Source organism: Triturus cristatus, chromosome 2_1 (genome assembly GCF_964204655.1).
Source record: "Triturus cristatus chromosome 2_1, aTriCri1.1, whole genome shotgun sequence".
NCBI classification, from domain to species: Eukaryota; Metazoa; Chordata; class Amphibia; order Caudata; family Salamandridae; genus Triturus; species Triturus cristatus.
The window spans coordinates 503,751,213-504,254,547 of NC_140581.1; the positions used below are offsets into that span (position 1 = coordinate 503,751,213).

The following is a 503,335-nucleotide window of genomic DNA, read 5'->3' on the forward strand; positions in this document are numbered from 1 at the left end:
TATGGGTATTGTCAATCTTGAGCAAGAGCGGAAGGCCTTCTATGTATTTAGAAGACCATGGCCTGTGACCCTTCGAACAACACTGGGGCCTACCACTAGCAAAACAACATTATCTCTCAGAAAGGGGAATATGTTTCATCAGTTAATCAATTAACTGATCAATCAAAGTATAATGTTAAAATATCCCTAGCATGATCCTCTAAGTGAATCAGCATGTACATTTCTGTCCAGTTTTGCCTTTTTGTTTTAGTCTCAACACACATGAAACTTGTGTACGTGCACTGAGAGCCACTGTGGCTAGGTACCATATAGTGCTTTCACCAATATAAAGGCTCTGCGGTCCGCAGGGTCGCACAGAGTGTACCTTCTATAGAGAGTGGGCCTACTGTACCCTCAACAGATTGTAGGGTACGGACAGTGGGTGGCAGTGTGAACTGTTTCTTGATGCCTACGGAGGCAAGTAGCCTTCCAGCCTCGCCCTGTAAGTGGTCTTTTAAGCTCATTACATGTGTCCTATATTACATCTCAGTGTGAATGGGTGTAGTGCATATGTGTCTGCATGTGTACATACCTTCAGTATATGGCAGACTTTTGGACGTTCCAACTGTGACAGACAGTGAAGGCTGGCAGACCCCGGTGGGTCTCCCACGGCATAGGAGGTGGCTGCGTGGCCATAGCTCCAGTTAGTATTTCTGGGAGGACTGATAGCTAGATAAAGAAGATGGACTACCTAACGCCCCTTGCTCGCTGTTGCTGGGCATGAGCATGGTGTGGACCTGCAGTGCCCCCGCCCCTCCTCATAGGAGTACATATTCGCAAGTAGATAAAAAATATAAATGTTGGCCGTGCAAATTTCTTCTCGCTCTCCTTTCTTCTGCCTCTCGCTGCTCTTTTCACTCTCCTTCTTTGTGGCTCACACTGCTCTTTTCACTCTCCTTCCCTGTGCCTTGTGCTCTCTTCTCACTCATCTTCCTTGTGCCTCATGCTGCTGTTCTCCTCACTCTCCTTCCTTGTGCCTCACGCTACTCTTCTCCTCAGTCTCCGTCCTTGTGTCTCAGGCTACTCTTCTCTTCTGTCTACGTCCTTGTGCTTCATGCTGCTCTTCTCCTCAGTCTCTGTCCTTGTCCCTCATGCTACTCTTCTCCTCAGTCTTAATCCTTCTGCCTCACACTGCTCTTCTCCTCAGTCTCCGTCCTTGTGCTTCATGTTGCTCTTCTCATCGCTCCCCTTCTTTGTGCCACACGCCGCTCTTCTCACTCTCCTTCCTTGTGCCTCGCGCCGCTCTTCTCACTCTCCTTCCTTGTGCCTCACGCCTCTCTACTCCTCACTCTCCTTCCTTGTGCCTCGTTCTGATCTTCTCCTCACTCTCCTGCCTTGTGCCTCACGCTGCTCTTCTCCTCACTCTCCTTCCTTGTGCCTCATGATGCGCTTCTCCTCACTCTCCTTCCTTGTGCCTCACGCTGCTCTTCTCACTCTCCTTCCTTGTGCCTCACACTGCTCTATCCTCGCTCTCCTTTCTTCTGCCTCACGCTGCTCTTCTCATACTCTTCCCTTGTGCCTCACGCTGCTCTTCTCCTCACTCTCCTTCCTTGTGCCTCGCACTGCTCTTCTCTTCACTCTCCTTCCTTGTGCCTCATGCTGCTCTTCTCCACGCTCTCCTTCCTTGTGCCTCACGCTGCTCTTCTCCTCCCTCTCTTTCCTTGTACCTCATGCTGCTCTTCTCCTCACCCCCTTCCTTGTGCCTCACGCTTTTCTCTTCACCCTCCTTCCTTGTGCCTTATGCTGCTCTTCTCCTCGCTCTCCTTCCTTGTGCCTCATGCTGCTCTTTTAGCTTTTTCCTTGTGCCTCATGCTGCTCTTCTCCCTCTCTCCTTGAGCCTCACGCTGCTCTTCTCTTCACTCCCCTTCCTGGTGCCTCACGCTGCTCTTCTCCTCACTCCCCATCCTTGTGCCTCACGCTGCTCTTCTCTTCATACTCCTTTCTTGTGCCTCACGTGGCTCTTCTCCTTATTCTCCTTCCTTATGCGTCATGCTGCTCCACAACTAACAATTCCAATACAACCCCCATAATTCCACTGCACGCCACATACAGAAACTCCATAATACATACATAAAACACATTGCCATTTACAACGCCAAAAACTTTAACTCAACAAATGCGAGATCTATTGCATTTACAATGCTTGCCTTTTTTATCCACTATGTCAGTGAGTTCTCCCCTTTTCCCCACTTTTTCCACTGAGTTGACCACATTCCCTGCCCCATTGCCTTTGTGTGCACTACCGGACTCCCTCTCCATTCTCTCTGCTGCTTTCTGCCTTTACATTTTTCCTGTCTCTCCTGCCCTCTCCCTGCCTAACTCTCCTTCTTCCTGCCATCTACTTTACAGCCCTACTCCTTCCTGTGCACTAATATTCTCCCGCTCTCTGTTTCTTCACAACTCCTCCCTCCCTCCTACTTCCTTCTCCTTTCTCCTCTCTCCCCACTGTCACTGCTTACACTGAAAAGACACATTCTATGCTATTGTTTCAGTACTCATCCTTCACTTTGCCACCTCTCTGTTATCCCTGTAACCTGCCCCATCCTGCTCAGTGCTCTTCCCACTCCATTCCACACTCTTCTTTGTGATCCGCCTGCACCTTGCTTCCCTGTTCTATGTGTTCACCCTGCACTATGCACCACGGTGCTCTGTGCTCCCAGTGTACCATGCTACACTCTGTTCTCTGCTTCTCATGCATACTCTGTGTTTGCCCTGCAAGATGTCTCACCGTGCTCTGTGCTCCTTCTGCCCCTCGAACCGTTTGGGTCGGTGCTCCCTGCACCATGCCTCCCCCTGCTATCCCCCCTCACATTATTGTATCTTCTCTATTTGCTCCACCTCTACTCCCCTTTCACCATGCCAACCTCGGATCTGTGACCCCCTTGCACTTTGCCTCATCTTGAGTTTTGCTTCTCCTCCATCGTGTCATCCTATGCTCTCCCTCCACATTTACCCCTGCTTTGCACTTCCCCTGTACTTCCTGGACTCAATGTCTCATCGTACTCTGTGCTCATCTTGCTCTTTACTTCCACCTTGGTTACCTTTGCCCTGCAATCTTTTTGGACAGTGTCTCAAACCCGCTGTGTTCCCCTTGCACCATGTCTCTCTCTGCCCACTGCACCACACTAGTCTTGCCCCATTGCTTTGTGCTCCCCTTGCTCCGTCATCCTGCCTACTATTCCCCAGTATGTGCAGCATAGCTAGCTGTTAAGATTTCAGATTGCTATGTGTCACGTTTTCATAATTTCAGTGTAATTATGAGTGACATTTGAACGACTGTGAGTGAAACTTTCTCGCAAACAAAACCAAGCAATGAAGACGAGGGAAACATACATTTCACCCACCTCCTCCTTTGGAATTTATGAGGGACTATTTTAAAACACTGAAAAGTTTGTTGTCATTACACATGCAATTTGGTATGCCATTAATGCTTAATACAGGCACAGCAATTTATTTTAGTTGCACTGCTGCGAGCATTTTTTTTTTGCTGGATTTAAAGATTCAAACATACTTAAGTTTCAAAAGCTTGCTTTTATTTAATCTGCAACTATTTTGAGTGGTTTTATTCTTTCAAAAACTTGCTCATTCACTAATGCCGTTCACCAAGCAGGAACCCTAGTAAAATCCAGGTCATATCGTCCCTTCTTACCAAGTACTATTGATGCTGTAAATTAACTTGTCAAAATTAATGAATCAGACATGAGCGGCAAACGCAATGACTGATCTCTTCCATTCAGCATGGCGCTGGGGGCAGTGACATCTTTTGACATCCAGTCTCTCTCTGCAGAGATGGCGGTGCAACCTCCTCTGCCCTCCCAATGGTCATGCATAAGGAACGGCAGCAAACAGGCAGTGGCGCATAAATAAATATAATTGCCGCTGCGCCTCACTAGTGAGTTCCTGTCGGCAAATGGACACATTCACATCAAATCTGAAAAAGCACACATTACTTCGACTATACAGAGCACCCATCCAGACTATTCCTGCCATTTTCCAACTCCTGCATGCCCCATAATTTTTTGTTTGAATATCTTTATTAGTACATTTTTTAATTTCCTGATACAATATAGTGGAGAAGTGTAGCTCACTGGTTAGAGGAGGCATACCCTGAAGCAGAGGTCAGACCCGGGACCAGGGTTCAATTCCCGACGCGGCAGGGTCCGGAGCCCAATTGTCCACGGACTCGATAATTCTCGCTTCGGTGCCCACTCTAAGCACGAGTTCACACTATGCAGCTCTGGGCAACAAGCTTGCTTAATCTCCACAACGGCCCCCCGCGGCGGGATGCCTGGCTTTCACCTTGGGGATGCCCAGTACGGGTTATCTCACAGGGAAAAACCAGGACGGGTTCCCAATGCAAGCGCCAAGATGCCCAAGGGTGAGTTGAGCGCTATATAAGAACAGATAATAATAATAATAATATATCCATTGTCTAGCATCAATAAGCATCACTCTCCTTATAACATCTTTTGGCCTATGGCACTGTATAGAGCAATCAGCATGTGTCCTTCACATGAACTTGGTGTCATTGTTAACCATAGTGTATGGATGCTCATCCAGCCGTTAATCATATTGGGCACTGACAGCCCACACATTCTGTCATCTCCAATTGAGCGCCAGGAAGAAAGTGTTTGGTATGTCTATTTCCGACAGTAATCCATAGTGCGACAGAGTCAAGAACATCAAATCAATATAAATGAAAAGTAAGCAACCCTTATATGATTAGGCTATTCATTGTGGATCTCAACTGTTAAAGTGTACCGTAAAACATGCCTATGATAGATCCATATATACCTATAAATGTCGCCTCTGCTCACAAGATAGTTCTTTTCTCTTTTTTTATAACAATCAATAAAAAAAATTTTAATAACCAATAATACAACTAAACAAACAAGAGATGTCAATATGCTGAGGGAATATGTGTTCAGCGCCTGGTATGTCTTTCTTCTTTGTGTAGCCATGCCTAGATTAGTGTGTCATTAGTGAGCATGGGCTGCTACTACTATTGCCGATGCGGGCGTGTGGCCGTCAGGGCTACATCTACTTCCGTTTAACATACTTAAGGAATGCAAGGGTTGGTCTGTTCCAACCACTGTGGGTGGGATAGCATACAGGTGCAGCACCACCTCTACTTTATGGTGATACATCAAGTATTAGGCCCCGCCTGTTGTGCGGGCGGTGGCTGCTGTGGGGCACCCGAGCACACTAGCTTTCTGAGCATATCATCCCAGGTCTGTGCAATGGGATGCTTCCTCAACCCCACTGTTTCTTCCCTGTGTAGGGTGGTGCTCTCTGCCTGCGCCCACACTTCTAGGGACTTCTTCCAGTGTGATATCTCTGGCGGATCCTTGTGTTTCCATCGTTTGGTTATGAGCCGTTTCGCTGTTATGAGTCCTAAGTCTCGAAATCGGAAGCCCGCTCTATGTTATAGAACCCCAGGATACAGACCTCCCAATTGTCATGTACTTCCATGTTAGTGCATGTAGTGAGCGTTGCCAATATCGCACACCAGTAAGTGTGAAGCTTGGGGCAAGACCACAGCATATGCAACAGGTTAGCACCCAGGAGACAGCACCGCGGGCATTCAGAGGTGTTGATATTAAAATATTTGTTAATTTTATCTGGTGAAAGATACGCCCTATGCAATATATATGTTTGTATTAGTTTGAATCTTGAGTTACGTGGTACAGGTGTGGCGCTGGCTAAAACTCGTTCCCAGTCTTTATCCGTCCAAGGGCGGCCTCAGTCTTCAGTCCAATAGGCACGAAGCCTTTGTAGCGGCTTCAATGTATGACTGAGAAGGGCAATGCGACCCCTCCCCCATCACATGCAGATATTGCAATAATTGATGCGCCGGCGGTTCATTTGTGATATCCCCCCATGCTAGAGTAAGCGTCCGTGTAATAGTTGCATATGTGAGAAATTGGCCACTTGGTAAACCAGTATCCGCTGTTAGTGCCTCAAATGTCAACAAGGTGCCTTCTACGTACAGATCTCCAAGTGTCTCCACTCCCGCCTCAATCCAAGGCATTTATGTCATGTCAGTTATATAATCTCTGCCCCTAGGCGTCCCTATAAGTGGTAGTGTCGGTGCATATGGGAGTGTGTCTTTCGTGAGGTGGAGGCGCCTCCTGTAGCATCTATGCACCAATTCGATATATATTCGCGTTGGTCGGGGAACTTTTGCCAGTGGGTGAAACAGTCCGCAGATCTGATTCTGCGTCCAGATTGTTGTTTCCGTCGCCGTGTCCGTTAGATTTTTTCCGCAGAGCCACTTCGCGACCCATTGTAGTTGCGCGGCTATGTAGTAGAGCTCCAGATTTGGTACTGCCAGCCCTCCACTTTCCGAGGGTGCCTACAGTTTCTGTAGCGCAATTCGGGGGCGCCCTGTATTCAAGATCAAGCCTCGGATTAACCCCTCCAAGTCTCTAAACAGTCTAACCGGGACATATACCGGAAGATTCGCAAAATGATACAGGAGTCTAGGCAGTACTATCATTTTTGTTAAGGTGACGCGGCTCATCACATTGAACGGCAGCGTCCTCCAGAATTACATCTGTGCTCTTATAGAGGAAATGGCTCGAACCAGATTACCTTCCAGCACATCTCCTGGGGATCTGTATATATATATACCCAGGTATCTGAACGTAGTTGGATACCTGTTTAGCGCAATCCCGTTAATTACTATATCTGCCTCGGCCACATTCTCACAGAAAGAGTAGGCGCCTGATTTGGCCCAGTTTACCCTGAGGCCCGACACTGCTTCAAACCTGCGGAACAGTGTTGAAATTGCCGGCGATACAGCGTGTAAGTCTCTAATATATAATAAGACATCGTCAGCATATAGTGATACTGCGTGTAATCCGTCGCTTAAAGGAATGCCACAATCCGCGCCACCCTCTCGGAGGAGAGCTGCTAAAGGCTCCATAGCCAGGGAAAAGAGCAGCGGGAACAACGGGCATCCCTGCCTGGTGCCTCGTCTCACCCTTATTTCATCTGATAGGAGCTTCCCAGTGCAGACTCTTACTGTTGGGCGTTGGTACAGCAATTGCACTAATTGTAGATATTCATCTCCTAGCTCATACTTGCGCAGGACTGACGCTAGATAAGGCCATTCCAGCGAGTCAAAGGCCTTCTCCAGGTCTAATATCAGGCAGCCAGACCTAGGCCAGGTCTCCGCTGCATATTTCTGAATTCTAAACAACCTGTGAATATTAAAGTAAGTGCTTCTGTTGGGAACAAATCCATTCTGATCTGCGTGTACCAGAGACGGCACAAACGGGGCTATACGCTTGGCAAGGGTGGAGGCAAGGATTTTGTAGTCTGTGTTTAACAGAGCTAGTGGGCGATAAGAGCCCAAATTCTCAAGGTTTCTGCCAGGTTTCAATAGTGAGACCAACGTGGCTTCATTTTGTGTGGGTGTGAGAGTTGCACGTTCCAGTGCCGCCTCATATACCCGCAGCAGTTCTGGTATTAGCACATCTGAGTATGCCTTGTAAAATTCAGACGGCAGTCCATCAGGGCCCGGTGTTTTGCCATTAGAAAGTGCACAAATGCTATCTCTTATTTCCTCCAATAGCAGAGGGGCACCCAAATCCTCCCGGTGATGGTCTGTTAGCTGCGGCAGCGTAGTAGTAGATAAGAAGTCTTGTATGTCGGTGTCCGTGGCTACCGAGCAGGACCTGTACACTGCAGTGTAGTGTTCCACAAAGGCGCGATGTATGTCTTTCTGGGTATGTAGCTCAAACCCCTGTGTCGTTTGTATTGTCTGAATGCCTCATCATGAAAAACTGTTGCAAATAATGGTGACTGCCACAGTGGGGTGTAACGGTTGAACTAGGCAATCTTCATCACTCTGCTAATCTTGTGACATATCTTCCCCACTACCCCAATTACCTTAAATGTCACCTTTTTAATAATAACTGGGTGCTATTTGCCTAAATAAACACCCGGCTGCTGTTTCACCCACCACCAACTCATATATACTTGGAGGGTCACTTGACGAACAATGTGGGCTAGCCTGGCCTTTGGGTGTGAATGAAATTCTCATATGCTGCAGCAACACCGCCCAGTATTATATCCTAATGCGGGGCACGACCCACCCTCCCTCGTCCTTTGGGAGAACCATGTATTTCAGTGCTCATCTGGCCCATGATTATTGCCACATGAAGTTCGTACACATTGATTCCAGCTTTTTGAGCCCCTGCCCCTCAAGCTCCAAAAAATAGTCCTAAACAGATACAAACTTTTTGAAAGGACCATCATTTTTAAAAATATTACACCTGCCAACCAAATTCAAATGTTATCTGTCAATCCTTAAATCCTGACTGATCTTCCCGAGCAATAGCTCTATGTTTAATCTGTAGATGGCATCCACTTGTGCCATAATCTTCACTCCCAAATATGTGGCACTATCTAATTCAACATAGCTTGTACAAACCAGATGAGTTTCCTCCCTATTAATGTGGTATCCTGAGAGTACTCCAAGCTCCTCCGCCAGTTTCTCCACCTCTAGAAGAGCTGTCTGAGGTTCAGGTGTTATTAACACAATATCATCAACAAAAGCTAGTATTTTAGTTTCATATCCATTCACCCTGACTGGTTGCCCCTTCTGATTGCTCATTATCTTTCTTATTAATGGATCGATATATAAAATGAACAATATCGGAGAGCAAGGACAGCCCTGCTTTTTGCCCCGCAAGATCTGTATCCTTTTTGATTCTTCATCCATAATTTGTAGTTGAGCATAGGGATAGGAATATAAGGCCTGCAAAGCTTTCACCATACCAGGCCTAAATCCCTTCTGCTCGAGAACCCTCCAGAGGTATGCCCAGGCCACGCGATCAAACGCCTTCTCCACATTAAGAAGAATCATGGCCAAGGGTATACCTGTGGTTGCAGCTATATCAAATAAAACTATAGCACACTTTGTGATCTGCAGTACCCCCATCTTGGAATGAACCCGTGCTGCTTGGGTGAGACTAACCACCCAATAATCTAACCCCAGACAGGCGGCTAAGATCTTTGAATAAATCTTGGAATCTACATTAATCACGGAAATTGGTCTGTAGGAACCAAGTTTCTCTGGGGGTTTTCCTTTCTTCCTAAAAACAACATTAGTCCCTTGCATATCTTAAATAACATGGCAGATGATAATTTAGACCAACACGGAGACAAGTGGGTGGTGAAATTGGGGAGCAGGATTTTGATCTTCAGATATCGTTAGAGGTCGCAATTGTTAATGTTATTGACATTTCTAGAGCGCAACTGTTACCCGAGGGTGTCCTGGCGCTAAAATGAAGTCCTACAGAGGCCTAACAAGGGAGGAGTAATGAATAATGATTAAACGGTAAAAATCCATGGTTTCAAGGCCTTCCTGAAGTCAAATAGATTTGCCATGCATCTAAGAGGCAACGGGAGGTCATTCCATGCCTTAGCTGCACCGACCACAAAGCTTCTGCCACCCCAGTTCGCTTTCTTTACAAAAGGCACCGACACCAGTTTTGCTTCTGAGGAGTGCAATGGTCTTCTAGGTACAAACCAATGGAAATGCAGTTTTAGGTAGCGGGGCCCACTTTCTTGAATGGCTTTATGAACCAAGCACAGAGCTCTAAAGTGAATGCGTTTTTTGATGGGCAGCCAGTGAAGCCTTTTAATCTCAGCCGAGATTGAAGCATATTTTGGTATGCCAGTAAGTAATCTGGCAGCTGCATTCTGCAGAAGTTGAAGTTTTTTCATAAGACCTTCCTGGATACAGAAATAGAGACTTTTGCAATAGTCCAGTCTGGACATGGCTAAAGCAGTAATGACTGACTGTTGACTGTCTTTGGGCAGGAATGGCATAATTTTCTTGCAGGATCTCAGAATATACGATGTAGAGGAGACCACCGCATTCACTTGATCCCTAAAACTGAGTTTGTTGTCTATGTAGACTCCCAGATGTTTTACCTTCCTAATAGGAGTAGGGAGGGGACCCAATGTATTCAGCCACCATGCCGGGGTCCAAAAATTAGGATCATCACCGAACAATATCACCTCCGTTTTGCTGGAGTTGAGTTTAAGGCAATTTTGGGCCATTAAATCCTGCAATCATGGAATCTGGACGCCGTTCCCTGCACCCCTCCTGGCAGCAGTGACACTACACTTTGGGTGTTGTCTGCATATGAGGTTAGATTAAAACCAAATAATTCAATCAGGGGAGCCAACAGTGACACATAAACGTTAAAACGTGTTGGGCTCATGGATGACCCCTGAGGGACTCCACAGGGCAAAGAGAAAGGTTTAGCAGAGAATTCGCCGAGGGACACAGTCTGTAATCTATTAGATAGAAAGGATTTGAGTAATTTCCAGGCGGTGCCCTGGACTCCAATCTCTTGCAGGCAGTCCATCAATAGAACATGATGGACTGTATCAAAGGCCGCTGAGAGGTCCAGCATAATCATAGCAGCTTTTCCTCCCTGGTCGAGTGTAGTCCTGATTTCTTCAGTGGATGTAAGAAGAGCAGACTCCGTACTGTGACCCCCTCCCCGGAAACCATACTGGGTGGGATCCAGCACCTGAGCTTCTTCCAAGAACAGACTGAGTTGTGCATTCATGATTTTTTCTGTAATTTTCGCAGGAAGTGGGAGTCTGGAGATTGGTCTAAAATTATTAGAGTCTTTAGGATCTAGACTCAGTTTTTTGAGCAGGGGCAGTATGGATTCACTTTTCCAAGTTTTGGGGAAATACCCTTCCGCAAACATAGCATTTATGATGGAAGTCAATGTTAGTGTGACTGGCTCGGGTGCTAGTTTTAGTATTGAGAGTGGGCATGGATCAAATGGTGACCCTGATTCTGCTGTCATAAGAAGTTTAAAAATATCTATGTCAGTAACTGGGGCAAATTTATCAAACTGTGGTAAAGAGCTTTTCACTGGTTTAAGATCTACTGTGTGGGCAAAAGACATCTTGATTGTTGAGCCAATGAATGTAGAAACAATAGCCCAACTTTGTTGAATAAATATTTTGCTATTTTATCCGTTATTATTTTATCAGTTCCTGGCTAGCCGGACTAGGAGGAGGGGCTGGGTGTGCTAGGATGATTGCCGTTTTGAATAGCTCTTTAATTGAGTTTTTTGCAGAGTTAATTTTATTAGCAAAAAACTGTAGTTTTGTTTTTTGCAGCAGCTGCTTATACTGAACTAAGCTTAGTTTGCATTCGTTTTTATCTTTATCATTATACTCCCTCCTCCAGATTCTTTCAAGATGCTTGCAGGCCAATCTAAGCTCTTGGGTGTACCAAGGAGAGGAAGGTCATACCCTATTAGGGCGGAGGAGTTTCTTGGGAGCTAACTTGTTACCTGCTGCTTCCAGCCAGTTAATATAAGAACATGTGGCCTCATCTAGGTCAGTAGGTAGAACAAACGATGTAGAGGTTAACGGTTCCTGTAGTTCATCAGTTTCTACCTTATTCCATGCTCTGCTAACCAATTGTTTGTTTGCTGGTTTCCTAATGAGTCGGTCTGGCAAAGGCAGCTCAAATAACATTGCCTTGTGATGTGACCAGACCGCTGGGAGAAGGGCCGTAAATACCAGCTGGGCGTTATTAGAGAATATGCCATGCAATGATTGTCCTGCCTTGTGTGTTGCGCCAATGACAAGTTGCTTTAGATCAGAATTACTCATTAGGTCTAGCAGGCTTAACGCATCTGGATCAGTATGGACTTCCAAATGGTAGTTAAAGTCTCCTAATATCGTGTATGAGCTAGCACTTAGCTCATTTTCCAACATACTACCAGCTTGTGTTATGAACCGGCTTCTAAGGCCAGGTGGCCTATAAATGAGGGTACCTCTAAAAGTGTGATGGTGTGAAAGATAAAAGCAAAAATCCAAACCTTCGCATTCAGCGTTAGATGAGCAATTAAACGGTACGTTTATTGACTTTAGGTATATCACCGCTAATCCACCACCTTTCTTAAGAGGGCTAAGGCAAAGGTAGTCCGGCGGTGTAGCTTTGACCAAGTCCGGGCCGGAAGCATCGTCCGTCCACAACTCAGTAATAAATGCGATGGCTGATTTCCTCTTCCTCAATTAGAGAGGCACAATCAATACTATGTTTTAACCAAGGATCTTGCATTAAGAAGGACACACTTCCAGTCTTTTAAATTAAATTGTTGTTGACTGCAAGTCTGAAAACCCAACACTATAAAACAATGTTTAGGCTATATTACACTCCTGCCAAGTTAATCAGTTAGGGTCAAAGGGCAGATGATAACTGTGCTCGTGCGGGACTGGCCCTGCTGATTTAGAGCATATGTTTTATGACTGTGTTAAGCTGATTCCATTAAGAGAGGATATCGAGGAAAATTGGTATCAGGTGTTCAAAAACAAGGTTTAATTAAATTGATCTTTGATGCTATGTGGGATAGATTCCTCTGTTATGGCTGATGTGTGGCAGCTGCATTCCATGTTTAAATCTGCACGGTGGTACATCTATTAATAGCAACTCCTTGGAAGGATCCTGAGCCACCTACTGTACATCAATGGTTTTCCCAGGTAATTGATATGTATATGTTAGAAATGGGGGTCTCTAGTTGGCAAACGGTTGCACCTTTGTCCAAGTAGGGACCCTTCCTTCTAGTCAGGATAAGATAGATGCACTCCTAAAATAACCCCTGCTCACCTCCTTGGTAGCTTGGCACGAGCAGTCAGGCTTATCTCAGAGGCAGTGTGTAAAGCAGTTGCACATAACCAAGAGTAATACAGTGAAAACACTACAAAAGGACACCACACCAGTTTAGAAAAATATCCAATATTTTTATATATCCAAAACAAGATCAAATCGACAAGAATCCAACATATAGTACTTAAAAATAGAGCACTTTGCAAGAATAACTTTGAAAATGCAGTTCTTCCACGTCAGTAGCTCTGTCAACAGTTCCGTCTGGCTCTGTCAGCAGTTCCGTCTGACCCCGTCAGTAGGGGGTGTCGGCAGACTCGTATACCGTACTTTTTGTGTTGCAGTTGACATGGTGCGAGCCGGTCTTGGCAACCGTCGTGGTTGTGATGTGAAGTGAAGCAGTGCAGCGTGCAGTGCCCTCAAAGCACGGTGCAGACAGCGGCTCGGTGACTGTCATAGAGAGGCGGCAGTGAGACAAGGGCTGCGATGCAGAGTGAGGTGGTGCTCGTTGCGGTTCTGGCAGGTCACGGTGAAAGCAACAGGGGCCGGTTAGAGGGAGCTGGCATCAGTCGGCCCAGACTGCGGTGTGGGACGAAGCAGTGCGTTGTGAAACCTACCAGCGGTGCCCCCAGCCTCGATGCGGTCACGGGTGTCGAAGTCAGCAGGCAGTGACGGCGTCGGTGAGACCAGGGCGGCAAAGTGAAGCGAGGGGATGCGGAGTGCAGTGCCCACATGTCACGGTGCAAGCAGAAGCTCGGTGGCGGCAGCAGTCATCGGTGAGACCAGGTTTGCAGTGTGAGATGTGGCGGTGCCCTCTGCGGTGCCTTCAGGACACGAAGCCAGCGACAGTCGGTTGCTTTTCACTTCTCTGTGGCAACTGAAACAGCGGTACCAGAAGCAGTACCCAGAGGTAGGTGAAGTCTTTGTAGTCCCTGAAACTTCAGAACAGGAGGCAAGCTCTACTTAAAGCCCTTGGAGATACTCAGCACAAGTAAAGACAGCTCAGTCCAGTCCTTTCACTGCCCAAGGCAGAAGCAGCAATTGCAAGCCAACCCAACAAAGCAACAGCACAGCAAAGGGGCAGTACTCCTCCTGGCAGTTCCAGCGAGTTCTAAAGTTTCTGGGCCCCAATATTTATACTCAAACATCCTTTGTTCTCCCAAGCAGAGAGTGTCTGTGCTTAGTCCAAACCAGTTTGTTCCTCTCTGGCCCAGCTTCCCAGCAGGAGGAGGAGATAGCATTGTCTAAATCAGACTAGGCCCATTCAGGTGCAAGGAAATCTCCCCCCACTACTCTAAATGCAGCCCGGGTCTATTCAGCCCATCCCTGACTCATCCAGGAAAGGCAGGCCACACCTCGACCCCCCCAGTGGCTATCTGAAGAGAAAGCACATCCCCAGCCCCTGTCACTCCAAAGCCAGACAGTCAATCCACAAACCCAGCAGAGGCAAACAATGGCTAAACAAAAAAATACCTAAAAGTGGTATTTTCAAACACAGAACATAAAAATTATCTTTACTAAAAGATGTATTTTTACATTCTGAGTCCAGGCATACTAAACTCCATTTCCCTATCTTGTCCCAATGGGACGTTATGCTTATAAGATGGTATAAGTAAAACTCCCATTCTTTCCTATGGGACAGATAGCCTTGCAGTGGTGAAAAACAAAATACACTGTAATTCACCACCAGGACATGTCACACACGCACCAGTATCTGGGGACTTACATGAAAGAAAAGGGTAGATTAGGGTGCACTTGCCAGGTCGACAAGGCAGTCTACAAACTGCGGACAGAGTCTGCAGAGGCAGGTCTGAGTTACATTTACCGGGCTACTTCTGTGGGTAGCACAATCAGTGCTGCAGGACCACTAGTAGCATTTGATTTACAGGCCCTGGCACTCTCAGTGCATTCTACTAGGGACTTACCAGTCAATCAAATATGCTAATCATGGAAACACCAATCCATGACACAATTTACAACAGGAGCACTTGCACTTTAACACTGAACAGCAATTAGAAAGTACGCAGAGACACTAAACCAACAGAAACAGTCAAAACCAGGAGGTCAGAAAGCAAAAAGACAGGAGAAACACGCCAATAGATGCCAGGTCTAACAGTATAATAAGGAGAAAGCTCTGCACAACTGCAAGACGAAAAATCGCTTGTCTTTGAAGACTTAATCTCATCTTGTGAGTGGGCTGTTAAAAGATATTAATGGAGTGATGCTCACAATTAGTAATTTTTTTCAAGGATGAGATGTATAGGGGGTTAAGTTTGGAAGGCATCAATTAATTATTGTTGATTTAATCTACTGTGGGGCATGACGGTAAGAAGCTGAAGGAATTATGGAACTATGAATAATTTTGATTGTGCTCAATTTAATTTAAAAAAAACAACTTTCATATCTTCGGTTACACTAGGATTTTTGTCGCTTTGGTCTCTAATAATGTATTACATTTTACTCTATTTGTCTAAATTGGTGTGGGATTTTTCTTTTGTTTTCAGTTTATTACTGTTTGAAGTGTATTGCCTCGAATTTAAGCCTGACTGCTTTCTGCCAAGCTACCAGACGGTTAACCCCTTTGCTACTAGGCCTTTTCCCCTGTGTATTTGGGGTAGTTAGCGCTTAGGCCCCTGTAACTTTTTGACCACATAAGGTATCCACACCAAATGTACTTCCTTTTCTTCCTCCATCATGGGGATTCTAAAGGTACCCAGGGTTTGTGGAAAAGGGGACCCAGAAATTAGCCAAAATCCAGCTAAATTAGTAGTTAGTTTTTTTTGAAAAATGGGAAAAAAACTGCGGCAAATGAAAGCGTCTGGTTTTTCCCTGCAATGGAATCAACAAAGGGTTTGTGGGGATGAAATCACCATTTTCCCAGCTTTCAGGGACTGACAGACTTTTGTCAGAAAACCAAAACGTTTTACACAGTTTTGGCATTTTACTGGGACATAGCCTATTTTTGTGCTTTCAACCTTCTTCCAGTTAATGGTAGAAATGAGTATGAAAGCAATAATGGATCCTGGAGAGCTATACATTTTAGAAATGTAGACACAATTCTGAATTCAGCAAGGGGTCATTTGTGCAAGGTTTCTTTATAGAAACTAACAGTTGAAAATAGGAAAAATTGAAACTGAGTTGTAAAAACAGCCATTTGTGCCAACGTCTTCATCTGTAACTTCTTCTAATTATAACAGATGTTGAACGCAATAAACCGTTACATCTGCTGGACCTTTCTGGATGTGGGGATATATAGGAATTGTAGGATCAGCAAGAACCTGACGAATCCAGAGCCAATAACTGAGCAGCGTCTTGCAATGGTTTTTTATTATATACCTAGTATATAGCAATTCATTTGGGAAAATATATACAGTGAAAAATCGGGATGAAAGACACCTATGTATTTCTGAAATTGGAACAAAATTTAGAGTTTAGAAACAGTAGCTATTATCACATTTCCGAAATTGTGAGTAGCCATACTAGCATGAGAATAATAGGACATTTTTCAAAGTGACTTCTTGGAAAATACGGGGTGGGTGGAATTTTGAGGATCCACGCAGATTCCAGAACTTTCCATCATAGAAATGTGAGGAAAATGTGTTTTTTTCCCCTACAAAGTTTGAGGTTTGCAAGGGAATCTGGGTAAGAGAACATGGTGAGAGCCACACAAGTCACCGCATCCTAGATTCCCCTGGGTGTCTAGTTTAAAAAAATGTATAGGTTTGCTACATTTGCTAGGTTTCCCTAGGTGCCGGCAGTGCTATGGTTCAAAATCTACAGCTAGGCACTTTGCAAAAAAAGGGTCAGTTTTCACTGTAAAAATGTGGTGTGTCCACGTTGCGGTTTGGGCTGTTTCCTGTCACGGACACTACGCCTACCCACACAAGTGAGGTATCATTTTATCGGAAGAATTTGGGGAACACGGGGTGGATGGAAGTTTGTGGATCGGCACAGATTCCAGAACTGTCCATCACAGAAATGTGAGAATAATGAGTTTTTTTTTTTTTTTACACAGTTTGAGGTTTGCAAGGGGATTCTGGGGAACAGAACTGAGTAAGAGCCACACAAGGCACCATATCCTGGATTCCTCTGTGTGTCTTGTTCTAAGAAATGTATAGGTTTACTAGGTTTCCTTGGGTGCCAGCTGCGCTAGGACTCAAAATCCACAGGTAGGCACATTCCGAAAAAAAGTCAGTGCCTAGTGGGCTTTCTGCCGCCCTGGGGAGGGGGAAAATTGGGGGCTATTGCCCCGATATTCCCCCAAGATGTGACAGAAAGACTGGCTATTTTTTTGGGGTGGGTGGGGACATTGGGATGCCCATTCTGAGCAGCCCCCGACCCTACGTATAAAAAAGTCAACATATTCGCTGGCGCCTTGTGGGCTGATGAGATCAGGGGATACTGCCTCCATCTGCCTCCGAAGGGAGGCGGGGGGGGGGCAGAAAGACTATGGCATCTTTTTTAGGGGGGTGGGGGCATTGGCATACCCATTCTGGGCAGACCCCACCCCTTAATTTTGCTTTTTTTACCCCTGGTGCCTAGTGGGCAGATAAGGGGCTATTGCTCCCATCTGCCTCCCGTGGGGGGCGGGGGTGGGGGGGGGGGAGAAAGACTGTGGTAATATTTTGGGGGTGGGGCCACTGGCATGCCTATTCTGGACAGCCCCCACCCCTACGCATTAAAAAAACCAAATCCCTGGTGGCTAGATTGCTTTCGATCAGGGGTGACTGCCGCCATCTGCCTCCATTTCTAGGCAGCTCCCACCCCTACGTATATTAAAAATAAAAAAATCACAGGCGACTGCCCACATCTGCCCCGGGGAGGGGGGGGGGGGGGGGGGGGGGAGGGACAGAAAGTCTGTGGAATTTTTTTTGGGGGTGGGGGCATGCCCATTCAGCCCCCGTCCCGAACTTTGGGAAAATAAAAATCCCAGGTGCCTAGTAGGATTTCTTGCCCGGGGGGGGGGGGGGCAGATAAGGGGCTATTGTCCCATCTGCATCCCAGGGGGTCAGAGAGACTAGCATTTTTTTTGGGTGGGGGCATTGTAATGTCCATTCTTGGCAGCCCCTACGTATATATTTAATAAAATCCCTGGGGCCTAGTGGGCTTTCTACCCCACCCCGGAGGGAGGATCAGGGGCTAATGCCCCCATCCGCCTCCTGTGGGGGGGGGGCAGAAAGTCTTATGCCTTTTTTGGGGGGATAGGGTGGGGGCTTTGGCATGCCCATTCTGGACAGCCCTCACCCCTGGCCTATAAAGAAATATCCCTGGCATATAGGGTGCTTTCTGCCCCCCCCCTGCAGATTGGGGGCTACTGCCCCTCAGGGGGAGCAGAAAGGCTGTCTGGCAAAATGTAAGGGCGGTGGAGCAAAGGCCCTTGCCGAAGGGGCTGCTCCCCCCTCCCTGGTGGCTAGTGGGTAGATTCCTGCTTGGGGATCGCCCTCCTGGGGCGATCCCCAAGCAGGGATCCACCAGAGTAGGATACCTTTGGAAAGGGGAGATTCTTTCCTTTCCAACTATAGCTCTCCCAAGTGTTTCGGTGCTCGGACGGGTGAGATAGCCCCAGGAGCACTGAAACATTGAAACTGAAACTAAGTTTTAGTTTCGTTTTCAATGTAATGACGACAGTGCGCCATTAGCACGATCGTCATTACATTGAAAATCATCAAAGGGCCTCGGGAGGTTGTGGAAGCTCTTACGCACCTCCGAGGCCCCCCAAAAAAATGGAAATCCCGCTGCTGTTTGCAGCAGAGGGATTTAGTAGTGCCCCTGTCCTCATGACGGAGTGGTTTCGTCATGAGCTCAGGAGCATTGGTGCTCATGATGGAACGATTCCATCATGAACACCGAAGGGGTTAAGCACAGGTTAATTTGGGGCTTGCTTGTGTTTTAACCTGACAGAGATTGGGGTTGCTGCTGGAGTAGGGTTTTACCCTTACTCAGCCAGTAACCCTATTTCCAACAATTATTCTACCTCATCCCACTGCTGAAGAACATACCTCTTTTCAAGTGCACAGAAACTGGCTATGACCCCCCGAGTTCCTGCTGAAGTCTCTTTTTACCTACGGCCTTTAGTCATCTACAATACTTTGCCTTATCAAGCTACATAGATTTTGATTGTGCCCTCCTCTGAATACTTGGACCCTCTATCTATCCATCTATAACCACGGTTAGAGAATATGATTCTATATGGAATTTGATATATTGTGGGTCTTGAGTGGAAGCTTCATACTTCTTTTCTGTTCTTGTGAATACAGCGTTTGCTGTGGCAGGCTTAGGGAATTCTTCCTTCCTTGCTGTTAGATCGTAAGCAACTTTGAAAAGTAAGTATGCTTCCTATGTTGAAGTGTTACAGTTGCCCAGAAACAAGTTTGCATCATCTTGTTCCGTATCCATTTGGATCTCAAAAAGTGCCAGCTAATCTTTTCATGAGGTTGGGCTACATGTAATATCATCTTAAAAGCTGTGCTTTCAAAAACCTGCTTCACCTATCCAGCATGTTCAACAGTCACTGGATCTTCACAGTTACTATCAAATTTGTTGTGAAAATCTTGAGCTTGGTTTGGGACTCACCATGTACAGATGCAAATCCAACAGTGGAAAAAATTATTTACGGTGAAAGTCACACACGGGGTCAGTGTGGGCACATTGGAGATGCCATAGGGAGTCATAAGACTGCATCCATATCAACACCTAAGGAGGGGGAACTGGGAGGGGGAGGTGAGACTACTTTAAACACTTCTGGAGCCAACCCTGAGATGTCAATATAATGCACAGCATTTGAATATAGAACAGGTTTAGCACTGCAAAATGAGTTCATATTGAACACAGAAACTGAATATTGCTCTCAGCTAATTACTGCCATCCCGCTGCCCCGGCAATCCATTTGGTTAACTTTGCAACGTGCTCCAGGAGACAGCACAGTTTTCAGAGCCAGACAACTCCTTACTCCAGAGTTCCATAAGTAACACCGTGTCAACAGCAAAGTCAGTGATAAAGTGATTGACCTCTCTTGCAAGTTTTAGATACTGATGGGAGTTAAGCATGGGCATCTGCAAAGGGGTTAAGGGGGGCTCTTACCCCTCGCCCCCCTCGTATTTATTCAGATAAGTATATATCCCACACAAATGAGCTGCAGTTTTTTTCATTTGTACGGAAACAAGCACCACTCACCGCAGTCTCACTCATTGGCTGACTACTGGATTTAGAAAGTGCAGCATAACATTACAGCCACCGTAGTGTTACGCTGTACATCTAGTATGGTGCCAAAAACAGTCTGTGTCACGGGTGGTGGGTAGATACTGGCGGCAGGCAGCTACCAATGACAGTGCGAGTACATTGTCGATCCCCTCCTGTCGTGCAGAAGTTGCCTCAAGTGTCCAGAGTCAGACCAATCTGCGTCCAACCTCCTTCACCTTCACAAGTTCATCCACCCAGCTCCCACCACGGCACAGCCCCCAGCATAGTGCGCAGACTCGCGCCTCCAAGACAGACAGGACAGAGAGGAAGAGGCAGTGTGTGTCGCGCGCTGCAGCAGCTCTCTGCACAGGCCCCGTTCACTGTGGCTCATAGTGCTTTTTGGCCCGACCTGTTGCGTCTGAACAAACTTCCCTCATAGTTTCCATCCTGGCACTGGCAATTTGAAAATTAGTCTGCTCTCGAACAAACCACCAGCGATGAGTTTCGCTGAAGTGGGTAGGTGCCACATGGCTATGGCCCCTAAAGCTGTGTGATAGTGAGATAGAGTGAGGAAAAAACAAAGAAAGGAGAAATATGTAGAGAAAGAAATAAACAAGACAGGGCAAGGGTGAGAGAGAGAGCAAGCGAAAGAAAGGAAAAGTAAAATAGATACAGCAAAAGAGAGACAAAGGAGCATGGATGGAAAGAATAAGATGGAGAGAGAAGGAGCACAATAGAAAAAATAAGAGACAATATAAAGTAAAACCGCGAGAAAGAACAAAGGAAGGAGAAACAGTGAGACTTAGTGGCTAAAGAAAGAGTGAGGTACACAGAGCAGAAGAGAGCAAATATGAGAAAGAAAAACCGGGAAGTGATAAGAGTATGATGTGGCCAGCATTTGCCTCGTCATAGTGCTTCGTTTTTAGGTCTCGCGAGCCAAAGGCTCGAAGAGACATTTTGTATGTGGGATTTTCAAAGTGCTACCCACAGTTTTGGCTGGCCTAAACCTTGAGTGCACGATCACATGCACGTGCACAGCTGCTCCCACTCCCCCCCTCCCTTCTCTATAGCTTTCTTTCACTTTAGCCGCTCTGACCCTTGCATTCCCCCCTCCCTTCTCACCCAGCCCTTTGATGCTCTGCTCGATTACTTTCACTTTCGCCGCTACAAACTTTTCAAGCCTTTTACCGCCTTTGATTTTCTTTTATTTTGCTGAGCCTTGATTCATACGCGCTTGTTCCGATTTCAAGGGAAGTCTTACCCATCTTCAACTAACAGCATGCAGCCAAGCGTGAAGGATTATCGCTTGTACTTTCATTTCATATCATCTACAGCGGTGTCCTCTAACGCATGTAAATAAATGTAAAGGCACGATCAGACAAACGGTAAGGATAATCGCTTTTGCTTCCATTCAACTTTGTCTTCAGCACCTGTGTTTGTCAGCGCGCAGCAGATTTTCATGTTTCCTCGCTCATGACTATACATCAACGCTTGCATCATGTTTCTCCATCTCTCCCTTCCTCCTATGTTGTCCTTAGTTAACTTTACATCACTCTCTGCTCCTTTGCCACACACTCATTTGTGCTCAGTGTATCGCCTTCACGCTTTGCTTCCACTGATAGCATAACATAACATAGTATAGCATCACAAAACATTGCATAGCATAACAAAACAAAGCCTAGCATAGCAAAACACAACAAAACATAGCATAGCATAACAAAAACTAGTATAGCATAAAAAACACAACAAAAATAGCATAGCATAACAAAAAATATCAAAACAAAACATAGTATAGCATAACAAAGCATAGCAGAACAAAACATAGCATAAGAAAAAATAGCACAGCATTACAAAACTCAACAACACATAGCATGACAAAACATAGCAAAGCATAACAAAACATAGCATAGCATAACAAAACATAGCATAGCAAAACATAGCATAACAAAAACAAAACATAGCATAACAAAAACAAAACATAGCATAACAAGACATAGCATGACAAAACAAAGCATAGCGTAACAAAACACAACAAAACAGCATAGCATAAAACAGCATAGCATAACACAACATAGCATAGCATAACAAAATATAGCATAACAAAACATAGCATAACATAACAAAACACAACAAAACGTAGCATAACTAAACACAGACACAGGGCAAAATGCAAAGTACTGTGGTGGGGGAGGGAGGGGAGCGCGCACAAGCCCAAAGACGTGCAAGCCCGCTCCATTCATCAGCTTTTGGGTGTTATAAAATCCACAGTAGTTTAATACACCATAACATAGCATAACATAACAAAACATAGCCTAGCCTAACATAAAATAACAGCATAACATAACATAGCCTAACATAACAAAACATACCATTACATAACATAATAAAACATAGCCTAGCGTTGCATACCATTGCATAGCATACCATAACTTAACAAAACATAAGATAACATAACATAGCCTCACATAACATAACATAACAAATCATAACATAGCATAACAAAACATAACATAGTATAGCATAACAAAACAATGCATAGCATAACAAAACATAACAAAACATAGCATAGCATCACAAAACATTGCATAGCATAACAAAACAAAGCCTAGCATAGCAAAACACAACAAAACATAGCATAACAAAAAATAGTATAGCATAAAAAACACAACAAAAAATAGCATAGCATAACAAAAAATATCAAAACAAAACATAGTATAGCATAACAAAGCATAGTATAGCATAACAAAGCATAGCATAACAAAACAAAGCATAGCATAACAAAACATAGCATAACAAAACATAGCATAGCATAAGAAAAAATAGCACAGCATTACAAAACTCAACAACACATAGCATAACAAAACATAGCTAAACAAAGCAAAGCATTGCACACCAAAACACAACAAAATGTAGCATAGCATAACAAAACATAGCATAGCATAACAAAGCATAGCATAGCAAAACAAAACATAGCATAACAAAAAACAAAACATAGCATAGCATCACAAAACATAGCATAACAAAACAAAGCATAGCATAACAAAACACAACAAAACAGCATAGCATAAAACATAGCATAGCATAACACAACATAGCATAGCATAACAAAACATAGCATAACATAACAAAACACAACAAAACGTAGCATAACTAAACACAGACACAGGGCAAAATGCAAAGTACTGTGGTGGGGGAGAGAGGGGAGCGCGCACAAGCCCAAAGACGTGCAAGCCCGCTCCATTCATCAGCTTTTGGATGTTATAAAATCCACAGTAGTTTAATACACCATAACATAGCATAACATAACAAAACATAGCCTAGCCTAACATAAAATAACAGCATAACATAACAGAACATAGCCTAACATAACAAAACATACCATTACATAACATAATAAAACATAGCCTAGCGTTGCATACCATTGCATAGCATACCATAACTTAACAAAACAGAACATAAAACATAGCCTCGCCTAACATAACATAACATAACAAATCATAACATAGCATAACAAAACATAACATAGTATAGCATAACATAGTATAGCATAACAAAACAAAGCATAGTATAGCATAACATAACATAGTATAGCATAACATAACATAGTATAGCATAACAAAACATAACAAAACATAGCATAGCATCACAAAACATAGCATAACAAAACAAAGCCTAGCATAGAAAAACACAACCATTGCATAGCATACCATAACTTAACAAAACATAACATAAAAAAAACATAGCCTCGCCTAACATAACATAACAAATCATAACATAGCATAACAAAACATAACATAGTATAGCATAACATAGCATAACATAACATAGTATAGCATAACAAAACATAACAAAACATAGCATCACAAAACATAGCATAGCATAACAAAACAAAGCCTAGCATAGCAAAACACAACAAAACATAGCATGACAAAACAGTATAGCATAAAAAAACACAACAAAAAATAGCATAACATAACAAAAGTATCAAAACAAAACATAGCATAGCATAACAAAGCATAGCATAACAAAACAAAGCATAGCATAAAAAAACATAGCATAGCATAACAAAACATAGCATAGCATAAGAAAAAATAGCATAGCATAACAAAACTCAACACATAGCATAACAAAACATAGCAAAACAAAGCAAAGCATTGCATAACAAAACACAACAAAACGTAGCGCAGCATAACAAAACATAGCATAACAAAACATAGCATAGCATAGCAAAACAAAACATAGCATAACAAAACACAACAAAACATAGCATAGCATCACAAAACATAGCATAACAAAACATAGCATAACAAAACAAAGCATAGCATAACAAAACACAACAAAACAGCATAGCATAAAACATAGCATAACAAAACACAACATAGCATAACAAAATATAGCATAACAAAATATAGCATAGCAAAACATAGCATAACATAACAAAACACAACAAAACGTAGCATAACTAAACACAAAATAGCATAACAAAACAGAACAAAACAGCATTGCATAACAAAAAATGGCATAACAAAACAAAACATAGCATAGCATAACAAAGCATAGCATAACAAAACAAAACATAACATAGCATAACAAAATACAACAAAACATAGCATAACTAAACAAAACATAGCATAGCATAAAACATAACAAAACAAAACATAGCATAACAACGCATAGCATAACAAAACAGCATAGCAAAACAAAACATAGCATAACAAAACACAACAAAACATAGCATCACAAAACATAGCATAGCATACCAAAACATAGCATAACAAAACAAAGCATAGCATAACAAAACACAACAAAACAGCATAGCATAACAAAACATAGCATAGCATAACAAAACACAACATAGCATACCATAACAAAATATAGCATAACACAACATAGCATAACAAAACAAAACGTAGCATAACTAAACACAAAATAGCATTGCATAACAAAACACAACAAAACAGCATAGCATAACAAAAAATGGCATAACAAAACAATACATAGCATAACAAAACATAACATAGCATAACAAAACATAGCCTAGCATAACAAAACAAAACACAACAAAACATAGCATAGCATAACTAAACAAAACACAGCATAGCATAGCATAAAAAACAGAATTGCATAGCATATCAAAACAAAGCATAGCATAACAAAACATAGCATAGCATAACAAAGCATAGCATAGCAAAACACAACAAAGCATAGCATAACACAACAAATCACAGCATAGCATAACAAAACATAGCATAGCAAAACAAAACATAGCATAACAAAACAAAGCATAGTATAGTATAACAAAACACAACAAAACATAGCATAGCATCGCAAAACATAGCATAGCATAACAAAGCATAGCATAGCAAAACACAACAAAGCATAGCATAACACAACACAACACATCACAGCACAGCATAGCATAACAAAACATAGCATAGCAAAACAAAACCTAGCATAACAAAACAAAGCATAGTATAACAAAACACAACAAAACATAGCATAGCATCGCAAAACACAGCATAGCATAACAAAACAAAGCATAGCATAGCAAAACACAACAAAACATAGCATAGCATAACAAAACATAGCATAGCATAGCAAAACATAGCATAGCATAACAAAAACACAACAAAACATAGCATAGCATAACAAAACAACAAAACATAGCATAGCTAAACAAAACATAGCTTAGCATAAAAAACATAGAATAGCATAGCATATCAAAACATAGCATAAAAAAGCATAGCATAACAAAACATAGCATAGCATAGCAAAACAAAACATAGCATAAGACAACACAACAAATCACAGCATAGCATAACAAAACATAGCATAGCAAAACAAAACATAGCATAGCATAACAAAACATAGCATAGCAAAACAAAAACACAACAAAACATAGCATAGCATAACAAAACAAAACATAGCATAGCTAAACAAAACATAGCTTAGCATAAAAAACATAGAATAGCATAGCATATCAAAACAGCATAAAAAAGCATAGCATAGCATAACAAAACATAGCATAGCATAGCATAGCAAAACAAAACATAGCATAAGAACACAACAAATCACAGCATAGCATAACAAAGCATAGCATAACAAAACATAGCATAGCAAAACAAAACATAGCATAGCATAACAAAACAAAGCATAGCATAACAAAAAACAACAAAACATAGCATAGCATCGCAAAACATAGCATAGCATAACAAAACATAGCATAGCAAAACATTGCATAGCATAACAAAACACAACAAAACATAGCATAACAAAACACAACAAAACATAGCATAGCATAACTAAACTAAACATAGCATAGCATAAAAAACATGGAATAGCATAGCATATCAAAACAAAACATAGCATAAAAAAGCATAGCATAACAAAACATAGCATAGCAAAACACAACACAACATAGCATAGCTTAACACAACACAACAAATCACAGCATAGCATAACAAAGCATAGCATAACAAAACACAACAAAACATAGCATAGCAAAACAAAACATAGTATAACAAAACAAAGCATAGCATAACAAAACACAACAAAACATAGCATAGCATCACAAAACAGCATAGCATAACAAACAGCATAGCATAACAAAAAATAACATAACAAAACAAAACATAGCATAACAAAGCATAGCATAACAAAACACAACAAAACGTAGCATAGCATAACTAAACAAAACATAGCATAGCATAACAAAACAAAACATAGCATAGCATAACAAAACAAAACATAGCGTAACAAAACATAGCATAACGAAACATAGCATAACAAAACACAACAAAACACAGCATAACAAAACATAGCATAGCATAACAAAACATAGCATAGCATAACAAAGCATAGCTAAACAAAACATAGCATAACAAAACACAACAAAACATAGCATAGCATAACAGAACATAAAACATAGCAAAGCATAGCATAACAAAGCATAGCTTAACAAAACACAACAAAACATAGCATAACAGAACATAACAAAACATAGCAAAGCATAGCATAGCAAAACAAAACATAGCATAACAAAGCATAGCATAACAAAACATAGCATATCATAACAAAACATAGCATAGCCTAACAAAACATAGCATAGCCTAACAAAACATAGCATAGCCTAACAAAACACAACAAAACATAGCATAACAAAACAAAACATAGCATAACAAAACATAGCATAGCATAACAAAACAAAGCATAGCATAACAAAACATAGCATAGCATACACAAAACATAGCATAGCATAACAAAACATAGCATAGCATAGCATAACATAACATAAGAAAACATAGCATTAAGTTTGATAAACTCATAGTAGCGGGCTAGCTAGCTTTAACGGGCAGTGAGTGTAAGCAACTCCGTAAACCCAGAAGCAGTCACTCGGTCACCTTTGCTCTTGTATTGCAGTGGCTTCGTTTATTAAACAGTGCCCATATTTATACTGTTAGCACTTTACTTGTGCAAATTTCAGGGCTCACAAAACTTTGATGAATCGAAATTCACAACAGAGGCTGTTAAGTTCGTGCTATATAGAACCCTAAGGATAAATAAAAAACATTGCCATTTACAATGTGAATAGCTCCAACAAACACAAGACCTTTTTCAAAGTACAAAACATTGCCATTTACAATACCAATAGCTCCAGCTCCAACAAATGCGAGACCTATTGCATTTCCAATGCTTGTTTTTTGTTTTTTTTTTTACTGTCAGCTTTTTTGGTAGGAGGTTGCCTCAGATTGGTCAGTTTAGAAATGATACCTGCGCTGTTAAGGAAAAAACAAGGAGAAACAGTGAACAACGAGGGAAAGCACTCCGATAAAATAGGGGAAAGGAAAAAGAAAGCAGTAAATAACTCAGGCGAAAGCACTCAGAAAAATGGGTGGAGAAGAAGGAGAGTGCAGAAAAAAACAAGGCAAAATAGAATCTTGAAAAAGGAAAAGTGTGTATATATATATATATATATGTGTGTGTGTGTGTGTGTATGTATGTATCCACACATACACTTTTCCTTTTTCAAGTTTCTATTACTGCATGCACTCAGGGCTGTATTCAATAAATAGTGCACTGTAGGTGACTTATTTGAAGTTAACCAATATAACTGCAATATTTCTTGCAGAAGACATTTAAAGTTTTTTTTTTTAATCCCTGCAGCTCATCTACAACTCACAGTTTCTTCAATACAGTCCGGTGACGAGCAGAGTATTTAACAATCCCTGTTTCTTTTTAAAAACTGACATCTACATTTTTTTTTCAAAATTAAAATTGGATGATTTAGAATCTGAAGCAAGAAGAGAATCTAGACATGGTGAACACGAGGCAGAAGAATAATGCGCAAACAGTTCTGCAGGTCCAGTTTCAGTTGCAACAGAACGCAGCTAGGATGTTGATGCTCCTGTAAAGGATATTGGATTGTATTTTAATTCATCAAAAATACTAACAGATGATTTTGAATACAGTCTACTAATAAATACCCCACCAGAAAAGTATGACTCCAAGAAAGATTTAGGTGCACCACGCTGTTTCCGTCAAGTGTGAATTCATCAATATTCACCATGGCTTAGCTACTCTCCACAACTGAAAGGTGCAATTTCCAAGTATTGCACAGTTTTTCCAAAGCCAGTGCATTGTGGGACACAATGAAACTTCACACTAAGCCTTTCGCTAAATGTAAAGACTTCTATGAAAGTGCATACAACCATGTTTCATTGTCTTAGCATAAAAATGCACAAGTGGATGCAACTCACTTTTTGCTGATCAGAAAGAAACCGGAAACTAGTACTGTTTGCCAAATAGACAGCGCTGTGAAAAGCCAAGTTGAGGAAAATCGGAAAGTTATTTCCAATTTTGTTGACTATCTTATGGCACATTGCTTTACGTGGGGCGAAAAAAGGACAGCCAGAAACGTGAAAAGTCTATCAATTTCGCACTGAAGCAGGAGATGTATTCCTAAAGAACCATCTGGAAAATACATCAGTTAATGCACGTTATACATAAGTTTGGGTTGAAAACAAATTGGTTATATTATGTGAAGAAACATTAGGAGAAGATCTAGAATCCTTAGTCAATATGTCAAATAGATTTTCAATAATTGCTGATAAAAGTGCTGCCATATACGGAAAAGAACAGATGTCACTTGGGGTATGTTTCTTAGACACAAGTAGCACCATAGCAGTCATCAGAGTAGAATTCCTTGGATTTGCAACCTCATAAAATGGATGCCATCAATTGCAAAAATGATTATGGATACATGTTCTAAATTTGGATTAAACTTAGAAAAATTCCATGGCCAAGGATATGATGACTGCTCTACAATGGCTGGTAAGGTGGCATTCAAACCATAATTTTAAACAAATATGCTAAAGCTGCTTTTGCTCACTGTGCTGCACATAAAGTTAATTTTGTTGTTAATGACCTGAAGGTTACGGAATTTCTATTGGCACAGTGAAAGCCATCACTTTTTCTGTGAGAGTCCAAAAAGAAGATTTCTCATTTCCAATGTGCCACTGCTGAGTGAAACACCATGGACAGCAAATTACAAGAGCATTAAAAATGTTAGCTCAAACTTTGAAGAGGCTTTTAAGCAATTAGGCTTATTGATTATTACTGTATCAGTGAGAATGTGTCAGGTTGCATAACAATTGTAATGTTACTCAAGCACAGTGAGCTTTCTCTTTTGCTTGTCCATAATATCAAATTACTGATCAAGATTGGAATCTGTGAGTTAGCCATGCTCTCCAAGCAGCTCAAGGTGTGTAATCAAGTGCAAGACCTTACGACTGTCTCGTGATCACAGACAAAAATCAGAAAAGCTATTTAAGGAAATATTTTCAAATGTTCAAACCATGGCAAAAAAAATTGAACATCGAACTTTCTGTTCCCAGACAATATGGCCGGCAAGTATTTTGCTCTAATTGTGGTTCCTCTTCTGTGGAAGAATACTTTCACCAGTCTTTCTATATGCCACACATGGACTCTATCATGGCATCATCAGAAAGCCGGTTTGGCAATGAAAACATGAAAAATGTGTCCGTTCTCACTTTACCCAAAACACATGGGAAAAATTACACTTGAGAAGTTTACGACATCGAAAACCTGTAACCCGAAGCAGTCACATGGTTTGATGTATGGTCAGCGAATTGAGCAGTTTGACAATGGATTTCTGTTTTTGATAAATCACACAAATTTATTTCCATCAGTTCAGCAAGCAATTCTCATTGCTCTCCCATTAACAGTGACCACGTGTACAGTGGAAAGGTATCAGCACAATGAGAAGGGTGAAAACCTAGTTGAGGTTGAAAATGACAGATGATCGCTTATCGGGTTTGTGCATAATGATTATACATTGAGCAAAAATTGATGAAAACAAACAGCTGATTGAAAAAGTAACGGAAACATTTGCACATGACTACAAACGTTTACAGTTCCTTTTTTGAGAACACTAACCAGTGAACAAAAATTGTGTAAAATTACTCATTGATAAATGTGATTGTTAAATTTGAGCAAGAACGCAGATGTTTGCAGTTCCTAACCTGCAACAATTATCCAGTATAAGTTTATATGTTTTATTTTCGAGTTTGGATGAGAACAGTTATGTTATTTAAGTTAATATATTTAATTGTATTTATTTTAATATATTTAAGTCACTACATTTTCAAAATAAATACATTTGTCATATACTTTAATTGTTTATGCATGTTAACACCAAATGCACAGTCTACATGTTTTTTAATAATTCAGTTATAGTGCCTTGATCATCTGTATATAAATAATGTGGCGCATTGAATAGTGGTAACATAAAAACAGATTAGAAAGTGCTAATCAGCTTGATCCTTCTAATACGTTTTTGCATCAGGTTTCTCAACCCTTTCCATGCTTGCACTTTGTGTGATAATGACTATGCCCCTGCCCTTTGACATTGTCAAAAAGGGTCAGAGGGTGGATGTTAATATTATGCCCGCCCCCCAAAAAAATTTCCTGCAGACCCCCATGAAGTTAAGGAGTGTGTAGGATATCCCTGACAGTCAGCAGAGTACTGATTTTGAGACAGTTGCAGTGACTGATTTGAAAGTAATTCCTTAACCCCTTGCATGCTCATGACGGAACCACTCCGTCATGAGCCACGGGCGCCGTGTGCTCATGACGGAGTGGTTCCGTGATGCTGCGGCCGTTGGCGCCGCTCCGCCCACGCGGCGCTGTTTCCCCGCCTGTGCGGGCGATCAGCGCAAGTGGGTGGAGTCATGACGGAACCACGCCGTCATGAGCATGGCGGCGCCGCGCTCACCCCAAACCCCCCCCAACGCTGCGGCGGAATTCGCGCCGCAGTGAAGGGGTTAAACTTTAGGGAGCCTCAGTAAATATCTTGTGAAACAGGTGTGTTAAATAGCAAAAGAGTGGTAGTCTTACATATACCTGCAGAACAGCGTGAAAGAATAAAATCTGTTCTAGTTCTAACCTGAAATGATTGACATGCCAAATTTTCAGTGTATCCTGTTGCACAGAAAGGGCTGGCTTCTCAAGACGTTTCTCTCTGAATTTGGATACCATGATCTCATATCTTTCTGCAAGCTATCTGTTGACTCCGTTTTCCCAGGGACTCTATTTTCCCAGGGAGTCAATTTCTTTTTTTACAACCTATGTGAATTATGTTTAAGACATTCACTAAATGTGTCTTCAATAAACAACTTTTCTTAGTCCCCTAACTTCTTTCCATCTGTTACCTTCTTTTCCCTTCTGTTGGCCTTTTCTCAGTTATTTTTCAGTTCTAAACTTCATTGCAATTTGTTACTGACTTGAACATCTTCCCTCGTGGTTGACCTGAGAAGTAATGAAACCATGCAGACAATAAAACAGTGTGGAAAGCTTCATTCCTCCCAGACCAACCTTTTGATGTCCCAACTGGGAGGTAAAGCAGTTATCTTTAGGCAGAAACTGAACCATAAGCAGAGCAACTGGAATTATGCGTGTGTGCGGATGCAGCGACTTTCGAAAAAAGATTTGCCGCAGTTGCCACTTAATCCATCATCTGCCGCATAATCTTATGATTTCAACAGAAAATAAAAGGTGTTTCTAGCTCAAATGGCGCAAAAGTTACTAAAAACAAGTAAAGTGTTGTCGTGCAGTGGAAGGCCTGCTTATTGCTATATTAGGGTGTTAAACTGGTACCAATGAGGTACAGAAAATGCCCAGACAGTGTTAAGAAGTGTAATAATTGAAAAATAGGTTATACTATCAGAAAATATGCTGCATAATGCTGCATAATTTGCTCTTTTTCCTGCTGCATAGTATACTCAACCCTGCAGCATAATTTGGCCCTCCCGTCGCATAATTCCAGTGGCCCAGACCATAAGCAAGTAATTACATAGACAAGAATATACACAAGACCCCCGGGCTAAAAGCAGAAGAAAAAAAAAAGTTTTATCTGGTTTATTGGCGTCCTAGGGTACGCTAGTAAATACAAAATGTCTATTACACTGATTGCCTTTTTAAAGCTGTTCCCAACTAAGTGCTGCATTTTATTGACTTCTCAGTCCCTCCGAACCTCAGTCACACCTACCTAGGCTACAAAGCATAGCATCAGGCGGCGCGAGTTTAAAGTGGCGGGGCAGAGAGGAGTGATCACGCCTCCCAGTACCGTCCCTACCTACCTACATGCTGCCACCTTGTGGTGTGCTTTGAAGCTGTGAAGCAAAAAATTGCACATGTAGGATGATTGTTAACAGCAACACATTAGAAGTGTAGGCAATAGGAAGGGGAAGGACCGGGAGGATGCTGCAAGGAGCAATATTGAGTGACAAAGAAAAAGTTACTTAACTTTTGTAACAAATATTTTAGTGGATAGTCCAATTACCTGCCTGTTTCTCACCTGTTGAATTTCACCAGGCACCAGACTGAATCCCAAAATGTGGGCGGGGGCACAAGCTCCATCTCAGTGCAGCAAACGGCATCTCACTGATATCACTGGAGCCATGTAGGGCCTACCCTGGCAAAACAAAGTCAGTTTCCTATTAATGTTTGTTGCTACCTTAAAGGCAGAAACGAGGAAATTACAGATCAAATATGGCAGTGCAGTGCAACCACTAGACTGGAACATATTTAATGGTGGCCTGTAACCATTCTGCACAATGGGAGGTGAGCAGGACTCATGAGGAATCTGCAGGCAGAGTATCCACCAGACAGGCTGTTACCAAAGGAAATCTTCTGTCCACCGAAGATGTAGAAGAACTTGTTCTGTTGGAATAAGCATAGGTTACCTCAGATGGTTCCTTCTTGGCAAGAGCATGGCACATCTTTATGCAAAGGATAATCCAACGTGAAAAGTCCTCTTATGGACTACTCTACCCCTTCTGTTGCCTACACAACCCACAAAGAGCTGGACTCATTAGACCTGATCTACTTCATGTATTCTGTTAGTCTATCCAGTATAACCTCTCTTCATTTTTGGTAGAATGAGGTGGAGGTAAAAGAGGTAGGAAGAATAAATGGACTGTCCCAGATGGAAAGGGATTACCATCTTTGGTCGGAAAGCCACTTTATTTCTCAGGACCAGCTTGTCTAGGAAGAAGCATGTAAAAGGCAGATGGGACACACAGTTCTGTAGCTTGCTTACCAGCCTTGCCAAAGTAATGGCCACAAAAAATCAGTTTTAAAAGTGAACACATTTAACTGGTAACTGTGAAGGGGCTCGAAGCACCCATCAAAACATGAAATGATCCACTTGGGACATCACAAAAGGAGTGGGTGGAAACATACATGTGAATCCTTTTAAGAACCTGACCACTATCGGAGAAAAGGGGTGGTTGGTGTGGTAGGCAGATAGATGCATTCAGGGTCATAATGCACACTTTGGCACTGCCCACTGCACAATCCTGCGTAGACAGCGACAGGACAAGCTCAAGAAAATTAGGCAAGCTCTCAAAGAATCTACATCCTGTTCCCTTCACCATGCCACAAATGTATTCCAACTTCCAGAGTAGACCGATTTAATGGTGGGGTGACGAGCTGATAGTATGAAGTCACCTATAATGGTAGTTGGAAGCAGGTCAAGTGTCTCAGCTCAATCTCCAAGCATAAAGGGGGAGATTGGGATGCACCCCCTGCCTCTAGACTGGGAGATGACGTCCAGCATGAGAAGCGGGCAGAGGGTGAACATAGGGAGTCTCAGTAGGTAGGTGAGTATGCAGGCCTAGCACACCCTCCTCTGCCAGTCTAGGATAATGAGATGCCTTGAATCCAGTCCTGGTGAATATTCCTCAGGACCTGAGGAGTGAAGGGGTATGGGAAGAAATGCAACAAGTGGAAAGCTCCACCTCAAGTGTAATGCGTCCCCCAAGGCTCACTGCAATGGAAGCTGGAGGGCAGAGTACAACACTGTGGGCAGTGAGCATTCTCTCAAGGGGTGAAAAGATACATCCGAGGGGTGCGCCACATGCAAACATGGAGTGGACTACTTTGGGTGGCGACACCTCTTGTGGTTGGTAAGAGGACACAGACTGAGGTGGTCAGCCCAGGTGTTCAGACCACCACCCAGATGCTTGGCAAATAGCCAGATTTTATGCTGGGGAGTCCAAGCCCATAGCCTCAATGCTTATCGACAGAGAAGATGAGACCTAAACTTTTCCATGCTTGTTAACATGCCACATCGCAATCGTATTGTCCATCAATATCTGGATGGGTAAAAGACCATTCCTTGTAACATGTGCACCTCTACTAACCACAAGCCCTAGAATCCTGCAGCATCCTGTGAAATCAAATGAAATCTGAGAAATTGGCCTTATGCTGGAACCACTATTGGCACAGGCACCACTGGAGTGCCATCATGGGCCAGTGTGCATAATATTAGAGGATACAGGAAGCCTACAGATCCAGAAGATAGAGAAACATCAGGACTGGAACCGGAGTCCATCCTGAAAAATAGACTTGCAGACCGACACCATCTGTAATGACCTGACCTTGAACAGCCAGTCGTTCAAGTACAGTAACATTGAGATTCCAGGCTCTCTCATATGAGTCACAACCACTACCATCACCTTGGTAAAGTCTTGAGATGTCAATATTAGCCAAAATGGTAGGGCTGCAAACTAATAATGTGTGGATCCCCCACAAAAAAAGGTACCTCTGGTGCAACTGTAAGAGCAGTAAATAGAAATGTGTGTCCTGGTTGTCTAGGGACACCATTCAATCTTATGCTTCAAACACCAGAAATTCCTGAGCTAAGTTCACTATCTTAAACTTTTACTTGCAAAGTAACAAGTTCACGATCCTGAGGTCTAGGGCCAGATGATAACTGCCATTGTTCTTGGGATCCAGGAAGTACAGAGATTAGCACTTTTGTACAATTTCCTGCTCTGGAACCAACTCCACCACTTTGGATTGGCAGGTGATCCTCGGACTAGAGAGACTGAAAGAAAGGGATCTGTGTAGCTTTCTTTTGGCAGGTAGGCCATTCACACACTCTTCAACTTTCAAGACCCCAGTGATGGGATGTTATGACCCTCAAGGCTTGTTGAAAGGAGAATACCCGTCCTTCAACTGCCCGCACATGTTCCTTCAAGAGGACACTAAAGCTACTTTTCAGGTGGTGCAGGGGAGGTGGAGAAGGGCTGCTGGACCCGACGACCCCTAACTGGGCCGTTAGACCTGCTGGGAGGGCTGGTTCTGCCGAAAAGCGACCTCTAGTAAAGCCCCAAAACGTCCAGAATTGACTCAAGTCATGGCCCAGGCTTGGAGGTGAAGAGAGTGGACAATATCTCTACCCACCTTAAATCTCTCAAACCCTGTGTCAGCCTTGTCCCCGAACAGGTGAGTCCCATCGAATAACATATGCATGAGGTTCGCCAGCACATCACCAGAGAGCCCGCTTGATCGAAGCCAAGCCAGCCTCCTCAGAGAAACGGATGACACTATGGCATTGGTTAAGGAATATACTATGTTTAGGGGCTGCTATGATGAATTGGCTGGAAGTTTCTTTGCCATTTCTCACCACCTCAGCAAAATTTACCCCACGGAGGTCCAAAAGACTTGAAATTACTGTGTTAGCCATGTTCATTGACCTCAAGGCCACTCTGCCACCTGAAAAAAGCTTTTTTGCTAACAGCCTACTGTTTATTCGATTCTGAATGGAGGGGCTAGGAAGAATGCACCAGGATTCTGCCTGGTGTAGGACAAAGGATAAACTACCAGGCTTTCTGGTGATGGGTGGGTCAAAAGGAAAGCTGGGTCCCCTGAGGCAGATCTATACATCCTCAGAATAATGGGTTTAGCAGCTGGTGCTGAAGTAGGCTTATAGCATGCAACGTTCAGGGGTTCCAGCAGGGCATTGTTAAATGACAGGTTTTGATGTTGCAGAAACAGGTAGCAAAATGCCAGTCAAAATGTTGGGTAAAGGTAGCTCCAAGACCCTCGTGGAAGGATATCACTTCCAGAGGAGCAGGGCTTATAGAAGACTCCCACTCAACCTCAGGAGATGTGCCTAGCCACTTGGCATTTTGAAGTACCAGGTAGTCTACAACATCTGAAGAAGATAGGGTATTAAGTTTGCAACCTCACTACAGTCATTGATATTATGCATGATTGGGTACAGCATATGGATAGGATCTGAGTCCTACCCAAATAGGTCCGCCATGGACTGCCAATAGTTTTGGAATGGTACTGACTCAGGTTGGAGCAATTCTCTATGCCAACCTCCTCTACTAATCGTTGGGTCTCGCTTCTTGACCTATGGAGGATTGCCTTGGTCCTTAAGTGTTCCTGGGGAATAAATAGTACAAACAGCAGCGCCAGTTATTGGGTCAGCAGCGCTGGGGCAGGTGTTGCACCAGCGAAAGAGCTGCCAGCAAAGCATCTGGTATCAGAAAGAGTTTGAGTAGCAGCAGAGTCGTCCGAGAGCAAAAAGTCTGGGGCTCAGTGGGCTGAAGGTTTAGCAGTGGGGACCACAGCCTGCCTGAACAACATCATCACGATACTGAGAATTTGAGCTGAACTGGCTTCTGGTGCTGGGAGATCTGAATATATATGCGTTGAAAATGGTAAAGGTGACGAAGGGCCCAGAACAGGGTACATGGCAGGTGTTCTAGTGGGTGGTGCTGCTGGGGAGCCCCCTCACGAGAGTGATTTGTATGAGCTGTGGCTACAAAGAGAACTCCGTAGCAGGCAGGGGTTAGAAAAGATGACCTACCTCAGTTCTTTGGCCTTTGTCAAGGGGGTAAGTGGTCATTATTGTGTTACCTCTCCTTATTGATATTTCTTCTTCTCTCTCAACTTTGAAGAAGGAAAAGAATACAACCTGAAGGGAGACCTCGGTTTCAAATGAGACTGGCTTTGAGTCCAGTGCTCCTCATGACCCATAAATAGCTTAACCGTGCCCTCTTTGGTGAGTTTGGGGAGCATGAGGGTAAATTTGTCGCACAAATACAGATTATGCTTCAACCCCAAGCGCCACAAACAGACTTCATAGCAGTCTGAGATGGACACCTGTATCTCTCCTTTGGAAAAGCGACAGGGTTTGAAGCCTGATTTCTGTGGCTGTGACATCTCTAAGCACTGCAGTGTAGGAATTCCGAGAAGTTTGAAAATACACTAAAAGTGTGGACAAAATCGCAGCGCAGCTATGGATCCTCATCAAAGGGTGTTGAAAAAAAGGGAACTCTCGGTGTGTCAGATGGGAGGGGTACTCGGTGCTGTATCGCTCCAGTGATGTCACTGCAAAAGTGTTTCTTGTTCAGAGATGGGGTTAGTGTAGGAGAGCTATAAAAATTTCCAGATCAAGTGTGGTGCCTGGGGATATTCAACAGGTGTGGAATCAGCAGGTAGTGAAGGTAAGTGTATATTATTATTTATAGCTCCACATGTATGTACCTCGAAGACAAATATGTTGAGGTACATAGATCTCGAGTTAAGTATAGTAAATTAGCAATATCCTCCACGCTACTGTGGTAGTCCATATTCTGCTACCAATATAATGGCAGGCCGATCAATAAAACTGTGGGTAATGACATCCAGTCACCATATTAAAGATTAGAACAGGCTTCTCGGGGTCCGGTCCCACACCATTTCAGAAGCAGGTGGACATCCGAGATAAACTCAGCATGCACACACTGTCCAAACACAGGAATCAGTACAAGACTGAGGTGTTCCTTTATCCCACACAACGTGCCCTTATTTGGCATTTTATTTGCAGAAAGTTGAGTATTCTTCCCGACTCTGGCGATTTGGTATTTTTTTCCTTCAATATGTATTAGGGGTTTGGAGTAAGTCTGCCTGCCCCATCCGATAACCTTTAAAAGCGAGAATATGTACATTAAAATGCAGCAAAAGAGTCGACATTTGACGCATTAGATACAAGAAGCCCTACCATATGGCAGTAGGCTTTACATTTGAATACAAATTTTATTACAAAACATTTATCAATGTGTAAGACAAAATAGCAGGTCGAATGCCCCTTAAGTACAACAGGTATTCTCAATGAATACATATAATTGCTCTCGCAAATAGTCCTACGGTATTTTAGACCACGTTATCAACATATAAAAAAAATATATATTCAAAAACTATTTGTATAGAAATAAGACTCAAAACATGATTGTTAATAAATTGTAAAGTGGACATATTTTGCTAGATACACTGGTGACAAAGTTTTGGAACTGGGAGCATTCCATCAAGTCTTTGTATGAACGTAAATGTTTGTCTTCGATCTTATTCTACATGGGATTCCTTTAAAATAAATTAGGGCTGATCATCAGCGAATTAGTACAAACGTTTAGTGGCAAATCTAGACTTTGAAAATGCCACACTTTCATTGGGCCTCGAGGGTTCTAAGAAACTTGCTGCATTGTTTCTAACCTAATTGCTCGTAGCTCTTTTTCATATGGGGTGGGCAGACGTAAAGCAGGCCTGGGCAGCACACTTCACAGATCCTACTGTTTCTAGGCGCTCATTACTAACCCTGGGCGTAGTTCGTGTAGTAGCGCTACGCGTAGCTACGCAAAGTGCACTTCGCACTACGCGAGATACGCGTAGGAATACGTGAACTGCGTAGTGTGCTGTTCGCGATGATTGCACAGTGCCGGATGCTTGTCCGCACTGTGCAATCATTGAAAACGGCATCTTGCACAGTGCGAGCTGTCGTTTTCTGCCGCTCGAGTAGATTTTTACTCAAGCTGCAGCTTTCTCAACGTGGACTGGTAGTTTCTCATCGTGAGCATACGCGACTACCCGCAATGAGAAACCTGACCTCCCCACGTTGAGAATCTCGCTGGGAGGTTAATTTTCCACGCTCGCGATTGGCAACTTGATGTTGCCGATCGTGAACAAGGAAAAAGTCTCGCCGGGATGTTATTTTGCTCGCTCGCGGTCGCCAACTTGACGTTGAGGACCGCGAGCGAGCAAAAAATGCCACCTACGCTACGCGTTTTTGCACTATGCTACGTGCAATTCGCGTAGCGCGAAGTAGCACAAACTACGCAAGCGTAGTGTAGTTGTCCGCCCAGGGTTACTCATTAAACAGCTGGCTGCATTCACAGCTTCACACAAGTTCACAACCCCACACGAGAAGCAATTCTACATAGAATGCGACGTCTGTCGAAATGTGAGCAGAGTGTTTTCAACAAAAAGGGAAAACAATGCATATACACAAATAACCTACATTACGTTACTTTAAAGGTGTGCATGCTATGAGAATTATGAAAGAAAACTTTTGAATGCCCCTAGGCTTACGGATTATTACAGAATGGAAGTCGGTATCTGGCAGTTGTGCTCACACCACAGGTTCAAGGGTGATGCAACAAGTTTTTTTTCCCCCAAAGACAGAAGGCTCCAATCACGGAAGTAGTTTCCCTAAAGATGCCCGCAAGGTTTCCGTTGCCTGGTGCGCAGTCCCTTCTCGAGACCCGCCTGGTTTGAGGCTTCACATGTTCCTGCTGCGCGACATGTCGGGCCTGCGGGGTCTCCTCACATACCCGCAGGGGCAGGGTTCTTGTGGATGCAGCCAGGGCAGCAATGCAGGGACTCGTGAACAAAAAGATCACATTCTATGCAGAAGACGTGCTGGCATGTGGGGCACACATAGACCTAGAGGGGGGAGAGAGAAAGGCTACATTAATTTATCGTCACGGAAACATTACTATACGATGCACCACTGCACTTACAGGCACCATGCATTGTTTGGCAAAATACAATACATCGATCCTTGTGGTGTTTCCAGGGCCGACGCGATGGGGCAGCCGGCGCCAGGTAGGCCGATGGGGATGACTAGGGCCTTGGGCCTGAATAATGCACGGGAGCCAGTTGTGGTGGTATGGTGGTCTCGCCGTCGTAGCCCTAGTGGCATACGTACGCGCGCGACCCCTTTTATTATGCATAGGTCACATGACCTTTACGCGGCATGCCTGTTGCGTCACAGGCGCAACATTACATTCCTCCCCAACAAACATCAAAAACAACAATAGCAAATAACTTTCGGGGTTGACTCTCAGATCGGCCATACGGCCCATCAGAGAAATGTTCGGCCATAATAAAATTAAACAATCTTACGTGAGGTAGTCTTTCAGACGGCAGGAGGGTTCAGGGTTACCCCGCAGATTATGTTGTGACATACCCCGGCTATGAGAGTCCCGGCCTCCAACGTCCATTGAGCTTTCGCTGGCCAGGATTCCTGGAGAGTGACCGCTGTTGTCCACCGCCGTGGCAGCAGCTTTTTGAAGTGTGACACATTTCGTGCTATTCTTTCTCTCCCTCTGGTGGCAATGATGCGGGTTCCCCTGACCGATACCACCGTCCAGGGTTCTTTCTCATACGTCAGACGGAATTTGCCACTGGTGACTCGATTTTTGAGCAACACTGCATCTCCTCTCTGAATATGGGGCACGGTGGCCCTTCGCCGGAGTCTGACGTGAGCATGTGCTCTTCGGCACCGGGCATCAATCAGGCTGTCCTTCGGGGTTTCCGACTGCCACTCATGGTGGTGGGGAATCGAAGATCACTCGCCCCATTAGAAGGTGGGCCGGGGCTATGCCAGTAGTGGTGTGTGGCGTTTGGCGGTAGCTCCTTAGAAATGTAAATATGGCTAGCTCTAGGGATTGGGCCTGGTTATGCGCAATCCGGATTACTTTATTAAGGGACTGCATGAATCTCTCCACTTCCCCATTCGCCTGGGGCCACCGGGGTGTGATTCTTCGATGGTGAATACCTAGCGACTGCAAATAGGAGGCAAATTCTTGACTTTGGAAGGGCGATCCATTGTCCATCCTCAGCTCGTGTGAGTCCGTGGGTGGCCATGATTTTCGAGTTTTGGTATGACCTCGGCAGCGCTGGGCACCTGTATTATTTCCACTTCGGGGTACTTAGAGTGATCATCAATCACCACAAGGGTGTGGCGACCGTCAGGAAGGCTACCGAAGTCTAGGCTGACTCGTGAGCACGGGGCTCTCGGTCTGGGTTCCACAATGATGGGGGCAGGTCGGGGTGCTTCCCCGGTCACCAGGCCGGCCTCACAGGCCCGGACAGTGGACTCTACGAGGTCGTCCATCAGCGGGAACCAAACCTTGGTTCAAAGTCGTGATTTTGTTTTGACCATGCCTTGATGCCCAATGTGTGCAAGATCAACGACTCGTTGAGTTTGTGACGTCGGGATTACCAGGCGGTGTCCTCTGAGCAAGCATCCCGTGTCATCTTCAGTGAGCTTGTCTCCGACATGATAGATACTGTCCATGATTCGTTGCGCACTGGCCGTCTGGACTCTCCATTCCTCCTTTGCCTTGTGCCAGTTGCCACTCTGCAGGGCTGCCTTGGCTAGTTGTAGACATTTGTCTTGTCTCGTTGCCTCACGGAGGTTCTCCATGGAAAGCAGTAGGGGGCAGGAGCGAGCGGTGACACACCGGACGTACTCTTCCGTGTCAGCCGCATCTTCCATCTCCTGAAAAGTGGCTGCCCGGGGATGTCGGCCGGGTTCCGAGAGCCAGGTTGGTACTCTACTTTGCAATTATAGTTCTGGAGCTGGAGCATCCACTTCTCGATCCATGGCGGTGGCTTGGTCGAGGTTCCCGAGAAGAGAGCTACCAGCGGCTTATGGTCTGTTGCTACCACAAAGGGTTTTCCGTAGACATACAGGTGGAAATGGCGGCACCCCCAATGAATTGCAATGGCTTCTTTTTCGATTTGGGAGTATCTTTGCTCTGTTTCGGTGAGAGAGCGGCTGGCAAACGCCACCGGGGCCCAATCCTCGTTCGGGTTCCGTCTCTGCAACAGCACGGCCCCTAATCCTACGGGGCCAGCATCCACTGCAACTAGTGTCAGTTTTCTGGGGTCGAAAAAGGCAAGCGTGGTGGCTTCCGAGAGAGCGTCCTTGATTTTCAGCGAAGTACTTGAACGAGGCATTCATTATGTTCTGGGTTGGTTTTGGCATGTATCATAATGTCGTCACTGACATTGATAACGCCGGGTATGTCCGCAATCAGTTCCTGTATGATGTTCTAGAAAACTTCAGCCGCGCTGGAAACCCCAAAACTCAACCGTGTGTACCTCCGGAGTCCCACATGTGTTGAGAAGGTAGTGATGTTGCGGGACGCCTTGTCTAGCACCAGCTGGTGGTATCCGGACCTCAGATCTAGCTTAGAGAACGAACAGGCTCCGGCCATCTCCCCAATTAGGTCGTCTATCGTGAGGGTGATATGGCGCTTCCGCTTGATCGCGACGTTGGGCAGCCGCATGTTGACACAGATCCTCACCGCGCCCGGCTGTTTGGGTTTCCGAGTGACAATGATCGGGGACACCCACGGGGTGGGACCGGATACTTTCTCGATTATCCCAGCGGCCTCCAATTTCTTGAGCTCCTCCTCGACCAGGGGGCGCAGATGGAATGCTATTCGCCGATGCCGTAAGGCCACAGGTTGGATGGTGGGGTCAATGTGCAGGTGTATCTCTTTTCCTTTGAATCTTCCAATCCCCTGGAATACCTCCGCAAATTCAGTGAGAAGGTGCTGAATAGATTCCTGGTGCACCCCGAAAGCAAATGTCACTACTCCCAAGTCCTCGGCCGCCCGGCACCCCAAAAGCATCCCTTGGCCGTCTTCGGTGACATAGACAGTGGTGATGGAATGGTCACCATGGGAGACAGACGTTCGGAAGCAGCCTCGTATTTTCAGAGGAGAATCTTGACCATATGCAAATACGGTTATGGCCGAGGGGTGAAGGACTGGCCTTGGATTCATGGTGCTGTGGAGAACGGACGCCATGATGTTGATGGTGGCACCTGTATCAACAACTGCCGTGACCTCCTGGGATCCCACTCGTATGCTGCAATGGGGTAGACGCTTCGCTTTTCGGGTTGTAGTGCCAATCATGTGGACTTTGTGCACTACCCTCTCTTCCTCCTCATCATCGTCCACGTCGCTGGGCTCTCTTTCTTCTTCCGTCAGGGCGTTCGCCACTTGGCAGGGCTTGCGGTACCTCTTGGACCTGCACACCTTCTCGAAGTGATTAAACCGTCCGCACCCTGAGCATCTCTTGCCTTTCGGGGGCACTCGGCCGCCGGATGTGGTGATCCTCCGCAGTATCCGCATGACTTGGATTGTCCCGAGGTGGAGGTTCCCGGTCCTTTCTTGCCCCATCTCGTTGAGGGTTTGGTCGTTACGGCGTTCACTGGCTCGGTTTTTACCGGTGATTGGAGGGCTGCCTCCATGTGCGCCGCTCGCGCTTTTGACAGTTCTTTGGTCCGTCCCAGGGTTAGTATGTCCGCGAGGGACTTTCCAGACTCTTCTAGTATGCGTTCGCGGAGCTTTGCCGATGCACAGCCTTGGATTATCTGCCCACGAATCTCTTCTATTTTGTCGCGGAACCCACACGTGGACGGCAGGTTTTTAAGTCAGGCATGATATGTGTCTAATGACTCCTCGGGGAGCTGGCGCGCTTGCCTAAAATATGAACCTCTCGTAGTCTTGATTGGCCATCGGTTCGAAATGTTCATTGAGAGTGTCTATCAGTGTGTGGTGGTTCTTGGGTGTGGCCTCTACCAGTGTTTTGGCAATGTTGTGAATGTCCTTGCCTCCCAAATGTAGCAGCATCGCTCTTTTCTGGTCCTTGTGGACCTTGGTGGCCTCAAAGAAGATGAGTAGGCGGTCCACCCAATCTTTCCATTTAGGCGCTAGCGATGAGGGCGCTCCCTCCACTATAAAAGGCTCTATGGGTGGTATTGTGGCCATATTCACTGCCTTGACTCGTGTCCGTGTCCCTCCTGGCTGCTGTGCTTCTTTGGGACGTGGATGGTGTTCACTGCGTGTGGGTCTTTCCCCTCACAGGGGTTCTCACCACTCGACACTATCCGACCGGGGCAGTAAATTTCTGATGTGTGTGGAGACCGTCCCTCCTCCTCACAGTGGGCCCCTCGTCAGTGTTGTATCACCCTGGCTCAGTGTATTGTGGGCCTCACTTCACGTCCCTCTATCGCAGCTAGGGGTGTGCCAGTACTCACACTGTGCTCTGGGGGCAGCTCCCACTGTTTATCAGTATCCTGGGCTGGGTAGAGACAGGAGGCAGGGGCCATCCAACGTTTATTCAGGAGCAGTGGCCGGAGTACACACGTGCAGGCAAGGCCTGCACCACGTGGCTGGCAGACTGACACTCTGTGCGTCACCCGCGCTGAGTCGGGGGAGGGGCAGCGCCACATCTCCTCACCTCGCAGGGCAGTGGCTGAGGAGCGCCACTTCTGTGTTGATGATCGGCGCTCCGCTGGGCACACTAGTGTCAGGATTACCGGCGCCACACACCGGGGCACGAGCGCCGCGAGCCGATGGAAACGCTCGCGGCCGCAACTCCGATGCGCAGCACGTCGGCGAGGGCACGCCCACCGTCGTCGCCAATTGTGGTGTTTCCAGGGCCGGCACGATGGGGCAGCCAGCGCCAGGTAGGCCGATGGGGATGACTATGGCCTCGGGCCTGAATAATGCACGGGAGCCAGTTGTGGTGGTATGGTGGTCTCGCCGTCGTAGCCCTAGTGGCGTACGTACGCGCGCGACCCCTTTTATTATGCATAGGTCACATGACCTTTACGCGGCACGCCTGTTGCGTCACAGGCACAACATTACAGATCCTTAAGATTAACTTTTATAATCGGCCGATTGCCTCAATCAGAAATGAGCACCCTCGCTCCTATTTTAAACAAATTATTATTTGGGGGGGGACTCCTGGCACAATAAACGTAGGCCGGTCACCTTTCTCTCTGCTCCCCCGTGCACACCAATGTCTGTTGGCATAATGAGGCCTTCAAGCTCTGGGGTGGGATAGACATTGTATGCACGACATATAGCCTCTTACACAAGATCCTAATATGAATCCCTGGAGCCCGAGTGAAAACAGGAAATATACACAATATGCTTGTTTATTAAGCTGTATTCATGAAAATGTCCATAAACAGAATAAAAAAAGAAAAAAAAGAAAATCGTCTCATTGAAGTGGCAACGGGGTCACCACTCTAAGCACAAGTGGGACGTGGGACTAGCCCCTCACCCCCAACATAACCAATGGTGTGAAAGAATTCGCAGTTCTCAGTATTTTGAGCCAGGACAGAAGCCAAAGCACAGTGGGTCACGATGAATAAGGTCACCCTCTCATCCTCTTCTCAGGGCGATGACGTTAAAAAATGCCATAAGCCAGGCCATATTAGAAGTGAAAGTCCAACAGAAGATCACATAGCTATCCCCTCCACACATACAAACAAAAACTTTCTTTATAACCATTATGGAATATGATGCAGGACCGGCAGCAATGGGTCTGTTCTTGTTGAGGTGTGTAGGGTAAACCTAAAATAGTCAATAGAATTAATCTCACCCTTTGGTTTCTCCAGAATTAATTTTCTCATAGCAGGTCTTTGGCAGAGAGATCATTCATCGACCTCAAAAGATTCTTAGTTGTCAAATGGAAGTAGTCAAGTGATGCTATTTTTTCTTAATTCTGGACATGAATGACACGTGCAAACTATTTGCTGGGCAATGACTTCAAATTCCTGGGGATTGTAAAGCAATTGTTGCTCATTCTCGGGGTACAAACCTAATACCAAACCGCATTGTGGTGGTCTCCTAAAAAGGAACTACCCAAGAAGACCAAGATTAAAGGCTGCAACAGCAAAGGATTCCAAGGATGTTCAGGTTAAAAAATGTTAGAAAACTTAAATGCACGAAAACCAATTATTCAATAATTGAAAAGGGAGAAAACACTGGGCATGGCCAGGGAGGTCAATATGGCGGTCGCCCTTTGATAAGGCTCCTGTCACCCGACAACCATCTACCTGCATCCTGCCTGACAGTACTTGATACGGCACAGCTGGCTAGCCTCTGGGCACAGGGGGCGATACCCAGAGGACGTTTGTGCAGTGACTGTGTCGCGTAGCAGAGTTCACCTGGGCAGCAGCCTGGGCTTAAGATGGCGACCGCCAAGGAGAGATAGGGGCCCTACGATTGGTGAGGTGGTACCAGGCTCAAGGCGCACACCCAATGGACGTCACCGGATCGAAGCAGAGACAGTGAGTGGACCCCGACCTGTCGGCGAGAATCCTGGACCCACAAGGGCGCCCGTACTGTACCAGACGGTGGCCCAGGACCGCAGAGGTGATTACGGAGCAGCGGGACCGCTTCTGTGGTAGACCGGGGAGGTGGCGAGTTGGGGCCTGGAACCCCCCATACAGGTAGGGTGGACACTGTGCTGCGCAGCCCGCTGGTAACATAATCCCTCTTACCCTGCCGGACTGGGGGAGGGGAGAACGGAGGAGGGGGCACTATCCTCTACACGTGGCTGCCCCGCACCCGGAGTGCAGGATCGAGGGCAAGTGGGCAAACCCTCTGGGACCCCCCTTCCCCGTATCAGTTGCTTGATGGCACCCCGTTGCCTCATTCGGGACCCAATGCAGCGGTCAGCCTACTTCAACTTTTGGGCCTGTGGCAGTGCGCCTGCTGCGGCCTACCTCTGATAATGCAGCAGAGATGCAGAGGAGACATGGCTGCGATGACGGGACACAGGCAGAGTCACACCAGTGGAGGGAATAGCGCCCTACCAGTCTGAACCTGGGGGCTGCGGCAGGGAGCCTGGGCCTGTGTGCCGCCTACAAATCTGGATGGTGCAGGGAGATGCCTGCTGCCACAGTGAGGCCCACACAAGATGCTCTTGGGAGCCAGAGGGAGTGTGGAACACTTACCCGATCTGGGACCATGGTGGTGAGTCCATTGAGGCCAGGTTTTACCGGGCCCCCCCACCGCCACGGATGGGGTTACAAGCAGTGCTAGTCAGACCACTGCTTGCGCAGCGCCTTATTGCCCCAAAGGGATGAACTTTGGTGCTGCGATCCGGGGCCCTCCATCGCCTAGTGCCGCTAGGCAGTGTGGTGCGCCACCAGACAGATCCACCTCAGTGAACAGGGTGGGGCCCATTCCATTAGACATCTGTGCTTCTGCCTCGCAGACACGCCTGCCCTGGCTCTGTCCCTCTGCCCCTAGAGGGTTCACTCGACTGGTGGGTTGGTGGGGGATGCCCCCCCCCCCGGGCTGTGCCAGAGGCCCCGGGGTGGGACCGGCTTTTTTCCCTCTGGATGGACCATTGGGAGGATGGGTCATGGGAAAATTACACCGCTGACCCCGGTCCAGACTAGGATGGACCAATATACGGTCCCACTGATGGATCCATTGGAGGATGCAGACGGCCCGGGCGCCTGCTCCGTCAAAACAGGAGACGATGGACCTGGAGGTAATTCTCAAGGCCATACAGGATTTCAGGGACGCGGTTAAATCTAAGGTTGATGGCCTTCGTGTGCATCTCTCACTGCTGAGCTTGAAACACTGGTGCTTGCCGCGGAGGATGGGAGCACCTCCTTTAGGAGCCAGATGTCTAAATTGTCTGCCTAGGTGTCAATGCTTATGAATAGAGCAGAAGACTTCGAAAACAGATCACGGCGCATCAATCGCCGACTCACTGGTCTCTTGGAGTCCCTGGGGCAGCAGGGCCTCACCGGGGTACTGGAGGACTGGTTTAAAACATGGGTTCCTGTTAACAAGCTGTCTGCCTTCTTTGCTATAGAGAGAGCACACTGCTCTCTGGCGCTGAAGCCCCCGCTTGGAGCTCCCCCTCGGCCTGTGATCCTGTGTCTTCTTAACTTTAAGGATCGGGAAGTGATATTGCAGAAGGCCCTCTCGGATGGATTTGCAGTTCTCCAACTCTAAAGTGCTTATTTTTCCCTGACTACACTAAGGCGGTGCAGCAGCCTCTACGCTCATTTGGTAAAGTGAAACAAAAGCTCTGTGCACTCAATTTGCGCTACATGCTTCTTTTCCCAGCCCGCCTCAAAGTTATTTTTCAATCCAGTATTCTCTTCCTTGACACTCCTGATCAGGCCTGGTAACGGGCAATAGAACGGTGGTGGCTGCTGCTGCAGCAGCCACCCTCTAAACTGATCCGCTCTGATGGCCCACTGGGGTGGTCTAAGGCACTGCGGGGGAGCCGCTCTCAGAAGTCCCGTGTTGAGACGGAGGTGGCTGCCGGCGGCCCTGGATTGGTTCCAGGGGAGACTGTCTCCCCTCCGCCCTCATAGACAGTGAATAACAACCTGTCCAATACTCCTATGATTTTCCACTCTGTTGAGGTGGACCCGGGCACTTCTTCTCAGCTTTCTACATCACCCTGACTATTCCGCCATCACATTACTTCAACCTCGTTTTCTCTGTTGCCGAGACAGGAGGTCCTCGCTATGTGGCAGTCTTTTAGAGTACAGAAACTTATACCCCACATGGACCACTCTAGCCTAGGCCCGGTCATTCCTGATCCTCTTCAGAACTCTAAGCAGAAGAGATAGTGGTGGGAAGGCATATAGGAGTCCCTTGTTCGATTCCAACTGGAATGAATCTCCTAGCAAGTGTTCTTGTGTAAACTCCAGCATGCAAATTGATAACACTGCACATTGTCGAAACACTGCACATTGTCGATGGTGGCAAACCGATCTAGCCAGGGTTCCCCCAGCTGGCGGAAGACTCCCTGTGCCACCTCAGGAAGCAAGCACCACTCATCACCTGCCAGATGACATCTGCTTAGTTTGTCCACTGTGGCATTCAGGGACCCAGCCAGATGATTGGTAGCCAAAACGATACATTGGTGTTCCAGCCACCTCCAGATACTCACTCACTCCTGGGACAGGACCCCACTCTGCCCTTTGTTGTAGTTCTACATGGCAGTGGTGTTTGCCATTAGAACCTAAACCATCCATCTCTTTATAGATAGCAGGGAGGTCTTCAGGGCCAAAACAAATGGCCTGTAGCGCCAGCACGTTAATGAGCGCCTGGCCCCCACTGGAAACCAGAGTACTCCAATCTCCACCTACCCCATGTGACCAAACCCTTCCCTTACCAAACCAGAAGTCATCTGGTCAACTCCGGGAAAGGAGAGGGGTGTGCAGCCGGACAAACTGTGGTCCATCTGACACTACTGAAGATCTCAAGTGGTCTCCTCCAAGACCTGGATGATCTCAGAAAGACTGCCATGAAGCTGGGCTAACTAGACCTTCAGGTTCCACAGCAGAGAATGCACGTGACACTTGACATAGTGGACGAGAAGGATGCATGAGTCTGAGGCCAAGAAGTCTGAGAGCCACCCTCACCATGATCCAGGATCGTGCCCAATACATTGAGATCATAGCTATATGTCTTGGAATCGCAGCTCTGGAGGAAAAGTAATGAACTCCATTGTGTCCAGATATGCCACTATGAACAAAAGCCTCTGGGAAGGAATCGGGTGGGACTTTGGCTCGTTTCCTGGGAAATCAAACATCATCAAGAGTTCTGCTGTCACCCGGAAGTAGTCAGTCATGGACTACCTCATGGCGACATCAGAATTCTTGATGTTGTTTGATTATTGTCTGCACTCCAAAGCACAACTGCATATGAGCCACTTTCTAGTTGGTGTCCTATGTGTCTAAGGAGAGGTAGCAAGCCCATTAGTGTTCCGCAAGTCAAGAATAAGGCATCATCAGTATAATGACTGGGCTGTACGCCATCCCCCAAACCATCATCAATATCATGTGGTGTACCATGCTCTGGTAAATTATTAGAGCTAAAATGATAATGGAGCCTTTTTGATAGCTATGACATGGTAGAGACACATTATTAGAGTTGGGGTGCATGGCAACTAGTTGCACCTTTGTAATCGTATAGCACGATGTCGGTCGAGATCAGGTCGAGGTTGGTTCGGTATCAGACATGGGTATCAGCAATAGATCATTCTCTGGTGCCAGTGATACTGGAGCAGGTCTCGAGATCTACAGTGGATGGGGTTGCAGAAACTAGCATGGATTGTGGGGATAGAGTGGAAGTCTGTACCAGAGTCGGTAAGGGCCCAAGGAGGGAGACAGTGCCGGGTAAAGAACCTGCTGGCTGTAACAATACTGGTGCCCGCTGTGATTTTATGGGGCCTAAAGGCATACCAGAGTAAGCCATAAGTGCACTGACTATTTGCAGACTGGCCTCTTTGAAAGCATGGCTATGCTGTGGGGCTGACGACAACCCGTGAAACTCTGGGCAATTTGGGATCAACGGAGGAATTGGTTACATGGCCAGTGACCTTGATGGCTTGTGATTTACATGTTCTCTTTGGAGTCAGAGTTGCGTGATGAGGTTGAGTCCTGCTTCAATTTCTTATCCTTATGTTTGGGCTTTAACTTGGACTTACATGAGGATTTCAAGCAGAAATGCAACAGCCACAGGAGCGGCCCCATGAAGAGTATAGACTGTTGACTTGGAGCAGGATCTATGCAAAGGACACATCATCTTATGTTTGGAGACATAACTACACCTCTTGGTCTCAGATTGACATCTGGTACACGAGGGAGCACATGTTAGATCACTTCAGAGTCATGCCTTGAACCCAGGCACCAAAGGCACAATTGTGCTGGTCTGTGACCGATATCTGCTTTCTGCAGTTGTAGCATGCCTTGAAACCTGTTGTTTTTATTTGGAACATTGAAACTTAGCACGCTGAAAAGGTTTGGAAGCCGTTGGAAAACCCAAAATTAGAAGGGTGGAGCTCGACCCGCACAGGAAGGTGCAGAAAGAAAGGAACTGACTTCAGCGCCTGGGGTGGGGCCTATATGCGGCTCTGCTCCTTCACTTCTGGGGTGGTATGGAGCCAATGCGGAGCCGCATTATGTCACAAGGGGCACTTCTATGGAAAAAATCTCCAGATTCAGTCTGGCGCCTGGAGTAATTGCTAAGGAAAGGAATCTGTGGTTAAAAGTATCCATCATAACATAAATGGATTAGGTGTTTTAGCTTCAATCCAACCAGGAAGCCTAGTGATAAAACAACATTAACAAATTAAAGAATTTCTTTACTGGCTTCTTGAATGGCAGGTGTTACTTCTTTATAATCATATACTTTTTTTTTTTTTTTACTTTTCTTGATTTCAATTGATTAATATACAAATTAGCCAAGTAGCATTTAGAAAACTCAAATGGCAAAGGTAACAAGTAAACTAAGATACTCATAGTAACAACTTTTCTGCATTCATTACCGATGACCAAAGAGTCATCCAATATCACCAAAATGTTATTGCAAAATCTCAATAATTGTAGTTAATGATAGTCAATTTCTCGGTTACATTTAAAAGTACATTTTATTTGATAATAATAATACACCGACATGGTAACCAGGTAACTGATTTGCGAAAAAAGAGGGGCGTACTGCACTCTTGTTTGGGGGAAGTAAATCACTTGCACAAAAAATATATATGTGGTGCTCCTAGGAAGGGATTGGTTACCATCACAATCCCACTCTGCTCTCCAAATTGAAGAGCAAACAAAGACAAACTGCAATTCTGAGCACTCCAAATTATTGATACAACAGTATATAGTTGATAGTCCACTTTAATCCACTTTCAGGCACAAGGAAATTGATCCAAATCTTCCCATCACTTTGTGTAGGTGTCCTTTACAAAAGTTTTCAGAAGGAAGGCAATCGAGATCAATTATTTAACAATGTTGGGTAGTTTCAAAGCCACTTAGAAAACAAATAGCCAGTCAGCCAACACGTGTTTCGTAGATTGGTCGTACACCTCGACTTCTTCAGGGCTGTACGGGTGGTATATAGCAATTCTTCCACCCGATAAATATAAGATCCATGAGGCAAGTTAATGCAAAGATCCAGTAATGCCTGATAATACAGTTATCATCGATCAGAGTAGATACGGTGCTCCTCGCGTCTTCCTCGCGTGTACACACTGTTGTATTAATAATTTGGAGTGCTCGGAATTGCGGTTTGATTTTATTTGATAACTTTAGGTACTGAAAGTAATCAGCAGTAAGTTATTTAATTTTGTTCTATTTTGTTATTCATACATATATCACTGAATAGTTGCCATGTCAAAATACATTTAAGGAAAATACTTACATTCTGATCCTTTAATTCTCCCTGACAGGCTTCGCAGAAACTATAAAACGAAAAAGGGGGAATGATTGTCAGCGAGTTCTGCAGTTTATAGGGCACTGTATATCACATTTAAAATACATTGTAAATACCTAAGCAGTATGTATGTTTTTTCTCTAAATAGTTTTCTCTATATATTCATGGTGAACCAAACTGCAATGTAGTTAGGCAGCGCATATATCATATGTCATCCAGATACCCATTCAGATGCGATTATGCACAAATTCCCCAAGAGCAATATGCTGTGTGTCATCTTCACCAGTGAGTGTGGGTGGAGTGGAAAGACATATGCTAGCCAAAGCCTACAATGGGCCTAAATAACATATTACAATCAGCACACTTGCATTTAGGGTGTATGTATGTTGATTTATTTACTATACATTAGTAAAAAAAAGACAGCTTACACCATCCTCAGACAGAGGTCTGGCCCTCAATTGCACATAATGTGTGTTTAGTCTTAATATGTTAATGTGGTTGCATTATAAGGGAATGTACCACTGTGATAGAGTTTATGCTTCGCTGCTTTTCCTTTGAAGTGTTTTCTGTTCCCTGGCCTTCTCCTACCTGATCACCCCCAGTCCCATCCAATTTCAGGGTCAAGTTACAGGCCCCTGCCCGTCCTTCACCTTAGCTAGGGACATCTTTCTTGTCACGCCCACACTTCCTGCAAGAATGACACATGAAAGAAAAATATACTGGGCTTCCCAATCTTTTCTGCTGCTTTTCGAATGATCTCCTGAGAGCCTTCCCTGATGACCGACTGTTAGAAATGGGGCTCTCTAGTTGGCAATGGTTTGCACCATGTCCAAGTAGGGACCCTTCCTTCTAGTCGGGATAAGGGAGTTACACTCCTAAAGTAAACCCTGCTCACCCCCTTGGTAGCTTAGAGGCAGTGTGTAAAGCATTTGCACATAACCAACCGTAATACAGTGTAAGCACTACAAAAGGATGCCCCACACCAGTTTAGAAAAATATCCAATATTTTTATATACTTAAAACAAGACCAAAACCGATAAAAAAATCAACAATACAGTACTTAGAAATCTTCAGTTATCAAAATAACCTTGAAAAACAGTTCCTTGAAGTTGATAGCTCCCTCTGGGGCTATCACAGCATCGTGAACAAACAAATCCAAACAGTTCTGGCTGACAGCGGCGTCGCAGGCCAGCTACAGTGTCGGGAAGACCCGCAAAATAGTACCTTTAGAAATGCAGGGCGTCGTCGACCTCTCGTTGAGCTTCCGAAAGCGCGGCATCCACAGGCGTCTGTTCCAGAGGTCGGTGCAGGATTGGTCGGGCCCTTGAAGTCACACGTGTTGCAGATCGAATTCCTCGCGGTTGAAGTCACAAGCGCTGGCGTCGGCAGGTGTCAGGTGCTGCGGTACCCTCAGGTCGCGGTGCGAGCAGCGGCTCGGTGGTGGCGTCAGATGGCGTCGTCTGTGAGACCAGGGTCGCAGTGCGAAGTGATGTGGTGCTCGTCGCGGTGCTGAAGCGCTGTTGTCGGCTGATGAACTGGAGTCGATGGTGCTGGCATCGGTAGGCCAAGTCTGCGGTGCGGGATAAGGACGGTGCATCTTGTAACCTTACAAGCGGTGCCCTCGAACCACGGTGCAAGCAGCGGCGTCGATTTGGGCGTGGAGCGACAGCGTCGGGGATACCAAGGCGTGGTCGTAAAGCAAGGCGGCGCTTAGTGCGGTGCCCACAGGTCGCAGTGCAAGAAGCGGCTCGGTGGCAGCGTCAGCAGGCGTCGTCCATGAGACCAGGGTCAGGGTGCAGCGTTGCGGCGGTGCCCTCTGCGTTGCCTTCAGGACACTGAGTCGGCAGCAGCGTCATGGACGGCGTTCGGTTGCTTTTTCTTTTGTTGCAGCACAAAACACAGTTCCCAGTGCTGAGGGCAGAAGAACTTGAAGTCTTTGCTGTTCCTGAGACTTCTTGAACAGGGGGCAAGCTCTACCTCAAGCCATTGTAGAAACTCACAGAAATAGATTGCAGAAAGTTCAGTCCGGTCCTTTCACTGCCCAAGACAGAAGCAGCCACTGCAGGCCAACACAGCAAAGCACTCAGCAAAGTGGCAGTTCCTCCTCACAGCTTCACCAGCTCTTCTTCTTGGCAGTCTTCTTAGTCCAAAAGAGTTCCAAAGTTCAGGGGTTTGGGCTCCAATATTTAATCCACAAAATCCTTTGTCCTCTCAGGCAGAGTGTCTGTGCCCAGCCAGAGCCAGTTCTGCCCTCTCTGGTGTAGCTTCCTGACAGGAGGTAGAGACTGCATTGTCAGCGCAGACCAGGCCCATTCAGGTGAAAGGAAATCTCCTCCCCCTACTCTTAATGCAGCCCTTTCCTGACCCACCTAGACTATCTGAAGCAACTGCTGCTCCCCAGCCCCTGTCATCCAAAACCCAGACAGTCAATCCACAAACCCAGCAGAGGCCTACTGGATGGCTGAGCAAGAAAATACCTACTTTCTAAAAGAATGTGAAAATCACCTTTACTAAAAGATGCATATTTAGATTCTGAGTTCAGGCAAACTAAACTTTATTTTACTATCTAGTTCCCAGGGCCAGTTATGTTTATGAGATGTTGTAAACAAACTCCCCATTCTGTCTTATGGGAACAGGTAGCCTTGCAATAGTGAAAAACGAAATTGGCAGTAATTCACTATCAGGGCATGCCACACGCACCAGAGCATATCCTACTTTTCACATACAATGCACCCTGCCCACAGGGGTACCCTGGGCCTACCTTAGGGGTGACTGACATGTAAGGAAATGGAAGGTTAGGGCCTGGCAAGTGGGTACACTTGCCAAGTCGACATGGCAGTACCAGACTGCACACAGGCTCTGCAATGGCAGGCCAGAGTTACACTTACAGGCTACAGTTCGTGTGGGTGGCACAATCCAGTGCTACAGCCCACTAACAGCATTTGATTTACAGGCCCTGGTACACTCAGTGCACTTTACTAGGGACTGACACATAAATCAACGAGCACTAGCATAGCCAATAGGTCTCGCCTTTGGGACCTTACAAGTATTTAATTATGCACCACAATATCCTTGGTGCAACAACATCAACTGTTGCATGGCTAAACACTTATAAGGCCTGAAAGGCGAGACCTATTGGCTATGCCAGTGCTTGTTTACCATTTCCTTTAATCGCTGCAAATAACAGAACTCACTCCTGAGGGAGCGCCAACTCTCTGACTCTGAACCAATGCACAAGGAAGTCGCACAATCAATTGTTTATTTCAACAATCACAACAAGAAGCCTTCAATCCAATTCTGAAAAAAACACGAAAGACCCAAAACGGAAGCAAATGCGGACATACGGAATCCGTGTGCTAAAAAACAACACCATGCATATAAAATAATACACAACAGCACTCAAGGATTAAAGAAGAAATTTAATCCACACAAACACTAACTCTGACAACTGGAATAATGAGAATGAAATGTGTGATACGGGTTATAGTAGTGTATAGTGAACTAAATGCAGAAACACAGTCTACACTTTAAGCGTAAAAACAATACCAAGAAAACACATCATTCGCATTACATATGCCACTTAAACTGAGATGCTATTAACGTACTCCACATTTTATCGACCGCAGAAACATGAAAGGTTGAGTAGGTCCTAAGGGGCTGCATATCGTAGGTAGATCGGTCGTCAGAGCTTTAACCCTCTGAGCTATCTACTAGTAAAACACAAAAGGCTGACACGCAATCCAGGCTGCAACTTCACATTACTGTTAACTCGTGTAAGTGATGTCTGAAGACGGGTGTTACACGAAAGAAAGAGAAACTATTTACAGAGTAAACAAACGGGCCTGGACGGGGCATTACAGGTGTAGAAGCAGTTAAATCCTTGCATGTCCAGCGCTCGCGCGCCGAGCAGATATAACCGAGGACCGTAGGCCGAGGCGGGCCAGGATAGACCCCTCATTGTTCCATCCGAGAGGGCGGGGGAGTGGGACAGGTGAGAAGAGGAAGCGCGGCTTTCCGGAGTCTGAGGGGGCAATAAGGTGGGCTCTGCCAACCACTCTGGGTGATGAACCTGCTCCAACGGCAGGAAGGAGAGCTGAGGATACGGCAGAGGTGGGCACTGCTACTGTGCCCTGTGGGCACGGTCTGCACCCACCCCCTCCAAGTCTGGCAGCTCCGGGCATTACTGTATCCGCGGAAGAGATGTGCGACCAGCTCCACCCCGGTACCTGCAGAGTGCGAGGAACATGCAAACATCGGGTTCTACTCTCCGCGAGACAGCTTACTGTACCTGCTGTAGAGATATGTGCGTGACGTGCAGGTCATGACCTCCACACCCAATGAGACAGCTTAGGTGGCTGCTGTACCTGCTGCAAAGATCTGTGCCTAACATGAAGGTCATGACCTCCACATCCCATGAGATAGCTTACAGGGTTACTGTACCTGATGCAGAGATGTGTGTCTCACATGCAGGGCATGAACTCCACACCCCGTGAGATAGCTTACGGGGTTGTTGCACTTTCTGCAGAGATCTGTGTTTAACACGTTGACCATGGAGCCCACTTCCAACGAGACAGCTTAGAGGGTTACTGTACCTGTTGCAGAGATCTGCATGCAGGCTGCCTGTCTCAGACTTCAATTCACACGAGACAGCTTACAGGGTTACTGTTCCTGCTGCATAGATCAGTGTGTATGTGTAACGTGACCGCACACGCTACTCCTCATGAGACAGCTTACACACAGGGTTACCGGAGCTGCTGGTAGATCTGTGCAGACCATGGGCTACACTCCCCACCAGAGATCTGACGGGCTTATTGTACCTGCTGCACAGAGACCTCTGTGCAAAATGCGGCCCGAGGCTTCGCGGACTCCTTGTGAGACTGCTTACGGGGTTACTGCATAGGCCATAGAGATGCTACAAACGACGGGCTGCAGGCGCCCTCCAAGCACAGCAGCTCAGGGTGAAAAAAATCTGTGTGCAACGCAACAGGGAGATCAAAGGCTTCATTCCCCGTGAGGCAGCTTAAGGGGTTACTGTAAAAGCTGCAGAGGAGCGCTTGCAACCTGCGGGCAGCAGGCTGAAGCACCAACAAGGCTGCACCGGCAGTGCACATACATCTGGATGCAACACGCAGATCGCAAGTTCGAATTCGACTAAAAAAAGCTCTTGGACACGTGCGTGCATCCTACAGGCCCCCGCACAGCGCGCAAACGCACCTGCCAAATGGATGTGTGTGTAACTGCAAGTCACACCTCACTAAGATAGCTCAGTGGGTTAACACTGCTGGTTCAGAGGCACCAGCCTACCCTGAAAGCTCACTGCCCTTGGCCTCTGCCTTGAAAGGATACAAAGGAATTTATATCCGTTTCCTATCCGATTATTTCAAGCCGGCACAGGACTTAGCCCGAGACCGTAACAGACACAAAAATACAGGTAACAAGAATGTCTCAGGTGGGCAGGAGAGATGGTGAATGTTACCAAGGGTGAGAGTGAATACTGCATCGGGTGAAAAAGTAATTGTGGGATGAAGCATGTTACTACAGGTAATTTGACAACCAGCAACTATTGTAAAGTCAGTAGGATTTGCAAGAGGGCATTGTATGCATTATCCATATGTCCAAGAACCAAAAGAGATAAAGCGAGCCCGGGAGTAGAAAAAAAAACAGGTGTGCAAAAGGAGAGAGGGAGAGGGAGAGGGAGAGAAGGGGAGAGGGGGAGGGAGAGAGGGGGAGGGAGAGAGGGGGAGAGAGAGAGGGGGGGAGAGAGAGAGGGGGAGAGAGAGAGGGGGAGAGAGAGAGACTGGGAGTGCTGTGTGCATGCGCAGTCAGCTGTTTTCCGAAGCACATACTCGTGCTTGTGGCGCGCCGCTGCACACTCCTGCCAGGTGTATGCTGCACAAGCAAGAGTATGTGCTTCGAAAAACAGCTGAACAACGGCTAAAGGTCCTCCTATGCAACGCATGCGTGCTGCATAGGCGAGACATAAAAAAAGGCCAATCATGGAAACACCAATCCATAACACATTTTACCACAGGAGCACTTGCACTTTACTACTGATCAGCAGTGTGAAAAGTGTGCAGAGACACTAAGCCAGCAAAAATAGTGAAAACCGGGGGGGTCAAAAAGCAAAAACTCAGGGGAAACATGCCAAGTCTAACACATGTCCCCTTCAGCTGAAAGTAGGGAGAACTACCCAACCTCCTGGGAGTTCTCTTCACTAAGGCGGAAGAACCTGGACAGACCATCTGCGTTGGCGTGTTCTGTGCCAGGGTGATGTTCTACTGTAAAGTCATTACCTGTAGGGAGATGTTGTACCTCAGCAGTTTTGGATTCTCACCCCTCATTTGCATCAACCATCTGAGGGGCCTGTGGTCTGTCTGAACCCGGAAGTGAGTCCAAAACAGGTAGGGCCTAAGCTTCTTCTGAGTCCAAAACAGGTAGGGCCTAAGCTTCTTCAGTGCCCAGACCACAGCAAAAGCTTCCCTTTCTATGGCACTCCACCTCAGTTCCCTGGGAGTAGTCTTCTGCTAAGGAAGACTGCAGGCAGGTCTAGGCCCTCTTCGTTCAGTTGTGAGAGCACTGCTCCCACACCATGCTCTGAAGGGTCGGTCTGCATGACGAATTCCTTGGATAAGTCGGGCGCCTTGAGCACGGGCGCCATGCACCTGGCGGCCTTCAGGGCATCAAAAGCTTTCTGGCAGGACTCAGTCTAGATCACCTTCTTGGCCTGCTTCCTGGAAGTCAGCTCTGTTAGGGGGGCACCAATGGTGCCATACCCCTTACCAAACCTCCTGTAGTACCCGGTGAGACCTAAAAAGGCTCTCACCTCTGTCTGGGTCTTGGTAGGCCCCCAAGCCAGAATGGTGTCAATCTTGGGTTATAGGGGCGCCACCTGGCCGCTTCCTACCTGGTGTCCCAAGTACACCACAGAATCCTGCCGATATGGCACTTGCTGCCTTAAATTGTGAGGCCTGCCCTCTGCAGAGCCCTCAACACTTCACCGAGGTGCTGCAAGTGTTCTTCCCACCTGGAACTGAACACTGTGATGTCATCCAGGTATGTGGCACTGAAATCCTCCAGTCAATTTCTCGGTTACATTTAAAAGTAAATTTTTGTCACTGGTATCCACATCATGGGTACACCACTGAGTAACACCTGGGATCAGAGAGAACAGTGGGACAAACTGTCCCGACAACTGGTGACAGTCACTCTGCTGCTCTGGGGTCAGGGTAGGGGAGAGGATCACACCTTCCAATGACCCAGCGTGCTCCTTGGTAGACAGGAGGTCAAAGTGAGGTAAACTCTCCTCTTCCACCCCATTATCTGTCACCAAGAGCATGCTCACTTCGGACCTCTCGAAGTGGGGCTTGAGGTGTTTCACGTGGAGGACCCTCAAAGGGTTCCTTGGAGTCCGCAAATCCACCAGGTTGGTGCCATCACCTTTGCACTCCACCACTTCAAACGGCCCAGTCCACTTGTCCTGCAAGGCACAAGGTTCCACTGGGGCCATGGCCCACACTTTTTGCTCAGGCTGAAATTCAACCAGAGTGGCATTGTGGTCAAACCACTTCTTCATTTCTTCCTGGCTTGCTTCTAGGTTCGCCTGAGCGAGCTTCCTGAAGTGGGCAGTTTGGTTTCTGAAGGCCAGCATGTAACTAAACACATCCTGGGGAGTTTTCCTGGGAGCTGCCTACCAGCCTTCCTTCACCAAACTCAGAGGTCCTCTCACAGGGTGACCATACAGAAGCTCAAAGGGACTGAACCCAAGAGACTTCTGTGGCACCTCCATGTACACCAAGAGAAGGCATGGCAAGAGGACGTCCCACTTACGCCTCATGGTTTCTGTTAGACCCTTAATCATGCCCTTCAAGGTCTGGTTGAATCGCTCCACCAGACCGTTACCTTGTGGGTGGTAAGGAGTGGTGAACTTCTAGGTTACACCACACTCCTTCCACAGGGATGTCATTTACAAGGATATGAAATTGGTCCCCCTTTCAGAAACCCCCTCTAAGGGGAACCCCACGCGGGAAAAGATCCCCATTAAAACTCTGCCCACCACTGGAGCCATCGTTATCCTGGGAGGGATTGCCTCCGGGTACTTTTTGGCATGGTCCACCAAGACCAGGATGTACCTGTTGCCCATGGCTATCTTGGGATCCAGTGGCCCCACAATGTCTGTCCATCCCTACCCTTTCAAAGGATGTTACATCAACTGGAAAAGGTTGGAGAGGAGCTTTGACACTCCTCCCACTCTTACCACTTGCCTGGCAAGTTTGGCAAGACCTGTAATGTCCAACTGACTGCCTTCGCATTTGGGGCCAGAAGTGGGTGACAAGCCTGTCAAAGGTCTTGTCCTGCCCCAAATGTTCTGCCAAAGGCACGTCATGAGCCAGACCAAGTAGGAAGGTCCTGTAGCGCTGTGGTACCACCAACACACAGGCTGACCCAGGCTCAGCGACCTTAGGCTCACTATACAGGAGACCATTCTCCCAGTAGATCCAATGTGATCCAGACTGAACCTGCTGCCTGGTCTGCAGCCTGCTGCAGCAGACCCTCCAGAGAAGGGCACTCTTTATGGTCCCTGCAGAATTCCTCCCTGGTGGGACCCCCTTCTTGCTGCCAATGGGCCACCTCAGAGATGTCCCCAAGTTCAGCTACCTGCTCCCCTGTAGGCACCAGGGCGTCCACCTCAAGGTCCGCCTCCTCCCGGTCCATGGGAACTTCCGGGGCTGGTTTCCGGCGCCCCTTGCCCTTTCTCTTGGCAGGGACTTGGGCCACTGTTTCAGGCTCCAAGTCCTTCTGATGGCCCTTTCTGGCCGCCATTGACCAAGAAGACACGCATATCCCCTCTGGCAACCCAAGCATCTCCAAGTGAGACCTGAGCTCAACATCCTTCCATAAGGACTGCTCCAGGTCGTTACCTAGCAGGGTAGGCCTCACAACAACCCTCAAGGGACCTGAGGATGCCCCCATTCAAAGGGAACCTGCACCACCATACACTGGCACTCCGAGTTGTCGACAGCAACTACTTGGTGGAATGCCCCGGGGAGTACTTGCTCTTCAGAGACCAGGTGACACCGGACTGAGGTTACACTGGCTCCAGTATCTCCGAGAGCCTCTACCCTTTTCCCATTGATGGTCACCCAGGTGCTATATTTCTTTTTGTTAGGGGGCACCTGGTTTCCTGGGACCATCTCACTGTCCCCTAGTGAGACGAGGGTAATTTCTGCTGGATCCCCACCCTCCTATGGGCACCCCTCTTCCCCAAGCACTACACTAGCCAACACATTGGTCTGCCCACCAGTGGGTGGCTGTGCCCTTTTGGGACACTTGGGGTCCCCTTCAAGTGACCCACCTGGTCACAAGAAAAACACTTGCGGGGGCTGGTCTCAGCAGGCTTTCCTGAAGAGACCCCTAGCTTCTTATCTCCTGGGGGATGGGAACCTTTACCCTGGGTGTTAGTTTGGGGCCGTTTAGAGAACTCCTGTGCTTTGCCCTTGTTCCCCACACTTTTCTGCTGAGGACCCTGCCCAACTGTGGCTAAGTCTCCCCCAAACGCTTCCTTGTGGACCCGGGTACTCACCCAGCGGTCCGCCTCCATAGCAGGCTACTTGGGGTCAGTTAGCTTAATATCAACCAAGTGCTGGCACAGGTCTGCAAAACATAGACTAGACAAGTGGTCCCATGCAATCAAATTGTAGAGCCCCTAATAATCTGTCACATTACTACCCTTCACCTAGCTATCCAGTGACCTGCAGAACGAATCTACACATTCCAACCAAGTGTTGGCATCAGACTTTTTACTGGACCCAAACGGAACCCTGTACTTTTCAGGAGTGAGTCCATACCTGGTGAGGAGAGCGTCCTTCATGTCAGCATAGGTGAGGTTCTGTTCCTTACCCAAAGCTATCACGGTATCCCTTGCTACCTCTGGAAAGAGAGGCCATAACCCTGTCCCCAATTCCTTTCAGGGATCCAATTCATGTGAATGGACGACTCGTACCCTTGAAACCACCTCTGAATGTCATCACCCTTCTTATACTCTTTGCCTACATTCTTGGGTGCACAATTCTATCTGACTGCACTGAAGAGTTGCTGCCACCATCTGAGCTGGGCCTACTCCTTAGTTCCAGCTCCTTAAGGCTTCTCTCATGATTTAAGATCATATTCCTTTCCTCCACGGCTATTCTTTTCTCTTCCCTTATTCCTTGCTTCCAGCCTCTCCTCCAGCTCCTCTGGGGATAGGCCACTGCTGCCTGGCCTGGGGGGTTTCCCCCCCTCCCAAAAGCAGATCTACCCTAGGAGTAGGCTCCTACGCCTCTCCACTGAAATTGCCCTCTGGCGGGTCTGGCTGCTACTCAGGCCCTCAGCGTCTTTTGTAGCTCCTCCTTCCTAGTGAGGCTTTTGACTTGGACTTTTAGGTTTTTGCAAATCACTTTCAATTCTTTCACAATGTAGAATTCCAGCCTATCCTCCTCAAAGTCAACTTCCAGGGATGCAACAGATGATGCTCTTGATTCAGGCATGATAAAGTAGCAAGTTAAAACTGGCAAGATCAAAAATAGGCCAAAAAGAAAAAGAACCAGTATGTGGCACGTAATGGTCTGCGATATGGTAGTAGTGCACACCAATCACTGAAAGTCAAGTGCAAATACAAGTCCTATCCTCACCGCTGACAACCAATGTTAGAAATGGGGGCCTCTAGTTGGAAATGGTTTGCACCTTGTCCAAGTAGGGACCCTTCCTACTAGTCAGGATAAGAAAGTTACACTCCTAAAATAACCCCTGCTCACACCCTTGGTAGCTTGGCACGAGCAGTCAGGCTTATTTTCAAGGCAGTGTGTGAAGCTTTTGCACATAACCAACAGTAATACAGTGTAAGCACTACAAAAGGACACCACACCAGCTTAGAAAAATATGCAATATTTTTATATACTTAAGACAAGACCAAAAACGATAAAAATCCACAATACAGTACTTAGAAATCTTCAGTTATCAAGATAACCTTGCAAAACAGTTCGTTTAAGTTGATAGCTCCTTCTGGGGTTATCACGGCGTCGTGAACAAACAAATCCAAACAGTTCTGGCTGTCCACAGCGTCGCGGGCCAGGTACGGTGTCACAAACAATACCTTTAGAAATGTAGGGCGTCGGCGACCTCTCGTTGAGCTTCTGAAAGCACGGCGTCCGCAGGCGTCAGTTCCGGAGGTCGGTGCAGGAGTCGTCGGGCTCTTGAAGTCACACGCGTTGCAGACCAAACTTCTTGCAGTTGAAGTCAGGAGCGCTGGCATCGGGTGCTGCGGTGCAAAGTGCAGCGGTACGGCGTGCAGCGTCCTCAGGTCGCGGTGTGAGCAGATGCTTAGTGGCGGCGTCAGATGGCGTCGGTGAGACCAGGGTCGCGATGCGAAGTGACACGGTGCTCATCGCGGTGCTGGCAGGTTATGGTGCAAGCAGTGCATCGTCGTTGCTGAAGCGCTGTCGTGGGCTGGCGAACCAGAGTCGATGGCACCGGGGTCGGTAGGCCAAGGCTGCAGTGCAAGATGAGGGAGAGGAGTTGACCGGCTATGGCGGTTGACCTCTTATCTGGGGAACTGGGTTTGAGTCTCGGCAATGACGCTGAACATCCTACGATTCTGGGCGAATCACAATCTCCCCGTGCCTAACAAAAAAAAAAAAAAAAATGAATGTGTGTCCTCATGTAACGTAACTGGTGCTATGTAAAGCGCTCTGATACCCGGTTTGGGTCAAGTTCGCGCTATATAAAAACTTTATAAAATATGAGGGCGCTCCATCGTGTAACCTTACGAGCGGTGCCCTCGAACCACGGTGCAAGTAGCGGTGGCGATTTCGGCATGGAGCGTCGTCATCGGGGATACCAAGGCATTGTCGTGAAGCGAGGCGGTGCAGAGCCCAAAGGGCGCAATGCGAGCAGCGGCTCGGTGGAGGCGTCAGCAGGCGTCATCAGTGAGACCAGGGTCGCGTTGCAGTGGTGCCCTCTGCAGTGCCTTCAGGACACAGAGTCGGCAGCAGCGTCCTAGACGGCGTCGGTTTGCTTTTTCTTCTGTTGCAGCACAAAACACACAGTTCCCAGTGCTAAGGGCAGAAGAACTTGAAGTCTTTGCTGTTCCTGAGAATTCTTGAACAAGGGGCAAGCTCTACTTCAAGCCCTTGGAGAAACTCACAGAAATAGATTGCAGAAAGTTCAGTCCAGTCCTTTCACTGCCCAAGACAGAAGCAGCCACTGCAGGCCAACACAGAAAAGCACTCAGCAAAGTGGTAGTTCCTCCTCACAGCTTCTCCAGCTCTTCTTGCCAGTCTTCTTGGTCCAAAAGAGTTCTAAAGTTCAGGGGTTTGGGCCCCAATATTTATACCACAAAATCCTTTGTCCTCCCAGGCAGAGTGTGTCTGTGCCCAGCCAGAACCAGTTCTGCCCTCTCTGGTGTAGCTTCCTGGCATGAGGTAGAGACGGCATTGTCAGAGGCAGATAAGGCCCATTCGGGTGAAAGGAAATCTCCTCCCCCTACTCTTAATGCAGCCAAGGTCTATTCAGCACTTTCCTGACCCATCTAGACTATCTCGAGCCACTGCTGCTCCCCATCCCTTGTCATCAAAAAGCCAGACAGTCAATCCACAAACCCAGCAGAGGCCTACTAGATGGATGAGCAAGAAAATACCTACTTTCCAGATGTAAAAATCACCTTTACTAAAAGATGTGTCTTTAGATTCTGAGTTCAGGCATACTAAACTTTATTTTTCTACCTAGTTCCAAGGGCCAGTTATGTTTATAAGATGGTATAAACAAACTACCCATTCTGTCCATAGGGGAACAGGTAGCCTTGCAATAGTGAAAAACTAAATTGGCAGTAATTCACTATCAGGGGATGTATGACGTTACAACGCACACTTTTACAACGCATGCACTTACAACGCATTTTTTACAACGCATAATCCATTACAACGCATGACATTACAACGCATGACACTACAACGCATTTTAAAAAAATACCTTTACAACGCATTACCATTACAACGCATACTACCTTTACAACGCATACCATTACAACGCATAATATTAAATTACATTTAAGGTATTAGATAGTATAGGGGTAAAAATTACTATTCTAACTCCAGGGGGTGCAACAGTAGGGTAAGTGTTGGATAGTGTAGGGGTAAAAATTACTATTCTAACTCCAGGGGGTGCAACAGTAGGGTAAGTGTTGGATAGTATAGGGGTAAAAATTACTATTCTAACTCCAGGGGGTGCAACAGTAGGGTAAGTGTTGGATAGTATAGGGGTAAAAATTACTATTCTAACTCCAGGGGGTGCAACAGTAGGGTAAGTGTTGGATAGTATAGGGGTAAAAATTACTATTCTAACTCCAGGGGGTGCATCAGTAGGGTAAGTGTTGGATAGTATAGGGGTAAAAATTACTATTCTAACTCCAGGGGGTGCAACAGTAGGGTAAGTGTTGGATAGTATAGGGGTAAAAATTACTATTCTAACTCCAGGGGGTGCATCAGTAGGGTAAGTGTTGGATAGTATAGGGGTAAAAATTACTATTCTAACTCCAGGGGGTGCATCAGTAGGGTAAGTGTTGGATAGTATAGGGGTAAAAATTACTATTCTTACTCCAGGGGGTGCATCAGTAGGGTAAGTGTTGGATAGTATAGGGGTAAAAATTACTATTCTAACTCCAGGGGGTGCATCAGTAGGGTAAGTGTTGGATAGTATAGGGGTAAAAATTACTATTCTAACTCCAGGGGGTGCATCAGTAGGGTAAGTGTTGGATAGTATAGGGGTAAAAATTACTATTCTAACTCCAGGGGGTGCATCAGTAGGGTAAGTGTTGGATAGTATAGGGGTAAAAATTACTATTCTAACTCCAGGGGGTGCATCAGTAGGGTAAGTGTTGGATAGTATAGTGTAATATTATGCGTTGTAATGGTATGCGTTGTAATGGTAGTATGCGTTGTAATGGAATGCGTTGTAAAGGTAGTTTTTAAAAATGCGTTGTAGTGTCATGCGTTGTAATGTCATGCGTTGTAATGGATTATGCGTTGTAAAAAATGCGTTGTAATGGTAGTGCGTTGTAAAAGTTGCGTTGTAAAGGTTGTTCCCCACTATCAGGACATGCCACATGCACCAGGGCATATCCTACCTTTCACATACACTGCAGCCTGCCCACAGGGGTACCTTGAGCCTACCTTAGGGGTGACTGACATGTAAGAAAAGGGAAGGTTAGGGCCTGGCAAGTGGGTTTACTTGCCAAGTCGACATGTCAGTACCAGACTGCACACAGGCTCTGCAATGCAGGCCAGAGTTACATTTACAGGCTGTTTGTGTGGGTGGCACAATCCATTGCTGCAGCCCACTAACAGCATTTGATTTACAGGCCCTGGCACACACAGTGCACTTTTTATAGGGACTGACACATAAATCAAATAGGCCAATCATGGAAACACCAATCCATAACACATTTTACCATGGGAGTACTTGCACTTTACCACTGTTTAGCATTGAGAAAAGTGTGCAGACACTGAGCCAGCAGAAACAGAGTCAAAACCGGGAGGTCATAAAGCAAAAACTCAGGGGAAACACGCCAAAAGATGCCAAGTCTAACACCATCAAATCACATTCAGTCAGCCTGACATCTTGCCCAGAGATATTGCTCCATATCCGCCTGTTAACAATTGCATCACCCACAGGTGCTCTGTACTTGCGCCGCAGGTTTGTGTGGTTCTCATTTGCACTTGTAAAGGTGTGTATCCATGACACTGTTAAGTCAGAACTACTTACCCTCATGGATGTTTCCTTTCTTTTACAACCCACAGCTAACTGCAGGAGTATCTATTACAACAACCATGTAATTTCCAGGATAAAAAAATTGACCCATTTTGCTCACCTCTTCCAGTTCACACCTACAAGTGATACGATTGGCCACATCTGCCATCCATTCAACACTGTCCTACTTAAGGTGAAGAATGGAGATTATAAAGGCAATATCCATGTTTTGGCCTTCTAAGACCAGGTACAGTCTACTTGCTCCTTCCGAGCCCACACCGTAATCCACTCTCTTAACCCGCAGTGGGTGAGCATAATTTCTGCACTCGGTTGCTTAATGTCATGAAGCTGGGACTGCCAATGTCTGTTACTTCCCCCTTAATTGCATCTCAGTCTCTAATCGGAAGCAGTTTTGTGGTTCAAAGCTATGTGTGACGTTATGTTGGATCTCCTTGTTGCACTTCCTAGGTGAACCCTATAGTGTTCATATTTAGCTTCATTTTAGAGGAAGCCTCATCTTCTACAGGTTTCAGCTCTTAATTGGACCTCACAAATCTCTAATCTAGGGAGGTTTTCTAGTTGGAAGCCCTTTGTGTTACCCATCCCTCCTGGATCGACCAATCTGCATTGTACTTCCCGAGTGGGCCCAACAGGGTCTATGTTTTAGGATGTTATATTACCCAGGGGTCGCACCTCCTCAGTGGGCATCACAGACCTTTAATCTTTAGTGGTTCTCTAGTTGGAAGCTGCATCTTCCTTGGGCGACACCCTTCTCTCTTAAGAGGACATTATAGACTCTGTCATCTCTGGTGAATTTTTAGAAAGATGTGCCTTTCATAGGTTGCACCAAGAGGGAGGTTGTTCCATTTGTGCATGTGAATCTGGTTTAAGAACTCTCCTGAGCCTCTACAGTATGTCTTTAAATTGAGGAAATGTAATTAAAACCTTTGTCTTCTAGCCGCTTGCCTCTATTATGAACATTTCAGACTCTTTATCTTTAGTGCACAGATGTCCATTTCAAGGGTGTATGCACTTTACAAATTGATGATGATGACCATCATAGAACCCTGGGCGGTCTTAGGAGGCCATAACTTTCACAAATGGAACCAATCTCTCCTGCATGTGCACTGTTCTCGCTGTGGTTTTAAGGGAGGCTGAATCTTCCAAGGGATTCACACATCACTTGCCACTAGTTAGTATATCTTTGTAAATGTTTGGTAGGTTTTTTAGGTAAGCACCTAGCATGTCTCATGTTGTGTGTATACACACCTAGGTGTAAACTCTGGTGGTTTTTCAGGTTGAAACTACATCTCAAATGTCTTGCAATGGATAGCAGAACCTCCTAATTATCTAAGAGTACAGATCTGTGCGTCCCAAAGATTTAACCTCCCACTTTGAGTAAACTCTCTGCATGGTGCAGGCAGAGTTTAAACTGTGTCCTCATTTGCACCTGCGGCCTCCAGGTGGAACAGCAAAGAGTTACAGTCTCCACAAGCTCTACCTGCCTCACAATGACTCTTCATGGATAAATGTATCTCAACTCCTCCAAATAGCTTTTGACACAGTGGATCATCCCACTTTCTTTTGTCCTAAGTGGATGAAAATCCCAACACATGTTTTAGTCTTTTTGGTACCAGCATCTCTGTACTTGTTCCACAAGGTTTTCCCCATTCAGGTTTTCTTCAGGGATCACCCATATTCACAACTAGATTTAATGTTTGCTTTGTATCATCATTCAATACCTTTACAAACTCCAGTCACATGATGATAACACCAAATTGTACAATAAATTCACAAAGGGCAACACCATAATTAAAAAAAAAAAAACACAACACATTTAGAGTAACTACTTGTACATAATATGTAAAATTTTCTTAGGAGGGTAAAAGTTCATAAAACAATAATTAATAATCGCTTTCTTAGCTCCTACATTACACCTTAACCTCTATGGAGTTATCTGTTGAGGGCAACATGTTCCACTGCCTCTTTAACATAAATCCTTGTTGTTTAAAAGAAGCATAGTGTAGGAAAGTAGGATCTGCTTTCATGGTTACCCCCACTTTTTGTTGGTGTCAGTATGTTTTTTGACTAGTCTGTCTGGGATTCTGCTAATCAGGACTCCAGTAACTGTGCTTCTTCACTAAATTTGACATGCTAAGTACTTCTCTACCTCCACAATTGGCTACTGGTGTATGACTAAGTCCCTAGTATATGGTACTGAGGTAATCATGGCATAGGTACACCAGAGGACTCCCATGGGCTGCAGAAATTATTATGCCACTCATGAGAGGCCACTTGAACTGTGACTACAGGCCTGCTATTGCAGCCTGTATAAGATGGTGCTAGCACCACTTACAACAGACATTTTTCCTTATATCTGAGGTCACTACACTTAAAACCTCTAATTCAGCCCTAAGGCAGGCCTTGCAATCCTGAAGGCACGTGCTGGGTTATTAGTGTGTGGGTGTCCCTGCATGAGCAGGACACCCCTTCAAACCCCAGAGTCGATTCTTCAGGGTTTGTAAGTGTGGTCAGCAATTTTGATACATATAGTGGCCATTCGTCACTACGCAATGGCTAACTATATAGTGGGTGGGCCGAACCTGGGAATGTTTGGTATCAAACATGTTGGAATCCTTCTACAACACAGTTACCAGTGTTGGATGTATGATTCCATGCATTGGGGGGCTCCTCCGGGAAGCCCCCAGTACTACTGGCAACAGGGGTCCTGCTGCTGACCCCAGACACAATTCATCCCTCCTGCTGCTGAATTGAGCTTGAGCAGGGGAAGGTAGAACAATAGGTTTCCTGTCACAGGGAGGTGTGACCACCTCCAAGAGAGGACTTGGTGTATTGGGTTGGGGTGGGGGTGCTTGCCAGTGCCACCAGACAGCTTTGAAGGGCACGTTTGGTGCCCTCCTTGCATACTCCGGTTTGAGTCAGTTCAGGGACCCATTGGTTCCCGCTGTGGCACGAAACTGGACAAAGTATCGTCCCCTCTGTCCAGCTCCTCCACTGGGAGGGACCCCTGAGTCGTCCTAACCCATTTCCTATGATATAAAAAGGCTTACCTGTGGGTGGTCCTCAGATTCATAATGGGATAAGACTCAAGCCTGAAACCACGTCACTCTTCAACCATCTAGACACCTGGCCTTTGATGGACTTCGCCCGGAACAGAGACTGCATCACGAAATACTCCTACTGCGCCTGGTATCGCTGTTCTGCACATCTTTGTTGTCTGTGCTTCATCCAGGATCTTCAATAGTCCTGTGGGCATCAAGGACACCCAAAGTAATAACCGTTGGAGTGAAGGAGTCACTCCCCTGCATCTGTAGGCACCGCAACGAAGCTGACAGGTCTGCTGCTCCTGGTGTCCCACAGACTTCGAACTGCTCAGCAACACAGGTGATGGTTCTGCAACTCCCTCAAGGCCTGATCTATCCTCTCTGCAATTTTGAGGCCAATATCCATCGTTGGAACTGCTGGGATCGAACCCCTGTGCACCACGTTGGCTTGCCATTGCCAAGACTTGTTGGCTCTGCACTATGAGGATCTTCGGGCTTGAAGATTTTGGTCCTTACCGCATCTTCCGCACTGTGGGCCTTCATCTTTGGTGAGCTGCTAGAGGTCCTCTTGCGACTCCTATGCCCCAAGTCTGTGGGTCCACTCAAGGCTCTTCTCCTGCTTTAGTGGGCTCCCCTGCTTGCTCAGGCCTGCTCGGATTCTCCTGCTTGTGTTGAGTGCCTTGTGGCTTGCTGGTCCCAACGTTGCTCCTGCTGTTTAGCTTTCCACACCTGTTGGAGCTGCCAAGGCTTGTTGGGGCTCCTGCCAGACACCAACCCCCTGGTTCTCGACTTCTGATGTAGGACAAGTCATGCACAGCTCCTGTTCTTCCTCAGTGTTGCCTGGTCCTCACAGCTGCAGCGACAATGTGACCGTCCTCACTCCTGCATCTTCTGACATCGGTGGGCTTGCTCTTTCTGTGCCTCCTGGTCACCTCCGAGTGACATAGACTATGTTCACTCTGCTTGCAGGTTCTTCTCATCAAGAACCCACCCTTGGATTCCGTCGGACTCTTGCACACTCTTCGCCAGTGGCATCTGTCCTAAAGTCCTCCATTCCAACGTCACTTCGCACATATACACCCGGCTTCACTGGTGTAGGTATCCTGGTTCCTGGCGGATCCACAGGTGGGGTGACTCTCAAACGTCTGTCTTTCACAGGGTTTCTTGAAGGTCGTTTGGGAAGGGTCCTTCTTCAAAACTGCAACCGCTACTTTCCAGTTGACTTCTATGGAGTATGCAGCTGTGTTTCCAATCTGCACATAGCCTCTGTGGGGTTCCTGAGTACTTACCAGGAACCCCACAGAGGCAGTTCCTTGTCTCCCCAGCTCTTCAGAGTCTCCTGGTCCAAGGCCTGATTTCAGTCGTAGTTCGCATTCCATTTTTTTGTATATGGTTCGGTCTCCCCCTGGAGACCACTGTGTATTGTGCTTACTTTCCTATTTGCAATTGAAGTATACTTGTTTATTGGTGTTGATATCTCCAGGTAAGAGATATATCAATGTGTTGGTGAGCGTTGTGTAATAAATAGAACTATTTTTATATATACACTATGTGGTTCGTTTTCATTTAACCTACACTACATGACTAGATCTGCTAAAAAAAAAGCTGCTTAACACTCCTTCTGGGTAAGACTAAAGGCTGCTCTCCACAGCTACCGCTTAAGAGTGCTTTCAAAGGTTGTCTAAGACAACTAAAATCACCGTAAGGGTTGTCTGGATTAGTGCAAGGTGCTTGCCTTAAATAAGTGTGCACCAAATACTAAGCCAGCCTCCTACACATAGTTTGTATAAAGCATTTATCAGCAACCCCTTATGAAGATCATCACTAACTTTCCTGCACATAACACCGGAGAGAATGTTGCAAATGAGTGAGTTGGTATAGTGGATAAGTTCAAGGTTTCCTTGAAATAAATGTAACTGAAATCCTTAAAATTCCTAAATTCGTCAGAACAAAAGGTTTTTGTTCAATACAACCTTTTGGGCAAAAGTTGGTAATCTGGGAATGCAGAATATGAAGGCAAGAAATTAACTAAACCATCTTTCAGAGATGGCATCACCTCTCCCCAACTTTGGAGACCCTACAACACCAACTGAATAAATCATTCAATACCAAAGAAAAGGCTTCCAAAATAGTGAGGCCGGGTCATTAAAATTGTGTTTAACTGTTAAACCCTGTCCCACCACAAAGCGTTAATCTACTAATGGATGATAAAGCTTGGTTTACAGCAGAAGTAACACTACTATGAAAATAATCCATTTCATGCAAGCATTTAGTTTCTGGAAACAGCAACTGCATTCAGCAGGCTATAGTCATATACCGTTCTCCTTGGTATTCTGCCAGAGCAATTTCTTGAAAGGGATCCAGCGGAAATAGATGGTGATATGATCGCGCCAAGTGGGGAGCAGAAACCAATGTGAGGCCTAAAATGGAGAAACATTTCATTATTTAGCAATCATCATTTAAAAAAACACTCCATTAAATGCAGTTTAGGGGACGTGGACAGAAAATAAAACAGACTAGCGTATGCATGCGGATCCTATTACACAAACATGAACGTCACTATATTGTGTGGATCCAGAGGCAATTAAGCAGTTCTGCATGCTTTATGAAACGCTCTGTGAGTTTCACGTTACACTACAGACTGACATGACAATAAAAACAGAAAAGGACAGGTGCAAGTTCAGAAAATGAATGCACAACGTCTTGGGTATCACCACCAGAAAAGGAGCCATGACAGAGGAATGTCCAGAAATGGGCAGAAGTGATAAACGTGTGAAATGCATAAAGATGAAAAACTGATGGGTGTCCCAAGGGCTTGGAAATCATTTGTGAAAGCAGCGGCGTCTAGGTCATCATATGCCATAAGACTTTAGCATCTGGAATACCAGATATCAAAAAACGCTATGCATTGATTACATTATTGACAAATGATTCATTGTGTAAGCTGAAGGAGAAAAAGACCAAAGTATATGATGTGAAACAGATAAGTGAGAAAATGAACATACATTTAATTCAATGACGATGAATGCAGTAGTTACCTATGTTGTTGATCAAATTTAATAGCATGTCTAAATCAAAAAGGTTCATATGGATTTGCAATCATAAATGTATTTTTTTACAATCTTTATTACAAGATACAAAACTTTTTTATACACAAAAACGCATCGCCATTGGCCTAACGAGCACATACAGCCAGCTGAAAGGACCAATATGTAGATACCAAAGACAACAGAATCCCACCCTTGATCCTCCCCGCTCCCCCTGGTCCAGGAGGTAGAGAAATTAATGGCAGCTATCGGAGGTGAGTGAAGGCTGTAGACTTTGTCCCCACAAGGCCTAAGTGACTTTGTGACACATCAATACTGTTTTACTGCGCGCGAGCCACGCTACAGTTGTGGTGCGCTGCCAAACGTGGTGACAAAATACGTACGGTGATGTATCACCAGAGACACTAGAGCGCTGCCTAACGACGACACACAGACTTCAACAGCAAAGATTTCATCTGCAATGTTATTTTAACATAAAATCAGATACCACAGTGCAATTCTTTTTAGAATTGATATTTTGGGTATTGTGTGAATGTGTAGAGCACAAAAATGCGCACCTAAGCAGTCTAGTAAAATGACGGATAGGATGCAGGATTCTGGCATGTGGGACATGGCAGAACCACTAATCTTTCAAACACTGCACCTTACTCAACAGCTTGTGTTGGGATGTGATGGTTTATTTAGTTTTGTGTGCTTTAACGTTTCTGTGCGTGTCTTTCTACCCACCTTGAATGAATGAGCTTATAGAGCGCTGGACTCAGCCCCGAAAGGGCATCTCCGTGCTGTGAACAGAGTAATGAAGGCTAGGAAAGGGAATCAATTGTTGAAGGGTTCCGCTTTCAAGAGTTTCCTGAACTTAAGGAAATTAGAGCACTTATGTAAGTGCACTTATGTAAGAGTTCCAATATCGTGGAGCAAGGTAGGAGAAAGTTCTGCCACCGGAGTAGAGTTTGTTAATCTGAGGGACCATAAGGGCATTCTTCCCCAGAGCGCAGTGCTTTGGGTGCACTTTCAGTCAGAGGTGGCTGTGCACCCCTCTGTACAGGAACGATGCGTCCTGTACTGCTCCATCATCAGAATACTGTGTGCCTTGAAGCCGGCCCAGAGCCTCGTGCTGCAGCAGCTACAGGTGGCCTTACTTTCACTCTCCGGAGACAGAAGTGATTCGTGCATCGAGTAACCAACTCCCGGTAGCACATGGGTGCACTACACAGGCTCCCAGACTCCCCATGGCCAATCCAGACACTGCTCCCAAGCTGGTGATACTATTACCCAGCATGAGAGAAGCACTAGGATTGGTCTGACGTGGCTAGTTTGGTACTCACACAGGGACTGGGAGTCTGTGCCTTTTATCCACCCGGCTGTGGCAACACAACTCGGGTTGGAGAGATCTAAGTGTGCATATTGGATGGCCATCCTAAGAAAGATGGCCAAACCGACATGCACACTAACAGTGCCCACCCCTCCCTTCTCATACTGCTTCAGCTGCTGTCCGGCATCAGAATGGCCCGCCCCACCCTAAGACTGGCTAAGGCGGCTCGGCTGGCAGCCTGCAGGACAAAAAATAAAATGATAATGAAATTGATTTATCATCATTTTATTTTTCGTGTTTGAATTTGCAGTGGGGAAACGCTCCTCCACCCTAAAGGAGGAGCCGCCGCTGAATGTACTGCTTCCTGCATCTAAAATGACCACTATGCTCAATCCTGAGGAAGATAGACCATGCCAGCACCACGCCTAAATGGTGTCTAAACAACGTGTCTAGCTGGATTCCACAGTCTGTTAGTTACCAAGCCTCACAGAATCTGCACAAGATGAATGAACTGAAGCAAACGGCAGGGGATGGGCAGATCTCCGAGTGAGGCTCTGCGTAGAAAAACAGTAAATCCCATGTTTTCCACTACGTTCGTTCACTGATCTGGCACTGCACTGATCAGCAGATCTGTCATGGCGTGCTCACCGAGGAGATCAGCTGTCAGACCCCATTAAGGAAGCCACAGGAACTACTGGGGCCAAACCGTGGTTGTTTAGGTAGCTTGCCACTGGTGTCAAGGGGACCATCCTACTATGTCTCTGCCAACTGGGCCAAGTACACCCTTTGTGCACTTGACTCTCAGGGTATTGAGGGGTATTGAGGGCAAGCAGTTAAAAGCTTCCGAGACATGTAGTGTGGAGGGAAAGAGTTCAGAACTCAGTCAGCCAACAGATAAATATCAGCCAGGCCACTGATTTCTTTTGCACTTAAAATCACACAGCATAATGTAACACTACATAGTGAAATTAGGGGAATGAGACAGAGGGTTGTAATCCTGTTTGCTATCCTTCATGAGGCACTATACACTGCAATACCCTCTCCCACTAACAGAATTACCCTTGGGACAAAGCACTGATTGAGCACAGGTGCTGTTCACTCACATCACCCTCATGGTTAACTTCCTAGTCACCTTCACCATCACAGAGGAAGCATACAATGTTCCCCCAACAGGCCCCAGAACATCCTCTCAATCACCCTCAAATACAAAGGAGGGAAGAGAGACCCAGTTCAATGACAGAGCCTGGGGCAACAATGGTAGCTGACAACAATTCTTCTCCCTCCCGAAGCTCCTCCTGCCTTCTTCTACCCTGACCCAGCACTCCACAACAAAACCAGCATTTCTGCTGACATTTTGCACCTGCTCACAGAAGGTTTCTTCCAAGAATCAGGAAAGTCATATGATAAGGGACCCAGTATTGCTGTCGAGCAATTCCTCATTTCAAGAATGTTTTTGATGAATAACTTGAATTTGCTGTCGCGATAATTGTCGAAATTGGATATTTCGGACCCTCAGATTCCAAGCATCATATCCCGGCAGACTCATGAGGGCCACAGTAGGGAATAATATTTTACCTGTAACTCCTGTTCTCTCATAGGGAAATTTCCATAATAGTCATAAGCACTGAACAGTCCCACCCACCCAGTGATTTGGTCTATAAATGGAAATCCATTACCGCAGAATCTGTAATTCCAAAAAATGAATCATTAAAAACATTCACATTTTACTCAATCTTTACATTCTAATCCACAATGCCAAGTAAATCAAGCACTCTTTATTTAGTGCAACTAAAGGGAGTTAGGACTACAATGGAGAGCATAACTGTTTATGGAGAAACGAGATGAAGTACTTACGGCAGAGTTTGCACTCTACAGGGAGCTCAGTGTACTTCGCCCTGCACTGTGGACAGAAGTAACCTCCTAGCGTAAGACAGGGCTCATTATTGCTGTCTAATTGCCTAATTAAAACAAAGAAGTATTCAGTCAAATATATTAGAAATGTGTTTAAAACAAAGGGTATACAATGTATGTCTGTACTCATTCATGGCCAGTGGTAGCACAAAATGCATACCATAAGAAGAAGGATAAACATACCTTAATGGTGCCTATTCTGTAGGCTCTTGACTGTTATCAGCGGGTGGGTGTCACCTAGTGGGAAGCTGCAACCTTATCGAATGATTTTATCCCAGAGACTTCCAAACGTGCATCGTGCACAAATCCCTGCATTGTTGAATAAGCGCCCCTCCCCCTCACCCCACCTCTTTCCTGCGCGCAAGTGCACGCTTGCCAATTACTTCCTGTAGAGGAGACAACGGGTTTGGTGTTTTGCCACCTGGATGAGAAGTTAGCAGCAGGATGCTGATAATGGGAAAGAGCCTACAAACTAAAACAGGGACACTATTAAGGTAACTTATCCTACTTAGTTGGCCTGGCTCTCTCGTCAATATAGGAGTAAATTCCACAGTAAGTAATAATAAGAAAGGGTGAAAGCAGCACCATGAAGCTGAAATGCTTCAGTAAACAGATTTTTTTCAATAAATTAGCAAACAACTTACCATGCATCTGTAATATGTGTTATCATTACCTCTTTCACTTGACCCACTGTACATTTACTAACAACTGTATCAAAGTACGAGTCCTGCCACACACAGTCCAAATGATCGTCCCTTTTAAATATACGCCATGGTAAGACACTTCCCAATGTCTTCCGTTCAGCCGTCACATATCTACTCTCTAATTTACTGGTCCGGGGGGTGGGGGGGGACTGAGTGTGCCAAAGGCATCCATCCGCTTTAGCTAGTTTCCATATTTAAAGGAAGCGAGGATAGAAGGCAGGAGGCGTTAGTTAAAAACAAAAGGTCCCAATACATCACAAAGAGGGGCTCCCTCATATTTTATCTGATAATATATCCCATGCATGAGCCCCACTGCAATCTCAGTTGCATATCGTTTTCGCATGCTGCATCTCACAGTGGTCTCTCATCCTTCTTGGTATCCAAAGACTGCATCATAAAGTCCCAGTTTGTGGCCTGGGCTAATATTCTGTTATCTGTGGCTCCCACAACCACAGCCTCGCCTTCTGCTCCGCTTCCCTTAACTTAATCAGTTGTCTTTGCGTCCTTCCAGCCTTGAAGGGGACTACGTTTTCCATTGCATGGCTATAGCCCGTAATACTAGTATTAATGGCGATGCCAGATTCATAAATCTAGCTTTCATATTATATTTCTTATTCTGGGACTCAATCCTAATAACACTGCCTCCGGGTTCCTAGGCATCGTTGGGTAGGCAAACAGATCATACCGAGCTTTGAGGCCAAACTTAGAATCACTACAACAGCAAGCCTTAAGAGCACAATATCAATAAAAATGTGGGTTGGCCCTGGCAGTCGTCTTGCTCGAGCCTGACAGGCACATGTTCGCAGAATGACTCCTAAACCATCTTAACTTTTGTGGCATGTGCTCGTGTACTAGAAGGGTGTAGCAAAGGTTGATAGACAGATAATAAGTCTAGCAACTTTGGCCTAAGCAGTTGCTCATAAAAGCCTTCCTCCTTTTGATGTAAAAGTGCAAGTTGAGTCCAAAGTTCAAGTTTTGAACTTTGTCACTTTTGGGTGCCTCCCTCAGTGAGAAGAAACACATAACCTACTTTCAGTAATACTCTTTCTGAAGGATACTTTATCTAACCGCAGATTCCTTACCTTTAGAATATCCTCAGGTGCCAGACTGAATCTGGAAGATTTTAAGAGCATTGCTGGCACATGCCGGTAGGTGGAGTCATGAAGCTCTGTGCTAAGTTCCACCCCAGAAGTGGCGACCAGAGCCACTTATCAGCACCATCTCTATGCGTAGAAATCAGTTTCTTTTGACAGTTCCCGCAAACTAGGATGCAGAGCCCATAACAAGTCAATATCAGAGAGCACATTCCTAGATTGTCACATTTTTATATTGGAAAGTTGACAAGTTCACAGAACAGGAAGGTGGGAGGGGTAAGTTAAGCCATTTCTACTGGGTAGATGGAATATTCACCAGAAACCGCTTTACTGAACATACAAAACTTGTTCTTCTGATGGATACTTCTAACCGCAGATTCCTCATGTTTAGAATAAATACCAAAACCATACCTCCCAAGGGGGTGGGTCTGTGGAATGGCTGAAATTAGCAAGTCCTGCAGGACTGAATGACCAAAATGCCTTTTTGATGGCACTGATGTCAAAGCAGCAGTTCTTGGTCAACCTGTATCGAGGCCCACGCCGCAGCCTGGTATGTCAAGTACTGGCACTCCGCATGCAAATGCAGTGGTAGCAGCCTTGGCTCTGGTGGAATAGGTCCTCAAACCTTCAGGAGGCTGCTTCATGGTCAGTGTGTAGCAGATTTTGATGCAGAGGACTATCCACCATGACAGAATCTTTTTCTGCACTACCCTGCATGTTCTTGTCCAAGAGAACCCAACAAAGAGCTGATCATCCGCCTGATGCTCTGCTGTGCTCTCGATAAAGAACCTCAACACTTGTAGGATCCAACTGAAGGAGGCTCTTCTGTTTCAAGCGATAAGCAATGCTCCTCTAAGAGATGTTCGACTGTGGATCAGAGACTTGTGGCGTTTCAAAAAGGAATGGCATGGCATAGCCTTGTTAGACGATCTGGAGTACCCACAAGTCAGATGTTCTATTTTGTTGTACCTGGTATTCCTGCCTCCAGGATGGTTGTGTGCTGTTAAGGGCAAACTAAACTGGAAGTTCACGGTCCTTGATGGCCTCGGCACTAGCTCCATGAACCCCAACTCTGAAAGGACTGGGGTGCTTGTTGGGCAGGAAATGGGACTCAGCGTGGGTCATTGGCTAATCCTCTGGAGTAGCATTGAGAGAAGCTAAACTGGTGAGGATACTGCCTGGATGGGGTAGTAAAGTCTAGGTAATATGCTGTGGCCTAACTTTGTTTAAAGGATTGCCAAACAGTAGAGACCCATCAAATGGCATTCCATTAGAGAGGCTTGCATGTCTCCAGAGAAGCCAGGGATCGCTTCAACGTGTGCCACGGAAGCATCACGCTAGTGCCATCTGCTCTGTCCAAGCAGTTAGTAGTGTCCAGTCCAGAGCAGATAAAGTACTTTGCAGAGTCCTAACCATCATGGAAGGTTGGAAGATAGGGGAAAATTGGCCCTAAAGTACTCTGACTGCCGGCAATATTTCACCAACAATATTCCATAAACATAGGTATATGTTCCCAGCAAGCAGCTGGCACTGACTGGCTAGTGAAGGAAAACATCCACGTCACAAAGGTCTCAAGGTGCTTCTACTCTGTCAGGAGAGACCCCGTGGTGAGAATGTGGAGAAATGGCCACAGGAACTAAACACAGGTGGTATTAACTGTCACCTCTGCTCTTTGCCCTGGTGGTCAAGCCCCTGGCGTGTTGGGTAAGAAAGGATGCACTAATGAGAAGCCTATATGGAGCAGCAGGAGGGGAAGACCACGGGCTGTCCATGTATGAAGAGGGCAAATTGTTATATCTGGCTGCACTAGACATATCCATGGCCAGAGTTCTCAAGATCTTCATGATATAAGGAGATTACTCCAGTTAGCATTTAATTGGGAGGAATCTACAGTGTTCCCTCTTAGCGAGTCGAAGCCAAGACCAGAGACAGCATGACCATTCACAAAATCCCCCGCACGGTTTCAAAAATACCTTGATGTATACATTACAAGAGGCACAAGCTAAAAAAGCAAACTAAAAGTGATCCTGGGCAGATTTAGAGTGGAAATTGAGCACTGTTGCCAACTCACCCTGTCCTTACTAAGTAGAGCTCTTCAAGATGATGTACCTGCCCAGATTCCTCCATGCCTTACAAAACACCACCATTCTAGTACTAGGCATCTACGTTTCACAAATAGATGATGCTGAACGCACCCTACTCTGGAATTCAGGGATTCCGCACACATCATTAAATAAGCTCACCAGGGGATTTATGAAGGGGGAACCACTCTCCCAGACATACGGAGCTATATATGGGCCTCTCTTTCTGGATGCACTAAATGAATGGACCTTTGCCCCACAAAAACAGCCAGCCTACTTGATCAATAAACATATCATGTAATCAGGGACATCCTACGTGTTTCGGGTGCCCTAAACCAAATGGATTTTGGGGGGGCCCTGTTTTGAACAGCTCGGAATTTACTGTTCAATTTCAGCTCTCACGTGCCAGCTTTTGCCAGGTCACTGACCATGTTCGTCCAAATTCTAATTGTGTTTACATCGAATATTCAGGGATAGTGACTAATATTACTGCAATCGATCTTTGTGACACCATCCCATTTCTCCTATGTGGGGTCCTATTTTGAAATTAAAAAAAAAACTTTTTTATGGATGTTGTATGAAACAAACAGAACATTTCTCTGCAAAATTTCAATAACAGACTCTCACACATAACCCAAATTAAAAATAAATTCAAGAAAAATGTTTAAGACTTATTCAAGGTCATCGAGGCAAGACTATCTGCAGAGCACAGCTGGCTCTCTCAGGGGGCCCCGTGAAAGACTGGGGCCGCGGGACAGAGCCCATTTTGTCCATGTCTTAAAATGTCTCTGATCATGTAATGATCTATGGGAGAAAGCCCTCATGCAAATGGCCAAGACCCATGCGTTTCATAGAAAAAGCATGGAAATGCAGACTTGGGATAAAGAGTTGACTGGGCAAAGTAACAGGGGAACCTCATTTTGGAGCTTTAATGAAAGGTGCCACAGTATTTATTGGAGCATGGAGGCTGAAAAGACAACATATCAAAATAGAGGATGTCCGAAAGAATTTACAAAGATATGGGAACAATGGCACGAGTTTCGCAAACTATTATGAATCAGAACATAAGACGGTGAGGCACAACTGGTAACATGATTTTTTCCAACCAAAAATATAATGAGATTGGTCAACTGATTACATCTAACACTCAAATAGGATTTAACTCTGTATGTCAGTTGTTTCACCTAAATTTTTCTGTTTCAGCTCAATAAAAATATATTTTTGAAAAGTATCTCCAGCCCCTGGGCAGTATCCGAAGCAATTGGGTCGTCAAAAAATTGACAAAAGCCCCACTTACGAAAGCAAAAACTCTGTTTCAGGTAGTCCAAAGTCGTTGAATCCTAATCAAATGAAGCAAATTAAAGAAGTTTCAGTCTCCTGGGTGCGGGAAATAAAATACCAGGTCACTACATCTTCTCTCCACTTTCAGTCAATGCAGGTGGAGATGAAGGCTTAACCCAGATCCCAAAAATAGGCTTAATCTGGGCGTCACTAAATGATAGGATGGGCTCTGTACTACTCACGGATCACTGGGTTCAATGGGCAGGATGGAAACTACCCCTCAACTGCCTTATGCAGCAATTTAATAAAATGAAAAATGTCCTCAGATGAGCCTGCATTTGAAGAAAAGACATTTGAGGGAAAGTGCCCATGCTGTTGGCATTCTAGCAGTACAGGCGGAAAAGTGGGTTAGCATTTAAAGAAGAAAACAGCTATTCAAACAACATTCCCACAGTGTCTGCAAATTCAGGAACAGAGAATTCATCTAACTCGAAAATGGTATAGAATCTCATACACTGTTCCACAAACAATCCCAGCGTCTCAAATTATTGTATGACTAGACGAGGCTCATTCTTTTTTATTTGTCCAGACTCAGTGTTAAGGCCGATGTCAGCACTGCAAATAAAAGCGACAATGGCACCACCACCATTCAATAACAAGTGGCAAACGCTTTCTGACTGCTAGAGCATGCCCTTGAAAGGTAGCATGGAAGACCTGAATTGTCCACAAATGTCTGGACTGGCGAAGTATGGTGAAGTATCTCTAAATTCCTGAGGACAGCTTGTGGCTCTTCAGAGGAAGAAAGCAGGGCTTTGGTTATATGACACACTTCAGCTCCCTGTCCTGGCCAGAGCCTGAAACAGGGCGGTGCTTGCAAAACATGAAGCACTTTGACCACAAGCTATTCCTTTTCTGCATTTTATGACGCTATAGACTTTGAAAGGTGATCAGTGTCTAAGTCAGCATTGCATGCAAAATGGCTTGGTGGGATGTGCTCCATCCAGCTAGTCCCATAGGGTGGAAGCAGAACCACAATGATATTTTGCCAGGGCGATATCAGCCCTGTAAGACTTTGCCTTACCAGTCTCTAAATACCATCTTGTGGATTCTCTAGGAAAACGCAATTGCCACTAAGTTGAGGCAAAAATATAACATGCACCTTTAGTGAGGGTTAAACAATGACATTTGGTGTTTTAATTCCTTGCCAGGCTTGAACGCTTTTTAGGCATGATGCTCAGATAAAATAACAGAGGGTGGGGAGAAAGAGTAGAAGAATACGAAAAATAACAATAAAAATTGCTGTTGTCCAGATCCACGACTCTGTGGCTCAATGAGGAAAATGTATCTTCATTGATTTTTAAAAAGGAACCCCTGTGTCACTTCCTGTGGAAATACCTACGCTGCAAACAAATGAAGTTGCTCAAACACCACTCTGAATACAAAGGAGAGGTTAGAACATATTCGTTATCAGCATGGCATCTGCGGATATTTCCGAAGACGAGGAATCTACAAGCTGTAGTATCCATTACAAATGTATACAAGTGAGTACACAATTTGCTCAAAAATTGTTAATAGCATGTAGAAAACTGTTACAAATATGGTGTTAAATCCGTTGTACTACACTAAACATTTAATATTTGAATGCAAAGGTTTTGTTTTATCTTAATGTATTTACATTCTAGCTGCTTCATGTTGTCATGTGTCTTGCAAATAAAAATATGCCCGGAATTCTGAAACTACCTGCACATACATTTGAGAAGGTACATAAATCACATACACTTAAAAGCTCGCAAATCTTCAGTGACTTACGCCATGCTGAAAGATGGCTTGGCATCCTGGTCCGAGAGCGATGCAATTGTTTGCTGAGGAAAACCTTGGTGAAAGAAAAATTTAAAAATATAATAATTCATCTAAAAAAATAAAATGCAATTACTCTAGAAGAAACAATTTGTGCTTTGCAGTACAAAATTGACAAGAGTCTCACATACAACTTTTTTTTTTTTGCAACCTATCAAGTGAAAGTCCTCTATTATTTTCTAACACGTGCTTATGCGAAACTGTAATGAACTTTCAAGTTTTCATGGAACCCAAAAGATGTCCCATTTTACTGGTTTTCAGTGCACGATGATTGGCCCTCACATCGTCACATAAGAAAGAAACACTGTAGGTTATGTCTATCACCCAGCACTATTCCAATCCACAGCAATAAACAACCCATCATTACAAACTAGGCAAGGAATAACTGAAGAGATTTGCCATCTATTTCTGCCCATTGAAGGGCTCTAATCTTGTCCACCACTACAGCTACCAAATAACTACATAGTATGACCGCTAATATAAATCTCACAGTGACAAATATATAGGGATGAATGTAATAAAGTCCATCCCAGTAGTTCTCCAAATCATCATTACTTCCAACGTATACCTGCTCAGGATCATAAACAAACGAAAATCTGAGATTGGACACTAAAATGCGGCAGCCAACGTGCTGGACTATGATCATAAGAAATACCACAAAGGGAAGCGCAGAGCTGATCAGAACTGCCAACGTACTAGAAACCATACACTGCATATATGTCTTTTTTCCACAGTCACTTACTTGTGAGAGGTGATGTTTAATATAGCCTTGGAGCCCGCCATAGCGGGCTATACCGGCTATTAAATTCCTCGGCGAGGGTCTTTAACAAGGGAGCGGAACTTTTATAGCCCCGCTGCAAAGGGCTATAAGGCTATTAGAACATTCTGCCAATAAGAGGGCAGAATGTTCTAACAAATAAAACAAAGGCTTCGGGGAGCGTGAGGGGATTCAAATCCCCTCAGGCTCCCTGAAGCCTTTAAACATTGGAATGTTGAAGCTCAGGGCTTATGCCAGCCATTATAAGCCCGGAACGACACCATTGTTTTCAATGGAGCTCCCCACATTCCAATGTTCTAATACAATTTGAACAACACATATGTGTTGTGCCCAATCCTAGCGATTATTAAAAAAAAGATATATTCTTTCTACAGTGTTCTCATATTATAGCAAGGCCAAAATTGTAATTGTGCTTTGCATTGGTGAGCTGGTGTCATTTTAACGTTGCATTCTTCTTTAACTTGTTCTTTTTAGATCTTCCTTAAATGTTCGCCGGTTGATCGCTTCCACAGCATCTTCAAACAGTCTAGCAGTGTTGATTCTCTTAATCTTACAAGCTTCTTAATACTGTGCTTTCGTTAAGCTCAGAATTCTTTTTCTCGAATTCTATAGATAAATAGATACTGCTGGTAGCTGTGGGAGGTATTACCTATCAGCAAAAATATTACAGCTATTTAAACATTACACATATACTCCTGCTTAAAAAATGTAGGCATTTAAGAAGGTGATGCCATTAAGGTGAATAGGGAAGGAACAGTGTTTTGGAGGGTGATAACGTTAAGGAGATGCAAGTCACTCCATAACGCCTGTGGAAATTTATTGTTCATCATGTGGGAATTGAAACCTACCTAATGCGGGTGTGTTAACAGGTATCTAACCCTTTATTGTGTACTAGCACAACTGATGTGAAGTCTTGTATTGAATATGCTACTTACCAGTATGCATCTGTTCTTGGCATGTAGGGCTGCTGACATTCATATCTGTGCATAGATCGCCGCCTAGTGTTGGGTCCGGATGTTTGCACGTTGTTGTCCTGGAAGAGTCTTCGAAGTATCCTGGGATAGGTGACTCCTCCCCTGGACTACAGTGCGCATGGGCATCCTCTCCATCCTCAGATTGTTTTTCGCCATTGTGGCAGTGATGGAGTAGATATAGAAAGTGATGACCATGCTTACAGTAATTGTGAGAGCTGCAGCTGCTACAGGCGCCGGGGAGGAGGGAGGGCGATATGAATGTCAGCAGCCCTACATGCCAAGAACAGATGCATACTGGTAAGTAGCATATTCAGTTCGAGGCATGTGGGCTGCTGAATTCATATCTGTGCATAGAATATATAGCAGTGCCCTCTTATTAGCGGCGGCTACCAGTGCCAGCTGCAGCGGTCTGAAAAAGAGTTTTGAGAACAGCCTGTCCTACAGCTGCCTGCTGTTTTGATTGCACATCTACACAATAGTGTTTGGTAAATGTATGTGTAGTGGACCAGGTGGCTGCTCTACATATGTCATGCAAAGGAATGTTTCCTAGGAAAGCCATTGATGCCCCTAACTTACGTGTTGAGTGGGCTCGTGGGGGAATCGTTAAAGTGCGTTTAGCCTTTTGATAGCAAATTTGAATACATTTAACGATCCATCTGGCTATTCCTGCTTTGGAGATGGCGTTACCTTTGTGGTGTGGGGCAAAGGCAACGAAAAGTTGTTGTGTTTTTCTAATGGGTTTGGTCCTGTCGATATAATACATGAGGGCCCTTTTCACGTCTAGTGTATGGAGTGCCCTTTCCGCGACAGTTTGTGGGTTTTGGAAGAAAACGGGCAGTTCAATGGTTTGATTCATGTGGAACTGCGATACCACTTTTGGCATGAATTTGGGGTTGGTACGTAGTACGACCCTGTTGGCGTGAACCTGTATAATTGGCTCTTGAACGGTTAGTGCCTGGAGTTCACTAACTCTTCTCAAAGAAGTGATCGCTACTAGGAAAGCTACTTTCCAGGTAAGGAATTGAATCTCGCATGAGTGTAGAGGTTCAAAGGGTGGACCCATCAGGCGTGTGAGGACCAAGTTGAGGTTCCACATAGGGGCTGGTGGGTGGCTAGGTGGAATGACTCGCTTGAGTCCTTCCAAAAATGCTTTGATGGCAGGCACTCTGAATAGAGAGAGGTGCTGCCTGGTTTGTAGATAGGCCGATATCGCTGTCAAATGGACACGTATAGAGGTGTACGCCAGATTGCATCGGTATAGGTGTAATAGGTAACAAATAATGTTTTGGATGGATGCGTCTAGCGGGTTAATGTCATTATTAGTGCAGTAAATGACGAACCTCTTCCATTTTGCTGCATAGCACGCTCTGGTAGTGGGTCTCCTGGCCTCCTTAATGATGTCCATACAGTCAGGTGGCAGGTTTAGGTAGCCAAACTCTAGGACTTCAGGAGCCAGATTGCCAGGTTCAGCTGTTGCGGATCTGGATGCTGAATCTCTCCATGGTTCTGCGTCAAATGCTCGGGTTTGACCCGCAGCCTTTGATGCGGCACCACGGAAAGTTCGAGAAAGGTGGTGTACCACGGCTGGCGTGCCCACGTTGGAGCAACCAGGACGAGCGTCAGTGAGTGTTGACGCAGTTTGCGTGCTACCAGCGGTATCAGTGGTGCTGGGGGAAAAGCGTACGCAAATCTGCCTGACCAGTTCATCCATATCGCATTGCCCTGCGACTGCGGATGTGGGAACCTGGCGGCAAAGCTTTGGCATTTTGCGTTGTCGCTTGTCGCGAATAGGTCTATCTCTGGATGACCCCACTGCTGGAAGTACGGTTGGAGTACTGATGGGTGTAACTCCCACTCGTGCATCTGGTGGCTGTGTCTGCTGAGCAGATCCGCCATCTGGTTGTCCTTGCCGGGGAGGTGTTGTGCCATGAGGAACATGTTCCTTTGAATGGCCCACTTCCACATGCTCTGAGCCAGATGAGACAACTGTGGAGAGTGTGTTCCTCCCTGTTTCTGTATGTAGTACATGGCAGTCATGTTGTCCGTCCGGATCAACACGACTTTGTTGCACAAGTGTACTTTGAATGCTTTCATAGCGAGGAAGATTGCCATCAGCTCTAGAAGGTTGATGTGCATCTTCTTTTGTTGTGTCGTCCATAGTCCCTGCACTGTGTAATGGAGTACATGAGCTCCCCATCCCTGGAGAGACGCGTCCGCTGTCAGTATTATCTGTGGAACAGGCTCTTGGAACGGTCGGCCCTTGCAAAGGTTTTGTGGATTCCACCAATGCAGAGAGTTGTATGCCCGACCGCTCACCAACACTAGGTCTTTCAACTGTCCTTGAGCCCGATTCCACTGACGTGCTAAGCACTCCTGAAGCGGGCGCATGTAGTCTCGCGTGTGGGACTATGAAGATGCAGGAGGCCATCATGCCTATCAACTGCATGAACACTCGCGCGGGAAGGGAGTGTTGTGGTTTGAACTTGGAAATCAGCATTTGCATGCTGTTGATTCTCACCAAATTTGGCTGAGCTGTGGCCGCCAGAGTGTCTATAGTCGCACCCAGGTACTGTTGTACGTGTGCGGGCTGTAGATGAGATTTTGGGTAATTTAGTGAGAACCCCAGACTGTGAAGGAGGTGAATGGTGCGGGACATGTGGCTGGCACATTGCTGGGCTGACTTCGCTTGAACGAGCCAGTCGTCCAGGTAAGGGTAGACGTGTATGCGCTGCCTCCGTAGATGTGCCGCCACAGTAGCTAGGCACTTTGTAAACACCCTTGGTGCCGTTGTCATGCCGAAGGGAAGGACTTTGAATTGGTAGTGCTGCCCTTGAACCGTGAACCTGAGGTATTTTTTGTGTGAGGGGTGAATGGGTATGTGGAAATACGCATCCTTGAGGTCCAGTGTGGCCAGAAAGTCTCCCTGCTTGAGCAGCGGGAGGACTTGCTGTAGAGTGAGCATGTGAAAATGCTCGGAAAGAATGTATCTGTTTAGGGGTCTCAGGTCTAGTATAGGTCTGAGTGACCCGTCCTTTTTCGGTATTAAAAAGTACAGGGAGTACACCCCCGTACCTTGCTCGTGGACGGGTACGACCTCTATTGCGCCTTTTAGAAGCATACTTTGTACCTCCTGCTGTAAGAGCGTTAAGTGCTCTGAGGACATAGGACGGTTTCTTGGAGGTATTGTGGGTGGAGTGGAGGTTAGTTCTAGACAGTAACCGTATTTGACAATATCTTTGACCCACCTGTCCGTGGTGATGGAGTTCCACGTGGACAGGAACTTTTGTAGCCTTCCCCCGACAAGTGTTATGTGGTCGGGAGGAAGGGAGAGGGCGTCACTGCTTGTTCTTGGGGGAGGACCTGGTGTTGCCGTAGCCGCGTCCTCTGCCCTTTGTACTGGAGCCACGATATCCACCCCGGGTGTTTTTATCGTAGGTGGTTTGTGTATTGCCCTTGTTGTATGTTTGCTGTGCCCCCTGTCCTCTACCTGCTCCTCTATTTCCGGGGCGACGAAAGGAGCCGCTCCGAAAGGACTGAGTCTGGAGAGCCCCCATGGACTTTGCAGTGTCCGTGTCCTTTTTTATTTTCTCTAGGGTGGTGTCAACCTCCGGGCCGAATAAATAGTTGGGGTTGACAGGTTGGTTGAGTATGTTGTTTTGCACCTCAGGTTTGAATCCGGAGCTTCGTAACCAGGCATGTCGTCGCAGCATGACGCTAGTGTTTATGGCCCTAGCAGCTGTGTCTGCGGCATCCAGCGCACACTTGATGGATGCATTTGTGAGGAGCTGTCCCTCCCTGATGAGGATCTCTGCACCTTCTCTGTATTGGTCAGGGAGATGTTGGATTAGTTGCTCTAATGTGTCGTAGTGCGCTCTATCGTAGCGAGCGAGGAGCGCTTGAGTATTGGCAATACGCCATATGTTGGCTGCCTGGGCAGCAACCCGTTTGCCAGAGGTCTCTAACACCTTGGACTCCTTGTCCGGGGGAGGAGCGTCACCTGTTGTTTGTGAGTGTGCCCTCTTACGAGCATTTGCAACGACAATGGAATCCAGAGGTAATTGGCCTCTGATGTAAGTAGGGTCCCCAGGCGCTGATCTGTATTTTTTGTCGATCCTGGGGTTTATCACTCTGGCCCTGGTGGGTTCCTTGAAGATGTCCTTAGCTGGTTTGAGGACCCCTTTTAACATGGGCAGAGTCTTTATATTCCTTTCTGTGGATGCGAAAGTATCCATAAGAAAGTCGTCCTCGACAGTGTCCGAGTGAAGTTGCACCCCATGATTGGCCGCAGCACGTTCAATTAGAGCGTTGAACGCTGCAGTGTCCTCTGTGGGAGATGTTTTTGCTCCATAGAGTTGCGGGTCTTGTGCATCCATAGGTGCACCTGGGTCCGCAGGGTCATCCCAAGCTTGATCAGGGTCCTGTTGGCCGTCAGGGTCCATGTCTCCGGGGTAGGGGACTTGGTCACCCATGTAGTCCTCCAACGCATCCGTGTCGGAGTGTGTGGGAGAGAAGGATTGTGGATCCTGGTAGGGTGAGCTGAAAGGTTCGTAAAGAACTGGTTCTGAAGCCACAGACAGCTTTCTTTTAAGTGGAATCCGGAAGGAGTCCAAAGCCGGCTCCGATGTTATTTTCCTTTTGTGGATAATCATCCTGCTGGTATCGGCGTCGATGAGATGCGATGGAGACGTCTCCGCAGAGCGTTCGGTAGGTGTGATCGTGGTGTGGGTGACCCGTGTCCTGATTTGGAACAGTTTCGGGGCCGTGGATGGCGGCAGGCCAAAAGTAATGTGGGCCGGTGCCGAAGAGGCTGCTGGAGCTTTAATTGGCTCGGAGCCCGACGTGTCCTGGGGGACCATCTTCTGTTTGGTGCTTTGCGCAGCACTGGGCCGCATCTGGAGCGCCCTCGAGTCTTTTGCACCGACCGGTTCTGTGGAGGCGGTCGTGGATTTTTTCGGCGCCGGTGGGTCATCGAGTCGAGGGGCGGGAATGGCCGTTGACTTCTTCGATGAGTGTGGCTTCGGTGTTGCCGTCGAAACGGTGTGAGACGCAGCAGGCTGTTTGACCCGTGGGGTCGAAGTCGATTGCGTCGGTGCCGGGAGCCGATCAGGTTTGGTGGTACCGAAGGTCTTCTTCCTTATGTCGACTCCGACGTCGGCCGCTTCGAGTTCGGCACCGAAGTCTCGTTTGGTGCGTTCGGTGCCGATGGGTTTTGCTGGCGTCGAAGGTGTGGAGGGCCTCGATCCGACCAGCGCCACTTTCGGTTTCGGTTTCAAGTGAACCAACACAGCTTTCGGTTTCGGTTTTGAAGAAGGGAAACCAGCCGGTTTGGGCATTAATGGCTGCCGCTGAATGTCCGAAGCCGGGCCCGAGGGCGGGGCCGAAGCATTGCGGGATAGGTCTTGGGTAAGGCCCGAAGGCGATCCCTCGACCGGAGCCATAGACTGTTGCACTGGGCCTTCTTCAGTCTGAACGGGTAGGCCTTGCTCGTCCCCGGAGCTACTCTCTTCGGCCCCTAAGGCCTCATTGTAGTCTCCTACCTCGGTGTCGTCTTCATCTCTGCGAAAGAGTGTTTCATTGACGTCTTCCGATCCGGAGTCATGTTCGGAAGCGGGACTGGAGGGTAGGTTTTCCACCTCTTCGACATCTTCGGTCTCGGCATTGAAGATGTCGGCCGGGGCCGGTGCCGCTTGCTGCGCCTCGAGTCTCGCCGCTCGTCGATTCCGTAGAGTCTTCTTGGATCTAAATCTGGCACAGGCCATGCAGGTAGATTCGTCGTGATCCGGTGAAAGGCATTTGTTGCACACCGGATGGACGTCGACGTGTGGATATTTCGCATTGCATACCGGACACCTTTTGAATGGTGTCCTCGATTCCATCGTTGATGTCGAATCGACGGTCGGGTAAGATGCGAAAGTTTGTTCTGGAAGTTAGTAAACTAACAAAGATATTATCGATACCGATCGAGAACAGTACCGACGCGAACTAAAGGCCTTTTGGCCTGAAAAAAGTTTTCCCTAACTTGAGTCAAGATAGCACATCCGAACCCAATGGCGGAAAAAAACAATCTGAGGATGGAGAGGATGCCCATGCGCACTGTAGTCCAGGGGAGGAGTCACCTATCCCAGGATACTTCGAAGACTCTTCCAGGACAACAACGTGCAAACATCCGGACCCAACACTAGGCGGCGATCTATGCACAGATATGAATTCAGCAGCCCACATGCCTCGAACAAAGATATTTCTTTGGTGGGGTGTAGCCTTGTAGGGCTTTGTGGCAGATGTGATTTGTGTGAGCTCTGTCTGACTGGGGCATGGAGTGAATTTGTTCTGTGTGTGCTTACCCCACAGAGGAACCCACCCAAGAGGAACACTGCCGTGGATCTCTGCAGGGTGTTTTACATTGGGGCGGCCTGGACAAAGGAGAAGCAGAGAAGCAAGGTCTTCTCGTTCCATCTTGATACTTCCTCCACTGACTGCCGCAAGCACAGAGGCTGAGACCTGGCAGTGAGACCACTACAGACAGGGAAGAGAAGCAATAGCAGTGGTTGAGGAGTAGCACACTGTGAAGGGGCAGTGAGCCCGGGACATTGCAAGAGCCTGGGTTCCCCACCCAGCTTCAGCTGCCTGAGTGGTGGTGTGGGAGTGGAGCTGAGAATACACTGGGTGATGCAACAAGGAGAGCAAATGAGGCACAGGGTGGCACCTAAGTGGATCTGCAGTGGTGAGGTGGGTGGTTTTCCAGCTCATGTACATTTCAGAGTTAAGCTCCAATCAAACGGAAACCAACCTACACTCTTAAGAGTTTTTAAAGTTGTTCGACCTCCATATTACTAAACTTTACCATCAACTCACAGTGGAACTCAAAGTGGAATTGTTAATAATCACAAATATCGAAGTCAAGAATATTGGTACCAGAGATTCAGGTCTAACATTGTAATCCGGTTGGAGCACAGTAATCCTCTTCTTTCTTCAATCCAACATTAGAAACTTCTCACCAATGTCATTGCAGCTTTAACCTAGGCATACAGTGAGACTTATAACCACCATCAGATGAGCAGGAAACAAAAACAGAGGCCACAACCTCACATCTCGCTCCCTTTTTTCCCCAAGATTGCTATCTTTAAAGTCTTCTTTTGCGTTACATCCCAATGCAACTCAAGATCATGACTGTGGATTGGTAATGTCTTTGGAACCCCTGGTCGGGAATTGAAACGTCCAGTTTACCTTTAAAGGAAAAACATAAAGGGGAATAAATATCTTTAGAAGTTCACCAAGGCTAAAATTGATGCCCCCCAGGGGTCATTACAGCAGCCTTGTGATCTACCTCTGAAGATATTAGTCAAACAATCCACTTGCTCTTCCAGGTGACTACTAGAGGTTACAGCGAAAGACTCGAATCAGAGGATTGTGATGAGTCACCTCAGTTTTGGTGCACAGAAATCTAAACCTTTACAACCCTACACTGAAGTGAAAGCAATTTTTTTACAGTGTCAATGACACAAAATAGTACAAACTAAGTCTTATCCAAAACTCCAAACTGAGTTTCATCATCTGTTCTATGGGGTAAAAGCTTAATGTGCCACTTCCCTATGGAGGCCATCAGTATCCGTTCCCCATTTTTCATACCAGAAAAGTCCTCCAGTTCTTCAGAGAGTTTGGCAACTCCTGAGCTGTGCCATTAGAAAAGCTGCCCTGCTGTGTCCCTTTTAAGGCCTCACACTCACCTTCAAAGGCTTCAGGCTGCAACATTTAGTAAGATGGTTACTGGCATCTTCACTCAGGGAAACTTGCCGCCGTCACCTTGAAACTTTCTCAAAACCTTGCTTCCGAAGAAACTCCCTAGCATTCCCATTGCAACTCAAGGTGTTCAGACGTCATCTTACGTGGAGGGGCTCTGACCAAATATTCAGACTGATTTGAGAGCTGATCCCTTATGCGTAGCTCAGAGACACTGCCAACTGTGAAAACCTAACACTGTTCTTCCCTCACACACTTTAACTTTTAACCACCTCACTATATATGTCTTGCCCATCCCTACAGCTTTGTGCTGATCAAAGCAACCCATCAATACTGTTTGAGCATCAGTCTGTTGCTGCTGGATCAGCTATCAAAACCCTTTTCTCTCTATTCATCTAACTTGGCTCTATACAAGAATTTAGCTTGTACCCCATCCTCAAAAGCAATATCCCACACGTGAGCATACATACTTAATGTTTAATTCATCAAACTGAACAACATTTTCAACAATGCACTTTCCACATTTACTCTGCTGCTGCCCGTCGCCGTTCCACTTTAGGCGGATACTACTAAAGCAACTTTTTTTAAACCTATGGCTTAAGGACTTGCAGCAACGCCACAACTTGGATTTTTAGTACCACAGTCACTTCGGAACTGGCAAGAATAGGCAAATACTTTAAGGCAGTGCAGGACCTCCTAAAACAAACAAAAAACAAAAAACTAAGCGCAGCGATGACTGCCGATTAACAAAATGCACCTTGCACCCTGGCTTATCTGCAACAGAAATTAAACAACTACATAGCCTTTTATGTAACAATTGCCGATTTCAAATTATGTATTTTATCCTCTGATACCACAAGCTTGTGAAGGTTACATGGCTCTACAAAAATCTATCCATCCCAATGCACTGCGCACTTTAGCTCATTTGCAATGGATTTTAAAAATCATATTGTCATTAAGACAACTATAGTTGATTTTAAATTACTGGCCTCATTTTTTACTTGTTCATGTTACATGGTACTATAATGGATTAACTACTATTTTCCTTTCCCATGTACAGCATGGTTTTCATTTTCTTTCAAAATGTTCTATTGTCAAGGTTTTAATTAATCATGCAAACAAATGTTCTACTACACTTCCCTCAACCAGATATTGTGCTATTTAGTCTCTCTACCATATCATTTGATTCTGGGTGATAATTTGTAAGACATCTCATTGGTAAACAACTGAAAGATAGAATGTATTAAGAAAAATAAAACCCCTCTCTTCATAAATCCTTTTATAAGAATTGAACTACTCACTCTGTGGTGACAGTGGTAATTCAATATCTGGAGAAAGTAATAATGGCCAGCTTCCACGATGACATACTTAAGAATGGCTACAAATCGACTTTGTTACTGTGATTCTGCTTTCCAACTAGTTAACAGGGCTAGGACCAGGAAACCCCAATTGGTATTAAAATGTTTTTCAAGAAACTGAAGCTTTTTGGCCTGATAACACGCTTGTCTAGTTTGCATAACTCTGCCACTGTTATGAGAGACAATCAGCTGTGTAATTATCATTTTCTGGAATCCCAGCCACCTGAAACGACTGCATCTGCCTATTTTTTAGACAATTACATATACAGCATCCAGACCTCAAGTAGTGGCAGTTTATTTTTCGGTGAATGTGATGTATGGATCATAAACAGCCACTTGACACGAAGCCACTTACAAGGTTTTTTGTGATAAAATACCTCCTATGAGGAAAACCTTTCAGCAGTTCTTTCCTTCAGACACAGTGCAGCATCTAGCACATAATGACTGTCATCCATTATAACAATGGGCTGTGCCCGAATTACAACTCAGAATGAGTGATGTAGGAACTCCAGTTTTCATTTCCTCGAATTCCTTCCGATATTCATCTCTCCACATAAAGATGAGCACTTGAGCAATTTTCTCATTCTTACTAATATTATCTGCAAAACTACCTTGTGATAACCCCTCTGTACGGATATTTCACACACTGCATGTTATGTTGCTGTTTTGCACACATGGGTTCATTGGAAATAATTACAGGCACTGAATATTATCAAAACCCCCTTTATTCTGTGTCGGTCCTTATACCGAAGAAGGTGAGCCTTGTGGGCAAAGTCATACGTGACAAGGGAGGCATCTGCTTAGACTTCAATGGCCATTCTAGCAAATGAGTCCAAGGAGTTCGACTGTCCTAAACCAAGTTCAAGCAGAAGGTTTTCTGGGTACAGACAGGAGATAATGGCTAGCACAGCACATGAATGGGCACTTTACAATTAAACAGCTTGTTAATGAGGAAACTGGCAGTTTGACTTTGTGTGGATTTTCCTGATTATTCAGAAGCTGAAACCAAGCTACTGCTTCAACAGGAGAGGAAAATTAGTTCAGGTGCATACTGAAATGAAATTGTATAGAATGTTCCTAGCGGAGGATGACGGTCTGTGTGATTTTGTGGGCAGTGATGGGGTCTACAAGGCAGCAGTAGTGGAGGATGTAGGTAGGGAAATTATTTTATTTTTTCACCTCATTTGGTGATGGGATAAAGTATAGGAAGAAGAGGCGTTAAGTCTTAAACATCGATGGGACTGGGAAACACTGAAAGAGTAGATAAGGACATTGTCTAAAGAGACACAATAATATCTTCTAAAAATGCAAATGTTTGTAGATGGGTATGTCCTGCAGTAAAGATCGTGACTATTGAAGAAGGTTACATTTTCTCTCTGAAGTTTGTCTGGGGTTTGTTTAATTGAAGAATGAGATCACGCGTGATGTTCAATGAGAGGTCCACAGTTTTGGCTCTGAATAATTAATTCTTAAAGTGAAAAAAGCTTGGTGTGAGAAAAACAGTTCTGAGGATGCAAGATGTTTGGATCACTGCAGCAGAATCTCAGGGTCTGGTCTCTGGAAGCTAAGATGCATGAACAGTATTGACATGCAACTGTTTAGTGGATTTGTCAAATTTGTAGATCTGACAATCAAGAAGCATACACAATGTATCAATGCTGTTTTTTCTGGAAAGATTCCTTCAGCCTTTTTTCCAGCTGACTTACTTAGAATTACATCTTGGTAGGTCAGTCATTTCAGTAGGCCTACATTGATTTCCTCTTTATTGCTGAGCTGGCTCCCATTTTATTTTAGTTTTGCAACTTCCCTGTGATTAACACATATTTTGGTGTGATACTGCCCTCACGTTGCACAACTGAGGTTTTTGTGTTATATAGCGTTAGCGCTTGACAGCAGAGTGAAAACAACTGCATTGGCCCACTCAATTGAATTGATCTAGCAACTAAACAGTTTTTTTGTGTTTTGTTTAAGGGTCACATTGGGGTGTTACGTTTTAGCATAGTTCTTTATAGATGTGTATTTGCTGTGGCTCGAACTACGCAAAAAGTATTGAATTCAATTCACTAAATGACAAGATATATTTAAAGACTTATGAAGCCGAGATTAAAAACTTTACGCTGGTTGCCCATGGAAAAGGACTATCGATTTCTGGAGCTATTACCTATCATAACCCACGATACAGATAAAGCTGTGCAAGCCGCAACATCCCATTGCCTGAAAGCCCTGGAGATCAGTTGTGTGCAAAACCTGTTCCAGAAGTGAAGTGATGAGGATTCTATTAAAATGAACCTTTCATTCTCAGCTTTTTTGTAACACAATCCAATTTATAGCTTTCATCTAATAAAATTATCAATCTTTTTATGAATTACACACTACAGTAAATACATTGCACTATTTTCAGGTCCATCAGCAGCAATGATAAAAATCCCCAGTGCTGGTATTTAGAGAATGATTTGGTTGGATGAGTGAGAAAAGGTCTGTTTTTCTTTCTTAAAAGCTGGATTTCCTTTTCAAACTAGATCATTAAATGTTCGCATGCCATCAGTGTTTGGGGCGGAACAGAAACTGTTGACTGGTCGATTGGCAAACAAGGCTCTCAGTGAACTCATTAGCATGTGGTATGCGATGTCTAACATTTTCAAAAACGCGAATTACAAAGGCAGTTAATACAACGTAGGAGTCATTCTCTGTGTTTAGGTCTCGCCTAGCATTGCTGCGCGCATGCGCAGCTTGGCGAGATTTATTGCAGATGTGTACTTTGTGACGCCCCGCCCCTAATTCCCATTGGCTCGCGTCACCGTTTATGTTAAACGGTGGGCTGCCATTGGAAATAAGGTTTCTAGGGTGCCTCCTTTTGGCTTTTTTAACCGGCACATCCGGACTGGATTGCCTGCATTACGGCTGTCGTGACGAGGTTTCTTATGAGAAGCTTCGTCACGCTGCCTTGCACACCCCAGTCCGGCTCTCTGATTGGGCCGGACAGAAAATGAGACATGGCGCCGCGTGTTTATTTTTGCATCTCGCTTTCACTTTAAAGTGAAAGCGGGATGCAAAAATAAACAGCGGATGCCTGGCGAGCGCTTGTTGTTTTGGTTTGTGCTTTACGTAAAAAGAACATGCATCCCGGGAAAACGCTTCTGACACAGACTGGGGCTTCACGCCGCCCTCGGACACCGTGTTTACTTTATTACAAAGCTGTTTGTGCGTAATAGCGATGGTTTTTTTTTCTTCATTAAACTGAAAGCGCGATAGATGCACTTGTGCACTAGGTCGCTCTGGACTGAGCTCCGAAGCTGCGCCGCGTTGCCTGCCCCGCTTGACCCCCCCCTTAAGTCTGCTCCTCTCCACTCACGGGAAATGGCTCCCCGGCAACGGCGGCCAAAGCTGTGCCATTCCTATCATTCCCTCCATCGGTATTTGCATGCAAAAGCCCGGCTCGGAGTGCTGCATTCCGGGACACTGACATGCGGGCAGCGCCGGACATGCCGTGCTTCACATGCGCCCTCCGCGCTGGGCTCTGCAGTCGGGACCGCTAAAGCCCTGGGTCCCTGCAGCCCCCAGCTTCAGGACCCGGGAGGCCCTGCTGCCGCCGCCACTCCTCCCATTTCTGCTGCACACTGAATGGGGCTGATTGATGTGTGCGCCCGGAGTGCCACTCGCTGCCCTCAGCTCCTCCCACGGTGATCATGCACCCCTCCGGGCCCCCGAGGAGGCGGTGTACGGAGGTAAGCATCAGGGAGAAGGGGCGGGGGTCTCGGAGGGTATGGCTGATGCATCGGGGAGAGGCACACACATGCCACTTTGGGGGGACGTCAGGGAGGTATGCAGTTTTCAGGCCATTGGAAACTGCAGCTCACTAACAGACAACATGGGAGGTGGGGTGCGTTAGGAAACAAGAGATTAACATACTATGCTTTGCAGCATTGAAAATGGGTCGTTTAACTCTCGGCAATGAAGGTGCACGTTATGTGAATTGGGTAGTTTGGAATAAGGTACACATTTATTGTTTTTAATGTACATGTCAAACTAACTCGTTTCTTGGAGTTTCTACTTTTGTGGGATAACCTAGATTGCGGCATGTGGAGGTATACGTCCACGATCACCATGTTTAGTATAATGAGCCGGGATTCCTGGTTGTGTGTTTGGCCTCTAGGACTCCAGCAATGCCCTTCTTGGTGCCAACCAATGCTCTCCCAGTGCCCCCGCCTGGCCTCCACGGTGCCCTCCCGTGCCCTTCCCAGTCTCCACAGGCGCAGCCCAGCTGGGCCTCCCTCCGTCACGCCTCCCTGGGACCCGGAGTGTGGGCACTGCACCGGAAGGAAGGAACTCTGTGAGCACTAGACCCAGAGTGTGGTTGCTAGACCCGGAGTGTGGGCACTAGACCCACTGAAAGTATAATGTGCTCACTACAGCCGCAGTGTAGCGGGATCCCACATGAAGTTTCTGGAGGAACGAGCTATTTAAACACTATTCCCAGAGTGTGGGCGCTATATCACAATGGCAACCCCTGCACCTATACCAGGGAGCGCCGCTTTGATGCCGTGGGAAGGAGCTATATGAGCGATACATTCTGCGTGTGGGTGCTATATTGTAGAGCTGGGGTTCCACACGCACAAACAGCGGCTTCATCCCCCCTGGTTCCCTACAGGGGCGCTGGTAGGTTCCACGTCGTGATTTGTGTGGCTGGGTCTGGCTTGAATGCGCAGTTTCTGTTTTCCAGTTGTTTTAAGCTTTGCTTTGTTTGGCCAGCGCCGCCGCAGGCTGGTTCGGTCAGTTGAATATGCTGGAGCCGGCAGTCCCTGGCGGGAAGGAAGGCTGCTGCAGCGCCCTGAAGCACCCCCTCTCTCAACCAGTCACCCTGCCCAATGGACCCTAGGGTCCCCTGGTATGCTACAGGGAGCTCTCCTCTTCTTCAGACACTGCTGCAGCTGTAGTTCGCACTGTATAAAACTCTTTTAAAAAACTACAGCACCCAGAATGCACCAGTGGTTCCCACAGTCTACCACTAAACGGAGATTACAATGTTCCCTCGTAGGTATGATCAGTCCTTCCAGAATCTTTTATGCTTTGCTTTCTGGTACTTGGAGTTTTGTTGGTATTAACGGAGGACTAAGTTTGATGTGCTGTAAATACAACGCGGCACTCCGAATGGTCCCAATGTGCGTGAGATCTCTGCTAATGAGTCGCTTTAATGAACACACACGTGGCGCAGTTGGGTAAGCGCGCCTGGAAGTCAGGTACAGAGATAAAAAGAATACAAGGTGGTGAGCCAGCTCATAGGGTTAATGCACTCGCACCGCACGAGAAGTAGGTGGCTCTGTGTCATAGGACACATTTTTTCAGTGCTGCAGTTTCATTTACACAGCAGACCATTGTGAAACCTGTTTTAGTTCATTTGGAACCACTGTGGTTCCGCGCCTTACATGCAGAAAGTTGGGTCTGGTCACTGGTGAATGCCAGGCTCTCCGTGAATCTGTTGAACGCTGGTGCCCTCAGCTGCCCACGTGCCAACTATCCTGTTCTTCAGCCATGAGAGTGGCACCGTGCCCCTCCTCCCTCTGAGAAGGGTCTCTCTCTGTCCCTTTCTGGGCTTTCTCCATCCCTCCTCTGTGAGTCTGTCTCTCTCTGGGGTGCTTTTCTTCCTGTTCTCGGTCTACCTCTTCTACCAGTCTGTCTCTCTCTGCGGTGTGGGTTTGGTTCGATCATCTGCTGGAGTTACAACTGCCTTCCCTCCTGGAACCTGTGTAGTACAATAACAACCCATTTTCATATAAGCCTTAACAACGAAGCTTTAGCCATCAACAACGCGTGCTTAACTCCTTAAGCCAAGGCCCCTAGTAAGGGTATGCAAATGTGTCTATCCGAGCTGTCTAAAACGGTTTTACAAAATAAAAACAAAAAAAATTACATTTACAATGACAATAGCTCAAATAATGTCAGTGCGAGACCTATTGCATTGTAAACACCCTCCCGAAGCTACGCACCTGCAGCCATCACTCATTTATTACCAATGTGTAGTACACCACACCCAGTTTTCATTTCTTCTAAATGTCTAGACCACCCAGCCTTTTTTTCATTTATTCCCTATGTATGGTGCACCACCACCACCCAGCTCTCATCTATTACCAGTATGTGGTACATCTTCGCCCAGCTCTCTTCTACTCTAGTGGTCTGCACTACCCAGCTCCCATATGGTTATGCAATACCCCGTTACAAGCTCTTGTCTATTACCGGTGTGTCACAACATGAGCTAGATTTCATCTATCCTTAACGTTTGATAAGCCACCACCAGTTTTTGCATGTGATGTGTTGCCACCAGGCTCTCGTCTACCTGTGTCATATCCCAGCATGCCTTGCTTCTATTCCTAATGTGTGGTATGCCACCAACCAGCTCTCATCTATTCCCAATGTGTAGCACCTTGTCACCCATTCCTCATCTACTCTTGTGGCACCCCACTCTGCAGATCTCATCTATGTGCATGGTACAATACAGCCCGGATGGGATACTCTCCCACTGTATGCGACACTATCTGTAAGATCTAATTTATTCATTGTGATACGCCTCCAGCCAACTCTCAACTGTGTACTACTTTGTGACCCAGATCTCATCTATGCATCTGTTAAACTACCACCCAGATGTCATCTTTTCACACTGTGTACTGCATCATTCCCTAACTCTTATTTTGATACAGACTGTAGCGCCTCGTGCCTCCTTATGTCCTCGTCCAGTCACCCCCTCTTCTTTGATACAGACTGCCTCCTCCCACCCCTTCTACACCTGCAGTGGTTCCTTCCACCTGCAGACCGAACACACACATATTCACTCTCTCCCTCTTCTCTGACTACTACTTGCATTCACTCCAACTCCTTCCTCTCAGGTCACGCCTCCTTCCTTTATTAGAGACAGTAACTCCTCACCATTCACATCCAGACTGGCCTCCTTTGGCACATTATGCCCCATTCCACACTCAGCTCTCACTCCTTTCACACCATGACTGCCCACTCCTATAACACTCAGCGGATCCCTCACACTCGCTGTCTCCTGTCCATCCTTCCGCCTACAGCCCGCTGCTTCCCGAGGCCTCCTCACAACCCTTACCCCTCACACCCAACACACAGACTATAACCCCTCAAGAAGCCCTTCAGAGGTTGTATACACTCTGACTTTCCATTCATTGTCACCAGCCTTGGCCTTTCTAGTAGGAAGTTGTTCATTCCCTCACTCTAAGGAGATATGGCAAAAATGACGTCTCCACGCCACTCCAAAGAAACCTCTATTGGAGACACTAAGGTTGTCGATAACTGTTCAGCAATCCGCGACCTGCTAAGGCCAGTCAAATATGATAAAGGAGATTCCAAACTGGTGGGTATCGCAAAGTTCACAGCTGAGCCCACTATACAGTGAACAATCAATGACAATCAATGACTGTGAATTAGTACTCCTGAGGCGGAAGCCAGGAGCGTCACACGTTTTTTAAAGATTTGAGTGTCACGTATATTTTCTCTGTTCTTTTAAAAATAACTCGGTTACCTGGCAACTTGGCCGCAGAAAAAGCAACTCTTACTCCCGGCACAGCGGATCTTAGCGCTGTCAAGGACACAAATGAGCTACCACTTGTGGACGCCATTGCCGGCGTGCACCGAGGCCACGCCCCCTTTGAGGCCACGCCCCACCCACGCCCAGCTTAAAAGCGCTGAGAACGAGCGCTTCTACAGAATTAGTACTCCTGAGGCGGAAGCCGGGAGCGTCACACGTTTTTTTAAAGATTTGAGTGTCACGTATATTTTCTCTGTTCTTTTAAAAATAACTCTGTTACCTGGCAACTTTGCCACAGAAAAAGCAACTCTTACTCCCGGCACAGCGGATCTTAGCGCTGTCAAGGACACAAACAAGCTACCACTTGTGGCCGGCGTGCACTGACGCCACGTCCCCTTTGAGGCCACGCCCCCCTAACCCCTCCTCCTCGTTAAAAATGTGTCTTTGGAGGAAGCGCAGCGGACGAGCGCAGCGGGCGCGCCGTTAGCGCGCCGAAGGCGCGCCTAAGGCAAGCCCATCTGCGCCCGTCCGCGCCAGGACGGGCCTAGAGCCAGCCACCCTGGTCTCTTCCACTCAACCTACTATATCATACTCCAGAGACTCTCTGATGCAACTACATCGGCCCCTCCAGCCTCCCTGTACGACCATTCCTCATGGTGAGAGTTCTTCTACTCCCTGCGCGCACTGCTCTTTCAAATTCACCCCGGTGACGAAAATTCAAACACCCCGGACCATCATCAAGATGGCCCTGCTAAATTACAGATCCCTGCCCAAACATAGTCATGAAATCTTCATGCTTCTAGAAGAAGAGCAATTTGAGATACTATTTCTCACGGAGACTTGGCTCACCCCAGACTCAGACTTTGACCTGGTGCTGGCGTTACCGCAGGGATATCTTATACAACACTTGGATCGAGTGAAGGGAAAGGGAGGAGGGATAGCCATTATCCATAAGGAACATCTTTCATGCAGATTCCGGGACAGCCCTTTACTGAACTGTGAAAATTTTCATTTTAGCATTCAACTGTCCCCCTGTAAATCACTCTCAGGAGCCCTTATTTACCGCCCCCCAGGAGCCTTGGGCCAATTTTGTAGCTCCCTTGTGGAATTCTCCACAGCCATGACAAGCACTTTGTCTAACTTACTTGTCCTAGGGGATTTTAATATCCACTTCGATAATAGGGAGGACAACACCGCATCAGAGCTGCTCTTAGACCTTGCCACTCATCATCTTCATCTACAGAACGATCAATCCACGCACAGTCATGGGCATTTACTTGACCCTATTTTCTGTCACATTAATACCCTGAAAACCAACGCCCCGATTCCTCTGCCCTGGTCAGACCACAGGCTCATTCCCTTCAGTTGGGAGATTCCGACCAACGTTCCTCCCACTCTATCTCCCGGTAGACCGGTACGTCCCTGGGCTAAACTAGACCCCAAAAAATGGGAATACATCCTGGACCTCTCCAAGCCCAGCTTTGCCATCGACCCCGTAATAGCGGATGCGGAGTTATCATCTTGGATAGAAAATTCCCTTAATACCATCCTCCCTTACAAACCATATCGGACAACCCGCAAAAAAACTTCCTCCCCATGGTTTACCCAGGAAACCCGCCTTCTGAAGAAGCAATGCAAAAGGGCTGAAAGAACTTGGCGGAAAGACTTCGACCCCAATAGAAAGAAGGAATACAGGCTGGCCATCCTCAATTATAAAAAAGCCTTGAAAAATGCTCCAACTTCGTTTTTTCAAGAGAAAATTAATGATGCATCTTGCTCGTCGAGGGAGACGTTTCGCATTGTAAAACTACTCCTGAAAACCCCGGAGTCCACTTGTCCGTCTGTCCTCGCAGACAACCACTGTGATAAGTTGGCCACGTACTTCGATCAAAAAATTCAAAACATCCTGCAGCAACTTCCGCCCATCCCCCTGGATCTACCACCTATCTCCCTAATACAAGCGCAGAACCTCAACTCTAGACTTGAGATGTTCATTCCCATAAATAAGGAAACCTTGGCCCCCATCCTCCAATCTCTTAAAAGTGGCTCACCTTCTGTCCCTGCACCAGTAGTTAAAATCCTAAAGCAAGTAACACCTACCATCCTCGGACCTATGGTACACCTGATTAATGCCTCATTGGCACTCGGAGTGGTTCCCCCCAGCTGGAAAAAGGCGAAGGTTAGAGCACTACTAAAAAAACCTAATCTAGACCCCCTCAACCTAGGCAACTTCAGGCCCATTTCGCTCCTCCCCTGCATCAGTAAAATGGCAGAAACTCATAAATGTCCAGCTTTCCCACTACCTGGAATCGAATGAATTACTTAAACCATCTCAGACGGGTTTTCGCCCCGGCCAGGGCACGGAAACAGCAATGGTGACGGTGGTCGAGGAGGCCAGGAAGATCATGGATTCAGGAGGATCAGTGGCAGTGATCCTCCTGGATCTGAGCGCGGCCTTCGACACTGTCAACCACCAAATCCTGGTCCAGCGACTCAGTGATCTTGGGATTACAGGTGTCGCCCTGACCTGGATAAAATCCTTTCTTCATGACCGCTCATTCCAGGTGATCGAGGGTGGCTATACATCCAGGGAGACCTCTGTACGTTGCGGAGTACCACAGGGCTCCTCATTGAGCCCCACGCTCTTCAACGTATATATGTCCCCTTTGGAAAAAATGGTCACCCCCCACGGGATTAAACTCCTAACGTACGTTGATGACACCCAGCTGGTAGTCTCTCTCTCTCAGAAGGAAAACCCTACCACCAACCTTTATTCCTGTCTGAAAGACATAGTCAGCTGGATGGACAGCTCGCACTTGAAGCTCAACAGCGACAAGACGGAGATACTGGTAATGGGGAATCAGGCTCACTTCCGGCCAGAATCTCTATGGCCCCCATGCATGGGCAAGCCTCCTACCCCTAAAACCGAGATCAAAAGCCTCGGACTATGGCTTGACCAAAATCTCACCATGCACACTCAAGCTAGGAAAACTGCTGGGGTCTGCTATGGGCTTCTGCGATCCGCCCAAAAAATTCTGCCATTACTCCCTTTTCCATCAAGGAAACTCCTTATCCAAGGCCTCATCCTGTCACGCCTGGACTATGGCAACGCACTGTTTCTGGGTGCCCCGCGGAAAGTCACTACCAAATTGCAGGTGGTGCAGAACGCGGCCGCACGGATCCTCACCAACACCAAGAGCCGGTGCTCGTCCAAGCCAGCTATCAGAGCACTCCACTGGCTACCCGTGGTAGAAAGAGTGCAATTTAAGGCGCTCTGTCTTACGCACAAAATCCTCAACGGCAAGGCCCCTCCCATCTTTAAAGACCTGGTGACTCCTTACACCACTTCTAGACCTCTCCGATCCTCTAATGCTCATTTAACTCTGACACTCAACATCAAGAGAGCACGATCAGGAGGTCGGCGTTTCTCCTACAACGCTTCCAAATTATGGAACTCCCTCCCTCCTGACATTCGTGCACAGCCTAATCTGTTGGCCTTCCGAAAATCTCTGAAAACCTGGCTGTTCCCGTGAAACCCCCTTACGACTCCACCTGTACTCATTCAGCGCTGGGACGCTCACGGGCAGCCATGCTCTTTAGAAATCCAGTAACATTTAACGGGCAATGCTTGCATCACTTCTTCACATGGCACATACCACAATCAGTAAAGATACCCAGCCTTACACACACCAAACATATACTCTGAATACTATTGGCACTCACCCTGACGGCACTCCCAAAGAAAACCGACTCCGGTCTCCTCAGGGGCCTCCTCAAAGACCCATCCAGCTGCGGGAGAGAACACAGGAAGACAGCAGAGCGGGCGGTGTGGGGCCGTTCCTCTGCAACCGCAATTGAGATCCCTGGTAGGAGACTTTTGTGTGTGGTTTAAACACATCAGATGAGTCAAGCAAGTGAAATTAAAGTAGCAGCTCAGGGCATGATAAATGGTAGGGGGCTGCGGCTGACAGAAGCCCCGGTTTATTAGGGACTGATCTGGCAGGTGACCCGCACCCTGTCCCCAGAGCCCGGGAGAGTTAATGATTGAAAGTCTTCTGATGGAGAGATGCAATCACTCTCTCCTAGCGCCTCCCCAGAGCTGGCTGCAACTACAGCCGCACAAGGGGCATTCCAGCTTCGGAATTCTTTCAGGAGAACATCACAGAGCTCTGGCTTTCATCTGTGCACCACTTACATGCAGCCCACCACCTACAGGCCAGACGCAGCAGGCGCACCACTCAGAAAGTGCGATGTTCCGTCCAGGGACTGGCCAAAAGAATGTGGGCACGTCCAGCGCCGTCTGCTTTTAGGAAGGTGCTTGCTTGTTCCAGCATTCCAGTACAGATTAGAAGTTGAGGTACTGTGCTCTGTGCAATATCAGAGAGTAGCTGATACGTGGACACGCGCTCCAGATAACAGGGTAGCAGAGAATTACAGAGGATGTCCAAAGAAATAACCTCTACACCTTTCTAGCAAATCGAGAGTGAGTCATTATAATGGAGACAAGCAACGCGGCCGGCCCTAATAAATTTAAATAATCTTTTCATCTAGCTTCGCCCCTATTCCAGGTTATTCACCTTCAATAGATGTCGGGTGACCCGAGCGCTGCGGCCATTGAAATCAGCGTGTCCTGCACTCAAAGCGGCGCCTCAAAAAACAAGCATTAAAAATGCAATAGGTCTCGCCTTTCATTAAGTTAAAGTCATTTGCTTTGCTATACAATGCCATTAGCAAAGCAAATGGCTTTAACTAAATCAAAGACGACACCTATTGCATTTTCAATGCTCGTTATTATGTGTGGTGAGGAAATTGCTATCATGTTTCTCCTAAGACGTTCCTTTCACTTCCTTATAGCATAGAAATGAAATAGAAATGTGAGAAATATATTAATTTTAAAAGTATGTGAATGTTATTCATAACATTCTGAACTACAAGATCAAGTTGTGTTAACAATAAATAAGGCAACAGACGAAAATATCAATTGGATATAGCATTCATTAAACCGTAACATTAACTTCAAGTTTAAATTTATGTTATTAGCCAAAGTGATAAACTATTTATTATATAAAGAAACAGAGTGAATTCACAACCAATCACATACCCATCCGGATAAGTGAGCACTCGGAGCTTGAGCTGGCAGGAGGTGGGATGACGTGCTGCATCAGCAGCTCCTTGTAGTGGCTTTCATCTAAAATGACGTGGTACGTTCCTGTGAAGTGAAAACATGTTCCAGTCTTACACGAGGACAACATTAGACACATCATGTTTAAATGATCTCATACAACACAATCTTGTCTTGAAAACGGTGACTGTATGTGAAGGCACCAATGACGTCATGAATAATGCCTACTGCGAAGTCATCTATGGCACCATGTGTAAGGTTATGAGAATAATGTGCCGTGCATGAGGAGTCATCTACACAAAGCTCACTGTGAAGGGTTTCGGAAGACAGGATAAATAGCGCTCAGGCAGGTAAACGGACAGGTATAATCAACAAGATCAGTGACGTCATGAGTAGTTTTGACTCCAACGGTATCAGCATTTAAGCTAGTAGAGAACCATAACATCATTTAAAAGAAATGTTCTTTGTATTAGATCATCTGCTATAGCAGATCTGTAGTTATGGTTGAGTTGGTTAGTTAACAATTATTTTGCGATATCTAGTAATTTTAGTGGGATTCTACAAACCTAAAACAAAAATGTTGTGCTAATTGACCACTGTGTATGGTGGTGTTATTGTGTGTTGAGGAGGGGGCTGCAAAACTTGCATACCTTATTTAAAGTGCCCCAAGTCTCTTCCCTCAGTGTACTTTTTCCCACTAGCAATACGTCCATTAACAACTATTTTACACGTTTTGGAAAAAAGCAGTTCTAAAAGCTTTGAAGACTTTTTGTAAAAATATTAACATTTACGAGTCTATGGTATTACGACTGACTCGAATAGGAAATCTAGTAAGGTCTTGCAGTTAAATACTAAATGCCCTTCTGGAGTCAGGAGTAAACAATGCTGTACCAGAGATTTTCGTGTGGAGTCAGTAGAAGGCTGCTGCCGGTAAAGGGAAATTCAGTAAAGTCCTGTGGTACTATATTAGATTATATTACTGCAAGCTGTGTAGTTATTAATTATATAATTTCTCAGCATTACCTTTTTATAGATTTGAGGAGGAGTGACAAGACAACATTATTGTGAGTGAGTCGAGAGGTAACAGATTTGTTGTGTGCTGTGTAAACATACAGTATTAATATGATGATGCATGGGGCAACATTAAGGTTGTGATTTGTTTTTTTTGCCAGTTTTTTTGCCAGTAATTGACGTTTGATTTATTGTCACCTCACCTTTTTCGAATTCATGTCACCCTTCCCCCTTTTTCCTTGTCATAATTTTGATTTTATCATTGTATTGTTTCCCAGCCCTGAAGAGTCACAGATCTTTATCTGATGACGAAACACGTGTCGGCTGGCGCTCTATGTATTGATGGACCCATCTTGAATTAAAACATCACCCACATAATATTGATGTTGAACTATGTTGATTATTCTGTGAATATCTTATTCAGTATAAACGTGCACAGGACTTGTCTACATCTACAAAAAGCTCAGCGGGTTTTTTTTAGGTTTAACAAAAAACATTAGTATAATTAGCGAGAATTAGGTTTGGGTTGTGACCTTCAGCTATGTATACAATGTCTCTGCCCCTTAAAATACAGGGCACATCCACCAGGAAGCAAAGTGGGCTTCGGCAAAGGTGAGGCCTATAGCAATATCTTGCACCAGGCCTACCCAGCTCTGAGCATAAAGTGTCGGCTTGTGATGTGGCATTGTCTAAGTTCAGTTTGTACACCGTTCAAAATCTCCATATGTAGTTTGATGGAATCTTAATGTTGCCCCATGCATCATCATATTAATACTGTATGTTTACACAGCTCACAACAAATCTGTTACCTCTCGACTCACTCACAATAATGTTGTCTTGTCACTCCTCCTCAAATCTATAAAAAGGTAATGCTGAGAAATTATATAATTAATAACTACACAGCTTACAGTAATACAATCTAATATAGTACCACAGGACTTTACTGAATTTCCCTTTACCGGCAGCAGCCTTCTACTGACTCCACACGAAAATCTCTGGTACAGCATTGTTTACTCCTGACTCCAGAATGGCATTTAGTATTTAACTGCAAGACATTACTAGATTTCCTATTCGAGTCAGTCGTAATACCATAGACTCGTAAATGTTAATATTTTTACAAAAAGTCTTCAAAGCTTTTAGAACTGCTTTTTTCCAAAACGTGTATAATAGTTAATGGACGTATTGCTAGTGGGAAAAAGTACACTGAGGGAAAAGACTAGGGGCACTTTAAATAAGGTATGCAAGTTTTGCAGCCCCCTCCTCAACACACAATAACACCACCATACACAGTGGTCAATTTGCACAACATTTTTGTTTTAGGGTTGTAAAATCCCACTAAAATTACTAGATATCACAAAATAATTGTTAACTAACCACCTCAACCATAACTACAGATCTGCTATAGCAGATGATCTAATACAAAGAACATTTCTTTTAAATGATGTTGTGGTTCTCTACTAGCTTAAATGCTGATACCGTTGGAGTCAAAACTACTCATGACGTCACTGATCTTGTTGATACTACCATCTACAGCGCACATAACGTCAATAATGAAAGACAACAAAGGCTTAGAGGCAAGAACCCCCTGAAGATAGTCGGCTGAGAGTATGGCCCAATGCATGCTACTGGGCAGAAGACGGCTGGGGCTTTACCCTATGCCTTGCCTGCAGTACAAGCAGCACATTATTTTATTTCTAAATTTTACTTCGATCAGATAATACTTTATTTTGGCAGCAAAATAAAGTATTAAAAGCACATTACAAACATGAGAAACATAATTAAAAACTCTCAAAAAATCTCATGCTCATCTCAATAAGACATGTCTAAAAACAGCAGATAAGAAAAATAATGTAATTACAGCAAAATAAGGGTATCCTGTCATGGGACTCAATGCCCCACAGTCATCATATAAACAGATCAAACTGGCAGGATCAAAACAACAACATTTGTCGCTTGGCAATAGCGCCCTTTAAAAAAGAACAAATAGAGATGAAATATGTAGGGGAGTTTAACCCTTGCACGTAAAGCAAGGCCTCAGCTCATCGTCTAATACTGCTAGCTCGGCTTAAAGGAGTTTAAAACCTTTTGGAGAATACCAAGTAGAACTTTCAGAAAACAGTAAAATGAAGCAAACTCTGCTGCTAAGTCTCGTTGCAAGGACAGATTCAAACATTTTAGGGGTCAAACTGGCCCAAAGGAAAACTCAACTGCCACCTCATGATTCCGGAATCTGGTTAACAGGACTCTGTCCCAGGTGGCATTCACCCAAGACAGATATGGCTCCATATGGGGGTGGTCTGCATAGGCCCATATTCCCTTACAGTGGTTTTGGCTAGTTCATCTACCTCTCTAAGCTGCATTTTACTGGTAAGAAATATTTTTTTTAGCCAGGTAATGTCAGCCTTGATAATAGCAGAGGGAAAAGAAAAGATTTGAGAATTCCTGCTTAACATATTGTAACCAGGGTAAGGCCAGGCCTCTGTCGCAGGCTAAGCAGTCGGAAGTCACATTCCTATTAAAACCTGCATGAGAATTCGCCCAAATAGTGCACCATAACACCAGTGGGCCAGTTAAACATGATCTTCAACATATTCAACTCTCAGCTCCTGGTGGACAAAGTAAGTGGCGCAGGCTGGGTACACCTAAAATGCGCCGCAGGACCCTTTTCTTTACGTCTGAAGCACAGTGGTGTTAGAATATCCCCAGATACCAGCCCTCTAGGTGAGAATGGGTAAACATTTGCTCCTAAAGACCTCCAAGAGGGGAGCCACAGGTTTTTTTATCAATGCGAGAGGCGAAGTTGTAAATATAGCCCGCAGCATTGGAAAACCTTTGTGAGGTTTTATATCTGCATGGGCCCTAGCTATCCCTGGCATCAAACACCACACCCAAGTAGGAAAAGTCCTGTGCAGGAGCAACAGGGTGGCCCTGCAGAAACACACTATTCTTCTTCATTGATTTTGGGCCACAAAACATGGTGAAGGTTTTAGAACGATTTGTGGCTAACCCCCAAGGATTCCATGAAGATAAACGCTTGTAAAAAGGTATTGAGGCTCTTCTGTATTCTCCCAAGTGAAACGGCGTCATCTGCACAGAGTAACGCCTGAACTTTTTTCTTACTCACATATGGTACATCTGCAGCACAGACAGATAGCCCATCCTCAAGGCCATTGATATACAATAGGAATAGCATAGGGGCCAATTCACACCATTGGCATACACCCTTTTTCAGCGGAAAGCTGCTAGGATGCTTAAAGATTGAAATGATGGGTCCGCAAGAACTGAACAAGCCCTAAATCCACCCCTATAACCTCCAGGAAGGCCTACAATTTAGATATTACCAGACTGTCAAAGGCGCTTGACAAGTCCATGAAGGCTAGGCAATGGTAGCCCTGCTTTGCGCTGGTATGTTTGCTACTAAGCAAATGCAAATGTAAGCATTGCTCCACAGTGACCAGCCTTTCCCGGAACCCATATTGACCCTCCAAAAGCATGTTCATCTCCCTGACCCCGAAAAAAACAGGCGCTCCAACACCACCCTCCCTGCAATGTTGATGGCAGGGTCCAACAGAGAGATCGAGCATTAACAACTAGGGGACTACATGTTGCCCTTTTAAAAGATAGGTATGATGGAAGCAGTGTGCCACGAATCGGGGAAGCCAGTGATAGTAAAAACACTGAAATAGTTGCATAATAATAGGGCACATAGTTCCGGGACTGATTTGTAGACGTCCATAGGGACCGCATTTGGCCCTGGGGGTGTACTAGCTGGAGACTTTATGATGGTATCCCAGATCTCTTCCAGTGTAAAACTTATGTTAATTGGCAATTCCACCGCTGCCTCTGGACTTAATTGAGACAAGTCAGAGCAATATAAGGCACTAAAAGGACCCAGCCAAGCCTCTGTGCTAATGGTGGTAATAACAGCATCAGCACTTGAACCCAGACAGCCAATGTCCTTAACCACCTTCCAAAAGGTTGTGGCTTCCTTTAAGCTACACGACTGCACCAGCCTCCCCCAATACCCAGTTCTGATCTCTTTTCTTCCTCCTACTCAGGGATTGTTTATACTCCACTCTAAGCACTTGGATCTTCTGGCTATCTCTAGAAATCTTCTTCAAAGCCCTATGCAAACCAGAGGAAGCCTTCCTACAGGAGAAATCAAGCCACCTAGCCCTTGGGATAACAAGTCTAATAGGCGTCATTAGAAGATTTCTAATGGCCAGCCCTAAACGGGCAAAATAATTATCCTCATCCCGCAAATCGGCCAGGGGGTTTAAATAATCCAGGAGTGGTTCAAGACGGTTGTCACACATTTTGTTCATCACAGCACCCAGATCAGCTGGCCTCCAGACCAAGTGAAGCCTCTGGGATTGGACAATTAGAGATGAAACATGGGCTGTCCCTGACCATACTTGCCCATTTATGGATACTGAAACCCAGCCACCAAGTATTATGGTCACTCAATATACGATGGTGCCACCCGCCTGAAACCTCGCCATTAGGGCCCGGGATAATAAAATGTTTAATTTATGATTAGCTAGGCAATCAGAATGCAAACACCTATATACTACTCATGACATCACTGATCTTGTTAATATCACCAGCTACAGCCCATATAATGTCAATAATGAAAGACAAAGAAGGCCTATAGGTATGAACCCCTTGTAGATAGTGTGCAGAAAGAATGTCCCAATGCATGCTCCTGGGCAGAAGACGGCCTTGGGCTTTACCCATTGCCCTGCATGCAGTACATGCAGCACGTTATTTTATTTCTTTATTTTACTTAGTGTTTTTGTAAAACGCTATTTACCACTATGTTGCAACCTGTTCATTCATACTGACTGTATCTTGTGTTTTATTATCAATACTGCTACTCTGCAGCCTATATATGTATTTGCAAACTGCCTAATGAATATTAATTAGGAAGGTCATTCTGCGCCCCTGTGTAATTTGTGAACCGACCCATTAGTACATAAGTAGATTTGCAAAATAAGATAGTGGTTGCAAAAACGTGGTATCCAATTTACATGAACGATCACTGTACAACTGGCCCCAAGTCTGTTTGGGATTCCTGCCATACTTGCAAATCCATGCTGGAGTCAGAATCTAGACAACAGTGTTGTGTAAAAGCATGTATTGAACTCCAGGTTGCTGCTTTGTTGATTTCTGCGACTGGGACATTTTTTGGTGATTCGCTGCTTTTTTCCTTAGAGTAATAAACTTTTTGTCTGCATTGAAGAGAGGTATCTGCACTCTCGTATCAACTGTATGCAGGACACAATCTATCTTAATAAAGATTATTTAGACAATACCTTCATGTATTTACAGGGCCTTTATATACAAAAAGCCTAAGGTCTTTTGTTCTGTAAATAATACTTTAGTGGCCTTTTCCATTTCACATGTGCATTAATCTCTTTGATGATAAGTTGAATTGGGAGGGGAAGCGGGGGGAGGCATGTAGCAAGACTGACTGGTTAATATGAAAACCCAATATCACTTTTGGAGAAAAAGTAGTGAGAGTGAGTCCTTAGTATTTCAATAGTATAAAAAATAATGAATGGCTTATTGCTACACAGGGTGAGACAACAGAGCTAATCCATATTTCAACTGGGAACAGTGCTTTATTTGTATATTATTGTGTGGTTCCCAAAGCTCTGGTCAGAAGCCCGCAGCCAGTGCATGGTCTCTGCGCCGAATACCAAGGCGGTGTAGTTTTGAATCCAACTCATGTCTCTTTAATCCAATACTGGATGCTCCCTGCCCCTTTATCTCACTTGTGCATGTTCCTGCTTTCTCTCTTTGTGACAGATTTCTGACGTTCTCTTCCTCCATTTTTTTTGTTATGTGTTTTTCCTTCTCTTGCTCATGGCAAATGACTGATGTCCAAAAATAAGTGGCAGTGCCCAACAATAAGTGTCAATGTGCTCCTCCGCCACCCTAGGCTCAGATTAAACACTACTGGGAGCCTGGGTTTACTGCAATAACGAAAGTAGAATAGTTTCCAAGGTAATGCCACTTAATATGACAAATGCTGCAGACTAGCCTTGTGTATTGCTTAAAATGGATTGCTATCAGTTCACCTAATAATACATTCAGGTAGCAGGAAGACGCCTATAGCAGTTTTACTGATAAACTAGATTGCACACAAGTATTAATGTGTCGTAAAGTGATTTCAGTGAATATTTATAATGTGTGCATCACCAAGTAGCATCTTGATTTGTTTTGATCCTATTATACCTTTATTTCCATCAGACCTTAGCATTACGAAAACCAATGTGCTTCGTTTTTGTGTTTCCTAACTGCTGAATGTGTACAGTTCCTTTATAGGTATTTACATTTTGTTGTGTGTTAAAAATGGCATCCTCAGGCTTTCCTTTCACACTCCCTGTACCAAAGCAAGATTATCACATGATTCACTTTAGTTTTCTTTCTCTGACTGCAAAGTGAAAGGAGATTGCAAAGCCGAATCTCCATGTTATAAAAATAAGCACAATTTGTAAGAAGACAGACTGAGATATGGCCTTTGTCTTCTTTGAAGCACAACAAATGTGACAAGATAAAAACAGAATTTAAAGGCAGCTTGATTTATTCCTTGGACCTTCGCGATCAAACATGGGCTCAAGTTTGGAAAACTCTGCCCATAAATAATCATGCAATCTGGAGGAAGATTCAAATAACCGTTTCCTCTTATGCAAAAAGTTTGACTGGATGGTCCCCTAGTGTGTAAGATGAGATGCATGTACTAATTGTGGTGTATGTGTGTATTTATTTTTGGATTGAGAGAAAGAGCGAGAGAGTGTATGTGTCTCAGGTAAGGGTAATACAAGCATTCCGATATATTTATTGTTCTATAAATATGAATTACTTTGGTAGTGGTACACTAAATGTTCCATACATTTCTGTATTCAGTTCCTTGAGGTTAAAATTCAGGTGAATGTTTTCTTACCAGCAACTGTTCTTGGGCAGTGAGCTTCCGGGAGGCTTATTACAACTCGAACAATAAGGTTACTTGTGAAACTCACCATCTTCACAACATCATAGTTAGAATAGCTCATTCACTGACATTGAGGGTTCTCATGATTTCCCCTTAATGTGCCTGACTGTTGGTACTGGGGGCCTGTAGATATATTGCAGTTATCTGGGTGCTCCCTGACATATAGTTTGAGTGTCCCTTGAAGTGCTTTCATCCTTGTTCCTCCTCATTTGTTGAAATAATATGAGGTATCTATGTGGTCTGTTTGAATCAGGATCTCTCTGTTGAACAACCAGAATCCCAACATGTTGAAAGTACATGGCTTATCTCTGTAGAGGCATGGCCCTTGCAAGTGGAGCTTCTCTAACAGATGTATGTATGATAACTCTTTGTATTGCTACTGTTTGCTGGAAGTTCATACTCCTTACTAAAAGTTGCCATTTAGGCCACCAAAGGGTAAAATGCTGTAACCCATGAGGTGGAGTTGACCTGCATTTTTCATAATTTACATGAAGTTCCAACTTTAAAGCACTTTCTTCAGTGTACTGGGTATCAGGTGCCAAATTGTACCAAACGGACATACAAAATATTACCCTTTTCCTGAGGTGATGTATTTTGAGAACGCCCTTGGGGAAAACATCAGACCTAATAGGAGAACCCTGAATTGAGAATGTTCTTTTGGTTTCACAAATCTGTGGTTACTGCTGACTGATACATAAAAATAAGCATCCTGAAGCTCTCCTCAACACATCCAATCTCCTTGCTGGATACGGGTAAGGTTTGGTGCTGCACCACCATTATATATTTTTTCACACATTTGTTGGCTGTTCTCCTGTCCAGAAAGAGCACCCATTTGTTACGTGTCATGTTTTTCAGCTTTTTCAGATGGCCAGTTATGAGCGTCTATGCTGAAGTGGATACTAATGAGGATGGAGTTGTGAAGGCGATGTTTGAGATGCTTTGCAAGCTGTCACTTTTGGTTGTTGCTATCTTCCTCTTGAGGGTCTACTCTGGTAAAAATGAAGCCTCTGCTGAAACATCTGTGTTTGCTTCTGCTGTTGCTATGCAGAGTAATAGTAGAGTTAATAAACCTGTTGGTCATTTCTCCTTTCGGAGTGTCTGAATTGAAATCTGAAGGCACCTTCTTTCTAAATCCACTGCCTGCACCTTAAATGTATTAATCTTGTCGTTTTTTTGTGAGACTAAACGAACAACAGAGAGAGGGGAAGGCTTAAAATTAATATCCAGTTTTAATGCTAGAAGGGGGTGCCATGAAGTTAAACGCATATGTAAGCATTAGCTATAATTACAGGCTGAAAAGTCTATTACATCGACAGATGCTTTGCTGATTTAGCCGGATGCAAATTTGCCTTCTTTGACTACCTTGAAGAAATCATATCTTCCATCGCTATGCAACTTGTACGCAAAGCAATTCAGGATTCCTAGCAGCGCTATCGATCTTGCTGCTTTGAGGGTTGTTCGTGATGTTCCGCATTTTCTCTAGACAGCTCCATCCATCTTGTGGTGTTACTAAGCTGGCTGGACTGAAGAAGAGAACATGTCAGGGAATCATTTCTTGACTGCTGTCGCCAACAAATCTGGTGGAGGGTCTCCATTCAGAAATAGGGTCTTGGTCTGGCGGACAGTATGCTTTACCCCTGGCATTGTGAAGGTAGATGGAATAGAGACCATCTAATCACTGGTTTGATGAGACCTCGCATTGAGGGTCTGACGGGAGTTTTAAGCCGCAAAGTCTTGAAAACGTCAGAAGAGGTGGTATGAAGCATCAAGGGAATAATGAGTTTAGCTGCTCCTGTTGCCAACACTTTGTGGAACACAAGTGTGTTGTCCACTGGAGAAACTCTAGTAGGAGCTGGGAATGAAGAAAATGACCTGCACAATGCTGCTGAAGAAGTGTCTGTCTCTGTTCTATCTGTCAAAGTGGTTCTGGCTTCTGAGTTTGGAGTCTATGATCCCGTTTCTCTGTTCCTAAACATTTCCCTGTGAGAGGTACAAAGCCTATGCTTTACTGATGAAGAGCTGTGAAGTGCTGCAGCAAAAAATACTGGGAATGGAACTATAAAGCAACTGCTTGTGGTACTTTCTCTAAAAAATGAATCATTTAGCCATGCTGCTCACCATAAAGATTGCTGTGCAGTGTGGCTTACATTAAATGCCAAAGCCAAAAGGTCCCTAAGGCAAACCCTATTGGGTTTGTTGTTGTTCAGAAAGTTCCATTTTGGAATTCCAACTGTAACCATTCATACCACTTTTGTAGGATACCCCTTCATAACTCTGACGTCCTTGATCAACATGCAAAACTTATCATTATCAAAGCGACTCTCCAGTACATTTTCTTTGCAGTTAGGTGCACATTGATCATGGAGAGACAAAATAATTAGGAATGTGAAAACAGCCTTTCCTATGGAGCGTGCTATCACTTTAATGAAAGATTCGATATATAAGCTAGCTAGATAGACAAGATAGATAGCTAGGATACTTAAGACAAACAGATAGGTGGTCTAACAATGCACAGGACATTTTGGGAGTTAAAACCAAAGTAAATCTTAGAAAACTTGAATAATTAGACATTAGCCACCTTTAACCAAGAAGCAACATGCCAGGAAATACACCACTGACCGAAATCTCCAACTATAGAAACGTGCTTCATCATCTGTGGCTAACTGTAGTCTGCAGCTAGGGCTATTTTTATGAAACATTAAACATTTCTTCAGAACTTTACTTTCCCTGTTAGTGAAATGTGCTGTCACAGGCAGGAGGCACTACACGTTTCATTTCTGTCTCCTCTGGCCTGGCAAGTAGTGTGGATTCTCCAGGTGAACGCTTAAGACCGAACCAGCTCAAGGACTGCCAAATAGCACTACTGCTGGGGAGACGTTTCTCCTAAAGTTTTGGAGTCAACTATGTATGCAGATGAATGCTGTGAAATATATTTATTCACAATGCTGATGAAGCAGAGGGGCATCATGATTAATGGGATGGTCCATCTTCTGGGAATCTGGCCACCCCCCATACTTAGTGCATCAACATATAATTATGCATATAGACATACTTTTAGGCTTGATCTGGTGTCCTTTCCTCAATTTGGCACATTCAACTTTACCAGAATGCATCTCCTCTTTGGCTATAAACTTCCACGGGTGCTACTTTGGCCTTTTGGGAAAACTAAAAGCACCATCTAAAATTCCCACTTGCAACTAAAAAGGTACTAAGTACCACTGCCAGAATAAACTCCTTTATGTTACCACATACTCATGTGTAAAGAAGAGGGCGTTTATACTTTTAGCAATACTACAAAGCATAAAAGGATTCCACAATTACAACACTATAACACAACCTGCTTTTCACTGTTAGTTGCAAAATTACATTTATAAGTACCCACCACCAGTCTCACGTGTGAGCACAGTGCAGACCCGAACTTCAGCAGATAGGCCGATGACAGACACTCTTATTTTAGAAGCCTTCAGACTCTTCGTGTATGAAACGGAAAAGAAAAAAAGAATCAAATCACTAGCCAGGAATGGAAGATTTAAAAGCAAACACAAAGCTCAAAATATTCTCCGCTGAAAAGGTTCAGTCAAGCAATGTAAAGCGCTACGTTTACATCAAGTGTGAATATATTCACACATGTACACAGCAAAATAGATGATTGAATAGAATCGACATACATAGTTTATTTAAAAATCTGACTAACAGCTACAGCGCATAGAATATATTTCAATATAAACAGCATAGCCGATGTCAATTCAACATGGACATCATATATCCAAGTTAATTTCACTACACTATATACCAAAGAAAATCCTTAATGTAGACTATTAACACCCAAAGAAATAAGACGTGTGCAAATCATATGTTTAGTGGTGTGTACTAGAAGGCAAGGATTAAAGTGCAAATCACCTCTCTGCTGAATCTGGTAGATAATGTAGAGGTAATTCACCCACAAAAGAGTGAGCGGTGCGACAGTGATGCAGCATATGTAGTGGCTTTGGTCAGACAGAGCTTTTAGTTTATGTGGCATTGCTATAGGTTACCATATATCAAAATATGTATGACAGTATCCACACAGGGCATCATCTTGAGGGGAATGTCAATGGTCACACCCTAAGATGCCACCTGGCGTAACAAGCTGAACATGAACATTACAAAACTAGAAAAAAAGTCATATGGCATCCTCTTTCTGGACACAGGTGTGTAAAAGGGTATACGGAGAAGTTATCACACTGAAGAACTGCCACAAGAATGGACAATGGCAGACAGCGGTGCAGCATGCCTTCATTTCTCGAAGTTGGAGCTTTAGAACGTCTACAGTACCACTTCTTAAAAGATGCAAAATGATTTTGATTCAGAAATGCAGCTGTTCAGGCAAGGATTGGTGTGATTTATCTATGCACTGCACAGGGAGGTTGCATCACTAGGTTGATAAGTCGTATCAAATGAATGGTGAGTAGAATAGTTAAAAACAAAACAGAACAGAACACATGTTGAGAAGAACTATTGGAAGACCATGTTTACTTCTGCTCACACAACCTATCCCAAGTAGAAGTCCCAAACAAAGAATATACGAGTGTCCGTTTGTGGTTGGCAGAGGTATTCACCATGTCCAAGCAGGAACACCACTCTAGTTAGGGTAAGTTAGATACACACTGAAATATAACCTGTGCTCACCCTCTGGAATTTTGGCACAGAGCGGTCAGGCTTATCTAAAGAGGTAATGTGTAAAGTATTTGTGCAAAAAACACACACACACACACACCGTAACACAATGAAAAACAAAAATATTCCACACAGGATTAAAAGAAGACACAATATTTGTATGAGTAAAACAAGACAAAAATGACAAAAATCCAATAAGTAGAACAGGAGTTACGATTTTTTTAAGATTAAAACAAATTATTGCGCTTAGAATCATAAAGCGCCAACCGGGGACATCTGGTTATGCTAGACCGGAGTGAATCCAAAGTTCAGGCTGAACACTATGGATGGCAGGCCAGCTACAGGATTGCTGCAGGTCCCCCTGAAAAAGTACCTTGGATGTAGGAAGCATCGACTTCGAAGACTATGCGGGGAGCAGCGGAAGCGATGCATCAACGATCCTGTGGATGGAAGTGATGCGTCATTCGATCAGTGCAGTCGATGAAGGCTTTGTCAACAAACCCCTTTATGATGCAGGCAATTAGTTGTCATCGAGCAGTCCATCGTCGTCGAGCCATGCAGTCTGTCAAAGGAGATGTGTCGGTTCTGATAGGCTGTTTCAGAGTGTAGCTGCTTTCAGTACAAAGCTCCTACCACCCCAGGCAGTACGCTTTGCTTGGGGGGGGGGGGAAGGGGGATAGTAGCCTTCCGTCTGAGGATCTGAGCTTTCTGCCTTGGGAGTACTAGGTCAACTTTTCATGAAAATAGCTTGGTCCAGAATTATGCAGGTCTTGAAAGGTTATGCATAATGTTTTAAATTCTAGACGTTTTGCTATGGGTAGCCAGTGCAGATTGACCAGTGTTTGGGTGGCTGATTTATGTTTGGGAATGCCAGCAAGAAGTCAGGCCACCGCGTTTTGTAGAGTCTGAAGTTTTTGTAGAGACTTTTTTCGGATACCGATAAAGAGAGCATTTCCATAGTCCAGCTTGGTCAGGATCAAGGAGGTAACAACTGTTTTTTTAAGTTCGTTCAGAATAAATGGACAGATTTTCTTTATTAGTTTTAGTGTACAAAATACAGAAGAAGAGAGTGCTTTTACTTGGTAGCCAAAGTGGAGCTTATCATCGAAGATGACTCCCAGGTTTCTTTCTTTCTGAACTGGAGTTGGTAAGGGTCCCATATTGTGGGGCCACCAGGTTGGCGACCAAAAAGATCTGTTGTTTCCGAAAAGTAGCACCTCTGTTTTGCCAGTATTTAACTTTAGGCAGTTAGTTCTCATCCAGTGATCGTTTTGAACCATACAGGAGCTAAATCTAAGGACCACTTCTTCCTGCTTTTTGGAGACTGACACCACAATTTGTCTTTCATCGGAGCAGGACACAACTGAGAAGCCTAAGGGCTTTATCAGTTTGACCAGGGTGGCAACATACAAGTGAAAGAGGATTGGGCTTAACGAAGAGACCTGCGGCACTCCACATGGTAAACTGAAAACTCCATTAGTCGGTTGATCAAGATAGTGTGGTTGACCGTGTCAAAAGCCACCAAGAGATCGAGTAAGATCATGATGGCTTGACCTCCTTTATACATGGTCCACCTGAGTTCTTCAGAGGCTGTAAGCAAGGCCGTTTCAGTATTGTGAGCCTTTCTGAAACCATATTGAAGCAGATTATTGCTGTCGATACAACTCATAAGATAATTATTAAATGTTTTTTCCAGTAATTAAGCCGGGAAAGGGAGTCTAGAGATGGGCCTATAACTACTGGGTTCCTGGGGGTCAAGATTGCTTTTTTTCAGTATGGGCACGATGGATGCCATCTTCCATTCAGTGGGAATATGTCCTGTACTGAGCCCTTTGTTGAGGATTTGTGTAAGTTGTACTTCAAAGACCCTCGGAGCTAAATGTATAATTTTGGGGGGGCAGGGGTCTAGTGGGGACCCTGATTAGCATGCTGTTATAAGTTTCAAAACCTGCTCTTTGTTTAGGGGAGTCCACCTTTCAAAGATTGTAGGGGAATTATTCCCAGTGGGTGTGGAGTCCTCATTATGATTTGATGTGAAGTAATCTAAGACCTCGGTGACTTTACTTTGAAAGAAACTGTCAAGGGTGACGCAGAAGGTTTTATTTGCTGTGCCATTTTTTTTTGTTTTCATTTTAGATAATTTAGTTACTGTACTAAAATGTTCTTTGGCTGAATTTTCAGGCAAAAGAATTTTTTCTGAGAAATATTTTGTTTTCTGCCTATGTATCAGGATTTTATAAACAGCAATGGCTTTTTTGTAGGTCACTCTATCAAGAGGATCGTATTTGGATCTCCACATTCGTTAAGTTTCCTACATGTTTGTTTCTAAAGCCTTAGGCACTTGGAGAACCAGGGTTCAGACGGAGTGCTGCTGTTGGAGCAGGGTTTTCTATTTAAACCCAAACATCAGTTTATATTTTTGTATGTCATAATTAAAATTACTAATGATTAATTATTAAGTACTAAGTTTTGTTGAGTTTTTTATTAACCAACCTTATTAATGAAAGAACTATACGTGGGAATGCAGTTGCATGGCTAAATTAATAAGTGAACTAAGTTGGTGAGCAAATTAATTAAATAAGTGTGGCTTATGTGATATTTGTTATGTGATTGCGCTTTAAAATAATATGCATTAATGCCTTTTTATGTTGCAAATGGCTAGATAAATACATACACATAAGGGTATTAGTGGGAATTAACACTGTATAATCAATACAATGTAGTAACGTTGTTTTGTGTTTCTTTTTAATTAAGTTGTCCATTGTGGCCTGTTAAGAAAATGGCCGACATCTACAGCCTGCATTTGAGTAGATGAAATATGAAGAGAGGCCTCGCTGATTGTGACCTTGGCCTCTGCCTGAACTAAAAAGCTATGAAAAAAAGAGGACAACTCTGGGATGACCGCCAGTTATCCTTGGTAGAGAACATTTGTCACAAATGAAAATTTTTGATAAACTTGTGGTGGCTTCACTGCGAGTGATACAATTCCGGAGAAAGACATCCGTGGATGTTACAAATTAGTTTTAGACTTCCTATTTCCTTGTTTTGAATTTCGAGATATCCAAGAGCGGAGATTCTTCTAATGTTGCAAGCCGACATCTTTTCCTGCCTAACGGATGTTTTAGAGCTTTGTTTGTAACTTTTAGTATGTACATTTTAGTATAAATATTACTAGACTAGAGAGGGTCTGTGGCTACTTCTTCCTGAACTTATGATCAGAGGACCGATGCTGACTGAGAGGACGGTGACTCTACATGACAGCTCGAGAGACTTCAAGAAGATTGCGTGTCGGAGACCCGAGGAGGGACAGTAGTAGGGAAATCTCAATCGGTGGAGAAGAAGATTGTGGAAAAAGAGAGAATTGTTGATGAACAAGAGGCAAATGAGACAGAATCGGATGAGAGTGAGAATGAGATACCAGAGGGTCGAGTTCTGAGAAAGAGAACTTGGACTGGAGAAAGGAACAATAAAGAAGTAAAACAGAAAAGAAATGTAAAAGGAGATCTTTGGCCTAACAAGATAAAGAGGCTGAGATATCGACTAACACGAGTTAACTCATCGAAAGCTGAACAGGTGAACGAGGTGTCAAGCCAAAATCAAGCGAAAGAAGAACCAAAAGAACCAAAGGAACCAGAGGAGATCAAGAGAATCAGAAAGCCCAACCAGAAGTATAGGTCACCAGAATGGACGTATGTGGCACTGTCTGATGAAGAAGGAGAGGCAGAGGGTCAAAGAAATCCAGAGGGGACCTTACTGAAAGTGGTTGAGGAGGAGGAAACTGTTGGAATCCTGAAAGTTATCTTGTCTGACATTGGAGAAGAGACAGATGTTCAGGATCTGATACAATTTGATGTTGATGAAGAAGGAGTGAAAAGTGATGAAAATCCAAATTGAGTGAACTGAAGGAGTAATTGGAGAAGAGTGAAAATTAACAGATTGTAACGATCTGGTGGATGTTTGCTGTCCTAGAGGTTCAGCAGTGGAGTAGTAGAGGCTAAGTCAAAAGACACAGTCAAAGTAATAAGATGGCGAACACAGAAAATAATCAAAGTAGATGTACCTTCCTGAAAAGATGGTGCAGAATGTGCTGCTGCTGTACAGGACTATTGATGCTACTATGGAGTGTACTTGCTTTATTAGTTACTTTTAGAGTTACAGTAGAGAATTTGGGAATACATACTGAAAATATGACTAACATATGGAAGAGTTCGCAGAAAGTAGTACCAACTAGAATTAGTAATATATACATACACAAGGATAGGTCAATTAATGATTTTTCTAGCAATGTTTTTTCAAAATTATTGTATGAATATGTAAAGACAATGGAGGTAAGGGATTGCTACGTCTGTATGCAATTACCTGCATCCGTTTCAGAGGGAGTTACTTATCATCATATCCCAGCTACGTATGGAATTTCATGTAGTGTGTTGATTAGTATTTTTTATTTATTAGGGAAAATAGATTATGATATGTCTAATAAGAATAACATTTTTGGGCAATTGCCTATGAATAAAAAACTGAATCCTGCTATAGAAGCTAACATTTTAGGTGAGATTTTTATTGAAACAGAAGAATTAACATTAGATTACATTTTTAGAAACAATTTAACTTGTAGTTTGAAGGAAGAAGAAGAAGCTTTCCTAGACATGGTAGAGAAAAGGAGAATGGGTATGTATGAAAAGGCAGGAGGATATAAAATGAGTGATACAATGTGGGACATTGAGATGGGAAAGGAGTTGAAGAATGGGGCCAGTCCAACTTTAGCTTTAGATGCACCACAGAAGGGTAAACTATGCATTACCAGAAGGAAATCCCAATATGATTATTATTTTGTAGGGACTAGTGAGTGCCATGATACATACTTTATTGCAACGGGATGGGGATTCAAAGGAGGAGAAGATCCAGTTTTCCCGGGAGTGTGTTATATTTGTGGGAATAAAGCTTATTACAGGTTGCCTGACCATTGGTATGGCACATGTTATGTTGGCCTGGTCTTTCCAAAGATTTTCCATATGGATAGAATAGAAGATGCAGAACAAATTAATTTACTAACACGTTTTAAAAGAGAAACTTGGACAGAAATTGTAGGAGATATTTTTGGAGCTTTGATACCAGCAGTGGGAATTTCATTAAATGCATATGGAATTCGGAAGCTGTCAACAGTGGTGGATCGCTTATCGACAAGCACCGCTGGAGGGTTTCTATTGGTAAATACAGAGATGGTTGCTTTACGCGCTATGTCTATGCAAAATCGACTTGCCCTTGATATTCTATTGGCAAAAGAGGGTGGAGTCTGTGGAATGCTGAAAGTTCAACATTGTTGCACTTACATTCCTGATGAAAGCAAAGATCTAAAAGTCTATATCAAAAATATTATTGATTTGCATGAAGAATTAGTACCACTGGAGGCTGAAAGTATCTGGACTAAAATGGCTAATAAGATGATTGCTGTTAAGAATTTTATAGCTAAGATAGGTAGTACCATTTTTGGTAAGATATTATTTCCATTGACATGTGTGATTGTTACTTTATTGATTCTTAGATTAGGGTGTTTATGTTGTAGATATAGGAGGAATAAAAAGAAAATAATAAAAGAAAATGTTGAAAAGAGACAAAAGAGGTCAAAAAGAGACCCACAAGAAATAGAATTGGAAGAATTTAGGGAGAGCATGTACTTAGAAACAAAAAGAAATGATGAAAGAGAAACTGGAGTTTAATGAAAGAACAAAAAGACATTTGAATTTTTCCTAAAAAAGGGGAACTACATTTTTGGGTTGGATTTTTGTGGTGATGATATTTCACCAAAGGGGGGATTGTTGGAGCAGGATTTTCTATTTAAACCCAAACATCAGTTTATATTTTTGTATGTCATAATTAAAATTACTAATGATTAATTATTAAGTACTAAGTTTTGTTGAGTTTTTTATTAACCAACCTTATTAATGAAAGAACTATACGTGGGAATGCAGTTGCATGGCTAAATTAATAAGTGAACTAAGTTGGTGAGCAAATTAATTAAATAAGTGTGGCTTATGTGATATTTGTTATGTGATTGCGCTTTAAAATAATATGCATTAATGCCTTTTTATGTTGCAAATGGCTAGATAAATACATACACATAAGGGTATTAGTGGGAATTAACACTGTATAATAAATACAATGTAGTAACGTTGTTTTGTGTTTCTTTTTAATTAAGTTGTCCATTGTGGCCTGTTAAGAAAATGGCTGACATCTACAGCCTGCATTTGAGTAGATGAAATATGAAGAGAGGCCTCGCTGATTGTGACCTTGGCCTCTGCCTGAACTAAAAAGCTATGAAAAAAAGATGACAACTCTGGGATGACCGCCAGTTATCCTTGGTAGAGAACATTTGTCACAAATGAACATTTTTGATAAACTTGTGGTGGCTTCACTGCGAGTGATACAATTCCGGAGAAAGACATCCGTGGATGTTCCGAATTAGTTTTGGACTTCCTATTTCCTTGTTTTGAATTTCGAGATATCCAAGAGCGGAGATTCTTCTAATGTTGCAAGATGACATCTTTTCCTGCTTAACGGATGTTTTAGAGCTTTGTTTGTAACTTTTAGTATGTAAATTTTAGTATAAATATTACTAGACTAGAGAGGGTCTGGGGCTACTTCTTCCTGAACTTATGATCAGAGGACCGATGCTGACTGAGAGGACAGTGACTCTACATGACAGCTCGAGAGACTTTAATTCTTTACCGAGAGACCTGTCCTGACTTAGAGAACGACATTTAGCCAGAATAGGTAAACATGAGAATAATGATCTTGCAATTGAATGGCTTTTCATATGAATTAATTTAGATAAACAATTCTTGTTTGAATTACAGTGTCGGGTGGTTATTTCTTTGTCATGTTATTGAGTTCTCAGATGTGTTTAATTGTTTTTATCAAGACTCAAGATAATTCAATTTGGTTGCATTGACCTCAAATTCGGTGCAGATTGATTAAAGAGTTCTCTCTTATATTCAGTGTGGATAGAGTAATAGAATGAATGTTGGTGTAATGGGCCCCACCAGCGTATGATGAGTGTATGTGCGCATGACTGTGAAATTACTTTGTCCGTGGAAGTAGGGAGAATTTATAAGCTTTGATCTGCAGCACTGCGACGAGGTTTCTGTATTTTTTCTGGAGCTAGAATATCCATGGCCTTTTTTACCCAAGTGGTATAATTATGTGCCGCGATATCAACATCGTCTTCGGCTGCACTTAATGAGGGAAGTGTATCTAGCAGGGTTTTTTCGAGCTCATGTGTGTTTATTTAGCTCCCTGATCTGGCATTTTGGGTCCCTAAGGATGATGCTCCGAGTACTTTTTGTGATTGGGTTGGGCTGATAGAAAAGAACACAACCTTATGGTCTGACCATAACAGGGGAACAACATCTGTAACTACTAGGTGTGTATTGTTTGTAAAATTCCCATCCAGCTGAATGAGTAGGGCCTTCAATTCTCCGGTCAAGATCTAGAGTCTCCATGAGTTCTAACAAATGGATGGTGTCACTGTTGTTGCTGTTTTCTAGATGGAAATTGAAGTCGCCCAGTGCTAGCTAGTCGGAACTAACCCTGGGCGTTACACTACGCTTCGCCCACGTAGTGTACATAGCGCTGCCTGCTTCGCAGTTTTCGAAGTAGGCAAGCGCTACGCACACGCCAGGGCGAAGCATAGCTGCCTGCCGCCCGCCACCCGCCTCCCGCCCGCCCTCCTTTTAAATCATATCTTGCATGTTAAATAATTAAAAGTAAAGAGACTTACCTGAAGCACGGCGTCTCCGGGGCTCCCTCTTCCTCGTTTTTAACTTCTTGTGACAAATGCGCATGCGCGGACGCCCGCGCATTTCTTGCGAGAAATGCGCAAGCGCGGGCGTCCGCGCATGTGCATTTGTCACAAGAAGTTGGAAACGAGGAAGAGGGAGCCCCGGAGACGCCGCGCTTCAGGTAAGTCTCTTTACTTTTAATTATTTAACATGCAGGGTATTATTAAAAAGGAGGGAGGGCGGGCGGCGAGTAGTGGGGCTACGCGGAGCGCGCGAGTCTGCGTAGATTTGGGCACACTACGCGCTGCTTCACGTAGCCCCACTACGCCCACCCTTAGTCGGAACTAGTGACACTGTGCTCTATTAGAGTGCTCATGCTAGAAAGAAAATCTTCTCTTTGCCCCGGGGGGTGATATAGTAGTAGTCTATTTAACATATATTTCTTCATTAGCTCAATTTGAAAAAATATATTTTTTCACAACTTGTGACATCTCTACCTGGAGTACATTTTATAGACATTGAGTCACTAATAATAATGGCTGGCCTCCCTCTTTTCTTCAGTTTCCTGTCAACATGCACCATTTTATAGCCTAAGGGTGTGGCTTCAATCAGATCTGGGCCGGACGCTTTGTTCGCCCAGGTTTCTGTAATAAATATTATGTCTGTCTTGTAGGTGTCAGCATGACGCGCAAGTTCGTGTCTGTGCTCGACTAGGGACCTTGCATTTATTAATGAGCATTTAAAAAGCTTGTTTTCATGTGTACTTTCTTTTGCCTTGGGTATCCTATTCTTACAGTACCTAATTGGTAGCTCTGTGAGGGATAACTTGCAGTTGGGGCAAGTAATTAAGTTTAGGTTGTGGTCTGGTTCTAATATAGAGCATTTTGGGTGGAAACCTATGGTTCCCAGTGTTTAAAGCTCTTGGCTCGTATAATGTATTAAGTGCTTTCTTCCTGGGGTAAATTGGGGAGGAGTTCCGGCCCTCAATGCAATCTGGGCGCAGACTGGCAGCGGCGCGCCCACTGTGCGCGTCCGCTGCACGCCCGGATTGGCATTCCTTTTGAATGTCCCTCCCAGAAGTGGTGTGAGAGCTGAAACGTCAACCCCCAAAAAATGGCGCTCAGTCAGGGCGTGAAGCGGTCAACACTCTCTTTGCTCAAACGGGAGCCCTCGCGGCAGACTAGAGAGTGAGAGGACTGCAGTTAGGTAGGTAAAATAGAATAAATCACATCCGGTAGTTTAAGAAAATAAAAGATGCTAAAAGCAGTATATTTAGTATACGAAGTGAATAGCAATCAAGCTGTGCAGCACCTTACTTGTCGCATCCGCATTGATGCGTGGGTTCTGCTGGATCAGCACAGGCAAAGGCACTGCCAAGGGACCAGCACTGGATTGGTAAAACTTGGCAAGGCAGGACTCACAGATGGCAGAGCCCAGATGCTATTGCAGGTTTTGTAGGAAGTCTTTGATGTCCCTGACACTTCAGAGCAGGGGGCAAGCCAGCAAGCCCTTGGGAGTCACTCTGGGTTCAAGTGAGATGGGTCCAGTCCTTTTCCTCAGCAGGGATGAGGGTAGCAAGTAGCAGGCAGTACATCAGAGCAGAAAAGCAGTTCTTCCAGAACAGCAGTCTCACAGAGTGGCAGTCCTTCTAGAAGGACAGCAGCCCTTCTTAGCAGAGTTCTTCACAGGTCCAGAAGTGTACTGTCTTGGTAGGGTCAGTGACCCAGTACTTTATTTATTTCAAAGGTTTTATATAGCGCTGGCTAGACCTGTGAGTATCGAAGCCCTTTACAGGGGCAAGAGCGGTACAGTAGATAAAAACAATTGTTCAGGGTAAAGCATAAACAGTCCAGTACAAAAAAATAACTTGATTTAGGTAAAGAGGGAGGGGCCCAAGCAATATACAAAGGAGGAGAGAACAAGGGAAGAACCAAAACAGTCCGTTACATCACCCCAAAACGGTATGGAAATCAAATGGTACGGATCAGGGTATTTACAATGGGATGAGTGGGGAGGAAGGAGCAATTTTACAAGGGTAACTAAAAGCACACCAGAAGGGCTCAGCCAAAGGTAGAGGGCCAGCACTCTGAAGGTTTAGCATGAAATGAACATCAAAGATCAAATAAATTATTGGGTGTAGAATAGTAGGGAAGCGATCAGGGAAGTGTTGGGAGGGAAAAGATGGGGAAATGGGGAGGTGGTTGAATGGGGGACAGGTAAACAGGAAAGATGGTGGCTGAATAAAGTGGGAGTGCAAGGAGAGGGAGGGGATAAATAAACAAGCATTGGCAGTGCCAATAGGTCTCGCCGTATATTGGAGTTTGGTATATAAAAAGTATTAAAGAGCAGTGAAAGTATTAAAGAGCAGTGGTAGCAAAACGGAAAACAAACCCCGACAACGTCAACAGAAAAGGAAAAAAATAAATGATCGTATATATAAATGCTTAATATTAGTCAAATAAAATGCTCCGTGGTTTAATATTATTTTTAAGTTTGACTGCTTGGTATAGTTGTATTAATCACACCAACAGACAGCTTTAATTGGCCCAGGTCCTGCCGGTGCTCACCATTGATAGCTCTAAAAAGCTGTTGACCAAACAACTGCATATGCACTGCGATTTACTTCCAGCCACACCTTACATGACTCTGGCATCTCTGCCCATGTCCGCTGGCAAAACAGAAAACAAACCCCGACAACGTGAACAGAAAAGCAGAAAAAAATTATCTACAGTATTTTTTAATAACACGCAATGCTTAATATTACCAAAATTAAATGCTCCATGGTTTCTTAATATCATTTTTAAGTTTGACTATTTGATATAGTTGAATTAATGAGCCCAAGAGAAACCGCTTTAATTGGCCCTGGTCCTGCCGGTGCTCACCATCGTTAGCTCTAAAAAGCTGGAGCCAAAACAAGTGCATATGCACTGCGATATACTTCCAGCCACACCTTACATGACTCCAGAATCTCTGTCCATGTCCGCTCGCAAAACGGAAAACAAACCCCACCAAAGTCAACAGAAAAAAGACTAAAATTGCTCTAACATATTTTTTAATAACACCAGCTTTAATTGGCTCGGGTCCTGCCGGTGCTTACCATAGTTTGCTCTAAAAAGTGCATATGCACTGCAATTTACTTCCAGCCACACCTTACATGACTCCAGCATCTCTGCCCATGTCCGCTGGCAAAACGTAAATCAAACCAGACAACGTGAACAGAAAAAGAAACTAAAAATGCTCTACCGTATATTTTAATAACACCAGCTTTAATTGGCCCGGGTCCTGCCGGTGCTCACCATCATTAGCTCTAAAAAGCTGGTGCCAAAACCAGTCCATATGCACTGCAATTTACTCCCAGACACACCTTACATGACTCCAGCATCTCTGCCCATGTCCGCTGAAAAAACAAAAACAAACCCCGACAACGTCAACAGAAAAGGAAACTAAAAATGCTCCAACTTATTTTTTAATAACACCTGCTTTAATTGGCTCGGGTCCTGCCGGTGCTCACCATTGTAAGCTCTAAAACGTGCATATGCACTGCGATTTACTTCCAGCCACACCTTACATGACTCCAGCATCTCTGCCCATGTCCGCTGGCAAAATGGAAAACAAACCCCAACAACTTCAACAGAAAAGGAAACTAAAAACACACTATCGTATTATTTCATTAATAACACGCAATGTTTAATATTAGTAAAATAAAATGCTCTGTGATTTTAATATCATTTTTAAGTTTGACTGTTGGAATAAAAGTCATACTGCAGTTACCATCAGGATAAATCATAACATATGCACGTTAAAACAAACAAAGGCACAGTGCTTTTTTAGGTCGGAATTTTAAGTGAAACAGCAGTTAAGATGAGGATAGTTGCTAACGGTTGCACGCTGAAACAGAAACAAAGCCACAGAGCTTCTTTAGGTCAGAATGGAAGTCAGACTGCAGTTACGATAAGGATAATTGCTAACAGATGCACGTCTCTGTAAGCAGGGGCCATCACATGCTACACAGTGTGATGGCCAAACTAAATACTCACTAGGTGAAATCGCCAGAAGGAGAGAAGGGAGGGACTTTTACAACCCAACACCAATACAAAGGCTACATTTTTGAATGGCACAGCCAACAGCCAATAGAAAGCAGTTAATTTTTTAATGCACATAGAATACAATACAACATGTTTTGCAGACAGCGCTAGAGCTGTCTAGGCTCAACCTAAAAAAGGATCATTGATGCAGGGAAAGAGAGTAGGGTAAGTGAAGAGATTATGGACCAAAGTATTTGTTGAGGAGACGGAATTTAAGGTCTTTTTTTAAAGCTGAGGTAGGAGGGGTTGCAGCGCAGGTCTTTAGAGAGAGTTCGGAGCGTTCCCAGAGAAGGAGCAAGATTGGGTAAAATTCTTAGAAAACAAGGGGGGATGAGGAGGAGAGAGTTGGTACTTCTCGTCGTTCGGGAGCACCCTGCTTTGCTGAGTTTATTAGTAAGGTAGGGCAGGGTTTGTTGGTGAAGCACTTTGTGTGTAATGCATGCAGTCTTGTAGAGGCATCTGCCTTCAGTATGTAGCCAGTTGAGAGCTTTGAGGGTAGGTGTGATGAGATCAAATCATTTGCAGTCCGTGATAAGTCTGGCCTCCAAATGGAGCACTGATCTAAGGGGAGCAAAGCGTACTTTAGAGGTTTCAGTGAGGATGGCGTTGCCATAGTCAAGTTTGGAGAGAACAAGAGATTGGACAACACATTTGAGGTCCTCAAAAGGAATGAAGGGTTTAATTTTCTTAATGTGATGGAGAGTGAAGAGAGCTCCTTTAGCAGAATTTTTTATATGGTCATTGAGGGTAAAGTGTCTAGGGTAAAGCCAAGTGATTTGGCCGAGTTGGATAGGGAGAGCGAGCAATTGAGGGCATTGAGGTCAGTAATCCAGCTTTGGTCGATGAGGAGTCGATTATTTTTAGGGGAGAAGAGAATGATTTCTGTTTTTTCGGGTTCAGTTTGAGATGGTTGGAGAATAACCAGTCTTAGATCTTCCTCAGGGTGTTGTTGAGATGAAGGATGTCTGAGTGGGATCTAATCTTGTAGTAGAGTTGTGTATCGTCGGCATAGAGGTGATAATTGATTCCAGCTTGTTTGAAAATAAGGGGAGAGAATGGAGCCCTGGGGGACTCCCAGGGAGACAGATGTAGGGTTGGAGAGGCAGTCTTTAATTTTGATTTGTTGTGTTCTGTGTTGAAGGAAGGAGGAGAACCATTTGAGGACCAGACCGTTAAGGCCGAAGCGGGCTTTAAGAGAGTTCAGTAGGGCAGAATGGTTAACAGTATCAAAGGTTGCAGAGAGGTCAAGGAGTATAAGAAGGGAGGGCTTGTCATTGTCAAGGGAACATTGATTGTCATCAATGATGTGTAGCATAGTGGTTTCAGTACTACAACCTTTTCTGAAGCCACATTGAAGGGAGTCCAGTAAATTGAAATTACCTATGTGTTTGTTCAATTGGAGCAGTGCACATTTCTCTAGGGCTTTAGAGAGAAGAGGGCGGTTAGAGATAGGGCGGAGGTTGTTGAGATCGTTGGGATCGGCAGTGGGGGTTTTCAGAATGGGGGTGATTTGACCGAATTGAAGGGAGTCAGGGACGCAACCAGTGGCGAGGGAGGAGTTGATGACATTAGTTCAAGAGGGGGCAATGATGTGATTAACTTTGTGAAAAGGTTAGAAGGGAGAAGATCTTTAATATGCGAGGAGTGCTTAAGTTCAGAAATGATTTGAACACTTCGAGCTCAGTCATCGGACGGAAATTGTTCCAGGAGGCATTGTTTGTCAGTGATAAGTTGGAAGGGTAGTCATCTGGGGAATTGGAGGTGGGAGGAAGAATGGGAAGGTTTTGTAGTTGGGGGTGTGTTCGCAAGGGGGGCTTGTCATTGGGAACATTGGGAGCAAGGGTGGGATTGGTCGGAATCAAAGGAAGATGGAAGGATTGGTCGATTTTAGTGATTTTGTCAGAGAGGAAGTTAGCAATTTCCTCGCATCTCTCAGTTGAAGCTAACAACTCAGGAGAGGCGGATGACGTTTGTTTTCTAACAATGTTGAACACTTCTCTGGGCCGATTTTTGGTTCGCTCCAGCTGAGCTCGGAAAAAGGTTGCTTTTTCAGTGAAAATGTGTTTCTTGTAGAGGGATCTAGCCGATCTGAGGAGGGCAAGGTGACAGGAAGAGGGTGTTGTCTCCGTGATCTCTCTGCAAGTCTAAGTTGTCGTCATTCAAGATTGAGTTCCGGATTAAACCAAGATTTGGACTGAAGTTTTCTTTGATGCTTACGTTTGAGAGGGGCAATTTGGTCCAGGACGTCACTAATGGTCTTATTAAAGTGCTGTTAACATTTTGGGAGGGGTGTTGGAGTTGTGCTTGAAGTTTGGATTGAGGTTTCTGGTCCACTTCAAGTGGTTGGCATTACTGGTAGGGGGTAGCAGGGCAATGGAAGCAATCAAACAGGATGAGGTGATGGTCAGACCACTCTGTGGGGATAATGTTGGAAAGGTAGGTCAAGTCAGGGCTGGAGATGATGGCCTCAAGTATGGCCCCTTTGATGTGGGTTGGTTTGTGTAGAGTTGCTTCAGGTCATGAATCTCCAGAAGGTTAGAGAGGCGCAAGACAGTAGGATCCTTGGGCTTATTCCAGTGGATGTTGAAGTCTCCTCGGAAAAGATTTTTTGAGACAGAGGGAGGAGTGAGAAATAAGGCCAGAAAGTTCATCCGCAAAGAAAAGAGGTTTTCCAGGGTGGTGTTAGATGTTGTGTAGTCTAATCGGAGGAGAGCCCTGAGCGGCGAGTTCAATGTCAAGGTATTCATTTTTGTGGATTAAAGGTAGTCCACCCCCTTTTCTGTCTGGTTTGTCTTTCCTAATGATGGTGTAGGCGGGGGAGGGGGGTAGGGAGTAAGTCCAGGATAGCTGTTGAGTGTTCATTAAGTCAGGTTTCTGTCAGGAAGGCGATGTCAATAGCCTCAGAGAGGATAGTTTCAGATATTTCAGTAGCATGTAGGACTGCCGATCGGCAGTTGATAAGCATGCATAAGAGGGGTGTGGGGTTGATAAAAGGGGGGAGTCAGTGGAGATGGCTGGTGGGAAGATTGGGGATCAGTGTTGGTAGAGGAAGGTAATCTAATGAGAGGAGGGGGAGTGACGCAGGGGGCGGGAGTAGGGACAGTGTTCTGTGTGAGGAAAAAGGGATTTAGAATAGGGACAGGTTGTTCAGTTTTGGTGTTAGCTGATGTGAGGGGAGGGGAAGAGAGAGAGAGAGAGAGTGTGGGAAGCAGGGAAGGACCGCATCGGAAAGAATGAGGGGGAAGCTATTGAGCAGGGTATGGAGGGGCTGTGAGGTGTAGTGTTCCGGGAAAGTGATGGAAGATTCCGTGTTGTGTTTTTTGTTTTTTTTAAGTGCTTCTTCCCAGCCCTGGCTCCAGACTATTAGTAGGGGGTAATTAGCCCTTTGTGTGGGAAGCAGGACACTGCCTATTCAGGAGTAAGTGTCAGCTCCCCCCTCTCTTCCTGCCCAGTGGAGAGCTATCAGAATGCAGATGAGTTCTCTGTCACACCTACCCTTCCTGTGTTTGTTGCTCTCTAGAGGGAATGCACAAATTGTAGCAGTCATCCACCCCATACCTTAGGGGTGACTTTTGTGTAATAAAAAAGGAGTTTAAGGCTTGGCAGAGGGTTTTAAATGGCAATTAGAACTGGCAGTAAACTGCAAGCAGTGGCAGGCCTGAGACAGGTCCACGAGTAGCGTTTAGATTACAGGCCCTGGGTATATGTTATGTTATTAAAATGTGTAAAGCGCGGCTGTTACCCGGAGGTGTCCTGGCGCTGAAAACTGCCCAAATGGTTCCTGCGAAGTGCGGTATCTATGCTGTAAAGAACCAGGTTTTCAAATCCCATCTAAAAGAAAGGAGCCCAGTTGAATTTCTAAGGTGAAACGGAAGGCTATTCCAGGCCTTAGAGGCGGAGGTAATGAAACTCCTACCAACCCATGAGGCTCTTTCGACTAAAGGAATGCCCACTTGTTTTGCTGTCAACGAGCACAAAGTTCTACCAGGGACGTACCATTGGAATCCTTGTTTCAAAAATTCAGGGCCATTACCATTTAATGCCATGAAAACTGTACAGATGGCTTTAAACTGGGCTCGCTGTTTAACAGGGAGCCGGTGAAGCTGTCTTAGTTCCCTCTTAACGGAGACAAACCTAGGTGTGCCCGTCAGTAGCCTGGCTGCTGCGTTCTGCACTACTTGTAGTTTGTTCATGATTCTCCTTTGTATGTTCAGATAGAGGCTATTACAATAGTCCAAGCGTGCCATAATAAGTGCTGTAACTGAAGTCCTCAGGCTATCTTCAGAAAGAAGAAACTTTATTTTACTCAGAGTTCTGAGGACAAAGAAACATGAGGAGACCACCCCGTTGATCTGGTCTTCAAACGTGAGTTTTGTATCAACAGTCACGCTCAAGTTCTTCACCTTTTTAACTGGTTCTGGAAGCGTTCCCAGTTCACTGTGCCACCATTACGGCATCCAGATATTAATATTATTCCCGAAGATAATAACTTCAGATTTCCCGGAGTTCAATCTTAGCAGTTGGAGGCCATCCAACCCGAGATAGCTTTCATGCAGACATGACATTTCCTGCCAAATTCCAATTCCTGGCCCCGCTGAAGGGACAGTACTATTTGCGTGTCATCCGCATAGGACGTCAGTTGGAACACAAATGATCTTCTCAGGGCTCCCTGCGGTGACACGTATATATTGAAACATGTGGGACTTAGGGAGGACCCCTGGGGTACCCCGCATGGCAAAGAGAAAGGCTTGGACCTACCTTTGTCCAGATCCACTGATTGTGATCTGTCTGTCATAAATGATTTAAGGAGGTTCCAGGCCATACCTTGAACTCCATTATCTGATAACCGGTTCATCAAAACTTTATGATGGACTGTAACAAAGGCCGCCGAGAGATCTAACATGATAATAATCGTGGTGCCTCCTTGGACCACGGCCTCTCTAACCTCCTCTGTGGACTTGATCAAGGCCAGTTCGGTGCTGTGTTCTGCTCTAAAACCGAACTGCGTTGGGTCTAAGATGTTGTTGGTTTGCAGGAACCGACTAAGTTGCACGTTCAAGGCTTTCTCGATCAATTTTGCGGGTAGTGGGAGGCGAGAGATGGGTCTATAGTTGTTCGGGCCTTTGGGGTCGAGGTTCTGTTTTTTTAGTAGGAGTAAGATGGATGCCATTTTCCACTCCTTCAGAAAATGTACCATTTAGAAGGGACTTTATTGGTTGTAACTTTATCTTGGAATGTGAACATAATATACCAATGGACAGCAGCATTGAATGGGCTACTGCCAGCATATGTAGGACAAAACAATTAATCAGAAGTTAATGGGTACTTTAAACTTTTAACCGAGGAAGCAAAGCATATTCGTTTTACTCCCTCTCATAGGATAACAAAGACATAGATTTCTTGTTTATTAGCACTGGGCAGAAGCGCCCTTTTTGGACACAGGCTCTGCTGATAATGCAGCTGTGTGTTTGAAGATGGGTTTTGGAAGAGTCTTGAAGACACACAGTCTTTTTCTCACCAAAAGACCCTCTTACCCAGCACGTGTGAAAAATGTTTCATGCACTGAAATACATCACTTTGCTTCCACTACAATGGTACTGAGGAGGAGACACAGAGCTGCAGACCTTCCTTCCACTTCTCACACAAAGACAGCCCAGCATTAGTACAACGCCGAGAAGCGAAGATGGGAAACCACTATCACCTTGATCTTAATACATGGAGTAACATACTTCAGCCCTGCCAGGTGCAACGCATCACGTGTTAGCCTAGTGCAGTCTAAGGCAGGCCCCGCATCACTGCCCTAAAAAGAATTATCACGCATTTGTTTATAGTGCCTCTTCATTTGCCAACGAGCTTTGTTGTCAACGCGACAAGTGCGCAGCCAGCACTCGTTTGTTTTCCCTTTTAATGTGACGCAGGCAGTGTGAGCTGGGCCCAGAGATCAGGGGACAGCCAGCTGTCTACTATTTAATCCAGACGCTCCTCTGAGTTACATTTCGTCCGGCCCACGCATCGTCTGTGATGCAGTACATGGGTTGTACTCTCTTTCTTTGCAGAATGTAATTAATGGGCAGCAGTCATACAACCCCAGCAACATAACGGCAGGGTTGTTTCTGCACCTGGGAAACCACGTGTACTGGATGCACAGCCAGCCCTCTCAGCAGCACATTGCACCTAGCCAAGTTTTTAATATGAATATAAGTGCTGCACCCAAGCTAGCGCCCAGAGCTCCACTGTGCACTTCCCCAGAGTCGGTTGAACGGTCAGAGAAGGGCACACAGTGGCAGTCTGGCCGGCACACCCATACCACAGCAGGAAATACTCAGCTCACGGGAGAAACCGCGACAGCGACATTTCACTCACGTGAGGAATGACCCGAGTCAAGTTGTTCTCTCTACAGCAAGATGTCTCATATGACGGGGGTAAAGCAAAGACAGCCAGGCTACCGAGATTGCCACGAGAGAGCGCAAGTTTAAGATCAGAGTCCGAGTCACAGCAGCGCACGCGCCTCCAGTGGTCCCGTGCAACCCCCACCCTGCTAGTCTCATGGCAAATTATGCACGTACATTTTTCATTCGTGCTCTGTGTCCCAAACGTTCGTGAACCCTCTCTGTGTCTGACACGCATGACAGGAAAGAAAAACTCATTTTGTTCTTTTGAATGTCAGATTCTTAGTCTCCCTCTCCTCTTCGTATTCTGTCCACTGTCTGACTTCGCCCGGCTCAAACGGACTGCGAGGTCCCGGCTTCCAAACCGCTAGTTTCGTCCAGGTGTGGACCAGTGACACCATTTCATACACACACACACTTGTTAAGATGCAGCCACCTGCACTCGGATAGGAATTCGCAGAAGGCTGTCTGGCCCTAGCGCTACACAAACAGCCCTTTGCAGTACAACGAGGACCGCATCTGCACAGGATTCACTAAAAGTGCAGGTGAGGGGAAAACAAAGCAAGAGATCAAAAGGGATGAAAAGGTGCGAGGGGAAATGAAACAGACAAAAATGATAGAGGTGCCAGAAAGGAAAGAGACAGGAGGGACAAAGATGGGAGATGAGATAACAGAGGTACAATACAAGAAGGGAAGACAAATCAGGAGGAGAAAATGTCACTCATAGTCGTTGAATGTCACTCACAAGTACACTGAAATTATTAAACTGTCACACATAAGCAATATGAAACCTTGGCAACTATGATACTTCCAGATAGCCAAAAAGGCTACAAGGCCATACCAACACAGAAAAGCGTTAGTATACCATAACAGAACTATGATTTGCTTAAGCAAATTCTTTTAGAATAAACCTAGAACAGACACAGTTTGATTGCCATTATGGACATATTTAGGGAAGACTTAAAAATGTGCTTATTTGGATTGGAAGAAAGGCTTCATAAAGGCAATAACAATGCCAAGAAGTAAAAATTCTCCAGTAAAGGTTTCATTTAAATATGAAAGTTTCTATCAATTAATTAGATTAGTCCTAGTGGCTCAGTTAATTTTACAATTAACTCTATCAGTCACAATGATGCACACTTGACATTTCCAAATGGTTGGAAACGGGAGGAAACATATTTGGGAATTAAATTCAGGCAATGTTTAAGGTTTCTACAAAGTACAGTAACAAGGAGTATATTAAAGGAAAACTGAAGCAAAACTGTAAAATCTTCTGTGACTGCAATGGTACTTTAAAAACTCCCATTTTGAGGTTTAAAAAGAGACACAAATCTTAAGCATAACAGCATAGAAAAGACAAACTGACTGAGTATAACAGAAAAGAGCTACTCAACTAACCAAGTTACTTTAAGGGTCAAATTGTTCTCTCTGGTTTTACACAACCCGGTGTTTGTCCAAACTTTGAATGCTCTCCCAATTGGATCCCACCAAAATAATTTAGTCTGGCTTCACAAGAAGCCAGTGAGCTCACGTCACAAATATGGGAATAAATCCATCTACATTGCCAGAAAGTGTGAATGACGCTTTCTTCTATTCCTTTGAGGGTGCTCCTTACCTTGCCAGCCGTGAGAGGAACGGCGCTTCATTCCAGAACTTGTGTGTTGGTGTCTGCGGTGCCGTGAGGGGAACGGCGGAGCGAGCAAACACTACAATTCCCATCATTCCCTCAACCGGGCGCCTGCCAATTTCGTCATCAGGCAGCGCCGGGGAGGGTTAAAGCTCCGGGAGGAGACCCGCGGCACGGGACGCGCGCGGGCGGTGCCCGGGCAAAGCCCGGGCCAAGGGCGGGCCCGTCCTTGCCCGTCACTGACCGGAGCGGACTGGACTGGGCAACCCCCCTAACGTCGCGCTCTCACCGCACGTGCCAAGGTACTGTTGTCCTCTTATTTTATTAGGTCCATTGCAAGGAATACTGTCACTTGAAGCTGTACATTTGTTCGGTTATTTGTGTGCTTCTGCTGTGCCCGGTCTCTCTTCAACCAACCCCCTGGCCCCTAATATGCCACCAAAAGACCACAAAGGTAAAGCGGCTAATGAATGCCTTACTGGAACGATGGACCAATTTGTTACTAAGGTCAACTGTGTTATTGACCAAGAAATCATGCTCCTGAAACGCCGTGTTTCGCAGGACCTTGCAGCAGCCAGGAGGTCCTCCATGGGCTACCTCGCCAATGTGCGCTCTCCTGTACAGCAAATTTTCAACCATGTCACCACTACTGCATCTGATGTGGATCTAACCGCCCAGGACCTGCCATCCAGCGGAACAGTTGCTGCTGTCTCTTTGGAGGATCAGTCTATGGCCCTTGACTCTTTGTTACTCTCTCCTCGCTTGTTGACGACTGCCACTAGTATAGTACCAGAGTCTGGCACTAGGCAGCTGCGCGAGCGAAATCCGGGGGCAATCCCCAAAAACAAACAAGGGTGCCCACCCTCTAATGGTGAGAAGGGCAAGACTAATAAAAGCAAGCAAAAATCGACTAACCACATTGGAAATTTGAAAAAAAAACCTTTTGTCCCTGAGCAGCCCCCACTGGCGGTATTGCCAGACAAGGCTACTCTTCAGTCATATTCATCACCAACTAGATCAATGCATCAGAATGTCACTGGGGGGCCAAGTGTAGCAGACAAGGGAGGGTCCCCAGATTTATCGAATATACAGGACATACTTGATGCAATCAGGTTTCTCCTCCATCCTGTGGAGGATAGAATACTTAAAATTGAACAACACCTATCCAGGATTGAACGCAGCCTTGGGGTCTTGATTAACACTTCAAATAACATCGATCGACCAGGGGCCCTGAATACACCGGTCAATATAAGAGTAGCAAAGGACCTGGTGGCCCCCCAAGTTCAACCAGTAGTCCCCCCTGAATGCCAACCAGCAATCGTAACTAATGAGCCCACTCCAGTTTTCGATTGCAGGAAACCTAAGCACTTTAGTACAACCCAGCTGAAAGAGGTCGCTAGGATACCCGCACCCAGGTCCCCAAGTGGGGCAAATATCCCCGACCTGCCACCTGAAACTGCCCCATATGTCGTAATACTAGCAGGGGTCCCCGAATTAGGCAAAAATGACGTTGAGTCACCCACAACCTTGAGGAACAGGGTGGTACATTGGCTCAACAAAAATAGACCACTGCCATCGCATAAAAGCAGTAAAATACTTATGGTAAGAAGGGTCCCATGGGTAGGTCACCTGGCTAAGAATCTAAGGGGGGACTGTATCCTAATTAATTTTAATGACCCTAAAACTGTTGAGCATATTTGCAATTGGAAATACCCTAGTCCAGGAGTATCTATCGTAGCCCTCCCCTTGACTTATTTTTATCCTCCTGGTCACTTCACGGAAGCGTGGACGTTTGTTCACCGAAACAGGAGGGGTTTGCCGCAGGGTAGTTGGCCTATACCCTCACCGACGCTAGATTTTATCCCTACGGAAAATCGCTATAGCAGCCTAGAGGCTGTTGATTGACTGCAGGGTAATGAAGGTATATCATTCACCTCCCCGAGCCCCCTAGGTTGCCGCTCACTAGACTCTATTACACCATCAGAACATTCGGGTCGGGACCCACCTACTCTATTAAACTTATCCCAGAGGTCCTCCATCAGTATTGTTCACCATCAAGACCACCCCCCAAGTGCTTCCACTCTCCGGGAAAACCCCTCCAGCCATTTTAAGCTTGTCTCCTGGAATGTGGCAGGTTTACGTAGCAAGCTCACTCTCCCAGACTGGAGTGAACTAATTGAGGAACATGATATATGTATGTTCCAGGAAACCTGGAGTGTTGAGCCACTGTACAAGCCGGGGTTTTCCTGTTTCTTTGTACCAGCAACCACAATTGGTCGTGGCCGCCCCTCTGGTGGACTTATGGTCTGGGTTAGGGCAGACCTCAACCTTAGGATTACACTTAATAGCTGCTCCACGCCAGACATAATGAGACTTACTATCAAAGGCACTAAGAGTGGCTATTCATGGGAACTTTTCAATGTTTATGCCCGTGGAACCCAAGGGGGCGCCATGTCCTGTACCATCACAGCCCTCTCAGGCATGCTTTCCACTTGCCCTCCTGATTCCCTCCTACTTGTTGCTGGCGATCTTAATTGTTCATTTGAACCGCTTGCTACAGATGATATCTTGGGAACACACGATGAGGACACCAGATGGGGTATTCCTTTACTATCTCTCAACCCCGTAAAAAGATGGTCCCCGGTCGTGATCCAATTAAATACCCTAGTTCTAGAATTCGGCCTAAGAGCTGCAAATGGGCGTACAACCTCTGACCCAGTGGGCGCTAACACTTTTAATAGGGTCGCCTGTCAAAGTAGAATTGATTATATATTGATTGACAGGAGAGGTTGGAAACATGTTGTCGACATGATCGTAACACCATCAATCAATAGCGACCATAACCCTTTGTCTCTTAGCATGCGGGAGTTGTGGCATAGACAAGATCAATCCCTCTCTCACGGAATGCAAATGATAACTAAGATACTCCAGCCCTCCAATTGTAATAGATTCCTTAAATGGTCTAAATTCATCCTGTGCAACACAAAACTTGCTGCTCTGGAGAAAATCCTTGCTGACCATAACGCCAGGCTCTCGATAGTATCCAAGGACACGTCTGGTTATACCAAAGTCTTCGAGGAATCTATGGATTCGATTGGTATCCTGTTCCTTGATCACAGGAAAAAATCCAACCCAAGAGCTAAGTCAGAAAACAAGTGGTTCAATAAAGACTGTAGATTTAAAAAAAAACAGCCTGATCCTTGCAATCAAATCTAACAATCCAGGTGAGGTCAGGCATGCGCGGTTGCTTTACAGACAGGCACTTGTTTCTGCCAGGAAGGACTGGGAAGAGCAGCGTTGGGAATCCTTAAAATCTGCGAGCCACTCAAAAAACGGCGAGCTTTTTTGGTCCATAGTGAGAAGATCCGCTAACCACGATCAGGACCAAATCCCCAACCACATTACGGACAGAGAATGGTTTGACCATTTTAGGAATCTTTATGTAGGGGTGGACCCTGTGGAGGACCTCGGCACCCGTTCGGGGCCTATAGCCACACCTTCTGATCACTTCTTATTCGCTAGGATTGAGAAGAAGGTGGTTGAGACCGCCATTAATAAAATTGTATCCGCAAAGGCCCCGGGACCAGATGGTATCCCGGGTGACCTATACAAAGCCAACATTGACGGATGGGCAACGTATTTTGCGATCTTTATTAATGCTCTGTTGGATGGCTCACCGGTGCCTGAGTCTTGGAGGGGAGCCGAAGTAATTCTCATCTTCAAGAAGGGCTCTAGGGGAGACCCAGCGAATTACCGCCCAATCAGTCTCATTGACTGTGGACAGAAATTGGTCGGTAGGGTTCTCCTGGAGAGGATCCACTCCTGGGTGGATGTAAATGGAATCATGACTAAGTTCCAGGCAGGCTTTAGGGCCTGCACCAGTACAATCGACCAAGCCTTTAGGCTAGTGCTTCTCTACTGGAAGGTGGTCACTATTGGTAAGGGCGCCCTATACTTGGCGTTCATTGATCTTAAGACCGCCTTCGATCTGGTTCCCCGTGATCGCCTGTGGTTGATCCTGGAGGAGCTGGGGATCCCTCCATACATCCTGAACCTTCTTATTCGGATGCACGAAAATAACTTTGCTCGCATCAGATGGGGGACTCAGGAACAAAAAACCGAGAAAATCCCGGTGAATAGAGGGGTTCGCCAAGGTTGTGTGTTGGCACCTACGCTCTTCACATTGTTTGTGAATGGCGTAGTCTCCTACCTGCTCGAAGTTGAAGCTGACGTCCCCACACTGGCGGGTGACAAAGTCCCCGCCCTTCTTTTTGCGGATGACACGCTTCTAATTTCAAAAACGCCAGCAGGACTACAGAAGCTTTTAGATCGCTTCTCTCTGTTCTGTGAGCTGAGAGGCCTTGTCATTAATACTTCCAAAACCAAACTCCTCTATTTCAACCCAACTAGATCCTTTGGTTCCACATTGACCTTAGATGGAGAACCACTTGAGCGTGTCAAGGAGTTCGATTATTTGGGGATTAGAGTCACTGACAGGCTCAAGTGGCAGCCCCATATTGACAAAATGGTGCTCAACCATAGACGGGTAACTGGAGCCCTGGGAAAGGAATTCCGTGCCTCTACTACCAAACCCATTGCTCCAGTTCTGGACATTTATGCTGCAAAGGCGGTAGGTAGTGCCCTTTATGGCGCGGAACTATGGGGCTTCTGCTGCGTAGATGCCCTAGTGACCAATGAAAATAAGTTCCTCAGAGACCTTGTATCGCTCCCAAGGGGTACCCCGACTAAACCACTATTGAGCGACCTTGGTAGGCGCTCTATTAGAGATCTAGTCACTCTCCGCCCTCTGTTATACTGGGCGCGGCTGTGGCGCACCCCTGAGCTTTCCAACTACGCCGATGGCCTAAGGAAGGTTATGAACTTGCGAGGAGCTCATAAAATCGAGTGGCTCACAAACAGCAAGAAGCTTTTGGTCGCAACAGGCCTTGCATCTGATCGGGATCTAGGGGCACCAATATCGAAGGAGGAAACTAAAAGAGCCTTTTGGGTATGGGTTGATGCCCTGGACTCAAGAGATCCCAATCTTGGTAAGTTGACAGAGGCATTCCGTCAGCACAAGCTCACGCCCTTCCTAGAACCTTACCTGGACTTCATCACGAAGCCCAAGGATAGATCACTTTTCATCCAGTTTAGGTTTGGGACCCTTCCCCTCCGTGACCGTACCAGCAAGTGGAATCCCCCGCATAAGACTCCCCCGGACTGTCCAACTTGCCCTGGTGCTGTTGAAAACATCTCCCACTTCTTTTTTGTCTGTCCAGCCTATGTGCCACCAAGATCGAAATGGCTTAGGCCCGTTTGTCTGCAGCTAGGGACAAGGGACTATCGTGCCGCCCTGAGAATACTTAAAACGACCTCAGATACTACCATAGTCTGCGGGGTGGCCAAATTCTTAGGTTGGGCATGGCTGATCAGGCAGAGGTTAATTAGCTCTAGTTAACTTCCCCTTTTAACTCCAAAGCTGCTAAGTTTAATACATTTTAAGTATTTATTGTATACAAGGCAATTAGATCCTTTTATGACATGTTTTTAGAATGTTTTTTTAATGAAATTGTGTTTTATGTACTTCTGTGCTTTTATGACATTACATGTCGAAATAAAGCTTTGATTGATTGAGAATGACAATGTTCTGAATGTATAAAGAGTAAAGAGTCGCAATGATTGATCCTCGCTCATACCTTTATCAGTTCATAGATGTTCGATGGATCGCACGTGGTCAGGCTGCCAAAAATAATTAGAACCTCTCTGCTTGAATGCCCTGGCATATGCCTGTGATGGAGAAAAAAACATTATTTATCATTCAGGGGCTTTATGTGTTAAAAAAACATTTAAGAGGTTAATAATTAGGAGAGAGTCTTTTTCAAGAACACTACACCACGACGAAGTAAAAGCCCACTTTCACACGTTGACTGCATCTCTGCTTTTGCCCATATTGAGTGCTTCACTGTATTTCTGATAGAATTTCGCTGCACAAATACAACATACATACATGTAGACATACATTCTACATGATCACGTTGAACTACACCATGGCTGAGCTTCTTTCAAGTTGATTTTTTGTGAGATAAGCCATCCCAGGGTTGTTAGTACATTTATGGACAGACACATCAGGAAGATATAAACCTTTACTCATTAAAGTTTTAAACTGTTTAAGCTTCATTATGTTTTTATACTAGCGTAAATACCACAACTGGATTCATATTTAAACCAGCAGCCACAACAAAGTGTGTCTTTCTGCACCCTATGTAAACAAACTGCTAGGTATGTGTATAAATATTTCTCGCTTGTAATCCTGGTTCTGCATTGTAAGAATCCTCACTGAAGTCATAAGCATAGAATATTACCGCCTATGCGCTTTTGACCAAGTGACACTTCTTTTGTATTTGAAAGCCAATCTTCACTGTGAAATAGTCTGGTGGTGCCTCCTCCAATATGTAGACAGCCCAGCGTTACAAGCGCTTGTCTAAGAGGGAAAAATCCCAGTTTAAAATACCTAAAAAGAGCACTGTATCTTTAAGAAGCCTAAAGGTTCTCTGTTCCGGCATGCATTGTACTGGAGGTTTACCTCACAGCTCCACTTCTCTTGGATGGCTACAATGTGAGACCTCATTATTGAAAGCTATTGACAACAGAGGAGGTGAGTGGGTTGTTTATGACTGTAGTAAGGATTCTTACAATGCAATAGTAAGGAAGAATGAAAAATGTCCTAGCTATTGTAACAGAAAGTTTCAATTCTATTAAGGACTCGGAGGCGAGGATTATGCTAAGACTTTCTATGCTTTATTGCACAGCAGCCATTTTAAAACTTAAACTTAGACCACATTTCCCAAACACCCTTGGAAAAAAGGTCAAGAACAAAACAAAGAAGGGACCAACATATCCCTCAGTCCATTATGGCCAATCACAGTCCAGGGACCCTCTCCTAGTCAGTTCTCGCTGCCCTGCTCATCCTTTTTCTTTGCGACGAAGAGCCGTCTTACAGTTCAAGTGTCCTGTTTCCCAGAATCTGACCCTGGAAAAAACCAAAGCAACACATGAGGAACGAAGCCCAGAGAGGACAAGCAAGTCAGCTACCAAAGGATACAATGCAAAACTGTAAATTAGCAGAACATGCCAAACTAACAAACCCTCAACAGGTCTAAGCATCAACGTCAGAATACTGCATCAAGGAAAAGCAAAACCATACTGCAGATACAATCAAAATCCAAGGAAAGCACATACTTACTCTCAACGGGGGGGAATCTCTCGGAGATCTGCGGTGGGATAATCCTCGCCTCCGAGTCCTTAATAGAATTGAAACTCTCCGTTACGATAGCTAGGAAATTTTTCATTCTATGTCAGTTCCGGAGGCTTCGGATTGTGCTGCTTCAAAGCTTACTTACCACCAAAGGGGCCATATCAATGACCGGCTTAAAAAAGAATTGTTTAAAAGAAGAGCCTGAGGACTAGTCCACCGCATTCATAATGTCCTCTAAACTAACTCCCAGAGAAAAAGCTTTGGAGGCCATAGCGCCTCTTGCAGAGTGAGTCCCAAATTGCCGTAGGCTAATGCCTGCCTCCTGCATAACTCAACGCAGCGAACGTGCGACAGTGGGTGATGAAACTGCCTTGTGGTGCTTTTTAAGCGCAATTAAGAGCTGATGCTCCCCAGGAGGACAGAGCTCCTCAGACATCTCCTCATACGCCTTCAGGCAACGCACCACACACAGCTTCGGAGAGTCTGGGAACACTGGGTACTCAATAGTCCGTGTATGCGTCTTAGTCCTGCGACTAACAGTGAAAGAAACCCCCGAAGGAGAGAAGATTCTGCCAGTGATATCCAGCGCTCGCACGTCCGAAACTCTGCGGCATGAAATCAAACAAAGCAGCATCGCCAATTTCGCCGACAGTTCCTTGCGGGAGAGAAATCTGTTGTGCGGCCATGAAAGAAACAGATTAGGCACTCTGTTGACATCCCAGAGCTCCGAGTACCTGGGTTCCGGTGGAAGCGATAAACGGAGACCTCTCAAGAGCCTGCAAACGAAGGGATGCTCTCCCACTGGGTTGCCATCAAGTGGGGAATGCCCCGCTGAGATCCCCAAACAGAAGGTATTGACCGACCGGTAAGCAAGACCTTGCTGAGCTATGTGTGCCAAAACATTCAAAACGTGGACCACATCGGCGCCCATGGGATCACAACCCCGTCGCACACACCAACGACACCATCTTGTCCAGGCCGACCGATAACGCTTGACGGTACTATCTGATCAGGCCCTGGACAAGAGATTCTCAGCGAACTGCGAAAGGCCCGGGAGCGACCATCGTCCCCTGTAATCCTCCATGCCATAAGGCGGAGAGAGCCTTCCAGAAACCATCTGATGAGGAACTCCGTTGGGATTGAGGAGAAGCTCTGGAAAGTGGGGGAGTGGAATTGGAGAATCCCAAGAAAGTTCCAGAAGAACCAGAAACCACACTGGAGACCTCGAAATGGGGATGATGAGGACCATGCGGGCTCTTTGTCGCCAGATCTGGGCAGACACCCGTGTGATCATGGCGAAAGGAGGGAACGCATACGGCCCCTCCTGTGTCCAATCCTGCAGGAACACATCCGTGGCCGCCGCCAGGGGATCCGGCTTCCAGCTGAAGAAACAAGGAAGCTGGTGATCCAACCTGGAAGCAAAAAGATCCACAGAAAAAGGACCCCAAAGGTCCTGCACCCGAGAAAAAACATCCGGATGCAATTTCCACAGACTGCAATCCCTGAAATGGCGCGACTGCTTGTCGGCCATCAGATTCTCCCAACCTGGGAGATACTCCACCGTCAACGAGATTCGATTGTCGAGGCAAAACTTCCAGAGATTCGCTGCCAGGTCCAAAAGGACCTTTGAACGAGTACCTCCTAGGTGGTTTATATACCTGACCGCCGAGACGTTGTCCTTCTTTAAAAGGACACAAGACTGGACTTTTTCCTTGGTCCAACAACGTACGACGAAAGAGCCTGCCAAAAGCTCCAGACAGTAGATATGAAGCCCTTGTTCCTGTAGGGACCACAAACCGCCTGTGGAGAAGTCTCCGCACCTGGCGCCCCAGCCCGACCCGCTTGCGTCTGACTATGACCAGGTCTGGGGCAGACCCAAAGTTCACTCTCCAGTTCCATGCTTCCATGTGGGAGAGCCACCATCAAATCTCTTCTACAGCTTCCCCCATAAGGGAGACTGGATGGAGTAAGGGAGCCCTTTCCGTAAGTGCTTGGCTTTGAGCCACTGCAAGGCCCGATAGTGAAGGGGCCCCGGAAAGATAGCCTGGATCGAAGCTGACAATCATACGATGCGCGCTACCTGCCGCAGGGGAACCGTGCCTTTGGCCAAAGTCCGCCGGAGTTTGTGGCAAATTTTTGCCACCTTCCGCGAGGGAAGACTGAGTCGCCGTCATGGAGTCTACCACGAAACCTAGAAAGGTGAGGCGCTGAGCTGGAACTAAGAGGGACTTTTTGGCGTTGATGACAAAACCTAAGCTCTCTAACAGAGTTATGGCCTGCTGTAGCTGGTCCCGAAGCGTTCCCGGATCTTGGGCCAGCAAGAGCATATCGTTCAAGTAAACAATGAGGCGCGTGCATCTCGCCCTGAGGTATACCACCACTGGTTTGAGAACCTCGGTGAAGCACAAGGGGGCGGAGGCGAGCCCGAAAGGAAGGGTGGTGAAGTGGTATGCCTGACCGCGCCAGAAGAACTGCAGAAACTTCCTGTGAGGAGGGAAAATAGGGATGGCTAAGTAAGCATCTTTTAAATCCAACCGGGTCATCCAATCTGCTGGCCGGAGCACATTCCGAAGGAGGTGAATATCCTCTATCTTGAAATGGCGGCAAACCAGCCATTCGTTGCAATCGCGCAGACTGAGAACCCTACGTTGCCCTCCGTCTGTCTTATCCACCACGAACATGTTGCTGAGGAAACCGCGAGGATCTAAGACTGTGCGGCACACATCACCTTTGTCTAAGAGAGAGGTGATTTCCACGTCTATCAGGACCCCTTCGGACCGGGAAAACCGAATGGGGTTGGGCGGAAAGGTCTGCCTGGGATTGCCTCAAATCTATCTGAAACCCCTGCACAGTCTGCAGGACCCAAACGTCGGACGTGAGCGACCCCCACACATTCAGAAAGCGGGCCAAGCGACCCCCCACTCACCACAGAAAGGGAAGAGACACTTACCGGTATTAGCGGCGTTGTCCCCGCCGCGGAAACCTCTGCCCCTGGAACGTCTACCGCGGGACGGGTAAAAGGTGGAGTACCTTGCCTGCGTGTGGTACTGGCCTTGTCTGGAGACTTTTCCCCTGGAAGAGTTGGAATTGTGGGCCTGGCTGGTCAAGCAGCCCCTGCCTCGACCAGCCCCACGGAAAACCTGTGAGGAAAAGACCTTTTTTATAGAAGATTGGGCCCTATCGAACGAGGTGAAAGTATTAACGAACTTCCCTAATTCTTTCATGAACGGTTCCTAGAACAAACCTCCCTGAGCCACAGCTCAAGCATCAGAATCTGCCAAAACTCCCAACTTTGGGTCCACCTTAATCAGAAATGACCTCCTGCGTTCTGTTGAGAGCACACAGTTTGCGTTGCCTAAGAATACTATCGCCCTTTGCGCCCACCCAGAAAGGGCTTGAGGCGAAATCAGGGCTCCCGAATTTTTGGCATCCTCAGCCATGTCTAATATCATAGTCATGGGTCCGAGGGAGTCCAGGAGTTTATACTGGCACGCCCTCCAGGAACGGTCCATCCCTTTCTTGGGGTCCTTTGATAAATTTAGCGAGAAAAGTTGCCATTCTCTAGTCAAGCTCAGGCACTTGTGCGACTTTCCCGTCAAGGGAGGGGCGAGGGCATTCAGACCGCAGGAGACTGCGAGCCTCCTTGCCCATCGGCGTGCGGATCCTACTGGCTACATAACCGGCCACCTTAACAGAAGGCGTCCATTCCGAGGACAGTGGATGCATCAAGAGATCTGGGTCTAACATGTCCGAACCCCCCACAGGTGCCTGAGTGCCCGAGGGGGGCAGTGATGTGGCGGAACGCCATGGTCTGGAAGGACCCGGCTCATCATCTGTATCCCCATGGTCATCATTGCCCGTGTCCGGAGCAGGACTGGACGGATCAGCGGTCCCTATAGGGGGGGGGGAAGGGATTACAGGAGGGGGTTGCGGAGCACTGCGAGCCATGAAGGCCTTACGCAGACGCTCAAAGGCATCTTGATCAACACCATCCACGGAGCACAGAACTGCTCGAGTTTCCTGCAAAGGCACTCCTCCATGGGGCCCATGACTTTTTCTATGGCGCGGTAGATTGAGGAGTCCACCGCATCGTAGAAATCGTCATCCCATGGTAAATTGGCAAGAGGATCCTCCCCCCAGTTATTGTCTCCCTGTTGGGACATGCTAAAATGCCCAAAGAACCACTGAAAAGAACCCCGGAAAAAAAACAGTGGCACCCCCTACAGTCTACTGACTGGGATCAATTTGTTGGGGACCAGCGCAGTTCACAGGGTAGAACCCTAGGTAAATGAAAGAGGATCAGAAGAGTCTCAGGGACACCAACACTTGTGCAAGGAGAACACACAAAATCAGCCCTGGGACGTGTATCCAGGCCCCAATTCAGCCTGAAATCGTGTGCCTGAATTGCAGAAAGCAAAATATACACCCACCGGGCGTCAAAGAAAAAACCACACACACCGACTCGAAATCCGAGCGTTCTGAGGCACAAGCCAAGCTCTACCGACCCTCAAAGAGGGCGTCAGTCTCCAGGGGACGTGAAGGCAGGTAGGCACCGGCAGGCGGAATGCAAGGAATGTCGCTAGAAATTCTGCGCGCGCCATTGCCAGCGAGAGGAGCCGTCGCGTTGAAAACTCACGACAGCGCCCCTAGCAGACGGGGGTGCAAACCGCGTATTCCAAGCCCTACCGGCAGCAGATCCGCGTAAGCCCGAAACCGGACCCGCGGGACGGCGAGGAGAGACAAAATGAGTCAGAGCTCAAACAACCTCTACACACGCAACACCAAGAGTCCTGAGGAGTGGGGACAGCGAGAGCGCGTTCAAGCGCCCACCTGACCAGGCCAAATGCTTCAAACCTGAGGTGAGACGCCGCAGCGCGATAAGACTGCGCTAACAATGTTGACAACATGGCAAAAAAGGCATAAACAATGCGCCAACAGAAGAGACAGGCGCAGGACGCGGAAAGCAGTCCAGCGGCTGCCTTTGCAATAGTTAACGGCCAAAACAATCAAGAGAAAAAAGGAAACACTCATCTCAGGCTGCTGAGCAGCAAAGAAAGAGGATGAGCAGGGCAGTGAGGACGGACTAGGAGAGGGTCCCTGGACTGTGAATGGCCATAATGGACTGAGGGATATGTTGGTCCCTTCTTTGTTTTGTTCTTGACCTTGTCCCAAGGGTATTTGGGAAATGTGGTCTAAGTTTAAGCTTTAAAATGGCTGCTGTGCAATAAAGAATAGAAAGTCTTAGCATAATCCGAAGCCTCCGGTCCTGACATAGAATCTTATTGTGTATTGATGTAAAGTCAGGAAATCATTTAAGCAAACATATTCTTCACAGTGGCTTGTTCTACTAATAAGTCAGCTCGTGAATCTTCAGCTAAACAGTCATATTAGGTAAATGCATGCCCACCAGGGCGCCATTCCCCCACCCCGCCTTATAGGCCATCTTGTCCCCCACTTGAGGGATCGTCTGCAACAAAAAAGAGATCCATTCTACCTCCTTTTCATTAATACAGAAAGAGGACTAAAATAGCCAGAGTGGCGGCCGTCTTGAGCAAAAAAGAACTACAGAAAGAACTGCATATTCAAAAGTAGGAGGTACAGAAAAGCGGATATATCAACCCTATTGCTCCTCCTCCCTCTCCTCACCACAATCACTACCTAATAGTTAACCAATTTGCCGGGCTCCCCATCTTGAGAACAACCATGAAAAGTCTGAATCTCTACAAGCTGCAACACTAGTGGAAGACTCATCTATAATTACTGATTGCTACTTAAAAATAAATATGCGTGCCTCCACAGCATCCCGCACCTCTACACTTCCCAGCATCCTGAACCCCATGAACCTAACTCCTTCCCCATTACGTACCCCCAGACCTCTCAGCTAATGCCACCAAAAACATCAAACACAGACTGATCAAACACCCTGAAACTTTAATAGCACATATCTACTGCAACTCCTCCAAAGGGCTCAAGAAAACCGATCTCATCTTCCACACATCTCGACTGGTGCATTGGCGCACAAACCTAACCAACCTCCTTAACATTACAAAATCCGTCAACATTCCATAAAGCCGAAAACCGACGGTCGCCAACTCCCTCACCTTCAAGGGCAGAGCCAACATAACCACCTACAGGAATGTAAGTATCATGATTCAAGATAATGACATCAACCTTCGTACCTTCGATTCCATCTTCCGAACACTATGGATGCCGTCCACCTCTTGAACAATCCTTTCCCCCCCCCGACCCAAACTCCATCCCAGATTATAAGTGCAGAATGGGAAACGTCTAATACCTGCCAGTTCTCCCTTCTCCAGTCCCTCAACCATAACACTACATCCCTTCACCCCCAAGCGTAGTCCATCCAGCTGAGATGATTATGGAGTTCAGACTATCAGTAACAAAAACAATGTTTATTCGCAACCAACTAGCAGCCCTGTCAAACCCGACCCAAACCTATATTCCCCCCTCCTCGTCTTACCACGCCTAACAGAAAACGGTCCTAGATGCCTGCCACCGACAATCCAGCACCCTATTTCTATTCAACTCGACGCAGGCTAAACTACAAAGACACTTCCTGAATCACAACCCCAACCCCCCTCTCCACTCCAGGGTAGAAACACACAGCGACGTAACCCTCGCGTTCACTGACCTATGCCCTCCATATCTAAAATGGCTTGCACAGGAAAATTTGCACCCCATTTACTCCTCTCTCCAATCACTTAACCCTATGCCAGAGACTGATCTGAAGGTAAGACTAACTTATATGGAAAAGTAACTCAATGAAGTAACGAAGGGCATTAACAATATCCTAATGATCCTCAAATCCTACCCTGAACTGGGCCAAGGCACACACCTCCCCTCCTCCATACAACCTCCAAAATGCCCAGGATCCAGCTTGACAGCTGGCTCACAACCCCTCTCGACAGCCTAGCGCACAGGCCGAAAAAATCGACCCCTGGGATGCCTATGAGAGAAGCAATGGCCATAGCCAAAACCTATGACTTGACCCTAACCCAAACCAACCACACCTCCAAGATACAGGTGATTACCGGAACCGGGGGAAACATCAACCATCCAAAAATTGCCAGACCCCCAACCAACCACATCATGGGCTTCTGGCGGGGTGGAGCCAGGGAGATCAACAGCAGTAATAACATCAAATGCATGCTCATAAACTGCAGATCAGCCACTAAAAATGCAACGGATCTAGCTGAAGCCATCCTAAACCATGACATTGACATTGCATTTATCACTGAAACATGGCTAAATGACACCTCCTATCCTATCCTTGACCTACTAGTCCCCCCTGGCTTCATCATCATGAAAGACAGGGAAAATCGCACCAGGGGTGGCATGGCTATTATCCAGAAGACCAGCATCCACATGGCACAAACAGACACCCATAGCTACCCCAAATTTGAACATATCAGTGTAACCTTAAAGACAAAGAACAACAAAACACCTCCTCTATCACCCACCAGACAACATGCCCTCCTTCAGAGAACACCTATTGGAACTAATTATACACTGCTCACTCTCAAACAACAGCAACCTATGCCTAGGCGACTTCAACTTACACTGGAATGATGAGAAAGAGACTCTCATACTATCTTGAAAAGAGCTCCTTTTCAGCAATAACCTTATCCAACACTGCAAAGGGCACACAAGGAAGCGGTAAGTATCTACAACATCCTTCCAGTCGACTGGTAGGACCACCACTTCATTTTGTTTCCCATCAACCAAACAGAAGTACCCCCTGCTTGCACTCAGAAAACCATGCAAGGGTCCTGCAACATAAGTCAGATTCCCCAAGAGGATCTAGAAGATGGAATGCGATCCCTACTCCCACTACCAACAGACAACCACTCAAGATACAACCTTACTCCCCACTATAACTCCACTTTCCACTATAACTCAACTCCTAGACCAACTAGCTCCCAGAAAACTTGAAAAAAAAATCTGAGATACTCCCTCGAGATCCTGGTCCAACAAAGACCTCAGTGTAAAAAGAAAACAACTGAGAGCAACAGAAAGACTCTGGAGAACAAAACCCTCCACCTCCCACAGCTCAGAGTTGAACACAGAAAATATAAAAATCACCTTGTGAAAGAAAAAGCCGCTTTCTTCAGAAGAGCACTAGATTAAGCAAAAAACAGCCCCAAATAACTGTTCAACATCATTAAACAAACTTCGAACCAGTAAAACGAACTCTCCATGTCTCCAAAGAACACTGACAATCTTGCCAAATTCTATAATGATAAAACCAGAAAGATCGAACTCTCCTCAGACCACCACTCTTTTCCATGCACCGGAAACCCGCCCATCAGACTGGAGGAACCTGACGCACCATTGCCGATCTCGCTAAGGGCAGCCATGCACCCTAAGCCCTTCGGATGCGATACAAACCTAGGATCCACCTCAACTTGCATGAGATGGAGGATATTTAACGCGCTCATGGAGTACGACATCTCAAAGATGATTGTGAATGCCAAGCTCTCCTTTTACCTTGCAGATCCTATTCTGGCCTCTCTGGCGAAAAGCCTCATTCACACCGAACCCTTCTATGGACCAAAATAATAAAAAGCTCCCTGAGTAATGGGTCGATGCCTGACGGCCTTAAACTAGGACAAGTCACTCCCTTGCTGAAGAAACCAGGTGCAGACCCAGATGACTAACAACTTAAGGCCCATTTACAACCTTCCCTTCATTGCCAAAAAACTTTAGAAATGCATTCTCTCCCAACTCACCCAACACATTGACTCCAACAATGTTTTTGACTCTATTCAATCAGGTTTTAAAAAAGGATGTAGCATGGAAAGAGCCTTACTGAACATAGCTGATGACATACACAAGTCACTGGACACGGATAGATGCTGACCACTCATCCTCCTGGACCTATCAGCGGCCTTCAACACAGCCGATCAAAAGCTGCTTCTAGAATGGCTCCAAAATTGGATCGGAACTGACAGCCTGGTACTAAAATGGTTCACCTCCTATCGCCATAACCGCTTCAAGCTAATAAAAATCAACAACTCAACCTCAGACACGTCCTCCATAACCAGGGGTGTCCCCAAAGGCTCAGTCCTCTCACCTACACTCCAATATATACATGGAACCCCTCACATCCATACTCAAACAAGCAACCATCCTGTACCACCTCTAAGCATCTATACAGAGAAATATTCACACTAGAAGACGTACGACGGCTTAACTCCGCTCTCCTAAAAGTCCAAAACTGGCTCTCACACAACCACTTGAAACTCATCCAAGATAAAATGGAAATCATACTCCTTTCCAACAATGGACTGACCATCCAGGTACAAGAGAGGATAAACTCCATTGATGCGTTGAACTGCTAAATGACACTTTCCAAATCTGTCAAATTTTTAGGGGATTCCCCTCGATCTGAGCATGAACCAACACAAAGAATATAGCTAAGAGCGCATTCCATAACCTAAAACACATGCACAAAATCAAGCCCTTTCTCCCGCAAACAATCAAAAAAACTGCCATGCAAGCAATGGTACTGTCTAGACAAAATAAGGGAATGCCACCCTCACTGGCTCCACAAAATCGAACCTAAGAGCCACACTTAATGCAGCAGCAAGGATTGTCACTGGAAACATATTAAATGGCCCCCGATCGAAGCTTGTTGCCGTTTCAAAATTTCCTGCCTCACCCACAAAGTCCTAGACACCGGGAAGCCAGCTTACCTTGCGTCCAAACTCTCAAAGGCAGGCCAGATAAGAAATCTAGGAAGCACCACACTGCTTCTCACCCCACCAAAAAAAAATAACACAAACAAAAAGCACTCATGCTCTTTGTCAGGAAATGCAGCCAAAATCTGGAACTCTCTCCCAGTGCATGTCAGGACAAACCCCTGCTTTATGAGTTTCAAAACAGTTAAAAGATCTTCTCCTCAACCGACACAGCTCCTCAGCCTCCAACACCTAATCCCTTCTCTGAACTCTTTCCCACATATCTTGTTTCCCTTACCCGAACTACTGTAAACTAACCCTCAACAAGTCTGTATATTGTAATCTATGCTCTCCAATCACAGCCTTATCCACTGTCTTTTATCTTTGTCTATAAAGCGGTCTGATATCCCTGGGTCTTGCCAGCGCTATATAAAACTCATTAAATAAAACCAATACTGATTTCCAAGTAGCTGCTTTACAAATCTCTGTTTAAGGTATTTTTCTTAACCATGCAGCAGAACCCGCTTTACTGTGTGAGGAATGAGTTAGCAGGTGGCAAAACAAAATGCAAGTAACTGCCCATCTAGAAATGGATTGTTTAGAAGAATCAATACTGGTCCTTAATGGACCATTGTTAAGGAATAATTGATTCACTGCACTAAGATGTTTTGTTCTGTCTTAATAAAACACGAGAAATCTTCTGACATCAACAAATGTTCAGATCTTCAGCTGAAGTTGGATTGTTGAAAAATACTGGTAATTAAAAAGTTTTATAGTGTACAACTATTTTTATGTTAATTGCAAAAATGGCAATAAAAACATATACAAAACAAATAACTTTAGGTAAAAAAAAGAGGGGTGTGTTCTCAAGACTACTCTAGTTGCTGTGAAAAAACAATGAAGGGTTTGACTGCTGAAAGAGCTAGAATTTCACTGACTCTTCTCACAGAAGTAAAGCCTGCTAAAATTGCTATCCTCCATGAAAGGTACTGCAAAGATACCTTATGTATAGGCTCAAGCGGGTAAGCCATTATTTTGACACAACCAGATTCAGTACCCATGAATGTGGAGATGGTCTTATTGGAGGACAAGTCTTCTTTAATCCTTACAAAAAGTCTTTAATTAAAGGAATGGTTAAAAAAAGGATTTGGGGTGGGTTCTTTTCTATATGTTGTAATGGCAGCAAGATTAACTTTTATTGAAATATGCTGGTGAGATTAAGCAAATAAGGAGCAACAACTTCTTCTTTGTAATGAATGGGGTTACGTCTATTGTCTAGGCACCATATAATAAATCTTCTCAATGTGACAGCATATGATGCTCAGGGTGACAATCGCTTGGCTTCTTTTAGAATGTTCACTCAGTCTAATGGTAAAATCAAGTGTTCGTAAGGAATGATGTCAAGAGCCATGTTATCAGGTACGCAGAGTGTATGCTGCTGTGGAAAATCTGCCCTTGCATTCTGGACAGTAGGTTCTGTTTGCGCTCCAACTTCTTGAGGGGCTTGACAGATAGGTGAAGAAACTCTGTATACCACAATTGTCTTAGCCATTTTTTGCCTTTTAAGATGATTGTCCCATTAGAGTATCTCAGCTTTATTAACAATTTTGGTATCAATTGGATTGGAGGAAAAGCGTAAATAAAATGTCCTAACCACTGTATCAAAAGGGAATTGCCCAGAAGCCTTGGTTCCAACGCCCCTGAGGTGTAATTTTGGACATTTTCACTTGCTTCTGTCCAATGAGGTCTATATCTGGGAAGCCAGAGTAGCGGAAGATCTCTAACGAGACAACTTCTTCCAATCCAATACCACAAGCCTTGAAAGGTTAGATCCTGAAAATTTTCCCCCAACCAGTTAAGAAACAATTCATGACAATTATTTGATTTGTAAGTCCTGATCCAAAGGCATTCCTCTTAGGAGATCCAGATTTTCCTATACCCTAGGTGATTTAACAGACTGGTTGTTGTGTTGGAATCCAATTATGTCTGATGTGCAGATTGTGCCTTGATCAACCAATTATCTAGGTACAGGGAGATGTGGATTCTTGCCCTTCAGAGATGAGTAGCTATTACTGCCATGCATTGGGGAATAGTCTTTGGATCTGCTTTCAGCTCAAACTGTAGAACTTTGTATTGGAAGGAATTTTCAGTGTTTCGCTGCTGCAGAACTGTGGAAGTAAGCATCCTGTAAATCAACACATCGTCTCCCTTCATGAGCTGTGAACAGATGTGAAGCAGAGCCAGTATTCTGAATCTTTCTGTTGTGAACCATTTGTCACTGGAATGGGTAACAGACAAGGAGTGGCTGCTCACGGTTTTGACTAGGATTGTGATTTTATATACGATATTGGTTGTTGTGGCTGTTGGCCTCTTTCCCTACCATTCCACCAGTGATATGGAGACTGTTGCTTGTGGTTACCCTGAGATTGAGTGTAAGTGGACCACTGAGGGAATTGAACCCTCTGTCTCAGTTAGTATCAATAATATCTCTTCATTTCTTCCAAACCAACAGCTTTTAATGTTTGTGATTATTTCAGCATGCGTTCCATTTTATGTTACGGAATTTTTTAAGCACAACTGTTACCCAGAGGTGTCCTGGCATTAGTTACTGATCCTTTCGGCAAAGCAGCAGATGCAAAGTTACTTATCAAAAAGCCAAGTCTTTAAACCCCTCCTAAAGGCTAGAAGATCAGTGGCATTTCTCAGGTGAAATGGGAGGTAATTCCAGGCTTTGGCTGCCCCGAAGACAAAGCTTCGGCCTCCCCATGTCGCTTTTTTTTTTATAACTGAGTCTGTAACCAGCTTGGCTCCAAGGGAGCGAAGATTTCTATTTGGTATGAACCAATTAAATTGTTTTCGTAGGTAGTCGGGTCCTATTCCTTGGAGTGCCTTAAATACGTTACACAAAGATTTAAAACGCACCCGTTTCCTCACCGGGAGCCAGTTTTTCCTATACAGATGTGCAACCCTAGGTGATTTAACAGACTGGTTGTTGTGTTGGAATCCAATTATGTCTGATGTGCAGATTGTGCCTTGATTAGTTTACACACAAAAACCCAGATATATTATAAAAATGGTTCTCGGGCCTGTTAAGGAAATGTTACCAGTTCACTGCAGCATCTATTGTGCCATCTGCTACAGTGACTGTGTAAAACATGGCTACAGGCCTACCAGTGTAGCTTGGTTATGGCAGTTTCAACACTGCAATTCGACCTGTCAAAATAAACACTTTTGAGAGATCAAAACGTCCCTTTTAAACATTAATAAGTCACCTCTCTGTATGCCATGTCGCCCACAAGGAAGGGTACATAGTATATAAATGTAGGACACGTAAAAATTTAATGTTAATCTACTCACACTGACTAGCACCCAAAAGCTATTTTTCACCAGGCAGATCTAGCTGTCCTATGTACAAAACCAGAGAACATGTTCAAAATCATAATACTCTAGCTCAAGAATGGGACTAGCTAGAAAAAAAATGAAATAGTCATGAAGCTTAATTTGCATTTGCTATCCCACCTATGCAAAGCAGGAAGAGACCTTTGAATAGGTGTGAAAAAGTGCAAAGTGCTTCCCAGGATCAAACAACAGGCTGCCCTGAATGGGCAGAGATGACCCCTCTATACCCGACAGAATATGTATGGTGAGCCTCCTTTTTAACAATAGTGTCAAATCCTGCTGAACAGGTCTGCTGAGTTTTACATATAACACTTGGGGTGCACTTGAAGGTTGCTGGGTAACAGGATACCAAAACAATTCTTATGCATCGACTGTCTGGTTGCTGGAAAACCCTGCTTTGTTCTACAAGACATCTGTCTCTGGGTTTATTGTGGGTACAGTGACTGCCTCAAACTGGATATTAGTTTCAGACTTGGGAGAACACCAGGATTACCATAGCACACTGCCCACACACACTCCCAAACATCAGAGGCAAGGTTTACTGTAGTCAAAGCCTTTTGCCATTTTGAAAATGCCCAAAGTGGGTAGGGTTTGTCCGGGAACTTCTACCCCATTGATTAGAACATGCCCAGGAGACAGTCCCACCCACTAGCTCATGCCAGGAATAAATGTAGCACCTCCAGGCACCCACTTCAAAATACTGATGGAATTGTGGGAGACCAGAAGGGGACTGAACCTGCTGTTTCAGATCTGGCAAGAGCCCTAACGGACTGGATCTTACTCTTGTATCCAGGGCCATAAGACCTGTTAAAGCTACAGGACACAACAAGCTACAAGAGGCCTTTTCCTGCAACTGCCCAGCTGACCATTGGCAAATGGATCTGGACTAGACACTGCTGTTTGACCTGTGCTTCACAACCTGAGAATTTCTAAGTGCCTTTCATGACGTCCTGAGGCATTAGATGTGCACTCCTGTGGTGGATTGGGACTAAAAGGACTAAAGTCAGAAGGTAAACTTTTCTTTTACTGGGACAGACCTGGTTGGAGTATCTGACCCGTTTTCCATTGTGATCAGCATCAAATTGCGCTTAGGTCCCTGTCTACTGCAACCATTGCCTAGCATTGGCACATTACGTTTCTTGGCGCTCTTATTATTTAACATTTTAGAGTATCCCATGTTACCATTATTGGATTGTTGCCATTTGGTTGATTACATTTTACTCTATTTTTCTAAATTCAGTTTGGGATTTTTATTGTTTTGCCTTATGACTTTACTACTGTTTTGGAACTCCATAAATACTATGCTCCAAGTTATGCCTGTCTGCTCTGTGCTATAGTTACTAGGGTTTTGAGCTCAGGTGAAATTAGTGACTTCAAGGGTTCACCGGACAAGGGTTATGATTATTCTTTAAGGTGGAGAGTCACTCACCCCAGTCAGTAATCCAATTCCTGACAGAGGTCATATAGAGTTTAAATTGAACTGTAAAGTTCACTTTGCAGAATGGCTGGTGGGCCCCTTTTGCACTAGTGGACCCAAAGAAATAGGTACATATTACTTTTAATTTGGTTCAAATGTACATGTACAAAGGGCACTTTTGGAGGTACAACTTTTTGCAACTCTTTTTTGCTTTATAACCTCATGCAATTCAGGAAGTGTGATGTCATTCATAGTCATCATTATCTTAATGAAATTTATACAGAGCTTAAGGGCTCTGGGTCATCCAATCACTGCCTGAAAACAGAAGGACGAATCTCCTACATAATCAAAACAGGTGCATCATGCGGGCCTGAGCAACGTCTTTAGTTGTAGGTGGTCCGATAGATTACTCCAATGCGTGCTTTACTGGGTAGGGAGGAATCCTTCTCTGTGATGGCAGCATTTATCAGTAGTTGTTTCCCCCCTACACTGTAGAAACTGGCCTGGATGGTGTATTGTGATGCAGTCTTCAAAGTATCCTGGTGCATTTTCATAAATGGTCTTAAACTTCAATATTATCTGCAAACAAAGCAATGATTTTCAAGAAGGGTTAATGTGCTCTTAAGGGTGCTGATAACTGCCCTCTAAGCCTCATTCAAGTTGACTTTGATATATTCTTTTTTTGAAGTACCGACAACTAGGCTGTTATAGAAAACGGAAATTAACTCCCAATATTGTTCTTGCTATCTTAGCTCATTTCACTTCTCCCAGATACATATGAACTCTGTGTAGGATCTTCAAATGTTTTATCCAGAGTATTGGCTTGATATTCATACATTAAAGAGCACCCCCCAGAGTTTCACATTTGATTAGTACTCATACAGTAGTGTATTCCTGCTGGGTTGTTACATATTTTCCCTAGGTTTTTAATTTATAGTAATGTGAACTCCATGCTAAGGCTTAGTCAGTTGTCTGACATCCACAGCCAAACGATCGCCGAGATCTCATTAGCGTGACTGGGTCAAAAGACAGAACTTGACGCCTTATATGGAGCCTTTCGCAAAGAGGCTGCGAGACGACCCCAGGGCTTTGGCCATTCCATTTGAGGCCGATCATCATTGGATTACTCTCTACGCAGTTGATATCATATTCTCTATCACCCGACCCCTGTCCTCGCTTCCAGCCATTATCTATGAGCTGAGCGAAATCGGAGCAGTTTCGGGCCTCAAAGTTAACTCGTTGAAATCACAAATACTAAACCGCTCTGTAAACCCAAGCACAGAGCAAATTCTATGTTCCCAGTACGACTTCCAGTGGGTGGAGGCTGATCTCCCCTACCTGGGATTAGCACTGGCTCAGAGTCTCACTAAAACTGCGCAGGCCAACTACTTCAGACTCTTGGCCACAAAGCGTTGCCACAATGGCAATGCTTATCTCTCTCGTGGTTGGGCAGAATAGCCACGGTAAAGATGAATGCCGTACCCCCGGGCCCTCTTAATTTTCTAGACACTTGCCCTCTCTCCCGCACTTGGAATGATACGCAATCTTCAAAGAGAGATCGATCGCTTTATTTTGGGAAAGACAAAGCCCAGATTACAAAAACAATTGCTGCAACGAACTAAGCAAGAGGGGGGCTTGGAGGTGCCTAATGTCTTGCAGTACTACCAAGCCGCGCAGCTGAGATACCTGATAGAGTGGAATATCCCAATGACTGAAAAGCACTGGGTATTCATGGACCAAACTGTAGCGGGTTCACATATTTGGAGGGAGGCCTGGCTCCCCTGTGCCCACAGATCCTGGGGTCTCTACTCATCCTCAGTCACCAGCCCTATACTGAAAACATGGGATAAAGTAGTGGAGACTGCCGAACTTTCATCCTTCCCTTCCCCCATGACCCCTTGTTTGCAAACTCTGAGTTTTCCCCTGTTTGTCTCCGGGCATTGCTAAGCGTTGGCTGCAAGCGAGTTGCCTTCCTCTTTGATCACGAGGGTCTCATTCCATTTGAATTACTCAAGACAATACACCTTGCTAGAACAAGACAGAGTGACCCACACTCAACTGACCCATTGGTTGCTCCACACAGAGACGCGCTCTAAAGCTAGCAGACTTTTGATCCCCTTTGAGAAATGGTTGTTCCTCAAAGAGGATGACAAGAAACTTGTATCTGACATCTATAGCTACTTGATGAAAACATCCCACAACCACAAGACTCCAGACCAGATCCAATGGGAGACGGAACTTGACAAAGAATGGGGTGATATATTCTATAGGACGCACCATGCGGCACATAACATGGGTCACACCGAAACAGCATACAAAATTAGCTCATACTGGTACTACACCCCTGTACGCATTCAGAAATGGAACACGCTAGGCGACGTCCAGTGCTGGCAAGGCTGCAGCAACCCCGGGACTCTAATACACCTCCTGTGGAATTGTCCCAAGCTGAAGAGATTCTGGGAGACGGTACGGGGCGACACTGATAGCAACTTCAAAACTGAACTTCCCCGGTTCCCTGCATACATCCTCTAGGGGCTACCCAATGCCCTTACATACCCACTCCGGTCCACAAGAGGCCGACAGATATCTCTGGACCTTAATGCAGCGCACAGGTTACTTTTGGCAAACTGGGGTTCAGACAAAATCCCAGATCACAGACAATGGCTCCATCAGCTCTGGTCCTTGTTGGGCATGGAGAGGTTGTCTATGGCGGCCAGATTTGACCCTACAGCATATGTGAAAATATGGTCCCTATTCATCGCTATCCTGTTCAAAGAGTTCAGGGAACTGATTTGTCCATCATACCTACGTATCCTGAGATTTTTGCCTCACGATCAGGGGGAGGTCGGGGCCTCATGAACTCAAGGACTCTGAATAGGGGCAGCCCAAATCAGACACTTTACAAACCTGTTATAGTCTAGTCGGAAGGAGAGGGGGTGGGCAAGGGTTTGTTTAATTTCTGTTTTTTGTTTTTCCGTTTTTCTGTGCTAAGGCCATTGCTATACACAGTTGATTATGATGACCTATGCATTTTTTAATAAGCTTGTACGTCCGCTATCTCATCTTCCCCATACACGGTCGGCCCATACTGGGTTGTAGGCGACATGCTGTGTATTACCACGCCCACTTGGCGGTTATTAACTGGACATGTTTGGATCTGCTCATTGGTAAACAACTACATTTTGTAGCCGGCCCGTAATGGGTTGTAGGCGGCTTGCTGTGTATGTGACTTGCTTTTTGGTTTGCCAATAAAAAAGATTTGATCCTAAAAGACAGAACTTGAGAGAAGGAGAAAATAAACCTATGTGTACAAGGAGAGTGGTCTAAAAAAGAATCTGCTTGTGCACTGAAAGCCAGTGCAAATTCGGCAGATGGGGAGAAATGTGCTCCCTTCTAGGTAAACCGAGAACAAGCGTAGCAGCAGAATGCTGTACAGTTTGAAGTTTCCTCAACAAATCTTGCGGGAGACCGCCGTATAGGGCATTGGCATAGCCCGGCCTGGACCTGAACAATGCCAAGACTACTGTGATCAATATTGGGACTGACAAAAAGTGTAGGAATTTCTTGAACATGCGTAGGATGCCAAAACATTTGCCAACCACAGAATTATTTTGATTATGGAAGGACCATTACTATCAAATTTCACACCCAGGTTATAGACTGTTTCCACATGCTTATTTGGTGGAGGTGCCGCCTCTGGCCAGTGCGCTTTAACTTGAGGTCCAAATTATGCCCCACACAGAGCACTTCTGTCTTCTCGGTATTACACTTTAATTAGAAGAAACTCATCCAATTGAAAACGGCCAAGACTATTAGCTCCCATTAACTGTGTTGTGGAGCTATCAGATTTGGATAGCTCTTGCTTTGACAGACTACTTTCTGGAGGAAGAGCAGAGAAGAGAGCACTTAAAAAGGAAGCAGACCCCCAACATAAACTACAAAGACTCGGACTCTAATTCACATTTGGTGTCTGGAAATGGGATATAAGAGGAGCAGCTTGAGATAACAAAATTGTCAATGATCAAGCAGCTAGTCTGACTGTGCAAGGAGGAGACACTCTGCAAAACCTCTGCGTGTGACCAGGACTGGGGACCCAAGGCCTGCCGGACTCCCAACTTGGTGGGGGATATCACCAAGGGACTCACCTGTCCCTGGTTCCTGGTGCATCAGTGCCTGCCTGCTTGCCAAGTGCAGTGTGCCCTGTGAGGAAGAGGAGAGCGCTGGAGAAAGCAAGGTCCAGTGGGGGATCCTGGAGACTAGAATCCTGCAATGGGGTGTAAGGAGATGGCTGCTGCACTAATCGGGTTGTTGCCTGTGTGCAGGGTAAAGTCGGTGACCCCATATGCCAGGTGGGGTCACCCTGAAGATTGCTACCATGCCGATGAGGCCGTAGCCCGTGTGCAGTGAGGATGGCGACCCTGTATGCCCGGTGGGGCCACCAGGACAAGACAAGGAGCCTGGTCTGGTTGAGACCATTGTCATGAGAAGGAGGCAGCCATGGTGACCGGGGCGGGCCCAAGCCCCGACTGAGGGCCAGCGCCAGGAGCACCAGGGGCATCGCATCCCTCGACACCTAATCTGTGTGGAGGATTATAAGAAGCTTATCAACATTGGAGGAGCATCTTTATGCCCCTCTACAGGACAGCGTGTGAAGAACTCGAGGACACCTGACCGCTGCCCTTGCCGAGGTGCATGCAAAGAATTTACCAGAGACCGACGCTGCAGCTTCAGCACTTGTGAAGGGGGCACGCTCTGAGATTCTGATCATTCCAACCCTGCTGTTGCGGGTAAGACTGATTATGAGCTAGACAGCCAAGGGGGAACTTGCCTGTCATATAGTGCCTCGGTGCGAGAACACTTCACTTTAATAAAGAGTGGAATTCCTGAAACCTGGACTACTAGTGGGGCTTAACTGAATGTTGCCCATAGTGAATGGGGACTAACCACCACCACTAGCGAGAGAGGAGTGGAAATCCGGAACTGGCCTATAAAAAAAAACTAGTACCCTGACGTCAGGGGATGTGTGTATTGTTTGTGAATGCTGTATTTTACTTAGTGTTTGTATATTAATACTCCTTTTTCCATAAAAGCAAGTGTTTGACTGGACTATCGTTTATCGCTGAACGTATTTCGAGTTGTGAGCCTGTGTTCATCCCATGTCCACCTACCCCACTCCTCCAAGAAGCCTTGGACTGCTCAGCCCGCACTAATACGGAGTCAAGTCCTCATGCGGTACTTCGCCCAGTTGCTCAAGATGCATAGTAGGTTGGACCCCAGGACCTAAGTAGTAAAAGGCCTCAACCCCTACAGTTGGACCCAGTAGCTCCTACTTACCCCGTGGCCCTCTGAACGGGGTTCGGACATACGGCGTCATCAATCTTAACCTAACCTGGGCATATTGATCAAACGGGAAAGATGCAAACCACAATGATTGCAAGCTCAAAAACTCCTATTATGTCATGCAATCATTTTAGAACAATATTAAGGTAGAGGGTGTTGAAAGTCACCTTCAAATTTTGGATCATCGGGAAGGACAGATCAGCATTGTATGCACACAAGGAGTGTTCTCTCTAGCCATCTATTTGGTGTGAAGACACACTGCCGTTCTTCTAACATAAGGTGCTGTCTAGGCTGGCTAGAAGTTGAATTTTAGCTGTTTTATTCTAGGACCTTGAGTAAAAATATCATATTTGGAATAGGCATTACGTTTTATAGTTCAAAGTGATTCAAGTGTCGCTAGCGGCTAGTTCCATAATGGTGTCATCTAAGATCTATTCAGTTCTTTTAAGGATGATACTAGTTCCAAAGGAACTGTTAACCGTTCCAGATGTTAAGTAGTCTCCTTGGCATGAGGTAGCACTAATTCCACCAAAGAAGTATACATTCCCACCACTGAAAAGAAAAAGGCATCCAAATGTGAATATATTTACAAGCTTTTCCTCATGCACACTTTAACCATCTGACTGTGTTGCCTTTATGCTGTGTCTCCCTTGTGATTACTTGTTAGAACAGTGTTTGTTTTGCTGTTTAAGTGATAGTAACTGCTCATACGCAAAATTCTGGACCATTTATTTCGGGGAGGAAAATCTAAATGACAACAACTTCTGGATACTCCTGATATCCGAATTGCACATTAGCCTGAAAATCCTCAGTGAGGAAGCATACTGGATTATAAATACCCGACTGAGTTCATATAAAAGGTATGGATATAATTTAAGTTGAGTCACAATTTTCACATTTAGGTATACAACTATAATTCGTATTTTTTAGTTTTTCAAACTGTTATATCTTGCATGTAATTGTGTTGATTTTTTTTTAACCCACTCACATTTGTGTTGTGCAGTCTGTTTTTTTACTGTGAAAAATAAGTGGGACCGACAGTTTAAAAATTTCTTTCCTTATTATCATGTACTGCCCAATATTACAATGATTTGAATACTGATTTCCCAATTATGATGAGACAGCTGTCCAGAAAGGCCCTTTATACATCACTGCCAGCCAGAAACATACTTTAAAAGAGTCAGTAGAACATTTGTGTAACATATGCAGCAAGAACCCCGTGTACCCCATATACTAACTTCAGAGTCTGCATGGCCAAAGACAAAGAGTTAAACAGTGATGGTTCCCCACTGCAAGTCACATCAACAGTTTTCTTGAGGGCGGTTATGTGCTTCTTTGGGTTTCCTGCAATTAAAAGAGCAATTATATCTAATGTCAATTAGAAGAATTAGGCAATTGTGGCTAGTCATTTAACAATCTTTATGTGATGTGTGTTCCCTTTGAGAGTAAGGAAATAAAGTCTGCAAGTGGTAATATATCCATCTACTAGCATGTAAAAAGCACAAAAAACAATACAGCAGAGAGCACTTAGATCGATGCACTCTCTACTTTAACCATTTCAGGTAACACATCCCGCTTCAAGGGAATACCAACCATATTTTGCAGTTTATCACAATGTGAAATAAAAGGTTATGGGCCTGATCACGAGTTCCTCGTAAGTTTACGACTCAGGGAGATATACTGTGTAGCACAAACAGAGACACACCCTCCCTCAAATGTTAGTCAAGTAGATTATAGTAAGCCTAGCCATTGTTATGGAAAAAGTAAACAATTGATTATATTGTAGCACCTTGCTAGTTACAGGATTGGGGGGGAGGGGGGGGGGGCAGTGGCTGTCCCTTGGTATTTACAAAGAAGTCAATAGAAAGTTCATTTCAAAGTATGCTCATCATTAAGCTTCACAACTATTACACTCAATGTTTTTTTTCTATTTAAAAAAAAATATGATATTGTACATAAAAGAAAAGATGAGAAATCATGTGTTACTACAAAAATTCATTACCATTTACCTGCAAGTTCTGTCAGTTTTTCTGCTCGTTTGCTCTTCGTTACAATGAGACCGATCTGGAAATCAACATATATGTAATTAGACATCTGTGGTGGAAGGGGTCGTTATACAAATCAGTGGGCAAGATATTTCTTCAGGAAGTGTTGTACATCTACGAGCTGCCTTTGATGCACGCCACTGAACTTTCTTCCTATTAGACTTAAAGGTGGGTTTCTTATGGTACTTTAATCTGCAACTCAAACCATTTCAACCCTTTCGCTGCTAGGCCTCTCCCACTCCTCCCATCCAGTGCTAAGCCTGTTTTTTGCTATTTGGGGTAGTTCGCACTTAGGCCTCAATACATTTTTTGTCCACATAAGCTATCCACACCAAATTTGTGTCCTTTTTTTTCCAACTCCCTGAGGATTTTTAAAGGTACCCAGGGTTTGTTAATTCCCCTGGAAGGAACCGAGAAAATGGCAAAAATATAGCTACATTTTGAGTTTTTGGGGAAAAATACATAAAAAAGTGCTCTGGATAAAAGTGTCTGGATTTTTCCATAAAAATTTCCATCAATGAATAGTTTGATGTGCTGAGGTCACCATCTTCCCAGCTTTCAGAACATGCAGAGCTGAATTAAAAAAAACTCATTTTTTACCACAGTTTTGTCATTTTTCAAAGAGGTAGTCAATTTTTCCTATTTTTTGTGCTTTCAACCTTCTTTCAGTTTGTGGTGCAAACCGATGTGAAACCCACTGGTGATCCAGGAAAGTTATATATTTCTGATAAGTAGACAAAATTCCGAATTCAGCAAGGGGTCATATGTGTAGATCCCTCAATGTTTTCTCAAAGAAACTAACTGTTGAAGAAAAAACAAATTGAAAACGAGAAGGAAAAAATTGCCATTTGTGATATTTTAATCTATGACACACTTTTTGACACAATGGCCGATTTACAAAAGCAATGTACTGTTACATCCACTAAACCCTTCTTGTTGGGGGGATATATAGGGTTTGAAGGTTTTCCAAGAACCCGAGGTACCAGAGTCAACAACTGAGCTCCACCGTACAACTGTTTTCCATATGTGTAGTGAGCATAGACCAGCTCAAATGGTGAAATATGTAGAGTGAAAAATAGGTATCAAGGTAACCTATATATTTCTGAAATGGGCACAAGATATGGAGTTTAAAAGCAGTGGTTACGTGTACATCTCTGAAATTGTGGGTACCCGTACGAGCATATGTTTAGAGGGTATTTTTCAATATGCCTTTTTCTTACACAGGCTTACATTTGAAAAGGCACAAATGCAGCGAAATCCTGTTAGTAATAATAAATATCATGCTATTCTATGCTCCCACATGTGTTCTGATAAAAATGGTACCTCACTTGTGCAGGTAGGCCTAGTGCAACATGAATAAATCACATTTTTCCTTCCAAAACTGAACCGTGTTTTGCATAGTGGGTAGCTGTGGATTTTGGGCCGTAGCTCGCACCCAACCAGCTGACCAACCTCTAGCGCAGCATAAGTGTCTGTGAAAAGCAAAGAAACAAAAAAGAAAAACGGAATGGGGAATATGGTTTTATGGTTCCTTGTTCTTCTCCATTCTTCTTCTAGTTGGGATGTGGGACGGCACTTGCAAATCCTTATCCTGTCTGGTCTTAGACCAGGTGGGATAGCAGTACTGCCAAAGGGGAGGGGGGAGTTTGAATTGACATATGATTTACCTGTTGCAGTATGGTTGGGGTTGTTGACCCTGCTTCCATGTCCGAGATCTATGTCTGCAATGCCAGGAGGGTCCTTTTGGCTGAACTGATTGTGCAGGAATGTACTGATAATGAGGGGTAAGGAGAGATTAATATGTAACCCATGGCCGCCTACATAACAAAGCTAATTACCTGGAATGTCTGTGGTATCGCTGCCTTAGAGAAACGCAGACGTGTGTTTGCTTATTTGAAGCTGTACGGGTGGAGGTAGCTTGTTTGCAAGAGATGCAAAAATTGGGGGGTGGGGGTGGGACTGGGACTCCCTACCATGCCTGAGGAAACAGTGGAGGGGGCGGCTTTATGCCACCTCATATTCAGGCTTTTTTACCTTTCAGTGTTTGCACCATGTGGTGGATCTTGAGGAGAAGTATGTTATTTTACATGGGAAGCTGAAAGGGAGAGAGATATGCATCATTAATGTGCATGTTCTTAATGTTGACTGACCTGATTTCTTCCCTGCTGTGCTACCCTATTTGGGTGCAGCGATAATTTGGTAGGAGACGTTAACTGTGTCCTTGATGAGTCCCTGGACTGCGAACCCCCTCGTGCCTATGCCAAACCCCGGTTGACTGGGGCATTTAGGGAGATTTTGGCTTGCATGCAGTTATGTGACATGGCCCCTCACACTATGCCAGAGTGGTGTGCCACTCGGGAGACCTTGCTTGATGATTGGCGCAGGTTAGAGAAACACACACATACAGCATACCGACAACTGCTGCACATGGAGGGAGATTTAACAGGAACTCTGTAGCCTGACTGGTTAAAAGGGAGTAATCAATAACACCTATATTACAGCTCCCCGATGGGAATGGAGAGTTAGTGTATATGCAATGTGCAATCAATGAAGTCCTGGCTGTACATCTAAGTAACATTTATGTGAAACAAATATCCCCCCCACTGGAGGATATTTAGGACTTTCTAACCTCTGTCGAGCTCCCCAGATTAGATCCGGAAGTGGCCGAAATGCTGAATGCTCCAATTACTAGGGAAGAGATCCTTGAGGCAATTAGGTGTCTCAAGCCGGCCAAGAGCCCTGGAAGCGACAGGCTGCCAATGGAGTTTTATCATAGGATTGCCCCTCTGTTGGCTGACCGCCTTCTGGAGGTCTACAATGAGGCACTTGGGGTTAACACTTTGCCAGCCTCCATGCATGAGGCCTTTGTGGCCATGATTCCAAAACCTGATAGGGACCCTTGCTCGCTTGGTCCTTCAGGCCGATCTCGATCGAGAATCTGGATGTGAAAATTCTTAGTGGGATTCTAGCAGCCCGCCTTTTCCTGCATATGCCCCTTCTTATACATACAGATTAAGTGGGGTTAATCCTGAAGAGTAGTACCACCCATAACTTGCGGCACCTAGCACGTGTTGCATGCTCTGTGCCTCAAGGACGACGATTATGCCCCAGCAGTCTTGGATATAGAACAAGCCTTCGATTCTGTGGATTGGTCTTATGTCTGGCAGGCACTTTGGCAGGTCGGAGTGGGTCCAGGTTTCACCAAATGGGTCCAGGTTTCATCAAATGGGTCCAGGTACTCTATGAAGTTCATTCGGCTAGAATAAGAGTTGGTATCCAATCCATTTGAGCTGTGTCAAGGCTTCCCTATATCACCACTCATATTTGCAATTGCCATGGAACCTCTTGTGGCTGCCCTGTGTGATAGGATGGGTTTATGGGGATTACTCTTGGAGAGACCAACCATGTGGTCCCCTTTATGCCAATGATACGTTGGTGTATCTCCAACAGCCGGCATATTCAGTGCCTATCCTCCTTAAAGTGTTACAGAGGTTTGGGGATGTCTCTGGTCTTGGAATTAATCAGGGAAAATCTAAATTGATCCCCTTTAGGGAAGACTGGCGGGAAGACCTGAAAGCGAGCTATCACAGGTGGGGATTCCATGGGTGACTAAAGGGGCCAAATACTTAGGCATCTGATTGGACAATATGGCCTCATCGTACTTGGATCTTAATGTTGGGAGGGTGGCAGAAGGAGTATGTGGCTCCGTACAGTTCTGGAAAGAATTACCCCTGTCCCTTTTGGGCCGGATAGCGATTGTGAACATGATCATTTTGCCACGCTGTCTGTATGCCCTACAGCATTGGCTATATGTAGTTCCCAGACACCACTTCCAGGCACTGTACTGCCTGTTGATGGACCTCCTGTGGGGTTCCAGACGCAAGAAGGTGCGACTCAAAACACTACAAAGAGGATGGTGTAGAGGGGGGGCTTTAGGATCCCTGCCTGGAACTATATTACATGGCTTCCCAACTACAGCACGCGGTCCATTAGCTGGATGGTGACGATACCTGGGAAAAGCAACTCCTGGCGGGCACATGCGGTGGTCACCCTCTGCTGGATCTCCTGATGATCGGTACCGGGTTACCCGCATCATTTCCCTATATTGTACACCATGTGGCTATCACCTGTGGTTAGGCAGGTGGTACGACATGCTCCTTATGCCCCGTAAATGCCTCTTTGGGCAGTACAACCTTTCTCATGTATTGCTGAGTCCATGTCTCTGCGGCGTTGGAAAGAAGGAGGATGCCAGCTGTTGGAAGATCTCTATGTTAATGGCCAATTTATAACCCGAGAGGAGGCAGTGACTTCCTTTAACCTGGGAGCTGGACAGTTTCTGCAATACGAAAAGATATCAAGTGTTGCAAGGGAGGTCTGGCTGTTCATCCCATAAGAACCCTCCAACACTTATATAATGAAAGTAATGTTGTACATGACCCAAGGGCGCAGTTTCTTTCAATTCGTGTATAGGTATCTGCTCTCTTACATTGTGTGTGCTTGTCGGTCAGTCACTACACTGCGGCCTAGACACTGCGGTCTTTCCTCCACTTGTCAAAACGAGCTTGGTGCGGCCACTGCCTCAGATCCGTTTCTCTTGATTTCATTCAGAGGCACTGGCTGCACTAGACCTCCAAATGTAATTCCTCCTGTGTCCAACTTGCTATTTGGTTTCGGCAAACTGTTTTCCTGAGGGGGTGTAGGAGACAAAGCGGGTGAGTCGCCCGCTTATTATAACCAAACAATTTTATTTTTATTTTTTTTGTTTAACATTTTTATTGGCATTTGAAACACAATTGAACGATCAATCAGTATTACAGTGGATCACTCAGTGGCAATTATCAACAATAAGTTAATTATCTTCCATAGTGGTACAGTTTGCGCACACAAGCATCTAGCAGCTCCTGGTAGTCAGAAACACAATATTAGCGGTAATACATAGCTCGTCCCATCCCCTCATCCCAAACAATCACTATCATCCGAGTCCTGCTCTATCAGAGGATGTTCACAAATGTCACCCCAAAATAGATTCCACTTTCCCCATATACGCGTCCACTTTTGGGGGCAGCCCCGGTGAATATACACCGATTTCTCTATAACCACCGTGCGGTCCATACCCGGCACCACCGCTGATGTGTCGGAGATAGTCCCGAGCCCCATAGTTGCGCTATGTTACGTTTAGCTAATGCAGTTCCGAGTGTTACCCAATCTTGGTCTGTACGATTCAAATCCGTGGGTTCCCAAAAGTAGGCATCGTTTTGGGTTAGTCAGAATCTTAATTCTGGTGACCTGTGACATCGTGTGTATGATGGCCTCCCAGAAGCGAGCTATTTTCGGGCAGACCCATATTGTTTGCCAGAAGGTGCCGTCGGCACAGCATTCTCCGAGACATGGAGGAGTATCTGCCTTGCCTAATCTGTGTAGCAGGGTTCTTGTGTAGTATATGCGGTGCAGAATTTTTAATTGCAATAACCTTAGTGTGGAGGGTATTGCGACTTCCCGTGGGGATGCCAAGGCCGCCCGCCAGTCGTCTTCGTCTAGGTCCCCCAGGTCCACCTCCCATCTCACATTCAATGTCCCTGTTGGGTCTTTTTGGTTGTTGGTTATTTTCTTATATGTGAAGGAAATGGCCTTTTTCTGGAGGTGATCCGAAAGGAATCTATCCTCCGGTGGGGAGGCCTCCGGTAAGTGTGTGGCTGGTGGAATCACTTCTAGAAGTGCATGTCGGATCGGCGCGTATCTAAAAGTTTCTGTCTGCGTTAATTTATAGGTGGCTTGTAGCTGAGCTAAAGGAACGACCTTGCCTTTCTTCCAAAGGTCCCCCACCCGGGAGATCCCTATTAAATCCCATTGCCGGAATCCCTTGGTGTTTCTTAATAGTCCTAGTTTACGGGTGTCTCAAAGAAGTGTCATCTGTGTGATGGTAGCGTCCCAACCCAATGCTCGCTGCGCCGCATGCCAGATTTGTAGTGTATGGGCGGTGGGGCCTGTGTAGTGTGATTTCTTAGGTCTATTATAGAGTGCCCCCATTATTCCTTCCGAATCAAGGAGATGCCGGTCCATACGATACGCCGGATCTTCCTGTGGCGCATGTAGCCACTGGTTTATGACGGTCAATTGCGACACCCAGTAGTATGTTTGTATATGTGTTAGGGCAATTCCTCCATCATACCAGCCCTTCACCAGTCTTTTCATGGCGATATGGGCGGATCCACCATCCCAGAGGAGTTTAGTCACTTCAGTGTTTATGAGCACGAAAAAGGATTGGGGGGGGGGATCTTAAAGGGGGTGTTCTGTAGGATATATAAAAATCTGGGTAATGCCATCATTTTGAAGAGGGCTGCCCTTCCCAGCAGGGTCAGTGGCAGCGAGCGCCAGTGTTTTACATCACGGAGGAATCGAGCTAGGGGCTTCACTCGATTTTCTTCGGTGAATTGCGAGACCTAAGGGTGACCTATATGCCAAGGTACTTCAAGCCTCGAACCTCTACCTGGACAAGGTGAACAGGGCAGGTCGTGGAAGGAGCATAATGTGCCAAAACCTCCAACATACATAGGAGCAAAGCCTTATGCGTGTTTCACCGGGCACTGTTGAAGCCTGGGGATTATACTTATTGGGTAGATCCAGGTTTTAACAGGTATATTAAACAAATGACAATTTGATCATGAGTATCATTGAATACCACAGTTGCTAGTTGTAGATAGTTTTATTATATTTTTTCGGTCCTGAAGAATCGTTAGTGCAGTTAACTAAAAGCGAGAAACATGTTGACCCACACTTGCTAACAAAGACACCACTGCGCGAGGAATTAAACTCAAGCGAGCGCCTTGTTTATTTTTTTTATGTAGGGTAGGAGACCCCCAGAATAAAGATTTTCCCAAAGGTACTCCCAACCCTATTTTAAATCACTTCACTACGTCTACACAATTCTGGCCCCACACCCGCACTTCACCGCACGGCTGATGGATAGAAGATCTCCGATAAAGTGCCCCAATTTAGGGTGCCCGTTGGTATTGCATCGCCGACCGAACGAGGAGCAGCCCAAATGATGAAGCATGACACCTGTAAGGGTGTGTGAGGGCATTAAAATCCAACATATGAATTACCAACGCTAACTCTTTAAGGACGTATGGTTGGATTCTGTCTTCCCTGACTCTGTATATCCTGAATTTTCTTACTCTAGAGGAACAGCATATTTCCGTTTTGTCCAATACTTCATTTGGTGCTACCCCTATATGCTGGACCTCCCACTCTTGCTTGAGTGGAGAAAGCCTCCCGCCCCCACGTCCTCCTGATTTGTATACAGGTCAATTGCGACGCCCAGTAGTATGTTTGTATATGTGGTAGCGCAATTCCTCCATCATACCAGCCCTTCACCAGTTTTTTCATGGCGATACGGGCTGATCCACCATCCCAGAGGAGTTTGGTCACTTCAGTGTTTATGAGGACAAAAAAGGATGGGGGGGAATCTTAAAGGGGGTGTTCTGTAGGATATATAAAAATCTGGGTAATGCCATCATTTTGAAGAGGGCTGCCCTTCCCAGCAGGGTCAGTGGCAGCGAGCGCCAGTGTTTTACATCACGGAGGAATTGGGCTAGGGGCTTCACTAGATTTTCTTCGGTGAATTGCGAGACCTGAGGGGTGACATATGTTATGTTATGTTATGTTAGTGCTATTTGTACTGCGCACGGCTGCTCCAGCGAAGGAGCGTCCCGGCGCACCGACAAGGTGGCGAACACAACACAACTGGGGAACAGAAATAATTATTAAGAAATTGGGGAGTGCAGAATTTAACAAAGCTCAGAAAATAAATGAGTTTTAGCGGCCTTGCGGAAGGAGAGCAGGTCACCAAAGGTCCGGAGTTTCAAAGGGAGAGCGTTCCAGAGTGCGGCTGCCCGCACCTTAAAAGAGCGACCCCCCACCCGACTGAGTTTGAACCGAGGGGCTACCGCTAATTCTTGGTCTAGCGAGCGCAGAGTGCGGCCCGGGATGTAAGGGCGCAAGAGTTGGTGCAGTAAGGGAGGTGATAGGCCCTTCAGAATTTTGAAGGAAAGGCACAAAACTTTAAAGTGGATCCGCTGCCTAACGGGTAACCAATGCAAGGCTCGCAAAGATTGACCGGCCGAGCAAAACCTAGGAAGACCTATGATCGCTCTGGCCGCAGCGTTCTGCACTCTTTGAAGTCGGGTTAACTCAGCCTGGTTTAATCCTATAAAAAGGGAGCTGGCATAGTCCAGCCGTGCCAAAACCGTTGCTTGCACCACCAATTGACGAGTTGCGGCATCGAAGTATTTAAGGGCAGGGCGCAGATTGCGCAGGATGCCGAAGCAGCAAGCCGCCGTCCTTTTGGTGTGGCCAACGAAGTTGAGGGAAGGGTCCAGCCAAACACCAAGGTTTTTGATCTCCGCAACCGGAGTGGGGGTCGGCCCCAACTCAGAGGGCCACCAAGTATCTCCCCATAGGTCCGTCCGCTTCCCAAAGATCATCACCTCCGTTTTTTTGGCGTTTAGTTGGAGACAGTTGGACGTCATCCAACCAGCCACCGCCCTGAGTCCTTCTCTGAATCTTGGGGCATCCACCCCCGAGTCCCCGCTGATCGTGACCGCTAGCTGGGTGTCATCTGCGTACGACACCATGGTCATACCACAGAGCTTCACAACCTCAGCCAGCGGCCTCACGTAGATGTTAAACAACGTGGGGCTCAGTGAGGAACCCTGTGGGACCCCAAGAGACAGACGATGACATTTGGACTGGTAGGGCGGGGACGCCACACAGAAGGAACGATCCCTGAGAAACGAACGGAACCACTGGTGTGCAGTGCCGATCACCCCTATCTCCTCAAGACGTTGCAGGAGAATGTCATGGGAGACCGTGTCAAAGGCGGCGCTTAGGTCTAACAAAACAAGCGCCGCCGTTTGACCTGCATCCAGAACTACCCGAAGGTGCTCGACCATAGATAACAGTGCTGTCTCCGTACTGTGGCCAGCCCGAAAACCATTCTGGGTGTCGTCCAGAATGTTGGCACGCAACAGATGACCAGAGAGGGCGGTGTTGACATGCGCCTCCGCGAGTTTGGCTGGCCACGGGAGAAGTGAAATCGGGCGGTAGTTCTCCGATTTTGTAGGGTCGAGAGATGGTTTTTTCAAAATGGGCATTACTACCGCATGCTTCCATTTCAAAGGCACTTGGCCTGATGATAGCGACGTGTTGATTAAGTCGCAAACCGGGCGAGCAAAAACCTGGTCTCTGAACATAGGAGGCTTGAGCGGGTCGTCCGGCGACCCCGACTTAACTCGGAGAGCCAAGGCCGTGTAAGACTCCAAAGAGAGAGAGGGGAGAGAGTCTAGCACCACCTGATCCAACCGGATGGGAGGCCCCATACTGGTTTGTGCAGTGGAGGAGGGGAAGGCCCTATATATGGTCTGGACCTTCTCCAGGAAGAAAGCCGCCAGCGCTTCACAATGAGTATTGGAGCTGATGGAGTTACCGGCCGGCTTCCTTGCCACAAGGTCTTTAAGGGCCTTAAAGATGGTTTTAACAGGATTCCCACTATTGCGAAACTCCAGAGCGTAGTATTCAGCCCGGGTTCTACAAACCGCGCGGTGATAAAACTTGACCGCAGCCATATACAGGGTTTTTTTGCTGCTGTCATACCTCTTCCTCCAGTCTCTCTCTGTACGTCTGCAGACACTTTTCAGAGCCCTCAGATTGCCATCATACCAGGGACTGGGGGCGCGGGAGCCACACTTACTGGAAACCATCGGGATAAGGGAGTCGAGGGCCCTGGTTACCCATCCGCAGAAATGGTCATAACCAGACTCCACGTTCTCCACTGCACCCAGCGGGTCGTCAGTGAGAAGGCGGTGGAGATCTTCCGCCTTTAATTTGCTCCAGCGCCGTCTGGGCATGGCTCGCAGTGGCACCTTAAGTGGGGCTTCATCAAGACTACAGTGAATGGTCACGAGTGAGTGGTCTGACCAGGTCAGGGGGAGGGGGGGGGGGCCACTGTAACCCCTTCTAAGTTAGAAAAAAAGGGGTCCAGAGTGTGGCCACCACTATGAGTGGGGTCCGAGACCAGCTGGAACAATTGAAGGGCCTCAAGGTCCGCCACCATCCCTCCCACAGAAGAAAGACACAAAGTGTCAAAATGGAGATTCAAATCACCAATGATAGAAAAATTGGCAGACCCTACTGCTAGTGAACTAACCGCCTCAGGGAGAGCCTCTCGAAATGCCACTGAGCTACCAGGTGGACGGTAAATCAGCAATCCTGACAAGGTAAAATGCGGAGTAACCGCAACCTTGAACAGGGCGCTTTCGCAGCCCGTGATGTTCTGCACACTCCAGGCGCAAGAATAGCACGATTTAACAGCAAGAGCGACGCCACCCCCTCTCGAAGAGCGGTTGAGCGTGTAGATGGAATACTCAACGGGGAACGCCAGATTCAATACCGTAGAATCGGTGTCTTGCAGCCATGTCTCTGTCAGACAAAAGATGTCAGGGGGGTCATTGTCCACAAGATCAGCAATATCCTGATAATGCTTGACCGCCGATCTGACGTTTAAATTCCAGATGGTGAGATGTCGCGAAGAGACCTTACTGCTTATGGCAGGCTGCACTATACAAGACCCCAAACAGGAAGGGGCTTCGAGTAGCCAGCCGCCACAAGCACAGCGATGGGGGCCACACAAAGGGTCACCGCGGACTTCGGCGCAGGGAGGCAGACAGGTATTAAATGCCAGGAGACTCTCCCTGGTATACATAAGCATGGTTAGAGATGCACCTGATGTAAATATCGCCGCGAAGCCAGCGCAACCGGGCGCGGACGGACGCAGACGGGCAGGACTCTGGCACGACTCCGGCCACGCGAGGACGCGCCCGCTGCGCGATCCCGCTGCGCTAGGGGAGGAGCCTTAAATAGGTGTTCCCAGGCGTCACATGTGCATTCAAGCGCTGTCAGCTGGAAAAGCCTCAATCCACTCACCCCACTCCAAGATGTCCGCCAAAAACGAACCAGGCACCCACCCCAAGACCAGACCCGCCAAAACGGCGGTGAAGGGGCACGATTTATGGTGCAGGTAAGGGGCAATTTAAAAAAGGGTCAAAATGACCAAAACAAACAAGAAGAATATATAACGTTTTTAAAACAGCAGTTTTACTGCAAAAACGCGCAAGCGCTCTCGCAGCAGCAGCCACCTTGTCAGGGGCTGAAAGCAGGAGGGACTCGCCCTAAATAGGTGTTCCCAGGCGTCACATGTGCATTCAAGCGCTGTCAGCTGGAAAAGCCTCAATCCACTCACCCCACTCCAAGATGTCCGCCAAAAACGAACCAGGCACCCACCCCAAGACCAGACCCGCCAAAACGGCGGTGAAGGGGCACGATTTATGGTGCAGGTAAGGGGCAATTTAAAAAAGGGTCAAAATGACCAAAACAAACAAGAAGAATATATAACGTTTTTAAAACAGCAGTTTTACTGCAAAAACGCGCAAGCGCTCTCGCAGCAGCAGCCACCTTGTCAGGGGCTGAAAGCAGGAGGGACTCGCCCTAAATAGGTGTTCCCAGGCGTCACATGTGCATTCAAGCGCTGTCAGCTGGAAAAGCCTCAATCCACTCACCCCACTCCAAGATGTCCGCCAAAAACGAACCAGGCACCCACCCCAAGACCAGACCCGCCAAAACGGCGGTGAAGGGGCACGATTTATGGTGCAGGTAAGGGGCAATTTAAAAAAGGGTCAAAATGACCAAAACAAACAAGAAGAATATATAACGTTTTTAAAACAGCAGTTTTACTGCAAAAACGCGCAAGCGCTCTCGCAGCAGCAGCCACCTTGTCAGGGGCTGAAAGCAGGAGGGACTCGCCCTAAATAGGTGTTCCCAGGCGTCACATGTGCATTCAAGCGCTGTCAGCTGGAAAAGCCTCAATCCACTCCCCCACTCCAAGATGTCCGCCAAAAACGAACCAGGCACCCACCCCAAGACCAGACCCGCCAAAACGGCGGTGAAGGGGCACGATTTATGGTGCAGGTAAGGGGCAATTTAAAAAAGGGTCAAAATGACCAAAACAAACAAGAAGAATATATAACGTTTTTAAAACAGCAGTTTTACTGCAAAAACGCGCAAGCGCTCTCGCAGCAGCAGCCACCTTGTCAGGGGCTGAAAGCAGGAGGGACTCGCCCTAAATAGGTGTTCCCAGGCGTCACATGTGCATTCAAGCGCTGTCAGCTGGAAAAGCCTCAATCCACTCACCCCACTCCAAGATGTCCGCCAAAAACGAACCAGGCACCCACCCCAAGACCAGACCCGCCAAAACGGCGGTGAAGGGGCACGATTTATGGTGCAGGTAAGGGGCAATTTAAAAAAGGGTCAAAATGACCAAAACAAACAAGAAGAATATATAACGTTTTTAAAACAGCAGTTTTACTGCAAAAACGCGCAAGCGCTCTCGCAGCAGCAGCCACCTTGTCAGGGGCTGAAAGCAGGAGGGACTCGCCCTAAATAGGTGTTCCCAGGCGTCACATGTGCATTCAAGCGCTGTCAGCTGGAAAAGCCTCAATCCCAAGGTACTTAAAGCCTCGGACCTCTACCTGGAGGTCACAGTTTCGCAGCAGCTAGGGCGTAGGACCGTGAAGTATATAGAGCACTGATTTAGACCAGTTTATAGTGTATCCAGATGCTTTGCCATAAGCCGCACAGATGTCTAAGAGACAATTGATGGATCGTGATGGGGATGAAAAAATAAAATAACACATCGTCTGCATACAACGATATGCGATCCTCCCACCCCATAGTCCATTTGAGCCCCCTGATAACCGGGTCCTGGCGTATCCAAGCCGCTAATGGTTCTAGTACCAGCGTGAATAAGAGTGGGGAGAGCGGGCACCCCTGTCTAGTTCCTTTGCCTAGGGGGAAGTCCCTGGAGGTTCGGCCGTTTGCTACAACATGTGCCATGGGTTTCGTATATAGTAGGCGTACCCAGTCGCAAAAATTGGGCCCAAATCCCATGTGTTGGAGAACTGCAAAGAGGAAGGGCCATTCGACCATGTCAAAAGCCATCCGCGCATCCAATGAAAGGATCACCACGTCTTCAGCAATGGTCGACTGTCGCGCCACAACACCCTGAAGCCTCCGGAGATTCAGGGTCCTGTTTCGACAGGGCATGAAGCCCGACTGGTCCGGGTGAATAAGCGTGGTCAGATATGGCTGAAGTCGTGTTGCAAGCGCCTTGGCCAATATTTTCACTTCAGCATTTATTAGGGAGATAGGTCGGTAGGACGTGCAATCACGCGGTGGTTTGCCCTCCTTGTGGAATGCAACTATAGTTGCCAGTTGTTGATCCCTGCGGAGCTCTCCCACGTTCAGGCTGTCTTTATACATATTAAGGAGGTGTGGTGTGAGTTGGGTTGCTAATTTTTAATATAATTCTACCGGGATGCCATTGGGTCCCAGGGTCTTCCCCGTATGCAGCGCCCCAATTGCCAAGCTAAGTTCTTCTACAGTGAGCTCGGCGTCAAGCGCCAACGGGTCATCATGTGATAGCGTGGGCATACGAATGTCCTTGAGGAAGGCCAAATTTTCATCAATAGAATATGTGGCAGTGGGCGTGTATGTTGTTGCGTAATGTGAAGTAAGTGCATCTACTATTTGCTGGGGGTCCGATGTCACATCTCCACTCTCTAAATGGAGTTGGGGTATTCATCTACTGGCGCGGTTCTTTTTGTCCAGCCAGGCAAGAAGTTTGCCTGCCTTGTCACCCACTTCGTAAATAGTGTGTTGTGTAGTTGTGGATTTGGCCTTCACTGTCTCCCACGCAAATGCTTTATATTCCTGTTGTGCTAATGTTAGTGCATGTGTGGTGTCATCAGTGATGTCCAGTGCATGGCTCGTCTCTCTCTCGGCCACCCCCTGTTCTAGGTCCTCCAACTGTTGCCTCTGCGATTTCTTGTGCCCAGTTATCAAAGAAATTGCATGACTGCGTAGCACTGTTTTATAGGCCTCCCATAATATCAATGGGGAGGACACCGCATGTTCATTTTCTGCGAAATAGTGTTTTGTTGTCATGCAGAGTCCCTTGGCTATCTTGCGATTTTTTGAGATAGCCCGGGTATATTGGGAGTATCCGTAGTTATGTTGTGCTATAGGATGCATATTGCATGTACAGAGGCGAATGGTCTGATATTCCTCGTGGCAGGTGTTGGATCTCTATAACCCACTCCATCCCAGCCGCTATCGTGAAAATGTAATAAATCCTGGAAAGACTGTTGAGCACCCCGGAGTGGTAGGTGTATTGTTTAGTTTGTGGGTGTTTGGCTCTCCACACATCAAGTAGACCAATGGCGTCTATGAAGTCCGCCAGTTTGAGATTTGTAATGCCAGGGTCCCTGGGTAGTTGCTTATCAATAGAGGCGTCTATTACAGCATTGAAGTTTCCCCCCATAATGATTTCTCCTTGTGACAGAGAGAGCAAAAACGCCCCTAATGCTGGGAAGGTCGTTTGATGTAACGCTGGTGGGACGTATACTGAAACCAGATTATAGGGCCGCCCTTCCCATTGGCATGTTAGCGCTGCAAAGCGTCCCTGATTGTCTGTTGCGGAATTAGTGAGTATCAACGGGAAGCGCTTGTGGACCAGAATACCCACCCCACAGGAGCCGGTGGTGAATTCCGAGTGGACCGCCATATGATATCCCCACCTGTCTAGGGCTTTGGTAGCTGACCCTGTGAGGTGTGTCTCCTATATCAGTGCTATCGTGGGACCCTTACGCTTTATGTATTGTAGGACCAGACCCCGTTTGATCTTATGTCCCAGTCTGTTCACATTCCACGACAGCACCGTGAAAAGAGGGGGCGGTCCCATGGGGTTTTGGGACAGGTTATCCGTAGTGTCTGTTACAGGGCTAGAGTGTGCCATGTGTGCCTATAGCTGCAAAGGAATGCGGAGTTGTGTGCAGTGACCATCTCGTTCTGTAACCTTGAGTGCCATCTAAACAACAGAACCTTATAAACCAAAACAAATTTTGAAAACGGGAACAATCCCTGTATTCCTCCCCCCTCCCTGCCCAACCAAACTTGTTTGGGTGCAATAAACACCACCTACCCTGCACTCCAGAAATTGGCAGTGTATAATTTACTAAATTAAGAAGACAATTGTGATGCCCAGTCCTAACACATTTCAGCCTTACATGGCCTCGTTCACAGGATGTTTCTACTATGTCGATTTTTATTACAGTCTTTCTAGGATGTCACTACAGCTTCCTCCCCTTGATTCATGGGTGTTATGTATGGTATTACATTTCTTTAAGTTAAAAAAAACCTGGAAAGGAGTGATGTTATATGTGAAATCATAAGCAGTGTATGGTGGGGTTGCATGTTATAGTGAGTTCACTGAACTATAACTTGAAATTCAGTGTTTGTGTGGTTTATAAACCCATTTCAACACCTAACTATAATATCACTCTAACCTTTGTTTTTTCAATGAATTTCATATCCAACCATAACATCTACATAACCATTTCATTATTTTGTTATTCTCGTATAATCTGGATTTCACTAGAGGTTCAACAATATTATTATTATGTGTAAATGTTTGTAGCAAACCATCCCATTCTTGTGCGACCAGATACATCCTAAAACCTCTTTTCACCTCCTTGTGTCATGTCTGACTTTCCACAGTGCCGCATCTAATAATCTTGCTGTTAGATCTGGCATTTCTTGGCGTAATTACCCCTGACGTTTTGCCTCTACCTCTATTTTTGATGCTGTGATGGATTTTGTTTTGCTGGCTTAGATGCTTTGGGCACTTTGCCACTGCTGATCAGTGTCAAAGTACAAGTGCTCCCTGTGTAAAAAGTAATGGTAATTGGTTGTCCATGATTGGTATGTTTGCCTTACTAGTAAAGTCCCTAGTAAGGTGCACTATGTGTGCCAGGGCTAGTAATGTAAATGCTGCTAGTGGGCCTGCAGCACTAATTGTGCCGCCCACACAAGTAGCCTTAAAGACAGAACTCATGCCTGGCACTGCAGTGCCTGCGCGCAGTTTGGTAAACTGCCATGTTGTCCTGACAAGTGCACCCACTTGCCAGGCCTTACGCTTTCTATGCACATCAGTCACCCCTATGGTAGGTCTAGGGTACCCCCCTGGGCAGGGTGCTGTGTATGTGAAAGGAAGGACAGGTACTAAGGTGTGTACCATGTCCTAACAGTGAAACACTCTCCATTTCGTTTTTCACTGTTGAAAGGCCATCTTGCCCATAGGACAGAATGGGGAAGGCTGTGTAATGTGTTTCTAACCCATCTTCCCAAAGGATTAAGATGGAGAGGTGAAGTTTAGTGTTTCTGAACTCACAATTTAATAACACATCTTTTTGTGAAGGTGGTTTTTGAATTGCGTGTTTAGAAACCACTCTTTTAGAAGTTGGCTGGATGTTTGTGTTTTAATATTTCTGTGCGTCTCTGCCAGGATGTGGATTGACTGTCTGGAGCTGAGTGTGAAAGGCTCTGGGGAATGTCTTGACCCAGGGGAGGAGGTGAGACAGCAACAGGCTGACCTGCATCTCGAGTGTAGTGGGGAGGAGTAGCCCTGGAGGTGAAGAGGCCTGGGTTGCTGCCATAAAACAATGGCTCCATCTCCTGCTGAGTGATTAAAGACCCAGACCCCCACTATCAAAGGCAGAAGGTGTCACTGGCAGGGAGACACCCAGAACTGGTTTGGACAGGGGTCAGTGCCCCCCAGAACACAAAGACTTCAAAGACATTTAGGGGCTACCAATGAGGTGAGTAGGGGCAATCGGAGAAGGTGTCCTTCCTTTCCCTGATGTGGAAGCGAGGGTCCCTACTTGGCCTAGGGTACCAACCTCAGCCAACTAGGGAATCCCGGTTCTAACACTTGCAATTACATTTGTTAAGGAGGGGAGCCACTTTGATTTTCATGTCACAGTTATGGCCCTTTCAGCTAACAGCAGTGCAAGGTTTAGAAAAAAAGGCAGCCCAATCAATCTCTTGTAGGGTACTGAAAGAGCCCCAGTATGCAACAATCGGCCAAGTAAAGATCTGTGTAGTACACCTGACCATTCAGCACATTAATGATTTCTCACCTGTAGTCCACCACCATCTAGCATTCCCACATGTGCAGAACCGCTTGAAGGACCCTCATCAGGGATATTCCGGGGAATAAAACAGGGTATATACTAGCAATCTTCGGGGAGGGTCATATATATCCTGTGAAATATGTTAAACTGTATATATTTAAACTGCTGCTGCCCGACGCCTTATGGGAGATTTGAAATACTTAACGTTTTACTATCAAGTTAAATATATCACCACGACTTCGGATCCTCCCTTCCTCCATTTTGTAGGTTTAAACAGTTGCATATAAATAATAACTAAAATCCTTACCTGGCTAATTGGATTTTGATCAAAGTATTCTTCAACAAAGTACTCAAGAAGCTGCAAATCAATACAAAGCATAATTAAATTCAAACTTGCAATAAGCTACCAAAATAAAAGCAGATTTTCTCATCATAACTACCAAAGCCACAAACTAAAGATCTCCTGCATTTAGATTCTAGTACCATGCCACTTTACTGACAACTTGTTGAATTTCGTTTAAGGGTTCACGGTCCACAAATACACAAGGGTTAATGGTAAATGATGACTGGCAGAATCTTCAGCGAAACAGAAACACACAATTACTTAAACCCACCTGACAAAGACATCAGAAGCAGTGGACTCAAAACAAGACCACAACAGGACAAATTTTTTATTCTATTCTGCAGGACACCGGCTGCTTTACAAGCAAATACCAGGCTAGCAGAAGGTTGCAAAGTTCCACCCCTTCTGCATAGAAAAAAAGGATCTCAAAATTGATTCCTCAAAAATCATAGACAGCTGTGTTCAAGGAGTGTCTGGGAAAGAGGACTGAATGAATTTGAGACAACTTTTTTAAAGTGATTCCCAAAACAATGGAGGTCATTCTTCTATGATCTAGCCAGAGTTAATTCAAGAGAGAGCACATATATCTAGATAGGAGTCTATCAATCTCGGTGCCCAATTCTTAAAATGTGTCATGTACTGAAGATGAAATAGGTAAGAAAAAATTGACATTGGCACAAACAGCAGAATCTGACTATGAACTATTAAATATAGTCAGCTAGTTAGGCCTGCAGGTGAAATTTAAAGTTGTGGAAAAACTTAGTGACTGAGTGAGATAAACAGCAGCTGCTGTGATCAGGTCACAGATTCCAATCTCTTCCAGACTCATTCCTCTTTCTATGCTTCTGATGCTGGCAAACTGAGAACCATTAAATTGGGTAATAGTAAGACCTGTGATGAAAATACAGAGACAAAGTATAAAGTAATTATAGTTTATTATAGCAGCTGTACAGAGCCCACACAGCTGCTAGGCTGAGAAGCAGGTGTCAACAGGACGCAGTTAAACTCTAATATGCCGCACCCAGATGACAGGTGTTAGAATTACACACGTTGCGTATTACTCTAAAATTGTCTCACTGGCAAATCTGCTATTAATGTTAACAATATTGCAAAAGAAAGGACTGAGACCAATGTTTCCCATATAGGCCAGGCCAGGCTCCCATATACATGGCTGAGGACTAAAGAAAAAGTGAATGGTGACTTGTATTCACAATTCAATTTAGAAAGGAACAATAGGCAGGAGTGCCCTCTCTACCTGGTGCTCTTTGCTCTTTTTCTATCCGCTGGCATATTGGGAAATTATTGAGACCCTGGTCAGATCACTGAAATCCCAGATGAGATGATTATTTATGTGTATGACATATTTCTGTATATTGCTGAAATGAAAACTTCCATACATAAGATCCCCTATATCTTCAGGATCCAATTGGTCAAACAAATACATATTGCCTCTCATAAATTGGATGCCGGGGTCTGGCATTATGTTCACCGGCCCACATTTCTACACAGATTTTTAAATATCTGGGGATCTTTATATCCAATGATAGGTCTGCTGTGCTTGGTCATAAGGTCATAAGCTTTTTACGCACATTTCTATGCTTCATTTAAGGTGTAACATGCTGGTGGTTACTCACTTTCTAAATGGACACACCACTTTATACAAAATTATATTTCTCCCTAACATTCCCAATGTCTTACATCATAAAGGGTACAGAGGACTTCTGCAGCTAGACTCCATCCTACGTTACCACTATGGATGGAGGCACACCTATGATATCTCTGACACACTATGCAGGGAGTTCTAAGATATGTAGGGTGCACTCCTAGTAATGAGGCAATATTAGTGGACGTCTCAGCTAATGTTCTCATCTATGCAGGAACCATGTCTAATGGTCAACTAGCATATCACAGCCCCCTCAGGGTTCCCAAAAACGATATACAGAGGATATGCACCTGGTCATCTTTCCGCATCCACCATTGCAATAATTCACACTTAGGAAAAGCGCTAGGAAGGCTCTGGGTCGGCATATGATCGGCACTCAGGAAATTCCTTTTTGGTACTTCTGGATGACCTGCAGAATCTGAATGGGTTCCATAAATGGGGGGGGGGGGGAGGAGGGGGGATCTAGCTGGTATCTTAAATGTGGGAGACATATGAGGGCAAAACAATATTTAAATGTTGGAAACTACCATCTTTTGTGCGGTGTACCCCCAGAATGTATCCTGTACTATTCTTGCTAGCTGTAGAACTCTGTGAACTTTACCCGGGCTACCCAGTGGTAAATCACCTGTATTCCCCCTTTTAACATGATGACATTGGCATCCACCTCATTGGTTTATTTAACTTACCTATAAGTCACTAGTACATGGTACAAATGGTACGCAGGGCCTGTAAGTTGGATGTGACTAGTGGGCTTCAGCACCGATTGTGCCACCCACTGCAGTTACAGTGAACTCCTAACTGATTCAATCTATAAGCCAAACAAAAGTATCTTGTTACTTTGGAGTACTTATTTATTCAGACAAATAACAATTTATTGCATAATTCACAGAAATATGAAAAAATATATATATTTCAGTTTTCAGGCACAAGGAAATTGGTGAAGAAAGTGAAGCTAGAACCCAGTGTGAGTAGAAGTAGCCTATAAGGTGAAATAGATATAAAAAGGTCTTTCAATTAAAAAACAATGAGGAGCAAGTTAGCGTGTAACGAGTCTTTTTTGCTCTCCCTTTGTTGAGGTCGACGACGTTTCAACCCTCTCAGGGTACGGGGTCTCATCAGGACATAATCTGGGGACTACAAATAAACAAGGAATGAGTGCAAGATGGCCGCCTTATACTTCTCTCCTTTGTATACTTCTCCCCATTGCACATTCAAGCACTTCCGAGTCCGGGGCCAACAGGTAGCCCTTTGAATACGGATATAATACACCTCCTTAAGATGGCCGCCAATGTAATCGGACCCATCGCCAGATACAGGCAGGCTCGAGGTGGTCTAAATAAATCAGCGTTCACATACCTGCGCTGACATTTGGACACTTAGAGTACCGGCGATCTCTTATCATTAGGCATATATAAGAAAGGTGTACCTAAGCTACCTTCCAATATGTCCGCCACCTTTTTGTCCACACAGTTATGTCAAACCACCCCACTCTAAGATGGCCGACAAAGGATTCAGCTTCACCCCTGCACATAGGCGGGTCTCCAAGTGTATTTAAATACTTCCGCCTTAGAGTCAGCGTTCACCGACCTTGCGCGGGCGATTTGGATGCTCAATTCATCCGACGACTGAATTCCCTTATCTTTGAAATAGTGAGTGGCTTATTTACACGTATTGCTTCGTATATATTAACTCACGAAGTGAAGGCTTGGACTTAACTCTTAGCCTCGTTTTTCTTTAGGGAATCTTTATCGGCACGTCAAGTACAGTTCAAGGCCACGCTGGACTCTTAAAACAGCCCTGTGAGTAATTATTTAATTTTTTTTTTTTTTTTTTTTTTTTTATATCAGAAGACAACCGCTTTATGCAACCTCATTTATTGATTAGGGTTCACCACACTTGTCTTTATACAGATTGGGCACACAGCGCTTATAAATTGGGAAGCCTTGGTTATACAGAGAACGCGGAGATATTCATTACTCCAAGTAAGTGATATACATAGTGTAAATAGTAGAAAGATCGCTCTAGTGTGACCAACAACAGGAAATATACCTGATTGGTGATAGTCCCTTGGAGGAAGTTGTTCTATTTTAGTTTGTGCCGTCTAAATGACACACCTCCCGGTTTTTGGGATAAAATCTATATATTGATAAGGATTTACTTGGGAAATTCCTTACACACTATTTTTTCATTTTCACTTTTAGATTCGTCAGATAAATTATCTATCATCCTTCAATTTCCATTTGGAAATAATTAGGTAAGCCAATGAATCAATGGAGTCCTATAATTCACTTATATACTAGTGCTAATCAGGCACTCATTCCTTGTTTATTTGTAGTCCCCAGATTATGTCCTGATGAGACCCCGTACCCTGAGAGGGTTGAAACGTCGTCGACCTCAACAAAGGGAGAGCAAAAAAGACTCGTTACACGCTAACTTGCTCCTCATTGTTTTTTAATTGAAAGACCTTTTTATATCTATTTCACCTTATAGGCTACTTCTACTCACACTGGGTTCTAGCTTCACTTTCTTCACCAATTTCCTTGTGCCTGAAAACTGAAATATATATATTTTTTCATATTTCTGTGAATTATGCAATAAATTGTTATTTGTCTGAATAAATAAGTACTCCAAAGTAACAAGATACTTTTGTTTGGCTTATAGATTGAATCAGTTAGGAGTTAACTTTTGCTCCAAAATGTATAACATTTGTTTGTGAATAAGTTCCTTGTGGACGTTGTTCTTACTTCATAGTAATACCCAGTTCACAGGGACATATGGGTTGCTCTTGTTTGTTATGAATGCAGTTACAGTGAAAGCATGACTACAGGCCTGCCATTTGTAGGCTGGCTGTGAAGTTTTAAATTGGGAATTAGACTTGTCAACATAACCCCTTTTGAAAGGTCAACCCCTTCTTTTTAAATATTAACAAGCCACCGCTATGCAGTCCTATTGAACATAAGGCAGAGTGCATGGTATTTAAGAGTAGGACATGTAAAAGGTTGCGTTTACACATGTCCCTAGAGTGTAAAAGCCCCAAAAGCTATTTTCACCATAGCAAGGCTGGTTGTTCCATGGGAAAGCATTATGACGCAATATAAAATATAAGATTATCATCTCTGGCTAGGAAGCACCTAAACGTATAATTCTTGGACTTTTTGAAATATTTATCAAAATCCCAAATCCACTTGGACTCGAAGTTTACACATCGTAGCACCAAGGTTGCCAAGGGTACTGCAAATGTTTATACCCAGGTATTTGAGGGAGTGAAACGCCCAGCGAAGGCATTCCGGCCAAAAAGCAAGCTTGTGGGGTGCAGTGTCCTGCAAGAGTGGGAAAAGTAATGGGTTGTAGGGTTGACTTTAACGCGAGACAGGGCGTCAAAATCATCTAGTATAAGCACTAGCGGTTCGAGATCTATGTGCAAAGACCATAGAAACAACAGCATATATAAAGAATCAACATGTAGGGTATCCCCCAGTGGTATTTCCAAGTCTCTTCATGTCTCTCTTCATTTGATCACCAATGGCTCTACTGTGAGAGCAAATAAAAGGGGGCCCCTGTCTGGTTCCGCGCACTATAGGGTATGCTTCAGAGATGTGGGGGCCAGTCCTGACCCTGGCTGAGGGGGGGAAAGTACAGCAATTCAATCCATTGCAGCATCCAGGGGCCAAGCCCGCAAAGTTTCAATGCAGCCAGTATTTAATCCTAACTCAGCATATCAAACGCCTGTTCTAGGTCAAAGGGGATACACGCTGCCTCAGCCACGCCTGCAAGACTCCCTCCATAACTTGGTATAAGCAACATATGTTGAGAGAGGTATTATGCGGGGAAGAAATCCGGTCAGATCGGGTTGAAAAGGGGATGTAAGGTGAGGGAAGAATTTTGCTTAGAATCTTATAATCTGTGTTCAGAATGGATAACAGACGATAGGAAGCAACACTTGTGGGGTTATGATCAATGTTCCCTCTAATTTTTTTCCTCTGTGTGCGGCAGTGTACGGTCTCTGTGCGCTGCAGCCAAGGTTATGTGCGCCAGGAACCATACCGCACGTGTGGGTGGAGCGTCTAAAGAAAGGGGCGCGGCCAACATTAAAGTGAAAGTGCCTACGGAGAGCTTTTTCACAAAGTGTAATAAAAATAAAGAAAGAAAGAAAGCTTTTGTAACGCAGCCGCTAAAGTGAAAGCGGTCGCGCTGTGAATTAATCTATGTAGGCAAAAACTTTATTTCGGCCGTTCAGGCCATAAAAGTGCAAAAAAAAAACAATTCCCAAGTTTATACAACATTACATCAATCAATCAATCAATCAATCAAAGACATTTATAAAGCGCACTACTCACCCGGAGGGTCTCAAGGCGCTTGGGGGGGGGGGGGGGGGGTGCCGCTACTGCTCGAACAGCCAGGTCTTGAGCTTCTTCCTGAAGGAGAGGTGGTCTTGGGTCAGGCGCAGGTCAGTCGGGAGGGAGTTCCAGGTCTTGGCGGCCAGGTAGGAGAAGGACCTTCCTCCTGTTGTCGCTCTTCGGATGCGGGGGACGGCGGCGAGGGCGTGGCTGGTTGATCGGAGATGGCGTTTGGGAGCGTAGAAGTTGAGGCGGTTGTTGAGGTAGCTCGGGCCTTGGTCGTGTAGGGCTTTGTGTGCGTGGGTGAGGAGACGGAAGGTGATTCTCTTGTTGACGGGGAGCCAGTGCAGGTCTCTCAGATGTCCGGAGATGTGGCTGCTTCGGGGGATGTCGAGGATGAGTCTGGCTGAGGCGTTCTGTATCCGCTCGAGTCTCTTCTGGAGCTTGGCGGTGGTTCCGGCGTAGAGGGCGTTGCCGTAGTCCAGTCGGCTGGTGACGAGGGCCTGGGTGGCCGTCTTCCTGGTCTCGGTGGGGATCCACCGGAAGATCTTCCGTAGCATGCGCAGGATGTTGAAACAGGACGAGGAGACGGCGTTGACTTGTCTGGTCATGGAGAGGGAGGAGTCCAGGATGAAGCCCAGGTTTCGTGCGTGGTCTGTCGGTTTGGGTGCGGTGCCCAGGGCGGGGGGGCCACCAGGAGTCGTCCCAGGCGGAGGGCGAGGAGCCCAGGATGAGGACTTCCGTCTTGTCTGAGTTCAGTTTCAGGCGGCTGGTCGTCATCCACTCGGCTACGTCTTTCATCCCTTCGTGGAGGTTGGCTCTGGCGGCGGTGGGGTCGTTGGTCAGGGAGAGGATCAGCTGGGTGTCGTCGGCGTAGGAGATGATGTTGAGGTTGTGTTGGCGTGCGATGGCCGCAAGGGGGCTCATGTAGACGTTGAAGAGGGTGGGGCTGAGTGAGGATCCTTGAGGGACGCCGCAGATGACTTCGGTGGCCTCTGACTTGTACGGTGGTAGGCGGACTCTCTGTGTCCTTCCGTCGAGGAAGGAGATGATCCATTCCAGTGCCTTCTCCTGGATTCCGACGTTGCTGAGGCGCTGCACTAGGGTGCGGTGGCAGACAGTGTCGAATGCTGCGGAGAGGTCTAGGAGGATGAGGGCCGCTGTTTCTCCATTGTCCAGCAGGGCTCGGATGTCATCGGTGGCAGCGATGAGGGTGGTCTCGGTGCTGTGGTTGGCTCGGAAGCCAGACTGCGAGGGGTCGAGGGATCCATTCGTCTCGAGGAAGGCGGCCAGCTGCTTGTTGACGGTCTTCTCGATGACTTTGGCTGGAAACGGGAGGAGCGAGATGGGGCGGTAATTCTTGAGTTCGGTGGGGTCCGCTGTTGGTTTCTTTAGTAGAGCGCTGAGTTCGGCGTGCTTCCAGCTCTCAGGAAAGGTGGCGGTGTCGAAGGAGGTGTTGATGACGTCCCGCAAGTGGGGTGCGATGACAGCGTCGGCCTTGTTGAATACGTGGTGAGGGCAGGGGTCGGTCGGAGATCCGGAGTGGATAGAGTTCATCGTGCGGATGGTGTCTTCTGTGTTGATTGGGGTCCAGGCGCTGAGGATGGTGGTGAGGGGCGTTGGTGCGGTCGTGAGGGGCGTTGTTTGTGGGATGAAGCTGTTGTGTATGTCAGCGATCTTGTTGTGGAAGTAGGAGGCGAGGGAGTTGCAGAGGTCTTGCGATGGGGTGATGTCGTTGTTTCCGGCGTTGGGGTTGGAGAGCTCTTTCACGATGTTGAAGAGTTCCTTGCAGTTGTGTGCGTTGTTGTCCAGCCGGTCCTTGAATGCTGTTTTCTTGGTGGCGTGGATTAGTTGATGGTGCTTCCGGGTGGCGAGCTTGAGGGTTGGCTCCCTTCTCCAGGCTTTCTCGAGGGCTCGGCAGTTCTTCTTGGAGCTCTTGAGTTCGTCGGTGAACCATGGGGCCTTCTTGCTGCCGGGTCTGCTGGGCGGGGTCCTCAGTGGGGCGAGTTCGTCCGCGCAGGTGCTGATCCACTTCGTGAGGTTGTCGGCGGCCTGGCTAGGGTTCGCTGAGCTGGCTGGAGGGTGCTGGCTCAGGGAAGCGGCGAGCTGGTCGGCTGTGATCTTGTTCCAGCTTCTTCGAGCATCCTGTTGCTGGTGGTGGTGGATCGTGGTTCTTCTGAAGGTGAAGTGGACGCAGCTGTGGTCCGTCCAGTGGAGTCCAGTGGCGTGGCTGAAGGCGATGTCTTTGCTGGATGAGAAGACGGCGTCAAGTGTGTGTCCGGCGAGGTGGGTGGGGGTGGACACCAGCTGCTTGAGTCCGAGGTTGGCGAGGTTGTCAAGCAGGGTGGTGGTGTTGCGGTCGTTGTTGTTCTCCAGGTGGAAGTTGATGTCCCCCAGGAGGATGTAGTCAGTGGAGGGGAGGGCGTGCGGGCTGATGTTCATAGTGTATTCACAATTAAAAACACATACTACCAGTTTTAAAAAAAAAGAGCCGGACAATCATTAAATACACTTTAAGAATAGACAAGGGGTGCCTCCAGTTGATCCTCCCCTATAGATGCTTTAAAAGTCCTCTCCTAATATGCCACATGGCATTTAAAAACCGAGATACCGAGAATACAATTGGAGGATCAGTATCATATTTTAAAACTCTAAAAGCCTCGGCACAACGAATAAATCCTAAGTTTTTACATAATTGGGTTACCCAGCGTTTGCGGAGTAGCACATATGCCGGGCAGAAAAACAGCACATGCAGATCAGTTTCAGCCGTTAGTTTACAACTAGGGCACACACTAGAATTCTCCGGAGCCCATGAACTAGTGTACTCTGCCAAAGGTAAATTCCCCCATCTAAATTGCTCGTACAGTTTCCTCGCCATAGGTGGCTGGATTGCATCCAGAAAGGGTTCCTTCATGTACACCTCCTTTACTTGCAAAAACTCCCTTGTCAACCTGCCCTCTTTAGCGTTCTCCTGTAAAGACAGCAGGTTGGATTGCCTAAAATGTTTTACAAGGTCCACCCTAGAAATCATGGGACATGGGATAGCTCAGGTGATGACCAAAGCTCTGGTCTCCCAAGCCTATTCGAAAGGCTTCTAATATGGGCCAACCAAGGTGTTTTACTAGATTGAGTCTGGGGAGGAGCTCCCTCAGCTCTTCTTTAAACGCATTCAGCTCGGGAGTTACCCATAACCTCCGCCAAAATGTCAAGGGCCTGAGGGCAATCTCTTGATCGATTGGCCTCATACCCAAGGCCATGCGGAGGGGAACCAGTGAGGTGCTGCGTGGTAGACCTAAGAGCTGTCTCATTAAGTTATTTTCTAGCTTTCCAAAATCCATAGTAGATCTATGCCCCCAAAGCTCCGCCCCATATAATGTGGCCCCTCTTGCTTGAGCCTTGTATATCTCCACCACAGGGGCTGCTGGCTTGAAAGCAGATGTTCTGAGCATTTTCATTATCCCCCCTACTGACTAGGTGAGCCTAAGCCGTGCTTTGGTCATCTGAGGGCCCCACCCGAATTGCTCAGACAATGTTATGCCCAGATAATCAAATGTCCTTACTTTGTCAGGGTGGATGCCATTGAGAGAGGGGTTTGGGCGTGTGCTCTTTGGAGGGTTGAAGACCATAAATTTGGTCTTAGATAAATTTATCTCAAAACCGCTCATATTACAGAACTGTGCAAACCCATCCAGGATGCGTTGAATGCCTTGGGGCGACTTGGACAACAGCAAAGTGTCGCCGGCAAACATCAACGCAGATATTTTCCCGGTGGCCAGTTTTGGTGCATCAGTATCTTTTATGTTTTTTAAAAAAGCAATAAGCCCATTGATGTAAAGACAAAATAATGTAGGGGCTAAAACGCAGCCCTGTCTAACCCCCTTTCTGACAGAGAAGCGCGAGGAAAGTTCCCCATATTTACTGTATCTAACTTGTGCATAGTTATCTGTGTGTAGCCTCACCAGCACATTGAGAAGGTATGATGGAATCCCAAGCTCACCAAGCACCTCCCACAGCTTCTTTCTAGGGACAAGATCGAAGGCGGACTTCAGGTCAACAAATATGAGATAGAGGCTGCCACCCTCCATCCTCACTTCTTTCCAGAAAAGTAGCTGTAATCTGAATAGCTGGTCCACGGTGGACATAATTGATCTGAATCCGGCCTGGTAGGGGCTCAGAATTCCCTGCTCCTCCATCCACCCCTGTATACGGATCAATAAGACCCTGCCCATCAGCTTTTGGGTGTTATCAATTAGACTGATGGGTCTATAATTGGTGGGTAGAAGAGGGCAACCCTTTTTGAAGTATAGGTACTATCTCCGCACCCTTCCAAGTATCTGGGGGATTCATACCCTTCAAAATTGCATTAAATAAGGCACACAGATATGGGACCCAAACAATGGGCTCTTCCAGGAAGAGATCCCCCTGGAGTTTGTCAAGACCCGGAGCTTTATTGGGGAGTAAGCTAGTTAAAGCATTTCGAACCTCCATCAGCGAAATGTCCCCACCTCCCTCCTGACAATACTCCAAGATGTTACTCAAGATTTCTGGGCTTGGGGGACCTTCCGCCTCGCAATCATACAGGGACCCAAAGTATGACTCCCATACTTCGGCCGCTATGTTAGGCTCTATGGCTGCACATCCCCCCTCCTCACCAGAGCTAACTAGCCTCCACAACATTTTAAAATCGTTAACCTTCAGGGCGGTCCCCATGGCCTCCCACCTTTCTGTTTCCCAATCTTTCTTTTCCTGGTGCAAGATTTTCCGATGCTTTATTCTGGCTAACTTAATATTTGGCCTATCTTTGGCTTTCAATACATTTTAAAGCTCTTGTTTTGCTTTGCGGCATTTGCTATTATACAAGGAGCATTTAGGTCGAACCATTTCCCTCTTAGATGTTTCCGGGTAGAATACTTCTGCGAGCTTTACTACTAGCTCCTAATGGATTATTTTAGCTTTGTCTCTTTCCTCTACAGATGTCTCCACCTGTCCCAATTCTCTCATTCTGTCTATTAGTCTATTATAGGTATTGCAAGCTGGTACACCTTTGCCAGTTTGGGGGGAGATTGCTGGACACGATTCCATCTAACTTTCGTTCGGTTATTAGTGATTACTAAATCACCGGTGTTAGTCGCCGGGTTGGAACGGATGGCAGATAAGCCCGAATTCCCCAGCTTCAATGTTACAATCAGGGCGTTGTGATCACTGTCCTGCCTCTGTTGTACATAGAAATCTTGAACTTTCTCCCAGGTCCTTGTTTCCACCATAATGTAATCAATTAACGAAGGGTGGCCATTGCGATTCAATGTAAATTTACCAGGGAGGTCAGACTTGGTCCTCCCATTGCATGCCCTCAATGAGTGGGACAGCGTAAATGAGTAGATTTGTAAGGCTAAAGGGGACCAGGCTTTAATTGAGGTGATCTGGGGTTCAGGAATTGACCAATACAGGTCTTCTTCTGATGGATCTTCCTGGAAATTGTCAGTTAAAGGTTCAAATTGACAATTAAAGTCACCTCCTATAATCAACAGAATTGCTGGATCCAAGCTAGGAATATAGTGGCCAAGCTGGTCTATGGTGGCAGATTCTAGTCTATTGATTACAGGTCTAGAATAGACATTAATTAAGGCAATTTTCATCTTATCGGGGAATGACCGCAAGACGCATTGAATGTTGTTTTTAAAAGTTATCAACTGCTCTGCCTTGCACCCAAGATGTGTGCCCACCCAGATCGGGAGTCCACCAGACGGGCGCCCTCTCCCGCCCTTTGTGGCCAAGATATTAAATGGGGCAAAACCTATCCTATGGTGTTCTTCGCAAGCCCAGGTTTCTTCGAATAGGCAAATGTCTTGATTGTCCACAAAAGACCCCAAGTCAGGACATGGTAGTTTATTTTTCAGCCCTGCTAAATTCCACGAAAGAATTCGTAGCTCACTGCTCCTCAATCCTGCCCCTGTTGGTGCCTCCCTGGAGGAAGAATGGGGGAGGGATATACAGCCTGATGGACCATATCCGGTCTTACAAGTACTACACTTAATCCACTCCTATCAATACAATCCACATGGGTATCAAGAGAGATATAAGTAGCTTCCTCACACGGATGGCTACCCACTGTTTGTGTACCATGCCAGTGGTCCAATACCGGACCGCTAACTCCATTCGCACCGCTCTCATATCTGTTACTTACTGCAATGTTATACAGAGGGCGCCTGGAAGGGTTGCTCCACCTTCCTTCCATAAGGGGACCGGGGCCCGCAGTGAGGAGTGACGGAAGTACACTGTCTCTCTGATCCGAGTTTAGTTGGGGATAAAAGTAATCCAGTAAGCGAAGTCTTATTCCTGTGGGTGTGTGATGGCCTGCATTGGGGGTGGATTTCAGTCTGCTTGCAGTATGAGGGTTGTTGAAGTTAATAACAACACACTCCCCCTACTTCAGTTTTTCGGGCATCACAAAACCAACCTACTCTGCGAACCATGATTATCTCCCCCGCCCGGGCATACTCAAAATACTTTAACCTAGCGAGCCAAAATAAGCATTTGTTCCTAAGGTCAAGCTGAGATTCCTTAGAATTGTGTGCAATTAAAGGGATGCCTGTCATTATGGCTACAAGGGGGCACAGGCTGGGGGAAGATTTATACTAGGGAGGGAGTCACCTTAATCTCACTAGGAGAAACCTGGGTCGGTTGCGCAATTTGTTTGCTAATAACCTCCCTACTCAAAGCCTTAGCCTTAACCCCTCCACTTACTTCCATTCTACTCTTCCTATGACTAAGCTCGTGGGTGACTATTGCAGTTTTAGTGCTCGCTTCCCTTTGTAGACCACTGGTTGTGGGTATCTCAATTATATGCGCCCACCCACCTTGTCTATGAGTTGAGCACTGGGTAGCGTCTTGACTTCCAGTGTCAGACCCTCCCCCTGCGTTCCTAGTCACAGGGTCAGTTCGTACTAAAGCTCCTAAGCCCTCCCAAAGTCTCTCCATTCTATCTAGACAGGCTACTAAAGGTGCTATTTCTTCTTGGATGGTGGCTCTTAATTTAGTTAAAAGATCCGCCATCAGATTGTCTACCCACGTTGTGTGTTCTGCAGCTGGATTATCTATTTAAGTTTTACCCTTTAACTGTTCTGATTCGTATGATTCCAGTATATCAACCTCGTTAGTCACACATTGTTTTTTGGCCCTACACCAGGTACTGCTTTACGTTTCCCTTTATTTGAAACATTAGTGAGCGTACTGGCCCTATGTGGTTGCTTCCTAGTTCAAGCAACCCGTGGCGAAGGCACCCTACTATGTGTCTGCCTAGCTTGGGCCCCAGTTGTCATGGTGGGGGACTAACCAGAGGGGGGAGTGACAATGAACTATACTGCAATATTTGAGTGGTGGTTGGTGACGGAGTCGCCTCAGATTCTTGTATGCAAATATCCAGAGTAAGTGATCGCCTCCTTTCCGTGCGCTCTATTTCTGTGGACACCACCCCGATAGCCCTCTGAAGCATTTTATCTATAGCAGTGGTTGGGGGCTCACCTGCTGTTTTATTTTTATTTACGACTGCCCTTTTTCCTATTTTCCCAATAGGTATCGTTACCGCTCTTTTGCAAGAAGTACCTCGTTTCCCCACTATCCAGATGTAACTAAACACCCTTAGGGGTTCATATAAGGCTCAAATTCAAAGTATAAACCACCTGTCAACACAGTTATACAGACGTGTCGCCCCGTTCGGCACCCAATTCATTTACAACAAAGCCTTCCCTCCAAGGTTGTGCTTAAACAGTGGCACAGTAATAGTCCATGTAAGCGAAGGAACATGCAAATGTTCTTAGCTTTTGGATCAGAGTCATCAAGTTATTGTGGGCATATGATTTAGAGAAAGTCTTACCCCTCCATTTAACAGCAGAGATGGGGAAATAACAGCCGCTTAGGGGGGTGGCCATTCCCTGCCTCCTCCTGGCACCGGCCGCGCGTATCCCGCGTCGCGCATTTGAGCGCGAGACTGGCTCCTCCCTAGCTGGCAATGGTTTGTGGGACCCGGAGTCCCTGGCAGCAGCAGCAAAGTCCGTAAAACCCGCATCGCGGGTGGCGTGGCGCGCTTTTGAGCGCGAGAATGGCTCCTCCTAGCTGGCAATGGTTTGTGGGACCTGGAGTCCCTGGCAGGAGCAGCAAAGTCCGTGAAACCCTAGTAATCACACACCGTGTTTAATAAATAAGATGAACATCTGGCCAAAAGACATATTTACAAATAACACTTTCTAAAAAAAACGTGTACTTGTGCAGAAATGCCAGGAGTAGCATTAGAAAATGGTGTTCACTGGACCAGGGCCCGCCAATCCTCTTTCTGTGGCGATGATCGCTGCTCTCCACAGTCGGCCTGAGATGGGAGCGAAGCTCCAGGAGGGAGGAAGAGGCCGGCCGAGGGAAGAGACCCGCAGCAGGAAGGACGGAAGAGGGGAGGCCAAATAATCTGATTAAAGCATATATTTTCCAGTAGCAGGCCCAGTGCACGTGTTTTGCTGCGCCCTTGGCTTGCGGTTTTCCCCTCGAGTCGAGAGATTGAATTTACTGGTGTCACCAAGTACTTGCTCCAGTAGCAGGGCGCCTAACTGCTCGCAGCCATTCGCCCCCTTTGCTCAGGGATGGCCTCCAGCCTCATGCAAACAGCTCTGCAGTCTTCTGACAAACGCCTCACAGTTGCGGACACAGGTGGCAGCTCCTTTCCTTCTTAGCATCTGATGTCGGCTGCCTGGTGATGCTCCACGCTGCCAGGTGTTATTTTCTGCATCAAAATCTGCACCAAAGTTAGCATTTTAAACTTCTCAAAGTAGAGGAACTGACTTAGCTTGTTGAAGTCCCAAATGGAGGCGAAAACCATTTTCACCAACATTAAAACAATGGCAGTGATATAGGATAGCCCCCTTTTCGGGGTAAGGCTTGGAATAAATACTAAAAAGAAGGAGGAGCCTCTCTGCCTCTTGCAGAAGCCTGGAGTGGTCTTGGAGTAAAAAAATAGAGTAAGCATCCACAAGTCATCACTGAGTATCTGGGTAAGTTTGTTACAGTGGATGGGTGTTTTGGAGAACTGTTTGAGAGTTCAGGATCTCTCTGGGAGGAGAGATCCTGAACCATCATGCGCTGCAATGAACAGAAATATTTTCACAATGGCCCACAATCAGCCCCCAGCCGTGCTCCATTATGAAAACAAATGCAGCAAGTACAGGAGGTTCTTGTGCTGAATGACAACTTCCCCATGATGAGCTACTCCTGGCACCCCCTGCCGTCCTTCGCATATCCGACCTTCCCTCTCTCCCTTTCCTCATCATTTGACTGATGACCACTACATTTATATCCATGCTCTAGCAGATGAGTGATGCCCCTTCTGCAGGTCAAACCACAATGTATTCCCTTTTTAATGGTAAGATACTTGGATGCGAGGATCCCCAGTCCCTCACTTACAAATATCATGTACCACAGAGCTCTCACACCGTTACATTGTTGTTCTCACGCCCCCTCTATCAATCTCCTACACCTTTTCCCCATACTTAACTCTTCCTGCTATCAATGAACCAGATACACAAATGGTTGCTCCGCACACAGCATATATCTGATAAATTAAGTTATGTACACCATGATACTCCATCGTGTGTGCACCACCATAATGTGTATTTTATTGCTCCTAGTCGTTCATATTGTCCTACATTGCTAATAAAACCATATTTAATGTCAAACATGTTCAACAAAGGCAAGCCAAGATTCAATATCTCTCTGAGCAGTTCATAGTAGAAAACTCTTTATGGGGTGGGAATGATAAGACTAGAGAATGTTATGTCATATCATGGAATGTAAATGATCTCCAAGTTTGAAGGAAGCAGACTTGTATATCGCAATATTTGGAACACTAAATTACACATTTTAATAGTGCAAGAAACTTATTTATTTGAAATGTTCAGAGGGCTAAAAACGAATAAATAAATGGAGTTGGTTACATCATTATGAGGGAGCAGATTGGCATTTCAAAAGGAGCCGCCATTATCATAAAACATAATTTGGTGATAAGCCTTATTAGTCAGGTAACAGACTCAACAGGAAGGTGGATAATGTGTAATCTGAAAAGAAACCATGTACATTCCTCATGAGCTGGTTTTAAAGGCCCAAATGTTGGTGTTATGGCACTTTAAACACTCTTGCACTAACTTCTTTGGAGTTCCCTACGCCCATATTGCCATATTGATTCGGGTGGGGGTCCTCAATTGACTCCTTAACAAGGTGTTTGATAGGTCATCAAAGCAGAGTTTGATAAATATTCTGAAAGTCAGCAACACATTGTAGAATATTTTGCAGGAGTTTGGTTTATGTGATATTTTATGTATGAAGATGTAAACCCAGAATTGCTACACATTCCAAAGTAAGAAATATGGTAATTACTCTAGATTAGATTACCATTTATTGGACAATATTGTATTGTATAAAGTGAAAGATATTAGAAATATACCAGTGCATTTCTCAGATCACTCATCAGTGACATTGTCCTTTGCGCTTCCTTAGCAGGCAGCGTAGGTGGACCCTAAATCACACTTTGTTACTAGACACAGAACTCATTCAAGTGTTAGGGAAAGCCATGAGTACTTTCAATTCCATGCACGGACATATTTGTTTTGGATGGTTTTGGATGACTGTAAGGCATTTATTCGAAGGGTGATGTGCAGCTAGTCAGCAACTATATTTTAAAATTGAGCAAAATGAAGAAAGCGACCAAGAGCAGGAAATTTGTCAGCTCAGGATAGAACTAGAAAAAAAAAATCCCAAAAGTGCTGCAACTATTCATAATCAAAAGTTAGGCAGGAGACCTTCATTCAGGGCCATGATAGAAAGAAAAAAAAGTCGAGCACTTTAGGAGGCCAACAAAATCAAGCTTTTTGAATATGGGGAAAGAAGTGGAGCCCTTTTAGCACAGACAATGATGGCAGATATAACAAGAAATCTGAATACGAGGTTGATGATATAAGCAACATATCAAATTAAACAGAGGACCTGGAAGCATGCTTACCTAAGATGTTCAGTTCCCTACATACTGAAACTAATCTACCTGACATATCTATAAAAACATGGATGAAGAGTAGACATCTTCGTTTCTCTCAGATGAGCAGTAATGAGCCCTATCAGAAGAGATCACCGAGGAGAAAATCTATGACCAAATGAAAAAAGCTTAAAATGGGAAAACAGCTAGAACACATGGCAGGCATCCCGATAAAACTCTATAAGAAATTCGATAACATTGCAAGCTCCCATGTGGAAGGAAATGTTGAATTAAATCTACTGAACCAACTCAGAAACTCCTCCCACCTCGAAAGAAGATGCAATAGTCCCGATACTAAAACCTAACAAATACCCAAAGAGATCTGATTCATACAAACTCATGTCATTATTAAACTTCAACTGAAATTTATACATGCCGATCAGAAAGGGATGATTTCAAACAGACAGAATTAGGACTTAACACAACTACTTATGGCTACATTTATCTGGCAACCACATTCACAGACATACTGGCACTAGTTATAATAGAGCTTGCGAAGTCATTTGACAGAATAAATTGGATATATCTTTGGGAGATGATGCCAGCTATTGGGATCAGCCCCACTTTAATAAACAATGCTAAAAAAAACATTACGAGCCGCCCTCTATTTTGACAAGAATCTAAAAAAGAGAATCAATATTACTAGAGTGACGAGGTAGGGATGTTCACTTTGCCGGTTACTTGTGTAAATGTATAGTGAGCCTCTGGCTCAGACTATCAGAACTCACAATTAAGTTATCCCTTTGTGTCCCAAGGTTTTTTGAGAAAAATTGACCTCTGCGCGGATGATATTATGTTATAAACTGACGTTCGTAACACAACAATTGTGCACATTGAAGAGATGGATGTGTTGGGGCGCTATCAAGATCTCAGATAATCAATACTAAAACTGAAATAAAGTGCTGGAACTTAAAATATATTGAAAAGGAAATCAGATCTAAGACTAGATATCTAGGAGTCATTATCATGCAAAAATTGGAGAATATAACAAAGATAAATATGAGCAAAGTAACAAGAGATAGATAGCCTATTTAATAAATGGCGTAATCTACCCCTAACAAAATACAGCTGGACCAACAGATAAATATCCTGCCAAAACTAACTTACCCTTTCAACACAATACCACTTACATTCACAAAAGATCATATCTCCAATGTCCATAGGTGAATAGGTAGCTTCATTTGATCTTCCAAAGGACCTTGGCTTTTCATGGAACAAACTCAGGATGAAGCTAGAGAAAGGCGGGCTAGCACTGGCAGAAATCCCATTCTATTCTTACTCATTCCAGTTTGAAAACGAAACTGTAGAATGTTAACCATAACAACTCTATTCGGGGGAACTTATATAGCTCCATGTTGAGAGGAACAGGGCCAGAGCTTCCTTCATAAATTTGAAGTCTAAAATGTTTCAAAATGTCTGTCTAAAGGTCCTTTAAGCCAGTATAAGATTTTACTTTATATGTACATATATATAAAGCCACTTGCAAAAGAAATTATTTTTGAAGAGTTCAGCCATGTCAGCACTATTTTTACACTGAGAAAAGCAGGAGTGGAAGCGCACCATCATGCGCTGCAATTGACAGAAATATTTTCAGAGGCCCACAATCAGCCCCCAGCCGTGTACCATTAACAAAAAAACATGCATCAAGTTCAAAAGCACGACATGTAGAGCACACGTCGTGCTTTTGTACTTGCTGCATTTCATTCCTTAATAGAGTGCGGCAGCGGGCTGATAGTGGGCATTTGTGAAAGTATTCCTGTTAATGGCAGCACCATCATGCGCTGCAATTAACAGAAATATTTTCACAATAGCCCACAATCAGCCCTCAGTTGCGCTCCATTATGAAAACAAATGCAGCAAGTATAGGAGCTTCTTGTGCTGAATGCGAGCACAGCGCACAGGCTGCCATACAAAGGAAACTTCCCTGCACTGCCACTCTTGGCAACACGAACGCCCTCGAGGGATCTGCTCTGTGCGCGCTTCACGTACAACACTACGCGCTCAGGGTGAAAGAGGTGCGTGGGCGCGCACGCGCGCACTTTAGAGGGAACACTGGTCATGATTGGTGTTAGGTATAGAAGACAATCGCTTCTCTCATAGTAGGAGGAAGACATTACAGCTGTAGGGCTAATTGAGTTTACAGGCGTGGTGCAAGAAGGGGTTAAACTTGGCATAAACCTCCACCGGTAGGCCAACCAACCCAGTAGTTTTTCAGCGAGCCAGAGTACATATTGCCTGGTGGGTTTCTTGTTACGTGATAGGAGACTCAAGTAATTCAACATAATTCAGGGGAACGCAGGTGTGGTTAAACTGTCCAGGTGAATTTAGCGGGAGTCCCGTTGCATACAGGACCTTATAATGTCGCACAGACTTTGCATTGATATTATTTTCTGTAAATACTAGTGGCCTCGAAGGGTCTTTACCAGAGTGTATATGGGAGTATATGTTATGGGGGCAAATTAGCCGGTCCATCAGTCTTATCGTGGACTCTGGCCATGAAGGCAACTGTGCCTAAGCATTGGAGCCTTTCCATAAGGTTGGCATGTTCGTCCCTTCTGCATGCAAGGTGGTCCAGTGCTGACTCCACTTGCTTCAAGTCTGCTTTCTAGGGACGCCCTTTTGCCGATCATGGTGTGCAGAATAGCTTTGCATATGACCCCTTTATATGTTTCCCATTTAATAGCTCTGGTGTAGAGCCTGCGTTATCCTGAAAGTATTCTACAGTGGCTTTTGCGCAGAATCTGCAAAGCACTTAGACTTCCAGCCAGAGAGGCTACATCCACCAGGTAGGCAGTGGAATAGGCACACATCCCAAGGCCAGGGTTAACAATAACAGCTCATGATCCGAGACAAGGTTTTGCTAAGATAGGCTGTGTGTAGGACTTGCGTCTGTAAGGAGGTGCAATCTAGGTGAACATGGAGGACACGGGCAGGCGAATAGAATGCATATTTTCTTATCTGTGGCTGACGTGCTAGCCATGCATCTATGAGATCCCTTGGTGGAGCCAGTAAGCCAGGTCTGTTGAGGTGCGCATGGCAGGGGTGCTCAAAAGGGGTGTGGGGTTGTGATCAATCGGGTGTAATGCCTAGAACAGTAGTAAAGTCGCTACCCAGGATGAGGGTTGGATCCCCCTCTCAAAAGAAGAATACAATTACAACCAGTAATAAAACAGTAATCTAGACAAACTGTGCCCAGCAGGGGAACTAAAACTAAGAGCATATGTGGCAGAAGGCAGTTGCAAAAAGAAGCCTTCTCAGATGTTGGGAAAAGAGCGACATTAGCAGGTGGGCCAGCCAGAGGTCAGTTCCCTTCATCCAAGCACATAAGGAAGCATAATATTAAGGCAGCACAGATTTGTGCATCAGGAGCAGTTCGAGAGCCCAGGCAGTCAGACCGACAGAAGCTGAGAAGGGAGAGGTATGATATGAGAGTACAGAGAGCTCAGGCAAGCGGGAGAGATAAGCTGGTATGGGGTGGGGAGTAAACCTCCTAAAGCAGGTCATCTGCCGGTGGATAATTGAGTTCACGTGGATGACGAGACCCCCAGAGTCCTACTCAGATGAGGTGTCTAGGGTCTTGAGTGGTGCGAAGTGTAGTAGCAGTTTCTATGGTGACCCGACGCTCTGCCCACAACTAGCCCTGTGAGGGAATACTCTCCACAAGAGAGTTTAACAGGGACTGAGCTCACCGAAGTCATCCCAGTTGCCTCTGCCCATCTGATACGGAGTCCTTGCTAGATAGGAGACCATCAGTATCATAGGTATCATCCATCAAGGCTTGGGCATCCTTAGGGGTCAGTAGAAAAAGTTTATTAACTTGCAATAATTTTAAAGCAGGCAGAAAATAGCATATTTGAAGGAAAATTCTCAGAGTCTCTTTTTAACGGCCAGTAAGCAGGCCCAGCATTGTTAACTGCCACAATCAAGTCCAGGAAGATTGAGACCATTGAGGTCACCACGATAATGGGATGCTGGTTACCAGCCTACTGCAGAATGTAGTCACGATTGAGGTACTTGAATAATTTGATCACTATCAACCATGGAGAGGTTCCAGGGACAGCCGCTCTGGTGGGGACCCGAATTGCTTGCTCTACTGTATAAATGGCAGATAGGTCTGGGATTGAGGCCTTCTGCATTTTCAGGCATGCCGATAACCCAATTATTCTTATAGCATGAGCAGCCCTCAACGTCCTCCAATATCTGTACCCTCTCTAGGAGTTCCAATATGCGCGCAGTCACTTCAGTGTGCGGAGGGCAAACTTCATGTATGGCTAGTTTGTTAAGTGTCCCTCTCTCTTTGGATTTGCAAAGGACTTCAAGGAGTAGATCAAGGTCTGTGGAGAGTGCTTTCATTTTGATTTCCATCGCTGTTCACATGTCTTGGACAGCCTGTCGAATCAAGTCCAACTTGTCTGAGGGGGGCTAGGGAGCAGTTAGTTTTGGTCCAGGTAGGCGATAAGGCACAGGGCAGAGTCCATAGGGTGAGACTCCAGAGTGGTGCGTGTAATAGTGGTCATCTTCATGGTGCGAAGAGGCCCCATCAGCGTATCCCGGATGACAAGCTCCGCAGAAGCACATCAGGGTTTCCAGGGCTCAACGTAGACGGGGCGCTTTCATACTTCAGAGAAGTTGGGTCTCAAGGACATAGTGGGGGTGACCTACTGGGATCAAGGCCCCACCCAAAGACTTCAGAGCACAGCCCGTCAGGCACAGCTGGCAGGGTGAGCTGGCACGAGCAGCTGTCAGCAAGCCTTGCCAATGGGGGTGGTCACCACATATTGCAGCAGTGCCGGCAAAGCAGAGGGTGAAGAAGCGGGGGGGAAGGGTCTTCATAGCCTTGGAGGGCAAGTGGTAAGCAATGAGCAGGTGTCTCTCCGTGAACAGGTCATTCTGCCTCTATAGCCCTCAGTGAACAGTGGCTTGCGAAACACCACCCGGTCAATTATGCTGAGCTAGATATGGCTGCTCCCATTACATCCGTGCCCAGGACATCGCAATCAGCCCCCTACCAGGAATCGCCTGCTCCCGTTCTTGTAGTCCTCCGCACTTCAAAGGGGTCAGATGAGTGGAAGAGCCCCACTGACCCTACCAAACCCAGCTTGTTTGCGAGGACCAGGGGACTGGTGAGTGAGGTAGGCATAGAAAGAGGTGGAGAGGTTGCCCGATCTCATGCTGCAAGCTGCATTCATACCTGGACTGGCTGCTTTAGTGTGCCCCTAGCCCGTACCCAGTGTCGCCATGACCTAATGCACAGGGCGCAGCCACCTATAACCCCTTTATGGGATACAGCCCTGTGGTATCCCATGCACGTCCCTAGGCCATCTCAGTTTCTGCATGGATTGCTGGATTTAATTATGGGTCGGGAGAGGGGGGGGGGGGGGAGGGGGAGGGGAGACACAGGAGAGACCAGTAACGGTGGCCGGCATATAGCCAGGGAGGAGTCCCAGGCCTGACAGAGGAGCACACATGCCACAGCCTGCATTGCCGGCGCCCAGTCACCAGAAAGGAAGAGAGTTCTCCAAGTCCCACCGCGCAGGATGGCAGGAATCCAAGGGGACAAATGCTCCCTTCGCCTCCGCCATAAGGGCCACTCCAAGGATCAGGCTCTAGAAGGCCAACACAGGCAGCGGCGCAGGTCGCAGTGTGAGAAGAAGCAGCCCCGCAAGTACAGGCCCACTCATCTGGATGCGCTGCTAGGCACAGAGCACTTACCCACTACCTTCAGGCAGGGCCGCAAGGGCGTCCAGTAAGGCTGCAAGGGCCACCCGCGTTCCATGCAAGCAGGCCCAGCCGGTGTTCTGGCCTCATCAAGCCACAGATATGTCCCAGAAACCACTCACACTGGTGGCTGCAGAGCCAGGGGTGCTTCGACAAGTGGCCTGGGTCGTAGACTGCAGTTTGCCAGTGCAGATGATATCAGATGAGCGGGACGTGCATGAAGCACTGCTAGCTTGCGTCCATCTTCACTGGCTGGCCAAGCCCTCTAAGATAAGACATTGTTTACTTTGACCATTTCCAACCAGGATATTTTTTCTCAAATTTTGTATTGCGTACAGCATCACAAGCTTCTCCTTTTACAGGCTAATGCACATTAGTGGTTATATAATTTTGAGCCTTCAGTCCATGCAGATACTTTTTCACTTTTTTTATGCAGGCACACTGGTCTTGCTATTCACTCTGCTTCAGCTAGGGGTTTGGCTGGAAAAAGGGAGCCATTAAATTCAGAGTCTTCTTTCTACAAAGAGCATTTTGCAAGGATGGTAAGTTTTTCCGAATATTTGCAGTTCCTAAAATCTGAAGAAAATCTATGTTCCACATCCAAATTTGTTCCCTTTGTATCAAGTTGCTTCCTTTGCCTTGCTGCAGATTAGGACAGATTAGAAGAGTGCAGCAGATTATAAACGACTATCATGGAGGATTCACAACTGCTATCTTTCATCCATCTTTACTGTTGCTCCATCCCCCTTTACTCTTTGCTGGACATCCAATGTCCCGAGGTCTACGCAAAACAGCTGAGAAATGCTTCCTGTTCAATTAACATTTTCACATGTTTGTCTAAAGACACAGGATAAGGGACAAGGCACCATTAGCTCAAACTTTTGCGTGCTGTAGAACTAGGGCATTATGGGGCTTTTTTAATTCAAAATGATCAGGACAGCAGTAAAATACTTTTGGCTAAGTACAGAAAGAGATTTGCCACAGCAGTTCAAGGCTCTTAGTTCTTCTCTCTCTCTCTCTCTCTGTACAACTCTTATGAAAGATAAAGTTAATGTTTCTCAAACATCTTCCGAATAAAAGTTACGATACCTATGAAGCTTTTTCTAACAGCATTGTTCCTTATATTGGTGCCTCCTCTGACTTCCCAGGTTGAGAAGGTTACTTTTACTCATTCTGCATTATTCCTGTACTTTACTGGTCTCCACATTATCAGTAGACTTTGATGCAGTCCTCACTCTATCCATTATTTCACAAGGATTTTCTGAGGCAAAGGGAAGAAGGAGCTCCAGACCAGTACCCAGATATTGAATCAGCAGCTCTTGCTTGCTGGTGTATCTTGTTGAGCAGATCTCCACTCTTTCCGACTTCTTATATTGGGGCCCTGGAGAACTGTCTTGGGGGTAGCAGTTATGTGAAGTTCTTGTTCTTGTCTAGCCCTTTGGACCCTTTGTTCTAGCTAGTGTTATGACTGCTATGAAAAAGAGGGGGTGGTTACTGGGAGGACACATAAGGAGGTGATATAGTCATACTAATCAGGTTACCAAATGCCTGTGCAAATACACAGCTGCGTTTTAGTGTAGGTGTTTTTTGCGGCTGGTGCAACATAGGACTCCTTTAAGTGCTATAAGACTTTCAACTGCAGCCAGACAGCGAGACTATTTAAGACTTCAGCTTGACACAGCCCAAGCATTCACTATATACTCTCTTCACATATCCTGATCCCTGAATGACCCTCCTAAGCTCTTACTAGCTCCCAAACACTAGGGCTTGTGGTTGTTGTGCTTGTAAGTGATGGCCATGTACACAGGTATGAATGCCGCACAGATCAGTATTCAAGCAGCGTAAATGAGTGCAGTTTATGTACTGACATAACAGGGAAGTAAGAGTCGATGAATGCTGGATGCATGAGAAAGGTGACTTGCTGAATGCAAACACTCCTAGTCTGGTACATCTGCAAGTATTTTAACTTGGGTTAGGGAAGCAAATCAATGTGTGAGCTACCACCTTGTTGTTCTTTCCTGAGCTAGGGTGGACCAGGACCTGCAGTGCATATGTCCAGAGCATTAAATATTCATAAACTGCTCAAAATGTAATATTTACAGAATCTATACAACATTTTAAAAGGGAATATATAAAAGAAATATACTGCTTATACAGTTCATCATGAGCCCATTATAAACCTCATGGGCAACTAGAAGAGTAAACTCATTCCGCGCCTCCATGCAATTTTTCTTTTCATCTTATATACACAAGGAGATTAAGCCTCGTGACAAATAATTGTTTCAGTATTGTAAAATCAGGGAATTTGGACCAAAGTTAAAACCTTCAAACAGCATCACCAGCAGGCTTTGGAGAGAGAGACAGAATTATACATAGGAAGGTTCAGGGCAGGAATTTCATTACACTCGAACCATTAGACAAGAGCAATCAGTATTAACTCTTCTATTCTTATCAAAGAGATCATTTCATGTTGAGTGAAGATCTGAGCGTAAAAGACTAAACAAAGTGTATGAGAGGCTTAACAAAAGCACAAATATTTCTTCAACTTAATATAACCTTTTTGTAAAGAAGACAATCACATACCTTTAATGTACAAGTAAGTCGGTTAGGTTTTAAGTCTTGGTCATCCATTGTTCTTGATTCATCAATGACCACATAGAGATGTCGCATCTAATGTTAAAAAATAAATAAATAAATAATTAAACCTAAATAATAAGAGAAGGTGATTGCGCTGATCTACTTTATTCTTTTGCAATATCCCTTCTCATACTGCATATGGGATAATACGACTACAGAAGTATATCATAAGCCTATTACAAGTCATGGAGAATTTGTGTCCATATAAAGAAGGAAGACTGAAGGAGATGTTCTTTTGTAAAGTCATGGAACTCCAAGATGAGTTTCAATTCCCTTTTGGTTTGCAATCGTCTACTAAAAAAAGATAGAACATTTTTTAAAAGTTGGAGCAAAAATGTTGTGCTTTATTAAGCAACGGCTGTGTGTAGGGGCGAGGGGGCATCCTCCTGCGAAAGTAGAGAGGAGCATTTACAGGGAAGTGGAGAAGGGGTGAGGTCAGGAAAAGGGTTTTTATTATTCAGGGAAGAGTAGTATTAAGAGGTACCAAGGGGTTGGTAGGATTCACAGTTTGTTAGCATTTAGGGGTAGTTTGTGATATTTAGCGTTCAAGGAAGGCTAGCATTAAACGATAGTAAGCGTTTTTTAAAATTCAAGGATGGATAGCGTAAAAGGGTAGAAAAGGGCTTTTTGGGATCAGGTAAGAGTAGCATTAAGGGGTAATAAGGGTTTGTTTGGGATCACTGAAGGTTAGAGGTAAGGGCTAATAAGTTTCAATTTCAAGTTTATTTCAGGACTACACCTATAAAACATTCACACAATCATCACAACAAATATAATACGCAAGTAAAGCAATGACAGCTACAGTATTTATCTACAATGTTCGTGAAAACCCAATAAAAATTCTTAAAAACAGTAAAAATGTGTAAATTGTCAAACATAGAACAACTTTTAAATAACGTTCTGTATTCAATTCTGATAGCACATACATTTACACAGTATGAATAATATAAAATAATCAGCAATTATGTGCTATTAAAACAGAATAAAAGATCAAGGGTTACAAAGAAAGACCTTTAGATTTCCCTATCAGCTATACTGAGCATAAATAGCTACCAATGCATATAAATGTAGCGGGGTTGCTGTAGGTCCTGAAAATTGCTAACTTAAAGTATCTTATGTCTGTAAAGCAATACATAGCGATCTTATCCAGGAACTTTTAGGTTTAACATATGCTTAACAAAAAAACAATAGATGTTCCACATACTCAACTTCATCTATACCAAGGGGCGTGGCTTGGCACGATGGCCGCACAATAGTGTAGCTCTGCCGACTGCCAATATTATCCTTTAACATATCCTGCTCTGCTGTGGCCACCTGCGCTTCTAGTGAGACTTGAGTGTGCTGGAGCGCTAGACTACCATCCGGTGACGGTCCAGTTGGTGCGAAGTGCCTGTGGAGCCCGATCTAAGTCCTTTAATGTGGGCGCTGGTATCTGAGATGGCGGCCGCGCGGCTTTAGACGCGGCCACGAACGTGCTGAAGAATCCTGCAACGTTGCTGGCGAGCTGTGAACGGTGTATCGTACCCCAGAGGCGGAAACCATTACAGCGGGTGAGCGGCGCTTTGCCTGCATTTTATTTGTAGGGATCGCCAGCAGTCACGCACCACACTGAGGACGTGAGAGTGGAGTTCGGCCCAATCTGGGGTGTTGAGTGCTACGCCAGCGCCCGGCTCTGAATAATAGATTAGGCCTCACCGCAAAAAAATGGCGCTGCATGCTGTTAGACGTGTGCTAGGCGCTCCATTTACTCGGTCCTGTGGATTGGGCCTGTGTGTCAATACCTAAGAAAGAGGTTTATCTGGCTATAAGATATTCGGCTGGGAGACACGCAATACTCGTGCTGTGGCTGGCCCGACTCTGCTGTTTGGTGGTATTTCTGCATTGAGGCCTGGTCTCTACCTTCTAACGCCTCATCTAATCAAAAGCTTCTGAACTAACATCATGGGCAAGCCAGAAAAAAACCATCCCTATCTTAACAAAAGTGGTAAATCGACACAGAATGCTGCGTCTGACTTGGAGGTGAACTCTACTGCACAGGCTCCAACAGCACTGGAGAAGACGCTGGCTGTGATCCAAGCCAGCTTACAATCTAAAGACGGTAAAATAGAAGCTAAATGGCCGCATGGACCACATATCGTCTAAATTAGATAAGCAGGCGATGAGGCTGGGTGAAGCTGAACAGCGGATATCTGATACCGAAGATGGTCTGCAACATGTGGCAGCCAAGACCTGATGCATTGAAAAGATATTGACGCTCATCAGGGATAAAAATTAGGACATTGAAGCACGCTCGAGGCGCAATAATGTGCGCATTTTTGGTCTGACAGAGTCAACGAATGTGGGGCGGTTGGAGGACTACATCGAGGCCCTGTTTAAAGACATTTGTGGTGCTGAGAACCTATCGAATATGCTGGTTGTGGAACGTGCCCACAGATCTCTTGCGGCACGCCCACCCCCGGTGCTCCTCCTAGACCCATTATCGCACGGCTACTAAATGTCAGGGACCGGGACACAGTGCTGCGCATAGCCCGGCAGAAAGGCACTATCAACCACCAAGGAAATAAACTGTCATTCTACCCCGATTTTACAGCCTCTGTCCAGGCGGCCAGGAAAGAATTTCAAGGTGTCAAGAAACTGCTAATGAAGGAGCAAGTGCCCTACGCTATGCTGTACCCTGCTTGTCTTCCCATAGGCGTAGCTGACAAGGCAAAGATCTTCATTAATCCAAAGCTGGCAATGGAATTTGCTAAAACTTTGAGTCGCAAAAAGCAGCCTTCAGGCCACACTTCAGACATTGACGAATAAGACTACCTTTTTGTATTCATCTGCCAGCTCCCCCTGCAGGTCCAAGAGGGTCTGTCTGTTTGGATTCCAACTGACTCATTTCGCTTACAGAATAGGAGGCTGGAGGTCCTACGCCGGGCATAAGTTTATCGGGATAGTGCCTGTTACATATATGATTCTACTCCATTTGCTGATATATGTTTTTGTGGCTAAGTCAATTTTTCGTTGGGATTGTGCATAATGGTTTACTGTGAATATGTTTGTTTGCAGATAACTGAACGCACGCAGAGTAAGGTCTGCTTTATGGGATAAATCACTGTAGCGAGGGTGGCCGTTGCTACTTGCTCTTGTCTCTTACAATGCATTGAACAATGTTTATCCCTTTCAGTCGCGGGCAGGTCACAGGCAGTGGCCTACATTCTTTCGAGGCGGCGCCCTCCCTACTAAAACTGGGAGTGGTAGGTGCCACTACGACCCCCCTATGGGAGTACCCGTCACATAATTACTGTACTATGTTCTTTGTTGGGGTTATTTATCACAGTGGGTCATGGCTTTGGCGAATTGGGGTTGCCAAAGTGGGTGGGGGAGTTTATTGTATGTAACTGATATCCTTGATGTGATAGATAGGTCAGACATGGATGCAGGTTCGCTAATGATTTTGTTGGGATATAGATTGATATTTACTCAGAACAAACTCAAACGTTACGATAGAAGGACTGGGTGAGCGTTATAATTGTATAACATGGAATATCCGCGGACTCAACACTCCCAAAAAGATCCGGCAAGCGATAGCATATCTTGAGAGGCACAAAGTCCAAATTGCTTTATTGCAAGAAACGCACTTGAGCAAACAGAAGGATGTCAACATTGCACACAAATGGGCGGGATATAAGGTAGCGTCATCGTTCTCCACCAACGCAAGGGGTGTCCTTATTTTGATTAAAAGAGGTGTACCTTTCCTCCTATATTATCACACACTGACAGCGAGGGTCGCTGGGCTATGATACAGGGCAAACTAGGCAATACATTTGTAACGTTCATAACATACACAGCCCGGTTGTGGATGATCCACAAGCTTTCGTGCAGATGCTAGGAGTGTTGCGAACATGGCCGGAGACGGCAGTCCTTTGGGGAGGCGATTTCAACACACATCTTGATCAGAGTCTGGATAAATCCAACCCACATGGTGTGCGAACTATCAGGGTAGCACAGTGTGTCCGAGACGCCATGATGGAGATGGGACTAGTCGACGTTTGGCGACTCCACAATGCTGATGCTAAACTAGGCACACACATCACCCCAGCTCACAACAGTTGGTCGCGGTTAGATTATTGGTTATTAAATGAGGAGGCCAACGGATGGGTAACACATGTACACAACCTTCCGCGCACTCTATCAGATCATAATCCGATATTGCTGGGCATCCAAATCCCAGCAAACATACATCACCCCTTTACATGGCGATTTCGCGCTGAGGCCTTACTTGATCCTGTATATGAGGACACTATTAGGCAGGCAATAATACAGTACTTTGAGTTGAATGTGGGCTCGGTAGAGAGCTCCGAAGTCTTATGGAAGGCGTTCAAGGTCAAGAGACGGGGGGGTCTGCATTAGCACTACATCAGGCATTTTGAGGGATATCAGAGGTCAGCTCTCCAAAACTGAGCAATTGTTAAACGATCTCGAAACACAATATTTAGCTAATTCGACAGCAACCCCCCTTGACAAAGTCCAAGAATTGCTAAAGGAGTATGAGTCGCTGGCGGAATCAGAGTCACGCTACTTGCCGCGTTGCCATGTGGCTAGGGCTTACGGAGAGGCGGGGCAACCTGGTAGGAAGCTTGCTGCCACGCTACGCTTCAGGTCCGATCATCACCACATTGCTAAAATAGTGGATGCTCAGGGGGTTGAACACTATAAGCCGTGAGAAATAGTAGAACAGTTTAGAGGCTTCTAAAGAGAATTATACACAACGCGGGGGGCATGCGATGAGGTCGCCCTGAATGATTATCTTGACGATGTTGCCTGTGTGTGGCTGTCGGAAGGGCATCAGGAATACCTCAGCCAGCCTATAGAGGAGTCTGATGTTAAAGAGGCGATTATGTCTTTGCCAAATAACAAGGCCCCGGGACCTGACGGGCTCATTGCTGAATTTTATAAACGGTATGCAGACCTTCTTGCCCCTTATTTGCTAGAAGTGTATGCAGAGGCTCACGACTCTGGTGTTCTACCTCCATCCCTTAGACAAGCTCTCAGTATCACTTCTCAAAAAGGACAAGGCACCTACACTATGTGAATCGTATCGCCCATTGTCACTAATCAACTTAGACGCAAAAATGTTGGCAAAAATAATCGCTACTAAATTGCAACCCCTACTACCCGTCATGGTTTTGCCCGATCAGTCCGGTGTCGTGCCGGAACGCTCCACATCCAATAATCTTCGTACGATATTCGCCATAGATCACATTTTAAACCCTGATTTTCCGGCGGCGGCAGTTATGCTTGATGTCGCTAAGGCATTTGATTCAATTGAATGGCGTTATATGTTTCATGTCTTGAGGAGAAGAGGGTTCCCCAGTGTTCTGCTGCGTTGGTTGCAGGTACTATACACTGACACATCGGCAGGGTGAGAGTGGGTGGACTCACCTCTGAACCATTCCGCGTAGACCAAGGCACTCGACAAGGGTGCCCCCTATCGCCCCTTCTATTTGCTATAATGATGTAACCACTTGCCTGTATAATACGTCAGCGACACAGACACACTGCACTTAAATTCAATCACAGACCTGTCGGTATTTCAATGTATGTGGAGGACATGGTCCTTTTCATTCGAGACCCACAGGTTCACCTTTCCTCGGTACTTCATGAATACATCAGATTTAGGCTCTTTTCCGGACTCACGATAAATTGGGAAAAATCTGTGGTAATTCCCTTGACGATGTGTACAACCCCTCCTCTGATGGAATACCCTCTAATCTGGACAACAGACCCTGTCAAATACTTAGGAATTTGGGTACATCGCGACCCAGTGACCGTCGTCAGGGAAAATTACGGGAGAGCTAACAACACTTTAGTAAATCAGGTGGAGAAATGGACCCATCTCCCTCTGTACCTTGCAGACTGCGTTGCAGTAATCAAGATGGTCATTCTCCCCCGTTTTTTATATCTCTTTTGTAATATACCAATTAGCCTAACCAAGCACTTCTCTATGATCAAAACACAGCTCTTGAAACTGATGTGGGGAGGCAAACAGGCTAGAATAAGCTGGGCTACGTTGACACTTTCATATGCTCGAGGGGGATTTATTTGGGCACCAGATCTGTATACATATTACTTATGTGCGCAGGCCCAATATGCCTATTACTGGTTTAGGCCACATGCCTTCACTCCACACCTAGCAGTGGAGGACGGGGACGCACATCCCATACCTTTAACAGGGATTATCACACATGTTCACAGAGGCACACCCAAAGTGGAGATCAACACCATTGACACTACTGTTGCGGTATGGCAGGCAATTGGGAAGATAGCTGGCAAGCTTCCTCTTTATGCTCCGGCTCTGCCATTAGCTGGACATACAGCACTATCTGTTACACAAGAGGCTGGTCCTCTGAGATCCTTGAAGGAAGTGGGGAATCACACATATGGGCGACCTCTACCCTGTTGGTACATATATAGACTATGCTGATTTAGGGTTCATTGCTAATCCCACACCGCTTTTTATATATACTGCGTATCGCCTGAAGCGTGCCATGAGAAACCACTATCCGTCATTCCTTGATGAACCACCATCTCTTCACTCACTGCAGTTTCTTATTGTAGCTCCTACAAAAAAAAGCCAATTACTAAATTATACAAGGCAGTACAGGAGGAAACAGTGAGAGCAGCAGATAAAAGCCTTGAGCACTGGAACTCCATTTTAGATCCCCCAATAACTATGAAAGAATGGGAACATATATGCATTTTGACTGGTAGACTCTCACCCAATGGGAATCTACGTATTATTCATTTAAAATGTATTCACCAGGCATATCGCACTCAGACTAGATTGCATAAAATAGGACTTCACGACTCGGATCAATGCAAAAAATGTGGACAAGGAGAAGCTGACTTCTACCATCTAGCGTGGAAATGTGGATCAGTCTTTAGCTACTGGGAGGAGGTACTTGACCAATTGCATACTATGACAGGGACCTCACTCCAATGTACGCCACTCACATGTTTGCTCTGTTACGTTCCTCAGCTGAAAGGAGTGATGGGTAGATATGTTCGAATCGCCCTCCTGCTGGCCAAGAGAAGGGTGGCTATGACATGGTATAGTAGGCTTTGGCCTCAGGTTGATGGGTGGATCAAAGACTTGGTGTACTGCAGAGAAACCCTGGAATTGTATGCAGAAGAGCTGCCGGTAACGTCTCGACCCAAGGACATTTAGGAGCCGCTGAGGCAATACCTGATGTATCAAGCGCAAAGGGAGGTCACATCACCCTGAAATGTAACTACAGTGCTGTAATAATATGCATATCTGAGTAAATGTATTTCAGATTACGACTTGATTTGTACACCAATGTCCAAATGTGTAACCTGGATCACACACGATAAACACAAGCCTGTTGATTGTGGTGTTTTGTTTTAAATGCCCCACGTGGCGTCATGTATGGATTTTTCTTTTCTCTGCCTCACTATGAAAATCCAATAAAGAGAATTAAAAAAAAAAAAACTTCATCTATACCAAGTGCATTGTGCAAAGATTTGGCCTGGTTTGCCTACCATTTTATGTGCTTTTTTACTTGCAGTGTACCCACCCTAAACTTTATATATAGAGTTCGTACATGGGGGGGGGGGGGTACATACGCATCCGTAAAGAGTACTAGGGCAGGCGCTGGTTTAAAAGGTAACAATTCAACAACCAGCCTGCAGTTCTTAGCTGTTCCATGATACATACAGTTACTTTGTGTTTCCAAAATGTCTTTGATCATTGATCTAATGTTATTTGTCATTGTGATATCGTCCCAGAACATACTCTAACACTAGCTCACTAAGTTGTAATTTTATATGTCTAAACCAGGGGAAAATACTATAGTTCCCATAGTTTTTTACTTCTTCCATTGCTTGTCTGTAGGATGAGAGTGTGGCAGACTCCCGAAATCTTACCCAAAAGAGCAATGGTTTTAATTTCGCTAGGTCACCAATTCTCATTGGCCCGTATCGAAATACAGGGGGCTAACTGGTGTGTTCTTAGGCAATATTAATAATGTTCTTATAAAATTATTCTCCTTTACTGTTAGACCGGTAGTAGATCCTGCTCCCCAGATTTCTGCCTCAAAGGGTTGCAGCTTGTGCTTTTGCCCTATTAACTTCAACTGCTGGAGTAACAGATCTAGGGGTGGTTACTTTATACTTTTTTTTAACCGTAAATGCATTGTGAACTAAAATAATTTAGCTTTTTAGGAGTTGGGACTTTCAGTTGCCTGAATTGTCCAACCTAACACCCAGATAATGAAAGTTTACTGCAGTTTGCAACGCTACCCCGCTCATGAAAAAAGTCTCCTTTAAATGACCTGCGTAGTCTAAGAACAATTATCTTAGTCTCGAAGATAACAACAATCAACAAATTTATTCAGCAGATTTTGTGACTCAACTGGAGTGCAGGATAGCAGTAAAGTGGGATCCTCAAATAACAATGCGAGGATTGACATACCCCCCCCCCCCCCCCAGTTTTGGTGAGTTGTGCATGCTTAGACCAGATGGTTAATCACATCATTCATATACAATGAAAACAATGTTGGGGCAAGCACACACCCATATCGGACTCCTCGTTCTATGGGTATTCGCTTGGTGAGCTCGTCATCTGTCCACCACCTCACATAGGCAAAGTTATTTGTGTGCAGTCTTTTCAAAATGTCAAGCAATTCAATACTGATCCCCATTTGAGCTAGAGTGGACCAGAGTAGCTCTCTGAATGCAGCCCTTAGATCCACAAATGCCATATACAAATGGTCTTTTGAAAGCTTTAGGTACTTCCAGGCTATTAATTTAGTCTGAAAACCTGGTCGACTGTACTTACTTTCTTTCGGTACCCTGCTTTCAAAGGGGATAAAAAAATATATTCATCAATCCGGCAAAAAGAAATTGTCAATCAGACTTGGATGATAATTACTAGACATGGATCTGTCAACTCTTTTTGAACAAGGGGATTATTTCCACTCCACGCCATGACTCTGGTATTTTGTCTCCCGCCAAGGTCCTGTTACATAGAACATTTATATAAGGTCCCCACACAGTTAGTTCTTACTTGTACAGGTCTACAGGGACCTTGTCTGGTCCTGGTGCGTTTCCCGTCTTCAAGGACTTGAAGACTGAGTGTCTTATTTAGGGAAAATTGTATAGGAACACAGCCCTCAGAGTTAAGGGGTATTAAGTTGGTTTTAGGGGTCTGTGATGGGTGTGTATAAGGGAAGTAATGTTTTTTTGAGGTTCAGGGAAGGGTAACGTTAACAGGTAGAAAGAGGTTGATGGCATTCAAGGATTGATAACTTTCTGGGGTAGTAAGGGGCTTTAAGCAGTCACGCAAGGGTTTTAGGGCTCGGGAATGATAGCATTTAGGGGTAGTAAGGGGTTTTAAATGTTCAGGGACTGGAAGTGTTATGAGGTACTAGGAATTATTAGGATACAGTTAGATAAATTAAAGAATGCTTGAAATAAAAACAAATTCTACATATGTAATGGTCATAGGTAATAATGAAGGACATTATCTTGACAATTTCAACTCAACTTTAATGAAGCCGATATGTTGAAAGTCTATTTTAATGCAAACAATCTTCATTTTAACACACAAGAATGGGTATTTTATTCCTCATATTACATGGTCACTCACTGCTCTTACAATAGAACGCTTAACTTATTTGCCTTTTATTCTTTTATAAAAAACGACCACAATTTTGTGTTGCAAGATTTATATAGCAATTTCTACTTCTATGTGGGACACTGAAGCACATGCAGAGTGATCAATGTTCTCATCTAATGAGCTACAGACGTGCAAAAAATAATTTTAATGATACAGCAAATGGCGCCTTACTTCTAGTGAATGTTCACTTCAGACAAACGGATTAGAAAAGATGAACACATACTCAGGAATTTTTCGTACCCTTGGTGAACTGAAGCACAAATAATAGCTCATCAGAATATTTCGGTACTATACTAGGTTTGTCCAGACACAAGAGTCTGGTTAGAGGGTTAAATGCAAGCTCCAAGTCTAAATTATATGCTTCTATATCCAGCTAAGCTGTCCTTCAATCAAAATCCTTCTTTTTTGACACGCCAATGGCTGCATGTGCCAGGGCAGGGCCACAAGATGAGGGCTTACCTTGGCCTGACGCGCCATTGATCACAATCAGACCTCTATTCAAGGAGTGATTCTCAGCATATCTCGTCCGATTCAGACAGGTCACACAACTCCGCCAAGACTCACACAACTATGACTACAACATCCCACCGAACCCCCTACCGTACTGCAGAGACTGATGCAGTAACTCAATCATCACCCATATTTGGAGGTCCTCTGGTGATATTTTATATCCTTCACAGTTAACAGCTATTTAAACATGTGCTTGGGTTGGAGGACCTGAAACTCAGGGACCAAACCTATTATTATAGGCTGACAGTAAGACTATTTAAGCTTATGGAGCCATATATGACGAACCCTCCCATTGTTAAATGAGCACCAGTCTACCAGTACTGTTAGACTTCTCCAGATTCCTACACTTTAGCACTAAATGAACGCTGTGGACGTTAAGAGCTGTAGGCTTTACTGGCCACACACACTTTTTTTATTTTTGTTGTGTTTTTTTGTTGTTGTTAAGTTGGGGTCCTGTTGGATAGATATACTCGACATAGTGCTCCTTCACCCAAGCGAATGCCTAGACCATCCATGTTTTTCGACATATATGTGCCATTTCTAAGTACAGGGTGGGTTGTGTGATATGTTGGTTGTTTCATAATCCCACCTTTCCTTTGTTGATTCTCCATCTCTCTGAAATCCATGCACTGCCATTCTGCCAATTTTTCATGCAACTGCCATTGCTGATACGATAATACATGAGGATTAGACACCGGAGAGAGAGGACAAAGTTTTGGTTTATGCGAACAACTTGTTTCTGTTAAACCACATTGTATCATGCCCTAGAGTGATGCACATCTTTAATGTTTTTGGTCTTCGCTCTAGGCTCCGTGTTAACTGACACAAATCCCTCCTCTTTCCGTTAAACTATCCTTATGCTACTGATGAGTGTGCTCTTCAGTCCTCCAGTCAAATAACTCAGCATTACTTTAAATATCTGGGAATGTACATCTCCCATACTCCTAAGTTGGCATTTATCCAACACAGAATACCGATACTCCATTGTTTCTACAGAGGATATGATCTTGGAACCAGCTCCTCCCCCCACTAATGGGCCGCATCACTATCATTAAAATAGTGGCACTTCCATGTCTACTATAAATACTGCAGAATTCCCCCTTCTGCAACGATTCTTTACTACGTTAACTGCCTCTTTTCAATCCTTTTTGTGGCAAAAACAGATACCCTGCATAGCAATGCAAAAAAGCTACAGATCTACGCACGGCAGCCGACTGGCAATGGCTGCTGCCTTCTCCGACTAAAAGGCTTCCCAACTCTTCATCCTCAATAAATGGCTGTTTAAAACTGGAGGGGATCCCACTTATAGAACTGAACTCCGGGCCTTAGGGGACAAACATCCCTTGAATTACATCTATGGAGGCACATCCCCTCAAGACATTCCCCAGGCACTATATTAGCCTTAAAAGCCTGGTCGGATGCAGTGAAACAGATCAAATGGCACAGACACCTTACTAAAGAAACTCCCTTATGGAGGTCCACCATGCTTCCCTAGGCTGCATTTCTATCAAGCTACGAGGGATGGGACAACCCAAGTACCTCAATTCTTGGAAATGTCCTCTCCCATACCACTCTGAAACCTTTTGCCAATCTCCAGGTGTTGGAAATCAGGACCTCATTTCAGTGTCCCCCCCCCCCCCCCTTTTGTCCCATTTGCGACCCCCTAGATTTTGGTTTTCTGGACTCTGAGAGGGCCTTGGACTCTGCTAGGAAGGCCCAGGAAAAGGTGTTATGGTGAAAACACACTTAGAATACAGTGAAAACACCTACATACACTAGGGGTTCGGGTACCTCTAGGATTGGCATGACCTCCCCTATAAGGCCCTAGTACATAATGGATTATCAAGAATCAATGGGGTGACCTAGTGACCCCCAGAACCTGGGGAATTATTTGTATATATGAACAATTGGTTCTGTAGGGAAATGTAAATTTTATTTTCTAATATCAATTGTTTCCTGGTTGCCTCGGAAAGGTCAATGCATGGAATAATATTTATATTCAGACAAACAAAAATGACATAACAAAAATGAACTTGATGCTGACACCCTTAGGTTTACGTACTTATCAAGATATATTCATTCTTCATATATCTTAAAATGACCGATATCTAATCACAGAAAAGGAAAACACACAGGACTGTTAGTAAACAAGGATAACATATATTAGAGCTGTACATAAAATTGTGTTTTAACACATAACAAAGTATGTGACTTTGGACAACATACACAGAAATTAGATTGTAAACTGACACCCTGAATGAGTTTTCTTTTTGCATAGGCATTTCCGAGGCTACCTGGAAACAATTGATTTTAGAAAAGAAATGTTATATTTCCCTACAGAACCAAATGTTCATATATACCAGTACATAATAGGGCAGGGGATTAAAACTACCTTGAAGTCCCAAGTATATCATACAGCACGGCCGTCAGAGGCCAGCAGCCCTTTCTGCACTTGCATGTGTGCACTGCTGAAGCCTGAGGTCAGTTTAAAACCAACCCTGTATTGTAGGACTGCTTTTAAAATGTAAATTCCGCCTAAGCTCGACTTTGGTGTTTGGGTACTTAAAAATCGATAAACTACAATATTTTGGCATATTAGGTACCCCCAGGGTCTCCCCAAGGTGTTCCAGGGGTGGGTGGTCAGGTACTTATAAGGAAGACCCTTATAAAATAGGCTTTATATGCCCTCGGAATAGTGAAATTTCACATTTCACTTCCCTCATTGTAGTAAAGAGTTTCCCAAAATAGACTTTTGTTCTAGGAGCACTGTGGCGTTCTACAATATTTTTACATATTCAGAACCCTTAAAGTCTCCGCTAGGTGTTCTGGGTTGAGGGGTCCTGAAGATATAGGCAGGGTCCTTATGAAAGATGTTTTATAAGCCCTGGTGTTGGAGAAAATGCCTAGTTTATTTTCCCCATTGCAGATCCCCAACCACATGGGTTAACAATGCAATATATAATTAATAACTTCAGCAAGGGGTCACAGAAAAATATAATTCAAGGACTTAGGAGAATGGTATTGATGAATCTAACAGTACACTGTTGTTGAATTTATCATAAAAGGTACAGAAAAGAAAACTTTGTAAGCCAAACAGATCAGCCTTCTAGTGATCTGTCTTAATTGGTCAGAGTTAAGTGGATTAGTCAGGCTGCTTTGATGAAGTGGTAAGTGGCACTTGGGGTGAAGAGCCATTCTGGGAGGAGAGGGTTCTGCTACATAGGAATGCCAGAGCAAGGGGGAGGGATTATAAACCATGAGCTTCAAAGGCCCTGGGGTGACAGGAAGACAAAGCCAGGTCCATCTGTGCCCACCCCCTCTGAACCCAGCCAGATGGTAGGCTTACTGAAGGAAGGTGCAGTTACCAGGGGGAGTGAGACTATGGAGACTATGGAGATGAGCCATCCTGGAGGCATGGCTGAGACTTCAGCCATATTGAATTTTGGAGAAATAGTGCTTTTTGGGAGACCACTGTGCCACACTTTGGAGGAAATGGTCATGCTCTGGGGTGTTGCCCTGCACCAAATTGGACAGGAGTGCCTCCCTGTATGACCCCCAGAGAACAGTGAATATTTATCTGAAAGGGGCAGTGCTTTTCAGATCTGCTGCTTGAAACCACAGAAGAAGGGGCCATGCTGGAAGTTGATCTGCCCCAACCAGGCCCTGCACTTTGACTCCAATCTGGAACTACAGCCCAGTGGATCAAACCTGCTTCAAAAGGACTAAAGAGTGAACTCCCTGCAAACTACAAGTTAACAGAGCTAACCTAGACCATCACCACCAAGAATCCCCAGCCTGGATATGTAAGGGTTTTGTCCAAGGGAATTGTGGGAATTGAAGTCTCAAACTTTCAAGGGCCATCTTGGAGCTTATAGGCCCTTGGAGTAAGTTTTAGACACTTTGGGACCCTCAAAGGAACTTCAGTAAGAAGTTCCACAAATTTGAAGAGGTTTGGAGCAACTTTAGAAAAATGCTCCATATCCACTCGACCTGGTCATCCAAGCCGGAGACCCTAAACCACCAGTTTGCCTGCCCTCCAGGTTCGTCATGCTGAACAGCTCCGGAGGTCCAATTTCCAGAGTTTGATTGGGAGCTGGGTGACAACCAACCCGGGAAATCCTCACTGTATCAGGCCTGGTGAAGAGCATTGAGGGACCCCAGGAGAAAAAGCTCAGTGAAAGCTTTCCAAGTCCAAGCGCAGAAAAAGTGACCGGGACCAACCGCGAGAGTCAAGCCACCCTGAATCTCTGGTTCTTTCTGGAAAGCTTCGGAGTTCTATCTGCCATAGGTTTGACCGAGACCTCATCGCAAGGCAAGCCGGCAAAACCCTCAACAAATCCGTACTGGAGGAGAGCTTCGATGAAAACCAGGAGAAAAATCTCCAGAAAAGTTTCCAAGTCAGAAAATAAAAACTTTGACCGAGGCCTGCAGCGAGGGGTAGCTGCACAGGGTTCAATCACGGTCAGCATGAAACTATGACTTTGTCCCGGTCTAGCACGACCAAATGTCCCAATAGGTGCTATCGGTCTGTTTGTACTACAAAGAGCTAAATCTTGAAAAATTAATCTCTCTGGTTCCCTACATTGGATTTTTTCATTTTGGTTTAATTGCAAAGATAAAAATATTTTCTAGTTTTGTAAATTGGTGTTGGATTTTTATTGTGTGTTGTGTCTTAATTATTTACTGAATTGGTGTTTTTAAATGCTTTACATACCTGTCTCTGAAGTTAAGCCTGCCTGCAAGCAGCCAAGCTACCAAGGGTTGAGCATGGGAATAATTTTCTGAGACCTCTTCTGAGCCCTAGACTGTGTTTGTGGCCTTATTGCCAGTGGTAGATATATATTTACCACTACTAATAATCCAACAACAGGAAAGTTCCGGCTTGTTACAAGCTCAATTTTACAATATTTTTCAGCTCAGACATGCATAGCTTTCCTCCATTCAGAACTTAAAAGAGGTCCCTGAACTCCACCCAATTGAGAGGAAAATCAAAGTAACTGATTTAGGGGACAAACATAAAATCTTCAACACCTACAAATCCGTAATTATTGATAAACTTGATACCTCTGACAGACTCCGAGAGATGTGGGAAGCAAATGTGGGTCCTCTTGAAGAGGAGGAGTGGAGGGAGGCACTGCAAGTACCTAGCAACATAGCCATGCTGAACAGATCCTGTTTTATACAATTCAAATATAGGGTGTATTATAAGCGAGAGAGGCTTTGGCAGATCCAACAGGAGGCTTCGCCTCACATGCCACACTGAGGTAGGCAGTTTATTGCTTAGCACCATAGAGCTATAAAAGGGTTTTGAGGCAATAAAATCGGCCTCTAGTGAATTGCCGGGTTCCCATGTTTTACCTGATCCATGCATTGCTATCCTCAACATACCAGCGAATCTTGGATTGCCAAGATACCAGAAGTAATTCCGGGGGTTGCTTTAATTATTCCCAAATGGGGACTAGCACAATGATGGCGCTCCTAAATTGCCCCAAGTATCGTAAAATGGAAACAGGGCCTGAATACATCTAGACTACTTGAGCAACCAATATTTAAAGTGAGAGGCTGCCCTCGCAAACATGTGGGTTTGTTGCGTATGTGGGCCCAATACTGAGGGATTATTGTAGGATTCCTCCTTTGCTGTTTAATTAAGTCTTGGGATTGACAAACCCATGACAGTATTATCGATGGAGTCAATATTAGTTACATGGTGCCAAGACAGAGGATGAGACCATTCCTTATTGTTGCTTATGCACGTTCCTGGTTGATAAGAACGCATTTAAGTTTCCTCAGTATTACATGTGAAGCCGACCACGATACTATCCCCTGTAATATATACATATTTGTCCTTGCTTCAGTATCTAGCGGACAATAAAAAATACATGTAGATTATAATATATATATATATATATATATATATATATATATATATATATATATATATATATATATATATATATTCACTGAAAAAACCATAGGTTTCACACACGTTATAGTTAGGAATTAGCATTTAAAAAACCTTGCAAATTCACTGAAAAAACCATAGGTTTCACACATGTTATAGTTAGCGGAAATTTTACTGATAAAAAACCAATGAAATTCCCCCGTTATAGTTAGTGCAGGCAACTATAACTCACGCGACCGCAATCCTCTGCTGATGCTAATACTGTATTTAGACACTTATTTGCCCATGTCTTCTTCCATAAATTTTTAGCTATACATATATTACAAATATTTTTTTTTTCATAAAGACACATATGTCATCAGCAGAAGATTGCGGTCGCGTGAGTTATAGTTGCCTGCACTAACTATAACGGGGGAATTTCATTGGTTTTTTATCAGTAAAATTTCCGCTAACTATAACATGTGTGAAACCTATGGTTTTTTCAGTGAATTTGCAAGGTTTTTTAAATGCTAATTCCTAACTATAACGTGTGTGAAACCTATGGTTTTTTCAGTGAATTTGTACGTTTTTTTAAATGCTAAGTTACTTTACGCCATTCGTGGCGTGCGCGCCCACTTAACGCAGTTCTTTCCGTGCACGCACGGTGCGCGAACGCGCCCACTTTACGCAGTTAGTGCCGTGCACGCACCGTGCGCACATGGAGGACATATGATGCACTTCGTTTTGAAAGGTAATATTTGAATTTTTCACACCGGTCATAAGCCATGCACAAATGGTGCCCTTCGGGCACCATTTGCACACGGGGTGGGGAGAGTGTGGATAATTTTTTTTTTTTTATATTTTTTTACCGTACGCGTACGGTAAGCGTAATCGGCAACATTAGCGAAAAAATAAAAATTCCGTTTTTGGCCTTGGGGGATCTTTGGGGACTCCCTCAACATGGCTATGTGCTTTAGAGCTGTCCAAACAGCCCCTTTACATGTTTTTGCGCTTTGTATTTTAATCCACACTCTCAGTGCGAGAGAGAAAATGGCGGCCGCCGCTTCCTGGTTTCGGCCGATTCGAATGTTTACTAAGATCTGAGAGCCAATCAGAATCGCGCTCGCGCACGCCACCGTACGGTAAGCGCACCGTAAGCTGGCTCAGATATATATATTGATTTAAAGGCTATTTTCTCAGAATCTACTGAACAGATTTACACCAAACCTACAAAAGGCACTTCCTTGACATGAGGACTACCTCTCTGCCAAATTTCTAGTAATTCTGTTCAGCCGTTCGGGCTGTAGCTGTGTCTAAAGGTCCTATGGAAAAATGCATGGGAAAAACGCGTTTTGGGACCCCCCTTTTATCTCAGCCACCGCTTGACAAATCCCCCCGAGACTTTCAGGGTAGGAGCGGAGCGTAGCGCACCACCTATTTTGAAAAATTCGCGAGGATTCGTCGAAAGGCGCAAAAGTTATTCAAAATAGAATGTTGCGGATTTCCTATGGAAACGTGGTCCTAACTATAACTACCTACTGGCGACCGCCACTAGGAGATCGATCTCTCTCTCCCTCTCCCTCTCCCTCTCCCTCTCCCTCTCCCTCTCCCAGTGGCGGTCGCCAGTAGGTAGTTATAGTTAGGACCCTGTTTCCATAGGAAATCCGCAACATTCTATTTGGAATAACTTTGGCGCCGGTCGACGAATGCTCGCGAAATTTTCAAAACTAATGGGGCGCTACGCTTCGCTCCTACCCTGAAAGTCTCGGGGGGATTCGTCAAGCGGGGGCTGAGACACAGCTACAGCCCGAACGGCTGAACAGAATTACTTGAAATTTGGCAGAGAGGTAGTCCTCAGGTCACGGAAGTGCCTTTTGTAGGTCTGGTGTAAATCTGTTCAGTAGGTCCTGAGAAAATAGCATTTAAATCAATATATATATCTGTAAGCGCGCTCCGTGCGCTTACCGTAAGATTACCGTACGCGTACGGTGCCGTGCGCGAGCTCAATTCCGATTGGTGGTTACATGACTGTAAACATTCGAATCGGTCGAAATCAGGAAGTGTCGGCCGCCATTTTATGTCTCTCGCACTGAGAAACAAAGGTGGGGAACTTGAAACGGGGGCAACGAAGAGAGTTGCAGACCCCCTAGTGTTTGTCAGGGGGTCCAAGAAGGACCCAAAAGCACGAAAAATAAAATTTAAATTTTTTTTTTAAAAATCGCGGGGTACGCGTACGGTAAGCTTACCATACGCGCACGGCAAAAAAAAAAAAATAAATAAATAAATAAAGAAGTAACAATCACATTTATTAAATAAATTAAAGGACCCACAAGGGAGAAAAAAACAAATGTTACTGCGTTAAAAAATGCGAGGCGCGCACGGCATGGACTGCGCAATGTGGGCGCTCGGTGCTCGCAGCGCACCAAGCGCCCAAAGCGCGCGCACGGTGCGCGTAGCGCACCGTGCGCGCAGGGTGTGCGCATAGTGAATAACCAGAAAAAAAATAAATAAATAAATACATAACTTAGCATTTAAAAAACCGTACAAATTCACTGAAAAAACCATAGGTTTCACACACGTTATAGTTAGGAATTATCATTTACAAAACCTTGCAAATTCACTTAAAAAACCATAGGTTTCACACATGTTATAGTTAGCTGTACATTTCACTCGTAAAAAACCAATGAAATTCCACGTTATAGTTAGATCAGGTAACTATAACTTGCGCGACCGCAATCCACAATGTGTAATTTCAGATGTCATCATTGATGTTATGAGTGATGTCACTGACCATGTCATGAGTGATGTACTATGTGACGTCATCAGCAGTTTATTGTGGGCGCGCAAGTTATAGTTACCTGATCGAACTATAACGTGGAATTTCATTGGTTTTTTACGAGTGAAATGTACAGCTAACTATAACATGTGTGAAACCTATGTTTTTTTAAGTGAATATATATATATATATAATCTACACGTATTTTTTATATATATAATATATAATATATATATATATATATATATATATATATATATACACACACACATATACACACATACACACACACACACACACACACACACAAAAAAGAAGTGGTGAAAACATCTACTTCTCACCGTACTTGTTAAACCAGCCGTTGTGATTCTGTTCTGTGACCTGTCTTTTGCACGGTCTGCTGGCTCAGGCGCAGAGTCCACTAGGTCAGCAAAGCATGCTGCCCTTGTTTAGCCCGATCAACCGCCTAAGCAAGGTAATATCATCCATGAATGTTACAAACTAATTTCCTGATGCGTGGTAGTTCCCTCTTTGTCCCATTAAACTGCCACAATGGTGGGCGTGGCATGTCAAGCAGCAAAGATGGTCGCACAACGTGTTGCTCTTGAATCCCCTCTCTCTTTATTGGTGTTGCTTGAGGGCAAAATCTCTTGAAACACCAATGGCCTGTATTCCCTTAATTTCGTGGTCGCACTTGAAATGCATGAGACCAATGGCTAAAAACATTTACACACTGGTTGTATCTCATAGAAGGAGGGGAGCATGGAATTTATGTTGTCTTCAAAGAACACTTACAATGTACCATTAACAACTCACTCACATATAGAGGACAATGTTAAAGCCTTTCAATACAACAGTCCCATTTCTACTCAGCAATCGCTGCATTCCCTACTGATCTGTTTGCCCAGACATGAAGCAATATCCCTCTATGACTTTTGAGATTTGTTTGGGGCACTCACTTCTCTGCTTGACCAAGCTGCCCATTCTAAGGGATTTACATCAACATAGTGACAATTGTAAGGCTAGTCTTTCTCAGGAATGTTTCAATTCTATGATCTCTTTTAAAATGAAGCAAATTATATAAATGCCAATACAAAACAATGGGCACATTGTAGATCACATCTGTACACCCAACAATACCATCTAACTCCTGGTTCTCTTCTTTCTGTAATGGTCAGACAGACCACTGTCTAATCGGATTTGAATTTGCATCCCCAAGCTAATTACTTCCCCGGGGCCTGGAAGAAAATGAACCTGGCAAGGACAACTCAAGTATTGGATTCATCCCTGTGGACTCTTGCTAACTTTAGATTGGTTTCTGAAGCCTTATTCTACTTCTATAATACTTTATCCACGGTCCTTGACAAAGAAATCCCAGTCAAATATTACAATCTGATTTCCTAAACCTTCTCTGATGCTATAAAACTATAGACACTTAGAACCATAGAAACGGAGACAGCTGGAACGCAAATAATGTGCCTCTAATTAAGAACACAATACACTAAGGTACAAAAATCAACCCACATTGCTCCTATTATTGCAGTCATATTTCGGTTTCCTTCAACATGGACAGAAATCTTTTTTTTGAAAATTCTTTTTATTGGCATTTAGTAATATAAACGTACATTTATCATGTTTCGCATAAATGACTAACATATAAGTAGCAAGGTAGACCATCGTTGATATAGAGATTACGTTTACATCCTGGTCGGTGTGAATGTGGTCTGTGGTGTAGCAGGTCTGTGCCAGTTAAAGAAAAACTAGGGGGAGAACTGAACTGGGGAGTGCCATGGGGTTCTTAGTGTTTGGGTTAGGCGTATACTAGGAGTCCGGTATTGCCTACTCCATCATGCAGCTATTATTCACCGAGGAGGGAGTGGGTATGCGGGCTGATATGGAGTGCTGGTGAGCGTTCCTGCCGGGAAAGGATGGACCCGATGGATCTAAGGGTAGCGTGGAGGGTTGTGGAGGGGAACCTCCTATCCTGGGAGCCTGTGCAGTGTGAGGTTGTGTGGTGCCGGGGGTATTTAAGTCGATGACCGGGGTCTCCGGAATCTGGAACTGTCTAAATTGGTGCAGCAGGAGCGCCCATTCTAGGGAGATTGGGACCTTACGAATACCTTTGACTTCTTCCTCCCTGATTGCATCTTCCTCGGCCGCCGCCCATTTGAGAACCGTCCCCACCCATGCCGCGATCGGAGGACCCGATGGGGCCCGCCAGTGCATGGCTATACAGCATTTGGCCAGTAGGTGGGCTAGGAAAACAAAGCGAATTGGTATTTTGTGTCGTTTCCTCCGTCCCAGAACAGCGAGTGCACCGCCCTCCCAAGTAGTCAGATGGGACAGCCCGGTGAGATCCCTGAGCGTCGAGTGGATAAATGACCAATAGGTCTGGATGCCCGGGCAGGTCCAGAACATGTGGGAAAAGGCTGCACCCTCTGCCTGACAACGAGGACAGAGGAAGGTCGTGTCGGGATAGAAGCTTTGAAGGCGCGCTGGCGTTAGGTAGGCCCTATGTAGGATGTGAAACTGTATGTTCTTGAACCGAGCGTTCCTGGAAACTTTTTTGGGGAACTCTATCGCTCTGTCCCACTCGCTATCATGAAACGGTCGCCCCGCTTCCTCCTCCCAAAGGGTCCGTAGAGATCCCAGTAGCGGGGGTGTCAGTTCTCTGATCGATTTGTATAGCCATGTTGTGAGATGGTGACCCGATCCCATTCGCAAGATTGTGTGGAGAACGGGGTGAGTGGGAGGTTCCCCTAATGTGAGATCAGAGCATGGTCGGTAGCAGCCGAGGAGTTGTCGGTGAAGCAGGAACTGTCCTGGGGGTAGGTCATATTCGCCCATAAGCTGTCGGTATGGCCGGAGCTGTCCCCCTTCAAACAGTGTCTCCGCCTCGATAATGTCTTTAGACGTCCATTCTCGAAGCATGGCAGAGGTAAAGAACCCCCTATGTCTGGGCCAGCCGACTAGTGGCAGTAATGGTGTGTATGGGGGGCAATCTGTCGCCATACGATGTATACGCTGAATGCACTTCCGGGCTATGTCTACTTGTAGGGGGTAGGTACGCGCAGGGCGGGATCCTGGTAAAAGTAGGCGACGTAACTCTGGCAGGGGTATGCGACCCGTGATTGTATGTGTTTCGAGGGTATATCTGTCTGCCATCCAATATGAAAGCCACTGGAGCTGCGATGCTAGAAAGTAGGCTTCAAATGATGGCGCACCGAGCCCCCCTTGTGTCGTGGGCAGCTTCAGCTTTGCCAGCGCGATCCTATGCCGCCCCTTACCCCATATTAAAGAACTGAGGAGTGTATCCAAGTCCCTGAAGAAGTAGCCAGGAGGGATTACTGGGAGGGTAGTGAAATAGTATAAAAGCCGCGGGACCAGAATCATCTTTGCCAAAGCTACCCGACCTATCGGAGCCAGCGGGAGGCCCCGCCAGAATCCAATAGAGGACCGTATCCCTGCGAGCGCCCTGCAGTGGTTACCCTCGTATAGGTCGACTGGGGAGTGATATAGACGAATCCCGAGGTATCAGGGGCTCTCTGCTGCCCACTGTAGTTTTCGGTCCCCGATCCAGACATCCTGAAAGGGGATGTCTGGGTGGAGGGGGTATACCATTGACTTGTCCCAGTTCACTTGCAGGCCCGAGGCCTCCGTGAACTCCATCAAAGTGGTCTCGAGTACGGTGAGATCCGCTGTCACATCTCGCAGGTATATGAGGAGGTCGTCTGCGTACATGGATACACAGTGCGTAACGTCCGCTAGTGGAATACCCCAGGCTTGCCCGTCCCGGCGGAGCCAGATAGCCAAGGGCTCCACTGCGAGCGCGAACAATAAGGGCGAGAGGGGGCACCCTTGTCGCGTGCCCCTGTGTATTGCGAATTCCGGGGAGATGTAGCGACCGAGGCAGACCCAAGATGTGAGGTTGGTGTAGAGCAAGCGAGTGTAGGCTAAGAGCGTGGGACCCAGGCCCGCCCGTCTGAGGACGGCGAAGAGGAACTGCCATGTTAGGGTGTCAAACGCCTTCTCAATGTCCAGAATTAGGCATGCCGCCCGAGGGTAGCGATCGCCCAGTTGGTCCTGGATATGAAAAAGGCGCCGGATATTGTGAGAGGTGTTCCTTCCCGGGACAAAACCACATTGGTCAGGGTGGACCAGTGGACTTATGATTTGCGAGTATCTGTCTGCTAAGATTTTCCCCAGGATTTTGCAGTCCGCCATAAGTAGTGTGATGGGGCAATAGGAGGCTAGGAGTTGGGGATCCCGGTCGGATTTCGGGAATGTCACGATCACCGACGCTCTCATGGAACGGGGCAGTTCACCGAGTTTGAGTGCCGAGTCCAGTACTGCTGATAAGCGGGGAGTCAGCAGAGGGGCAAAGGTGGCATAGTATTAGAGTGGCAACCCGTCCAGGCCTGGGGCCTTACCACGGGCCAGGGCTCGTATCGCGCTTGCAATCTCAGTGGCTTGTATCGTTGCATCCAGCCCCTTCCGGTCTGCAGCCAAGATCTGGGGGAGGGATAGAGGGTCGAGGAAGTGGTCGACGGCCCCTGGATCAAGAGATGAAGGGGCAGTGTAGACCGCCGAGTAATGGTGATAAAAGGCCTGGAGGATCTCATCCTGGGATTGCACCAAGATACCCCGGGAGTTTATGATCGCAGTGATGGGCCGGACTTCAGCATCTTGTTTGGCGAGCCATGCCAAGAGTGTGCCCGTTTTATCACGGTCCTTGTGCATTCGGGTTGCATAAGACCGAAAGTTGTGGCGTCGAAGATCCACGCATGCCTCCTGATATGCCAATTTGGCTTGGGCCGCCGTCACCACCGACTGATCTGCGGCTTTCGTGGCCGTGGCCAGTCGTTGTTCCGCCCTCTCTAGGGCTTGCTCCAAGGTATGTCTTATCCCAACCCTCTGCCAGATACATTCCCCGCGAGCTACCACCTTGAAGCTGTCCCATTCGACCAGGGTCGATGATGCAGTCCCTGTGTTATGCGTAAAGTACTCTGAAATGCTGCTTTGGTGTTCATGCGTGAAAACCTGGTCTGTGAGGCATTCCCGTGCTAATCGCCATGTGGGGACCGGGGGGCGGGGGCCTCCATTGGAGGCTAAGCAGGTGCGCATCGTGATCCGAAACGACTCTACCCAAGTAATCCGAGTGGCATATTTGCGGGAGGAGCGTTGCGGTGCAAAGGAATCGGTCAAGTCGAACTCACAGGTTGTGTGGGATGGAGTGAAAAGAGTAAATACGGGCCTGAGGATGATGTAATCTCCATGCGTCTGAGCGACCAATGTGCGACCCATGCTTTAAAGCGCTCGATTTGTCTGTAGGCAGAGGAGTGCGGGAGCGGGGGATGCGACCGATCCAATAGTGGATCTAGGATACAGTTATAATCTCCGCCTAGTATCCAGGGCACATGCGTGAATTGGGCTAGAGCGTTTGTGAGTCGGTCCCAGAATTTATCCTGATCGACATTCGGGGCATATATACTTCCCAAGAGGACCGCCCTCCCGTCTAATAGTCCCTCCAGTAGAGCGAATCTGCCGTCTTCGTCCACCACCCGTCGAAGTTCCCGGAAAGGGGTTCCTGGGCGGATCCATATCAGTGCCCCTCGGGCAAACGAGGAGTATGTCGTGGCGCAGATAAGTCCGCGCCACTTTGCTCGCAGCTTGCCCCCTTCGGCTGAGTTAAGGTGGGTTTTCTGTAGGCAAAGGATGGACGCTTCCTGTCGCTTCGCATAAGCGTATATCGCATAGCACTTGCGTGGGGTGTGCAGGCCGCGTGTATTGAGCGTGAGTATGTTGATGTCAAAGTTTTGGTTTATGCGAACAACTTGTTTCTGTTAAACCACATTGTATCATGCCCTAGAGTGATGCACATCTTTAATGTTTTTGGTCTTCGCTCTAGGCTCCGTGTTAACTGACACAAATCCCTCCTCTCTGATCGATTTGTATAGCCATGTTGTGAGATGGCGACCCGATCCCATTCGCAAGATTGTGTGGAGAACGGGGTGAGTGGGAGGTTCCCCTAATGTGAGATCAGAGCATGGTCGGTAGCAGCTGAGGAGTTGTCGGTGAAGCAGGAACTGTCCTGGGGGTAGGTCATTTCGCCCATAAGCTGTCGGTATGGCCGGAGCTGTCCCCCTTCAAACAGTGTCTCCGCCTCGATAATGTCTTTAGACGTCCATTCCCGAAGCATGGCAGAGGTAAAGAACCCCCTATGTCTGGGCCAGCCGACTAGTGGCAGTAATGGTGTGTATGGGGAGCAATCTGTCGCCATACGATGTATACGCTGAATGCACTTCCGGGCTATGTCTACTTGTAGGGGGTAGGTACGCGCAGGGCGGGATCCTGGTAAAAGTAGGCGACGTAACTCTGGCAGGGGTATGCGACCCGTGATTGTATGTGTTGAGGGTATATCTGTCTGCCGTCCAATATGAAAGCCACTGGAGCTGCGATGCTAGAAAGTAGGCTTCAAATGATGGCGCACCGAGCCCCCCTTGTGTCGTGGGCAGCTTCAGCTTTGCCAGCGCGATCCTATGCCGCCCCTTACCCCATATTAAAGAACTGAGGAGTGTATCCAAGTCCCTGAAGAAGGAGCGAGGAGGGATTACTGGGAGGGTAGTGAAATAGTATAAAAGCCGCGGGACCAGAATCATCTTTGCCAAAGCTACACGACCTATCGGAGCCAGCGGGAGGCCCCGCCAGAATCCAATAGAGGACCGTATCCCTGCGAGCGCCCTGCAGTGGTTACCCTCGTATAGGTCGACTGGGGAGTGATATAGACGAATCCAGAGGTATCAGGGGCCCTCTGCTGCCCACTGTAGTTTTCGGTCCCCGATCCAGACATCCTGAAAGGGGATGTCTGGGTGGAGGGGGTATACCATTGACTTGTCCCAGTTCACTTGCAGGCCCGAGGCCTCCGTGAACTCCGTCAAAGTGGTCTCGAGTATGGTGAGATCCGCTGTCACATCTCGCAGGTATATGAGGAGGTCGTCTGCGTACATGGATACACAGTGCGTAACGTCCGCTAGTGGAATACCCCAGGCTTGCCCGTCCCGGCGGAGCCAGATAGCCAAGGGCTCCACTGCGAGCGCGAACAATAAGGGCGAGAGGGGGCACCCTTGTCGCGTGCCCCTGTGTATTGCGAATTCCGGGGAGATGTAGCGACCGAGGCGGACCCGAGATGTGAGGTTGGTGTAGAGCAAGCGAGTGTAGGCTAAGAGCGTGGGACCCAGGCCCGCCCGTCTGAGGACGGCGAAGAGGAACTGCCATGTTAGGGTGTCAAACGCCTTCTCAAGGTCCAGAATTAGGCATGCCGCCCGAGGGTAGCGATCGCCCAGTTGGTCCTGGATATGAAAAAGGCGCCGGATATTGTGAGAGGTGTTCCTTCCCGGGACAAAACCACATTGGTCAGGGTGGACCAGTGGACTTATGATTTGCGAGTATCTGTCTGCTAAGATTTTCCCCAGGATTTTGCAGTCCGCCATAAGTAGTGTGATGGGGCAATAGGAGGTTAGGAGTTGGGGATCCCGGTCGGATTTCGGGAATGTCACAATCACCGACGCTCTCATGGAACGGGGCAGTTCACCGAGTTTGAGTGCCGAGTCCAGTACTGCTGATAAGCGGGGAGTCAGCAGAGGGGCAAAGGTGGCATAGTATTAGAGTGGGAACCCGTCCAGGCCTGGGGCCTTACCACGGGCCAGGGCTCGTATCGCGCTTGCAATCTCAGTGGCTTGTATCGTTGCATCCAGCCCCTTCCGGTCTGCAGCCAAGATCTGGGGGAGGGATAGAGGGTCGAGGAATGGTCGACGGCCCCTGGATCAAGAGATGAAGGGGCAGTGTAGACCGCCGAGTAATGGTGATAAAAGGCCTGGAGGATCTCATCCTGGGATTGCACCAAGATACCCCGGGAGCTTATGATCGCAGTGATGGGCCGGACTTCAGCATCTTGTTTGGCGAGCCATGCCAAGAGTGTGCCCGTTTTATCACGGTCCTTGTGCATTCGGGTTGCATAAGACCGAAAGTTGTGGCGTCGAAGATCCACGCATGCCTCCTGATATGCCAATTTGGCTTGGGCCGCCGTCACCACCGACTGATCTGCGGCTTTCGTGGCCGTGGCCAGTCGTTGTTCCGCCCTCTCTAGGGCTTGCTCCAAGGTATGTCTTATCCCAACCCTCTGCCGGATACATTCCCCGCGAGCTACCACCTTGAAGCTGTCCCATTCGACCAGGGTCGATGATGCAGTCCCTGTGTTATGCGTAAAGTACTCTGAAATGCTGCTTTGGTGTTCGTGCGTGAAAACCTGGTCTGTGAGGCATTCCCGTGCTAATCGCCATGTGGGGACCGGGGGGCGCGGGGGTCTCCATTGGAGGCTAAGCAGGTGCGCATCGTGATCCGAAACGACTCTACCCAAGTAATCAGAGTGGCATATTTGCTGGAGGAGCGTTGCGGTGCAAAGGAATCGGTCAAGTCGAACTCGCAGGTTGTGTGGGATGGAGTGAAAAGAGTAAATACGGGCCTGAGGATGATGTAATCTCCATGCGTCTGAGCGACCAATGTGCGACCCATGCTTTAAAGCGCTCGATTTGTCTGTAGGCAGAGGAGTGCGGGAGCGGGGGATGCGACCGATCCAATAGTGGATCTAGGATACAGTTATAATCTCCGCCTAGTATCCAGGGCACATGCGTGAATTGGGCTAGAGCGTTTGTGAGTCGGTCCCAGAATTTATCCTGATCGACATTCGGGGCATATATACTTCCCAAGAGGACCGCCCTCCCGTCTAATAGTCCCTCCAGTAGAGCGAATCTGCCGTCTTCGTCCACCACCCGTCGAAGTTCCCGGAAAGGGGTTCCTGGGCGGATCCATATCAGTGCCCCTCGGGCAAACGAGGAGTATGTCGTGGCGCAGATAAGTCCGTGCCACTTTGCTCGCAGCTTGCCCCCTTCGGCTGAGTTAAGGTGGGTTTTCTGTAGGCAAAGGATGGACGCTTCCTGTCGCTTCGCATAAGCGTATATCGCATAGCACTTGCGTGGGGTGTGCAGGCCGCGTGTATTGAGCGTGAGTATGTTGATGTTTGTGCTATTCGTCAGCTGTGCCATGAGTAGTATGGTCTGTGGAAGGGTCGGGTCAGGTGTCCACCGGGCAGGGTTTCGAGTGATCTCCTAGGGAGGCGCCACGCCCGAGAGGAGTAGGAAGGTAGGGGGACTGTCCAAGCGGACAGTCGGTGGCATATGGCCCCATGGCAGGGTGGGGCATGTTTGAACCGGGGTATTAACAACGCATGGGGGTGCGGGAAACTGTCCCAATACAGAGGACTCATCGTTTAGGAAACGGTGTGTCCAAACTTCCTCCCGTAACACAAGGGGGGAGAACTGCTCTATGTAATAGGGGGTGACGGCGTGCAAATGCGAGGCTACACGTTTAGTGGGCATGTACAAGAGGCAACGCGCGTCTTGTGCAGGGTGTTGGCGCCTGCGTATGAGACAATGTGCGTGAGGTGAACTTCACATATAAGGATATTGTGCGGCAGTCTGTATGTCCAAGTCACTTCAGGGTAAGGTAGGAGAGATCAGTCCGTCCAGCAGCCCATCCGCGGTTTGCGGGGTGGCGTGGGGGAGTGCTACCAGGTCAGCTCCCGAGATGGTGCCATCGCTGTCGTTGTCGCTGTCTGATGAAAAAGATGTGGGGGTTGGTCTATAGACTCCTAGGGCCGCGGAGAGCGTAGATCAATAGCTGCCTGCAGAGCCTCACGCCTTTCTCGCATTATTTGTTCTAGGTTGGGCGAGTCATGAGAACCACCTGTTGATCTGGGTTCGGTGTTAAGGACCTTCTTGGGGCGTTTTCGAGTGCGGACAGATTTGAGAGGCGAGCCCCTTTGGGGGTGTGGGTTGGATGCTCGCGGGCAGTGCTGATCCGTCCAGTCTTGTGCGGCTTCCACGGATGTGAAGAAGAGGGACGCCCCGTTGTGGAGGATCTTTAGGCGGGCTGTGAATAGCAGAGCGTATTGAATCCGATTGTCTCGTAGTCTCCGCTTTACATCCAGGAAGGAGGATCTCTGCTGTTGTACTGCTCTGGCATAGTCCGGGAAGATCATTATTTGGTTGTTTTCCACCCGTAGTGGTGCTGCCATTCGCGCTGCCCAGAGCACCGCGTCCCGATCCCGAAAGTGCAAGAACTTAGCTAGGAGTGGCCGGGGCGTCGTGCCAGGCGGGGGCCTCTGGGCCAGCATTCTGTGAGCCCGCTCTATAGAGAAAAAGGCTGTGCGATCTGTGGACGGAGTGAAGGATTTCAGCCAAGTGTCCATACAGTCTATAGGATTTCCTTTCTCGATGCCCTCCGGTTGTCCCAGCACTCGGATGTTGCAGCGTCTTGAGCGACCTTCCAAATCGTTTGCGCGTTCCTCCACTGCGGTTAGATGGTTGAGGCCACCCTGGAGCGTCGCCTGGTGGTCTTTCAGCATTGGTTGTATTTCCTCCAGCATCCGCTCTTCCGTGCGCACCCGGTCAGCTAATTTTCGGTGATCATCCCGGAGAAGATTGACATCTGTCGCCAGGGTACTGAGGCGCTACTCCATAGATAGACGGGACAGCTCGATGGCGGCTAGGACCTTATCCAACTTATCCGATATTGATAGGTCTGTGCGGGATGCTGTGCCGGGGGTCCAGGTCGAGGCCTTCGGCATGTTCTCCGGGGCCGTCTCCGGGACCGCATGGTGTTGCGCAGGTCTTGATTTCCCCATCTTAACGTCACATGCGGCGAACGGGCCGGCACCGCCGATCAGGTCTCAGGAGCCCACGGCGGCGCCAGGTGTCCGCGAGGGGCGCGGTGGTAGAGGGCAACGAGAGAGCGGTGCCGGAGGGCAGCAGTCCGGGCCGGTATTCTGGGTCTACCTCCGCAGGCAGGGCACAGAGCCACCGATGTCAGGCCCCAGGAGCCACCTGCACGGCGCCTCCGGTTGCAGAGCCCCCACTCAGAGTTCCCGTCTGTCTCCGACGCCGCGGGCGGGAACTCACTTGCAGCGCCCGCGAATTCCGGGGCCGCACTCCACCGGGTGCGAAGGCGATCTTCTCTGTGGCCGTCTAGATCCGGTCCCCCCCGGAGGCCCCCGACAGAGGCGAGACCCCCATAGCCCCTCGGGGTGTAGTCGACTAGGCCTGTTCGTGTGTGGTGGGGAAGTGCGGGTGTGCGTCACGCCTCCCCAGAGTCTTCTGTGCGACCTCTGTGCCTGGTGTCCGGGGCGTCCCCTTCAGAGTGTGGGGCACGTTGTCACCTTGCACCCGTGCGACCCATCACTCCGGCACTCTTTGACCACTACGGCCTCCCGGAGGCACCAGAGGGCCCTCTGGCAGTTCACTGCGGAGAGACAGCGGGCGGGACAGGCTGGAGTGCGCCAACCCCCCCCCGGACGCCGCCGAGGAGGTCGTCTCTGTGACTGTCCTAGGCGTAGAGGCCTCACTGGTGGTGGAGAAATGGGCCCGGTGTCTGCTCGGCGGCCATTTTAGGGTCAGGCAGGCCACGCGAGGGAAGGTCAAAATACCCCTAGGTCGCGTCGTTCTCGCTGGTTCCCAGCACCTCTTCACAGCCCTCCCAGGAGTAGGTGTACCTGGGGCTTTGGTCGGTGGCGCCCAGCTCCTCCTCCGGTGCGAAGCAGGCACTCTACGTGTAAGATGGCGGATCCGCCCGGGGCGGCGATGTCCCCCCTCCTCGCGGCGTCCCGCCTCGGTGGCCCCGGGTCCGCTCTCGGCCTCTCCTGGTCAGGTGGCGATGTAGGGACAGCGCAATGTACCGCTGTCCCCAGCGTCTCTCCCCGCACCTTCCCCGTCTCACTCACGGGAGTTTCGGCGCCATCTTGGATCCCGGGCTGCGGTGGCGTCCAGTCCCTCCAGATAAATCTTCATTCCTGAGGCTCAGGACATCGGCAGGCTTCCCGCCGCATCTCGCCACCCTACAGGCGCTGTCCGGTACACTTGGAGCTGCCGAGCACCCGCTGCGACGCTCCGTAGCTCAGCAGAGAGGCGCCCGGTCGCGGAGCCTCAGCTATGCACGTCCGCCATCGTGGCTTGCTTAGCCACGCCCCCAACATGGACAGAAATCTTTGTAGGACTTTACACATCACTGTGCCACACTCTTTCACAAACATTTTGTGATGAGCTTGCTGAAGGAAGCTGGCTCCGTATATACCATTGCTTAATTAGTGCCTGTGGTTACTGGTGCTCAGCACCTGCAGTTAATTGTCAGCACTGGCTCTAATGACAGTCCACCATATGGTGGTGCGGTCTTTTTCCATTTTGAAATGAGCACAACCACCATGTTTATTAAGTCAAAATACATTAAAACTGAATAATCCTAGCCTCCCATGCCATTATAGCTTTGTAAGGCCTGCAATTGTCTGAATTGTCACACTTTTTAGGAGTGCGATGGTTATGTGTTATGCTAGTACTGCCCATGGCAGCGCTGGAAGGGTATGGGTTGTGCAGGCTGCAGTGACCTTCCGAGAAGGGCCCTGGCACTTAATATTTTACAAATTAAGCACTGGTATACACTATACCAAAATGAGGTATAATGTGCACAGAGTACAGTGGAACCTCAAAGGTAGGCAGAGGTAAAAGTAGATAACACCTTACTCTCTATTTGTGTTAGTGTAGGCAAGCATTAAGGCTTTATCAGAGGGTAGTGTTAAGCATTTTTTGTACACACTCAGGCAGCAAATAAAGTCACACGCTCAAAGCTGAACTCAGACCAATTTGTTTGTATAAAAAATATTTAGTTATTTTATTTCTAGAACCAAGCCAAGCCTGGTGCAGGTAAGTGAAATAATACTATGCAAATTCTTATGCAGTTATTTACAGTTGAATGCAGGTTCAAATGCAGTTGGTTGATTTACAGGTAATCATAACAAAGGAAGAGTGTGCCTTTATTATAAAGGTGGAGCACAACAGGAGAATCCAACTAGGTTCTTAATAAAGCCCTCACTCACCAACCTAGTTGGTGACATGCTTCTTCATCGGGCCCCACCAGGAGAGGCCGAATGCCACCCTGGTGTGCTACAACACCAGAATTACTGCGGAGCTGCTAGTTCATGTTCAGTAAATGGTGAAAAGTGATCGTTAAAAATGTCACGATTGTGTCAAAAAAGAAATTTTATTAGAAGCCAATCTGACACGGTTAAAAACAAAGTGTAGGACATTAAGGCTGAATAGATTGTTCAGCAGAGTCCACTAGGAAGTGGTCATTCTGTTTCTGCCTATTATCGGGGTCCGGTCATTGAGGGAGTTCGCAGGTACCAAGCGAGTGCTTAGTAGTGCAGGCAGTGTGCCATTGTTTTTTTTTTTTTTTTTTTTTTTTTTGAAACCGTTTATTGCAATCTCAAATATATACAGGTAGGGGCCTACAACCTTCTGGCCGGCCGCTAAAGTGACGATAACAAATGACATACATACAGTGAGGCACTTAGCTTTACATAGACACTAAGGCAGGAGGTATCCACAACGCGGGCCATGTGGCTCTGAGCCCACAATACGGTTTCATTTTATACAACACAACAACATAAATAAACACACACCCGCAAGGCAACCCACGATCAAAAGTGGCAGCACGTGCTCCTCAAATGGGGGACCCCAAACCAACCACTGAAAACCCCCGAGAGGGGAAGGGAAACAGGTCTGGGACCGGGAGAATACTGTGCTCGGAACTGAGGGAGGGAGCAAACTAGGGGGATGGAGCTGGTGAAGCGGGAGGCAACAACGGCGGCTCGCAGATATCCCCGCGGTAGGCGTTCCAGGGGCCCCATATCTTCACCCATGCCCCAGGCTTACCCCGCGCCACATACACCACCTTTTCTCGGAACATGCACCAATCCATGTGTTCTTTCCAGGCCGACACCGCCGGGGACCTCTGGGATCCCCACAGCTGTGCAACGTCCCGTTTAGCCACCATATAGCCCAGAGTCACCCATCGCGTCTGCGGAACCGAGTAATCGGTCGGTTCCCACACATTCAGCAAACATCTCCTCGCTTCAGGCAACAGCGCGACATGCGTAACCGCTCGCAGGACCTCATGCACACCACGCCAGAATCGCTCCACCCTCGGGCATTCCCACAAAATGTGCAAAAAGGTCGCTGAAGCACCACACCCACGCTTACACAATCCGTCCTCGGCATAGCCCATACGCAGAAGCCTTGGCCCCGTCATGTACACCCGGTGGAGTATCTTAAGCTGGACGAAACGAAGGCGAGCCGGGATGGCCACCTCCTTCGGAGAGGCCACCGCGGAAATCCAGTCCTCGTCGTCCAACTCCAGCCCATCGGCAACCCAGGCCTCGCGGAGGCCAGTCAGTAAGCCCAAACGATCATTTATCAATTTCTTGTAAATGAGGGAGATCGTGCTGTCCGGAACATGGCCATCTAGCACTCGATCCTCCAGGGGGGAGGACTCCGGGATGGAGGCCACGTCTGGGAAGACGGAGCCCAGCGCGTGGCGGACCTGCAGGTACCGAAAGTATTCACTGCCCCGCAGCTGAAACTCCGCCTGCAACGTCTCGAATGTTTTAAATCCTCCCCTCGTCCAGAGATCCCCCACTGTACTGATGCCTATAGTGTCCCACTGCTCAAAGCCCTTCGAGGTCCACAGAGAGCCCAACCTCTCAGACGCATACAGCGGTGACGCCCGGGTCAAACGGTCCTTCCAACCCATAGCTGCATTAGCCGCGTGCCATACTCGCACCATGACCCGCGTGGGTCCCGTCAAGCGGGAATCGGGCACACTAGCGTAGAGCGCTCGATTGTAGTCGCCACCGGGTAGGAGCATCTTGTCCATTTCAAATGCCGGGTTTAGGGCGGGCCCATAGAGGCCCTGATTAATTGCAGCCAACTGGGAGGCCCAGTAATACCGTTTAATATCCGGGAGGGCAATCCCTCTGTCGTACCACGGGAGCGTCAACTTTGCCAAGGCTATACGCGGCCTCCCATCCCAGAACAGGCGGCGCTGTAAACCTTCCACTTCACGGAAGTAGCGCGCTGGGACCAAGTCCATAGTGTTCTGGAGAGCGTACAGGAAGCGCGGCAGTGACATCATCTTGAACAACGCCGCCCGGCCGAGCGGCGAGAGTGGCAAGCGCCTCCAGCGCGCGACATCCTCCTTCAAGCGCCGGAGGGGGGGAAGCAAATTTCGCTCGTAGCGGGCCACCGGGTCCAGCGTAATGTAGACACCCAAGTATCGAAATCCCTCCGAGGCAATCTGGATCGGACAGCCCCGCGGGAGGACAGGAGCCTCCCCGGAAAGCACATAGACACAGGATTTGGCCCAGTTGATGACAAGGCCTGAATTGCGGCCAAAAGAGTGCAGAACATCAACCAGGACAATCAGTGATTTGCGCGGTGAGGCCAAGTACAAAAGGATGTCGTCTGCATAGAGAGACACTCGGTCCTCATACTCAGGGATCCAACGGAGACCTCGGATAGAAGGGTGCCACCGCAGCCACTCCGCCAGGGGCTCCAAGGCTAGTGCGAACAGGAGCGGCGACAGGGGGCAACCCTGTCGCGTGCCCCGTCCCAGCCCGAATGGGGCCGAGACTCGACCATTTACCACCACCTGTGCAAGTGGGTCCGAGTACAACAATTTGACCCAGCTGATGAAACCCGGCCCAAAGCCAAATTTCGCCAGCATCGCCCAGATGTACGGCCACTCGAGTGTGTCGAACGCCATAGTGGCGTCCAAAGACGCCAAGATGGCCGGCTCCCGCACGAACGGAACACGCGCTAGTACGCCGTGCAGGCGTCGCAGATTAAGAGCCGTATTGCGGTGGGGGATAAAGCCGGACTGGTCTTGGTGGACCAGGTCGCCCACCACGCCGACCAGCCGGTTGGCGAGCACCTTGGCGAGGATTTTAGGTTCCGCATTCAAGAGCGAGATAGGCCGATAGGATGTGACCCGATCTCGAGGTCTCCCCTCCTTGTGGATGAGCACGATGGTAGCCAGACGCTGGTCCGGTGGGAGGGAGCCCCGCGAGTGGGCCGCAAGGAACATTGCGCGGAGGTGGGGTGCCAGTACATCCGGTCGCAGCTTGTATAACTCGATGGGAATGCCGTTCGGGCCCATGGCCTTGCCAGAAGCGACCGAGCGGATGGCGAGGGCGATTTCGTCCGAGGTGGGGGCGGCATCCAGCAACTCCCTGTCCTCCACAGAAAGGGAGGGGAGCGCGATGTCGCGCAGCAGGGCATGGGAATCCTCCTCCGAGCAGGGAGAAACCGGGGAATATACCTCGCGAAAATAATCCGCGAAGCAAGAAACAATGCCTTCCGGCTCAATGACACGCACACCATCCGTCTTCTCAATCAGCGGGACCACACGACTCGCTCTCTCCTTCTTATCCAGCCACGCAATCAACTTGCCCGCCTTATCACCCACATCATACAATCGCCCCTGTTGCTCTCTGCTGAGGCCCCTGGCCGCCTCCGTGACGAGGGCCCTATAGGCCGCCTGCTTAAGGTGCAGAACGTGGAGCGCAGCGTCAGTCACCCCACTCCCCAAATCACCCTCCAATTCAGTAATTTCGGCCTCCATCCGGGTCACCTCCTCCTGTGCGCGCCTCCGGGCATGGGAAATGAAGGAGAGGGCCTCCCCTCTCAGCACTGTCTTGAAAGCCTCCCACAGGGAGATAGCCGATAGGACTGACCCCACATTCTCCTCGAAATACCGTTGCAAGGATTTAATCAAGTCAGCGCGAATAGTGGGGTCGCGCAGGTACCAAGCGTTGATTGGAGCTACCCTGCCCTCCCCCCTCGGGAAGACATCAAAGTGCAACAGGAGCGGGGAGTGATCTGAAATGCCCCTCGCCAAATGGCGCACCTCCCCCACCCTCCCGGCATAGGCCGCAGGGACAAGGATATGATCAAGCCGCGAAAGGCTACCATGGGCACCCGAATGGAAGGTGTACTGCAGCTGAGTGGGATGCTTTAAACGCCAGCAGTCCACCAATCCCAGTGTGTCCAAAAGGCCCGACAGCCACGCCTGTGCCCGGGGGAGGTCCCTAGGGGGATAACGATCCATAGTCCCAGAAACCACCGCGTTGAAGTCCCCCCCGACCACCAGAAGCCCCCCCGGAAGGTCAAGAAGGAGGCGTCCCAGGTCTGCAAAGGTGGTGGACTGTAACCCCGGTGGGACGTACACTGAGACAAAGACGACTACTTTGCCCTCCATTCTCCCCACCAAAACAGTGTAGCGTCCCCTCACATCATGGCGCACCTCATCTATTTCTAGCGGGAGCGAGGTCCTGACCATAATGCCCACCCCTCGTGAGCCTGACGTAAAGCCCGAGTGGGCCACCAAACGATAACCACGTCGATTCATGGCACAAAAGGAATTACCAATAAGGTGTGTCTCCTGCAGAAAGACCACATCAGGCGAAATCCGTTTCAGATATTGCAGGACCACACCCCGCTTAATCCTATCCCCCAGCCCGTTAACGTTCCAGGACAACACAGTCAGGTCCCTACCCCCCATCACATACAGATGCCATCATTTGTCCCCCCGAGAGCAACTCAAAAACACCAGTACAATAAAGGGCTTGCCTTGCGGTAGAAACGAACCACACCCCACCCCAACCCACCCATCCCAACAGAACTCCCCCCACCCTGCACCCCTGCATGAGCCCAAACAGCCCCCCCAAAGTGCAGTGTGCCTGTCGCCCCGTAGAAAGAAAACTAACTAGTCCCCCAGAGGAGGAGGGAGATCCCCCAACAGACCCCGCACGACCTCCACAGGAGGGGAACTTACCCTAATAGGCAATGGTGACAATGGTGACAATAACACAGCCCGGAGCAAGGCCTACCATTAGTCCCTTAGGCCTGACCCGGCGGGCCCTCCCCACCAACCGCACCCCCCCCCGCCCCCCCGGCCCCGATCCCCGGGCAAAGTGTCCAGCCAGTCCCCGGCCTCCTCGGGACGATCAAAAAAGTGCGTGCGGCCATCTACCTCCACCCTCAGCTTAGCTGGAAAAAGCATCGAATATTTGAGATTCAGGTCTCGTAGGCGACGTTTGACACCCAGAAAGCTTAGTCTCTGCTTTTGGACCGCCGGGGTAAAGTCAGGATAGAAATTAATATCCATATTGTCAAGTCTGACTGGCCCTTGGAGCCTAGAAGTCTGCAGGATAGCGTCTCTGTCCCTAAAATTGAAGATCCGGGCGATGAGAGGCCTCGGAGGGGCGCCGATCTTAGGCCTACCCCCGGGGACCCTATGGGCCCGCTCCACTGCAAAGAATTTGCTCAGCCCCCGAGGCTGTAGGTGGGTGAGGACCAGGTCCTCCACGAACAGATCCGCTGCCTCCGCCTCTCGTCCCTCTGGCACCCCGATAATGCGGACGTTGTTTCTCCGGGCCGACCCTCGGAATCCTCCAGTCGACGATTCATCAGGGCGCTCGCCTGGCCAAGCCTGCGCACCTCCTGTTGGAGGGCCGCCACGTCAGTTGTGAGGCCCGAGGTAGAGTGGGCCAAAGAATCGACCCGGTCATTCGTTTTAGACAGATCGGCTCTCACGAGGCCCACGTCCACGAGGACCGAGTCGATCTTCTGCGCCAGAGTGTCAAAGCGCTGGTCCACCGAGGCCTTCATCTCGGCGATGGCGCCCATGACGTCCCGGAGGGTCAGGTCCGTGGGCGGAACAGGAGCATCAGTCGGGCCCGTGGGGGACCTACGCAGCACCTCTGGAGATCCCTTCTGGAGGGTGTAGCGGTCCATGCTATTGGATTGTTGGGCCGTGCCACGACGGGTCGACTTCACCTTGGCCCGGTCGCCATCTTGTTTTGTGGCCATGGTCGCAATCCCCGAATCGAGCCAATCTCCTCAAAAAGGGGGCAGACAATCCCGTTCAAGGGCGCCGGGGGGGGGGGCGACCACCGCTCCTCAGGACGGTTCGCAGCCGGCGGGCCGGCAGGGCAGCCCAACGAGGCCACAGCACCGCACACCGCCCCGCAACCCAACCTCGCCTGGCAGCGAGGAGGGCGCAAAAGCGAAAGTGAAAGTGCGGGGCACGCGAGCCACCCAGCCTCGCCCGCCGCTGTTGTTCACTTTGTGTCCGGATCGCCCCACAACTCCAATACGGGGGGCAGGCGTGGAGAAGGCCGCAAACCTCAATCGATGCTCCTGCCGGTGTCCGAGGTCCGATTTAAAAACGGAAAACGGGCGTCACCTCTGCTCGGGCTCACAAATACAGTCCCCTCATCTGGGACAGGATTCTGTCAGGATTTATGCAGGAGGTCGCGGAGGTCCTCGGGAGCCTCGCACCTACGCGGCCATCTTGGTTGCACGCTAGGCTCCTCCCCCCAGTGTGCCATTGTTGCTACCACCCCCCTCCCGAGACCCATGATGTAGTTAGTGACTACATCACATAATAAACTCGGTTCCTCTCAACACGAGGGATACCAGATCTATTGATATTTATAATTTTTCACATCGATAACACCTGGTTAGGATGGGCCTTAGCGCGCCAATACCGCCGAGGTTTACACCTTCCTTACGGTCCTGACGAATGCCTGTTTAATTACAACACATAGGCAGAAACATGTTGACCACTTCCTAGTGGACTCTGCTGAACAATCTATTCAGCCTTAATGTCCTACACTTTGTTTTTAACCGTGTCAGATTGGCTTCCAATAAAATTTATTTTTTGACACAATCGTGACATTTTTAACGATCACTTTTCACCATTCACTGAACACGAACTACCAGCTCCGCAGTAATTCTGGCATTGTAGCACACCAGGGTGGCATTCGGCCTCTCCTGGTGGGGCCCGATGATGAAGAATATCACCAACTAGGTTGGTGAGTGAGGGCTTTTTTAAGAACCTAGTTGGATTCTCCTGTTGTGCTCCACCTTTATTAATAAAGGCACACTCTTCCGTTGTTATGATTATATTTACCTTGGTGGACTGAGAGTGCTCCTGAATATCATTTTCCTCCCTCTCTTGTTGTTTTCAGCTGATTTACAAGTAAGTCAACAATTCGACATTACTTTTCAGTTACTTTACAGATTACTGTGCATGTTACTTTTTAGATTACTTTTGCTAAACAGTCTGATATGCCTAGATATCACACTGAGACATTTCCTAGACAAAATGTAAGTAATTCACTTTTAGTACATTTGTAGTTTTTCAAGTTTTCATACAAACCAACTCCACACAACAATTTTCAAGAAAAGCAGTCAATGCAATCCTAAGGGAAGGAATTGAGTTATCAGTTTACAGGTAAGTACTTGTTTGTGGGAGTTGGTATTCTGGGGTTAGAACCAGGGTTCGCCCAGCGTCAATGATGCGCTCTCAGAACACCCTCAGCGGCACTAGGGTGGCCGGGCGCAGAGTGCTGAGGCCCAATGTTATCCAATGGGGGATAGAGGGCCTCTGGTTGGTGGTTGCTCACGAGTAGGCGACAAGGTTGTGGGAGCAAAGCTCCTAGTGTTACGCTCAAGGCAAAGGGGGTTCCCTGTTAGCACCCAGAGAGCACCTGCAGCTGCGCAGGGGCAGCTGGGTGCTGTTTTGGCGTCTGGTGCCCTGTTGATTTCAATGGGGATTCTCCAGTTACAACAAAGACTGCAGGCTCGGGGACGAAGTTCTTCTGAAGGTGACCACCGGTTGAAGAGGTGAGTTGGGAGGCTTGGGGATGCTGGGACACCACCTGTTGGGCCACCCAAGGCAGTAGGACGTCGGGTTCAGGGGTGTCTTTAGGCGTCGGGTTTTCTTACCAGTTCCTGTCGCACTCAGGGGGATACTCCAGAAAGGGGCTGCAGGCGTCGATTGGAGAGTCGAGGCAGGTCAGAGATCACCACATCTCAGGTCAGGATCACCAGGGAGACCTCCTTGTGCTGTTGGGCCACTCAAACTCAGGTCTTGGGCGTCGGGTGCAGAGTAGTGCAGACTCGCGGATTTGGCCAGAGCCAGAGTCTGTTGTTGAGCAAAAGAGACAAAGTCTTGATTTTGGAAGGCAGGGCAGGTCCTTCAGGTTCTTGAGGGCTGCTTGCTGCAGGACACACCGGGATTTCGCTGGAGCAGGTTTAGTTTAGTTTTTTAATTTATAATGCGCGACAACTACCCAAAAAAAGGGTTTCCCGGCGCAGAAGCAGGTCAAGGCGTGATAGACAGAAAGCATTCTATTTATCGAACAGCCAGGTTTTTACCGACTTGCGGAACTTGATATAGTTTGTCTCATTACAGAGAGCAGTGGGAAGAGAATTCCAAAGTGAGGGGCCTAGGTGTGAGAAGGATTTGCCGCCCATCCGGGCTAATTTGAATTTCGGGACAACAAACCTTCCTTGGGTGGCTGATCGAAGATTGCGAGAAGGATGGTATGGCTTGGCCAGGGCTAGCAGGTAGCTGGGAGCACTGCGGGATTTAATTTTGTGCATATAGTTAAGCGCCTGAATTTTATTCGACTCTCGATTTTCATCCAGTGTAGTTTGCGTCGATAAGTCGAGATGGGGATGGTCTTAGGGTCTCCACATAGAAGTCTAACTGTGGCATTTTGGGCCATCTGTAGTCTGTGAATTACCGATTTGTTTGATCCCACATACAGCACATTACCGTAGTCAAGCCTTGATGTAATTAAGGCATTGACTACGGTTTTTCTAGTCGCTTCTGGTAGCATCCAACAATTTTCTGCAGCCATTTAATGATGGTGAAGCAGGTTGCTGCGACTTTGACTGATTGGGGACGCATACTAAGTGCATAATCAATTATGATGCCTAAATTACGGACTTGTGGTGAGGGGAATGGGAGATCATCCATTTTGCACGGCCAATGTTGTTGATTCCAGAGGTCTTTCTGTTTTGTCAACACCAGTACCTCAGTTTTCTCTCCATTTAATTTCAGAAAATTATTTTGCATCCATGATGCTATATTGTTTAGGCCAGTTTTTAGAGTAGAGGGGGTAGTTGTGTTATGTGAAGATAGGGAGAAAATAATTTGAGAATCATCTGCATAGGAAAACATGGATAAGCCGGATTTCTCAGCCATCTCAGCCAATGGACTTACATAAAGATTAAATAAAGGGCTGAGGATGGATCCCTGAGGCAACCCATGGGCAAAAGAATGGACTTCAGAGCAGGCAGTTTGGGAGAAAACTTGGAAGGTACAGTTGGAGAGGAAGGCAATGAGCCAATTTAGGGCGGCCCCTCCAATACCCTGTGATTTGAGTGTGTTTATAAGCACCGTGTGGGATACCGTGTCAAAAGCGGCGCTCAAATCCAAAAGAATGAGCGCTACTGTGTCCCCGTTGTCTAGATGGTGACGTATGCCTTCCATAACCCCAAGTAGGGTGGTTTCAGTAGTTCGAGGTGCAGACAGGCCAGTATGGCTGGGGCCAAATCAGTCGGTTCTTGTCTGAGGAGGCAAGGTTCTGGGTTGCCCCTAAATAACAAAAAACAGGTGAGTAAAGGTCGGGACCAATGGGTCCCTTCCTTGGGGTGGGTACACCCCCTATTATCCCACCTTCCAGTGAGAGGGGGGCATATGCCTCTCTCTGGTTGACTGGGTCCCCCATCTGCAAGATGGCAGGGACAGAGTTGTGCTTCGCCTTGCCTCCCCGACCTGAGGGGTGGGGTTGTCAAAGGTGAGCACACCTCCCTTCCTCACTTGGTTTTCAAGCTGATTCTCCCACCCAATGTGGGTGTAAAAACCAGTGGGCGCCAGATGCTGGAAGCGGCAAATGGCTGGGGTAGTTCACAAAGGCGGCAAGCCTTTGAAGCTTTCCCTTCGTGGACCCTGCCCATCCTCGGGAGGAGGCTTGGCTCTTTGTCCCAGGATGTTTCCATGGGTCAAGAAATATGTCTGGTAGTGGCAGCCATTCAGCCAGGACACTAGTGTTAGGTCGTTTTTCAGGGGGCATCTCTATGATGCCTTCTGAGTGCATTTTTCATTAAATCCTACACTGGCAGCAGTGTGGGTTCAATGTGCTGCGAAGTTTGATACCAAACTTCCCAGTTTTCAGTAAAGTCACTGTGGTGGTGTGGAGTTCGTAATGCCAAACTCCCAGGTGAGAGAGGAGGTGTCTGTCTGTCTGTGTCTTTCTCTCTCTCTCTCTAAGTGCGACAGCCCTTAGAGGCCTTCCCTGGCCACATTCCCTTTAGTACCTATGGTACCTTTTGCAAGGGACTGGCCTGTGGCCAAATAGTGCCAATTGGGTTTTGTCTTAATGCAGTTTTAGGGAAAGAACATAGACCCTGGGAACTTGTTGTCAGGAACCCAGGGCACACTAAGTCAAAGTACATCAGCAGTTTGGCAAAAAGTGAGGGCAACCATGCAAAAAGAGGGCACTTTCTTACACTTGCACAGTTTTGGTTTTATGAAAATATTTAGAAGATATATGTGGGAAAAAAGAATATGCATTCCATTCTAATACTCCCTTTTCTATTAAACTGGCCTTCTCCTTCATAAATTGGTTCAGTTGTATTCCTACTAATCATTAAGAAGTTGCATCCGTGCCAAGGTTCATTAAATCTGGCTCCATGAACATGTATAATGAGTGTTATGATACAGGCGTCCTCCCAGCCGATATTCGCACTGCCATCATAGTGGTTATCCGCAAACCTGGTAAGCCAGAGGACGAGTGTGCATCGTACCGTCCCATATCCCTGATCACAGTCGAGGCCAAAATCTTGGCCAAATTGCTGGCCAACCGTCTGCTACCATATCTCACGGCATTAATCCACCCGAACCAGTCGGGATTCATGCCGGGCCGTAATACGGCGCGTAATTTGCGCCGTGTTCACGGGGCACTGGGCCGTGCTGCAACACTCCAAGAAGCAGCACTTTTGCTCGCCCTTGATGCCAGGATGGCGTTTGATACGGTGGCGTGGGAGTATCTCTTCGCTTTCTTGGCCCATGTAGGGTTGGGTCCCCGGCTGATCGGATGGATCAGACTGCTATATAACCTGCCCACGGCCCACGTCTCAGTTAATAACCACCGCTCGAGCACCTTCTTCCTGTGCCGTGGTACGAGACAGGGCTGTCCACTATCGCCGCTTCTTTTTGCATTGGCGCTTGAGCCGCTTGCGGTCTGGATCCGGGGGAACCCCGAAATCAGAGGCCTTAAATGGACACCTGATCATGAAGACCGTATTTCTTTATATGCGGACGATATTCTGTTGTACCTGGCTTCCCCGGCGCGCTCAGTCCGTCGGGTACTTCATATTTTTCATATTTTTGGGGCCCACTCCGGGTACCAGATCAACTGGTCCAAATCCCAGATGTACCCCCTTTGGGGTGACCCGCCACATAGTCCCAAGGGATATAACATTCCGGTGGTAACACAGGGTTTCCAATACCTCGGCATCTTTATAACATTGGACCCGTCCCTATTTCATGAGCGAAACCTAGTGGGCCCATTGCAGCGGTTCAGGGCAGATGTGGCCCATTGGAAGACGCTGCCCCTCACACTCTTGGGTCGGGCAGCCCTTTTCAAGATGCTAGCCCTCCCCGTTTCCTCTATGCCCTACAAAATACGCCCATCCCGATTCCCGACGTCTAATTTTTGAAGATTCAGGCGACACTGCGAGGCCTATTATGGGATACTGGGCCGCCCCGAATCGCAATGCATAAACTCACAATGGGCTGGTACGATGGTGGGATAGGATTGCCGGACATACGCCTCTATTACCAAGCAGTGCAACTGATCGCGATCAACCAGTGGGTGTTTGGAACCCACGATGATCCTAGTTTCCGTACTGACCGCTGGCTTTTGGGGAAGGGAGGGTACAACAGGGCACTATACTCAAATCACAAAACACTAGACTTGACTGGCCCTACGGCCCGGACGGTGGAAACCTGGCACAGGCTCCAGCAGAGCATGGGTTGGCATGGGCGGCTTACTAAGGCCACCCCACTCTGGGAGCCCGATTGTCTGGGGCGTCTGAGTACCTGCGAAGGTTTCGATAAATGAGACCTTATTGGTATATCTACAGTGGGGGATGTATGGATTAAAGTCAAGAAGGCGTCGTTTGCGGAGCTTCAGCTTAAATTCCAGCTCGCACCCTCAGAGTATTATCGATATCTTCAAATCAGCCATGCTATCGACGGCGCCCTCCCCACCGGTACCCCCCTTCCAGACTCCTCTCCTTTGGAGGACAGGCTGTTGTTGGATCCAATGGACCGCAGGGCTATCTCCTTGACCTATAGAAAGTTAGTTAATAATCGTACCGACCCAATGCAGAAGTTACGGGCCAGGTGGGAGACGGACTTGGGGGAAATGGCTGACGAGGACTGGATTGACGCTATAGATACCCCTCGCGAGGTGGCGATGCCGATGCGACTTCGCCTTGTTCAGCTCAAAATTCTGCACCGGGTGTATTTTGATGCCAAACTGTTGTATAAATTGGGTAGACGTCCAGACGCGCTCTGCCTACGGCATTGTCACCAGACAGGTACATTTCTGCACATACTATGGGCATGCCCCCTCATTCAGCAATACTGGATAGAAGTCACCCGACAGATGGCGAGGTCAATAGATAAGCCCATCGCCCCTTCTCCCCAGCTTTTCCTCCTTAATGTGTGGGAAGCTACAGACCTCGTTCAGGTGGAGCAGGAGTGGGTGGCGGGGGGTGGGCCATTGCAAAAAGGAATATTGCCCAGAAGTGGGGAGTAGACACCATGCCGCTGTTGCGCGACTGGGCCACAGATATAGATCAGGCCATGGTGGCGGAGAAAACGGTTTACAAAAGTCGAGGCTGTCCGCGGAAGTGGGATCGCAAGTGGGGACGCTGGAATACATATCGGGGAGACATTTGTATCTCTCCTACGGTGGAACTTAAAAGGGAGAGACAAGCTATCCTGGATAAAATGGGGGCATACGCGGTGACCTAAAAGCTTAAGACCACCATTCATATGCTGTATGTGGGGGGCTCCCCGATCCTAATATGTGTATGTAACCACCTCTGTAATGCTTCACTGATCGGCTTGATGCATGGCTTACTACCCTGAGTGTATCGCTTGTTGTCTCTAAAGCCCGGATGTATATTTTGCCTGCGAAGGAGCTAATTAAGTGTCATGACTGCTGCAATGTTGTGGATTTTATTTTCAATAAAATTGTTATTTAAAAAAAAAAATCTGGCTCCACTAACGACCTCATACTGGTGCCCTTTCTACAGTATTACACTCAATCCTTTAGTTCCCATATTGACAAATATCAACCTAGCTTTACCCCGGGATAGTAAAATAGGAGTAGATAAGCCCCTGTTCAAAAAAGACCACTTCAAGCTGAGGTAGAGCATTAAGGGCCAATTACCCCACTTCCAGCCCTGGGAAAAAAACACTGAGCAGATTATAACCAAGAAGTTAGCTCATCATTTGGAAGAAGGGAAAAGTCTAGACCCCGGGTAACAGACTCCACCCAGGCAGAGCACTGAGAAAGCCCTTGCTCTCACACCTGGCAAATTAAGATCTATCTTAGATCAAGTTGGCTGCACTAATCACATTCTTCTTAGCTTATCGGCAGTGTTCGATAATGTAGACTGTATCACAGTTTTGAACTGCCCTGCAGAGGCAGGGTTTAAAGGCTCAGTTCTAGCATGTTTTGCCTCCTTTCTGGAAGGAAGGGGGACCGCAAGTTTGCACTTCCACCATTTCGCCTGTCACTCCAACCGGTCAGTTGTTTGCTCCGACAGGACTCTTCCTTCTCTATTGTTATTTACCATCTGTTCGCCCTTTGGCCCAACTTATCAGCCTCTATGGTTGCCATTCCATCTCCTACATGGATGCTATGCTGCTGATTGTACACTTGGATTGTCAAGCCCTCCATGCCACCACTAAATTGGCCACCTGTCTCACAGAAGTTCAGTGATGGATGGCAACTAATTTCCTCAAACTTGATGCCAACAAATCTTAAATCATTCTAATGGACAACAAGAAAGAGTGCTGGCAAAATACTTTCTGGCCTAAGTATATGGCCTACGTATATGGGAAACACAACCTCATATCTAGGTTCAAATCCCTAGGGGTCTTCTTTGACTGACATCTATCCTTTAAAGCTCAGATTAAGGCTGCAACAGCCACATTTTTCCTACAGAGGATGCTGCAGAGAACCCTTCCTTTTTAGTCTCACCATCTCCATACAGATGTGTTTTCAGCCTGTATCCTTACCAGCAATGATTACTGCAGCATCTTTTATTTTGACGTAGTGAATCCTTTGGGACTCAGTTTCAAAGAATACAGTATGTCATTCAGCTAGTTCCCAATCTAAAATCTGATTAAGCTACCAAGGCAATAATTCGTCTCTACTGGCTCCCTCTGAAACAAAGAACTGCTTTTAAGATCTACTGCCTTATGCATAGATTTTTTATGGTACAGAAATGTCAGCCCTCGGCTCGCACTTTATCCACTATACCCTGGTGAGATGTTCACATTTTAATTCTCAAATGCTCCTTTGGATAGCCCACACTAAATGCTCTAGATCGACCAGCATTGATAGGTCTCTTTACTTTTCCCTCCACTTTTGACCAGTCTCCCTCTACATAGCAGGACTATTCAATTCAAATCTAACTTTACAAGGGCTATAAAACCCTACCTGTTTTGTTGATCGAACTTTACTGTGTCTTTCCCTCTGTTTTTGATCACCTGCATATTGTTCCAAGAACCACTATGCCTAGGTTGGTAAAGGAACTCTTAAATACATTTCAACTCCAATAACGAAACCACACAGCAAGAAAGTGCTTTCTAGGATCTACTAGTAGTTAGCTTAACAACTAACGGGCTAGGTGAGCATGTTATTCCTGACCAAACCAGTTTAGGAAGGTTTTCAATAAGACCTGTGTCAAAGTTAATAGCTTCAGAAAGTCTGCAAACAAGTAAAGGTTGTACTTTTCCAAATTCACTTTTCAAGCCTCATGAACAGCACCCAGAGATGGTTGGGTCTGTTAAACGCATAGAGCAAACTTTCTCAATTATAATCAGAAATACAGCTTATACATTGGGTGCTGCCAGACTGCTTTATCCAACAACCTCAAGCATGATCGACTGTAGTCTAGGGCAATGAAGACAGTGGATTGACTCAACAACAATTTCACAAAAAGGGAAATAAGGTAACCAAAGAGGACCTGGAGCCTAGAAATGATCGTACCTAGGTGGGTGCCTTAGCCTACATACATGACTATGTGCACCAGCAGAGAAAGGAACCGGGCAGAAACCGGAAGAGCATGACAAATGTCTCTCAAGTACTACTATAATCATATTCATTTATTTATTGGCACCATTTTCAGCTCTAGTGGAGTATGTGTATTAAGAAACAGCATAAGCATGTCATTAAAATACCTAGCAAATATATCATAATCTATTTACTAAATGTTGTAATAACTTGTGGAAGTGGAACGCACAAGACAAACACTTACCATTCCTAGCCGAACTTGCCCATGATGCTGAAAGACTCTGTAGAAATACAGAAATAGAAATATTAATTCCCCTATATGCAAAAAGCAACTATTTTCAAGGAAATAAAATAATCTATAAAGCCTTCCATATATGCAACAGTAACTAAGTGTACATTTAATCTTGAAGGTCGAATGTCAACCATGTAAATGCCTGGTCAAAAAGCTAATTTCCACTTGAAAACATGCCGGTGAAACAGCTCTTTTTGTTGCCATCCTCGGTTTTACCAGAGATTACAAGTAATTTTTTGCAGCCCATTTTGTTGGCTCTGTTCACACATGCAGGGCCTCTTTAAGGAGTCCTGACATGCAAACCCGTGCTTAGTGCTCCTCAGGCAATAACATCAGTTGGAGATGCTCAGGTCTGAGGGATCATAAACTGATATTGGCCCCTTGGAGGAATACAAATGAGGGCAGCATACCTTTTAAGGTCACCTATATCTGTGCACATCATCATCAATCTTTCAGAAGCTAATTAAAGAATAAATACATTTGTTACCGTTATGCTCCTAAAATCATGCCATGTCAGGGGCGTGTAGTCTGCCATTTTAGGAAGAATCATAGAAGAGGCCTCATAGCAAACACATGCAAACAAAACAAATCTCGCCTCTAGGACGTATTTATTGACTTTGCAATGGCTTTCAGCCATACTTTACAGCTTTGCCAATGGTGTGCAGCATGGCTAAAAAGTAAATATTTTTCAAAAAGTGCACTGATGTATCCGTCGGCATCATTTTGTAGGTTTGTGCACCATACGTTTGCATGCCTTCAAAGTGACACAGGTGGGGTATTTTTCTTTTTATTAACAGCTCATGTTGGATTGCTTTTAGGTCTCGCCTACGCAGCACGCATGCGCAGCATAGGAGACCTTTAGCCGCCGTTTAGCTGTTTTTTGAAGCACATACTCGTGTTTGTGGCGGCATACACCTAGAGGGAGAGCGCAGCGGCGCGCCACAAGCACGAGTATGTGCTTCAAAAAACAGCAGGCTGCACGCGCACGCAGCACTCCTGGGCGCTTGCTCGCTCTCTCTTTTTGATTCTTCTCTTTCTTTTTAACACATGGTTTTCTCCACTCTTTTTTCTTACTTACTCTCTTACTCTTCATGCTTTCGGACCACTCTTATTTGTTGGCCTGCCTCTGCTTGTGTAATAAGTGTTCGTGTTTATTTCAGGCGCTGAATTTTATTAAATTGGACCGAGTACTTCTCATCAGTGGTCATGTTTTTTAATTTCCAACGCGGTGTCTGCCACGCTTTATCTGGTTTTAGTACACATTTTGTTAATCTCATCAATGGTCATGTTTTGTATTCATCCTCAACGTGGCGCCCGCTTCACAATCACCCCACTTTATTTGGTTTTACAGCACATTTTTTCATGTCAAACATATTTATGGTGTACTTTACTATTACTAGAAATACTTAGTTTTTGCAAGCCTGTAGGTGGCAATGCTTTCCTCAATCCCCATGTTCATTTATTTTATTTATGTAAAGAAATTAATGTACTTTCTTCATTTGCAAATGTTATGCCTTTTGGCTTTTAAATTTCAGAGTTACTTTAGAAAAGGGAATTTAAATTGAGAGAAGCCGTGTTGGAAGGTTGCCTTTGTCACTTTTTATATCAACATACTATTTATTTTTCTGAGGACAAAAGCTTATAATGCGCATCATTATGATATTATGTCTTTTCAGGAAACATTCTGGCCCTTCTGCTACACTTGCAGACTACGTCTTACTGCCACAAAGGTTACGGCCTGCTTGCCGTGCTGCCATTGCGTAACAAGCAGGCTTCAGGCACTTGGTGTGTAAATCTGTGCCTTTCCTTGCTGCACACATGGATCTTTATCTTTATTGACAGTTTTTCCATTTTTCAATAAACAGCATACTCAGTAACAAACAGATGAATAAGTACATGGTATGGTACAATAGCATTTTTGGCTAGTATGTCAGACCGCACAGGGCTTACGCCAAATAGTGCCAGAAGGAAGTGTAACAGGTATACCCAGCGATTGACCAAGTGTCCATTTCAAAACATGTACGCGAATTACCATGCAATGGTGATGTTAAGGAATTGCTGACAGATCACCTCTTATGACATATTCCACCATGTTCAGCATGGCCACATGGGATGCCAACGCCGACGTAGCACCTACCGCCTTGCACATGAGGGGAGTTAAACATCAATGATTAGCATAGTGGACTAAACCTCAGTGGTGGGTAACATTGGTGGATGCTGGTAGTGAGTTGTACCAACTCGCCGTGAAACTATATGCACATACCTGATAAGGTGCCAATAAAGAATCCAAAACACAAACGAAGAAGAATAAAATAGAAACAGCAACCACAACAAAAAGAGAAAGAAACAATAAATAAAACAACTGCAACTCAAAATTAGCCTATTATATCCTCAACCCCCGGGTGTCCCGGTAAGATATTGCTGACTTCCAAGAAACCGCCTCTTCCCGTCCCCAGCAAGAACCATAGTATAAGATGGACCCAAGATGCACCAAACAGTACTTCTCAGTCACACGGCATGTTCTACAGGCCAACAAAGGAAGAACAGGTAATGATCGCCAAGGGCAATAGCCTTGCATTACGCACAAGTATTATCTATGTGTCAAGCCGCTAGGGCACAGAGCTTAAAGGTTCACATTGGTGGAGGACGTGTGCGGGGGCTGACCGTCAGTGCTGCAGTGTTGTGTGAAGCTATTCAGCAACGTATCCCAAGGCTGGGCTGCTGGAAATTTGCGGAGACCTGCAGTCTCCTCTCTGTGTAATGCCACACTCTCTGCTCGCGCCCAATTAAGAAATGACTTCTCCCAGCTAATTGCAACAGGGGCTTCTCCTCTTTTCCAGTTCTTAGTGATCAGGCGCTTCGCAGTAATATAGCCTAGGTCCCGAAAGCGGGAGGATATCTTATTCTGCTTATTTCGCTTATATAAGCCTAATATGCATATCTCCCAAGTATGCTGACACAGCACGCCGGTGCACTGCTCTAATAGAGCCGTGACCCTCCGCCAATACAATGCCAGTGCAGTGCAGGACCAAAGCATATGTAACAGATCCGCACCTCGGAGCTTACATCGCGGACAGGCAGCTGCATTATCTCCAAAGTATTTGGCTATGTTGCCCACTTACACCACTCATAATCCATATATCGTGTCTCATGTCTGGTTGTGTTTACCAGCTTTCAACAGGGTGTAGTCTTCTAGATCAATATGATATTTTTAGCTTAATGTGCAGTTTCAGTGGCAGTGCAGGTTAGAAGGTGGCTATTCAATGCCTAAAGCAAAAAACACAGCCAACGCACATAAAAAAGCCTACTGTGTTCTGGATAATATGCTGCATTTCTAAACACTTATAAGGTGTAAAAGGCGAGACCTGTTGGCTATGCCAATGCTTGTTTTAAGTAGTGAAAAATAGTTCTTTCGTTTCTTGAGGCAAGCAATACGGAGGGCAGGGTGTGGAAGCAACATGGAGGGCGTGTGTGGGGGAAGCAATACGCAAGGGGGAGCAACAGAGGAACATGGAGTGTCAGGGGAGCAGCATATGGACTACCGAGCGGAATATGGAACTGCAGGGAGGAAGCACATAGGCAGGAAAGCAACAAGGCAGGAAGCAAATGAGGGCAAACACAACACAGAAGGGGAGGGGGAAAAGCACACAGCAGAGAGAGAGCAACTCCGCGTGTGACCTTGGGGGAAAAGAGTAGTACATGAGGGAGACTGCTGGAAAACATATGCACTCTCAGAGTGCTCAACGGAAAAGAAAGGATTAGTGCTTCAAATGTGAGCAGTGGAGGGACTCACAACACAAGAAGAAGAACTAAATTCCACACAAGCTGAGAAATAAAAAGAAAGCAAATGAAAGTGACAAAGCCAACCAGTTTTAAGTCCACAGTAAACAAACAATAGGTCTTATCGCCAGCAGACAGCTTGTGCGGGCTTGGAGGCAAGATCAAAAAATACGTACTGCTTTCCCAAAGCAGAGGGTGGCAAAAAAATAATAATAGCGATGACATTTTTAAACTATGCTTTTTTTTTTTTTTTTTTTACAATGGAACTTATAACCGATTTTCTTGTCAAATTTTATTTTCTGGATTACACTGGACATGTGGAAGAGTGAAATAAGCTGCACCAGGATTACATTAAAATAGGGTGTGAGGAACAGAATAAGTCAGATATTAGATAGCGGATGCATTTGACAGCATCAGAAACAGCAGGTGACGCGATTTGTCTTCTTCCATCTGTACCCTATGCACGGTACTCCTAGGTGCTAAGCGGTTCTGAACCTGTTCTTGAAACTATCAAGGAACTACAGAAAGCAAAGGGCCTCTGGTCTCATTCTTATGTCAATGCTAGGCAGCCTTGATGAGGACATCGTCAGGGTGTTGCTGAGCCAGCTTAAGGGGTGCAAATGGCAGACTGAGAATGGCCTTATGCGAAGTGGCTTCTTCAAATAAGCAACTTTACCATGTGTTTCTCTGTATAGCTATCCTATGATTAGCTGTGAGAGCACTACTAAATTCTGACAAAAATGAAGCATGTAACGCCTAAACCAGATTGAAGTCCTGATGCAATTACCAAATACTCACCAATATGCCTTACCGGAATGCATTCATTAAAGCAGAGCAAGAACTACCATTCGGCAACTATTCTTATGCTCACTGACTTCCAAGTTGTGTAGCTTATTTCCCAACATAATGTTTAGTTTGTTACGCAGAGTATTACGGATGAAACACAAATGTATCATTTATTATACAATATACAGTTATAATTTTTCCTAATAGGAGTACAGGATATTCCATTGACTGTCTAAGTTAGTAAGCATTCAACTTTAGAGCAGATGTTTTGTCACCTAACAAACAACGTTAATGTTGGAGTCTGAGGACATTTTTGTTCTTCAATGGCTAAGGACAGGAAAAAGTAACGCCTCCTTTTGGTGCCCACTGTACTTAAAAAGAAAATCCAAAGAACAGGAAATACGTGTTTCAGTAGACACCCGACTTATAACACTAGCTTGAGTCTCATCAGGCACAGATCAAAGATGTGAAACTCCCTGACACAAAGTTAGAGACCTTAATTTCAAGAACAGACAACTCTTTTCAAGATCAAAGGTTTCCTTGACCTTCATTTCAAGATCGTAGGGCTTCTCCCACTCAGTTACATCAGGCCACCCCTCCACCATACCAGATGCCTCAAGCCCAATATCAGGTTCAGGCCCCTGGAGACGCTCATGCCCTGTTTCCTCATAGACCCTCTAGATTTAAATCACTGGAAATCCGATATCTACTAATACACTCAAGTGTCTAGATACACATCTCTTTGTGTCCATTCAGGGGAAGGCACAGATTTGCATGTCTCCTTCCACAGACAAATGGAGCTCTGAAATTCACTCTCCAGTGTCTGAGGAGTGGAAATATTGCTGCATGCAGGCTGGTGCTCTCTCGCAAAAAGGCAAATTGCCTATAATTGTTTTTCGCTATCTCCACATGGTATACCATATATTTCCCGTAAACTTGTGGCACTGTGGCTTTAGGGAAGACACCAGGGCTGGATATATTCAGGAGTACACCACTACTGGCTGAAAGTGGAGGGTACTATCTCCAAAATAGTTGTCTTCTTGGTCAAAACGGAGCCTCAAATGACTGTTGGCATACGTAAAGCTCATCCTCAAAGGGAATAGGAAATTCATTGCACTGGCATTATTGCTGGCTAATAACTAAGTGGCAGGATGGAGGCCGTGGTCCGGTACCTAACGAATAATCATGGACTTCTGACCTAATATATTGGAATCAAGAGCTAGAAGTGTATATCTCATCCAAAAGGATTTTGGGCCCCCTACAAGACCGTCATTTATAATTTACAATGTCTGAAGCAAATTGCGAATGTCAACTACTTTATATTGTGTTGGAGCACTGCTGGTTTGATTGTATCCTTCACCATGCACTCTTTAAATGTCATATTTAGCCACCTCCCCCAGCTGCACATGGCCTTTGGCTGCGGGGATTGGGACACAAGGCCTGGCCTCTGACCCCTATCACCTCCCTGAGTCTGACTTTTAATGTTTTGCCTCATTACCCTGAGATTCAAGTGGTAAAGGGGATATGTGGGCCCGAAGTACAGAGACTTCAGGACACCAAAAGTGAAAGACTCTCACCATTGACCTCAAGGCCCAGTAACTATTGACTGCCTTGGGATATCCTGAACCGGATTTCTTGAACGCAATAGGAAGGGATATTACATTGTTAACTCCTTTGCCAAACACCAAAGAAAATACTTTTAGATTGTGAACCCTGTAATAAATACAGTAGGATGGGGTTTTACGTTATCAACTCTGTGATAAATGCAATAAGAAGGAGGTTGTCAACTCTGACATACACAATAGGAAGGGGTTTACCAATGTGAACTGACGGGTTTTTAGTGAATTTCTAAGGGTTCTTTTTTAAATATAAGCTAAGATCTTATTACTTATAACGTCACTCTAATTTTAGTTTTTTCCAGTGAAAAACATGACTTATAAAATATATATATATCCGTACGCTAAATCCCTTCCAACTGAATTGTCAGAAAGTTGACAATGTAAAAACCATTACCTTTGTATTTGTCAAATAGCTCTAAATGTAAGCCACTTCTTAGATTTATCATGGAGTCTAAAACCTCTTGCTGTTTCATTGTCAGCTTCACAACATAAACCCCCCAACAACTGCATTTGTCTGAGGGTTCATAATGTAAACCCCTTTGTTCTGTATTAGTCACAAGGTTACTTCATGCAAAACCCCTCCCCATAGTATTTGAAGTGGAGTCTGCGTCTAAAATATCTATATAAATCATATGTAATGTAACAAATTCAAACATGTGGGCGGAGCCACAAACTCTCTTACTACGCACTATTTCTTAATGATCTTTTTCTGGTGATCACATAAGACATCACCAACACCTTTACTGAAAAGCCTGGCCTAAAAACGAATGAATTGTCAACAGGGTCTGACATGGGGTAACCAAAACCCTTGCCTATTACTGTAATCTGTGAGAAGCCATGTTAGAAAATGCTTGTCCAGATGCTTTAAGACAATGTAATAACAATTCACCCATTTAACAATTGGCTTTAATACGTGCTTTTCACAATAAATAATTCAGGGTCACTGCATTTGTCATAACGTTTCTTAATAAACAGATGAGGCAGACAGCGGTGATCAGTAGCTTATCATCACATCCAACTCAGTTCTGCAGTACCGAGCGCAAACTTTCAACAAGGCAACAACTGCAATACAAGCACTCTTTTTCAGGGGAGCCGTACAACGTCTGACCACTCTAATGCTGTATTCAACATGTAGGTGGAGTCAAAGCCTGTCTTCTCAGTAGTGATTCTTAAAGCTCTTTCTGTTGATTACACAAGGTCAAGCCAGATATAAAAAAGGGAGGAGAAAAAAAGTAAGGAACATACATTTTGCCTTTCTACATACTGCAAAATCTAAAGTCTTTTTGATATTTAAATGCAACACTTTTTAAAAAACATTTGTGTTGCTGCATTCCACTTTTTTATACTGCAAAAACCATATCAGCTCTTTTGGAGAAGAGGTTATCACTCAAACCCACATGGATAAGCAACTCTCCATCGCCATGTGCCATAGCTCGACTTCAGAGGCTACAGAATGGTGGCAAAACACTAGAATCAAATCAGCCTGCTTCCTCATTCACCTCCCTTAAAAAAGATCTTAACACTCCAAAATACCTTTAGAAGACGTGCCGTAAACTAAGTGGCAGCACTGAAAGGCCCACCTCTTTCACCTACCACCAAAGCCTTGATGATCCCACATGTTAAGCTGGAGTGAAGGTGATGTGTGCAGCTGTCACAAATGGTGTCGAAGTAACACTCATTCTACTGACGCTGCTCTGACCAGGGTTTCATGGGAGGGCAAAGGAGGGGGCGTGGCTTGGACGAAAGCTGCCTGATCCCGTCGCTCAGTCGAGTGCGGAACATCAGCGTTGGATCCCCTTTGAAGATGGCACCATATATGCTTGAAAAGGATGGCATTTCACATCGGAATGGTTGCTGCGTCTAATGATATCCTACACTGAATGGGATATCGGCAATTAAGGACTTTTCACCGTTTAGATGTCTCGATCTTCCCCAGCGAACTAAAATGGTGGACGGAGTGTTTCTTTTTTCTCCTGGAGGCTACGGCAGACAGATGAGGTCACTCTGCATCCTGCTTATGGTCAAAGCCTTGTTTCCACATCGTCATCTGAGGTCCAGTGTGGAAATTTTTTATATTCAGGTTTGCACCGGAATGAGCGGCGCCGCACTACGAGATATCTCGCCTGGCTCTTTGATGGCGGCATAGCGCACCCGAAGGAAGATTTCTTTGTCTCCTGGGGCGATTCATCGTGTCTCTACCTTATACACTGACCGCAGTCACCAAATCGGAGCGGCAGTTTCAGCGTGTACTGGACCGGAGGAGCGCAGTTGGTATCTGATGAGGTTGGGGTTCTAAATTATCTCTCCTCCATTAGCGCTTCATTTGGGGGGGAAAGCCCACAAAGGTATGTTTGGTGCTTCTGCATTGGCTTCCACTTTACACCCTGCTTTCTGGTGGCTGTGGCCTACTGGAATCATTATCGTGCCACGTCATGTTCCACTCGCACTTACCACGTCTTGTGACACATTAACTTCATCCTGAACGTCCTGGAGAACCTATGCCTGCTCCCTCTGACATACGAGTCCTCTACAGAGAACCCTGCGGTCCACGACTTAGCCTTCATTGGGTTCATGATCTTCACCCTCAGCATCATGATTCTGAACTATCTCCCCTGGATGATGACTGGGTTAAACACTGTTTGTTCTGAGCATCATCCTCTGCACCCAAGAACTTAAAATGAAAATATCTGGATTGCTGATGGGCAGCGTACTATACATTTCTGTGAATTGAGAAAAATAATTTGAATTACAAACGGTGTGCTTCATGTCCTGAATGACAAAGCTTCTGGAATGGCCTGTTCTAGGCTTTTACCTTAGAGATGGGGCAAACTAATGGCCACAGAGAGAAAACAGTCTTTTCCCCAAACTGATGCGGTTTGTTCCCATTTAGTACTCTTTCTTTCTTTGTCTACTTCCTTTGCTCCTATCCCCTCTTCCCTAAACCTCTCCCCTTGCCTGCTACACCGCCTAGCCCCCTGTCCATTGTGCCCTTTGACTAAGCACTCCTTCTCCCCTTGTTGGGGAAAGAACCAATATGTATACTCTGGAGTCCCAGCAAACCCGCTGAGAGAGTCCACAGCGCCACGGGAGCCACTCACAGCTGAGGTATGGTATGGCACCCCTTGCAAAGCACTCCCTCTCCCCTTTTTGGGGAAGGATCCAGTATGTAGGCCTTGGAGTCTCAGAGACCCCTCTGAGTGAGTCCACTGCGTAAAGGGAGCCTCTCGCAACAGAGATGGGGAAATGATACCACTTCCCCTAGTATCACAGCTTACTGGACTTTGGACGCAGCTTTGACTCGTCTACCGGTTTGTGTCCCCGTCGCCCTCCCCCTCCTCTTTCCATGCTGTCTCTCTCCCTCCCCTCCTCTTTCCCTCCTTCATTCTCTGTCTACTTCCCCTGCTCCTACCCCCCTCCCCTGAATCTCTCCCCATGCCTGCTTTTTCCCTTACGTATATGTCCTTATTGCTTGTCTCGACCTTACATGTAACTATGTTGTCATGCTCTAATAACTGTGTAACCTTTGTAACGATGTAACCTGCAACTATGATCTGATACTCCTGTAAAGCGCTCCGATACCTCCGGGTCTAGCCAGCGATATATAAAACCTTTAAAATAAAATAAACGAATAAATGGGGCAGAGGAGTGGGTTTTAATTTTCCCAGCTTTAGACTTGAGGAGCTAAGATGCAGGCAATGCTGTAATCTGTTGGAAAAAAACATGTGATGTTCCCTTATTATGATCACCAATCTACCACATTCAACCAACAGAAAATTCTAAGCTCCTAGTTGAAATCAAACGTTTTGCAAATGTGATAACCCCCAGAAAAGGTGCCTTGTTTTTTTTGGGTTCAGGAGCTACTGGCAAAGATGAGCGAAAAAGTACTGGTTGTGCTTCAAACTAGATACAATATTTCAAGATATCTGGATGTATGTGACTGAACTTATTCCCACGACCTGTATAAATACTGTTTTTTCAGATTTTCTTCGCTGTCACTTGACGAAGTGATAAACATATTATCCTCTGGCTTCCTTTAGATAACTGCACATTACGGTAGGTGCAGGAAGACAAGACAACAGTAGCTCTTATCTTGCCTAAAGTTATTAATTCATCTTTTGCATAAGGTTTAGTATTGAATATGCTACTTACCAGTATGCATCTGTTCTTGGCATGTAGGGCTGCTGACATTCATATCTGTGCATAGATCGCCGCCTAGTGTTGGGTCCGGATGATTGCACATTGTTGTCCTGGAAGAGTCTTCGAAGTATCCTGAGATGGGTGACTCCTCCCCTGGACCACAGTGCGCATGGGCATCCTCTCCATCCCCAGATTGTTTTTCGCCATTGTGGCAGTGATGGAGTAGATATAGAAAGTGATGACCATGCTTACAGTAATTGTGAGAGCTGCAGCTGCTACAGGCGCCGGGGAGGAGGGAGGGCGATATGAATGTCAGCAGGCCTACATGCCAAGAACAGATGCATACTGGTAAGTAGCATATTCAGTTCGAGGCATGTGGGCTGCTGAATTCATATCTGTGCATAGAATACACAGCAGTACCTCCTATTAGCGGCGGCTACCCGTGCCAGCTGCAGCAGTCTGAAAAAGAGTTTTGAGATCAGCCTGTCCTACAGCTGCCTGCTGTTTTGAGTGTACATCTACACAGTAGTGTTTGGTAAATGTATGTATAGTGGACCATGTGGCTGCTCTACATATTTCCTGTAAAGGAATGTTTCCCAGGAAAGCCATGGACGCCCCTAACTTTCGTGTTGAGTGGGCTCGTGGTGGAATCGTTAATGTGCGTTTAGCTTTTTGATAACAAATTTGGATACATTTAACGATCCATCTGGCTATACCTGCTTTGGAAATGGCGTTGCCTTTGTGTTGTGGAGAGAAGGCAACGAAGAGTTGTTTAGTCTTCCTAAAGTTTTTAGTTCTGTCAATGTAGTACATGAGGGCCCTCTTTACATCTAGTGTGTGGAGCATCCTCTCAGCGACATTTTGTGGGTTTTGAAAGAAAACAGGCAGTTCAATGGTTTGGTTCATGTGGAACTGCGATATTACTTTAGGCATGAATTTGGGGTTGGTACGTAGTACGACCCGGTTTGCGTGAACTTGTATAAATGGCTCCTGAATGGTTAGTGCCTGGAGTTCACTAACTCTTCTTAAGGAAGTGATGGCAACCAGGAAAGCCACTTTCCAGGTGAGGAACTGAATTTCACAAGAATGGAGAGGTTCAAAGGGTGGACCCATTAGACTGGTGAGGACCAAGTTGAGGTTCCACACCGGTGATGGGGGGTGCCTTGGGGGAATCACCCGTTTAAGTTCTTCCAAGAAGGCTTTGATGGCAGGCACTCTGAATAAAGAGAGGTGCTGCCTGTTTTGGAGATAGGCTGCTATTGCTGTTAAATGGACACGTATTGAGGTGTATGCCAGATTGCATCGGTATAGGTGTAATAGATAGCAGATTATGTTCTGAATAGATGCGTCTAGTGGGTTAATGTGATTGGTGTTGCAGTAAATGACAAACCTCTTCAATTTGGCTGCATAGCAAGCTCTGGTAGTGGGTCTCCTGGCTTCCTTAATGATCTCCATACAGTCAGGGGGCAGGTTTAGGTAGCCAAACTCTAGGACTTCAGGAGCCAGATTGCCAGGTTCAGCTGTTGCGGATCTGGGTGCTGAATTTCTCCATGGTTCTGCGTCAAAAGCGCGGGTTTGATCCGCAGCCTTTGATGCGGCACCACGGAAAGTTCCAGAAAGGTGGTGTACCATGGCTGGCGTGCCCATGTTGGAGCAACCAGGATGAGTGTCAGTGAGTGCTGTCGCAGTTTGCGTGCCACCAGCGGTATCAACAGCGCTGGGGGAAAAGCGTACGCAAATCTGCCGGACCAGTTCATCCATATCGCATTGCCCTGCGACTGTGGATGTGGGAACCTGGCGGCAAAGCTTTGGCATTTTGCGTTTTCCCTTGTGGCGAATAGGTCTATCTCTGGATGACCCCACTGCTGGAAGTACGGTTGGAGTACTGATGGGTGTAACTCCCACTCGTGCATCTGGTGGCTGTGTCTGCTGAGCAGATCCGCCATCTGGTTGTCCTTGCCTGGGAGGTGTTCCGCCATGAGGAATATGTTCCTCTGAATGGCCCACTTCCACATGCTCTGAGCCAGATGAGACAACTGTGGAGAGTGTGTTCCTCCCTGCTTCTGTATGTAGTACATGGCAGTCATGTTGTCCGTCCGGATCAACACGACCTTGTTGCACAGGTGTACTTTGAATGCTTTCATTGCCAGGAAGATTGCCATCAGTTCCAGAAGGTTGATGTGCATCTTCTTTTGTTGTGTAGTCCATAGTCCCTGCACTGTGTAATTGAGTACATGAGCTCCCCATCCCTGGAGAGACGCGTCCGCTGTCAGTATTATTTGTGGAACAGGCTCTTGGAACGGTCGGCCCTTCCAAAGGTTTTGTGGATTCCACCAATGCAGAGAGTTGTATGCCCGACCGCTCACCAACACTAGGTCTTTTAGTTGCCCGTGAGCCTGATTCCATTGACGTGCTAAGCACTCCTGAAGCGGGCGCATATGTAGTCTCGCGTGTGGGACTATGAAAATGCAGGAGGCCATCATGCCTATCAACTGCATGAACACTCGCGCCGGAAGGGAGTGTTGAGGTTTGAATTTTGAGATCAGCAGTTGCATGCTGTTGATTCTCACTAAAGTTGGCTGAGCTGTGGCAGCCAGAGTGTTGATTGTCGCGCCTAAGTACTGTTGTACGTGCGCAGGTTGGAGACTTGATTTTGGGTAATTTAGTGAGAATCCCAGATCGTGGAGAAGGTGAATGGTGTGGGACATGTGGGTGGCACATTGTTGTGCTGACTTGACCTGAACTAGCCAGTCGTCCAAATAAGGTAAGACGTGAATATTTTGTCTTCGCAGATGCGCGGCCACTGTCGCCAGGCACTTGGTAAAGACCCTGGGTGCTGTTGTTACTCCGAAGGGGAGAACTTTGAACGGATAGTGATTCCCTTGAATAGTGAATCTGAGGTATTTCCTGTGTGAAGGGTGTATTGGTATGTGGAAGTATGCATCCTTCAGGTCTAGCGTAGCTAGGAAATCCCCCTGACTGAGTAGTGGGAGAACCTGTTGGAGGGTGAGCATATGGAAATGCTCCGATAGTATATATAGGTTTAGGGGTCGCAGGTCTAGGATAGGTCTGAGCGAGCCGTCCTTTTTTGGGATCAAGAAGTACAGAGAGTACACCCCTGTGCCCTGCTGGGTGATGGGCACTACTTCTATGGCCCCTTTCGCGAGCAAAGCAAGCACTTCTTGCTGTAGTAAACCCAAGTGTTCGGCTGACATAGGACGGTGCTTTGGTGGTATGTTGGGTGGAGTGGAAGTTAGTTCCAGACAGTACCCATGTTGAATGATGTCCCTGACCCACCTGTCCGTGGTGATGTTCTTCCATGCGGACAGGAACAGCTGGAGTCGTCCCCCGACAGGTGTTAAGTGGTCGGGGGGTAGGGAGAGGGCGTCACGGTTTGTTCTTTGGGGAGGACCTGGTGTTGCCATATCCACGTCCCCTGCCCTTGGTGCTGGATCCACGATATCCACCCCTGTTGTTTTTGTCGTAGGTGGTTTGTGTGCCACCTTTAGCATACTGTTGTTGTGACCCCTGACCCCTTGACGTTCCCCTATTTCCAGTGCGACGAAAGGAGCCACTACGGAATTGTTGCGTTTGTAGCGCCCCCATAGATTTGGCAGTGTCTGTGTCTTTTTTTATTTTCTCTAGGGTAGTGTCAACGTCTGGGCCAAATAAAAATTCCGTGTTAACCAGTAAGTTGAGGATATTGTTTTGGATCTCGGGTTTGAAGCCTGAGATGCGTAACCAGGCATGGCGTCGCAGCATGACACTTGTGTTTATTGCCCTGGCCGCTGTGTCAGCTGCGTCTAGGGCGCATTTTATGGATGCATTAGTGAGGAGTTGTCCTTCTCTAATGAGGAGTTCCGCTGACTCTTTATACTCCTCTGGTAGATGTTGGAGCAGTGACTCCAGCGTGTCATAATGTGACCTGTCATAACGTGCCAGGAGTGCCTGTGTATTGGCAATGCGCAGGATATTCGCTGCTTGCGCTGCAACATGTTTGCCCGATGTTTCAAGGACCTTTGACTCTTTGTCTGGGGGAGGAGCATCACCAGTCGTCTGTGAGTGGGCTCTTTTGCGAGCGTTGGCAACCACCATAGAGTCTAATGGCAACTGACCCCTAATGTATTTAGGGTCACCAGGTGCAGGCTTATATTTCTTTTCAATCCTGGGGTTTAACACCCGGGCTCTTGTGGTGTCCTTGAAAATGTCTTTGGCAGGCTTCAAAACCCCTTTAAGCATGGGCAGAGTCTTGACAGTCCTTTCTGAAGATGCGAAAGTGTCAAGCAGGAAGTCCTCCTCAATGGCGTCAGAATGCAGTTCCACCCCATGATGAGCAGCAGCCCGTTCGATAAGGGCATTAAATGCGGCCGTGTCCTCTGTAGGAGACGTTTTAATATTGTAGAGTTGCGCATCCTGAGTATGTGGCGCAATAGTTTGGTCTGTGGGGTCATCCCATGCCTGATCAGGGTCTTGTGGTTCATCGGGATCTGCGTCCCCGGGGTAGATGGTATCGTCCCCACCATATTCCTGCATCGGGTCCGATTCAGAAGGGGTAGGAGAAAAGGACTGCGGATCTAGTTGGAGGGGATGGAAGTGTTCTTGTAGCACTGGTTCCTGCTCCGCCGGTAGCTTGCGTTTAAGAGGAATTTTGTATGGCACCTCTTCTCTGACTGGCGTTATTTTGCGCTTGTGGAGCATTAGCCTGCCAGTGTCGGCGTCGATAAATTGTGGCCCTGAAGAGTCTTGTTCTGTTAGGCCAGAGGTGGTGGACTGTGTGTGGAGGACACGTGTCCGAATTTGAAATAGTTTCGGTGCCGATGTCGGTGGCAGCCCAAATGTAATGTTGGTGGGCTCCGAGTGCACTCTACAGGGTGAGGTAGTGTCGGGACCCGAGGTAGAGTGGAGGGCTACCCGGTCACGGATGCGTTGTAGAGATGCAGAGACCTGCTGCACAGCAAACTGAGATGGTGGTTTGGTGGGCATCTTGGTAGTAGGCGTCGAGGCCGACCCCGACTTTTTTGTCGGAAGGGGGTCACTGGTTTGAAGGGATGCATCGATAGTCGACGTAGTCGAGGACTTGTTCGGCATCGGTGCTTTAGGCGTCGACGTAGCCGAGGCGGCCATTTTGACTGCGGAGGTTACAGGCTTCGATGTCGGCGCCGAAGGTGTCGGTGCCTTGTGGTGCCCGAGGGCGCGCTTCTTCTGTGCGTCGACCGCGTCTGCTGCGGTGAGCTCGGCACCGAAGTCTCTCTGTACGCGTTCGGAGCCGACGACTTTTTTCGGCGTCGGCACCGGGGCAGTGGACTGTTTCGACGCCTTTGATCCGACCACCACCAGTTTCACTTTCGATTTTGAAGGGACTGTAGCGATGGATGTGTTTGGGTTTAACAACCCGGTCGTCTTTGGTAATAGTGGCTCTTGCATAGTGTTCGATGCCGGGCCGAGGAACCATGTATTAGGTCTTGGGTAAGGCCCGAAGGCGATCCCTCGACCAGAGCCTGACGACGATGTACAATTTTGGCCTCCGTTTCGACGGATTGGCCTAGCTCCTCGGGAGAGCTGTCTTCTTCGGCCCCATAGGCTTCGTCGAAGTCCCCTACCTCGTCGACGGCTTCTTCACGTCGAAAGAGCCCTTCGTCATCGTCGTCCGATTGGGAACCATGCTCTGAAGCGGGGCTAGAGACTATTTCTTCCACGCTCTCTGCGTCCTCGTCCTCGGTGCTGAATATGTTGGTGGGTGCGGGCGCTGCTTGCTGCGCCTCGAGCCTCGCCGCCCGTCGGTTCCGCAGAGTCTTCTTGGATCGGAACCGTGCACAGGCCATGCATTTCGATTCGTCGTGATCCGGCGAGAGAGACATTTATTACAGACTGGGTGGACGTCGATATGAGGGTACTTGGCGTGGCACAACGGACACCTCTTGAAAGGAGTCCTCGATTCCATCGTCGATCGAGCGTCGAAGTTTGGACCAATTCGGTCCGAAAGTTGGAAGAGGGTGTGGAGCACTAGAACTAGTAGTCGACACCGAACGGTAACTGTACCGACGAAAACTATAGGCCTTTTGGCCTAAAACTAAGTATTCCGAAGTTGAGCTAAGATAGTTGCATCCGAACCCAATGGCGGAAAAAAACAATCTGGGGATGGAGAGGATGCCCATGCGCACTGTGGTCCAGGGGAGGAGTCACCCATCTCAGGATACTTCGAAGACTCTTCCAGGACAACAATGTGCAATCATCCGGACCCAACACTAGGCGGCAATCTATGCACAGATATGAATTCAGCAGCCCACATGTCTCGAACATAGTTGTACCACCTTAAAAATACTCTATAAATTCAACCTCTGCTGAAAAAACACCGAGCCTAGATGTCAAGGACCTTATCAATTTTAGGCCACTACCACTCCTGGGACGGAGATGGCAGTTACATAGGTGGTTGATGAAATTAAGATGACAGCTTATGGTGGCAGGTGATATTCTAGATGTCTTCTGCTTTAGACCATCAGCTTCTACTCCACACTGGGCTAGCTTTTCAATCCAGGGCAAGGCTCTTAGTTGGATTATATGTTTCCTACCCAACCGGACGCAATAGCTACAACTGTTATATTTCATGCTGGCCTCCTAAATCTGCTAGATTCCTAGAAGGTAATAGGGACACTATCACTGGCAAAGCAATTTATTTGGCATTTGGGTCGAGTAAGGAGGTCAGCAGCTTGACCTTCACAAAGTTCTTTTTGCAAAAGCTAGAAGGTGAGAAGAATTTGAAGCCTGACTAAGCATTCTAAGGGTTTAGTCACTTCAACACAATACGTCTCTGGATGGATAGTATCCAGTATTATCCTAACTACCAGAAAGCTTACAGGATCTAAAGCTCACTCTACTACAGGCAAAGCTGTTAAATCGCCTTTGTTGAGAAACATTCTTATTGAATCACTTTTAAGAGACAATTTCCTGAATCAGAACCCATGGCTGATGCTCGGCTCTTTCATGGAAGATCTATAGGTAGCGCATTATTCTTTCTTTTCGATCGACTACTTTTTCAAAGGAATAGACTTTGCAGTTCTATTGAGTGCATATAGCTACCAGTTAGGATTTCCTTAAGGAGATAGAAACGGTTCTTACCTATAACCCTAGTTCTTCTTTAGAGGAATCTTGATTGAAATCATAATAAACATTACCTCCTTCCCCGCCTATATTGTTGTACACTTTCCATGGTTCCGCGTCTCTGTAAAAACAAGCAAAGTCAACTACCATGGAAGTGCATTGATGGGATATTTGTGGCATGTGCTTTTTAAGGTAAAAGTCAGCTTTCTTGCCTCGAAACACTGCAGTCTACATACCTTGCTGTTTTCATTTTGCCTTTTAAAAAGGTTTGTGAAACTGTTTTTTTGTCACTTATTTACCGCAAATGCCTTTTAGAAATTCACATTTGGTATCTTTTGTTTAAGGAAAATAAATGAATTCTGGCTAATATAGCCTGCAGATAGTTCAACAAAAGTTGCTTACTGTGTAACCATCTGTTTGCAGCCTATAGTAGACTCACATACTATGCATAGTCCTTCCTCTTTATCAGCTTGCCATCTAAGTATAAAAAGACATGAATGCACAGTCTCTACTGCTAGATGTTTTGTAAACAACCAAGGGCCTTTGGTGACCTTGAAGGTAGAATTTTGAGCTGGTAGGTGTTGCCCAATTACCACAAAGTGCAGGAAACAATGGTGAGCGGGTTTGTAGGGATGCTGAAATAGGCATCCTCGAGGTTGAAGGCAGCCATGAAGTCCCCTGCAGGGTGGTCATGTGGAAATTCTCCGACAAGATGTAGTGGTCTAACAGCCTGGGGTCCAGGATGGAATTTTTAAGGGATCAAGAAGCACAGGGAGTAGACTCCTTTGCAGCACAATTGGGTGGGGGGGAGTGGGGGGAACTAGCTAGATGGTACCTTTAGCAGGAAGCGTCTGCACTTCCACATTCAGCAGTCGCAGATGGTTACAGCTGAGAATGTGGTGCGGAGGCAGAATATTTGGTGGCATAGTGTGGAGCTCCAGCCAGTAACCCTGCTACACCATCACACGCTTGCACTTGTAGGAATTTATTTCCTCTCATTGGGGGGGGGGAAGGAAAAACCTCTGATAGGTTTAGTGTGATCAGCGGGAATCATAGGAGTCTCGCTGTTTAGAGGCAGAGGTACCACTCACCTTCGCTCTACCGTTTCTACTGTATCCACTTCTGCCAAAGGACTTTGTTTGCTACGTGTGCTGAAACGATTGCTGCTGTTAATATCTTCACTTACCCAGATTTTTTTTTTCATATTCTCTGGCTTTGTTTTAACAAAAAGCAGACCTAGATGTTGAAGCTTGTTTGGCACCAATCGCTTTGCTGTTTCAGTGTCCTCTAATGTTCGAGCATGGTACGTACCTGCTGGTTGAAGAAATGCTCCAAATCAAATGGCACCTTCAGGAGGTGTTTTAGAACCTCTGGCCTGAAGCAGGGAACCCTACGCCAAGTGTGGCGCTGTTGGATCATGCACGTGCTCAGGTTCCTTGAGGCACTGAACGCAAAATGTAATGCACATCTGAAGTTAGCATTTGAAATTACTTTCCCCATAGCCATTGTTTCCTGGGACTACTTTCAATAGGCCTCGTGGAGGTGCCTGACCAACTCTTCCATTTCTTCTCAATGGTGCCACTCATGTCGTGAGTCAAGCGGATAGAATTAGTGGCCCTCCACTTGATAGAATTAGCGGCCCTCCACTTGATAGAATTAGCGGCCCTCCACTTATTGGCAGCTCCACTACATCAGACTACCTGTTCTCCTTATGTCTGTGCCGAGACTCCTTTTTTCTAGCGGTGTGGACAACTAACAAGTCAGGTAGGACCTGTCCCCCGATGTAAAATGGTCACCCAGGGATACCTTAAACTTTTCCTCCATCAGAGGGTAACAAACCACACTTTCAGTGGGACTTTAAAGTTTTCTGTTGCCGTCATTAACATACCCTGAAGCACAGGATCGCTCAGTTTTAGATAGGATATCTATGGGGAAGTCATTGTCGTCCTGTACTACATGCATGTTTATATTATCACATGGTACACCTTTGTGTCATTTGGGTTCAGTGAAACCTTGCCGGAGCAAGAGTCCAGGTCTGGGTCATCTTGTCAATCAAGATGGTAGTCTTCCAAGAGATCCCCCGATTCCCAGGTGCTACCGATTCATACAAGGGGTCCATTGGGTGGTATGGTTTCTCCTAGAGTGTGTTTGTACAGAACAAGGGCATTGTGGAGACAGTGGAGGTGGAGCTAGGGCAGAGTTGTAGTGGCCCTAGGTACAGGGTATAGTGATGCTGGACTGGTGCCTCGTCCCTAACCATCTTCCGCTATGCACAGCCTTTGGCATCTCGTGAAACATGTCTCATTCCCACAATCAATAATGGTAATAAACAGCATATTTTATGCTTCGTATTTGCATATTTACTCTACATTAATTAAAATTAACTCCTGGAACCCGGGCGTAGGCGACTCCCATTTTGTACATCCTGACAAAAAGGCACCGAGTATGCGTTAAACATTCTTTGCATGCTTGTGTCTGGAAAAGCTGGATTTCTCAGACAAACTGCAATGAGGCAAAAACATGCATCAAGAGACGCTTTTAAATGTTCTAGGTCTGTGGGTTTGGAAGATACTAATGTTACTGTTAATGGACTACCTATATTGATAAAATGCCTTTGCACTTTTTCGGTTCAGCAGAGGTAGCAGCACATCTTCTAATAACTTTGCTGTAAAATTGCAGCGGGTTTTGTCACCTCTCTAGCTCAGCATGGATAGCAAATGAGCTAGGCCGGTGTTTAAAAAACTTTGCTAAAAAACAAATATTTCAGATAGGCAGATGCACTTGATAAGACGGAACTCTCCACTAAAGACAGGAACTACCCAGAAAGCCCTAAACTGTGTTATGCAGAAGCAATAAACCAGGTTACCCATGCTAGGAACATGTATATGCCCGATGCTTGGTTATAAATTATATTCCGTTGAACCGACAATCAGAACTGAGAATATCTTTACATGTATAACTCCTCATTAAAAAAAACAGAAGACTGCAATTTGGAGGGCTTCTTTGTGTTTGGACTTCAGCACTAATTAAGAATGCCCAGGATGAAAGTGCAATATTCTTCAAACCTGATGCAATTGGACACCACAGGGTTTAGCATTTATTGCGAGCAATAAAGGACAACCCAAAAAATTCACGTCTGAAACGGGGACATAGCATGCAGATTTTAGTGCTTAAAACACAAAACTCCACATTTATGGAATTACAATCGACGTTTCTGTAATGAAGGGGAATTTTCACTTTGTTAAATTCAGACAGACTTGGCCTGAGAATATTTAACTGAGCTGTGGACTTTTACGCACCCGGTAATTACTTGGCATGATAAACTTTGCACCGGTCATAATTATCATCCATGTGCATGCACAGGTTTGCGCCATGGATGAAATTATCTGGCCTACATGTAACGAGGGCTTTTGTGCTGTAAACAGTAAAAGGGTAGGGTTCATTTACATTTTGGGCTGAAGTTTAATAATGCTATTCTGATATTAGAAGCATACAGTAATTTCACCCAAAAATAAATGCTGTATACTTTTTTTGAAGTAAGAATTTATATTAAGTCCATTCTTGAGCATTTTATGTTGTGGGTCTATAGAAGTGTACACACATTGGGCAGCCAGTCTGAAATAAGACATGCGCTGTTTGAGCAGACAGTATTACTCTTGGCTTAAGACATCAGAAAAATCAATGTGTTATAGTTCCAGCATACATGTTTAGTTTCAGTACAGATGTACATAAATGCACAGATTATGTTTTTAGGCTTACAAAGAAGTTGACGCAAACACAATAAACAAGCCTTGTCGAAGCCAATATGTCTGGACTCCAATGCCGATCTACTAGCATTGCCAATGCGTTAATTTTTCCTTTGATGGCTGTAAAGCATGCACTAGCCATTGTGCATTTTTTTCTCCAAAAACATTAAATAAAAATAAAATATAAAATGGCAACTAAGCGTGTGCATAAAGTTGGTCTGTCATTTTGTAATTTTTTTTCTTAAGATTTACGAAAACCATTAAAAGAGGCCTGCTGACCTGGTGCATGTTAAGGTTTTTGAAAAACGATAAGATTACCGCCATACTAAAACCGGTCCTAGCCTGGCAGCCAGTTGTAATGGGTCTCCGAGCTCTGCATCCGTTAGTCCCTTTGCTTAAAAACATGTTTGATGAGCCAATGGCGCTCAATAATTTCCAGCCTACTTTGTTATTGCAAAATACTTCCAAGATCTTGGAAAAGGAGGTCAATAAACAAATTTCGATTTCATTCACTGAGAAGAAGTGTCAAGACTCTTGAGTTTGGGTTAAGAGCTTTACATAGTATAGAACTCACTCTGCTATCTGTTTCTAAATGGCTTTGCAAAACTTTGTATCAATGTGGGAAAGCTGCAATAATTCTTTAGGAACCGAGTGTACTTTTATACCAGTTCACATGCCACTTTACTACATTGTTTGAGTTATTTTGGAACTCAAGGTCAGACATTGTGTGGCTTTAGTCATTTCTATCTGAGAGTGCTCAACTTTTGCCTTATTAGTCATCTCCTCGACTTTCTGAAGTATGGGGGTTCCCTAGGGCTCTTATCTTCCGTATACTCTTTAATTTGTGTTTTTCACCTCTTGTTGCTCTCACCCATACTTATGGTTTCTAAGTGGTATCTTATGCTCGACAGATTATCATATTGTTTAGAGAAGAGCTTCAGAGTACAGCTGACAGTTTAAGATCGTGTATGCAGGCAACTCTCAAAAGCGGAACAGTGACAAAATAGAGGAACTCATTTTTGGTGGATCCCCCTCCATTTGATAGTCTAGCTTGTGGCCTCAACTTCCCACAACTAAAAGATTATGTGGCATGTTTTACACTGCTTTGTCAAATGTCGGATTAAGTTCCATCTGCTTCATCCATTTAAAAAAGATGTTTAAAGTTTTGCCATAGCTTCCTATGGAGTATCGCAAATCAGTAATGCAGGCAGTGAGTTCATTATGCCTGGATAACTGTTAATCACTGTACTGTATTCATGTTACATCCAATAAGCGTCAACAATGACTTCACCCTATAATGAATAATGCAGCTAACTGTTTGCTAGGGATTCTGCAGTTCACGCCACACTTTATCTTCATACCTTGCACTTGCTTCTGATCCAGAAAATACTTCATTGTAAAGCACTCTGCTTTGGTTACTATTGGTAGTTATACTCAACCTCATCATCCATGTTGGGCTCTATGCTGTCATTCCCAGAGTAAAAAGATCTCTTGCAGTAGATCACACTCTCATATCTTGCAAAAAAGTTTTGCAACTATCGTCCTCTAAGCATCAGAGTAGAAACTAATAGACTTTCCTTGTAAAAACAAATTAAGAGTTGCTTATTCTGGTTTGCTCTTTCTTTTTCAGGGAAGTTTCCTTTAAGCACTAGGACAACCTAGTTGGGTAAGTGTTGTGTCATATAAATAGATCACAAATTCATATTGGAATGATTAGTTTCCAGTGTAGAATGTCAGACACTGTTTCGCCAATGTTTGTGATGTAATTCAAGAATCAATGGCAAGACTGAATCCACGAGCAGCAGAGGGCATCAGTGAATGGCGGCAGGGGTCACAACCTTCACGGTGGTGAATGGCAGCAGGGCTCACATCCTTCATGGTGGTATGGGGCACAGAGATGGGGCTAAGGAACAGAGAGAAGTTACTACAGAAGAGTACTTAAAGTTTCTGGCAAAATATGTCAATTCCATGAAATGCTATGGATTTAAGAACAGTTCATTTGATAAATAGCAACGCTTAAAAAACATGATCACAGCCAAAAGCTTTAAGGGGGCTGACCAAACCCAATCACTCTGTACCGTACGTCTATGTAGTATTGTATTGGTATCTGAGATATAGCTATCGGAACGCGAGACATAACAATATCCATCTGCCATATTGTGTGGACTTTGCTTTTAAAGTACTCCTTTATGAATTTGGTAGTCATTTAGACCGAGGTTATGGTTCTGGGAAAGAATCCCTAGCTATGGGGTCCTCAGCACTGGCTGCAAGCTTTGGGCAACCTCCCGGACCTCTCAGCGTGGGTAAAGAACCTTGGCTTCTGGTTAGATGCAAAATTTACAATGAGGCTCCAGGTAGGCAAGGTTGCTTCTACCTGCTTTGAAGTTCTGAGTTGGGTTAAGAAGATGACTGCCATTACACCTAGCTCTGCTTAGAAAACACTGATCCAAGCCCTGATTCTGTCCAGAGTTGATTATGGAAAGATCTATGCTTAGGGGTCGAGAAGGCTGTTATCCTGCGCTTACAAATAGTAAAATATGTGGCAGTTCAGCTACTTTTTCGCCTTCCAAAACTTGTGTTGGTGTCTCATCTGCTCTGCAAACTTCAGTGGTTGCCTATAGATAAGCGCATGCAGTTCAAAGCCCTATGTTACCTGCACAAGGCTAGATTTAGATCCACATGCGGTATATTCAGGATCTGGTAGCACGCTACCAGCCCACATGTATGCTTCGGTCATCTACTCACTCCCTGTGTAAGGTGCCAAGAATTCATTGAACACGCATTGGAGGGGGGGAGGGGTCGCTCATTTTCATACCTCGGTCTGAAGTTTTGGAATTGTGTTTTAGAATATTCTTCCAGAGTCCTTACGAATTTGCTCTTCTCTCATGGCATTTTACAAGGGTTTGAAAACTTGGCAGTTTTAGAACTAGGGGCTACTGTCATTCTTTCTGGATTTAGCATTGTGAGACCCTATGGGGTAGCTGTGCGCTTTACAAGACACAAATAATAGTACAAATTCTTTTCATTTTAGAACTCTGTAACTGGCATTATTTTCTTCACTTGGTCCCTTGTGTAGGGTTGTACAAATACTTTGTTTTGCCCTATGCCCTTCCTGTATTTTTGTTTCAACACTTTGATGCCCAGGCTGGCATTTTTGGAGGACATAATTTCTCTAGGAATTTACCTGAACTATGTCCTCTACATCAGATAACTACTTACACACTTTTTGGTTAAAAAAACAAATCAGAATCCCTAGAGAGTAACTCATGTAGAGAATGTGTTGCTCGATATTGATTGGCCTGTCCCTGTGTAGTACTCTAAAGAGATACAAACAACCCAGCCACACCTCAACTCTCACACTTAAAAATACCTTTATGTTCTGTTATGTTTTGTGACTAACCCTGTGTGGAAGTAAGTACCTTGTGACATGATGTGGGAGATGAAGATGGAGAGGGAATGGGTATGTGTAAGGAAATGGCTCTTTTTGTATGACCACCCTCAAAGCTTTTGGACTAATGCTGCTGGTTATTCGACTCAGAGTAAACAGAGGCCTGCTAACCAGACCTCAGTGCCAGTGCCACGGCCTTAAAACATGCATGTTTGATTGGCTGATACCCAAGTGGCATAAGGTAGCTTACTTGCAAGTCCCTAGTATACAGTACCTCGGGTGCCCATGGCCTGTAAGTTAGAGAGTCACCCAGGAACAGAAGCACTAGTTGTGCCACCATGGGTGTGACCAAAATAGATATATTTGTTATTGGTTCAAGTTATGTGAAACTATCTTCATATAAAAAGAAACTAAACTGCACATAAACATAATTTAGCTTATTCAGTTCCTACAATTAACATCCTATAACAGCCATGATCAACCAGCCAATCATACTGCAACACAATGTACTTAATTACAAGCATGATCCTCTAAAGTGCAGGGTGCAACGTTACACAACAAAGTGGTTAAGGCACACTTCAAGCCCTGGGACGATAGGGGCTGGGTGCTGTGTTAAGGTCAATAGAAAGTCAGATGGAATGACCTACAATGGGCCAGGGAATAAAAAAGGTCAAAAACATCTTCTGGAGACCTAACAGATTCAATGTTATCCTCAGGGGTAACCATCATGCATTTGGGAAATCAATAAAATGAGGTGGAGACAGCAAATAAAGCTTTATGCAAGAGGTTTACTCAACTTCCGGGGTAAAAAAGTTTTTTGAGGTAAGCAAATGACTTATATCCTCAAGGATTCTATAGAAGACAAATGGTCAATGAACCGATTGCTTTTGGTAAAGTGCATTGTGCTAAAAGAAGTGGCATTCGTCTCTGCAGCGCATCCGGTAACTAAATTGCAATTTTGGCCATAGATGGAGTAAAGTGCCACTGCAACCAGCTTGGCAAAATTCATTGGGGCTGTGCTCTACTGGTCAAATTCTTTTGAGATACAGGACGGACAATCCGAAGCTGCCCGACTGAACTTAGGAAAGTGACAGGTTCAATAAAATTTAGCGAGCATCACTGCCTTCGTGCCAGAAATTGGAGGGAAATTTTATAATTTAAATGGAATATAGTGTTGCTGCAAAGTCATCGAAAGTCAATTTTAGCTCTGCTTGGACTGTCTGTTTTTAGAGGTGAAGAGCTGGAGATCAAACAGGTCTAACTAGAATGGGTCTGCAAGGACCACAGGTAAACTCATCACGGCCTCACCTACTTGCAAGCGCTGTAGAAACTTCAAGGTTAATAAGAAGGGTCTAAAAGTTCCCCCGCTTAATGACTCTCCGGCGGTAGATTTAGTGCTTCTCATATCTTACTGAAAGCTGCACATCCACACCACTCAGGCACTCAACGATTACTATGTTGCATTGTCTTATGCCGAGTTCGTGGAACAATGGTTTCAGCCAAAGGGATCATAAATTCTTTTGGGCTGGGCACATGGGTCAGACATTCCTTCTTGCAATTACAGAAACGTCAGTTGTGTTCCATTGATCCGGTTAAACAACCTGATTTGTGGCCTGTTAGGGGACTTAAACCACATCTCACTCTCTACCATCTCACTCTCTAGAGATCTTTTTTAACAGACAATTTCATGGGGCAGTCTAGATATGATGCTTTCCTCGGATCTCGATACAGAGTCCCACATACACTGATGTGGGCTTTTCAAGAAAGCTCTTGTTTGTCCTGAATTTCAGATTGTATCTTCGCCATTTTAACCAACACCTTTGCAATAAGCTTCGGGGTTAAATTGTGTTTAAAGATATTTGGCACATCAAGAGCTTCCACTGCCTCCCTCAGGTAGGATTCCCACAACCATTTTTTTTTTTATCATGGATACCTCGCCCTATGATTTCTTGTGACCAAGGTAAAACATGGCTCACAGTTCGCCACTGTGGCAACAGTATATTACAAAACATTTGGGGCCGTAAGTCTTTTTTCTACATTTACTGAAATTACTCGTCACTGGCGATACTTAGGACATGGGCGATATGCAATTTTGAAGTCACCGGATGATTCATCACTCACTAAGAGAAGCGCTATTAGGCATGTTGGATTTACTGGTGAATTTTCAGCAAATGACAATGTGGTTGTGGAAGCATGGTGGTACTAGGTGTCATTCACTGTGAGAGGAGCGACTCAGCACACTGTTCTCACTTGGAGGTGGGAACTGTTCACACTACGAGGTGAGCACGTTTGGTACTTATCATATGACCACTCTGTTTAGAGCCTTGAGGTTTTGGGCATGGGAAATGGTGGACCCATTTTTCATAGCACTGATCACCCTAGGTACTCTCAACAGAAGTGGAGTGTATGTAATTGAGAGAGTAGACTTCTAGCTTTATAATTTATGGCTTGATTCTGTTGTAGAACAATTGGAGACAGACAGTTGAGGTTATCTACACCCACGCGATGGTGGTGAGTAACAAGAGAGGAGCTCTAGCACAATGTGGCACAGTGCTGGTACTTCCGCTTTTTTCTTATATGTGCATGTGTGGTAGTAAGATGACTAAATCCTGAGTAGACCCCTTAAATAATTTGTGGTCAAAACATCAACAAAGTCCCCCAACTGGTTGGCATTTGCAACCAGAAAGATTGGATTATGGATTTGTTGGAAATTCTTCTTGTTTCTTTGTTTAAATTTAATAATACAATCATTGAGGACTGTATAGTATCTTTTGTATTAAATGATGTAAATGCAATCACTATTTGAGCACTGCGTCATCTGTACTATATTCACCTTTATCACATCACACTGTATATGTATGGATTCAATAAATGCATGACGGACATTTTGATTTGTCCTGTGCTGCTGCGTTTGAATGTTTTTTCTGCTCAATTAAGTTGCATCCAAGTTATGATGTTAAGTAGCTGGTAGAGTCCTCTAACTCAGAGAAGAGTCCCCCTTTCTGAGCGAGTCCCACATTCCATTTTGTTCAGATTGTCTGCAAACTGGAACGGCAGTTTTAACCAGCTAATTTGACTTTGCCATTTAAAGCAATAGCAAAGCCTGATACTCCCTTATTGGTCACCCTTAGGATAGGCCCAATGAGCCCCAAGTCAGGGTGCTGTATATTACCAAGTGGAATATGTACCTTTACACAGTCCAACAGTAAAAAAAAAAAAACCAATTCTTTTTACTGAGGAAAGGGCTAGTAGCCATTTTGGGGAAAGCAGTTACAGCTTGACACCTCAGTCCTGCCAACTTCTGACTGGGACTGCTAAAGTCGGCAATGTAATGTATGAAACAACTCGTTACATTAAGCTGAACTTGGTGCGGAAGTTGAAATTAATGTAACTTGTTATTCTGTGTAACAATAGAAAAGTTGCTTCTTTGTTGCCCATAGTCACTTGTTCCCGTTTACGGTTGCAGATAAGGTCTGTCCTCGAGACAGCTTTCTGCCTACTTGAGGACACATGCAAATGACTCCCAGGTAGGGACACAACAGAAGCCCTTTATGGGGGAGAGGTGTCACCTCTTCGTGGCAGGAAGCCACATGGGATTTAGCCCCAAGGGCGAGCTTCAAAGGAGAAGCTGCCTTTGAAGGAAAATAGCCAACACTAGGGAGAGGGGATGATCTATTACTTAGGCAGACAGGCTGGCACTAGGAGCAGAGTTGACGAAGCTAGTTGTCAAACCGGTTTTTGGGTGCATGTAGCCACATCTCTGGGTGGGGCAAGGGCGCTCGGCATGCCAAAAGAGAGGGTCTGCCATTTTGGAAGGGGGCAGAATGAAGTTTTCTGGAATTGCCAGATGCCACACTTCAAAGGAAGAGGTCATCAGCAGGGAGGGGACCTGCTGGCCCATTGACTAGTGACCGCAACCTCCCCTGAGGGCACTTTCTGCGCATAAAAAAGGCACCCCAGGCACCCGATGGACTGGAGAAGTGGACCAAAGAAGGACTACCATGCTCCACCAAGCACCCAGTGAAGGAGAGCTGCAATGATGTGGACAAAACTTGATGGCTTTATATAAACACAGGACAAGGGAACCCTTATAGTCAGAAGGGACTAGTAGTAGGATATTAGAAACAGCGATCCCTTTCAAGAGAAATACACATTCATAGCCACAAAACTTCAATCAGGATTGGGTCTATTACTATCCAAATGGAAGGTATTACAATTTATTTCACTGACAAAATAAATGTGGAGAAAAAATACAGTAACAAAGTAATCAGGAAGTGACAGGGTTTCTGGAACTCAACAGATTTCCTGACCACGGGCATGTAACTCCAGAGTGACTTTTTAGTGATGCAATAGATAAAAACAGTCACAATAAAAACAACATCTTGTACTCCGCATAAATCATAAATAATGGTTAGAGTTAAGATGTGGTTGTTGATGACGTTTCGATCCCCAACAACAGTTATGGGATCATCATCAGGACTAGTGTATCAGAATGCCTGAGAGGTTGCCTGCATAAGGTAGGAGAGAGGGGTAAGAAGGTCGGAGGAGAGAGGGGGGGAAGGAGAGGGAAGGTAAGGGGAGAATGAAGTAATAGAGAGGTTCGAGTTGTGGAGAGGCGACTGCTTAAAATCTCGAGGTTCCAACAGTGTGAGCAATATTAAAAAGGTGGGGACCCATCGTGGTAGGTTTCGAGCAGCTCAGTCTAAATTCATGTGCAAAGTTAAGCGAAAGTTTAAGTGAGATAAATTACGCGCACGGAATCAGAGAGTGATGCCTATATTGTTCAATAAGGAGGTGAAAAAAACTGTCTTTCTATAGGTTCAGGGAGTGGAACATGATTCTACTGGAAAGGAACGGTGTCCCATCCAAGGCTGCTAGAACATACGAGGACTGCACAATTCCGGGTAGAATGCTATGGGAGAATCAAATTAATATTAAAAGGATGGCAAGGCCACCAAGATTCGCAGAACTTGAATTGCACCTAAACCTGTGGTCTCTAATTTTGCGCTTACCGGGATAAGGTCGTGTGGGAGAGCAGAGTCTCAGCCCCAACTAGCTCCGTGAATATAAACTGTATAGGCGCAGGTACGGGGTGGCGCTGGCTGAGCGTAAATGCTGAAAAACAGATAGGCAGTACATGAGGGCCAACGAAGATCGGAGGACATGATAAGGCACAGAGACTGGTCTCGGGGTATGCTTACCACGCTCCGCCCTCGGGGAGAGCAGGGTCTTGTGCCTGCCGCGCTACAATGTTGGAATTAATCAGAGTGATGAGAGGCCTGAAGGGGGGTAGGGAGTGAGAGAGCTGAGGTGAGATGCGAGGTCCTCAATACACTGCCTGTATTAATACGGGTAGGGGCAGGGTACCCTGAACCCGAGCTTACCTAGACAGTGGCTGCAAGGATCTGGGTCCGAAGGTGCCTGAACGCCAAGTGCGCGTGCCGGATGTAGAGTAAATATTGAGAATGTGATAGTGTGCATGAGTGTTATCGCGACAGCTAGAGCGGCAATTCGCTAGGTTATGGCCCATGGTGGGCGCCATGATGGGTGATGTGCACTGCACGGTAGTAAAGCAGAGAAATGAAATTTAGGAAAAGTAGAGATTGGTAATGGATAACAGGGTAACACGTTGTGGCTTATAATTGGCAGAATAAACAGTCCAGCAAACAGCATATAAACAAAAGTTAGTGAAAATGTTGTGCAGTTTACGAAAAGTAGCGGTGGTGCATAGAACCAGTACAAAGTAAATCAAATTGTAATAGAACATTGGCATATTATTACAGTCACATTCAGCACCTATTGATGGAACATCGTCAGTGTTAAGCAGGGTGCACTAGCCGTAGTATCATGATAGCTGAAAGGAAGTTATTCTATTTAGAACAGATTAGTCCTAATCCTTTATTTTTAGATCAGATTAGTCCAGTCCTCCATGCGGTTCAATCCAGTATGGAGACTATTCGTGCGTAAAAACGATCTGAGTTCCTCCTTGTTTAGGATACCACTGATGTCAGAATTCCGGGGTGGTGGTTGGATCACATTAATTACCTGCCAATGTAGGTCGTCTTCTGTATGTCCTTGGATAGTGAAGTATTCCACAAGTGGTGGATTAGGTGTTTGGCATCTCAGGCGGCTCCGGTGTGGTTATATATATATTCTGATCCTGATTTTTTGTGTTGTTTGCACAATATAGATTAAATTGCATGGGCATGTAATTGCATATATAACATTTTGAGTGTTACAATTGGAGAAATTGGTTAAGGTTACATCGATGTTTGCATACAAAAATTTCTTAGAATAAATTGTCAAGTGACAAACACTACAGCCTCCACATTTATAGTGGCAATGTGTGGGAGGGAGGCCCCATATCTCTGTGAGTGTCTGCATGGTTTTCTTGGTGGCCAGAGCTGCCCTGACCAAGTGATCTTTTATGCTCTTATTCTTCTTAAAGGCAAATAAGGGCCGTTCTAGTTTCAGTTTCCCGGCATTTAATACAGGCCAGTGTTTTAAAATACATTTCTTAACTGAATTTGAAATTGGTGAAAATGTAGTGACACATACTGTCTTCTCACCAGTGTTTTTAGCTTTTGGAGTCAGGAGTGTCTCGCGAGGACAATTCCACACGCGCTTAAGTGAGTTTGTGACGAGTTTGCGGGGATAGCCTCTACTGGTAATCTTCTTTGAAAGGTTTTGTGCTTCCCTGAAGTAGTCTTTAAGAAAACAATTCCGTCTAATACACAGGAATTGAGAGTAGGGTAGAGAATCTCGCTGGGCATGTGGGTGATTGCTATTGTAAGCAAGTAGGGTGTTTTACTCAATTGGCTTGCAATACAGTGTGGTGTAAAGTCTATCATTGTCCGCTATAATAACTAGGTCAAGGAAGGCCACTTGTTTTTTGCTATGCGTCAGAGTAAATTTAAGACCACTGCAATGGGCTTGCAGCCTTTCCTTTCCAAAGAAGATATCATCTATATACCTTCTCCATTCCAATACGTTCAGGGCAAATGGGTTAGATGGGGACAAAATCTTGTTGGTTTCCAGCCAGTACATGTATAGGATGGCAAAGTTGGGCGCCAAAACTGCGCCCATGGAAGTCCCTTTAATTTGTTGGTAAAAAGTGCCGTTGAATACAAAGAAATTACGGGACAGACACATTTTAAGGAGATGCAAAATAAATGGAGTCGGGCCAGGATGGGGACAGGGTCTCGAGTTTAGGATATTCTGGATAACTTCAATACCCTCCTCCTGTGGGATACTGGAATATAATGACTCCTCATCCAGGGTACAAAGTATACATTGCTCAGGGTCAAATGAGAGTTCCTCAACCAGATTGACCATGGCCATAGTGTCTTTTATATAGCACTGTGTGTCGGGGACGAAGTAGTCTACGTATCTGCCGAGCGGCTCTAAAATAGAGCCGCATCCAGATACAATTGGACGGCCCGGTGGGGTCTCCGCATTTTTGTGTACTTTAGGAAGGGTGTAGATCACCAGTGTTTTGGGTGATTTTGTGTTAAAGTATAAAAATTCATTTTTACTTCAGAATCCCTTAGATTTTCCTTCTTCTGTGATATTATGAATCAGGGTCTGTATCTCCCTCGTGGGATCAGATGTGCGTCTTACATAGTGGTCAGTCCTGGACAGTTGTTTCTGAATTTCTCGTTTGTATGTATTTACGTCTTGGAGTACGATACCACCTCCCTTGTCAGCAGGTTTGATAACCACGGCTCCATTCTGTTTTAAATTCAGTAGGGCATTTTCCTCTTGTAGGGGGAGATTGTATGGGATGAATTTATGTTCTTGTTCTAGGCCCATAATCTCTTTACAGACCAGTTTCACGAAGGTCTGTATCTCTCTTGGTATGCTGTTTTGTGGTGGGGAAAAAGTTGAGGAAGGGCGAAACGAAGTGTATGCTGTGTGTGGTGCATATGGCTTATCAAGGAAGAAGGCTTGTAGGAGTATCTTTCTGAAAAAGCGTAGAAGTTCGATCTGTAATTCAAGAAAGTTGGGTTTGACAGTCCGGAAGAAGGACAACCCCTTACTAAGCAATGCAATTTCTTTTTCTGAGAGTTGGTAATTGGAAGGATTGAAAATAGGAATAGACCCCTGGTCGGGCATGTTACACATATTGGTAGTCAGGATTAGGTCTGTGTTGTGTGTGGGTGGAGTAATTATATTTACCACTGGTAATATCTTTGTCTCGTCTGTGTCTCCTGGTGAATTTGGTGGCTAGCAAACTAAAGGACTGCGTTTGCTATGTCGTGCTCGTGGAGGACTCAACACCTAAGCCCTGCTGAAGCATCAGACTCCAAGGGTCAGTTGGCTGGCATCCTGTGCACAGCAAAGGGCCACAAAAGCTGGGTTGAGTTGGTAGCCCAGATTCCTGGATTGCTGCCATGCAGCACCAGAGACCAGGAACCAAAGCTCAAAAGTTGCCCCCGGGTCTGCTGAACGCTGGAGAGTCGTCCAACTGCATCTTGTTTGCCCTTGAAGGTAAGTTACTGCCAAAAGAAGGGAACCGCTGTACCAGGCAACTGGTAGCCCCGGACTTCTGCAAAGCTCGAGATGACTTTAAGTCAGGATCACCTCACTAAGCCTGAACTTGTTAATGCTTGTTCGCGGTTAAGTAAAAACTGTTGATTTAATAATACTACCTTGTAAATTCTGTATCTCCGGTACACTCCGGTGGATCTTTTTCTTTTTAGTAACCAAAAATCCATTCTTATAAATTGATGTCTAATTTCTAGAGAGTTGTGTTCTTTTTTCATTTGTTTTGGTGTGTTCAAATGCTTTACGGTTATTCCTTTGTGTAAGCCTGACTGCTCAGAGCCACAACTACTCAAGGTTCATCTAAGGTTCATTTATATGCCCTTCCCATTCCTAGAGCTCCCTCCCACACACAAAGCATACAGTTTTGTCTCAAGCAAGACGCTACCCTCATTCGGACAGGCTATCCAGAAGACTTCCGAAAAGCCCCCACCTGTTATATTTTTTCTCTCACTTGTGGGGACAACCTCTACTTTCATATACCTGGCATTCTGCAGCCCTGCATCAGTCCATGTCAGATTACACTCAGCAGCTCAGCCGCTCCGCCGCTCCCTATCTCCAGACTATATTTTTCTTAGCAACCCTAAAGCTCAGGGTGGACATCAATCTAGTATATCACCAGCCTCCTCTTGGGGACTTTCCCTGACTCCCTTCCAGAAGTCCCCCTCCCTCCAGTGGTGGACAATCACATAGTGTAGGCAGAAATCACCCCCACCCCCACCAGAGCCCCTGGCACACTTACACATACCGGTGCTGCCTATCTTGTGTAAGAGTATTCTCACGTAATAGGATCTGTGAAGTATATGGAGTTAAATCGCCCTACATTGGGATCAAACTGCCACTTCTTTAGGTGACTGAAGCGCCTCCTCGGACTCCCCTTCTAGGTCCCTTACATCTTCCTCCTGGCCTCCTTTAACTTCAGTAAAGGAATAGGGCTATTATTCATTAATTTACTGTAGGTCAGGGAAATCACTTTTGCGAAGAGCGGTTCGTTCAAAAGACTGTCCTCTAGTGGCGAAGCATACTCCAGTGGCTGGCCCTTCTCTAGATGTACCCGCAATGTGGGACACAGCTGGTGAGATCTGAAAATATCCTTGAAGGGCCACCGCATAACTGGTCCTAAAAGGTAGGTACAAGCATTAAACGTTGGTCTCACAACCACACAATAAACTCCATTTCCTCTCGGTATGCACAATACTGCTTTTGTTTAGAATTATTTTTATTCAAAGATTTTCGGGAAACTGCTTGTAGAAGAAGTACCATCACGGGTGAAAACTTATCTCGTTTTGATCTCATGAATTTTAGTGTTGGGCACCCATTTTTGGGCAGCAATGTGCTCTAAAAATGTAAGATTCATGTATTCATAAATTACATTAGAGGTCTAAGAATGTGTGTTGCTACGGGGTGTCGTAATACTTTGAGCAACTAATATTGAACGTTTTAGCTTCAAATTGTAACATCAGTGACTTTTACTAATTAACAAATAATTTGTTTTTATTGTTTATTTGCAATCTTTTTCCTTTAGATGGGATTGCTAGAATATTTTAGAGAACATCTAGCACTTTATAGGAAATTTCTTACAGATGTATCTTGGGTTGGAGTGCTCAAGGCAGAACTGAGCAGGTCTTCCTATTAAGTAATTGGAAAACTGAAATGCCCCCACAGAACTGATGCAGAGTCTACCATGCCCTCCAGACAAATTTTGTTGATGGCCTGAAGAATGTTCATCTTTGAAGATTTATTGGGAAGGATCATCATACCAGAGCTAAAATTATTGAATGTACGCATCTGGTAAAAATGTGGTACTAAAGTAAATGCCTCCTCAACAAGAGCTTTTTATTTTTTAAGCACCATTTGCTCTAAACAGCAACAGTCATTTCCAGGCATTTATTACGTTTGACGCATCCATTTTGGAGCCGTTCAAGAAGATAAAATATAAGAGTAGAGAACATTAGGTATATAAATATTAAGTGAGATGATAGATGTGTTGGTGGTTTCCCGGTCTGTTTGAGAAATTATTTTTCACTGCACGGGTGCTGAGAAGTTTGTAATGTACATAAATATCAGGGTACTTAGACCTGCCTGTGAGGTGTAAAATCACTTTCTTTCATGTAGAAAAAAAGTCACTGTTCATTGTGATAATAAATTAAATCTGCATGTCTAAGCTGATGTAAAGCAAGCACAAAGAGATAATGGACAGAGCGCTGAAACTTTTCAGAAACTCACCCCCAGTCACAGATCTGGGTTCAATCCATCATCGTCCTTCACAGTGCTTAATTTGAGCCGGGGCTTTCCGGTGCTAAACACCAGCACTTAATTGGTTTCCGGTGCTCGGCACAAGCTTGTCGATGCCATACATAGAACAGTCTACCACATGGTGGGGATGCTCATCTAATTTAGAGATGAACAGAACAATGGTTGTTTAGGAATACAATATACATTAAAATTGCAAATATCTGCCTCCCCAGCCATTCCTTTAGCTTTGGGGACCTGGATTAATCTGACCTGTCGCAGTTACATGCGAGAGAGATGACTAGTAGTTGTTTGGGCAGTGATGACAAGGGCGATGGGTGGTGCAAGCTACAATGGCCTCCTGGTCAGGGCCCAAGCACTTAATATTTTACAAATTTGACACTGGTTCTTCAGCTCACTTCGCCACCCCAGTTCAGACCCAGACTTAACTTAATTCAGTCTTGACCCTGTGTTCTTCATGGGAACGGAACAGCCCGAACTGCCAAGCCAGATCTTCCCTTGACCGGAAACAAGCATCCTGGGACCAGTTTCGGGGTAACGCTCCTCATCACCAGGCTAGCTTGAATCCAGAGGTAAAGTGAGCAAGGGACACACGTCTACGCATACCATGCCCAATTAAGGCAAACAAAGCAAACACAAAGATGATGGACGGAGCGCTGAAACTTTTCAGACATCATTCTTTAGCTGCCTTCGCCAACCGAGTTCAGACCCAGCACACCAGATGTAGCTGCAATAAACTGCGGTTTTAAAGGTAGTTGTATAAACGGCCTGCGTTAAGTTTACACATCTAAATGTTACTTGCTTAACTGAGCCACAGGTTTCTGCCGAACAATCTCTTCCTATCAAATGCTAGGATTTATCAATTTATCAGAATTTTCCCTCATTAAGCCATCTAAAATATTTGTAAGCACAGAGGAATTAATGTAATTAAAGTCTATGCCCTAAAACAAACAGGAACATGCAGTGAAAGAACACTGCATTTTATTGTAGAATTGAACCTCTCTGGCCACTGAGAAGGGCAAGGGCTAGAAAACACATACACTCCAAGGGAGAAAGAACAAAGTTGTTTCCTGATGAAGAGTGGTTGATGGATACAGGTCATCAAAACAAAAGGATTGTTATTAAGCTATGTTTGGGGGATAAAGGGTAGGACAAACAAGAAGAGGAAAGAAAGCCACCAAATAAGATGAAAACAACATTGACAGAGATGAAAGTCAACCAATGGTAAGGAAAGGGCCGACCCCAAAGGCCAATGTAAGTATTTTGTATAGGCCATAATAGGTATAGACAAGAAACAACTAAAACTGCTTGTAAGCAAGATCTAAAAAAGAGGAACTCTGGAGGCTATGATTTTAATCAATATTTATTATAAAATATGCTAAAAATATAAAACAAACTTTTTCTGCAAAAAGTCACATATAAAGAGAGATGCTCCTGCCCCGCCAACTTTAGCACCCAAATTTTCACAACTGTACCACCTCTTAAGAGGTCTAATTACAGATCAGTGAAGAAAGAAAGGGCAATCCCCATGCACAATTTCATCCTCCAGTATAACTTTTTAGCCCTCAGAGAACGTTCATTTTCTGAATACTCCAACGCTGCAATTAATCAACATACTGCTAAGAGCTACAAGTCAATTATCCAATATAGATAAAAGAAGGGGGCAAAGGCACAAACCTACTTTGGGAGATTTAAACATGACAAACCTAAAGATAAAAGTAATATCAGTCTTCACAGCTGGTTGGCAAGCCTGGCCACAGTAATCCTAGCCACCATACACAGCCTTTAGGCCTTAAACCCACATTCCAAACTGACTTGGGAGGATTCCATTCTACTTTATGGGCACCTTTGTTTATTAACCCAATGGCCTCATTCCTAGTCTACCTCAAAAGTAGTTTATATGTTTGGAAAAAGGCAACCGACTTGAACCTTGCTGCTGGAGGCCATCTCCCTCATTGACACTAATGTCAGAGTAATTGGGAGAGTATTTAATAGAATCGTGGAATAGGCTAATAAACACAACATTTAAAGCCCCTTCCAATACAGTTTCAGGGAAGGATTTGGTCCAATAGATCAATGCATGAATCTGTTATTATAGGTACATATATCACAGCTAAAGTGTTGCCCCTGGCACCTAGCTTCCATAGGTCTATCTTGCGCATTCCTGAGTTAATCGATTAAAATTATGGAAGCTTTTTCCCCGAGATGTGACTAAACGCTACCTTAGTGAACTTTATTTATGACTTTCTTAATAACACAACAGAAAGGGACAGATTTCGGCCTACTGGTAAGTGCTCACATTCTTTTAATCTACAATGAGGTGTTCACCAAGCATGCATGCTTCAGTTTATATTAATAAACTGAATGCACACTTGGTCAATCGTGGTCAGGATGTACCAGAGATAAATTCACAATCCATTCCTGATCGATTATATGCGGACAGTGTTGTCCTGCTGGCTCGAATGCCTAAGGGCTTAAAAACATTAGTGGAAGTCTTTAATGATTTTATGTCAGATTTACATCTAATTTTACAAACTCCCAAATCATGGCTTGTGACCAAATACCTTGAGCATTTAAATTTTTTCTACTAACCAAAATAAGCTTAAGAAGGTGTTTCTCTTCCACTATTTCAGAATAGTATTTGATTCCACAAACTCATGGAACACCATTCCTGTAGCCAGGCACCAAAAATTAACTCAATCTTTGGGTGCAAGGGTTAACCGGACCTCCACTATGGGCGGCAAACCCACTGCCCCTTTTCTAGAAAAGTATAAAACACAATGTGTTCCAATTGCCAGCTAGGGTGCCTGAATCTTGGAATATGCTAATTGCAGGTCAAAGAGAATCTCTTCTGCTGTTGCCCCTCTTCCCTTCCACTGTGCAGCTCGCATTTTATTTGCCACATGAAACTGTGGCTCACTTTTTTGATGAATATATCAAGCTTGCCCATTTGTTGCTTTGGTCCTCCATTAGGACTAATGTACATGCTTATCAAATGTATTGCTAGTGAGTACATAAACTGCAGTATTGGGGCAAAAAACCTGTGGAATTGCCTTTTTGAGAATTCTCTCTCCATCTGCAAACTGGATAGACTGTGGCTTAAGCACAGTTTTTTTCCTTTTCTGTTTTTTAAACAGCAGACACCTTAAGGCTTAACAGGAAGGAACAGAATTAAATAAATCTACGGTTAGTCAGTATATTGTACTGCAGAGCACACTAGGAATCAAACCGTATTTATTGTACATATCTGGACACTGGGAAAGGGCTTTACTATTTGAAACTAGTTCCACTCACTTACTCGGTTTCCCACTGGGTCAATATGGCAGTGTTAATATTTGTGCATGCCACTGTAATGGTTAGTCTAATCAGACACTTTTGCGTTTCACTTTTTCCGTAAATATCATGAGGTTTTTATGAAGAGATTTTTAATCCCTTTACTCAAACGTAATTAATTTCCGAAATTGTAGACCTGCCTTATATTTCCAGCACCTACTAATAGATCATCATGTTTGCTTTAGGATTGCATCCTTTGTCAAATTTATCGCAGGGTCCTACTTCTATGCTATTTTAATAACCATGTGTGTTCTTTTTAACTGCTCATATTTTTAGGATTATTTATATATAATCAAATAAAGTTTTCATTGACTGATTGAACCTCAAGCTAATCACCCAATATAGACACACAAATATGGAAAAAGCACGAACCTAGTTTTTGAAGATATGAACATGACAAACCTAGAGATAAATGTAAAATCAATCTTCTCAGCTGGCTTTCAAAGACAGTCACGGTAATCCTAGCCACCACGGACAGCATACAGGCCTCAACCCCACATTCCAAAATTACTTGGGAGGTTTCCGTATTAGGCTCTGCTTTCAAAACCGAATAGACGCATAGCCTGACAAACACTGCTCTTGTCACAGTAAATAATGCATTATCAAGTAATAATAAATTCATTTCAAAAGCCCACACATTCAAGAAAGACAGATTCAAATGTACAGAAAATAAATAATAATCATTCTTTATCCTCCTATTCTTAGAAAAAGTTTTCAGAAAACTTTGTTCCTTTATTATATACAAAAGTTTAAGTACAGTGAAAAAAAAAAACTGTTTACACACAAATTACAACCATTATTTCTCAATTGATAAAATAGATTAAAACCCAAGGAAGATCAAGACAATACCAATATACCAAACAATTGGTATACAAAAATGTACGATGTGAGCGACTTCCTGACTGTTAATCCCAAAATCAATTCATACAATGTATTCTATTTAGTACATGAACGATCAGACAAATATGATCCTAAGGGATGGAGGAGCACTCATCAGTGGTTTTTCATTTCTGTTAAATGAAGAAAAAGGGCTAGTTTCCTTAGGCAAACATTGATTATCCTAAAGTTCCAAGAAGGACAACTCCAGCATTAAACAAAATATATAGAATCAAATACCAAACATACTGCAAACACCTGAGTTTTTTTGTTGTTAAGTTCAATGGCAAGTCACCATTGAGTAGTTAAAGTTAGGATAGCGTTTTAAAAGGAAAAGCATTTTTTGGTGAACTTGCAACTTTGGCGCCATTTGAAGAACCTGCACAAAACGTTTTTTTTTTGTTTTTTTTTTAAAGAAAGAAACATTCTACCTCAGACCATCCTGGAAAGTTTCAGGGTGTTCTGTCAAGAGGGAACCAAGAAAAACATGTTTTTTTCATTCATTTCTCCATACAAACTTTAAACCCAGTTACAGCCCAAGCAGTGTACCCCAAATATGGCAGAAAGCTAGATCTTGGCCCAGAAAAAATGTTTTTTGTGATTTGGTCTAAACAGTTCCATAGTTTTAGAGCATTTAATGCTCAAAAACATTGTGTATTTCATGCTGCAGACGATTCGCGGGGCAGACCGATCTCTGGAGGAGATTCGATTGGCTGTCACCACATCAACAAGGATGTGGCGTCTTAAGACGAGGGACTCTATCATAAGTCCTAAAAACATTTTTTTTTTTAAAAGACATAAATGGGCAGGGTAGGGATACACTGACCATTAGGAATGGTGGGGACCCCATTGCCCAGGCCCGAACTGAACTTCAAAGGGAGGGGAGCCTCACAGTTGCCATCCCCAAGCTTGTAAAGGCCTAATTACTGTGTCCCAAACTATGGAATACAGTAAAAATTAAACTCTTACTACACAACCACAAAACTATCATGTGCTTTGCAGAGCTGCCCGGGCTACTTTTTACTCAGATCAAATTTCTGCTGCCCAAAACACTTTTTAAAGTAGTCAAAGAGCTTTCAGACCACAGTAACATGTCTCCAGCCCCTTTGCTGTCACAGTTACAATGTGAGGAGTTTTGACACTTCTTTGTCAAAAAGATGACAGACATTCAACATTCTCTCATGACTAATCAGACAGGCAAATCTCAGTCGGATGGTAACATTCCGAATAAGAGCACATGGACGCAACCTCTAACTAAGTAAATCCTTAGGACATTGGTCAAATTTTTCAAAAAATGCATTAACTGGCCCCTCTGGACACCTCTTTTTTCTGACCCTGTTGCAGTCGATAAAATCTGGCTCGCCACACGACCCTCTCCCTCTGGCCAAACTTAGCACATTGGTCCCAGGCCTTGTACAACTATTGGTAGGACTCCTGAATTCCTCCTTACAAGAGGGACATATTACCCAAGCATGGAAGCACGCCATGGTCTTGCCCTTACTAAAAAAGCCCAACTTGGACCCCTACATTTGGTCAAACTTTAGACCAATATATATACTCCCCCGTTCTCCTCAAATGCTTGGAGAAACATGTCAACATTCAACTGACCACATTTGTGGAGTCCCAAAATGCTTTGAATCCTTCTCAGTCAGGTTTTAGAGAAGGACACAGTACCAAATCTACCCTTCTAGGAGTCATTGAACATCTGAGACAGCTTCTGGATAAGGGCGGAACGGCTGTGCTGATTCTACTTGACCTCAGAACAACCTTCCATATGGTGTCACATTCCATTCTTCTGGAAAGATTGCCGAACTGGGGTCTCCAAAGGATGGCTCTATCGAGGATTACCTCTTTTCTGGAAGACTGCACCTTCCAAGTCTTCTTGGCAAGCATGATGTCCAGATCACATGCTCTTACATCGGAAGTCCCTCAGGGATCAGCCCTAAGTACGATGTTATTTAATATCTACGTCCATCCATTAGCAGACTTTGTGGAAAGCTGTGGCCTTTCCCGGTCTCCTACGCAGATGATACTTAATTCATCTTCTGTCAATCTGTTCAGGACCACAACTCTGTAGCCCTAAACTCTAGCCTGGGTTTGATTTTCACCTGGTTAAATACAAACTCATTAAAACTTAATGGAGCCAAGACCGAGGTGCTGGGTAAGAATACCCTGCTTTGGGGGCTACAGCAAAGGCCTGAGACCTTCGGTGCTCTCCTAAACCAGCCCACAACGATAAGAATTTTGGTGTATGGCTGGACACCAATCTGTCGGTGAAACCACAGGTTGCTAAAGAAGCCTTGATCTGCTTAGCGGTCCTGAAGTGGCTGACACAAGTTATTTGAATGCTCCCTTTTTTTCAGCCCAAAGAACAGTTATTCACACCTTGATTTTATCGGGACTAGATTATGGAAATATCCTCTATCTTGGGGGAGACAAGGCCTCTATAGACACCTACAAGTTGTTAAGAATTCTGCCGCCAGGCTCCTATTCTGATTACCAAAACATGCCTCAGTGCTGTGCCTCCTTTGCAATTTTCATTGGCTCGCAGTGGACAAATGGATACAGTTTAAAGCAATATGCTACATGCATAAAGCTAGCTCGAGCTCTGGTCAGTGGCACCTACAAGAATTGGTGGTACCGTCCCAAACTATTCACTCTTCGCAATCAAGTAGCTGGTCTCTCGGCACGGTTCCCAGAGTCAAACTGGCTCGCATAGGTATCACTGCTTTTCATACTTGGTCCCCAAGATGTGGAACACCCTTCCAAAGTCCCAGAGAAGCTGCACTTCACCAATCATCTTTCGCAAGAATCTGACAACCTTATTGTTTTAATCTGGTCTTACTCTGCCAGCCCTAACTGCTGCTAAAGTGCTGGGAAACCCTATTTGGATAGCTACGCGCAATACAATACTTTTATAATAATAATACAATATGCTTAGCATTGATATTTTTAGGATATGCAAAAACACTGGCATTTACCAATGGACATATCAGCACTTAAACAAGCATTAAACAGAAAACCTACTTAAGTTTATCATAGGGCTAAGACCATACCGAGCTATCTGTGCCCCAGTAACACTACATCAAATTTCAGTAACACAAATTATCTGAGTAGAAAACCATCCAGTTTCTTTGCCTATAATAAATTTTGCATCTGCGGTTCTGGGATAAATAAAAAAATTGGGATTTACACATAATGCATCAAGAGTGTTCCATATCTGTGAGTTCGTTAATTGCAAGACATTTTTTGTAATTTTGGTGATTCGTTGCCGATGTAACAACATATGAGGGGAGAACTATACAGAGTTTAAAAACCAGATTACAGAAGCATATCGGAGCAATAAAGAATGGCAATACGAAATATCCAATAGGCAGCCACACTGCCAGGGAACATTCAGGTGAAAATAAAGTCTGGTTCTATGCATCAAACATGTTCCACTGCATAAGAGAGGGGAAGATAGGTAACAGGAACTAAGGAACCATGAGGTGCTTTAGATTTGTAAATTAGGTGCCAGCACATTGCTACCACAATGGGCCGCAAGACAGAAACAGAGCTACACTATTTCTTATAGCCCCCATAACCATACATGGATCGGTTATAATGTGCATATTCTTTAGGTGAGCTTGCGTTTGTTGCACTTATGGATGATGATGTTTTGGTATATAATTTTACCGGTCAGGAGGGCATCTCACAGGTGTTTACAGCTTCCCACTGCGATTAATTCGCTCAGGATGCATATCTCCACTCTTCATCCGTTCATGACGGATGTCTGATTATGGCAACCCTATTACAGTGGGGACTCGTAGTAAGTCGAGAGGCTTGAGACCTAGAAAGGCCTTCGGTTCGGATAGCTACTTAGGAATTTGGTGTAGGACCTTCCAAGGGGGTGGTTGTTAATCCATTGCAGCACTGAGCAGCTGTACCAGCTGTAAGATGGACACCTTATCTGGGCAAAGTGGTCAACAATTGCTTTCAAATTTGAAGCTAAAAGATTCTTTATGAACAAGTTCTTACCTTAATTAGCTCTGGATCATCTGTTCTAAGGCTTTGGTCTTACAAACTCACGACCTGCACTGAGTGTTACTCTTCTTTTAACCTATCATTTGCTCCCTGTTCAGCACGCCTTGTACCACATTGTTTTACTTTTCATTGACCCTTTTTGTGTTGTAAATGTATGATGTATTATTCATATTTGATGCTGGTACTGCAACTTATTACCTTCCTTCCCTCCTATTGTAAAGCGCTCTGATATCCTTCGGGATCATGTTCGTGCTATATAAAACTTTATAAATAAATAAAATAAATAAATCAGTCAGTTATAAAATGATGATCTGACTAAGATTCTGGGACTAGGGTTATACTAATAATTTTTCGATATACACCATTATATATCTTATCTTAAAATTTGCTTATGCTCACTTGACTAGGAAATGCCAACCCAGTAATATTTAAAGGGCGAAAAAATGCCAGGTCAATTTTTTAGGTGTTTGATCCCTAAGCGACATCACATCAGACTTACTGGTGAGTTCTATGTTCTCATGGATTTTAGCTTAGATAGTAGTGTAATGTAGTGTAATACTGAAATAAGGAGTTTTTACGATTCGCCAGTATGTTGCTAAAGGGTTATTTCAAAGTTGATATCTACAGACATGTATAATATTGAAGGTATAGCAAGTGATTGCATCTATTTAGGATACAATAGGATTACACACATTAGGCGGTGCCATCGTTTAATTTAATCAAGGTTTATTGGCATTGGTACGAAGTATACTGGTTCTTTATTGCCTGCTCCAAGATGGCACTTACCAAAAACTGGATCATTTGGGACTCTGCAGGTCGCAATCTTACATAGAAATGTGACGAACGTGTAGGGGCTCTCTTTCTGATACAAAATAAGGAGTTTAAGTTACTTTTTGGGTTGAATATTCCTTGCAAGTAGGACGAAGCACCTCTTATCCTGTTACCAAATTATTGGAATACCTGCAAAAACTCATAATATATTTCTTGCAGCATTTAGACTGAAAAATCCATAGGTAAATTATATAAGTTACATACTGTGATCGGCACTATTATTTTTAATGTTATTTTAGCAATTGTTTTATAAAATCTACCCATTCTTATACAGTCATTGAAAAATTGATATATAAATAAATATAATTTTTGATTGCAGAGTAATTTTCATGTGACGATTTACAAAAATGATTGTGAAACCCAAAATATGGATTGTCCATTGAACTTTACAACAAAAGAACACAAGATGATTGTGGTACTATGTTATTTGTTGTATAAGTTTTGTTTAGAGCTGGAATTGATCTTCAGAAAATATATTTTGGCATATATTATTTAAATTTAGGATAATTAACTTCAGCCTAAAAGGTACACGTCATTTTTCTTCAAATAACAAAAAGTAAAAACTACTTGGGAATGCTCTTCCAAGCATTGGGATCATATTTGTCTCCTTAAATGTGTATGATTATTCATAAAACACATTATAGGATTGATTTTGGGACTGACATTCAGGATGTCACACACATCATGCACTTTAGAATACATATTGTTTGGTATCTAGGAATTTATTGATCTTCATTGGGTTTTAATTCATTTTATCAATTGAGAAATTATGGTTGCAATTTGCGTGTCAACGGCATTTTGTAGTCATCCTTATTTCACAGCCCTCAAGAAGTTCCAATATATCTTAAAGGAACGAAACGTGTTGGCTGTTTTTGCAAACGTTATCTAAGAATTGAATAACAAATAAAGCATGATTCTTTTTTGGAAAGGGGAATATCTTTATTGGCTTTTGAAGTGTGCTCTCTTTGAAATGGTTTGATGAAATCTAACTGCAAAAAGCTGCAGTGGTGCCCCTAGGAGCAGAGTACCGGGAGCAGCATAGAAGGACAAACTAACTTTTGGACTAATCCGGGGTATACAGGTTCTGGTCTTTGCCACAGATGCTCATTTTCTGGATATTGCAGTTTCAAGTATCCTAAATGAGCTCCCCCAGCCAAACAAATATAAGAATCAGAATCCACAGACAAATGCTGATGTATAACTCAATGGTCGCCCCAAAAACAGAAGCACACAACGCTGGAACAAATCCTCTTCATACAGAGATGCACAGAACTTTCCAGAAACCTATTAGAGAAGCAAAACCTGCCAGCATCATATCAACACTACAAGAAGTCACATGCAATATCACAGATATTTGAGAGAGGGAGAGACCGGGGGGAGAGGGAGAGAGCGGGGGGGAGGGAGAGAGGGAGAGAGCGGGGGGAGAGGGAGAGAGCGGGGGGGAGGGAGAGAGGGAGAGAGCGGGGGGGAGGGAGAGAGAGCGGGGGGGAGGGAGAGAGCGCGGGGGGAGCGAGAGAGAGAGGGAGAGAGCGGGGGGGAGCGAGAGAGAGGGAGAGAGCGGGGGGGAGCGAGAGAGAGGGAGAGAGAGCGGGGGGAGCGAGAGAGAGGGAGAAAGAGCGGGGGGAGCGAGAGAGAGGGAGAAAGAGCGGGGGGAGCGAGAGAGAGGGAGAGAGAGCGGGGGGAGCGAGAGAGAGCGGGGGGGAGCGAGAGAGAGGGAGAGAGAGCGGGGGGGAGCGAGAGAGAGGGAGAGAGCGGGGGGAGCGAGAGAGAGCGAGAGAGAGGGAGAGAGCGGGGGGGAGCGAGAGAGGGAGAGAGCGGGGGGAGCGAGAGAGAGGGAGAGAGCGGGGGGAGCGAGAGAGAGGGAGAGAGCGGGGGGAGCGAGAGAGAGGGAGAGAGCGGGGGGAGCGAGAGAGAGGGAGAGAGCGGGGGGAGCGAGAGAGAGGGAGAGAGAGGGGGGGAGCGGGGGGGAGCGGGGGGGGAGCGAGAGAGAGGGAGAGAGCGGGGGGGAGCGAGAGAGAGGGAGAGAGCGGGGGGGAGCGAGAGAGAGGGAGAGAGCGGGGGGGAGCGAGAGAGAGGGAGAGAGCGAGGGGGAGCGAGAGAGAGGGAGAGGGAGAGGGAGAGGGAGAGGGAGAGACCCTCAAATTTCTATCTCAAGGATCAAGAAAAAGAATCTGCACACATATCCATTCTTCTTTTTCTTTACCATGGAAGTCCTTTTTAAAAAACAATCCAAAATAACCCTTTAACATTCTCCAATATTCACCACACTTTGCTGTTGTAATATGACATATGTAATGCCTTTAACTATGTGCTATTGCATGTCCTTACAGCAAAATACAGGTATCCTGTGGTACTTGTGCACACCCCCAGCCTGAATTTGTACATCCTGCTTGGAAATGCTCTGATAAACAGAGCCTCCTGGGGGAGATGTCAACATAATAGGGAAAAGAATTACTCAAACACAATTTACCCCTTTCCTTTTCTGGTTCTATTAGGAGACACCACAGACATGCCCCACAGAACAGACAACCAATATTGTTGCTTCTCACACTAGCTAAGCATAGAGTGACAATGGTGTGATTTAAGGGTTCTGCTTTCAAAACACAACAGTTACAAGATGCAGTACAGTATACGGCAATGATAGAGAGGAAGTATAATCATCTGTCCAACATCCCTCCTAAGAAGAGGGGAGAACATGGCAGCCACTGTGAGTCGGTCGCTTGCACGCCGTTGTCTCCTGCGTTTCCACCAGCATGAAGTAGCTGCTTGAACTGCTAGAGCAGCGCACCGCAAAACTTACCCCTCCATCCTCTTCTATCCTTTTACCTTTTTGATATGTGCCGAGTCGAGCCTGTTCAAGCATCGGCTGTCTTTGCCGCGAGTACTCGTTGGGAGGCAGCTGCCCTGGAGCTAATGATGAGCCACAGGGCAGCATTGCGTGGTCTCCTTCAGGGCAACGTGGGCAGCGGCAGCACAGGTCCCGTTTTCTCAGCCCTGGAAGCTGGGGGACAGAGCAGCCAAGGCGGGAAGAAGGAGGAGCTACAGGAGATACAGAGGCAGATCCAAGGGACATTACAGTTGGAGCATGTGGATCTTCCAAACTTGAAATTGGAAAAAGAAGGTAAGGGGATAAGGTGAGTTTCCTGAAACCACACAAGTCCTTAACCCAAGGAAGAAAGAATGCCTCACAAGTGGGAAGGCAGCCAGTAATGGGGTGGGGGGTGGGGGGGGGGGGGAAGAGAGGCTTTTCCTCCCCTCTCCCAAAGGTCCTCACAGGATTTAGAGGAAGGAGTTGTTCCACATACCTTTTTGCAGAGTGAGGTGAAAGGTCGTATTATTAAATCAGGAAGGGGGAGAAAGAAAATTGAATACCATAAATTAAAAATTACCCCCTCTCTAAGGTCCTTCTTCAAGGTACAGCCCATTGGACATTACAAAACAAGCAGAGGCACTTAGTAAGCGGTCAGTGTGGCAGCCTATAATAGAACAAATGACTGCTAAGGGGGACCCCCTCTATAAAATCTTGCGAGTAATCAGGAGCAGGCTCCCATAATTGAGAGTAGCAAAAAAGTTGCACCAGAGGTCTCAATAACAACTTCCCAGGGGGTGAGACTGGGTCCAGCATATGTGGTATAGAAAAGGAAGCCACTTTGGAAAATCACCAATGCCCATGGAAGCTATGTTCTATACCTATCGGAAGAAATCAAGAAGGGGTTCGCAGTTTCAGAATCAAATTAGGGAGAGATAAGGTGTTTCTGCGAGTCTTTGGAAAAGAAAATAGATCTCTTAAACTCTAGGACTCAAACTTTGGAGAACACTGGAGGGGAGTTAAAGATGAACTGAGCGCTGCAAATGCAGACGTAGTGGTTCTTAAAAAGGAAGAACAGGAGGTCTGTGAAAAATTGGAGCAGCTTGAAAACAACTCAAGGAGGAACAACCTACGTATCTTGAATTGTCCAGAAGGAAAAGAAGGAGAGGATCTTCGGGCTTTCATTATTGCACTAATTAAAAAACTGGTACAGATTGAAGAGACCGAGGAAGAACTAAGTAAAGATATCCAAAGGGTGCACAGGAACCCCTTCAGAAAGAACCCTAATAAAAGTCAAGCCCCGGAAGATCCTACTAAACTTCCACACATTCTTTAAAAGAGAAAATCTTGACCAAGGCTCTGAAAGCAAAGTCATTAAGGGGGAAAGACTTTTCCTTCGAAATCAGATCCGACTTCTCCCGTGCTACTTTAGATAGGCAATGGGAGTTGGGGAAAAAAACTCGGAAGTGTTAAAAAAGTTAGGTGCTGTGGCCCAACTCAAATTTCCTGCCTCCTTAAAAGTTATGCATAGGAACAAAATGCACAACGTTAGGAGTAAGCAAGATGCTGAAGAGCTCTTGGAGAGCATAAAAAAAGGGGACAGTTGAAAAATGTTAGGGCTTACTTGAATTTTTTTATTTTATTTTTTTAGATCTTTTCCTTCTCTTCTACTATTTTTTTCAGTCTCCTACACGATAAAGGTATATGGTGGTGGGTCGCCTTCGGGTGTAGCAATTAGGACTAACATCAAGTCCAGGGACATAGTGGATTGCGTTCTCCAGGGCGGGTGGGGGGGGGGGGGCGCGGGGTTGGGATGAGTGCACAGGGTAGGGAGCATATAGGGAAAAAAACTAAAAGAATTCCTCATTTGCCTCAGTTAGATGGGTCATATCATAAAAACGCAGTGGACTGGCCAGTATGCTTTAAATATGAATCACTTACAGGATGATCCGGTTTTTTTCTTTGAACGTCAACGATCTACGTGTTAAAGAGAGAAGGGCAAAAATTCTGCAATATTTCAGGGACTCCCCAGCACAGATAATTATTTTACAAGAGACTAATTTGATTAAGAACGAATGTACGGTGATTTTTAAGAATTTAAAATGTGTAGGACGTATGATCTGCACCGATCATAGCAACAATATAAGATGAGTTGCGATAATAATTAAGAAGCAATTTAAGGTACACAACATAATCAACTCTTTAGCCGATACATAGGGCAGATAGGTCATTCTTAAAATGATATTGCTGGGCAACTTAGTAACACTGGTAGGCTATTACAGCCCTAACTGTGATGATCCAGAGCCCTTAAAGACAATCGTTTCCAATCGGTTAGGTTTTCCAGATCCTGTAATTATGGCTGGTGTCTTTAACGTTGTATTGGACCCCAGGCTGGATAAATCGACAAACAGCAGAGCGGCGGCTGCTCCTAAATCGCATGGATATTTACATTCAATAATTTAGCAGTCGGGGCTCCGAGACATTTGCAGGGACAGATCCGGCCTCCAATTTGGTGCCTCCTTTTTACCAGAGGAAATACGGCTTTAGATCTAGAATAGACTATTTCTTGGCTAGTTTAAGATTGAGAGGAAATTCAGGACATTGGGTTCTTGACAGCCCACATGTCTGATCACTCAGGGGTGTTTATGGATCTGGATCTAAAAAACAGAAAGGTGGGGAGAGTCTGGAATTTGGACCGGACGCCTCGACATGGATGGAATGAACTATCTGCGTCTTGAGACGGAGAAACTCTTAAACCAGAACATCAGGACGGCCTCCATACCAATAGTTTGGGACACCCTGAAGGTATACTTAAGGGGGAATATTACAAGCAGATTATGCTTTAGAAACAGGTGTTATAGAGAGGAGGTTGGCCAAATAGAAATGGAAATGAAGATCTTAGAGGCCTGCATGTGGCGCATTGGGGACAAGGAGACGAGGCGGGGAGACTTAGATAAATATCTAACAGCTAGATACTATTTTGCGGACGAGGATCACAAAGCATTGAGAGGCAAGTAAGCTGGCTCATTTTGATTATGGGTAAGGGGCAGGGAGATTGCTGGCCTGGAAAGCGAAAGCAGACAGAACATGAAATCTGAAAAGGGATATACAGAGAGCAGGGTCACATTAAACACCAACTCAGAAATTGAGGAAGCTTTTTATGACTTCATACAGAAGCAATACATGGAAGATAGGGAAGTCAACAAGGATGAAGTAGCTCATAATTAAACCTCTAGATACACACAACAGAACCTCTTAGAGCAGGAAATCACAGAGGAGGAGGTAAAGAGAGTTTTACAGTCTAGTAAAAGGGGAAAAGCTGCAGGGCCAGGTGGGCTACCAACAGAGCTGTATAAAAACGTGGGCGATGTCTTATTTCCGGCTATGACCCTGTTGTTTAATGAGATCTTAAGTTAATGTGTACAACTACCTGGTTCTTGGGGCGAGGCAACTATTACATTAATACCAAAGCCAGGGAAAGTTCCTGCCAACTGTGAGTCGTACAGACCCATATCACTGCTTAACGCGGACTATAAGATCTTCGCAAAAGTCCTAGCAGATATGCTGGGCACAGTAGCAGGTGATATGCTGTACTGCGACCAGAAGGTGTTTGTTAAGGGCAGATATCTGCACGAACTCACAATCTGCTTCATTGGCACGATACATCTGGTTTCAACGTACTCGCTCCCTTTGGCAGTTATGACCCTAGATGCCACTAAGCCCTTTGATAGTGTCAATTGGATGCACTTGGAGGTTGTGCTAGAAAAGTACAACATAGGTAAGAACTTTTGCGGAGTCATTCAGTTGATCTGTCAAAATGCATCAGCGAAAATGTTGATTAATGGCAACTTAACTAGATCTTTTAAAATAACTAAGGGTACTAGACAGGGCTGTCCTCTGTCCCCTTTCCTTTTCAACCTCTAAATTGAGCCGTTTGCCCAGAAGCTTAGAGATGAGGTGAATATTCCATGTTTTAGGTATGAAGGGTGGGAGAGAAAAGTAGCCCTTTATGCCGATTACATAGTGGTTTACTCCTCAGACTTCTCTGCCGCCCTGCCAGTCATCTTACAACATGCAGAGGAGTTCCGGAAGGTGTCAGGGTACGAGGTAAACTCAGAAAAAAATGAGATTATGACATGGAATTTAGAGGAGAGTTACTACTGGACCAAAAAAGAGAGGAGATACTTAAGGCTGACGATAGTACAGGAGACTAAGAAAAAAAAATCACAGAAGTTAACATGTTGAATGTTACAAGGGAATGCTCGCGGCTTCTGAAGAGTTGGGTTCACCTCCCTTTGTCAATTTGTGGGAGGGTGAATTTGGCTAAAATTATAATATTACCGAAGGAATATGCTACTTACCAGTATGCATCTGTTCTTGGCATGTAGAGCTGCAGAGTCACACACTGAGGATAAGATCGCCATCTGGTGTTGGGCTCGGATGATTGCAGGTTGTTGTTGTCTTCGGAAGAAGCCTTTGGTCACGAGGATGGTGACTCCTCCCCTGGACAACAGTGCGCATGGGCATCCACTCCATCGTCAGATTGTTTTTCGCCATGATGGGAAAAGATGGAGTGTATAGAAATGAAAGAAAGGATGTCCATGTGTAATGTCTAAGTAAGACGGATGCTGGAACAGATACAGGTCCCGGGGAGGCGGGAGGGCGTGTGTGACTCTGCAGCTCTACATGCCAAGAACAGATGCATACTGGTAAGTAGCATATTCCGTTCGAGGCATATGAGCTGCAGATCACACACTGAGGATAGATTATACAGCAGTGCTTCCCCTTAGCGGTGGTCGCCTGTATCCGTTGCAGCAGCTTGAAATAAAGTTTTTAGGACAGCCTGGCCCACGGAGGCCTGTTGTTTGGCTTGCACGTCAACACAATAGTGTTTAGTGAAGGTATGCGTGGTAGACCACGTGGCTGCCTTGCAAATGTCTTCTAAGGGAATGTTACCTAAGAAGGCCATAGAAGCCCCTATTTTACGCGTGGAGTGCGCCCTAGGGGGAACTGTAAGTGTACGTTTAGCCTTGAGGTAGCATATTTGGATGCATTTAACTATCCACCGGGCTATGCCTGATTTGGAGATCGGGTTGCCTTTGTGTGGTGGTGCGAAAGCAACAAAGAGTTGTTTTGTCTTTCGAAAGGGTTTTGTCCTGTCGATGTAATAAAGCAAGGCTCTTTTGACATCTAAGGTATGTAGGGCCCTTTCAGCTACGGAGTCTGGGTTTGGGAAAAAGACTGGTAGCTCTACTGATTGGTTAAGGTGGAAAGGGGAAATCACTTTTGGAAGAAATTTAGGGTTTGTCCTAAGAACCACTTTGTTACGGTGTAGTTGTAAGAAAGGTTCCTCTAGTGTAAGGGCTTGTATTTCACTTACTCTGCGCAGGGAAGTGATTGCGATAAGGAAAGCTACCTTCCAAGTTAGGAATTGCAACTCACATTTGTGCATAGGTTCAAATGGGGGACCCATGAGTCTTGTTAGAACCACATTGAGATTCCACACTGGTGCAGGTGGCAATCTTGGGGGAAGAATTCTTTTGAGACCTTCCATAAACGCTTTGATGGCTGGTACCTTAAAAAGGGACAGGTGTTGCCTATTTTGCAAGTAGGCTGCCAAGGCTGCTAGGTGTAAACGTATAGAGGAATACGCTAGATTGCATCTTTGCAAGTGTAGTAGATAGCAAATGATGTTTTGGATGGAAGCATCCAATGGATGTATGTCATTATTAGCGCAGTAGATGGCAAATCGTTTCCATTTCGCGGCATAACATGCTCTAGTAGTAGGGCGTCTGGCTTCCTTTATGATATTCATACAGTCTGGAGGGAGATTGAGGTAACCGAACTCTAAGACCTCAGGAGCCAGATCGCTAGGTTCAGTGTTTGAGGATCTGGGGGTCTGATTTCTCCATGGTTCTGGGTTAATAGATCCGGGGAGAGGCGTAGCCTTTGATGTGGAACTAAAGATAGTTCCAGTAGTGTGGTGAACCACGGTTGACGTGCCCAAGTGGGAGCCACTAGTATTAGTGTTAGTGACTGTTGTTTCAGTTTGCGTACCACAAATGGAACTAGTGGGAGAGGCGGAAAGGCGTACGCAAATCTGCCTGACCAGTTCATCCATAGGGCATTGCCCTTCGACTGTGGGTGTGGAAACCTGGCGGCGAAGGTTGGGCATTTTGTGTTTTCGGGAGTGGCGAACAGGTCTATGTCCGGTTGTCCCCACTTTTGGAAGAAGGGGAGTAGAACTTTGGGGTGTAGTTCCCATTCGTGGATTTGCTGTGTGTGGCGACTTAGGAGGTCGGCCACTTGATTGTGGATCCCTGGGAGATGTTCTGCTAACAGGTAGATGTTTTGGGGAATTGCCCATCTCCAGATTTGCTGTGCCAGTTGGGACAGTTGGAGAGAGTGTGTCCCTCCCTGTTTCTGTATATAATACATTGTCGTCATGTTGTCTGTGCGTATGAGGACAGTTTTGTTCTTGAGGTGAACTTGAAAGGATTTTAGTGCTAAGAACACTGCTAAGAGTTCCAGGTGGTTGATGTGGAGCAGTTTTTGTTGACTGGTCCATCTGCCCTGAGTGGTATGGTGAAGGAGGTGGGCTCCCCACCCTGTGAGAGATGCGTCTGTAGTTAGCACAACTTGTGGAAGAGGCTCTAAGAACGGTCGCCCTTTGGACAGGTTGATGGTGTTCCACCATTTCAGTGAGCGAAGTGAGCGACTGTCCACCAACACCAGATCGGTAAGTTGTCCGTGAGCTTGGTTCCACTGTTGTGCTAAACATTCCTGTAAGGGACGCATTTGAAGTCGTGCGTGTGGGACTATGGAGATGCATGACGCCATCATGCCTAGGAGCTGCATGAATACTCTTGCTGGAAGAGATGGATGAGTTTGAAATTGAGAGATGAGATTTTGTATACTGGCTATCCTGGCGGTGCTGGGATAAGCAATGGCTTTGGAGGTATCTATGGTTGCTCCTAGATACTGATGTAAGTGGGAGGGTTGTAGGTGGGATTTGGGGTAGTTGATAGTGAATCCCAAATCGTGGAGAGTTTGAATTGTGCGATGAGTGTGGAGTACGCATTTTTGGTATGTGTTGGCTTTTATGAGCCAATCGTCCAGATAGGGGAAGACATGGATCTGTTGTCTTCTGAGATGCGCTGCCACGACTGCTAGGCATTTGGTGAACACTCTGGGTGCCGTTGTTACTCCGAATGGGAGAACTGTAAATTGATAGTGTTGCCCATCTACCACAAATCGTAGATATTTTCTGTGAGCGGGATGCATAGGGATGTGAAAGTATGCGTCCTTGAGGTCTAATGTGGCAAGGAAGTCTCCCTGTTGTAACAGTGGGAGGACTTGTTGGAGAGTGGTCATATGAAAATGATCCGAATGTATATACTGGTTTAGTAGTCTGAGATCCAGTATGGGCCTTAGTGTTTTGTCCTTTTTGGGAATGAGGAAGTATAGAGAATATACCCCTTTTCCCTGATGTTGAAGGGGAACTGGTTCTATCGCATGTTTTTGTAACAGGGATTGAACTTCTTGTTTGAGGAGAGAGAGATGATGTAAGGACATTGGACGTTGTTTGGGTGGTATGTTTGGGGGGGATTGTATGAGTTCGAGGCAGTAGCCAGACTGGATAATTTGTCTTACCCATCTGTCTGTGGTGATGGAAGTCCAGACAGGTAGGAATTGTTGGAGTCGCCCCCCGACAGGAGTGGAATGGTCTGGGGGGAGTGGTGGCAAGTCACTGTTTGGTGGCTGGTGAGGTGCGGGTGTTGTTATTGTTGCCCCGCCCTCGACCTTTGTTATTGTTTCCCCTATAACCTCCCCTGAAATAACCTCTGTTAGGGGATGTTTGTCCAGAATTTTTAAAGGTGGACGTGGTCTCAGTTGATGTGTTTTTGGAGCCTCCTCCGGTTTTGAGGAGACTGCAGTGCTCCCATAGACTTGGCAGTTTCATTATCCTTTTTCATTTTTTCCAATGCAGTATCCACTGCAGGGCCGAATAGCTGCTCCTGGTTAAAAGGTTGAGCTAGGATTGCGGTTTGAACCTCCGGTTTAAAACCGGAAATACGGAGCCAGGCATGACGTCTGAGTAAGACGCTAGTATTGACCGCCCTAGAAGCAGTGTCTGCCGCATCTAAGGCGCATTTAATGGAGGCATTAGATATTAATTTGCCTTCTTGAATGAGGTCAGTGGCCTGGGACTTAAAGGGTTCAGGCAGATGTTGGATGAGGTCCTCAAGTTGGTCATAATGTGCCCTGTCATACCGGGCTAACAGGGCTTGGGTATTGGCAATACGCCAGTGGTTCGCCGCCTGTGCGGCGACTCTTTTTCCTGAGGCCTCTAAAAGCTTAGACTCCTTGTCTGGGGGGGGCGTTTCTCCAGTAGTCTGTGAGTTAACGCGCTTCCTGGCATTTGATACGACCAAGGAGTCTAAAGGGAGCTGGGCTTTAATGTATGCAGGGTCCTGCGGGGCTGGTCGGTACTTTTTTTCGATGCGGGGGTTGAGAACCCTCGCTCGAACAGGGTCTTTAAAGACGTCAGTGGCATGCTTTATAACCCCTTTAATCATGGGAAGTATATGAACTGTTTTCTGTGACTGTTCAAAGGTATCAAGGAGAAAATCCTCCTCAAGGGGGTCTGTGTGCATAGTGACACCATGGAATGTTGCTGCCCTGTTTATCAGTTGGCCAAACCCTAGGTGGTCATCAGGAGGGGAGGGCTTGGAGGGGTAGGTAGTGGGGTCAGGCATGTCAGGTATTGGGTAAGACCAGTCATCTACCGGTGCTGTGTCTGGCAAAGTAAACGGGTCGGTAGGTTCAACAGGATAATTAAAGAAATCAGGGTCCGCCCCTCCCCCTAAGTCATCATCATCATCCTGTGGAGGGGGTGAATTACAGGGAGATGGTAAAGGTAAAGGTAAAGGAGAAACAGGAGGAGGAGGGGGGGACGGGTTAGAAGGTAATACAGGAGAGGAAGGACGAAGTGGTGAAGTGGCACAGTCCTTTTTCCGTATGGGAGCTGGGGGAGGTGTAATATCCAGCTTCCGCTTTTTATATGGGATGGCAGTCACATGTCCAGTGTCAGGATTGATGTAGATCCGCTTTTGAGTAGGATCTGGTCGAAAAAGTTCATCTGGCTCCGAAGGTGGGGGCTGCGATGTCCGCTTCGGGTCTGTCTGAGCTTTTTTCAGTGTGGGCGTAGTTTTCGGTGCCGATAATGTTTTCGGTGCCGATAATGTTTTCGGTGCCGAAGGATGTGTTGGGTCCGATGGATTTTTCGGAGCCGACTGAGTTTTCGGTGCCGATGTATGCTTCGATGCCGATGTATGCTTCGATGCCGAGGGACTTTTAGGCATCGATGTCGAAGAACGTTTCGGTGCCGGTGGAGACTTCGGTGCCGAGGAACGTTTCTGTGCCGAAGGAGATTTCGGTCTTGGAGCCTGTTTCGGTGCCGACAGTGGTTTTTTGGGTGTTAAAGGCACAATCAGGTGAGGTTTGCTCGAGCCCGAGCCACCTACAGGCTTAGATGTCTTCGGAGCCGGGCCCGAGGGCGGGGCTTCTGAAGAGGATTTCCGGTCGCGACTGGGCCCAGCTGGCGGAGTCTTGACCAATGGTTTTTTGGATGGGGCAGGGGCAGGGGGGGTGGTACTCACACGCTGCCCTGGAGTGATGAGGTCATCTGAATCGTCGGCCTCGGACACGATCTCGAGGTCTTCGGTGTCGTCTTCGGGAACATCTTGAGCAAAGATGTCCTCCGGTTCTGGAGCTGGTTTGGCCATAATATGGCGTCGAGCTCTTCGGTCCCGGAGGGTCTTCTTCGAACGGAAAGCGGAACAAGCTGGACAGGTGGACTCGTTGTGTTCCGGCGACAGGCAGAGGTTACAAACCTCGTGGTGGTCACTGTGGGGGAACTTCGCTCCACACTGGGGGCATTTCTTGAAGGGTGTCCTGTCCATCAGCCGCTTGCGGAACCGGTCCGAGTTGATGTCGACGTCGATGGAATGAAGATCAAGGAGTTAAATTGATTGCTAGAAGTTTTCTGCTGGAGCGGAAAAAAGTTCATCCGAACCCAATGGCGGAAAAAAACAATCTGACGATGGAGTGGATGCCCATGCGCACTGTTGTCCAGGGGAGGAGTCACCATCCTCGTGACCAAAGGCTTCTTCCGAAGACAACAACAACCTGCAATCATCCGAGCCCAACACCAGATGGCGATCTTATCCTCAGTGTGTGATCTGCAGCTCATATGCCTCGAACGATTACCTTTTTCTTCAATACAATCCCATTCCATTTTGGCAAGCCCTCCATCTACAAACTTCAGCAGGCCATAAATTCCTTCATGTGGGCCTATAAAGGAACTAGAATTTCTTGGAAGAAGCTGCGATGCAGAAGGGAGGCAATTATCCCTCCCAGACTTGCATTATTATGCATGGGCCTTTCAACTTACCAACTCTAGAATGTTGTTAAAATCTCAATACTCTTCTGGTGTAGGGTCCATGTTTTCAGCCATGTTGAAGGGGACCAATATAGGCAAGGATTGCTTCATGTTCAAGTCTGGAGACCCCAAGTTCTTTAAAAAGATAAAGCTCAAGGTGTGGCCAGAACATGGGCTAGCATCAGACGGCTGATGTGTCTAAGTTACTTCTCTAGTCTTGCCCCCCTCTGGGACTCTCCTGGAACACCAAACTGTTTAAAAGATAAGTTAGCGCCGTCATTAAGACATGCTGGGCTCAACGCATGGGGGGACCTTGCCCAGGATGGCATGATACTACCTTGGTCAACACTATGTAGCACTCTAGAGGGTGAATTCTCCAGATTTAAGTATATCCAACTGAGAAGTTGGGCCCAGAACCTGAATTCTCCAATTGGTATAGGCAACCTTATAGAAGAACATTTGGTGGTGTAACCCCTAGGGAGGAAAGAGGTCTCTACCTGGTACTGGGAACTCCAAGAGGCAATAGATGGGGACTTCAGACTGGCAGAAGTTCTGTGGGGCGTTTGCCTGCCGGGAGTGCAGTGGGAACAACTCTGGCAAGTATCGATGAGTACTTTGTTTCTTATTGTCAAGCTGGCCTGGTTTAGGAGAAATCATCTCTTTTCAATACACATGGCCTATTTAACTGCACAAAGGCTGTCAAAGATGTCAAAAGGGACTCCTGTTAAATGCAGGAAATGTGGCCTGGAGAGAGCATCGGATGTTCACATGTTCCAGCAATGGCCAGCTATTCTTGATTTCTGGGTGCAGGTCGGTAAGACCATCTCGAACATTCTGGGGTTGCAAGTCAAGGTATCTAAGATTAATTGTATAGTGCTGTAGCATTTTTATTTGTACCACATTTTCTTTGGAATCTCAGATGAAATCACAGGCACGGCGAGATCCTTCCTATTCTATGCCATCCTTCTAGCAAGAAGGTAAATGGGTAGAATGTTCACCCCCTCAGCATTCTGATTGGTTAGAATCTGTACTTTCTACATCCAAGTTAGATCTAAGGGGGGACTCATCCAAGAGGAAGAAGGCCCACTGGAACGTTCTATTCAGATGGCTGGATGAAGAGGCGGGAGATAACTGGGGTTTCTTATTTTGACAAACTTGCCCTATGATTATACCTCTCTGAATCTCTATAGGCTGCGATGCCCCCCACACCCCCAGTTTCCTTAAATCTTAAAAGCATCTGCCTGTCTATATCAGACCAAATTCGAAAGTGACTTTACCCATTTGGGACAGTAACCTCCTGTGCATAGGTGTACCTGCAGGTGGGAGGCTTCCATACCTGCTTCCAGGGCTTTTGGGTACAGATGCCGGCTTAGATGAGTGGCTATTGTGGTCAGAGGTGAATGAGGACAACAACAAAAAATCCCTCCTAATTACCATGTGATACCTGGAGCCCCCTGCGTACATACTTAACAGACTTAGGTCGACTTTTCATAGAGACCCATTGAGCTAATGTAATAACGGAACAGACACAGTATGGCTACGTGAGCGATTTTTACTGCAGGTCTTACCAGATGCTGCAGGACACTCCGGATGTCATCTAATATCTTACATACATATGGTAAGTTAAAACTGTATTGTATTCAAAATACCCGTTATATAATCTTGTGCTATATACTAGAAACTAAAATACATTTTTTTTAAAGTAAGTCCTTTTCTGGTACAACAAATGCTTTCAGCCAATGTGTACTGAATAAATAAGTGAATGGACAAAAAATAAAAAAACACATTGAAGAATGGCGTTCACCCATGCACCTATCGGATAACATGGAATAGTACCTTCTTCGAGGAAGAAACCATGAAGAACTTCTGTTATGCACTGCTGTCTCATGATGGACTACAGTGGGCAGTGAGAAAGTAGTAGGGGAAGCAAACCTCAAAGCGGACTGGGATGACAACATGTGGATATATCTTCCTTTGAAGCTCTGCTCTAGTTTCTCATTACCGCTACTCTGGCCAAGCAAGGTGTGAATTCCTGTCACTCTAGTATAAGGCATCTGTAAAGAAGCTTGATGCACCAGGATAGTATGGTTGCTCATACTACTCTTTTTTCAACTTTGATTTTTCTAACATAATTACAGACCATGTCCTCAGTCTGTTTGTACTACCCCTACCTTTTAAATGTTATGAGTTGGCAACTAGGTTTCTATTCTTTGAGTTACCCTGGGTGGAATAGCACTGCCTTGCCTATTTCAATTTCAGTTTGTGCAGTCTGAGCATTGTTTAATGGTAATTTATATCAGACCACGTCTAGCAAATAACATTAGTACCTTTTTTTACTCCACGTTTATGGAAACACTGTTCTTGTTCCTAGTTATTCACTTTCATGTAAAGCTCCTTTTAGAGCTAGAGTAAGCGTATATTTGCAACATGACAAACTCATGCCTTTTCACAGGTATCTTTTTTTTCTGCATGCAGTCAAGTAAGAGACTAGAGGTGAATTAATGGGACCACAATGTATCTGAGATTGTCAGAGATCAATTCACTTAAACTTTTGAGAAGTGTTCATTATCCTTGAAACAATACTCACTGTAGGGACATTTCACAAAAGTAAACTTACAAGTGAGTAAATGTACACATTTTTTATTAAATTTTATAAATTTGGCATATCACTCGTTAGAACTGTAAAGTTCCTCAAAAGTATAGACGTGCATGTTTCCACCCTCTTAAACAGAAGGCAGAGCCACATTTATTAGTGTAACTTTATCAGAGCCAAAATCGAGCAGTAGTAATTCCAGCACCACACATGGGCAGCCACTGATACTGCAGCAGCCTGGAACAGAAAATAATGTTAACATGTGAAAAAAATGAAAACAATATGTAAGCTAAACTGAATGTTAAATAAATTACATATATTTTAACAAATTATTTAATGATAAAAGATCTGAAAATCTTTTTTTTGCAAATAAATGTAACTACTTTTTTGATGAATTTCAAATAATTAAACGTGAAAGAAGTGTTAAAATATTTTTATGTTAAATGTTAATTTATTTTAATTTTGTTTATTTTAAATGTGGTACAAATAAAAATGCTACAGCACTATACAATTAATCTTAAATACTAAATCAAAAGTAATTTTTCGCAATTAATAAAATTCCCACCTGAAGTAAATAAAATATTTTGGGCATACTATATTAAATATAAAAAGCAATGTATAGAACTAATTAGAAGTAATTAATGTATATTGTTATTACAAATGAATTCTATATTTTTAAATGCAAAAAGGTTATTTAAATATTTAAAAATTAAAAGATTGTTTTCTTTTTAGATATTTTTAACATTAAATGGATTTGTATTTTTAAATAGTTCAAACAATTTAATTTAACATTATTTCCTATTGGGGGGGTTATTTCCGGTCCATGCGTCTATTGATTTCTATGGGAGAGTGCTGCAGTACCAGTGGTTGGCCATGTGTATAGTGCTGGACTTACTCCAGCACAGAGCTGGAGTACACGGACTACTGTTTACGGTCCCTTTTTCGCAGTGGTAGCTATAGAAGTGCAGTTTGTGAGTAGCAATGTGCTGACTCGGTTGTGAATTTGTGCCTGTCCCTGCCTAAACCCCACCTTAATCCTTCTTTAACCCTTTTCTTAGTCCTTTCTAAACCTCACCTATTTTGCAGTTAGTAAGCAACCACTCCCCTAGTCCATCCTACTTTTAATAATAAGTTGTGAACTTACACGTGGGATGATTTCCTCATAGAAAAGATATGTGAGGTAGAGTTGGAGGTTTGTGAATAGCATATTATCATAAGTTAGTAGTACTATTGTGTTACTTCTAAAAATACTGCTAAATGCAGTTTGTGAATAGGACCCTATGTGTTGCAGACGTTTTTTTAAACTAGTCCATATCCCCTAATCAGAAAAGTAATTCCAAAAAGTTTGCAAATGGTATTATTCACATTTCTAGTATTCTGCAAGAGTGGTGTGAATGGCATAATGCAATAAATCAGGAAATGGGGTTGGGTTACAACAACGTAACAATAAATTAATGCTAACTTACCCTACATATGCTACTTAACAATTTTTACTGTACCTTGTTAGTCATGTGGCTTAGCCAGCATTAGTTGGCAGGTCTGTAACATTCTGCCAAAATACAGCAGATACCAGCATAGAAACGTTTGGTGTAGCATAGCAGTAGTTGATGGCATTTGGAGGTTTTCAAATACGTTCCTGTCAGCCTCTTGCTGGTGCCACCAACAATAGCTGCAGCTTCTGGGGACATCTGTGAACCTCTATAGGAGTGAAGGGGAGGGAGCGTGCATCAGATAATAGTAAGACAGGATGCCTTTACTATAACCATGTTTACAAAAAGGTACTTTCTCATATCAATGTTACTGATTCCAGAGCGTCGGCCACTAAACCAGAAAAGTATCCACCCAAGACCAGAGGATGCTGCCAACTGCTGCCAAACAGCCAAATTCCCTTCCATGTCTAATATTCTAACACCAGTATTATGCCAACAACAATAGCAATAAGACGAGAACAAAATAATCAATATTCGAGCTATTAACCACAAAGACAAAATCTATCCAGTTGCCCACCATTTTGAAGAGAAACACAATAGCAAAACCAAAGGGCTGGAATATTTCGTGATTGATGCTATACCAAACAACATTAGAGGTGGAGACGTCTAAGACAACTCGAATCCAGACATATCATAGAATTAAATACAAAGACACTATGGGGTTTAAACTATGAAGATCTCCATACGCACCTGTAGAACCCCGCACTATATCCTCTCATCTAGTTTTAACTGTAAAAGGGACTTGGGAGTTTGTAAAGGTTTCAATAAGTACATAGTACTTTGTTTAGCACTATTAATTTCATTGGGAAGGTGAAAAACAGAAAGGAGTCAACACAATAATTTGCGCACTTGGGCTTAATATGTACATATAGACGAAGTAGCAATGTCTATTTGTCCATTCAAGTGAATGATTGGAACAAACTACACAGGTATTACCTTATATTGTAGGACATAATGGATACCAATGCGCCTTTAAGATGCTCACAAGGTTCAGATTAACTGATGTCTTGAAACATACACACAACAGAGATTAGATCATGTTTGAATTTTAACTTTATTAGTTTATTATAGATTTGAAAATTGAACTGGGTTGAAATTTATTCAAGAATGAATTTGTACATGAGATGCAAGACGATGTGATAAGGAATTATATATTCAGCTTTTTTATATTGCCCATTGGGGCTCAATCACAATGTGAAAATCGACTGATGTTTCACCTGACGTCGTGCAACATGCTTATGACGGAAAAGAGACCATTTTAATTCCAACTTCATTTAAAATATTTACTTTTTTACATGTATTTAAACATTGAAATAGGTCTTGGCATTTCTATAAATGTATTTATACAGGATTTGCAAGATTTTAGTATATATTGACATAGCTGCCAAGGTTTCAGATTGCTGTGTGTGACATTTTCAAAATTGGAGTGTAATTATGAGTGACATTTCAACAACGATGAGTGACACTTTCATTTGATGAAAATCAAGCAATGAAATGAATACTACGGAAACTTATAAATATCAGAAAGTACACCCATTTGAGCAACGAGAAACTCTAAGATGATCTTAAAACTGGTGCAAAGTGCCAGAAATGGAAGGGCACTTAGGTGTGAATGTGGGAGGTGCTCTGCTTCTAAGTGCCTGGCATCGCACTGCCCCAGACGACCTACACCCCTTTGTGGGTTATGGGGAACTCTGTCTGCCCTATCATGACTCTCTAACTGCCATGTTTTCAGTTTGATTATGTGTGGTATTTCCATGATTTCAGTATACTTAGGAGTGACGTGCTACGGTCAAATCATTGACACTTTGAGTGACCATTATCTACTACTGTGCGCATTACAATCAATGGCTTGCATAGTTAAAGTGCTTTCTCAGTTGCAGAAGCAGGGGATGTCATAGCATTATAAATAGACAAATCACTATGCCCTGCTGCGCCAAGCAAGATTCAATTATTTTTCTCACCTTAAAAACAGACCGACATCTGCAGGAAGATTGAATTAACCAGCGAGGTTTCACAATGTAAGAGTGTATTTTTCACCGATTACTTGAACTTGCATTTATCTTTCAATTAAGGTGCGTGCTTTAGATATGTAAAGGTGAAACACTAACGAAAATACATACAGAATAATGTCCTTTTTAACCATGCCTATGGCCCACGCTCTGACACTGCCCCCATTGCTGCTTGACTCACCTGTGCCAAACCAAAAATTACTGACAGGGATGGCTGAGTCAGTGGATAATCACGTTCTGCAGTGCACCGAGAGGCATAGTTTGTGTGCTGCCCTTGAGTATCATGCTACACTGCAGCAGGCTGTTTTCTAGCGTTGCTACCAGGCTCTAGTGAAGTCCCGGTAACTGCAGTGGCCGGTGCTTGAAAGATGATTTGTGTCAGCTGAAAGCAGACTGGCTCTCCCAAGTCAGTGTGCCGCTACTGGCAAGGGACAGGACTACAAAGAGCCCACACGTGACTGGAGGCAGGAGGGCAGATGAGGCCTAATATCCTCCCTGCCTTCTACACACATGGATGGTGGTGCTGGGGGCGGTTAGGGCCAGGGCCGGAAACCAAAACCGGCCCTGGCAAAGTGTTCGGCCGCCTCCCCCCCACCCCCCGCGGGGGGGTTGGGGGTGTCGCCGAGCTCTTTGCCAGGGCCGGTTTTAGGCCGATTTTGCTACAGGGACGACTTTGCAGCAATGCTGCAAAAACGGCCCTGTAACAAAAACGGCCCCCAGGGGCCCAAAACCGGCCCCCACCCGTGCGGCGCACTGGGGGACTGCCCGGTGCCCGCTGCGGCCAGTCCGGCCTTGGTTAGGGCGGGCTGTTGCTACGGGACTGGCGCAAGGCAATTGGCAGGCCCACTGTGGCTGCAATCTTGTGCATGCGGACATTTGCCGACCAGTTTGTCTCTCCCTGCAATCTTGATTCTTCTCAGCCGTGATCATCAGTTGCGCACAGTCACGCCTGCAATTGCGTGGTGTGGTTGGGTTCCGTTTGCGGCCGCCGCCAGCGTGCGAGCAGCCGCGAGCTCTGCCATAATTATAATGTTGCCATAACTGAAATGCAAGGTCACAAGAAGGCCGGTGGGGTCGGGTCTGTCACGGGATCACACACTGTGCGGCAGTCAATGTTGCGAGCACGAGCTGCTATACCCATTGCACAAGCCAGTGCAGTCCATAGAAAGGGACTGCAAGTCGCCCGCCGGCACGCGCCGCAGGAGGCAGGAGCCGGATAGTAGTTCCAAAATAAAGTCCCCGCCTTCAGCAAGTGCAGCAGGACGCGACGTCACCCGGCGGCACCAGGTTTGGCTTTATCTCATTGCAGCCCCCCTGGCTGTGATGTTAGTAGCCTTTGCGCACTACCGTGCGAGAGCTGAGAGACTGACGCGCAGGGACATAATTTTCATACATTGCAGCTGCCTAGCAGCACTCAGCCTAGCTCAGCAGCTACAGCACCAAGCCGGCAGGAGCAGCCCGTGCTGCAGTGCTAGCTGCCACACTCCATAATATTATCGTTTTAGGCAGCGCTTCGGTGACGCTCTGACACTATGTAAATGCGTGACAATGCATTTTAGTGCGGTGATTCGGATCACCACACTGAAATGAGTTGGAGTCACGTCTGATGCGTGATACTTGGCAGGACTGTATTGATGTACAGGAGTATAGGTACCCAACCAAAACGGGAAACTATGCTGTCACTTTCGATGAAATAAGAAGTAGTGTGCACTTTAAATGGTGTAAGAAAACATGGCGCCTCTGTTTGTGAGCAAGGCTGCATGGCAGCTGAAACTGATCAGCAGGAGAATCAGAGCACTTTAAAATAAAGTAAAATTAAGCAACACTCTAGTTGTCGGCAGTAGTTTGTGAAGTACGCAAAAAAGACAGAAGATGTATAACATAGAGACTGCGAACTCAGTTACTGAACTGACATGCCCTGCAGTACGGTGCACGGCGAGCGCCAGCTGTAGTGGATATAGAGATAGATAGATTATTACAAAGAGCGCCAAGTTAACTTTGCGGTTCCGAATGTTTTATTTCAATTCTGACAGCATGCAATTCTATTATGACCCTGATGCGTCTCTGCTCCGGTGCGAACCATGATCACATGTGGGAGAGGTTTGCCATAATGAGAAAAACAGCCTTTAACTGCAAGCGTCACATACTCCTGTTCTGTGTAAAATACAAAGACCAGCATGCACCAACATATAATGTTCAAAACATCATGCACATTGCAGTACTTTCAAGTCCCAGTTAAATACAGTTAGTTTTGATCTCCTGTGACTGAAAGACTCAAATACGGCATGTTTGGCAAATTTCACAATAAATCCTTGCACTTTCAAATGTTAAGTTCAAATTGCACACAAGGTCACTTTGCTCCTGTGTAAAAACAAGGGATACTGAAAAACTAAAAGAGGCAGTACCATACTCCTTTTCTCCCCTTAAGTGCTATTATATTATATATTATATTTATGTAAGTTACAGGGAAGTTCTAGTTCGACTCAGATTTCACTTGTACAAAACCATTGAAATTCAGCAGTTCTAGTTACCTGAGCTAACTATAACTTACGCCGCTGCAATGCATTGCTTATGACCTCACATATTACATCACTCATGACATGGTCAGTGACATCACTGATGACATCTCAGGTTGCAGACAGCCTATCGTGTCAGTGCTGTTGGCAAGTCGATTCGTAAAGCGCTGCACAGGATTCACGTCCCTAAATATCTATATTTTGTTTTCCATTAATATCTCAAAACTACTGAACGGGATCACACCAAATCACAAAAAGCACGCTTTCTGGACTAAGATCTAGCTTTTTGCCAAATTTGGTGCAAATGCGTTCTGCGGTTCCGGCTGTAGTCATGTCTAAAATCTCTATGGGAATTATTATGGGAAACCGATTTTTTTTTTACCCCCTCTTTTTCTAGGCCCTTGCTTGACGGATCAGCCCGAACATTTCCATGCACAACTAGATAAGGTGGGGCACTTTTGGCGTGTATTTCATGAAGATCCGTCAAATGCGCCAAAGTTATAAGCAACGCAAACAAATGATGGACGGAATGCTGAATAAATCATACATTCACCCCCAGTCAAGAGATCTGGGTTAAACCCATTGTTCTTTTGCACACCATGTCACCCCAGTTTAGACTAAGCCATATGCAAATCAGTCTTGACCCTGTGCCTCATGGGAACAGTCCAGACCTAACTGCCAAGGCAGGTCCTCCCTGGACCTGAAACAAGCATCCTGGGACTGGTTTCTGGGTATTACCCTTCATCAGCCAGGCTAGCTTGACTCCAGTGGCACACTGAGCAAGGGATGCTTGTTTCCAGTCCAGTTAGGACCTGGCCTGGCAGTTCGGGCTGGACTGTTCCCATTGGGCGCAGGGTCAAGACTGATTTGCATATGGCTGGGCCCAAACTGGAATGGCATGGTGAGCAAAAAAACGATGGATTTAGGCCCAGATCTTTGTACTGGGGTGAATGTATGACATTGTTCTGCATTCTGTGTGTCCCCCTTCTTTTTCCTGTTTTTGGGCCTGGGGGACCCCATCCTCCAGGGCCTGACCCCTTTTAAAAAAAAAAGAAAAAATCTAAACGGGAAGGGGGCCGCGTGGGTCCCCCTCCCGTGGCCAATTCTGTCCCCAGGGACCACATCCCCGGGGCATGGCCACATATATTTATTTTGTTAAGGAGGGGGGCTGCGTGGCCTCCCTCCTGAGGCCTCTATTGGCCCCGGGGCCGGCCTTTTATTTTTTTATTAAAATCTTTGGGGGGGGGGGGGGGCGGTGGGGTATGAAGGAGGCCGCTTGGCTCCCACCGGGCCACTTCTAGCCCCAGGGACCCCATCCCCCGGGGCCGGCCCTATCCGTTGGGGACCATGGGGGGGGTGGGGGGGTGGGGCATGGGGGACCGAATGCCCCCACGGTCCTGCCAGCTCCCTGCCTCCTGCGGGAAACCTGCTCTTGCTTCCAAAAATTCAAAGCAGAGTTTTCTATGACAGGGCTGGAGCCACACAGCTTCCGTCCTGTCATTGTAAACAGCAGTGTAACTGGGGTGGGTACCCCGGGACACTGCAGGAGCTGGCCCTGTGGGGTGGCGGGCCCATGGGCCATCGAGGGCTCCAGGAGGGGGGGCCGCATGGCCCCCCTCCCAACTTGTGCACAGCCCCTGGGAGGTGGTGGTCCCCGGGGCTCTGAAGTCCGTAACAGACCCCCGAATTTACATGATTAGTGCCCTGGGGAGGGGGCGGTCCCCAGGGCTGCAGGGGGGCCGTGTGCCCCTCGCGAATATTTGAGAAAAGCCCCAGGGGCTGGCGTTTCCCGGGGCTTGGGCCCCCCACATATTATAAACATAGCCCCGTGGAGGTGGCGGTCACCGGGGCTGCGAGGGGCCCCTGCTAATATTTTTTGACAATGCCCCCAGGACCTGACCCACCCGGGGGCCTCAATTAAATGAGGCGCGGGCTATTTTTTTTTTTTTTATATAACATTTCGGCGGGATTAGCGACCACAGCGCAAATTTTGCCAAATTGCTTTTTTTGGACCTGGGGCTCCTTGTGGGACCCCCTGAGCAGGCCTAGGGGGTCAGGGTGTTTCTACCCTGCCCCCTTTTCTTGTTTTTCAACTTTGTTTTACTGTTTTCTTGTGACTCGGTTCTACCGAGTCACAAGATGGCTGCCAACACTTCCTGGTTTGGAGTGTTGGCAGCCAATCACAGTGAAGCTCGTGGTCGGGAGGGGTCACAAATCCACCGCATCCCTAGATATCGAAACTTTTATTTTTTAATTTCTCAGCAACTACTGAACGGATTTACACCATTTAAAAAAAGGACGCCTTCTGAACCAAGCACTACCTTTTTGACAAATTTGGTGCAATTCCGTTCAGCAGGTCGGGGTGTAGCCGTGTCTAAAGTTTCCTATGGAAAATAACATGGAGAAAACACGTTTTGGGACCCCCTCTTTTTCTTGGCCCCTGCTTGGCGAATCACCCCGAAACTTTCAAGACAGGAGCTGACCGGAGCGTGCCACAAGTTTTGAAAATTTCCGGCGCCAAAGTTATTGTGAAAAGAAAAAACGCTTTTCCTATGGAAACTAGGTCCTAACTATAACTACCTACTGGCGACCAGCCAGTGGAGGGGGGGAAAGAGATCTATATCTCTCATATAACGAATGTCCACATAATATTCTCTGCAGAATACATAGGTGGGTGGTAAAAAGCTAAATCTGCCCAAATGTGCAATTTAACTTTACTGCCTGGATTCTACTGATGCTCCAACAGCACTCCGTTGTCACCACTTCAACAGGAAACAAGGTAATGGTCAATGAACCACAGAAAAGTGTTGGACATCAGCGCCAGGATCTCTCCAAGGTGATAGAACAATCTACAAATCTACGTAACATAACAATCTGCATTAAAAAAGAAATAGACACTGAAGTCACAAACATTCTTCTCTTCCAACAATAAATGCTAGGGACAAAGTTAAAGCTGATGAAAATATACTAATTTTACAAAATCCACAAACAAATGCCACAACATAACTCAATCCCTAGGGAAAACTGCACTGGCTACCAGTCGAAACAGGCATTGGCAAAACCAATAGGTCTCGCCTATGCAAGAACTATTGGCTTTGCCAATATGATTTAGCGATGTTGTACACCAGTGTGGCTGCTGTTCAGCATAGCTAAATGTTAGTGGTATAAAAGAGAGTGGTGTGGAGTGTTATGGAGTGGCGTAGAATGCTGTGTAATGGAGGGAGAAGAGAGTTGTACAGTGGAAGGGAGTAGCATGGAGTAGAGTCTCGTTAAGTGGCATAGAGGGTGTTGTGCAGAGTTGAGTAGAGTGGAGAAGATTGTTGCAGAGTGGAGTGGCATAAAGTGGAGCAATGTAGTAAAGGGGAATAGCAGAGTAGAGTTGAGTGGCATAGAGTGGAGCAGAGTGTCATACTGGAGTGGCATAGAGTGAGGAAGTGGAATGGAAGAGTGGAGTAATGTGTCAAAGAATATAGTGGAGAAAAGTGGCACGGAGTGACGTAGAGGAAGTTAATTAGTGTCATAGAGTGGAACACAATGTTGTAGAGTGGTCTAGAGTGAAGCGGCATAGAGTACAGTGGTTCAGAGTAGTGGGGGTAGAGTCAAGTGGTGCAGCCTAGACTGCAGTGGCAGAGTGGAGTGGCACAGGGTGGAGTAGAATGCAGTGGTGTACAGTGCAGTGGTGAAAGAGGGCATTGGTTTTGAGTGAAGTGGTGTTGAGTGCCTAGGCACAGAGAGGCGTAAAGTGCAGTAACGTAGAGTAGTAAAGTGGAGTGGCCCAGCGTAGACTGGATTGGCATAGAGTGGAGTGGTGCAGGGTGGAGTTGAGTGGGGTATAGTGCAGTGATGTAGAGTTCAGTAGCATATAGTAGATTGTTTAAGAGTAGAGTGAAGAATTATTGAATAGAGTGGTGCAAGGTAGCGTGGAGCAGAGTGTAGATCGCAGTGGGTTAGAATAGGTTAGAGTGTCGTAGAGTGCAGTGACTTATAGTGCAGTGGTGTAAAGTGGACTGATTCAGAGTAGAGTGGTATGGAGTGCAATGGCAAAGTGTGAATAGGTGTAGAGGGCACTGGCGTAGAGGGCATTTGAGTTGAGTGGTGCAGAGTAATGTGTAGTGGCAGAGTAGAGCAGCATCAAGTTCAATGGATGTGAGTGCATCCTTGCATAGTAGAGCGTCGTAGAGTGAAGTGGTGTATGGTGCACTGGCGTAGAGTAGAGTGGCACAGAGTAGATTACAGCGGTGTAGAGCGCAAACTTGAATAGCATGCAGCAGCGTAGCGTGCAGTGGCGTACAGTGTTGTATAGTATAGTTGCTTACAGTGCAGGGGTTGGCGAAGAGTATTTTGGCATTTATTGAATTGGTGTAGAGTGTCAGAGTGGAGTGGTGCAGAGTAGACTGCAGTGGCATAGAGTGCAGTAGCGCAGAGTAAAGTAGCAGAGAGTTCATTGGCAGAGTGCAGTCTTGCAGAGTAGAGTGTCAGAGTACACTGGTGTAGAGAAGAGTGTTGTACAGTGCACTGGCATGGAGTGCAGTGGCGTAGAGGGGTGCAGTGGCACGAAGTACAGTGTTGCAGAGTAGAATAGAGTGCCGTAAAGTGCAGTGATGTAGAGCACAAAGGTGTAGAGGGGTGTAGCGTGCAGTGGCATAGAGCAGAGTGTTGTAGAGTAGAGAACAGTGCCGTAGAGTGCAATGGTGCAGAGTAATTGTGTAGAGTGCAGTAAAGTTGATTGGTTTGGAGTAAAGTGGTGTAGAGTGCAGGGGCATAGAGTGGTGCAGAGTATAGTATAGTTGCATAGAGTAAAGGGGCCCAGAGTAGTTGTCATAGAGTGTAGTGGCATAGAGTGAATTGGTGTAAAGTGCAGTAGAGTGGTGCAGAGTAGACTGCTGTGGCATTGAGTGCAGTGGTGTAGCATAGAGTTTAGTAGCGGAGAGTGCAATCTTGCAGAGTAGTGTCGTAAATTGCTGTGGTGTAGAGTGGTGTACAATGCACTGGCGTAGAGTGCAGTGGCATACAGTAGTGTGGTTCAGAATAGAGTGGTGCAGAGAGCATCGGCAAAGAGTACAGTGGTGGAGAGTAGAATAGAGTGGCATAAAGTGCAGTGTCAGAGAGCAAAGATGTACAGTGGGCTAGCATGCAGTGGTGTAGAGTAGTATGTTGCAGAGCAGAGAACAGTGTAGTTGGTGTAAAGTGCATTGGTGAAGAGCAGACTGACAGACTAGAGAGGCATAATGTGAATTTGTGTAGAGTGGCGCAGAGTGAATGGCGCAGAGTGGAGCGGCGCAGAGTGGAGCGGCGCAGAGCTTTCTAGAGTGCAGTGGCGTAGAGTGGTGCTGGGTAGAGTGGCATAGACAGCAGTGGTGAAGAGTAAAATAGAGTGGCGTAGAGTTCAGTAAGAGTCCAATGGTGTAGAACAGAGTGGCGTAGAGTGCAGTGGAGCAGAGTGGAATAGAGTATAGTGTGATACAGTGCAGTTGTGAGGAGTCGATTGGCTTCCAGTGTACTGGTTTTGGCTAAAGTGGTGTAGAGTGCATTGGCATAGAGTGCAGTGGCGCAGAGTACAGTCCTGCAGAGTAGAGTGTCGTAGCAGCATAGAACACAGAGGTGCAGAGTGGAGTAGCGCAGAGTAGATTGCAGCGGGATAGAGTGGAGTGGTGTAGAGTGAAATGGTGCGGAGCGGAATAGAGTGGCATGAAGAGCAGAGGCGTAGAGTAGATTGTTACAGTGTAGAGTGCATTGGAGTAGAGTAGTGTTAAACTGAGTGGCATAGAGAGAAGTGGCATAAAGTACAGTGATGTAGAGTAGTGGCGTAGAGGGTTGCAGAGTAGAGTATAGTTGCGCAGAGTGCAGTGGTGCACAGTAGATTAGCGTAGAGTGCACTGGTGTTGAGTAAAGTGGTGTGGAGTGCACAGGCATAGAGCAGAGTGGTGCAGATTAGAGTGGCAAAGAGTACATTGGCGCACAGTGGAATAGAGTGGCGTAGAGGGCAGCGACTTAAGAGTACAAAGGTCTAGAGCAGAGTGGCGTAGAGTGAAGTGGTCTAGAGTGTTGCAGACTAAAATATAGTGGTACACAATGGAGTGGTGCGCAGTAGAGTGCAGTGGCATAAAGTGGAGTGATGCACAGTAGAGTGGTGCAAAGCGCACTTACGTTGAGTGCAGTGGCATGGAGTAAATTAGAGTGGTGCAGAGTGGAGTGGCGCAGAGTGGAGTGGCGCAGCATAGATTGCAGTGGCATGGAGTGCAGTGGTGCAGCGTAGAGTGCAGTGGCGTGGCGCAGAGTGGAACAGAGTAAAGTGAAGTGGGGTGGAGTGATGCAGGCCACAGTAGAGTGGCAGAGTACAATGGTCTAGAGCAGAGGGGCGTAGAGTGAAGTGGTCTAGAGTGTTGCAGACTAAAATATAGTGGTACACAATGGAGTGGTGCACAGTAGAGTGCAGTGGCATAAAGTGGAGTGATGCACAGTAGAGTGGTGCAAAGCGCACTTACGTTGAGTGCAGTGGCATGGAGTAAATTAGAGTGGTGCAGTGTGGAGTGGCGCAGAGTGGAGTGGCGCAGAGTAGAGTGGCGCAGCATAGATTGCAGTGGCATGGAGTGCAGTGGTGCAGGGTAAAGTGCAGTGGCGTGGTGCAGAGTGGAACAGAGTAAAATGAAGTGGGGTGGAGTGATGCAGGCTACAGTGGAGTGGCAGAGTGCAATGAAGTAGAGTGGCGTAGTGTGCAGTGTAGCAGAGTAGATTAGAGTGGAGTGGATTGGCATGGCGTACAAAAGTGGAAAGTGGAGTCATACGGGGCAGAGTGCATTGGCAGAGTGCAACATTGCAGAGTGGGGTGGCCTAGACTGGAGTGGTGTATAGTCCAGTGGTGCAGAATAGAGTACAGAGGCATAGAGTGAAGTGGCGTAGATTGGAGTGGTGCAGAACAGAGTGCAGTGACGCAGTGTGGAGTAGAAAGCAGTGGCGTGGAGTGTGGTAAAGTGGAGTATGCATGGTGTGGTAGCACACTGCCTTTATAGTGAACGCATCTTCAATTGAAATGGCCATTACATTTGCATAGACATACAGTTTTACTGAGAAAACTATATTGCACACAAACGATAATGTGTGGAAATGTCTTCACCTGGTGTACTGATTTGTTTTGATCCCATTAACATTATTTGTTTCCACTACACTTAAGAATTACCAAAAACTGTACTTCTTTTGTACTTTCCTAATTCTGATATATTCTGCAATATCTCCACAGTTCATTTACAGACATTTAAATTTTGTTGGATGCTAGAAAAAACATAATATCGCACAGCCTTCCTCCAGCACACCCCCAATAGCCAGCATGATTAGTAAAACCTCTCACTTTGAAGTCAGAGAAAGAAAAGCAAACATCAGGCTCCCTCGGAAGACAGAGAATGACATTTGACACGTTTCTTCGAATGCACAGTAAAGTGACACGTCAGAATAAGTTATAAAGGCCTGTTTACAGAAAGCGAGTACTGGTGTAAGAATACAGTAAATAGGATATGGGCCATAGAAGGTACAAGCTCCAGCTGGACAGCCTAAAACAAATAAAGCCAGAAAACAGAAAACAAGCAGATGTGAGTTACAAAGCACAAACAAAATGGTAAGCAGTGGGTGGAATGCATTCCAAGAGAAGCTTTCTAATGTCCCCAAGATGTGGTTAGCAAACCAGACAGCTGTGCTGTCTAGGAAGCTTTGGCCTAAAAAGACAGCAACTAAAAGCACTGAAAACTGTACACTCACAATTAGAAGATGAAAAATGTATCCTGCATCAATAGTACTAACCTGCTAGCCCGTTAACATCAGGCAACTGGACTTGGTAGTACCAAAGTTGCAGTACTCAAGTATTCTTGTGATAAAGAATATCCAGTTCCAGGCATTGAGAAATGTACTCGCCCACTCGCTATAGTGAGTCAGATGTTATCAGGGCAAGCTATTTTTACAGACCACTGGCCCGGTCTGGCGAGAGACTCCAGCTCACAAAGAACAGGTTTTCTTATAATTAAGAAAGTAAAAGAACAATAAAGATGCCTTTAAATCTTGCTACATTTGCTATGCGTTTAAAGACAGAGGTCAAATGCCAGTTTAGGTCTTCTTATTGGTTGTTCCTTATTTTATCCTGGAGATCATGTTCACAAAATCCTTCAACTTTGCGGTCAGAGAAAGAAAAGTGAACAGTCTAACAATTACGCTTTGTGCAATGAAAGGCTATAGGATGTCTGTTTTGTTTTAAAAACATTTAAATGCCTTGTAAATGAACTGTACAAACATGTCAAAATATATTTCAGTAGATGGGAAAGCATTTTTTTAATTCTGATCTTTAATGAAAACAAATGTTTAATAGGCTCACAACAAATTAAAAACATTTTACTTGGTGATTTGCAAATAATAAATATTTGCGGAAACCCAATTTTCTTATTATCGCTTGTACACTATATAGTTTAATCAGTAAAACTGCAGGTCAATGGGAAGGTTTGTAGTCATTTCAATGGAAATGTATCTGTAAATGACAGTGTAGTACCACACCATGCTTTAGTAATAGAGCTAGTAAAAGTGAGAGTTTTTTTTATCATGAACTTAGATACATTCCTGCTCCCTCCCTGATGGCAATGCTATTGCTGAACCAGGAGGCAAGTGAGGGCTAACGTGCACCTTTTATGTGGGCTGGATTTTTATTATACACGGTGCAAATGTTTAGTCTATTTAATCAAACATAAGAGTTTATGCACAGCAGGCATGCTGAACTCATTTTTTGAAGGTGCCCTAATATTTAATAAAGAAAAAGGCGACTCAATGAACTAAAATATTTGCCTAGGATCACACACATTGGACAATTTTAAGGGTCAAGAGCAATACAGCAGGTCGAGTAGATTATCCTAGTTGCTAGACCTGCAGGCCTAGTAACATTTTTATGATTTTTCAAGTCCTGGCTTCATTGATATCGTCTTCCCATAACTAACAAAACATCAAAGACGACATTTCCTTTTAAACAAAAATGTGTAAAAGCCCTAAAACCTGCCATTTCTAACAAGTCTTCCTGAATCCTACAAGGATTTAACTTGAGAGTCCGCACACTCGTGTTTGGGTAGCCTCTGCGGCAAAGATGGCGGCCAGTACTCTGGCCGAGTGAGCTGGCTTTGGCATTCTCCCCCTCCTGGATGACCTGCTAATCTTGCTATCTATTACTGCACGGGGTGAGAAGCGCAACTCTATCCCATATCTGTAAGAGGAGATGCTTTGGTGGATCGGCTGCTATTACCGTAATTTAAGGCATTGGATTTTATTAACCCGACCCTCATCGGCAGCCAGCTTGTTACCTGTATTTGGCTCCCAGCACTGTTTGTCCTGCTTTAGATACAGCTACAGCGGCTGCAACGGCATCGGGATGCCTCCAAAAGTCCAAGTTAAGAACCCGCCTCGGGTCTCGGCGAAACCTGTGACTCTGACCCCGGCAGCGGCGGTGGAAGCAGTACCAGCATCGGCACCATTAGCAGAGATCCCTAAACGAAGTCAGTCAGGCAGCAAAGCTGGGAAAATATCTAAATTGGCGTCACCCCCGGTGCCTGCGATGTTTAAAACCTGGGCGGGCGCTAATAATAACAAAAGCTTACAGGGCCTTGCTGCCACCGGATCCTCCTCTCTTTTCCCCGCTCCTCACACTGACACTGCAATCTCCGTAATTGGTAAGGTAAACACTGCCTCTGTAAAAGCTTCCTCTGCAGCTTTGTCGGAAAGCAGTGCAAGCTCAATGGTGATGGCGCTGTCTCTAGAGAATACAATGAATGATGCTCAAAGTACAAAATCCGCTTTGCTCCCAGGTGTGCAATCAATTGGAATGCTGGGAGATGTAGTTCCGCCAGGCCCATCACCCAGCATACAATCAGTAGAAGTAGCCCATCCTTCTTGTACAAACTTACTGCAAGTTTCTCTGCCCTCTGTGCCGATAAATAATGATGGAGACACTGACGGAGACAATTTTTACTCTTTATCTGATCATATGGGGTCCTCTGTTGATCAGGATGGGTTAGATAAGGATTGGTCCGATGATGATGAGAGCAGCGAGGCGGGCGATTGGCGCACCAATGATGCTTTGAATCCTATCGATCCCTCGAGTGCTCCCCCTACAGTTCGTAAGGTACCCCAGGATCCTGGTATAGATGATGGCTCTCTAGCTTGGGACTACTCATTTTCCGCACAGCCTGGTTCGCAAGTTATCTGTAAAGACTTAGCTGTTAATAATCTTCACCCTAAGACAGACCCCCCCCCACTGGCCGAATGACATTAGCTATAATCTATCAAACGATAATGGCACATCGTGAGGAGACGCGACAGGAGAGCGCTAGAGCACAGGGGGCGTGTCGCAGGGTCCAAAATTCACTTAGAAGAGTAATCAAGACTTGTACAAACATTGCATCTAGGGTCGCAGAAGCCGAGATTCGGATCTCTACTTTGGAAGACGATTTAGTGACTCAAAAATCCACTATAGAAGCAATTCAATCTCAGCTGGAGGACATCCAATGGAAGCTTGTAGACATGGAAAATCGTGCCCGAAGAAATAATTTAAGAATTCTGGGGGTTCCCGAGTGGATGGAGGGTTCCGATACCAGGCAGTTTGTGGCTGATCTATTCACGGAGGCATTCCCAGAGGTTAAGGAATGGGACTGGCAGTTGGAAATCCAGCGTGCTCACCGCTTCCCATTTAAGCCCAAACATCGCCTGGACCACACAGTCAATAGACCCCGTGCTATTTTAATCTGTTTGCATCATTTCCTAGCCAGAGAAAGGATCTATGATTTAGCCAGGCCGGACAGGCAAAGGTCAGGGAAGGGTTGTCATTTTTTTGTAAGGCCGGACTTCTGTCCAGCTACCGTTGAACGGAGGTGGCAGCTCCGTCAGCTTATTGCCCCTTTCCAATCTAAAGGGGCACAGGTCTTTTTACTCTTCCCAGCTAAACTCAAAGTTATTTACCAAACTCAGACAAAAAATTTTGAGTCTGAAATTCTGGCTAAAGCATTTTTGGATTTAATTTAGCAAGCAGATGCAGCCTGGATCTAAGTTTTTTAGATTCTTCATTGATGAAAGATCTTCAGTGGGGACAATGCCCATCTGTGGGGTTGATGCTCTTTCTTCGGTATATTTTTTGCTGTGGTTGTCTTTTTTTTTTTCGTCTATGCATCTCCCCTGGGCATGCCCCATATTTCATTTTTTCAGGTAGCAGCGACTTCAGGTGGGCGTGGGTTCCGGCCTATACCAGCACCTCCATCACCCGGACTTCGGTCCGATTGCCTAGGATGGGGGGTGGGGGTCCGAGGGGGATGGGGTGAGGCGGGTGGGCTGAGGGTCAGGGGTGTCAAGTGTGGGAGGCTCCAAGGGGAGGGGGGCTGGGTTGGGGGTGGGGCTGGGTAAATGGTGCATTTAAAAAAGATAAAAAGCTTGATAAATTGAATAGTTTTCATCATGGTATCATTGTTATTATTATAGTTATTATAGTTATTGCTTTGCTTTGCAAAAGATTTAATGGCGGTGGGTAAAATCCGCATAGCATCGTGGAATGTTTGTGGCCTTAATGGGAAGAAGGGAGCATTATTTTCGAGGGTTGTTCAGGCTCTACATTTAGAGGTATTATGTTTGCAGGAGACTCACGTACCCTGGAACAACCGCGATCAATTAAAAGTTCCTGGTTTCGATTTAATAGGGTGTTCCCGACAGTCCTCAATGATGAGAGGGGTGGCAATTCTAGCGAGGCGGGGGCTAGGCTCCTGTGTTAGAACCTCTCAAGATAATGGGGGACGGTGGATTATCTCCGAGCTTCTGATTAATGGTAGAGCATTGACTATTTGTACTGTATATAGCTCAAACGTCGACGACCCTGCAGTTTTGCACCATTTAAATGTAGAATTAGCGTCTTGGCCTCATCCGATCTGCCTCTGTGGTGACTTTAATATCAATCTCTCTGCTGATTTTAATCTTATAGGAGGGCAAAAATATGTGGGCAAGAAACCCAGAGTATTCATAGCGTTGCAAGCACTGGTTCAGGAACATTCAATGACTGATCTGTGGTTTCATCATAAGAAGCACTTGGATGGTTATACATATTTTTCGGCCCCCCATAAAAAAATGGTACGTTTGGATTATGTCTTTTTCTCTGATCGGTTTGCAGATAATATTTCAATCTCAATTTCACCTCGTATAATATCTGACCATAATCCGTTGGTCATCGATGTTATATTAAACCGTCACTCGAAGCCTCTCAGATCATAGACTTTCGAGAGAAAACTTTTATCAGAACAACTCTACTTAGATCATATGAGGCCATGGGTATCTGAATTTCTGAACCTTAATAGGGTATCAGCACCCAGTAACATAGCACCCAGTAACATCGTTTGGGATGCACTCAAGGCAGCAATTCGAGGCGAAACAAAAAGCTTTTCATATTTTCGCCAGAAGCAAATCCAAGACCAGACTAATGTGCGGGTTGACGCACTAAGGTGCGCAGAGGTCCTCCTCATTGATGCAATTAGGGAAGGGCGTGATATAACCTATAGTCAAACTCAGGTTGCGCGTATAAAGGCTTCTCTGCTTGAGTTTTTAGGACAGGACCTGGCAGCCAAATATCTTCAGTATCGTCAGATGATGTTTGAGTTTGGCTTGGGAGGGTGGGTGGGGGGTGTTGTTGGGGGAGACTAGATGGGGGAGGGGTGGGGGGGTCTTTTGAGGGTGTTGCATTCTGGTAGTGGACCACCCTTGTGGACGGACTGTATTATTGCGCGGACCCCTTGTGGGACGAGAGATGTGTTGTTGGGCTCCGAAAAGCGGGATGGTCGATTTACTATGTCCTGGTTCATTTGGGTGGCCCGTCAGTGGGCAGGAGATTTGAATATGTTACCCTGTGAAGCTCAATAAAAGTCTGTTTAAAAAAAAAAATGATGCTTGAGTTTGGCGAACAATCCGGCAGGGTCCTAGCCAAACGACTTCAGCAGCGAGCCCAGGCCAACCGTATTGTTAAGATCCAAGATACCCAGGGGCATATTCATGATACTCCTGAAGGAGTCCTGACCGTTTTTTCCGAGTTTTATGGTTCTTTATACACTGAGGAATCTAATGATATCAATTTAGATTATGAGTTTGCCACTTTTGTAAACGATCTTAACACCTCAAAAGTAATAGACCAGCAGAACACTATTTTGGCGGCTCCAATAGAATGGGATGAGGTGGAACTGGCATTGAATTCGCTAGCCAAGGGTAAAGCGGCTGGTCCGGACTCTATTCCTTTGGAGTTCTATACCACATTTCATTCTGAGATACGGGAGGACTTTCTAACAATTCTTAGAGATGCGCAACTAGGCCGTATTCCAGACTCTTGGCGTTTTACAACTATTATTCTTTTTAAAAAGAAGAATAAGCCGGAGTTGGATCCTGCATCATTCCGTCCGATATCACTGATTAATACTGATAATAAGATCTTCGCAAAGATATTGGCCACAAGGTTAGCATCAGTGATATCGCCATTAGTGTCTATTCGCCAACATGGTTTTATCCCCGGTAGAGACACGGCGGATCATGTCCGCCGTGTTATAGCATTGTTGGATTGGGCTCAAGTCACGGGATCCCCCCTTGGTGCAATCCTGTTAGACGCGGAAAAAGCGTTTGACAGGGTTGCCTGGGGGTTCCTGTGGAAAGCTCTGCACTGGAAGGGGTTTTGTTTAGATTTTATCTATGCCCTGCAGTCACTATATATTAAACCTTGCGCAACCCTATCTATATCAGGGCTGGCATCAAGACCGTTTGACATTAGTAGGGGCACTAGGCAAGGTTGCCCCTGCTCACCCCTTCTATTTGCACTGTATATAGATCCGTTTTTGTGTAAACTTGAGCTCTCTAAATATATCTCCGGTTAGGATCAATACGTATGAATTTAAAATCTTGGCATATGCTGACGATATTATAGTAACTAGTGATGTGTCCACTGCATTCCCTGCTATTAAAAACCTAGCATAACAGTATGGCCAGTGCTCGGGCTATAAACTCAATGCCCAGAAAACGCAGGTGGTTCAATCTACAGCAATGGGCCCCTCTGATGCTCCAGTGGTCCAAAGTGCAGTGTATCTAGGGATAATAATTACATCATCAGTTGATAAACTACCTGACATGAACATCCTACCCATTATAGATACTGTTAGCCTTACTCTACAAAGATTAGACAATTTACACCTATCCATGTTTGGCAGAAGGAACGTCCTAAAGATGCTGATTCTGCCTAAATTTCTTTACTCATTTAGGACCATTCCGTTAGAATTTGCTCAGTCAAGCCTTATTCGTGCAGAGAGATGCTGCAGTAGGTTTCTATGGGGATACCATCAGCCCCGAAGGGCAGTGAAATGGATGCAGTTACCACTGCATAGGGGTGGGTGGTCTGTTCCTAATTTATTGTTATATAGTTGGACAGCTCTACTTCAACATCTGGCTATCCCACTATTTGGCGACCGAGCAATACTTCCACTATGTCGTGCACCTTCTATATTTGAGATTGGACTAGGAGAGGAGGCCAAGGGAATTTTATTGTCAGCCCTCGAACCTAGCTACTACAAAAAAACTAAGTTTAAAGTAATCATGTCAATGTACTCAGTTTGGAGGAAGGTACGGCGTAGATGGTCCATCGCCAATGTTAATTTTTTTACCCCCCTGTCAGCGGCTAGACTGCTACCCTCTATCTTTCAAGATCAAATCACAATTCGGTGGAGGCACCACGGTATCACTATTTTGGGTGATTTAGCACACGAGGGTAGCATGGCCTCTTTTCTTTTATTAAAAAATAAGTTTAGTTATACATGAATTCTTCAAATATTTGCAGCTTCGAAGTCATTTAGTTAAACTTTCATATAACACCCCTACTCTGTTTGTCAAGAATATCCTTATGGACATGATTTTGAAGAATTCACGAATTGGGCCGATTTACCAAAATTTATTGCTAGGCCTTCCCGATGATCTCTCGCTTTACAATACTAAATGGGAAACTAAGTTAGGTAAGGCGAGTATAGATATTACTCATAAATTAGAGCTATCTAGTACGGTTTTAATCTCAGGGAGCCTACGCTCCCAAAGTTATATGGCCCTATACGATCTTTACTACACTCCAGCCAAAATATCTAAATGGGGAGGTAGGGGTGGGCACAGCTGCCCGAGATGTGGTTTAGTAGTAGCTAATGATATACATATGTTTTTTACCTGTTCTAAATTGGCTCAGTTCCTTCAAGACGTTGAGACATTTATGAATTCAAGTCTTAAAATCCCAGTGGAGTTATCTCCGGAATTAGTAATACTAGGTTGTGAGACGGATTCTTTGCCATTAAGAGCGAGTCATATCACAGCTCTAATATTCATTGCTATGTCTTTAATACGATTATGTATTACATCGGAATGGATTAGTCCTACCCCCCCACTTTTGTGAACTGGAGAGCAAGGATTCTAGCTCGCCATAATTTGGAATCAGCTGTGTTCATGAGGGGAGGTAGGAGGAGACGTGAAAGGGGGCACAAATCTGGGCTCCATTTACACAATGGCTGAATAGCTGAAGGGAAATAAGTAGCCTTGCTAACGGGTAATTGTATGGTATTTTGTTTCTCTTTTTCTGGGGATATTTGGGTTTGCCGTGCCCTATTTATATTGTCCATTTGTTTTCCATAAAGTTGTTAGATGTGCTATAGGAAATGTATAATTTACAATGATTTCTATGATGAACCTATATGGCATGAACTATTGTATTATTTTCAAGCTGAATAAAAAAAAAAAAAAAAAAAAAAAAAAAAAAAAAAAAGAGTCCGCACACTCACAAATTCAGCTATTAATATCTTACACAAATAAATAATTGAATACAAAACATATATAGAGTTGGCAGACAAAACATGCAGATCAGATTTCTGTATTTAAAGGGAATTGTGACTTATCTTAAACAGGAAGGTCTCCACAGACAAGAGGAAAAAGTAAAGCATATATGTTAAAACAACTTTTTTAATAAACTATCTCTCTAAACTAAGCTACAGAGCTGCTCGTAGCAGGGATGCAAGGCTAGGTCAAGACGCAATATGACAATTTCAAAGGTCATTTTAAAAAGTTTAAAGTGAAAGATTGATTATTTCACAGATCCCACCAAAAGCTGTCAACACAATTTGCTGCGGGATTTCCCTTCACAATTAACACCATTCACAGTACAATGTTAAATTTACGTTTCGCTAAATTCAGTGAATCTGTTCTTGCCTTTTCCTCTTTGCTTTGAAGAGAATATCATCTATCGTAGCTTTCAATGACCCGGACTCGTCTTCTTTCAGAACCTCCCTGCAAGAAAACAGTTCATGAATAACTAGCGTTGAAAAGCAATATTAAACTATGTCAATTTTTAAAAGGGCAAACTTTACCATGTTCTTTCGTAGCCACCTTCCCAGCGCTTAGTTTTCTCTATTTCGTCATCCATTTCTTTCTTTATTTTCAAATATTTTTGGTAAGAAACTGCAATTTGATGGGGAAAAAAAGATTAATGCACCGGTCAGTAATGGGAGAATATATTTTCGTTTTTAATCGCTGCATGTGTCGAAATACTGACTGAAGCTTGCCTAAATCATTCAAGGACCTGGCGCATGCAAAGACAACCAAAAAGAAGTACACGGGATGGTTAGCTTTGTTCCTAAATCACTTGTCATCGCGCCCACAAAATAAATGAAGACCTCATTCATAAATAGATCTATAAATAATTAAGATGATGGCCATGCCACTATGTAAAAGTGGCATTTAACACGTTTTACAACAGAGCAGCTCTGAATGCAGATGTTTACTTCATAAAACATATGTTTAGAACGGGCTCATTCAAAACGCAACTTAACGCACAATACTGTTCCTTTTTGTCGAAGTACGAAATAACTTCTTACCTTACATTTTTGGTTGCGTTTTTCAAGACATGTTAATTGAAAAAAAGACTAAGCTCTCAGTTACCTTGCCTCGTCTAAAGCCTAAAGATAGGAAGTAAAGTTTTTTGACTCAAGTAGAAAGAAGCAACATATTGACTAATTAGATTAGCGCGTTCCCAGCAAAGCCCCAGGAGAAGCATCTAAGTTCAATAACTTTTTTTTGCAGATGATTTCAGGTATACACCAATGCGTTAACGTAGAAAAAGTTCTTAACAGCCAAGTTATAATATATAGTTTGTTTTGTGCAATGGAAAGATGAGCACATGCATTATCAACCAGGGCCACTGGAATTATGCGGAAGGGAAGGCCCAAATTATGCAGTAGGTTTGAGCAAATTGTGCGTCCAGAAAAAGTAAATAATGAGGCGTAATGCGGCACATTTTGTAATAGTATTTTGTCATATTTACACTTGTTATTCATTGTCTGTGCATTGGTTGCACCTCATCAGTAACAATTTAATATTCAAATACAGCAATAAGCAACAGAAAGGTGACGAGTCAACTTTTGCAAAGGGCCTTCTGCTGTGCAGCAACACGTGTCACTGCGCGTTAGTCCCTTTTGAACCGTTTGAGCTTTTTTTATAGAAATTTGCAGATTTTGCAGCAGATGATGGATTATGTGAAAAACGCAGCAAATCCATAAAAATGTGAAAATCGCCGCACAATTGCATAATTCCAGTGGCCCTGATTATAAAAATGTAAATCAAACTGGGTATTGCCACTCAAATGTTCAATTTTAAAATTGTCACTGAATAACTTGTTTCACTTGCTCATTCAAAGCACAAAAACGCTCTCGCTCACCTGCTGGAAGCGCTGCTGAGACGCGCTAATTCCAGTCCCCCACCCTCGGGGAATCGCCATCACCGAGAGCGCGCCAAAGGCGGAGCCACGCCCCCTGCGAGGCCACGCCCACCGACCAACTCCTTAAACGCTCTCCCAGCGCATCGACTCCAGTCACTTGCAACCCTCTGAGGCGGAAAGCCGGAGGTTTCTTTTACTGTTCAATTTTAAAATTGTCACTGAATAACTTGTTTCACTTGCTCATTCAAAGCACAAAAACGCTCTCGCTCACCTGCTGGAAGCGCTGCTGAGACGCGCTAATTCCAGTCCCCCACCCTCGGGGAATCGCCATCACCGAGAGCGCGCCAAAGGCGGAGCCACGCCCCCTGCGAGGCCACGCCCACCGACCAACTCCTTAAACGCTCTCCCAGCGCATCGACTCCAGTCACTTGCAACCCTCTGAGGCGGAAAGCCGGAGGTTTCTTTTACTGTTCAATTTTAAAATTGTCACTGAATAACTTGTTTCACTTGCTCATTCAAAGCACAAAAACGCTCTCGCTCACCTGCTGGAAGCGCTGCTGAGACGCGCTAATTCCAGTCCCCCACCCTCGGGGAATCGCCATCACCGAGAGCGCGCCAAAGGCGGAGCCACGCCCCCTGCGAGGCCACGCCCATTACTTCTAGCACAAATGTGCCGACCCCCCCAGCGCAGCGGACGAGCGCAGCGGGAGCGCCGTTTGCGCGCCGAAGGCGCGCCCAAGGCAAGCCCGTCTGCGCCCGTCCGCGCACGACCGGGCCTAGGGCCAGAACCCCTGCCTGATTCCCTCCCCTCAAACATACGGTACTCCCGGAGAGACCTTTTGAGCCTCAGACCTCCTCCGCAGTCCTGTGATTACATCCATAATCCCAAGGGACCCTTCATTAGCTGCCCCTCATGCAAACCAACGCAGCTTAGGCTACCCGCGAGACCCAGCAAGCCTGTCACCCTCAACCTTGCCTCTCTGAACTGCCGCTCTCTTCCCAAACACGCGACTCAGATTGCCGACCTCATAGAGGACCATGAAATTGATATATTTTTTCTCACGGAAACGTGGCTCGGCCCTCATTCTCAATCTGACATGGTCTTAGCAACCCCACAGGGCTATTGTATTCAGTCCTTACCCCGTCCTCTAGGTAGAGGAGGAGGGATAGCCATTATCCATCGAGAACACCTCCACTTCAAAACCTACGACGCCCAGGTTACCGACGCAGAAAGCCTGCATTTCTCCGTAACTCTCAACCCAACCACCTCCCTTACAGGACTCCTCATTTATCGCCCTCCCGGCACTCCGGGCCCCTGCATCAGCTCGCTTCTGGACCTAATTACAACCCAAGCCCACGCCTTCTCTAACTACATGATAGTTGGCGACCTGAACATCCACCTTGAAGACCCGGCCAACTCGGCAGCCCTTGACTTGATTCAAGATCTAGCGGCTCTTGACATCCGGTTACTAAACTCCGGGGCCACCCACACCAAGGGCCACCTCTTAGACCCTGTACTTACAAACTCGCCTTCAATGTCAGCCAAAGAGGCCTTGCCCCTCCCCTGGACAGACCACTTTATGGTCTCCTTCCAACTACCTGTAACCTCCAAGAAAAATCGCACACCCCCCACTTTTAGCAAGGATAGGACCTGGCCCAGACTCTCCACGGACGAATGGACTCAGACCCTGGAAAAAAACATCCCTGCCCAGGCAGAAGACCCAAATACCGCAGACAAAAGATTCAGAGATTGGATTACCGCCTCCCTAGACCTTATACTTCCACTCAGAAATAGGGAAAATAAAAACGGCAAACGTGGCTCAGCTCCATGGTATTCCACAGAGCTAAGAGCACTCCGCAAAAACTGCAAAAAGGCCGAACGTCTTTGGAGAAAGACCTGGCAAAATGCCAACAAAGAAGACTACCAGGCTGCGGTCAAAATTTACAAAGAAGCTATCAAATCAGCCAAAGCTTCCTACTATACCACACGCATACAAGAAGCATCCAATTCAGCCCGAGAATCTTTTTTAATCGTCAAAGAGCTGACCAAGGTCCCCACCACCTCCTCCTCTAACACACCCAAAGTCGACAGAAGCAACGAATTAGCCATTTTTTTCAACGAAAAAATCACCCGTATCCTGGCTTCCCTCCCTCCCTCCAGCCTTCCCAGCCTTACGGAAAGCAGTCCGGTCCCCAATTTGTCTGAAAGCAGCTGTCGTCCTTCGCTTAAGACTTTTCGACCTGTCATCCCCGCAGAGGTTGAGCGAACCCTTGTAAAAATGAAAAGTGGATCGCCCCTGGACCCAGCCCCTATCAGGTTCCTTAAAACAGTAGCCCCAGTAATAGTTCCCACCATTACGGACCTCATCAACTGTTCGTTTTTACATGGCATCGTCCCCGACAGCTGGAAGAGTGCGGTGGTCAAAGCACTCATAAAAAAACCCCAGCTGGATCCAGCAGACCTGACCAACGATAGGCCAATATCCCTACTCCCTGGCATTAGTAAAGTCACCGAGAAATTGGTAAATATCCAATTATCTCAGTTCCTTGAGACAAACAAACTGCTCAGACAATCCCAGACCGGATTTCGCCCAGGCCACGGAACGGACACCGCACTGCTTGCGGTGATTGAAGAGGCAAGGGGCTTACTAGATTCAGGAGGATCAGTGGCAGTGATCCTCCTGGATCTAAGTGCAGCCTTCGATACGGTCAACCACCGTGTCCTTCTGAGCAGACTGGCGAAAGCAGGACTTACCGGGACAGCTATCGGATGGATCGAATCCTATCTTACAGGACGCACCTTTCAAGTCTGGGATGACAGTCACCACTCATCCACCCTCCCACTCACCAGCGGCGTGCCTCAGGGCTCTTCCCTGAGCCCCACGCTTTTTAATGTCTATATGGCCCCCCTCGAGGACGTGGTAACACCATTTAACATCAAAATGGTGAGTTACGCCGATGACACCCAACTGGTTGTCTCCCTGTCCCAGCTGATTGACCATCCGGAAAACCTGACTAACTGCCTCATAAACATCCACAACTGGATGAACGAATCATCTTTGAAATTGAATGGGACAAAGACAGAGGTAATGTTACTCGGTAAGCAATGGACATCTATCCCTCCCACGATATGGCCCGATGTGTTCGGTGAAATCCCCCCCCCCTAAATCTGAAATCAAAACACTCGGGGTGTGGCTAGAGCCACAACTCACGATGAAGACCCAGGCTACCAAAACCTCGGGCACATGTTTTGGGCTCATGTGTAAGACTCGTAAAATCCTGCCCCTACTCCCTCCTATGTCCAGAAAGCTCCTTATCCAGGGCCTAGTGCTGTCCCGCTTAGACTACAGCAATCTAGTCTATCTGGGTGCCCCCGAGGCTACCATCTCGAAACTCCAGCGCACACAGAACGCGGCAGCACGTATGATCACCCACACCCCCTCCAGAACATCTGCCAAGCCAGCCCTTAAAACCCTGCACTGGCTCCCGGTGCGCCAAAGGGTGCACTTTAAAGCAATGTGTATCACACACAAGCTCTACAACGGTTCCGGCCCAGCGATCCTCAGCAACATGATTACACCCTATACAGCAACCAGAGTGCTACGATCGCAAAATGAGAATCGAGTCCACATTCCCAGATTCAAAAAAGTCCGCACGGGAGGCCGCCAATTCTCCGTTCAGGCGGCCAAAGGCTGGAACGCACTCCCCCTGGCCCTCAGATTGGAATCCAATTACCTTGCGTTCCGAAAAAAACTTAAGACCCACTTGTTTCCCAAGTAACACCCTTCGACTACCTCCCGTCTCAATAGGTTCAAGTTACATAGCGCGGGGATACCCTTGGGTCACCAGGCGCTGTAGAAATCGCTAAAATAAATAAAAAATAAATAAAAATGTTCACATGGTGAAATGTATTCTATGGTATAGAGAAAGCAATTGTCATTAGACTTAGTTCAATATTGAGCAAAATAATGAATATTTTCTACATGCAGAGGCGGTGTGTGGCCAATATGGTTAGGCCTCATACTCAAGGCAATGTTTTATCTAAAAGAAAGCTTACAAACCATTGTCTTTTTGAACATGAGGGAATCAATAGCTAGTAAATCGAACAGAAGACGTGAGGCTAACATGGGGAATTTCCAAGACAGGCTAACCCTTCGTCACTTGGGAGCAAGGACACAGGAGATGTTTGGCTGCCAGTCCCTCAAGTACGAATTTCTAATTAACACAGGTCTACTATGTACATGGATTTATAAGCAAAGAAAAACCACCTCTGGTGGAAGAAGTCCGTTTCAATCAATCAATCAATCAGGGAATTTACAGAGCGCTCTACTCACCCGTGAGGGTCTCAAGGTGCTGGGGGGAGGGGAGGTTGCAGCTCTGGGTCAGTCGAAGAGCCAGGTCTTGAGGTTCTTCCTGAAGGTTCCTGAAGGTGTGTAGGGTGGGGGAGCATCTGATGTTGACTGGGAGCTCATTCCAGGCTTTGGCTGCGACGTGGGAGAAAGCTCTTCCGCCTGCTCTGCAGATGCGGGGGGGCCTCTGCGAGTGCGAGGTGAGCGGAGCGGAGGTTTCTCTTGGGTACGTGGAAGGAGACTCTCTGCTTGAGGTATTTGGGTCCGATGCTGTGGAGGGATTTGTAGGCATGGGTGAGCAGTTTGAAGGTTACTCTCTTCTCGGCGGGGAGCCAGTGGAGGTCTCGTAGGTGTTGGGTCATGTGTTCGTCCCGAGGGGTTCCGAGGATGAGTCTGGCTGTGGAGTTCTGGATGGTTTGGAGCTTGTGTAGGAGATTTCTGTTGATTCTGGCGTAGAAGGCGTTGCCGTAGTCCAGTCTGCTGGTTACGGGTGACAGTTTTTCTGCATTCGGGGGGTATCCATTTGAAAGTCTTACGGAGTATCCGAAGGCAGCTGAAACTGGTGAAGGCGATGGAGTTGATCTGGTGGGTCATAGTGAGGGAGGAGTTGAGGATGAAGCCGAGGTTCCGTGCGTGGTCTGTCGGGATGGGCGGACTACCGAGGGCCACCAGGTTTTGTCCCAGGCGGAGGTGGAGGGTCCGAGGACTAGGACCTCAGTCTTCCCCGAGATGAGCTTCAGGCAGCTGTTTTTCATCCAGGCTGCGACGTCCTTCATTCCTTCCTGGAATCTGAGTCTGGTGTCTTTGGGGTTCTTCGTGAGGGAGAGGATGATCTGGGTGTCGTCGGCGTATGATACTATGCTGAGCCCATGCGGTCTGACGATGGCGGCGAGGGGGGACATGTAGATGTTGAAGAGCGTGGGGCTAACCGATGATCCTTGGGGTACTCCACAGTTGATCTCTGTGGGTTCGGAGAGGAAAGGAGGGAGTCTGATCCTCTGGGTTCAGTTGAGGGCGGTTCCTTGTATCCCAGTGTCGAGAAATCTGGCTGGGAGAGTGCGATGTGAGACAGTGTCAAAGGCTGCGGAGAGCTCCAGTAGGATGAGGACCGCGGTGTGTCTTGAAGCATGCGGATGTCATCTGTGAAGGCGAGGAGGGCGGTCTCGGTGCTGTGGTTGCTGCGGAATCCGGACCGAGAGGCGTCGACGATGGTAGTCAGCTGAGTGTTTATGAGTCTCTCGGTGACTTTAGCGGCGAAGGGGTGGAGGGAGATGGGCCGGTAGTATTTCAGGTCTATCAGGTCGACCGAGGGCTTCTTGAGGAGGGGTTTGACCTCAGCCCGCTTCCAGTCGTCTGGGAAGATTCCGGATTCGAAGGGAGGCGTTGATGGTCCGTCCTAGTTCGGGTGCGAAGGCGGCCCTGTGGTAGATGTGCGGTGGGCAGGGGTCCATGGGGGCTCCTGAGTGGGTGTTCTTCATGGTCGCGGTGGTGAGTTCGACAATGGCAGGATTCCAGACTGTGATGGTAGGCTCTATGTCGGTGGTGGGGGGGGGGGGCGGGAGGGGGTAAGGGGGGGGTGACCGGCGTGTGTTTGCTGAAGTTGTCGTTGAGTTTGTTGCAGAGTTCTTGGGATGGTGTGACGTCCGTGGCTTCGCTGGGGGTTTTGGTGAATTGCTGCACGACTTTGAAGAGTTCTTTCGCGTTGGCTGCGTTGGTGTGGCTCTTGTTCTTGATGAACGCCCACTTGGTGTCTCTTATGTGCTGGTGGTATTCCTTCAGGGCATTCCGGTAGCTGTTAAGGTCTTCCGTGGTTCTCCGGTTTCCCCAGGTTTTCTCGAGGCATCTGCAGGAGCGCCTGGATTCTTGGAGTTCGTGGTGAACCAGGCAGCCTTTAGAGGGCGTTGTTTGCCGGGGTGGTGGAGGGGTGCAAGCTTGTCGGCGCAGCTGGAGATCCAGCGGTGAAGTTCCTTGGCTGAGAAGTTGGCGTCAGTGTTGGTGCAGGGTGGGTCTAGGAGGAGGGTGGTGCTAAGGTGCTCCTTTGTGATGTTGTTCCAGTTCCTGCTTGGCGGGCGCGGGCGGGTTTGGGTCCGGTGGTGGTGTTGAAGGTGAAATGGACGCAGTGGTGGTCCGTCCAAAGGAGGTGCGAGGTGTGGCTGAAGTGGATGTTTGTTCCTCCTGCAAAGATGGGGGTCGAGGGTGCGTCCTGCTCTGTGAGTCGGGGTGGTGATGAGCTGTTTTAGTCAGAGGTTGGAGAGGTTGTCGAGGAGGGTGATGGAGTCGGGGTCGCTGCGGTTGTCGAGGTGGAAGTTCAGGTCTCCGAGTAGGATTTAGTCTGCAGAGGTGATGGCGTGGGGTGCAACGAGGTTGAAAATGGTGGTTGCAGACTGGGTGCGAGGTCCGGAGGGTCTGTAGGCGAGGGTGCCGCATAGCGTGGTCTTGGGGTTGGTCTGGATCTGGAAGTGGAGGTGTTCTGTGTTGGGGTGGGGGTCGCTCATGTTGGATGTGGAGAGTCAGAGGGGGGTCTTGTGTGCGATGGAGAGTCCTCCTCCTGGGCGGGCCTTTCTCTGGATCTTGTATCTGTCGAGGATGGCGGTGGCGATGTCAGGGCCGGAGGTGGAGTTTGGCCAGGTTTCCGTGAAGAATGAGACGTCGGCGAGAGGGTGTCGAGCAGGTTCAAATCTCTACGGCGTGTCTGTGTAGGGAGCATACGTTGAGGAGGATGCAGGTCAGGGCTCTGGTGAAGTGGGCGTCCCGGGAGTCGTCGGCGGTCATGGGGGCGCTGTTGGCGATGAAGCATCGTCTGCAGTGTCTGCAGGAGAACTGCCCGCAGGTGGTGTTAGGTGTGGATCTTTTGCAGTTGGCGTGTCTTCCGGGGTTTAGTGCGTTGAAGGTGGCGGAGTCATATCAGCGGGGTCCCTGAGATCCAGTTTCAGTATAGCAAAGGGGGAATAAAATTGACCCACAGGCAGGAGAGAGGGTGACTGTAACTGCAACTAAAACTGCGACTGGTTCCAGCTGACAGACTGACCTTTTGGGAAGAGGCCCTGGAGCAGGGGGGGGGAAAAAAGGAGAGAAACTGTCACTTAGCCTCTCCAATGACTATGCCTGGCCAAGCGAAGGGACTGAACAGAGAAGGATTATCACTAAAACATCAATTAGGTAATCAGTGTAAACATTCTTCCTACTACGTACTACATTTGCAACATTTAATGTCAAATCACTCTCCAACACGCTGCACATCTTGCTTTACACATTACACTCCAGTCCTGGTTTCCACCTGACCATTATGATGTATCATGTAGGTTCTTCTGCCACCAAACCCTGGCTAGATCACATCCTGGAGTTTGAGTGCTGTTTAGTATAAAGGGTCCTGCTTTCCTTTGTAGAGCCTAACCCCTCCATACATGTCTATTGGATTTTACTCTCTCTGAGCCTCAGTTCTCTTAGTCCTGTTTTCCCTATATCCTTTATTATTCCTTCCAGCTTTCTTCGTCTTTTCCCCCATACAAGTCTAAGTGCAGCCACATCCCTTCACTGAGGATTCACTGCATGTGGTAAATGTATTGCACTTGGCTCTCTCCATGCACCTGTACTCCCCTGTAGAGCTTCTAGCTATTTTAATGTGTGCTCAGTACTCACTATATAAATACAATTACAATTACTCCACTTCCAGCAACCATCTTCACTAAAAGACTCCATGCAAAACATTGCTGTTTTGTTTTTACTGTAAGGGGTTTTCCTACTTTGTGTGCTTTAGATATTCTTTATTACTTGCCCCCCTCGCTCATAATTACCTGCATTGGAGTACAGATCTGCTTTTCCCTGAGCCTTGTTTCTGCATTCAGCTCCTCTTGCTCCATTCCCTTTTGTCCTCTCTTCTTTTTATGTTCCATGGGTTAGTGCCTCTTGCACCGAGATTGACTTAGCACTCTTTTTCTGTAAGAGCTTGTGTGTGTTTTCCAAGTCTCTGTGAAATTACATGCTTCTTGCTTTACTGTTCAATGTTTTCCAAATAGACAGAGTACTTTCTGCAGAGCATAGAAACTAACACTTATGGTAATCAGTCAATTCTTCTCTTGCTTTGTAATTTCCTATTGCAATTCCATTTGTTTACTCTACTATATATGTGTTGCCTTTCTATTTCAATTTTATACAGGCATTATCCCACTCAGTCCAGACTGGCCTGTAGATCCCACTCAGTTCCAGCCTTCTCCTCCTAAGTTTTCAGGTACTTGCCAGTGTGTGCTAAGTTAACCCACTGCTCCAGAATTATCTTGTTCCCAGCAGAGAGTAAGCTCTTCCAGCTGTTAGTCTAGTCCTTGCCACAGCTGGTGCCCTGACACTTATAAACAAACCCAACAGGGAATAAACAAAATAAATGAACTGATAAACGTGTTTTCCTGCATCTAGAATTGCAATGCAAGGCTATGTACCACAGAATAGGAGTCACAAACTAAAATTGATTGACTCCTCCTTTACAAATAATAAACGTATGTAATGTAAACACAAACAAATATATCGAATTTGTTCCAAAACGTCTAGGTCAGACACTTAGCAATATTATTGCTGAAGGACGTCCAGAAGATCTACCTTTCTGTAGTGGCAGTCTATATTTATAGAATTAAATTTGCTCAATTTCACACAAGCATCATTCACTAGATAAAAAGGTAAAGGACACAATCTGTTTTGCAATGGGTGTAAAAAAGCAACATGTAGTTTCAATTACTGGGTTGGAAGAATTTGTGTCTAATCTGTAATAGACTGGACTTCACATTAGACAACACCTGTGACCTTCAAATTATATACATGTCCCTTCAACAAGTACGTTACTCCATAGAACTCTTTCATCACCAAGGATTGTGATTTGTTTAAATATATTTGCTTAAATGTATACACTTACATAAGTACGTCAGGTTCTTTAAATGCAGTCCTGCCAACTACCAGGCATCAGGCGTTAGACTAACGCATTTCAGTGTGATGCTCCGCATCACCGCACTGAAATGCATTGTCACGCATAGCGCCTCAGCTGTTAGTTAAGCTAGTGCTGCCTAAAACTGAACAGGAGTGGCCGCTGGCAGTGAGACATGCACGCGCTGCTCCCACAGGCTTGGGGCTCAGCTGGCTGAGCTAGCAGCAGCTGCTGTAGGCCGTGCTGCAATGTATCTTGTGAGAAAAGGACATGGATTCCTGCCACGGTGCGGGTGATGTCACGTCCTGCTGGCAGAATTGAGAGAGGCTGGCTAGTGGTATTTTGGGCAAATCATGACTCTGGCAGCAGTGCTGCCTGCACCGGCTGCTGTGTCATGCTCAGCTCTCAGCTGAGTTGCAATTAAAATCAATGATCGATCCCCAAGCGCTACGGCGAATTCAATTGCCGACGGAGACAGTCTTCACCACAGAAAGGCGAGCTAGGCCAGTGATCTTTCTTCATTCCTCAATCCCGTGCCCAGGTTGGTTCCATGCACACTCCTGATTTATTCAAGCAGCCGGGCTGTGCTATGTCTGTTCCAGCGTCAACGACAATATTCTGTCTCCTGAGGAATGAATCTAGGCTATACGACAATGAGGTAACGCGTCTCAATTTATTTCAGTATGAATAAGAGCCAGTTTATGCTTCGCTCACCCAAAAAGGGCTAACACGGACTGTGTGCATCGTAAACATGGGCCGCTGCAATGTACTTACTAAGATACAGTTAGCTAACCATTTACTTAGTCACGGTACCGTCACCCCATAAAAATATTCCTCTGGGTACCTTAGTCTATCTTACACACACATACACCACCACCCTATTTTTCGCACAGTTCCCTCCCATGCATTCAACCTGACAGCAATTACGAATCGAAAGATCTCTGATAAAGAGCCCCCAGGCCCGTCAGGCATTGCATCGTAGTGCCCTATGATGAAGCATGGCACCCTATCAGCGGTGTGAGGGCATTAAGATCTACCATTCGGATCCCTTGTGATCCAGGTGGTCAGGTCTGTGATTCCACCACTGACGAGGAACTACTCCACCTTTATGGTTAGTTAACTGATTTCTAGGAGGAGCATGGGCGTAGGACCTCATTAAATATTGAGCTCTTCATCCCTCTGTTGATGAAATAGACTTACTGAGATGCAGACATAAGATTTACTAGTAGAGAAACACTTTACAAAAAGCATGATCAGCGGTCCACTGCAGGTGGCAAGTTTGGTCACGTCACTGCTGAATATATTGTAATTGTCTTGTAATGGTCTTAAGAGGCGTGCTTCCTTGAATTTATTAAGTTGGAATGAAATGCGATCTGTGGACATTTAAAAACATTTTAATTCAGCAAATAATGAATAGCGGGTACGAGATTTATTGGCAGCGAGTGTTCCTCGTGCAGTTTCAAAAATACTGAGGCTGCCGGCATCGTGTGTACAGGAATGAATCTGCTCTTGAGCTGGCCATCGGCGCGGCCGGCGCTGCAAATTAATTTCAATTAAGTGTGTGCCTAGGGTTATATAAAGCGCTATAGAAAACGGCAAAAGATGAATAAACGTGTAACTTGGAGACCGAACCTCATAATGCTGAACTTAAACACCATGAGGCCTGCTGAGCAGCGAAAGCCTTAAACTGGAGCAAACAATCAGAGACAGGGGTCTTGTGCACGTAGAGTCTGAGCCATGGGGTTAATGATGCCAAATCTGAGACGTGCTGCACACAGCGATTGAGGCCTGGGCGCACTGTATGCAGACTGAAGCCTGCTACACACAAACATTCCTCCTCTTGTAGGTCGAATCGGAGATGAGACCTAAGGAATGCTATTAATGCACACAGGCACAAGCCTCCTGCATGAATACAGCATTGCGCACAGCTACACTGTGCACACAGACACAAGCCTCCTGCACGCACCCAGCATTGCGCACAGCTACACCGTTCACACAGACTCAAGCCTCCTGCACGCATACAGCATCACACGGCTGCAGACTCTGTGGTGCCCACTGCTACACACAGAACAAACTTGCAGTCTATAATACACAGTCAGTACGGCCTGCTGCCAAAATGCAGCGCAATGACTACTGGACAGTTTGAGGTCTTCTGCAAACGGAGCCGAGACCTGATACGTGAAGTGCTCTAAGTCAAGCAGAGAAGCCTAGGGGACACCAAACTCAGCAGTCACTAGTCTGTCTGCAGTCTGCAAAGTTGTGTCACTAATTTAATTTACTTTTAGGAGAGCGCGTGGGTCTAATTTCTGATATTTCTAGGTTTCCCTCGTCTTTATTGCTTGATTTTGCTTGTGAGAAAGTGTTAGTCATAGTTGTTGAAATGTCACTTCTAATTCCACTGAAATTATGAAAATGTCACACATAGCAATCTGAAACCATGGCTATGTTACTGACAATTAGCAGACCTGTGCTTCAGGGGTGTAGCTTAGTCAGCGAGATTGGTGTGGGGGATTATTCTAAAAATGTCCCAACTAAAAAAGCAGTGATCTGTAGAGTGAAGAGGTGAGTATACTAAGGTTCAGGATGGATTGTGTCAATGAGAAATAGGGTCTACTGATTTGCATTTGGTGGGCCTCTGTCAAGAGTGGCACAGTGGGTGAAAAACGATGGGTTAGGATGCTACCCTGAACGATTGCCACTGGTTAGACTATTTGCAAGCATTCATTCTTTCACCTTTTTGGTGATTGCAGGTAGTGTGCCTGGAAACGTGGAACTGGTGCAGCTTTCCAAGCCTACTACTGACAATATTTGTGAATTCCCAAAAAGTAGTCATGAAATGTTTGGCATGGATATTTTACAACAAACAATGTAAAAATATGATACAATCTCTTCAAAATTCAAAAAAGTATATTCCTTTAACATGCAGAAGTGTTCCATTTTAGTACATCCAATTATATTACTGCATAAACTGATACTTATAACAAGTGAACGTTTTTAGAAACATTCATGGCTTGCTTCCGACCGACAATACCATTAGCGAAAGAAGCAAGTCAGTAGTCAAATAAATGCAAAACATGGCCTAGATACTTATTACAGATGGAGCAACAGTACAGTCCATTAAATCAAATACAAAAGGTGCTTCTACAGCACACATCCTGAACTACAGTATTAACAAGCATTTGCAATGCAACAGATCTCGCATTACTGGAAGTATGAGCTATTGGCGTTGCATTATTATTTTCAACGCCAATAGCTCATACTTTCAGTAATGTGAGACCAAGTGCACTGCAATTACTTGTGTAGTAAGCCAGGAACCAGCATTGTATGTCTCAGTGCAGTACCGCAAGCTGCTCCTAGAGGTCCTTAGTGAGCAAGGCACCAGCACTGCATGTCTAGGTGCAGTACTGCAAGCTGATCCTAGAAGCCCCTAATGAGCAAGGCACCAGCACTGCAAGTCTACAAGGTTGGAGTTATTGGCATTATAAATCGCAATGTTCTTTACCTAGCTATGTTGCAGGACGCAGTACCATATGTGGCCAAAAGCAGACATCTTTTAGTCACATATGGTACTGCACCCTGCAGAAGACATGGTAAATCCACCATACCCATAATGCAGTGCATGCAAGATAGTACTACAAGTACATTCAAATAGCTATGTCCATATATACAATCAGCTGCTTTGGAATGTGACAAAAGAATTATTACATTAATTTCGGATTAGGTTGTACTTTGTGTGAAGCTGATGAAGGGCAATTTATAGACGGTCTCATATAAATGGGAGATGTTCTAGTGAGTGAAGTAACCAATGCCAGCCTAGCTTAGGACCAAGTGTATGTCCTGCCTGAAGCCTTTTAAGAAAATTGTTCCTCAAGGCTTTAATTAAAACCCAGGGAGTAACACCACATATAACAAGGGGTAGCCTTATTGGAGACTACAAGAAGATACAAGTTGGTACTAAGAAGGGACTACTAAGCCTATTGACCAATGAAAAGCCACCATTTACAAAGGACAGGAGCCAATTAAAAAGATGGGCGGAGCTTTATGCCCATATCCTGAATACGTGTAACTGATGGAAAGGCCAGGACCTGTTTTGTTTAGGAGTCTTTAAATTAACGCTAGACCAAACAATTTATTTTCATTTGATATGGTACTTTATTTATACCTTTTATTCCACTTTAAAAAAAATAGTTGTTAATAATTCGAAACAGAAAGAGACGATAAAGTCCTTATACAGAAAGTGCTTATGTACATGTGGTTCACAAAACATAAAACAGCGATATTGTGTTTCGAATACACAATATAAACAAACATGAGTGAAAAAAATCATAAACCATATATCCTATTTTCTTGATGATCTTGTGTTACCTTTAGCATCAATGTCTGAGTATTATTTCATATCTAAATATTATTTCATAGACATTTCAAAGATGTTATATGCATCGACGTTTCAATTAAGAAAGAGGGAACACAGGGAAAACATTGTTGTCAAATACATGGGACTTTTCTCTGTATATAGACAAAAAATAATTTCATAATTCCTCCATGTTTGTATCCTATGTCTTACTTAAGCCAACGTGTTTCGAGTCTCTAATAATGAATATGTGTACTCTGAGCAGGGCTCTTGATTTTTTGGAAGCACTGCTTGTTTCTAAAAACCGGATGTATAAAGAAAAAAATGTTTTAAAGAAACATATAACTTGGGGGCGTGGCTAAGATGGCGGCCTGATCGGACGTGGTTTGCTGAGGCTCCCCGCCACGGCCCTTCTTCCCCGGTTCCCTGGCACAGGTCGTCCCCAAATCTTGGCATCCACTGGTGGTCCGCCGATCCGTAGAGCAGTCGAGCGACGCTGGAGAGTTGGTGGCATCGTCTGAGTGCGGTATCCCGCGCGCTGCTCTGGCCGGGATTTGGCGCTCTGACAGTGAAATGGCGCCCGAGTGACAGCTGTCGGAGTCGACGGCGGGTGTCCCTTCAGCAGAGTCCCCGCCTGTGGTCCGGTTCTGGAGGAATGGGGTAGCGCCGCGGTGTTGCGTAGACGGCGAGCAGCTCCGGCGCCGCAGAGAGAGGCAGGGGTGTGCGCCCTGCTCCGCACCCGGCTATCGCTGCAGTTCACCCAGCGGCGTGAAAATCGAGGCCGCTGCTTTAGGGCCTAGCGGCATGGGTGTGTGCCTCCCCGGTCAGCCGGCAGCCTGGCTTTGAGAGGCGGTGGCCGGGCGCCCTGACAGCAAGTCACACCAGACAGGCTCCAGCGTTGCGACTGGGTGCGAGGACCTGCGCCCTGAAGACGGCGTGATCATCCGGCGGTGGACCAGTGGAGCTCCCGGACCTAGCGGCGCGAGTTGGAGATTCCTTGGAGCGCCCACCAGCCCTGGAGCCCGCGAGAATCGGCCCGCGCCATCAGTGTGAGCAGAAGTGTGGGCTGATCCGGCTGCGGCGCTACCCTGGGCTGAGCGGAGACTGCGAGGGCCTGTGTGGTTACTGCCCACCTTGGTGAGAACTGGGGGCGTGTGGAGGTGCCCCGTCTTGCTCACCCCAGCTTCTGGTTCTCCAGCAGAGTGTGACCATCCCGAGCCTACAGTGCCTTGCTGCCCGGGTGGGCTGCGTGCCTTCCCGGACCTGGGGAGGTAGCCCGGACTTTTGGACTTTCTGGTGGCCTCCATCCCACCTACACGGTAACTGGGGGGAAGCTCCTGCATTGGGGCGGTAGGCATATTGAGGGCGCGCGCTGCCCGTCAGCACTCCAGACGCCTGCTAGGAGGGGTCCCTGTCGGGGCAGCGCGAGGCACGATGTCCCTGCTGCGGTGTTCGGCCCACTGCCCTGCCTGCCCCCGCCTCTTCACGCCTGGACACACAGCCTGTGGAGTGCTCTGGTCCCGGCCTGGGTGGGACCTGGGCCGGGGGTCCTCATCCTTGCTAGACACTTGGGACGTGCTCCCCTGTCACGCATTTAAGGCCTTTGGAGCTCCCCTTTTTAACTCACTTGTTTAACTCCTTCGAGGGACCGGGTTCTATTCCGATGGATATGTTGGAAGCTGATATCGTGGTGATCCCCAAACTCGGGAAGGATCCCACTCAGTGCGCGGCGTACCGCCCCATTTCCCTACTTAACCTCGACCTAAAGTTGTTCACGGGCATCTTGGCGGCTCGCTTGGACCCCGCCTGCCAGGCATTAGTGAACCCGATCAATCGGGGTGTATACCCAATAGGCAAAGCAGTGATCACACCAAGCGGCTGATGTATCTAATAGACAAAGCCCATTATATGGGGCTGGACGCTCTGTTGCTTTCAGTCGACACTGAGAAAGCGTTTGACAGGGTGGATTGGGGCTTTTTAGATCAGACGCTACAGCGCTTCGGCATAGGGGACCGTTTTAGGGCCTGGGTTGCGAGCTGCTACGACCGACCCACTGCGACGATCCGGGTGAATGGGATTAGTTTGCAGCCGTTTGATATCAGACGGGGCACAAGACAGGGGTGTCCTCTTTCACCTCTGCTCTTTGCGCTATATATCGAGCCCCTAGCGTAACGGATTAGGGACAACCCCAACATATCAGGTATTCCCTTTGGGGGGGGTGAGCGTCACATCGTCAGTTTATATGCTGATGATATTTTGGCTACCCTGGAAACTCCCAACCGATCGGTCCCAGCGTTTTTACAGGAGTGGACTGATTTTGGCAAGGTATCGGGCTTTAAAGTTAATGTGAGGAACTCAATGTGGCTGCCGCTGGGTCTCAACGAGAACAATCTCGAGTGCAACTTTCCAGAACTCGGGGGCCTGCGACCGCAGTCTGAGCTCCCCTACCTGGGGATCATTCTAACACCGTCCACGGATCAGACAATAGCTCGAAATTATTCCCATCTCCACTCCCTAATCGCGCGCGATCTTCGCAAATGGCGGTCCCATCCTCTGTCGCTGTTGGGCTGTGTAGCCGCGGTTAAAATGTCAATTTTGCCTAAAATATTATACATTTTTCAGACCATCCCGGTGGGACCTCCCATGCGCTACATCCACCGGGAGCTACACCATTTTATTTGGGCAGGGAAACGCCTACCGATCTCTGTATGAAGGGGGGCTGGGGATTCCCCACCTATTGACTTACTATAGGGCGGTGCAACTCCGATATCTCGTTGAATGGAGTAGGCCTGAATCAGAGAAACAATGGCTATTTCAAGACAGTGCGATGGCCGGTCTTTCCTTGTGGAAGGTACCATTCCTGAGGCCTTCCGATAGACCGACATATCTTAACAAATCTCCTATCACGCGATCGGTGGTGCGGGTCTGGGACGCGGTGGCGACCCGGCACCATCTCACCTCCTTCCCATCACCACTACTCGATAACCCAGCCTTCCCTCTCGGCCTCGATGCACGGGCTTTCCCAGAGTGGTTTGCTTCGGCCTGTTAGTCTGCTGGGCATCTATTTGATATCGACGGCTTCCTCCCATTTGCTGAGTTGACCAGCTGGCACGCCATTAAACATCCCAAACGCTTCCAATATTCCAACTCTGCCATTGGTTAATGCACCCCGACATGCGGCCTCTGGTTAGCAGACATCTCACGACCTATGAGAAATGGCTTTTATCAAAGCACTCTGACCGCCATTTGATATCTGACCTTTATCGTCTGTTACGTCCCCCGGCCCTCCTGGAGCGCTCTGCTGGGCAGTGCCGATGGGAGACGGAGCTAGGTAGGAGTCTCTCCTGGAAGGAATGGCAACAGATCTACTATAGAGCTAATCATACTGCCAGAAACACAGCGAGTAGGGAAGCAGCGGTTAAAGTTGTCCTTTACTGGTACCTGACCCCGGCCCGCCTCAATAAAATTAGCGCAGACCGCAGCCCCACCTGTTGGAGGGGTTGCGATGAGGAGGGCACGTTGACGCACATCCTCTGGGACTGTAGAGAGGTGACGGGGTACTGGACAGCAGTCCTTAATGACATCGATACTTATTTTGGAACGGAAATACCCCGCTTCCCTGCCTATACTCTGTTAGGGCTGCCTAATGCCATTACGTTTCCGCTGAAATCTATTTGGGGGAAACAAATGGGGTTAAGCACTGGGCGCAGCAGTACACCACATATTAGCGCTCTGGGGTACGCAAACTCGCCCGTCCCATACTGGGTGGTTGCACAAATTGTGGTACATTATTGGGATGGAACGCATACACGCTACCCTCTCTCATTCTTCAGATTCCTTCCGCACTATCTGGCGTCCTATCCTGGCGCTGTTGGCGCATGAATTTAACGACGTTACATGTCCCAGATACCTCCGCCTGCTTAGACTTACTGACGCCCCACAGTCTAGGGATACAGCTTAGGGGCTGCCTCACCTCCGCACTTCCATAGCGCAGCTACACACGGATATCTCGGGGGGGGGGTTGGGTTCAGGAGGGAGGGAGGGCGGGGGTGAAACGGTGGGTGGGTCGTGACGGGGGGCTGCACTGGATACTGCTTGTCATTAGTATACTGTCTGTAGCCACTCTCTGCGCTTTAAGCCAAGATATGCTGCTTCAGCTCTGTATTGGGGTTTGTTAGGCCGAGGGTGGGCAAGGCTGGGTTTGCTCCACTGTTATTCCACCTGCCTGAAATTCATAAATACAATTATTTTAAAAAAAGAAACATACAACTTTGGCTCCCTTTTAAAATGTTAACTTTCTCTTTAGCTCTGCACACTGATAAGTATACCTGGACAGCAGTGTGTTTTCTGTCAGCTCAGTTGTCTCGATCTGTACAGGAGAAGAGGCCACAATTTAGTGTTGTTTCTTTCTATTTTATGCATATGCGAGTGGTTCAGTACTAAACTGTACCATGCAAATAACAAGCATTTACAATGCAATAAGTCTCGCATTTACGCGAGTTTGAGCTATTCACATTGCAAATAACAATGCCTTTTATTTGTGTTTTCGTTTTTAAAACATAAATAAAAGGCATCGTCATTCACAATGCCAATAGCTTAAACTCGCGTAAATGCGAGTGTACCGGGGTATGGAACACCACGGCTGTCAGATGGACTCTTACCTGTCCTGTAAAGGGCTTAAAGGGCGATAGTGCATCTCAAGAGAGAGCACTGAATTGTATTCTATGATTTGTCTAAACCGACGGTTTAAACGGTTATCTGCCAAAGTTTCACTGAAGCTCAGCCGGAGCTTCTGCGTCTCAGCTGGGAGTTTCCAACCGTGGCTTTCCTCCCTTGCTTAGGACTTTATGGGTCCACTGGCTTTTAGGGAGCTGAGGGTTACTTTGAGAGACGGACTGCCTTATAAATATTTGGATAATGGGAATGGCGTGATTTCAGGGTGAATACATTTCGGTGATAACATTAGATTCCCATAAGCATCACTTGAAGGAGTGATGACAAGGGAAATGAGGTTTAGTGGCTGTGGAAACGACGAGTGACGGGTATAGGAGGAAAGATGAATGGTTAGTATGGCAAAGACACAGATGACTTGTGAAGGGGATGGACAGGGCAAGAGCATCTGGCACCTGGTGCTAATCCAGTGACAGCCCCCCCCCCCAATCATCATTACCGGGGGCCTATACACACACACACACACAACCCACCACGTGCTGCTGGTGCTAATGTAATGACAGCACCCCCCGCCCGTGCCAATCCAATGACAGCACCCTCCCTCATCATCACCGGGGGCCTATCCCCCCACGGGCTGCTGGTGCTAATCAAGTGACAGCACCCTCCCACCATCATCACCGGGGGCCTCTACACCCCACCCCATCACTGGAGACCCATGAACACCCCCCACCCACCACTTGCTGCTGGTGCTAATCCAATGACAGCATCACAGGAGACCCATGCACCCCCCCCCCGCCCGCCACGTGCTTCTAATCCAATGACAGCACCCCTCTTTGCTGCTGGTGCTAATGCAATGATAGCATCCCCCAATTCATTATGAGGGGGCCCATACACAACCACCCTGAGCATGCGCAGCTGTCACTAATCCAGTGATGCACCCCCCCCGCTGAATCTATTATAGAGCCGCCAGCGTGCCCTGCTGCCACTAATCCAATGACAGCGCCCCCCTCCTCCCAAAAAAACCTTTTTCTCCCCCCTGCACAAATTCATTAGAAGGCTTCCTTACTTCTCGCTATCCTCGGGGGTTGGGGGCACGAAATCAATAAAAAGCCTTCTCTCTACCCCCACCCTCCATTGCCGAAGTGGGGGAGGGGGTTACGAATATAATTTTAAAAAATCCTTCTCCGTACCCCCGGGGGAGAGGTGGCATGAATAAAAAGCATTCTCTCTACCCTCCCTCCCCGCCTCCTCTAGTGGGGCGGGGGGCAGGGGCACGAATGTAATGAAAAGCCCCGGTCACAGTTAAAGCCCCCGGTTTTGGGGCCGAAGGGTCCGTGCCCACCCTCAGATCCAGTCCCAGCCGCGGGTGAAAATACCCCACGGGGCTCCCGGAACGGCCCCACCCACCCGGGTATTTACGGGTCTTTGTTTGGAAACGAACTGATACACAGAAACAACCGGTGCCTGATACACACGGACCGGCCTTTGTAGTTACAAACACTTCCTTGTGTTTCTAACAAACCGATTCCGAGGACTGCACCCTTCAGGGAGGATTTCCATATTTCACATCACTATGCGCAGCGGACGGATTTACTTTCGCTGTCCCTAGAAACCTCACCCGCTTTCCAGAAAAACCGAATCAAGGATTTGAACGGGTTAAAGATGAAGATAACGGTTTAACGCTGCAGGAAGAAGCGCTCCTCTCGCAATGGAAACCTGCACAAAAGTACAATGCAATGAAATATCGATGCGGTGAAGAAATCTATAGAATTACAGGTTACTGAAAATAAACGGAAACAAGTCTGGGATCATTGTACTCCGGGTACAGAGGGGCCTGCAAGCCCGCCACCGCCTGGCCGGGAATGACGACTCCTTCTCTTCACGTGCGCACGCCATGACGTATTTGCTCGGCTTTCCTCGCCCGTTACCTTTTGCGACTAACGCAAAGCAGGCGAGGCCGTCCAAATGGGACGGTTCAGAAAGCCAAGCAAATACGTCACCGACACCTCTTTTCCAATGGCTGGCCACCTTAAACAGTGACGCCAGCCAATGGAAAAGAGGGGCGGGCTTAATGCCCCTTACAGAAAATACCCACATCTCATTAAATCCCGCCAGCGAGACTGCGCATGCGCGCAGCCTACGCTAGGCGAGACCTAAAAAAGCCTACCTTTTCTTCAAGCCGGAGTTGTTTAACTTCTGCCTATTTTTCAAACATACTACACGCCCGCCAGATTACACAGATATGGGCTGCGTGAGGATTCTAGATGTGGGCGCTGCGGGGCGGAGGGAGCGGATTTTATACATTTGTCATGGGCATGTGGGGCGATAGGGGAATATTGGATGCAAGTGACGAAGCTGCTGGGAACCATGGTGGGAGGTGAGGTGCGATGTGAGGCGAAAACCTGCCTGCTGGGTTTACTTCCTGACTTTAGAGCCCTGAAGCGCAGATTCTGTGTTATAGCGTTGCTAATGGCCAAGAGGAGGGTCTCGCTCTGTTGGAATGGCAGACAGGTCCCGAAACTTAAAGACTGGCTTGTGGATCTAACGCATTGTAGAGACACACTGAAGGTATATGAAGAAGAACTCCCTGCCAGATCACAGCCAAAAGACTATTGGGTGTACCTGACACAATACTTGCAATCGCAGTAGGAGGGTGGAGTGCTGCTGATACATGAGGCAAGTGACGGGGTGCGTGGGGACTCATCCGAATCCAACTGGGATATTAAAACTTGGACGATGGATGCTGTTGTACGGTGACCTGTATGTTCTGGTTGTATTTGGTTGTATAAACTTGAAATGCCAATAAAAAAAATAAAAAAAAAAACTTCTGCCTATTTTTTGTTTGTTATCGACTCTGTTTAAAGGGTGACGGGCCATTAATTAAGTGAAGACTTTGAGGTTTCGCTAATGAATATACTTAAAAAGCTTTTAGCATTCCTGGAAGCTGTATTCTCTATTAAAGAGCGGGGAACTTTTCTTCGCGTTAATTTACTCACAGGAACATTTGTGAGCTGTGAACAAACATATCGCTTGATTTACTAAAGTGTTCATTATTTAGCGGTTACTGACAATGTTTTCAAATCCTTTGAGGCAAAGACATACCTTTAAAAGCTTCGTGTGTGGGCTCTCGTCCTTTGGATGTACTTTTCAGTTAATGTGGCACGTCTTTCTGAAAAAACAGAATTTAGTTCGTGTTCAGACTTGGCTCATTATATTAGATTGTGTTTATCTGAAAAGCGGAGCTCGGGGGCAAGCAAATTACCTTAAATTCTTCTGTTCGCTCTCATCACGTTTTTCAAAGTGAGGCAATGGCATTTCCAGTTTGAAACATCCCAGCAATGGCGTCTAGCTTTGAATCATGGGTGTTGTGGTTTTTCATTACCATATTCATCCATTTGGGCTAGCAAGCTTAGGTGCAGCAGCGCAGTGCATTCTGGGCATTGCAGTGCTTATATTCTTATCAATTCTGTCATATTGCTTAAATCCACGGTGACGCTATTAAATTTCAAAATTAAATACGCTTTTTTGCTCAGAAGTAGGTTTTCAATGTCTGTCAGTGTTTCTGAAGATTTAAAACTTGCCAATACTGTCCATTTGAATTGCGTTTCATTGTGGCATTTTTCCACAAAGTGTTCAACCATGGGTGCCGTCAAAACTTTTTTCTTAATTCTGGAGCGGTGTTGGGTGATTGTGTTGACCTGTTGGTTGGTTTTCCCTACGTAAATTTTTTTACAGGGGCAGATTATTGCGTAAACTGCATTTTTTGTCTTGCAGTTTATGAACTCAGTATGTTTCCATCTTATACTGTCGTGAACAAATTCTGTACCTTCTATGGTGTTCCCACAGGCGATGCAGTTTCCACATCTTCGATGTCCTTCAATAGGCTTTAAATTCCATGGAGTCATTAAATCACTTTTTGGTTTAGGCAAAGCGGTGTCAGCTCTAATTATTTGTTGGCCAATACTTGGATTTCTATTCCAAGCAAAGAGTGGTTTGGGAAACGGGCATTTTAAGTTCTCCAATAGATGCCAGTTCTTCACACTACACTATAAGCCCTGTGAATGACAGCGCAGGGGCGGCGGAACCACAACAAAAATCGGGCCAATCACCATTTCAGCTTTAGGTGCAAGCTAAAGCGAGATTGGCTTATTTCATAGCCGTTACGTACGGCAGTGCTTGTTCACTCGCGTTTGCGTCCAGCCCCGGAGTATTTTGCCGCCCAATGTCCTGTCTCCACTACTGCTGTGCCTCTCGTTTCAAGGCTAAACAGCATTCCGGCACCTCGGGCCAGCAGGAGGGCACTTCACCTGATGAGCACGTGAATACTTTAAAATGCAATAATATGCAGGTGTAGATTTTAACAGTGCTTTTATGTGTTTAAAACAATATTTTGCTTGTGCATGCGAGTATTAGTAGTAGACAAATGTAACTAGCAAACATGTGCATTTAAATAAATCGTTCATTGAGTGCCTTTCGAAAGGTGTCGATAGAAAACACGTTTTTTTTCCTGTGAAGCCTTTATTCTAGCTAGCGCCGAACGGGTATGTAAAAGTATCTTGGAAATAATCCATGTACCCGCAATGCAGTTGTATGGTGACTGTGATTTACTGGAGTTTTATTTTCGGGCGGATTTCCGTACTTCTGGTTATAGAATGCTACACACCTTCACCTTGTTGTTTGTTGTATTATTCTGCAACTCTCTTGTCCCACATGTCGCTATATTTCACACTTCCCTTGAGATGTGTGTCTTTGTAAGAGATGAAAGAGCTTAAAGGAGATGTGGGTGTTCTGGGGAGGCACAGTAGTGAGGTGAGGCAGTTGTTTCGATTAGTTTTTTGTACGCTAGTGGTGAGCTGAACATTCAAGAGTAGGTTTACTTTCAGGTGAAAAAAACAAATTTTAGGAGGCCTGAAAAAGAAGTGAATGTCATCGCCATTCTTGATTGGGGGGGGGGGGGGGTTCAGGGGAGGTTAGAAAAGTTGTACAGATGACACTGGTAAGATTAGAAAAAGGTTTTGTCATGGTGAAGGATAGCTGGTAACCACCAGTTTCGTTAACTATGGAATTATGCTCTGGCAAGTTTCAGACCTGGAGAGCAAGATGTTTGATTATAAGAATGATGCTGCTGTAATTGCCTCTAGCTGTGAAAGAGTGCCTCCCACGCTCTGCTTTCTAATGCAGCCCCGCTTACAGCTCATGTGGTCAGCGTCAACCGAGTGAGTCTGCGAGTCACTCAGACTGCTTGATCTATTTACCGCAATTTTGGCTACAGTATGATAAATGAGTTGTTTAACAATTGTTTCTTATGCTTTGAAGCAGTTAACTTAGCCTGTCTTGTTGCTCAAATTGGTGTAATTTCTGATATTTATGCTTCCCTCCTCCTCATTGCTGTATTTTGCTTGTGAGCAAGTGTCACTCATAGTCGCTGAACTGTCACTCATAATTACACTGTATTTATGACAATGTCACACATAGCAATCTGAAACCTTGGCAGCTATGAATTAGCAGCAGCCTTTTTACGATTCTTCTCGTGTGTGACGAGTGATCAGCTTGTGTGCTGGTGGCAAGGGCAGTTTATTCCCGCCATCAGGGTTGGTTTCATGAAAAATGTGGCTGCAAGTGTAGTCCAATTTATTGAATTTTTTTTTTTAATGGTTTATTTTAAAATGGTTAATTCATGGCACATTATGCATTCAAGCATGTAATGATGTAATCCTCATTCTGAAAACTATATTTACCCGAAGCAGGTGCAGCGTGATTGTCATCACAATGTTACATCATAAACTGAGTACTTTTCCCCCCCAAGACACACAACCCTGCCTTGATGAAATATGCATATGTTAAAAGCGCGTGCACGCATTTAAAAAGTGTTTTCTTTTTATTTATGTTATCAGCCTCATGGAAGTGAAAGAGAACAGCGCAATGCCGCAAAACAACAATCGATGGACAGAATGCAGAACAATGTCATACATTCACCCCAGTACAGAGATCTGGGCCTATATCCATCGTTTTTTTGCTCACCATGCCATTCCAGTTTGGACCCAGTCATATGGAAATGGGTCCAAACTGGGGTGGCAAAGTGAGCTAAAAAGAACGATTATGGATTGAACCCAGATCCCTGCTTGGGGGGGGGGGGGGCGGGGGAGGCGGTGTCCGAAGCGTTTCAGCAACCCGCTCATCATCTCCTTGTGTTAGTTATGGCTGAGAGCAGAAGCCTTGTACTGCTAAATACACCACTGTATCCATACATTCCAATAGACCTGATTCAGGCTGTCTCCCGCCTGAAATTGTCTCTTCTTCAATAGATGTAAATGGAGGAAATGCTTTCTCCCAATTATATTTTTTAAATAACCCACTTTCCTCTTCTAAAATGTTGGCATGTATTTGTATGCATTTAATTTAACTATTCTCGGTGCCACATCAGCTGCTCATGCCATGTGCCATGGCTGCCAGCAAGCCAAGTAGGAAACGTCTGACATCCTGGTTTGAATTTAATCTCAACCTCAACACAGTTACGGCCAGTGTGTTGCAGACAAAATGACTTTCTGAAGTGTTCTCGCTTAACACTGCTCATATTTTCCCATACTATCGTGCGAACCTCTCTGTGCAATCAACAATGGACTGCTTCCACAATGAATGAGCTATGTTTAATTAAACTGAGCAAATGGAATTATCTTGAAGCTGCAATACTTATAATTGCCATATCCATGCATATGATTTGCTAGTGTCCTCTGTCCTTTCCTCGAAAGCAGTGCTCATACAGTGTTAAAATCTTCTTCCAGGCGCTGCTTCATCTCTCAACGTCAAAGCATATGTAGTCTGGAAACATCTGATGAGGGCAGCCTGTAGTAGGTAAAGAAGTGAAGGTCTAAATACGTGCTTTACCAAATAGCTTTTCTAGAAAATTATTCCACAACCGAATGTGATTCAATAGACTTGTCAGCTGTGGTTATCCTAAAAAACACGACGATGGATCGTTGGCTTAACCTTCAGCGAAAATCCACTGAAGACATCAATGATGGGCCATCATGCTCAAAACAAAGGGAGTTAAGTGAAAAGAAAAGTAAGTTTTGCAAGTACGATGGTGAATATTTATCATTGGGTTTCACATGTTCAGGTTCAGAAAATGAACAGCAACCACAATGCGTGCTATGCTATGAAATTTTGTCAAATGTGGCCATGAAACCTTCAAAATTACAAAGACACTTGGAAACTAAGCATAAAGAACATGCGACTAAAGCCATAGAATTCTTCAAGAATAAAGAGCAAGAGCTCCTAAAAAGTAGAAAAAGAATTTTAAAAAACTGCAACAGGATCGGTTAATGAAAATGCTCTGAAAGCTTCATATGAAGTGTCCATGCTCATAGCAAAAGGTGGAAAACCGCATACAATTGCTGAAGAACTAATAGTACCTGCTGCTAAAGCCATGGTGACAGGAATGGTTGGAGAAAAAGCAGCAAAAGATTTTAATTTGGTGCCATTATCTAACACTGTAAAAAAGAGAATTGACAAAATTTCAGACAACATGAAGGAACAGTTGATCGAAAGAATTTGTAAAAGTCTGCATTATAGCCTACAAGTAGATGAAAGTACAGACATAGCAAATAAATCTCATCTCCTGTGTTACGTTAGATACGATTTTGAGGGGAACATTTGTGAAGATTTACTGTTCTGCCGCTATTTGATACATACCACTGCTGAAGAGGTCTTCAGCAGTTCCAATGACTTTCTGACATCAAATGGAATTCAGTGGTCCAAATGCATAGGAATCAGCACTGATGGGGCACGTGCCATTTCTGGGAGACTAACTGGACTTGTAGCACAAATAAGGGAAATTAACCCTTCAGTTGTATGGCATCATTGTTGCATTCATCGAGAAGCATTAGCCACTAAGAAGATACCAGAGGAATTTAAAAAAGGTCTTGAATGAGTCAGTCAAAATTGTACATTTTATCAAAGCTAGGTCTCTAAATTCAAGGCTTTTTGAACAGCTTTGTCAGTCCATGGATAGTGATCATCATCAGCTTTTGCTGCATACAGAAGTCCGATGGCTGTCACGTCGTAGAGTTTTGTCTCTGCTTTTTGAATTAAGAGATGAAATCAGAGTTTTCGTCACTGAACTGGAATCTCCATTTGCACTTGGTGAGCTCTTACATGAGTATGCTTGGTTAGCTATGCTAAAACAACAATTGATGGACAGAATGCAGAACAATGTCATACATTCACCCCAGTACAGAGATCTGGGCCTAAATCCATCGTTTTTTTGCTCACCATGCCATTCCAGTTTGAACCCAGCCATATGCAAATCAGTCTTGACCCTGTGCCCCATGGGAACAGTCCAGCCCGAACTGCCAAGCCAGGTCCTCCCTGGACTGGAAACAAGCATCCTAGGACCGGTTTCGGGCTTTCAGCCCTCGTCAGCCAGGATAGCCTGATTCCAGTGGCATGGAGAGCAAGGGACTCACGTCTGAGCATACCCTTCCCACTCGGGGTGACAAATGCAAAAACAACAATTGATGGACAGAATGCAGAACAATGTCATACATTCACCCCAGTACAGAGATCTGGGCCTAAATCCATCGTTTTTTTGCTCACCATGCCATTCCAGTTTGAACCCAGCCATATGCAAATCAGTCTTGACCCTGTGCCCCATGGGAACAGTCCAGCCCGAACTGCCAAGCCAGGTCCTCCCTGGACTGGAAACAAGCATCCTAGGACCGGTTTCGGGCTTTCAGCCCTCGTCAGCCAGGATAGCCTGATTCCAGTGGCATGGAGAGCAAGGGACTCACGTCTGAGCATACCCTTCCCACTCGGGGTGACAAATGCAAAAACAACAATTGATGGACAGAATGCAGAACAATGTCATACATTCACCCCAGTACAGAGATCTGGGCCTAAATCCATCGTTTTTTTGCTCACCATGCCATTCCAGTTTGAACCCAGCCATATGCAAATCAGTCTTGACCCTGTGCCCCATGGGAACAGTCCAGCCCGAACTGCCAAGCCAGGTCCTCCCTGGACTGGAAACAAGCATCCTAGGACCGGTTTCGGGCTTTCAGCCCTCGTCAGCCAGGATAGCCTGATTCCAGTGGCATGGAGAGCAAGGGACTCACGTCTGAGCATACCCTTCCCACTCGGGGTGACAAATGCAAAAACAACAATTGATGGACAGAATGCAGAACAATGTCATACATTCACCCCAGTACAGAGATCTGGGCCTAAATCCATCGTTTTTTTGCTCACCATGCCATTCCAGTTTGAACCCAGCCATATGCAAATCAGTCTTGACCCTGTGCCCCATGGGAACAGTCCAGCCCGAACTGCCAAGCCAGGTCCTCCCTGGACTGGAAACAAGCATCCTAGGACCGGTTTCGGGCTTTCAGCCCTCGTCAGCCAGGATAGCCTGATTTGCATATGGCCCTGTCTGAACTGGGGTGGTGGAGTGAGCTAAAGAATGATGATGGATTAAACCCAGATCAGTTGACTGGGGGTGAGTGTTTGATTTGCTCAAACGCTCCGTCCGTTATCCTCTTTATTATCGCTTTGTTCGCCCTAAGTTGGCAGGGTATGCCCAGACGTGGGTCCCTTCCTCACTTTGCCACTGGATTCAAGATAGCCTGGCTGATGAGGGTTATGAACCCGAAACCGGTCCCAGGATGCTTGTTTCCAGTCCAGGGAAGACATGGCTTGGCAATTTGGGCTGGACTGTTTCCATGAGGCACAGGGTCAGACAGATTTGCATATGGCCATGTCTGAAATGGGGTGGTGGAGTGAGCTAAAGAATGATGATGGATTAACCCAGATCAGTTGACTGGGGGTGAGTGTTTGATTTTCTCAAACGCTCCGTCATCCCCTTTGGTATCGCTTTGTTCGCCCTAAGTTGGCAGGGTATGCCCAGACATGGGTCCCTTCCTCACTTTGCCACTGGATTCAAGATAGCCTGGCTGATGAGGGTTATGAACCCGAAACCAGTCCCAGGATGCTTGTTTCCGGTCCAGGGAAGACATGGCTTGGCAGTTCGGGCTGGACTGTACCCATGAGGCACAGGGTCAAGACTGATTTGCATATGGCCATGTCTGAACTGGGGTGGTGTAGTGGGCAAAAGAACGATGGATTTAACCCAGATCTCTTGACTGGGGGAGAATGTATGCATTGTCAGCATTCCGTCCATCATTTGTTTGTTGTAACGCTTTTCGCCCTAAGTGGGATGGGTATTCCCAGACGTGGGACCCGTGCTCACTACGCCACTGGAGTCAAGCTATCCTGGCTGATGACGGCTGATAGCCAGAAACCGGTCCTAGGATGCTTGATTCCGGTCCAGGGAAGACATGGCTTGGCAGTTCGGGCTGGACTGTACCCATGAGGCACAGGGTCAAGACTGATTTGCATATGGCCATGTCTGAACTGGGGTGGTGTAGTGGGCAAAAGAACGATGGATTTAACCCAGATCTCTTGACTGGGGGAGAATGTATGCATTGTCAGCATTCCGTCCATCATTTGTTTGTTGTAATGGTTAGCTATGCTGGCATACATGGCAGACATCTTCACCCATTTAAATGCACTCAATTTGAGTATGCAAGGAGTAGGTATCACAATTTTTAAGGTTGAAGACATGATTTAGGCAATGATAAAAAAGTTAGACTCATGGGTTTGTCGCTTAACACAAAGAAATTTTGATTCTTTTCAGAACCTAAAGACATTCTTGGAATCTGCTGATGATGATTTATCGAACAAAGTCTTAGAAATGTTTATCCAGCATCTCCAAGATATGCGGTGTATCCGATGAAAGCAAAAACTGGATTAAAGATCCTTTTAATGTAGATATTGACAATTTAATGGGGCTGACAGCATCTGAAGAAAACGGTTTGATTGAAATCTCTGATAGTGCACTTAAACTTCAATTCAAGGAAAAGTCTCCGAGTCTGACAAATTTTTGGCTGCAAGTATGAACAGATTACCCTGAATTATCGTACAAGGCACTCAAGGTTTTACTTCCTTTCCCCACCACATATTTATGTGAGAAGGCTTTCTCAAATCTTATGTACCTTAAATATAAGAACAGAAATCACTTGCAAAATGTAGAATCTTACCTAAGGGTTCACAAACATTGAAAAGTTAGCCGCTGAGATGCAGCACCATCCTTCCCATTAAAATGTTTTTATTTTTGCATATTTTTCAATATAAAATAATTAAAGCTTTAGTAATGCAAGTATTTGTTTGGTGTGTAATTGTTTGTGTATTTTTTGAGAATTACTGTTTTAATTTTTTTAAATTTAAAATGTAGAAATTGCTTGGGGGCCTCCAGTAGTGATTCAGTGGGGGTCCTCGGGAGTAAAACGTTTGGGAACCACTACCATAGAAGGTACAGAATTTGTTCACGGCAGTGTAAGATGGAAACATACCACGTTCACAAACTGCAAGACAAAAAATGCAGTTTACGCAATAATCGGCCCCTGTAAAAAAAATTACATGGGGACAACCAACCAACAGGTCAACACAAGAATCACCAAACACCGCTCCAGAATTAAGAAAAAAGTTTTGACGGCACCCATGGTTGAACACTTTGTGGAAAAATGCCCCAATGAAACGCAATTCAAATGGACAGTATTGGCAAGTTTTAAATCTTCAAAAACACTGACAGACATTGAAAACCTGCTACTGAGCAAAGAAGCGTATTTAATTTTGAAATGTAATAGCGCCACAGTGGGTTTAAACAATACGACAGAATTGACAAGAATATAAGCACTATAATGCCCAGGATGCACTGCTCTGCTGCACCTAAGCTTGCTAGCCCAAATGGATGAATATGGTAATGAAAAACCACAACACCCATGATTCAAAGCTAGAAGCCATTGCTGGGATGTTTCAAACTGGAAATGCCATTGCCTCACTTCGAAAAGCGTGAGAGCGAACAGAAGAATTTAAGGTAATTCGCTTGCCCCCGAGCTCCGCTTTTCAGATAAACACAACCTAATATTATGAGCCAAGTCTGAACACGAACTAAACTCTGTTTTTCAGAAAGGCGTGCCACATTAACTGAAATGTACATCAAAAGGACGAGAGCCCACACACAAAGCTTTTAAAGGTATGCATTTGCCTCAAAGGATTTGAAAACACTGTCAGTAACCGCTAAATAATGAACACTTTAGTAAATCAGCGTTATGTTTATTCACAGCTCACAAATGTTCCTGTGAGTAAATTAACGCGAAGAAAAGTTCCCCGCTCTTGAATAGAGAACACAGCTTCCAGGTATGCTAAAAGCTTTTTAAGTATATTTATTAGCGAAGGCTTGGAGTCTTCACTTAATTAATGGCCTGTCACCCTTTAAACGGAGTGATAACTGAAACAAAAAATTGGCAGGAGTTAAACAACTCCGGCTTGAAGAAAAGGTAGGCTTTTTTATTTGCATGGTGCAGTTTAGTACTGAACCACTCGCACATGCATACAATAGAAAGAAACAACACTAAAACACACTGCTGTCCAGGTATACTTATCAGTGTGCAGAGCTAAAGAGAAAGTTAACATTTTAAAAGGGAGCCAAAGTTATATGTTTCTTTAAAACATTTTTTTCTTTATACATCCTGTTTTTAGAAACAAGCAGTGCTGCCAAAAAATCAAGCGCCCTGATGAGAGTCCACATATTCATTATTAGAGACTCGAAACGCGTTGGCTTAATCATGACACGGGATATGAACATGGAGGAATTATGAAATTATTTTTTGTCTATATACAGAGAAAAGTCCCATGTATTTGACACCAATGTTTTCCCCGTGTTCCCCTCTTTCTTAATTAATAGTTGATGCATATAATATCTTTGAAATGTCGATGAAATAATATTTAGATATGAAATAATACTCAGACCTTGATGCTAAAGGTAACACAAGATCATCAAGATAATAGGATGTATGGTTTATGATTTTGCTCACTCATGTTTGTTTATATTGTGTATTCGAAACACAATATCGCTGTTTAATGTTTTGTGAACCACATGTACATAAGCACTTTCTGTATAAGCACTTTATCGTCTCTTTCTGTTTCGAATAATTAACAAATATTATTTAAAAAGTGGAATAAAAGGTATAAATAAAGTACCAGATCAAATGAAAATAAATTGTTTGGTCTAGCGTTAATTTAAAGACGCCAAAACAAAACAGGTCAAGGCCTTTTTCCCCAGTTACAAGTTCATATACGGCCCAGTCAGAACCTGGCCCATTGGGCCTAACTCCCCTTGTTACCATATCCTGAATGCAGCATGTCTCGAAGAGACATCGCAAGCGCTGCCTAGGCGAGACCTAAAACGTGTTCTCCTGTGTGATAATAGAGAAAGAGGAGAGGCCCTGTGAAATAAAATATGTTCCTAGGATAACACAATTTAGAGAAGGAGAAGGCTATCTGGTTTCACATTTTGAAATCCAGCCACCAGATACGTATCTGTCACTCTCTCTCGTTCCTGTTTACATTGAAGGGCACAGTTTTGTCTTTCATTCATGGCTCATAACGAGAAACACCACAAAGAGATAGAAAGTCCGACTCAGGGCCTCCAGACCCAAAAACCAAACCAAGAATGCATTTATTTGAGGGATATCACACCTCAAACCCCCTCTCCCAAAACTACACTCCTGCTGTGCCCCAACATACTCAGTGCAGAATCCTAACCAAAGTGCAAACATTGACTTTGCTTTGGCACACAAAGACCATCAAACAGGCGTATTCTGGGACAGAAGGGCTCACTGAAAAAGCCAAACTTTAAATACCAGCAAACACAGCACATTAACAAAACCAGTGGGTCAGGTCAGGGAAGGAAAATGGGATAAAGCCAATTCTATTCCTTTAGATTGCATATTTATTTGCACACAGTTGTGCGGTTTTTATTGACCAAACAAAGTTTACTACTACTAAAAATTAGTGCATTTGCACAAAGACACAGAATAGGGACAAATGCACACGGAAAGCATACAAACATCGAGCCATACCCACAGAATGCCTTGCACACACAATTCAACACAGCCAACCGTGCACAGAGGCCAACAAGTGTAACGGCATATGCAGCAGTGCTTAATTTGTGCTGGTGCTTTCCGGTGCTTAGCACTGGCACTTATTTATCAGGGCCGGGTCTAGAAGTCAGGGCCAAGTTCCAACTCACATCAACAGCTGCACAACGTGTGTAGTGTCACGGCCAGCCAATATAAACGACTGTTGAAACTCTGTCTTTCTGGTGAATAGCTGAACTGATAATAAATCCATGCCTTCCGTCTGTTTTGCCGGTGGGCAGACCACTGTTTGGGCTGGATTTGGTCTTGTGCAGCCGCAGAAGCGTGTGTACCTTAGTGACACAGACACAGGTCCTAATTACGGTGTTAAAACTACTCCTCTTGTAAGATGAATTGTGCCTGCACTCGCGTGATTTGAAAAGGCGCAGCACTTCCAGGTATTGAGTGGAAAGTCCGTGCAGTGTATTGCTTTTATTATATAAATGTTATCAGGGGCAAGCAGGGGAAGCAGATTGAGGATTCACTCACTTCCCGTACTTTACGGGTCGTGGGGGGCAGGCGGGGTCGGTGCCCGGATAATACTATCTCTGCAGAGGCACCTATCTTCCTAACGAAATGCATCAATTACCAGGACTGTTTTTGTGGCATTGAAGGCTTACTTAATAATACCAAGAAGCTCTTTAAACTAACGCCGCCAAACCTGCTTTCGGTTACAGCTCCCCGGGTCACGTGAGGTCCCACATGGACACACTGTTGCGGAGGAGCCATGTCCGGTCGGTGCGCATTCTGTGGCAGGATGTTGAATTTCCTGCCTGCCAGTCGGGCCCCAAAGCACCCAGGAAATCAATCCCCTGCTGCAAGGCCAAGAGTTAAAGGCGGAAGCCGGCGTTTAAGGATTGACCACCTGTTCACTTCCTCCTGACCTGGACCTGTGCTGTTGCTGTGTGTGCCCTGCCCAGGCAGAGCCCAACTTATGCCCTGGACTCACCCCGCTAGCGTGAGTCTCACAGTGGGAGCAGGTGGCACAGGCTGAGGCTGCACTGCAGCATGGCTCGCTGTCTGACTCTGAACAAGAGACAGGCTAGTGATCCACGCGGAGCCACGCCTGCAGCTCGTCTCAGTAGATCATTCTGACAGCTGGAAAGAGATTCAGGTAAGTCAGATATTCATTTATTAATCTGCTACTGACATTTAAAATGTTTGTGTTGCAAGAATGGAGAGGGGACTCCAGCACGGAATAGCCACGCGCCTTGGAAATGGGTACACTAACTTGTCTGTCTGTGCTGTAAATGAAGGGCCATCTAAGGTAGAAGTTTTGTCTGAACTAGCAGTTTTGCTGATTTATCAGTGAAAAGTGTTAAATATCCGTGCTTGACAGTGGCACAATGAAGCAGCAGCCTTTATTTTCCCAGAGCAGGGAGACTTGCTAAGTTCGAGGTAAGTCAGGTGATTAAAGTTACCCCTTGAGAGAGGTCAGAGTTTTGCCTACTGGCAGTTTTCACTCCGACCATAAAGCAGCGCAGAGGGTTAATATGCCTACTGCAAAGAAAGTCTACCAGCATATTGATTTGTATTGAACTGTATTGTATGTGGATAACTCAGTGGGTTGCTGCATTTGTCACAGAGATCTCTTTGTTACATATGGTTCAGCCGCTAACTGGAGCGGAGGTTGGGGTGGAGGGTGCTGATTATTTAAAAATTAAATAATAGCTATTTAAAAATTAAATAATAGTTTTAACTGCACCTGCTGCAGAGTTTGACTTTCTTCTTGCTCAAATGAGTGTGATTTCTGATATTTGTCTATTTCCATAGACTTCATTGTATGATTTTGGTCGCAAGAAAGTGCCACACATTTAGTTGTTGAATGACTCTCATAAATCCACTGAATCTATGAAAATGTCACACATAAGCAATCTGAAACATTCGCAGCTATACTCAAATGGGTGCAATTTCTGATATCTATATGATTCCCTCGTCTTCATTGCTTGATTTTGCTCACAAGAAAGTGTCACTCATATTTGTTGGAATGTCACTCATATTTACACTGAAATTATGAAAATGTCACACAAAGCAATCTGAAACCTTGGCAGCTATGCATATCGTAATGAGGCATGAACGCACGCGCTACGCACTAGCCAGAAGTCAGGCACAATTAACTTAAGTAGCAGCATGCCGTGCAGCAGCAAGCTTCTTGAAAAAGGCAGTAATCAAGTAAGTAACTAACTCTTCTTTTACCGGAGCGTGCCACATAGGTCATTGAACGGTGGAATCAGCTTGTTCTTAAATATTTTCTGACCACAGTTTCTTCACGGGCAAGTGAAATGTGGCATCTGTTTATTTTGCAATGTTCAGTGTCTGCCATGTCTGTACAAGTCAATGGAAGGTTTGATTGGTTTGTCGTGGATGCTTGGTGTGCGGCTGGCGCTCGGTGATGCAAGTTCGTTTTGCACAGTGTGACTGTCACAGGCCAATTAGTAGCAAAGTCAAAGGATTTAAGTGGTCTAATGCTGGAGCGAGATATTGAATTTATATGCAAATTATTGGTCTCCGGCAGTCAGGCCACGAGCCCGATAAAGAGAGATATAAACAGAGCGATGGGAAGTGTAGGATGAGGACGGGTCCTCGCACTTCCCTGGTGCAAGCTCCTCGTGGTACCCTCAGGTACCAGCTTGTCACACTACTTATCAATGCCAGACAATGGATTATGCAGAAAATGAATTTACCTCCTTCTTTGACCAACCCTGTAGAGCGCCGGTGAGCAAAGAGGGACCCCACCGTCCCTTGAGGTTTTCAGGGGTGTTTGTGCTTAAGAAACCTTTTTTCGTAGCCAATGATAAAATAGGGTTTTAAAGAAATTCTCCAAACAAAAAATGGCTTCTGAAAGCTTGCCCATGAAAAAATACAAAACGTATTTCCAGTTTGCTAAGGCTGACTGTTGGGGTTTCCTTCCTTTTGCCACCCTTTTTCCACTTTTCCTTTCATTAATGTTTTTTTCCTTTTCTCACCTCTATACTTTTTGTTTCCTTTTTGAAAATTCCAGCCTTTGTGACCGCAAAACTCTTTCAATATCAGCCTTATGTGGGTAAATGTAAAGTCTGGAGTGCTAATAAAAACGAATGCTGACAGTATAACACCCAATGTAACGCCAGGGAACATTTCCAGTCCTCAATTCAAATACTCAGTTGTTTCAAACACTAAGGGCCCCATTATGATGACGGGCGGATCGCCACCGGCGGTGGCGATCCGCCCGCCATCTGTACCCGATTTACCCCCGCCATTTTAGTGTGGCGGGGGGTCCCGCGGCAGACGGAAAGACCGTCCGCCGCTTTTCCGCCGACAAGCAATCGTTACGATTGCCTGCCGTGCGGATCTGGGGCATATCCATATTATGATGTGCAAATTTAAAGGCCTTTCCATGGAGGCATCGGCCGGCGGAAGTTTCTTTGGGGGCCCGTTACGGGCCCCCGAGGGGGTGGGGGGCTGCACTTAGGGTGTACCTATGGTACCCCCCTACATTGCCATACACAGAGGTGGCAGGCACCACGCGGTGCCTGTCACGTTGTGCATGGAAACGCAAACCATGCACTTTTAACATTGCGGACGGAACTGCACCCAGCATCTGCAATATTAAAGGCCAGAATGCGCCCACTAGTGTGGGAGGCGCATCCTACTTGGCCTTGTGGGACCGCCACAACTCTGGCGGTCGGTCCTATTTTCCGTTACGGTGGCGGGCAGGTAAAGTCCGCCTGCCATGGGGCCCTAAGTGTTGAAGTTAAATTGTATTATATATTTAATGGCAATCGAACTTTGATACCGAATAAACACCACATGTCTTGTGTTGGGCTTCAAATAATGACCATGGAGGGAGCAAGTAAGTGCATATTTTGTTACATTTGTCACCTCAAACCACCAACCTCCTTGGTGCCTTTCAAAAACATACATGTCACATACACAATGATTAGCATTCAGCACATCTTAAGTCAGATACCTTTTAGGTTTGACTTAATGACATCTGCACCATTCATGGCAGATGTTTCCATATGATATACACGAATGGACTAGGACACAGGTTTGTAGATGTGCTTGCATTTGTTTGAATGAAAGAGATATGCAATTATGCCATCCAGGTGTTAGATATGTCAGCACAGACGAGCTTGAGGTAACACAGAATGTTGTTACAACTAACTTTCTCAACTAGGATGGCACTGAAGCCTTACTGGACATTTTATGCCACAATACATCTCTGCGAGTTGGGACCAACCAAAACAAGAAACACTAAATTTGGCATTAAATCCACTAACAATTGTTCCATGTGGTGCCAGTGGAGCTGAAACAAACCAGTCTCAACCTGTAATGCAAGTTGCACAAGACTATTTTAACTGAAGATTGCCCCTCTCTAAAAGATACCTGTAAGGCCTCCATAGTGCCATAAGGAGAGACAAAAAGTCTTAATTTACAAAATTCATCTAGCAGGTCTGACTGAATAAGAGAAATCTTCAGCATCTTTCAAGAACTGTCTAACTCACATACCCAGAAGAACAACCCCTGTGCATCACAACAATATTGTGACAAAACTCCTGGATTTCTTTTGTTCAAAATTAGCACCATCGGTGACTCCAACATTACTGCTCTGTACCACCTGCCTGACGCTCTCTCCTTTCTTCACAGTTTTCATCCTTTCTCTGCCTCTGTTAATATGTGCTATATTGCTATTGCTTCACTGCCAGCACTTAACCTTCCCTGTTAGCTCTGGCATGGCATTTATTTTAATGGCATTTTATTTACCAGCGTCAGCATAAACAATGGGAAGATGGGAGCTGTAATGACCTGGGGCAGGGCACTAGGACCCTGCAGTGGACAATGGGGACCCCAGGGTAACTGGACATCACATCCGGTCAAGGGTGTGGGGAGGGGGCAGTAGAGGGGACGAGGGAGCGTGGACAGACGTGATTACGAGCAGCTCTGTGAAGATGTATAATAAAGGAAAGAGATAACCCCTACCTGTGTCCTGCGTCTCTGTGGGATCGTGAGGACACGACAACTGGCGATCGAAGGTGGGATTCACCAATAAAAAAGCAGAAGGAAGCCAAATCGTCGTCCTCCCTGACCTGAAGCAGGCGTGACGAACCAGGATCCCACCCTGGTCCGCTGGACGACTGGAGGACAATCGCGACGATCAGCGATCCTCGCGCCGATCCCCGATCTGGAAAAGCCAGGAGCCTACCCTGGTCTGGGGGAAGCAGTGAAGCGTGCAGCGACGCGGGAGCCCACCCCGGCCGCGGAAAAGTGAAGCGGTAAAAGTGCTGAGGCAAGCATAATAAATTATATAATTTTGTTGCCCGCCCGCGAGGCGAAGAGTGAGAAGCACCAGCACCAGAGCGTGCACAAACAGAACTGACTGAGAAAGCACGTGTGATTCAAAGGAACTCTCGCGAGAGCGGCAGCCATCTTTAAGTCAGGCAAAATGAACCAATAGGAACCAAGAACAGTGTGGCGGCCATTTTGAAAGTTCAGGCACACAGAAGACAAATATCGCAAGACTACGGCGGCCATTTTGAAGTCAGGCGAAACGGGCCAATAGGAACAAAGAACAGTGCGGCGCCATTTTGAAGTCAGGCAGCCATTGAAATCAATAGGAAAACAGAAAAAGAGAGGAAAAAAGGCATAAAAGAAGAGAAAAACAGCGAAACAAAGCAGGATACAGTGGAAACAAAGGGGCAAATAAAGAAATAAAAGAATAAAAAAATACAAATAAATAAAGAAATAAAAGAACAGGGGAGAACGACCAGAGAAGGAAAATGAGCGACAATGATGAGAAGACGAGCACGCAGGCCATATTCCGCAGGCCTCTACCGTTCAGCCTATCGGAGCCACAAGCGGGCATCCGGTGGGAAAGATGGCTCAGGAAATTTGAGCGCTACACGAGCGCCATGGACGTCCCGAATAGCAAGCAACTGCACCTGCTTCTGAAACTTGCAGGGGATGAAATAGAGGATTTATTGTTAACATTCCCCGCCGATCAAACGGCGGATTACAAGGGAGTGATAAAGTGTCTCAGTCAGAAATTTGACCCCAACGAAATGTTGATTTCGAGAGATACACATTCAACGCTGCATGCCAACTAGGAAAAGAAAGTCTAGATGACTTTGCAAAGAGACTGAGAAAATTGGTCACGAACTGCGAGTTTGACAAATTTGACAATGAACAAGCAATAAGACTGCGCATCATCGAAGGTTATCTATCGGTGGAGTTCAGAGCACGCATTCTGAAGGAACCAACGACGCTGGAAAAGATATTGACGATGGCTCGCACGGAAGCAAGGGCCACAGAGCACGCCAAGCAGATGGAGCTAGGAAAAGAGAAGAGAGTAGCGTTAGCACATCGCGTCACTGGGAACTTCAAAAAGAAGGAATTCCAGGCGCAGACTGTACCAAAGAAGGGCGAACAAACATGCTACTGGTGCGGCCCGAATTCCCACTGGTCGGTGCCTGCCCAGCTATGGGTCAAAAGTGCAGGAAGTGCAACAGGGACAACCATTTTTCAAGCATGTGCATGACTAGACAATTCAGAAGTGAAAGAGGCAGAACAATGAGACCAAGGATGACCAGCAACAGGTACGCACGACACATGGAAACAGTAAATCGCAGCTCCTCCGACAAAGCAGAAGAAACGGCAGCTCCTGTGTCGGCAGCGAGACTATATCTCATGTCAGATGCAAAGAGACAGAACACATTCATCTTGTGGACAAACAACAAATAAAGAAGACAGCCACGGTGGACATAGGCGTAGGGAGCCACCAAGCTACGTTTGTACTTGACAGTGGAGCAACATGCAACATCATGTGCATGTCAGAATACCAGAAAATGAGAGTGAAACCACAACTATCACCGTCAACAGTGGATGTGTTCACTTGGGGCTCCAAAAGGCCAGAAGAAAATATGGGAAAATTCACGGAGATCTTGACATACAAAGACTCATTCTACCAAGAGGAAATTCATGCGCTCAAAGGAGACATCCCAGCACCATGCCTGCTCAGCAATGTGATGGCACAGGTGATGGGGCTACTAGCAATGACATATCACATGTCGGAAACGAAAAACATCCTACAAGAATACCCTGCTATACTGAAAGGTCTTGGTAAGCTGAAAGGGAAACAAATAACATTGCACATCAATGAAGCGATCAAGCCGGTGGCTCAGCATCGTAGACGAGTACCAATACATCTCCAACCACAAGTTGAAGATGAAATAACAAGCTTACTGGCACAAGACATAATTGAACCAGCGGAAGTACCAACGCCGTGGGTGTCTCCGATTGTGGCAGTTCTTAAGAAAAACTCCTCAAAGATCCGCATCTGCATGGACATGAGGATCCCAAATACAGCAATCGCAAGGGAACGTCACCCGGGGCCACACCTGAATGACATGATAAGCTGCCTCACTGGAGCGTGCCGGTTCTCAAAGCTGGACTTGTGCAAAGGATATCATCAGCTAGAACTAGATCACCAGTCCAGATACATCACTACATTCTCCACACATCTGGGCCTGTTCAGATATAAGCGACTAAGCTTCGGAATCTCGTCGACAGCGGAGATATTCCAGAAAACAATACGGCAAGTGATAAGGCCAGTGCGGAACAGCCTCAATTACAGTGATGACATTTTGGTATTTGGAAAAACAGACAAAGAGCATGACGCAGCATTGCGTCAAGTGTGCACACAACTGGAGCAAGCAGGCCTAACATTAAATGGAGAGGGGAACTAGTGTTCTTCGGGCACATTTTCTCCAAACAAGGGATGAATCCAGATCCCAGCAAGGTTGAAACACTGAAGAACGCAAATCCTTCGATGGATGTTGCGGAAGTAAGATCATTCCTGGGCCTCGCTAGCTACTGTGCGCGGTACATACAGGACTTTGCCACAGTGAGCACACCACTAAGAGAACTGACTAAACAAGGGCAGAAGTTCATCTGGTCCCAGGAATGTAACAAGGCATTCGAAGAAATAAGACAAGCAGTGATGACGGTGGAACATCTGGCCTACTTCGACCCGCTACTATGCACTGAACTGACTGTCGATGCCAGCCCAGTAGGACTAGGAGCAATTCTAGCGCAGCATTTGCCAGGGAGAGACTCACAGAGGAAAATTGTTGCGTATGCAAGCAAAAGCTTAACAGACATTGAAAAAGCATACTCGCAACCAGAGAAGGAGAGCTTAGCAGTGGTATGGGCATGTGAACACTACCACGTTTATTTACGGAAAATCATTCACAATACTAACTGCTCGTCAGGTGCTAGTGACGATCTACGGCAGCCCATCAGCTAAAATACCACCCCGGATAGAACGCTGAGGCATAATACTAATGGACTATGATTTCACGATAGTGCACAAGCCAGGGAAAGAACACAATCCGGCAGACTACATGTCGAGACACCCATTACAGCAGGTCCACGAGACGACATCAATGGCAGAAGAATACCTCAACTTCATACTGAAACAAAACACCCCAGCGCCGATAACACTACTAGAGCTAGCAAAGGACAGCAAGGGCGATGCCACGCTGCAAACAGCAATGGACATAACGAGAAAGCAGAGATGGAAGCACGTCAACAATAATTGCACCTGGGGAACAGGAGTATGCAAAGAAGAAGTGCTAGCTCTCAAGAAGATCAATGAGGAACTATCCGAAACAGACACAGGGATAATGATGAGAGGGACGAGAATCGTGATACCAAGCTCACTCCAGAGGCAACTGGTCAATCTGGCTCATGAGTCACACTGAGGCGTGGTAGCCACCAAGAAACTACTAAGAGAGAAAGTATGGTTCCCCGGCCTGGATCGCATGGTAGAAGAAACTATAGCGACATGCCACCTCTGTCAAGTGATAGGACCACCGGCTAAGCATGAGCCACTACAAATGTCGGAACTTCCAAGAGCGGTGTGGACAACATTAGCAGATGATTTCTTTGGGCCCCTAGACACAGGCAACTACCTGCTTGTGGTCATCGACGAATCCTCATGGTTCACGATAGTACGACAGGTCAACATCAGCCACAGCAACACTACCGATATTGGATGACATCTTTGCAGCATGGGGCTCACCAGAAACAGTAAAACAGACAATGGCCCTCCATTCTCAGGAGAAGAGTTCCGCAGATTCATGGTCTATCTAGGGATAAACCACAGGAAAATAACACCGCTGTGGCCTCAAGCGAATGGAATGGTGGAGAGGCTCATGGGGGAACATCAAAAAGGCAGTTCAAAGGGCAAAGCTAGCACAGATATCACTTAGTCAAGCGCTGTGCCAAGTACTACGTGATTACAGAAACACACCCCACAACTCCACAGGAAGGTGCCCAGCAGAGATAGTACTGGGAAGAACGAGTCGGACGACGCTACCGCAAATAGAAGCAACAGTGCCACCAGATCACAGCAGCATTGCAGATAGGGACAGAGAGGCGAAAGAAAAAATGAAAAGATATACAGACGCCAAGCAACACGCCATCTCGTCAAACATAAAGGAAGGAGACACGGTAGTTGTGCGTCAACGACAACAAAGAAAATCTGACAGCATGTTCTCCAAAGACCCGCTGACAGTAACAAAAGTGAAGGGCCCAATGATCACGGCAGAGTCAGAGCATCAGAGGATAACAAGAAACAGCTCACACTTCAAAGGATTACAGGAGAAGGAAAAAGAAGATGATGACACGGAGACAGCAGAACAAGAAAAGCAGGAGCACAACAAGAAAGAAACAAGAAATAGAGAGGGACTAGAGGAAGAGCAACAGACGGAGGCCGGCCCGCGAAGAACATGCACATGCCCAAGGAGACTAATAGAAGAAATGTAGTGATGGGAAGCATACTGAACTATGCCATGACAGACCTGCATCTATCACCTACCTACACATCTGTGTATTGTCACTTTCTCGTCATTCTTTGTGACACAAGGGGGAGATGTAGTGACCTGGGGCAGGGAACTAGGACCCTGCGTCTACATGAGCCCCCTCGCGGCCATCGTACGCAAACACAACCTCAGCATAATCTCCTACGCCGACGACACCCAACTGATCCTCTCCCTGACCAACGACCCCGCCGCCGCCAGATCCAACCTGCACGAAGGGATGAAAGAGGTAGCCGAGTGGATGACGACCAGCCGCCTGAAACTGAACTCGGACAAGACGGAGGTCCTCATCCTGGGCTCCTCACCCTCCGCCTGGGACGACTCCTGGTGGCCTCCCGCCCTGGGCACCGCACCCAAACCGACAGACCATGCACGCAACCTGGGCTTCCTCCTGGACTCCTCCCTCTCCATGACCAGGCAAGTCAACAACGTCTCCTCGGCGTGCTTCAACATCCTACGCATGCTACGGAAGATCTTCTGGTGGATCCCCACCGAGACCAGGAAGACCGTCACCCAGGCCCTCGTCACCAGCCGACTGGACTACGGCAACGCCCTCTACGCCGGTACCACCGCCAAGCTCCAGAAGAGACTCCAGCAGATCCAGAACGCCTCAGCCAGACTCATCCTCGACATCCCACGAACCAGCCACATCTCCGGACATCTGAGAGACCTTCACTGGCTCCCCGTCAACAAAAGAATCACCTTCCGCCTCCTCACCCACGCACACAAAGCCCTACACGACCAAGGCCCGAGCTACCTCAACAGCCGAGTCAACTTCCACGCTCCCAAACGCCACCTCCGATCAGCCAACCACGCCCTCGCCGCCGTCCCCCGCATCCGAAGAGCGACTACAGGAGGAAGGTCCTTCTCCTACCTGGCCGCCAAGACCTGGAACTCCCTCCCGACCGACCTGCGCCTGACCCAAGACCACCTCTCCTTCAGGAAGAAGCTGAAGACCTGGCTGTTCGAGCAGTAGCGGCACCCCCCCCTCCCCCCCCACCCCAGCGCCTTGAGACCCTACGGGTATGTAGCGCGCTTTACAAGTGTCACTGATTGATTGATTGATTGACCATGGGGACCCCAGGGTAACTGGACACCACATCCGGTCAAGGGTGTGTGGAGGAGACAGGAGAGGGGACGAGGGAGCGTGGACAGACGTGATTACAAGCAGCTCTGTGAAGAAGTATAATAAAGGAAAGATAACCCCTACCTGTGTCCTGCGTCTCTGTGGGAAACGACAGGAGCCCATAAAGTAGAAATTATAGATGTCCCCTTTCAGTGCATCAGTCATTTCAGCCAATTTATTCCAAAATTGTGCTGTAAGTGCACTTTTTGATTTAATTGTTCTCAAAAAGTTCTTGGGCTGGGGGAACCTACTATCAAACCCTTACTTAAGGAAGGCTCCTTTACTGAAAATTCAGATGCGGTATTACATCTGTCTTTCAGCAGTGGCAGTTGAGGGAGTGGGTGGAGCCAGTGGAGGAAGTGGGTGGGGCCGGAGAAGAGGTGCGGTCTCCTAAACAAATCTGAGCACCTGCACTTAATATTTTACAAACTAAGCACTGACATCAGGGCACAAGTCCTAAAAAAAAAAAAAAAAGTGGGGGGACGCTGACGCCGTCCACCCGCGTGGTACCCCGACTCGAGCCCTGACTGACATGCAGATGCCTTCGCTGAAAACAAAACACAAATATACACAGACAACACGAAAGCCAGTACCAACATAGTAGGATCGTACAGAATGGATGCACAGGCGGAACAGGATCGATTTAGTGATGGTGGATACATGGAATACTTGGACGAAAGGGGTAGGGCTTCATCGATGGATAGCTTAAGTGAGAGAGGAGATAAGAGCATGGTGATGCGATCATGCGGAAATGAAGATATCGGTGTGCGTTTGGGAGGATGGATGTGGTTGGGACGGTGGCAGACGTATGTAAAAGGGTGTGTGCATAGTTGAAATACATGCATTTTGGTGAACGAATGATAGTAAATGAGCACATTGTATGTATATTTGTGGTGGACGAATACAAGGATGTGGGATGAATGACAAGAGAAAACGCTATAATATATTAGCGCGGATGGAATATTTGTTTTCGAGCTGAATTGATTGGATTGAGTGAAAATCAAGGTGAAGAACGGATGACCGCATATCATGTGAGATACAGTACATAAATAAACAAACAGGCGTGAGCTACGCTGACCTCCTGTCCACTACTTACACAGTTCATCCCGAACTCAGCCTCGCATTCAACATGCGTAGCAGATCCTTTACCGTCATTTGATGAAATGTTAGCACTTCCGGGTGGCGCAACAACCAATCCCAAGTCTAAACATGATCTGGGAGGTGTTCAGGAGTGGGCGATACTGTAAAGTGTAAGATGGCCTATGATTGGAGCATTGTGAATGTAGCAACCAATTCACAGGCGCCATTTAGAATTCTGATTTACTTATTGGCTGTGGAGCTCGCGCACGTGCCTTTGTTGAACCGCTTCTCTTTAAATTCTGCCGGTTCAGTAGTGGCAGGTTGGATACAGCGAGGTTTAGCTAGTGCTGTTGCGAGTTAGTCACAGGTAGTATTACGACAGTGTTTTGGACAGGTCGGGATAGGCTGCTACCTGCGTTTCTGGATAGGAAGAAGGCAGGGAGGGAGAGCAGCTCTGAATAGGGCCCAGGCGATCAGAGTGAGCCATGGTTTAACCCAGTAACAATCTTTTTTTTCTATTGATATTCAGGCATGTCTTTTGGCCTGAGGCCGAACTTGACAGTCAAAGCTAGCGAGGCGGTGACATGATGAGATGCGGGGCGGTTAGTTGTGTAAGGCCCATAGCTGCTACGTTTTTGATGTGCATGTCATAGTTTCTATGTGCTGTGGGTGACATCTGAATTCCTTATGTGTGACCCTGTGTGTGACATAACCATGAGTCGTTGCGAGAAATTGCGTTATTGTAATGCATTGAGTTTCACACATGACTAACTGAAGAGCCTCCAAAAGGGCATAATCATAATAGTCTAGCCCCTATTGTCATGGAAAAGTACTAAGAAGTGATGACACATTAATCAAGGATAAAAGTGCCTTTGTAGGATTGGGAGCGGTTTTGTCCTCAAGAATACATGAGGAAATGTGCCCCTAAACAAATTAAGATCAAGAGAGTGCAAACAATTCAGAACTCCACAGCCAGACACATCCTAGACCTCTCTAAACAGACCCACATCACCCCCGTGTCCCTCACAGAAGCTCTACTGGCTCCTCATTTTAGAAGAGATGCCCTCCATAACGAGGGATCTGCTTACATCAACTGAATTTCCACCTTCCCTCCAGACACCTGTGCGCCGCCTACCTCTACTTCGCCCACACCCTCTGCATTTGGCACAGCAACAGTGGCGGACGCTTCTTCTCCTACCTCACTGCGAAGTCCTGTAATGTTCTCGTTCAGATACGGACCACATCCTCTCTGCTGGAATTCAGAAAAGTATATAACAAGCTACAATGGCTCTGTCAGGAAGCAACAATTACTTGGCTTAACTTGGAATAAATCCTAAAACATAATTATGTAACAGTATACGTAAAAGGTAAAATAATACTGTAGATAGATCAAATCAGCATGCTCAATAAGGTGAGTATGGGAACACCTTAATACAAATAAGAAACCAGAAAATTACTTTTGCAACCAGAATTTATGTTATTGAATTGTTTATCAAATCTGAAAAATCAACATTATAGGGCTGTCCAAATGAGAATATTAAAAGTGATGAGTGTTCCAAGGTGACATAAGTGCTCAGTGTTGGTGACAAAGTGCATATATACAGTAATGAAGCTATGTACAAAATATATACAATTTCAGAAGTGGTCAGAAACAAGATTCACAAAGTCTCTCTGGTAATGGTACGGAACTCTGTATTAAAAACCAGAGGTATGTAATGGCTGAACCAACGTTAAGCGACGACGTTTCGACCCTAATAACGCACAATCTGTTGTGACGGGTCTTCTTCAGGACAGGGGACAGCCCCAGACTTAGAAAGAGGACCCGTAAGAAATGGGGGCTGTCAGATGAATCTGCAGGTGTCAAGAAAGACTGTAATGGGCTCAATTGCACAAGGAACAAGCATTTGCAATGCAATAGGTCTCGCATTAGGAAAGTTTGAACTTTTTGTATTGTAAATTGACTAATTTTTTATTTATGTGTTGGTATTGAAAATATTGAAATTACTAGCTTTCTCATGTACAATGTCAATAGTTTTAACTGTTGCAAATGTGACACCTATAGCATTTGTAATGCAATATGTGTTGTATTTACGTGACTTAGATGTATTGATATTACAAATAACAATGGCTTTTAATTTTTGCAAATAATTAATACTTAAATAAAAGTTAATGTAAATTATAATGGCAATCGTTTAAACTTTTGTTAATAACTCTTGTGAAGATTAGGTTTAGTGTATTTAATTGCGCCTAAAATCCAAGAACAGAAGTTAAATATTATCATTTTTTTTGTGCCATTTGTAATAAAGCCTAAATATTGAGAGAACATATTAGAGCCAGTTGTTGTTGAATGGTTGTACAGATTGATACTGAGGTGGAGGTGAGTGATGTGGTGGTGTCGAGTGATGCTGTGGCGTTAATTGATGCTGTGGTAGCGCATAGTGATGTAGTGGTACCCTTGAGTGATGCTGTGGTGGTGCTAAGTGATGCTGTGGTGATGCGATAGATCGATAGAGTGCAATAGTCCGATAGATAAGATAGATAGATAAGATAGATAGATAGAGAGTGAGGGCGATAGAGTGTAATTATGTAGAATATAATTATGTGGCACTGAGTGGTTTTGTGTGGAGTGTATGTTGATTTTAGTGGCGTGTAATTATGTGGCATTGAGTGTTATTTTGAGTGTATCTTGCATTGTTTACATTGTAATTAATTGGCACTGAGTGTTATTTGGAGTGCATGTGACATTGAGTGTAGTGTAATTATGTGGTGTGTAATTATGTGGCGCTGAGTGGTATTTGAAGTGTATGTGGCATTGAGCGCTGTGTAATTATGTGGTGTGTAACTATGTGGCACTGATTGGTTTTTGGAGTGTCTGTTGTATTGAGTGCATTGTAGTTATGTGGCATGTAATTATGTGGCTCTGAGTGGTATTCGTAGTGTATGTTGCCTTGCCTTGTATTTCTATGGTTCCTTAAACCCTTAGAGGCAATTCTTTTATTTTAACTAAAAGGATGGTAGTTAAATGGTGTTTACGGCAGGATGGTCGTTAAATGGTGGCTAGGGAGAAGCTGTGTGCTGAAAGGCAAAGAGAACACTGGCATGAAAGTGAAAGCGAGGATGAAAATGGAATGAGTGTGGCAGGATGGTCGTTAAATGGTGGCTACGGAGAAGCTGTGTGCTGAAAGACAAAGAGAACACGGGCATGAAAGTGAAAGCGAGGATGAAAATGGAATGAGTGTGGCAGGATGTTAGTTAAATGGTGGTTACGGGGAAGCTGAGTGCTGAAAGGCAAAGAAAACACGGGCCAAAGCTGGAAGAAAATACGAGATGCGAGAGGCATGTGTGTGTGGCAAACACTGGTGGGGCTCAGAGCATTCTGTTGCTGCCTTGATGCCTGTGTGTGTGAGCAGTGGGGCTGTGTGTGTGAAGTGCCTAAAGTTGCAAGAAAACATGGTTATTTAAATCCTTAGATGCAGAATTAATGGAGCTAATGTTATCGACCTTAGAAGGATGAAAAGGGAATGAGCGCGGCATATGTTAACTTTGTAAGCGCAGAAAGCGTGCAGGGCAATCTTATTATTTTGGTTGTTTGAGACTCAGATCTGGGCAAAGCTGCAAGAAAACACGGAGGGGGAGGGTGGGGGAGAGATAGGCGAGAGGCATGCGTGTGTAGCTAACACTGGTGGGGCTCAGAGCGTTCTGTTGCTGCCTTGCCTTGTATTTCTATGGTTCCTTAAACCCTTAGAGGCAATTCTTTTATTTTAACTAAAAGGATGGTAGTTAAATGGTGTTTACGGCAGGATGGTCAAATGGTGGCTACGGAGAAGCTGTGTGCTGAAAGGCAAAGAGAACACGGGCATGAAAGTGAAAGCGAGGATGAAAATGGAATGAGTGTGGCAGGATGGTCGTTAAATGGTGGCTACGGAGAAGCTGTGTGCTGAAAGGCAAAGAGAACACGGGCATGAATGTGAAAGCGAGGATGAAAATGGAATGAGTGTGGCAGGATGTTAGTTAAATGGTGGTTACGGGGAAGCTGAGTGCTGAAAGGCAAAGAGAACACGGGCCAAAGCTGGAAGAAAATACGAGATGCGAGAGGCATGTGTGTGTGGCAAACACTGGTGGGGCTCAGAGCATTCTGTTGCTGCCTTGATGCCTGTGTGTGTGACCAGTGGGGCTGTGTGTGTGAAGTGCCTAAAGTTGCAAGAAAACATGGTTATTCAAATCCTTAGACGCAGAATTAATGGAGCTAATGTTATCGACCTTAGAAGGATGAAAATGGAATGAGCGCGGCATATGTTAACTTTGTAAGCGCAGAAAGCGTGCAGGGCAAACTTATTATTTTGGTTGTTTGAGACTCAGATCTGGGCAAAGCTGCAAGAAAACACGGAGGGGGGAGGGCGGGCTGTGTGCTGAAAGGCAAAGAGAACACGGGCATGAAAGTGAAATAGATGGATGGCAATGCGTCCGTGAGACTAGCCCTGTGGTGGGGGAGGGACAGTTGTGAGAGGCGCCATGAGGAAACAATCTCTCGGCATGCTGTGGTGGGGGCGGGGGAGCGCATTCCAGGCGGGGGAGCGGACCCTTTGAAGTATGATGCCGAGGCTGTGGCTACACCTGCACGCGCGAGTGGGCTGAAGCGATTCCCCAAACGGATTGCATGGTGGCACGATGCACGTGATTGTGCGCGTGCTCGCCATGCAATCCACTTTTGAGAGCACTTTGAAATGCCCCTCTTACTAGAGTCTCGCCTAGCGATTGCGTAAACGCAATAGCTAGGCGAGACCTAAAAAGCATTGTGGAGGCTGATGCTTGCCACGAATCCTGAGGTTTGTAAACTTTCACGATTATTCAAATCCTGTGGGTGGCCATTGCCCTGGGCTGTGATGACCAAAACGGGGAAAATTCCAACAATGAAGGTAAATCCAGGCAAAAGTCCGTGGACGGGAGCAGCCGTTCTACAGGACTTCAGGACCTGGCTGTTCAACTGAGCACCCATGCAGCAGCACTCTAAGCATCTGATAGCCTATCGGGCAATTAGCTGCACTATGCAAGTCCAGTGTGAGTTGATTTGAACATTGTCAACAAATCAAATAGCATAGTCAAGTGAAATAATCCATTTTGAGTGCAGTAAAACGTAGAAACCCTGAAGTTTTATTAAGGTTAAGATAATTGCAGTAGGCAAAAATACAGTAATTTGTAGGGAATTTACATAATGCTCAATCAAAGCAGAAATCAGGAACTAGAACCAAATATGGAGCATGAATAATGTGAGTCTTCCCTACCAAGAATCAGAGCTGAAGTCTGTGTCACTTCCAGAAAGAGCCCTATAGCCATGTATCAAAATACACAGTAAAAATCACATCCAGCATAAAGTGAGCAAAATGTTATGTATGCACAGCAAAATGCAACTCCTAATACTCTCACCTCAATGTATAATCGTTATATCCCGTTTGCCCCAATGTCTTCAGATGTGCCATCTAGTTTAATCTAGTTACATGTGAAACTATGACCTAAAATGAATGGGCTCTAAACATTGAGTAAGCAGAACACTGAACATCAACATTTGGGAACATTCTGGAACTAACAAAGAACAACATCTTATTCAAGTGAGATGACGGAATCATAACACACATTACATTCAATAACATTTCCGTTCATAATTTGCTGGGTATGGAGACAGTAAACATAAAAACACTTTTGAATTTCAAAATGGAGTCAAGGTCTGGTTTGACTAATCCAAGGAAAACGATGTGCTATAATGTACAGCAAATGGATTGCAGTTGCAAATCATTCATGCAACCAAGTAGTCATAATTTATTTGTGTCAATATTTATTATTCGAACATAAGCATGAATAGTAGACAGGAATTATTTTGCTATTATATAATTGAATTTCAGACATGAGCCCCTTTATGTAATGAAGTTTTCTTCACAAAGCTTAAAAGCAGCCACAGTGCTCCTCAAGTATGTATGTGAGGTCAGTATGCTACTTCCCTTTTGTAAAATGTTCATCGTTGAAGCAAAATAAATGATTCCAAATTTGTTGTATAGTTGAACTTATTTAAGGTCCATGTTGTAGCAATGGCTGATCTTGGTCTCATTTGAAAATACTATTATTACTTAAGTTTAGGCGGTAGTAAACCTACCAACTCTGCAACTGGTGGATCATTCCTCATGAAACACACCGAAGAACAGTTACTTCATACTCTGAAATGTAGGTAGAATGTAAATGTATGGATTTATTTTGTGATCACAAAACAAGAAGCCCGCTGACCAAGGTTCCAATGGCAGTTTCTAACAAAATGGAGCTCCCCAAGACCTAGAGTGTCCTAAATATATAGACTGTACCTATTAAAGAAAAGTTTAAATAATAGAAACCTATGACAGAAATTACAGCTGTACCAGAGGTAGTGTTGCTGCTAGTGATGGCATTCAAAACCATTCCTTTCTACATACCCAAGTATATATGTGACTACAGACCATGACCTCTTCCAAACCCATAATTTGCTAGACCCTTTGCAATGACTTCAAAGAGACATGCAGCACTGGAGATCGTTACAACTCTCCTTACTGAGTTGAGCGACTCTCATTAAAATGATGGCGCTCCCAAGATTTCTCTATGCGCTACAGAATACGCCATACTGAGTGCAAGAGTCTTATTTCAGAGCAATAGAAAATTAGGTTAGAGCCCTGCTTTGGGATGGGAAACCTCAGAGGATAGTCACGGAAAAGCTTGTGAGGGGGTGGTATGATGGCGGATTTGCATTAACTAATATACAGGTTTACTACTGTGCAGCGCAATTAGTGGTTATTAATCAGTGGGTGCAACACCCAACTATCAAATGAACAGATACATTTTAAGACCGGGGGAATACACACAAGCATTATATAACAACCCCAAACATCACAAAATGACTGTACCCACGAACCACACAGGTATACTTTGCTACCAGGTACACAGGAATCTGGGATGCCACGCCACAATAACCCAAGCAGCACCGCTCTGGGACACTGAAACACTCCGAATACTACGTAACTGCTCAGGCTTTGACAGATGGGACCATATAGGAATTTCAAAATTGGGTGACCTGTGGGCCAGGGAGGATGTCATCCGACTCAGACCTACAATTGGAATACGACCTAGATACCATGGAAACATTCCAATATATACAAATTAGACACGCCCTATGAGCAGTCATACCGTGTGGTAGCGACCTCTTGGAGGCGTTCCCACTGGAGGACAAAATATTAACTGACTACATGAACCGTAGGGCAATCTCTCTGACTTACCAATAATGGATAAATAACTCCCCTGACCCCCCTACAACGACTTAGAGAAAGCTGGCACATACACTTGGTGATATTGGAGGATAAAGACTGGCTAGAAGCCTTGGCTTCTCCGAAGAAGACAGCTATATTGTCAAAACTCAGACTAGTTCGGCACAGAATATTTCATAGATCCTACCTGTCCTGTAATACTTTAGTGAAAATGGGAAGAGCATTAGACTCTTAAGTGTCGCAGAGGGTGTGGACGAGTGATCTTTCTACCAGATTCTATGGAACTGCCCAGTGATAAGAACGTATTGGGAGGCTACAATACAGTGTCTGCGGGAGGTGTGTGGGGTAGATTTACAACCTTCGCCTAAATGGTGCCTTCTCAGTATATGAGAAGCTATGGATCTCAGCCTCAAATCGCAGATTTGGGCAATCAAAATGATGAGGTGGGGGGCATCGATAACACCAACACTAGCAGAATCAAAGAAAGATATGGACTGGTGCAAGGTGGCAGAGAAAGTCATCTACAAAGGCAGGGGATGCCCTAAGAAATAGGAGTAGATTTGTGGAGACTGGACTACTTACAGGGCAATCATATACGTTCCCCCATCCTCCATGTTAGGGGGCGTGACCCGAAGAGTGGCAGACCATGACAGGCTGGATAGTTAAACCTGAAATGGGATATGAGATGAAGGGAGTGACAATTGCAATGCTCAGCTGTATTGACACAATAGGCACGTGGCTGCTCGGAAATTATTTTTGCTGTAATGCTCTATTACATGTTCAATAAAAATGATTTCTTTCTACAACCTTCTGTTTACCAGCTCAGCTGTTCCATGTGTGCCATATGCCAAATAACTTCAGCTCTTTCTCTCTTGCTCACAGACACCTTTGGCAGTAGTCAAAGTTATTATGGGCCTAGTTATTTTCTCTAACAACTCCCACATTTTGTGCTCCCATATCACAACACTACACGTTGATACTTGTCAGTACCCTAACTTCCTCTTCTTTGGATTCATGTTATCTTCAAGGTATATGTTTTCAAATTTTTTTTTTTTTATAACAAAATTTATTTGGTCATATTCCGATACACTGGGCAACGGCCCCTCAATGGTGCAGTGAAGCAGTTGAATAATGTGTGCATCGATAACCATTTCTATGAAAAGAAACAAACCTTGCAGAACATGCAGGGAAAATAATAATCTAAACATTGTGCAGACAATGGACCAGTGTTTAAATAAAAATACATGATTCAGCAGATTCACAGCAGACAACCCAGTAAAATAATAAAACAGGCCATCGTTACCACCCTAGGGGGCGCATGACGAAGAGCGGGGAGGGCAACTCAGGGGTCGTCCTCAGGGACAGGGGGCAAATCAATTCCGCGGTAAGCTGCCCATCGCACCCATACTTTGCGATGTTTCCGTGGGCAGCCCCTAGCCTCAAATGCAGCCATCTCAGCACCCATACACTTATCCAATTCGGACTTCCATTTGCCTATAGTCGGGAGAGAGGATGCCTTCCATCCCTGCCCTATGTCCCGCTTGGCTACAGTAAGGGCGAGGAACAGCAGGTGCTGTTTGTATCTGTTCCCCCTATATCGTCAGTGGAAAGTAACAAGAACAGCCGTGGGTCCAGTGGAAGCATCCACCCCAGCACCTCATTAAGACACGTCCTGTCTCTGTTCCAGAAGGGCTGTAGGGCTGTGCAAGTCCAAACCGTATGAATATGTTTTCAATTTTCATTTTAAGGTTCTTCCTCTAGGCCCCTATGGCATCGCAGCACTACACTTCACAAATGCACTTTATTAGCTACAACAGCCTAATAAAGAAATAAGCAAATAAAATAATATCACCTATGATGGAGTAAAACTTAAAATGTTCATACTTAGACTTCCAAAACAACCATCAAAGAGAAGATCATTATAATTGGCAGTAAGATGCAAACTTTTAATCTTTTCTTGTAAAAATGACATGTTAAATAATCTGTTTACCATCATCCAGGCACCTACGTGCAACACTCTCAACTACTGAGGGTACAGAAGTCTTCTTTGGATGCCACTGTAAAGCCACTGTTCTTTGATCTGTCAGTTCAACATTTATTTCCTCCATGGCAACAACATTACTCCTACACTCCAGGAGTTTAGTCACTGCCACACTCCTCAAATTGAGAGCCTCAACCCATAGTTCAGCAAAACCATACCAAGCTATTTGTCATGTCTTCTGATATCCCTCTTGTACTATTGTAACCACAAAGTCCAGGGTGTGCTGAATGACAGGCTTAACATACCACCGCAGCAGAAGCTAGTTTGGTTCTTGGGCAACCAGTATTTTATCCTGTTTTACAGATGAAGGTCAAATGGTGGAATTTCATTGTCACAAAAAAATAAAAATAAAAGAGGAAACATGGTAAATCACCCCAGGACAGTATGCAAGTTGAAGAGGGAAGGGGATTTCACAGGATCAGTAGTCATAGTTACAGATACTGTGCAGATATTTACTTAGAGGCCAGTAATTGTTAAAGCCAGTTGCACAGATGATGAATCACTTTTAGATGGTTATTGGGGCATCTGAAAACCTTAAAAAGACACATCTGCATCAAGCTCCTCACAGCCGTAGATGTTATAAGCATGACATTTGCATGATAAGTTTTAGTTGCTCTAATAATATTAAAGGAGCTGCAGCTATGCACTGTTGATGAATGCATTGCATGCTTTGTTAGACCTACGGATTGGCAGTAGGTACAGTATCATTGCGCTCCATTTGGCCTTCCACTAGCCCCACTCACTTACAAACAACCTTTTGCTCTAGGAAAGACGACCAGCCAAGTCCAAAGTCTTCTTCCTATGCCACAAACTGTACATAGCAAAAGAGCAGGGTCCTGCTGTCAATACCTGCACAAGATGATCCAGCAGAAAGGCCTTAATTGGGCTGACCCTTGGCACAGTTACTACAGACTATGGAGAAGCAGGAAATATCCTACAGTGTGAGGCAGGTTTCCATGATGTCTTTTGCTGTTGGTGCTAAACAATCAATCAGCCGCTTCAGCTGATTTTGAGCCCATGGTCTAACACCTGCGAGTGAAGGAATTGAAACGTTTTGATGGGAGTTTTGCATCCTACCCTAAGGAGCACACCTTGTTGCACAAGTTTACATCCAACACTTCATCAAGTTGTTGGGAAGCAGAAGGAGGAGCTGGGGGCCTCCTAAATAGAATTCTAAAGAGGACTATAACTAGACTTGGGGGTGGCCTCAATCTTAAAGATACTAGAGGGAAGGGCAGGAGGCCATCTCAAGCTTGTCAGTTTGCATAGCTATGGACAGTTTGTTTTTCTTGATACCATGTGGTTATTTTGCCTCTTCTGATTTCAGACAGTGGGCACAAGTAAGTTATCCACGTTCTAATCTAATAGGTACTCATGGAATAAAGTTTCTTAGGAGGTCTCCTGCCACCCCACCAACTGCTAGAACATACACACACAATGAGACCTTACTATCAAGGGCAACATTTAGACAGTGTTGTAAAAGATGATCTGGATACTTTAAAATAAACCCAATGGCTTGAGATGGGCAGTAATAGTAGTAGACCCTTGTTTCTAAGTATCAAATTGTTGCCAAATAACACAGGACTGCAACATTTGTGGGCAATGGAAGAAACATGGTGCAAATCAAGTTGTTTTTAATAGCTCTGATCATTTCTCCTACCAGTTCTAAACCCAGATGTGAGTTAATTTGAGCAGTAACATTTCAGAGATACTCCTGTTTCCTTTAGATGTGCCTTTCAGTTTTGAAGCCTATTCATTTAACACCACTAGATCTTGAAGGGCTGGAATGTGGGAATTAAAGGTAACTGTCACAGAAATGCCATTGGAAATGGGAACAAGGAAACCGCTTTTGCAGATTGATCTGTCGGGGCATCTACAAAGTGCACTTTATTGTTGAGCAGTATGTTTCAATATAGGGCATAATCTCTTTAAAAAGCTTCCATTTATTGTTTTACCACTTTTTCACTATTTCTAAGCACAGTAAATGACAAGTGGAACCACCCCATAGTCAGTGGAACTCAGTTTATCAGCCTCTGAAGGCTGTAACCCCTCCAATATTTAAACCCATCAACATAATAGTTGATGGATTTAAATCCTGTATTGAAACTTTTTTTCCTCTTTGCATGGTTTTGTGAGGTATTTTTATACAAAATAATGGGGTAACTCTGTGTCCCTCAGAACCTGGGTATATGTATTATATGGATACAATGGTTCTGTCGGGGAATTACAATTGCTTTGGGATGTTCACAATATAAATGCATTACATGTAACATGTATCCATGATTTAGGAAAAGGAATGACAACACCCAAGCAATACTTTTGAATCGATATTTTTAAGAAAGAATAATGAATAATTAGGGCTACAAAAATACAATTGACAGAAATGTGAAGAAGAAGTGACATGTAAAGGTGAATACAAACGATACACTTAATACACTTAATATAACAAACACGATTGGGTAAAAGTAATTTTTGATGATTAAGTTCCTTTCTACCCCATAGGCTACACTTCTACCCCTTCCTCCCGAGGAAGACCCGCCGTGACGCTTTTTAAATTTTGCGCCTAACATAGGGTCGAAACGTCGACGTACACTATGAGTCCACACAACGTCTCAGTTCCAAAACCAATTCATACATGAACAGGATGCGTATGTGATCAAGCATATGAACTCAATCATCAAAAATTACTTCTACCCAATCGTGTTTGTTATATTAAGTGTATTAAGTGTATCATTTGTATTCACCTTTACATGTCACTTCTTCTTCACATTTCTGTCAATTGTATTTTTGTAGCCCTAATTATTCATTATTCTTTCTTAAAAATATCGATTCAAAAGTATTGCTTGGGTGTTGTCATTCCTTTTCCTAAATCATGGATACATGTTACATGTAATGCATTTATATTGTGAACATCCCAAAGCAATTGTAATTCCCCGACAGAACCATTGTATCCATATAATGGTTTTGTGAGGTAGGCACCGACAATGTGGCAGGTGTAAAGGTAATCTTTTTCTGAAATATGAAACAGCTATCAATACAGATGATCTTGAAATTAAGATATGCAAAGGAGACAGCAAAAACTAAATCTGGCTGACAAGTAAGAATAAATTCATAAAAGTAAGGCTCTGTCACAATGAGCAGTAAACTCAAAACAATTGTTTGCAAACACTTTAACCAAGGATGAGGGCAGCCCCACTGTCACAGGATTCAGGGCAGATAAGTAATAAGTAATGGACATTCAGTTTTGTGTTTGAACAACTCCATCTTTTGGTATCAAAACAGAGTAAAAGATTTAAAGTAGTCTTGCACTCCCAATGCGGTGTGTGATGTTTAGTGTGAATGTGTCTGTTATCCGATGGGGGTGTGTGCCGTGGGGCGGGCCCCCCGCACACCCCCCCCCCACAAGTTGAGGGAGGGTCTTGCCTGTCCATTTAGTCCCCACCTTTGGTGCTGCGTGGACCGGCCTTTCTCCTTCCCCTACCGGGAGCTGGGGGGGTTTTGACCTCTGCCCTGGCCCGCCCCTTCTTTCCCCCCCCCCAAAGGATATGCTCTGAGTCCCCCCCAGACTAAGATTGTTTTCTTCGTGGCATAGTTGGGTAAGGAGGGTGGGTTCCGGGTGGGATGTGGGTCAGTTGAGCGGGCACTGCTCCCTTTGGGCACGATAGGTTGGAGGCTAGGAATGTACTGCATAACACTGTGTTGAACTGATGGCCTCCTTATTTGTATTGTGATATTCTGGATAGGCTTCGATGACAACACCACATGGGGCACAGCGGTAGTATAATGCCTGCATTGTATCCTGAGCTCTCTGTATAACTAAAATGCTCAATGTAATGTGTACTACGATGTACCCCCACTTGAAAATCCCAATAAAGTTGTTTAAAAAAAAAATGCACTCCCAATGCGGACACGCACTGATGTAAGGCACTTGCATTTGTAAACTGACAAGGAGCACTGCAATGTGCTTTTAACTGCTTTAAATTTCCTGACGTCGCCTACTCCACTAACTTGCTGCACAGTGTATTATAATCTACTTTCTCCTGGCTTGACTATTTTTCGCCGCACTTTTCTTCTCGCTTACCTGCTCCCGCTTGGGTCCCCTCGGCAAACAGGCACCTTCCGCCCGGGTCCACCACGGGGTTTTTCCAGATTGTTTGGAGGGAGCTGGTGGCATTCTAGTCCCTCACTTCCGGTCCTAAGGCGGAGGGCGGAGCTTGGCGGTCAGCAGTCTAGTTGCTGCTGCCTACTTAAGCTCAATGCTCTTCTCGTTGAGCAGCGGATGCGCACAGTGGGCGCGCCAAAGGCAAGCCCGTCTGCGCCCGTCCGGAACGCGGAAAGCACCAGCCATGCTGCCTGTGGCTCCCTTGCCGGACCTATTCGTTGGTCTAAGGCTCAGCTCTTAAATATGAGGGTCGGCGACTGCAATCACCCGTTTAAGCCTGACCTCTCAGGGCTCTTTCCCCATCCAAATGTAATACGTGTCAATTCTCTTTTACTGATGATTCCTTGCAACTAATCCCTGTTACTCCTACTATCCCTACCCCCACCAGCCATACCAAAACTTACTCCCCCTCCGTAAAGGCCCTGCCTGAACAACTGTAGATCCCTTCTTCGCCATGCAGATGACATCTGGCTCTCTTTGGAAGCTAACTCCTGGGACTTAATGTTCCTGACAGAAACATGGATTAAAGACAGCTCAAACCCCGACATCACCCTAGCCATTCCAGCTGGCTACCAGATTCAGGGGATCAATAGGGCTAATAATAAAGTGGGGGGAGGAGTGGCAGTAGTTTATTGAGCTAGTTGGGAAATATCTTACAGGAGATTAGGCAGTCTGGGGCCCCTTGAAGCTATGTACGTTTGCATTACGTCGGCCCCTAATATCGCTATGGCCGGAATCCTGGTATACAGACTCCCTAACACCCCTCCCACCTGCAAGTATTTTATAATGTGGCGGCAGAACTTTTGCTTAAACACGGCAACTGTACGCTCTTAGGAGACTCCAACTTTCATACCGACGATATCAACTGCACCAAAGCTTGTCAACTCATCGATACCCTGGAAGGCCTCAATCTGACCCAGCTGGTGAATGGCCCCACGCATGCTGCCGGTCACACTATAGACTTAATCTTCACTAACAACCCCAATCTAAAAACAGTGCCCCCTTCACCACTCACCAGGTCTGATCATTTCCTAATTCCTTTCAGCCTATTACTACCTTCTCGGATTCCCAGACCCCCACATAACTTGGGAAAACAGAAGGAAATGGTGCAACGTCACTTGTGATAGTATGACTCCGACCCTATCCTCTACTCACCTCAAACTACAAGGAGACCCGGACTCAGATTCTGCTAACTTTGTTAGTTGGCTTACCTCTGCTCTAGACAACGTTGCCCCCCTCAAATCCACCAACTCATCTAGACAGAAACCTTCAGCCCCCTGGTTTTCCCCTGAGCTCTGTGTGGAGAAAAGCCACTGCAAAAAACTAGAGCGTATTTGGAGAGGGTCCTATGATCCCACGGCTAAATTAGAATATAAAGCTGCCTTAAAAAATGTCCATAAACTTAAACGTACCGCCATGAGAGAGTATTTTATCAATAAAATTCACTCTGCAGGTAACTCAGCTAAAGCTCTCTTTAAAATTGTACAAGATTTCTCCACGCCGGCCCCCATACCTCGTACATGTGCAACGGGCTATCCGATTTCTTTCAGGATAAAATTCTTGATATCTGTTCTACCTTTGCCCCACACAGCTTAACCCAGACCCAGCTGCCAGGTGGGTTAGTAATGATGCTCTTACTTCCTTCCATCCTATTTCTCTCACCGCCTTACTTCAAAAACTCTTAACATGCAAATCCGGATCTCTCAATGACCCCCAGTATTTCAAACTTCTGGCACCTCTCATCAACACCCCATTGAATCAGATCTGGAACGCTGCCCTGTGCTCTGGCACCTTCCCCGTGTGGAAATGAGCCTTTTAAGAGGCCCACCGGTGCAGGGGTTCACCCTTATCTGTACACTGGTTCTTAAACCAACAAAGAAGAGATTGGCACGAAAGCTGTAATATCAAAGAAATAGATTTATTAACCTCTCATGAGTGGGACTACGTCAATACAGTACCCTAAGGCCACTGTAGGAGGTAGTCCATAGAATACAGAGGCCATGGGCCGTATATATACATTTGTTGCATAGTCAGCATGGAGATTCAAAGGAGAGGTACAGGCATACACAAGAATAGTTATTGACTAACATGGGCATACAAAAATTGCTGGGTCAACACATGGGAGTGGAGACATTTCTGCTTACATCAGTTAAAACAGCCTTACAGTTGCACTCTAAGACAGGTGCATTCTAGCAGCTACAGGCCTTTCTGAGCATGTGCAGTGCTCTGGCTCAGTACTTAAAGAGTTAACTATAGTTTATGACTCAAGCAGAATAGAAAAGCAGGCAACAGTAAAGACGGAAGAAGCACATGGCTAACTAAAATGGATGCCACAAATAAAATGGCTTCAGCTTATGCTAACGGTAATTTCTGTGATTTCCACAGATGACCTTTTTAGCATTAGCTGTAGACATCCGCTATGAATTAATAGGAGCATGGAAGTTATCCTGCACATCTATCCTCATAAATTCATTAATATCCTGATCCATTGCTAGGTGGGCATTTATAATTTAAACATTTCATTAAGCGGGTCTATGTAAGGTATAGGTAGGAGCACAAAGGGAACAGAGAATTGGGTCACATTAAATACAAAGGCAGCAGGAAAAAAGGATTGCAACAAATATACATAAGGCTGATAATAACTTTCAGCCCCAAACGGAATTTTTTTTCCAAAACCAACAGTCCAAGTCCATGTCCCTGAGTTCTGGAAACAATTTTTGTTTTGGGGGACCAGGAGGACCAATCAGGGCCATGGGAATTAGGACGAGGAGCCGCAAAGGGCTGCTCCTCCTCAAAAATGGGACGACCAAAGGGGTACATTGCTAACAAAAAAGTACTTGGGAAATTGAAGCCACTGTACAACCAGCCAGAGGGGAGTCTTCTTCCTGTGTCCATCTGAGCCTCACAGGCAGGCTCCTATCGTTCATCAAATGTTCACTTCTCCCACGGTGGAGCTGCACAACTTGCAACTCAGAAAAACAATCTCGGCCCAGGCTGAAGAAGAAAACTTTCTTTCAGGATAGGGCAATCACCCTCCCGGGGCGAATACCCTCAACGATCCTGTTCAGTGTCTCAGGCAGTGCACCAGTATTCTTCACTCTAATCTAACAAGCACCAAAGGCACAGCACCTGTACCGTGAACTCAAGTCCTTCCCTAACTCCTGTGTTGCTCTGCTGACCTACTGCTCTTTCGTTGGGGCTTCAGATTGTACCCAGTGTGCCCAGGCACCTCCTTATCACCAAACAAAGGTGCTGACTTCCTTTCACATGGGGACCAGAACTCAGAGGCCTGATGCTGGAGTATCTGAAGCAACCCTTGTTTCAGAGGGTGTTCACCTCAAGCAAAGCCTCTTCGCCGTCCTTGTCGGTCTGTGCCTCTTTCTGCTGGGCATCAGGTAAAAAAAAAAGGGACAAAGCAAGGAATCCGCTCGGCGTCCTGATTTGTGACCCCGTCTTTTACCCATGACAGTAGTAGGGGTACACACTTCTTTCGGTCTTCCACCTTCACCGCTGTTATAGTTGTCAGCAATGCCTGTGCTGGTTCCCTTCACCTCGGCTCCAAGCTGGACTGGCGCTGACTCCCCAGGCTGGATCTGATGTCCTGACCCCTCTGGCAATGGTTGTAGGGCAGCAGATATGAATATGGTGAACAGAACAAAAATTGTTTAGACAAGGCATGCACATAATCTATCAACAGAGAGGATACTCTATTTCAGAAAACTTCTTTAGTCTCGGGGCGCCCCATACATTAGCAGGATGCCCAAGAACCACTTCATCTATCTGAGAGTAAAAAACACCTTGGACCTATTAGCGAGTATAAAAGAAACTTTTAGTGAACTGGCAAGGGTAAACTTAATTTTTCTCTCCCAATCCCAAGCAGCCAGGAAAGTCTATTCATTTACTAAGCATACTCTGAATCCGTACAAAACAACTATTTTTTGGTGTTTCTTGTGTTAGCAAGCTTGTGTTCCATAAATCATACAGTTCACAACACTTCTACTTGTGATTTTTTTTTTACTACTGTACAGGACTGTGGACACTTCTAGAATTATTATGTTTTACTCTCATGACTATGCTCTCATATTATAGGTGTAACAGGAAACTCTAAAACTGTGAATGTAACAGAGATCCATATTACATGAATAACTGATCAATTAATCCTAACATAGTAAGTACATAAATCTCTCCTGCAGAACTTGTTGTGGCAAACAAACTCCTATAAGGCTATATTTTTCTTCAAGATGTTTGATAAGGATCACACAGGCATTTTCCCTAGCATTGTGAACCATAGGCATCATATATTTTTCACGATCTGGGTGTACTGCATTTGCCATTTTCACGTGCTAAACTGCATATTGACCTCGATTCCATGTGATGCTCTGATCCTCCATTTTGTTGTACTGCATTTCCATTTTGTGCTGCTTTGACCTGTAGTTACACTTCAGCAGTAACATAAACATGTTTTTCACGTAAACAAGTACGAGCTGGTGCAAGACATACCTCGTGAGGTTATTTTGTACCTTGAGCTTGTTTTTGTGCATTCTATGCTTATCTCTAGGACAGAGGGAGGATGCGCTGTGCAAGGCTCTCCAAGGTCGGGGACAGGGAAAGGAATGTCTTCTGCCTCGGCGCACCCAAGCAGAATCTGGCCAGGTCTGTATGGGTGGATCTGAAGCAGAGATGCGGCCAGCACCTATGATGGATAGATGGGCGAGAACGCCTGCTAGAGGGTTCTCGAACGTGTTGATTTAACTATAAAAAGCAGTGTCTGTGGGGTGGAGCTCAGGAACTCAGTCTTGGAGTGGACGTACTCGTGGGATGACTTTGGTGCCGGAGAGATTACTTCCTGTGCCCCAGTCTCTACAGGGTTCCCGACTTGGTGTTTTCGGTGCTTGGCCAGGGATGTTGAAGACTCCGGTGTAGTCGGCAGGATACGTAAATAACGCGGGTAGGAACATGTTTAAAAAGACGAAAGGTGGTTTTGGTTCCTTGTCACCAAGTGAAATTCCTTTTGCCCCCATGCAAATTCCTGGATGGGAGGCGACGCCGTACTCCGCGCTGGCGCGTGAGTATTCTAAAAGCACAGGATTAAGTGAGAGCCGGTTTGACTGTTTGGGCAAAGCAACGCCAGAAGATGTTTTAAATTGTTTACAGAAGGCTCCTGTGGAAAAAGGTAAAGAATTATATACAGTGAGTCGCCGAGGTTGGGCTCTGTTGCATGCCTACCGTCAAGTTTTTGACAAATGCTTATCTCTGCAGCGTGAACAGTTGAGCTTAGAAAAACAACTCGTTGAAGCTAAGAATATGTCTACGATGCTTTCATGTCAGAATAAGCTATTACAAGACAAATTAGAAACATACCAGACTATAGCAGAACGGGCTGCAGTCCGTGTCGCTGAATACAGATACAGGAAAAGGAGGGGTAGAGTGAGTAAGCGAAAAGTCCATTTAGCGATTGCCAAAGCAGGCTTAGATTTTGATCCATCCACCTGGGACTCTAACATCTGGGAATCATCAGAGTTCTCTTCAGAAGGAGAGCAGCCTTTTCAGAGAGAAAGGCAGGAGGAGGAGGTAAAGAATAGCAAGATAGTGGAAGTGCAGCCCATTCTAAGACGGAAACTCCAGACCAGTCCACATAACCCGAATGGGGCTATGATGAATAGTCTGGAAGATTTTACTCAGCAGGAGATCAGTGATGTTTTAGAAAGATTTAGACAGAAGTCTGGCGAGGCACTATTAACTTGGATGGTGCGCCTCTATGATCAAGGCGCTTCTGGAGTAATATTAGACAGTGGAGATGCTGCCAAATTTTGCACTCTTAGTACTGATCCCACTGTGCAGGGACATTTCTGGAATTACAGTGGTAATGACCGAATTACCCTGTTGCAGGTAGCAGCGCAGGGATGTAGCTACAGGTATCCCACAGAGTCAGTCTGGCCCGGGAATGAAAAACCATGGTTCACCCTGAGAGATGCCATGCAGAGAATTAAGGAGGAGGGAATGAAGCTGGCAATCCTTATAGGTGAGGCGCATGATTTGGTGGGTCAGAGAATGACTGTCAGTACGGAATAAAATCATTCGTTTGGCACCCCACGCATACAAAACAGTGATAATGACTTTGTTGATTAACCAAACTGGTAATACCATAGGAGAAGTAGTTGAGGCGATCCGTGAGTTGGGAGAGCTTGGGGAATGGAACAAGCCAGACAGGGCTTCGCGCTCAGAGTCCCGCACTGACAACAACCGAGTAACCCGACGTGATATGTTTTTGGTGCTGTTAAAGGATGGGGTGTCAAGGAGTGAGATTGATGGTATTGAGACCAAAAGTATGTGGGAAATGTACCGTAAGCGAGGACTGGATAAGAAGGAGGGGAGTAGGCATGTGAATAGAAAAGATAACAAGAAAGTAAGTCGTAGGGAAGCAGAGTCTGAGGAGAAGCAAGACAAAGCAAGTCAGGAGAGAGAGAGAGAGAGAGAGAATCTCATGTGAAAGTGACAAAAGAGAAAGGTTGGGACCAAGATTGCACAGATTCAGATGGGGACCGGGAAGAGGAGGAGTTGTTCCCTAAGGATTACCCGACATTGTATTCAGATCTGCGCCGGGCAGATACAGAGCTGCGCAGGAGAAAATTAGATTAGGAAATGGGTCAAGCTCCGGTGCAGGGATGGGCTCGCAAAGATAATAGACCGCATGTGAGAGTTGAGATCTATTGGAAAAATAGAAACGTTCAGGAGGTGCGGGCTTTAGTAGACACCGGAGCGGAGGCCACGTTGATACATGGCAATCCACGAAAATTTAAAGGACAGTATTTTACTATCACGGGTTTGGGTGGACAGGAGACACCAGCAGTGCAAACGGTAATTCAGATGAAAATAGGCAAACTTCCCAAGAGAGCATACACTGTCTTGATTGTGCCCATTCCCGAGTCCATCATTGGTATTGACATTCTGAAAAGTATGACCCTATATTTAGATGACGGATGCTATCAGTTTGGGTCAAAGCAGTACCTCTCGGTGGCTGCTGTGAGGGTGGGGCGCTTGAAGATTCCCCCAGTGAAGGTGCCCCAAGCAACAAAAGTGGTTCACATGAAGCAGTACAGGATCCCAGGGGGACATGATGAGATTACCGCAACCATACGGGACTTGGTGGAGGCGGGGGTGGTGAGACCGGTTACCACGGCGTGGAATAACCCTGTGTGGCCCGTGCGCAAACCGGATGGAAGCTGGCGTATGACTGTTGATTACCGTGAGCTGAATAAGCATACGCCCCCGTTGACAGCCGCGGTTCCCGACACCATCACTTTGATTGAGAAAATTCAGAAACAGAATGGGACATGGTATGCAGCACTTGATATTGCCAATGCTTTTTTCACGATTCCAATTGCCCCCGAGTCCCAGGAACAATTCTCCTTCTCGTGGAATGGTAGGCAGTTCACATTCCAATCTTTGCCACAGGGGTATTTACATAGCCCTACAATCTGTCACCGGTTGGTGGCAGAGCATTTGGATGAGGTGTCAGTTATTCCCGGAGTACAACTTTGCCATTACATTGATGATGTGTTGATTCAAGGAGAGACCCAAGAACAGGTGCAGGCTCAACTAGACAGAATTGTAGAGCACTTGCAAAGCAAAGGGTGGGTGATTAACCCAGAGAAGGTGCAGGGACCCTCCCAGAGTGTGATGTTTTTAGGTATTAAGTGGCATCAGGGGCATAGAGAGGTGCTGTCAAAAGTAAAGCAAAAGATCAAGGAATTTGCAGTGCCACGAAACAGGAAGGAGGCACAGCGTTTCATTGGATTGTTTGGTTTTTGGAGACAGCACATTCCCCATTTGAGTCAGATCTTGGCCCCTCTATACAAGGTTACACGGAAGAAGCATGAATTTGAGTGGGGGGAGGCCCAGCAACAGGCATTTGAGTCAGCGAAGGAGGCTATACAGCGTGCCCTGGATCTATGGCCCATACGAGAGGGAAGCATTGATTTGAATGTAACGGTCCAGGATCAGTATACGACCTGGAGCCTGTGACAAAAGCAGGGGAGACAGAAAGTGCCCCTAGGGTTTTGGACAAAGAAATTACCTGATGCTGGAGAGCGGTACACTCCTTTTGAAAAGCAGTTGTTGGCATGTTATTGGGCTCTGGTGGATACCGAACAATTGACCTTGGGGCACAATGTGTTTTTGAGACCTGAAATTCCTATCATGCAATGGGTGATGAGCTCACCCAAGACACACAGGATTGGGCTTGCACAGGAGGCTAGCGTCATAAAGTGGAAGTGGTACATACAAGACAGAGCACGAGTGGGTCCTAAAGGTACCACAGTGCTGCATGAGCAAGTGGCGCAGACTCCAGTAGCAGATGCAGAAATGTTGCAAGATGTACCCAGAGTACGAGAGTCCCCAGTAAAATGGGGCGGGCCATTCTCAGAGTTGTCCGCGGAGGACAAAAAGCATGTGTGGTTTACAGATGGCTCAGCCAGATATGTAGAGACCAAGAGACATTGGAAGGCGGTGTCATACAATCCTGTGACCAAAAAGTTGCTGTCGACTACTGGAGAGGGAAGATGTAGTCAGTTCGCAGAATTGTACGCGGTTTACCAGGCTTTAAAGCAAGAGCTCCCTGGTAGATGTCACATTTATACTGATTCATGGTCCACGGCCAATGGGTTAGCCACTTGGCTTCCCACATGGCATGCTCACAATTGGATGATTCACTATAGGTAGGTTTAGGGAAAGGAGTTGTGGCAGGAGATTTGGGAATTGTTGTCCCAGAGTACAGTCACAGTTTATCATGTTGATGCTCATTGCCCGACTGACTCACTAGAGCGTTGGTGCAATTCCTTTGCAGACCAAGAAGCGAAAATTCGTGAAGCTGAGGTGGCGATGCAGGTTTCTGACTTGGTGGGCATGGCTAAATGGGCGCATCAGAAAAGCGGACGTTTGGGCGAGCGAGCCACTAGCAGGTGGGCAGAAAGTAGAGGGATGTATATTCCCCTAGATTTGATTAAAACTGCGATCATTCACTGTCCCGTTTGTCAGCACACCCAACACAGACCAGTTCGACAGGTAGTGAGAGGCCAGCTAGGCAGAGGGAAGTTGCCAGGGCAAATATGGCACAATTGATTTCATTGGGCCAATGCCAATGAGTCGAGGATGTCAATATGCATGCACGTGGTGGATATCTATTCTGGCTATCTCATCGCCTTTCAATGCAAGAGAGCAACCCAGTCTAACACTCTGAAAACTTTGAATTTGTTGATTTTGTATTACGGAATTCCTTTGCAGGTCCAAAGTGACAATGGGTCACACTTTAAAGGAGAGATGGTGCAAGATTTTTGTGTGCAGCATAACATTGAGTGGATCTAACACATACCCTACTACCCACAGGCAGCGGGTTTGATTGAGAGAATGAATGGTTTGTTGAAAGAGCAGTTGAAAAAGTTGTCTGATGGGTCATTAAAGGGGTGGAGGGATCACTTGGCTGATGCATTGCAAATTTTGAACAACCGACCCCTTGCCAATGCAGAGACTCCTTTGATGCGTATGTTAACCCCAGCTTTGCAGATCAAGCCTCATGTGGCCACAAACACAATTCTGTATTGGGAGACAGCTCCCGGAGCTTTAGCTCCATATCGTGCCACACCAGAGGCTGCTGGTCTTGATTTGCATGCCCTGAAACTCTATCGACTGCAACCACGAGACATTACCTTGATTGAGACAGGAATTGGAGTTCAAATTCCCCCAGAGCATTTCGGACTGATCGCTCCTCGATCTGGGCTTGCCTTTAAAGGCATCCAGGTTTTGGGAGGGGTGGTCGATGCCGATTACCAGGGGGAGATCAAAGTTATTCTATTGAACAGTGGAGACAATGATCTGATTGTGCAACCCGGTGACCGAGTTGCCCAAATGGTCATCATGCCGGTTTATGAAGGAAATGTCATGAAAGGGACGGCCCCAGCTCTTCTAACTGTGCGAGGAAAGGGTGGGTTCGGATCTACTGACAAGAACCCAGGGGCGAAAGTATGGGTAGAGTCCCCAAACAAACCTCCTGAACCTGCAGAATTAATCGCAAAGGGAAAGGATAATATCCTTGTCATCATGAGACCCGGACAGGAAAAGTGGGAAAATGTACCTGCTGAAAAATGTTATTTACGAGAGTGATTATACCAGTTTGTTTTCTGTTTCTAGATCACAGTATGGCTTGCCGCTGTGATGCTTGCGCTGTGTGGTCTGTGTTTGGGCGTGTACGGAGGGGTCCGGGAGGGCCCGGGGATGCCGAAGTGGATCAACCGCCCGAGTCGGATGACAGCATTGTTGCAGCAACCGGATAACATCTGGACCTACTTGGCCGGGAATGTGCTGAACACTTCCCACTTCTGTATGAAAAATCTTCAGAGTACAGCTGATATGATATCCACTTGTCTTGTTGCCGTTCCTACCCCTGCACATGTGCTTCTGCACATCTTCAACCAAACTAACTTTGATGGGGTAGTGGAGGAAACTGATGTTCAAACACATCTGAGTCTTTATGAGTACTGTCGTTTTTGCCCGGAGGTTACAGATAACCTCTGGAGGAACATGACGAGTATTGTTACCTATAACATCACTACAGGAGATGTTTGTTATCAAGTAACTTGTGACCCTGCCAAAATTGGCAAGTGTGGCCAATTGAAACTAGAGAAAAGCACACAATTGACTACTGATCAACAAACATTATGTCAGTCACGACATGACAGTTTTTGCAGTAATGTTACCAATTATATGGTCTGTAATCATACAGTATTAACCGCTAGCCATATTAACCATGTGAAATTATCTAAGGGATGGCTGTTCTCGTGTGGCAATATTTCATACACCTACATACCAGCTAATTTAACTGGAGGACCTTGTACCTTATCACGTTTAAGTCTTATGCTTTTCCCCATGCATTCTGTCACACACATTCGCTCTTCTAGAGCCGCTGTTCAATTACCTGAGGATTGTGACTCCAATATTGATTTGCTTTCTAGAGCAGAGTGTACTAGTTTGGCTATTTCCATTGTAGGAGTGCCAGGACTGTCCGTTTATAATGCAAGAACTATTGCTAAGCTTGCCTGTTTACTTGTGAAGAATCTCAATCATACGTCTGCGGCTTTAGCTGATTTGTTATTAGATGTTCAAGGAACAAAAAAATCTGTTTTGCAGAATAGGGCAGCTGTGGACTATTTGTTGTTAAAACACAACCACGGTTGCGAGGACTTTGATGGACTCTGTTGTTTCAATTTACATCTATCCATGCGCATATTAATGCTTTAAAAGATTTAGTGAAAGGGGTTACCCAAAACGTTGATCAAGGATGGACTTATTGGTTGTTTGGGTGGCTACCTAATTTTGGACAGCTTCGTTATATCTTGGGTGTTATTGTAGTGATTATTTGCATTTCTATCTCACTATGTTGTTGTATTCAATGCATTCCTAATCTTCTCTCCCTTCTTCGTCCCAGATCCATGGTATTTAGGCCAATGGGGCATGATGGGTGAATCGAGGGTCAAGGGGTGGAATGTACTGCATTTGCCATTTTCACGTACTAAACTGCATGTTGACCTCGATTCCATGTGATGCTCTGATCCTCCATTTTGTTGTACTGCATTTCCATTTTGTGCTGCTTTGACCTGTAGTTACACTTCAGCAGTAACATAAACATGTTTTTCACGTAAACCTTTACGAGCTGGTGCAAGACATACCTCGTGAGGTTATTTTGTACCTTGAGCTTGTTTTTGTGCATTCTATGCTTATCTCTAGGACAGAGGGAGGATGCGCTGTGCAAGGCTCTCCAAGGTCGGAGACAGGGAAAGGAATGTCTTTTGCCTCGGCGCACCCAAGCAGAATCTGGCCAGGTCTGTATGGGTGGATCTGACGCAGAGATGCGGCCAGTACCTATGATGGATAGATGGGCGAGAACGCCTGCTAGAGGGTTCTCGAACGTGTTGATTTAACTATAAAAAGCAGTGTCTGTGGGGTGGAGCTCAGGGACTCAGTCTTGGAGTGGACGCACTCGCGGGACGACTTTGGTGCCCGGAGAGATTACTTCCTGTGCCCCAGTCTCTACAGGGTTCCCGACTTGGTGTTTTCGGTGCTTGGCCAGGGATGTTGAAGACTCCGGTGCAGACGCATCTGGTGAGGTGCTTTGTACATTAACTGTTTATATATCTATATTCAAGATCTCATATTTGTATATACATATATTGTGTGGTGTATTCATTGTTTCACTTGGTGCCTAAGAACTTACTAGCTTCAGTGACTTATTGCCCTTGTCTACGATACTAATAAAGCTCATTTTACCTCCAGAGGAGTGTTGGAGTTTCTGTGTAAGTAAGTGGTGTGCGTAAGTTTAGATTACGCAGGTGGGTAAGGCAATACATTGGGCCATGTAATAACATATCCAGGGAAGATACCTATTCACCAGCTCTAACAAGGGTTGTTAGCTCAATTATATGAACTAACTAATGGGAGACTAGTGATGCCTGTGCGACTTATGTAGTGCTGTAACAACATCAACAATAATGGTGTTGCCACCTTGGAATTTTAGAACAAAATCTACCCACATATAGTTCCCCTTAAAGGTCAAATAAGGGAACATCAGTCTATTCTACCATCCTTTCCTAATTTCATCAGTTTACAGACAGCATGGGCAGTAACATAGCTTATTTATTTATTAATTTTGTTAATTCTAACAATTTGTTCAAACAGTATTACTTAATAGCCAATTAGACGTGCACTGGTGAGGTGCTTTGTCTCTATTTATTTAAGAACATATTCACAGCATCTTGTGAAATGAATGACTAAAGCGAGCCCAACCAATTGTCTCATGGCCGTTCCTAGACAGCTTAGACAGGCTCAAGAGAGAGAAAGAGAGAGAGAGAGAGAACATAACAACAAGCTGCCCTGCGTACTTTCCACGCAGAATAGCTCACAATAATACACATAATAGGCACAAAAAGCAAGAAAAAGGACAATGTGTTACTTAATTTTGCTTACCCTTAATTTGCCCAGGAGCTAGTCTCCTACCCCCCCTTCGACAGTAGGTAACCTATGCAGGTGACCTCCTGTCAACAATACACACCCCTTTTGGCAGCTGGGCACGGACAGACTTGTAGGAGATAGATAACTAGGAGAAACCACACCAAAGAGGTCCTGTCCAATACTATCGGACTGTACCACTTTCTAAATTTTGGTGTACAAGCACATTGGGCTAACTAGAAAACATTAATCCAATAACCAACTACCAATTCCTTTAGCTTATTGAGCTGTGTAACATAATAGCGCATTAATGCAAACTGTATTTCATGGCCTTTTTATCTGGCCCTAGCACAACAATTTTGAGTGGAAACCATTATTTCTGTCTGCATGGCAGAGCTATTCTCTGCACATAGCCCACAGATGCTGCTACCCTTTGATAACGTTATTCAGTAGGATAATCCCCACCCTGCATATCTCCTACACTGGTATTATTTCTCAAGAAAACAGTGATATCCCCATCTGCTCCTAACAGAATATGCAATATTTCCTTTAGCTAATATTACCTAAAACAGATCTGTGGTGTCCAATCTTGTTCCAGGAAGGCTTAATCAAGGCCATAAGTTCATTGAAACAACTAAGTAAATTCTCCCATTTCTTAAATGTAGTTAAATTACTAATGACGATATTCTAAATATTATTAACATAAATTGAGATTTAATTTGATCCTAATTTTCCTAGGCACATTATAGCCTCAGACATCATTAAAGCAACGTTACCTGTAGTGTTTTATCCTACAATGTTAGAATCATGAAATTTAATTAATACAAAGGAATTCATTTGTTGAGCTACTCTTCAACATTACAAACAGGTATTATATCTATTTGTTTCCTATTTAGAACAAGTGGCACTGAAGTGCGCGTTTGCTGAGCATGTGTCATTTGCTGTAGACCAAAATAGAAGCAAATCTGCTGAAAAGGAATATGTTCCCTATTCAATCAAATACAGCCCTGTTTATTTATTTATTTGTATTATCACTACAAGGGCTATAGACTAAATGTACAACTTGCATTTAGACAATTATATATGTACATGTACTCATCAAGAAACGCTGTGATGCTTTCATTGTGTAATGTAGAAATCACACACTGTCACAGTGGCTAACCTCCGATAAACAAAATGCTCCAAGACTCCCTGCGTGGACATTTTACGTTCAGTAGTGCTGATCAGTTCTAAATACAGAACTTGTCCTCTGACCCTTAAACCTGTTGTCCCCTGTCTGAGCAAGGCTATTCCCCTGCAGCCTTTCCAATTTAAAGTAACTCTCGAGAAGCATGACTGAAGGGCATCCCTGCTCCGTGCTGATATTTTTTAAAGGTAGGATGCAACCTTTGCTGTCTTATTATTTTTTTATTTGTGTGCACTGTGCTTTTCTAGCACCTAAAAACTTGCTCAAAATTTCAGCTTTCAGAATGCCATAACGCGCCCAGAACTATTGTGCATTAAGGCGCGCAATGTAATTCACATGTCTCCAAAGCTACTCTTTGCATGACCTTTAGTAGCCTTTGTATTTGACACTGCAGCCATTAGGCCATACTACATTTTAAGTTTGTCACTAAGAGACAGTAATATTGGCGTTGTTAGATAGATAAACTAATATTAACCCTTTTAATTTGGTGCAACAACATATTTTAACCAGTTGGAGATAGAAATCTTAATCTGCACACTGAAATCTGAATACATACTTTGCACAGGGTAATTTTCTACAGTGCTAAATACTATTACATTTTCACAGTGATGGTATTAGACATTATAAAGATCATAATAATGCAAAAACGATTTTAGTGCAATGATTTTTAATAAAAGAATTTCATGTAGTCATTTTTTTTAATAATGATCACTAACCCTTTGTTTTTTTCTACATATGAAAAGCAAGTCTTATTTCTTTCCTTCTGCCTTTAAATGCATTTATTTATAAAAAGTATAAAAACTTCCTTTTCAACTAAGCACAGAAGCTTTACTGAAACACAGAAAATTAGTTTCACTTTGTCTTTTAAAAAGCAGTAATTATTTACCATCTGAACCACAGATGTGTTTTTTTAGGAAAGCAACAAGAAAGAAAGTCCTCACTTTTATCCTTTCTCTTCTATCCATACTAATGAAGCTGTATTTCTAACTTTCAAAATTAGTAGTCTGTAATGCACGTGCTTTAAAACCTAGTTGCCACTGCGTCAGCTGTGTTTTATGACCTCTGCTCTGACAGACAGCTTCCTTCGGACAGTCAACTTTGAGCAGCTGTTAAAAGCTCTCTTTCTGTTGCCGGGAATGAGCACGGTTCATTCCATTTAAAACCCAGGCATTCCAAGCCAGTCAAAATCTATTGTTTTGAAGTGGTAAAAGGACGCTTTTATTTTAGCAGCAACCAGTTACTCAGATAATGTGAATGCCTTTTAATATTTAATATGATGCAACTAAGGATAATGCTGTAACATTTTGTATTGAGTCCTAGTTGTGTAAAACACACAAATTCATTTTTGTTTCTGTGAGACCTACTTTTTCCTATTGAGTTTTAATTCTAAATTTTTACCATTGTGGCAATATAATAAGTGAACGTGTTTCTGCTTTTACTTTTAATAGTAGCGTGCAGCTACTTAACATATGTTATATAATTCATTTTTTGAATTTTAAAGTGTAAATTTTCCAATGGCATCTGCAGAACACAATGACGACAACAAACCAAATTTAACTCATTCCAGACATATTCAAGAAGGGGGCCACACACTCATAACACATAACACAGCTTACAAAGGCAAGCCATTTTTACACAAAAAGCACAGTCGCTACTCACTCAAGCAAGTACTTCACAAGCATTACCACCGGTGTCAGTCCACAAACTTCATAGACACTCAAATACACAATCAACCCACAAATCAACACCAGAACAAAAACAAGAGGCAGCCCGCAGACTGTACTCAAACCAAACCAATTGTAAATCATATTTACAAACAAAAGAGCTCTCAAAAGCAGTTTAGCGACTGCACCAAGACAAGTAAACAGCCCATAGACTGTTCCATGTTACAAATATCATAAGGCATTTTTCTCGTATATTTGTTCCACAGTGTACTTATACATTATGGAAGAAATACCGTATTTAATATACATAAACCTATTAAGTGTCCCCCCCTAGGGGAGCCAGCTGACTATTTTCTAGATCCATATTGGTACCTCCAAGACAGAAACACTTTCTACGTAGTGTGCTAGGAGCAGGCATGCCAAAAATATTATAGTAAATATAATATTATAACTAAAATAGTACTTATCCCAAATATAGTACTTATCCCAAATATATCAAAATTAGAGACAAAACATCTCCTCATTACCTGCCTTTGTACATTGCAATCTACAAACAAAATCAAACCAGAATCTTGGCCAAGCAAATCCAAAACAAGTGTGTCTCCAACCTCCACCTGCCAAGCTCTTGGTTGACCTAATGGTCACTGCAAAAAATTTACAACAAGGGAGATCTCAGTCGGGACCCGCCAACACCTGGAGGGTCAGATCGGGAAAACCGGAAAACACGTTGGTCTCAAAGACAAAGGGTCTCCTTGTGCAGGGTACCTCCTCAGTAGATTCCTGTCTTCCGTCAAGACCACTCCCTTGGATAGCCGCGTCTCCGATGAGCCCCGCAGGTTGGGCGCCAATTTGTGAAAATTTGTCTTTTTAGAGGCCCACCAGTACAGGGGTTCACCCTTATCTGTCCACTGGTTCTTAAACCAACAAAGAAGAGATTGGCACGGAAGCTGTAATATCAAAGAAATAGACTTATTAACCTCTCATGAGTGGGACTACGTCAATACAGTACCCTCAGGCCACTGTAGGAGGTAGTCCATAGAATACAGAGGCCATGGGCCTTATATATACATTTGTTGCATGGTCAGCATGGAGACTCAAAGGGGAGGTACAGGCATACACAAGAATAGTTATTGACTAACATGGGCATACAAAAATTGCTGGGTCAACACATGGGAGGGGAGACATTTCTGCTTACATCAGTTAAAACAGCCTTACAGTTGCTCTCTAAGACAGGTGCATTCTAGCAGCTACAGGCCTTTCTGAGCATGTGCAGTGCTCTGGCTCAGTACTTAAAGAGTTAACTATAGTTGATGACTCAAGCAGAATAGAAAAGCAGGCAACAGTAAAGACGGAAGAAGCACATGGGTAACACATGGCTAACTAAATTGGATGCCACAAACAAAATGGCTTCAGCTTATGCTAACGGTAATTTCTGCGATTTCCACACCCGCAGTGTGGAAACAGGCTCTCCTGGTGCCGATTCTTAAAAAAGACGGACGCCGACCCTACTGTTTAAAAAAATTACAGATCTATTTACCTCCTTCCGACGCTGGCAAAAATTCATGAAAAAATCGTTCAGGAACAGCTCGCTAACCATCTGGAATCCTGTAATCATCTCCATGACTCTCAGTCCAGCTTTAGATCCGGATACTGTACTGAGACCGCCCTTCTTGAAGTCTCTGAGAGTATTCTTGAGAGCGTCGATTCAGGCAAAGCAGCCATGTTATTGCTGCTTGATCTGTCTGCGGCGTTCAACATGGTTTCCCATTCTATCCTTTTGGATAGACTATACAACATGAGGCAAGTTACACTCCGACAAGCCAACCAGGTCAAGACCTATGCTTGACTGTTTCGTCAAATAAAGAAACAATTTAATTTCCTTTATTTTTTCACTATTCTAAAAATACCACCATTGCAACAGTATACAATGGAAAACTACATACTTTGAACAAGCCCACACCGAAGAAATTCTATGTCAGGACTGGAGGCTCCGATTATGCTTCTCTCCCTTTACTACTGAAAAAACAGAAGCCAGTGAAAAAACATGTTACATACAACAAACTACATATTCCATGGTGCTCTGTCCATTAGCTACTAATCATGGCCCAATAGCCCATATAAGTAATCAACACCATCTTGAGAGCCTCTTTCTTTGCTGCTCGGCAGTCAGAATAAGTGCCTTTGTGTTTATTGACATTAATATATGCTTTACGTATACTTTGAGGATTGTTTTATATTACATGTTGTGCTTCTTACATACGTTGCTGAGGGTTGCAGTTTCCAAGTGAACAAGATTTCCCCCTCATTATTGTGTAATTGTTCTTTATGCACCCGTTCGTGCTGCATGCATCAGGGCAATCTTGGGTTGCGTCCCGCTTTCGGCCTTCGCGACCGGGAGAGGGTACGCTGCCTCCTTTATCAGGTAGGAAGCTCTGTTTGTGTTTTTCCTTATCCAGAGGGTCCATACTGGGTTTTGCGCAGCTGTTGCCCCGGCCGTTTTAGCTCAGCACCTTCCCTGGTCGGGCTTGAGCTTAGGATGCATGCTTAGCCCAGTTGGGTAAGTTCAGTCCTTGCTCTACTCCTCCTCACCGACACGTTCTTTCAACACTCTGCACTCCGCTAGTTTTTAAAACCCTTTACAGAATGGCCTGTAAGCCTGCTTGGGCTGCAAAAATAGTGCTTTTGCCCTTCCTTTGAGCGGAGTGCAGGCTCAATTTACTTTATGTTTTCAGGCTCTCCCTGACACCTGCAACCGTTCTTCCCAGGTGGGCTGCAATAATTCTGAGTACTACACACGCTGAGGAGCCAGACTACACTGATTTAACCTTTGCACTTGGGGCTGGCTTCACTCTTATTATCCGTTAGGATAGACTTGGCAATAAATCTTCAATAACTTTTTTATCATGACTGAGTGGGTGCCATTTGAGGAGGAGGAATATGAATCCTACTATGAAGAGGAACAAGGGCACCATTTAGAAGATAATCTGGTTGATGCACTTGATGCTTAGGTGTAGCAGTCCATCAACTGGGCGATTGACACTGCAGTCTCTCTTACAGTTAATCAGTCTTTGAAGCCCATTACGGCCCAGCTTGAGTTACTACAAAAGGGCATGGGCGTGATCAACTGGCTGCCCTGAAACCTATCAAAAGTAATTCTGATCTGCCTCGCAAGGCAAAATCCGAGTCTGATTGGCCTCATGCTGATGCCTTGTCTGCTCTTTTCCAAAGGTTCCTTGGGGCTCATCAATATCGTTCGGCCCCTTCCACTAGTCCAAGCATAAGGCAGACAAAGATTTTGCACATACGGACTATTCTTATTCCGATCATGATGTCACCCTGAGGCACAAGAGGCCCAGAAAGTCTGCCCCTGCTGGGCATCTGGCCTCTTCCCGTTCCATTCCCTTCAATTTCAACCCGGAGCACTTTGTCCATCCAAGATCCTCTGAATGGACCACCTCTTCAGCGGTATCAGACTATCTGCATGATAAATTGCACCAGGGGTTTGACAGAGAAGTTTGCATTAGACTTATGCCCAAGACCTGATCTTCCCAACAAAGTTGCTGAAACTCCTGAGATTGACTCTAGTGTGGTAACCCATCGAAAAAGGTTCACCAAGGAGCCTAAAAAGGTAATAGACAGCGATTGGTGCGTATGCCAGAATAAGATGCTTGATCTTACGGGTCCTTTGGTGAAAAGTCTGGAAATGGCCTTAACCGCCAATGATACTGGTTCCCTTACTGACCCTGATATTGTGGCAGAGGGAACCCAACGGGCCATATGCCTACTGGGAAACACCAACTGTGCCATGGCCTGGGGGAGCGTGGCTTTAATGCTCGGCAAGATGGCCACACTGTAGTGTTGCTCTGCCGGCCGCCAAAAAATATCCTGAATATATCCTTCCCCTACTGAGCCATCTGGCGTTAAATCTGGTGGTACTGTCTTGCTGACTTCGAGACCTTTGCGGCGATGTAATTTGTGCTGCGGTGTGACCAGCGTGGGAGGATCGGCGGCGGAGGAGAAGAGCCGGCGTAGCGGAAATGGCAGCGCGGTAAGGTCAGAGGATCCGCTTGTCGACTGCTGGAGCTGCACGGGCCTCATCGTTTGCTGCGCTGGGCGGCCCGGAGCGGAGTGCGGGTGACGCGGCCTGCGGAGACTCTGCTGTCACGGCTGGGCTGAGAGTGCTTATTTGGGCCGGTGAAAATCGGAGGTGAGCGGGGGTCTTGTGCGTGGCCTACGGGGACCTGAAGCTACGCAAGCGGCCGGCGCGGATTGCCGGAGTAGGCCGCGGGCTCGCTTGGAGACCGTGAGTGCGCCAGTCGGCATTTTTCCCGCCATGGCGCTTTCCTGCTGAGATTTCCTCTCCCCCTCCCTCTCTGTTGTAATCGACGGATCTGAAGGAGATGGGGATCATCCACCGCTTCACTGCCCATATGTGCCCTGGACGCGTTGTGGGAGAAGTCATAAACGGACGCGGTGAGGTGGGGCAGCACTGGGTGTAGTTGGCTGGACTGTGCACCGGCGATCCGAGAGGTGCATAAATAACGGAGTGGTGCTCCTGTGAGGTGTCTCCTTCACCTTTTTCTGCTGTGCGCTTGAGGGTGTGTGCCCCCCTTCCCCCCCTCTACATTACTACTGTGGGCCAGGACAATATCAAGGTTCCATTGCGCTGCCTGCTGGTGCACAGCGTGAGTCTGCAGTTACCGCCTGGAGTGCCTTGGAGAGTGACGCACTGGCTGTGGCAAGCTGGCTGACCCCCGCCCCCCCTACGCTACACTCGTGTGGATAGGGAGCTTGGGGTTCGGTGCGGGACTTTCTTGGGGGCGTCTCCCTAACCGCGCTGCCTGGGTCCTGGTTGGGGCGGCCTGTGGCTCGGAGAGGGAGGCAGCGCTGCGCCGCATAGTTACTTTGAGAGCTGGGCTAACAGGTGGAGATAACATGGGTAAGTCAGAGAAGAATCAACCTCGTCTTACGTTTGAGCCACGGAAGGGAGCTAAATCGGCGCAAGGCGTGGCCTCTGATTCGGGCCTGGACTCCTCCTCGCAGGCCCCTTCAGCGTTGGAGAAATCGCTTGCAGAGATTCACGAAAGTCTTCAAGCAATAGATGGCAAGATAGAGGCCCTAAACGGCAGAATGGATCATTTCTCCGCAAAGTTAGACAAGCAGGCGACGCGGCTCGGAGAGGCGGAACAGCGCATTTCCGATGCGGAGGAGGGGTTACAACAGGTTGCCGCGAAGACGTCGGATATCACGAAAATCCTAGCTGTTATCCAAGCAAAGAATGAGGACATTGAAGCGCGCTCAAGGCGCAATAACATTCGCGTTTTGGGCCTTCTAGAGTCTACAAATGTGGAGCGATTAGAGGACTATATGGAGGAGATGTTTCGCAAAATATGTGGAGCAGATAACTTATCTACCCTCTTTGCGGTTGAACGTGCTCACAGACCTTTGGCGGCGCGCCCTCCGCCTGGAGCTCCTCCAAGGCCAATAATAGCCAGACTATTAAATTTTAGGGACCGTGACACTATCCTGCGCACAACACGGCAAAAAGGCACGACGACCTATCAAAATAATGTTCTATCCTTTTATCCGGATTTTACAGCAAATGTGCAGGCAGCGCGGAATGAATTTCAAAATGTCAAGAAGGTATTGATCAAAGAACGGATTCCGTATGCGATGCTTTATCCAGCCAGGCTGCGCATTGGGGAGGCAGCGGATGGCAAGATTTTCGCGAATCCTAAACAAGCTAGGTCTCTGAAACATCAGCGAAAATCCCCGGATCAGACATCAGACAACGATGATTGAACAGTAAGAGGGGCTTTGACCCGCACATGGGCTTGGTCCAACTATCAGACTATACAGACTGGGTGGATTGTTTGAATCACTTCCTTATCTCGCTGCTTTACTGTTATCCTATATTTGCTCCTCTGTGTTTAACTTTGATATAAGTGCACGCTGCAGTCTGCACCATGGTGGTTCTCCTTTGTTCTTGTTACCCTGCGCAAATGTTTGCCTCTACATGTGGCAAACCGAGAGGGTGCCTGAATGATCCTTTGCCCCGCGCTGACCTGTGGGTGACTGCGGGCGTCTTAATTGATGGTTTTACCTAATGTGATTTTGGTGTGAAGTATGAGATGGCTTTGGTGGTGGGAAGGCATTGTCTATTGGCGGCCCCCTCCCTATTAGATCTGGGAGTGGTCTTCGCCGCTACGCCCCCAATGGGTGTTCCCCACCTGGGACATCATGGTTTGTTATTTTTGTTGGGGTGGAAGGTTTCTAAGGGGCAGGTCTTTAGCGAATTGGGGGTGCTGAAGTGGGTGGGGGGAGGGGGAGAACATTTTCATTTTTCCGGTCATTGGCATACAGATTGGAGACGTACTGACATTTTAACTGTGTGTTGCTTAGTATACATGTATGTTGGGACAGCGACTCGTAAATTCCGTCTTGTTTACTGCTATAGATGAAGGGTGAATTGTACAAATGTATGACTTGCAATGTCCGAGGTTTGAATACACCTAAAAAGACCAGGCAAGTATTGGCGCAACTAGATAGGCATAGAGTGCAAATTGCTTTATTGCAGGAAACTCACCTACATAAACACACTGAAGGTGCTGTGGCGCACCGATGGGCGGCCTACCGACTTGCTTCATCGTATTCCACATATGCGAGGGGAGTTCTTATTTTAATTAAGAAGGGGGTGCCGTTTACACCTGTAAAGACCTGTGTGGATAATGAGGGCCGCTGGGCTATGGTGCAAGGCACGTTGGGAAGGGTATTGGTGACGATAATCAACACATATGGACCAGTGGTAGATGATGCAACGCCCTTCTTGCAAATGAATAATGTGTTACGAACCTGGCCGGAGGCTGCACTTATCTGGGGGGGGTGACCTCAATACACACCTTGACCCACGTGTGGTTAAATCCAATCCAGTTGGGACACGCATGGTTAAAGTGGCACAATGTATACGGGATGTCATGTTGGAAATGGGGTTGGTGGATGCCTGGCTCCTGTGTCATGAGTGTGTTCTAGAAGGTACGCACATAACCCCAGCATTTAGCAGCTGGTCTAGGCTGGATTACTGGCTGCTCAATGCGGAAGCTAATGGCTGGGTGGAGGGGGTCCACACGCTCCCGCAGACTTTGTCTGACCACAATCCTGTGGTGAAGGACATGATCATACCGGCGAACCCACTTTATGCTGAGAGTATTAAGGCTGCTATTATACAGTATTTTGAACAAAATGAGGGCTCTGTCGACAGCCATGCGCTCCTATGGGACGCCTTCAAGGCGACGATCAGAGGTGTTTGTATAAGCACCTCAGCGGGAATCCTTAAAGATATACGGGGACAATTACATAAGATCGAGCAGCAGCCTGGGGATCTTGAATCTCAACACAACAGCGCACCATCCATTGAGGTTTTGACCCAAATACACGAACACGTAGCAGAGTATAACTCCTTGGCGGATACGGAAACAAAATATTTATCCAAGAGGCATGTAGCTAGGGCTTATGGCGAGGGAGGTAGACTAGGGAAAGTGCTGATAAATAGACTTTCAGAACGACTGGACAATCCCCCGACTGATCATATAATTAATGATGCTGGTGTAGCTCACTATTCTCAAGGCGCCATAGTGGAGCAATTTCGTAGTTTCTACGCCTCTCTTTATACCACCCGAGGAGGCATGAATGACGAAGCTATGAATGATTACTTAGGGGACACGGCCTGTGCATGGCTCTCTGATGACCACAGGAAATATTTAAGTTTGCCTATCGAAGAGAGTGATGTCAGGGAGGCCATTTTTTCATTGCCTAATAATAAAGCTCCCGGGCCGGATAGCCTAACGGCAGAATTTTATAAGGCATATGCGTATCTCCTTATACCACACCGGCTTGAAGTGTATGCGGAAGCACACGAATCGGGAAAATTACCTCCATCGATACGACAAGCCTTAATTATAACGTTGCTGAAGAAAGACAAATCTCCTTCGCGATGTGACTCCTATCGCCCGTTATCACTGATAAACTTAGATGCTAAGATATTGGCGAAGATTATGGCTACCAAACTACAGCCCCTAATGTCACTTCTTGTGCTCCCAGATCAAGCTGGGTTTATACCGGGCCGCTCTACTTCCTTGAATCTGCGCACCATGTTTGCTATGTTCCATGTGCTCAATCCTGACTTGTCGGCAGGCGCAGTGTTGTTAGATGCTGCGAAAGCATTTGACTCCATAGAATGGAAGTACATGTGGCACATCCTAAACAGAATGGGGTTTCCTCCTTTATTCGTCCGTGGGATACAGATCCTATATACTGAAGTCTCTGTGAGGGTTAGGGTGGGCGGACTCACATCAGAACCTTTCTGCATCGAACGTGGCACTAGGCAAGGCTGTCCCCTGTCCCCCCTACTTTTCGCTATAGTTTTGGAACCGTTGGCGTGTAAAATTAGACAGACCCACAGGGCTGCTGCTCTAAATTTTCAGAATAGGCCGGTCGGAATCTCCCTATACGCAGACGACATGGTCCTTTATGTTCGCGAACCACAACGCTATTTATCCCAGGTTATACGGGAATATATTAAATTTGGCCTATTCTCGGGTCTTCAGATAAATCGGGAAAAATCTGTTATTATCCCCCTAACATTCATCACAGCCTCGCCCCAAATCGAATTCCCCCTAATGTGGTCCGAGGAGCCAGTTAAGTACCTGGGGGTGTGGATCCATCGAGATCCTGAGGTAGTGATCAGAGAGAATTATGGTAGGGCATATTCGGTGTTAGTGCAGCAAATTGACCGCTGGGTCAGTTTGCCGTTGTCCTTGGCAGATCGTATAGCGCTGATCAAAATGGTCATTCTCCCTAAGTTTTTGTATCTATTTTGTAACTTTCCTATCCCATTGACAAAGCATTTTTTTAAAACAGTTCAAACCCAACTGCTGAAGCTGGTATGGGGGAATAAACAACCGAGGATTAGCTGGCACACATTGACGTTGACATATGAAAAAGGGGGATTCAATGCTCCGGATTTTTATGTATATTACTTATGTGGGCAGGCTCAATATGCGTATTTCTGGTTCAAGCCACACGCTTTCATTCTGCATGTAGCGGTAGAAGAGGGGGATGCGCACCCGATACCATTGAGGAGCATCATTACTCCCACCAACAGACAGACGCCTAAATCAGAGATAAACACAATTGATGCCACTATTGTAGCGTGGCAGGAGAGTGGGAAGCGAACACACAAACTTCCTCTGTACCCCCCAGCATTACCTATAGCAGGGCACGCTGCCCTATCAGTAGCTTGTGAGCGCGGCCCTATAACAGCTCTCGGAGAGGCAGGCATCACACTTATGAGTGATTTCTACCCAGAAGGCAGGTACATCACGGGTAGAGATTTGGCCTACATACAAAATCCCACGCCTTTATTTCAGTACACTTGTTATAGACTTCGACGAGCAATGAAAGACCACTACACTAGTTTTCCGGAGGAACCAGAAACGCTGCAAGCGTTGCAATTGATACTACTAACCCCAAACCGAAAGAAGCTGGTAACCAAGTTGTATAAAGCAATTCAGGGGGACACAGCCCGCGAGGCGGATAAAAGTATGGAGAGGTGGAACACGGTGGTAGCCCCCCTGATCACCGACACAGAATGGAAACAGATTTGTATGTTGACAGGCAGACTCACGTCAAACTGCAACTTGCGTATCATTCATTTAAAATGTATTCATCAAGTGTACTATACTCCTAAAAAGTTGCACAGAATGGGTTTGAGAGAGTCGGCCTGTTGCAAGAGATGCAGGTTGGATGGGACGGACTTTCTCCATTTGGCATGGCAATGTACGCTAGTATTCCAATATTGGGAACAGGTGACTAGTCTTATAACCATCATGACTGGCCAGGTGCTTCAGTGCACTCCACTAGTGTGTCTGCTTGGATATGTTCCCCAATTGACAGCTGTGGCGGGCAGGTTCGTCAAAGTAGCCCTGCTGGTAGCTAAATGGAGGGTCTTATTCACATGGGACAGCCGGTTGAGCCCGAAAGCTGATTTGTGGCTTAAAGACATGGTTTATTGCTGCGAACAGCTGGAATTGTACGCGGAAGAATTACCAACATCCTCTCGTCCCAAGGATATATGGGCTCCTCTGCGAGAATACCTCCAGGCACAGAGCGAATTGAGCTCGGTGTAACCATAAACTAACTAGAGCCTCCTGGGACTCTTACAAACACTCGGACAAATAAATCATTGTGGTGAGGTCAGAATGTGCTGAACCTATGTATGCAACATTGAGGACATTGAGGAAAAACAAAAACAACTGTCATTGACTGGGATGTTTTATTGTTGGTGCATGGTTATGCTGTTTTGTGTTATATTCTTGAAGTAGGGGGAAAGTCCGTCTATAATGTATTTGTGAGCGACATATTTTGTATCACATTGCTTATACCCAATAAAACCTACTTTAAAAAAAAAAAACTGTGCCATGGCCTCAGAGAGAAAAAAAAGTCCCTCCTGATGCATATGGACACAAACTTGATTGAGCTAGCTGCGGCGGAAGCTGGTCCCTTGGCTGAGGGACAGCTTTCCGGGGACAAATTTGTGAAAGACATCTCCAAATAAGTTACTACGTTTACGACCATAGACAAGGTGCAATCCAGCCTAGAAAAGGTGTTCAGGCAAGACTTTTTTGACGGGCTGGGTGAGGCAGGGGCCGCTTACCAGGCCGTCCCTACTACCAAGGCCCTCACAGGGGATCTTATGGACAGTGTCAAAGAGACTGGCGGGATTCCACAAGAGGAGGTACTTTCCCGTCCAGACAGCACTTCTCCAGATGTCGCTTTGACTGAGGCCAATCCAGAACCAGCTTCCAATCCAATAATTCCACAGGTAAGAGTCATCGATGCCTCAGAGGTTCAGTTGGGAGGGACAAGTACAATTCTTTCTCCACAATTGGAGCCTCTTGACTCAAGATGCATGGATATTACAAACCATATAGGGTTTCTGGCTGGAATTTTACCAGACATCCCATCCCCAGCAAAATATTTCCCTACAAGTGTCAATTCTTATAGATGCTGAAATAGAAGCCTTGCTGCAGAATCACGCGTGGTCTATTGCAACCCTCATCCTGTGGGTTTCTGTAGCAACATCTTTCTAGTACAGAAGAGAGGGAAGGACACAGAATGGTCTTGAATCTGCGGGATTTTAATTATAACATTACGTACAGACACTTCAAGATGGGAGGTATCTATCTTCTGACAGACTTGTTGCAGAAAGGGGACTGGATGGTCCGTTTGGATGCCTATCTATCCATTCCTATCTTTCTTCCATTCAGAAGGTTCCTTCAATGCAGTTGGAGAGGCAGGTGGCTGGAATATTTGATCCTTCCTTTTGGGCTTTCTTCAGCACCATGGTGCTTCACCAAGGTGATGGAGCCGGTGATAGCCCACTTCAGAGGGAAGGAAGTATGCATGATCATTTATCTCAACAATGTTCTGATCAAGGCACACTCTCAAGAGTTAGTCACCCTACACCTGCAGATGACTATATATATTTACAAGACTTGGAATTTGTAATCAAAAAGACCAAATCAGTCATTTGTCCCTCTTAGTCCATAGAGTTCCTTGGGTTTGTGATCGACTCGGAGTCAGCTCGGGCTGAGACTCCCCAAAACCAACTTACAGGACATCAAAAAGAAACTGATGTTGGTTCTCTCCTGTCAGACAGTCTCCCTGTGGGCAATCGCTCGCCTTGTGGGTCTACTGGCCTCATCTATACAGGCAATATTTCCATGTTCCCTCCACTACATAGCCCTTCAGAGGTTAAACATTCAACGCTTAAGGAAGGTCTGGCTTACACAGATCAGGTTCCTCTGACAGAAGAGGTGAGAACAGAGCTCCAGTGGTGATTGGGTCACAAGGTCACATGGAATGGTAGGGCCATCTTCGGGTCTCAACCAGAAGATTCAGATGCCAGTCGATGGGGTTGGGGAGCGTGCTGCTGAGATATCTCAACAGACGGCAGACGGTCTCTTCAGGAGTTAGAACTTCACATCAATTGCCTGGAGCTACTTTTGGGGTCCTTTGTCATCAGCACTCTCCCCCACAAAAAGAAGTCCTGTTGAATCCTCCTCAGGATGGACAATACATCAGTGGTGAACTACTTCAATATGTTGGGTGTTACTAGATCACCTCTATTAGTGGAGATACCAAAGGACTTTTGGCATTTCTGCCTGAGTCACATGATATCTGTTGTGGCGGAATACATCCCAGGGCAATCCAGTGTGGTGGCGGATTGGAACTCCAATACTTGATAGATCACAGCGACTGGAAGCTCCATCCTCAGCTATTCAGTTTAATCCCGAATGTTGGAGGTCCCTGCAGGATAGATCTCTTTGCTCCAAACTTAATCGGCAACTGCACGAGTTCTTCAGTTGGAGGCCAGACCCGTTAGGGTGACAGACACCTTTTCTCAGGATTGGTCGAAGGGCCTGAATTATGCCTTTCCACCTTTTGCAGTGATCCCCAGTACCGACAGATCAAGCGGCAGGGAGCAGAGGTGGTGCTAGTCACCCCTGTGTGGAAAGTGCAACCTTGTCTCCCAGTCATCTTGGAGTTAACATGTATTCCTCCTCTCCTTCTTCCTTGGTCTCAGACGATGCTCCAGGGCCCTCAGGGGGAACTGCATGCAATGGTGGTATCAGAGCAACTGTCCCTGATGGCCTGGAGTTTTTTTGGCAACAGTGGTGTTGCCAGACATTTCAGGTGCGGCTTCAGAATTCATTAAGTGAGCCTAGGATCCCTCCACTAGGAAAAGGTATTCTTCAGCATATGGATGCTGGATGGGTTGGTGTATGGAATGGCACGTGGATCCCGTGGCAGCAGGGATCACTCACATTGTGAATGTTTTGTCTCAGAAAGCAACTGAAGGTTTATGCTACAGGTCAGTAAACAATTTTGGTTCTGCTTTTTCAGCAGGACATGTACAAGTTAATATTAACCCTGTAGAGAAGCATCCCATCATCTGTAAGCTGCTTAAGGGTATCAGTTACTAATCTAAGTATTCCTTTATGGGGAATGTGAATTTGGTCCTATATCTTTTTGAAAAATGGCCGAATAATGATCAGTTGTCCAGGAAACAGTTGCGGCTAAACTAGCCATGCTGGTATGTCTCACCGTGTGCAGAAGGACTTCAGATGTGAGAGTTCTGGACATTGCAGGTAGAGTATTTACTCCGGAGAGAGTTTATTTAACTCTTACTGGCAGGACAAATTGTATTCAAAGTGTATCGATAAAAAAAAAAAATGATGATCCTGCCAAAACTACTGTATATTTTTCTAACAATCCCCCTGGAGATAGACAATGACTGATTTAAGTTAATTGAGAGGGCAGTCGCTAGATTTATCTGGTCCTATGGAATAACAGAGGGCCAATGCATTCTTGTGCCTTCCTAGGGACAGAGGGGGGGTGGGAGCTCCCTAATCTTAGGCTATATTATTTAGCAGCAGCACTGTAGTATTATGGGCCTCTATTCAGCAACAAGGCTAGGGTAGGGGATGACCCTAGCTATGTCCCCTCGAAATTTGAGATCTTGATATGGGTAAGGGCTAATAGCTGTCTGGTGAAATTCTATGAATCAAGCTATTTAAAAAAAAAAAGCAGTTTAAGAACTTAATTACAGAATTTTGGAACTGGGCAGGTGTTCAGAAAAGGAATGATCGGCTACCAAGGATCCTGCAAGATGACTGTTTGACAAGGTGGGATAGGGGTGGTTTTGGCAGGATAGGGGTTCTTTTGGCCAGAGACTATATCACGTATTTTGAAGTGGTAAGGGGAAGATTTAATATTGGCCCCGGGACTTTTAAATCTTTTTACAGTTGAGTGATTTTCGTCTTTAAAAAGCCGGAGGAGTGGCAGGCTTTGCACAGGTCCCCTTAATGGAATTATTAATAAAGGATACAAGCCCCTCAATCTCACAATTATACGGATGTCTGCTGGAAGGGGGCCAGATTGATCTGGATAGGCAGAGGTGGCAGGACCGGCTTGGACTCCAGGATCCTTGTTTTTTTAAATCGATAGAAATAGGGGGCTTTATACTGTGTTCTGCCAATCTGCAGTTACAACATTTTAAAACTTTCGATTTATACATAACACCCACCAAAATTGCTAAAGTATGTGCTTCCAAAAAGAGCAGACTGCGCTCGCATGCACGCACACACGCGCACACACACACCACTCCCGGGCCAGCAAACACACGATTGCAGTGCCAGCAGTGTGTTTTGCTTTTACTGTGACAAGCATGCGTGTGCTTTAAATTGCAGCAATAGTTATTCACTCGTGCTTGGATATCATTTACTTTGTGTTTTGCTTTTACTTTGACAGTTTTCTTATCACTTCTTCCCTCGTGCTCTACCTTGCTTTCTTTTTTTAATCATTCACTCTGTTTTGCTTTTACCTTTTCTCACTATTTGTCACCACATCACCACCACCACCACGTCCACCACCACCACGTCCACCACCACCACCACCAAGTCCACCACCACCACCAAGTCCACCATCCACCAAGTCCACCACCACCACGTCCACCACCACCCCCACGTCCACCACCACACCACATCGTCCACCACCACATCCTCCACCACCACGTCCACCACCACGACATCCATCACCACCACCACTTCAACCACCATGTCCACCACCATGTCCACCACGACGTCCACCACGACGTCCACCACGACGTCCACCACCACATCCACCACCACGTCTACCACCACGTCCACCACCACGTCCACCACCACCAAGCCCATGTCCACCACCACCACGTCCACCACCACCACGCCTCACCACCAACACCACCACCACCACCACGTCCACCACCACCATGTCCACCACCACCACATCCACCACCACCACGTCCACCACCACCATGTCCACCACCACATCCATCCATGTCCTCCACCACCACCACATCCACGTCCTCCACCCCCATCACCACGTCCACCACCACCACGTCCACCACCACCACCACCACGTCCACCACCACGTCCACCACCATGTTCACCACCACGTCCACCACCACGTCCACTTCCACCACCACCACGTCCACCACCACCACGTCTTCCATGTCCACCACCACCACCACACCTCACCACCACGTCCACCACCACCACGTCCACCAACACCACCATGTCCACCACGTCCACCACCACCACCATGCCCACCATGTCCACCACCACCACGTCCACCACCACCACATCCACCACCACCACATCCATCCATGTCCTCCACCACCACATCCATGTCCTCCACCCCATCACCACGTCCACCACCACCACATCCACCACCACCACATCCACCACCACCACGTCCACCACCACCACGTCCACCACCACCATGTCCACCACCACCACGTCCACCACCACGTCCACTTCCTCCACCACCACGTCCACCACCACCACGTCCACCACCACCACGTCCACCACCACCACGTCTTCCATGTCCACCACCATGTCCACCACCACCACCAAGTACACCACCACCATGTCCACCACCACACTGTCCACCACCACGCCCGCCACCAAATCCTCCAACACCATGCCCACCATGTCCACCACCACGTCCAACACCATGTCCACCACCATGTCCACCACCACCACGTCCTCCACCACCATGTCCTCCACCACCACGTCCTCCACCACCACATCCTCCACCACCACATCCTCCACCACCACATCCACCACCACCACGTCCACCACCACCACATCCACCACCATGTACACCACCACCATGTTCACCACCACACTGTCCACCACCTCACTGTCCACCACCAGGTCCTCCAGCACCACGCCCACCACCACGTCCTCCACCACCATGTCCACCACCACGTCCACCACCACCAACATGTCCACCACCACGTCCACCACCACGTCCACCACCACCCCCATGTCCACCACCATGTCCACCACCACCACCATGTCCACCACCACGTCCACCACCACCCCCATGTCCACCACCACCACCACATCCACCACCACGTCCACCACCACCACCATGTCCACCACCACCACATCCTCCACCACCACGTCCACCATCACCACGTCCACCACCACCACATCCACCACCACCATGTCCACCACCACCATGTCCACCACCACCATGTCCACCACGTCCACCACCATGTCCACCACCATGCCTCACCACCAACACCACCACGTCCACCACCACATCCACCACCACCACGTCCACCACGTTCACCGCCACCACATCCAGCACCACCACGTCTACTACCACGTCCACCACCACGTCCACCACCACCACCATGTCCTTCACCACCACCATGTCTTCCACCACCACGTCCACCACCACATCCTCCATCACCAGCACCACATCCACCACATCCACCACCACCATGTCCACCACGTCCACCACCACGCCCACCACCACCACGCCCACCACCACCACATCCACCACATCCACCACCATTTCCACCACCACGTCCACCACCACGTCCACCCCCACCACATCCTCCACCACCACATCCTCCACCACCACCACGTCCACCACCACCACGTCCACCACCACGTGCACCACCACATCCACCACCACCATGTCCACCACCACATTCACCACCAAGTCTACCACCACCACGTTCACCACCTCCACCACCACGACCACCCGTGACAGGCAAAGTGTCACTGGAGGGCAGGGGTAATAGGAGTGTCAACCCCGGCTGTACATGGGACATTTAAGGATGCTTTGGGTGCGAGCAGACAGGAATAGGGGCTAGAAGTATTACACCAGACCCAAGATACATTTTGAAGAGGCGCAATGTCACAGGGGCTCCTGTAAAAGCACTCGCAGCATCTCTACCTCACAGTGGCATACTTGCACGAGTCACTCAAAACAAGCATTGGCATAGCTAAAAGGTCTCGCGTTTGGGACCTTATAAGTGTTTAGCCATGCAACACTTGATGTTGTTGCACCAAGGATATTGTGCTGGATAACTAAACACTTACAAGGTCCCAAAGGTGAGACCTTTTGGCTATGCCAATGCTTGTTAATATTGGAGGAAATCAGAGATTCACAGGGAACAAGTATTGGTGTAAATGTTATTAACAAGAGAGACAGCATCTATAGGAACAAAGTGAATCCAGACAGGAAAAGGAAAGTGCTACTTACCAGTATGCATCTGTTCTTGGCATGTAGAGCTGCAGAGATTCACACTCTATGCATAGATCGCCATCTGGTGTTGGGCTCGGATGCTAGCACCTTGTTGTTGTCTTGGAAGAAGTATTTTGTAGTCACGAGATTGGTGACTTCTCCCTTGGATGATAGTGCGCATGGGCATCGACTCCATCCTTAGATTATTTTTCGCTATGAAGGGAAATGATGGAGAATTTAAGAAAATGGAAAGATGTCCATGAGAATGTATCTAAGTAAGATAACACTGGAACAGATACAGGTTCCGGGGAGGTGGGTGGGCGTGTGAATCTCTGCAGCTCTACATGCCAAGAACAGATGCATACCGGTAAGTAGCATTTTCCGTTTGAGGCATGTGAGCTGCAGAATTCACACTCTGTGCATAGACTGTACAACAGTGTCTCCCCTAGCGGTGGTCGCCTGTATCAGTTGCAGTGGTTTGAAAAAGTGTCTTAAGAACAGCTTGGCCTACAGAAGCTTGTTGTTTTGCCTGCACATCTACACAATAGTGTTTGGTGAAGGTGTGTGTCGTAGACCATGTTGCTGCCTTACAAATGTCTTCTAGGGGAATGTTCCCTAAGAATGCCATGGAAGCCCCTAGTTTGCGTGTTGAATGCGCTCTAGGGGGAATTGTTAACGTACGTTTTGCTTTTTGATAGCATATTTCAATACATTTTACTATCCACCTGGCAATTCCGGTTTTGGAAATAGAATTGCCTTTATGAGGTGGAGCGAAAGCTACCAACAGTTGCTTTGTTTTTCTAAAGGCTTTAGTCCTGTCTATGTAGTAAAGTAAAGCTCTTTTGACGTCAAGCGTGTGAAGAGCTCTTTCCGCTACGGAATCAGGGTTTTGGAAAAATACTGGTAACTCTACTGATTGATTAAGGTGGAAGCAGAGATTACTTTGGGAAGGAATTTTGGATTTGTCCTAAGAACCACCTTGTTACGATGTATTTGTAAGAATGGTTCTTGTATGGTTAAAGCCTGGATCTCACTTACTCTTCTGAGAGAGGTGATTACGACAAGGAAAGCTACTTTCCATGTAAGGAATAGTAATTCGCATTTGTGTAAAGGCTCAAATCGGGGACCCATGAGTCTAGTAAGAACAATGTTTACACTGGAGAGGGTAGCAGTCTGGGTGGAATTATTCTTTTAAGGCCTTCCATAAAGGCTTTGATAGCGGGTACCCTAAACAATGACAAATGTTGTCTGTTTTGTAGGTAGGCGGCAAGGGCAGCCATATGTAATCTTATCGATGAGTATGCCAGATTGCATCTTTGTAGATGTAGCAAATAGCAGATAATGTTCTCAATTGAAGCATCTAATGGGTGAATTTTGTTAATATTGCCGTAAATGACGAATCTTTTCCATTTAGCTGCATAGCAAGCTCTAGTAGTGGGGCGTCTGGCTTCCTTAATAATGTTCATACAGTCCGGTGGGAGGTTAAGGTAACTGAACTCTAGGATTTCAGGAGCCAGATCGCTAGATTCAGTTGTGCTGGATTTGGGTGTCTTATCTCTCCATGGTTCTGCGTTAACAGCTTTGGTGATAGACGTAATTTTTGGTGTCGAACTATTGAGAGTTCAAGTAGTGTTGTGAACCATGGTTGCCGTGCCCATGTTGGAGCAACTAGGATCATCTTAAGAAACTGATGTTTGAACATGCGTACTACTAGTGGAATGAGCGGGAGTGGCAGAAAAGCGTACGCAAATCTGCCTGACCAATTCATCCATATCGCATTGCCCTTGGACAACGTGTGTGGGAACCTGACGGCGAAGGTTGGGCATTTTGCGTTTGCATGTGTGGCGAACAGATCTAGGTCTGGTTGGCCCCACATCTGCAATAAGAGTTGAAGAAATTGTGGATGAAGTTCCCATTCATGTATCTGTTGAGTCTGACGACTTAGAAGATCCGCCATCTGATTGTTCACTCCTGGAAGATGTTCTGCCAGAAGATATGTTTTATGGAATGGCCCATCTCCATATACTTTGTGCTAGGTGAGACAGCTGCCAAGAATGTCTTCCTCCTTGTTTCTGTATGTAATACATTGCTGTCATATTGTCTGTACGGACTAGGACAGCTTTGTTGAGGAGATGTGTTTGGAACGACTTTAACTTTAGAAATATTGCCAGTAATTCTAGGTAATTGATGTGGAACAGTTTTTGTTGAGTGGTGCACCTATCCTGGATTGTGTGGTTTAGGAAATGGGCTCCCCAGCCGGTAAGTGATGCGTCTGCTGTTAGCGCTACCTGTGGAACTGGTTCTAGGAACGGCCGCCCTCTAGAAAGGTTGTGTGTGTTCCACCACTGCAGAGAGCGATGTATGCGGCTGTCCACCAACACCAGATCTGTAAGTTGACCTTGAGCCTGGTTCCACTGACGTGCTAAGCATTCCTGTAAAGGACGCATCTGAAGTCTTTCGTGAGGTACAATGAAAATGCAAGATGCCATCATTCCTATGATCTGCATAAACACTCGTGCTGGGAGAGAGTGTTGGGGCTGAAACTTGGAGATGAGGGTTTGCAAACTGGCTATCCTTGTTGGATTGGGGTATGCTAGACCTTTGGAAGTGTCTATTGTGGCTCCTAGATACTGATGTATGTAGGAGGGGTGAAGGTGTGACTTGGTGTAGTTTACTGTGAATCCCAAGTTGTGTAGCAGCTGAATAGTTTGATAAGTGTGGTGAACACACTGGTTGTGTGGCTTTTATGAGCCAGTCTTCGAGGTATGGAAATACATGGATTTGTTGTCTTCACAAGTGTGCTGCTACTACTACTGCAAGGCACTTTGTGAACACCCTGGGTGCTGTGGTCACCCCAAATGGAAGAACTTTGAACTGATAGTGTTGGCCGTCCACTGTGAACTTTAGGTATTTCCTGTGAGCAGGGTGTATGGGAATATGGAAGTAGGCGTCCTTGAGATCTAGTGTGGCAAGGAAGTCACCTTGTTGAAGCAGTGGAAGAACCTGTTGAAGAGTGACCATGTGGAAATGATCTGACTGTATGTATAGATTGAGTGGTCTGAGGTCCAGTATTGGCCCTAGGGTACCGTCTTTTGGGGGGATTAGGAAATATAGAGTAAACCCCTGTCCCTTGATGTTGTATGGGGACTGGTTCTATTGCATGCTTTTGAAGCAGCGAAAGAACTTCCTGTTTGAGGAGTGTCAGATGTTGCAGGGACATTGGACACTGTTTGGGTGGTATGTTGGGTGGAGTTGCTGTAAGTTTCAGGCAGTAACCATACTGGACAATTTGTCTTACCCACTTGTCTGTAGTGATGGAATTCCAGACAGGTAGGAACTGTGAGAGTCTCCCTCCGACCGGAGTGGAATGGTCTGGAGGGAGTGGAGGGAAGTCACTGCTTATTAGTGGGAGTGGCACGAGTGTTGTAGTTACCTCGGCCTCTTCCTTTGCTGTTATTTCCCCCGTACCCACCTCTAAAATATTCCTTGTTGGGGGGTGTTTTTGTAGGAGGAAGAAGCAGTGTCTGCACTGATATTTTTGGATGCGCCTCTATTGAAGGAGCGTCGAAAGGAACCTCGTGTGTAATGCTCCCATGGATTTAGCAGTATCCGTGTTCTTTTTCATTTTTTCTAAAGCTGTATCCACAGTTAGGCCAAAATGTTGTTCTTGATTGAACAGCTGATTGAGGATAGATGTTTATACCTCCTGTTTGAAACCAGAAATGCGCAACCAGGCATGCCTCCTTCGTAACACACTAGTGTTAATGGACCTAGATGCGTCGAGGGCACACTTGATTGATGCGTTAGTCATTAATTTGCCCTCTTGAATCAAATCATTGGCCTTGGCCTTATATTGATCAGGCAAATGCTTCAATAGGGTTTCTAGCTGGTCATAATGAGCCCTATCATACCTGGCAAGTAATGCCTGCGCATTGGCTATCCTCCAGTGATCAGCTGCTTGGGCTGCAACTCGTTTGCCTGAAGCATCTAATAATTTGGACTCTTTCTCCAGAGGTGGAGCATCACCGGAGGTATGAGAGTTAGCACGTTTTCTAGCGTTGGTCACCACTTGAGAATCTAAAGGAAGTTGACCCTTGATGTTGGTGGGATCATTGGGAGCGGGTTTATATTTTTTGTCAATTCTGGGATTGAGAATTCTAGCCTTTACAGAGTCTTTGAATATGTCTGGGGCGTGTTTAATGATGACTTTTAACATTGGTAACGTTTGTACAGTCTTTTGTGACTGTGCAAAGGTGTCTATTAGGAAGTCCTCCTCTGTGGGGTCAGAATGCATTTGAACACCATGGTACTGGGCAGCTCTGTCTATAAGCTGATTAAAGCCAATATTGTCATCTGGGGGAGATGGCTTAGTTGGGTATGCATTGGGATCAGGAAGGTCTGGAGGATCTACTGGGCCATCATACTCATCCCAATCGTCTGTGTCTTCATCAGGGCCTGTGTTCCCTCCCCCACCCCCTAAATCATCATCATTCTGTGGTGGTGGTGTGTATGGTGGTAGTATGGGAGAATGTGGAGGAGAGAAAGGCCTAGTAGGTAGAACAGAAGAAGAGGGTCATAAAGGTGAAGAGGCACAGTCTCTTTTCTTTACAGGCACCTCAGGGGTGTGTGGGGTGTCCAATTTCCTCTTCTTGTGTGGAACATTGACCACATGTCCTGTTTTGGGGGCACTTGAAAAGTTTTTTGTTTTGGATCGATGGGATCCGATTAAAAAAGTTCTTCCTCTTCGGTAGTCGAGTTCAGTGCCGATTTTTTCGGGTCCAAGCGGGGTTTAGATTTCTGCTCTGGAGCCTTCAAAGGGGTTTTTGGATCCTTCGGCTTCGATGTGGAGTCGGAAATCTTTTTGGGTTACGAATGTTTTGGTTTCGGATCAGAGGCCTTTCCCTTTGGCGTCAAGGTGCTCGGTCCCGATGGCTTTTTGGGGACTGCGGGAGTAGGATGCGCTCCCGGTTTCGGTGACGATGGTGTCTGTGAGGCACTGATATGCGGCTTGGTCGGTCCCAAGCCGCCTGAAGGCTTTTCCTTTGTCTTCGGAGCCCGGCGCAGGGGCAGAGCTTCTGAAGCTTTCTTTCGGTCGTGACTGGGGCCTGCAGACGAAGTCTTGACCGGAGCCTTCTTTTTTTCAGGTGGGGTTAAGGTAGGGGCAATTGTACTCACTCGTTGACCTGGAGTGATGTGGTCCTCTGAGTCGGAGTCGTCTGCCTCGGAAACGATTTCCAGATCCTCCGAATCCTCTTCCGGGACATCGGGGCCTTCGAAGAAGTCCTCCGGCACTGGAGCTGAGCGTTGCGCCATAACGTGTCGTCGAGCCCAACTATCACGGATAGTCTTTTTGGATCGAAAGGAGGCGCAGGCCTGGCAATTATTCTCCTCGGGCGAGAGACAGAGGTTGCAGACCTTGTGTTGGTCACTGTGTGGAAATTTAGCTCCACACTGGGGGTATTTTTTGAATGGAGTCCTTTCCATTAGCCGTAAGCCCGAATGGCATCGATAGGCCCAGCGGCCCGCGTCGACAACCTGAATCGAGTCTTTGAGTAGCGCGTCAAAAAGCACGCGATCGGGCTTGCAGCCGATGAAAATGGCTGCAACCTGGTGCGGCTCCGGAGCCCAGCGCCCGATCTCACCACTATCCGGCACCCATCCTGACCCTTTAACCGGCAACACTGACGTGACGGAGCCCCCTGCACGCCCGAGGCTCCGGTGATTTGCGGAAACGCGAGAAGCGCCGCGTCTGGCCCGCCCGGCTGCCTCGCTGCGGGCGCTGGGCCTATCTGCGGAGGAGGCGCCGGGGCCTCGAGTACCGGCCACCCAACCCGGCGGAGCACAAGAAGACCGGACCGGCAGCCGGAGGCGTGAGCGCCCAGAGCAGAGACGCGCCACACCAGGGACAGGCATACCGGCGGAAGGAGAGCACCGGAGGCCGGGTCCCCCCCTGACATCAACGGCGACCGGCCCGCCCAGCGGTGACGGTGTTGGCCTGGCGCGGTGCCATTTCGGCACGAGAGGAGACGCACTGGGCGCAGTGGCAAGGCGCCGAAGAGCAGTCTGGCAAGTGGGGGCACTGGGGGCAGTCTGAGCCATAGAGGGACGCTGGCAGCAGAAGGCAGGTGACATCCACGGCACGGCCCCCGGGAGGGGAAAAACCCCCTGCATTTCCCGGAGTGGAGGGTGGCCTTGCAGCAGAAGGCGCCGGCCTTGCCTGAGACTTGAGACCTGACGCTGCAGACACGGGCGGAGCGAGGCGTGCGACGACTCACCTGGTAAGAAGGCAGCTGGGAATCTGAGGCCTGCACGATACCGAGACAGAAAGAAGGCTGACACGCCCGCAGGCCGCGGGCCACCATGGGGGGGAAGGGCCAGCGTGGGGGAGCGCAGGCCAGGCTCGACAAATATGCCTTTCAGAAAGACCGGACTGCCTCCCCCCCCCTGACAAGGCCAAAGAAATCACCCTGGCAGATGTTATGGCCACACTGACCCAGATGCAAACCTCTATTGGCACGATCTCCACAGACGTGACGCTGCTGAGGGCTGACGTCGCCAAAATCAACACGAGGCTGTCCGAGGTCGAAACGACTACCGCAACCCTCACTAAAGACGCGACCGAGAGCAGAAAACGCATACAGTCGCTGGAGCGGGTCCAAAAACAACTTATGGACAAGCTGGATGACCAGGAGGGCAGGTCGAGACGGAACAACGTCCGCGTCATAGGTGTGCCTGAGAGTGAGCGGGGGCCGGCGCTCGACCTCTTCGTGGAAAAGCTTATCATGGAACAACTGCAGCCGCGTGGACTTTCAAAATATTTCTCGGTCGAAAGGGCGCACCGGGTGCCTGGGGGGAGGCCGAGACCTGGGGCCCCCCCACGCCCGATCCTGGCCCGTATCTTCAACTTCCGAGATAGAGACGCTATCCTCCAGGCGGCGCGTACCGCCCCCCCGCTACGGGTTGACAACTGCACGGTAACCCTCTACCCGGACTACACTGCAACAGTGTCGCGGCAACGCCGAGACTTCATCGCGGTCAAAGCGGAGCTGCGCGCTCGAGAACTTAAGTACGCGATGCTTTACCCGGCAAAGCTCCGGGTGGAGGCGGAGGGGCGCACGTGGTTCTTTGCCACGCCGACAGAGGCCACGGAGTGGCTGGAAGGCTGGCTGAGGCATCGGGCCGGGCGAGGCGCACCCATCGAAGCCATTCTGCCTCCCCTGAAAAATCTGGAGGACCCTAGACCGCAGGAGACAGTCACCACACAACGTGGCTGTGGCCGCCACGGCCTGAACGAACTTCGGCAGCTGAAAGAAGGCGGTTTCCCCGTGGGTTAGGACACTCATTGCAGACTCGGACAATGAAGGGGTGTCGCAGTCATAGTCTACGAAATTTACAACATGCTGCTGACCGGTTTCCTAAAGGGACACACACATGGTGCGGGGATCGGACGAGGGGCACTGGGCAGCCATTCCCCAGCACGCAAGTAGACAGTTATGGGAATCAAGCACTCTGCTAAGTTGGGGTGGCGGGTAGTTTTAAATCCGCTGGGCAGGGAGGCAGGGAGGAGGGAGGGGGGGCAGGGGCATCTTGGGAATGTTGGTTTATGTTCTGTTCTAGGTTTAGTTACCACACATTGGCATACTTTGCAACTCAGAATGGTTAGAGATCCAGGGAGAGATGCGCGGAGACTGCTGCTTGCCACCACCATACATGACGAGGGAATCACATAATACTGCCCAAGAGGCCACCGTTAGCTCCGCAGGGGAACAAGCACGGCGACACAGTCCCACACTTACAATTCTATCGTGAAACGTGAACGGGCTGGGAGATAAGATTAAACGTGGGCTTGTCTTACCGTATCTCAAGCGCAAGGGGCCGGCAGTGGCACTCCTACAAGAAACGCATCTAGTAGGCTCGACCACGAGAGCACTGGACAGATGGGGTTTTAAGATGGCGATACATTCTGAGTTCACATCTGGGTCCCGCGGGGTTGGCATATTGGTAAACAAGCGCTTTCCACTGATTTTAGTTGACTCCCGTAGGGAGGACCAGGGCCGATTCGCGGCGCTCACCTGCCAATGGGAGGGAAAAGTATATAATTTGGTAACTGTGTACATCCCGCCAACACTCCACCAGGATACACTCCGGGCATTGGGGGAATTCCTGCTGACATTACCACCGGGGGAACTCATTATGGGCGGGGATTTCAACGCAACTATGAACCCGCTACTGGACAGGTAATCTTTCAGAGACCGCAGTGGCGCAACCCCCAAACTGCGAGAATTCACGGAGGCACTCGGCCTCATAGACACCTGAAGGGCTCAATGTCCTGAAGACCGACAATACACCTTTCACTCGGGGGCTCACAACACCCTTTCCCGCATAGACTACATCTTCGCGTCACCCATGGGGTTTAGGGGCATGACTGACGTTTCCCATCTGCCCAGGGGCATCTCGGACCATTCTCCGGTAGTGATCACATTTACACTCTCTACCCCACGTAACCGCAGGATATTCCCAATTTATCCGGGATACCTCAAACTCCCCAAAATTCGCAAAGCCCTTCAGGCGACGACCAAACATTATTTCGCTGAAAACAAGGACCCGGGGATAGGCCCTGCAACACTGTGGGAGGCGTACAAAACAGTCCTTCGTGGACAAGCAATCTCCATGATTACAGACTATAAGAGGACCCAGCAGCTTGAGGTGCATAGGCTTGAGCAGGGGGTGGCAGAGGCCAACCAAGCCACACACAGCGACGACGACACTGCACATAGTGCCCATATGGCGCAGCAGGAATATCGCTCCTATCTTGTAGAAGCCACACGAGCCAAACAGACGGCTGCACGACATACTGTTTACGAACTGGGAGACAAGGCGGGCAAACTGTTGGCCTGGCTTGAGAGGCGAGAACGGGCCTCGCGATGGGTGGCGCGGATGAGGCTGGATTCGGGAGACTATACGTCTGAGCCGCAGCAAATCGTAGAGGCCCTGGCGGCTCACTACAGGACGGTATATACGCCGAGGCCTCGTCCACGGTGGCGGAAAATGAGGCCTTCCTCCGGGACATCGCGATGCCGCGACTGGCCCCGTCGGCAGTAGAGGCCCTAGAGGCAGACCTGAAGGCAGAAGAGCTCACGTTGGCAATACTCGCTCTCCGTGCCGGGAAGGCTATGGGCCCAAATGGAATTCCGGTAGAATTCTATAAATTAAACGCTGCCCACGTAGTCCCGCATCTATTGGCCATGTACAACGAAAGCCTGTCGACAGGGATACTCCCCCCGGACCAGAGAGTGGCTACCATAGTGGCAATTCCGAAACCTACTAAGCCAGCGCATGAGTGCGCCTCCTATCGCCCAATCTCATTGCTTACGGAGGCAAAAATTCTGGCAAAGGTGCTGGCGACAAGACTGCAGCCCTACCTCACAACCCTAATACACCCGGACCAATCGGGATTTATGCCACGCCGGAATACCGCCTTAAATCTACGGCGGCTCCACGGAATTCTTGAGCGCCGCACTTCGATAGAGGAGGACGCAGCCATCCTCTCTCTGGATGCGCGAATGGCGTTTGACCGGGTGGAATGGCCGTTCCTCTTCGCTGTCCTTCGCCACGTAGGATTCGGCCGCAAGATGTGCGCATGGATTCAGCTTCTCTATACCGAGCCGCTGGCACAGGTGGTGGTCAATGGCCATATCTCAGACCCCTTTCCGCTGGGGCAGGGGACGCGACAGGGCTGCCCTCTCTCCCCGCTCCTTTTTGCTTTGGCTCTGGAGCCACTCGCGGCATGGCTGCGGCGGGACCCGGTGATCCGGGGACTAAGGTGGACAATGGGGTGGGAGGATCGCATTTCCCTCTACGCTGACGACATCCTGTTGTACTTAGCCTCCCCAGCCCGCTCGATCGCTTGTCTCCTGGATATCTGTGCGTCGTACGGGAGGGTATCGGGCTACGAGATGAACTGGGAGAAGTCCATTGTCTACATGCTCCACGGCTCCCCGCCTAGGCTCCCGCGGGGTTGTGCGATTCGGGTGGTGACGGACGGGTTCAAATATCTGGGAATCTATGTGACAGCTGATAGGGACCGCTTTATAGCTGAAAACCTAACGAAGCCACTGCTTCGGTTTCGAAGCGATGTCAAACATTGGCGCTCCTTGCCCTTGACATTGCTAGGACGGGCCGCCCTCTTCAAAATGATGGCTCTCCCTAGAATTCTGTATATACTTCAGAATACCCCCTTCCCGGTGCCCCCAACATACTTTGCCGCCGTCAATGCGGCAGTCACTAGCCTGCTATGGGAGGACAGGACGCCGCGGATAGCACTCCACAAGCTCACCAGGGGGTGGTATGACGGCGGGATAGCCCTCCCAGACATACGACTGTACTATTGGGCATCACAGCTTACGGTGATCCACCAGTGGTTGCATGTGCCAGGGGAAGACCCGGCATATCGTATGGATCGGCACCTGCTGGGGGCTGAGGGGGTCATGGGGGCGATCTACAACCACAAAAGGGGCCGATACCCCCCAGGCCCCACGACGCACACCCTCCAGCTATGGTTTGCGGCGCAGCGGGCTCTGGGCTGGGCTGGGAAAATAACCCAAGCTACTCCGTTGTGGGAGGCAAAACAGTTGGGGGTACTGCGCACCACCAAGGAGTTCCATCAATGGGACCTCATTGGCATCTCCAGGGTGGGTGACCTTTGGAGGAAGGGAGAAATGGTCACATTTACACAACTGCAAGCAGACTTCGACCTAGCGGCCACTGAAGGGTTCAGGTACATGCAAATCCGCCACGCACTCCAGGTGGCGATCCCGCCTGGGACCCGACTTCCGGAGTCGTCGACGCTGGAGGACCGGCTCCTCACAGAACACCTGACTCAGAAGGCGACCTGCCTAACGTACCGAAAACTGATAAACAACCGGCCAGATCCTTTCGAGGCTCTTAAAAACCGATGGGAGGCTGAGCTGGGGGAGTTTGATGAAACGGACTGGCAGGCGGCGCTTTCCTCCCCTAGGGAGGTGGGCGTCTCATCCAGACTGCGACTGGTCCAACTTAAAATCCTGCACCGCACATACTACACTCGTACACTCCTGTTTAAACTTAACCGAACCGACTCCCCACTATGTCTTAGGCAGTGTGGGATGGAGGGAACCCTCATACATACCCTGTGGGAATGCCCGGCCATAACTCAGAACTGGAAGGGAATTCTGCGCACACTCTCCCAAGTGACCAAGGTCCCGACACTCCCGGAGCCGCGGAGGTGTCTCCTCAACGTCTGGGAACCGACTGATCTCCACAAGGTCGCACAACTCTGGGTAACACTGGGACTTATGTTGGCGAAGCGCAATATAGCTCAAAGGTGGGGCTCTAGCCAAGCTCCAACCCTCGCCCAATGGTCCCGAGATATGGACTCCACAATGGTGGTCGAAAAAACTGTCTATATACACAGAGGCTGCCCCAAAAAATGGACCCAGGTTTGGGGTGGGTGGAATGCCTATAGAGGGAATATATGTGAACCCCCGAGCGACACCTCAGACTCAGACTTAAGTGATCACGAATAGACGATACGTACTTGGCCGACGCAATGTGATAAAAACTGTATCGCGAAGCCAGATGGCGCTCCCTCATTTTCAAAATGTCATGAATGTTTCCTTCTACTCGCACTGGACAATTACTCTATTGAACCTGATGCCAATGTGTACTGCTTTATGTTTAAATTTCAATAAAAATATTTACAAAAAAAAAAAAAAAAGCATCCGATCGAAAACAATACCGTTGAGTTTGATATGCTGTGCATGTCGAAAAGGTTTGGCTAACACGATACCGAACCGGAGCACTGACGTTACATCCGAACCCAATGGCGGCATAAAACAATCTAAGGATGGATTCGATGCCCATGCGTACTATCTTCCAAGGGAGTCACCTATTTCATGACTACAAAAGACTTCTTCCAAGACAACAACAAGGTGCAAGCATCCGAGCCCAACACCAGATGGCGTTCTATGCACAGAGTGTGAATTCTGCAGCTCATATGCCTCGAACATGGTATTTCAAGTTGCAGGTGTGGTAATGGTAGTCATGTTGGCAACTCTAGAAATGGTCCTGCTGTAGACAAGTATTGCAAGAAATTAAAGAAAATCTGACACTTTGTCCAGGAATGGAGAGGTGGAAAGGTTCATCTAACGAGTCAGAGGTTGAGACAATTCTAGATCCAAATGTCATCTTGAGTTGGGGTCTGAAAGGAAATGCAATGGCATGCCCATTAGTAGGATTCTACTAGATGGTCTTTAATGCATGGAACACCATACTTGTGAAGAAATTGTCCCAGGAATTAATGACAGGAAGGAAATTACTGCCCACAAACATACTATCTGATGGATATACAAGGTATCAAATAAACATCTATTTACATTTGGTGCAACATGGATTTACAGGTCAAAGAACCCAATGGAAGATGTACAAGGCTACAAGGGAGATGGCATCTTAGGGTGGCCGCCCCAGAATGAAATAGGAACTAAACTAGATCCCAGAGCTGATGTCTTTTAATATTATTGAGGATAACTTTGCCAGTGTCGAGGATAATGAAGGAGAATGAGTTGAGGTGGCTGATGAGTATATAAAAAAAATTACAAAAGGAATCTGAATTAGGGGTATACAAAGGCTTTGTACACTGCATCAGAGTGAAGAATGGGGCAAGTCCCATTAGGTATAGAGTAAGGAACAGGTGCAGTGCGTCCATTGGGGCGTTGCCCGCCCGCGCCCGCAGCTCCCTCGGCATCTCTAACTCAGTTTACTTAAGTTCAGAGACGCCGAGGGAGAACTGACAATCATGTCAGTCAGCAGGACGTCGGACCGCCCACCCCCTTCAGAGTCTGAAGGGGGTGGGCGGTCCAGCGTCATGTTGACTGACATGCATTGTCAGACCAGCCAGGGACAGGCAGCAGCACAAGTGCGCATGAGTGGGGAAGGTAAGCATATTTTTAGCCCGTGCCCAGTCATGCGCACTTGTGTTTGCACTGGCTTGCGCATGCCCATTAGGAGCCCCTTGGTCTCCGAATGGGCAGGCGGCGGGCAAAAAATAACCGTGCCCTAAGCCAATCCTGGCGCTGCAGCAGCGCCAGGATTGGCTGAGGGGTTGCCACTCCAGTGTAGTGCTGTTCCTGAAGAGGCGCCAACGCGGGCCAGGAGTAGAGGTGGTCAGGTAAATTTTCTAAATGTTATTCTCCCTCGGCCCCCCACCCCCGCGCAACCCCCCGCGACCAGGTTTGAGTCTTGGCTGCAGAATTAACATTCTGTGATTCTGGGCAAAACACTTGATCTCTCCGCACCTAAAAGTTAACGTGTTCGTCTGTAATGCAACTGGCGCTCATGTAGGACTTGTGCACATATTTGTAAGAACCGTGCTTGTGAAGCACGCTAATACATGGTTCCTGTCTCCGTGAGCTGCACTTCAACCATGTTTTGGGACGGGTACAAAAAAGGACGGCTCTGCCCTTCGGTCTTAACCAAACCATTTAACAAAGTCCACGGAGCACTTTTGAAGGGAAAACGGTAAATGACGGAACCCTGGACAATACCTTCTCAAGGCTGCGAGGCTCATAGGATCCGCACAGTGAAGTTGTAAATGCGCCAACATTTGTATGTGCAGTGACGTAGTCCCGTGAATAATCTGGGGATGTGTTGTGTTTAGAAGTAAGGTATTGGTACGATGATGAATGTGACGTGACGTCTAAGGATTTTATGCCAGTTATGTGCCGTCGAGTCCACTGGATGTCACGCGAGAAAATTAATGAAAGGGTTAAACACAACAGTGCAATGTTCTTTGCACATTCAGAGCTCGGTGCGGATATTGTAGCATCCATTTGTTGTCTGTGAGTGTGTATTGCACCATTGTGAGGAAGAGACGGGCGCCTCATCCAGAAACTTGGAAACACTTTGAAGAACATTTGTCAACCGTCCTTGGGACAATGAGAAATAAAAGGTTTTCACTTAAGCGTAGGCGTGCATATCATCCCGCTGTATCTCGGGTGTGCATTGTTGCTGCGCGCACCAGCTGGGGATTGTAGGATAAAGGTCAGGATGACAGCCCTGCTAGCCCACTGGTGCAGATTACAGGCAGATGGTTAACATCGGGCGCTCAAACCCACCGAGCAATGTTACCACCTTTAATGTTCGCCAATCGCCACAAACCGCGTCAACTCTGGCATGAAAACATGATCCAGTTATCACAGCTTCTGCCGTGAAAGCACTCCTTCCTCATGTGACCTGCTGATAGGAGCCGTGTGAAGCCCTGTGGGAAAGCTGCGCTCGTTATGATGTACAGTACAGGCGTCTCGGATCCGACAGCGCGGCAAATGGATGTCTGATGTATGTTTCCTTCAAAATTATACTTTCATATACATGGGCCTGACTCTCACTCCGAGTTTAGATCATTATGTTAGAATTTTTCACTTAAATTATCATTAGTGTGTCAAATGGTCACAGTGGATGGATGCTATTGAAAAACGGCAAGTGGCAGGCTGGCAGCATAATGTTCAAAGGTAATGACCAGTTGGTGAGACATAACACTCACCAACATGTTATGTTATGTTAATAACTTTCATAACGGAGGGGGAAAACATGGCGGCCGCGGGTTAGCGCAGGTCACGCGTTTCCGAGCAGTACCTTCTAATGAATGACTTCTGATTCTGATTCTTCCCGACCCGTTTCCACGTTTCCCCGTTCTTGTGGCGGGCTTGGTGTGTCACGGTTGACGGGTGCTTTCCTTTTGTAGTTTGTCTCCCTCCGGTTTGCTCCGGCGTTCTGTGGATGTGTGTCGGGGGGAGGTCACCTCTCTCTCCCTGTCTGCTGAGGTGGAGTCGGGCAGTCGTGGAGCTAAGACGCGGCCGCGGCTCGCGGTTTTCTGAGACGGAGCTTCGGCGGCCCCGCAGGAGGGCTAGACGCTGTCAGACGTCGAAAGCACTGCATGGATGTGGCCGGGGAAGACTGCAGGCAAGTCGACTGCAATCAACCCGAAGAGCCATCGCCCCAGTCAGTAAGGAAGTAAGTCGGAGCTCCGACAGGGTCCTAGAAGCTACAGAAGGTAAGACTCTGTTACATACAAATGGTGCAGAGGTGGCTCAAAATACCCCTGATAAGTCTGTCAAAAGTAAACAAACTGATAAAGGGAAGAAAACATTTAAAGGGGACAGAAGCATATTTCGGAAGCAGTCTCTTAGTAAAAAAGAGAAAGTCGCAGTCTTGGCAAAGGTCAAGAGAGATAACGAACAACTTGAATTGGAAGAAGTCAGAAGGTGTATCCCGATAGGCGAGGGGGTGCTAAAGAACAGAAGGGCAAGTCGAAGTCAGGAGGAAGAGGATAAGGAAGTACAGAAGCACGTTAGAGGGGGAAACTCCTTACAGAAGGGGGAAAAGAAACAACAGAGCAATATAGTTCGAACAACTCCCTCTCTGCGCTCCTTCTTCAAGGTCCTACCTCAGGTTTTGGAGATCTGTGCTAGTAAGGATATTTTGCCACCTTCTGTTGACCCTTCTCCTGACCCTATGTCTGACATCTCCGATATTAGGCCTTCTGCTTGCGGTGAACAAGCACCCATCCCCCAAGAAGTTAGTACCGGAGTGGCGGAGGCAAGCAGTGGGGGTGTGACATTGAAGGTTATGGAGACTGGCTGCGATCCGAGCACACTGGGGGATCTTGCACAAATATTAGCAGATATGAGGGAGGAGATTAGATCTACGTGCGAATCACTGGAAAAAAAAGTTGATGATCTTGGAGGGTGGATTGAGAATCTGGAGACCTCTGTTGAGGGCTTGAAATTGGGCATGGAGAAAGCCGAGGATAAAATTCACTCCTTACAGAGAGAGGGGGATGTCTTGAAAGTAAGGGTTGAGTCTCTCGAGAATTTTTCGCGTCGGAATAATCTCCGCCTCCTAAAAATTCCGGAGGGAAAGGAAGGAGGGGATATTAAGTCCTTTGTGATCAATTTGCTAAAAGCCTCTTTGGTTTTTGATGAGGGAGTCGAGATTTTAGAGAAAGATATACAGCGGATCCATCGGGACCCATTTCGGTTAAAACCAGGAAGAGACAAACCAAGGAAAATTTTGATTAACTTTCAGACTTACGCCCTGAAGGAGAAGCTATTAAATTTGGCATTAAAAGAGAAGTCGGTCAAGGGTCCTGAGTTCTCCTTCGAGGTGCGATCAGACCTCTCCAAAATTACTCTGGACCGTCAGTGGGAGCTTGGCCAAAGAATGGAAAAATTCCGATCCTTGGGAGCTACGGTACAGATGAGATTTCCTGCCTTTTTGCGGGTGATGTACAATAATAAAGAGGCAGATGCGTGGTTGAACGATGCTCTAAGGAGCTCTCAAGGGCGAAGCTAAAAGCTTAAATCTTGAATCTTGAGTCGTCACCATTTCCGAGCTATGGTTATAGTTCCTCCTACGGGAGGGATAATTATGAAGGGGAAGATAAAAAAAAAAAAAAAGGGGGGGGAAAGAAGGGCAAGGGAAAAAAAAAAAAAGAAAATTAACTATAAAGAAAGGGAAAAAAAAAAAAAAGAAATTAAATAATAAAAAATATATACAAAAATATAAATAACTTATTCTTCATTATAAGTTCTTCCCCTGTGATGTCATCTTTTATGGGGAATCAGAAGGGTAGTGTTTGGATCATGCAGCAGTAGACGAGGGTACTGCTCAAGGACGCAAATCTGACAGTCCAACAGGTCAGAGAAAGTAAGGGAGGGTTTTCCAGGGGGGGGTGGCGGGAAAGGGGGGTTGGTGATGGGATCAAATTAAAAATTCTCATTTGTCACATCTCTTTAAGACTAAGATGTCCCCAAATTTGGCTGAAATCTCAAATAATCCTCAATTGTCCACTGCAAGTTATATGGAAGGGATGGTTAGTGTGCTTGGGTGGTGGTAGGTAGCTACTTATGGTCATGGCTGTTGTACGGTATTTATCCTGGAATGTTAATGGTCTGCGCGTGAGGAGCAGAAGAGATCGTATTTTCCAGTATTTGAGAGATTCCCCCGCGCAGATTATTGTCATTCAGGAATCACATCTTCTTAGGACTAAAGCCTCTGAAATTTTGGGGAAACAGAGATGGATCGATAAATTTATATCCACGGACCACAATGCAAACATACGAGGGATTATTATCATCTTTAAAAAATCAGTGAAAGTGCAAATTTTGGGTCATAAAGAAGATCAAAGTGGTAGGTGGATTATAACTCGTATCTTGTTTATGGGCAGGTCTACATACTAGTAGGATATTATGGGCCCAATCAAGATGATCCTTATTTTCTGGATTGTATAAGAAACCATCTGGTTACATATCAGGACCCTATAATATGGATGGGAGATTTCAATTTTGTTATCAATACCAAACTAGATAAATCAAGTAGCTCCAGAGCCCAAGTTCTATCTAATTCTAGACAAACATTGATTTCAATTATGACGCAGTTGGGGCTAGCAGATATTTGGAGAGAGAGAGATCGGGAAACAAACTGGGGGTTTCCTTCCGGAACTTTAAATATAAGCATAAATCCAGAATAGATTATGCATTATTCAGTTTTTCACTTAATAGTTCGGTGATTTCAATAGACTATCTCCCGTCTCACTTGTCTGATCATTCAGCCATTTCATTTTCTTTAAGAGGTGATCAGCAGCCTAGATATGCAACGTGGTCTTTCGATCGTACGATATTACTAGATGAAGATGAAATCAAACATTTAGCAGATGAAAGTAAAATCTTTTTGGAGATAAATTTGGATTCTGCAGTAATAACTATGGTATGGGAGGCACTGAAAGCATTTCTCAGAGGCGTCATTACTAACAGAGCCTCTTATAGGCGGAAGATATATAGGGAGAAGCTCACAGCTTTAGAATCTGAGATGAAGGTAATAGTACAAAATCTTGGACTCTCTATGGGTTCAGTTGTTGAGCAAGATAGGCTTTTGGATCTTAAGAATCAGATGGAATTTATCCTTCAAGAGAGGGTTACAAGGAGGTGGGAGGTGAGTAAACTTGCCCAGTTTGAGCTAGGGGAAGTTGCAGGAAAGCTGTTGGCCTGGAAAGTGAAAGCAGATCAGGCTAAAATCTATATCAGAGAGATAAAAGTGGAAGGCGAGACAGACCTTAGATCCTCTAATTCAGACATAGGCAACGCTTTTCTGGAATTTTTTAGAGACATTTACAAAGAGGACATCGTTGAGGACCAAGATGCAAGAGATCTTTGGCTGGGGAAAATACCTCTGCCAACTTTCACTGAGATTCAAAGTAAATATTTGGAGAAGGAAATCTCAGAGGCTGAAGTCATCACAGCCATAAGCTCACTTAAAAAGGGGAAGGCAGCAGGCCCCGATGGCTTACCTGGTGAGATCTTCCGGGTGCTCTCACCAACCTTGGTTTCAACGCTTACGGCCCTCTTTAACGAGATCTTAGTCAAGGGCAATACTCCTCCCAAGTCATGGAACGAGGCAATCATTGTGTTGATACTCAAGCCAGGTAAAAACCCGTGTGAGTGCGGGTCATATCGGCCAATCTCACTCCTCAATAGTGATTATAAAATCTTTGCAGCCATCTTGTCAGCAAGATTAGGGAGTGTAATTGGGTCTATTATACACCAAGATCAGAAGGGATTTATTAAAGGGCGACAACTGGCTGAGTTGACAAGGGAGCTGGTTGGCGCAATTGATATCGCCACTACTTTTTCCATCCCCTTGGCAACCCTTACGTTGGATGCTACCAAAGCGTTTGACAGGGTCAATTGGAGTTACCTGGACGCGGTTTTGAAGAAATTTAATTTTGGGAAAGTTTTTTGCCGCACTATCTCTCTGTTGTACGGGGCACCATCAGCTAGATTATTAATCAATGGAGTCTTAACAGAGCCTTTTACTATTATGAGAGGTACCAGGCAGGGCTGCCCTCTTTCTCCCTTACTCTTCGATCTGTATATAGAACCTTTTGCGCAGGTCCTGAGAACTGACGTGAATATTCCACCATTTAGATTTGAGGGGTGGGAGAGGAGGGTCGCTCTGTATGCAGACGATATTCTTATTTTAACATCTGACCCGGGTCTAGCATTCCCAACGGTTATTAAAAGGGCTGAGGAATTTGGCCGCTTTTCCGGGTATGAAATCAACCCTGGAAAAACAGAAATCATGGCATGGAACATCGCCAGTGAACATTTGAAGACGACTTCCTCTATGAGATACCTTGGTATTTGGATAACACAGGATATTGAAAATATTGCACAAAGCAATATGGATCGGGTATTTAAGGATTGTCGGAATCTCTTAAAATCATGGGCCCATCTCCAACTTTCTATCATTGGGAGGGTAAACCTCATTAAAATGTCTATCCTGCCCAAATACATATTTCTCTTTAATACTATCCCCTTGGTTTTCGACCCTAAAATCTTGAACAGATGTCAGAAAGAGATAAATTCCTTTATTTGGAACTATAGAACCACCAGGCTAGCATGGAAAAAGCTGAGGAGGAGAAGAGAGAAGGGGGGGCTGGCACTTCCAGATTTAGAATATTACGCATGGGCTTTTATGCTTTCATATTCAAGGATGCTCTTGAAGTCTCCATCTAATACCTCACTGGGGCTAATGTATAATGCAATGCTAGTGGGGGTGGACCTACCATTAGATGGATTTTTGTTTAAATATGGAGACCAAAAATTCTTCAAAAAGGTGAAATTAAAAATCTTAAAATCTTTGGCTAAGACCTGGGCATCGGTTAGGAAGAACCTGGGGCTCTCTTACTATTCCAACTATGCACCAATCTGGGACTCCCCAGGCCTACCGGCCTGGCTGAAAGACCGATTGGCCATACCTTTGAGGAATGCAGGAATTGTAAGGTGGGGGGAACTTCTGTTAGAAGGCGACATTATATCTTGGGACGATTTGCTGGGCAAGGTTGGATCCGGATTGGCAAGATTTAAGTATATACAACTTGTAAGCTGGGTCAGGGCTCTTGGTGAAAAAGGGGTTCCTTTGGGGGCTATTAGTAACATGGAACAACTACTGGTAGAGCGGCAAAGAGGGGGTAAGGAGGTTGCCTTGTGGTACTGGAGTTTGCTCGAGGATATTGATGGCGATTTCACCCTTCCTGGTGATCTTTGGGGTAAAGATCTGGACTATCATTGCAAAGAGGACTGGATTAAATCTTTTTCCATACTATACAAAATTGTGAAACCTGCATGGTTTAGACGGAACCATCTTTTCACAGTACATCGGGCCTACCTCTCCCCGTTAAGGCTTTCAAAGTACCAGCAAAATAAGAAGTGTAATAAATGCAATCTTCCCAATGCATCTGACATTCATATGTTTAAAGATTGCCCCTCTATCGCCCGGTTTTGGGATGAAGTAATAACATCGCTGAATTCCATTCTAGATGCCAACCTGACTCTTACCTTGCCATTAATAGTTTTTGGTTTGGACTCTAATATTACGGGCCAGGTCAGACTCTTTTTATTCTATGCAATACTTCTGGCTAGAAGACAGATTTGTAAAGTCTGGGTTGACCCATCTGCGCCTCAGCATGCCGGCTGGTTGACGTCCCTGATCGAGACATCAAAGATGGACTTAGCCAGGCCAGGCAACAAAGGCAATCGAGCATTCTGGGACATTTTGATTCATCGTAGATAGGGTGCCGGGGTTTTTTTTTTTTTTCTTTCCCCGGGTCCAATGATTATGCCTAAATAAACTCCAAGGATCTTGGGTCTTCAATCTCCGGTTTTTACTCCATTTAGATCCTATAGCTGGTATTAAAATCCAGTCGGGATGTGTCTCCTCTTCTGGCTTACCATCATCCACCAATATACCATCGTGCTTAGGTTCGGTTGAGGAATTAATCATGTCTTCTACCGGTGGGCACGCTAGGTGGTCGGTGTACGCAGAGAATGAGGGATATGGCAAATGAGGACAAAAAAAAAAAAAAAAAATAACACTCACCAACATCATATCAATTTACATATTACAGTAACTGTTGAACAAATGAATACAAGAAGATACGGGGCAGTTTTTAATGTGTTTAATATTTCAAGACTATACCTTCACACTGCTTAATAAGCCTTGCTTTCTCGCTGCATTCATTTACTTTAAAATGCACCATTTGCCAATCTTTTTAAAATTTCTTTCTCAGGAGAGGGACTCTCCCTAGACCCCAGATTTTTCAATTGAACTTGTTCACATCGCTAACTAGTTTTTTCTATTGGAAAGGGTAGAGCCCTAGCCCTCTTCAGAAGTCAGACTTGCTTGGCAACCCAGAAATTCTCTGAAATAATGTATGAGTTTTCTTTTATGAATGCCTAGAAGAACTATATTTGTAGTCCATTTATCACAGAAATAGTGCTGAAAATCGCACCAAAAAGATGCCAATTTAAAAAAAATATCTTCACGGGGGAGAACCCCCCCCCAAACTCCCCTTATTGGCGTCCAGCTCGCTCGCATACATTGAATCGTTCTGCTTACGCCTCACCAGTTTCAAATTCCACCAGCCGCCCCTGGTAAGGAATGAATTGAAAAATATTTTGAAGACTTTTGTGGGGGAAAATGTCATAGAACCCATAGATCCTTGCCGTGGGTGACTCCATCTTTCCTTCCCTAAAAAGCATGAATAAAACTATATCAACTGTGCGTAGTGATGGTATTCTTAATATTAGACCTAGCATGTGCTTACCTCCAGGCACTGTTAGATGAGTTTCAGACAATTCACCACATTTGGAACTCCAGGGGGTATACTCCAATTGCTGCGCCTGTATTCCAAAAGATAATGAAGGAGAAACTGGAAGGTATTGATGGTGCCATCACATTTCAGAACAATATTCCTATTTTAGGGTGAAAATGTAGCAACATGACCTCAGGTTGAGGAGAATTATTCAGGCTCCGACTAAGAAAGGATTGACTTTGAAACGCACAAAATGGAGATTCATGGTGTATGATCTAGACTGGAACATACAATTTCAAAGGACTGTATTAAACTAAAGGACAGGGATATTCAGGCTATTTTGGATGTTCCTGGGTTTGCAATTAGAAAGCATCTCATTTCGCGAGGCTGCTTTTGAGGGTTTGCACCACTCAGGGCTTTCCTGAAGAGTAATGGGTGATAGCATATGGCTGTAGGGCTCTGTGAAAGGGTGAATATTACCTTACCAGTCAAGGACCTGCCCTGACACATTAGCAGCCCAATGCACTGCTGCAAGAATGCATCTGTAGAAAAAAAATTAGTAGAGGAGGAAGAAAGGCTAATAAGGGACAGAGTACACAGGAAGGAAGGAATAGACAAACAAGGAAAGGAAGAAAAACTATAAATAGGGAAAAGAAAGACTTTGAAGGAGAGGTTAGCGCTGGATGCAGGAGGAACCACCAAAATTCAAGAGAAAGGAACCTCGCTTGAGCCCAGGAAAGGAAACACATCAAGGTGGAAAGGGGGCCCAGCTCCACTGCACGCACCTGCACCAGCAGGAAGGGAAAACTTATGAGAAACTGCCGTGACCCAGGCAAGCTTGAGGCTTCTGCAGAAACCCAAGAAACGTGGACCCTGACACACTTGAAGTAGACGAGAGCAAGAGCGGATTTGAAGATTGAGGATGTCTAGTCTACGAGACCTCCTGCCATGGCCCCAGTAAAGGACCATGGCATATCCTGGTGTGTGGAAAAGAAAATGAGAAATTGTAAGAGGCTGCATGGACATATTGATCGTTTTTTATTTCACCCCCAGTGTCAAAAGAAAAGTTAGATATTATCACTGGAGGAAAAGAAAATAAAAATAAAAAGAAGCTAGATGAGTCCAGTATGAAAGAGAGCAAGAATCCGTCAGAAACGTATCTTTTTGTTTTATAATCCTATTATTTACCTGGTTAATTTACAAAGGTACCAAGCTAGTGGTGAGCATATTGGAGAGATCTTAGCTGAGCCGGAAGAATGAGAATAACTGGCAAATAAGAGAAGAAGTTTTGTTTTGTGAGGCTTTCAACTTGTTTGAACTATCTATAAAAAAAGAATTACATCTGTGGGCATAGGATAAAATGCTATGATTGGAATCTATTTCATGTAACTCAGTCGATTCTATTCAATGGTTACTGAGCTGTATGAATCACAATGTTACAGACTAGTTTTAGAAGTGGAATCCACCATCCAATAAAGGAGGCCTTTGTTCAACAACTCATAGAAGGTCAAAATAATCTAGAGCGGGCCCTAGAAAGATACATTAGGTCCTCCCAACAAGACCAAGAGACTTTAAAGCTACAGACATATTCAGGGCAAATTAGCCAGGGTCAGCATTGTGCAGAATACCACTTATTAGAGAAAGTTAGCATGTACACTCACAACAGCAAACTTACCCTCAGGTTCCCTCGCTCTTCCTGTAAAAGTATGTCCCAGGGAACACTCAGGACTTCTTTCTCACACACTTTACAAGAATTTCACGGGCAGCAAGCTAGCTCAGTGAACGGTGGGGACAGCATCTAGGCACTCTATTAACAGGAGATATGTGGACTTCCTATCATGTGGCTAATGCAGTCAAAAATACACCCTATGGGTTACACACTGGAGTAAATGGAGAGGATTCTGAAACTTACTGTTTAAGATTTAGAAAAGAAAAAGGACTTCCAAATGACACTCAAACAGCTTATTTTTATAATATAAATGACATGGGTGCTAAGTGGCTCCAACCTGAGATATCCACCAGAGAAGAAATAATAGATAAGTTATATATGGATCACTTTTTGAATGCCCTGAGCCTTTAATATACAATGCTGGGTTAGTCATCATAATGATCTTACCTTGACCTCTGTGATAGAAATGGCTAGTGCCTATTCTCATGCCCAAAAGAGTAAACATAAACAAGAAGAGGTTCCTCAAGTGAAGATGTAACCTGACTACAATATTAAATACAGTCCCTTTACTCCTAAATCAGACATATCCGGTCCCCTTCCACATGCCTAACCACTGGTCACACCCGCACATATCCCACAATGTTTCTAGTGCTGAGATTGGGGATATACTGCCCGACACCGTCAGAAAAACGAGAAGGGCCGATGGACATTGGGTTAGTGCATAAATCCATATATCAAATCATTACGGGCAAATGGGGGAAATTGACAGTATTGTTAGATACAGGTTGCAAATAATTAGTAAAACAAAGCCATTATGTCAAACCACAGCGGACATTACTCAAGCATAAGCTTACCATTAAATCTGTATGTGGAGATAAGTGTAAGTATAACACCTACAGGCACGGTGGCAGGGTATATCTTGCTGCACCAACTACCGGTGTTTGTTCAAAAGTATTCACAATAAATTCAATAATACTTCGTACAGTTGCTAACAAAAATTGCCCACCTCTCGAAACCAGCCACCCACTATGGTCTCAAATACAACACAAAAGATGAGAGGCATTATTGTAAAAACAACATTCTTAGGGTTTAATCCCACCAAGGAAAAAGGAAGGCGATTAGCTCAAATCGGTCGGCGATTTCTTACACTTATTTCTGATCACAGGATCTGAGAAAGGATGTTTTATAGAAATCCGTAGGCACTGTCCCAGTCGAGAACCAGGATGTATGGTGTGTTGCGCGCTCAGTCGTAGACCTGTTTAAGTGGCCATCGAAGAAACTCCTGTCACATCAAATTTTCAAGTCAAAAATTTGATGTGACAGGAGTTTCCTCGATAATACCCTATGGAATCCTTTTGTTCGGTTTTGTGGACCATTTACTTGCCCTGAAGAAGCCCGCAAGGGTGAAACGCGTTGGCTGTTGTGTATGAAATAATGAATAAAAGGATCTACAACACCATCTAGTGAACAAATGATTATTTCTGTCATCGCCTTCCCTTTTCCTCTGTGGGATTAAACCCTATGAATGTTGTTTTTACAATAATGCCTCTCTCATCTTTTCTGTTCTATAAGTGTAAGTATCTTATAGCAAAAGTATGTTTGCAGAAGAAGTCTAACTTAGATCTTACAACTCACCTGGGTGTAATTCAAAACCTCCCAGAGGACCTAATTATAGGTATTGACAACTCACATCTGTAAAAAAGTTTTACAGTTTAATAATTCTTGGTTGGCAGAAGCTCCTTTTGCCCAAGAAGAGCTTTCATCGGCTTGAACAAAAATTCCAAAAACAGTGATAAAAGAGAAAAGGTACAGTGGATTATCCTATTCTTATGAGTCAGGCGATTTGGCAAGAAGACTATTATTTTTGTGTCACACAAAGGATGCTCTCCTGTAGATGGCGTGCAAACAAGTGAGGGAACAGCAACAAGAATGTGAGGTAGGTCTCCATTTCCTGATTAGATTAGGATGGTATATAGCAAAAGAAGACTTTCTCATACTTTGCAACTCCAAGTTCCCCATTCTTTTAGAGAAACTGAACTATTTGTGGTTCATGCTCATCTTATGGATGCGCACTTCAGTACAGAATGTTGACAGCCTGGCGACTAAGGCTTGTGATAAATATGTAGCCGTTTCATCACAGGAGACTTCTCTTGTATACAGAGATTTACAGAACTCACAAAAAGTATTTGCAATCTTGTGGTCTAAAGCTTTAAAGCGTCCCTGTTTATTGCTAATGCCTGTAATTCTTTTGTGTGTTCATTTTGCTTTAATTTTACAAACTAAGATTTTCCCTGCTTTGTTGCTGCCATCATAGAAGCACGGTTTCATTCTCTGCAGCAGGAAATCTGCTTCATCAGTATCTTGGGCTTTTACCTGTGCCCGTAGGGTGAGCCCTTTACACCAAATCTTTTGGGAGCCTAACTATTTTATGTGTGCTCTCTAGCCCTTTTAGTTGTCCTTCCTTTCCATATTTTTTTGCTGTATGCGATATAATTGGCCAAAGACTGCCTTTAGGGGATCCCAGTTTGTGTTCGGATTTGTACCCAGGTTGTCACATACTAGATTCTTTGGGAGTGGTACACCTCCAGACCCACCTTCCAGCAGCCCTGACCCTGGATATTTAAACAGAGGCTCAGGGGGGCTAGACGAGGGGTGGGTACAGCTGGAAAGGAGATCTGGAACAAGCTGAGAGTATTATAAGGAGGTTTTCCTTAGCGGTAATGCTAGTAACCTATTTACCGGCTAACCTTAAGGTATGGAATCCCATTACTCTTTCCCAATATAGTTTTGGCAATTATTCTTGAAAAAATGTGCCACAAGGTACATAATAACCATCAACAATAACAACATTAATATAATTTGTTGGGATACCAACTACTCACGGAGTCTTGTCATAGTTGCCTTTTTACCAAATACTGTATAAGACTTATACTCGGATGTATAATCGTCTCTGGGTCTTGATCAGTTTCTTTGACTCCTATACGATCTCCAAAAGCTCACGGTACTTGGACTCAATAAAAGTTCTAAGGTTTCATGGGGAAATGTTAACAACCTGTTCACATTTTGTGATCTTCTTTAAATACCGGAATTCTCTCAGAAGTATGTTCTGGAAATACATTTTTTAGGATGTTAATTTTCCTGCCCGCCCCTCTACCCACTTGAACTTGCTAAGCTGTCTGCAATAAAGCTAATAATCCTACCCAAAGATGTCTTTAGGGCGCCCTTTGGGTTTTCTCTATGGTAGTTCGTTAGGACAGTGATACTCCCTCTCCTGCTCATGTAAAGTCTCCTGAAGAACAAGCGTGGCAGGAGGGCCGCAGCGGGTGTTTATGACTTTACAGACTTGCTTCAAGGGCTTGGAAATGAAAAACAGTGGTTGCAAAATGCATTTCTACTTGTCATGGCTTGTCTGCAGTTGCATCCCCACCTGTATATGGGACACAAAATCCTTGGTTTTGCCATGCCATGCATTGTATCGCATATTTGCCCATGTTTGATAGTGAGATAGGCCAAACCAGGAATGGTGCCGGAGGCACTCTTGTCAACTGTCTGCTATGAAGTTAGTTATGGTCTGTTCAATACTCTTGATCACTTCTTTTCTGAACAATATGGTGTCTCTTTGCTTCCAACATTTATGGAATGCTCCTAATTTGGAGAGTGAAAATAACATGGAGATAGGTTTATGGTGGGAAAGTGAATTATGTTCTATATCGGACTTCATTTTTTTTGGGTGTCATGGATTAAGATACGAGGGTTTCGGTTCTTATTTACTGGTCGCGTGTTATACTTTTCTCAAGAACTAAGGGATGTTATCAAAATCCCGGAGGGCGTTTACTTGGGCCCGGACTTAGTCTAAATTTTGAGCACTTCTTTGGCTTCTACTATATGTTCGGAAAATACGGAGTTATTCGGTGTTACACATGACGGGTTCCTTGACAACTGTGCAGACCGAGTTCAAGTTGTTGAATGCCATCTGATTTCTAGTGTTTGAGGAGGATGAACGGCTGACGTGAGCCCACGCACGCCGTCGTTGTGCTTCCTGTCCTGTTTGGCCTCGCCCACGAAAGTGATGTCGGAGCTGAAGCGGAGTGACCGAGATGCTGAAACGCTGCCGAAAATGCTCTACGCCGCATGATTCCTGTTGCTGCTCAAAGCCGAGTGAAAAAAAATTCCGAGCATGATCCGTTCTCCTGCAGCTGTCTCCTACTCCTACTACCGTGTAATTCAAATGCAGGACTGCTACAGGAGATGTGAGAATACGTGTGCAATGTGAGGTACAAAGGTGCACAGGATTACAAGGCTTCGCGTTTGTTTCTGCTTATGCCCGTTCACCTGCTGGCCTGTTTACCTGTTCATCTCCTGCTCGTGTCCAGTACTCAGCGTTTAGCTGACATCCAGCTTTGTCCTCCATACCTGTTCTGTGCCAGTACGCCTTATGAGACATTCAGGTTGTTTACTAAATCACACAATCATTCTTGCCGATTGCCATCCGTTTATTTGTTCCTTGTGGTTCTTGGGTCATTCTCAGTGCAGCAAGCATTGTATGGCAGCCCTAGTGACGCATTTAGGAAAAACGGAGGGGGGATGAGAGTCAGGGAGGTATAGGAAACTCTCTCAGGTTATATCATTACATCTCCTCCCTGCCCTCCCTGCTCTCCACGCCCCACGTTAAACGGTGGTTAGATAATCTCCATACAGGGATGGCGGCAAAGGCAAAGAGCAAGCAGGCTAAGCTGGAATTGGTGAGGGAGTTGCTGACGATTAAGACCCCCCCCCCAGAGGCTAATGGAGGGAGGAGAAATAAAAGGAAAGCTCAACAAAAAAACGCTCTGAAACAAAAGGCTGCTGAGTTACATGCGGGTAAAAACAAATATAATGTTTTGAGAGAGCAAAGTGATGAAGATGTTGAAGACAATGAGAACGACCAGGAGGAGATTAAGGGGGGCGAAGATGCAGATATTCTGACTTTATCTGAACATTCAACAGAATTGAGCCTAATAGACGTCGCCAAAGGTGAGAAAGGTGAGAGAGGTGAGAAGGTCGCGAGAGGCGAGATGGATGGGAGGAATAAAGGAACGAAGACAGGCTGCGTGGATAGTGTGGCTAATAATCTACCCCCAGCTAAGGATACTGGTAATCAGCCAACCCCTGAGCAATATCCTCTTTTTTCCAAACCCCTTCTCCAACAGGGGCAACTTTCGAGCACTCTGCTACGAGAGGGGACGAACCAAGAGGGGAAATGCGCCAAGCCGGAGCGAGGTATCTCTAATGCTGGAGGGGTTTCATCCAGCTTCACAACACCGGAGTTAGCAGGAGCAGTTCAGAGGACGCCGCCTGACCAAGAAGGCCTTGAAGTCCTCGAAGAAGGTTTTGAAGAAGTAACTCCTACAGTATCAACTTCAGAAAATAGAATTTCTTCCCATGCTGCACGGTCCCAGGTCCTTTCTCACCCTCCGGCTCAGTTTCTCACAAGTCCTCGCTACATGCGCATTATGAAAGCTCCAAGTCAAGAGTTAAGCCCACAGCCCTCTCAGGTTTCTCAAGAGGATGGGCTGTTTTCACTCCCGAATGCTACAAAAGCGAACTCCATTGAAATTCTGCTCGGAACTATCCTTCAGGAACTAAGGGATTTTAAAAATTCCCAGGCTCAGGAAATCTCTCAGCTGCACAGCAGGCTCACAAAAATGGAAGAAAGTTTTGGGAATCTCCCCTTAAGAGTCATCGAAGCTGAAACGCGGATTTCATCCTTAGAGGACTCTCTATCGGCAATACAGAAAGATCTTCTGGCGGCCAACAGAGAGAGAACCCAGATAGCGGAAAAAATGAAGGACCTTGAAAATTATAATAGGAGGTCTAATTTACGCTTGGGAGGCATACCAGAGGGATTGGAAGATAAGGATGTAGTCAAGTGGTCAGAGTCCCTTTTGAAAAAAGCTATACCTGAGCTCCAATGAGATTTAACGATCACAAGAGTGCACAGAGTCCCGGCGTTTAATCCAAATAATCTGAAATATCCGCGTACAATTCTGCTTAATTTCTCTGATTTCAGGGTAAAGGAGAACATTTTAAACACTGCATACTCTAAGAAATCATTTAATGCTGATGGCGTGAATAATTTTCGGATTTTTTCAGATATGTCGGCAGCCTCAGTTCACAGACGCAGAGACTTTGTTAAATTGATTGACTCTTTTAAAACCAAGGGAGCCCAAGCGATGATTGTGCAGCAATCAAAACTTAAAGTGTTGGCCAAAGGGAAGTTTTTTATCTTTACGTATTTACACAAAGCTCAGATATTCCTCGAAGGTTTAGGTGCATAGTTCAAAGCTAATTTTCTTATTATTTAGTTGGCGGGCCCACGATGAGGACAGGAAGCACATAAGGATGCAACGACATGGCATCCAAAAAGAAGAAATTCGAGAGAAGGACGGAAGTGGGTCACGGGGGGGTACCGTCCGCTCTAGGGGGCGGGGGCGGGGGGGGCAGGGGGGCAGGGGGGCAGGGGAAGGTGAAGGGGGGTGTTGCAGGGGAAAAATAGAGAGTTCATATATTGAAGAATCCTATGTTCTAATTCTAACTTTAACATAGGTATGGCACGGACAAGGTCATCTATTTCATCAGCTGGACTGATACGTTCGTTATGGTTTGTCTATTTGCACAAAGAGAGATTTCTGCTGCTATTATATATCTGCACTGTTTATTTGCCTATTTTGCACAAAGAGAGGGTTTTGCTGCTATTATATGATCGCATTGCTGGCTTGCCTATTTTGCACAAAGAGAGATTTCTGCTGTTATTATATATCTGCACTGTTTATTTGCCTATTTGCACAGTGAGAGGCTATCTGCTGCCCATCTGCAAATTATTGCACAACCGTACTATCTATTTGCTTATTTGCTCAAAGAGAGGTTCTATTGCTTTCATATAACTGTACTGCTTATTTGCCTATTTTTTACAAAGAAAGGTTCTGCTGATATTGTACAACCATACAGCTCATTTTCTTATTTGCTCAGAGAGACGTTCTCGTTCCTTATTTGCGTATTTGCACAAAGTGAGATCCTGCTATTATTATTATATAACTGTACACTTTATCTGCCTATTTGCACAAAGAGCTTATTTGTGGTAGTTCTTGTATGATTATTTATTTGATGTATGTTGCTTAATGCTTATCCGCACAGGCTGAGGTTTAAAATTCCCTTAGCCATATCCATTTGTTATGGCCGCTTTTTCGCATGTTCCATAATTCTCCTCTCAAAGAATCAATAATATGTTGAAGTTTGTTTCTTTTAATACAAATGGTCTTAATAATGTTCGGAAAAAAAATGCTATTGAATGTTGGCTTAAAAATCTAAACCCGGATATTATTTATTTACAAGAGACCCATTATAGAGATCAGGTAGACTCAGATAAAATTTTGAAGAACTGGGCCGGCCAAAGGATATCCTCATCAGCTGGGCTGGCTCAGAGAGGAGTATGCATATTAATAGGGAAACACGTAGGTTTCACTCTGGCTGGTACAGTCATAGACCACAAAGGTAGATGGGCAATTGCACATGGTAAATTAAATAACATAGACATAATTCTTGCTACAATGTATGCACCAATTTTAGATAACTCTTTGCCATTTTTACAGCTGAAGAACGCCACAACAGGGCTCCCTGGGTTAATCTTATGGGGGGGGGGGGGGCTCCTCCAAAAAAGATCGCCGGCAAAATAAACCCCAAACTGCTCTGGCTATCCAAACTTGTAAATTAGACCTTGATATCATGGATTATTGGCGATTCTCCAACCCTTTTAAACGAGAATATTCATACCATTCAGCAAACTATAACTCTGCATCCAGACTAGATTTTTTTTTTTAACCTCTCATGATTTAGAGCTATATAATTATGTACATCTGTTTAATGCTTTCTCCGATCATGCGGCAGGCTGCATGGAGGTAAAGTTGGGATTGCAAGACATAAGCCCCACTAGAAGATGGGTTTTTAATACTCTAAACCTCCTTGATCCTAAATGGTGTACAGACATTGAAGAATTTATCGATCAGTTTTTTACACAGAATAGAGGTACTGCCCCATTAAGTACGATTTGGGATGCATTCAAGGCTACACTTCGCGGGTTAATAACATCTAAGGAAATACCAAAGCAGAAGGCAAGAAAGGAGGAGAAAATAAAACTTCAAACTGATCTCACGGAGGCAACCCAAGAACCCTATAGGGTCAGATCGACACACTCTGGGCAAAAACTTAACGAGGCTAAGAGCAGGATGAGGGATTTTTATTATGCTCTAGGTAAAACTAATAGTCATCTCTATGCCCAGAAGATTTATGAGGAGAGCGAATACACAGGAAAGCTCTTGGCCTGGCAAGCCAAAGAAAAGCAGGCTCGTAATAGAATAGATCAATTAATCAACCCCATCACTAAATTGTATGCTAAGACCACAGCCTCTATTGGCGAGTTGTTTTTAAAACACTATGAGGGAGTATATCAAACGACCGAAGGGGCCTCTTCTGTTTCTATTGGGGAGATCATTGAGCAACTGATGATACCGAAATTAGATGATGGGGGCAAGAAATGCCTCACAGAGGACTTCTCACTGTTAGAATTAGATGAGGTCATTAGCTCCATCCCCAACGGTAAGGCTAACGGTGATGGTCTTCCGATTTAATTTTTTTTTAAATTTGGAGGAACCCTACATAAAGAATTTTTACTTTTACTAAATGACCTACTCCAAGGAGGCTCCCCGCCAGACTCTTTCCATTCAGCTGTGGTTATTAGCATTCTAAAAAAAGGAAAAGACAAGGAGAATATAAATTCATATAGACCCATAAGTATCCTAAATACAGATTATAAAATTTTTACAAAACTTTTAGCAAACCGATTGAATAAAATAGTGGGATGTCTGGTAGCTAACGACCAGTGTGGTTTTATTGCAGGCAGGTATCTCCATTCAAACACGAAGTTTTTATTGGTGGCACTAGATTTTTTTTAAACGAATAAAGTGAAGGCTCAAATCTGGCTTTTAGATGCGGAGAACGCCTTCGATCTAGTGTCATGGGACTGCCTTTTTGCTATTTTGCACAGCTTTAATTTCCCGGAGGCTTTTATCATTCTTTTAAAACTTCTTTATACGGACTCTAGGGCACAGATTATCATCAACAATTCGCATATTGGGACATGTCTAGTCACTAGAGGCACGCAACAAGGTTGTCCCCTGTCGCCAATTTTATTCGCGTTATTCATCGAACCTTTGGCAATTGCGATTAGGAAAATACCGCCCGACACAGTCCCAGTAGCTGACTAAAATAAAATTATATGCTGATGATATTGCCCTTTTTTTAGACTCTAAACCCTCTAGTCAATTGAAAATTTTAAAAATATTCTCGGATTTCCAAAAACTAGGGGGTTATAAAATTAACATTAATAAGACGGAAATTATTCAAGTAAACTGCACTGTAGACACTTTAATACCAGAATTCAGGCAGATATATTTATATCGGATAATTTGGAAGACCTGTTTTTATTGAACTTTTCACCTCTGCTAAAAAAGGTTGGGTCTCTTTTAGATCGTTGGAATTTATTACCCCTGACCTTAATGGGCCGAGCAGCATTAATACGAATGTCGGTTTTACCTCTTTTTAATTTTTTGTTTGACGCCGCACCTTGTGCAATCCAGGTCTCCTTTTTTAATAAAGTGGACGCCCTGATCTCCTCTTTTCTCTGGGCTAAAAAATCTCCTAGGCTTGCACGCGACACTTTATACCTTCCTTTTACACAAGGATGGTTGTCTCTTCCAAATATTAGAGAATATTATTTTGCTTCCTTTGCACACCATAGTTTTAGGTTTTTCTTTTCTGACACTAACGTAGCAGACAATTTTTTTATGAAGAAGATGCTGTCAGAAGTAAAAATAATTGATCCAATTAGAATCACAAAAGACCCAAAGAAAGTTCGTTACAAGTTCCTTCAGTGGATTTTCAAACAGAAAACGCAGTTTTTGAAATTTTACTCTATTCCTAGAATAAGTAATACAACGGATTTGAACAACTTTAACTTTGGAGAAGAGGGAGGTATGGATAGTAAAATATCAAATCTATGGAAAGAAAATGGCTTTGTGAAGATTGAAGACTTCCTCACCGGAAATAGGTGGAAGTCGTGGGATGAAATCTCCAGGCAGGTACATCATTCTTATTCCACCTTGAATTGGTCTTTCTGTATGTTTAATCCAAGGCTTAGAGAGTTGGATATAGGAAATCTATACCACAAAGAAAGTATCTCGACAGCTTTGAATAACAAAATTCAAAAAAAGATGTGTATCTGGATTAAAGTATTAAAAGAGGACAAAGGGCAGGTATTCCCCAGTAGGATCATTGAGAGGTGGGAAAAGAGGGAAAATATTGAAATCAACAAGCTTGTATGGGATAAGATTAATAAATTTAATAAAACAATTTTCCGCGGTGCGAATTTTAGACGCATGCAATTTTACAATAAATGGTTGATTTATAGAACTCCCTCCTATCTCCATAGTATCTTCCCCCTAGTTGCTGATAAATGTTTCCGGTGCGAGGAGAAAGGGAACTGGAAACATATTGTCTGGGAATGTCCTAAAATTCAGCCATTCTGGAAGGAAATTGAAAAATACCTCTCCCTTGAGCTCAAAGCCACTATAATATTTGAAGTCTTAATTCCTGTATTAGGCTGCTCTGTGAACCATACTCCATTTGATGAGTCCCTTTTCATAGCCTCTTTAATAGCCAAATCCCTTATTTTGCAGTCCTCGAAAACCGATCAAGTACCAACTTTTCAGGCTTGGAAGGCTAAATTATTACGAACCCAGGGCAGGGAAAGAAAATACGCATTGAGATCAGGGGCACTTAAGAAATATGAGAAGTTTTGGAGCGTGTTTGAAACGTAGTCTTTTCTATTGTATTGTCTGACAGCAATCAATTTTAATTATATTATCTTAACTAATAGTCGGCTAGACTGTTTCCCATTATGCATTTTGCACTTTACAATTGCACATTGCGCTTTATAATTAAGATCTGAATTGTTGAAACTCGTTTTTTTTGTTGTTTTTTTTTACTTTGTACTTTATAATCTAGCTCCAAATTGATGAAATTTGAAAATGTTTTTGTACCTACGTGCCTTGTACCGAATTAATTTTATTACAATTATGTTCTGTATCTGGTATTCTGTTTTTATGAACTCTCAATAAAAAGAATTAAAAAAAAAAAATGGATTAAGATACGAGGAAATGCTCGATGTGACAGTAGAATTCATGAGCTGAATAGTGAGTGTGGTTAGGCTCGGAGAGGTGTTGGTCTCGACGGATGTCGATAAAGCCTAATTGCTGTGGCTAATATTTAGTCTCGGATGAGAGTGACCCAGTCTTGCCTACCTTCTTTCATAGCTTTTTATCAGGTATCTTTCGGGACTTATATTAGGCACGTAGACTACGGTGAACATGTTTTGTCCCTACCCAAGTGTGAGTGCACTGTGGCACAATGGATAAAAAACAATGTTCTGGAAGGCGCTCCGGGTGGTTCCCTGTGGCAGAGATTAATTCAGTAATTCCTTCCATCACCTTGTGCTTGCAGTTAACACCCTGAGAGCGACAGGTATGCCCTGACGTGGGTCTCGTGCTCACAGTGCTGTAGGATTCAAACTATACTTTACTGATGAGATGCAAGTAGGTTAAAACTGGTCAGGGATTGTCTGTGTTCCCATCTGGAATGGGCCTGGCAGTTCGAGATAGTCACCTCCTCTTGGAGCAGGACTAAGGCTGATTTGCACAAGGTTGGTCTCGGTCTAGAATACCACTGTGAGTGAAAAACGATGGTCCAGAATGTGGTCCCTTGCGATCCACTGTAGCTGAGATTAATTGACACATTCCTCTCATCACTGTATTGTTTTTGCATTTGACATCCTAAGTGCCATGGGTATGCTCAGATTTGGGTACCGTGCCCACTGTTCCATTAGACCCAAGCTATACCTTGCTGATGAGACCCAAGTAAGTCAAAACCAGTGTTCCCATCTAGAGAGGACCCAGCCTGGCAGCTCAGCCTGGACTCATTGAAGCAGGACCAAGACTGATTCACATAAGCTAGGTCTTTTCTTCCATCACCTTGTTGTTTTTGTAAATGTGAGTCATCAATCGTCCCAAATGTCCTCTCCACATCTTCGCCACCTCTCCCTGAAACTCCCTGCCCTGCAAGTTCTCTATCCCCAAGTTTTATGTGAAGCAGAGATAAAGAACATTGTCTGGAAAACTACTGTGATTTTAGTCAATGCCAGTCTCTCTTGGGTGATTGTCTCCCATTTTAAGGAATGCAACTGATTCAGGGCAGCAAGCTGTTTAGACAGAGAATTTAAGCCCTAACATTCAGCAGTCGCCTCCTCCTGCATCCACACACTTCATACGCTCTGCAGAATCTTCAAATGGATTCATACCAACACCAGACAGACCTTTGCTCAGGCCCATGTCACCAGCCGCCTTGACTATGGCAATGACCTCTATGCGAACATCTCCACCCAGCACCTCAGAAGCCCAAAGACCATACAGAACGCTGCAGCCAGAGTCATACTGGACCTCCCCAAATGAACCCACATCTTTCCCCACCTGTGAGACCTCCACTAGCTCCCCATCCAGAAGAGATGCCAGGTCAAAATCCTCACACATGCCTACAAAGCCCTCCACGACCTAGGACCTGCCTACATCAACCATCAACTGAACTTACACCAACCTGCTAAACACCTGCCCTCGCTCTCACACCCCTGCATCAGTCGCAGCGGTGACCACTCCTTCATCGCTGCCAAGACCTGAAAAGATCTTCCCCTCCAGCTCCGTACAGCCTCCTCACTAGCAGACTTCAGAAAGACTCAATTCCTGGCGTTTCGACAGAGACACATCGCCAAGATACCCCTAGGGGTGACAGTGTTGCACTTTACAAATACTGTTTGCTTGCACGATTGATGCAGATTGTTGGACCTTTCTGCAGGGTTATCCCCCAAACTTTTTGTCATCCACTTCCTAGTAACTGACCCTTTTTTTGATGGCTTTAGGATTCTGGACACTTTACCACTGCTAAAGTGCATATGTTCTGTACTCTAAACATGGTAGCATTGGTTTATCCACAATTGGCATATTTAATTAACTTGTAAATCCCTAGTACAATGCACTATAGTGGCCAGGCTCTGTAAATTAAATGCTACTAGTGGGCAGGCAGCGCTGACTATGACACCCACTCAGTAGCTCTTTAAACATGGCTCAGGCCTATCATTGCAGAGCCTGTGTGTGCAGTTTTAAACTGCCATTCAGACCTGGTAATTTAAACTATTTGCCAGGCCCAAACCTTCCCACAAATTACATGCAAGACACCCCTAAAGTAGGCCTAGGCAACCCAAGGGCAGCGTACAGTGTTCTTAAACAGTAGCAAAAGTATTTTGGGGTTTTACATGTTGTGGTAGTTAAAAACTGCAAAATTATTTTTTCACTACTGCAAGGCTATCTCTAGGTTAACATAGTCATTGCCCTAATTTATCTTTGAAGTGTAACTTCCCATTGGGAGCAGATAGAAAATTGGAGTTTGGTGTTTCTGGACTCAATTTAAAATCCCATCTTTTAGTACAGTTATTTTTTAAATTGCAAGTCTGAAAATGTCACTTTTAGAAAGTTGCCATTTACGTACTTTAACTATTCTGTACCTCTGCCCATCTCTGAATAGACATCTGGGTTAGGACGACAGCTGGGCTTTGTGCATTCCTTCTAGACAGTCACACAAAGGGAGCTGGGTGGTACATTTGCATCCTGGTGGCCCATCACCAGGCTGATGGACCTTCCTACAGAAGATTAGGAGGGAGGAGCTGACACTTGCACATGAATAGTGCTGTGCCTGTCCCCACACAAAGAGCTTCCCCTGTAGTGAATCTGGAACCAGGGAAGGAAGATAAAGGACCCTGAGAGGATCAAATGCCTCTTTTGTTGTTTCCCCCACTTCAAAGACACATTTTGGTATATGTACTGGACCCCTGACAACCCCCAAACTAGTTCACTTTAGGGGCCTGAGGAGACACTTCCAAAGAAGAGGAGCTGCGTTGCCAGGAGTGATTGACACTTGCTCTGCTGTGTTGGCCTGCTGTTTGCTGTGCCATCAGAAGGGACTGCCGCTTTGCTGTGTTGGCCTGCTGCCTCCAGCAGTGAGAGGTACCGACCCTACTCTACAACCTCTGCACATCAAGTAACGCCAAGGGCTTGCTGGCTTGCCCCCTGTTCGCAAGATCTCAGTGCCCTCAAAGATCTCATCAACCTCTACGCTGCTACCAGAGTGTCAAACGGGAGTTTGCCAGCTGAATCTTGTATTTGGTCAATGCTTCACCCCAGAGGGCAGCACTCCCTGACTGGTCAACCCAAGAAGTTTGGCACTTCCTGTGTTCTTACCGTGCTCGTCCTCCCTGACCTGCAGCGGAGTAGGGCGCTCCTCACTTCACTGCCCCCAGAAGCCGCACCCTAATTGTGCATGGCAGCGCAGTTCCAGCAAAGAAACCAGTGCACACACCAAGCAGAATTTGGCTCTAGCCCGCAAATTGTATCTGAGTGCAGCAACCCCTCCCATGCCGGTTGCCTGGACAACAAGACCCTAAGAGTCAGCGACATTGATATTGCTGCTCTGAGCCCATCCGTGTGACTCACCGCAAAATCATCGCCATCAGAGGACAGCCCTACCGGAGACTGGACCCAGCCCCGCTGCCTTGTTACGGGTGTCTGTTAAGTGAAATACGGACATGGTGGGACCTGGCAGCTTACGGTTTGCCCCAGTCTGCGGCCAAGTGTGAACGGACATCTTTATATTTGCGAACAGACCCAAGTGGTCTCTGGGGGCGTGCTGCGCTTCTTGCAGTAGTGGGTACATACTTTTTTTTACTTGTGACCTGGCCCAAGTGGTTCCTGCTCTCCTAACAGCCATTGTTTGGGATATTGTACGATCTTCTAAAAAAAAACACTACCTACAGATCCCTCTGCTGTCGAAGGCACTACCAAATCCCCAGTGGGACCGTAATAACTTTAATAGAAGCTCATAGGCTCTTCTAGGACTGATAGAGCCTACATCTTTAAATGCTACTACCTTGACAAGTACTTATTGGATTTTTGTTGGTTTGGCCATATTTTAACAAGATAAATGTTAACTATATTTTTCTAAAACGGGTGTGGAGTCTTTTGTGGTGTCTTTAACTGAGTTTCAGTTTCTAAGTGTTTATTTATAAAGTTTTATATAGCGCGAACGTGACCCAAGCGGATATCAGAGCGCTTCACATAATGACGAGGATAACAGAGAGGGAGACAGGTGGGTAAACAACAATCTGACAGAGCAGGATAAACAGGTAAACAAGAATACCGTGGTAAAAGAACACAAATACAGTAAATGAGCAGATGTGTGAGGAGGAGGTCTCAGCACATTGTTTCATGGGGGACTAGTTACAATACAGGTTCAGAACGTATGCATAAGAAGTGCTTTGACTTCTTTGTTGAAAGAGGACACTGAGGGATTCAGTCTGATTTCCGGAGGCAGGGCGTTCCAGATTCTCAGGGCAATACCTGAGAAGGCTCGGTTATAGGTTTTCTTTCTTTGAAATTTTTGTGGTTTCAGCAGTAAAGTGCTAGAGCTCCTCAAAGTTCTGCAACCACCCGAGAGTTCCAGTTTCCGGGCGAGATACAGAGCAGTGTTAAGGTGAAGGGCTTTGTGAGCCATGCGAGAAATTTTCAGATGGATCCTAGCCTCAAGAGGAATCCAGTTTAGAGATTTCAAATCCAGCGTGATTATTTCTTTTGGATCCTGTGATGAGCCTAGCCGACGAGTTCAGAGAGGCCCTCATCGGAGCCAACTTGTAGCTCAGAAGCCCACAGAGAGTTGAGCTCCCATACTCCAATCTGGAGATGACTAGTGCTTGAACAGCAGACTTCAAGTCCTCCGGAGGAAGGAAAGGTTTTAACTTACTTAATATGCTCATTTGGAGGTTTACTCCTTTGGTGGCAGCGCTGATGTGTTCCTGCATGCTCAGTGCCTTATCAAGTATTCCTAGAGATTTGGTAGAGTCAACGATGTGTGGAATACAGTTGAGAGCCGTAAGCTGCTTCATGTATTCAGTGATAGTAGAGGTCTGTTTGGTAGGAGAAATAAGGAGGAATTCAGTTTTGATGGAGTTTAATTTGAGATGATAGGAAGTCAACCAGTGTTGGGTTTTGAGTAGTGTCGAATTGAGTGAATGGATGTCTTCGGGTGAGGAGATTTTCAAGTACAATTGGGTATCTTCCGCGTACATGTTATACAGTATATTGGATGATTTGAGCATTTGTGTTAAGAGCTCCATGAACAAATTGAAGAGTGTGGGTGAGAGCGAGGACCCTTGAGGGACCCCCAGAGTGATCGGAGTAGAGTTGGAGAGGGAGTGATTGACTTTAATTCTTTGCGATCTGTTATGAAGAAATGAGGCAAACCAGTTCAGAACTGATCCTGAGAAACCCATCCTGCATTCCAGTATATCCAGGAGGTTGTCATGTTTGACCGTATCAAAAGCAGACGAGAGGTCAAGGAGGATTAGAAGGCAAGCTTCGTTCCAATCCAGTATTTTTAGAGCGTCATCCATTATGTGGGTAATGGCCATTTCGGTGCTGTGACCCTGGCGAAAGCCCGATTGGAATTGATCAAGAAGCTGGAATTGATTAATGTGCTTACAGTCAGGAATCACACCATGCTGTAGGGAGGCATTTACAATCTTGGTCCAGATTGGAACTAGGGAACTCTTCATTTCATTGAAGAAACTGGGTGGTAGCGGGTCATTGAAATGGTTGGAGGATTTAAGTGTAGTATGTTAAGTATGTATGTATGTATGTACAGGGTGTGAAAAGGCTCCAGAAGGCGCCATTTTCGGGAGTGTACCCTAAAACAGGGGGTGACTGGGGGGAGGGAGGGGAAGTGTCTGTCAGCTGGTTCATCGATGTCTGGAGATCAGTTTTAATCTTATCCATCTTTCCAAGGAAGAAGTCAGAGAAATCATCACAATTTGGTAGTATAACGGAGGCTGTTGGTGAAAGAATGGGAAGATTGTTGGATTGGAGTTTAATTAATTCAAAAAGCTTTTTTGGCCTGTTTCTGGCTTTATCAAGTGGACTTCTGAAGAAGATCGCTTTAGCGCTCTTAATGTGTTTATTGTACGTGCTCCTCCTAGATCTCAGGAGCACAATCTGTTAAAGAGACGGGAAGCCTCTCCAGGATCGTTCAGCTAGTCTCAGATTGCGTCTATCTGTATTTACCCCTCGTTGAACCAAGGTTTGGAGTCTTTGGTGGACCTTCTTTTTAGTTGCAAGGGGGCAATAGAGTCCAGAATGCTCGATGTGGAGTTGTTGTAGTGCTCAGTGAGGTCATGAACCCCAGACATGTGAATAGGAGGAAGTAAGGTCATGTTGCTAAGGGATATCATTTCATCCAGGTTTGCGTTTTGGATGGATCGTTTCCAATGCCTAGGTTTCTTAGGCTGAGATTTTAACTTAGTCCACGGTTCCATGATGCAGAAGGCGATGTAGTGATGATCAGTCCAGTCACACGGGACAATGGAGTCAAGTTGAATGAAGTCAGGTTTAGTGATAATAAGGTCCAGGATCGCCCCCACATTGTGAGTGGGGTTGTCACATATTTGAATCATGTTAAGGTCAACTAGGAAGCTTTTTAGGCTATTCACTGCAGGGTCATTAACGTAATTCCAGTGAAGATTATAGTCACCGAGGAAGATTTGTGGACAGTGATGATCCACATTTGAGGACATTGTTTCCATAATTTGTTCAACAAAAGGGAAGTTATCAGAGGCCTGAGGTTGCTTGAGATTTCTATGCACATGTATTCTCAAGATGGGAGATTAGCAGTGAGTGAATGTTTCACAGTAAGACTGTTCAGAAATATTCAGGCAATCCCTCCACCAGGTTTGACCGATCTATCAAGACTGATGATGTTATGACTAGGATATCCAGGACTGGGCCTGAAAACTCCTTAAGCCAGGTTTCCATAAGTATTAGAAGGTCAAGGTCCTGCGCCAGGATAAGATCAGCGATATCTGTGGCGTGTTTCACAGCAGATCTACAATAAAGTGTTGCACAAATACTTTACACATTGCCTCTTAAGTTAAGCCTGACTGCTGTGTGCCAAGCTACCAGAGGGTGAGTGTGGAAAAGTATGAAGCAGACAAATGAATCATAGCCTTCTTTTTTATTGAATATGTAATCCAAAATACAGGAAACGTCCTATCCACGGGCCTTCCAGAACAAAATCACCCTTAGGATTCTACATCAACAGTCTAGAACCAAGAACACAGAAAATAGAATACACTTGGGTAATCTGTCTCTGCAGAGACAGTGTTCCGGAGTGGTGCTCCAGTAAGGCAAGAACGGAGGTAGGTCGAGTAGTTACTCCCTGGGCCGTGTCTTGCCCCATCATCACCTGTGAAGGACCCGGAAGCTCTACCGGTCAACCATTGAGCTTCGCTTTTTGACTCGGCTGAGTCCAAGCGCAGTGGTGCTTTTGCTGGTTGGAGTCGTAACTCCCAGCCCGACCAGAGACACAGGGACTGCCAGCTGTAACGCACACCAGGAGGTGTTTGCCGCGTTACAGACTCGGAAGTCCACAGGATCGATCGAGCGGCTGCTCTCGGTTCAGTCTTCTTGCTTGTGATTGGGGTATCGGTGACGCATCACCAGGAGGTGACTCCGCGTCCCGGTGCAGTCTGAGGAAGAGGTTGAGCGGCTGCTCCCTTCAGGTAGAGACCCCGGCTGGGTGTTTCCCTGACTCCTCGATTCTCCCCAACACTCTTCGTGCCCCTCACAGCCTACCGATTGGCATTGTCGGCCATTTCATTTCTGCCCTCTGTTGGCATACGCCGGGATCGGCGTATATGCAGAGGACGGTTAGGACCATCCGTGCTGTGGGCTGGTAACGTACTTAGCCTGGAGGATTCCAGTGACTATAACTTTTGTTTGTTCTTTGTATTTTATTTGCCTTCATTAAAAGAACTAACCCTTCACAAGTGGTTGCGTCCTCATTGTCGTGTCTGTTAAACGATCCTGAGACGTTCAGGGCGTTACAAAATATCCGACCTTAATAACACTAACTGTCTCCCGGTCGATAACAGACATGGCAACACTTGATGATGTGCTGGCTGCTTTAGCGGCCATGCAAGTTGAAGTGGCTGCCTCTAGGCAAGAAACAGCCGATGTAAAAGCCAGACTGGATGCTATCCAATTGGACCCGCTCACGCCCAGCACCTCCCTCACGAACCAGACCCCTGCGGTAGTAGTGGAAATGCCGGTAGCCATCCCCTTGGCAACACCAGAGAGGTACAGTGGGGATCCTAACACAGTGCAGGTATTCCTCACACAAGTGGCGCTACATTTATCGTGCAAACCAAAGGCGTTCCCCACGAGTCAGGCTCGTGTGGCTTTCCTTATATCCTATTTGGCTGGAAACGCGGCACAATGGGCCGTACCTCTGGTGAGCAGGGACGACCCCCTCTTATGTGATTGGGGTGCTTTTCGCGAGGAATTCCTGAAGGTATTCGACAGAAGGGCTGACTCGTACACGGCGGACCGTGAAATGCTTGAGTTGAGACAGGGATCCAACGACCTGGTGCAGTATCTCAACGCGTTCCGAAGGCTGGTTGCGGAAACCAAGTGGCCTGTTGCTAAACAGACGGCGCTCTTCCATCAAGGGCTGTGCGATGAGCTCAAGGACGCCGTGGCTCATATTGACCCTCAACCCAAGACATGTGAGGGCCTTATCAACCTGGTATTACAGCTGGAACATAGGCTAAGTGAAAGAAAGGGGGATCATGGGAGAAAAGGAAAATCCCTTCCATCCTATGTGACGGTGGGAAGTCCTGAAACTTCCACCGCATCCAAGGGAGAACCCATGGACATCAGCGCAATACGAGCGAGCCTCACAGCCACGGAGAAAGAGTCACGCCGTAAACAAGGATTGTGCCTATATTGTGGCAAAAAAGGCCACTACGTACGTGAATGCCCTGCCAAACCGAAGACGTCACGTTATCGGGCCAACCGGTCGGTAACAGCCGTGGTGGACATGCCGGCGGAAAACTAGAGGACTCCAAGACCAGAGAAGGGGCATCTCGGAGTCACTCATCCATCCCTTCACTTTCCAACTCGGTCACTAAGGGACAACGACACCTGTTTATCACGGTGCACGTGGGAGTGCATGACCAGTGGATACCCGTTGTGGCCATGGTGGATTCAGGGGCCACTGGCATGTTTATGGACCACAACGAGGCATGCAGGCTAGGGCTAGTGCTTCTTCCCAAAGCAGTACCCGAAGACGTCTATGCGGTAGACGGAAGGCGATTGGTGACGGGGCCCATCGGACAGCACACGGGGGTCCTTCCGATGAGATATGGGAGGAACCATTTGGAACAAATCGATTTTAACATCATCCGAGCGCCCCAATATGGCGTCATATTGGGATTGCCGTGGCTACAGAAACACAACCCCTTTGTGGATTGGCCAACACATCGCATCGAAATGACGTCACCGTATTGCATCCTGCATTGTGGAATAAGAACGGAATCACTTGACGCAGATGAGAGCGGGAGTCAGACGGTGGCTACAGCGGCAGAAAAAGATGTGGCTCTCCCCCAGGCTTATCACAGTTTTGAGGATGTATTTGATGAGGTGAAGGCGGAAGTGCTACCACCACATAGACAGTTTGACTGCCAGATCGACCTGGTGCCAGGGGCCAGCGTTCCCAGCGGCAGGCTGTATGCCCTGACGGAGCCTGAAAACGTGCATCTCCGGGGGTACCTGGATAAACTCCTCAAGCTAGGATTCATCCGCCCGTCCAAGTCTCCGGCCGCCTCGCCACTCTTCTTCATCCCGAAGGCTAATGGGGAGCTGAGAGCCTGTGTGGACTTTAGGGCATTGAATGCGATAACCATAAAAAATCGGTACCCCTTGCCTCTCATCAGTGTACTTCTGGAACAGGTCAAGAAAGCTCGTATCTACACCAAGTTGGATTTGAAAGGGGCATACCATCTGGTGCGCATGAGGGACGGAGACGAGTGGAAGACCGCCTTTAAGACCAGGTTCGGCCTTTTTGAGTACCTCGTCATGCCGTTCGGTCTGTGCAACGCCCCGGCAGCCTTTCAGTACTTTTTGAATGAGGTATTCAGAGAGGAGTTGGATATCTACGTGGTCGTATATATCGACGACATCCTCATCTATTCGTCCAGTGTGGAGGAGCACGTACACCACGTCAAAGCTGTGCTCCAAAAGCTGAGGGAAAACATGCTGTTTTGTAAACTCAGCAAGTGTGACTTCCACGTCACATCCGTGGAATTCCTCGGAGTGATGCTGAGTCCAGAGGGACAGGAGATGGCAGAACGAAAGATCAAGGCGGTGAAAGAATGGCCGGTGCCCCAAAGCGTGAAGGACGTCCAAAGTTTCATTGGCTTCGCCAACTTTTACAGGCGGTTTATAGATGGATTTTCAGGAGTGGTGGCCCCAATCACACAGCTACTGAGGAAGTCCAAGGAGTTTGTCTGGTCCCCTGAAGCGAACAAAGCTTTTGAGGCCCTGAAAAGCGCCTTTGGTAAGGCGCCGGTGTTGGCTCACCCCGATCCGGATCTCCCCTACGTGGTGGAAGCGGACGCGTCGGATGTGGCGCTGGGGGCTATCTTGTCCCAACGCAACCACGACACAGGGGTGCTTCATCCCGTTGCGTACATGTCCCGCAAACTCAACGACGCCGAACGCAACTACCATATTGCGGAGAAGGAGCTTCTCGCAATCAAGGACGCCTTCACCGAATGGAGGCATTGGTTGATGGGGGCAAGACATGTGGTATCGGTGTACACGGACCATCGGAACCTACAGTTCATGACGGCCACTAGACACCTTTCTCCCAGGCAGCTGCGGTGGATGATCTTCTTTGCGGGGTTCAACTTCCGCATCACATATCGGCCGGGGACGGAAAACCGGAAGGCGGACGCCCTGTCCCGTCAATCTGCAGTTAAGGAACCATTGCCTGCAACCGAGCGTTCCATCATTTCCCCGAGGATGGTATTGGGGGTTATCCAACCGGATACTTTCCTGAGGGGAATAAAGAGAGGGATCAGGTCATTCGCATGGCGGAGGTGGCTCCTCAGTCACAGAGAATGGCAGCTGAAGGACGGGATACCCCTGAAGGGCAGGTGCCTATTGATACCCACGCCTAGGCTAAGGAAACAAGCATTCATCTGGTGCCATGACTCTCCATGCGCAGGTCATTTGGGCTTTGAAAAAACGGTGGCTAGCATGGGACGGCATTTCTGGTGGCCAACCATGAGAGTGGATGTCAGGAGGTGGGGACAGGAGTGTCCTACGTGTGCTACCATGAAGGCCGACCATGGCCGAACCCAAGGGCTCTTACATCCACTTCCGACCCCGGATAGACCATGGGATAGCATATCACTGGACTTCGTGGTGGGCCTACCGGTAGACCAGGGGATGACGGCAATACTGGTGGTGGTGGATTACTTGACGAAAATGGGGCACTTCATCCCCTGCAAGAGAGTCCCTACGGCCGGGGAATTGGCGTCACTACTCCTAAAGAATGTGGTACGACTGCATGGATTACCTGGGGTGATCGTGTCGGACCGGGGGTCGCAGTTTACTGCGCAATTCTGGAAGACTTGGTGCACTGCGCTGCATGTTAAAACCGCCCTGTCCACCAGCTACCACCCTCAAACGGACGGCCAAACCGAGCGCCTGAACCAAACGCTCAAACAGTATCTGCGATGTTTTGTGGACCAGGGCAGGGAAGAATGGGTCGACTTGCTATGGGTTGCAGAGATAGCCTATAACAACGCCACTCACAGCTCCACACAGTCATCTCCGTTCTATAGCAACTATGGCCAACATCCCAGGTTCTTGCCATTTCTACATCCGTTCAGAGAGGACAGGATTCCCGCCACAGCGGACAGGGTGGCACACATAAAAGACACGTTGATGCGCTCAAGGGCTGTCCTAATAGAGGCCAAGAGAAGATACAAGGCTGCGGCAGATAGGAAGAGAAGGCCCGGGCCACTGTACCGCACTGGAGACTACGTCTGGATATCCACAAGAAACATGAGGTTTCGAAAGAACAGTGTGTTCCATCCCAAGTACATGGGCCCCTATCGAATTACCAAGTGTATGGGTCCCGTGAACGTGAAGGTGTGCTTGCCCCAGTCATTGCGGATACACCCTGTCTTTCATGTATCATTGCTCAAACCAGCACCCTCCAAGCCGTCTGGGACACCTAGGCCGGTATGCGTGGAGTCGGAGGTGGAGTATGAAGTGTCGGGCATACGGGCGTCCAAATGGCGCAGGGGGAAGCTGTGGTACCTGGTTGCGTGGAAAGGCTATGGCCCAGAGGAGCATTCATGGGAACCGGCTGAAGGGGTTCATGCTCCGCGCTTGGTCTCCTTGTTCCATCGGCGTTTTCCTGCCAGCGCTGGACCCGTGGGGAGCCGCTGAGAGGGAGGATGTACTGTCAAGAATTCCTGTCATACAAGGGAAACACGCCCTTATGTAAACAGGAGAGCTGTTACATAACTCAAGGGAAACACGCCCTTATGTAAACAGGAGAGCTGTTACATAACTCAAGGGAAACACGCCCTTATGTAAACAGGAGAGCTGTTACATAACTCAAGGAAAACACGCCCTATAAAGGGAGGAACCGGGAGGTACAAGGCTGTCGGATATTGTGTTTACACCGACGTACCTGCTTCGTGAAGAGCAGTGTTCCGGAGTGGTGCTCCAGTAAGGCAAGAACGGAGGTAGGTCGAGTCGTTACTCCCTGGGCCGTGTCTTGCCCCATCATCACCTGTGAAGGACCCGGAAGCTCTACCGGTCAACCATTGAGCTTCGCTTTTTGACTCGGCTGAGTCCAAGCGCAGTGGTGCTTTTGCTGGTTGGAGTCGTAACTCCCAGCCCGACCAGAGACACAGGGACTGCCAGCTGTAACGCACACCAGGAGGTGTTTGCCGCGTTACAGACTCGGAAGTCCACAGGATCGATCGAGCGGCTGCTCTCGGTTCAGTCTTCTTGCTTGTGATTGGGGTATCGGTGACGCATCACCAGGAGGTGACTCCGCGTCCCGGTGCAGTCTGAGGAAGAGGTTGAGCGGCTGCTCCCTTCAGGTAGAGACCCCGGCTGGGTGTTTCCCTGACTCCTCGATTCTCCCCAACACTCTTCGTGCCCCTCACAGCCTACCGATTGGCATTGTCGGCCATTTCATTTCTGCCCTCTGTTGGCATACGCCGGGATCGGCGTATATGCAGAGGACGGTTAGGACCATCCGTGCTGTGGGCTGGTAACGTACTTAGCCTGGAGGATTCCAGTGACTATAACTTTTGTTTGTTCTTTGTATTTTATTTGCCTTCATTAAAAGAACTAACCCTTCACAAGTGGTTGCGTCCTCATTGTCGTGTCTGTTAAACGATCCTGAGACGTTCAGGGCGTTACAGACAGATTATACAATAACTACTACACAACTTTCCCCTATATATAACAATAACATGATAAACAAGGAACAGAGAAAATTTTAATTCAAAACAATATCATGTTATTTTCCTGGAACTTTGCAAGTGCGATAGCTTCTGCGTACAGATGACGTATTATGGAAAGATGTTTGAGGCATATCTGGCTTAGTAAAATTACCAGAACGCACAGGGGCAATCCTGCTTAAATTCCATATGCATCCATTATTAAGCTTAACAGCATTTTGAAACAATCTAATCACTTTAAAAGCTGCCGAAAATTTCGAACCTGCAGACTTGTGGGTAACGTACCCTCACTTTGTCACCCACACGCACATGCGTGTGAGACACAGCATGCCTTGCATCAAAGTTCTCTTTCCTCTTGATGCACTTCAATTCTTGAGCCTGCTGCCAAGATACACCAGCAGAATTCACAACATCTGTACATTTATCTTTACCCCTCATCCAAGATTGGAACATATATGTGTTGGGACTCCGTCCCCTAAACAGTTCAAAAGGAATTTTGCTTGTTGTGGAGTGAGGCATGAGACGGTAAATCCGCACACTGTCCGCAATCTCAGATCTCCAATCTTGCCCTTGAACCTGGACTAGTTGAATAGATTCCTTCAGCACCAGGTTGAATCTTTCTACCATGCTGTTAGTTTCAGGATGATAGAGAGAACAACGTTTGTATTTGATATCTCTCTTTGTCAAGAAGTCTTCCATATCTTTGGAGGCTAATTGAACACCATTGTCAGTTAAAGGCAGTCAGGGAGTCCTCCCTGCAGAAGATTATTAAAACATTTGACAACATCTTTAGTCTTGATATTTGTGTAACTTAAATTTCTGGCCATCTAGAATACATGTCTATTAGGACAAGAACATAGGATTGACCCACTTTACTTGTAACAGGCCCCAAGAGATCCAAAGCCACTTCTTGCCAGCAGTGAGATGGGGGTTCACACACAATCATTGGCTGTACCCTAGTCTTGCATATTTGGTCGCAAGCGTTGCACTCCTTACAGTCCCTCACCGCACGTTCCACATGAAGAGCAATACCTGGCCACCAGAAATGTCAACAAATCTTCTGTTTGGTTTTTTAAATGCCTTGGTGAGCCAATTGGATGATCTTCATTCTAATAAGCCATGGAGGAACAAGTCTAGTACCCCTACAGAGCAAACCATCACCAACAGATAACTCATCTTGCACATTCCAGAACTTGCGAACATCTTCATTTACGTTCTTAATACCACCCCACCCATCAGTCACCAACTTACAGACTTCACAGAGCACGGTGTCATGCAACATGGTGTTCTTCCACTCTTCTTCACTTATTACCTCCTCCATAATCTTACACACCTAAAATTCATCATCTTCCCATAAATTCCTAATGTCGTCAGCCTCATCATCAGAATGTGTAGGGACCAGGCGCGAAAGAGTCTGCAACTTTATTTTCTGTACCAGGTATATAATTTACCATAAAGTCGTAGTCCTGTAAGGCGACTATCCACTTACAAATCCTGAATGATACAGCATCTAAGCTCTTTTTATAAAACAAGTCTTTTAAAGGTTTGTGATCGGAACGAACCACAAATGAGTTACCCCAGAGATTTTTTTTTAATTTTCTGATGGCCCAAAAAATACATAGTTTCTTTCTCAGTTACCGAGTATTTCTGGACCTGCAAGAGCTCTAGAGAGGAACATCATCCTTTGGAACTGGCGTCCGTAATCGAGATTGAACGGGCGGCAGTGTCAAAACTTTGGAGAGATGGTGCACTATTCAAAGATTTTTTGACATCAACAAATTCAGCTTCACAACGAGAGGACCAGATGAATTTTGCACCTTTCTTCAACAGAGTCCTTAAAGCAAAGGTGCGACTGGCAAATTGAGGAATACATTTATTGTAATATTTGGCCTTACCCAGGAAAATAACCAAATCATCCCTGGACTGTGGCACAAGAAGATTCTCAATGGTTTTTACGAGATGATCTTTGGGTCTATCTCCTTCCTTAGTCAACTTGTGCCCCAGTTAATCAATTTCTGAGAGATTTAATTTGCACTTGCTCTCACGGAACATCAAACCTCGTAACTTAAATCTTTCCAAAACTGCTCTAAGCCATCGTGATTTTTTTTTAGAAGATCCATGGACTAAAACGTTGTCTTGGTTTAATTTAACTCCAGACAACCCTTGTAACACATCTTCCATTGCCCATTGAAAGACAGAAGACGCAGAATTCAGGCCAAATGGAAAGCGGGTGAATTTATATGTCCCAAAAGGTGTAATAAACGGCGTCAAGTCCATGGAATCATCATCAATTTGGTCTGATAAGCAGCTTTTACATCTAATGTGGAGAAAACTCTGTCGCCTTCCAATTGCGTCAGCATCTCAGTGATGTTGGGTAGGGGATACCTTTCGGCAATGACAGCTCGATTGAGAGCTCGAAGATCCACACATAATCTCCCCTCATCATAAGTTTTGCGTGTAAGAACTACTGGAGCCAAGCAATTACTTGCTTCCGTCTCTACAATTATGCCCTCCTTCTTTAACATCAAGTTCAATACGCATGGACTCTCAACGCCAAAGGCACACTGTGTACTTTGCACATTACAGGTGTGCCATCAGCTCTAAGAATGTTATTATGCGTGTAACCTGAGAGACAGCCTAACTTTTCGCTAAAGACTTGTTCAAATTCGCTACGCAAGTCACCCACCTGATCAATCTTCAAAGCTTCAGTAACAACAACATCCCTAGAAGAAGTATGAGAGGGAATATCCTTAAGAACGATTACTACCTGGAACTCCCAGATCAGCTTGATGAACCCAACTGACAATACTGTCCCCCTTAGAAGAGACATACATCTTTCCTGCAGTCAGCCTCTCCTTGTACTCAATATCACCCATGAAATAACCAAATAATTTTATGGGTTATCCACCATAAGCAAGAAGCTTGATGTCAGGTTTAAAAACCTTCACTTTCCCTTTCAAGGGCAAATCAAAGAAGTTTTTTGGAACTAAAGAAATGTTTGCCCCTGAATCAAGAGCATGTTTATAGCATAACCATTCACCTTGACACTGTGAACGGGGTTCTTACCCTTATTTTGACCAACCAGAAGTAAATATTTCACCACAATGTAATTCATCACAACCAGAATCCCTCTAGTTTTGTGTACAAATTTCTTTCACCCGCTTGATTCTTTTTGAGCTCTACAAGCTTTAGCTAAGTGACCGAATTTCCCACAATTGTGGCATTTAGAAGATAAGGCAGGACATGACCTATCATTAGCTAAATGGCCAGTCATATTACAACGGAAACACCTTCCCATAAAACCTTTCTTAGGCTTGACAGTTGAAGAATTATAATTCACAGGTTCAGATCGTTTCGAGTAAGACTCAGACACTGTTTTTGTAACACCCTGTACAGTATCACCTGAAGTGCCATTCTCTTTCTTTATAACTTCTACACATGCAAGTGTGTTACATTGTTTTAGCAATGAGAATGATCTCATCTAATTTCGGATATCTTTTTGCCACAGCTCATCTTAAACTTTTTTTTATGTTGCAACCCAACATAAATCGATCACGAATGCGTTCATCAAGAGACCCTTCACATAACTTCAACTGATTCATTGGGTTTTTGTATACACTTTCCAAAACGATCTGTCTCTAAAATAGTACTCACTTTAGGGAGAGAATGTTTATCAAGTTTTTTTAAACAAATTTCCAAATTCATTTAAACTGTCTGACTCAGCATCGCTTAGGTCAGGAAGGATTATCATACACCTCTTGCCCTTCAGAGCCCAGACAGTGTAAAAGAAGGGTATGTTTCTTTCGGCACTTTGAGAGACCCCACAAACTCTAGCATAATTTAGAAAAACTTTTTTCCATTAGGACCAGCAAATAATAGGCTCTCCTGGATTTGTAAGGAAAAAAGGGGGTGGCGTAACATTTTGCATTCTGTAAGTTAGATTAGTTGTGTACTCAAGACAGGTAAAGTGTGCCTAATATAGTAAAATCTAAGTAAATTCAAGGCAGGTAGAAGCAATATATAAAACGTTTGCAAGCAGAAGTAATAAATTGGTTGTGCCTGTTATCGCAGCATGGCGATTTATGTCAGGCAGGCTAACTCACACCGGTGTGCCTGTCACCATGGAGGAGTGAATCCAAGACAGGAAGGAGTAATCATTTGAGGAAGATAGTCAGTGGAAGAGGAAGTTCTGGTGGGCAGTAGAAGTGTGCCTGTCACGGAGAGAATAACTCTAGATGATGGTGCTTTCCCTTTTTGCCAGAGAGTACATTTAAAACCTTTACTGGAAAAAAAAACATTAGCCCCTTTTTGCCAGGAATGCTTGAGCGTGTTGAAATCTTTTCCGTGCAACGTGCAGAAACTGAATGGCAACGTGATGTTGTGCGCGTCTCAGCTGATTGGGGTTATCAGGGAAACCAAACAGGAGACAAGCAGGCTGTCACTGTTGCCAAGGAAGCTGCGCATTCACGCTAGTTCACGTAAGCGCGAGGAGTGCAGGCAGCGTGAGCCAGTGACTGGAACACATGTCCTCAGCGCCGAAACGCCGTGATGAGAGGATGAAGACGAACACGTGCATGAGCAAGCGCACGAGAATGCAGGCAGCGCGAGCAGGTAATGGAACCGCTTTTCCTCTTTGATTAAAAGATAAATAAAGCGATGCGTTTGCCAGAAAGTGTTGCCTTGAAAGTCAACATTGGGCTAGGACATATCAGAAAAGTTTAGTAAAAAAAAAAAAATAGTACCTTAGGGTTTTTTTTTAATTCCATCGTCGTGTTAGGTCGCTTCCTGGATTAACTTCAAGATGGCTTCAAATAGGGGCGAGATCTTTTCTCCGCTAGCTCGTCGCCAGTGTGGAAATGTATGAAGCGGACAAATTATTCATATAGTCTTCTTTTTTTTTATTGAAGATGTAATCCAAGATACAGGAAACGTCCTATCCACAGGGCCTCCCAGAACAAATCACCCTTAGGATTCTACATCAACAGTCTAGACCCAAGAGCACATAAAATAGAATTCACTTGGGTAATCTGTCTCTGCAGAGATAGATTATACAATAACTACTACAGTGAGCACAGGTTAATTTAGGTTGTGTATCTGACTTATCCTGACTAGAGTGGTTGTCCCTACAGGGTACATATCTCTGCCAACTATCTCATGCGTAGTCTTAGGAAAATATTCAAGTGGATTCCACTATCCTACCGCATGACCCTAGTACAGGGTCAAATCATTAGTCGCTTGGACTATGGAAACTCACTACTTGCTTCCATAAATGAAGAGCATCTTGCTAAACTCCAGGTCCTGCAGAATACTGCGGCCAGACTGGTCTTAAACCTGCCCCCGCGCTCACCCTCGGTGCCCAGTCAGAAAGCGGATACACTTTAAACTCTGCTGTCTGGTACACAAAACCCTCAATAACAAAGCACGACATTACCTAGCCAAAAAACTAACCATAACACCAACCTTTAAGAACCCTTCGATCCACTAGCAAACACCTCCTAACGGTACCTAAGGTCCGCACAATCAGAAATGGAGGCTGAGCCTTTTCCAGAATTGCGCCTGAAACTTAGATCAAATTACCTCTAAATCTCCGATTGGAAAGCGATCACAAGAAATTTCGTAGATACCTCAAAACCTGGCTATTCTAGCTCGGTCCACCCGTCTCTCTGGCTTTCCTTTCTGAGTACGAGTTCAGCGTTATGAGACCTACGGGTGATATATACGCTTAATAAATACCAAATACAAATACAAAAAATACAAACTAGAGATCCCATTTCTAACACTGATGATCTTCGCCATATGAGGGATGGTTAGATCTAGTTGTATGGCTATGTGTAGAAATTAGTGTGTCGGAACCTTCCCCCCCCATCTCATGTTCCTCAATCCCCAACTTATCCTGCACAAACAGCAACTCGAGATAGTCATAAATTTCTCTGGAAATTATATGAATCAAGTGTCAATGAGGACTGCTCCTCATTTACATTTACCCTAATGCTGCACTTGGGTTGATTTCCATCTTTACCTTTGATGGCCTCCACTAATACTTGGTTTTTCAATTGCTCATCATCCAGTGTATCCTTCTCTGTATTCACGGATTTCTCTTGCGATGCTTTGCACAAAACCCCAAACTGGGCTCTTTCCACACCCTTCCACACCTAAAGCAAGGCTGGACATGATGTACTCGCTGCCTTGTGAACTATAGTTACACACCTGTAGTAGTCAAAGTTTGCTTCAGCTATTTTTTTCTTTGTCCCACTTTTGCTAGCATAAGCTATGTTGAACTTGCCATCTTTTGAAATCAAGCTAACTTCTGCATGTTAAACTTCAGGTTTGAATAAGAGCTTTACACCCTTCGCGGATCTCTCTACACTTTTTATGGTCGACAAAACTTTGTCCAAGTGAAGGTTTTGTGGCACCAAAGTTTTTTTCCTGAGCTTTTGCACCAGTAGTGCACATTACATTTTGGGCACATATTTCATCCGTGTCCTTGAAAGACCAAAGACTGACTAACATTCTCAATATCACTACTGGGCCCTGGAGAAATTTAAATAACAGCGGCATAATTCATGTAATTTCAGGAGTTACGGGATCTCCCAAACTTATTTCACTGTGCTTAACTATTGACCATTTTTGGCCAAATTTTACTGAAAGCATGTAGGAATATTATTAGTGTTTGCTCATACCACGTGTTTTTCACACATTTTCTAATAGCGAAATGCATCCTCACAATTCACGCTAAATGACCAATTAGCATGTCGTGTAACTTTCCCAAATTTTTTGAAATTAAGTGAAAGCAAATTTCGCACACCTCTAGTCTAACCTTCCATAGACGAGATTGGTAGCCTTAGTAACAATGGTGAGATTTAGGATTGTGTTAATATGAGACTGCACCTCATTCGTGGTGGGGATGGTGCATCAACAAAACATGGTCATCAGATGCAATGACAGTCTTTATTGTGCAATAGTCTTAGAACCATATAACACAATTGTTACTTTAATAATATATAAATGACCGTTATCATTTTTTTTGTCTTTAGACTTTAGAAGGTTTCACTTTAGAAACGAATATTCGGACATGTCTGCCGCTTTAACCCATCAACAAAACATATCTTGCAGTTGACAGTCTTTCTTCGTTGGCCTCATCTGGGGGATGTAATTACACACATCACTGTCCTGTTACAGGTATTTCCCCCGTTTTCACGCAAGGGTGCAGGCTACCAATTATGGTAGCCAACAATCTTACATTTGGCAGGTTTATCCAGCAATCAGGGCGCCTGTCCTGCTGCTAGTATGGAGGCATTACAGGCCGCCCTTTGTCCTGCATATCGGCTCACCGGCAAACCAACCCTCTCAAGGAACACGCTACGCTCACTCTTTCAGCCCTTTTTGATCTGTGAAAAAAAGTACCCATTGGTGGCTAGGTGGGAGGATCTGCTGTGCAGAAAGGCTCCTGCACAATGCAGCTTCAGGAGCAGTTCAACTGGTGAGATGCCAATCCAGCCACCTGCCTTTAAACAGCCCAGAATCTTTTAATGAATACCAGACTGGAGACCTGTCCTGGAAGTATGCTATTTATGTGTATGTCTTCCATAAAGCTTGTTTCAAAGTGTTTACATATGGTCAGATCAGTAGACAGATGCCCAAGGACAGTATGATTGTCCAGTATCAAACGGTTTGTTAAAATATTAGACCAAACCTGCAGCACGCTGCTACTTGCTGCAAACGCTGTACATTTGCCACCATTGGATTGTCATGAATATATCGTGAGAATGGACACTTCTTTCGTCTCTATGTACTATCCAGTCAATTTTTAACCACATGCTTACTATAGCTTGTATATTCATTCTTACTCTCAATCATGCCATAAAAGGATCTTAGGAATATGTTAAAAAAGGATCGCCAAAGAGCACACACATACACCAAACAGGATTAAAGCCTGTATCTCTGGATTCCAGGTTTCCAACTAGTCAAATATACCACATATGGTGTGGCAGTGAGTCCGATAGCAAAGCCAAGAACCTGCCCTTCTGAGAAAAATGTCAAGGTGTTATGTGCCCTGCTCGACTCTAGAATGCAGTGCTTATTTACACCAAATGTAGGGAAAGGGGTAAAGCGGAGAGTAGATGTTAAGAAGTATCCTACTTGTTGATTTGCTAAACTGGTCTCCTAAAAGTTGCAGCAGCGAGCAGTCACTGTTTCCTCCAGGAAGTGGTAAAGGTGTTAGAACTCCAAGTATGAAAAGTAATCATATTCGATAAGCTCAATCTACAGCCTACTATGCATTTTTCAAGGTGGCCTGATTTAGAGAAGCGGGGTTTAGAATAAAACCATAAAAATGTGCTTCGTGACTTATAGCCTCCTACCCCCGCTTTGTCCCCAACAAACCTATTTTAAGTACTGTATATAACCACTATAATGTACAGTGCTTATAACCGCAGAAGTGAAACACAAAGCGCTTTTTATAAGGAAAAGGAAAGGAAAAGGCTACTTACCAGTATGCATCTGTTCTTGGCATGTAGATCTGCAGAGTTGTACACTGTGCAAAGATCGCCATATGGTGTTGGGCTCGGATGCTTGCACTTTGTTGTTGTCTTGGACGATAGTACGCATGGGCATCGACTACATCCTCAGATTGTTTTTCGCCATGATGGGAAATGATGGAGTCAGTAAGAAATAAAGAGATGTCCACGTGAAGGTATCTAATTAAGATAGTACTGGAACAGATACAGGTTCCGGGGAGGCGGGTGGGCATGTACAACTCTGCATTTTCGGTTCGAGGCATATGAGCTGCAGATTGTACACTGTGCATAGACCATATATAGCAGTGTCTCCCCTAGCGGTGGTCACCTGTATCTGTTGCAGTGGTTTGAAAAAGTGTTTTTTAGAACAGCTTGGCCTACGGAAGCTTGTTGCTTAGCCTGCACATCAACACAATAGTGTTTGGTGAAGGTGTGTGGTGTAGACCATGTTGCTGCTTTACAGATGTCATCTAAGGGAATGTTCCCTAAGAATGCCATGGAAGCCCCTAGTTTGCGTGTTGAGTGCGCTCTAGGGGGAATTGTTAATGTGCGTTTAGCCTTCTGGTAGCATATTTGAATGCATTTTACTATCCACCTAGCGATCCCAGCTTTGGAGATGGGGTTACCTTTATGAGGTGGGGAGAAGGCTACAAACAGTTTTTTTGTCTTTCTAAAGGGTTTAGTTCTGTTAATGTAATAAAGTAGGGCTCTTTTGACGTCCATTGTGTGAAGAGCTCGCTCTGCTACAGAGTCTGGGTTTTGGAAAAACACGGTAACTCAACTGATTGGTTAAGATGAAAAAGCAGAGATTACTTTGGGAAAGAATTTTTGATTTATTCTAAGAACCACCTTGTTGCGATGTATTTGTAAGAATGGTTCTTGTATGGTTAAAGCCTGGATCTCACTTACTCTCCTGAGAGAGGTAATTGCGACAAGGAAAGCTACTTACCATGTGAGGAAGTGCAGTTCACATTTGTGTAGAGGTTCAAATGGGGGACCCATGAGCCTGGTAAGAACAATGTTTAAATTACACACCGGAGAGGGTGGCAGTCTGGGGGGAATTATTCTTGTAAGGCCTTCCATAAAGGCTTTAATTGCAGGTACTCTAAATAGTGACAAGTGTTGTCTGTTTTGTAAATAAGCGGCATGTGCCTCTAGGTGTAATCTTATGGATGAATATGCTAGATTACACCTTTGTAAGTGCAGCAAATAGCAAATGATGTCCTGGATTGAAGCATCCAGCGGATCGATGTTATTGTTATTGCAGTAGATGACAAATCTTTTCCATTTTTCTGCATAGCAAGCTCTAGTAGTAGGGTGTCCCGCTTGTCTAATGATGTTCATACAGTCCGGTGGAAGGTTAAGATAACCGAACTCTCGGACTTCAGGAGCCAGATCGCTAGATTAAGTTGACCTGGATAGGGGTGCCTTATTTCTCCATGGTTCTGCGTTCGCAATGTTGGGGAGAGATGTAGTTTTTGGTGTGGAACTACCGAGAGTTCCAGTAGTGTTGTGAACCACTGTTGCCGTGCCCATGTGGGAGCTACCAGGATTATCCTGAGAGACTGTTGTCTGAGATTGCGTACTACTAGGGAAATCAGTGGGAGTGGTGGAAAAGCGTACGCAAATCTGCCTGACCAGTTCATCCATATCGCATTGCCTTTGGACAACGGGTGTGGAAACCTGGCGGCGAAGGTTGGGCATTTTGCATTTGCGTGTGGCAAACAGATCTATGTCTGGTTGACCCCACATTTGGAAAAAAGGTTGAAGAACTTGGGGATGAAGTTCCCATTCGTGTATCTGCTGTGTCTGTCGACTTATCAGATCCACAATCTGATTGTGAACTCCTGGAAGATGTTCTGCCAGAATGGCCCATCTCCAAATGTTCTGCGCCAGCTGAGACAGCTGCAAAGAATGTGTGCCTCCTTGTTTTTGTATGTAAGTACATGGCTGTCATGTTGTCCGTCCGGACTAGGACAGTCTTGTGATGTAGATGTACTTGGAATGATTTTACTGCTAGAAAGATTGCCAGTAATTCTAGGTGATTGATGTGGAACACTTTCCGTTGAGTGGTCCATTTGCCTTGAATTGTGTGGTTTAGGAGATGGACTCCCCAGCCGGTGAGTGATGCGTCTGCTGTTAGCACTATCTGTGGAACCGGCTCTAGGAACGGCCGCCCTTTGGAAAGGTTTTGTGTGTTCCACCACTGCAGAGAGCGATGTGTGCGGTTGTCTACCAACACCAGATCCGTAAGTTTTCCTTGCGCCTGGTTCCACTGACGGGCTAGACATTCTTGTAAGGGGCGCATCTGAAGTCTTGCATGAGGTACGATAAAAATGCAAGAGGCCATCATTCCTATGCAGTGGCGTAACGAAAGTTTAAGGGGCCCCCCTGCAATGTACACAGAGGGGCTCCCACTCCGGATTTAATACAGAGCACTCAGGTTTAATTACTGTGCTGAGGGGGCCCCCTGCAGCTTGGGGGCCCCCCGCACCACGGGGGATGCAGGGGCCGGTGTTACGCCCCTGCTCCTATGAGTTGCATGAATACCCTTGCTGGGAGGGAATGCGGTGGCTGAAATTTGGTAATTAGTGTTTGTATACTGGTTATCCTGGCTGGATTGGGATGTGCCAGAGCTTTGAAGGTGTCCAGTGTGACCCCTTGATACTGATGTATGTGGAAGGGTTAAGATGTGACTTGGTGTAGTTTATTGTGAATCCCAAGTCGTGTAGCAGCTGGATGGTTTCATGAGTGTGATGACCCACTGGTTGAATGACTTGGCTTTTATCAGCCAGTCGTCGAGGTATGGAAAGACATGGTTTTGTTGTATTCTCAAGTGAGCTGCTACTACTGCAGGGCACTTTGTGAACACCCGGAGTGCGGTGGTCACCCCGAATGGAAGGACTTTGAACTGATAGTGTTGTCCATCCAGTATGAATCTTAGATATTTCCTGTGAGCAGGGTGTATGGGAATGTGGAAGTAGGCGTCCTTGAGAACTAGTGTGGCAAGGAAGTCGCCTTGTTGAAGTAGTGGGAGGACCTGTTGAAGAGTGATCATGTGAAAATGATCTGACTGTATGTAGAGATTGAGGGGTCTGAGGTCGAGTATTGACCTTAGGGTGCCGTCCTTTTTGGGGATTAGGAAATACAGCGAGTACACCCCTGTTCCTAGATGCTGTAAGGGAAGTAGTTCAATTGCCTGTTTTTGAAGCAGTGAGAGAACCTCTTGTTTTAAGAGGTGAGATGTTCTGTGGACATTGGACGTTGTTTGGGTGGTATGGGAGTGGGGTTGCTGTAAGTTCCAGGCAGTAACCATACTGGACAATTTGTCTTACCCACTTGTCTGTAGTGATGGAATTCCAGACAGGAAGAACTGCGATAGTCTCCCTCTGACCCGGGTGGAATGGTCCGGGGGAGCGGAGGGAAGTCACTGTTTATTAGTGGGAGAGGAGCGAATGTTGTTGTTACCTCGGCCTCTCCCTTTGTTATTTCCCCTGTATCCACCTCTAAAATATCCTCTGTTAGGGGATGTTTGCATGGTGTTTTTCTAGGAAGAAGAGGTTGGTGTCTGTTCCGATATTTTTGGATGCTCGTCTATAGAAGGAGCGACGAAAGGAACCACGTGTGGATGGAGACTAATGCCCCCATGGAGTTAGCAGTCTCCGTGTCCTTTTTCATTTTTTCTAGAGTGGTGTTTACAGCCGGTCCAAAAGGTTGTTTTTGATTGAAAGGCTGATTGAGGATAGTTGTCTGTACCTCCTGTCTGAAGCCTGAAATTCGTAACCAGGCATGTCGTCTGAGTAACACAGTGTTAATAGCCCTAGAGGCTGTGTCAGCTGCATCAAGGGCACACTTAATTGATGCATTGGTTATTAATTTGCCCTCCTGGATTAAATCAATTGCCTTGTTTTTATATTGGTCAGGTAAATGTTGTAATAGGGTTTCCAGTTGGTCATAGTGAGCCCTATCGTACCTAGCAAGTAATGCCTGTGTGTTGGCTATCCACCAGTGATTAGCTGCATGGGCAGCAACTCTCTTGCCGGAGGCATCTAACAACTTAGACTCTTTATCCAGAGGTGGCCCATTACCGGAGGTCTAAGAGTTGGCACGTTTTCTAGCATTAGTTACCACTAGTGAGTCTAAAGGTAGTTGAACCTTTATGTAAGTGGCATCATCGGGAGCGGGTTTATATTTTTTGTCCTTGAATATGTCTGGGGCATGTTTAATGACACCCTTTAGAATTGGCAGGGTTTGTAAAGTCTTTTGTGACTGTTCAAAGGTGTCTAGAAGAAAGTCCTCGTCTGCAGGGTCAGAATGCATCTGAACACCATGGTAGAGAGCAGCTCTATTTACAAGCTGACTAATGCCAATATTGTCATCTGGGGAGATGGCTTTGTTGGATATGCGTGGGGATCAGAGAGGTCTGGAGGATGTATTGGATCATCATAATCATCCTTTGGTACGTCTGTGTCTTCGTCAGGGTCAGTGAAAGGGTCATTGTTGCCTTCCCCCCACCCCTAAATCATCATCATCCTGTGGTGAGTGTGGTGGAAGTTCTGGAGAATGTGGAGAGACCGGCTTAGGAGGAAAAACAGGAGAAGAGGAGAGGAGACTGGGCTGACCAAATATTCATATGCGGATGACACCCAGCTTATTTTCTCTCTATCTTCTAAAGAGACTTCGAAGAGGTCATCTCTCCAGTTGGGGCTAAAATAAATAGCTGACTGGATGCACGCTAACAAGTTGAAATTAAATGGTGGGAAAACGGAACTCCTCCTTTTCGGTGGCAACAAAACTCTGGGGCCCCCAACACTGGCCTCCTCAAATGGGTGATCTCCCCCTCCCTTCACAATCGTCTTGTAATCTCGACATAATCATTGACGACCAGCTGTCTATGAAGCAGCAAGTGGTTAAGGTCGCCTCTACCTGTTTTACTATTTTAAAATGGCTCAGAAAAATTCTCTGGATGCTTCCACCCTCCACGCAAAAAAAAGTCATCCAGGCTTTGATCGTGTCCAGACTGGACGTATCTGGGCGCAAGTAAGGAGGTGCTTCGAAAGCTGCAGGTGGTCCAGAACTCCGCAGCCAGACTTCTATGCCAACTACCCAGAATGGCCTCTACTACAGGCCCACTCCGTGACCTTCACTGGTTGAGGATGGATAATCGTGCTAAATTTAAAGCCCTCCGTTACATGCATAGGATTAAGATGAGCTTAGCACCACACTATCTTGGTGCCTTGATGCATCCTTACCTCCCTTCACGTCTCCTACGATCTTCCAATCAGTTAAAATTCCAAATTCCCAGGATCAAACGAGCTCGAATGGGCGGCCGTTCCTTTGCCTATCTAGCTCCTTCCCTATGGAACCCACTCCCATTTTTTCATAATTAGAGCTTTGGCTCTTGTCTCCTTGTAGTGCGTGTCCCTAGGCGCTGGGAAACCTCCGGGTAGCTGTGCGCCTTATAAATAAATTTAAAAAAAAAAAAAAAAGGAGGGTCGTATAGGTGAAGTGGCACAGTCTTTCCTCTTTACAGGCACTGCAGGAGTGTCTGGTGTGTCCAGCTTCCTCTTTTTGTGTGGAACAGCAGCCACATGTCCTGTTTTGGGGTCTATGTGGAGATTTTTTTGTTTTGGATCGATAGGATCCGGTCGAAAAAGTTCTTCCTCTTCGGTAACCGCTTTCGGCGCCGATTTGTTCGTGTCCGAGCAGGGTTTGGATTTCTGCTCCGAGGCCTTGGGAGGTGGTTTGGAGTCCTTCGGCTTGGCTGTGAAGGCGGAAATCTTTTTCGGTTCCGAAAGCTTTGGTTTCGGGTCCGATGACTTTCCTTTCGGCGTGGAAGTGGTCAGTGCCGACGTCTTTTTGGGAGTAGGCTGCGCTGCAGTCTTCGGTGCCGAAGGCGCCTGCGGGACACTGAGATGCGTTTTGCTCGGTCCCGAGCTACCGGAAGGCTTGTCCCTTATCTTCGGAGCCGAGCCCGGGGGCGGGGCTTCTGAAGCTTGTTTTTTAGTCACGACTGGGGCCAACAGGCGAAGTCTTGACCGGGGCCTTCTTTTTTCGGGTGGAGTTGGGGTAGGGGCAATCGTACTCACTCGTTGACCAGGAGTGATGTGGTCGTCTAAGTCGTCTGCTTCGGACACGATTTCCAGGTCCTCAGAATCCTCCTCCGGGACATCGGGGCCTTCATCGAAGATGTCCACCGGTACCAGAGCTGCTCGCTGCGCCATGATGTGTCGTCTGGCCCGGCGATCACAGATGGTCTTTTTAGATGTAAAAGAGGCACAGGCCTGGCAATTGTTCTCGTCGTGCTCAGGTGAGAGACACTGGTTACAGACCTTGTGGTGTTCACTGTGTGGGAATTTAGCTCCACACTGGGGGCATTTTTTAAATGGAGTCCTTTCCATTAGCTGTAGGCCCAAACGGCGTCGATAGGCCCAGCAGCCCGGGTCGACGACGGGAATCGAGTAGTTGTGGTGCGCGTCGAAGATCACGCGATCGAAAACAATACCGTCGAGTTTTAGATAGTTTGCGCGTCAAAAAGGTTTGGAGATTATGGTGCCGAACCGGAGCGCATAAGTTACATCCGAACCCGATTGCGGAAAAAAACAATCGGAGGATGGAGTCGATGCCCATGTGCACTATCGTCCAAGGGAGGAGTTACCTATCTCGTGACTACAAAAGACTCTTCCAAGACAACAACAAAGTGCAAGCATCTGAGCCCAACACCAGATGGCGATCTATGCACAGTGTACAATCTGTAGCTCATATGCCTCGAACTATACAGTTGTATCTTGTTAGCACCAACGCAATCTGTTGTTCACTCCGCCATCTAAGGTTTCACACGCTTAACTAAGCACTGTAAATATAAAAGGCAAGTGGATACCACAGTTTACTCTCCCCACAACCAACTTATACTTTACCCTCCTACCCACACCCTGAATGCCTTACAAAGGCAAACTCTCGCTCCACTGCATATGCTATAACCATTTCATATACAAATGCATTAACCCCTAGCCAAACTGTAGTGGTATCATCAACTTCCCCCACAGTCCCACAAAGCCTTCTGCACCCATTAATGGTAGCTGTGATGTGGATCCCGGGCCTACCCAAGCCCAGCCACTCTGCTCCATCGTCACAACCTCTCATTCATTCATTCCCATTCCCCTGACAACTCCTATTCTGCTCCAGGTGTAGGTCACCATGGACCTAACCTCACCTAAACCTCTCTTCCATAAAAATATATTTACATATCATTCTATGTCATGGGTGTGCTCTTTAAAGCACAGTGAAAAACAGCTGAGATGAACAGCACTGACCGACATAAGTGAGACACAAAACAATATATGAAATATATGCTCCAACCTACCACCAAAACCGTAGTTCACCTAATCTGCATTGACTAATATTGTACACAGCATTTCAGGCATCACTTCTCAAATCAAAGCTCTGTAAAAAAAAAGATATTTTTTAAATTGTGCAATGCAGTTTACTTACTTTATAGACCTGAGAAGCACAGGAGTTTGAGCCTAGCCTTCCGTGTGTAAAATATCGATTAAACCCTTTTTCTCGGACTTCAATATAAAGCGCTACTGATGAACCAAGAGCAGTATTAATCCCTTTAAGATGGAGTTGCTCCTCACTGGATCTGGTCAACATGTAAAGTTAATATAAAATATCATTATAGAATCAAATGTGAAGCAAATTAGGCCTCACAATAAGATATGACTGAAAAGTACTATAGTGAAAACCATGAAGGTTAAAGGCATTACAGAAAGCAACAAAAATGGCAAGAAGTTAGTTTTTGGTCATAAAAAAGCATGAAGCTCAGTTTAAAATGCAATATATGCGATAGCAGATCAAAGTATATTTCAATGCAATGAATATGTCAGGAATCAGAGATCAGACAGAATCGGCCCCTAAAGGTCAGGGGAGAGTGCTCATTCTATAGGGTGCAATACAATACAATTATGTGCAAAGGTCTGGAAGTCCCACCCAATCAGACTAAAGCAAGAATGATACAATTTAAAAATGCCATTTGTCAACATCATCCCTAAGATCATATAATGTAGTTCCCATCCTTGTAGCCTTAAAGTTCTAACAAAAAGCTACAAATAAAGGTTAGGTGGTCATGAGATTCACATCATGGTCCCATTAGGTGACAAAAACATTCACTATGTCAACATAGCCTGAAAATGAACCTCAAGAATGAAGCATCACGTTGTACATGATAGAATGACGAGTTTCAAAACATTGTTTACAAAATATTCACTGTACACTGAATGAAAGGTGAAGAAAGGACAAAGATGACTGTGTGTAAGGGAAGAGATGGCGACAATGAAAATAAACAGCTTCTCCGCAGAATATCTTGAATTCATTGTCTGTTTCTCACACCATGTTAATACAATTAGGGATTTTCATTACAACCGGTATACCAGTATCATAGTCCCATGAAGGCCCCATAAAGACTGGGTTGCACTCCCCTGCAAGCGGGAGGACAGGATTAGGTGGAACCATTTTGCAGACGGACACATCCACTACTGGTCAAACATTCCTCACCCCAGGACCAAACTGTCGTAAATCCCCATGTCCATCTCTCTTCTATTAATGTATATTTTACATAGCTTGTGATGCAGCATTCTGTCACTTTAGCCACTCTAAATATCTGCTGTCATTGGCAGTGCTTTTAATGGCACTTGTGAGTCCTGACAAATTATGTAAAATATACATCTTTTGCCATCAGGGGCTACCTCTTAATGCCCCTTGTCTAACACCCCTCTTCAGCTCCATGCTTCCTACACCCTGGCCAACTTATTTAGTGCATTGAGCTTCAGGCCATAGGTCTACTATTTTAAGCACTTTTACAACTGGTTTTTTTGTATATACAGATAGGCTTGTATACTACATTAAAGGATTGTGGGCGATTTAGAACAATCACATTTACGTGAAGATTTTGTTTTTATTGGGGTTGCAAATAAAAGGTAGACAGATTTTTAAAGCAATTTTAGAACAGGAGTATTTATCCGTTCATCTATTTATACTTAGCCACCCGTGTAGTCATTCATTTACTCATCCATCCACCCACCCTTTTATGCATTCATCTATCTTACCTACCCTTGTATCCACCCACCCCTCTTGTGTCCATAGATGTGTGCTCTCATACCAGTCCATTAACCAGCCCACCCACTGTTGTGTACATGTACAGCCATCTATCCATTTCACCCACCCATCCATGGGTCACTGAATGCGTATGGCCATGTGTCTAATGTATGTGTACTTGTAAGTTTTACCTGTTTGTGTGCATCTGTGACTTTGCTTATTCTGTATACATAGATGCCCGAATGTGTGTTCGGTTTGCACTTTCAAAAGTCTTACAAAATATTTATTTATTACCAAATAAAACAAAAAACACACACCTGAAACAAGCGAGATCTGTAAGCTTCCTCAATACTTGTATGTCAACCCCTGTATGACTTGCCATGTTGCACGTTGATCCTGGAAGAGAATAGACAAAAATAGGTGTGTCCCTCTGCAGGAGGCAGCTGTGGGATCACCGCCCAGATCTCCTCTCTGATACTGCCTCTTAGGGCCCCAAATAGAGCTATGGTCCCGCTTACCTGCAAAAGGTGGCTTCCAGGGATTTACAGGCCCTCAGGTGGCTGGCTACACTCATCTGTAATCTCACTAATCTGTAATCTCACCCAAGGTAGGATTGGTAGCAGTCACTTGTTGCACAGGGAGAGGGAACAGCAATGCGAGCGCCCATGGTTGGGGGTACTGAAGGTATCCGGCGTTTTCCATCCCCTACTGCACTTTAACAGTGACGTTTCTTTTGGATTTCTCCAAGGGAGGAGAGTCCTATAGTACCTTGGCTTCATGTTGGGACTGGATGAACCAGTGGGATAATCTAAAAGGACTATAGACACTGGGAGCTACCGGTCTCTTTGCGTCCACTGCGGCATCACCTTGTCACAGATTCATTAGTTCTTACAATGTATTCAGCTGCGATGCCATCCCCAACGGAGGGTGCCCTCCGCTTCCACCTCCAGGATCAGCAGGAGCGGAAAGCTGATCTCAAGCAAGATATGAACGTGGCGAGAAAGACCTTTTCTGAAGCGCTGGCGACTTAGAGGAAAGGTGTTGACCAAACCAGCGGAAAGCCAGTAGGAAAGAGGAGGCGAGTTAAAGAAAATTCCAAGCCCTAGAGGCCACAGGGACTGGCCTTGTTGCCTCGATACAGCTACTCTTCACCCAGACCCTCAACCTCAATGGCAAGTGTGTGTGGACTGACTGAGCACCGAGAGTCGGCCCAATGTAACTAGGTGGGAATCTCCATGTAGACAGAGGAGGCTTTATTGAGGGGAGCGAGGAAGCTTTGTTTTCCGTGATAAGCTGATCTACTCCACAACCTTGCCTAAATCACCTTGATGAAGAGGAATGTGCTTCAACCGGTCACAGTAGCCCCACTTCCCAGACCACTGGACTTCCTATGCATCCCCCAGTTCCATATTGGACTGAGGCACTTCCATAACACTTCCGGTTTGTGTTGTTACTAGCTGCGGGATTTCGGATTGAAGATGTCCCTACTGACTTACAAAAAGCAGGAGGGGATGCTCCTGTGGATGATCTTCTAAGGGGGTGAAGACAGGCAGCACTCCCATCTATATGCTCAGTCCAAGGAGCATGGTGAGGACGGAAATGGTTATAGCTGGGAGGTGTGAAACTGTTCAGCAGATCCGCATGCATTATTTTCTGTACTAATGTACTCAGTTTGAGTGTCTCTCGTTTCTTCTCCTAAAAGGTGTAATTGCCCTACATCAGCGCAGATAGCCAGTTTGTGTTCCAGGCACAGATTGTTTTGGTTTGAAGGCGGTCAATCCAGGTTGATTGTCTGCAGTGAGATGTAGCCGTGTTACATGTGCAATTTTTGACATCTGTAGAAAAAATAAGCAGTAGAACACAGTCTAAGGCGATCATTTATACACCCAACAGACACACACCCAACCAAAAGACACCATAAAGTCAATACCTGCTCTCATAATCTCTGCTGCATTGCCATTATAGTTCCCAAGTGTCATAACCATGTGTTTGTCAGACACTTCAAATAAGTCCAGCCACAGCATGACATTTTTTGACCACAGAGTACATTCAGCAACAATGCTGATGTAATCAACCTCTGCTTGTTGACTTGAGAATGTGCACCAAAATAATGTTGGGTTGTGGGATCTGGTTTCATTAAGGAGGCATATCAGGGGATCAGTGTGTGTTGTGGTGGACTGGAGGAAGTATGCGTAGTGGTGTCCTCTTCTCCTGCAGTGAATGAAACCAGATTACTCTACATAGGAGTGCCGAGGTAACTGCAACAATCTGGTAACAAGCGAATTTATTCTTGCACATGGAGAAACATTCTTCCCACCACTGACGTATAACGTTGTGGAAAGGCTAGCTTAGCAGACAAATTTTTACAGGAGAAAAATGTGATAAGCCGACAACCCATTTATTTTCATGAGTGCCACCGTTTTTGAGCTGTGCACTCTTTTTTTTGCTCTAACACTCCACTGTACCTTTAAAGATTATCCACTGAATGGTTGTGACCACGTCCCCGCGGGTTCAGCGGATCTCTTGTACCTGGCCACGTTGTATTAGACTAATGATACTGCTGGTGTGCGCCTGCCCATCACGCGTGCAAGCATCACGACTTTACGTTGACGGAATGGCCATCTTTATTGGTACAAGTTGTTGACTGCCATCAACCGCATTAAAGAGATCGCGCGGTCCTCTTTATTGGTACACTTGCAGTATTGCTAATAAACCAGTAGAACGCAGCGACGGATTTGCATGATACAGAAGAGACTTCTCCTGTCTCTTGTCTGATGAGAGGTCGAAAAAGGAGCAGATTACTGTAAGAGGTACAAGTTTACCCTGCAAAGAGCAAAATAGGGACGTTTCTAATTGCAGTAGATATTATCCTCATCATTGAACTACAGAGATCGTATCGAGTAAATGAACTACTCTGCATTTTCTGGTGGCAGTTTCGTACCTTGTCTCCATAGATTTTCAGTCCACATTATCTTAGCTGAAAGAACGAATATTTTCATAGATCCGTTTTAGTGGGTTTGTTGTGTTTGCTTCTTATTTTAATTTTTGCACTAAATGACATGGTTGCAGGTAATGACATGACAGTAAAAATGCACGAATCACATTTTCTTGCAAGAGTCAAGGTAGTCACTGAGATGCCCAAGTTCTTTGCAAGGGCACAAGGCTGAAACGAATATATTGGGAATTATGTAACTTGGCTGACAATTATGGTAAGAACGTGAGAGTTGGCAGATTCCTTAACAAGAAATCAGTTTGTTAGGTGTACCAACATTCCAAAAGTAAAGAAAAAAGTGGGTTCCGGTGGGTAATGAAGGCAGGGCACAAGTCGTTAACAAAAGTGGGAGTCTACTCAAGTTAGGCAGTTTGCAAGTGACATTGTTCATGACATTTTATGACATCACAGCCTAAGTGGCATCCCTACCTATGACCTCACAGGAAGTGGCATCGCAACCTATCACCTCACAGTAAGTGACATCACAAAAAAGTGACATCGATCTTAAGACCTCTCATGTTTTGCAGGTCTATCATCAGTTCATTTTAGGGCACTACAATATTTAACAAATTAGATTTTGCATCAGGGTTGTGCCAAAAAGTGATGCAACCCTGACAAAACCTGGGCCTCAACTTTACATTTATTTGTTAAACCCTGCAACAAAGAAACATGGCAGCAAATCTGTTCTGCTTAATTGGTTGCAAAGTCTGCATTTAAAAATATCTTATGGAGTTAAGGCACCTGCTGCAGAGATCGTTGTGTGCCAACTAAATCTCAGGGAATAATAATGGTAAAATACATCTGGAGGTTAACGTATTTGTTGCAGAAATCTGTGTTTTGTCTACTCCCAGTTTTTAATCAAAGTAGCACAGTGTTAATATGTCTCCTGCAAAGTACACTATGTAACACACAGATGACAGATTTTTATTTTATGTTAGTGGGTTACTGCTTTTTACAAAGAGATACTTTTGTTACTTGCAGTTCATAAATTATAACCCTTCTAATAAGCACAGTGAGCTATGAAGGACTCTGCTCCTAAACCTTGTAACCCTCACGGTCTTAATGTAACACATCCTGGACATCGATTTACACACGATTTATTGTCAATGTATAATATTTACGTGTGATGTAAAGCATTCCAACACCCTGCAATGAAATGAGTAGCACT

General features: G+C 45.8%; 2 protein-coding genes across 3 annotated transcripts; one reads left to right on the forward strand and one right to left on the reverse strand.

Moving 5' to 3' along the window:
• Nucleotides 1-38,222: 38,222 nt before the first annotated feature.
• On the reverse strand, nucleotides 38,223-387,258 carry GTF2H2C (GTF2H2 family member C). Of its 2 annotated transcripts, XM_085632381.1 has the most exons (17): nucleotides 387,184-387,244; nucleotides 364,174-364,240; nucleotides 341,446-341,536; nucleotides 341,288-341,365; nucleotides 258,702-258,738; nucleotides 211,429-211,515; nucleotides 186,027-186,077; nucleotides 168,603-168,657; nucleotides 167,832-167,937; nucleotides 145,178-145,268; nucleotides 118,329-118,416; nucleotides 106,918-107,025; nucleotides 83,385-83,448; nucleotides 76,359-76,462; nucleotides 72,463-72,565; nucleotides 52,291-52,330; nucleotides 38,223-39,952 (listed from the first exon to the last, which is right to left on the reverse strand). In XM_085632381.1, the coding sequence occupies exons 3-17, from the start codon at nucleotides 341,499-341,501 to the stop codon at nucleotides 39,833-39,835; spliced, it is 1,188 nt and encodes a 395-aa protein (XP_085488507.1). In that variant the 5' UTR covers nucleotides 341,502-341,536; nucleotides 364,174-364,240; nucleotides 387,184-387,244; the 3' UTR covers nucleotides 38,223-39,832. The 2 variants fall into 2 exon arrangements, with proteins under 2 accessions (XP_085488507.1, XP_085488506.1); XM_085632380.1 differs by lacking the exon at nucleotides 364,174-364,240 and having other exon boundaries at nucleotides 387,184-387,258.
• A 23,658-nt stretch (nucleotides 387,259-410,916) lies between these two features.
• On the forward strand, nucleotides 410,917-411,939 carry LOC146865557 (uncharacterized). The gene has a single exon (XM_085640164.1). The coding sequence runs from the start codon at nucleotides 410,917-410,919 to the stop codon at nucleotides 411,937-411,939; it is 1,023 nt and encodes a 340-aa protein (XP_085496290.1).
• The last annotated feature ends 91,396 nt before the right edge of the window (nucleotides 411,940-503,335 follow it).

Excerpts from the sequence above, each read along its gene's own strand:
- GTF2H2C (XM_085632380.1), bottom strand. The coding sequence starts at position 341,501 with ATGGATGACGAAATAGAGAAAACTAAGCGCTGGGAAGGTGGCTACGAA. Across the intron at positions 83,449-106,917 it reads GTGCTCACTTATCCGGATGG|GTTTTCCTCAGCAAACAATT; the intron begins GTATGTGATTGG and ends TCTTTCACCAAG. Across the intron at positions 72,566-76,358 it reads TGTAGAGTGCAAACTCTGCC|GCCTCACATTGGTTTCTGCT; the intron begins GTAAGTACTTCA and ends TCTCCATTTTAG.
- LOC146865557 (XM_085640164.1), top strand. The coding sequence starts at position 410,917 with ATGCCGAAGTGGATCAACCGCCCGAGTCGGATGACAGCATTGTTGCAG.